The sequence below is a fragment of the Onychostruthus taczanowskii genome, unplaced genomic scaffold (genome assembly GCF_017590055.1).
Source record: "Onychostruthus taczanowskii isolate IOZ18803 unplaced genomic scaffold, ASM1759005v1 scaffold36, whole genome shotgun sequence".
Classification (NCBI taxonomy): domain Eukaryota; kingdom Metazoa; phylum Chordata; class Aves; order Passeriformes; family Passeridae; genus Onychostruthus; species Onychostruthus taczanowskii.
This window is the reverse complement of record NW_024501015.1, coordinates 2,488,691-2,931,120: the sequence shown is the minus strand read 5'-3', so window position 1 is coordinate 2,931,120 and position 442,430 is coordinate 2,488,691. Positions and strand designations below refer to the sequence as shown.

Genomic DNA, 442,430 nt, shown 5'->3' with positions numbered 1-442,430 from the left:
ACTTCCAAGAGCCTTGATGGCACCTCCCACAGACAGTCTGCTCAGGGTTATTTTCCTCATGTTTGTGCTCTCAAAAATCTGTGTCAGTTGCCAAGAGAGGAAGAAATGTGGTCCCTGTGAGTGCAAGGGCTGTGTCTGGTCTCCTCTGACGTGCTGGTGGTTGCTGCCAAGCTCTGCTCCAGGACGCGGTGCTGCGACCTCACTGTTGGGTGTAAAGCCGTAATGTAAACTGCGCAAATCTCTGCCATGCTTGCCGCTGTCTCTCCTTTTTCTGAAGGAATTATGTGCTCACCAGATGGTTAAAACACAGGCAATGCATGAACACCACACTGGAAAAATATTGAGCTGACAGACACACATTTTACCCATGTCAGAACGTTTAACTTTAAGCAGGGAGCTGAATCAAAGGTTCCCATTTTGATGTGAATTCCTCTTGTTTCCCTAACTCCGCATTAGGGACTTAACTTTATAAAAAATTAACATCTTCAGCAGAAACACCTTGCTTCAACTCTTTTTTAAAGTCAAAAGGTTGCAGCAGGGGGTCAAATGGATTAAAAGGAAGGAGCTGTATAACTTGTGTTGATCCAACAAGGTACTGCACCTGATTTCTGGTTTGCTGCATTCATTCATTCCTCTGTGTGCTCTTGTGTTTTCAGCTAGTCCTTCCACACGTGTGGATATGAAAGCCTCCCATCCATCCCAGCCTCCAAAAAAGCAAACACCACGAAAAAAAGCATCCTAGGCTTTTCAGATTGTTGCACCCAGGAAAATGCAGAGTGATGAATGAAACAACACAGGATGAGGATTAAATCAAGAATATTCAAGAAGTGGCTTAGTGGTATTTTATATCAGAAATGCCCTGGGTCACTTTGGTTGTCTCATCTCTAATTTGTGTTTTCAGAACTGGAGCCTTCCTGCTAACTGTTCCCTTCTTGAAATCCATTGAAAAACTCACAGTGATGGGTGGTCTGTTTCCTAAACATTGATTGATTTTGTGTGAGTAAAACCAATATGCTTCTCATACTGCTGCAAAAGTTTTTGCATTATTTATTTTACATTATTTTCTGATCCATCTCCTTTACTTGCAGAAGAATTATAGCAGCACAGCCCAGCTGGGCAAAGGGCCTTTAAATAGCCACCTAACTACCTGCTTTTCATCAGGTATCACCATGCTGAGCTTGGGAAGAATTTTAAAAATGTTTAGGAGAACAAAAATAAGAACTGGACCAACATAAGCACAGTACAAAAGTCAGCCTTGGGGAAAATCATGCAGGAGAAAGCCTGAGGGTTGGCAAGGGTCCTGGCAGAGTGCCTAACACCCTAAATCAGCAGGATAAATGAATTTTAGCCTTGCCAGTGCAAGAAAGTCACGCCGCCAGTTTGGCGTTTCTGGGAGCCAGGCCAGAGGGAAGAGCCATAGCTGGATCCTGGGAGCAGCATGCAGCTCCCAGCATGCGCTGCAGCTCAGGGCAAGCACGGCTCTGCCAGAGCTGCTGCTCCTGTCTTGCACATCCAGCTGCAGTGAGCCCGGGCAGGGAGAGCTCCAGGCCTTCCTCTCACTGTGAGGAGGGTGGCAGTGCTCCGAGCCCCCTTGCAGGCTTCCCAAGCAAATAGGAAGCCCATTACTAAAATGCCGTTGTCCTTCATTTGTCAGATTAAGATTGCTTAATGGATTAGCCAGGCGGCAGAGTAGCAAGTAGCTGCTCTGATTTGAGGAGTCTGGCCTAGAATACTAAATAGTTGGATACATCATACAGTGTATTTTTACATGGATTTATCGGAAGAAAAAACAGTCTTTTTATTGCACACTTGCACTTTCTTCAGCATCTGCAAAAGAGATTAATTTCCTAGGAATTTTAGCACCTATTTTTGCAATAAAATTATGACCTTATCATTCTACAATAATGTGGAAGTAAGTGATTGGGTTAAAAAATCCCAACACCCACCCTTCCATGTATGATTTTGTTATGAGATCATAATAACTGACATTAATGGATAGTATTCATCCATATCACCTGCAGCTGCTCCAGGAGAGAGGCAACAATGTAGACTAATGGTTCTGCAGTGTAGCTGTGAGATAATGATATCTTACTGATCACACTAACCAGAAGGTGTATCTTTGGACTGTGGTCAAGAGGGACAGAGCAGGTTGCTCTTGCTGTCAAATTCCTTTAATATCAGTCAATTTTCAAATGGGCACTAATTTGCAGAAGCAAGCTTTTGCAAGAACAGTGGGTCAGCTTAATTAATTCTGAGAACCTTAGTGACAAAGTGGGTATTTCTCTAAGGTTTTGTGTGTGTCTGAGATCCCAGGAAACTGATTCCCAGCCTTGCTTTCTTGCTGATGTGCTGCAAGAAGTGCTAGCACAAGGATTTGCTCTTAAGTGCTTTCTTCCCATGGCCTGTGCAATCAGCATTAAGCCAGTGGTAAAAGACAGGGCTGATTTGCATGAAGTCACTTTTCAGAGAAGTCTGTGGAGCAGTGATGCCAGGAAATCAGAATATGCTCACAAGTTAAATTGTAATGTTTTGTACCTGGTGAATGGAGCGTTGATTCTTGCCTTGTAAAGAAATCATGGAGTGAACAATGCTTGCTGAACAGATAGTATCTTCTTCAAATGAATCACTTCCACTGATCCAGATACAGGAGCAAACTGCAGCTTTTTCTCAGACTTCAGGGATGTTGCAATTAAACTGCTTTTTTCTGCAATGTTTTCTTTAAGGCAAAAAATGGAAAGGCAGATCAAGGGAGCCATATAAGCTTACACACCTTTTATGACTGAGAAATATCTGTAGGTGTAACCACCAGCTTACTTCTGATACAGCCTTTACTGTCCAAATGAATATTGCAATAGCTTATGAAACACAGAACATCTCTCTTCCAACGCTGAACCCAAATTAATCCTCTGATTAACCAAGGCTCTTGTCTAACCTGTTTAGGCCTGTAGCATAATCTATAAAGAGTAACATGAAGGAAACAGCTTTGCTTGTAATACAGTTCAGGCTTTGTATGAATGAGTTTCCATCTACAATATTTTGTAAATTTGCAAAGAATTTCACTAAACTGGAGTTATAGATGAGTATAGAAATTTTTCTATTTCTTTGTTTTCCTTGGGATGTCTCTCTGCTCAATGGACTTGAGAGAGTTCACTTCAACTTCTGTTTTCTCACTCAAATACTGTCTGGTAACCTCTTTTAGAGCAGGGAGCTGCCTGTTGCAGCCCTTTCATAGAGACGGGAAAATCAGAACAGATCTCTCCTGGGGATCAAGAGATACTAGTTTCAGCCTCTGAAAGAGGGAGAATCTATAAAATCTGGCAATGTCTTCTGCTGGCTGAGAGTTCTAGCTAATGAGTCATTTAAACAGCCCAAGCAGCTTTCTGACTCCAACCCTTTCTTTAGATTGTTTCTCTTGACTCAGTTCCAAAAGTCCTGTGTCCAAAACCACCAAGTGACTTTGCTCACCGAATAGTTCTTTCAGATTTTCATTTCAGCAACAAAAAATATCTTTTTCTTGCCTTTCTCCCTAGGACTCAGACAATCTCCAGAAGACTATCAGTTATTCACAGAGCCATATTAATATTATTTTCAGGCTGTTGCTACCTTTCTTCCCATCTTTTCCAACCTCACAGTTTTCTTGGCTCTTTGAATTAGCACACACATGTCTGTTTTCTCTTAGTCACAGAAGCTGTTTTTTGTTCCAGCCCTCCTGTAGCATATTTTCTGGTCTGTGTTATAAATGCAATTAAAGCCTTGAATGGACATGTTTAGGATGTGGGTGCAAACTTGTGCTGTTGGTTATCTGGCTTATTTTTCAGTGTTGAAGCTCAAACAAACAGCTGTACCTCGCCACAGATCCTGTCTTCAAATGAACAGCAGGGTTTAGTTTTTATTGCCAGATATGAGCATGTGGTGTTGTGGGACTACATCCATCTGTGGACTACCTTTTCCCAAACCCTGAGCTGTGAAAACGCTGAACCTTCTACAGGCCCTGATATCCTTTTGTTATATTGTTTTGTTTAAAAATGCTGAATGTTTTAGAGGGCCTGACATGCTTTTGTTATATTGTTCTATTATAATCCTTATAGAAATATAAATGAACTTAGAAAAATCCTGCCTTCTTTTCATTTGCAAAATCTCATGTCAGAAGACCTCAAGGAAGGTTTACAATTTATTCTGTGTTGGAATAACATTTGAAGCCAAACTCCATAAAGTATATGTTTTCTTTCATTTGCTGGAAGTTCTTGAACAGTTAGAAAACCTATTTCAAGTTTAGATGAATGAAGTTTAGATGTTTAGAATTCGGGGTTTTTTCCCTTTACTTCGATAGTGTCAAAATGATGGAGCTTATTTTGCTATACTAGGCAAATATTCCTTTGAAACCAACATGCATTTGAAAAATGTTATTGTTACCAAGTCCATGAGGATTTTCCTGGAGATTTTATCTAGCTAAAATCTTCCTTCAGTATTCTTCCCACAGTCTCAAGCTCCTGAGCAGTTCTTTGTAGGGCACTGTATAAACAGAAGAAAAAGACTTCTGACCTAAATAGCTTGAGTCATTGAACCAAAAAATCATTTAGGTTGGAAAAATTGTTAAGATCATTGAGTCCAACCATTAGCCCAGCACTGCCAAGTCCACCACTGAACCATGTCCCAAAGTGCTATATCTACACATCTTTTAAATACCTCCAGGTGGTGATGCCACCACTTTCCTGGCAGCCTGTTCCAATGCTAGACAACCCAGTCCATGAAGAAATTTTTCCTGACATCCAATCTAAACCTCCCCTGATGCAACCTGCAGCCATTTTCTGTTGTCCTGTCACTTGCTACCTGGAAGAAAAGACCGAGCCCCACCTTGCCACAACCTCCTTGCAAGTGGCTGTAGAGAGTGAGGTCCTCCCTGAGCCTTCTTCTCTCCAGCCTAACACCCCCAGTTCCCTCAGCTGCTCCCCATAAGCCTTGTGCTCCTGAGCCTTCCCCAGCTCTGTTGCCCTTCACTGGACACACTCCAGCCCCTCAATGTCTTTCTTCTAGTGAGGGGCCCAAAACTGAACACAGGATTTGAGGTGCAGCCTCACCAGTGCTGAGTATACAGGGACAATCACAGCCCAGGTCCTGCTGGCCATGCTGTTTCTGACGCAAACCAGGATGCCATTGACCTTCCTGGACACCTGGGCACTCAGTGACTCACGTGCAGGTGCTGCCAACCAGCACGCCCAGGGTCCTTTTCCAGCAGGCAACTTTCCAGCTGCTCTACCCTTCCTAGTCTTTGCTAATTCTTTTTCTTCTCATTTTCCATTTTTTTGGGAACTGTGGCATCAACACATAAAACCTCTAAGAAATGCTGCTTTTAAAATTCAGAATTAACTTGTGTTATCATGGAAAAGCAGCCTTAGATCTCTACCTGGGAGCTGAAAAATCCCAAATTGCAAGAGGCTGTGGACATAAATGCAAAGTCTGTAGCAGGGGCTTTTCTGAAGTTGCAATGTGCTGTTTCTGATCTTCCTTTTAGAAATGTGTTTATGAAAATTTTCTGCTTCTCCTTCAGTGTTGCCAGCAGGGCACATTATCTACTTCTTGCTGTAAATCATCAGAAACTTTCTTTTCCTCTGCTGTATCACTGTGAAAGTGAGAACAACTTAAAGAAGTGAAAGCAATTTGTTCTGCAGGAGGCATTAGATAAAGGGTGCCTAGAGGATTCTTCATACCGTCTTGAGATGGAGATAAAACAGAATGACATGATAGCCCATTAAGCAGAGCAAAGTAAGCACAGCAGCAGATTCTTGTCTCAGATCTGTGATGCATTTTCCTACCTTGGATGATTAAATGACAGTGTCTAAAACAACAGCCCTCCTGGCTTTGCTGAGCATACGTGGAACCTTTGGAGTCAGCAGAAGTCTTTGCTTGGAAAGATAAAGGACTGCAAGCCACCCAGAGGACACCCAGAGCAGCTGCTCTTGCTCACCCTTTCTTTTGAAAATGGGAGCACAGTTATAACTATTTTATAGACTCCTTGCCTAACGTTCACCAGGGATCTGGAGCTCCCCGTCACTGCCAATTTCTGAAGCTGCAAGAGTTTAAAAATCAAAGGAAGAGATTAAATGAGATTGCAATGACATAGCCTAATGTACTGCTCATACAGCAACAGCAGAGTTCATTAACTGTGCTGGGGCTTAAAATATGACAATGCACTGTTAAATAAATTATTTTTAAAGGGATTCTTGGAATTATGAGACTCTGCTCTGAAAAGTGGAAAACAAAATCATGAGATTTATAATTTGTGTTAACCAAATAAGTTTTTGGTTTTATTCTCTCTCACAACAAATTTAAAATAGTTTACATTTTCCAAATTACTTCTAAATATCTACCAGAAGCCAGGATCCTAAGAACCCAGTCCAAAGGAAGTGCCTGATGCCAGAAGAAACAAGATTATTAGTAAGCTTAATGACTTTCCCTCTTCACTGCCCTAAGGGCCCACTGTGCAATTTTCATGGCACCATGGGCTGGACATCCCACGATGGGAGTGGGAACCAAAGTCTTTGTGGCACTTACCCTAAATTAGGGTGCTGACGGTGTGGAGAGTCCCTACTCTCCATTTCTTTAACAGCCTGTAAAGAAAGAATCAGCTTCTGGAACCGTGCAAGCCCAGATGGTAATATTTGCTCAGGAAACAGGATACGCAATGTTGGCCTATCCCCTTCTTATTCTTCTCTTCCCATTCATCATGTGTAAAAAATCTCTGTCCATCAGTTTATGCCTTGTAATGACATACTCACTAAAATTTATGGCCAGTGTCTTCCCTCTGACACCCTGCCCAGCTGAACAACCCCCCATTACTGTGCCTAAGCCAGGACTTTTCGTCACCCAGCCACTTCTTTGCTGTCTGAATCAGTGCAGCCACCTCAGTTAGCAGAATAAATCAGAACAAGTCTTAAGGTGAATAATGTTGTGAATAAAAAAGTGCATTAAATTGTAAATATAATTAATTTTCAGTATATGAGTCAAATATGTGCTGCCTTGAAAGCTTTACCCAATAACTGTATGTGTGTGTGTCTCTGTATGTGTGTGTGTGTGCATGCTTCAACTAAAACTGACTTTGTCACAAATGTTTTAAGCATATACTCCACTCCTTTTAAACACTTGTTTTAATTTCCTCTCATTCTTTGGGAAGGAAATGAAGTTTGGTTTGTCGCCACCAAGGAATAAAAGTGAAAAGTTATTCTGGTTTCCCTGAAATGATCAAGACTTGAAACAGCAATCTCTTCTGAGTGCTTCTCTGCCAAGGCAGAGTTATCCTGCAAGAGGCTGGCAGAGATAAACCCTACAAAACAAACAACCCACCCCCAAAACCTCAGCATGGCAGTTATTTCACTGCACAATAGGAAGATGACATTTCAGAAGAAAAGCACTATACCTTAGACACTAGCTATCAAACAAGCACACAGAATAGCTTGGAGTTAACATCTGTGTAATGAAAACCAGAAAATAGCAGTGATTCCTCTGGAGAGACTTGCTTGCACCTTGTGTCCTTTCTTTCCTACCCATATCATTCTCACTGGCTGCATGTTGGCTCCAAACTGCTGTAGGTTGATTTAAGAAGTCTAGAATGATCCCAGATCAGCTTGTGTATGTCCATCAAATTTCTACTACCTGTCTCAGAGGGCTTTTTTTTCTCCTGAAAAACAGATGACAGCAGGAACAAAAGGTTATGAGAACCTTGCATTCTTTTGTACTAATTTCCCATTGCTAATTATCTATTCTCAGTATTATTCACTTCCCTGGAAGTTATCTCACAAACATCCTTTAGAAATTTCTGTCTTCTTCTTTAATCCATACCCTTAATATTTTTTATCTGAGAATTATCCCACCATATTTGCCTCATGCCTTCCACACCTTATGTATCTTTGCTCAAAAAAAAAAAAAAAGAAAAAAGAAAGAGTGATTGATTCTGATTTTTTCTTCTGCTAAAAAAAAAAAAAAAAAGAAAGAGTGATTGATCCTGATTTTTAAAGAAAGTGTCATTTTAACCTTTTAAGCAGGTTTCTATGGCACACCATATCCTATTACATGCTGCTGGGCTAGTGGGGTGATTCAGTTAATGATGTGTGATTACAGTTTTTCTCTCCTCCTGAGTACTGAAGTTGCATATTTCATCCAAACTGCTAGCAAAACAGATCCCTTATGAGAAACCAATAAAATGTGTAGTCTCCAAGATTAAAAAGGAAAGTAATGAAAAATAATGAGCTAGTGCAATTTTATCCTGTTTGTCCCCGAGAATCCTGAACCTGCACCAAGCTGGAGAGGAGAGCCTAGCAAGGCTCTCAGGCAGGTACTGTGAAGTCTTGGAGGGTGTTTGATATGGAGAAGCCACCCAAATGGGAAACCCTCAGCTTCCTGAAGGTGACTGACTCCAGGTATGCTGTGCTATTGACAAATTCCAGAAGTTTATTCATCTCTAGGAGTCACTATCACCGGGAGGCGAAAGAACTTGACAAGACATTTGTATCTTTAAGACAGAAAACAGCCAAGTTGCACGTCCCCACAGGGATGGGGCAGACTCCTGCAAGTCTCACGTACCACGGGCGTCTCCAATTTCCCCCCCATATTTGGCCTTGCACATCTCTGTGCGGCGCTGTTCCGCCAGCCTTCGTTACTCTGCCTAATTAGGTCAGCGGGAAGGAATCTAGAACTGTTTCACATTTTGCTTGTGCGTGTTGGAACAGGAAGGACTGCGTGTCAGTAAGTTCATGAGGCAAGCTAAACTGGTAGCAGCTGTATTCCTCAATAAAATAGGGATTTTGATATTACCTCCAGGATTTCTCCAAGGAGGATTCAGGCTTCCTATCCAGCGTGGCCTGCAGGGGGCATCAAAAGAATTCAATGGACACTAAACATTGTTTTTCTGACTGTAATTCTCTAACAATAGCAACACTTAAATGGAGTAAATTTTCTATTAAAGCAGAAAAGGTGAAAAAAACACTTGAGTAAAGGAGAAGCTGACATTTCACTACATCTTTTCTGGTTTGTTTTGGGTTTTATTTTTTCCTGGCTTCTTGATAAGGGAAGACTGGGTTTTAAACCCCATTCATTCTCCAAACTCTTGCTATCAGCAGAGTCTTTGAGACAATGTCATGGGAAAGAGAACTTCAGTCACCACTGACAATAGGACTTAGAAGGTTTTAAAAGTTTCTGAGAAATAGGGCAGACTATTTCAGAAATTCCTCTGTTTTCTTTATATTGGAATAGGCTGTCTTGCAGCATTATTATCTGGGTTGAATCCTGGTTGAAGGGTTTTGTTGCATTTATAAGAATAAATAGCACTGTTGGTAGCATCCACATTTCTGCACTGTGAGTACACGTATAGTGAACTTTACTGGGAACAATAGTAGAAAACTTAAAATACGCCTTCTTCTCCTGAATGGTCACTGTTCATACTCCCCGTAACTTCTGGCCTTTCTATTTCATATTGGGATCCCCTGACTGGATTTTTGATTCAGATGGCACATGGGCCTGAATCCTGAGGGTCCCAATATATAGGCTATTGGTGCAAATCTGAAACATTCAAACTGCTCTTAAATATTTTGTCTGTACTTTTCTGTAGCCTCTTTGACTTTCCTAGCTCTGCAATATTTTTTCTTCATACATCCAACATATATATCGGTTACATTTTACACTTAAATAGATGCACCTCCATTGAGCTTCTTCCTGCCTTTCGGTGTGCTACTTGTTTATTTGGTGTTTTGACACCATTTGTTTCCTAGTTATTATATTACATTATATATAATTTTCAAAAAAGCATGAGGTTATTAATGACTTACACTCATCCAGAGTATGCTGTAGCATTTTGTTTGCAATGAACTCTCTTATCCTTGTTTCTCTGCTACTTTTACACTTTGAAAAAATGTTTTCACCAACATTATCTGCTTTGTGTTTTCTTTGTTACGCAAGGCTAGTAATTTTGTTCAATTGTAATGATGAAGTGCCATGAAAAGCAAGCAGTTGCTAATCTGAGAGTTGTGATAAAAATACCCTAAATAAGATTGAGCTAGGGTTACATAGGCAGCCTTCATCTGAAACTTCTATCTTTTGAATTCTTCACTTGAAAAAACTTTCCTGAACAAGGCAGGTTTTTTTTTTTTTTTTTTTTTTATTGTTTATTGTTTTATTTTTTATTGTTTTCCCAGTGAGGCATAAGTTCTTCTGAGATTTCTTTCCAGACCCAGGTCTGACCTTCTGCTTTATCTTTTTCTGCCCATATGTTTCTTTGCCAAGCCTCTCTCCCCCAGCTCTGTATCTTCCTCCCTAGTTTTTTCATCTTCCAGTATAATTTTTCTTACCCAGCCAATCCTTCCAGGCCTGCCACCTAGATTTTCTCCCTAGTGCTCCCCATATCAGCTGCTCTCTGGACTCTTCAGCTGCTCACACGTGTTTTGTTCTGCCACCTTCCCCTTTCCCCACAGCATCATTCCTTTTCTGTTTCTTCCCTTTCTCCCTTGCTGCCTCCTTCCCAAACTTTTCCTCCTGCAGTTTCTCCTCCAGTTTTAATGTTCTCTGGTCTGAGACACTTTGATATCCAGCCTTAGAGGGAAAATGATCACTTCCACTATCCTCATGTATCCACTGCTCTCCAGATCAGCTTTATTTCCTGTGGTGCATCATGGGCAGAGTAATCACCCTGCCAAAGTACAGTTTCAAAGCCAGAAACATAGGAGCTGTTTAAAGGGAAGATCACCAGGATGTTTTAAGGCAATGCTTGAAAATCACTGAAAAACTAAAATATAAAACATTCTCCTCTAAATTGTCCTAGGCCAAAACTCTGGACTGAAAAACACGAACTTAACATGGCTGAAATTGGGTAACTGAAACCAGGATTTATAGCTGCTTCAACACTGATAATGCAGAACATACTGGGAAAATACAGTAGCTATTGTGTCCCTTGTGCACATTTTCCATGGTCATATTAATTTTATAACACTGGCATTGTAGTTATTTCTTACATGTGGCACTGAAAGCAGAGGCACGTGTAAGAGAAAATAGGGAGACATCTATTATATTGTTCTGCAGCAGTTTGTTTGTTTGGTTTGTTTAACAGAAAAATTCCTTCATTCAAAAATTGTCAGGGCTGACAAAAAAAATCTGTTATCAGTGAATAAACAAGTTTCCTTGTACATCCAGGTTTTCCATTGACAACCTTGTAAGCACAAACACTGAATACAAATTTCCTCCCTCATACCTGAAGGTAAATGGCCTGTACTTGCCAACATCCCTTCAGCAACAGGCTCTTAAGAAACAAAGAAACCTTTGGAGACAAGTTTCTGAACTCTGCATGCACAGGGAGAAGGACAGCTGCATAAAAGGCTTTTGCAACTTGTTGGACTTTTCACAAGGGCATGTAGTGACAGGGTGAATGGCTTTAAAATGAAAGAGGGTAGGTTTAGATTAGATATTAGGAAAGAATTCTTTACTGTGAGGGTATTGAGGCACTGGCACAGGCTGCCCAGAGAAGCTTTGGATGCCCCATCCCTGGAAGTGTTCAAGGCCAGGTTGGATGGGACTGAGCAACCTGACCCAGCGGGATGTGTCCCTGCCTATGGCAGGGGGATTGGAACAAGAGGACGTTTAAGGTCCCTTCCAACCCAAATCATTCTATGATTCTTTGATGATTCTATGATCTTTGAAAGTACACATCTATTTATAGCCATCTAAACATTTTCTGAGCACCTCTTTGGCTAAAGGAAAAATTTCACTTTCACATATGTTATTGTTCTTGCTTGAAAAATTATATTTATAAAAATAATTTCATCCTGATGTATGCAAGTCTGCAGCCTATGGAAGACCCCTTGTTCCTGGAATGTGGTGAGAGCATAATGGCTAAGGAGCAGACAGAAAATCCGAAGCACTTTGGGGTTTTCTTTCTGGTTTTTAAAAAGGGGTTGATAAATTTGAATACAGATTTCCATCTTCTTGGGCTTATGTAGAATGCCATAAGAGAAAAAATGCAAGAGAATCTTTTCTCCATAAAATTTAGAGCACCTAAGTATAATTTGTAGCAACATGTAGCAAAAATCAAGAAGCAACATGCTGTTAGTTTCTAGATGGTAAAAGGAAAAATGAGCAAAACCCTACAAGCTGGTTTAGTGATGAAGAGATAGGAGCAGCCTTTTCTTTTTCATGTGCCCTAGATTGTTCTTTATTGTTAGTTTGGGATTAGCTTTAGTTATATTAATGTTACAGGATGTGTAGTAAATGAAGATGTTGTGGGAAGGTGGAACAGGTAAATACTTCTTCCTAGGTTATATTATTGCTGTTTTCTAAACACTTGCCCTCTGCACTCCCAGAATTTGATACTGCTAATTTGATACTGATCTCCTGGACAACTTCTAAAACCTCTCAATTTCATACTTTTCTCCTTTATAGTTTAAAGAAATTTATGTTAAAAGGGGCCCTGTAGAAGTTAGTGCTTTTAGTGATAATCACTGGTGTTAAGAAATCTCTCTGGGGCACCAAATTGTCTGTAATACCCGTAATATAAATTATTAACTGAAGTAAAATCAGAAATAAAAAACTTCAGGGAAAAATAATGGGGAGGTAATGATTCAAAATGGTAAAAGAAAAATCACTTGCCTTGTAATTCATCCTTATAAAAATTCAACCATAATATCCAGTTCCCATGAACAAGTGGGAATAAAATAAATTAATTTTTCCTAAGATTTCTCTGGTTTATGTCTCTAAACTCTTCTCCTACCATCATGGTGTAGATGTTTCCTTTTTTACTTAAAAAAGAAGCCTCTACTGGCTCTCCTGCAAGCCTCTGCCTGGATTTTTTTGCTTAAGTAACACAACCAGTGAAAAGTCCACTTGGATATTTACAGGCCTGTTTGAATATTTATCAGAAGAAGACAGTGATTTCAGTATTAGTGGATTCTTCGAAATGGATAGCATATTATCAACTGATCAGACCTTTTTGGCCTTTTTTTCATTCCTAGTTGAAGCAGATATTTTCTCCTGGTGTTTTGAGGAACAAAATCTCCTAGTGGATGGATTGCATTTCCTGTACTAGATACATTTACTTTCCTCTAGATCTGTTGTCTCCCTGAATCCCTGAGCAGCAAGGCTCATCTTGGAGGAGGCTGAACATTGAAGGAAGTGGGGCAGAAGCGTTGGGCAGCACAGGGGCAGAGTTCAGAGCCACCGCCGCCACCACCGCGTGTTCAGGTGGGTTTACACTGTGGCTGTTCTCCTACATTAACAAGGGTTTTACTTGCTTAATTAACAGATGTCTTGACTTTTATGCAGCTTTCCTTAATTGTCCCAAAGATGCTTTTAACTGTTACTTTCCCCCCTTGGATTTTGTTGCAGATTCCAGCTGACCTTCTCTGTGGCTATTCACTGCAGGCACGTCACTCCTCTCCTCTTGCATGACATATGAAGAGAAGTTAATTCAAAGCATTCATTGTTTATGGCTGGGTTTTTTCAGTTCCTTTAGCTTCAGGGGTTTAAAGCCGGGGAACAGCTAATCAAAGGCTAGTGCAGAAAACTGATTTCAGCTGTCTCTTATAGGTTTCACTTTTTTTTTTTTTTTTTCCCCAGGCATCTTCCCCCCTCTCTAATGCAGTCCCCTTCCCTAGAACTGAGAAAAAAGTAAAAGCAAGTTTAAAATTTCTAGAAAGGCATGCCTAGCTACAGGAAATTAAGGGCTGGTGGGCCATTTTTATGCCCTGTATCCCTTCACTTAAATACTCAGTTGTTGCTGATGGTTGCCTTGTGCACTAACAAACTTTTCTCCAACCTTAACTGTGTTTACTACCTGCTTGTAACTGGGGGTGCATACAGCAACTTCAGAGAAAACAGCCCTCTTTACGGCCAGGGTTTAAGCCAAAGCCAGCTGCATTTTCCTCTCTGTCTTCTTGAAAGGAGAGATCTGTTACCTTCAACAATACTGTTTATAACTTCAGCAGACGAAAACTGTCATATCCCATTTCCACTGAGACTCAGTGGTACCTATTCACTGGCTGCAGAATTAAGAAAACAGAACTTAGTTCAGCTTTAATGCTTGCATACACACCATGCAGATTTCCTTCAAATGAGCCCGGAAATTATAAATATCATCTCATTGGAAAAAAAAAAAATTTAAAAAAAAAATTGCTGTCTCCAAAGGTCAGTTTAGAAATGTTATGACCTGTGATATCCTTTAGTATTGGCTGCATTTCCCATAAACTATGGGAATTCTGGATGAGATGACTGCTCAGCTGGAGTTATATTTTCAACACCAAGTAATGAGACAGTTATATCTTTTCAAGTGCCATAAACATTGCAAAATGAGTTTTCTAATCATAAGACTACCAATCCAAACAACCACAACTATATGAAACTCTGCTATATATTTCAAGTAAATGTACTTTTAACGTGTTGCTTGAATTGGGAGAACATTTCCTATATAAGCCTGATTTATATTTTTATTTATAGTCCAAGTACATTTACCTATTTTTTTCCAGTGATTTCTGGGTTACCAGAAAAATTATTTCTATGTGACTGGAGAAATTATTTCAGATAAAACAGCTCCCAGTCCCTGGAAACTATCTTACTTTATAACTATTTGGAAGCTCAAGAAATAAATCTTCATTGCTTTACTCTCTGACAGACACCAGTGAGCAGAATGATGAAAGGGAAAATTTAGGGTCCTCATATGGTAAAGAGGGATAGGAACATTTTTCTGTTGTAGATCCTGTATTCCTTGTCTTTGGTGAATATGAAGCATTTTGAGTACAATGTAATTCTCTGCATCAGAGTCTGGTTCTTAAGGTCTCTCTTGGCATATTTCAGCTTTGTAACCAGATTAGCAGATCACCTGGCAAAAGGGTGGGTCTAAATTCTCTCTGTACCTTACAGAGAGAGTAGTCACACAGCTTTCAATTTATGCACATTTATCCCCAGTTCTTTCAGAAAATTATTTCAGAGCAGCAGTCTATCAGGAGATGCTACCACTGCTTTTAAAGTGTATGTGACAAATTATTAACCAACTTCCCCAGATTTATTAAAGACAAATTTTAGATTAAACTTGCTTTACAGTTCTGTTACACACCGGATTTATATTTTAAGATTAGAGACTTGACTGGAATAGATTCTTTTTCATCTTAGCCCTTTTATGGGATGCATTATTACAATAAGTCCATGAAAGTGTTCTTGGAGCTTCTACAGTACTATTGGATTTTCACTGGATTCTCATTTTGGTAGAACACACAATAGTTTTGCTGTTAAGCAAGCCTAGATCTTGAAACATGGATTTGTAAAGCTAGGCCCCCACTGTATTTGGTAATTAGCAAACTCCTCTGTAACTGAGTCCTGGAGTCATGCGGAAGCTTTTTTAGAAGATGATGCTAGACATTATGTTTCTAAATAATTTACTGCAATTTTTTTTCTATGACAGTGAATTTCTGTCATTCACTCCATAGGGAAGTAGTATTCTATTTTTTTTGCTGGTTTTCCTTTCTCTGATTAGAGAATGTGATGTGGCTATCTGCAAGGATGATCCAGAGGTGTAGAAATATTTTATCTAACCATCTGACCTTAAAATGTTTCAGAAATGTAGGTGAAAATCTGCAGGCCAGCTCTTTTTGTGGCCTTCACCCCATGAACCTCCATGATGTCAACCCTGAGCATCACCTTGGCTGGAAGCTGATATCTCATGCTGAAGATCCTTAAGGAACTTTAAGCAAAAGTTAAAACACATCTGACCATGGTCTGGTGTCCCCACTGCCTTGCCATACCCAGGGAAAAAACACATTCTTCATTTGCCAGGGCAGCTACTTTGTCTCCTTTGTCAACTTGCACTCAATTTACTTTGGCGTTTTATTATTCTCCTGTGCCAAATTGGCCTTATCCTTGCAAGAAACTCTGAAAAGAATCTGAGTCCTTTCTGAAGACTGTGCAATTCTTTGTTCATTAATATAAAGACAACTTTGGAATTAGGTAGAATGAGGAATCAGTCTCCATAGAGGTCTCTGGCAGATAGCTACACTCCTCTGATTTCAACTTCCCCTGCAAAATTTTCTTAATCTGATTTCTAAGTAGATTCTGTACCAAATTGCTTACAGAAATTGTGTTATTTCTGTAGAATATTTGCTGTGTCTTAGATCTGGAGAGGAAAAAAAAAAAAGCTTACTTTTCCCAGGTTGGTGCTATAGATACAAGCCGCTTTTGTAGAACCCCTATTTAGTGACAGATTTGCATTACAAAATAATAGCTAGATTCCTATGACCTTATTTCAACTTATTTGTTCAGTAAAAGCAAATACCAGGAACCCTACTAAAAAACATCTAAACAATCCAATATAACTTTTCATGAAAGACACTTGTCATATACACGGCTATTCATAAAGAAACACAAAAAATGGAAGACATACTCACTGGTGAATTTAGTTCCTCGAAGCCCTACTTTTTCTTTGTTTTCTTCTTGGCATCTAAAGGAAATCTCCACTTACACTGAAAGCATATAATGCTTTAATCTACTCAAAGGTGTAAATTAAACAGAATTATTAAACTTCCTTTGCTGACACTTAATTGCATATTTTCATTAAACATACTGAAGCAGTGTTTTATTTTTACAGTAACTTAATAAGAGAAAGTAGGCCTACCAAATTTCAATTAGATTTGCCTAGAAGGGAAGGCAAAGAGAGAAAAATAAGTATAGGAAATAATTGAATAAAAGATAATGGAAAATAATTCTGCTTGGTAATAAAAAGGTACAGAAACAAAATGGAATTTCCTGGTATTCCAAGGAAAACCTCAAACTACAGCTGAATGGATGAGAAGTTTGCTACTATTCTATTTCAGCTTATGCTGGGTTGCTGCAGTGAATGGATTCCACAGGCCGCATATTTGAGAGCTTGTGGTCAGACCTGCTTGCTTTTCACTGAGGGGCCAGTGTTTAAATAATAAAAATGCATTGAGAATAGCAGTATTAAAAAAAAAAAAAAAAAAGAAAGAAAAAAAAAGAAAAAGAAGCTTTAGGGAATTAAATAGCAGCACTATTTTCCTGAATTAATTACAATACCATGTGAAGTGCTGCATGAGAGCACAGAGTTATGGGTTAAGGTTGGTTCATTTAAAGAATAGGGTTTTGTCAGGGTAAAGTCTAATTAAGTGTGTGGACATGAGAGGGATGTTTGCTTTCATTTGTTATCTTTCGATATCCCTGTCAGACAACTCAAGATCACAGGCAGTGCCCTAACAGTGGGTCATTTTGCTTCTCCAAACCCTGCTGTTATCGCTGCTGTAAGCCTTTTTTTTTTTTTTTTTTTTTGTAGAGACAAATATCTTTTGTAGAGACAAATACATTGCATATGTAAAGACATTGGCAAGCTGCGGGAAATTCAGGCATCAGTGACAGCACAGCTCTGGGAAACATTCATGAATTAGCCAGCTGAGGGAGCACAAGACATCAGTTTTTCAGTAATAGCACAAAGGACTTCAGGGACTTCTAGAAGAAACAGTGTGGTAACTATTAAGTCTGCTTCACTTAACTCTCCAGTGAAACATCTGAGGGTTCTTCTTCTCTCATGGAGTAGTTTGGGTCAGAATTAATTTTTTTGAGGGGGTCAGAAGTGATTTTTAAAGGACATGGCTGATCTGCTCCTTTATTCAACTTACTGGTCTAGAATATATATAAATAGACAGTATATACATATATACAGAATATATATAAGGAGACAGTTTGATTTTAAAACTCTGAGGCGAAATCCTGGACCACTTGAAGCTAATGGCAAAGTATAATTTATGAGATTAGAGCCAAGTGTTAAATCTTGCTCTAAATAGAGTTGTATTAACATGCAAACACAGTAATACTTGTATCATACCAGATCGATAGCCAGCTCAGCCCATGACCCTGCCTGTGGCAGACAAGCAACAACAACATCTGCAAAAGCAGGACAAGCAATCTGGGACCCAGAGAATTCTTGAGTTAGTTGGAGTATTTAATACAGGCTTGACAAAACAATTAGGGGACCAAGTGGACAGAAGAGAGTTGGTCTATCTTTCAGTGTACACTAGCCAAGTTTTGCTGCTCTGTAGGACAGAAGCAAGCCAAGGTGTTCCTTCAGCTCTAAACTGCTGGGCATCCATGCAGGGATGTGCTGTGCTGCAGCTGAGGCAGTGTGTGGTTCCTCTGCAGAAAAGGCTTTTGAACTTGCTCTGCAGCCCATGATTATGCAGATAGGCAGTGCTGGGAGAGGAGAAGCTAACTGCTACCACATGTGAAACTCTGGTCCCAGGATATTGTTTTCATTATAGTTCTGTTCTCTGCAGCTACTCGGACTCTCAAGTGTCAGATTCCAGTTTGATTTCTTCATTAGGAAAGCCACTGCTTCAGTAGTAATGAACAACAGAAAGCACAAAAACACTCTGACAATGGTTGGTTTTGTTTAAAAATGTTAGCATGGGTTAGACAGTGTCTAACACTAATGCCTGGGACAGGTTCCTTTCATTATGCTTTGCATTTCTGGAAAATAACTCAGCCTATTTTCACAGAAATTGGTTAAGCCATACAGCTTAGGTCTGAAAAGACATATAAACTAGTAATGCTGCTTATTTTTGAAAAGCAGTAAAACAGACTCTGCTCTTTGTAAAGGACTCAGAGTATGCTGCCATGCTGATTACCTACACAAGTAACTCGTATACACATTAAAGTAAAATTGGTCCTGAAACAGAAACTGGGTCTCATGTTCCTGTAAGGCACTGTCCACCTCCAGAACAAAATATGACACCTTCAGGTTTTTTGCTCATAAGAAATACTATAGATTACCTGGATTTTTATGGTATTGAACCTATCTATGCCTTTCTTCAGTTTATGAGAGTAAATAAGCCCTAGTTCACTGGGTTTTACTTTACATTGAGTAAATTATGCTAAACTTTTTTTCCCTCTTTTTTTTCTTTTTTTTTTTTTTGCTTGTTTGTTTGTACTTCAGGAAATTTCTTCTCTTCCTGCCTTGGGCAAAAGTGGAGTTATGGTAATGAAAATATGCACACAGAAAAAAAAAAAAAAAAAAAAAAAAAAAAGAGAAAATCTTTGTCATAGAAGAAATGATAAGGAATGCTTTAAGGGTAGATTAAATCCATTTGAACTATTAAGACTTTATTCCACGGTCTCTGCTTGTGAGAACTAAACTCCTTTTGATAAGAAAAATGCTTTCTTTTGGCCTTGTATAATTAGTCTTGGAAATTGGATAGGTGGATTTGGAGGTGCTGGTGAAATGTGAGGATTAAATTTTGAAATTTGACCAGCAGTGATGGGAAATTTGACCAGCAGTGATTTGACAAAGAGATGGCTGAACAAGCAGGGGCATCTGCAGCTGCCAGCACAGGTAGGCTGCATTTTCCTGCCAGAATGAGACTCTTCACCACTGCCCCCACTTTTCTAGCATCAAGAACAATGAAGCAGATCTTCTCTTGGAAGTATCAGATCTTCTCTTGGAAGGAAAGTCAAAAGTATATTTTGCTGGTCCTCTTAGGGTTTTCTAACTTGATGAGATTAGCATGATTTAGGACCTGTGCACTGGCATGAGCAGAGACAGAGGCAAGCAAAAGTAATGTACCACATACTTTTTGAAGCATTTCTCCTTATCCAGCTTGACCAGAATTACTGTATTTCTGCCAGATTCGGTTTGTGCCAGCTGCCTCTCATTCAGCATTTGATTTCCTGAAGACACCACGGCAAAGTCACTGTATGAAATAGGAAATGTAGAACAGAGACAAGTAAGTTTTGCTCTGTTATTTAATGGGTCATTGATTTTGACTATAACTTAGCAGCAATACTTTCCTACCGGAGAGCCCAAAGGGTACATTATGAGGAAAATAGTGGAGCTCTACCATTTGCAGCTCATCTAAGGCTCTGAAATTACATGCCTGGAAGTTGTGCACACCCTATTTTCATAGGACTCTGGTCCAGGGACTGTTGGCCCACTGCACCTGGCTGTTAAGCAAAGAGAAAGAGAGGCAATCAATCAGTCTCATAAATAATGGCAAGGTAGGCTGTCACATTGCAAGGTAAACAGGCCAGGCCAGTCTAGAAAGTTTTGCTGGCATATGCCATGAACCACCACCTGCATACATAATAAAGTTCTCACGGGCTTAAGCCTGTATAATGATGGCAAAAAGAGCCATCTAGCCCAGTCAGTCCTGTCTGTTCCCCAGAATCATGCACCTCCTGACTGGGTGAATATGGGAAATGAGCACAAGTGTTCTCCCAGGAGAGTGGTGGGCATCAGCTGGGGAGAAGGAGGAGATTACAGGTTTAAGCTCTTCAAGAAACTGCAGTGTACAGTATGTCATTCCCAAAACATAGTGACTTCCATGCCAGCCCGAAGTCCCAAGTGAGGTGCCCTGTCACTGGGGTCCTGCTGATGGCTGAATCCCTCTTCTCTTCCATCCGTGGCTGCTTGCACAGTAGCACGATGCTGCTGTGGCTAATGACCTGTTCCAGAGCAGCATGGACATGTCAGCTCCATCAGAGTTTGCTCAAGGGTCTTTAACAAGGTAAATAGAAGGGTTTTAATCATATGCTGAAAATCACCTGAGGAGAGGAATAAGTTGCCACATTCATACATTTGGAAGCCACAGATTTCAAAGCCGTTTCTCCTCATCCTCTCAGTTCATGGAAAGAGTCTTCTTTCTTCCTTCCCTCTTTTAGGGCATAGAGATATGTCAGAAAAAAAATTCTTCTGTGTAATTATTCTGATCTTCTTTACTGTATTCTCAAGCTGATGCCTGAGCTGGCTCAAAGGAAATGGTGGAGAAGGAGAGCAAGGCCTGTTTGTGAGCAGTTTGCACAGAGAGGCTCAGTTGTATCATAAAGCTACACCTTGGGCTCATTGGGATGAATAGGGCAGTTCATTGGTCTGAATGCTGCTGTTCCAGGTGCTCTGCACCTGTTGTTCTGCTCAGACATTGGCCTTTTTCTTTGCATCCATAACCATTTTAGACACTGGTTAAATAGACCTAATGTTGTGCACAGAGAATTAGGAGCTTGAAAACAAAGCTGGCATGTCATGCTTCTGTGTTCCTCAATAATGACTAAAATCATTCTGAAAAAAAAACTTTTAAAGGATCAGGTTTCTATGTGGACTGCTCAATTTCTATTGTACATAATGAGATATTTTTATTCAAACCCTCCAGATGATTAGACAGTTTTGCCCATAGAATCTGGAATCCCTTTGGTTATGCCATTAAGTATAATTTTTGCTCATTAGGAATAGATTAGGCAAATGCCACAAGAAAATAGAAACAAAAAAGATCAGAAATCTATAGTTATCTTATGAAAGCTGAATTTAAAAAAATTGCGAGGCAGTCTAAGAGAGAAATCCTTCAACCCTAACACAACACAGACCATGTGATCTCATTTAAAAAAATCTCATTGACTCAATCACCCTAGTTCTCCCTCCAATCCTCCAGTCATAGGATGGGAAATCTGCACCTACTACCTGGTGTTAAATTCACACCTGTAATCCTACTTTCCAGATTATGATCAATTTCATAGAAATTGCTTATGGATGTGGGTGACATGAACTTTACCTTTTCTTTGTATCTCTATTCGCTTTGCAATTAAGTAGATTCATTTATCCTACTTTGATAAAAGCCATTTTGCAAATTATTTCCTGATAGATTTATAACTCTAGTCACTATCAAAAAAATTCAGACATCACCAAATTGATTCTCTGTTTTGATGACTTATATAAAATGTGTTCTAACACATCCAGGTCTTTGTTAGTTACCAAAAGCAAATGAAAGTTATCGTTTAGTAGTAGAATATGCCTCTTCAGGAACGTGTACTGGATTTTGCATGTCTGTCTGAAAGATGTAGGTGGCAGAGTCCCCTCAGTGACAGACTTGTAGGACAAGGGGTGGAGAGGCACATCCAGCAGCTGGCTGAGCAAGCCTTTAAAAATATCCAGGAGAAGAAACTGAGCGATGCCACTGAAGTAGGTGCTGAAGGACCTTGAGCTGGCCTTCTGCAATTAAAACCATCTGAGAGGCTAGAGGTCAGAAAGGGGTGTGAGGGAGGTCAGGAGCTGTCTGGAAAAGGTGTCCCTTGCAGCGGCGCCGAGGGCGGAGACGCAACCAAAGGGAAAGGAAGAGCTGGCCTCAGTGTTTGCTTTGGCCTAATTTCAAACAGAGCCCCTTCAGAATCTGTTTATACAATCCTGTCTTTCAAGAGCTGTTTTAATTTCTTTAACTAGGGCTCTGTGAGCCCTGAAGGTTTGACTTATCCCATGGAAATCAGAAGATATGCAGTCTAGGGAGAGCTGATGTAAGCTTCACCAATGCTTTATGAGTTTCACATTCAGAAGCACTGGCTTTGTTTTAAAGCACTGCTGAGCAGAGATCTCGAGGAAGCATTGAGCTCTCTGATGGATACCAGGTCGTGGCTGTTAGAGCTTATGGCACAGACATTTTCTCAGCACAAAGTAATATATTGCAAATAAGTTACAGCAAGCTCTACTGTCATAATCCTGTCATTTGTATGCCTAATGTCTAACTTTGCTTTTCAATAAGGATTTTCACGTCATATTTATAACTGTTGCTCATCTCTTGTATCTGGGCTACTACACATTTAATACGCAGAAATCTGTCACTCATTAACATCAACAAAAGACAGCAATAAATGAAGACAAATGGTGCATTAAAAAAAAAAAAAAAAAGGCAGCATTATTTTTAGCCTTCCAAGAGGTCTGGCAGTACACTGCTCATTTTGGAAAGGAACAATTAGCCAGTTTGATAAGGCTGGAGCATGAAATATATCCACCGCAGTGAAACGTTTTGATTGGCAGGAGTGCTGAAAGCTGGACACCTGCCTCCAAGTCCTTGGAAACCTCATGCTTGATCTGGGCCAAAACATGAAGCCTGTGCTCAGAGTAAGACTTCAGAAAACTAGGCTCTTAATATCAAAATTCCTTTCTCCTGGTCCAGCAGCACAGTGCCAGCCCTCTCAGCAGCCAAGACAGGCTATCATCCCACAACACAGCCAGCCCTGGAGCAGCCTGTCCATAACACTGGGACAGCTGTGTCAGGGAAAATGAGATGTTGAAATACCTCTGCCACTCAGTTGGCAGGTGAAGAAAATAGCCTGCTAAAATTGCAGGTGACCTAGCAGCTTCTGACAGTGTGTATTGATGTATCGTGTTTGCTTTTGGGGAAATCCCTCCCATAAAGCACACATTTTGCTGATACGGCTGCATATGTGCAAATAATAAACTACTGTAATGTTCCCATTTCTCAAAACTTGTAAAATCTCTCAGGTAGGCAAGGCATAGATTCACCTGGCACAGATTCCCTCTTAGGCCCAATGCTGGCTGCTTCTAATTACCTCGATACTTTTAAATGCCTGCATTGAGGCCATGGGGCCCAGGTTCTCGTGTCCCCCTGTAAAGTAGGAAAAGGTGTGTGTTTCATCTCATAGGAATGCTACAAGGACAAATTCTTTACAGAAAATTCATTGTTCAGACACTGTGGGAAGCAAGGTCAGATAAACACCTGTATACCTTTGTCCACATACAGGCAGCTTGTCATTTCTCAGAAAATTATATTGCCATTGTTCGCCTCCAGTGAGGAGATATTTTTGTGGCTGAAAACAAAGTTTGGCTCCTGTCTGAGGGGCTAAATTTTGGGATATCCAGCTCTAAAAGTGTGACAGGGGACATTCTTGGAAGCCTTACAATTTTGCTTGTTTGTATCTTTGCTTACAGAAACCAATTCCAAGCTCGTCAAATAAAGGATTTTATCTTTCCCAACAACCTCTCCTCTCTGTGTTTCAGCCTCGTGCCATTGGAACAGCTTCCCCCAGGATGGGCACACTGCTGGTTCCTGCTGAGCCCACTGCTGACCTGTACCTCCAGATCCCTTTCTGCAGGGCTGCTCTTTCTTTTTCTTAATGTCCCAATTCACATGGAAAATAAATGTTTTGAATAACAGGGTGTCAAACAGAAAGAAAACAAATGCTCAAGGTGGATTTCTTTTACTCACCAAAAAAAAAAAAAAAAAAAAAAAACAAAACCAAAAACCCAAAAAACTAGCACAAAACTGATTTACACTATCTGATCTATTAATCCTTGTCTCAGTAGAAATGAAGTAAAGTGGGAATCCTTAAAAGGAAGCTTTTTTGTCTCTGATGTAGTATATCCAAGAGATTCTTTCACATATTACACTGGTGTGAGTAATAAAAGCTACCACAGTATGCTAGAAAAGGGATGTTTGTTCAGAAGCTCAGTGTGACTGTGAAGGTATCATTAATCTATTTTTTCTGAGCCTACTGTTTCATCTTAAAGAACTAACTCATGACAGAAATTTCATAGAGCAACACAAGGTATTCCAGACCAATTCTAAACCCAATTCAATGCTTCTTCATGTGACCACAAGCTTTGGTGTTTAGAAATGGGAGGCCTGGGGGAAATGGGGAGCCAAGGTGAAAAACTGAGCAATTTTAAAAGAGGTTTAATGTACCTGAGAAGGCCTCTGTTAAAACAGTGAAATAAATTGTGCTATCACTCAATTTTCTGCTAATCACCAAGACTAAATCTAAACAAAGTAAAAGACTTCACAGCAATTTATGCCAGGCCATTTTATAAGACAAGTTCAAACTCAGGGACTGCTTTTTTGTGGTAGAACCTGGACACAAATTATAATGCAACACTTATTGGCTGCTGTGGTGCAAAATAAATTGCATTACCGTTGCTTTGAATGAGATATTAGCTAGTACTCAACATAGCTGAGATTTTCTTATAGCAATTGTAAAATAACAGTTGAAGCTATTTAAAAACTTATTTTTGAAGCTGTAAAATAGATGAAAAAGCCAAATTTTCACTCTATTTATTTGCATTGCACCTACAATAATGGAATTTGTCTTCTAATGAGTGTTTTTTACTGCAATGATAACACAGGTAAGTATAGTCCACTTCAGCTCTGCAGGGACTTTTTACTCATAAGCATGTATAAGCCTTCCCTTAGCCCAATTTTTAAGGCTGGAAACAAAGCAGAGATCCCTTTGAAAAACATTAGTTTCAAGTCTTTTGATCTAAAATCCAAACTGGAAAGCTTCTCTGAGAACACCTTGAACTGGGCACAAATTCAAGTATTGTTGAATGCAGGCTTAAAAATGTCATGAATTCATAGACATCTAAATATTTCAAATTGAATGGTACCCCGAAACTAAACCATACAGAATCTGGTGTTGAGGAAGTGGCGGAGTGGAGCAAAGAAAGGGAAACTCCATTATTCACAGGGGAGCAGAATAATTCATGTCAGACTGAATTTTCTCTGAAGTTAAGTGCAGACCTTAGTCCACTATAGAAAACGAAAAACAGAAAGGAGTGTTTGATGACTGTGAGTAAATTACAAATCTTAACAGACCCGTCCAACACTGTGTAAATAGTCCTAAGTTAGCTTCCATGGAGAACAGATAACCTTTGACTCCTCCCTATACTAGAGTTAGGCTGCAAATATGAAACTGCTTAAATTAAAAAGTAATTCAATTCCATCCAGGTGTGAGAGAACATTTTGTGCCATATTACTGAACTAGCAATATGAAAGTGTTCTCTTCTCTCACTGTGGATTTGATATAAAAAATGTAAACAGCCATTTAATGCTAATACTTGGAAGGAGATTGAAAATTAAACTTACAGAATGTGACCTAGAAAACAAATTCATGTAGAAGAAAAATTTTGATTATAGGGGTTATATTTTAAATACAGCCATCCATCTTGGTTTACAGTGATTGTTTCTCCAGATATTATCTGATTGGCTATATAATAATACAAAACATCTTCCTTCCCTCTCTCAGAATATTAAAGAATAGATTAACTTCTATAATGTCTTTTATTGCAGGCAAGCCCTCAGTATGATTCAAATAAATGGCCTTGCTGTGCCACCTGGTTGGTGTGCAAGAAAAAAACTGTGTTTTAATGTAAATAGATGTCTTATTCTTATACCAGCACTAGTAAATAGCCTAAATGCAGCTAGTGTAAAATTTGGTTTATCTTGCCATGTGGTCATGCATTTCAGTGTATGTTGATGCAAGAGGAGGAGGAGCTGCACTGATTTCGAAGAGGCTAATCAAACATATAATATTTACTTATATTTGTTTATGTATAAGCTTAGACTGTCAGAGACTGATAGTAAGGACATTTTGATACATAATGAGTTTATGATAGTTTTGGTTTTTTTATCCAAACCAAGTCACTTTTTTTACTAGAGCTTAGTCTCTCTCTGGAGAGGAATTCCTTTCCATCCTCATCAGAAACAGCTGCATTGCATGGTCATGGACTTCTCCTCCATTTCAATTTCTGTGAAGGCATTTCCCCTTACAGTAGGGTTATTTGAGGATTGCAGTGGACTCACTCAGAATTGCTATGAGCAGCATAAATGATAAGGATTGTGGTCTGATCTTGGTGCCTGATGTCAAACCATTGAAAGATGCTGGTCATGTTTTTCTGGGGTTTGGATATGAAATTAGAGGCTGAAATGAGGTATCTGATGACATGCCCCATAAGTGGTGTAATCTTAGAGACAAAATAATTCTGAATTTTCACAATAATGAGCCATTTTTTTTTTTAATAAGAGTATGTCATAACTGCATATTTGGGCCCTCATATAAATCTACTTTTTTAGAGACTTCTTAGCTTGAAAGTGATATTACAGGTATCATTTGTTGATTACTGGTTTATTTAGGTCTGTCAGAAGATGTTTACACTCTCTATGGAATTATCCAAAAAGGGGAAAACCAATTCTTAAAAGACTCTTTGTTATACGTGCTGCATCTGAAAGGAACTTAGATATATGACATGGGCTAATAGCAAGTTTTTATATAAATGACTGAAGGAAGATACAAACTCACCTCAAAGTTTGGATATTTTGCTAGAAAGAGATATTTAGAAGACTAACATTTTAATTTGTAGTTCAAGTGTTTCAGGTGTTTTGTACAAACTAAATGTTTGCGTCCCGTGGTACAGTCCAGAAGCAAAGACCTGGTGAGCCTGGAGTTCAAATGACCGGGAATACGCTGAAACTCTGCTGGGAGGGGGTTTGATACAATTTGCTTTGATTCATTGCCTGGCATGCATAAAATGTAAATTTAAATAGCTGCTCCCTCCCTTTCTCACAGAGTGGGAGGAAAGACAATATGTGTCACCTTTGCTTCCCTGTGACATTTTCTCTTGGGAGAAAGGGGGATTGCAGATGTGGTAACTGAAGCATGACTGTTTTGCAAAGAAAATCTTTCACCTTCTCTTCTGTTAGAAAATGTAGTTCTCTGGGTCACAAGAGGTATTTGGGTTACTTTGCTGTTTTCTCTATTCTGACAAAAAAGTATGATGAAATGCATCAAATGATGTAGAACTTTGAAGTGCTAAGAGAGATTTCAAAAATCAGGAGAGGCTTTTCTTTATTTATGTGATAATTGTGATGTTGGAAATGGGTGCTGATTGCGTTATTTAAGGTGCTTTTTATTCTGTTCACAGAAACTTCCCCTTAGAAGAGGAGCCTGAAGAGTAAAGTGATTTTGGAAACTTTTCATTGCTCCCAGACTGAATTACTTCAGACATGTGAGAAACCACACTTTGCACAACTGGACTGTAGTTGCATAATTTTAAACTGTAAATATGATGAAGACAATAAAGCCTTGTTAGCTGCATTAATGCATACAAGAACTGCTAACCACATAGTCTCTGGTCTTTTTTTCTGTGCAGAAATTAGTTTCCTTGCTGGCTACATACTGCCTATATCCCATATCCTAACCATGCACAAATCACCGATTCAGACACTGAGGAGTTTTTTACCAAAAGTTACTGTTGCATCAAGAGGAACGGATCAAAGATAAGGTGTTGGTTTTGTTTGATCTAGTTACCTGCTGTGTTTGTAATTAGAAAGTACAATAAACTACTTGGTAGTATATAATTTTTTTCTGGAATTTTTTTCCAGAAAGAAATTCACACACACACACTCCCCTTGTTCCAGTCAGCAGATGGAAGTTGCAGGGCTGAGGTTTTTGAGCAAAATATCCTAGATCTTAGGAGGAAAGTGAGGAATAAAAAAAACCCCACCAAGCATCTGAACTCTGACCAGACTCAGTTGTAGTCAAGCGACCACTAATGCACCTAAAAATACAGCTGGATTTATAATACAGCTTGCTGTAACTCACTGTGTGGGATATGTGAAGGAATGTCCTGTAATAACTGCTGTGATGGGTCCTGGGGCCCTCTGCTCTGTTATCAGGGCATAAGCAGTTGCAGATGAAGCACATGCCCAGATCTTTTTTATTTGGTAGTTGAAAGTATGTCAGAAAATGCCCACAGCATTCTCAGAAGTGCTGCTTGTTGTATCACTCTTCTTGGAAGCAACTTTGTGGTTTTTAGAGGATCTAATATAAATAAAGCATCTTTCATTTTATGTGAAAATTTACGGTTCCCTTCTCCCTCCAACTCCACAAAAAAGCTGCAGTGGTGTCCTTGACCCAGTGAAATGAGCACATGGGAGGCAGTGATGCAGCCCAGGGAGTAAGGGGGGAGCTCTGCTGAGTTCAGCCCCTGAACCATCAGTGCCAGCGTGGAGGGTGTGACAGGACCCACATCACATCAGGACGACATAAACACACAGCTCAGCTGCACTCTTGGATTGCAGGGCCAAAACTATCCCCTCCTTCATCAAAGGGGTCTGCCCTAGGAAATTGTTGTTCTCTGCCCATTGTTAGGTGATGAGGAGGACACAGGAAAAGATTTGGATCCGGAAAGAGCATGTCCCTAACACACATCTTACCATCTGCCTTTATTCATCTGGTCAGAGATGGATTATTCATCACCCTGAAAGGCAGACTGGAGCTCTTGAATATATTGCTCACTGTGCCTGTTTTAAAAGTTGCAGAATTACAACCATATATAAAGCCAGTAGCACTCAAGTACTCAGCAGGCTGAGCTGACACTCTCCAAGATGAAGCTGGCTTCAAACAACGTTTTGTTTTACTGTTGCTTTTTGTTTTTCAGAGAGTCCTTCAGCAGCTGCTCCAGCTGACTGTCTCACTGCAAAGCTATTACACTTTGCCGCTGGCACTATGGGTACCCTGAAGAGTTTCTGGCTTCCCTTAATTGAACAGAAGAAACTAATTTAAATTTTTAAAAATATAATTAGTTTGACTTCCTCTACCAGGAATTCTGTAATTGATACTATGAATAAATTATGGGATGCAATTGTGAGGGTTCTTAATTACAAAGCTTCTTAGCTGCACAACTTCTGTGCTGATGAGTGATGCATGTTTTTGTCCTCCATAATGGAGCACAATTCCTGTCATAGGATGTATCTTGCATGCTGCAAGCTGGAAGTGAGGACTGAACCAGCACACACATCCTGACTGAACACATGCTGGGGCAGGTATCACTCAGCTTATCTCTGCAGAATGCAAATCCAAACCAAAGCAACTGGCTTAGGCTTGTTCAAAAGCCAGAAGGGGTTTAAACTTAGTGATTACAATTAGCTGAGGCCCTGTGCAGTATGCTTTAGTTTTCTACATGTCTGAATTAATTTCCAGCCATTGTCATGTTTTATGGCTGCTTGGTGTGAGTTTCTTTCTCTCCAAGCAAATTTTTCACTAGGAAATAATTCAGTCACTTCCTTCTCCTGTTTAGATGAGTCACTTCCTCATGCATGAGTAAATTTTGCTTTCAAGAGTTTTGTTAAGTACAAATGACAGCAGAGCCTTACTCCAAATGTAAAGAGCAAAATTTAGAATATGACTAGATTTAATAATTACTTTGCATAAAACTAAATAAGAACAAATGAAACTCTTTGGTGAAATGCATTGTTCTTTTACTAAAAATGTCTTTTCTATGAAAAGCAACATAGATCTTTAAACATCTCAATTTGCTAAAAATCTGTAAAATCAGGGATGGAGGAAAGAAGGAAGGGAAGGAAGGAAGGAAGGAAGGAAGGAAGGAAGGAAGGAAGGAAGGAAGGAAGGAAATATCTCTCTTCCAGCCTCAGTCACTTTATTCACTCTTCTGAATGCCCCAGAGTTTTAGCCCTCACTGCAATTTTTGCTTGCTGCAATTGTTTGCAATTTCTTAGCCATCTGTTTGCCCAAAATTCACTGCTGAGAGTCCTGCAGCTTCTCAAATTTGTTGCCTTCACTATTTCCAAGGCCCATGAGCCTCAATACATTTCCCCACCTGGCCAGTCCATGCTGGAAATCACCCCAGCTCCACTGGCTGGCTCAAATGTGTTCTGATACACACAATCTCAAACAACTATTGTACCAACATTTTTTTTCCTTTGACTTTTTAAATTTCAATTATGCACATAAATTTATTGATTTTAAAAAAACAAACAAAAAACCCAACAAAAACAAACAAACAAACAGAAACCCCAGAAAAAACCCCAACAAAACCCTCAAGGAAATCCTTTTATTTAGAAACAGAATTAAACTGTAATTGAGTTTGTGTATAAATCAGTAATTTAAGATAGTTACCACAAGAATAAACATTACATCCTAAGGAAATCCAGACTAAGATTAAACTTCAAGGAAAATGAAACAGATACAGAACTACGCAGTTGAACAACTTTTGCATTGCCTTGTAGCACATAGGTGAAAAATGCCATTGATCCAAGACACTAGCTGGGATTCAAGCTCCACGTTGCCCTGATCATAGCAGAGTATTTATTGTGGCAGCTAAAGCAGGTGGATTTATTATGAAAGCTTCTTTTGTGATTAGTTGCCAGAAGCTGGTTTGGAAAATTAGATGCCAGAGATCGGGTTGGTGGGGGGTTATCAATATATGTAGTTCTTTACTGTATGCAATAACATTACTAAGCTGAAGAGTTCCTGGGAAACCATTTTCTGACATAAATCTTGTTTTAAGAGGACTACTGGAATTGCTGGATGAAACTGGAGGGAACAGAGGGAAGGTGATTGTTTCCAAATGATGACACTCTTCATCATGCACTGCTCATGCTGGAACAGGGATAGACAATTTCCACCAGTTTATCTTTTTGATAAATGACAGTTATGAGGCAGTTGCTGCATTAGAGGAATGCCTGTCTGGAAAGCCTTTTAAAACAGATGACTATATTAGACTTAGTCCTCTGGAGGGATCAAAAACTCTTGCTGCTTCCTCCTCTCAAATCATGTTATATTCCAGAATGTTTCAGAAGGGATTTTAGATAATTCATATTATTTTACTGAAGATAAAATGTGCAAAATCTTGTGAAAACATTTTTGCTGCTTGAGCATAGGACATGAGGTTTTTTCATTGGTGTATTTTTTCTGTGCTATGGTTTAGAGATTAGGTTGTGGATTTTTTTCTCTGTTACTTGGGCATATGATTGTATCAAGCTGACTTTAAAGGAAAAAAGAATTTGGTACCTTTCTTTCTTGCAGCTGTTGAAGTATTTAATTGAATTGCTTACTGATTTTTATCTAGCTTTTCTAGAATATGCTTTATACTGCCATTTTCAAGGAAATATTATTCCAACAGGTTTAGGCAATGATTAAAGTACGGCACATGAGCAAATTGGCCATTTTTCCAGGCTCTCCCACAACTTTGGCTGCATTGTTCACAGTGAAATGAGAAAAGGACCTCAGGAAATAATTCACATACATTTAATCTTCTTGCATTAAGTGTTTGGCTGCTGCTAATTTAATTGGAAATAGAAAAAAAAGGTGAATGTATACTTTATTCTTCAAATCTCCATGACTGGCTGAGAAACAGGTTTTATAAAATGACATCAACATAGCAAACTCCTGTTATCCACTCACCAATGATTCTGCTATGCCACCAGTATGTAAGAGGGGCACAAAATCCAAATACTGTGAGGAGCATGTGATGATTTGCTGGTCTGTGGCATGCTGGTGTGAATTGTATGACTCCTCTGCTTATCTCCCAAAGACTGGTGGTACATCACTTTTCACTCTCAGGTTACTTGGCAAGGCATAATTGTGCATGTTGTGGCAGTTATTTGGGAAAGATTGGATATAATCATTATTGGCACTTCATTCTATGGTCTTTGTGTTCCACACTGAGTTACTCATTTGGAACATTAGATGACTGTTGAAAGCTTTTGTCATAGTTGGATATTATCCACCCATCTGTGAAAGCCTTTTTTGCAGAACCTGAGAAGTGTGCAAGCAAGATGAAGAAGGAAATAAAGAGAACCAAGGCCAGCAGCAATCTGTTAACTCTGACATTTTTGTAGATGCAGCCTCCCCACAAAATTGCAAAAGGAGCAGACAGCTAGCCATGCCAGGGTCAAAGGCAGTAGTAACCAAATATCTCAACCTTTTGTTGCTTCCTTTTCCCACTCTTGCACTCCCTCAACACAATCCACGGTGCTGCTGAAAAGGGAATTCCCCTTTACAGACTCTGTCCTGAGTTGGAGTTCTCCAAAGAGAGATGGATTATGGCTCTGCCTTTCCCCCAGAGACACTTCCCAGTACTGGATGTTGTTCTTCATCATGGCCCCTAAGACTGCAGCTAAATCCACGTCCTTCTCCACTGCTGCTACTTGCCTTTGCCTATTTCAGATAAAAAAAGTGAGAGGCATGTCCCAGAAAAAGGTTGGCACAAGGGGGCTGTGTCCTGAGCCCTGCCTGCAACCTCCCCACCTCCTGTCCCAGCAGGTAGGATAAAACAGGAAGAAGTTGGTTACAGGAGAATTCCACAGCAAAGAACTTGCAGTCTTTAAATAGAAAATTTGTCTTGCTTAATCATGTTCCTCCTTGCCTAATTATTTAAATAGTGGAGATTGTTTGGCAGTTCTGAATAGCTGTAGGTGTTGGTGATAGTGTAAATGAAGCATGATAATATTTGTCCAGGGCTAGGCCAGCTTTCCAGCACAAAAGGTAGTTGGCAATTATTTCCTAAGGATGTTAACTGAGCTACAATTGTATTTGACTCCTTTCACAGCTAGATAAGGTCATGGGTCTCACACAATCTCATTACACATTACTCTTCTTGTAGCAAAATTGGCTTAATGTACTCCTACTCCCTTGTCACAGCAGCTGTGCCTTCACTGCTGCATGATTGTGACTGCCTGTCAGCCAGGCTGGGCACCAGCTTGGGGAACAAGGTAAGACAAAAAAAAAAAAAACAAAACAAAAAAGTCTATTTGGCTGTGAACCCCAGAAAAATATAATCATATTGCATGTCAAGCCACTGAGGAAGCAAAGAGAGGCAGGCAGTGGAGAAAGGCAGAGGGATATCACAGCTGGAAACATTGCTGAGGAACTCCATGCCATTACACATTTCACAGCCCCAGAAGCTCTGAACTACAAATCAGAGCAGTTATTATCTCCTTGGGACTTTTGATAAGAGCTCAGTATCATACTGCTGGCTTTATACACCCACCATAACAAATACATGGCAGTAAAGGCTTCAGATGTGGCATCTGGGGAACACCAGGTTCAATCTGTTTCCTTCATTACTCCCTTTCTTGCACCCACTTTCAAAAGATGTTTTCAAAGTGCCAAGTAGTGCCATGAATTGTGTGTGTATATGGTTTGTGCTTGTTTTCCAAGGATGCAACCATGCTGATGGGCTTTCTGCCAGATCCCAGCAGTTCAATATCTCTATGGTCTGTGCAGAATTTCTGTACCATGCTCAAACATGAGTGGGAACTCAGTTTTGGACCTTTCTGGGTGTTCTTTCATTGCATTATCTCTCAGTCTTGATTGCTATAAATTCTGTTAAAGTGGAAGGACATAACAGGGAATGGTGGTGGGAAAAAATGTGGTAAAATTAAGGCCCAATCCACTGAGTGCTTATCAGTCAGGGCCAATGTGTGCTCTGTGCTGAAGGAGGCATAGGAATGAAGGAAAAAAATATAAGTGATTACACTGGTATGGCACATGTAACAGTTTTTTCTATCCCAATAAGTTTAAGATTTAAAAGAAAATCTTGCCTTTATTGGGTTTTGAAAGCATGAGAAATATGTTAGTGTCTCCCACAGGGAATCTGAGGACTTTGTCATCTTCAAATAATTTTTTTCTATAATGTTCCCCATGTTAACATTGGTAGCGAGAGTTTGACTTGTCAAAATTTGTAGACAGTCAGAAGCAATTAATGGTAGCAAGTCACTTGATTCTCAGACCCATGTTTTATCTAGCAGACTTCCTCTTGATGTTCATGAATGTTAAAAAAAGGGTCCTTCCAAAGTTGGGATTCGCTTTCTTTCTGGGGTTGCATTTCTGGTCCTCTTTTATGAGGTGTTTTATTATAGGCTTTCTTTGTGCATCCTCTCCATCTCCCAAACTGTGTTTGATGTGGCTGCGGATACTGGATGCCCTTGATATCCTATCCAACCGTGGCTACTTCAGAGGATTCTCTTGTCATCAGACAAACACTCCTAGCCACATAAACTAGATTAAAAGGAGCAGAAAAAAATGTTTAGATTAGCATGGAAAACGATTCTTGCTCTGATCAGAGTGAGAAATTGCCCTGAAACTATAGGAATTTCCTGTTGCTAAAATACTGCGTAGGTCCTAAAAACTTTGCAAGCAAAAGTTTGTTTCTCCTCTGGCCAGCTAGAAGGGTCAACGTGCCTTGGGGTAGGACATAGCATTGCAGTGTTTAGGAGTTCATCTAATCAGGAAATTATGGCTGTAAAGTTACATAGCCCTGTCACTTATCATTACACAGCTCATTAAATCTCAGCTAATTGCAGTTTCACCCTAGTATCCAGGTCCTAATATTTCTGAGCCTAATTAGCACACTGAAATCCTAAAATCCAACTGATTTCCCTTATTTTTGTCACATCTTGTGCAGAATGCAATGGAATGTTGTGGTTTAACTTGTTCAAAACACTAAAAATTGTAACCCAGTTTTTCAATCTTTTAGTTCAGTTGTTCAAGATGTAAATACTTATTCCCAGAAGGGGCTGGAAATACAGAGGAATTTTTTTTTTTTTTTAGTGCAAGATACCGCATGAAAACTATTTCTTTTTCATTTATTATTCATTGTACTTTTTTTGCTCTTTCTCTTCCTTCCCATGAATACCTCTCTACAGAATTATCTATAAATTATCTATCACATTGTTTTATTCATATGATTTGCTGGAAAATCCATGTCTCTATCAACCAAAGAGATTATTCACAAGCAAAATCACAAGAAAAAATATTCGAGTGGTTATTTGCTATAAATAACACCCCTCCCCCACATTTCATTAGATAATTTAAAGAATATTTTCATATCCAAAAAGTTCTACTGCCAGTGTTCAACTGAAAAAGAGTGCTTGAATACCTCCTATCTTGTACTCAAAATATAAATAACATCTCGTTTAACCATAGGATCATAGAATGGTACAGTTGGAAGGGACCCTAAAGATCACCTTATTCCAACCCACTTGTCATGGATAGGTACACTTCCCACTCAATCTGGTTGCTCAGAGACCCATCCAATCTTTTCTTGAACACTTCCATGGTTGGAGCATGGAAAGCATCTCACCACATTCACAGTAAATAATTTAACATCTAATATTGAATATCTTAATTAATGTCTTAATATCTAATCTAGGCCTACCATCTTCTGTTGAAAGTAATTTCCCTTGTTTTATCACTATTTTCTTTTGTAAATAGTGATAAGTGTAAATGTCTCTCTCCATATTTCTTGTAGGCCCACTTCAGGTACTGGAAGGCCACAATTAGGACACCCCAAAGCCTTCTCTTCTGCAGGCTGAACAATCCCAATTCTCTCAGCCTTTCCTCATAGGAGAGGTGCTCCATTTCTCTAATCACCTTTGTGGCTCTTCTCTGGACTTGCTCCAACAGGCCCATGTCCTGTCTGAGCTGGGGACCCCAGAGCTGGATGCAGTGCTCCAGGTGGGCTCTCATGAGAGGGGAGCAGAGGGGCAGAATCACCACTCTTGATCTGCTGGACACACTGCTTTGGATGCAGCCCAGGGCTGCACATCTGACTTCTTGGACTGTGAGTGCATTGCTGGGTCATGTCCAGCCTCTCATCCACCAGCACCTCCTTCTTGGTATTTCACATTAGGACAAAGGAAAGCAAAATTCATAGCTTAGAATAATTCATAATTTCAGGTGACTACTTTAGGAAGCAATCCCTGAGTCAGAGTTGTGATAGAGTTCTTTTTTTTTCTCCAGGACAGACTTTTGAAGATGGAGATGGCATGCACCAACCTTAGCATCATCTTATCATGAAACATTGACCTTTATTTGCAGTTAAAAGAAACTAATTACTTTCAGTTATGCTTACATGATCATGAGACAAATACAGCTTTTTACTTATTCTCCCAAAACTGCCTGTTTCAGTTGACAGAAGTCTTCTCTTAGTTTTCAGAAAAAGACCTGTAAGTAGCATATATGTTTCGCAAGTTTATGAATTTCTGTAGCAGTGGGAATAATTCCACTATAATTAGCATTTAGAGCACTGAAATAAGTTAAAAATTATTCCCTTTTTGAATGAAGCTTCTGCTTTTTTTAACTCTTTCACCATCATTATTCCACCTTGATATGCAAGATTTAAAGTCTTTTCACATGCATTTGGTACATAAATTCAATTTGTAGTCTCCTATCAGAGATATATTGTCATTGTGTGATATTTTATTAGGAGCTGATGTTGTGAGGAAGGATGTTAACACACTAGTTAGTGCTGCTAGTTTGACTAGGTATTGTTATACTTGTTTGCCTTGATTGATTCTGTTAATTATATTGCACTTACCTATGGGCTGTCTTCTCAGACACTCTATGTTTGTGAAAGTGATAACAATCAATCCTGAAGGGGAAGAAACCTCATAAAGTTAAAAAAATGCAGTTAATCTAAAAATCTACCAAACAGAAGAACATTTCTCTAGGCTGTCATGCAGCATACATTTAATTTTCAGAAAACTACAATTTTATGTGCAGAAAGTGGCAATGCAGTTCTGCAAGATTACCCATCAATCTTCTGATGCTAAATACTGGTGCCTGGATAATAATTATTACTTATCCCAAGAGGATCTCAGCACAGTTTTTCCTGTTCAGAAAGTCTGTTGCCCTGATACTGTCTCATGACATGTACATTTTGCACACCAGAGCAAATTCATAAATACTGACAAGCCAGGTCTTGCAGAACTTGAGTGATATTTAGAATCTCTTCATTTCATAGATTAAAAAAATGAGAGTTGGAGAAGTTAGCATTGGGCAAATTACAGAGAAAACAGGTGAGGACCTGTTGCTAAACTCACATGGTGATCAAGCAGAGTTATCTTGTGCCATTCTTGGTGTCATGTTTTCATGTTTTATGGAGCCAGACGTAAAAGTCTGTGAAGTTTGATCCTGGATCTCCTGCTCACTGATGTGAACAGTGCTTGTGTGATGGATATTTTTAAGCACTAGTCACTTACCATTTGAGACCATTGTATGAAATATCCCTATCTAGCCATCATCAGAACAAACGAGTCTTGTAGGTTACATCTGGAATACATGAGGCAGTGTTCCAAGCTCCCCAGGAAGGCTTGCAAGGCCTTTGCCTGTCTTTTGGTCAAGAGCCATCTTGGAGCATTTTCCTTTTCTTCTGTTGATTGATGCTGAGGCACTCTGCTCCTACACAGCTCTGCGCAGAAATACAAATGTTCAGCTCTGATTTTCCAGTTCATCACATATCAGCTATTAATTTGCACTAATTTATCAAGTACTGGAGGCAAATGTTTCCTCTCAGACCTCATTTTTTTTTTCTTTTTTTAATTTTTGGCAAGTGTGCATTGTACAGGACAGTTGAACAGTCCAGGTGGGATATCATTTGTGCAGCCTGTTTTATATACCAAAGCATTCTGTCACTCTTCCCAAAAGAGAAACTGCTTGATCTTGCTGAAATGCCTCAGTTTGTTATGATGCAGCTGTTAGACAACAAGGAGAATTTGGCTCCCTTGGGCAGGTTTGTTTAAATCCTGAAGTTTTTCTAGCCAGAGCAGCAGATTGAGGTTCTGCTGGGGTTCCACTGCTCCTCCAGGCATCAAACCTTTTCTTAATAAAATTTACGACATTGACTTAATCAACTGACTTTCTTTACTTGAACTTTTCTGGACTTGAATCATGAAGGAATGTTTGTCAGCACTATTTCTGAATGAAATCAAAAATGTTAAGGCTGTTTTAAGGATACCTTGCTCATTAATTTCCAAAGGACAAAATACAGGATGTGCAACTGCCTGTGACCATAGGCTTTCTTCTGAACTTGTCCCATTGCTCAGGAATGTTATTGCATTGCCTCGGACTCATGGGAAAAAAATTAGCAGAAGTATCTCTTCCTAATTAGGAAAGGCACTATGGTGTCTCATTTCAAATTTTGGATATAATGTTGCATTTACTTTAGCAATTAGAAACACACTGGTAGAAAGTTGTAGAACTTCACTTTGAAAAGGCCAAAACAAATACAGATGTTGTTGCGGGTATGTGCATTTATTTTTGTTTTGGAAAACTGCACATGTGAGACTCAAAATTATATAAATGCATTGATCAATTACTTCTGTGTAAGATCTCCATCCACAAAAGACATAAACATATAATCGCCTACTGCCTCTTTGAAAGCAAAAGATCACACAAAAGACAAGATTTTGAACAGAAAGATTCAAACACTTGATGCTGTTTCAAAACCTCCACAAAGATAGCTTTTCATCCATGAAAGAAAGAATAGAATTAACAAATCTGGACACCTATGGTATTGTTTCCTGTGACATAGCCTAAGCTCAATTTACTCCTTGCTGCAGTATCATTAAATTGCCCAAATGTGCTTCCTAAATCTACCATAGTACCATGAACTCTCCCCTCTGCCTCCTGAATAACCACAGACTGCAGCCTTGTTTTTCTTAGACTAGTAATCTGTGTTTCTTTCTCCTCTGTTTAGAAACGGCTTTTCATGAACATTGAGATGAAGTTGGCCAGTGGGTTCAAAAGTGGTTGGGTATGGTGGGGAGAGCCAGATGGACGCCACAGCTGCAGGAGTCCCATCCCTTCCAAAATCAGGATAAAAATGGAGCTGCTGCACTCCCCTGCGACTTGTACAAACCAGGTATTATTTGGTATCACTTGTCAAACTGAAGCATGGTCTATATATGTCAATGCCTTCCTCTAAATATACACAGAAAATCAGTTCCTTTGATTTGACCACTTTGTTTTCCTGAAGGAGGGAAAAAGAGGCCTTCTGCTTACTTTACCTCTTCCTGTTTTCCCGTGCTGACCTATCTGGGACTGTTTAGACGAGGCACAGAGCAGGCTTGTTAAGGGGGCTGGCATTTGAGAGATCAGAATTTTGGTCTGCTCTTTTCTGCCAGCTTTCTGTGTTAAGTTGAGGCAGTTGCTCAGTTTCTGCTTTCCCTTCCTGCTCAGACTGTGGCTGATTTGCAGGGGGGCTGCAGCTCTGAAGAGGGGATGAGCCTGGGGGTGCAATGAGGGAAGAGAAGGGACAACAAGGTGAAGGTACTGCCTTCTGGCAACAGCAGACTCTTAGACCAGCTCAGCTGCTCACCAGACCACACTGTTAAGAGCATTAAAAGTTTAATTGTTGATTTTAACTTTGAGGTAAATGTAGGCTCATTCATTGTCCAGGCAGTGATGGAGAAAGGCTGTTCTGCACGGCTCCTGAAAAAAAATTCCTCTTAGTTGGCATGTGCAAATTTTCACATACTAAGTCTTCTAGGGGGAGAAGTGAAAATTCAGTTTAATTCAGAGAAGTAGCATCACGTGACTTAAATTGCAATCAAAGTTTTCTGGGTTTCTGTATAAAATGATCTCCAAATTTCTCCCATGAACATCACCAGAGAAAACTCTACCAGATGTAACAATTAGATTTTAACACTGCTTTCAAAAGCATAGTAATCTGTGGCACAGAATAGATAGGCATTTTTTAGCAATGACTGTTAGGAAAATCAGAGAAGGAAGATTAAAAAAGTACAAAGAAACATCCAGATCTGGGACACAGTCTTTTCTCAGCATCCCATTTCCATTCAAACAGTCTGAGATGGTCAGAGAGAGAAATGGGAACAGAGAGCTGTGGTAACTGAGTATTTTAAAGATGAATTTCCAAAAGTAGAAGGTTATGATTTATCTCTGTTACTAAGACACAATCATAAGCCTTTAACAGAACTTTTGGTGACCTTGAGGAAGCAGTTATTTTTTACCTTCTCTTGTTATTAATGCTTTAGCTCTTCAGAATATCAGAAATAACTTTCCATTTAGGATGGATAAATATTTTTGGTACAATGTTTGTATTTGTTCTTGACTGCTGAATGCATATCTACCTTTTTTGATTTGTTTTGATTTGTCTGACACAGTTCAATGACTTTGATGAGCTCCCAGTCTGCAGCCTGAGTGTTTAACTGCAGAGAACTGATATTTTTAGCAGAAGCCCTTCTTGATGGAGCACATCCTTGCAATATCTTTAGTACAAGAGAAAACTGTTATCTAAACTTATAATTTTTCTCCTATATCTAAAACTTTATTACTGATTTAAGTTACAACATTTGAGTTCAAATGCTCAGCTACCTGATTTGTGCAACTTGTCCCTCCACCTTTAAGAGTCTTAGGGTGAAAAAGCACAAATGTGATCTGAGTATTTTTATCTTAAGCACATGCAGCCTTACATGGATGAACATAAATCTGGGGTGGAAATAATTCCTGAGATTGTCTCTTCATAGGAAAGACCATCTGCATGCATCAGAGGATGTACTATTACAGCCCTTGTTTGTCAAATGGGTGTTATAGGTACATGTATACACAAACACACACAATTTGTATCCATGTTGTAGTTTTGTATGCCTTTTGGAGTGTGGTATCTGATAGTGGGTTGACTCTGGTTGGATGCCAGACACCCACCAAAGCCTCTTAACACTTCCCTCCTCAGCTGGACAGGGGAGAGAAAATGCAAGAAAGGTCTCATGAGGTGAGATAAGGACAGGGAGAGATCACTCACTGAATACCATCTCATGCAAAGCAGACTTGAATTAGAGATCTTAATTGAATTTAATCCTAACAAAATCAGAGCAGGATAATGAGAAGTAAAATAAGACCTTCAAATCACCTTCCCCCCCACCCCCCAGCCCGTCCTTCCCAGCTCTACCTCATCCCCCTCAGCAGTACGGAGAGACAGGGAATGGAGATTATGGTCACTTCATCACTCGTTGTTCCTGCTGCTGCTCAGGGAAAGGAGTTTTTCCCTGTTCCAGCGTGGGGTCCCTCCCACACGAGACAGTTCTTCCTGAACTTGAGAACTTGACAGTTCTTGAACTTGACAGTTCTTGAACTCCAACATGAGTTCCACAGGCAACAGTTCTCCACAAACTGCTCCAACATGGGTCACTCTTCCTTGGGGTGCAGTTCTTCAGGCACGGGTGCTCCAGCGTGGGTCCCCCATGGGGCCACAAATCCTACCAGGAAACCTGCTCCAGTTTGGGCTCCTCTCTCCATGGATCTGTAGCTCCCAGCCAGGACCCTGCTCCAGCATGGGCTTCCCATAAGTTCATAGTCTCCTCTCTGGCATCCACCCTCTCCAACATGGGTCCCCTCCACAGGCTACAGATGGATTGCTGCATCTCAATGACTTCCATGGGCTGCAGGGAAATCTGCACCATGGGCTGCAGGGAAATCCCAGCTCCAGCATCACGAACACTTGCTCTTCTCCTCCTCCTCCTCCTCCTCCTCCTCCTTCTCCACTTCTCCACTCTGCAGTGTCTGCAGAGCTGCTCCACTCACATATTCTCACCCCGCTCTTCTCTGGCTGCAATTACATCTGTGCAATAACATTTTTCTCTTCTTAAATCTGCTATCACAGAGATGTTCCCACCATTTCCAGTTGGCCCAGCCTTGCCCAGCAGCCTGTCCATCATGGACCCACCTGGCATTGGCTCTGCTGAACATCGAGGAAACTTCTGGCAGCTTCTTACAAAGCCACCCCTGTGCAACCCCACTACCAAAACCAGGCCATGAAAATCCAATACCAATGACTACTAAAAGTCTTGACATTTTACTTCTAGTAAACCCTCTGAAATATTGTACCATATAACAGTTGATTGTAAGCTGAAAAAAAAAAGGACAACCTAACCTCACTTCTGCCTTTTTAAAGCAACACACAAACAGCACACCCAGTAGTGTAGCATGCAATCTGGCAATAAAGACAAGACAACCATATAACTCTTGTAGGGGACCTGTAAAAGTCTTCTCACATATTTGTTCACCTGAGAGGGAGACTGGATGAGCAGTATAGGTCAGATATCAAACTTTTGGATTGCTTACAGGCCTCTGGGAACACAAGTGGACTTTATGAACCTAAAGAATTATAGACTCACACAAATGTGTGTAGGTGCCTGCCTGCTGTACTCAAGTAGCCATTTCTGGGATAGTGATAACATTTTCAGCTTGGTAAAGAAAAGAACCAAAGTTCCTTTTCACATGGCCTCTGAAAGAGGTGGATATGTTCCTGGGTCATTTTTTACTCAGAATACTTACTCTGAAAGTTTTTGAAATGGTTGAGTATATTAGAGTGTCCATCCCCTTCTCCATCATGTGTGCACAGACTCTTGTGCATGTAATTGTTTCCAAAACTGAATAAACCTTCTCTTGCAATGCTGGCAGATGCAAGGTATGCAAATGCTAGTTCTTTTACTACAAGTTTTATCAAAGAGGAAAAACTCATCCAGACTATTTTCATTTTTTGAAGTCTTTTCATTTAATATATATCAAAGAAAAACATGGTAATATTTCAAACAAATACAAGCAATAACAGCAACAAAAACTGAAAAACACCCTATCAAACCCCAAAAAAACCCCCAAAATAAACAAACAAAAAAAAAATCAACAAACCCTCAATTGAACAACCCCCTCCTCCCAAAAATCTAAACACCATACATGCACAAAAGAATTACAGATATATTTCTTTATTTGGTAATGTCTTCCTTGTTGCAAGTTCAGTTTGACTCCAGGTTTAGTAAATATTCTTTTAATGTGTATTTATGTCCAAAAATATGAGTGAGTGAAAAGTATAGTCAAAGGAAACAAGCCTTTGCTTTGTCTGTCTACAGTCCACTAAAACTCTAGCTATAAATCCCTAATAGTAATTTGCTGTTTCTGCTAATTTAAATTAGCCTTAATGAGGTAAATCAAGCCATTGGTGTTTAATTGGGCTTTAATGAACTGAATTCCTCAAGAAGAGATTTATGGAGAGTTTACCTGACACAAACAATTGCACCAGGGAAAATCCTTTTCCTCTCCTCCCACTTCCCCTGCTGCAAGGAAAAAAACAGAGGAGGCACAAAATAGCACAAAGCTGGAACTGTCGTGTTGCCGTAGCCAAAAGCATTCCAAAATTAGCCAGAATCTCCAGCAGCAGAAGGAAGGAATGTGCTCCCTTCTTTGAGGATATTTCACCGCCATCCTGACCCTTGACTTGGTTCGGTCAGTGAACAGAAAAGTGGTCAAAATGCAGATGCATTGCAGTCAGCTGGCATCAGTCTGCAGAAGGAGCTGAGGTTGCTGCTGTGATTTCCCACTCAGGAAATCACAAAGCCTTGGAACTGCAATCACTGGGTCATTGAGCTAGGCCTACAGGTTTGTCTGCAAAATATTATCATCTCCTAGGAGTACACCAAGATATAACAATGAAAATGGTTTAAAAACACAGTAGGTGGTGGGATGGAAGAGTAAAACTTTCTCCTCAACAAGGAGAGAGCCTGAAACAACCCTCAGGTGTTACTGCAAGGGTGTAGCTAAGGGTGCTCAGGAGGAGAGAACATATTTGCACACTTTGGCCAAATCACCTGCTTTCCCAGGCCACAGCTCAGTCTGGAAAGATGTGTCCTGATTTCCTCTTGCTACCTGCTCTTAGCTTCAAAAGGACACTTACCCTGTAGGCACATTTCAAAACCTTTTATGCCAATGGTTCTGAATTTTAAATTCTTTGTTTATGCTCCAGGTAGGGATTTATCTCCTCAGTATACAGATTACTTTATTGACAATTCTTATCCTGTAAGTGTCTGTGGCTGCATTATAGGTAAAACCACCCAAGAAAATGCAAATCCAAATGAATACAACACAAACTTGTATGTGTGCTGTTAGCTAGTGATATGAAATGTTGAGCTAATAAAATCTTTAATCAGAGTTCAAATACAGGCTCTGTATTTCCTATCACCTAAAAGTAAATGAAGAATTTGTGTTGGAAATGTTGCCCCTCTATCTGTCTTCTAAATGGTGAATTATGTATTAACCTAATACAGGTTTTATGGAAGATCAGAGCCTGCTCTGGGTCCCCAAGGATATCTGTTATGCCAGAGAGTATTCAAAAGTCATGAGCCAGGCTTCAAATATAATTGGATTGCCACAGGAGCAGGAGGCTTTCTAAATAGCAAAGGAAAACAATATGTAACTTGTGGTTCTTTTTTTTTTGCTTCTCTTGTTTTGAGTTTCTTGTTTGCAGCAAACTTAATTTTGCAAACACAAGGGGAAGGAAGTGTCTCAGTAAAGGAAGGAGGGTGGAAGGAAGATGGGAGTTCATCATCACAGGAGTTATGAGCTCTGCACTTGCAGAAAGAAATAATATCACCATATTTGACCCCACAGCAGTTTCAAGGCAAAGTGGGGATTTCCTGGTGCTGCAGTATAGGTTAACTTCTCTTATGGCAGAACAATTTTGAAAAGCATGCAAGAAAATCGTGAGTTTTTCTGCCAAAAGGAAGATGATCAGATCTTCAGTAGCCTTTTTGTTTTCTTTTTTTTTTTTTTTTTCCCAACTCAATGGCTCCAGGCCTTTGAGCAAGTTTCTACTGTGCAAGTCTGAAATCAATCTAAATCCTCCCTTTTGCTTCAGATAGCAAAACTCCCCAAACTGCTTAATATTAAATACCTGGCATCAGACAGAGTGCAATTTGAACATGACTTCAATCAAACTTTATTACTATTAAGCGTGGAAGGCAGAATATATTTCATACAAGCATTACTACTTAGAATCTGACTTGCTGCCAAGCTGCCTCAGAGCTGCCTTCCACATATTTGGCTTTCCTTGGATCTCAGCTTTCTTACACAGCCTGGAGCTGCCACCCCCATCAGTGACTGTGTGCCCTCGATGGTTGGTAGTACGGGAAGGATTTTAAGGCTGGCTCAGAGCCCAGACATAGCACCAAATCTGCCATAACTCAGCTGCCACAAATATGTCCCCCGAAATTCCTCCCCTGAAAATTAATGCTGTTTCTATGGCTCACTACCTGCATATCTAATGCAAGTTTATATGCCAGGGGCCAAAATACTGATAACATATTAATAATTACCACTAAGAGATCCTTGAGCCTTAGGAGGAGAAAAGAGAGAGAGAGAGACATAAAGAGAAAATATATTGACTGATAGTAAAGGAAATTCTAGCAAACTGATAATGCACTTAATAAGTTTCTGATGGCTTCTCAATAAAATAGTGTTAATGAGAAAATGTTTTATATGCACTGGAATGCATAATACCTCATCTTTCCCTATTGTATTATTTTAATGCTACAGACCTTGTTCTTTTTAGTAAAAACCATTAAAGTAGCATTTCATTCTTCTGTGTCAAAGAAGGTACTATTCCAACAATTACTCATGGAAAAAAATGATGGAGAAATACTATAACTTCTACCTGAGCTGTATTGCAGTTCCATATTTACATTATATTGGAATGCATCTTCTATTGAATTTTCTATGTAGATAAAGACATACACACTTTAATAAAAACATTTAGCAGTTGCAAATAAGAGACGAAATTAATGCTAACAATGAATGTAAACTTAGCGCTTGTTAAAATTTCAGAAAGGATGCTTTACAGGAGATTATTACAGTTAAGATGCATAATCCTGGGCATATAGTAATTCTCAGTGTTTGTATCCATAATGTGGTGTAAAAGATGGATTTAATGGTGTCTATGCTGGTAAATATTTCAACTGCAGAAAATCATCTTGATGTTGTGAGTAGTACAGATCTCTCAACATCCCTCACACACATAAACATTGCAAGTATTCATTCATCTGGTTGGGATGAGACTTTTCAGAAAAACTTCTGTGCCTATCTTGGGATTTTTAGTAGCTCCTAGAGGAAAGACCTTTATACTTTGCAGATGAAAGGTCTTTTTGTTGGTTTAAATCCTACAAAATTGCTGCTGGCTCCTTGCTGATATAAAATGTAAATACTACTTCAGCCTGGAATTTAGAAATTAATTACCCAATGTATTCCTTTGTTGACTGTTGATAACACATTTCTTCTAAAGCAATACATGTTTTCAACACAGGGATGCCTTTTTTTCTTTACTCCTGCTCCCTGGCCAAAAGCATTTGCCTGTTTCCCCCTAACCTGATGGAGTCCACCCCTGATGGAGTCCAGGAACATCAATTCCCACATTTACTGTCGTGTCCTCCACAGATTTATGGTTCCTCATGCTGCTACCATGAACCTATACCACGAAATGCTCAGACACACAGTCCAAAGGTTAAGTGCAATTTTTAGTATATCAACCACTTTTGTAAATGGTGTTTTTAAGGAAACATTAAATCTTACAGTGTGCACAAACATTTTAACAAAGTTTTCATTCTTCATTTATTTATATGCTGCAACGGTTATATACCATGTTTTGAATGACAGTTCTTCAAACCATTTCTTCTTGTACTGTAAGTGCACTTATGAAAAGACGGGGTACATTTTTTGCTCACTTAAATGTACTAGGAGCATCAAGGAGTAATTTTTCAGACACTTAGTATTTTGTTGCTTCTACAGATGCAATTAATTACTGACATTCTAGTTCAGTTGCATTAAGAAAATGTATGGTGAGACTGCCTTAATGTTTGTGTTTAATTAATGGCTGCATTAAACTATCTGATTTCCTAACTGCCATCATATGCAATCTCTTGCATTGACATTTAGAGGGGTGTTGATTGAGGCTAATCTCTCTGCACTTCCTTTACAGGGACTGGAAAGAAAAGGGCTCCTTCAGAGCTATAATTTAGAGTGTCTAAAGTTAAGCTCCTGCTCTGAGCTGCCACCCAATCCTCCCTATCACTACATGTTCATTGAACTGAACCTTTGTGAATCCCTCCTTTGTCACTGAAATATGAAATGCACATACACTGTACAGCAAAATTAATAACCAGATAAAATTCTGCCACTGAGATAGCGCAAAAAGGGAGCTTTCTGTTCTATTCTGGAGGTTGTCAGGAGTCTATGGAGAATGTTGGAGTCGAACATGCCATATAGAATCTGGATTTTTAGGTATTTGTGATGGAAAGTATATTAATGTGCCAGTGATCATCAGCTAGTAATTGGACTCTCAAAAAAAAAGAGCAGGGCTGGGAAGTGATGGCCTGCAGAAACCCTGGTGAAGAAGGAGGAAGGCAAAGCATATGGGCAGAAATGGTTTAGTGTAATTTTCACCTTTGAAATTTTAAGTTGCTTCCAAAGATGACAAAATAACCAAGCAAGACCTGGTGATGTCCCTACTGGGTCCAATACTGTTCAACGTCTTCGTTATTAACCTGGAGGATGGATGAAGACTGTTGTGATGGTTTAATAGCAGCTGGGAATTAAACTCCAAATAAGCCACCCCCCTTCCCCCTGTCCCCCTCTGGTGAGGGAGGGACAAATGAGAGACTGTGAGTTGAGATAACAATTTACTGAAAGCCAACAGCAACGGAGTAAGAAACACACAGCGACAGCAGCAATGCTAATAACAAAAGTATATAAAAAGGGAAGATGCTTTATACACAAAAGACATTCACAACCTTGACTTAGCTCTGCATGGCCACTGACACAAAGACAAGATGCCAGGGGAATGTTCCTTGTGGTGCAGCAATGGCAGTGGTTATTCCAGAGACAAAGACAAGATGCCAGGTGGATGGTCCTGCAGCTCAGCAGTGATGTTTGCTTATTTCCGAGGCAATGACAACACGGTGGATGGATGTTCCTGTGGCTCAGCAGTGACACAGGGCTGTTTCCAAGACAAGATGGCAGGATGACGTTCCTGTGCTCAGTGCCACATGCCCTCCCAGCACTAGGACAAGATGGTGTGCCCTCCTGCAGCCAGGGTTTCCTGTCCCTGAGGCCAAGCCAAGAAAAACAACGAAGGATCAACACTCAAACAAGCTGGATCGTCCTCACTGGCAGTGCCGTTGCTTTCTGCTGCATCCCGCTGGTTCAATTCCGCACAGTGCCACCCCTTCAGACTGCTCTGCCGCGCTACACCCACCCCTGCACGGCTCCATTCTGCTTGGCTCCTCTTGTCTCAGGCTTGAAGCCGCAAGACAGTTCCTGACAAGGACTATCTTCTTGTTCAAAATTAAAACAAGAGCTTGGTCCCCAGTTGAAAAAGTACTTAATAAGGAGATCCACATTAATTTCTTTAGAATCTTCACTGACTCTTCAGGAAAATTATTACAGAATAAACAATGGAAAGACAAGTATCAAAATAATATGTGTTCTGTACTAGTTTAAAGCCTATTCATAAGGTTCCTGTGATGTTTTTCTTTTTAAATATGACCTTTTTTTGCCCTTGTTAAAGTTCCTGGTAACTGAATTACACTTCCAACTGTAAGCAATTTCTTTGCCATAGTCTGGGTAACTCTTGTGGGTAGCTGGAGAGCACCAGCAGAGGTGCTTAGCATTGAATGTTGGGGACAAGTGCTAAAACAGTTCTGGATTTTGCTATACTTTGTTTTGGAAATTGGAAATTTGCCAGTTTGTGAGAACACTCTAATTTTGGAATATAGCTATGAAAGCTGAGAGTCTGAGGCCTCTTATGGTCATTCTAAAAAGCTGGCAAAATACTCCACTAAATGTCTTGTAATATGAAAGACAAGCTCTCAAAGGGGGCTGACAACAGATGGTGATTCATATCACAACAGAAAATTTCTTTGAGCTCTTTAGTGACCTATTCAAAAAACACCAAAATAAATACAGGGGTGTGATAGGGGTGAGTTCAAGTTTGTCAGGGTGGAAGAAAACACATTTATTTTCTTAAATAGCACCTCAGAGCAGTTATTTTTCTTATGAATATTCTTTCAGTACTCTTGCTGAAATATGTTGTACAGTGTCTGTAGTTCTTTCTTGATTGTAACAAGAAAATTAAAACCTGTTAAAAAAAAAGAAACTTGATTAGATTCCATTCCACTTACACAGAAATGGTTAAGAAGAAAAGAGCCAGAGCACATACTGATCTTATAGCTAAAGCCAAGAATAATTTTGCCTGTGACCTTCAGGATCCACTTCAGAGAGGCATAAAATGGTGCCCCTGGAGAGCACAGACATCATATGGATTTGTAAGTGGTTTGGGTTGAATTCAGTCTGTGCCTACATTTTTTATTGTGCAAATTGAAGTAATCTCTTTTGAGATTAGGTCCATAAACCCCTGCAGCCTTACCATGTATGTCGGCTCCCAATTTTGCCCTCTCCATCTTCAACTCACAGTGTCTTCTTCTCCTATTCAGTTTACCACCCAGAGACAGTGCACCTCTTGGCTGTTCAGTTCCTTGCCTCTGGGAAGTCACAGAAATGCCTTCTGAATATTTTGTTGAGGAGAAATCCTCTCTAGCAGCAAAGTGTTGTTAAGCAGTTCACTGCCTGGAGCACAGGGAGCAGCTGCCCTGTCATAAACTCTCTCCATGGCAGGAGAGTGGGTGTGTGACTACTGCCCCTGCTCTCGTGCTAGGAGAGCATTGTACTGCAGCACAGAAACAGGGATTTTCTTCTGTTCTCCAGGCACCTCGGTCCTCACAGGGCTGAACTGACCCCAGGCAGCCTGCAAGGTCACTCTGGATCTCCATCACAGCTCTGTCCAAGGCTCTCCACTGTAACAACAGTGATTCTTCTGATGCACAGGAGGGCTGTGGATTTGCTGTGGGTCAGCAGCTGGAGGATTAGTTGAACTATGTAGCCTGCCCGAGCATCTCCTGTGCTGTGTATCGTGAAACATAACTAAGCCTTTCTGGAGTTTAATCTACCACAGAGAGTGCAAACTATATACAGTTGATTTTCGTGGGCTGGGGGTTTTTTTCTGGTTTGTGTCAGGAATAGACAGTAGGTTGAAGAAAAATGCTAAGCACAAAAAGCTCCCCTTTTGGAAACATCATCTAAGGGAACACTCAGGTTTTCTTCTCCATTTTCTTCCTGTGCATGCACCCTCCTACATTTACACCTGGTTTTGTGATAACTGGTACTCTCAAATACTCAGCAACCTGGAAGGTGAATCCAATTTAAACCAGAATGAGCAAATTGCAGGTGAAAAGACAAGTAAAATTATTTAATTGAAAGACTTGTCAGAAACTACTGGAAAATTAAAGGGTGCAATTCATTCTTTCCATAAAATATTGCATATAATCATAAATAAATACCCTTTATCTAGCTCTCTCTTGTCATTACACTTTTCTGGCAAAAAGTTTGTTCAAGAAGATGGAATGGATTTTCCCTTCTGCCTGTAACAAAGTCCATGGCAGAATCTGGGTCTTAGAAGTCTAAGCCTAGTGATTTATCCACACATAGACAGTACAGCCTCTACACATATGTTGAGAAGAGATGGTAACATTTCATAACATGCAGAAAGGGAAAAAAGGAGACTTACACGTGTTTGCAATAATTAACTGGTGTTTAATTCTGAATCCAGGCCTGTTCATTTTTTATATAGCTGATTTTAAAATGTTGGCAGATATCTGGTCTTCTCACTGCTCAAAGATCAAATACAATTGTTGAGTAGTAAGAAAAAACATTCTCCATGAAACCTGAATCTTTGTGACTTTACAAATGGTAAGTGTGTGGAAATGAAAAAATGGGCTGTAATTGCTGTGGACTTTCATTTCAGCATTAGTTACATAAAACAGAACGTGTGCTTGTGTTGACAAAAATGAAAACTTTTTCTGCCAAACCCTTTGGCTCTTAAATTTAAAATGAACTACAGTATGATAGAGGCCTACTGTCTACACTCAGTGTGTTAAAGAGAAGGGAAAAACTGTTGTCTTTGAGAAAAAAGCCATAAAATTAAGAGTAAAGAAATATTACTCCAAGAAATTTGGTACAGAATTTGATCACTAATGCAGTGCAAACTTGGTTTTTGAATATTATAACTTAAACTGGTTTGAGAGAAGTCAAGCTCAACACAGTTAATTGTAAGCATGTTTTTGTAGTTTGCACCATTGGCTGATTCATTTTACAATATGTTTTATATGGTACAATCTTCCAGTATAGATGAGGAAGAAATGGAAAACATGAAGATTTAAGGATATGCTACAACCATGTTTTAAGTCACTAGTACTGACAATAATATGAATCTTACTATACCTGATGAGTCCACAGATCAGCTGGTGCTATAGGAACTGAATAAAATTAAAGGATAGGCTAATCCAGAGCTCTTTCTCTGACACCAGCCAGAAGCAGATTTCTAGGAAAGATGTGGGAGCTGAGCAATGGCAGTCCCAATCTGCAGCCACTGATCGCTCGAGGACCACGTGAGTCAATTGTGATGTCTGGCAGTCCCTGCAGTCTCCTTTGGCTCCCTATCCATTTCAAGCATTCACACAACTGTGTGAGAGAGATTCATATCCTACCTGTCAGTTAGATGAAGAAGCTCTTCCTTGTTTTTAAACTTCATTTCGTATTAGCTTTACTAGTTACTCTGTAGTGCCTACACTGAAAACAGAGAACAAGCAACTGCTATCCACACTCTTTGTGCCTCTCATGATTTAGTGGATGCATATTGTATTTCAAATGTCCCCTTGCAGACTGAGGAGACCTGCTTTGCTCTGCCAATATGTGGACACTGCCTCTTGTTTCTCTTCCTATTCCTCTCTGCACCTTAACACTTTCAGGCGGAAGAGGGAGCAGAGGGTGGAAAAATAAACTTGTGCAGTATTAAGCTTTTGTGGGAATACATGACAGAGGTGGAAAACAGTTGCAAAATTGTCACATGTGGACACCTCGGTAAAACAAGAAAAAACTTGCATTGAACAATTACATATTACAAAGGTAGACATACTGGAACATCAAATTATTTGAGATAAAGTCATATTAATGCATATTTTAGGAATAGGCTTATACATTTGTATTTTGAAAACGGGTTTCGCCAAGTATTGTTTATTAAACCAAACTAGAACAGATCTAGATATATTCGTCTAGCAACAAACCAAAATCCAAAACCAAAATTCCCCAAACAAATTCAAACCCTTTTGCCTAAGAAAGTATAGATTAATTTCAATGATGCAAATGCCCATCAAACAAAAATTATTATTTGCAACGTAATTTTAAAAGCCTAAATGCTAAGCTAAATGTATGTGATGAGCTCAGAGGAGGTAGTGCAGAATTTCAACCAAAAATCTTGAATAAATAAAACCAAATGCCTGGCAACTTTCTAAGCAAGGTCTTTTAAAGACGAAATACAGGTAGCAAACTGACAAATCCTAATCAGATAGTTCTGGTTTGCCCCATTGCATTACATTAGATTAGACAATCTGCAAGCTGCTAAATAAATTTGGGCTAATTATTCCTGGACCAGCTCTTTTTCAGGAAGAAAACCTTGATTTTATTGCAGTCTTTGTTAAATTAAAAATGCAGATGCCTGCTCTGTGAAGCATGTGCTTGGATTCTCATTTGCTGCTTAGGCACAGGTCTTTGAAAAGGAAACTTGGTGAACAATTTGAATATAGCACAGAAGCAGCATAGACCCTCTGAGTATTTAATGCTAATTCTTGATAAATATATGTGTGTGCAAACCTGATAGATGAGTAGGTACACATTTTGTAATCCTTAGATCCTTCCTTTTTTCCCCAAATATAATCCTCAGTGTATGTTCATTTTGCAGTTCTACTACTGAAAAAACTTAATCATGTGTACCACAGGCTGAACTCAAAGCTTAACTACACTAGGATTTTGTTTGGGTAGTCAAATACAATAGAAATCAACCCATCTTCTACATTCTCAAGTTAGCAGTGATTTTTAAAAAGAAAAAACATCCATAAATTAAGAAGTAACAGAACAGTAGTTTATCCTTGCTAACCATACAACTTCTTAGATTTAGATTTTAGAACATCTTTCATTGTTGTCATAGTTGCTGTTCTGTCAAAATGAATGTTTAAATTTTTTATTGTGACTCTGCTTATTTTCACAGCCTTTGTAACCCTAATGTGTTAAATAAACACTTCTTGTCCAGCCACTGAACAAGCTAACATGCCAAATGATTTGTGGCTTTCCACCTGAACTGTTGCTCATGAAATTGGGATTTAATGCCTGCAGGCCTACCATGTGGCAAAAGAGTTTCATCTTACATTGCCTACTGTGCCTCCAAGACTTCAGCAGCACTCAAGGCTTCCAAAAGTAGTCCAACTAGAATGCTTCCATGGTTTACACTAAGAAGTTTAACTTCTACCTGTATTGAATGAAAATGTAAATTTAACATTGTTTCCCTGTTCATTTCTTTCTCCTTCTTTCACCCAGTGAAGTAGATGTGAATATCTCACTGCTGCTACTGGCACAGATACAACTTAATTAATTAGGTTACTCATATGTACCAAAAACAGAAATGCTAACGCCTTCTTCTGTAGCTTCTGGTTGAGGGAAACATGTGGCAAGCAAAAATGCAGTAAATGTTGAAAATAACCTGAAACAAGATGGGACCAATTTTCCTGCCATCATACTGATTGGAAATGATCTTCTATAAATCACTTAGATTGGACTCCAAATTAAGTCTCAAGATCTGCTTTGGACTCCAAATAAATGCCTACACTTGTTGATCTTTAATACAAAAAAACTGTAGTCCTCTTTAGGCACTTCATAGGCATTACTGTAAAACGATATTTTATTAATAAATTATTCCCTTCTGAATGATAAAACTGTGCAAAAGTAGGATCCATGCAAGTCTCGTTCATTGAGGGGGATTTATTGATAGAGAGAGCAAGCAATCTCTCTCACCTCCCCCTCCAAGATTTTATCTTCATTTATTTAAAGATGATGGTTTTAACTAACTTCAAACAAACTCTTGGTGACCTCAGCTGTGTTTTGAAGCCCCAAATCTCCCAGCTAACTGCTGAATTGCCAGGGACTTCTCTGCTCTGGAACAAGACTGGGAGTGATGCAGCTGATACCACCACTACATCCAACCCAAGGGCAGCCACAATGCACAGCTTATGAAGCCTGCTCCAAACATGGAATGTGCTGCCAGTGGTATGTGCAGAATGAAGAACTACATTCATTCTGGCTGGTGAGGGTCAAACTGGGCAGGCACAAGCCCATGGTGTATGGAAAATAGCTGGGGAGACAATTTCATTTGTGCTGGCAGAGAAAAAAGAGGGCTTTTAATAGCACACATTTCTGTTTTGTAGAAGTAAGTGGCAGTAAATAAAAGGGTCTTTATTGCCTGGTGTTCATAGCTGACACAAAATAGACATCGCCTGTGCAAGCATTGATTTCAACTCAGTGTTGACTCTCTGGGGTGTGCTGTGGAGAGAGGAGTGAATCTGTCTTGCATGCTCTTCCTTAGGAGAAGCAGGATCCTCTTCCATTGCATTAACTCTTGCAAAAAGTAGAGGAGCAAAGGACAATAAAGAAACCTTTTCCAGTGCTAATGTAGACTGAGTGCCAACAAAGGAAGCACATACTTTTGGCCTTTTAAAAAATTGGCCTTCTATTTTAAACAGTACAATTGGCTTCAATTTTAAAATGCTTGACTGGTCAGGATGCTGTTTCCTGCTGGATATGTGAGTGAGCTCCCATGAAATTCTCAGTGTTTTTATCACTCTGAAGCCATTGTAGTAGGTTCAAGGTACATTCTTTAGAGAAATGCATACTTGGAATAGATTTTGGATTGAAGAAAACTTGAATATATCTTTGGAATGTTTCATGCAGCTTTATCTAAGAATACTAAGTTTTCATAGTTTCAGTATGTAAATAATGTTTACAGAATCCCAGGATCAATAGGTTGGAAGATACCTTCAAGACCATTGAGTCCAACCCATGCCCTAACACCTCAACTAAACCATGGCACTGAGTACCACATCCAATCTTTTTTTAAACACATCCAGGGGTGGTGACTCCACCACCTCCCAGAGTGGACCATTCCAGTACTTTATCTCTCTTTCCACAAAAAACTTTTTTCCAAATATCCAACCTATATTTCTCTTGGCACAGCTTAAGACTGTGTCCTCTTGTTCTGTCAGTTGCTGCCTGGAGAATGAGTTTAAGGACTGCACAAAGTCTGGTTGCAAACTTCTTAACACATGAATTATGTAACATTGGTATTTATTAATTTTATATTCCAGGCTGATTTTTTACAGCTACTGGGAACTGCAGATGAGACTGTAAGCCAAGACAACCATTCTGCTAACTCAGAGCTTTTCCAAAATCAGTCTGAGGCTCCTGATCTCTATTCACCCCTCAGCTCTTGGTTGCATTTCACCACACACTGTTTCCTGCAGTTGCCAACGATCTGCATGAGGAGTGAAGCTGTCTCTTCTCAATTCACTCTCCAGCTTTACCCGTGCAAGGCAGGTTGCCCTTTGAGTTTTGGAGCAGAGCTCACTGCTTCCCCAGCATATCTCAGCCAGGAAACAATAATTCCACATCAGGAATCCAGCTGCTCTCCCAAATGATACTTCACTGCATTACCACAAAGCCACAGGGCTGTTCAAAACCCCCACTATCAGCCAACTTCCAGTCCCATGCCAGAGATCAGGATACAAGAACACACTTGGCCTTTTCTGCTCTGTGCTTCCAGCAGTTCGCTCACCCAATTATGCTGGGGTCTGTCCACATCTGTTTCACAGTACTCCTCTCATTGGCTTAATTGAACATGCTTCCCGATATCCCAGACAAACCACAAGGAACCATAGCATAAAGCTAGCTAACAAAGAAAGAGGAAAGAAAGACCAAGAAATAGCAGCATTTTGGCAAAAATAAATCTTTAATTCTGCATCATGCAAATAAATATAAACTTTCTCTTTGCAGATGTTGCTAATTACATACACAAGTTTGATAATTTTTTTTTGTTTGTTTTTGTTTTTTTTTACTTAAAATATCTGCAGTCTTTAAATCTTTGACTTGCCCTTTGCAATGACTTTTTTTGGATTAAAGGAAGGATGTCAGTGAGAGCTTGGTTTTAGTGGGATCCAGAACAAACATACTCCCTTTAATAATTCATTAATTCTCTAATAATATCCTTTGGGGAGACTGGCTACTTCCACTGATTGTTTTAGTATTTATTCCAAACAATAGGCTTACCCACTTAACAAATTAGGTTAAACTTCAGAAGTCATTACTTGTCGGGCATTGTTTGGTGTTCATCTAAGATATGAGACAATGCCTCTCTGTGTTGGAAAACTAGCAAGAGAAATCCTTTCCCTTCAGCTCTTTCATGTGCAGTGCTGCAGCAGCGCCTCAAGGACTTTCCAAAGCCTTCCTGACAGCAAGCCACCAGAGACATTTTTTTTGATTCAGTCCATAGCTGAGCTCAGTAAATAACAGTATTTATGTCCATCATGACCTTGGCATCTCTGCAGGAGGTATGTTGTGGAGACCTGACCACTTTTCACCCAAGCAGTGTTGATCACAGCTATTTTAAAGGTTCATCCAGGAGATAACAGTTGTCAGAAGTATTGGTGGGAAGGAAAGGATAGAGAAATGGATATGAAAAATATAGCTGGAGGCACTTATTTCAGCTAGTGGAAAAGGTATGTTACAGAAAAAAAAAAAAAAAAAAAAAAAAAAAAGCCTGAGTTTCCTTTTAAAAGTGTTTTATTTACAAAAAAGAAAAAGGTGGCTTAAAGTGAGCAGAAGGTAAATATAACCCAGAAAGAAACGTTGCCCTGCACAGCATGTCACTGACCTGTGGGATACACCAGGGCACCAGGTCAGTCAGCTGCTGTCCATTCCTTCACAGAGAGGCTGACCCTGGTAAACCTGCTGTCTGTCCCTACATCTGGTAAACCTGACACACGGTGGGAGCCACAGCTTCTGTCTGCTGTTACCTCTGACACAGATGTTTTGCCACATGCAAGGGATCATGTAATCTCTCCTGCAAGCCTTAATACAACCTAAACAGAGACCAGACAATTTTAGTCAGGATTATTTTGATTGGGACTGTACATAACAGGAATAAAACCACTAAGATATACCTCAGTGATGTCATTCAAGCAACTTGATGTTTGTTTGTCTTATTTAAATTCCTGGCTTATTTAAATCCACAATCATAGAATCATTTAGGTTGGAAATGACCTTTAGGATCATTGAGTCCAAATGATAGCCTAGAACTGCCAGGTCCACCTCTAAACTGTGTCACTAAGTGCCACATCTACATATCTTTTAAATATCTCCAGGTATTTAAATGGTCCACCACTTCTCTGGGCAGTCTGTTCCAGTGCCTGATCACCCTCTTCATCACGAAATTTTTACTAATATCCAATGTAAACCTCCCCTGGCACAACTCAAGGCCAAGAACTCCTCTTTTTCTGTCACTTGTTACCTGGGAGGAGAGACCAACCCCTACCTCACTATAACCTCCTTTCTGATACCTGTAGAGAGTGATAAGGTCCCTCCTGAGCTTTCTCTCCAGCCTAACAACCCTGGTTCCCTTGGCCACTCCTCACAAGACTTGTGATCCAGGCCCTTCCCCAGCTCTGTTGCCCTTCACTGGACACACTCCAGCCCCTCAATGTTTTTCTTCTACTGAGGGGCCCAAAACTGGACACAGGATTTGAGGTGCAGCCTCACCAGTGCTGAGTGGAGAGGAACAATCTCTTCCCTATTCCTGCTTGCCACGCTGTTTCTGGTACAATCACACGGGGTGGCTACAACCTAAAGGCAGTGCCTTTCCTACCCACAACACAGAGGTCAAAGACGAAGCTTGGGTCACAACCAAACTGACAAGGACACCACATCCCACCTCTGTTTTGTTTCCAATGCCAGCTGCAGGTGAGGCCCTGGGCTCTGCTGGGGCAGCCTCTCCCAGTGGTGTTTTGCAGCAGAGCCCGGAGCAGGGGAGCTGCAGATGCTCACCCACCTGACTGTGCCAGCCATTGTCTCGTGCCTCAGGTTCCTGCAGACCAGCAATTAGGGCAGAAATCTGGAAATCCACAGCGTGGTTAGCAGCTTCTGGTCATGGTGCTGATTGGATTAGGGAAGAGAGTGCTGTCTGGAAGGATACAGCACTGACTGCTCTGGGGATTTCAACCGATCCCCCTGCCAAAGGAAAATGAGTGTGGTTTGCTTTCTGTTAATATTATCTTAGAGTTTATGTCCTATGGAAATTGGCATGGCTGGCAAATCCTGGGAGCGAGGCCCAAAACTCATTTAGCATGAAGTCTGAACTTTTCCTCACCCTCTGGAGCCCCAGTTTTCATACTCAGTGTCAACATGAGACAGGGTAATGCAACAATGCTTCTCCTCCTGCATTTTCTTCCTGTCTTGTGTGAATGTCAGAAATCATGGAACATAGAGTTTTTTAATAAATCTACTAATCTTCTCATGGAAATAATTATACATTTTAAACGTGTATCCAGAAAAGAGGATCTCATATGTTAGAAAGTCAGATACAGAAATTTACTTCTCAGTTAACTTCACAGTTAAAATGAATTGGATAGAAGTAATTTGGTTTTTAAAGGTAAAATTTATGAGTTGAAAGTTATACTCTGGTTTAGAGTCTTTTTTGTATTTTAGTGCCAAAATACAAGAAAACATAAATAATATATGGTCTAACACATATGTTGTTAGAAAAAAAAAAAACATAGCAGAGAAATTTTAAAAAATCTGTCATTCTGTAATGAAAGTCAGATTTTCTCTTATTTTACTTTACTTTTCTTTAAGCACTAAAGATTAGTTAACAAATTTTATGTATAGTTGGAGGAATGATTCAGATGTCATTGAGTACTTGAAGTATCTAGTTGTGCTGAAGCTGTATGCAACCTAATAAACACTGAGTTAGCTGTACTCAGTTTTTGACATGATTAATCCATTCAAAACCTTTTAATGGAGTGAATGTTATAGGAGTAATTATTTGCAATTGTTTAGTCATAAAGTGTAGGTTTTTAAAAAATTTATCTTAGTGTATGAGAAATTTTCAAAAGTCACTAATATCCTGTTCTCAAAAGCAAACTGGATGCATTGCATAGATTACTCACAAAAAGAGAGAATGTCAATCTTTATATTGTTTAAAGGCACTTGAAACCATTTTCCTAATTGCCATTTCAAAATCCCCTACTAGCCAATCAAAGAAATTCAGAAACTTCAATCTTTTTTTGTACTATATGGTGTTTTGGAGATAAGAAAAATTTGCTCTATACTTCAGCAGGCTGTAAAAGACATATTCAATACTACACCTTAAAAAGCAGCTCAGGAGGAAGAGTAACCTATTGAATCACAGGGATTCTACCCCTGATTAACACTGAAGGAGCCTCTCTGTATAAGGCGAAGAAGCACTGAATTACTTACTAACACCTCCCAAAAGCAGTGAAAGATTTGACTATTGTCTTAAACAAAGAGGTTGTAGGAAAGGATTGGATGGATGAGAGAGTCTGAATTACTAAAGATGGGTCCATCAAGGTGTATTTAGAGTTGCTACAGCCAGCTGACTGTACTTAATTGTGGCATTCATGTGAGATTTTAGGCCGAAAAATAAATTTCAGAGAGGGTGTAGCACTACAATTTGGGCTGATAAATGGTGAGCTGCAACCCCTGCAGCAGGAGAGATGCAACATAATTTAGGGTTAGTGGACACTTGTTTGCAGATTCCCTTTCTGTAGTCCTAGATAGCCAGGGGACATAGGCTTCTAAATCCAAGTTGCTGCAGATCCTGCGAAATTTGTTGAGCTCACCTTGGAGCAGTGATTAAAAATGACACTAATTCACTGTCTTCTGAATACAGCTGAGTTTTAGGAACAGAATGTTTAGGGTTGGAAGGGACCTTAAAGATCATGTAGCTCCAGCCCCTGCAGGGACACTTGCCACTAGACCAGGTTGCTCAGTGCCCCATCCAACCTGGCCTTGAACACTTCCAGGGATGGAGCATCCACAGCTTCTCTGGGCAATCCTCATTACCCTCACAGTAAAGTGCCTCATTACTCTCACAGTAAAGAATTTTTTCCTAATACCTAATCTAAACCTAGATTTTTCAAGTTAAGGTGTCTCAAGAATGAAAGATGGAAAGAAGAACCCAAAGCCACAAAGGTAGCACTGAAGAAGAAAGGAGGAAGTTCTCCCTCCTTAAAATTTTAAAGTTATTTAAATAATCAGAAAAGATTTATTACCTCACATGTTGTTATAAAGTGAAATTTTCATAGATTAGACTGGTGATATATGTATGAAGAGCTAAATCGCTTCAAGTTTAGTCTTTCTTATCCCCAGTGTCCAAACTGCTGACAAGCTGGTCTGATACATAATAGTCATGGAGAAAAAAGACCTTTTATTATTTAAATATAATGTCAGTATTGAAAAACAGAGGGGATAAGATATATTTTCATCTTTATGTATAGTGTATTTTAAATCTCAATGTCTTCTTATATATTCTCCATAATCTAGAAAGATGGTACCATGGTCTCACTAACAGCAGCTGAGAGCCAGGACAGACCATGCATGTTCTTTCCTTGTCAGTTTAACAGAAACAGTTAAATAGAAGATCAAAGAACCTCAGATGAGTGAAAACAAACAAACAAACAAAAACAAACAAAAACAAACAAACAAACAAAAAAAAAACCTGTAAGCCAAATAATAAAAATCCATTACATAAAATATGTAAGCAACAAAAAAAGAGAGGAAAAAATGTTTGAATTAACCCAACAACAGTCAGTGCAGAAAGTCAATTAGGAAAGCTTAATTGTTTGGTTTATTGTGGCGTATTGTGCAAGTAATAATTCATACTAAAACCCTTTGATTCAAAAAATTAAATTTGCAACAATGGTATAAATGTTAAATAGCTTTAAGAGGAAAATAGTTTGCAGTAAAAGACATAAGGATTATTGTCTTAATTTATCTTAATTTACCAAACAATGCAAATTCACATAAAGAGACATACAGATACAAATGTTTGCAGTTGTTAGACTGTGAAATACTGGCTGTTAACTTATTGCTTACCTTGTTGAAGACTACCATAAATACAAAATACCATAGGTCACTCTGGGATTAATCTATTTTTTCTCTTCACTTAGAAAAAGGCTGCAGAGTACAAAATCTCTATAAAGACTTGAATTCATGAGGCAGAAGATTCATAAAAGGTATTACAGCAGTATCTCCTTGGACATCTCAGCTATCAACTCCACACACGTGTACAGGACAGGAAACTCAGCTTGTGCTTTCAAACAACTGAATTAAATGTGAGTTTGCCACAAAAGCAAAATTTCTCCAACTTTGTGTTCTTAAAATCATATATATTTTTCTCTCTGGAAACAAAGATTGTGCTTATCCCACCTTACACCAGAATACAGAATAAAAACTCATGCAGAATGAAGAAACTATACAATTGTAATAACCAGCTATTTATGATTATTGATATATTAGGACCATGACAGTAAATAATTAAAAAGATGCTCCTGCTTGAGAAAAAGATTATCAAACTAAAAGGCAAATTATTTCATCCTAGTCTATAACTTAATTCACAAAACTGGTAACAAATAGCTCCTTCTGCAGCAATATGACCCCATTACTTCTCAGAAGTCACCTAGCATATTCTTCAAAATTTTATATTTAACTTTTTAGCCTCTATGTCATATGGGGCAGCAGGCAATTTATTTCTCATACTCTCTTGATAGATTGCCAAATTAATCCATCACCTTAAACTAAAAAAAAAAAAAAAAAAAACCCACACGCAGAAATATAGGCAAGATTCAAACAATGAAAAACTTAATAAAACTTCTAAATCCACAATTTTTAAAATTAGTTCCATAATGGATTTGCATATATCAAACACTACTTTTATTTGTTTTTAGAAATAGTTTACACTGTTATTGTGGGTTAGCATGAAATAGACTCTTGGCCCCTTTTATTTACAGGAAACCAAAGCTAATTCTGAATGAACCTGCCTGTGTGGCTAAGACCAGAGTTGAGACCAAGCATCAAGGCTTTCTTGGATAGAATGCACATTAAGAGAACATCATTTGCAGATGTCCTTTATCCAGTTGGATTCCCTGGCTTTTCGCTATCTCTGCTCACACGAGGCACGGCCAAAACAAACAAGTTGTCCTTTGCTCAGCAAAGTGCGTTTGACGGTGCCGCGTGGATGGGAGGCCTCCAAAGCAGTGGTTCTCAGCATTCCAGCTGATTAGCTCTTCTAATTGGCTCTGTCTCCTCCCATCCCAGGATCTTCTCACAATAAATCTAGCTAGGAAAAGATGCATAAAATTCAGTATAAAGGAAGTACCAAGGAGATGATGTGAAAGTAACATTTCTTTTCAAGCTGCATTCCTAGCATAGAAGACTAGAGTTTATTTCCTCTTGGCAGATGTAGAATGTAAACAATCTTTCTCGGTCATCTTGCTGCTTGATCATCTGTTTTCAAGTGGTTTATACCCTGTCTCAACAAGAACAAGTATGAGGACAGAAAGCACAAGATGAAATAAACAAGTTGGGCTGTGCTGGTGCTCCTCAAAGTATTAAAGCCCCTCAAGGACAGCTCATATGCCCACTTAAGGCATCAGAACTGGGAGCAGAAGGATAAGTCCTGTCATGGATTTCTTACTTTAGCATCTACATATACACCATACACACTTGTAAAGATCATGCAGAAACTATTGGTCAAAAATTGTGTAACCACAGGATCCCAAGAGATTTTCAATGCTTCATATTTCTTCCTATGGCAGTTTGTAACTTGGCCTTTTTTACAGGCTTCTGTAGAGGTACAAATGGTCTCTCTATCTTTTTAGATTTAACATCTGTTGCAGTTATCCACAACCACTAAGGCCTGAAGTTCTCAACCAATGCAATTGCTTTTCCTCCTCTGTCTGTATAAAGGGCCAGAGCAAGTGATAGACTCTTTGAGAGACCTACTCAATACTTCAGATAAACTGCAGTCTCCTGCATTTGGTGTTAAATTATCTGAGATTATTGCAATATTGTCAAAGTATAGGTAATGTTTAATACAGCCCCAGAACCCAGCTGTCTACTAAGTTAAAGCTTCTTTAGATGACTGAGTTTTTTTGTTTTTTTTTCAAGAAGATATAAAAGCCTTCCACTTTAGAACAAGCTCAGTTAAAGCAAACTTTACTATTAAACAATTGTGAAAAGGCTGAGCCAGTTTATTTGATTCTCTAAAGCCCTTCATGCAAAATAAAAGCATGTTCTCAATAACACTTTGCAGCCTGGAAAGCTGAATTTCAAATAAAAGATGTACAGCAAGTATTTATAAATGAAATATCTTCAACTTATTCAATTCATTCCTTCAATTTATTTCCTGAGTTAAAGGGACACATTTTTTAACTTAAGAAAAGCCGAAGACATATTAGATGCAATGGTACACAAGCCATACAGGTGGTTCCTGTATGGAACTAGAGCAAACTTACCTCCACAGGAATCTCCACAGAGCAATCTTACCAGAAAAGAAATTTCCATGTTTCTTCCTTTTTAAAGCAATTTCCTTTAAACTCATTATATTTTCCAGTGCAATTCACCCTTTAATGTATCTGTCAATTACAGTAAACCTATTAAAACTACTGTTATTTGGAGAACAGGTTTTTTCACTGAACTGTATCTTTGTTACATACATTACTGACAGGCATAATGATTGCATGTGACTTCAACATAAAGACTTAAGAGTTTGCATTTTTGATTTCCTGTACCTCTCTTGTATTTTTCACTTGTTTATACACACAAATATTGAATGATTTGGCATGAAAAGCTAATCAATTTGAGTAATATCTAACTTCCAAAAAGATTGAACAGGCTCATGGATTTTTTAAGATTACTTCTATGTAGGGTATTTGATATATATTTGCAGTTCAGTTTAAATGAAAATGTGACAACTTTTCTATAAAATTCCTTCCCCACATCATTGATTTTTTTAGTTTTCCTGATTTTCAGCATGCAGAAAAGTGGCAATGATAAAGGAAGGGATGTTCAAAGTCTTTACAAAACAGAAACAGATATTTAGAAGTTTAAGTGTCAGACCAATGTCACAGAGCTGTTTACCATAGTTATGCATTCAGTTCATGCCGCTTGGTAACTGTCAAGTGAGTACTTCACACAAAACAAAAAGAAAAAAAGGAGAAAATAAAGGATAAATACTCTCTCTCCTTCAGTTTTCAAGCTTGGGAGTTGGCATGACAACTCTAAGCAAGTAGTCAAGTCAGGCACTGACTGAGAGTAAGAAGCTGAAAGAAAGCATCAAAACACATAAAAACCAGGAATACAGAGAACTGCTAGGAAAAAAAGTTATAAAGTGTGGACATCACTTTATAGCTACAGCTTTAGAGATGAGGGCACTATCACAGATATTGCAGCTGTGTCCCTTCATAGCAGTAGGCAGAGTATCATATAGATGAGGTGGTGACTAGCTGTTTCTCCAGCACATAAAAAGATTGTGCTACTCTAGGCAAAACTCCAGCTCTGCTGTGTGCCAACAGAAATAGCTGAGCAGGCAGCACAAGAGCAGCTTCACAGGGAAGGGCTAGTAGGGACACATAAAGAGCTTATTAATCTTCCTCTATTGTCAAAATAAGTTTAATTTCCAGAAAATACATATTTATGTCTAAATCAAAGGAAATAATTCAGAAAGGTGTAAAAAATTAAGAATACCTGAAATAAGTAAAAAAAAAAAAAAAAAAAAGGAGAAAAAAATTAAAAGAAGGAAAAAAAACTAAAAGAGAAAGTTTACTGAACAAGAGGAAATCTTCATAACTATGGTAGGATAGACTATTCTGCATATTCCTCTGAAAATGTTTTTAGATGTTGGTTGTTATCACAGTATTTTGACAGAACGAATTCTCTTGTATCTCCAACTGACATTTGAATTGGTATTAGAGCAACAACCCTACTTTACAACACTGTAGCCTTGGATTGGCCTCAGAAACCATTCTCGTCTTATATAGTGGCATCGTTGTCATGTGTGAGGACAGCTAAAGTTAGATAAGCCAACAGGAGAAATATTCAGTCCCATATTTTGCATATTTTCTTATCCAAGTACATTTTTTAATAACCCAATTAAATTGAAATAATGACCTAAAGTTGTTTGCACACAATTACAATCTTGTTTCTTGCCTTTCTTCCCCCCTAGAAACTTGGTCATTATTGCATGTTTGTCCATTGATCAAAGTCTCCATATTTTCATTCCACTTCTTACAATACATGCATTTAGATACATTAGCTGTAGAATAATGTCTGTTTTATTCTTTAGCCTAGCAACTATTTTTCTGATGCAAGAACCAGACCTTCTAAATAAGAGCAAGAGCAGAGACTCTCACTTTTACTAAGTCAGGGGACAAACTGACCTCACCACCACTGGCTTTGCCTACATGAGATGCTTAAGGGTGAAGGAGTCCAAGCATGGTGTTTATTCTGCTAGTGGACTTGACAACTCTGAAACAGAAAAAAAAAAGAAAGAATTTTCATTGAGATGAGGAAGTTTGAAAGATTTTCTCATATGACATAAAAGTTTACAGCCGTAATGGCCAAGTGACAAGTGATGGGAAATCTTACATTCTTTCTGTTTCAGATATTTATTTCCTAAGCTATAGATACAATTATCCTTTTGGTTTGGGTTTAGTAGTTTTAACTTTCAAATTTCTTATATAAATAAATTTCAAATATCTATGATAGTCACAATTTCTTATGACCTAATAGAAAACTGCACTGTTCATTATTAGCAGGAAAAGAGAATAATCATCTCCCAAAAGTGTAAAACTTACTGTACACACAAATTCTATTTCACATGATATTTCAAGTATGAAAATAACAAGTAACAGCCCATGGAGGAAGGTTTTATTTATTTCATAGAGTCATAAAATGGTTATGATTGGAAGGGACCTTAAGGATCATCAAGTTCCAGCCCCAATGTCATGACCAGGGACACTTTCCACTAGACCAGGTTGCTCAGAGCCCCATCCAACCTGGCCTTGAACATTTCCAGGGATGGGGAATCCACAGCCTCTCTGAGCCACTTCTTCCAGTGCCTCATCAGCCTCGTAGTAAAGAATTTTTTCATAATACCTGATCTAAGCCAAGATTTTTCAAGTAAAGGTGACTGAACAAGGCAAGGTGGAGAGGAGAACCCAAAACACAAAACTGTTCTTAACACAGGAACAGTGAAGAAGAAAGGAGGAAGTCCTCCCTCCATAAATTTTTAAAGTGATGCAAGAAATCAGAGAAGGTTTTAGTATTTTACAATGGTTTAAAGCTGCTTAGTCTTTTTTTAGCAACTTAAATAATGTGCTTAAATGATTCTATCACTATATACAGTGTATATATTTAATACATGATTTCACTGTAGTTTCTGCTAAATCCTAAACCTCCTGTATCATGGCTATAATACAGAATGAAGGCCCCAGGAATTCTAAATTAATTACTTCCTTCAGATACACTTTTATTCTACAAAATGAACAAAATGGAAGTTGTAACTGAAAAGTTGCAATTTTTCTGCACCTCTCTTACTATATTTCAACTCTTGAACATGGTAATGCTACCTATCACCACTGGGGAAAAAGTATGATTTTTTAAAAATATATTTCATTTTTATTGTAATTTGGCCTCATACATAACTCAATCTCTCCAGATAATAGAAGATTTTAAAACATTTACAGAAGGGATTGAGTGAAAATGTTGCATGCTGATGTACCAGCACTTTAACTCATGTAAGGAAAAGTCTGTAATGCTGTTGCAAATAATGCCAGCTGAAGATCTGGCACAAAATGTGGTGTATATTCAGCCTAAGAGAGAAGTCACTGAGGCAGAAAAATCATTAAAAATCTTTCTGTGCTTACTGCAATTTCCTCCAAGAAAAGTACATGTATGTTATAGTAAAGGCTCAAGTCTATTGTTTCATTTGAGATTCTAGCTAAATAAGTATTATTTTAAAGACCAGTCTCCATCCATTTAGGCTGGACAGCACTGGGCTGTGTTACACAAGTTCCCTGGTGGCACTGCTGTTTACTTTCTTGTCTCACATGGCCTGTACAACCAACAATAGGTCAGCTATAAATAAGCCACTACAATATAAAAATATTTGTGAAATACCAAGGAAAATCAAATAATCAATTTACAGTAAGAAACAACAGAGCAGAGTGATGGAATTCGTCAACTAGTAACCTGAAAACACCATAAAAATATAAATCTATAATATTCTCCCCTTGAGTCGTAGCTCTCCTTTCTGCCTCTATTCACTTCCTCTGCCTCTGAAGCCAATTTCTGAACCTGCATTGATTGAGAATGAGATATCTGTTACATAATACACTTGCAGTGATCCTATAGATTACAGTTAACAAGCAGTCCCTCACAAATGTGGTTTCTATTAAGTTTTATTGCTTTCAGGATGTTAATTTTGGTACAGGGTTATTTTCCTAATTTTGTGCAAAATCCCTATCCATGATGTAAAACAAACAGCAGTGGGAAGGTGGAAAAAAAATACAAGTGAGCTAAAATAACACTGCTAGAACAATGCTGGTGTAGCTATCTAAATATTCAACATTAATCTGAAATAGGGATTTTTTTTGACAATTTTACAATGATTAATTGAACAAGACCAGGCAGAAGCCCTATCAAGACTCTTCAACATTATTCATATTGTACAAGGCTACAGAGATAAAAACTATATTATATATGACTATAGAAATTAATACTCTAATTCCACTGTGCATGAGAAATATGTAAGAGCTCTTCATCAAAGAAAACACTTACTTTATAATATAACCTAATTCCACTGTCCAAGTAACTTCAGACTTCTCAGAAGACTGTGAATTTCAAACTGGATCATCAGTTATCATGTGAAACCTGGAAAAAAAACCACTAGTGTTCTTCACAATTTGATATGGAACACAAAAAGGGTTACTTATTTATTCAGATCTTTTATTTTATCATGTGTGAAGAGAATTATAGTACTCCAGAAACTACAGAGCACTTCAAATGTTAAGAACTTCAGTCAACAATAAAAAAAATCACATTAAAATATTCTATAATTCTAAAATTTAAACATCTTAAGAAATTTCAGAATTTAGAAACCAAGCATTTAAAACTTGTCAGAATTTATGTACATATATATTTCCATATGTTCTGATATTAAGTATTGCATAGTTCTTTGTGAAGGAAGCAGGGATCTTGGCTTAGTGGCATGGAAATTCTAAGCCTTTAAAAGGTTTCTATGAGCAGGATATGAAAGTCAAATTGTACAGGAGACACAGACTGGAAGGGTTAAGGAGAAAAAGCATTTTTGGAGTCCAAATACTTACATGCTTCCATGGAGTAGCTGTTTCTATCTTTGTCTCTATCACAGATCAACCCACAACCCCCACAACTTTAGAGTCCTTTATTTGATGGTTGCACAATTTGAAACATCTGGAAAGCCTGATTTTCAAAAGGAGTGACCTCTAAATTAAAGGTGGAAGTTCAGATAGCAGAAGCCAAATGCTAAATATTTAAATACTACATAACTGATGACTATAAACCAGGTGATGAGACTCTCGATTTAGACATTCAAAAATTATTGAGTTCTCAGTTAACCACCCAAAAATTAAAAGTAATTCTTGTCTTGTCAGCATGTTTTTAAGATAAGACCTCTTACTTACAGCAGTGAAAACTACAGACATGCCCATTAAATCAGCCTATATATCCTCTCCTATTACCTACACTGCTGTAACACTCATTTTTATTTCTCTCCCTGCCTACATTCTGTCTTCACCACATTCTTTTTGGGGATTATGAATTACTTTTTTTCCTTAGATTATTTAATTGTTCAATTAATTGTGATCTCTGACCCTACTCTCCAATATCTGCAGCTCCTTCTCTGTGCAGAATTGCCAGTAAATTAAATAAGCATTTTCTTTTCCATCATCCAATTCTTAATGACAAGATAATGCACAGCAGAGGATAAATCTATGAAGAACCAAAACTGATAAACCTGACAAGTTATAAAGCAACTTCCAACACAGATCAGTTTTGTCTTCCAGCCACATTTATTCCCACTTTAGAATATTATCACCTAGCCTATGTGTTCCCAGACCCTGAGAATATCAGAGTACCTTCTTATTTATGTTCTTACAGCTCTTTCATCACCAGCTCTATACATTAAACTACATGTCATAGCAAGCCTTTCTTTTGTCCACAATTCCAGACAATATCATATACTCTGTATTTGGTGCTAACTAGAACATATTCAGCTAAAGTAACATGTAACTCAACAGTATGGAGTATTGTGGAATACTACAAATAAATCATCCATTTTAAACAAGACAGCATGAACAACAGCTTTGATCCAGTATCACATTTCACCATGTGGTATTAAGTACTATGTAATCAAAATGCCAATATTTATAAAAATAAAAGAACATAAGACCTACAATGCTTTTGCTTCCACTTCAATTTTATAGGTCCCCTCATTTTAATTAGAAATGTTTTGAAAAACTCTACAAACACTTTATCGAGGTTCTTACACAAATTAAGTGGCTGCACAGAACAACTCTCAATGCAGGATTCAAAAATATGTGTGAGTCTGCTTCAAAGGCTCATTGTCTATAGTGTTAAGACAAAATGTTTAGGTTTCCCCCACTAAACACACATATGTCCACAGGTCAATTTATATATAAATGCTCAGTGCTTAAGATGGAAGGCTTATATAGCACTGCCTTATTGCCCATATTCATTAAAAACTATGATTCTTGGTACCACATACCACCAAATATAGTAAAAATGTGGTATTAAGAAAAAGTAAAAAAAAATCTTAGCCATTTTTCAATTAAATCTAGAGTTTTCACTGTTTATATATAACAAAAATGTACAAGTTAGTGAAGGGGGTTGAATGAAAATGCCTTAAGTGATTTCAAAGTGAGCATAATTTTAAGCATATGAAAATCTCTTCAGGCATTAAACAGATTTCATCTGGAGTTGGTGTAGATTTCTATCACTCATATCCAATAAAAAGTAATTAAAAAAGAGATGAGACAGATTGGCATCTGGGAATCAAGGGAATCAAGAGCCTATCATCGCTCTATGGCAGCTTTAACCAGGTTGGACTGTTTATCACAGTAAAACAGCCTGAAGAGACAGGACTGGGCTTTCCATAAATATCAGAACAATAAATGCCAAAGATAAGTAAAGTTGGTTTTTTTTCAAATTAAAGGGTAATTTAGACCCTCAGGAAGAAATGCATACTAAATAGGAAGAAGTTATATCAGAAATTGGAAAGTTGCCTACTAGAACCAGAATATGCTCATGCTTCCAGTATAAGCAAAAGGATCAAAAAATGTTGAAAAAAATTCTCAAAAGGATGTGAAGGAACTAATATGACACACTTTGACAGCACATGACTAAAACTGATGACCCAGTCAGTCTTTCTAACCAAAACTTTGTCATGCTTAAATGATTTCTTAAAAACCATCTTGGACTTGAGGTCAGATATTTATTTATGAAAACATACAAGCATGTGGGTCTAATAATGTCTAAGGTAGGCTGAGTCACTCCAGTTCAGGGTCTAGTACAGAGTTTTCAATTATTTAAAACTATTTAAGTGGGGAGCACATACTGATAGCAATTTTTTTTTTTATACAGATAACTGACAAGCTAAGTAGGTGCTCTGTTGCACCTGCTTCCACAAAGAAGCAAGAACCAATTGGATTGTGAAAGCTGAGGGAAACCTTAGCTGCAATGACTAGAGTTTAAAATCCTGAGTCAAGTGAGTAAGATAAATTTTAAAAATTACTATCCTGCTGTTAAAGAAGGCAGATCTTGCCTTGTTCAGGGACCTGTATGGCAGAACCTGTGGAATACTGCCATCAAGGACAACAGGGCTGATTTTCAAGGGCAACATAATCAAAGCACAAGAATGGTCCTTCCTGACCCTCAGGAATACAAGCAAGTATGGCAGAAGACCACAGGAGATGGAGAATGCAACAGACTACTTGAATTAAGAGAGACACTGTCTGAGCAGGGAGGCATGAAAGCTGAAGCTCAGCAAAAGCCAAAACTACCTAGAGATATGAACAAAAAGTAAGGAAAGCTTCAGTACCAGCAGCAAAAAAAAAAAAAAAAAAAAAAAAAAAAAAAAAAAAAAAATTACTAAAGAAGAGGTGAGACCACCTCTTAACAGGGCAGTGGATCTAGTGATAAATGAAATGGAAAAGTCTGTGGTAGGAGACATTAAATGCCTATGTGCTTCTGATTTTATTGGCAAAGTTTTTTCTTAGGTGTCCCTGCTCCTTCCTGTCAGTAGCAGAGTCTGCAGGAGTAAAGCACTGCCCACAACAATGATCAAATCAGAAACCACTGAAGCTAATTGTGCATATACAAGTCCATGGGCCTAGACAGGCACATCAACTGTCTTGGTTGGCTGATTGCATTGTAAGGCTGCTCTCCACTGTCTTCAAAAGATTATGGGAATTGTGGGAGGTCCCAATGACTGGGAAAAGGCCATCTTCAAGGAAAGCAATGAGGAAACAGGCCACTACTTGCCACCAGCCTTGTCTCTGGTCCTAGGAGGGCTCTGGAGTAAGCCTTTTGGGATGTCATTTCTGAGCACATAAAGGACCAAAAGATGACTAAAAACACCCAGTATGGATTCACTGAGGATAAACTGGGTCTAACCAACCTAAATGCCTTTGGTGATAATGTCACTAAGGGTGAGTGTGCAAAAGATGAGTAATATATGATGTTTACTTTGATTTTAGCAAAGCCATCAATAGTGTCCTGCAATATCACTATAGCAACATTGGTGAGACACAGGCTAAATAAGTGGATAAAGTAGATGGAAAATCAGTTGGATTCTCATACAAAATGTGTTCTGATCGGTAATACTAAGTCTAACTGGCAGCCAGTTACTATTGTCATGCCTCAGATATCAAAAGTGGGTCTTTATCCACTCTTTAATATAATTTAATTCTCTTTCACATCCTTATGAACAAGCAACAGAATGGGACAGAGTGCACATCCTGCAGCATCATGGATGATGATACATGACAGAGTACCCAATAGGCTGGATGGCAAGGGTGATCTTGAGAGGGACCTCAAGTGGCTGGAGGAAAGAGACGACTGAATGCTCTTGAAACTGAACAAAGGCAAATGCAAACTCATTGAACAGTGTGTTTGACTTCTGAATATCTCCAAGGATGAAGACTCCACAGCTCCCTGGGGAAGCCTGTGCCAGTGCTCCATCACTCTCACAGTGCAGAAGAGGTTCTTGATGTTCATACAGAGCCTCCAGACCTCTTTAAGCCCACTGTCTCTGGTCCTATCACTGGGCATGACCAAAAAGCAGGTGACTCCATCCTTTCTGCACCCACCTTCAAGTATTACCATACCTTGATGAGATCCTCCAGAACCCTCTCTTCTCCAGGCTAAACTCCCAGCATTCTCAGCCTGTCCTCGTACAATGGATGTTCCAGTCCTTCCAGTCCCTTAGCCTTGGGATTTTTGGTTGTCCCAATACAAGAACAACAGCATTGATCTACAGAAGAAAGTACAATGGAGACCCACAAATAGTCAAGAGTCTGAAGCACCCCAGACTATGAGTGACTTCAAGAAAAGGATTTGTTTAGCTGTAAGAGAGACCTGCTACCTTCAGCTAGCCAATGGGAGACACCATGATTATCCACCCTTGGAGAACTGTCAGAGCTCTGAGCAACCAGATCTAGTTGGAAGACTGGATTAAGTGGCACTGAGCAATCCCTTCTAACCTGATGCAGGAAAACTGCATCAAACAGTGAGTGTTTTCTCTTTTTCTGCATATCTATCAGAACACGTTTTACCAATTAGTAATAGATGTACTGGTGTAAGTGGCATTTTATTTAGGTTTTTTCTGCTACAGACTCTCCAAATTATGGGATGATAGGAACAGAATAGAGCATCTATCACACTAAAAACATGTCAAGGATGTTAACCACTATGAAACAGATTGCCATATGCACACATACCCTTTTATGGAGAAAGAGAAGAAGAAAATGTTTGCAAGAACTCTTGCCTGATTTGCGACCCCATTATGGAAAAACTGGTCTAACAATACTGCAAAGATTGGATATAAAAACAGATAGATAACCACGTGAAAGAATTGCAGACACTGCAACAGCTAATTGGCCCCTCATAAGCTACATATGCATTTGTTTTACATAAATTACACCACTCTTATCGTGACACAAATAGGGTTGTTTCCTTTCTTACCATCACAGATGCTGAACCATAGAAAAAGCATGTACTTCCATTAAGGAGTTTCTCCCTCAGGAAAGAAGAGTTGGATAAAGCCAAATATGCCAGCTAAATAGACTTCTGCAAGTATGATTCAGTGAATCTCACCTGTGTAAGTAATACATACTGGCAGACATCACTGCACAGAAGTACACAGACACCTAGCTCTCCATTTATTGTTATGAAACACTGGTATTACAGCAACATCATCCACTGCTTGATTTGCATTTAAGGGTATAGATTGAGCTAGCCAATTTTCACTTGCAGAGAGAACATGTGAATACAGTGTACCTGAGGATATAGCTACAACTGGATCCACACAGTTCAAGCAGGGAAACTCCAAAAAACAGATTTGAAATTACCTGGCAGGTAAACTGATATGCACAAAGGAAGCAATTGCTGTATTCAACACAAAGTCCTGGAACCGCCTGCCCAGAGGAAGTCAAAGAGGCAAATCCTACACTGTATGAAATCCACTGGGGTTTGATTGCTTAACAAAGCAGGCACACAATTGTACATGCATGTCTAGACTGGTATTATATGTCAAAAAACCACAAATACTTTACTCAGATGTTTATTCTGAAAAGATTGAAGATATTTGCAGCAGAGGTTCGCAGGCCACAGACTTCTGTGGATGATAGGAGCATGATAGGATATGGACGATAGCATACTTTTATCTATAAAACATCTGGTAGATTTCATCCTGTGGAGATGAACTGGCCTGCAATATTAACTGCTGGCCTGAAAGTCATGCTTTATTCCTGAAGAATTGGATGCAGCTAGTGACATTTCATCACACACAAACTATAGTATCAGGAAAAGGTTTATTTAAAATTTTAATTATTTACAGTAAGCGCAACCAACCTAAATTACACAATATAGGTGAACTGTATGTGCAGTTCTGAAGGAAAAAAATAGCACTTTTGGCACTAGAATTCTGCTATTTTTCATACACTATAGTATTTACATCACACATAAATATATATATTCTACTGACATAATGCAATATCAAAAAACTGGTAACCACTTAAAAGGTGCTTTAATTCATGGGCTGTAGGAGCCACCAAAAAAGAAAAAAAAAAATGGCGTATGAGCCAGTTTTGTTAATACTTCACAATGTTCCTCAAGATTTTTATCTCTTTGAAAAGCAAAAATAACTGTAAAAGTATAGATTCATACAGTGACATTTCATCAGCTAGAGAACAGGAATAGTGTGGTATCTTCATTTTTCTTTGTTCTTACTTCAGGGGAACTTGGCATGACCCATGGAGTAACGTAAACAACAACACCCTATGACAGTGTAAGTCAAATAACTTCAAATTAAGTTCTTATATTGTGACCAACTAAACATGCTGATATATCAACTTACAAAAACTTTTATTCATTTAAAGAGAAATTCTGACACTGAGGTTGAATAAAGCTTCTATGAAGCCAGTTAGTTTGGTAAGAAAGTTCAAAGCTGGCAATTTTAGAAACATTTTTTACAAGTCCAGATGAAAACATGTGTGATGCACAGTGGGCAGAAAAATTGTATAGACCAGACAAAATATTCCTCTTTTGAGATTTAGCTACAGATAATTAGTTACCATTCCTGGCAGCTACATAAATCTATCAGATACCAGGCCTTAAACTTACCAGTTCAGCACCAGTTCTCTTATTCTGGAGTCAAGAAATATTAATTTTATTTAATGGAAGTTTCTCATGTGGGCACTGCCATAGTCAGTGTATGCTGGGATAGGCTACATTGAGCACACTGCCTATTTCGCTCCATTTTGCATTCTGCTTACAAATGTGTCTACTTTTAATCACCAGTCCTCTCACCAGTGCCTAAAAATATCACTTGAAAAAAAACAAAACCAAACAAACCAAAAAAAGAAAATCAGAGGTTTTAAGTATAACAAACATATGGGTACCATTTAGCTAGGAAACAATACCTTATTTAAGGTCAGTTTTCTCAAAATTATCATAGGAAAACTATGTCTCAGTGGAAAGATGGTATTTCTCATCTCACTATTTTTTCTTGGCCCTTCAAAGTCCTCAGAATTCAAATCTTAACCATGAAGGTATGTTTTAAGGTAAGCTTTAAAGCTTTTAAGAATAGGTTACTTCTAATTCTCCATCTACCCATTTTTTTTATAGTTGGATTTATGCTTTTGAAGACTGGGGTAAATTAGATTACTACTAAAAGATTACTACTTCTCAATCATGCATTAAAATTTTATTGTCTGCTTGAATAAGGAAACAAGAACTACAGCAACGGGAAAGTTCCTCTTCCGAAATAAGAAAAAAAACATGGTATCTTTAATCTCAACAATTGTGTTTCTAATGTATTTTGAATATTAAACTTCCAACTTGAATTAATTTTAAAATCCAGGCAAAAAATCCATAGCAATTGTTTATTTTGTTTCTGGTATAAAATATTTTCAGTGTGAGAACAAGTGTGTGATGAATTGTCTTCCTAAGAATCACTAGTTCATTTTTAATTCCTGCCACTTATAATTCCCCAAACACAGTGAAAATAATCATAATGTCTAAGTTTCAGCAGGCATAAATCAAAAGCAATACATAAGACAAAATCTCACTTAAACGTTTAAATGTGCAATGACATATGACTAGAGAAAGATCTATGGTGCTTCTACAGGAAGGGCAGTTAATAAATTGCCCTTATAAGCTTAACCATGTTTTAAAAGAATAACCCAAAGGAACGGAAAATAAGCATACCATTATACAGAATGGTTTAATGGTTTTCAAAAATTCCACTATTTAAAGTATACCCAAGTTAAGCAACTGTGTCATTAGTCAGTCTTTGCTCAGAATTAAAGAAAACTTTCAGAGGCAGGATGCCTTTCCCTGAACTATGGGGGCTTCGGAAACGAGGAAAGAAATATGGATTCTTTGCAGGAGAAAAGGGTGTATCTACTTTATCTACTTTTTTTCCCTGAATATTAGACATGATGTGATTTATTGAAAAGAAAAAGCTAAAAAGTGAAAAAATAGTCAATAAGAAAGAAACTGAGATAAAATGCCTGAATTCTTAACCCATGGCCATTCAAATAATGAATAAATTATTATTAATGGACAAGTTTCTGAGTAACCTGGAAAATGAATTAAAAAGGCTAGCAAAAAGTTCTTTTTGTGAAACTTATTGAGACTGATTTCTGGAAAAAAAACATCTTACTAATCAAGCACGTTCAAAACACAGCAGTTACAAATAATTTAAACAGAAACTTTTTAACTCATTCAAGAAGTAAACAAGCCTCTTGAGTCCACATTCAGAAAACATCAACAATTTAGGACACAAATTTAAAACAAGGTAAGCTAAGAACAGGCCTGTTTGATGGCAAGGTTTCTTCAGAAGCAAATCAGATCAAAGTAACGTGAAACCAGACAACAGGGCCTCACCACAAAGTACCACTCATGCTACCTGCTCATATTGACATGACCACTATAACAGAGCTCCCACAAAAGCTATCTAAAGCCTTTCGCTAAAAGAAGCGGGGTTTTTGCACAGCTTTAGTCCAGAAATGTATTGTAAGTGTCTGCAGTTGCATACAACTTCATGTGTAATCAGTTTCCAACATATTTATTAAATTTGCAACACAGTAGTCTGGTCATTACCTTCTTTCCCTCATCATCCCTGGATATCTTATATACCTAAGTATTTAGGCATTTCCTCCTGCCCTTAGGCAATTATTTACTCAGTTGGTGACATCTTAGAATAACAAAACATGCCAAAGGGAAAGACAAGTCATTGGGTATCCATTATGTTTCGTTTTCAGTATGCTTTCCAACACCTTCCTTTTGCTCTGAATTTGTGTGATGTTGAGCAAGATGAATCTTTAAAACGGCAATTTCTGAAGAACATCTGGATCATTCTGACCATCCCCTCATGGAGCTGGAGCCATTTTCAACTGCATCTTCACTGGCAGCGTTTTCGGGAACCTAGTGGGCAGGACAGTGCAGAGAAAGAACGAAAATTAATTCCTTTATGTACTACAGGAGGCTTAGTCCTCTGACTGCCGTTTGCTCAACACAAAGAAAAGTCCTCAATCCGTGGTAAAGCGTAACTATTGCTTTTGGCAGGTTTCTAAATACAAGGGAAAAAAAGAAAAAAAAAAAAGAAAAAAAAAAAAAGAAGAGAGATGGGGTGGGCAGACGACGTCTAGTTTACTTCTGTTCCCTTCCCCCACCCCGATGAGCAGCTCTATCTGCAACCCATGTGGCTGGGAGGCAGCCACAGCCGGTTCCAATTCCTACTTTCCCACTCTGCGCCCCTGCTCGCTGCCGGGGCTGAGCCGAGCCAGGACCGGCCGCGGGCTTCCTCCCCCCGCCCCCCCGCCGTGCCGTCCTCCCTCTCCCCCGCTCCATCCGATCCTCCGGTCCCCCAGGGCACAGTGTGGGAAGTACGAATTTCCGCTGAGTTTTCTCGGCAACTTTCGGAGCTCGTCTTTCTCCCGCTCCCCGCTCAGCTCGTGGGCCGCGAGGGGCGGCGGCCCCGGCAGCGCTCCCGGCCGGCTCGGCAGAGCCCATGGTGCCGGGCACCGCGACCTGCAGCCGCCGCCGCCGCGCCTGCCTGCCCGGTGCGGAGCTCAGCCCGGCCCGGAGCAGAGGAGGGGCCCATTAGCAGCCGCGGAGGAGGCGGAGGGGATGCCGGAGAGACACAAAGCCGGCGGGGGAAGCAGCCCACGGCTCGTCCCGGGATGGGGGCGCCGCGCCGGGTCCGCCTGATGCTGCTGCCGCGGGTGCTCTGGGGCTCCGTCCCCCTCATCCTCCTGCTGCTGCCCGCGGCCGAGCCCATCTGCCCCGAGCCATGCGACTGCCAGCAGCACCAGCACCTCCTCTGCACCAACCGGGGCCTGCGCTCCGTGCCCAAGACTGCCGAGCCGCAGGATATCCTCACCTACAGCCTCGGGGGCAACTTCATCGCCAACATCTCCGCCTTCGACTTCCACCGCCTGGCAGGGCTCCAGCGCCTGGACCTGCAGTACAACCGGATCCGCTCACTGCACCCCAAGGCCTTTGAGCGCCTGGAGCGGCTGGAGGAGCTTTACTTGGGCAACAACCTGCTGCCAGCGCTGGCCCCTGGCACGCTCAGCACCCTGGCCAAGCTGCGCATCCTCTACGTGAATGCCAACGAGATCGGCCGTCTCAGCGCTGCCTCCTTCTCTGGCCTCGACAGCCTTGTCAAGCTGCGGCTGGATGGCAATGAGCTGGGCTCGCTGGGTGATTCCACTTTCTCAGGGCTGCCAAACTTACTCTATCTGCACCTGGAGTCCAACCGCATCCGCTGGCTGAGTCGCGGTGCCTTCACTGGCCTGGCCAAGTTGCGCTTCCTCGACCTCTCAGGGAACCAGCAGAGCTCCCTTCGCCACCCAGACATCTTTGGGCCGCTGCGCTCCCTTCACACCCTGCTGCTGGCCAGCAACAGCCTGCGGCAGCTGACAGGGGGACTCTTCCAGCACCTGCCCGGCTTGGCAAAGCTCTCACTCAGCGGTAACCGACTGTCTCACCTGGCTCCGGATGCTTTCAGGGGGCTGGGCTCTCTGAAGGAGCTGCGCCTGGAGGGGAACCTGCTGAGCCACTTACCTGCAACCCTACTGGAGGCGCTGGACAGCCTGGAGGCACTGGATCTGAGCCGCAATGCACTGACCGCCCTGCACCCGGCCGCCTTCAGCCGCCTCGGCCGCTTGCGGGAGCTCAGCCTGCGGGACAACGCACTGGCCACGCTCCCCGGCGAGCTCTTCGCCTCCAGCCTGGCCCTCTATCGCCTGGAGCTGGAGGGGAATGCCTGGAGCTGCGACTGTCGCCTTCGCGGCCTCAAGCGCTGGCTGGCGGCCTGGCACTCCCAGGGCCGCCTGCTCACCGTCTTCGTGCAGTGCCACCTGCCACCCGCCCTGGCCGGCAAGTACCTCGACTACCTGCAGGACGCCCAGCTGCCGCTGCCGCAGGACGGCAGCCCCTGCCCCGATGGTGCCTCTCCCTCCCCGCCATCCCCCGAGGGACTTGATGGCAACAGCAGTGCAGCGGGGCTGCCCCCAGGGCCGCCGCTGGCCGCCTTCACCGCCCGCCTGACGATGGGGATGCCCACAGCCGCCAGCCCCACGCCGGCACCGCTGCCAAGTGCAGCAGCTTGGCCCCGTCGGGCCGGTGCCGCCGGGATCCCGCCGCTGGTGTCCGACCCGTGCGACTTCAACAAGCTGTTCCTTCACAACCTGTCGGTGGAGGCGGTGGGCTCCAGCTGGGTGACGGTGCGCTGGGCCGTGCGGCCGCATCGCAGCCCCCGCCTGCTGGGGCCGGCGCGATTCCGCCTCCTCTTCGACCGCTTCGGCGCCACCGTCAAGTTCCAGCGCTTCGTGTACCTGCCGGAGCGCGGGGAGCCGGCGGCCACGCTGCGGGAGCTCCGCCCGGACACCCCCTACCTCGTCTGCGTCGAGGGCGTCCTGGGCGGCCGCGTGTGCCCGGTGGCGCCGCGGGACCACTGCGCCGGGCTGGTCACCCTGCCCGAGGGCGGCACCGCGGCGGCGGCGGGCGGGCCCCGCGGCCCCGACCAGCAGCTGCTCACGCTGGTGCTGCTGGCGGTGAACGCGCTGCTGCTGCTGGCGGCTCTGGCCGCCTGGGCCGCCCGCCTGCTGCGCAAGAAGGTGCTGGGCCGGCGGCGCCGGAAGGCGGCCCCGGTCCACGTGCGGCAGCTCTACTCCACACGCCGCCCTCTCCGCTCCATGGGCACTGGAGTCTCCGCCGACTTCTCGGGCTTCCAGTCCCACCGGCCACCCCGCGGCGCCGCCGCCTGCGCCCTCAGCGAGGCCGACCTCATCGAGTTCCCCTGTGAGCGCTTCATGGACAGCGGCAGCGGCCGGCACGGCGATGAGCACCTGCTGCAGCGCTTCGCCGACTGAGCCCGCCGGGGCCCGCAGCCGCCGCGGCGCGGCTGGGGAAGGCGGACGCCGCTCTGCGAGGGAATGGTGCGGGCCCAGGGGTCGCGGCCTCCGAGGGGATGGTGCGGCTCCGTGGCTGCGTTCAGCCGCCCTTACTGCGGGCCGGGGCTGAGGCTGCCTGTGGGACGGGGTTACTTCTGCCGGCACCTCACCGTTTTGTCAGGAATCGTCACTAACCCAAGGAAAAGCCCTGGCAGGCCGTAACCGTGCCTTGCCATGAGGTGCAAGCGGCAGGAGCTACTGCCAACAGCCGCCAGTGCCTCCCGTAAGGAAACTCAGAGCTGTTAATTTAAGCGTGCTGTTTTACGGGTGGTTTCTTGCAACTGCAGGTTGGGAACAAGTTCCAGTGAGCGGCCTGGCCCTGTGTGAGGAGCTTTGAACAGGTCTTTCCAAGGCACCAGCCCTTCCTAATCAAAAATTTGGATCGAGGGTCATCTTTTCATTGAACTGTTCACAACCAGGGAGTTCTGGAGGGCTGGAAATGTAGGGGTATTTGCTGAATAGCTTGAAGGCTGTGCCGTTTCAGCTCAAACCGAATGTGAGGCAATTTTATGTGCACAAGTGTGCTTTTATACTTTTTTGTAAACGAGAAACAATAATGCAGCTGGTTAGTTCTACAGGAATATATTGCTGACACCACTAAGAAAAAACTAACAGATTTTTGTAGAATGTTTACAAATGAGCTATTTCTAAATCGTTTTTGAATAAATACTGCTTGGTACTTGTACACATTGATGTGTGCTGTAGTTGTCTGGGTCCGTGATGGTCAGCAGATCACTGACCCTCACATAATCCATCTTCATTTCTAAATGGGTGGGTGCAGAGGTGAACTATTGATGGATAAATAATCGTTGGTGCCTTACTTCAGAAACAATAATAGGTGAGAATATTTCAGGAATGTGAAACAATCTTTATCCTAACAGGCAATTCTCTCCTAGCCTTAGCCTACTAAAGTTAGAAGCTTTATGTACCTCACTGTGAAATAAAACATTTTGTGTATTAATCTAGGTTATGTGTTTTGTGTAGCTGAGTGAGTAATGCTAGAGTTAAACCCTTATGCAGTAGTATACAATGTTTGAATTGTTTTGGTTTGTTGGTTGTTGTGGGTTTTTTTTTTTTTAATTAGGATTTTGCTTTTGGTTTCAGAGCAATGCTAAATCATTTTCTGGTCAGTTGTTCTCTACTTCTGAGACTTTTTCCTAAATATTTACAGAATGTGGTTCTGTTATTACAAAATATGGTGGTTTAGTTTACATTAATAATTCTCTCTGTGTGGTCTACAAATGAGCTAGTTAAAGAGGTCCAAATCAGGATTGCACTTTAAATGCAAATGTTTTAGATGGAGTTTGGTAAATTGCTGAGACCATTGATACAGCTTCTGCTCCTTTGAATTTAATGTGCAACCTCAGATGAACTCTGGTGGAACTGAATGGCTTGAAGGAAGTGTTAGTGTACTATGGAGACATTTGTCTCAATATCATGCATTCATTGCTGACCCGAGGTGTTCGTGACTACAAGTTGTTTATTACCATAATTACAAGTAAGCAATTGGAGGTGTTTTCTTTTTTTTCTTTTCTTTTTTTTCAGATGAACAAGTGTTTACAAAAGATACCATAGTAACTGGTACCTTCGGTTGGAGTTCAGTGACTGAATAGAGAGAAAAGACTTCATGTTCTAAGGGGAAAGAGTGTAGAGATCATTTGCCTTAATCTTTGTCTTTTCCATGGAGAAAGAAAAAATCGAAGTCTTGTTTCTTGGGTCAGTAGCAAGAAATCCTTTGGGATTTCATTTTGACAGGCTGTAGTTTTCATGAATATCAGGGGCCAAACTCGATCTTCAGTGTATAGATTAAAATTCACTGCAAGAGATATCATGTAGAATGGAATTAAAATTGAGGGAATGAAGTATCAGGTTTCATTTTTTTGTTAAGAATTTAAAATTTCTGATCTTTTGGACACCTGGGTGCTTTTGGCCATTTATGATTGTGGAATACACCACTGTTTGTTGTTAGAAATGCAGTGGGATTATTGAGTAAAGCTGTGTATCACACTAACGTTAGCTCTATCACTGGATATTCTTCCAATGGGAGATGCATAGATGCTGTACATGGTTATAGTCAATTGTCAATAAATCCATTTGCTGAAAGAAAATTTGTGTCTTACCTTGTATCTCATCATGCATCCTTCTTCAGTCATAGATTGGCTGTAACTTCTTCATTTTATGAGCACGAGGACTGTGGACAATGTCTCATCATTCTTTTCATATCTTTTGATATGAAACAACATACATAACGTTTTCTATTTTGTTTTTAATATGTTTGGACAGTGCAAACAAAAAATAACTAAAAGTTCTGAAACAGGTAGACCACTGTCTCAAGATAAGCTAATAAGGTGTTGTTACATCAGTGAACTATTGATCCTTTATGAGGAAAATTAAGAAAAAATGAATGTTTGGGATCACACCAGTAGTTTATACTCATTGTAAGTTAAAGTTCTGAGGGTTTTTCAGTATTATCAGGCTAATGATAGCGTGTCTTGTTCAGCATATGCATGTTGTTCTAATTAATAATTCACTGCTTCTATTTGAATTGTTGCAGACATCTGGAGAAATGCTAGAATGAAATGGAACTGGCTTTTTTGTTCCAGCCTAGGAGAAGTAGATACATAGATCTGCACAACAGCAACAACTAAAATAGTTCACAGAATCAATCTGTTGACTTTTTAAAAGCCACAACTTCTGTAACTCTAGGAATACTTATGGGCTTTGTCTGCAGATATTCCTTGCAGCATCTTTGCAGGGAGGGGACTGTACTAACAGGTGGTTGAGGAAAGAAATGTCAGTGACATTTCTTGAATGATTGAAAAATGTACATATAACATGACTCTGTTTTTACCAGTAGCATTTATGTATATTTGGGTCTTTTTTAAAGCAAGCTCCTTTCTAAAGAATGACTGCAAAACCAGCCCTTTCTAAATGGATGAATCTGCCCTCAATTTGTGCTCAAAATGTTTATCCTTCTAATAGAAATAGTTTGACTGCCGTGTGCTCTCGTGGAGCTCAGGGAAGAGTGAATTGAGTACTGTTCTGCTGAGTAATTACTGAGCATGTTATATATCAAAGATTGAAAATCACCAAAATACTGCCTCATCAAATTAAGTGGGCTGCTGCTGGGGAGTCTGCAAGAAGTACCAGGGCTTCCCTAGTGTCAGCACTGCCTGATTTGGCAGCCTCTGTCACCTCCTGCTCCCCCTCTTCAGTTCCTGACTTCGCTTCATCCAGCTGGCATGGTTGGTTGTGCAGCTGGAAGGTTAACTCTGAAACTGATCCTCTGGAAAATAACCTTTCCTAGCACCTCCCCTCTCCCCTATTTTTCATCCAGCTCAGTTTCTTTGATTCTGGTTAACTCACACAAGTGCTGAGTGTGGAGTTCAGAGGCAGGAAAAAACAGGCAAAGATGGGAAGCTGCTGGACAATCTCGGTTAGTCTTGACATTCAGTTTTGCCACAGTCTAAGAAAATCTAGGCCATTCACATTAGAGAAAAATCCTCTGCAGGTGATATAAATTTACTGGAAATTATTAATGATCTGCAGAATTGAAAATGCTTAGAACTTCTCTTCAAGATCCTAGAAATATTGAGGTTACCGCATAGGGCTAGAGAGAAAGAATCTGGAGAGAACAGAGGTACAATGGTGTCAGTGAATGTCTGCGTGTAGATAAATGGCCCTTGTCAAAAAGCACTGTTTGACTATCAGAGCCTGAGTTAGCACAGTTAAATTTATAAAAATGTTGATTTCTAAATGTAAATTTCTTTATTTTCACAATGCACTGAAAGTGCATTTTAAAATATCATCAACATTTGAACCCTTGGAAGAAGAGACTGTACAGTATGCATGTCTCTTGTGCCTTCTCCCTTCTGCTCCTTCCTGGAAGAGATTTGAAAAATGAGGATTTGGGAGGAAAAAAAAAGTCTGCTCCAGGATATTTATTTGTCTATTCATCAGGATATTTATTTAACTAGCAAACTAACTTTCTGATTGTAGGGCATGAGTCTACAAAAATAATTTGTTTCCATGACAGTATACATATTTGTAGAAAACTCCACCAATGAACAAGAGAAATGCTATTTGATTTCCAAAAACCTGGCTGCTTCCGCTAATTCATATTTCTCTGGCCACCAAGGGTATACATATGTTGTGTAAGGTCCATGAGTGAAGGTTTAGTTTAAAAAATTCTTTTTAAAAATCAAATTAATTCATTAAATCTGACAAATTATGCATGCATAGGGATGTACTTGATTTTTTCATGTGGGCAACTCCTTTGAGACAAGTTGTTTCATAAATGTTGAATCTATAATCTGATATTTTCTAAGTAGAAATGATGAATAAGTATTAGGAAACAGTGTGTGCGGGATGTTGGATTTGTCCTTTTTGCTCCATGCTAAATATAGCATTGTTTTGGCAGCCTATCCAAATACTGATGTTGTGTTTTTCTCCATAAAAAGTTGAGTTTTCTCAAGTGCATACTTTAATTCCCATAGATATTAAATTCCTGTAGAAAAATAGCCAATTGTCTTTAAACACAAATATTTATCTTAGTGTCATTGTACATTATTTATAGAGATGCTCCTTGATGAGTCTTTTTAAATAAATTGATATATCATTTGTTTTAACAAACAAGACCATAAGAATTAGAATGAATAATACAGTATGAGTAAATAGTTGGAAGAAAACTGTTTCAAACATAATAGACATATTTACTAAAAAAGAAGAATCTGACACTTTAAAGAGATTTTATGAGTTTTTATGCTGTGACACACATCTCCTTTGTTGTTTTTAAAGGTATATTTATTTGTAGTTTGATAATCTAGGTTTAATAATTCTATGTTGTAGAAATAAACTGTTTGTTGTCCAGAAATGGGAAGACCCCTGCATAAATAAATCTCTGAAGCTATTGAGTGTGAAAAAGAAAGTTGGCATACTGTTAAAAGTATTTATTCTCACCGAAGTATAACCTGATTTTTCATTGCAAAGTACATTTGAAGTATTGCCAAGCAAAGCAGTCCTTAGCTAATAAATTGTGGTGTTTCTTGACTTCAGATATAGGCATAATCCTGTTCTTTACTTTACTGAGGTGGTTTTTTTTTTAATGTCCCGACAAACGTAATCTTTAATGACTTTTTTTTTCCCCAAATATTTAAATTTTGTGTATATTTAGCATTTCAAAATATTTTATTGCACTTCTGAGATCCACCCGCATGGAACCTGTACCAAGAGAGAATCTGAACAAACATTAAAGCAATCTGTCAGTCAACATATGCATAGCACTTTGTAATATAGCAAGTGCTGATAGGTTGTGAAGTGAGTGGTTTATTTTTTAGAATATTGTGAGAATGGATGCCCAACAAAACATTCATGCAGAGTCACAGCTGTGCCTTCTAGTGATTGCAAATGTCTTACTGTAATGCAGCACCTGATACATCAATCTGGGCTAGTCTAGTTCATTTTGCTTTGCCATGTGAGACTAGAAAAAGAAAAAAAACAACTTGACTATAAGACAAGAATTCAAGGAAATAGAGCGGATAAGGTTTTGCGAAGTCCTTGGCAAAAATCCCGTTAGCCAGCATTTTCCTGGTTCACTTAGCTTCTCATGTGTGCAATTTGTTTCATTGTCATTAGTTCAGTGCATGTTTGTTTACTTGTAGTAAATATTTGGAAATAATTTGAATAGCTGAAGAAGGCCTGGACAAATATAATAGATAGGAATCATATACAGAAAGATAATGAGACAAGTTTTCTCATTGAGAGATTGATATATCTCCTAAGGGACAAATAGATCAGGGATGTTGTCTTTGAAATAAACCTCAATGTCAGTTTTAAGTCAATAAAGGAATATTCTTTCCATGGAACATGAAGAAGGTAGGAAGGTTGTAAATAGTTACGTGGTGTTCTTATTTAATTCCTTGCCAAGAAGAGCCAAGATCAGCATTTGTTCACAAATTATATTACATGGAGATACACGTGTATCCTATCTGGATCCAGAAAAGTTCACTGAAACTATCTCTGATTCATTGTTACACTGCTGTACTTCATCCTGACAGTAAGAAAGACCTCTTTTGATATGTCCAAATCCATATTTTAGTACAATATTTAGCTTCTCATCTGTCATTGTACCATTGACACATCTATGATTGTACCATTTATTTTCCTCGTCTTGCTAAATATTGAAATATTGAAGTTAAAATTTCAAAGCTGCTCACCACTGTAGCAGCCTCTATCTCACTGCTGTAAAACAATTTGAAGTAGGGGGGGTTATGCAGTAGTGATACCAATCAGATGAAAGGTCAAAAACCATTTCACTGTAGAGAAACACTCTCAGGAAAAGAATGGTTTCAGAAAAAATATGTTGTTTATAACTGAAGGATAACATGGTTTATTTGCCGTTACTATGTCACGATCTAAATCTTGAACAAGCATGCTGCAAGACAGGGAGCATATGTTAGACTTATGAGACAGTTTGGAGTGTTGCTCAGTACATACAGCAGATGTTCTAGCTTGCCTTTTTCTATTTTTTTTTATTTTTTTTCAGCAACAGCTTAATCCTTCTGTTTTCACTCCATGAGAGTGAAAAGACTTCAAGACTCTTAATCTCTTAATGTAGGTACCCATCAGTAATAGGTCTGTGGTGATGGAACTAATTGTATTGGAGGACTGTGCTCTAAGATGTTCGGCTTAAAAAGAAATATATAACTTCTCAGATCTGATCAAATTGGAGAGATGAGCTTTAGTGTTAACTGACATGGAAATGTCTGTCTCAGCTGATAATTACCAAAGAGGGAGAATCTTTCATGAGCATTGCTGTAAGTTTCAGCTGATAATTACCAAAGAGGGAGAAGCATTGCTGTAAGTCGTTAATTCTGAAATTTAAAGACATTACCATAAGGACCCAATTAATTAATTTTCCCTGAACCAAATTTCTCCTCTTCCTCTTGTTGCCTAAAACCATATAATCTAAAATATTTTGTCAAAACCTTTGGGTTTTCTTTCTCCCAGCATCCCTCCTGTATTAGGTATTGGCAGTATAAAACTCTGTTACAACTGTTTTAATGCAAGCGTGGCAGAAATAACTCAGAGCCATGTGTACTTACTGAGTTCAAGATGAAAATGAATGAAGTAGTAAATAAGCCAAAAATCTGGAACTTCCCACTAGTTCCTATAAGCCTGGTGAAGGTACTGGGATCCTTGCTGTACAGTTCTACTTGTGCTTTCCACATGAGTTCTATTCCTGTTGTAGCTCTACCTTCTCCTGTGATCTCACTCCTTGTCATAGGGTTTGTTTTTTTTTAGAAATTTGGGGCATTCAGGCCAGTAGATGTTTGGTTTTTTCCTATCTGATTTTTAAATTCTGTATAATGGGAGTTTGTTTTGGCTTGTTTTATCTGTTTTGAAATAAGAGAGAACAATCATTTACAGCCTACAGATAACAGCCAAAATGCAGTCTGTTCTTAGTAAGAAAAGGAAGGAGTATTGAATTTTCAATAAATCCTGCTTAAATGGAAGTTATTTTGTTCGGGAATAATTCACTGGAATCTCACTGATACTATTCTGCTGCATAAAGTGCAGAGCCTTTTGGTTTTCCTGCTAGGATATATCCCTAAGAACCTGAGACTGTAGAGGTCCAGCCCAAAATAAAGACATCCCTTCCTTCCATTTCTGTGGCTTAAATGCAAAAGAGATTCTGGATCAGCATCTTTGTCACCAGAATGGCTAAGAACTTTATTTATTCTATCACATATGTATTGACCTAAGCTGACGTGGTAACTAGAGAGTTATAAATAGTATTCACACTAAAGGGAACATCAAAAACCTGACATTTTTGAAGATGAAGTCTCCTTAGTTTTCCTCTGTAAAACTGAAGTCAGCACAGACTGAAGTAACTGGCAGTTTGCTGAAGGTGCTAACAGCTCTTTGAGGTGTCTGTAGTATATAATTGGGTGCACTTTCAAATAGTCTCTCATATATTTGATTCAGAAGTATTTAGAATAAGTCCCAGGCAGAAAATCCTAATGAATGCCAAACTGTTAGCTTGCAGTGATACTAATCTACTCAGATGTTGGATTCATTTGTTTTCGTTGGCACTTGCAAGTGCACCTGAGGCATACCTGAATTTCAGTCTGATCATATGCTTTTATCCAACCTGCTAAAATCACCCACTGTTCCAATTAGCACAGCTGTACCTGTAAACCTCTGCCATTCTCACTTACAAGTTTTTACTTTTAGCCTTTTCACTATTACTATGGTAGAAAATAATCTTAATTTACAACCTCCTAGGCCTTGAGGTATGCAGTTGCTTATGAAACAGGAGAATTGACAATTTTTCCAACCTTCCAAATACAGTCAAACTCTAACAATCAGAACAGGTTTGTTTTGATTTTTGTTTCCCACACACACCCCCACACCATTGTGGCAAAAACCATGATGGATGAGAGCTTTGCCATATACTACATTTGCCAAAGTCTTCCAGAAGTGAGAGTAGTGGCAGGACTCAAACCTATATGCACTAGAATAATCATTTGGCTGTTCAGATTTGGAGCAGTACAGAATTTGAGCATGTGAAAAGCATCACTAGAAACTGATTTTATACTGTAGGACTTACAAGTTACTATATTGTGGGGCTTTTCCTCAAAATGTTTTTTGTCCTCCTCCCTATTTTATTTTGCTTCTCTACCTGGCTAGAGGCTTTCAGATTAATACAGTAAGAATGACTGGAATATGTGTTTAAGGATGCTGAGCATCCTCTCAATGTGTCTGAGAAGCTGGAGGTGCTTAGACAATACGTTGTCTTACAAAATGTGCAAAATACAGATTTCAAGAGGCATCCAAGTTCAACATTATGGTCATTACACGGATAGCTGTCCAAATTTATGTGTTATACTCCCTGTATCTCCCACTGTGTCTCTCCTGTTATCCTCCGTGTTATCCTCCCTGTATGTCACTATTAGCTGCTTTTTGTTTCTCTTTGTGGTCTGTAATGAGGGGTCATGTTTTGTATCTCTTACATTGCGTTTTGACCTGATTCTTCTGTAGCCATTCAGGTTGCATTTTTCTGCAGCATGGCAAATAAATATATTGGGTATTGTTTTTTTATGTAGTATCAATAAAGTACAAGTAAAAAGGAATTATGGATTTAGGAAACGTGTTTCTTGCCTAAAGCTTTATCATTCAGCTGACAATAATGCAGGCAGACAGCCCCAGTGATCTATGTGATCTATTTTGTCTGATTCTTCAGAACAACTCCTGCCCCTCCTGAGAGGGAAAAGCTGTCAGACTTCTCCTGTTCCATGTTTGTGATCTTTTAGTTTTGGTTGAAACTGGTTTCTAAGTTTCTTGTCAGACAGAGGTAAAATCCTGACATACTGCCCAATGGTAGAGCTTTTATCACCTATGTGTGTGTTTTCACTTCGAAGAGTTTGCATAGCTCCTGTTTTTCAGACAGTGTCCTTTGGACCAAAAGTGATCAAAATCAGACAGGAACAGTCAGAAATGAATTTTTGTTCAGAAATCTGAATATTCAAAACAAGAGTAATTAATACATTGTAAAGAGGAATTCTGAATCTGGCATAATTCTCTAAGACTAATTTCATTTTAGGTAGCTTCTCTTGCTGGTCTCCCCTGCAGGGCTCTCCCTCTGTCCCATGCCACCCCTCTGTGCACTGCTGGCATCAGCCTGCATTTCTCAGAAGCCTTTGGCAGTTGATTTTTTTCTTGAGTTTTGGTTTGGGTTTTTTTTTTTTGCTGTATAATAGGCCTTGTCCATATCCCCTCCTTCTTTGACTTTTCAGGTTTTTAAACATCAGGATTATGGCAACTGGGTCACTACAGCAAAGCTGCCAAAACTGAGTCATGACCTCTGTGTTTTGAAGTCAGGGGTCAGAGTTGATGCTTTATCTGCTTAACTGCAATGCTGAAACATTTTAAATAACCTTTGTTTCATAATTCCTCTGCCCTTTTAGTGTCCTCAAATGGTCAATTTACTCTTCTGAAAAAGTAAGTGGAGTTTTCCTGACTCATTTTTTCCATGTAAATTCATTATGTCTGACCCATAAATACAAACTTCCAGAGAGCACATACTTTTCATCTGAAAAGGTCGGAATGGCATGTATTTTCCTGAGGGCACAGAAGCCCTCTCAGTATATCCAGGAAGACTTTATTAACCATCCATTTAAAATTACGTGAAGTTCTATATCTCTTTGCAAAACGGATTGTTTTGGAGAACAGCATTGGATATAACTGAAACTATGTTTATTATATATTAAAAACAAATTTAAACTACAGGATTAGCGCAAAAACCCACAGTTGCTTACAAACCCTCCAGATTAAATAGTTATTCCTAGAATTATTTGTTTTATTGGTGCAAATACATTGTACCAAACTGGTGTAGCACAACTGACCCCAAGGCAGCCCAGTTTTTGCTAATTTCAATGGATCTACAGCAGACCTGAACTTGAGCCAATTTTTCTGTTTTCCTGCTTCTGCTGCAAAATTTACTTGTGGATGTTAAGAAGAATTGGTGGTCCATTTAAAGAAGAATCTGATTAAACAAATCAATTGTTTATCTCTTTCACGTAACTGCGAAACTGTACTCTCATAATTGGTGAAGCAGTGTGTGAAACTAATTGATTTCCGGAAAATATTCATCTGTGATTCAGCTACACCCGTTACGCTTCTTGGAATATCACACGGAAAATCAAGCTACCAAAAGGAAACATCTGTTTGTATCTAAAAACACAAATATTTCTGAAGTTTAGCAACACGAATTCTTCTTGGGGCTGCCACCGCTTACATTCAGCTCTGGAGCAAATACCAAAAGGATACTTGAGGTGACCTTTTGTATCAGATTAAACAAAATGAGAAAACACTTGGCAATCACACTTCCTCTGCTAGGCCATGGGAAACAGCAGAGCAGAGGAACAGATACAGTAAAAACATATTAATTCAATCTTGTTTGCTTTAGAAGAGTCCAGCAGTGGAAAGAACAACTAACTGTGAAAAACCTGAGGTCTCTGTAATTTGGCACCTCTTGAAGACTGTCTAGATTGTCCTGACAAGGGCTATCTCAAGCAGCAATAAGACTGGAGGAGATGGAGAAAAACAAAGGACTAGAAAACATTATCAGAAATGGGTTTATTTCCAGAGCTATTTCTTAGGGGGTGAACGTCCCAGTGGACTTCAGTTTTAGTATCAGTGTTCTTGTTGCATGTAAACATCCTGGGTTTAAATATTTTTTTTCATGTATTTCTTTAAAACACTGTGTGGATTTCAAAGTTCCCTGCACCTCGGTTATTCGGTGACTCCCTTGTTTGTTGATGTGCTAAGCAAAGCTGGTGGAGGGAAACAAACTGTAGTTTCCCAGTAAGGTTAAGCTGGCACAAACTTTTCAGAACGCTGTTAAAATGACAGTCCTGTTTGCTGGTGGATGCTCATCCTCTCCATCTGTCCATCCGGAACATGCAGGGTAATAACGCTACTGATAATATACATTGCTGCTGCTTGCTGCTTGTTGGCAAGGCAACTGGGTTGTTTATTTGCATCTGACAATGCACAAACGATAGGGATAGTCAGCTCTACTAAGCAAATTATAGATCTATGATCAAAGGACATCCGACTCTAAAAGGTGAACGGATAAGGCAGTCCTCAGGGAAGGGAAGGTGAATGCAAATGTTCACCTGTTATAATGATTGGCATTATTATGCAGTAGTCCTTAGTACACTAAGGACTCACTTAAGGAGGTTAAATCTTAGACCTTATGTGCAGTAGGGATTGCTTGGTTTGGCTTGCTCAAGCTGGTTGTTCCATACCACAGGTGATTCACTGCCTGTTGCAGCCTGCCTCCATGGTGCCTCGCTCTGTGCTGTTGCCTTTTGTCCCAGCATGCTCATATCTCAGAGTCCTTCCCTTGTGTGCAAGGGCTTAGCATCTGCAGGCTTCTCCTGACTGGACGGGATGCCATGGACACCCCTCCTCCTCCTTCCAGAGGGGAGCAGCTGCAAGAAGAGTGGGAAGGCACGAGGACATTGAGATTTCCACCACAGCCGTATGCAGGCAAGCAGCCCAGAAGACCAACTGCAGCTTCCAGACCAGTTGTGTAGCCACTAGGCAGGAAAGGGAAAACAAGAAAAGGGAGATTTTTGCCTGCAGACAAACCTTCAGCAACCACAAGAATGATGGCCAAACAAGGCCAAACAGGGTAGCAGCATGCAGAACCTTTGACCGGGTTATGAAAATTCAAGGCCAAAATTGCTCATAGGGATGTTTTGGCCAACTGAATTGTTTCATTCTTCCATCTCTGTCTAACAGACAGGAGACAGATCTTCCTGTTTGCTTGGGCTTTTTCAAAAGTAAGGAATATGAACTCTCTCACCACCCCATAGCCCCCCTTGGCCATCTGTGCACTGAGTAGTCAGAGTCCACTGAGGACAGAATTCTCTTGAAAAATTAGGGTCCATACACACTGCCTCTGGCAGCAAGGTATCATAGCAGTAAGCAGGTCTAAAGGCAGTTTAAATAGGATCACAGACTCTTCCTGGCTCTGGGGCAGCTGGAAGGAGAGGTTCCACAGCCAAGTTCCATCTTTTCCATACAGCATTTCTGCTTCTCTCTTTCTCCCTTAACAGGTTGCTGTACATCGCACTCACTTTCCCAGGCTCTTGGCATGAGACTTGCAGCTGTGGGTTGACGCTGTCAAATTACAAGTAATGGCAAATATCACATTTCTTGCAAATAAAAGCAATTTCTTTAAAGCTGCTGAAAGTCATGGGAAACTTGCATTGCTGCATCAGGTCTATGTGTAAGCTCCCATCAGGGTGATGCTGCTGTTGCCTGGATGCTATAGGATAATTTTTAACAAGTGAAGGTGTACTGCCATGGAGTTCTCTTCTACTGATAAGACACATGATGATATGTGGGCAGGTGCATAGAATTAAACTCAAGTATTATTCAGGTATTATTAAACTCAAGCTACAAACAAAGAAGGTAACTAAGACCTGTAGGTGGCGTTCTAGCATGAATGCATTTTCCTCTGCTCTCACACGAGATCTCATTGCAATGTGCAGGGTGTGGAGAAATTCCCTGCTGCAGCTGATTTGCCCAGATTGGTAGAAAAGCTCTTGGGGGAAGATTTGGCCTCAGGAGAGAGTTTCCTAGACAGAGGATTTGACTGGCAGTGGTGCATGCCCCTGGAGCACGTGGCAGGCTCAGCCCTGAGAAGAGCACAAGGCACACACTTATTTAATCATCCATTCTAACAGTCAGGCTACTCACTGCAGGCACTGTGCAGATTTTCTGCATGTACCTCTCCTCCTTGAATCTCCCTTCTTTTCTACTCAGAGCCAGAGCTTGGTAAGAGCCAAAACCCCTACAGACTCTGTAGGGCCAGAGAGGATGACTGAAGGAGAACACTGTACTGGATGTCCAAAATAGTAGCTGAATTTATGGAACTAGGGATAGAGAGAAGGGAGCACAAACATATATACATTTCTTAAAATGCAACCCTTATGTTCTTTTGGCTTTTTCTGCTTCTGTCTCTTTCCTTCTCTTTTTTTGTTCACTCTTTTTTCCTTCTATTTTTTTCTCTTAACTCCTTCTTACTGACATTGTTCCTACACATCTGTTAGAGCCCTTACAGTGTTCTTTCTGGCTAAGTGTTCATTAACTTTTTATGCTATATTGCAGAAAAAAGTGGATTAATTATGTTGTGAAGATTCCCAGCATCTCTCTTGACAGATTTTCTCATGGTAACTTTGACCCCTCTCCTGAGCACAGCTTCCCTTCTCCTTCCTTCAAAAGAGATGTGAAGCTTAAAAATCAACTCATTTAAACCCCTTTGAAAGTCTTAGTTCAAGCACATTTCCTCACAAGTTCCTCCTTGGGGATGCACAATTTGCCTCTTCAAAATTTCGATGTTGTCGCACATAATTACAGAGTTGATGTATTAAGATTATAAACAAGCCAAGTAATTAATTTGATAATGTATATACAAAACTGAATGACACAAAAAACCTTGGCACATGTATTCTCTGCTTGAGTTGCCCTGGTAGTCTGCAACTTCCATGCCTCAAGGCCTTTTATGTACAGCGGTACATGGTTTCTCCAGAAAACAGTGGCACATTTCTAAGGCGCTAGTTTTCTTTGCCCCTTTTCTTCCTGATTTACTGTGATTCCTTTTCCCAATACAAAAACACAGTTATTTCTTTTTCTTCTTTGTTCAAATGTCCTTACTTGAGTTGGTGAATGAATTGATGTCTCTTTCATAAAATCTGTAAGTATATTTATTGTGAAATTAGTAATTTTCAGTCTCTAACCACTTTCACAAGCACAGAAAAAACAGCTTCCTTAGGTTTCACCCTCCCTCTTGCTGGAGGCATATGAAGTTCAGTAGATGATGTTTGGTTTAAAGACTGACTAGAGACTCTTGGGTGGTAAAGTAATGATATAATTCTGCTCTGATATTGATTGCTATTCCATTATTATGTCACAAGTTCAACTTAAATAGATTTCCACAAATTATTTCAACAGGAGAACATTTAAACAGGGTAACATACCTCAGATCCTTAGGGCCTGTCCAGCCTCATGCATTACATTGAAAGCAAGCTTCTTGAGGAATCTGGGGCTTTCTTCAGCAGTTCTCAAAAACAGTAACATATTTCAGGTGAAAACTAGATGAAGGTTATTAGTTCTTCTTGGGTTTTACTGTTAATATTAACCAGACAGGTGAATTTTGGGGAAAAAGTGGAAGGAAACTAATAAACACCTTTTATAAAAAACTGTCGTAGGTAATTGAGTAGGTATTTGGGAATATATCTATTTCATAGGATATGGAGGTGCAAACCGAATTGACTGCATTCCTGTTTGAGTACTCCATGCTAGTCACTACATTCCAGAACGCTTCTTCAGCTCTCTCAGCTTCTTCTTCACCTAAAAGCCCTATGGCACTTCTGATGAGAAAGGGCATTGCCTCCAGGACTTATCTCCTCATTTAATATTTTTCTTGCAAGTTTTGTTGTTTCTGTGGCAACAATTTTCATGTTACTTCCTGATCCAGTTTTCCTCTAGAACCTAAATAAGCGTCACCTCTTTCAGAGTACTGAAGGAAACCAAAGAGTCTTTATGTTTTCTATCAGCAAATTTGTATTAGCAAATTTTGCTAATAAGTAACATAAATGGAAATAACTTCATCAGACTAGAGGACTTAGAGAACAGAATTAGTGAGAAGTTTACTTCAAAGCCATCTAGACACAGTTCTGGGCAACTGGCTCTGTGTGTCCCTGCTTGAGAAGAGCGTTGGACCACATAACCTCAGAGGTCTCTTCCAATTTCACCTCTTCTCCTCTTGTGATTTTGTGACTTAATTTTCATCCTTATCCATTTGCATTATTTAAGTGGTAACTGAAGGCATTTTCATCAAGCTACAAGAAGAACTGTTGGTTAATGAAATGTATTGTTTTTTTCCCTAGCCACATACACCAGAATATATCTGCTGAAGAAGTTCAGTAAAAGAAAATCCAGTACCATCCATTTTCCTGACTAACCAATCCCACTACAGCTGAATGTCCAGCAATAGTGGGATTGGTTAGTCAGGTTGGTTTAGATGTTTTTTGGAATGAAAATGTGCTCTTTGTTGTCAGTGATGGATTTCAAAGATCACTTGGGCCTGTGTCCCTTGGACCTGTTCAGATCACTTTCAGCAAAAAACAGTCATTGGTAAATTCAGTCATTCTTCCTGTCTATCTACAGCCCACAAACAGTCACTGCTTTTCCCATGCAGTACCTGAAACAATCAGCAGAATTTTATTATGATCAAGGTTTCAGTGTGCTCCTCAGTAAATCTGAGAGTTGAGCTGTGTTACAGAATTCAAATATTCCTGATAAAGTCAGTCAGTATTATGAACAGCCATCTAAATAATATGGAAGTTTTAATCAGGTGGCCCACCTTCATAATTACTAATTTCTCCTTGGAGTAACTATCATCACAACAATTACAATCACCTTTGGTGAAAACACAGGCACAGACAACCACTGACACTGGGTCACAGCCAATTTAGAAGTCACCAGAGTAATTGCCAGTAATTTGCCCAGCTGCAGTCATCTGTGCTTTAATTTAAATTTTTTTTTCTGTTAATTCTCCTTGTGGTTTCACTTTGATCAGGGAAGAAGTAAACAATGCTATTACTGGGCAGCACTTGTAGTTACTGTGTTTTGGTTTGGAGAAGGGTTTTGCAGAAATACTGAAGGGAATATGAAAATGGTTTTCATTTACACTTCCCTGGTGCCCTTTTAGAGCCCTCTCACAATGAATAAAACATTATTTTTTTTTCCTCTCCCAGAAACATCATAAAAAACCCTCAGCAACCCTGTCAATTCCAGTCATACAGAAATTGCAAGCATTAGCAAAACAGCAAATTTGCTGTTCATTTTAATTTGCTTTCAATAGTTCAAATTGTACTGTTCTCTATCTTAAAAAATCCCTCTGAGAGAACTGGAAACAGACTTAGAGAAAAAAGAAAAATCTCTCCTGCAAAAATGTGGTGGATCAAGAATTTGGTAGTTTAAGGAAAATAGCAACATTTATGTAAAGCTGTAAATCTGAAATGCTGTCATGCATATCAGACTGTAAAACCCTCTCTAGAAAATAATGTTAGATAAGGAAAGAGGGCTGGCTTTTTTCAGATGAGGGAAGTCTTATATATGAGTTTTAATGCTTAGCTTCCTGATGAAAATACAGACTATAATCTTGGTCCATATGAAGTTTTGGCTTGACTTAGTAAGTTCTGGACAGTCTTGACAGTACCTCCCTATGTTTCAGAGTTTAGAATTAAGTCCCTGAGTTCTAGACAAAGCTTTTCTTCCTGTTACCATCTGATGAGGCATATTTGATAGTATAAAAACCTGTAATAATAATTTCTGTCAATAATAATTTCTGTAAATGGAAAGAAAGAAGAGTGACCAAACAACACATGATTAAAAAAAAAAAAAAAAAACTCCCTATGTTCAAGGGATTTAACCTTCTAAAGCAATTTTAAATGTACATTTGTGCTACAGTTAAAAAATTTAGCTGTCTTGAAAAATCATGTTCAAACATAAAACATTTGAGGTAATTTAATAGTTGGCACTTAAAGCAACTGCAATTTGATGTTCAACTCAAACCAGATGTTTATTTTTTGTAAGAAGTCTATTCTGTTGTCAAGGGAGAAAAAAAGCATTCAAGGTTATGGAGCAGACATTTCTTACTGCAGTTGATTAGAACAAATTACCAAGAGCTGCACTTCACGTTTGAAAGGCTCAGGCGTTTATGATCTCAGGCCCCAACAATTAAAGAAAACAAAAATAAAGGGATTGAAAGTATACATACTGTGAACAGTTAAACTGCAAGAATGCTGTGGATCCCAAACAGCTGGATCCCATTTGAACTCAAAAAGTTTAATAGCATAATCCTGCACATCTTCTTTTCTACTTCTAAGGATCATCTGCCAGATGGAGAAGACCCCCCTCTCATTTCCTTGCTCTGTACAATTTTGTTGCAGAATAAAATTGCTCTTACAGGCTGGAGTGGTACTTCTAAACCAGAGAAAGAGTTATTGCTCTTAGAGAAGGTCAGTTTGAAGTAAAGGAAACAACAGTAATAAAAAATTCAGCTTCAGTGGTCAAATGCTTGCAAGAAAGTTATTTTATTTGGGTATCAAGCAAGCTGGTAACCTTGATGAAGTGCTGGAATCTGCATCTTTCTGAAAGTGGGATGCATTAGTGAGAGATCATGTTTTAAGATCATGGAATCTTAAAATGTGCCCATAAGTTACTTCCTACTCATTGTTTTGAATGGTAGCTCTCCTGTTGTTATGCTAACTGGACACTCAACAATGACTCCTCTGCACCTTGTCCAATCTTAGTATTTGGAAATAAATGTAGAAATAGGGCAAAACGTAATCCTTGCCCAAGGCCGTAGTGATCCAGCAACAGGGCTGAAAGAAATCAACAGTGTATGAGCCCTGGCTCTAAGAACTGAAGTTTGCCCTCCTCAGGCCCTTGCTTCTGTCTCCAGTCACACACAGAGTCTGTGCAGCCCATCTGTAGTATGTCAAGGAATATGCAATTCCTGCCTGGTGTCAAAAAACTTTGCTTCCCAGGAAGAAGCTGGTTCTGCTGTCTGTGGGAACCTTCACGGACTTGAAAGGAGAGGAGGAGTTGCTTTTTTGCCATGTAATTTAACAACGCTAATTAAATAAAGATATCCACTGAGTGGCACTAATTACAGCCCTTTGTGCCTAGAGTGCATGGTAGGGGGGGAATTGCACAGAAACTAAATCACATAAATGCATTTTAAGTATATTTACTGCAACCCCACCAACTCCAGCTCTAATAAGATCTCAAGAGGTAAAGTCCTGCTGCTGTCTTTGGAGTGGAAAACTGAAAATAAGTCTTTGGATCATTCTTGAATTGCAGACAGGGGCTGTGTGAAACAATTTGTCTTTCAAATACTCAGCTTCACTAAAGTGCAGCTCACAGTATCAATGTCCAGAGATGGAGAGGAATCCAAAATCAGTGAGATGGTCACAGAGTTTCTGTGCTTCTTCTGGCTTGATTTGCAGTCAAATAAAGAAAGCACAAAGGCTTCCAAAACCTGAATGGATTATCTTCAACTGTAATCCCAAATTTCAGCCCTGAAGCACAAGCCTGCACAGCATGATTATATGGTGTTTTAAGCATCAGCTGACTGACCTGTGCTAGAGAGGATGATGAAACTTTGGTGATTAATGGCTCAAGATAGCAAGGGCACAGAGCTGCTGCAATGGATCATTACAACAGTTCACTGGCTGCTAATCCAGCATCTCCCCTATATAGATCACTTTTCTTTCCCCCAGTGTGCTGCTTCTGGCAGAAAAAACCAGCAGCCCTCACTTGAGCCACAGTGTGGTCAAGCTTATAGAAATTGCTTACTACTCCAGAAGTGTGAAAGAATATTATATGATTTTGAGAAAAATGTCCTCAGTGTGCTAAAATTTTAAAGTAATTTTGGTAAAAGCTAAAAGCTGTAATAAGACTCATTGACCTGTTTAAGGAGGCTTGAAAGGAGGTTCATTACTTTTATGTTTAGCTTTCACCAATCATTTTGTAAGGTATTTCTTCAGTTTAGATGTAGAAAGATGATTTTGATAACTTCTGGTCCCAGGATTCAGCTGTGTTTGAGATAGAAGCAGTGTTTTTTCAGCTCATCTATCACTAGTTATAAGATTTCTGCAAGCTGAAAATACCTGTGAAGCCCTATTGACCCCACCGGGGCTCAGCCAAGTTTACTCAGTGTTTCTGCTTGTGCTTGTAACACTGACACTGTCTGCTTAAAAGTGAGCAGTCTTTCCTGACTCAGCAGTGGTTAAAATAACTGAAGGCTCATTAAGATTGGTAGTTACTAAAAGAAAGGGGTTTTTTTTGGGATTAAGGAGCAATGCCGATTATATACATAAAGAAGTTTAAAAAACAAAACAAAACAAAACAAAAGCATATGTGTCTACATTACGATATATTTGATATATTTCAGTGATTGCCATATAAGAACATCTTCAATCATGGTATTCCAGACGGCACTTGTGTCTAGATAAACCTTCTTTTTTAACCTGGAAGAGGATTGAGCCAGGCACGCATGAAAGCAGCGGCAGCAGCCACACCGCGCGCTCTCGAGCGGGCCGGAGCGGAGCTTTCCCGGGCGGGACGGGCGCGCGGGCGGCTCTCCCGGGCGGGCGCGGCTCCGGGCTGCGCTCCCGCGGGCTCCCAGCGCCACCCAGCGGCCGCGGCGGCCACTGCAGCGCGGGCACGGCGCTCCCGGCCGGCAAACGCCCGGCCCGGCCCGGCTCTGCTCTAAGCTCGCTGCTGTGAAACCACAGAACCAGAGGATAAGGGTGGGTTTTGAAGGTCAGCTAATGCAACCTCCCTGCAAGGAGAAGGGACATTTTTAACTAGATCAAGTAGCTCAGACCACTGTTTAACCTTACTTTAAATATTTCCACATCTACCACCACTCTGGGCAACCTGTTGCAATGGTTTACTGCCCTCACTGTCAAAATCTTCTTCCTTATATCTGAACTAAATTAACCTTTTTTTTACTTCTAAGCCCTTCCTCTTTGTCCTATTACAACAGGCCCTACTACAAAGGTTGTCCCCATTTTACTTACAAGTCCCCTTTAACTAATGAAAGGCTACAATCATTTCCCCTTTTCTTCTCCAGTTGGAACAACCCCCGTTCTCTCAGAGAATCTTCACAGGAGACATGAAACATCCCTCTACTCGCCTTCCAATTGGACCCTCCTCTGGGCCCTTTCCAACAGGTTTGTGTCTTTCTTGTGCTGAGCACCCCAGAGCTGGATGCAGCACTCCAGGTGGGACCTCATGACAATGGAGAAGAGGGACAGAATCAGCTCCTTGACTCCCACCTGGAGTACAAAAGGAAATGTACTCCAGGTGGGATCTCATGACAGTGGAGAAGAGGGACAGAATCAGCTCCCTTGCCCTGCTGGCCACATTGCTTTGGATGTAGCCCAGCATCCTCTTGTGATGAGTGCACATGCTGACTCATGGGCACTTCTGCATCCACCAGTGCCCCCAAGTCCTTCTTAGAGGGGCTGATCTCAATTCCTTCAACCCCCAGACTGTTCGATACTGGGAATTGCCCCGGTCCAAGTTCAGGACTTTGTACTCGGTGTTGTTTAACCTCATGAGATTCCCATGTTCTTCCTGGGGTTGGAAACAAAAAATCACTAGAGGGTCAGAAAGGTATGTGGCATTACTTCCTTCAGATGCAAATAGATTTCTTGTGCTTGGGGTGTTTCAAGCTGTCCTATTCTGGTTTTGTCAAATTCTTCTGCAAAACTTCAGGTCTTTCGTTACCCACAAGTTCTATGTATTTTCAAAAATATTTGTAATGTTGTCAGTGATCACAGCTTCTTTGTAAATGGGAAATGTAAATATTGTTTAATGTATGGAAGGCTTTAACAAGGTTTCAAAGAGTGTTCAAGTGCTGTAAACCCTTCTTAAAATTTTTTCAATGGAGTTACAAGGAATGGAGAAAATTATTGTTAAATGTGCAAGAATGAAAACAGATATAACTGATCATACGTTGTAGTTGCTGTGTTATCATTAACTGCATTATTCTGTTTATTTTACATTTGCAAAGCTGAATTCTATATTATGTTTACAGAAAGCCTTCAAGTCTGAACCTGTTTTATCTCTGCCAGAGCAAAAATGTTTTAAAATACAGTTATTTGATTTCTGTAGAGACTGTGAAAATAAGATCTTGAATACAGCAGGTGGTTTTCATGAAACTAAAAACCTAGCAGCAAAAGTATAAAAAACCCCACCTTCAACCTAGTATATTCATTGTGTGATTAGTTGGTCTGTGTGAACTGGGAAAATTAGATCAGAAAAAAAAGCTAAAGTAAAAAGGAAATGTACCATTGACACAAAAAAATGCCTAACAGAGTGATTTTTTTCCCCCTTCATATCTTCTTTGGGGAGAGTCTGAAGTCTTCCTAGTCACACACAAAACCAGCCAATTAAAATTATTTTATTTTAGCAAGGCCTTCATTGCAATCTAAACTATTTCAGACTTGGACTAAAGTTGTAGAGCCTGAAGAGTGCCAGAGAATGTAGGGCGGGTAATCATTTAAATGATATAATAAATTTTTTCAATACGTAACTTTCAAAAAATTTATCATTCTTGTTTCTTTTCTTTTCTTTTAATGTAAGAATTTTAATGTAAGAAACCTGTCTAGAAAACTAGAGATGTGTGCAGATATGTAGGGTTCTGATGACCCTGTGGTTTTCATTAGACTTTACTCCACATTTCAACATGTTGTTTCAACTTGTCAATTGGTCCTACAATATTTTAACATGATTCCTGGTGCTATGCTTCAACTTTCTAGTTTGGCAAATTAAAAACAAACAAATCAGAACAATAACAAAAAAAAAAAATAAACTAAGGAGAAAGAGAGATTCATCTACTATATCATAAGAGAAGATATTTGTAAACAACTTTTTTTTTGTATAGGTTATAATAAATGAAGTTATGTGTGGGAGATAATGTTATAGGTTTATTTTAATTATGCAATTAACTTCAACTTCTTCTTTCAATGTACTGGAAACTGTTGAGTCCACTAAGACTGGCAATAATCTCCTTTGGTTTTGCTGATGTATTTCTGCTTTTGTGCTGTGGTTAGGAGATGCTCATGTCAGAGCTTACACTGATATTTCAGCAGCTGACCACAGGGGAGCTCGCAGCTTTACAGAGGATTCTCACCAGTGCTGAACAGAGAGTTCACAAAGGTTTCATGCAGCGTATTCCCACCAGAACTAGGTTAAACAGACACTTAGTAAGACACTTGCTTAAAACCTACTTTCTTGTTACTCTTGTAGAGTTTTTTGTTCTACTACTGTAGTATAAATCCAGGTGGAGTTATCCTGTTCAGCCTCTAAAAAGGTAGGAGCTAGGTATGTGGGAACATGGCAGTCTCTGCATATTTTGTGTGCTGCTATTTTGGGAGCAACATATACCTTTGCAAACTGTGTTGTAAATTGCTATTGAGATCAGCAAGTTAGTGAGGGTGTGAAGTTTCAACATTTTGCTCTTGGTTTGTTGCATTTTTTTTTTGAGTGGGAAAGGATCTCTCTTGAAATTCCTAGTAAATCAGTAATCAGTTCCCCTGTAGATCAGTCTTTCCCCTTTCTGTCCCTTTCTTGTTTTTGGTTTAGCTCCTTCCTTGCCTGCTCCAACTTGTGCTACCAATATCTCTGGAGGCAGACAAGTCTGAAAAGCAGGCTGGCTGCTGAGTAAACCAGAAAAGATGGGGGCTTTCAGCTGGATCAGTTCCACTGGGCCATCTTGGCATGAGAGAGGTGGTGAGGGCCAGCAGCATAAAGAGGGGTGAGGGAGAAAAACATCTCTGACTGCAGCAGGATGGGTTAAGGCAAATACTGAATCAGAAGCCTTCCTTAAACATACACAGGACAGGTTTTCATCCAAGAGAAGGGATCTTTTGGGTCTCCCTTCCATGTTAATTCCCATGCCAAACAACTTCTTAAAACTCTATCCTTACAAATCTTAACTCTTTCACATCTCCTCCTACTCCTTTGTCCATCCTCTTTAGCTGTATACTGGGGTCATGAAGTCCAGCACCCTCTCAAGTCCTCTTTGTGTTGCTTTTAAATAAGTCCTTTGTATATTCATTTATAAATGCTTATTTTGATAACTATGTGCACAGAAGGTTACCCAGTTCCTCACTTCAGCGATAGAAATAAGATTAATTGCACAAAATGTCAATGACAGCCAGGCTGGGGAGTCTGCCCTGGCAGGACCCTGTGAAATTTCTTTTAACTTTGACAGGAACTGAGCTTGAGACCAAAATGGCTGATGCAAGTGGCAAAGACCATGATTGCTGGAAAGGGTATAAGCCCCTGGGGGTAAGCGAGGGCAGCTTTGTGCAATAGTTGTCATAAAATGAATAAAATACGCATTTTGCCTTCTCACAATAAATGCCTTGGAGTTTGCTCCATACTATTCCTTAGGAGGATTTTTTTCCCTGCTCACCCATATATTATTGTTCCCATTGGCTTTATCTGAACCATTTGGGCAAGCCAGAGTTGCAGGATTTACTTTTGGCATGTACAATGCACATTTAATAACATTACGTAATTTTAAAGTACTTCACAGATGTTACTGAAGCCTCCTGCCACCTTTATGAAGTTAACAAATGTGATAACTTGGGAAAGAGTGGGGAACAATGACCAGAACTGAAGTTTAGCACTCCTTAAGTGTCTTTCCATAGTCCTTCCTAGGAAATCTCCACCTCCCTGCTTTTGCCATGTCCTGCCTGAGTTACCCCTGTTCTCCTTTCTTACCCATATCTGCTTATTCGTGCTCCCAGCCCAACCCTTGGCTGGATGGTGTTGGTGGGGGTGATGCAGTGTCTCCTGCCACGGAATCAAACTGTCTCCAACTTGAGGATAATGAAATATGATAGCTTTGGGTCAACAGGTCACACCATTGACTTAATTAGTAGCTTTAAGTGTTTCACATGTGTGGAAAAAAAATAAATTAAAAAAAAAAGGTGTGAATTATGTCTCTTTTTACCAGTTACTGTGGTTATTGAAACACTTTAAAACATGAAAACAGTTTTTGTTACTTAGGTTTACTGAATTCAGTTTTTCCATTGTTTATACATGCAAATATATTAATAGGATTTTTTGCCTCCTTTTTCAGTTCATGTCACAGAATGACACAGTGTTGCTGAGACAGAAAAGTCTTTTAATGCACTGCTTTCTGAAGAGATCGATTTTGTTTTAATTTCTAACCTGAAAACATTTCTGGATTCAGACTGACTCCAGCTTTATGAAAACAAATGGTTTGTGGTTAAACTAACCAGTTAGCTGTGCTTGAAAATCATTTGCATCATTCCCAGCCTGACAAAACTTTGTTGGGGGGTCTATTGACTGCCCAGAAAGGCTAGTGCTTATATGTGACAGATTCAATAGGCTATTTAGTATTTTCTAGGTATTATTTTAAGTGTGATCTTTGTTAATTGGATGGATTCATTTGGTGCTGTTTTCTCCTATCATTAAAGTTCCTTCTATGAGTACCCCAACTGTACTTGCTCTGTAGGCACTGGGTAATAGCTCCGTGCTTTATCACTTTGACCTTGTTTTTTTCTATGATTTCCTTTTTGATATGGCTGAACACTTCCATCCCTTTCTCACAGGCTGGTTATTATGATTATTATCAAGAATGTGGTGATGTAACCAGTAAAGCAAATTCCTGGCCCAGGCAAATGGTCACAGACCATATGCTTGGAGCCTCCACACTTCTCGCACTCTTAGATTCCCCAAAAACCAGAAAAGCTATAAAGACACCATAAATATTTTTACTAATTCTTATTAAAAACAGGATGAAGCATATAACAAATCAGTTTGGAAAATACAACTGGTGCAAAACCTTTTTTTAAAAAGCTACAGAATTGTTCCCATTGTAGAGCTTGTGCTTTGGTCCAAGGAACTATGGGTGTTTGTGTCCTGCCTGATGAGAAGGGAAGGTGTGAGAATCCTGCATCAGCACGCTTTGGATGACTTGCCTCCCTCATTAGAGTTAACCTCTAAGGATAGGCTTAACCTCAGAAGTGTGGATTTCCATGTCCCATCCAAAGTTATCATCATTAACAGTGATTTATCCACATGAATATTTGGTTCATTTTTGACTCTTGCTAAGTTCATGACCTTGACAGCTGAATGCTGAAGCCTATTTGCACATCATGGGGAAAGGTGTTTTCCTCAGCCAGCTTGGAGTTTTGTCAACACTTAATTTTGATTGAATGCCTCCTCAAGATCATGTTACAAAAGAATTAGGAACTTCTCTTTGGCCTCTGTTCCATGACTAATGCATTGTTTTATTTACTGTTCAAATGTCTGCTTTTTTCACTGGTGTTCCAAAATGCTGTCTCATAGCATTAATTCCCAGCTCTCCTGTAGCTCTAGTTCATGACGCGCTTTTTTTGTTTTAAGTCACATACAGAAGCTAAATCTATTCATGTATGACACTGGTCAACAATAAATGCCTGGGGAAGAGTTTTAGGAGAAGAAGACGTGATACTTCCCTGACAGACTCTTCCAGCTGCAGCTGCTCATGCTCAGGGATTGCCTGGGCCCAAGGTGGTGCTGTAGACTTATCTCCATAAATTTGAACTCCAAAATGACATAGGTACTTTTAGGCATAGCACAGTCCTGTGGCTTAGAATATGATCAATGAAAAAGTATTTCCCCTTGATTATCTGAACCTGATGATTCCTTTTATTTTTAGGCGGCTTCTTAGTTCTTGGATTAGAAGGCAATAAACAATCTTTCTTTCTCTATTTACCTTATTCTTGTCACTAATGATTTCATTAGCCTGTAGCATACCACCCTGCAATCAGGTCTGGAGAATCTGCCTCCCTAATCATCACTGAGGTGACAGCGGTACCTTAGCCCAGATCACCTTTGTTGCCTTTTTTTATTCTTTCCTTTTTTCCTCCTATTTTATGTAATATTATCTGCCTTTCTTAACTGATACATATTTGTACACATTTTTAACTTCAAAATCTCTTTCCTGACTAGCTGTGAATAGTTAGAAGTGTCCATCATGTACATAATATACAACCGATGGCCGATTTTCCTGTCTCTATTCCTTGTAGATTTCATCTTGCCATTTCTTTACCCAGTTGCTGTCTTCTGATGTTTGTTCAGTTCTTCTCAGCTGTCTTTTATTCTTACAATCCTCAACAATTTCATTGCTTCATTACCCACCTGTCTTTCTACAGTTTTAGGAATTTGTTGAATAGTGTGGCTTCCAGAACCAGACTCTACCAGAGAATTTGACTAAACATTTCTCCAACAGAGAAACCTGAGTATTTCTTCCTACTCTCTGGAAAAACCTTTCCTCTTGCTCTGTGGCAGTTTAGCTTCCTAATGGGCTTCCCATGGGCTAACTGGTTTATTTAATGAACTCAAATATATTCATGTATCAGAACCTTTTCTTCCCTATTTTCTGTGAAATTATTCAGGTGATCATAATGTTCCTTAAACATAACTTCATTGTGTCTACCACTAAAGCCTTTTGCATACTTATTCAAGCCATAAAATGGGTATTTTATGGAAGATATTTTGAATGCTCTCTGTATGGCTTCTTTAGGAGAAGCAATGATTTCCCTTTGCCTCTTGGCTAGGGTGTTATTCTGTACTTCAGGGTCTTTCTTACGTCTTTTATTTAAGAGTGTCTCCAGGAAAACTATTTGGATTTAAATCCTAAGAGCAATGCTACTAGAAATCCTTATCACTGTGGCATTTTGGGATGTTGCTGTATGAAACAGATGTATATGCCCAAAGAGGTGTATTATTTTGAAAGCGTAAGTCTTCCTCAAGTAGATTCAAGTCTAGTAAATTTAAGCCAAACAAAGTTTCTTCTGCTGATTAGATTTTTCAAATGAGAAGTGAAAGGTCCATTGGAGAAATATTGGATGGCTGTCCTAGAATGATCAGGCAAAATGAACTAGGAAAGAAATTTAGCCACGGTGAAGACCAGCCAAGGTCAGAAGACCAGCTATCTTCTATTTGCATGAAGATTTTACAGGAAAGAGGCAGTGACAATCTGTAGGCTATTTATATTGGAAAAATTGTATTGGTTTGTTTTCATAACATACCTGCTCCTTTTCCCTATGAAATTCTGTTCTGCTCTCTGTGCAGTCCCAGCACTTGAGTCCAGTAAAATAGCCAGGTTTCATGTGCCTGGGGGAGTGGTATGAGAGCTAAGGGACACCTAAAAGAATTACAGCAGGTTAGTATAAAACTGAGGAATTCCTCAGACAATGTTTTGGCATTGGGGAGGATTATGTCATTTACCCAGGGGTCGATTTAGCTTTAGCATTTCTCATTGTTTCCATTTGCTGCAATCTTCAGAGACAGGACTAATTCTCAAAGTTTTCCAAGAAAATTGATCTGAACTTGTAGACAAAACCTACACTGAAGATCTTTCCTCCTCAAGTCTGCAGCTAACCCTTGTGAGTTCATGTTTGTGCGCATAATGCTCAACAAAAATACGTGAGCTTTCTCCAGGCTTTCTGGGCCACTTAGGATGAATAACCATAGCTATTCTTGGAAAAAACCTCACGGCCAGTGTAGACCTTTAAACACCCATCAGTGGGCGAGATTGTTTGAATGCTGTCAATGGGATTCTGTGTAGGCGGGGGGGCTGCCACACTGAGCCCATTGTGGGACCCAGGCCTTCCCCCTCTTGCACGATCGGATCTATTTGAGGACCAGGCACTTAACGCAGTCCAGTTCACAGGAGGCAATGAATAACCTCTCATCCTGCTCTTTAAGACCCCTTTAGAATACGCTTTTTTGAAGTTTCAATGTAATGTCTGGGGGCGGGGGGGGGTGGGGTGGATTATCCATAATCAGCTGCCTGAGTTTTATTTTTATCAAGTGTTCAGAGGAGTACGGCAAGGAATGCTATGAACCTAAATCTGGATCTTTCACCAGGCTGATCCACACAAGTGCGAGGGGGAAAGTACAAATATGGGCTGTCTCCATGATGTTCAGTGAACACCATGCTCTAATATGCCTTGGAGGGAAAAGAAAGGGCTTCCTTTTTTAACTCCATCCCATCACACTCACTAGTTGCTGTATTTCAAATTCTCATGCAAGAACAGCTAATGTTATCTGCAGATATGCAGATAAACTGCAGTCACAAATAACAACAATATTTTAAAAATCAAATCTTGCTCTTTGTGAGTGATGGAGAGACACTGAATCTTTAATTTCCTCCCTGAAAGGCTATAAATCCCTCAAATGAGGGTTTCTTTACACAAAGAAACACAGCACAAAGAAATTACAAGGAAAAAAAGGAGAGTAAAATGCAGGCCAATTATGCTTCAGCTCTGGACTGTTGCTGCCAAGGCTATTTATTTTCACAGACAGTGTTAATTTTGTATGCACACACACAGCTTTGCTTGCAGATACCGCAGTGAATTTCAATTTTGGAGGAAGTTCTGGTTCTTGTCACCCTTAAACTCACCTCCTAATTTACTGGATATGAGGATGTTTTCAACCAGAGATCTCCAGGTTATTTTCTTACATCTTGGGTTTATACATCACCATCTAAAAAGCTTTGCAGGTGATCCTAACAAAATTCTTCATGAACTGCCAAATAGGCCAAATGGAGTTGAAGTCTTTCCTCTGGGTAAGCCATAGGCAAAACAACCTCTCTGATTTAAGGTGTCAGGTGAAGATGAAGACCCAAAGGCAGGCCACTGAGGTGATGGTTGAGACTCAAGCATGAGAGTCCGGAGTCTTCTCACCAGCTGACTCCATACTCCTACTTTTCAGATAACTACAGGAAGAAAAACAAGCTAAATAATGCCATGCATGACTTCTAAGTGAATCATTCTGTAGAACATGTTCTGAAACTTTCTCCCTCTCAGCGGAAAATAATTTTCTGCACTTGTGGTGCCACAATTGAAATGGACCTTGGCAGTTTGCATCTGGCATTGGGTTCTTTGGCTACAGCAGATGTTAATTATGAATTGGCAAGGCATAATGCTGACAGTCCATGAGTGGATGTACAATACATGAAGCTTTACTGCGGGGACTGCAAGGGTTCGTTCAGTATTCTGTCTTCCTTGAAAGGCATTCTTACACATGCAGGATTGTTCATAATTCTTTTCCCCTTTTTGTAAGGCATTCTTTCTTGTTATGATGATGTCCAGTCTTCTGTGATTTAATGATCTTGTGATGTGAGAATGACAAAAGCAGATCCATGTACTTATTCAACCGAGTTTCTGTTTGAGTTTGATTGCCTAAGTGAAAAATTAAAACACTGTTAAATTTGGAGGGAGGACAGCAAAACACCTGTTAGAGCTCAACTTTGTAAATAAGGTTAATCTGCATAAATTGCTGCATTGGATCTTATGTTAATGAAAGCTTTTGTGCTTTCAGTACACTAATTGAAGTGTTGAATGTCTCATTCTCCAACCTCCTTTGCAGGGGGAACTGCAGGTGCTGAGCATTTTTAAAAAGTAGGCCAGCATGGTGCACTCAGAATCAGAAGCCTCTTTGAAATGCCTGCTTCTATTTAGTAAACAAAGCTTTTATTTTAATAATAGTCTCTCAATAAATTTATCCTTTGGCTTTCCCTAAAAACTCAGCAAGGCCAATAAAGGATTCTTATGAATTGAACCCCTACTGAGGGACAGTGAGGTAAGGAATAGTATAGATATCTCCTAAAGAATCATAAAAATGTAAGTGTGCCCTTTGTCATACATAAAATTACATTCTTCAGCAGTCTCAGTTGCACATGACATGTATGTTCTTGGGAAGGTATGGCTTCTTTTCACTGGAAAAACACTAATGCTTGAGACACCAAATAAAGTTTTTGGTTTTCACTTTCTACAAGTCTGACACTGTTTCAGTTTTGGAAAGCTGATTTCACAACATGTGACTTTCATGAATGGAGTTCACCAGGATTAAGGTAATTCCAAAAAGGGGCATTTGTTTGGGAGTGGGAGTGCTCTTTGAAATGTAGAAAATTTCATGAATCCTGTGACAGCAGTCATAGGCAGAAGCTGTGAGAGGGTTTGGATGGACCTTTGGGGGATACATTATCATTTGGAGCTATTTTCAGTTGAATCCCATTTTTACTCTTCAGATAAATAGTAAGTAATTGATACAATGAGAATTTTGCTGAACAGTAGGATTGATGTGCTCTATATCCTTTCAGAAAGCTCAGTGAAACACTTCATATCCACACATCCTGTATACATTTGATATATTCAAAAGCTTCTCTTCAGATACACAACACTCTTATGGTACTAAATTTTTACAGTGTTTCTATGTTGTTTTATAGCTGTACCATTGGGATAATAAATGTCTTGTCTTGAGATCCCTGGGGCATTTCTTACAGTGAAATTGCAGCCAATCTCTTAATCCTGAAACGCAGGTGAGATCTGCCCAGCAACTGGTCAAGTTTCATCTGAATCATCTCAATTATTAGAACCTAGTCAATGGTTTCTTTAAATGTGAAAGATGTTTCTGAATTTCTGTACCCTGTCTTGCCTTTGAAGTTTCGTGATCAAACACTTCTTCAGGCATCAAGCCTCTGTGCTGAAGAACATTTGTTTATAAGACATGCATTGCTGTGAAAGTGGTGTAAATAAAAGCTCAAAAGGTCATGTTGTGTTTCAGTAATATTTATCTAACTTTCTCTTGATGAAAAGCAAATAAATAATTTATGTTATTTATATAAGGTTAAATAAATTGTGGTTCAGTGAAAACTGAGGACATCTCTAGTACAATGTCTGTGCTGGTATATTGAGTATTATCTATGTAGACACCTTATCTAACTTATCTAAACACTAAGTTAACTACAAATAAAATTGTGGAAACCCATTAGATCTTACTTTGTGTACCCTCCTAATAGAAGTCTGTTGCAGTTTTTTTCTTTTTCTTTTTTTTTTTTTCTTTTTTTTTTAACTTTTTTTTTTTAAGTGTGATGGAGAATTTATTTTTAAAAACTCCTTTGCTTACCAGATTAAAGGAAATCAAGTCCTTTTTCAACAGCTTGAAAGATGCATAACAAACTGACCATAAGGAGCAGAGGTATCATGCAATGTATTTAGCTCATGTAAAAGGTATGAGGTGACTCCACGGCCACCCTGAAGTCAGTGACAGTGCTGCAGTAGACACCATGAGAGCCAAGCTGTCTCTCTTTTGTGATTTTATCTACTGATTTCCATGTCAGTAGGTGAACTAAAACGCATCTGCCAGCAGCAGTGGACTGCTGCCTCCTTAATTGTACAAAGAAGAGAAAAATACAACCTTTTGAATCGATCTTGTGCATCTTCAAGTGTTGGCTGCTTTAAGACATTGGTATCAAGATATCAACCCCACAAAGTCTGGGTGCCCAGCTGAGCTGCAACCACATGCAGTTCTGGGTAGTAAAGAGGGGCTCAAGTGCTGGGAAGAGAGGGAGCTATGGTGGCACGTGTGTAAAATATAGCAAGGCGCCAGTTACATCACAGTAAATATACATCAAAATAAACAAGTGGTGGGGTTTTGGTAAAGAAATTAGGGCTCTCCACACAAATGAGAAATTAGCTCTTCATCACCTATGGTGGTGTCCTTACCAAGTGGTGAGTATGTGGATAGGGGCAGAGTGTTTGAGGTTGCTAAACCATGGATTGCCAACACTGTATGCATTTAGTCTTGGCTTTTGGGCCAGCCAAAGATGACAGGAGCAGTGAAAAGCTCCTCATCAATGCTACACCTGCCAGCCTAGAAATCAAGAAGATATAAGTCAGTCACAGAATGGCTGAGAAATGTATGTGCTTTTCCCACAAATACTATTCAACACTAAATCTCAGTTAAACACTTATTGAAAACCACACTGCCATTCAGAAGTGTTTGAGTCTTGTGAGGGAAAATGCCGGGTTTGAAAAAACCATTTCCCATGTTTCTACTCACTGGGGTGTGAGTAGTGTATATTTCTGCTGTGGCAGAAGATTTCATCAAATGCATCTATGATTTTAAATTCATTTTGCATGTCTATTTTGCTACATTTTAACGGATCCTATAGTACTTTTTGACCTTTAAAGAAAGCAATATTTGATTTCCAGAAGTTTATGATAGAATCCAGCTTTTAAAGAATTGTAAAATAACTGAGCAAAAATTCCAGTGGTTATTGCAAAAAGAAAACAAACAGCTCTGATGTTTCTGACAGTCATGGAAAGTGGGTTGGGATCCCTCTACCTGGATGAAAGGCAAAAGCTTTTTTCTATTTCTTAGGGTTTTTTAAAATTTCTTCTCAGTCTTCATCTGTATTAGATTTTTTTTCCAGGGAAGACAGAGGCTGGCCATTCAAGAAAAAAAAAACAGTATCAGAGAGTCTCAACATGAGGTAGGGCAAATGAATTTTTGGAGCAACCCTCAGCATCCAAATTCCAGTATTGCCCCTAAAGGTTTTTGAAGTATTCATTGTTCTTAAGATTACAATTGTTTGTAGCATGTGGGTGAGGGAGTACTGAGTCCAAAAGTCAAAGTGGATGCAGTTTGGACCCTCAGCTTGCCAAAGATGCTCCTCTTTCCTCCCAGCCCTAAAGTCTGTGGTTCTTAGGGTACTGTCTGTGGGTCCTTCTTCCCTTGGTATTCATGGCAGCACTCCCAAGCTCAAGCAGCTCCTGTCCCTCTTTGGCTTTTGTGTAGCTGGCACAAGAGATGGCTCAGGAATATATGAGCTTTAAGGCCTCTCACATTCCAGCTCCTCCTTTCAAAACACAAATCCTCATGTAATATCCACAATCCTTCATGTCAACTGTTTCACATTAAAAAGAGATATAATTTTGGTTTGCTAAACAAAATTTCCTAAGGGCAGACCTGCTAACGATTAGCTGACGTAATAATGCCCAATAAAAGCAACTTGCAGTGATGAAGTAGATATTACCACACCCAATAACCAACTTCATTGTTTGGTGATTTGTAGAATTCAATTGTGAAAAGTTTTAAGAAGACTAATGATATAAGTATTTCATTCACCTTATGAATACTTCAATAAGTTACTCAGATTGTATTAGCAATAACCTGACACCCACTGTATTTCATTTGAGAATTGGAAAGTGCTTTATAAACAAGCCTCAGAACACCATGATTTTTCTACATTGTCTCCTTAGTATAATGTTTATTTCTTCTCAGATCATTTAGATGAACAGACAAGGTTATTGGTGTAAGACATAACAGAAGATGAGCAGAACCATTGTTTCCATCCTTCCTTACACCAGCCCTAACATTTCTAGGGGTGTACATGACCTACTCTGCAGCAGGATGCTGAAACGGCCATACAGCTCAGGAAGTAGGACAGAAACCAGATGGGGAAACTCACTGGGACATGAAGTGTGGCATCACCATCAGGAATGGCACCACGTGGCAGTGTCAGGCTGAAAAGGGTGACACTAGAAGGCAGGCATTACCAATGCGGTCTGCAATGGCCAGAGAACCCTTACTTTGCTTCCAGTTTTGAACCCATGGCTTTCTCTTTGTTTTTTTGGGTTTGGTTGGTTTGTTTGTGGGATTTGCTTTGTTTGGTTTGGGGTTGTGGTGTTGTCGTCAGAGGTTTATTTTGTTTGCAAAGGAGAACACACTTTTACAAAAGTCTACCTGAAAAACACAATATTTCATCCAATGTTGCTCTAATGGGATTTCTGTAAATATTTGAGCAACAATCAGTAGTTTTAAAATAGTGGGTTTGCCACAGCTCTGTTGGCCCTCAGCTTTTAGGATAAATTGTATGCAGTTTTACATGAAATAAGGGAATTACTCAACTTTTTGCCAAACTTTATCCTAAAAAAAAAGTATCTCAGTGTAGATGCTTTTTTTCCAACCATTGCAGGGAGCCCTGTCATAATAAATATAACTGTCACAAACTCATTTATCTCCTAAGTTTGAACAGGATGTAACCTACCTCATCTTTAAAGAATAACATTGGCACTCTTGCTCCCACTCGCGCTGTCTCTTTGGACCAATATTCAAATGCAAAGAGTCAGTTCTTTCTGCCATACAACTTTATAATGAAAGATCTAGGTTCCAAGGGTGAAATGCATACCAAATTTTATTGAACTTGGAAAGAAAGGTTTTCTCATTGAAAATGCCCAGAATCAGTTTCACTTGCGCAAAATAATTACCTGCTGTTGTCACAGGTGAAAAGTGCTAGCCAAGGAAGCACATATGCCAGTCTATTAATTTGCTGAGAGACTAGGTAGAGTACTTTGAACTATATTTCTCTGCCTAGTGGAGAAAGAAACTGAGTATGTCCCTTGACTGATTCTCAAAACCGTATAATTAATGACTCCAGAGAGAGTGAGAAAGTTACAAAATTTTTGAAAGGGTATTCTGAGTTCTGAAATTACATATTTTAACATCAAGTAATCAGCAGATGAGATTCCCCAGCCCATTTAAATATTCAATACTTTATGCATGATGATATCAATCATTCTTAAAAAGCACAAGCTCCTTAAAAATGTCCTATGTTTCTCCTTATCACCAATTTTTACAGTAAGTATGCAGCACAATTTACTGCCTTGGTCTGTGCATGGAATTTCTACTGGCAAGAGTGAGAAATGTGTGTGCTCCCAGTCACGGGTACAGTTTGGCCTTTGGGCAGCTCTCCTTCAAATGAGCCCATGGGGAACAGTACCACACTGGGCAGCCAAAGGAGTCCTAATTTCCACAATTTTGTACAATTGAGTACTCTATTTGCTACCTTCCAAAAGCAGTAAAGCTCTAGCTGAAATGTAATTCCTAGACTAAAACCAAAAAGGGGAGGGAAATTTTTAAAGCACTATGCCAACGGATTTTGTTTAAAGTTATTTTTCTTTTCTTTGCAAGGCTATAGGTTTAATTCATCTTGAGTTTCTCCAGGATAATATTTTCAAGATTGTTATTTTGTTATAAGCTCATATACAGTGTTATTCTATACAATTATGATTTAAACTCTCTTTACTTTGGGTAAGTGCTGCTAAGGATGCTTATTCTGGAGTCACTATTTCACTACATGCTCAACTGTAGAAAAGTCCAGTGATGTTTTTTCCATCAGACCAGAAGCTGATTGACTCTTGTCAATTACAACATGCTGTCTTCATAAGGTAACTTAGGTCAAGAAAATACTTCTGAATTTGTCTTTGTGCCTTTGAGCACACTTTACATCCCTGGCTTTTCTCTGGTTTCCCACCTGCAGTTAATTCCTTATAAATCTTCATCTTGTCAGTAACACAGAAGGACACTATGGCATCATTTTTGTGCATCTTTTGCTCATGTATGTCTACTCTAGAGTCACTACAATGTAACATGGGCTTCCCATCAAATATATAATCAGATGAATGCCAAACCTGTGCAGGAATAAATTACAATAGTGTGTAGAAGTTCTAGTGCCTAAGCAAAGGTAACCAGTGACATTTTAGACACCCTGCCTGCCCTTAACTCCCTTTCTGGAGGCTGCAGGTGTGCTGTGTCACATTTGCCAGCCTCAAGCAGGTGTCTTGGAGCAACAGGGCATCAAAGGCTACTTTGCATCTCTTGCATTAAGTGCCTGTGCTTTGGCACTCAGATTGTTCTTTATAAGCCCTGAGTCCTGGTTAAATGCCTTGGCCTGAACATGTTTCTTTTTTTCTTTTGAAGATGAAAATTCTCCTATTATTACAACTAGAAAGGAATTTAATTTTTCATTTCGGAAGGTATTGCAAGGGAGGCAGGCAAATTCTGATGAGTGCTTCTCAATGACATAATTAAAGACATAACATGAACATGAAAATTACCCGTCTGCAAGACAAATTGAAAACTTTTTCTCCTCCCACTCCTTTGAAAGAAAATGTGGAGTGAAACACAAAAATTCTCAACAATCCCTGTTTTGTAAGATTGCAAATATTTTAAGTGATTTGTTATCACACCAGGTATTTTCTTTACCACACTTGGCTTTGACACTCTCTTAAACACAAACATACCCTCTATTACTCACATGGCAAAATGCTGTAAGCACCAGGGCACAGCAGTGGTGGGTGGGCTCTCCTCTTTTTCTTCCCAAACACAGGAATTCTCTAATGTTTTAAGTACACAGAAATGATCCATGTAAGATAGTCCCACTCTCCCACTCCTGTGCTGCCTCTTTTTGCTTCCAGTTAACTCAGTAAAGCCTTGTGAGTGTTGGAAGGTAGAAGATAAAATCATGCAAACCAACCTTAATTTAAGGTGTCATGCAACACCTTAAATCACTGGGCAACAAAAGAACCCTGTGGATCCCCTCAGACTTTTCCACCCAGGAATGAAAACCCACATGAGGCATACCAAATGTTTCTGCTTGTAACAGAAGTGGCAATTCCTCTTTTTGAGCCAAATGCTACTCAGATGCATACATAAGACCCAGCTGAGGAAAATGGAAGCCACATGGAGCATCAACTAGCAGAATTTGGCCCAGAGATATCAGAGGAATTCCTAGTCCTGTTAATTGACTGCAATGGTGATGCTGAGGTTAAGAATAATGCTAAAAGGTGATGTCCCCCACCATAATAAACGTGCTGTGAAGATCTCCCCCATGACACAGGCAGAAGCCTCTCCTATATTTCCCTCTATTCCCATCTCAAGTAAATTTAGGTGACATGTCCAATGTGCAACAATTTTTCACAAAAAAAAAAAAATCAGTTTGGATGTCTCTGACAGCAATTATGTACTCTCAATAAAATGAGACAGGCAACTTTTCTTTCTGAAACCTATTAGAAGCTGGGAGAGATGTGAAAATCCAGATTCTCAGCTGCATTGAGACATTTTGTGTTGTTAGAACAATAGGACCAAAAGGAGCTGGATCTTCCCACAGTGCAGTTTATTCCATTGTTGGGAAATCGGCAGCCCCAGTGGCTTCTGCAGCTGGTGGCAGGCAGAACGCTGAAGACAGGAGATGACAGGACTAGTATTGCTGTTCCCTGTCCTTGCAGGCTATGGATAAACAGCTGGTTTAGCTTAAAGCAGCCCCAAGCCTTTTTTTTTTTAAACTGCCTGCCATTTGATTTAGATCAAATTAGAACTGGGAAGCAGCAGCCAGCTCTATTGTTATCCTTCTACCTTATATCTGCAACTGGCAGCTATAGGGTACTGCTAAAAATGCTGAGAGACTTGCTGCTTATCCCCATCAGACATCCAGGAGGCTGTGATGTGCCTGCTGCCACCTTGGCAGGCAGCTTCCTATAAAGAGGTACTCCCTCTCCTTCTGATGTAAAAATTAATGCCACCCCTAAAAAACCCTGATTGCACATGTCTCTTCAAAGTCCTGGGAGCAAAGAAACCCCCTGTGTGCTCCTCTGAAATGGCTGCTGTGAGGGGAAGCGAAGTGGGTGTCTCCAAAGACCCCAGATCACTGGTGGAACTGTGGCTTTGTGCCTCACATACGGACAAGGAGGTCTCTGCTCACTTCTCCCTCAATACTGGGACAAGCGTTCTCTCCTCTTCATCCAGCCCATTCCTTTCATGAAACTGGTTGGAGCTTTGAGACTGCTGCCCATCTGCTTTTCTGAAATTGTCTGATGGTTTCAACTTTACTAGGAGGAAGATAAAGATGTACACTCACTGCCTTGCATGCAACACATTGCACTGTTTCATTAAGAAACTAAATTTAACATAAAAACAAGAAAAGTACCTAATTTGGTCATGTTCTTAAAGTTGGATTTGCATTAGTGTGACACCACCAATGACACTTGTTCATAGAAATATGACAACCCTCAAGGTTTACTGCTTTTTTAAACCCCTGTAACCAATTAAACCATGGCAAGGCATGCCTAAGTTGCTATTAGTAAAAAAGCAGCATTTTAAAATCACTTTGTTGGGTATGTATCACTTCAGATGGGCCTGAGTAACCATGAATCAAGCTTTGAACCTCTTACCACATGTTAGGAGTCCATCTAAATCTCATCCTCTCAGTGAAGAACAATAGCTTTCACTTGAAGAGACGCTGTTAAGTGGCAAAATGGATTAAAAGAAAAATAGGGGGGAAGGAATAATAATAAAAAACCTTCAATCACTTAACTGACAGATGCACCTAATTGATTTGAGAGTTGGCAGGGGAGTGCCATGGCAGCTAGTCTGACGTAGTAATTAATGCAATCATCCCTCTTTGTTATTACTTTAATAAGGTAAACACCCCGTTAAAATAAACTGAAACAGTTGTCTCTGGCCCAGAGCTTGTAGTTGTGGTGAGCAGCGTAATAACCCCACAATGTAAAACTTGGACAGGAAAGAATGAATTACATTAATCCCCAAAGGTTCTTACTGCAGACTTTCGAAATTTTAACTTTAGAGTGGAAAAGGAGATCTGAAACTTGGAGGGTATTCACCGTGTGGCTCTGGAGAGAAAGCAGTGTGTGTCTGCTTGAGCACCCTGAATCCAGCTAAAAGGGGCTGGAGACAAGCTCAGTTTCTGCAAACACTCACATGTGGGCTTATCTGCACTACCACAAATAGTCCCACGATACTAAAAGTTCAACACAGGCATAAAAATCAGCACTTGCACAGGTATCTTTTGTACTGTTTTGGAGTATCAGTATGAAGAAGGAGAGTTTCAGTTTTGATTTTAACCTAATGACTGTTTTTTAGAAGTAGTTTCCAGCAAAACCCACTTTCAGTAGCACAATTCAAAGGGCTGCTTTATTTGTTTGGGCTTTCTGCTTCAGGTTTTCATTCCAAACAACAGAATTAAGAAGCTGTGCTGTATTGTTAAGGATTCCTTCAATAAAAAGGAGTTGCTGAAACACAGCAAAATAGGAAAAAAAAATCCTGGTGAATAGTAACAACATTTTTCTTTCCTATTAAGTTTACAATGATTTAAACTGTAAGATGTGTGCAACTCAGAATTTTATTCAGCTATTTGATATTTCTCTTAGTTTCTAAACCCCCTTGTTTTAGTGGTTTTACCTAAAAGGCATGAGCACTCCTTTAGACTGAAATCTTTGCACATGGCCTGAAAACTTTCAAATACATGCAAAATCTATCTGGCTTCTTTGAGAAGTCCCATGTGACCAAAAGATTTGGGTTTCTTCTCAGTTCCTGCCCTTCCCAGTGATGCCTCAAGCCTTAATCACCTAAATGATAATTTACCAGATTCCCATAAGATACAAGTCCAAAGACAAATTAAATCACTGGAAATGCATGAGAAACTTCTGTGATGAATAATGTAGTTTCCAAGATGGTGAGTGCAGGGTATGTTGTACTAGGGTAGATTTACAATGCAAATGGGTTACAAGGGGTTATGGCCTCCTTATTCATGTCAGCCAGTATAATGTGCTCAGGGTGTTATGGGCAAAATAGGCTCAATCTGTGGAAATTTTACTTTATTACTTATTGCCAATTAACATAAATGTCTGATTACCAATTAGAGAGCATAGAGAAAAGTAGGGTGTGAGTGTTTATCTGCAGGTGTGATGGAAGGCTCTGCAGGGGGATTTGGACAGGCTGGATTGATGGGCCAAGGCCCATGGTCTGAGGTTCAACAAGGCAAAATGTTGGGCCCTGCATTTGGGTCACATCATCCCCAAGCAGTGCTACAGGCTGGGGCAGAGTGGCTGGAAAGCTGCCTGGAGGAAAAGGTGCTGGTTGACAGCAGCTGAACATGAGCCAGCCAGAAGGTCAGTGGCATCCAGGCCTGTATCAGTGTGGCCAGCAGGACCAGGGCAGCAACTGTCCCTCTGTTCTGGGAACTGGTGAGGCCACACCTTGAATCCTGCGTTCAGTTTTGGGCCCCTCACTATAAGAAAGACATGGAAGTGCTGGAGAATGTCCAGAGAAGGGCATTGGAGGTGGTGAATGCTTTGGAGCACAAGTTTTATGAGGAAGGTCTGAGTGAGCTGGAGTTGTTTATGCTGGAGAAAAGGAGGGCCCGGGAGAACTTTATTGCTCTCTGCAACTACCTGGAAGGAGATGTAATGAGGTGGGGGTTGGTCTCTCAAGTAAGTAGTGAGAGTTGTACGAGGGAAGGCTTAGATTCGATATTAGGAAAATTTCTTCATGGCAAGAGTGGTCAAATACTGGAACAGGCTGCCTAGGGAATCACCTGGAGAGATTTAAAAGAATTGTGGATGTGGCACTTTGGGACCTGCTTTAGTGGTCACATAGCAGTGCTGAGTTAATGGCTGGACTTGATGACCTTGGAGGCCTTTTCCAACCTTAATGATTCTGTGATTCATGCCCTCCTTCCACACTGGTCATTGCCTGCTACCCAACCCCTGCATTTATCCCCAGTGCACAGGGTCCCTCTGCAGGCTGTGCTGTCCCCTCCATAGAGACCTCACTGAGTGCTGTTTATTTAAGCTCTTCAAGATTTAGCATTTTAACAGCAAAAGCTTCAGAAAGCTGAAGACTGTCCTTGCTGTGCTGAATAGAGAGACGCATCATTCACAGCATGTGGCTGAGTGAGCTCTTTAATAAGCTCCAGAGCTTTACTCCAACAGAGAATTTTCTTGTAAAATTTTAAATTTGTCATTTCTAAAATGGTTGAAGTCAAGAGCAGAAATAGTCTGTATAATCCACAGAGAAAGCAGCTGAGACATGTATTTCATAGAATCATAGAATGGTTAGGGTTGGAAGGAACCTCGAAGATTGCATAGTTATATACAAAGAGTAAGGATGCTACTTCTAGTAACTTAATTTCCTTGCTTTCATTCTTTGGCAGAAAGTCTTCATTCACGCTTTTACAGTTGCAGCCTCATATTTGACTTCTTGCTGAAAATTGCTCTGAAATAAGAAAATGAAGAAACCACCAGAGCAATCCCCGTTCCTTTCTCTTTGGGGAGATTTGCAAGCAGAGTGAGAAGGCAGCCCCTTGAGCCCATGCGCCCTGCCTCAGACGAAAGAGCAGCTATGACAAAGAAGAGCCATTCCGTGGGTCAGGGCAGCGTTCCCCCGTTGCTGCTACCCTGGTGTCTTGCGGGTCTCCCACCAAAGTGATGAACGGTTCCGTGCTCCGGCAAAAAGCGCATTGCTCTGTCTCTTCCTCCCATGACACCCAGTGACCACGCAGTGACCGCTGGCCGACGAGGGGAGGAAAGACTTCCAGACTTTTTGCTAGTAACTTTCGCCTTTGCTGGGGTTTGATAAGTTAGTTGTCGGTCGGATCAGTTCACGGGGCAATCTGCCCCGTAGCCACCGGGGAAAGAAAAAACTGAGGAAAGAAAAGCAGCAGCACCAGAGGCGCTGACAGCGGCCCGCGCCCCGGGGCCGATCCGGCCTGGCCCCGCCGCGGAGCCGGGGCCGCGGCCGGGCTGCGCGGGGAGCAGCGCGGCGGCCGCCTGAGCTTCCCGGCCGCGCCACAGGGGGGCACGGCCGCACCGGGAACGCGCCGACACCCGCCCAGCGAGATGAGCCGAGCCGAGCCGCGCCGAGCTGAGCTGAGCCGTACCGTACCGACCCGCATCAGCTCTGTGTCCCGGTGCGCCCGGCGTCCCTCGCCCCGCCGTGCCGCAGCTGCCCGCGGCCGGCCCCGGGTAGCGCGGGTTCGGGCCCGGGGAGATGCCCCGTCTGTGAAGGGCCCGGGGCCGGGCAAACGCACCTGCCCGAAATGGCGCAGAACTTGGGGCCTCTCCAGGTTCGTCCTCGGCCCCCGGCCCGAGGCGCGTGTGGGAGCGGGGCCGGTGCCCGCCGGGCCTGGATGGCCGCAGGTGAGGGGCTGAGAGCGGGGCTGTGCAATGCTCACGCTCCCCGCCGGCCCCGGGGCTTGGGAGCGCGGGGCAGCGGCCTCGGCAGTGCCCGTGCGGGAGCTGGAGGATTTGTGGCAGGCAGAGAAGCAGCTCGGCCTAGGCGGGCTGCCCCAAAATGTGTGCGTAAACACGGCCACAATTGCTGTCAGCAAAGCTGGGCAAGGGCCCAAAATGTGTGCGTAACACGGCCACAATTGCTGTCAGCAAAGCTGACCTTCCTCAGCTGGGCAAGGCAAGCGGAGAGGCTTTTCCCTTTCAAAGGCTGCTGCACTCGGTCTGCTGCAGGCCACAGCTCTGGGCACATGGGGCGAGCCCTGCGGAGCGCCGCAGGACGGGCCCGCGGCGCGGGATTGCGGGAGGAGCGTCCTGCACGTTCCCCTGCCATTATTACAGGTGAGGCTGAGGCACGAGGGGGCCCTTTTAAAACCGGGGGGCTGAATTTTATAGTGGACTGAATGGGCATCGGGGAGCAAATGTACCTCTGAGGAAGGAATGCAGAGAGGACCCTCTGCCAACCATAATAATCTGTGTGACTAACAGGGAACACCGAGAACTGTTCCATTATATCATAAGACATTACATCGTGCTTGAAAAAATAGTCTTTGATGACATGCAAAGGATTGGCAAGTGCATTTCAGAGCATCCTTCTTCATTTCTTCAAGGATTTAAACCCATGTTCATTATGTTATGCATAATTTAACTTTCTCAGCAGTTATATTGAACTTGCTGCTATGGGTTTTACATGTTCGTCATTTAAATTTGGGGGAAGAGAAGGTGTATGAACTTATTTTTTTAATTACTCATTTATAGTTCCTTGGAAGAATTAGAAACTGGAACTTCACAATAATTTTGCCATGTATTTCTAGACCTCGCCCAACATGCTGCAGTTTTGCAAAGTGCCAAATATTAGCAAAACTGTTTGCGTTTAGTCTCACAGAGCCTACAGAGTAATATTTCCATATAAAGTATTACGATATCAGCTCTCTTTTTTTTGGTAATTTTAATATTGTGGGTGTCAATCAGGAAGAAGATTGTTGCCTTTATTACAATGAATATAGAGCAAAACAAAGAACTTTTTAGAAAATAAATATGCTCTGGGGAAATTCAATAAATCTTTGTGAGACGAAAACGGGTCTTATATATAAATATATAAAAGTTGGCTGTCTATTGTGCAAAATTCGCTTAGTGCTAAAGGAGTAAATGTATTGTAAATCAATGGTGGGTCCCATAGCACATTACAGTATATTTTATTGGGTTTTTACCTTATGGTAAGGTCCTTTATTAAGAGTATATAAGAGCACATGCTGCTGAATACCTTGTTTTTCACAGTGCTCTATACATAATGGAGGTTGGTTTTTGTTTTTTTTTCACTTGTTTCATTAAACATTCCTGTAATTAATGCATTTAATGGGAATCCAGCAGTAACAAATATAAAATTTATTGTGGTTTTAAAAAAACTGTTTCAGTTGCTACATTTTCCATTAGCAAATGGCAATGACAAAATTCCTCAAAATATTTCTGCTCTCACCCCAGAAATCTCCTGCTAAAACAGGTGATGTTTTCAACTGTGTAATGGGAAAAAAATGCCACATAAATAATCCCTGTGAAGGATTCAGTGTAAATCCAAAAAGTGTCTTTAAAATAATCCTCAAACCTCTCAGTCTCAAACTTGATAAGAAGACGTCTGTATTAGCACTGGAGCTTGCTGGGTGAGTTATTAGGTGTTGAAAGACACCGTCTAGGAAGTCTGACCCATCAGAATTTGAATGTAAAAGGCAAGTGACAACTTCATGAATACATGAAAAGCCTTAGAGCCCGGTCCCAAAGCCCTCTTTCCCTGCCTGAAAAGCCCGTTTATCTTCGGATGAATAAGAGTTACAGAATTGGAACCTAAGGAAAAAATCGTTGGTATCCGTGGCCAAGGGAATGTCTCCCTCCCACCCATTTGATTAGAACCATGTGCAAGTTTGGCTAACGAGACTGTAGGGCTTTCCCCTCGCCTCTGTGGATGATTGTGGCATTTTATTTGAATGCTGGTATGGTTTCCCATTCCTGTTTTCTTCAAGCTTTTGGTCTGGGCAAATAAAAAAGGAGATGTCAGAACCAGAGAATCTTTTTACAGCGTGTAAAAATCTTCCCATCTAATCCAAGAGGAAATCGTAATGTGAAGAACATCGGTGTTTTAATGGCCTCCTAATGAGGATGAGCTTGGCCAGAGCTTTGAAGAAGACAAATGGAAAGCAAAACAGCTCATTTCTCCTTGAGGGCAAGGATTACAGTTCTTAGGGAGGACTGCATGGATATGCCTTCAGAAGGTAAAGCTTTGCCTGCTCGCAGTCTCCTGGCAGGGCCCTGATGTACGGGCTGTTGGCAAGAGCAGGAAAGGGGGGGTAGGAAAGCGGGGGGCGTGCTCACGCTTTCTGGTTTCTCTGTCAGTCTATTCCTCTCTGTGTACTGCTGGGAAAAATGAAGACAATTATATTTACCTAAATCCCTGGGTAATTAAGGCACTAAATTAAAGCCTGAGAAGCACTTGAAACTTTTAGATGAAAGAGCCCATAGACAGACAGCCCACTTGTAACCTCACATGTCTGGGGTTCTCCCTGAGGTATGAGGGATACACAGCAAACACTCTGTACAGCCGCAGATAGGTGATCACATCTAATTTTAAAGCCCTCATTACTCCCTCCTGACAGGTTTGGATGTTTGCCTGCCTAGTTCCAAGGCCAGTGTCGATCCATTTAAAATTAATATTTTTCATTCCTCTCTCTCTGCCGTGTGCATTTAAAAGCTGCCCTTGGCTTTCGCTCCCAGCTGCTGGCTCTGATTAGCCCAGCAGCAATGATGGAGCTCTGCTTTGCAGCTCTGATGGGTTCCTACTGCTCCCATACTGCATTAGAAATAGAGTTTTCCTGGAAAAGGGACTGCTGTGTTCCTGACTTCTATGGCTTCAGCAAGCCAAAGGGTCTTATTTTCCAACTGGGAAAAACAGGCCTTTCTCATCCCATCCCAGAAACAAGCTGTGAGTGCCAGGGCTGTGGGTGTCGTGCTTCCTTCTGTGGCACTGTCTCTTGAGAGGGCTCAGCCGTGCATGCTCTGTTTGCTCAGCATGGGCTTGAAAGAAAAGCAGACATGTTTTTCTGGGCAGATCAAGATGGTACCTCTTTTTGCTGCTGCTAAAAAGGATCTTTGTCCAATTCTCCTGGAGTGACATGAGGCATAACATGACAGAGGAAATTGCCTTCATGGAGATATGCATAAAGGTCTTTCTAATCAATAAAAAAATGTGAGTTTTGCTCTGGAGATCCACTGTAAAAATAATTTAAAAGCACATTGTAATCAGTAGCTTAGTAATTAGTAGTCTCTGCAGAGTGAGTATTGCTAACTCTTTGAAGGCAGAGAGCAGGTCATGTTTTAAAGCTACTTTTGACTTCATGGGCTTTGGAGGGGGAGGACAGCTCTGGATAAAGCCTTGATGATGGGTCAGTATGGAAACCTCACAGGAACAACAGGGCAGAACCACTGCCACTAATGGCACAAGATGCAGACACCATCTCACTTGAGTTTCTGATACCCTGGGCACAGCCTAGGAGTACAGCTTCACCATGCAGCAACTCACAAACATTTTGGCCATCTTTCCGTTCTCTGCTCACTCCCTGCCCAGCCACCTGCCCACTGTCCTTCCTGCCCTCACCAGGCTCTGCACACTGTGAGCTGCATGGTTTGCTGCACCAGTTAGCTACACTGGCAACATGATAAATAATTTTCCACTGCATTTTTCCCTAATTTTAGTCAGTCAGATTGACTTGAGGCATGGTCAGACTCATGGCAGGGCATTGGTTTAGCTCAGCTTTTGCAGTGTAGTGGCAGGAGTCACCTGCAGTGCCAGTGTCAAGTGTGTCAGTACTGTGGGAGCCCTGCAAACCTTGCTGCCAGGATGCTACCGCATTGTGTTGCTGTGGAACTGTGGGGCTGTGGGTGTCCCCCCAGGCCATTCACCTCATGCCACACAGTATTACCACAAAGAGGTAGCAGAAGCACCTTAACAAAGGGCTGATATTCCCTCAGCTATTCTAGGGGATGAATTTAGGATTACAGGAATTAGGCACTCAAGGGGGAGTCAGTCAGTGCAGGTTGCCCTTACTCCATCTGAACAATAAAACCTTGCCTCTAAAGGCAGCCACCATTGCAGAAGGACACTGGTAACAAAACTACCCCTTCCTCATCCTCCTCATCCAGCTTGTTAAAACTGCCTGCCTTTAAAACTTTCTGACAATTTAATGTATAGATCAAAGTACAGGGAGCAGCCACAGCAAAATGCCAACAACAAAAAACCCAAGTCAAAACAACGGCTGATGTTGTGATACCCTACACAATCCAGCGTAACCGGAGTCTACAGCCATGTCCCACTGTGGACAGTTCCTTTTTCTTGTCCACGGCTACGTGTTGTCTTTGTAGCTCAGCTTCTTGAAGCTAAGAAAAACTTCTACTAAGCTGGAATTGGCTCAACCACCATATAACACAGAATGAAAATGATTAGTGAAACAAAAGGGAAAGCGCAAGGAGGATATAGAGTCCTTCCATACAAAGCCTCCTGTCTTCCTATGGGATCCGTTATAATCCAGAGGGCCCCAAATTTAAACTAATCCGTTTCTGCCTTTATTTACTTTTTCTCGACTCAATTTCCTACATGAACTGGCCAGTTATGTCAAATATTTTTCTTTCTTTTAAGTTGACTTGCTGTCAGCTGAATGTAATGCCCTGTGAAAACACCTGCTGACCTGCTGTATACACACAGGCACACATCTCTGCTGTCTGCATGTGTATATCTGTATCGTCTATATATATCTATAGAATGTATGTCTGCTTATCTCTATACCTATATGTCTCTTTTTCTTGCTTTTAGAGCAAGTTCAACAGGTTGCAAATTCCTCGTCTCTGCAAAATACACTTTCAAGCTTCCCTCTCTTTTGGGAAAGGCAGCTGTCTCACTGCTTCTAGTTCAGACTGCTCTGGCTTGCACTACTGGCAGGAATGGACTGATTCCTGGGGGAGTGGACTGATCAGGTTCACTAATGGTCGGGCTCTGGTGGTATTTTCTTACCTAACACAATCAGAACACGCGTCTTAAATATTTCATCAGCTTCGCTGGGTCATTCTCATACTGTGGCATTGTATTGCTGGAGAATAGAGGCTAGAGGAAAAATACTGCTCAAGAATGCTGCAGAAAGAGAGCTTTAATCGCATGGCAGTGCTAATGCCCTTCTTAGAGCCACTAAAACAAATGTCCCTGTTGCTGCACAGCAGCTCAGAGGCAAAAAAAAAAAAAAAAGAAAAGAAAAAAAAGTTAGGGCAATTGCAATAACAAAGCCGACTAAAGAATTGAGAAAATAGTCCCAGACCATCCGTTGTTGGCTCTGACCTAAATGGTAGTGGTGGTCCTGGTAGAACTTTGATCCCTCCTTTCTGATACTTGATTAATTTTTTGACTCCCTAGAAAAAAGTTCTCAATAAATTTTTGTGATTTATCTTGTGCCCATTCCCTGTGGGTAAGCCCAAAATGCCTGTGAGTAAAGTAAAGTGTAAAGAAATTAATTATGAGGTTAGGCCCAGAGCTGGAGTCTCTTGTAGTGGGCCCTCAGCAGCCAGTAGCTATTGTGGAGAAGAAAACATCCATTGCCTGCCTCCAGCTAGACAGTGACTCCAAGTGGGCAGGGAAAGCTGAGAGGTAGGTGTGTCCTGCAAGCCTTTGCTAGAGCTGTGGGTAGAAAGGGTTCTAATGAGGGGACCTAAGCAACCACATCATTTCTGAGCCTGTCCCCAAGGGCTGCATCTGGGGAGATTCTCCAAAAGGAGGTCAGACATGCTTTGTCTCTTTCATGCTGAGAGTCACTGTGATAGTGAAGAGCTTTGCATCCTTGCAGATACAGTGTTCCCTCTATCCCCCTATTTGTAAACTTTTTTTAACAAAAAAGCACTCGTGTCTGCCATGTTTTTCCATCCTCCTGCTGAAGGGTTTCTCTAGCACCAGTTCAATTCCAATTTTTCAGTTCTTGTGTCTGTTTACATCTGGGCTTATAGAGGTTCACTACCCTCTCCTAGCTCCACACTCTTTTTTTTGGGGGGGTGTTTGCTTTCTCCAAATTGCTGTTGTTGCTCTGTTATTCTGCCTTGATTTTTGCCTATGCCCTTGGGTACCTATGGTGTTCTCTGTGCTTGCTTATCATCCCAACTTGAACTCTGTGCTGTATTGCCATTCATTTTGAATGCCATTATAGCAAGTAGACTGCAGCCTGGGTTTGGGAAAAAGCTGGGACATGTTGAGGAACTAAGTGGGTCCAGCCAAAGCACAAGAGGCTGGTGTGGCAGAGGGAAGGAGTCGCTCTGTACCACTGCTCTGACCAGTGTAACCTGGGGCAACCTTCTTGCTGATGCAGAGCGTCCTCAGCTTAGTCTAGTTCTGGCTGCATCCCTGCAAAGGAGAAGAGTGTGTGCTCCCACTGATTCATTTTCTTGCTAATAATAACTTTGTTATGATGTCCAGAGCAGCCTGGAGAGAGCAATAGTAACAGTGGACTCTTGGAAGAGGAACAAATACTACGATCAGGTTTGGGAAACCATGAATCAGCTGTAAAGGGCAGTGTTACCTCAGCCTGAATACATCGTGCTTAGCTCATACTGTCAGGTGTAAATATAACTGTGTAGACAATAAAGTTATCCTGTGATATGTCTTCATGAGAGACACCTATTTTTACAGATATGATGAACCTCTTTCAGTATTTGGCGCCAGAGCAAGAGCACTGCTTTATAAATACATGTTAAGCAGTGGCATGACATCCTTGCTTTAAAGGCAGTGCAGACTCACTGCCTTTGATCTCAGAAAAGGATCCAGCTAATGCCATGCCTTGATGTTTGGGGAAAATGTCTGCTGTACCCCCTTAAAGAGGGAGCCATGTGCACCCACTGCCCCATCTTCCAGATTTTACAACGGGAGGATGGGAACGGGGGCATGGCTCTGCCTTTTTCCTACCCATTTTAGGAGGGTGAATGCTCTTGGCCTGATTTAGCCTTTTAAAAACCAGGGGGGAGAGCAGCAGAGGCTGTGCCTGTGCCAGGGCCCCCAAGGGAGCAGCACGGTCACACCGCGGGGGGCCGATATCCTGCAGTGTGACACCAGCACAGAGTGCTTGCAGGCAGGCTGGTCCTTGTCACCGTGGCTGCACCGCTTGGGTCAGGCCCTCGCTCTGGGACTGCCAGCAAGACATCAAGTTGCATTAATCTATAGCTAATCTAATTCCCACTGGAGAGATGGGTTCATCCCGACTAACTTTAGATTACAGTTTGCACGTTATTGTGCCAAGGTCTGTATTGGACCAATTTATAGTGAGAAATGAGGTTGGCAAGATAACAGGGGCATCACAATTAGAGCTAATTAGCCCAGCAGGAAATCCATTTCCAGGCAGCTTTTGGCAAGAAGAGATGTTGGCGGGATAACAAGCATGGAGTGTATTTTGATACAAGCACACTCCAGCTGCAAGAAAAAGTAAAGTAACAGCTTGTCTCATCCTTATGCAGAGGCCTCATGTCAGGCTCCACCACGTAAGTCTTTTTGTTTGTGGCTTTGCAGCCTCCCTGCTTGGAAGAAGTTCAGAGAACTTGTTCTTACCAAGTCACCTCAGCTGCTGGAGAACAGTGGTGAGCTGCAAGGTCTGCACAGTGCCTTCCTTGCTCCTGCCACCAGACAGGAGCATGCCCTGAACTGTGGTCCTCCTCCAGTTTGGAGGGAGATGAGAGGCTGTAGGTCATAATAGAAATCAGTGAAGGATAGCTTGGTTTAATTGTAGGACTTAGACGTATGGTAAAATGTCTGGAGTATAGATACAGACAAACTAATGGAATTATTTGTATTTGAGTGCTTTATTATATTGGAATTGCAGTGATATTATTAACATTTGTACAAATGCACAAAAATCCTTTCTCTTCTAGCTAGAAAGAGATGTAAAAATCTGACCTAGTTGAACAGTCTCAATGAACTCATTGTCCATTTGTAACAATAATGGATTCACAATGCAACAAAAAGCTTAACATAAAATTAAACATATTAAATGCTGCAGCAAGTATTTACATTTATGTACCAAAAAAAAGTATCTCCCTCCAGTAAGGAAGGTGGTTGCTTTACAGAATAAAACAGACATACAAACACAAAACCTTTGCATACAATACAAACAACCTCAAGCCCAAAACTTACTGTGACAGCACCTTTTTAATATAATATATATATATATATTTATATATAAACTTCGATAGTTTAGGCTTACTCCAAGCAGTGCTAAAAGTTCCTTAAAACCAGGACAATGGCAATAGTCCAAAGAAGCAATGTTCACTGATGAGTGCTACCCAGTGCTTGAAGAGAGCTGCTACAGAGAGAGGGATACAGAGCTCACGGCCATGGGCTGGGAAACACTTGGGTCCCAATGATAAAATCCTTGGCAAAACTCTCAGTGGCAGTTGTTCTTACTCAGAAGAGCAAATAGACCTTTCATGCAAAGTAGTTTGTCTTGTGGAAGCATGCTAAAGGTGATCTCTGTCAGGGAACTCCTTGCAATGTCAGCTCTCAGTGGGGTGGAAAAATATTTATCTGAAATTTCCTAGATTCCAGCCAAGAAAGCATTTCCCTTGAAATGCCCAATCAATCCTCCTACCTCCCTCACCCCAGGACACTGCTGCAGTTTCTGCAAAGCTGGAAGGAGCTTTCAGTCTTCATTCAGAAGGCTGTCATGCAGATTTTCAGTCAAGATAGATATTTGGGTCTAAGACCTTCACGGCATCAGATAGCAGGCTCTGACCATGAGCTTTGTGAACAGTTCCACCACGTGAAACTCAGCAGTACTAACATTTAACTTGCATAAATGTAGAACTGGAGATCCTGAATCCCAGGTATTACACATTGGTCTAAATATAACAAGTTGCAGTTATTGATTCCAGTCCAAGGAGAGCCTGGGAAAGGATCAGATTTCCACTTAAAGAATCAATCTTGTCTCTGAGTGTGTGTGAACACTGACATTTTTGGCCTCGTGCAGTTTAGGATTTGCTATAAAGTCATTTTGAAAGCTATGGAAAACCAATAATGGTGAGCAATTTAGCTCTTAAGTGTAAAGCCACTGATAAAACTGAGATAACTGTAAGCTCTGGAAAAAAAAAAACAAACAAAACCAAAAAGAGGTTATGGATGTAAACAGTCTCTTTTGTCTGTGCAGTAAGGTGATGGTTTCAGATGTTGAAAAATTGAACCTTTTTTTTTTGGTGTTCAAATTGCTTGAGATTTTATTGCTTTTATTTGTTCTTAAAAGTTTTTTGTCTCTTCTTCTTTTTTCTTTTTAAAGGTGCTGTCCCTAGTCAAGTTATAAGGCAACATATTTTATTGATTCAGAACTCTAATACATAATATGGCCACTGTTACCACTGCAGCTTTGCAGCTACTGTGAGTTGGACAACAGTCAAAGTGCCTCACAATGCACAACAGAGCCAGTCTCCTGACCTTACGATATACAGGACACTTTGGTTCTTGGGATGAGAGATTATAAATGTAGCTTAGATGCTGCCTCACATCACACACATTGCATAATAAAACATTTATATGCTGTAATGAAGAGGGTGTAAAGTCTAAGTCACACTGCAGACTGGCTGGTCTCAGCTTCTTCACTTGGGCAGGTGTGAGAGACAAGTTGTAGCTATGCCACCAGTGAAAGCATATAAATGTATCTGGTGCAAAACTTTTACAAGAGTATTTATAAATGATTCAACAAGGGAGAGCAAGAAAGAGAGCAAGAGCTAAAGTGCAATTTTAAAAGAATATAAATAATTGAAATGTAGAAATAAGATACTAATTAGTTGTAACTGGTTTTGTTTTATAGGCACAGTTTAGGTTTTATGTCTACAGATCAATTTTTTTCTCTTCTTCCCCCTCTAGGAATTTTCTCTGATGCATAATGGAGCTTCGATGATCTAAATCTAAGGAACACTGCTTAGTAAGAGGACTGAAGAGGCAATGATAAGGCAGTATAGTGCAACTCACTGTGTGATATTAGACAAGAAATGAGGATGGGGTTAGATCTTCTGTGGTGATGTATAAAATCAGCCCTAAAAAAAAAAAAAGGCAGAAAAAAAGAGACAGGCTTTCCAGTTAAACGTTGACTCATGCTTTCTAAAATGAGAAAGCACATTTTGCAATACAAAGGAAACAACTGAAGGTTTATAATTTGTTTCATTGTTACAAAAAAAACCCCAAACAAACAAAAAAAAAATAGCAGATGCTGCTTTAAGGAAAACATTTAATTCTAGGAATTTCTGTACAACTGACCTCAGCAAACTGTTCCATCTTAGATGGATGACTTCTGCTTGAGACCCTGAAAGATTAAGATGCACACACACCTAGAGTAGTTTATTGCAAAACTAATATTGTAACTTTAAAAAAAAAACAACAAACAGATTCTGTACAAGAATACTGTTCAAATGGAATGTGTTAAAATAACATTTATTAATAAATACTTTATAAAATTCTATGTGAATACTAAATTAATAGATTCCTGTTTTAAAATTGCTTTGGTCCTCATGAATTTTCATAAATTCACTCTATACGCTTTTTTTTAAAAAAGGTATTAGCTGCTAAAAAGCACATTTTGCCTAAACTAAAAGGCTAGTTTTCAACACTAAATATTGTTGCTTAAAAAAATATGAATCCTCAAAAGTTGGGCATTTAACAACAGTTACAGCTGGCTTGTTAGTTAACAGGACTGAGTCATTAACACTAAATCCACACGCACTGAGGCACTGAACCATTGACTTTCCACTATTCAGAATATGGGCAGCAGACATTTAGCTTCATAGCAGGAATTAACTCCCAACAGCATGAAATTTTCCATAAATCATCATCATCATTGTTGTCCTTATAAAACACACCAGGATAGCACACAAACTACTTGTCTCCCACAGGCAGCGTTATGAATATGGCTTGCATAAATTGACTTGGGGAAAGAGGGCTGGGGGTGCCAGAGCTGGATCGCAGTATCGTTTCTTTCTGATCAAAGTATTGCAGTTCTCTGTGGCTGAGATTTCCAACCTGCTTCCAATGTCACACCCACGAGATGCTGTCTATGGTATGGTAACACCTCCTCCTGAACAAGGCACTGGCCAAGGCTCGGCATCCCTGCAAGTGCCCTAGAGAGTGGATGATGGAAGTGGTCTGAGTTGTCCTTCGCTGGCAGTGGGATAGGGCACAGAGCCTGGTGAGCCCAGCAACAGGCTGGACTGGCAGGGCAAGAGGAGAGTGGAGCAGTCTCCAGAAGTAGCTCGTGGAAAAGCAGGATTCCTCCTTGATGGAAAGCGCCCAGGAAGTGCATTTAGAGTGACATGCTTAGGAGGAGGCTGCTGCCACTGACCACATGGCAGAGGGACATCCTGGAGACAGAGGGCTGGGGCTTCTCCCGCAGCCCTTGCTCAGGCAGCCTCCAGTGCGTGGTTGGACCAGCAGCTTGAGGAAAGGCTGCAGGATCACTGCCCTGGAAAACAAGAGCATTTTAATGTGGAAGCAAATCTGATGAATAATATAAGGTGCCTGGTATGGTTGGTCCTTTTCCCAATGATACAGCCGATATAAAAATGCTGCATGTTGTCTTGGCCTGTGAACCTGCGGCAGAGTTACAAGAAGCAATAGCAAATAGCTTTTCATCCTTTACTTATTTCCACATCACTAGCAAGGATTATACCTAAAGGCCAATAGTATAGAGAGGAGACATTTCATTGTAATTACACATTTAGGCCAACATGTGTGGTTGGCTTGCCTAGTTAGCATTAAAAAAAGAAATAATTGAGCTATATATAATACACATCAGTCAAACTGTCAAGTTGCTGAATTTAACAAAACTTAGGCAAGGTTTTTGTATTTTTTCCTTTTTTTTTTCCTTTTTAATGTAGAGGCTTTCATTTTAACAACTAAATATTTTAATTGAGGAGACTGAATAAAATGAAGCTAAACCGTAATTCTAGTGCAGTGTAGCTCAACTGGGTGTTCTAATATTACCAACAACTTTGATTTTTATTTTTTAATGTATTTAAGTGCTACCCATGTAGAGGTACAGTTTTTTAAATTAACCCTGCAATGGCATTTCCTTTTTTGATGGTGAATGATGAAATTCAGATGTGGGGGAAATGCTTATTTGGGTTTTTTACATAGTGGATACTCAGCTGGAACATTTTTCTCTACTGCATATTTGAAAAAAGTTCTCTTGGGAGCCATGATGAAGCAAAACCATTTAGCTATTACAACTGGAGATTAAAAAAAATTATAGATTCAGTATTTAAAACACTTTAAAAGTATATGTTTGTCTAAAATATAATAGAAAATCCTTTACATTTGTATTTTTTCATAATTTTTTTTGGTTCTTAGACTATATAATCAAGTCAAGATTTACACTGTACATTAAAAATCTTCTTGTGAATGTATTTGCATAAATGGAAAGCGAGCTGTTAAAGAAAAGGATACTGATAAAAAGTTAGTCACCAAGATAAGAACTAATTCAGCAGTGAATGATGCTCAGAAATTCACTTTCCCTTCCAGACAGGCCCTGCTCCTTACACAGCCTCCTCACACTTCAGTTGTTTCACTCTCCCTCCCGCATGGAGAAGATCCACCCTTTTAAAACTCATGAGTCCTCCAAAGACCAAAGACACAGTCTTTGAGGAAGAGAGCTTTGCTTCAGAACAAAGTATGTTCAGGGCTAGAGGATTTGCTGAGAATAATGTGAATTTTGCTATTGAAGATGCAGCTTAAAATGTTTGAACATTTTTCACCAGCTTGGAGCTTGCTCCCTGGGTGAGCAGCGGGAGGTTTTGCCTCTGACAGATTTGAGAGCAAAATCAGGTCCCAGTATACAGCAAGGCAGCATAATTAACTGGCATCATCTCTGTCTGATTTTCCCATCAATCACTGGGACCACTTGGGGATGCAAATCAGTTGTGCTGAGGGGCAGGCTCAGAGTCCAAACAAAAACCTTAATTGTAGCATAAGGCTCTTTTCCAGACCCTCTCTGCAGGACTGTATTTTATCCCAAGTGTGGGATTTGGCATTCTTGCAGCATTTTTTCGCTGCTGCATGCCTTCTAAAAATTATTTAGCGTCCTAAAGAACGATTCCTTACCCGTGGTAAGCGGGTGTGAAGTGCCATTAAAGTCAGTGAAGCTACACTGCTGTCTGCCAGCTTGGGATCAGTCCGTGAACATTTAAAGGAATGCCTGCAGAGAGCAGGTCTTTCCCTGGGAATTAAAAATGGCATTTTTCCAACTGGTCAGAACCATTACACTGATTTATTTCCCATTTATAGCCCATGAAGCCTGAGGCTCTTAGCTTTCGTTGCTAGAACAATGCAACCAGGTTAGGGAACAGAACTTTTCTGAATTACTCTATACTACATGGATTTTCCTACATTAATGACTGGCAGTGCAAAAAACTGCTGTGACTCTCAGGTGTTGCTCACTATGCCTCTACTGCACCACAGAAAGATATAGGGCCGCTAGCATCAACACAGCTGGCTCACCATCCTGCTTCACCTGCGGTGCACTGTTTTCACCTTTCCCTATTTATTAAAAACACTAAATCAGGAGCATTTGTATTTTTTAAAAGCCAAATGCTTGGCGCAGCCCAACTGCGGGTGAAGAGCTAGTGAAAGCAGCAGCCGTGCTGACAGTTTTTAGGTGGGCTTGAAGTTTTTCTTGTTCATTACCATTCTTTGAGAAAGAGAGGGAAGCGAGAAAGCCTTGAAATGAGAAAAAAAAAAAAAAAAAAAAAAAAAAAAAAAAAAAAAAAAAGCAAGGAAAAAACCAGCTGGAAAATGAAAAGGGAAGGGAAAAGGAAGGTGTGAGAATAACTGGAGGAGAAAAAGGCCAGGGTAGGGGAAAGAGGAGAAGGGGGAGGGCTAGACAAAAGAGCACGCTATTTGGGCTTGATTTTGTCCTGAAGCCACATCCTATATAACTGCTCTGAAAGAGGCTCTGAATGCGAGACGGGGTCTGCTGATAGCACAACGCTAACTCTTTTTTATTATGCTGTCAGCAGATGCCCTCGGTCTATATTTATAGCCTAATTACTCCTAGTTACCTATGTTTGACTCTGTTTAATACTTTTCATGCCTCACATTGGCTAACAAGCTGCAGTTTAACAGAACTTTGCATTTCTGAGGCTGCAGGCTAGACTGGTGAGAAGGAAACATGACTATGTACAGAAACAGTTAGGTTTATAAACAAGTAACTGGTACCAAAAAAATGGAGAAAGCACCAAAGCATTTCTCAAGCTGATAGAATATTAATTGCGTAACTCCCTTTTATGTAACTAAGTATAAAAGACATTTTAATAACTATAAAAATGAATAGCCAGAGTCTTTCAAGAACTGAGGAATCTTCCAGGCTTGAGTTACGGCTGCAAATGTCCTTAGCAGAGAGGACGCTTTGATACGGTACCACACTCCCCCAGCAGTTTCTGATCAACCACTTTCAAAGGATGGGGTTGATGTCTGTTCTGTGGCTGGTGAGCTGGGTGAGAGTGGAGCTTCCCACGACGTCGCTGACAGAAGAAGAGGTCGTTATGGTGTTGTGCTGGATGACTTGCTGCTGAGAACAAGCTGGGACTGGGCTTGCAGGAGGACTGCTCTCGGGACCTGGGAAGGGAATAACGGCACAGACACAAAACACATTCATTTTCCATCTGAGTAAAAAACCTAGGCTGGGTGATACTATTGGAAATACTGATGACCTGAAGCATTCACAAGCCCCAGAATTTCAAAATATAATTACAGTCAGCCAACACTCTCTATCTTAAAATTGTTTTTGTTTTCTTTTTATTTTTTCAAGCTAGCTTCTCTGGTATCAACCTGACTTCAGGAGTTGAGTCTTGAAAAAAGTCCAAGACCTTAATAACTGAAACTAATGCTGGGATAAAAAAGTCTGATATCTTAAGGTCTTTAAAATCAGTTGGGATGCTTAAATGCTTTATTTGTTCCAGCAAGAATGAAAATTAGAGTGCAGTGCACTGCAGCACAGAAAATCTAATTCAAGCAACAGCTGATAGGCATGTAATGCAATTATGTGTTTTTTCTTTGAGTACTGTTAAAGAGACAGATGCATAGTGATGCAGAGGAGACAGAAACGGGCTCTATTTTAAGACAATGTCACAATCTAGCAAGCCCTGAGGCTCTTCTGAACTGTTCTAGAACGAAACAGACAATTTGTCGCTAAATTACTACACTCACAAAATGTGTCAACTAGAAAGAATTGATTAAATGTCTCCATTAGCTGAGAATTTTTTGGGGGAAAAAAAAAAAAAGAAAGATTAGAGTTAAAAAAGAGTTAACAAACCTTGAAAACCTGCGCCAGGCCTGGTCTGTGCCACTGTCAGAGCACAGTACCATTTTCGCTGGAGGGGACTGTAATGTTTTCCTTTTTAACTTTCCTTTTGAGAGTTATTTTAAGGTTCTAGCAGCGCCGTGCCCAGGAGGACTCTTGCAGGTTTGGAGCTGTGAGTTCAAGCAGGATCCTCCACAGGGGAGTGAGCGTCCATCCGTGTGCCTTGCCGAAAGGAGGGGTGGGGAAGACTAGCTCTGCTGTGTGGAATGCAAACCGGGGCTTTTTTGGTTTTGAGCGGGGCTGGATAAATAAGGGCAGGAGATTGGATGGCTCAGATGATGTTTGAGAAGACAGGTTCAAGTGATAATATGACCAAGAAAGGGTTCTGGAGGGAAGAATTGGAAGGTTTGCTTTCCTGCGAGGAGTGTGGAGACAGTGCAAACATACCAGCTACTTACTTAGATATCCTTGTGATTCTTTCTGCATAGCTGTTATCGGACAGTCTTTATGTGTTAACAATAACTGTTTCAGCTGTGCTACCTCATTTTTCAGCATGGAAACCTCGTTCTAGAGAGGAAAGAGAGACTTTGGTTAGCAACAAAGCTTAAACCACGCTATTCTGCAAAGCTTCTACCCAAGAACATAAAACCAGTTCCATAACTTTGAATGAACTGAGCAAATAAGGCATTCAGGAGCTTGTGTGCTGGGTTTATGTTAACATTTGTCAATGACATTATTTTGTAACCTCTGAAGGCAGTCTGACAAATGAACTAACTTCTCAGCTCAGAGATACTTAAGGCAATGTTTCAGTCTTCTCGGGAAATATTGCAGCTCTCTGCATGAGGGCAGGGGGCAGACCCGTGGGGACAAAGGCCATGTTGCTGTGCTCAGGGGCATGGAGGCAGGCAGGACTGCTGTCACCTACAGCACAGCTGCAGCCAGTGCCTGGGTGCTGCTCACACCTCTGAGTTTTGTGGGAGAATGTTTTGGAGGAGTGCCATTCTACAAATGGTTTTCTGCCCTTGGCAGCACACAGGTACACCTCTGCATGAAGCAGAAGTACTGTGCCTACCATAAGAAGGACAGCGCTGTAGGAAAGGCTTTTATTGTCTTACTCATGGTATTTTCATCTAAGTTAATTTTCCTCACTGATAGACTGATCTATTTGTGCTTCTATCTCACTGGCTTTGAGTGAGGGTTTAACTACATGCCCTGCTCTGAAGAAATTTTTTACAGACATGTTAATGGCACTTAAAAAAAAATCCCCACAAGAAACAGTGACAAGGAAAGAAAATAAATACAACTCCATGTAGTGAAGGCTTCTAAATCCCAAGACAGCTTTTTCCTGGCTTATCCTGCTAAAATGTAATTATTTCTTTAATTGAAGCACACACATCTTGATTAACAGACTGATTGTGCTTGAGCTCCCACTAGGAGCTGACTGTGCGGGGGCAGCCCCAAAGGCACCGTCAGTCAAGCACAAAGAGCCCCTCTGTGTCTTCAGGGGCGCAGACAGTGGCTCGCACCTGAAGCTGCATGTTTGTCTGGGTGAGCTCTTCTGCTTTCTTTTCCAGTGACATCACCCAGACCTTCCTCTTCTGTCTGCAGCGCGTGGCAGCAGCTCGGTTTCTTTCCAGAAATTTCCGCCTCCTCTCATCTGGGTCTTCATCCACCACCCTCCTCCGGCGACCTCCAGTCGGCTGTGGTGGCTGTACCGTCTGCGTGGGCTGCATCTGCTGCGCCGCCGGCGAGACCTGCAGGGCGAGAAGGCGTTTTGCAGGGGGTGATGAGGGGGGAAGTTACAGGGGGGGATGCTGAATTGGGAAGAGGAATCTCACACACTCTGCCTGCTCGCCAGCAAGGTCTGCGACAGGCTCAAGTCAAAAGCTGCACCAGGTGCCACTGAAAGCAGCTGCTGGCAAATCCTTGCCATAGTCAAGAAGAGATTTTTTAAAAATGATTGTCTGAATATTTTTTCTCCCTTGAGTTAGTTCCTAAAAGCATTCACTTAGATGCATTATCTGCCACCACCTATTTCAATCTGCAATGTCCAGTTTCTCTCAAGATCTGTTTTAATCAAAGCAAAGGACTGTAGTGGTCTAATTTCTGTGTCTCTCTTTCTCCTCTTATCCCCCAGCTGCCTAAAATTTTAGGCCATTTATATTTCCCAAGCTTCACTATCTCTACCTCAGTCTTTGCCATCTCTGGAGACAGGAGCTGCAGAGCTCTTTGTGCCTGCATGGAGTTGGGAAGATGTGGGCTGGGATCGCACAAGGGCAGCAGACCTCACTGGCCCTCATGGGCAAAGAAAGACTTTAGGTTGAAGCTGTGTTTTGATGACTTGAACTTGAACCTATGTTTTGATGTCCCTGCACTGTGTGGGTAAGGGATATTCCTCTCACCAGTTTCCATTTGACGTTTGTGCTGTGGACGCTATACTTGTTTCTATTCAATTTATCCCTGTCTTTGAGAGTATAGGCACACCACATCCAGTCCTTTGATACAAAACTATGGAAAAGGTATGTATTTATGCTTTTTCAAGGGAGTATCGATCCTGTTCCTGAGAGTAACTGGCCCACAATATTACAGAAAAGGTACATCGTGGGGACAATGCCATGTAAACTATTCTCCAACTGACTCCTGAGCAGATGGGACATTCCCACATCCCTGTCAGGAACCAGCACCAGATTTAATGTTTGGCTCCCTGGGAATAGGCTTTTGGACTACTTTCCTGCCTGTCTATGGCACCCAGGCTCTGGGACTCTTGGAGACACCCTCTCTCTCCCTCTGCTTGGAGTCTGGGAACCCAGTCCACAGATCCTATTGCTCACACTCAGCTCACATTGCTGCTGCCACTCCTGCACAGTCTGGAACAGTCTGGAAACTGGAACTGTTGACTCAAAATTAACCCTCTTGCTCTGGCAAAAGCCCAAACCTCCAAGGTGCTTCCTTTTGACTCCAGGGAGTGGATGTACTCAGTGCTTTGTCAGACTGAGCCCTGAATTTCAATTGCTGCAATTAACGTGTTTGCCTAACACCTCTGTCTGTCTCAATTAAAACGATACTATCGTCTTGAGTCTTGCAAAGTTGAGGTGGCTTTTCTGTCTAGAATCTAGTTTGCTCCCTCCTCCAGCTGACTTGTGGCAATTACAGTGGCAATTTTATGTGTAATTATGCTGTACATCTGATAACGCTTTTTGCATAAAGCCAAATTTATTCTCAGCTTTATGTTGCACTGTCAGGGAATTTCTCTCGCAGGAGCAGAAAAAAAATTTTTTAGGAATAACCTCCTAAAATAAATAAGCCACCCCACATTTTGTGACTGATTTAAAATTTCAGCTTGCATGAACTCCATATGTTTGCTGATAAAATCTTCAACATGCTGTCCACACTGAGGGTTGGAGTGCCAGGTCCATGGCAGCTGCAGTGGGCACATCCCCCATTCTCACCAGCATCCCCTGCCTTCTGCCAGGAGACCGCTGCCAAGGGATTCCAGCTGCTCCCTGTCCACCAGGGCCAGGCATACTGCCTCTTTAACAGTATGTCTGAGTGCAGAGGTCTCAGAAGTACCTTTTAATGTCAACATCTCATCAAAGACCTTTCATTTTCCTATACATAACACCTTTCCAGACTTCAGAGATCTGTTATTTATATTTCCTTATCCCTTTTTGCTCCTTTTCCATTGAGCTTTAAAAATTCTTATTTCTTAACTCTCTCGGTGAAGTCTGGTACAAAGGCAAAAAAGGTAATGATACAATTTTTTTTTTAAATTCCTCTTATGTGGTCATTTTCTCCTGAATAACTAGTGAGTAATTTTGTTTTCAGAATACACCAGGCAGTCTCTGGGTAGTCAGAGTGCATTTTCAGAACAACAAAATCATCTCTCCATCTCAGGAAGATATTAATTATAAGGGCTGCCATTATTCCACTAATAATGTCATGAGGGATAATTAACTGACTCTTACTTGATAGCTCTTAACCTGGAATATGTTAGACTATATCTTAGCAGCCATCTAAGAATCATTCTCTAGCAGGATTTCATTGCTCTGCCTAGGACATAAGAAAGAAAATTAATTAAATATAAAAATGTAAGTTAATTTTTGTTGTTCTTAGAGGATGCTAATCAGGTATCCATCGTGAAGACAAACATTGGACAGCTAAGAGAATGAAATGGCATCCAAACCCCAACTCTGCTTGAGCTCTACCAAGTTTGATATGAAGAAATCTTTAGAGGACCAATGCAGAATAACAGTATAATTTTTGTAGTAGTTGAGGCAGCAGAGCTAGAACTTAGTAAAATATCTCTCTTTCTCAGAAAGATACCTATCAGAAGCTGATTTCTACTTTTATCCAATATTTACTTCTGTTCTTTGCAATTTACCACAATACTAATACCCATTCACTCGTTCTATGAAAACATAATGCCTTGGGCTCCTGTGTATCAAAATGGTAGCTGAAAAGCATGAAATTAATTCTAAAATTACAGAAGGGCACGGTGCAGAATAACAAGAGTCTCGGCATGGGAGCATGCAGCTTACAGCAGCATGGACCATGCTGTCATTTGGCAGGTGGTTTGGAATGGAAGAATCTGGCTCAGAAGAATAAGGAGGTTAATAATTAGAAAATCGCACCATAAAATTAACGTCTGCTGGAGCAATCTGATCCCCAAAGAGGTCATTACCATAGGGACTATGGATGAGCTTTGAAAGTAATAAATATGTAGTTATTACTTAGCAAGCCCTTTTTTTCCCTCTTCCAATGCATCTGTTCAGAAATCACTATTGCCTTTGCACCAAAGGAACAGATGCACAGCAAGAGCTCTGCTGCCTGGGGAAGCCACTGACCCTGGGATTCCTACTCCATCACCCCTCTGTCTGATCCATTTGGTGACACTTACACCCATGAACAAGGTGAAGATCTCCTTGATCTCCCATGGGGTCTGTTGCCTCTAGCAACATACTGTGCATGGCAAAGCTCATCTGACTGCACAGACCCAGCTCCAGAGACCATGTAGTACTGGACCCAGAGTGACCCTGACACAGTTGTGTGGCTGCCAGTCACTGCACCTACCCATGTGCCTGTATCTCTTCTTGCCTGCCTGAGAGTCTTTTAGGGTGCCAGCTAGCATGGAATACAAAGCACAAAAAGTTGAAGCTGGCCTAACTGTGTAAGAAAGTCAAGGTCCCTACTCAAGTGGGTCTAGAGGAGGGCCATTGGCTCACTGATCTTGTCCTTAAAACTGTGAGGTTTGTTTCCCCATGGTAGCTGTTTTTCCCAGTAGTTTTCTCCTCATCTGTTTAAACTGGTGCTGTGGATGTGTTGCAGCAGTGCTCCATACCATGGGATCTGATGCCCTCAACTGCATTAACATGTTTATCCTCTTAACCCCTCAGTGAAAGTTAAGTGGCTTCCGCCATCTCATCCATGGAGTCCTCAATTGGCTAAGCACAACTTTATCCTTACTCTGTCAGTGATCTCCAGTACAGCAATCAGGTTACTTTTGGTTTCTCTGATATGAGATGATGTCTTTTTATTGGAGTTTTTAAACAACTCCAAGGAAAATAACTCATTAACAGATGGGAAAATAATTGAAATCACAAAGTAAAAACTGAAGTAAATTTAGGAAAGCTCTGGACATCCTCTCACAGGGGAGTCTGCTGCTTTACTTAGACTGTTTCTCTAAAGCTGACAATTCATTTTACATTAGCAAATACTTTAGGGAAATCCCATGTGCTTGCAGACTCTGCAGTAATAAAGCTAGATGTTAGTAAATAGTTAATGTTGTGGGACACTGGGATGCCAGCCAAATAGTCTCATTTTCTTTAATGTTTTCTAAGAGCTTGTCTGAAAGGTATTTGCAAGCAACACAATACTTCACAGATTGAACTTCTTATGGCTGGCATTCCTCTTTGTCCTCACATTCCATGCACTGCCTGTTTGTCTTCCTTAACATTGCTCTCCAGACCTGACATGTTACAGTAACTGCCTCCAGAGCTTTATTTTCTTGTGTGATCCTGATGCAGAAGCCTATCATCCTAAGAATTAATAGAATTCCTCTTAAAAATGATTCTACTAAAGTTTGTGCTCACTAGCTCATTAGTTCAAGAAACATTCAATTCAGATAACAAATTATCCAAATTGCTGAAGCCGATATACCTGGTCCAAAAAATTGAGTCCTCCATCTCATTCGGTGGAGACCTTCACTGACTTGTCACATGAATACAAGTTTAAATTGCCTTCTTTGTTTAAATCTCTCTCCTTGGACTGGCTTCATGCTCCTTCTGCTGCCACAACAAGCAGCAAGTACTGGCTGCACTCACAGCTAATCTCTCTCATACTATGCAGGTATCTGTCCTCTTCACAGGGTCTGGATCATTTAACCTTTTCCAAGCCAGTGTATCCTTACTTAGAACTACCTCTATTATCTCCAGTCATGAATACTGCCCCTGGCCACACACACACACCAGTGCCATTTCATTTCACTAGAGACTTTGTTATGTATTTCTGCAGGTAAAACTCATACATCTTGTTAAATCTTGGCCTGAGAAGTTAAGGTTCAAGCACATTAAGCAACATATATAATGTGCCAATCTCTGTAATAAACCTCATCCATAAAAGGATGTGTGGCAATCTGCAGAGCTCAGAGCACTGAAAAGCCTTGGAGCTCCTTATAAAGTAAGAAATTACAAATGTCTAGTAAATTAGGCAGCAAAACAAGTTGTTGCTTCACTCCATTTTCTAAATAAAATTTGAGCATCTCCATCACCATTAGCAGACATTTACTAGCAGCCCAAGGGGCTTGTGTCTAAGAAGACATGCATGCAAGAAGAAACAATACTGAGATCAGGCTTTAACTCCACCCAACAGCAAAACTCAGAGATGCAGTAGGACACGAAGGTCTACCTGTGCTTGTCCGCCCGAGTGCAGCGGTGGGTGCGGTGAGGTCTGGTGGTGTGCCGGGTGTGCGTGAAGGTGCGAGTGGGAGTGGTGGTGGGGATGGTTCTGCTGGTGATGAGGCTGAGGATGAGGATGGTGTGCCGGATGCTGGTGCTGATGTGGGTATGAATGATGAGGTGGCAGTGTCTGGTGCTGATGAGGATGTGAGTGCATATGATGGTGTGGTGTCTGGTCCTGTCGCGAGCTCATCATTTCCATCATGTGGCCCATGGTGTTCATATTCCCATTCGACATGGCGGCAGGATGATGAGTCAGTGCTGCCTTCAATCTCTGGAACAGAACAAGGCAGAAAATTCAACATTCATTCATGGCGATCTGACCAATCAGAAATGCTGCCACAGAAAGGGTGCATCTTGTGGTTTTTTAGAGATTTATTTAGTTTTTTTCTTGCTGTTCCCTTACTAAAAGGCATCTTACTTCAGTTTGAAAAAGAACATATTCTTGAGCTCTAATCTAGTTTTCCACTGCAAATATTTAAAGACTAAAATGTCTGAATTGAAATTTAACAGTTACACATTTCCTACTGTGCTTCTGAGGAAAAATAGCTGTCTCTCTCTTTGGCCAGCTCAGGAGAGTTACCTTCAACAAGCTTGTATTCTCACAACTTTTAAAAATGAAAGCCTGATTAAAATAGATGCAACAAAATGCCCTTCTTGTTTTTACTTCAGATATTACTTTAAAGACTCATTAGAAAATAAATTGCATTGATGTGTTTTTCAAATTCTGGTACACTACCCAACCTGTTTTTTCATCACAGAGATGGGAAAATAATGAGAATGGCCTCAACCTGATCCTCCTTCTTTGCTGAAAAGTTCAAATGTGTGTTGTCCTTTGCTAACCTCTCTCTGTTTTTACACCACATGTCACTGTATTGGGCCCTAGAATCTGACCAGGGCAAAACTTTCCTTAGTATCAATGGGATTTGTTCACTTTTACTTGAGCACAACTAAAGGCCAGTGGAAAAGGTTGAAACATGTTGCATTATGGAATGCAGTGTAGGGCCTTTGTGTACAAGGGATATTGCGGAAATACAGAGTAAAAATGTTCCCTTTCAGCACAATTACAGGGTCATCCCAAAGCTGTGAGCTGTACCAGCATACAGACACCTTGCTGGTGTCATCTGACCCTTGGACTACTGAAATCATTGGCCTCCTACAAGAGCGTGCCAAAGGTACAACAAGAGCCTCACAGATGCCAGGTAGGAGGAGAGTTTCTTCCAAACCCATAGAAACCTCCTTCACATCCATGGTTCTGCTTCTTGCTCAACATAGAACATTATCTACAGGCAGCCACCCAAGACCTCTTTAACTCCTGTATTTTCAAAGAAGTAAACTGATTTACACTCACTAATGCAAGTAATTAGCAGAAAATGTTAAGATAAAAAAGAAAGGATGGAGGTGCATGGTATCACTTCATGCCAAACCAGCACAATTCGAATAACCCATCAACTACCTCATATCCAGCCAGAGGACAGAATGAATAGAAGAGAACTCATCTGTAAGAGATTTCACCATAGGACAGTCAGTAAAAAAATGCAGAGGTAGGAGGCACAGAGGTGAGCCTTTCCCCCTAGCAATATCTATCTGTTGGTCACAGATGATTGTCAGAAGATCCTACAAGCCAATGTGACCAAAAATGCCAGCAGAGGGACAATGGCCAGGCTGAACTGAATTTTGGTTCTGTCTTTAAAGCAAAAAGAGTGGCTGCCAGGACTCTCAGAACCTACAGATGGGGATTGCAGTCTATTTTGTATTGAAATAACATCTGGTTGTTGCAACACTGCAATGCCACAGGTAAAGGCTTCTGTGTTCAAAGCTGTTACTGTATTGTGTTTATACTACTGTTAGTGAGAAAGAAACACATTCTTAAGGGGAAAAAATAAAAGAAAAATAGAGGGAAAATAGAAGGTTGTGGAAGGCAAAAGAAGTAACATTCACTTCAAAGTGTCATTCTCAAGTTTTTGTATCCACGTGCTTTTTCAGACTTCATGAAGATCATTCTACTGAGACACTCTAATAGATCTATTAATCTAAATTTGGTGACTTGTTTCACTAATGATCAATTGGCTGAGCAATACTTAAAAAAAAAAAGAGATATTTGCAAAACTCATCAGTATGTGAGTTTGCAAGAATGAAGTCTACACTGATGTTTTTTAAGAAGTTTCCTTTAAAAAGTCTATCAAATCATAACTGCATGGCATGTGTCCCATCCTGATGATCTTCTCAAAATTAGAGATCAAAGGTGACTGTGCCACTGAGGTTAAGTACCTCCTTCTCTACCTCTGAAGTCAGAACAGAGGGCAATCTAATATCAATAGCAGTAACCCATCCTGGGCATCAAATGGAGAACTGGAGCAGCTGTTGCCCTTAACTGTTCCCGAATTCAAGTGCTACCATGGTTACTTCAAGCAGCTCCTCACAATGCTCAGAATAACTGGTGTTACCCAGGAGTGTATTAGGAAAAATACAGGGGGAAAAAATGCATTAATAAGTCCAATCTTTCTCTGTTTCATGTTTCTTCAAAACTCACTAAGATGTTTTTCATGGAGCTGAACCACCATACACATCTAAGACAAGCACCAACAAAAGCTGTTGTAACTTTTTTTTCTGAATCTAAATGCAAAACAACCAAGCTCTCACTAGCTAGGAGTTTTATGTGACGAATACCTTACAAAATCTAGCATGTCTATTTGTCAAAGACTTCTGAAACTGTTCTACAGTATGTCTTCTAAACTGCAGACATTCAAAGAAAAAAAAAAGGGAAAAACTTAATCTGAGGATAAACATTTTTTTCAGCTGTAAAAACTGAGGCTTGCTAGTGTGGTGCAACTTCAAGGAGAATAAATTATTTTGTTTTCTTTCTGTAGCCCTTCTACCACAACCATTTATTTGAGACAGCAAATCAAGAGAGACAGTGAGAGGTCTGACATGCAGCTGGTTTCAGTCAGTAGGGGTCATTTCCATTTGGTCTGTGTATTTTACAAGCTCCTTATTCACTGTTCCCAATGGGAGGGTGGGCCAGCTGCCCTGGATCCCAGTCCTGGTAAGAAACCAGCTCTCTACATCATCCTGTCCCAGGGCAGCAACAGCCATTGCCTCCCTTTAACTTCATGCTTAGATCAGCTCTGCAGCAGCGAGAGTCCTGTTCATGCCTGCATCTGGAGCAGCCTAAATCTTCCAATAACCAGTCACTGCTGCCAATCAGAAACATTCAGGGAATGATAAACATTTTTTTCATTTGGTCTTCAGTGAGATCAATTGTTTTCAATGTTTCAGTTAGAGCAGAGGGAGGGAAAATCACCAGAACTTAGTAAACTCTTTACACTGAGTATGTGTAGTGCTTGAAGGGCAGGCTGCAGTTTTGTTATTGTTTCTTTCATGTGTGCTAATTGCAAGCAGCTGTTTTAGTTTAGCGTCAAATAAAATGTGATGGCATAAAAATTGAGCTTACTGGACTGACGACACCACCAAATCCCCTCTAGAATGAAATGGTAATCCAAGATCCAATTCTGTGGCTGTTCAGTTTTTTCAGGAACTGTGTGACTGACTCCACCAGAGCCTGCAGGGACCTGGGAGTTTGCAAATTGGGACTGAAACAGAAGACTTGCTACTCAGACCTGCTTTCACCTAAACCCGAAGTATCTGCTAACCTCATACCAGTGATTTTTAGGGCACAATCCCGTTTTTCTCCCTTTTATAAGGCAGTTTATAAAAAGCCCCACCAAGCCAAGAGGAAATGGAGGTCCTCACCTTCCCTGACTTTTGGCCCTTACTGATTATTTTTATTATCATACCAAAGTAACATAGTGGCCAACATCAGTTATAGCTGATTTCCACTCAGTCATGACATTTCAATAAATGACTGTGAGTGACACAGACAAGAGAAACCTTTTATAGAGAACAGCCTGCTTTGCCTCTAATCAAGTGAATAAATGAAATTCCCTTTTGATCCTACAGGAAGTCAGAAGCACATATACTGTCATCTTTGATGCTGAGGAGGAAATGGAAACAGTGGATATTGGTGCTTCACAGGTATGAGCATTGTGTCCCCTGTAGAGAACAGGGAACTGTTCCTCGTGGCTATGGCCCTAAGTGACACATTTACTCTGAAGCTACCCCACTGAATGCCATATGAAGGTAACACCTCAAGGAAGTTATCCTTGTACCTGGAGTATTGGGGTTTTTTGGAAATGAGTGTTTTCACAGTGCTTCTTCCATCTAAAGACTGACATCATGGTGCAGCTAATTAGCTTGATACTTCCTTTTATCAACACAGATCCTAACTTACACACTGAACATCTTTGGACAAAACCCCAAATCTGCCAAAAATAGCCTTCAAGCATTTGAGATCCTGAATGAAAAACAGTATCAGCTCGCCTAACACTTCTGCTATTCTTGATCTTGCTGCTTTCTAATTTTCCTTAATTATGACATGTATTTCAAAGTTGGTTTGGTTTTTGCCCTACCTTTCTTTCTCAAAAATCGTTAGTGAAAAACAGACAGCATTTTTTTCATTTTTTTCAGTTTGTTAAAAGAAAAAAAAAACAAACAAAACCAACCTGTAAATTTGGAGGTTGCTTTTCCCACATTTAAAATGCAATTTTTGCATTTCACATGTATATTAATACTTACAATATTTAATCAATATTTATAATATTTATATAACATTATATTTTAAATAGGCTATACATGTTATATGTCATAATCTGTATATGACTATAAAATACAACTTTCTCCCATTCATCTCTCAATTGAGAAATTATGACCGTCTTCAATTTTACAGGTGCTCTGTGCTTACCTCAAACAATAGCTATTATAACACCCAGCTGAATGTTAGGTTGGGACAGACATGGAATGCTGGTTTTGAATAAGATTGAATTGTTCCAAATAAGTATGTATTGCTGCACTTAGGGAAAAAAGCTCTCTTCCCTTCTGGTCTGCATGCCCAAATCCCACTAAATTAGTAAGAGACAAGACCAGCTGCAGTATCTAGTTAATGTCTGGTATATTCCTATCAGGAGATTATATTAGACCGCAGAAGGCACAGGAAATATGATCTCAAAGATATTTTCTTGCACTAGTGACTGTGATTCTAGTCCCTATAATACAAGGGTTTAATGAGTTCCCTACAGGGGACGGAAAAGTCTAGAGAGGGCTGGGAAATCAGAAAGGATTACAGACATCAAGCATCACCACACATCTGCAGTTCAGTAGCAACCTCAGAGTAATGATCTTGATTAGCCAAACTTCATGGCAAGCATACTATTGACTTCAATGTCACCAACATTGTTTTCTCATCTCAGCAATAGTCAAGCTTTCCTTTTAACTCTAAGCATCATACCCAAAATGAATATACAGAGTAAAGCCAGTGACAGATAAAGCTGTGAAGAGAACTTCACTCAGCGCATTTCAGAGCATCACACTGAATTTTATCCTTTCCTTTAACTATGACTGCAACAAGAGAACTTAGCATAAATGTCACCCAGGTCTTTAACAGTTGGCTGCTGACAAGCATTTCACAGTGTAAATAACAGAAACCACTCTTTGCAAATGTTCCACTCGCATTCATAAAAGTAAATTGGAAGCGATTCATCTCCACTCAATAAGCGAACTGCAGATATTATGAGCACATTTCAGAGACTGGCAATTAGAAAGTCTCTGATGCCACATTAAATGCTTTCTCCTGCATTTCTTGTGCAGTAAAATACAGTCCTGCCTATTGACAGAAGGAGGAGTAAGATGTGTGAGAAGGACATGAAATCCAGAACTGAAGTGACACATTACACTAATGTAAAGAGAAAAGTGGGATACATTTAATTCACAACTTGCCAGTAAACAGTGCCAAATTGCTAATCTTCGAATTATTCTCAGGCTGTTTGGCAAATCTGAATTATACTTTCCCCTCCTTTTGTGCTTGCTTCCCCACTTAGTCGGATTTTGTAACAACATGAACAATGAGTCGTCATCCAGACTTCAGTGCAGCTCAGCCTCTAATAAAAACAACAAATTTTCTCCCTTGTATTTCCAAATGCAAACTGAATTAAACTTCAGCGGAAAGCAGCAAGAATCAACTGCAAACAATCAAAGCAGCAATAAAACTAATAGACACCACACTACTCAAGGACGGGTCAGTTGCAAGAGCTGCTCCAGTGTCCCTGAGCTGGGGGCACGGGGAGCTCTGAGAAGCCACGCTGACATCAGCCCCAGTGACGGACAACTCTCTGCATGACTGCCAGTTTTAAGTAATCCAATGCAGGTCAAAGCCAGGCTGGCCCAAGGGTATTCTGTCGGAACTGCCATCTTCTGGGGGTGGCGTTTCATTGAGAACAGCCACGGCTCCAGGGACAGCAGAAAACATAATCATCCCATAATACATCCCAGCTCCAGCCAGCAATTTCCTTCTGCTCATCTCAGAACACCTTGCAAAAGAGATAAGTACCAGTATCCTTGTGCAATGCACCATCTTTTTAAGGATTAGAAAAAGACTAAATTCTCTGTTCCTATTTTACATGCATTTTTAATGAACAAGTAAATTATAATCAAGGCAGAAAATACACTGAAAGCATAGTTTATATTTCTCACCATATACTATTTCTTGCATGAATCATTTCTCAAATCAGTATTAAACAACTGGATTTGATTTGCACAGGAGTCAGGAAATGTAAAGTTCAAAAAATCAAACCCCTAATTCCCACCAAGTCTAAGTCAATCCCTCCATGTGTATCCATGACAAGGGATATTTAATTATGTAATCACACAAAAGACAGCAAAGTGATTTATTACTGGCAAATGGTGTCATATAATTTCAACACACAATACCAATGGAAGGATCCAAAAAATACAACCAACTTCTGACTGATTTCCCCACTGTGTGCCAGAGTCCAAAAGAAAAGCAGCTACTTAGCTGCTACCTACCCCAGGAGAGGTGAGTTTCTGACAGCAAAATTCCTGACACTTGGGGATTAATTACCTGCTTGCTGGTTTTGTCTGGGACAGACCTAATTGTCTTCCTAGTAGCCACTATGGGACTGTGTTTTGGATTTGTGCTGAACACAGAGTTGATAACACACTGCAACATTTTTGTTATTTCTGAGCAGGGCTTGCACAGGGTCAAGGCCCTTTCTGCTTCTTGTCCTGCCCCACCAGCCAGCTGGATGGGGGTGCACAGGAAGCTGGGGGGGGACACAGCCAGGGCAGCTGATCCCATCTGACCAAAGGGATGTTCCATACCATCTGCTGTCCTGCTCAGGATATAAAGTGAAGGCAAGCAGAAGGAAGAGGGGGATGCTCGGAGTGATGATGTTTGTCTTCCCAAGTCACCCTTATGGTTGATGGGGCCCTGCTCTCCTGGAGATGGCTGAACACCTGCCTGCTCATGGAAGTGAATGAATTCCTTGTTTTCCTTTGCTTCTGTGTGACTTTTGCTTTACCTATTAAACTGTCTTTATCTCAATTAATGCATTTTCTCACCTCTATCCTTCTGAATCAATCCCCCATTCCATCAAGAGAAAGTGAGCTAGTAGTTTTGTGGGGCTGAGTTGCAAGCTATTAGTAGGCAGGCACATATCAAATCACCATTCTAGTTCTCCAGATAGTCAGTCTTTTCTTACTTAGTCCTCCAGGTTAATCTATAGGCTATTCCCATGCATGCTAAACTGTTACCTGTGGAAAACACAGAAAAAAGAGGTAGCAATAAAACCACTCAGTGTTAATCACACCCTGTAAGAAACAATGAAAACTTGGGCTTAAGGGAACCTGAGTTTGTACTGCTCATCTTCATGATCTATTCTCTTAGATCCATTTTAAAGCTCATTCCCAAGGTGAGGCACCATAGATTCTGTCTTCACATTGGACATAAAGCACTTTTACCAAAGTATCTGGCAGAGGGGTTGGAGCTCAGGTATTCCTCATGCCTACAAGCAAATGCTCTAAGTAAGTTTCTGAAATCATGTTTCCATGTTCCAGGACAATGCAAGTGGAAAGTGTTTGTACAGTGCTTGCATTGCTACATCTATATATATATCTTGCCTGAGAACACAACGAACATTTATGATTGTATTTAATGAGAAAAGTGGGAATTGATTTCAGAGGAAGTTGGGGAATTTCCGGTACAAGCCAAATATGGGGCAAATCCTCAAATCAGGGCACTCCAACACTGCAAGGAACACTAGGTTTGCGTATTTTAATCTGTACTCAGAGATCAGATGGGATTAACACTGCAAAAATTTCTCCCTACAGAATACTGCTCTGAAGCCTTGAGACCCCTTAATGTGTACTTCAGCTTTTTGATGACAATGCAAATTGCTTACTTTCCTTTTCACTCTCATGAGCATAAAACACACACCAAGAACACAAGAAGGGCAGGTTCAAAGTCTTTCCTGTCAGAAGATTTCTGAACTTTCATCACCCACCTCTCACTAAGGCTGATTATGATTAAGCCATTCATATTCAAAGAAAAATGCCATCCAAGTACATAAAACTTGGAGTTTTATTTTTTTCCTTTCACTGGTGTGATTTTTGAATACTCGTTTTTCCTGGATTAAACCCAGCACGTTTAAAGGGCTACTAGCAAGCCAGAAATCGGATACATGTGCACTTAAAAGTCCTTTGATTTCATCCCAGATGTGCAGTGCTCAAGGGCATACACACACACACACACACACACACACACACACACACACAGCACAGAGGACACGATCTGGTCTGTAGATTTTGTTACAAGATTATACCAACGAGACTCTGAAATGTAAAACTGAAGCCCTGACCACTTACAGCCATTAGAGATCCCAGGGCTCTATGTGAAAGAGTATTGATGTTCATTAGCCCCTTGGCCTGACTGGAGAATTCACTGCAGGTAATTAGACATTGTCTCATTACCACGCAGTTTCAGGTGAAGTTCTTTTTTTCTTCTTCATTTCTAAAGGTAAGTGATTCCTGAAACATTTTTACAGCATTCATGGATTTTTTTTTTTTCCTGAAGAAATGACTAGAATATAAAGTACAGTACAAGTACATATAAAATGAGAGGGTACTTATAGGCTATTTCACATTTTTTTAAAGCTTTATTTCTTCATCTAACCCAAAAGAATGAAAATAGCATCTTAATTCAGCAGACAGCTTTCAATTATCTAGCTGTGAAAACAGAATGTCTAGTGGCTTTTTAAATACATGCATTCTGGTACAGCATGTAGTAGGTAGATACAAACCATAAAAAGTGTGAACAGGTTAGTTTAGTGTCAATTTTTGCTGTTATAAAATTAATATAATTTATGCTGAGTTATATGAATGGATATCATGAATATTCAGCACAGAACACATTGGTGTTGATAACTACTGTCCTATTATGCCCCCATGTAAGGTCTCTTATGTCCTTCCTGATTTTCCATGTTGTCCCCCTGAGTCCATCCCTCAAGCTGCTGCCTTCCACCGTGCCCCTTTTGTTCTCCACCTGCAATGCCATCCCCCTTTGTTCATAGACAGCTCAAGTTGCTGCCTTGTTTTTCACCACTTCACATGTATCAGCTGCTTTCAAACAGTGGTGTCTTGGGTCAGAAGCATTGAATTTCAAAGCCACTTGAGGCTCCAGGAGCAGCAACATCTCAAACCTTTACCAGATACCAGCTGCCTACTTTATCAGGGCGACAAGGCTTTTTAATACACTTTAGGATAGTTACAGTGTGAAACAAGAGAGAAAAAGAATGAAGCCTTCAACCATTCTTTTTTTATTAGAGTTGGTGATTTACACTAATGGGTTTTACTTTGTGTTTTGAAAGGGCTAGGAATGCATCCTCACACACTCCCCATGGTTCAGCTGACAAAGCAATGGCTTAGTAAAATGCAATATATTAGCAGCTCCCTCTCTTGCACTTGGTATGTTTACTCTTTGGCAATGCTGCTTTTCAGAGCAATGTGGCAGAGCAAACAAAAACAACCACCTCTCCAGCAAAGAGAAGGATGCTGCCTGCTTGGTAAGCCATTGACCCAACCTGTCATTTCTGGACAGCTGGATTTGGCTTTCCCTTGGCATGTACCACAGGATACAGAGCAAATTTGCACAGGTCAGGGGCCTGGCTAGACCCACACTTGCAGTGGCTGTCACACAAGCAGGATTTCCTTTCCAGCACCAAGTGACAGGTACAGCATATCCTGCCTTGCCTCATTGTGGACTCTTCCTTGTTCCTCCTGCCAGTGGAAAGAGGGCATAAATAACCATCTAAGGCCAAATTCCTGGAAAGGTGGCCTGTCTGGGGACAGATAGGAGGAGCATCCATGCAGCAACCGGCACTCTGAGGGAGGTAGAACATCATGTGTTGGGTGAGCACCAACCTGGGAATGGGGTGATGCCAGAACCAGACACCTCCTCACCTACCCAAAGCAGCTGCCAGCATCCTGGGAGGAGACAATTCCTGCACACCAGTTACCTGTGCTCACTGTCTTTCACAGCACAAATGAGTCTTCTGAAAAGCACGAGAGAGATCCAGTTACTCCTGCTATTACCCTATCTTCCTTTTAAAAATATTTCTTGTGTACTTCAATGGAGTGAGAAAGGCATAACATAAATAGCGTCTTGTTTAACACATCTTCCTGTCTCCTCTCCCTGCCTTGCAGACAGCATTATACATCTTCCTGACACCACCATTGTCTGATTCATTTGACATATGCACCAGAAAAAAAATGTCATGTTCTGAACAAGAACATAACACTGTGATCTCATTCCCATCTCAGACTCTGCAGCACCTCCCATTTCTTGCTTTTAGAAAAAGGACTGAGAAGCTTTTCCAGCTTGCTTACTGGGAAACTTACAGGGATATGGTAACGGGAAACCAGAGCAAGCAAAGGCACACAAGCACTTACACAAGTATGCTGGAAATCAAGGTAATGTCAGAGGAAGTTCAGTTATTTACATCCTGCTTAAGAGTTTGAAGCAGTGAAATCTTTTTCATCTCCTGTTACTTAGGAATATTGAGGAACACAGATATTTCCAAAAGGGACGACCACTTTGAGAGGTGATGACAGGGACATTCTGACTGTATGATAAAAATCACTGACCCCTTCTGTCTCACCATTTTCCTCTCTTTTGAAACAAAAAAGTCTCTGTGACATCAAAAGTTATGATGAAGTTCTCCCTTTTTTCTGGCATACCAACAAGTCAATGTAAGGCTTCCTCATGCCTTGTCTCATAGAATCATAGAACTGCAGAACCATGTGTTTTGGAAAGGACCTTCAAAGATTGTCTAGTTCATCCCCCTGCAATAAGCAGGGATGTCTACTATTTCTCTGAGCGTTTCACCTTTCTCATCATAATGAATCTTCTTCAAATCTTCTTCCTGCTATCTGGTCTAAATCTACCCTTTTTTACTTACTAGTTATCCTGTCACAACTAGGCTCTGCTATGAAGTTTGTCCTGATCTTTCGTGTAGGCCCCCTTTACGTACAGGAAAGCCACAATAAAGTCTGCCCAGAGCCATCTCTTCTCCAGACTGGGCAGCCGCATCTCTCTCAGCCTGTCTTCAAAGGACAGGTGCTCCAGCTCCCTCATCATCTTTGTGCCCTTTGTCTGGACTGACTTCAACAGGTCCATGTCTTTTCTTGTGCTGAGGAACTCAGAGGTACATGCAGTGCTCCAGGTGGGGCCTCATGAGAGCAGAGCAGAGGGACAGAATTCTGTCCCTCAACCTGCTGGCAACACTGCTTTGGATGCAGCCCAGGATACAGTTGTGGCCAGTTTTACATTGCTGGGTCACATCCAGTTTTTCTTCACCAATATCCCGAAGTCCTTCTCTCAATCCCTTCACTCCCCAGCCTGTGTTGATACTGAGAGTTGTCCCAACCCAGTTACATGACCTTCACTTGGCCTTGTTGAAATGAGGTTCCCATGGGCCCACTTCTTGAGTGAGTCCAGAGTCTCTCTGGGTGGCATCCCATCCCTCGGGGGCATCAACTGTGCCACTCAGCCTGGTGCCATCTGCAAACCTGAAAGTGCACTTGACCCCTCTGTCTGTGACAGTGAGGAAGAATTAAACAACAGCCCTTCCTGCTTGATTGCAGCCCTCGTTGCCCCTCATGTGCAGCCTTTGTCTGAGCCACAGGAGGTCACAACTGAGAGCTGGCTGTGCGCTGGCAGCTGAGACACAGGCAGTCCTGCCCCAAAACTGTGCCTCTGTTCCTCTTTCCCAGTGAGCCACAGGAACGTCTGCTCTGCCTACAGTCTTAATGACCCATTAGCAGCCTGGCCAAATGAGTGAACCTCTCACTGCTACTTCTCTTTGGAGTTCTGCCAAAGGACAAAGGACCAGGGGCAAGGAGGGTTGAGACAAACCAAATCAGGTACTTCGGTGGACAGAGGAAGGGGAAAAGTGGGAGAAGAATTGGAGAGGAAGTGTCGAGGCAGCTTTTTTTTCATTTTTTCCCTGCAGTTAAAGCATTGACAGATAATTTATCACACATTTTGATGGTGCTCCAGCTGGCAGGGAAAAGAGCTATCTGTTTATTAATTCAATTAGTCTGCTTATTTATCAGTGGAGGGTGAGAAGGTGCAGTCACAGGCCAAACTGTGCCAGTCTCAGACCGCCTGCTGTCGGGCTGAGAGGATGACTTGGAGTGGGAACATCCTGCCCCCACTGCTTTGGCCGGTGTGCTCATCACTATCTCAGGCCTTCTGAGGTAAGAAGAGAAAAAAAATTTAAAAAAAAGATCTAACAGCACACATTACGCACACCAGTGAATGTCCAAAGCAGGCTTACAGTCAGTCCCACAGCTTTGATGCCATCAGTTCCATGCCCTAAAAGTATTGGTTATGTTCTGGACATTCTGCCCAGAACTGAATTATTTACTTAATTAGAACAGTTGAATACACTTTGAATTTTGAATTCAATGGGGAGAGTGTTCAAACCAACACATTAATACAGCACAGGGTTGCTGGAAGGGGTAGGAATGGGCAAGGAGTGTGCTGCCCAGGTACCCACCAATACCTGCCATCTTTGAGAAAGGGATATTTGTGGAGGAGGAAGAAAATGTGGGGGGAAAAAAGGCTGACTTTGGAATGGCAGAGAAATGCCTTGAGCTAGGAGGGCTGGAAAAGTGGTGAGGCCACTTCTTTGTTCTGCCTATCTAGGACTATGAGTTTTTTTTCTTTTGTTAAAAAGTCTCAGACTTCCGACTGTTGAAGCTCCAAACTCAGAAACTGTTGTGCAAAATGCTGCTTAGATCTGTCTGAGCTGGAAGTGTTTCTAAAAACACAAGATATGTGGGAAGTCCATGGTGCTGGAGTGCGATTGCCCTATTGCCAAAAAAATGCTCTGGCCCTAGAACCTGCAGACCATCATTTCTATGTGATTCCAATGCTGTCACAAACAGTGTTTATTTTTCTTTCACTTCTTTTTCTGTTATACATAAACACAGTTGCAATATAGATGTACTGGCTTCCAGTTTTTATGTGTCTATATAAAAGGAACATACAGCTTCCCATTCATACAAGTAAGTCCTGCAATGCTCTGACTTAAAAATGAGACCACTGACAAGGACAGAAGGGTCTCCTTGAGATAAGGCTAGGACACACATGCTCTCAAATACTCTTTCATTGCTCTTCTCGTTTTGCCCCTGCACCACCAGATGGTTAAAGAAAATCGGCATTTTTAATTTTTTTTCTTCAAGTTTCTTTAGACTTGTTCTTCTACCTTCTGAACTCTTGCAGGGTATTTCAAGGCAGGACACCATATCTAATCAGGATGGCAGTGAAGGTTCCCACTGCACATAAGTTCAAAGGAGCCTCTAAAAAAAAAAAGGTTCTCTATAAATACATCTCCTCTGCCCCTCAGTTTCACAGCCAAGTTTGCCTTTTACTTGTCCTGGCTGATGATTAGTTTAATACTCTGAACCAAGATCCTGCTTGACAGATAATCCCACTACCACTGATAGTTTAGACCACCTATCAACATTTTATAAATTCTTAATTTTCTCACTGCAGCCATATTGAACAGTTTCGTGCAAATGAGGCTTATAATTACCCAGATAAATCAGTCCAAAGCAGTATTTCTTAGGATCTTTCTCAATTTTCTCCCTGGAGGATGGGATCCCATCTGCTTTGCTACATTCAGGCTAATTGAAGGGCACTGACTTTTCCAAATGGATTCATTAATTACTCTCGCCAGATTCTCTGAGGGGTTCCTCATTCAATGGGTGACACTTGTGCTGTGCGACACCATCCACCCATGTTTAGCAATGTAGCTCTGACTCTCAGCTAGGAGCTAAAGCATTTGCAGATGCTTTGGCAGGAGTGGTTCTGGCCTTTAACTGTACAGTGTTACAAAACAAATGCAATTCTGCTTCTCCTTTGCTTCTAATTTAATATGCATTCAGAATCTATAAATATTGTAACCATGACTGTTTCAGTATGTTTTACTTCTTGCCATCATAAATATAAGCAACTGCCCCAAAGACAAAAACAGAAGTTTACAGGTATTGCATTGCCAACAGCAGAAAAAGAAGAGAAACAAGCATTTGCTGCTGTATTGCAGCAAATCTGGTACGTGTAGCAGCATAATGTGAAATTAAACCATTACATTTAAATACAAAGCTGTTCCATATAATTCTGAGCCTTCATTGGTTTTATTTAGTACAGCAGCAGCCTGGGTTTTCAATAAACTCACATGTAATCATATTGCTCACTCAAACACCAAAGGAAAATAAAGACCCATCCAGCAAAAGCCTAATTTAGGAGAGGATGACCACCACCTAGATGGTGGCCATCCTCAGATAGGAGCAGGCAGAAGGGAACCTGCCAGCACTCATGGAGTCTGGCTCTGCTGGAAGCTGTATCAGTGTTCCCCCATATCAGGCAAAATTTCACGCTACTTAAAATATTTTATATATCCAAGAGCTGGGTTGGTTAATTCAGGTCTGTGAGGCAACTGGCCTGAGAATTGGTGACACAATCTGCTGTGATTGAACACAAGCCTTCATGCTTTCCAGGAATCCTAAAGCATTTTATAAACATTGGACCCAGCTGTGGGTTTAGCTTTAACTAGGTGGCTACTTTGAGCAGTCAGTATCATGCAAACAAAAATCTAATGATATAACTCATCTAACAAGTCAGTGAATGTATAACTCTTCTCATGTAATGCATCAAAGACAGAATTATTCAGATAAACAGATCATGTATATAGGGTTGTAGGTATAAACACAGGGGTGTATGCAGGGATGTACTCTGTTCTACAGTTCAGTAAGTTATTTCTCTTCTCTGACATCCTCTTAGCTCAGCAGCTGTGCTTCCCCAAAGCTCTCACCAAGATGATGCACTCGATAAGGAGCTTTTTTTTTTTTTTTTTTTTTAATTTTTGGCAGAAATGTTCTTTCTCACAATTTTCCCCTCTGATTCACAGCTTATCTTTTCTACATGAGGTAGCCCCACTCAGCAGCTAAAAAATTCACTCCTTCACTGGCCAGTACAGCAAAGCAATGCACCTTCAAAGAGAACGTCTGAAGCAACTCTGTCATCACTTGACAGGACAGTGATTCCAAATTTGAGTGACTGGCTATTTTTTTTTTTTTTTGGTCTCATTTTGTTTACCTCTCATCTCTCCCTGGTTTGTAAACAACTATTCAGTGGTCAAAAAACAATTCACAAATTGTTCACCAAAACAAGTAAAGCTAATCAAGGAGGCCATAACTTTTGCTGCTTATTTCATTTTCTGCAGCATGGCTAGTCCTGGCAGACACAATGCAGAGGACAGACAGGCAGGTGGGCAGACAGGCAGCCCCCTTCCCCTGCCCTCCCCTGCCAGCTGGATGGTGGCTGCAGAGCAGCTACACTGCTCCATGTCATCTGAGAACCTGGACACGTCAGTCCACCCGAGTCCATGCCAGCACTGTCGGCTAGCACCACATCTGGTTGTGTTTGAGTTCTCAGAAGGCAGCCAGGGATATTTTTGTTTAGGTTTATACATTTTATCACCTCTATGACAATGAAAATCTATAGCTTGAATACTCTTGGTCCAATGGGAGCTGGGTGTCCAGGACCTATGAATCATAAGGAACGTTTTTCAGGGAAAAGGACACTCAGTGTGTTTTGCAATGTAAGAAATCAGTCTAGACATTACCAAGTTTTAAAAAACAATGTCGAAAGCAGCCCACTAAAATTTTTCTGAATTATTAAAAAAAAATAAAATTCAAAGCCAGCTCCACATGCTCAAATGAACTCGATCAGCAGCCCAAGACAGTGAGCTAGTCTCGGCTCTAGCTGTGGCACTGCTACACCTTTTTAATCTGGAGCTGAGGAATATGACATGTTATATACACCAGTGAATTGTAAAGTAGTTAATTTTCTGGGCAGCTGACAGAAGTGATCGATTGGCCCCACTCCTTACAAATGCCTCACCTTCTCTCTTCTCCCCCTGCTCTCCTCCCTCCCTGCTCCAGAAATGCCTCAGACCACCACATCCATCAAGTCACATACACTGTTTTACACAGAGCTTCACAGGACTGCAAGCAGGGCTTCATGTTTGCTCTGTATTTCATTATTACGGTTTGGCCCTGAACAGTTCTGAATCAGACCATAGTATTATTTCTTATCACAAGCCCTTTTCTGTTGCTGATGCTTGAAGAACTATTGCTATTATTTTTCTAATTACATTTGAGGTGGAAGAGAAAATGTAATGGGATATAGTAGCAGTTAAAACTGCCTGCAAGATGTTTTAAATTTTTCCAATTCTTTCTCATCAATTTTATCAGGAATTTTTCCCATTAGAACAGCATTCTGAAATATTTTACTAAGATTAAGAGACAACCTCATTCATTTAGTATTTTCATTTTTCTAAAGGAGGGTCCTATATAATTTCACCAGTCTTCAAAGCCTATACTTTGAAAAGGATATTTTTTCCTGTTATTTTCTTCTGACTGAAAACCACGGAGGCATAGATGAATATGTTTTTCTGATCTTAAAATCACTGTATTTTAAGTAAGAAGTTATATGATTAAGAGCAACATGCATCTAACAGGATTTCCCCACAAAATGAAATAATGGTTTGTTTTACAAGTGTTTCATAAATTGGTAAATGTTTGGGTGGACCAAATAATGTCCATTTAAACCAGACATATACTAATTTAAACTAGAATTAGACAAATCTCAGCAGCTGCTTCCAGACGGTATTATTATTATTACTATTTACCATGTTGATATAAAAATAAAACTCATCTATACTAGACATGCTGTGATTTATTTTTCTTTGGTCTCTTCCTCCTTTTAATTCTGGGGCTTTAAATGACTGGAAAATAAGTAAGTGTATACTTTGAAGAAACAAAATCTTCACCCACGATGTCAAACTGTGCGGCCAGTTTCACAGCCTGTCTGCAGTGCAGCATCTGACATGAATCCTACTTTCTTCAACATTTGTTTCTCTCACACTGTGGCAAAATAAGATAAATTAAATATACCACAGGAGAGATACTGGAAGAATTCACTTCACGTATGCAGTTGTTGCCGTGGGACAGCTGAGTAAACAGCTTGCAAAAGTCTGTTTGAAGACTGCCAGCTAGTTACACCCATAATTTGATCTCTATTAACAAAAACAACTCAAACTGTCGCAATACCCCAAGTTGATTGCTGAGCATCTACATTATACAGTGTTGCTTGAGTAACCCTCTGCAGCAGCACGGGCTGTGTTTTGATATCCATTCAGTACTTCCCACCTTGCTGAGTAAGTAGAACATCCACCAAAACCAGAAAATGCATAGGAAAAGCCACAGAGAGGTTTTGGCAATTTTATCCCATGACTGACAGAAAAATAGTTGTGTAATACTGTTCAACTCAGTGAGTCAGAATAACAAGTCTAATAAATATGTCCTTCTGAGCTGGATATAGAACAATCCAGTGAGTGAGAGTGATCTGGGGGAGGGGGAAAATCCAGAGTAACTGTTTTTGCAAATAATGCCATGGTCATGTATACATAGCTGGTGTTTCTGATTGACGCTCAGCATCACAAAGTCAACAAAGATACCTGCACTGATTTACTAAACTTCAAAGTGATGTGCTGACAAAAAACATAAGACTGCTTGGGCTGACAGCAGAATTAGAATGGAAAACAACAGCTTGTTGGTGACCCTCTTTCTGGAAATCTGGGAGTCCTCGCTGAGACTATCCAGGTGATTTACTTCACACAAAGGTGACGGTAAAACCATCCAAAAAAGCTTGTATGAAAACTCCATGGATTCACAGCATATTTCAAATTTAGGCCTGTTGATGCTGTTTGATTAAAAAAGGCTTCACTAATGCAACATCACACTAAATTATAAATATAGAAATTTAGACTGAGGGAATCCAAAATTTTGTTTGTGGAAACAACATGACAGCTATTGTGCAACACAGCAAAACATACATGTACTACAATATTTTTAGACATGTTATTACATTTAAGTCCATGTTGCGTTAGAATACATTAACATTCACTACTGTCCTTTGTAACACATAAAAAACTCTGGAACTGAAAATATAACATGATGGGAATCCCCATTTTCAGTGTTGGTTAGCATAGCAACAGCAAAAGCAATCCGTACCTTTACAAAATCGGAATGACCATCACTCCCAATATTTGTAGCAATTTCCTGTTCTTTTGATGAATTGCCATTATAAAAATACATATTTTTAATCTTATTGAGTTTGATGAAGTTTTTAACTGCAAAAGGCCTGGCAAGACAGATGAAGACTTCAGAAAGAGATTTAAAAATTATGCATTCAAAGAAACATGCTCCCTCCTGTTCAAATTTTTCTTTCCACATTGTCTTAACATATTAAGAAATCTTAGCACATTAAACAGAAATTGTGCAATAATTTTAGAGATTAATGGCAAGAGTGGGAGAAGACAATGACTTTTCTCTGAGAAATTATCTGGAGGCACTTTGCCTCCAGTCTCCAATTAAAAAGAAACCACAGAGCACCTTTTATCTTCCTCTGTTTCAATTTCTTCCTCAAAATACTGTGCTAAAGCAGTATCCTGAAAAAAAACAAAAAACCCAACCCAAACCTAACACCCCCCACCCCCCAGGAATGAACTAGATAACATAAACAATCTGTGTAAGAGGCTTTTCAAAGTACACAGAGTTTGAGCATGATTTTGCTTACTTCACAAAAGCTATGCCTGTGTGCATTACTCTGAATTCTATAGCCTATGTGCAAGAGGTGTGGCAAGCTGAATAGAATTATGCATGCCCCTTGGTGTGTCGCTGCCACCAAAGCCAAATCTTCCAGCTATGTTATGGTTCTTCAATACAGATAATTGGCACAAGCCCAATACAAAGTGCCAGCCAGCATCCCAGAAATTCCACTGCTCATATGAGTGCTGTGACACAGAGTTTATACACATTTTGCAGGTCACCTTGCACCTTGCTCTGATGTGGTTTTGCATTAGCGTTAGAAGGACAGTGTCGTCTAAACAACAGAGAGGATATGAGATGGCAAATGATCATAGTGGCATTTAGGACGGTGAAGGAGAATGTTTTGTTGAAGTTTTGTCGTCAGTGATTGCACACACAGATTGCAGATGTGAATTGCTGCGTGTGTGTCTGACAGTAGTTGAAGTGAGTCTTTTCCTTCATGCTGGACCCAAGACTGAGCATTTGTGCTCACACCCATGTCTGTGTGTGTGCATCTTTTTCACTGTACTCCCTTTGATCTGCCCCCTTGTAAAACTCTCCTGAGCACCCCTGTTGAGGCCCTCACAGGTCCTTGGGCACAGCTGCCACTACCTCAGCATCTCACTCTGCAGCTGCTGCAAAGCAGCTCAAGGTCACTAGGTGGACAGCAAACTGCAAGCACAGTGTTATTGCTACCATGGCATTTCAAGTGGAAATATCTGCGAGGTTCTTCACAAACCCAGAATTTCCATAAGGTTCCCTTCCAAGTGAGTATAGAGTATACAGATGGAGAATGAAAACAACGGGGGCGCTTGGTAACGTTTATAGTTGTGAAGGCAGCAGCTGAGTGAGAGCTCAAAGAGTTGGCACAGGATGTCCTCCTCCTCCAGCATAGCAAGGAAAAGACATTACTGGAACCGGGGGGAGAAGTGGGGGATCTAACACTGTGGAGGAGCTCAGTGCTTGAAGAGTTACAAACATGCCGCCCATCAAGGGTAGGACTCTGCTGTTGGAAACAGGGACTGCAGTGAATGAAATCATTAACCAAAGTTACAAAATATGGAAAATAAGGCACCAAAAAGCTGTGAGCCACCCACTCAAACCCATATGTGAAAGTATAAATCAAACACTAACTGCCCAGCAAACTGGCAGTTGGCACTATAATATTACATGCAGTGCCAGCTAAAGGTTTCCTTCTATGTTTGGGGGTAACTTTGTTTTTTAAGGCCTTTGCCACAAAAGAAAATAATTAAAAATACAAGCATGCATTTTAACGTACATGTAAAATACATACTACGTGCTTTCACGTAAAAATACATGTACATATTTTTACTAAATTTAGAAGCAGAGATCAAGAACAAAGAAACTCTGAGACAGTACCAACACTACTCTACATCTTTTGGCTCCCATCACTGATTTCTTGTAAAACCCTGGTGAAGAAACTAATGGGAATTGACGCCACCATCTCTGCCAAATCTGTCATTTCAACAGGAAGCACTTTCTACCATGCAGTAATAAATGTTTCTTGCTGGCAAATTCACTTTTTTACCACTTCTAGGGTCTCACTAGGACTGGCAGCAGAAACCTTCACCAAACTTTTAAGACAGCCTTTTATAACATCTATGTAGTTTCTTCTATTGTAAAAGTACCAAACTAGCAAAAACCTTTTAAGTCCACTCTTTCCCAGTCATTGGTGAACTTTAATGAGATTCGTGATCCAAAAGGCAAGTTTTTTTCTGAATTTCCTACTGAATATATTGGCAAAACAACAGCTGTCATACGGTGCTAAGGCTGTCTCCCACCCACCCCCTGCTCTGGCACAACTTGCTTGGATGTGTTGATTCATCCACAGGAGAAGGGGAAAGCACTGGACCCACTGGCTGGAGCGCGTAGGAAGGAGGCGCGTCTGCCAGCAAATCTCTAGACTTTGATCACTCCTACTTATTTGCCTCTGTCTCCCTGCTGCACTCATTTTACCTACAGTCATCCCACCTTGGCAAGGATGTTTGCAAAAGCTAATAAGCCAAGCGTAGTCAAGCCTAGTTAGTATAGAGATGGGAAACCTCCAAGGAAAACCTAGCTACCGCAGGAAGACATCCAGCTGGCACACAGCTTTCTCTTTCAGCAAAAACAGTCACCCAGCATTGCGCAGTAGGTGAGGGGTGGCAGAAATTTACTGGTGGAAAGCACTTTTTCCTCTCTTCTTTCAAACAGAATTCTGGGTCACTTATAATAACTGAAGGGATGTAAGAATTTACCTAGAATTGTTACATGAAAAGAGATATCCGGAATATTCATATTCCACCTCCTTAAAATTATGACTACCAATCTAAAAGATGCATCCCCTTTTCTGTTTGAAGTTATTGAGAGGTTTTGATTCTCTAAGAAGCTACAACTGTGTACCTCAAAGCATTTTAGTATAAAAAGGCATTCAAGCTTACTAAAGGCTTTGACATGAAATACAACACATCTAACTCTTTGCTTCTTACGCAGTCATTTGGACTCACATAAAGTGCGACATCCCACCACCTGAGCAATGAAGACAGCATCTTACCTAAGTGTAAAAAGTAAATGCCAAATGCCTGTAGGGTGAAACCCAGTATGTCCTGGAGCAGTGTTACTCAACTGGTGGTCAACAACAGAAGGTGGTCTCTGAAATGTGTGGAAATTCCCATACACCTTACTGTGCAGCTCAGAGGTCACTCTCTAAAGGCAGGGTTCTAGCTGGGAGTGAGTGTCCTATTTATGTTAGTCTCTAATTAACATGTTGGTAATTAGAGCAAAACAAAATTATGACTTCACAAAGTAATACTCCGTTGACAATAAGTGCTCCATAGCTCATCTATCACACCAGTGCCACCCCTGCTTTCCCTGCCCAATGTCTAAACAACACTGGGACGCAACGTTATCCGTGGAGTTTGTTCATAACAGCGAGATGCCCTGCCAGTTTTAAAGATGTGAAGGAACACTGCTTTAGAGAAACATTCAGGGGATGCTTTAGGAAAGGTTTGTGTTCCTGGTTCATACTTTCAGTATTAATATCTCCCATTTTATGGTATTTTTACCTCTGGGTTTCTGTTCTACCACCCACAGTCACTGTAATTTCCTATTACTTCAGCATCCGCCCACAGATTCTCTGAACAATTTATTGGGCTCTTCAGGCACTATGACAATGCTGATACATAATAATTAGATTACTATACATTTGCATACCCATCCTACCTTCTCCAGCAACTTCTGAAGTGAGGCACTAACAAATTAGAGCTTTACCAAGAGAGCCACATGGTGACCAACTAAGGAGGCTACTTTAGTCCTGGTGGTGCAGAGGGCATGTGTGGAAAAGCCCAGCACTGTTATCGCTGCACACTTTTTTATTTCCATCCAAGTGCGAAACATTTAATTTTCAACATGACTCCCAAAGGATCCCACTTTTTGATAGAAATGAATCTTTAATTTTGGGGGTTTTCCTAATCAAAACTATGGAACAGCTACTTTTCACCCAATTTCTTCAACATCATATGAAAGTATTTGCAACTGCAAGCAAAGCATTAAAAATATCAGGAAGATTAGGAAGGAACAAGAACAGCCTGGCAGGATGGTGACCTGACAGCTGATGTTTAATCAGGACTGGATGGAGCAGTAAATTAACAAAACCTGCCACTTCAAAACAATCAAAACCAAACATGTCCCAAGGCTCAGAATTCAAACTGGGAAGGAAAGAGAGTGACAGAGAAGGCAACCCTTCACTGCAACTGTTCTGAGAGCTTTTGTGATGGAATATTGCAAATCTTAACACACTGTGTACCAAAGCTTCATTATTGAAAACATCCCAGCTTGCTAAGTGTACTAGTGCATGTGATGTTTATAGTAACTACACCTTCCTGAGGATTTCTCAAAATAATTTATTACAGGGATTACAGGCCTACTATCAATAAACTTCCTAATTAATATGTCTTAGTCAGTCCATTCCCCTTCCATCTAATATACAGAAGTGTTAATTTTGGGAATGATAATGACATTATCACTGTTGCTGTGTAGTAGCAGGGAAAATCTGACTTTTACAGATCTCAGATTGTTAAAAATCTTTGAGTAACTAAAATTAATGTGGGAATTTCTCCTAGACTGCTTAAGAAATACAGAAGTTCATTGCTAACACTGCTCGCTCTGATGATAAGTTAAAAATTTGCTGAGGACATCAGAGCATGAGAAAAGGCAAAAAAAAAATTAAAGGAACACCTCTTTTTTTTTTTTTTCTGCAGCACATGCACAGCCTGTCATGGGCTGGGACACTCACATGTAATATTTTTTATAGGCTACAATTTTCATTTATCTTTTAAAAAGAATTACAGCGAGGATCTCAGTTAGAAGAAAAACTTTAATCATAACAAGCAAAAAAAATAATAGAAACAGGACTTTTACTGAGTGATACTGCAAGGTTATTTTAAATTTTTTTTTACTTGTAAATGTTGTTTGTTATAGCAAAATCTTCCCATTTTAGGAGAAACTAACCTAATCACATGAACCAGAACAACAACAACAACAACAACAACAACAAAAAGACCCAAAAAAACCCCAAAAAACCAAAACCAAACACAAAAAAAAAAAAAACCAAAAAGAAATCAAAAAAACCCAAAACCAAATCAACCAAAAAACCCCACAAAAAATACCACCACTGCCTTTTAAAAAAAATTAGTGTTTCTTGGTAAGATTTATCCTTGCAAAAATTACTTGATCCAATTTTTAAATTTGGGATAATTCACTTGGAAACATTGACCTGTTTCTGCTTCTATCCAATCAAGGAAAAAAATTCCCAGTAGGGCAGGGGTTGAACCATTTTACTTTTAAGTTTATTTTTCCTTGTTGTATTTAATGTTCTAACCAGACGTCCTACAAAATAAACTACAACAAGCTTGTCTGGACATTTAATAAGGGCCAGATTCAGCAACAACCAGCTAGTAAATTTAGCATTTAATGGGCACAATTCATTGGCCCAATTTTGGAAAAAGAAAGAGACATATTCAGGGAAAGATATTACATGCAGAGATGTCTCAGAGAAGTGTACATCAATTTTAATTTATACAGTTTCATTCTTAGGTGTGATAACTATTGTGTAGGGACTTGCACCATTTCAGACTAAGAACTGTTTTTAAATATTTCCAAATAGATAAGTCCAGTAGACTTATTCCAACACGCTGGTTTCAAAGTCAGAGAGAGTTCATCCAGAGCCTTTTTTGACTTTTCACTACAGAGGCCAGAGCAAACAGGACATGGCAAAGACCCGAAGTACCTGTTTCCTTTCTGAATGCTATCAGAGTAATTTCTGTACTTCAACATAAAATCACCGAAGCCTAAAGGTTGGAAATTACCTTTAATATCATTAATTACCTTTAATATCATTAAGTCTAATCATCAACATAGTAGCACCGCCATGTTCACCATTAAACCATGTGCTCAAGGGCCATATTCATGTCTTTTGAACACTTCTAGGGATGGTGACTCCACCAGTCTGTTCCAATGCTTTACAACCCTTTCAAACTTTATCAACTCGTCATAAAATTTTCCTAATATCTAATCTAAACCTCCCTTGCCACAACTTGTACCTAAACAATTGGATCATTATGTGGATACATTTTTTTGTTATCAGTAAATCAGTCTACTCCATTGGTAGAAAAAAGTTAAGCTAAAGAAGGCAAAAAGGACTCAGTTAACATTAAGGATGTGTTTTCTGTATTTTTGTTCCAGACTGTGTAAAACAAAAGCTTTACACCTGGACATGGAAGCACCTAGATAATGTGGCACTGAGGACCTGATTCCACTCCAGTAAAGTCAGTGGAAATACTTCTGCAGCGCTTGGATCAAGCCTGTTATATGAGGTGAATAAGTCATAAGAATAATTCACACACAGAATGATTCACATTTAATAGGACTATTGTCCAAATGCAATGCAATCAGGAGTTTTGGATCCCTGAAATGTCTGTCAGTGCATGTCCTTTCTCCTGATTCTCCCTCTTTATTTCTTTGCAATCTAGATGGCAAAGTAAGAGCTGGCTCAAACCACCACTGATCACCAACATACGACTAAACACATAGACTGAAGGGTGGAGCTCCTTCCTCAGCCCAACTGGGTTTTGCAGATTCTGGGGGCGAGTAAGGGCAATGCAGGGATGCTGAACAGGTCAAGGACACAAGGTCAGACCAAGCTGCTGCGGCCAGTTGCTCTGGTGAATTGTGCTTCCCCCACAGCCCCTGGGTGCAGTCTGGTTCTCCCAAGTCCTTCCTTTTGTCTGGAGTTGCGAACATAAAGGAAATGATAAAGTTTGCTCAAATCAGGGAAGACTGCAGAACAGGACTGGAGAGGCAGTGCTTTCTCATCTCCTCTGTTTGCCTGTGTGAGTCTAGGTTGCCTTAGAAAAATTAGCACTGCTTTGTGCCACAGTGTCTGGGCAAATGGCAGTAAAGTACAGCTCAGCTAGAAATTAGAGCCCAGGCCAAGCGGAACAAAAACATAAAATGAAATCAGTGTGTTTACTCACTTTCTTTACTAGAGTCAGAGTTATAGAAGATATGGAAAAGACCCTAAAAGGGACTTTCTGAATTAATTTAAGTAGGAAAAGAGAGATTTTCATTATTTCTATTTACAGGAAGAAAGAGGAATTTTAAAGGAATAACATAAAGGAATGTGTTGGAATGGATATTTATCAAAGATATCCTGGGAATGATCACATATACTGCAATTTACAATATTGTTTTGATTTTTAAAATGTAATTTGACAACACAATTGCTTTAACTGTCTCTAGTGATAGCAAGTGATTACAACCATTTCTTGTACAGCAAGAGCCTTTTTAACATCTGAAAACAATAAATAGAGCATTGAAAGGCAACCTGTGCTTTCAGTTCTTTTTTTTATTTAAAACCCCCCAAACAGCACTCCAATGACTAATACTGGATCTCACATTATCTTCTGTTGTTGTCATTGTCTAAATGAATAGTATATGCTGAATTTTATAAAGAGAATATGAACAGTAACAGACTGTATAAAATATTTATCTATTATAGAAAAGGTAAAAGCCACATGACACACAAGTGGGTAATGGTGATTTATAGAATGCTCACAGAGTGTAAATGACCCTACTAAATCTCATTATCCTAAGTATAGGTATAAATTCCTAGGGGACAACTGATATGTGGGAATAGCAGAAGCATTATAGATCTCCTGTCTCCAATTAGTCTCAGGTAAAGTATGAAAGATTTTTTTATGAACAACAGAAGTATCAGAGAAAATAGAGGGTAATATGGTAGGTAAAGACTTTATTATCTACTACTTCAAACTTCAAATATTAACAGGAAGTGAAATCTGGGTCTGAACTCCACATTGTAGACTTAACTTTGTTCCCACTGACATCAGCCTCAGTTTTGCTTCCAACCTTCATGGGAATGGATGATGTGAAATTACACATGAAACATATTACTTTAAAAATGCATTTAACTTTTTTTTTTGACATGGCCCTTCTGAGGTGCTGAGAAGTAATAACAGAAGTACTGCTAAGACTTTGAACAGCAACAGTGACTCTTAAGGATGTATACTTGCCTGGATTAATTTAAAACAAAAAAACTGACAGGAGTTTTTATATGAATGTACAGCATGCACTCTCTCTCTGAACTCAGAGACAGATGAAACACTGGGAACTTCAATGGAAATGAATGTGCAGTGTAAAACAAACTCCAATAATAAAATAAATAAACTCCAGGAAGCATCACCTGCACAGTCTTCAGTATTACCAATCAGGTTGCACAGACATAAAATGTACCAGTTTGGCCCTTTTTATTCAGTAGTAAACCTATTTTAAAAAGTATTTATCTTACCTTACATCAACAACAAGAAAATGTGTTCAACCTTGTCACCTGAACATCCTTTATAACCTTAGGAAGGGATAAGCACTTCCAGACAGTGACAAATCCCACTGAATTTCTGACACTTCTTTCATCCCCTCATGCTTGGGACATTTGCACTTGAAAAGCAGCAATTCAGAAGCTGTGTCCAGGTCTAAAGCAGTGAGAGGTCTAAGGAAGAGGACCTGGCAACTACTTAGGTCAGCTGTAACTTGCCCATATTCGCAAGCACAAAGACCTGTACAGTCCTCCTGCATCATTGTCTGGTCTGATTCATTCTACTTTTGTAAGTAACATTTTTCCAGCAGCTGACAAATTAAAAGAAAAGTGAAACATCACTTTTTTATAAAAAACTGGTAATGGGCATTTTTTTTAAAAAATATTTTGCATAAATTAGAGAGGAAAAACATCACTGGTTTTCAGTCTGTATCGAGTCTGATATGCATCAGCCTCTCTCCTCCTCCTCCTCCTCAAAATAAAGCAAGCAGTGGTATTTTCACCTCAGTTCATATCTCAAATATGATCTGTATTTTATGTAGGGTAGAACAAACCTAGAAGAATTGCAGCAAGGCTGCAAGCATGAAAAAATAGGATGAGACCAAATTTTGTCTCTTCCTATGCTAATGGGGATGCAATTGACTATCATGCACCTGAGAAGTTCAAATACAAGACACAAATGCACTCAGCAACCTCAACTTATATCCCATGTGCTACTGGGTCAATCTGTTCAGATCAGGATAAATACCCATGAGAAGACTGCTTTCAAATAAAGCACCCAACAAGCTCTCCCAGGTAGTGCTGAAACAGACACAAGAGCAATTCTTAATTTGAATTCTCTTCCTGGGTTAACTGCATTCTCCTCAATTAGCCTCTGTCTGTATCTCTACCATAAGCAGTTTGTGAAGCAAACATGCAAATGCCTCACTTACCATTCTGGTTCTTATACAAGCCAAGCCCTTTTCATTTACTCATGCATATTGTTTATGTTGAATTAGTTAAAGCAATAATCTGCAGAGGTCTACTTAACTCTGGTAATTACTTATAAATTTGCAAAAATGTTTGGGGAAAAGAAAGATGGGTGAGCATGTAAACAGATAAGGAATTTGGGATTGAGAAGAGCAGAGATCCAAGCCCCAGCAGAGATTTGCCTGCTGAGAGACTGCCCTGATGAGGGGCGGCTCAACCCAAGCAGCTTTACCATTTCATAAACCTCCATCGAGCTGCATGGGGGCAGCGAGGCAGGTGCTGGCTGCCTGTGAGCCCTGTGAGCTGGTTGTGAGTCAGGCCACTGATGTCTGTCTGTCAGGCCTGAGGAGCAAGCGATGGTCCAGCCAGGGCTTGCAGTCAGTTCTCAGAATATGATTTCAGAGACCTGCCAACTGGAGCCAGAAGCCAAGTTCCGCTCGGTTGACGCCCCGTTACTTGCAGACTTTTGCCTCCCTTGTTTGATTCTCCCTTGAATCTCCTCCCCTAGGGGAGGCCTGAGGTATGAATGCTCTTGCCTGAGCAGATTTGAAGGGAAGGGCCATAACGGATTTGTCCCCCGTCAGCTCTTTTAGCAGCTCCCTCTCCAAAAACACGCAGCTCTTGGCACGGTCCCCATCATGACCGCATGACAGCGGATACAGGAGACGCCCACTGCTTCAAGACCTACCTAAGTATCCCCAAAAATACCAGCGGGGTCCCAAGGGAAGAAACGCCCCTCTCTACCTCTGCACCACCCCACCACTGCTCTTGAACCAGTGCTCAGCACTAACCTCATAGAGATCCCAGAGCTCCAGCAAAAGGAAGGGGCAGATGCAGGGCTGCTGAACCTCCCACCAGCTGTGCATCCCCAGAAGGGAGAGTTGGCGATCAGGGAAAGGCATGGGATGGCTACGGTTTCTGTTTTTAATAAGGTGGAACTCTTGCTTAAGAGGAAATAGTTTTATGGACCATCTAGGCCTGGTCTTGAAACCTTGGCAGTGCAGAATCACAGACCAACTTTCCCAACTTAAAACTTTTGCCAAAACCAGAGATGTTTCCATGAAACAAAAGGAAAAAACACACCTCGTGCATAGTTTAAAATCACTTGTAAAGGGAATGGTTTTGGCATCTCTCCCAGTTACTCAATATGTGAGCTCTAAGATTTGATCGAATAGAAAAAGTTGGGGGAAAAGGGCAATGTATTGTAGTTACATTCCTGCTTTTGCCTTTTGGGGCTGTAAGAAAGAGCAATTAATAATTTCTCCAAATAACTGTTGTCAAAATACTTTCCTTTTTTAGGCAATGTAGACATTAATTAATTACATCTGTGATTGGGGGGTTTTCTCTCACTTGACTGTGCTACCTCCATTACTTGACCTAAGCATGGTTAGAAAGACATCAACCCCTGTAATTCAATTTTTATTCTGGTATTGTGTATTTATTCAGTAGCTTTGCAAATAGACTTGAGCTCCCTTGTGTTGGAAATACTATTTACAGAATGCCTTATAAGGGAACAGTTTGAACTGATGTGTGCAGACTGTGTGAAGTTAAGTGACCCAAAGACCTCTGGTTGAAAACCAAATTAAACTTGTGACATCTGCGTAAGCTTCCCTTCTTCCCAACTTTTCTAAGCTCTCTTCTGAAAATAACTGATCCAGGCAAAATCCAAAAGTAATGAAGTACTCCCATGTCCTTCATGTTTCTTCACTGAAAGAGCAGCTAATCCAGTGTCCTCTTAAGACAGGTCTATGGAGTGGCAGGCAGAGGGATGTAGCCCATGCTCAGAAGGTGTCAACACCCTGCTTGTCTCTCTGGGAAAGATACCAGAAAAAAAGGAACTGGTTTCTAAATGGCAGTGAACTGCCTCTTAGGGAGAGCTCAACGAGGGCTCAGTAGTCTAGAACACATATCTAGATTATTTCTGCAGAAGACAGACCATCCTCTGTTTCAGGGCTCAGGAAGCGATTAGTGCCCAGGAAGCGATTAGTGCTTTCAGGAGGAGCTCTGCCCAGGCTGAACAAGACAGCTAATGCCTGGTGACAAGAGACACACTTTTCATAGCTCAGCTGGCTTCAATCCTTACACCCAGCAGTGACAAGTTCCATATCCCAGTATCCCAAATTACATAGTCTGGAGGCCCATGCCATTTCAAGCAGTCCTACATGCCATAAAATCTAACCTGACATTCACCTGCATGACATGACCTGCTTTGCTGCTGTGTCTTGGCATACCTGCAGGCAGGCTGACATGCTTCACATGGCCAAAATAATGCAGTAGCTTTTATTAACAAAGGTAATGCCAATTCATGACAAAGAACATTGGAATGATTACTAACACTTAGTTGAGTCCCTTGGGAAAATATCTGAACTGTTCTAGTATTTTACAGCTCATCCTAATGCAAAATGATAACAAAGACAAGGAAGGCTTGAGTAGGAAATTATCCTTGAAATAAACTTCTCCTAAGTTTGTTGTTCAAAACACATTTTTCACAAATAAAGTCAAAACAAACCCTGAAGTTCTGCAGGGGAAGAAAGGAAAAGGAGAAGGAACTGATCTGGCATGTACACATTGAAGCCCATCAAGTAATGGATGAGAAATCAGAGCTGACATTATGGCATAACCAGCAGTTTGGGACTTATTTGCATGTGGTTAGAAACTAAATTCTCCTCTGCTGCTGATGTCATTTGACAAACTTGCATTAGTGATGTGGATTGGCAGGATTTGCCCTTTTTTTCCACATAATAAACACCCAGGGCACACCGCAGGCCTAGGGGAACCTGGGCATGTCAGGAACACTGCGAGGATGCGAGGATGCGTGGTGCTGGAGAGGAGAACAATCCACACCCGGTGCTGCACATGGGCACGATGACACCCACTTCCATCCCCTGTGTGCCTCAGGCAGCACTCCACCAGCCCACATTCAGAATCAGCAAACAGTGTGACATTTACAGAGTCAATACACAGAGGAAGCAAATACTACACATAGTATGCAAAAGAAGCAAACAAGGTGATCCCTCTTTCTCCCCTCCGGGCAAAATAGCTGCCGCCTGCATGAATGCATCCAGCGTGTAAACCAATTAGGCACGTAGTGCAAAAGCTGGGGGATCCAAATATCCCTCTTCATGACACAAGAGAAACCAATGCCAACATACAGTCACATTTACTTTCCTCTGCAATTAAATCTAATGCTGTTTCAAGTTAAAACAATCAGCTAAAAGTAGAACTGAAGTTTAGTCTTTCTCATTTATTTATAGGTTTATTTTATGCATGTGAACACAATGTGTATACACCTTTTTTCTAAAGTATACTAGAATTATACACTGAAAGCTTTAGAACATCCTCACTATTTCAATTTCAGTGAGCTCTGACAAGGAGAATCGATGCAATTAATCATGCTAATTCAAATGAGTATTATTTTTTGGTTGAAGTAGTGCTTTTACAATTGCCTCCAGACTTTGTGCTTTTCATTATTACTATTAGTGCTATGGAATTTCATACTCCTGATTTTATATGTGCTTTTCTGTAAGTCAACTAACAAAACTAATTAGTAGCCATGAAAGAGCATATTGATAGAATAAAAATATATAAAATATTTCAGAGAATTCTCAGGCTGAACCCTATATATCATGGGGGTTTGCTTAGTACTCCAGGCCCATTTCCCTAATATAAATAAACTTAGGTAAAATTGAAGATTTTAAACTTGCCTTTAAAAGTCCATACACTTCCTGAATGAACCATTTTTAAATTACACATAAACACATGTAATCAATCTTTACTACACAGCTAGGAATTTAACATATGGTTGGGTGTTTTTTTCTTTTTTAAAGCAGGAGTTTGGCACTTGGAGATGAAAATGTACAATTAGCAACAATAACCTGGACTAAGACAAAAAGCAAATTTTACAGCATCCTGCAAGGACAGCACCACTGCAAGAGTTAAACAATCTACAAGCAGCAGCCATACTCAATGAGACCCAGGCAGAATTTGGCTTAAGAGTTTCACAACAGCAGAACAAAGTTGGGGAACATTTTTTAAATTTATTTTTACTGTTTGCAGATCATGGGCCAGAACGACACCTGGAGTGAGTGGATGAAAGAATGCTAAAGTCAACTGAACAGTGACAATTTACATTCACTTTGGGAATATGATTTGCAACACCAAAGCTGAGTATACACGTGTGATGTTTCCTAGTGCTCCCCATTTCTGTAACTCCTACATTACTCTTCCCACAGGCCACTCAACCCTGTCCCTAGCAGGGCTCTGGGAGCTGTGGCAGACAAAACTGTGAGAGTTCTCCAAGCATCCCTGAGATGAGCGCAGCACCAGGAGGCCACTGGGATTATTTAGTTTATCCTGACTGCCTGGACTTGGGCTGAGAGACCTGTACATCAGGGCCAGGGGAACTGATCATACTTAGCTTGGTGAGGACAGAGACTTGCTAGTTCCCAAATGACTCAAAACTTTCAGCCTCATCTTCTGCTTCATTGTTTGGGGCCAGCAGAGTCTCAGGGTATTTCAACTGGAAAGCACTGCATCTCTAATGCTCTGAAATCTTACCTGCAGTGGCTACCTGACCATGCAGGGTGCTGAAGCAGGAGAGGGACAGGAAGGTTATGCAGCAATCAGACTGCACTAAGAGACATAATCCTCAGCAACAGCCTGATAGCTTCTACCACCCCACCATCACTGTGTTTGGAGGACATCATCACACAAATTTGCACCTGCATCACACACCAGCATCACAAAGCCTCCTGCATGTGATTTCCAGGACTTGAGAGGTCTGCATAAATGCAAAGAAAATAAAAAGAGGGAAGCTGAAGGATGCAAGTACACATATTTAAAGTAAGATTCCCCGAGGCTTTCAGAAATGCATGTGAAAACCCTAGAGAGCCTTATCTTTTTGGAAGCTACTATTTATAAGCAGAAATAGGTAGATGGTGTAGAAACATAATGAATCAGAAAGCCAAAATTCTAGTCCAAGTTACATTCACTGATCCTGGACTTGCACAAGGGTGATTACACCAAAAACAGGAAGGTATCATGGTCAGGATGTTTTGGTAGACAAAAGTAATTTAAAATGTCCTGGATTGAGGCTCTTCCACTAACTCCAGTTTATCCATCTCTACCAGCTGCCCCAAAATGGCTCCCTGCCTGAGCTGCCTCTCTATAAATTTAGTTCTACATTTCTAATTCATTAGTTTCCTCAAGGAGTAATTACTTCAAAGGTAAAATAAAGAAAAGAAAGAAATTAGTGCAAAGACAAGAAATATTACCTTCTTAAAAGTGGAATCAAAGCTGCAGGAACAGCACAGAGCTGAATATCCCTGTTTATTTACAGAGGGGTTACAACACAGACAACAGCAGTCTGAGCCCCCCTGGCTACCTTGCCAGTTTGCTTGGACGCTGACTTAGGAGGACCACCCAGGCGAGGGCATCGCGGGCTCGGTGCCCACACACTCTTTGGCCCTGCCTCTGAAGCTGCCAGCAAAGATGCCAATTAGGGCCAGAAGGGATTTGGACACCTGTCTGCTCTGAACCCAAATGAGACCACCAACTAATGCTTTACACACTCCAAAGCAGCTATCGCTTTTCAACTTGACTTCTGTAGGCTAGATTTGAACTACTGACCTGGAAGCAAAAGGCTCATTTATGCTTGGGCTGCACAAGCCTGAATTCCTCCCCCTCCACTTTCTGATTCTCAGCCTTTCCTGTCCTGACAAAAACAGGCCACAGACATTTGGGAAAGAAGCAACAGCCACCAGAAAATATAATTAAAGCATAACAAGACCAGGCTGCAAAATGCACATTAAGATAAAGAGAGGTTTTGGCAGGAGTGAGGATGTTGGGGGAGGGGGTGAGGGGATGCGAACAGGTGGCCAAAGAGAGGAGGAGGAGGAAAGAGAGGGAAGGGAAGCAGACAGTCTTCTCCTTCCGGCAGCCCTGCAAGTTTCCCTTGCTTCCGCCCCATAATGTTTCCTTTGCTATAATAGAGTCAGATGCAAGTTACGCCAAAGGACAGCACTGGAAAGAAGCACAAGCATTGACTTTTGTGTCGCATTTACTGTGCTTTCCTAACTAGAAGCAGTTTCTAGTCTAGCTTCCCTACACTGAATGTGGCTATTTGAAGTGCTACCCAGATACTAGTTTTTTTCTCTGTACACCCTTTTCCTTTTGCAGGGTCTTTATACAATTATGTTTTTTTTAAGTTTGCTTCACTTATTCCCCTACATTTATGCCATTTTACATCCCACTATCACTCTCCCCATTACCCAGGCTCATACCTCTCTCACCCCTTTCTTACTTGTTGTGCTGCCACAATCCCAAACTCCCAGATGGGCCAGAGAGGCTGAAGGAAAGAGAAGATTTAAACCAGGACTGACCAAGGACAGATGCCATTTTCAGCTCCAGTGCTCATAAGTAAGTTGGATGTTGCAGGGGCAGGATAAACAGAAATTATTTTGGTGTTTGGGAAATTCATGGAGCAAAGATAAAAGAGCCTCTGAGCTACTTTTTTCTACAGGGAGAACCCACACACACTACTTGGCAACCTAGGGTCAACAAGGTTTTGGCGCAGGTAACTAAAAAATGGCTAAAATTCACAGAAAAAAGAATCTCCAGGCTTTGCACACTGCCTCACCATCTCCTACCTGTTTTTCCTGTGCTGCACAAAGACGAGGGTACCGAATGAGCTGAAAAACCTTTCTAAAACATTCACAATTTTACCTTGTTAACACTCATGGCTCAACCCACTGCCCATGATGTGAGGTGAAAAAGAAAAGTTAGAAAAGATCCAGAATTGGTTAATAAACTCTCGTGTTAGCTTGATCAGAACTGAGCCTGCTGCAGCAGAACTGAGTGTCCTGTTTCTGAAACATCTAACAGCGTATTGGTCTGATCCCAAGGTTTTCAGTGGCTGACTGAGGGAAGAGTCTGATAGGTGAGATTGAAACAGGCTGCTGCAGTTAATCTAGGCTGGGAAGACTAGAGGGTTCATTGCTGCATCACATGGCAAAGGCAATCCAGAGGGTATTTCTGTTTCAGACAAATTTGTTGGAAATTCAGGGAGCTATGCTGGGAAGCCAAAGCAGCAAGAGGCAGCGTGGGATGAAAAGAGAGCCCCGTTGGCTCCCGTGCTAGGTGGTGAGACTAGGATGGACAGTCTCATTTAAAGCAGCAGCTGCTCCAAGTCTACCCAGGTTTGTGAGCTTGGAGAATCTTGTGGAAAAAGGGCGAGAAGGGCTTGCTCACTAAGCAGGATTTTCCAAGTTCTCAGAATTCTAATTATGCTGGTGGGCGAGAGATGATGATTTGCCAGTGTACCCTTGGCAACCTGTTTATATGGCCTTTTAAGTTAATGCAAGGAATAGGTAAAATATGAACTGGCACATAGATTTAGCAAATCTCACACTCCTTCAAACACTCCTTTACTATGTCACCCTTCCACTGCCCTTCAGATGCACACACTGGGTTATGCCATACTCTCTTTATATGAGAATTCCCATTAGGGACACAGGTGATGCCAATAGGAAGCCATCAGTCTTTATAAAGTTGAGTCATTTCTTTTGAAAATAATGAGAGGGGAAAAGCCCTTTGATGGGCCAAACGCTGCTCCCCCTGATGCTGGCATAAATCCTGAACATCAGTGAATATTACAAAGGGACTGCTCAGGATTTATGCCACATAAGTCAAAGCAGAATGAGGCCCGAGAACTGTTTATTTTTTTTTTTTTTTAATGAAGGGGCCACCCTTCATTAAAATAAAATAAACCATATGGATTTTCACTTATATTAGATGTGTAAAGAGGTCTCTGAAGAGTAGTTTGTAAAAGCAGAAGAAACTTATACTGTGCATCAGACCATACAGCAGAGCCAGGAATGCATCTAGAGCCCTGCAAGAGGCATTCAGCTCTGCAGGCAGTGCCCGCAGCGACTCTGGCTCAGGCAAAAGCACTATATTCCTTTAAGCACAAGCTGGTGCACCATGTAGCACAGAGGCTGTAGATTCAGCTGTGTTCTTACCTCACTTTCCCTTCTGCAGTGACCTCACCCTATTACAATGCCACTATTCATGCAGACGGGGTGGAAGACTGCATACAAAAGTTTCATTTAGGCACATAAACATGAATATTTAGCCTGTCTGATTAGAAATGAAAGTCAAATGCTTCTACTTTTTGTAATCTGCAAGAGACTTTTCATTTTTTAGTAATACTGACTTTACAGGCAGACATTGAAAAACAAGACAATGAACCACATGTAATAATTTCTCTAATAACCATGTTAATATCCTTGTCCTAAGTGATGCCGCAGCAGCTTGTCTTGCTTAAAAATATTAGCAAGAGAGTGAAATAGAGCACGTGCAAACATCAAGAGTGGATAGAAGACTAATTCTTAAAAAACATCCCTTAGTCTGATTCTCAGCAGGTGTAAACTGGTGTTGCTGAAGTAAACACAGCTCTATAGATACTACTTCCTTCTTGCTGAAACCTTAACCCCAAGCGGCTAGCACCATACATGCTATTTCACTAAGAGGTTAATATCTTTCTCTCTGTCACTTGCACACTTCTTAACCATGCAGACAGTCATAAAAACTATAGAATTAATTTAGAATTAATTTAGAATTAAATTTAGAATGTTGAACTTGCTGAAGCTCAGGGTCTGAGTGCTTCCTTACACCACCTGAATCAGCTCCCTGGCTGGGCGGTCCACTGGTGCCACCTGAGAGCCATTCAGAGAGCCTCACATTAGGCTGTAATTAGCTCTTAACCTAAGTGATCTATTAACCCTGTTAGGAGCTTTGGCTCCTGATTTAGACAGGTGCCTCAAACCGGGCTATGTAAATAAACCCCAGACAGTTTCCATACCTAGATCTGACATTCCACCAATTTCAAATGAAGATGAGCAATTAAATCATTTGCACCCTATTTTCTCTGCTCGGTGGTTCTCAGCCTCAGCTACACCCCCCCACCATGTCACCATCACAGTGTTGATTCTGAACAGCTCCATGGGGTACAGTCATTTGTGTTGACTGTGTTTCATGTACTTGGATGGTTACTACTACAGGGCTTAGTGGTCTGACTGAAATCTGCTGCCCATGGGTTTTCAGGAGCTTTTCATGGGCTGTATTTCTTCATAACAAGAGTTTCTATCGCCTGCTGCTATGTGTAAGCAATCACACAACACACATGGTAGGAGAAAATTGCAGCAAAATGGAGCTATCTACAGAAATTATGACACTTCACAGCTCCAGAATTAGAGCATTCCAATTTTTCATGGGTGTCCAGCAACACTTAGTCTAAGTTCAAATAAACAGATCACAATTTACACACGTAGTGCTTTCACCATGACAGCTATTCATGTGTGGCTTAAGCATAAACATATTTCAAGTAAAAGGAACCATTTAATTTGACTTGGGTAATTCTAGAGGTTGTTCTCATCACTGGATACATAATTTTTTTTGGCCCTCTTCAATAGAGCCCTGATGCCTTTCTGTTCAGCTCACTTGTTGTACTGTACATGTCTTTGAAAATTCCTGTCCTCGTTCAAAGGCCAAGTTCCTGTCCATAGATGAGATTGTTCTCAAGTTTCTTCCTTCTCCTTTGAAAGTTTCCTTAGTTTACATCCTTCTTTGATGTTTTTTTTTTGTCCTCATCCTCCCCAACTTGTTAATAAAAAACAGAGGAGATGAATTTCTCTCCTGTGAGCAGTTTGAGTAGGGACAGAACTGTCCACCACAACTCAGGATCTGAGGTCTGTCAACACTCTAGGAGTTGCTGGCCAACACTGTCTACGGAATCAGCAAAATATTTTTCTTCTTCTCCATGCTCTCCATCCTTGGTAATCTTTTATTCCTTCCCTAACCACAGTCTTGGATTCTTAGACAACCCCATGAACATCTGGAATTACCCCATCCATTACTGCCAAATCCCAATCTGGTGAACTGTCTCAGGTTCATGAGGACATTGCCCAGACCAAGGTAATAATAATGATATAAGTAAGATAATGGTTAGCTCCCAAATGGGACCTTGATGTCCATGGAGTCCACCCTTAGCATCCAGTGAAGACTGAGGCTGACAAAGGGTGAGCACCGATACAAAGTACCTTGGGAAAAATTCTCTCCCATGATTTACCTGCTAAATCACTGCTTTTCTGTCATGCCTTTCCTGCATTTGCAGTTTTCCCACTTACTGTCAAGGAAGGACAGGGTTACCATGAGAAAAGAAAATAACAAACTTGGACCCTGCAAAGCAGATCTGAGAGGCGACTTTTGCTATAAATTTTTTAGCCAGTTAATTAAACACATCTTTACAGGGACTCTAATAACTATTAATCTCAAACCAATGATGTTTAGAATTTTACAAGCAATTTGGGTTGATAATTTACACAGACTCCTCCAGCTGTCCTGCTGAAGCAGGTCCACCAGTAGCACGTATGAATTCACATTTCTGGATGGATTATGGATCCCCCTTATTCCAGAAGGGGCAGTGTCACAATAGCCTAATTTTGCTGTAATTTGCTCTCACCAGCTGTATTGTGTGACCCCCTCATACACAGCAACTTCTCTATTATAAAGGGATACAGTTACAAACCCCTCTTTTCCTTTCATATTTGCAGGGTATGCTGAGGGACACCTAAGCATGTGGTGTGTGTTGCAAACCATCTTCTTCACTGGCTAGCGGGAAACATTCACACACTTTTTGGCATCTGGTAAAGGTTTACGAATTCCTCATCTTCCACCCAAAGAATCATCTTTCAAATTGAGAAGAACTCTCAAAAAGATGACAACTCTGACCCATAACACATTTTAAATGCTGCACTTGCAGAAAACTGATTGTTGCAAGATTCCACTGTGATGACTAAGCAAATGTTTAGAAGACCCTAAAAACTGCAGAAAAGAAAATTTTAGCATTGTTATTCAATGTAAATTCATCCCTGACAGATTAGATTTTACCCAGTGGCACTTTCAATTACATGCATCAAATAAGGTTTTAATTTAGATTTAATAAGACAGTTATTGCATGCTAATTAAATACTAATGGATTATTAAAAACATATTTTCTGCAGGTCTCGCAATCCTGTAGTAAGCACATCTATCTAAACCTGAATACACATGGTTTTAATCAGACACTGGAATTAAGTTAAACATAATTGTTGGAAGTTGAAATATGTCATTGGACACAAGAAGACAATTGCAGTATGTCTATTACACAAACATTGAATTGATGGAAGAATTAATAGGGAATAATTGCATTTATCTGCTAAATAATGGTATTGATTTAAAAGTATTCAGGTCATACACATTGATTGTATTTAAAGAGAAAAGGGATATAGAAGAACAAATACATCGCATTAACAGACTCATAGAAAGGACTAGTCAATAAATTACATTTCTCCGAAAAATTATTCCCAACTAGAAGATATTTCATCTTTCTTACACACAGATTTTTGCTTAGAAGTAGTATAGTACACTTTTTATGTAGTGTCTGTTAACAAAAATATCTCTATGACTTGCCAAGAATGATGTCACATTTTTAGTCTTTAGCCAATTCCTTAGCCAATTGGAGTCTACTTCTGAAGCATGTAAAACTCTTTCAAAAAACCTGGCAGGCTCACTGAACACTTTTACACATATTGATGTATTAGGTACCCCTAGCAACCCAGTAAACAGAAAATAATCTGGAGATTTATCTTAACTAATGAAATAATTTAGTAACTACAGGTATTTTAATTAGTGTTGGTAAGGATGTCCTAGAAACAACTGATTATTTAATGACCAACTATGTTCTGTTGCTCTAGATCACAGAAGTCACTCTTACAGTGAAGTCCTTACCACGCCTGAGTCCATGCCAAGAGAATATGGGCAGCAGAGGAAACCCTCATTGTGACACCTGTAATTCATCCTTGGAACTCTAGAATGGTAAGAACTGAAGCAAACTATATGCACTGAAATTATTATCAGCTCTTCAGGAGCTGGTAATAATTAATTACCAATCTTATATATCTCTGGACTATTGACACAAGCCTGCAAATATACAGAGATCAAGTCCATCTTTCTGCAATGCAGGGATTACCAGCATTTGTTAATCTATTCATACTTTCTGCTCTTGGCAGGTCCCTCTGAAAATCTCTTGCAGAACGATCATCTTGGGAAGGGAATAATTTCCCTTTAGTTGCATCAGCGCAAAAGTGGAAATGAGGACTCTCACAGCAGGAGCCCCCTGTTAAATACCTTGGCACAAGATATGGCAACATAGCAGTCAAGAACTAATCACATGAAAAAGGAAAATTAATTTGGTGGTCTCCCTGCATATGTCATTTGTGAGTACTTTAAAGCTGCTCTCTGGGTCTGTGATACAGCAGCAGGACAACCTTTGGGGGAAAAAAAAAGGTGCTGCAAGCCAAACTAGAGGTACCTTGGCAGGCTGTGTGGGTAAACTTGCATTGCTCCTGCCAGCACTACAATTATTAGATGCTATCATCCCCTCACATTCACCAGTACATGCAAACTTTAAAAACAAACAAGCAAATCAACCACACAATGAAGTAATGGGCTGTTTTGCATCCCTCCTGGCACAGATTCAATCTCATTCATCTGATAGCCATGCTACTGAAACCAAAGCACAGAAAACTCTAAGTCAAACAAATGAAAACGCATAGACTTATTCTTGTACTCACTCTCCCAGACAGCGCAGGAAAGGAGAGACAATACAGAACATTTGCAGCGGTATCTATGGGATGACAAGCGCTTAAAGCCATTCCACAGCACAAGCTCCCACCTAGCACTTGTGCCAAGTTTCAATGACATGCTTCAGTAACACGAATTGCTTACTGTTGGGCTTCATTTAACCATCCTGTTTCTAGCAGTTCTCTGAACTATGCCTTCTTCTCCCCGAGAATACAAAAGCCCAAGGTATGAGTTCATAGCTAAAGAACGAAAGCATCTCAGCAGCCCAGGCTGCCTGGTGATTTGCTGAGCTCCTCTGAGCCAGTTGTGAGTATTCTTCTAATTTAACTGTTAAGGTTTAAGCTAAAAAGAATCCACTCAGTGAAGCACTGTATCTGTGCAAGCATGACCCCAATCCAAGCCAGGAACAACTCCCCAACAAGATTTTTTTGTTGCTAAACTGGTGAAAAGTAGTGCTCTTAAAACACTACAGTGTTTGCAGTAAAGACTGGGGCTATTAGGGTTTTGCAGAAATGCTGTGGTTTGGTCTCACCTTTAGAAGAGATGCAATTGAAGTGCCTTTTTATGCTTTTTATGAATCACTAGACAGGCAACACGCTTTTTCCCACAGAAAATCGCATTTGCCTCAGTGCTCCAAAGCAATCTGTAAAACTTGCCTCTGTTGCTGACTAATTATTGCTGTTGAACAAATGTTTTTCTAATGCTTATATCTGAAGCCATCAGACAAACTATAATGTGTGACCAGCCTTTGTATTTGGTAATAGCCTAATGTGGCAGAGTCAGAATCCATTCATTAGCTCTGGCAGGCAGCTCCAGCCTTCTGTGCAAGGAGCAAAGATTAATGCAGACATTGTACTCAGGGTGGCCCTCATACTGTGAACCCCATGGTTTCAGCTTCATTTACAAATCCAGAAATCCTTTTTTCTTTGCAGAGGAATAACACCATTAATGAAATAAAGCAGTGATATTTATAAAGAGACATTATAATGTAAAACATCCCCAATTTTTACTTTCTTTACATATAAACTAGGATATTCCTCCTACTTAGTTTAAATTATATGCCACTAGCTGTTTCCTGTCCTTCCAAATGCACTGGGACAATTTTTATATTTGGATGTGACAGACAGGTGGGAAAAGAAATGAACCTACTTAGTAATGTAAATAACACCTGCATGCAAAATAATACCATATTCCCAGAAAACAATTCAGGCATTTAGGCATATCTTTTGCTCTATCTTGTTCACAATAAGCAATCCTGTTGTATAAAGTACTGTACTTTCCCACATTTCCGGTTTGCATTTTATGTTGTTAGCTAACAGTTTATTTCTGGCTTTTTGAGGGGGTTTAGTAATGTAATTATTTTCCTCCTAAATATTTGTTCCTTATTATAAATTTATCCTTGACACTTAAGCTCATGCTGATAGGGAAAAGTAATTTAACAGAGCAATTTAAGGCTTGGATCCCCAAGCTACTTGAGCATCTGCTTAATTAGATTCTGAAATCACAATATGAAGAGGCATAAAAACTCACAGTCTAACTGTGAACTGGGATGTTTATTGGCTTGATTCTCTGTATTTTAATTTCATTCTATATCTGCCATCTATTAGCCAGGCACAATATGTAAACACTAGTAAACATTATCTAAATTGAACTGTAAATACAACACAATTATTCTGAATTAAAATTTAGTAGATTGTAAAGAAATAAGATTTCCTGGGAATATTATGCTCACACTACCCGTGCCTTCTGAATGTATTCATTTAGCTTAAAAGCAAAACAGAGATAGCATATCTCTTGAAGAGCTTCTCAATGACACCAGACAGGCTATCCAACACATCTTGAATAGCATTTGCTTTTACCGAAGCAAGAAGCTGAAGAAAAGGAGACCTTCAACTCCACACCTTCTTCTATATAGAAAATATATATCTCAAAATGGAAGGAAGGAAATTGTCACAAAATTATGAGTTTGTCCATAATTTCTTAAATTATATGTTTTTATGTTTTTCATAATTCCTTTCTGTGTGGGACTGACAGGAGTTACACTACTGTAATAAATTTACTTTTTCTTTTTCTTTTTTCAAGTCAAAAGAAGTAAATTTCAGTAACAATTATGGCCTCGGGGAATCTAGGGTTTCACTTACACAATGGCAGTGAGTTTGTACAGTCCAAGACATCCCAGGAAAGCCATGAATAAGTGTCAAGATATCCTATTTCTCTACTGTGTATACTTCTCCATCTCATAGTAGCTTTGTCTCAAGTACACTTCATTTAGAGGCTCTCATTCCTTTGCATCCCTAGAAGTGTATCAGCAAAGTCTAGAGTCCTCTGATTGTCCTGCACACGTACCCTCAACAGCCCCCTGTCCTGCACATTAAGGCTCACTCCATCCTAAACAGCCTCCCCAGAGGGCAGGGAATCTTTCCATTACTCAGGGCAGAGTTAGGGCATGTGCAAGGCCAAAAAAACCCACACACCGTAGGGCTATCCAAGAATAATGCCTAAAGAAGTAATAGCTGTGTCTCCTGCGGCCACATGAGATGACATCATGGGTCCTTCCAGCCCCAGAGCTGCCGGTTCCCCTGGCCCTGCCGATTCAGAGGTCTTCCTGAATTGAACATACAGTGATTTCTGCCCTCCAAACATCACCAAAGCCATTAATCATGACCTCATGGTATACACAAGGAGGAGAAAGCGAGAGTGGCAAACTTGTCTTTTAAGTTTCTTTTGCTCTTTCCAAGTATTTCAAACAGAGACACTTTATCAGTGCCTACATGTATATACATATGTGTTATTATAGAAAGGTAAGAGGACCGATCAAAATGGATCAAAAGCTGAGAAAGCTGTGCTTTCAAGTGGATGAGGTGTCAAAGCCTGTTGAGCATTTACACACTGTCAGAGCAGAGCCTGGAGCAGGGACTTGCTCAGGAGCAGAGACAGGAAGCAAAATGAATCTGGAAGGAACACATGTCTAGTGGAGTTCATAGAAAGGCTTTGTGCATGCCACAGGGCATCAATAATATACCTTTTGTTAGATATAATAAAGTCTTGGCAAAGACAGGTGATGACTCAGGAAGCACAAACAAATAGAGAGAGTCTCTGAAAAAGTAAGGAAAACAACTGCAGCCCGTTTCAAGTTTAAAAGAAATATTACCAAATCAAAAGCAACATCTGGCAACTGGTCTTCCTGCCACCCCAATTTAATTCTTACTGTGCTCCATTAGTGTTCAGCAAAGTCCAAAGGCCATGAAAGACAGGCAGTTAGGAGCACCTACCCTCAGACAGATGAGGGATCATTTGTCCCCTAAGGAAGCTTCTGAATATAGAGCAGAAACACCCTCTGTGAAGTTTCCAGAATGGAAACCAAAATATTTCTCTGAGGATATTTTTCCTCTGCTCTTGGGCTGGTAACCTGATGTGCACCTTCTCTCTTGAACTTGCTTCTCTGGGCATGGTGCAGTTGCAGCTGTGGGGTTGCAGACCATGCAGAGGGTCCCAGGGCAGCCAGGGGCTGGCTCACCTCAGAAGGCAAAGGCAGGCAAATCTGATTCACTCTGCGTTTTGAACAAACTATTTGTGGACACAAAAAGCTACCTCATCTTAGCCAAGGGAACTGATTAGGCTGTTCAGTTGCCATCCTAAAAGTATGCTGGGCTGTGCCTTAACAAAAGGGCTCCAGCACACCGTGGGTGAGCACGGAGCGCCTGACAATCTGTGGGCGCTGTTAGGAGCGGACACAGGAGGCGTCAACCTCGCCTGCACTGTTGGGTTTTGAGTTGCAAAAGGGTGTGGAGATGGCAGGCAATGTGGAAAGCACTGGTCAGTGTTGGGCGTTCTTCATCTCATAAATGTTGCTAATGCATGGTACTGCAAGCAGTGTCACACACATGAAGCCAAAGACACCATTTCTGTCTGTTCTGGAGGGGGCTTTTAGGGTTGCCTTAACTGAAAATGGGGCTTTTTATATTCATTTGAAGAAAACAACACCCATACTTCTACTAACTTGGAGTCATCAAAAAGTACTAGGCTGCTAATATATCATAGTGACATGTCTCAGTAAAGCTTTGGAGACAGAGAGAAATGCCAGTGTAAGACAGGTTTTATGGTGGTAATGTCCCTAGACCAAATCCATCCTTTGCAAAAACTGTGCTGACACCATTAAAGACACCCTAAGGATGAATTAGGCTCATTACATCTTACATTACATAATGAGAGCTGTACAGGGGAATTTCTTACCGTTTTTTTTTTCCTACAGCCTCTAATATTAAATAGGATTTGTACACTCCTAAACTTAAATGAAGTTTCTAAAGCATTTCAAGGCATGCATCATCTAGATTATGTACAACTAATTTATGAAACAGGTTTCCAAAACACAGATGCTTCAGTGCTTGGCTCAGGCAGCTTCCCCACATTTCTATCTGCTGTTAAACTGCAGTTGCAGTCCCACTCAGGACAAGACTGCACTTTCCATCTAGAAGTGAGCCCTAAGAGAGATGAGAACATAAAAGCTACTGAGACCTTGTGATCTCCAGAGAACAAAAATCTCTGTAGCCAATGATAAAATGAGTCATTCATACACTAAAAAATCTCTTTCCAAAAAAGCAATATTCAGCTGTCTCCTCTTTGGTACCAGAAAAATAAAATTCAAGGCAAAGGACTTGTCCTTTCCACTGTGGATTAAACATGGGTAAAATGGAGTATATACAACAAAGCTGAAGACTGCCTGTATGGTTGCAAGTTCTGTGTTGCTTTCAAGCCTTCAGAATAGAGCTCAGCTTGACATTGAAAATCTTTGTGGAGGTTGGTCATTCTATCAATCTTGACAGAGTCATAAATCCAAGGCACTGTGCAGCCAGGCACAGAGTTGGTTTTTTTTTCCAGGATGAGAACACATCTGAAACAACACACTCAGACAGTATGGTATTATTTACTTACAGCTGAGCTTAGGAGATCGGGTAGCAGCCTCAGAAATTATCCCAATTATTTGAAATTGCAGTATAGTGTAAGAATTCTGTCAAAAAAGAGGACTGCAAGAGGCGGAGGGGGGAAAAAACTAAGATAGTTTTTTGGGTTTTTTTAATAAAGCAAAATGAACCAAGGCAAGCATTCAAAAGTAAGTTACTGAAAAGCATTTTATAAACTAGCTTTAAAATCTCTTAATAGCATTAGCTTACCTTTTGTTTTGTCTGAAGAAATATATATGAACCAATAATGTTCTCATGAGATTTCATTACTGAAAAGGCTCATTAGAAAAGGCATTAAAATACTAATTACCTCATAAACTATTTAGTTGTGTACCCACTGGGATAGTACTTACGAGTGCTCAAGCTCTTCATAGATCCAGCTAATCAATTAATGCTCATTACAATCAGAAAGAGTATGCAGACTGCAGCATGCAGGAGAAATAAATAAGTCAGAGGTTAGCAAAGAAAGTGATTTGGCTGTAATCGAGCCTTCCTTTGTAACACAACTGTTGTCTGCTACGATTTAATTTTAATCAGCCTTTTTGGTACTTCTGGTAATGTGACTCTTCTTGTCTCAAGAATCTCAGCTATTGTTATTGCTCCTCCAAGTACATAATTTATTATGGGAGATACATCAAATGCTTCATGCAGATTCAAGTGGACAGGTAGGGTTTTCACTGATACCATGCTAACATTACCTGCTGGGTGTGCAAAACCAGAGAGGGGCTTGGGGGTGTGTCCTGAGTGGCTTTCTCCATCAAGAAGAGGAGCAGCCACAGAGACATGGATGCACTGCTGGCTGTCCTGCAAAGCAAAGCCCAGCACCAGCCCCTGCCTACCCTACACCAAGGCTTGGGAAGGGTCAGGAGGTGTCTGCTGGTGAGAACTGGACTCTCACAGTCTTCACAAACACTACAGGGGAAGGGATCCTGCTTTACTGCCTGCAGAGATGACACGTATGCTCCTTCACCTCAGGGGTATCAGGACTATGGCTTGTCTCTTTTTGCTGGATATGATGGCTTCCAGTATCAGCACTGGAAGCACCTGGAGCCTGAATAGAGCCTGTTGGGCTCCTCTCCTTCCCTTTTGCCTCGGCCTCTGCAGGGAGGCTCCTGGCACAGTGCTGTCACCATCGGGATATGGTCCATCACTTGTGACAGTAACATCCCATTGAGAAACAAAGGATGGACAGTGACAGGAGCCACCTCATGGCTTCAGGCAAATGCCATTTCCCAACTACATGTGCATCATGGTTTCTCCTGTCCTGTAACTGGCAGGAGACTCAACAGAATCTACAGCAGACTTTTTTCAAACAGAATTTAGAATCTGTTTAAAGACATCCAGGACTTAATCCTAGTTCCTTATCATCTCCTTCACACCTGTAACTCAAGAGAGCTTCGCTTTTACTTCAGACCTGAAAAGTCCCTGCAGGAAGACCTCACATGCTCCAGAGAAATGCATGTTCATTATTTTTTCACTATGAAGGGAACAAACCAAATACGGGAGGAAGTTTAGGGCTACTTCATCCATCTGGTCATCACAGAGGCTACGGTGACCAGGAGCCCCAGGGACAGCTTTCCTGCTTTACTCCTACAGGAGGAAAGAACATACTGGATGGGTACTACAAGTAATAGCTATGTTATTTGGATTTTTGTGGGCAGTATTAAACTAGCATCATGAGTCACATATACCAGTTTTACTAAGACTAGCATAAACACATCTTGAATTTTAAGTGTAGTAGAAGAGGAAGTTTTAGTTTCTGAAATCTTTAAATAAGATTAAGCTACCTTATTTTCTTATTTCTTATTTAAATGAAAGATTTCAGTATCCTTGAACAATCCCAGTAACCACAAATTTTACCAAGGGCAATTAATTTCTGTTTTAATTCTCAACACTGATGTGGTTATATACCTTTTTTCACATAAACTCTATATTACCTCTGGGAACTCTGTATGCAAGAAATTCAAACATTGCTTGGATCAAGTTTCCAATCAAACTAATCCACCACTAACATGATTTAGAAGACTGACAAGCCTCAGCAAATTCATGTAGCCGAACAAATTGCTTTTTCTTTGTGCAAATGGTAGCCACCCTAAGTGTTAGTAAGTGTTCTTTGGATAACACACATGGATTTTCAGACATTTATTTTTCTTCAGCATTCTAAAGTATTTCAGGAAAAGTGGTTTCTAAACAGAAGATAAGGTAATATGCAAATAAATAGATGGAGAAAGTTAGCCAAATAGGCCCAGATAAGATTATGCTTGCATAGCAAAATTGCATAGAATGGAGGAGGAAAAAAAACCCACCATAACCACAGGAAAGAAAAATGGACTTGTACACAAACATGCACACTTTCAAACATCTGACCAATAAACCAAGGGCTCTTCAGGCTGCTAGCTCTTACTATCACCTACCACTGCCTTTAGTTTAAATGAAGAACTCAAACCCCCTGATTTTGTACACATCCATCTATTAATGTTTTGGCAGTATTTTTAAATTTAATAAAATTCCTGGAAGATGAAGTTAGAGCAGTATCTGTTACAAAGCTCCAAATAAATAGTTTTCTCTCTGACACAGTCACACACTTGCACACCGACACCAGCCTGCAGAGCAGCTGCACACGTCCATTAGATGGAAAGCAGATCAGGACTTCCCCCACCCACCCTGGGTATCTCCTGCCTGCTTTGTTGGCAGCCAAAACAAAGTTCACGCTTAACCTCATGCTAAAGAGCCTCTGTTAACAGTCGGGGAACACAGTCCATCCTCCTCACATATATTTCTCCTGAACCACAAGCAGCACATAAAGCAGACTCTAGTCAAATCCAGTAATGATGCCAGGTATTTTGGGAAGAAAAAAAAAAACCACTAAAAAGTTGGCACAGTAAGGCAAATGTCATACTTCAGTGTATAGTGGTGTTCTGTCAGAAGCCAGACATATTAAAAATATTTACATAATTTAAAATAATTTGTACAGGTCTAGTAAAGTCTATTTTAGGCTTTGGGCTTTAATAAAAGTTTAAACATTTGCTAGATCCCATTGGACTTCATGTGTAACCTTGGCATTTAAGGGCAGTATTGAGGATATGCCATTACTAAACTTTTCATATTAGTATGTGTGTGAACTGAAATACCAAAATAAAAAGATAACAATATTTCTCGTGACTTGCAAACAGTCCTGGACTTTATACGTATTTCCAGATGGGAAACGAAAAATGTACTCTATGTTTGCACTTGTATATTCAGAGGTGGTTTGTAGTCTAATTTAAACATTCCAGAATAATGTGACCTAAATATAACAACATGAATCATCCATCACTTTCAAAGAAATATCTGGCAATTTTTCCTTATGAATCACTAGGGACAGATACCAATACCTGTCATAAAATTGGTGGTGATTGTCTGGTATGATGAACCAATTATAAAAATCTTCTGGTATTATTCTGGGGATTAGAGAAAATAATGTATCCTTAAATATTATGCAATGAACACCTACAGGAAGCTGAGTTGCAAAGTGAAGTCAGATAAAGTTCATATGAGATTCTGGAGCAGTTGTCAAAACACCAATGTGCAAGAACAAGAGGCAAATATGCATTAAATATTTAGTGCATAAAATGCTATGAATAACCTTCCCACATATGCTCTGTAGTCAAAATGCATGTAGTCTGCAGAACATTCTGTAAAATACAGAATATGAATTCCAAACAAAAAATTTAAAGCCAAAATAAACAAAATGTTTACCTGGCAGTATCAAATTCTGGAAGGGTCAAATCTCACCTAAAGGAAATTTTGAAATTCAGAAGTATAAACTAGGTCCTCCGCTGATGCAAAAAACATACAACTCATTTGAAGTTAACTCATCCAAGTTTATAGCTGAGGATCAGGGCTAAATTAGAAAAGTAATCTTTGACTATACTAAAATTTTTGACTCTCATATTATAAAAGTAGAGGATTATGAAATTCTATTTTAAGTTGCTTATGGGGCTTGTCTCCTTTCTGAGCACTCATTTTGGAAAACTAAAATGGAGAGGAGTCATAGTGAAAAGGTGGACATTTGGTTTTAAATAATTTCCAGTAAACTGAAAAACAAAACTGCAGGAATGCTGTCTGCTGCTTTCTATTTTACAAAAGTTTCCTTTTCTCTCTCTTTTTTTTTTTTCTACATAATTTTAAGACCAAGCTTTCACAAATGAAAATGTACATCATGAAGGTAACAATCCTAAATTAAACTTCTTCCCCTCTGATATTGTTACTAAATGAAGAATCTGCTATTATCTTAAAGTAAGATTTGTGGAACATTTTTTCAATATGAAAGAGTTGGTTTCAGTGTCACTTTAATATAAAAAATGTGAGGAAAAAAAAGCACACCCATGACTAGAAGAGGAAGGTTTTGCATAAATTGAATTCTATTCCTAAAAAACCTGACAGGTTTTTAGTCAAATCTTCATGCTAGTTCACCTTCAGTTGGTCAAAGTTCCTGTTCCCCCTGCCTCTGCAATATTCCAGCAACAGCCAGTATTTCACTGTCTTCTTTGTAACGTAAGTTCTTTGAAATGAAGGGAACTATCTAAAGCAGAGTAACTTGGATGCCCACATTGCCAGAGTCAGTCCTCAGCACATGAGCAATTACCAGAGTAAAGGCTGCTCAGCTCCCCTGGGGGGCATCCCATAAGGTGGGCTGGGCAACAGTCAGAAAAAAGGGGATACAGAGTGCAGAGGACACAACTAACTGTGCTGCATCCCATGCAGTCTAACTACAGAGCACATTTGGGAAGATTATTTATAGCATTTTACACACTAAAATCTCAGATAAACTTTACTGGCCAGCAATTTGCTATTAAAAACCAGAGCTGAGCATAGTTTGCTGTGTAAGTGTTTCCAGGGTGGGAGACCCAGCCTGTCCCAGTTTTTAAATTACCTCCTCTGAACATAAATGAGGAGTTGCACTAATGAACATCTGGAGAACAGTGTATATCCCTCCCAGCACTGAGAAGTGTCAGCAACCATATCTGACAGAATAAACAATAAATGCTGTGAACATTCCCTCGGACTGCACACAGCTTGTAGCAGGGTTTCAAATATGTCTGTGATCTTAGAAGGAGCTCTGCAGGGGTATTCTTTGGTCCTGGTTTGGATATGGTTGACATTATGTGAAAGTAAGTGCTCTCCTGAGATTTCAGTGAAAGCCACGATGCCAGGGAAGCTGATCTCACAAGGCTTCCATCATCTCAGATGACAGAAGTCTCAGAAGATCAGTTAATTTTTGTCATTCTGAGCCAAAATCTCATCAGTAAAGTTCAGGAAATTTCAGGGGCATTAAATCCAAACACAAAGCACCACCTTCATTCAGATTTAAATCCCAAATATGAGCCTGCACTCCCAGTAAACTTGAGGAGTTCAGTCCTCCCATTCTTCCACTAGTCATGAAAAACCAGTGTATTTCAACAATTATATTGATATTACCAATGTTAATATTAAGTTGAAAGAAAAATATACATAAATTTTTCTCTGACAGAAATTGTGTTTTCTGGAACTGGCAGACAGAAATTCTTCTGTGCATGTTTCAGCTCTTCCACTGACAAATTGTGTGGCCTCTAGTGAGTCACTTCAATTTTCTCTCTCAGTTCAACAGTCTGAAATTATTTATTTCACAGGAAGACTACCATAATTAATAAACTCTTCATTAGCTACTGCATAGTTTTTAGAAAATACTTTTTAAGCTTGTCCATAAAGAAGAGATTTATTGCCATGAGGATTTTTCTTTTAGCTCTTGTGTCCTCAGTGGTTAAAATATGGGGCTGGTAAAGAGTGCAAAACCATCTCCCCCACCCAAAGTGCATCACTTGCCTTGAGATGCACTAGCACATCCCAATCAAACGCTGGGCTTAATGTGCAACAGCCTGAAGCTCAAAACAATTTATATTATCTGTGGATCTTGCAAAAATCCTGGAAAATGAAAGCTGTACATATTCCAAGAAAGAGACTGAAATATATCCATGGGAAGCAGAACTTCCCTGTAACGCAACCATGCTTTTATTTGTACAGTTTCCTTCCCTGGCTTCACTATCCTAAGGGCTTGCTTTTACTTGCCCCAGCACCCACTGACACACAACTTTAGACAAACAAACCTTTCCTGTAAGGGATGGTTGGGCACCAAACAAGTTACCCCTACATATATGGATGTATCAGACTTAAGTTTCAAAACCTTATGACACACAAAAGCCAACAGTTCATCTGTTGAGCTCGATGATAGCTACAGCAAGCAAATACTGGGATTGTATTTCAGTTATTTCTACGGTTACAAAATCAGGGTGGACACTGGGGAGAAAAGGAGAAAGAGAAACAAATCTACAAAGACAGTAAATCCTCTAAGGAAAGAGGGTGGTGGAGAAACGGGGAGAAAGAGACAGGGTGAGGGCTAGTGGGTGGGGGAGAAAGCGAGGTCACTTTAACACCCGGCTGAATCAAGGCAAACAAAATAATAAAAATCCAAGTTCTTCTAGGGAAATAATGCTGATAAGATCACCACAGGATAAAGTGACACAAAGAAAGAAAAATGCAAGGAATTGTTACAACTTGTGCCTGTGAGAAGCAACACAATTCATATGCACTCAGGAGAAGCAAGATCAGATATTCAGCACATATTCACAGCAGCTATAAGTAACTGAACTGCCTTGCTTCTCTAGAGAACTTACTGAGCCACTGACAGCTTAAGAAGAATTAGTTCCTACCCAGTCTAGTACATAATCCAGAATTTAGGCAGGACAGGTACAAGGTCCTGTTTCAGTAAACCAACCAGAATATGCTTATCTTCACCTATCACAATAATACCTTAATCCACAGCAAGGCACACTGTCTGCAGGCAAAGCTACTGCCCAGGAAAGGTTTTAAAGCACAGATCAGGAGCACACTGAAAGTTTGGCTTTGAGGACTTTTAAACATAAGCACAAATATAACAGGAGATACAATTTCAGAATAGTTAGTTTTGTCAACAGTTGCAGAAGCACCGTGGGTTTTAACTATACAACAGTCCCTTCTGTGAAAACACTTCTCAGTTACTGATACAGGAAATTTCATCATTACTCTATTTTTTATTTGGAAGATGTTGCTTGGCACTTTTTTTTCCTCTTATGCTGCTTTCATTGCTTTATTGTGAAGTACAAGACGAGCAATTGCTGTTGAATGTTCTGCCGAGATGCAACATTTTTCTTTCTGCTCAGCAGTCCAGAATCCATGCAAAGAAAAGCCTTCTGGCCCTGAAGCAGTATCTGCTGTTCTACTAAAGTGATTCCATTCCCAGACAGCTTGATAGGAAAACATAAATTTCAAATCATTTATTTTGTTCAATAAAGTATCTTCAGTCACAAAGTGTGAAGCATCTAAACCTAGAGTTTCAGTGGCTCTGATCCTGCCTGGACTGCCTATGTCAGCCCCTTGCCTGAAATCAGCATGAAAACATCACAAACCTTGGCCCAGAGCAGGAATCCAGTGGCTCTGATCCTGCCTGGACTGCCTATGTCAGCCCCTTGCCTGAAATCAGCATGCAACCTCGCAAACCTTGGCCCAGAGCAGGAATCCAAAGGGATGTCCTTCCCAAGGCCACCAGCTGCCCCAGCCACTGCTGTTAGGGCAGCATTCTTGGCTTCCACACCCAAAGGCTGCTGCAATGGCAGAGCCAAGCATCAAAGCAGGGCCGGGGTGAGAGCTTACTCCAGCTGCTCCTCGCTTTGTGCCCACTGCACCATTGCAGCTCATGGGCACAGAAACACACATTATTTGTAAAACAAGGAGCAGCAGAAGACTCCATCCAAACTCACACCATAATCTCCATCTGATGGAAGCCCTCGACCTTTGTGGCCAAGCCTTTCCCATTTGGCTGGCATGCTGTGTTCCTGCAGATAGGGAGGCGTGTTGTCCTAGAGCCATACAAAATGCAGCCAGGTCTCTGCAGACAGCCTGGCCTTTCCTCTGGGATGGAGAGCTGAATGATGCTTGCACTGGGATTTACACAGCCACCAGTAAGATCTGGGCCCTTACCTCTAATTAAGTTGAATAAAAATTAGTGCTGATGGCACTGTAATTTCTTTCACTTCTCTCCTCCTCTGCCAAAGCTGTCCAACATTCTTAGGTATATAAGGAGGTTTGGTTATTTTACTATTATAATTAGAAACATGCACTCTACCAATGTATTTCTTTTCTTTTCTGGTAACATTTTCACTCTTTCACCTCATAGACACTTTCAAATTTTTTATTTTTAATATTTTTTACTGTTCAGCCTAGTAATGCTTACAAGTCAAAAACAACAGCCCACAGTCCTATGTGCTTCTGATACAGAAATAATTTTTCTTTTCTTTTTTCTTTTCTTTTCTTTTCTTTTCTTTTCTTTTCTTTTCTTTTCTTTTCTTTTCTTTTCTTTTCTTTTCTTTTCATTTCTTAACCATACATGTTCTGTCAGGATTACAGGCACAGCCAAGCTACACATATAACATTTAATTTAAATTTTATAAAACTACATATTGAGCAAGTGGCAGACAGAAATTGTAAAAGAAAAAATTAATATAATAAATTGAGAACTGTATTTTTAAGTTCAGTTCTTTCATTGCCAGTCTGCTTTTTACACCTTCTTTCAGAGGCCATAAATTTCTGCAGGTAAAGATCAATGCCTTGCAAAATTCAGATAGAAAGGCATCAGCTCCACGGAAAAGACCTGCTGTCACACAGGCTTCCAGTGGTTCAGTGCGCACTATTTATCTTTCACTCCGGTAATCCACGCAGTATTGCACTTCCGAGTTCTAAAACCTCCAGGACTCTGAAAGTGCAAAAGCAAGCTGTATGTAGGCAGTATATTAAGGCAAAGCACCGCCAACAGTTCCAACTTCATAATACTTTCAGCCTACTGAACCACATGTTAATATGCTACGCGTGCCACTCTGCATATTTTTGCCATATTTTTACCATGTACACTAAGGAGCTATATGTTTCCTCCTCTTTCCAGTGCAATATATTTTAATATAAAATCAATGTGTGTTTTTGGTGGGCAGCATAAGAGTTTTACCTACTCGGCTGTGAGTCTAAGAAGAAAGCAGTATTGATTTAGAAGTTCACTCATTCATTTACTAGGACAGTTTTAAAGCATTAGGTGATAACCTAATTGAGAGGCATACTGTGAGGGAAACTGAGACTGCTATGATAATTTAAATCAGTTCTGGGATGTCATCTACAATATCTTGATAAAATGTTCTCCCAAAAAAAATTAAAACAGGAAGCAAGCTTCTTGGGTGGCAGAGTGTGGCTTTCCATAAATGTCAGGTGATACAAGGTGATTAAAATACGTATTGCTTATTATAGAAACGTTACCTTAATGTCACACACATTCTACATTTGTGAGTAGATCTGCTTGTATCTCAGACAATGTATATATTTATGACACTGGCTTCCATTTCCCACTGTAAACCAATTATGAACTAATCAAGGGTGTGAATCTTTTGCCATCTATCAGCTTTCTTTAAAAAACCTGGCATCACACAGCATCCCTACAGATAATATTTATTCACATGCATTTTACAGAGGCAAATTAAGTCACGGTGGCTTTCCATAAATGTCAGGTGATACAAGGTGATTAAAATACGTATTGCTTATTATAGAAACGTTACCTTAATGTCACACACATTCTACATTTGTGAGTAGATCTGCTTGTATCTCAGACAATGTATATATTTATGACACTGGCTTCCATTTCCCACTGTAAACCAATTATGAACTAATCAAGGGTGTGAATCTTTTGCCATCTATCAGCTTTCTTTAAAAAACCTGGCATCACACAGCATCCCTACAGATAATATTTATTCACATGCGTTTTACAGAGGCAAATTAAGTCACATCTGTCACCAAACAGTGTTATGACTGCTGCATGCCAAACTGTGCCTGCATTACTCAGGTACGTACTGCCATGAGGCCAGAAGGGTCTGGTCTCACATCTGGGTCTCACATTTAGAGAAGCCTGTCCCATGTTCTCTCACATAGGCCTCCCAAAAGTGCTGATAGTCCCATGGATTTGGGCACCTAGTAAATCAGGCCCAAAGTCCCCTGGACTTCTCCAGTTACTTCAGTCACTAGCTACAAGCATCTTAGATGACTCTGTCTGGTGTTGGACACATCCGTTCTTGGGGTGGGGCCAGCCAAAGAGAGCATAAGCAATGATGAATGCACCAGCAGTAATAGCATTATCAGAATCCAGGGAAATCTGAAATTCTTTCCTAATGCAGGACACAGTCTGATAAGGTACTAAGTAAGTACCCTCACTTTTAACTTTTAACTAAGTCACCAGAGTATGTGAAGTATCATGCTTTAAGCATGAGGAAAAGTGAAACAGTTAACAATAAGAACAAACGTCCCTGTAACATAGATGATTCTGATTTAAAATCCATGAATTTGCATGCAAGAAATAATTTTGCTCTGAATATTTCCTACATTTTTTCTACTTTGTATTCAGGCAGAGTATTGTTAATAGATTCATATTCCTCAAAGCAGTGGCTAAATGAAGAGACTTTTTACATTGCATGTGTGCTCATACAGAAACAAAATATTAAATTAGAATATTGAAATGTAAGATATTTTAAAAAGCCCAAACCTGCATTCGAAAATAGGAAAATTCCTGGAACTCTGAATTATACCCTTTAAGAGTTAACGTGTGTAGATTTTTTTCTGCCCTTGGAAGAGTGGCAGAAGTAAAGGCTCTGCTTGTTCACTACACCACATTTTGGAACTGATAGCAATTTCTTCATACATTAAAATGCCTTCATACATTAGATTTAGGGACAAAACCTACTTACCCAGATTAAAAGGTAATTTGTATTAATAGACAGTTTCAGTTATTAAAGCACAGAATTCTCACCATATGCACCAATAATTTAATCTTGTTCTTAAGTAGCCTCACACTACCAGTAAAAAAGAGCCAGGGGGTGAGGGGAGAGAGTAAACTACAGAACCTTTAGTCCCCAAAACAGATGCCAGTTTTGGATTTATTCAGCCAAGGAGTATTTAGCTTGGCTCAGCTACACTTGCATTGAAAAAACACTTGCCTATTCCAAAAAGTTTTTAACGAGCTCTGCTGCAGATGCTGTTGCCATTTGGCATGTCACCGTCACTGTGTGGTACAGCAGAGAGAACTCTCAACCACAGGTTTTCCTTGGCTGGGGGAGCCAACATTTTTGGCTATCGTTCTTCTTCTGGCCAAATGGCTGCATGTTTACAGAATGTGGTTTTAGAAAGAGTGTTAACAGAGGTTGGGTTAACAGCCTAACCCAGACCAACAGTGAGGCAAAGGCATGACCTACCCAACCTAAGAAAACAGAAGTAGAATAAACTCATATATGTTGTTGCTCTTAACCTAGAGTCTCCTGTATGCACCATACCTATAGACAAACAGATATTTTTCTTAGCCTTAGAATGGATGACAACAACTTTAAAAGCTGCACCACTCATACAAAGTAGACATATATAAAAATATGTGGTTGCTTAATCTTTGTCGGCTTGATTTCATTCTCTCACTTATGACAATTTTACCTTGGCAAAGTGCCACTGAAAAAAGTTCAATGAAGTTACTCCTGGTTTTCACTATGATGAGATATCTTGAGAGGATAAAAACCTTACACTTTAATTAAACTTCAGTTTAGTTAAAACTAAAAGCTTCTGTCTTCATATTTCCATTAGACAGCAGCAAATGGCAGTTCTGAAACGTAAAAAGCCAAAGAGTTTTTACACTGATAACTTGATTCCAAGGATATTAGTCCCAAATACCTCCACAAGAGTGCATATGAAGCTGGGAAAAACTTAAAAATATTCACCTGTAGTTTAGTTTACCTACATTAATCCTAAATCATTACATATGCATGAGAAGCCTTGACCTTTTAAGATGTAGAACAACTTTAAGAAACAATTTCATTTTTTTGTTACGACATTTGACTTGTATGAATAAATTACATTTGTCAGTATTCTGACAGTTCTTTTTGATGGGAACACCTTTGTTACATTCCAGAAAAAGAAAATAACCCAGAGATGATAGATAGATAGATAGATAGATAGATAGATAGATAGATAGATATTATTTGGTATGCTTCTCTGACACACCGTGCTCCTATCTGGAAAAAACAAGGACTGTGTACACTCCCTCTGCAGCACACCCTTTATACTGCACTCTTTATTAACTGACAATTTTCTTTATATGAAGTTGTGGAGCACAGACACCATTAGAGAAACAACCAGACCATTTGCTTAAATTCTACTGACCTGCACCAAAAACCCCATTTAGCACAGTGTGGAGCAAATAGTTTACCCTACAGTTCCCTCTCACTAAGAGATCAGTTAGGACTAAGAACAACTTGAAAGTTCATAGACACAAAGGCAATTTACAGCAGCATATTAAAAAAGAGCATAACGTATGACTAAGGATGAAGTAAGCGGTGTCTGGCTACATCCCCCCCACTGTCTGGGTAACTGGTATGCAACAGCAAAATGAGAAAATACAGTAATTTTTAAAAATTCTCTTTTTACCATTTTGGCTTCTGAATGCATTGGGGGAACTTGAGGTGAAGCACATGGATTATTGAGGTTCGGCCCTTGCATCCCCATGATGTTGGAGTTCATTGACATTTGTCGCTCCATCTTTTAAAAGAAATAAAAAAAAAAAAGCTTTGAAAACATCTGAAACATCTGGAGACATTTGCAAGAATTTACTCTCAGTTTCTATTTAAATGGACTGAGCTTTATTTCTTCAAGTCATGACTGAGAAAATAACAATCTGTGTCATGAATTGCATATGTGTATGCACGTAGGCGTGTGTTTCATCAGAATCGGCCCTGAAAACTTACAGCCAATTATAAAGAAAGGGTTTCTTTAATAAACAAATGTAGCAGCCACCCAGGTTTGCGCTTTTTTGTAATGATTTTCTCCCATTCAGTATAACAACACTCAGAGTTAAGTGGTTTTAAAAGCATCACTGTATAAAATTGTAGCTTCCCCTCCCAGCACAACCCAACTTAGGTTCTTAAAAGCATAAATAAAAATCTTCAATCTCAAGCATATGTAAAACAAGTTGGCTATTTTTCCTTCACTTGGACTGCTCAGCTGGGAAGAGTTTTCCACATGTAAGGGAAGCTTTCATGTACTGCTGAGATAACAAAAAACAAAGCAAAACTTCTCCTGGCTGTTCAGAGCCCTTTCTACAAGCTAGTCTCACTAGGCTGGGAGGGAGTGATACTAACAAAACCTAATGGCAGTAAATCCTCTATAAAATAATTTCCTGGAGGGTATTATACAAAAAAAAGACAAGCCCTGCACATTGCTAGGCCTTGTAAGGGGTGGTAAAACAGGGTTATGGTGCTGCTTCCAGACAGAGCTGAGCATCCCACCTTGCTTTGAGCCAGTCTGCTGAATTTTTGGCTCTTACAAAAAAGACACTTTTGGGTCCTTCTGAGCAATCCAAGCAGGGGAGCTATTTTTATGCGCCCTGTCATCACAGCATTGTCTCCCACCCTCCATGATGCCTGCAATAACGGGTGCTGGGCTTTGGGGAAATGTGAATACCCCACTGTCTCCTGGCAGAGAAAAGCTGCCAAGGCCCCCTTTCCCTTTCTCCATGGGGTAGGAGCAGCTCCCAGTGCCATGCCCCCTGCAGCCCTTTCAGGAGTGCTGTGGGGCAGGAGGAGCAGCCAGTGCTGACAGGGTCTGTCTCGCCTCCACGCTCATCCCTCCAGGGCTTGCAGCCAGAGCACACCTGCTTGTCTGCAAGTAAAGCTGCCCAAAGGGCTCCCCAGCAGCAGACTGAAGCCACTGAACTTACACTGTTGCTGGAGGTTTGTTGCATTTTGGGTTCTTGGGAATCATGCCAGAAAAAAACTTCCCACAATGACACATCTTATGGGGTTTTTTTGTTAAACTTCCTGATCGATATTCCAGGAGGGCCTTATTGACAAGTTAATAATTAATAACTTATTCATGATTGCTCAAACAGCAGCCAAAGCTGAATCTCTGTATCTCTGTGGAGTGTTCCCCTTGAGCCAGCAATGCCAGAACAAGCAGTGCTTTTCTCCCTCCCATGGTCAACTGCTCTCAGGTTTGTCTTGCAAACTGAACAAAGTGAAATGTAGCAAAAACTCCTCCTTTGCCCATCCCCTCTTCCTCATGTCATCCTTACTTTTCTCCACCCCTAACCTGCTCAAATGTTTTCTACTGAAAAGGTTAAAAGATTAAAATAATTTAAAATTTGAAGTTACAGTTGTAAAGCAGCCCTTTGGCTTCCATAAGATGGGAAATATTCCTATACCTCCAGAAATCATGAAAGATGAGCAGTAATTGTTACCTAGTTCTCAGCAAGTGCAAGTTACCAGACCAGAAAAGTAAATCACAATTGTTTCTTGCTAAGTGGTTATCTCACACACAAGAGGATCACTTAGAGTTCACTGACATAACTTATGTACATTGCTTTTCCAGTTATTTTTTCTGAATTCAGGAAAACCTTTTTGTTCCATCACAGACATACTGATCTCACCTACATGAGCAAGTATGAGAATCACAAATTGTAGTCTCATGTAAACTGCTTCTAATCACTCTCACACTAATTAGCATGCCATTAACTTAATCAGAAACACTAGTCTAAGGTGAAGCACCAAAGAAGGCCAGCTTCCTTATTACACTGGGTTTTCACAAAACCCAGAGGATTTCACCTCTGCTTAGACTGAATCAAACACAACACAACTTTCCACTCTGCAAAAAAAAGCCAAATGAGAAAACTTACAGGCATGAGTACAGCAGAAGATCCTGGCATGGTGGGGTTGGGCAGGGTGCCGGGCATAGAGGCAGGCATAGGCTGTCTTTGTCGGTTGTGTAGGTGCAGTAGTGAAGACAGAGAACCTGGGACAGGCCTAGAAGAAAGGAAAAGAAAAGAAAGCTGTCATGGGCTGTGGAGACCAAAACAAGCCTTACCCTGCCAGCCATTGGTAGGCACAGGCAGCTCCAGACAAGCAGGCACAGATAAACCAATCCAGGATTTGTCCTTTCCTGCATAAATCAGTGGAACATAAAGTTTTCAAGAAGAGGATGAATCACCTTCCTTATTCCCTTTATCAGTTAAAGCTCCAGCATAGTTCATCTGATACAACATGAATGTAAACATATCAGCTGGTCTCAGTCTGAGCACCTCTGCATAGCATAGTGGCTAGCAAAAGATGGTACAAAAAAGATTTTCTACAGACAAACCAGAAAAATCTTCTGGTATTATCACACTGCTGTAAGTTTAGTCCTCAGGAACAAAAATATCTAGATAATAGTTTTGCAGACTATGACAGAAAATTAACCACTCTTAAATCAATTTTGAAAATATATCACATGTAAATAAGCTGCTCTAAAATGAGTATTTCAAATCACTCTTGATAATCTCCCCCATGAAAATCTACCAAGCCTTTGTTCCAAAACAAGATTACTAATTTTACCATTTAGCACACCACCAGGACACAAAAAATGGGGGGGGAAAAAAAGTAGAAATAAAATTAGGAAAATTACATTCAGATTAAGCAGTTTATGAAAGCAAAACATATCGACTACAGAAAAGTAGAGTGAATTATTTTGGCAAGCAGGGTTCAAAAGATTTAGAAGGATTTTTTTAAGTACAGCACAGGGAAAACTGCATGTGAGAAAGCAGGCCCACTCACAAAGAAGAATCATAAAATTAACGGATTAAACAATGCTGGGACTACACTTTCAAAAAAGCCTTTAAGAAAGTGACCTTGGGAATTATGTTAATAGTTTTATGTTGGTTTGGGTTTTTTTTAGTTTTGAAGAAAGTGTAAGTTGCTTGAGGTTTCGGGTGAGTGTAATTTACTATCTTTTCAAGTTTTCAAAAACCTTGAAAATAAAGTTTTCACATACAGTGCCTCAACAAACACTGACAGTACCAGTATGTGTGTTAAATTCTCAGAGAAAAGGATGTTTTTCTGTATAGCACATGGTTTAGACTGCTTATTAGGAAGGAGAGTTGCCCTTAAAGGTATGAGATGGACTGTAGAAGAAGGTGCATAATCTGGGAGTTTGAAGAGCCTCTGCAGGGGCTATCATGGCTAAAGTCTAAGATGTTTAGAGCCTCTAAACATCACAGCTGATTCAAAGCCTTGGCAGAAGCATCCTTTGCTTCAGTGGTCAATCCACAGCTAGCCATAAAATCCTCAAAGTTGGGCTGACCTGGTCAGGGGAAGCAGAGTCATAACTCTAGAGGAGCAAGAGGTATCCTGCTTGGTCTGAACTGTGTCACACGAAATGATGGGGTTTTGCCCCTCCAATTGCAAGTGGTACTTGCAACTATGAATACATACAATCCTCCTCTAACTTTAGCTGTCACTTCCAGCTATCAAACATTGTGCAAAAAGCCCAAAGGCTGTGAGCGATGGGATTCGTAGACGTCCAGTTTGGAAGACATCACATCCAAGGTCCCAAATTGTAGGTGCCTGTCTGATGGCAAAACCACCTTCTTTTGACACACAAGGCTCCTTCTCTTTTGCCAAGACTTCAAACTACCTTATCCCCTTTTCTTTAAAACTCCCCAATATTTCCCATCTTTGGACTTGCAGTCCTTCAACACTCATGTCTTCAACCCTGTTTCCCTAGAAACATCTCTATCCCAACAAATGCCACCTCAAAATACTTGCCCTGACAATTCCCTCATAGTAAGACACTCTGCTCCTCCCACCCTCCTGCCCTCAGCTGCCCTCTTTTAGCAGCTGCACACAACTGAACCCATCCTTTTGTCTTGGTTCTCCGTGGAGAGAAAAAGCCTGTGTTTTGAAGGATGTTTTAAAAATCCTCCCAGACACATACAGTACTTATTCAGAAGGGGAAGAAAGAAGCCCAAAAATAACAACAAATGTATCTCAGATACAGACAAGGAGTTCTTCCTATTCCTCCCTTGTTACCTGCTGATGGAGGAATGTGATGTACTTACATCTTTATATCACCTTAAAAAAACTCAAGACAACATTTTCCAAATGTGTGGGGTAATCCTGTGAGAGAGTGCAGTAAGTTCTGCGAGGGAACATGACTGAATTTCTGGGATATGCAGCTCTACAGTCAGCTCAGCGCATGGGCTGAGCCTGGGGTGCTGCGGAGGTGGCATAAGTGGAATGGATGCAGTGCAGGAAAAATGAGCTCAGAAAATATACTCAAAGTACACAGACCCTGACCCATTCTGCTGTCCACTTAAACTCAGCTGCTCCATGTACCAGCACTTGAGGACTTGACAAATCAATAGGACAGGGTCAAAATAGTGTGAAAAGCAGATTCAGTGTTCTTTTGAAAAGAAAAAAGTGAGGAGATACTAGGTGGAATGTGAAGAGGAAATCTCAGTTTACTTTTTAGATGCTGTGGTGACCCCTACAAGCAAGGTCCACTTCCCACTGGCCCATACTCAGGAGAACTACTGCCCTGCAGAGCAGATGACAAACTCACACAGGTCTTCTTCACCTCATGCTTTAAAGCCTGTGTGCCAGATGGAAGGGCTGGGCCCCACGTTGGGGCATTTGAGGGGCAGAACAGAGTGTGCTGCAACCTCAGCTGGGGACACCTATGGGGTTTCCTCCCAGACAGTGAGCAGGAGGAGTGGGCAGGAAAGGAGAAAGCACTGGTGCACTCTCCTGCCTGGCCTGGAATGAGACTCAGGTGTGCACTCACCTGCCCACTCAGCTGCCCTCTAAGTCCACCAGCTCAGATGTGCGGGAACTTAGATCTATGGAAGAGAATCTATGGGAATTGCACTGGCCAGAGCCACGCATTCAATAAAAATACCTCTTGAGTTTTCAGTGGGGTCAAAGTAAAACAAGCACAGTGAAAAGAGCACCCTTATTCATTCTGAGAGTGCCCTACATACAGACCCTTTGTACAATTCACCAGTTTCCTAATAAGCTTAGGTGTTAGGCTGTTTGACAGAAACTTATTTTGGCCTGACCTATACAATTTGTGCAAGTGATTCTCAAGGGACTGCATGGTTTGGGTTTTGCTTATACGTTCCAGAGCCAAAGAAATTTCCAAAATTGCTTTAATGAGTTTGGGAATATGGGGCATGGGCAAAAGGGAATTATTGGTATTTAATAAAATGGCAAAGAAGCTTCCTTGCTGTCCCCAGTTTTACCTTTAACACTGCTTCGTTTTAGGGGAAAGCACATACTTTACAATTAGCTAGAGGTGAAAAAAATCTTCAGTTCTTCAGATATTTTTTCTTACTATGCTCCTGCTAGTCTGTTCCCAAGTCTGCTTTTTAAAAGAGGTGCAGACCAGTCAGAGAAGACTTACACTTCAAGGTTGAGCCTCTTTTTTGAAAAGCCTGCAGTGCTCCTGCCATTGATAAAAGTGCTACATAATGCACTCTGGATTCCCCTCTCCCATATCAGGGAAAATGACATTGGCCAGTACTCATGGATACCTCCACTGCTCCTACACTGAATACAGGTCGTGGATTTAGCACGTGCTCCTGCACACACTCACTCTCACAGAGCTCAGAGAACATGTATGGCACAGAACCGTACAGGCTCAGATACTCAATTTGTCTGACATCTCTTCCCCTTCCAAGGACAACACAATCTCTTTTGTTGTTGCTTTCTATCTGGCAGCAAAGAAAGTCAGTGAGAGTTTATAATTGTTATTTTTTGGTCTACATATCAAATCTGCTCTTCTCTGTAAATGCTGAGGATGTACTGCCTGCAGACTGTCAATCAATATTGCTGACTGGGAGATTTTCATTCCTTGGCACCTGTGTTGCTAAATAAATAGGGCTGTTGGGCAAACAGCCCACAGATAAAGGACATATAAGATAGAGAACTGGCAGATGCTCAACCTCACTAAAAATCTGGCTACTCGTGAAATTTTTCCAAAATTTAGGAATTTTTACTGAGTTCCAGCGGAAGCCTGCTGTTGAACATGATGGGGTCTCAGCCAGCGTTTGTATGCTTTGGGTGTATGTGGCCTGGAGTCAGCCTTACGGTGGCTTAGTAAAATACCACACTTTAGCCAAGCTGCTGTAACTGACCATGTTGGCTCTTCTTCCTCTGCATGGTCGTGCTAACACCATGAGTCACTCTTATTAACATTTAAACAGATGGGTGGTACCCTGCTAAGCCATGGTGACTCGATCATGTTCCATCATATGACTCTATCCAATGATTAAAGATAACTCCTCTAACTCCTCTACATATCTAGGATATATACTTCAGGGTCTGCCTCCTTGATTAATACCAAATACTCCATCTGATACGATGAAATTGATGCCTGATGACTAAACGCTACATTTGTCTATTAAAAGACTAGGCTTCCCTGAACTTGAAGTCTTCAAGGACAATCTGGGCAGATGACTATTTGTTGCTGAGATCTCATGAGAGTAGGTTACTACTGACCTAGACCATTTGGGGCTATGTGCAAAAGGACTGATGCTATTCAAAGTATCACTGCAGAAGGTTTTCTCCTATGGTAAAGTACTCCAGGTCAGTCGGTCTTACCATGACCTCTCTTCTGCTCCTTACTCCCGGGCACATAACATTCGCTCAAGGTCATCAAGAATACCTACATCATAACCCCGTTTGTTCCACTTCAGCTAGGTCTGGTGTGGAAAATTTTAGCTCAAAGTGTAACGAGTTGTACTGGAGTAAAGGAACTCATCTCTTGACTTTCCACAGCCTTCAGACCAAGCCAGCTCACACCAGAGCAGCCCACAGGTGGCTGGTTGTGCTGTGGAAATTTGTCATGTCAGCTCAGCACTGGCTGAGGGATTTCTGTACCACACTGCCATTACACAACACAGTTTATCAGACTTCCATGATTTTTATATATATGTATAAACATGAATGTATCTACATATTTATTACAACAGTGCCTGGAAGCCTTGGTTTAAAATAGTGAGGTGGGTGAGGTTCTGCCCCAAAAAGCTTGGAGATCAAGGGAAAAATGAGGGAGAGTGAGTAGAAGCAATATGAAGACAGAGGTGAATAAGGCATCAATGATATCATTGCAATCAATGTAATGAGGAGCAACCATTGCATGCCAGCAGCATGGATCTTTTCAAGGGATGTCAGTGTGTGCATGTGGTTTGGGTGGCTTTCAGGCTGAAGCCCCCAAGTAGCCTACCATACTGAGAATAAGCACAGCTGGCTGCAGTCTACCCTGTGAAAGTCTCATTGACAGCCAGGTACCGTCACAATTAAACTTTTCATTGCAGAAAGTAAGTTTCCTGGAGCATGTGTTTCCACAGACCAGCTGCAAGCTGCTTTTACAACAGCTACTGCAGTCAGAGTACCTGGCCCAAGTGCTGTTCTGGGCCTTCAATATTTGAATAATTCAGTCAGAGGCAAAGACATGGAGGAGATGTTTTAATCTGAGAAATGTGTTCTGACTGGAGGGCCTGCCTCATTTACTGCTTGTCTGCTGTTTTTTGATCCACACTGCTATTATTTAAACCTACCGGTCTAACTAGGGCTTTCCTTATTTGTGATCCATTATTTCCCACTCTCAAAGCAGGGCAGTTGTGTCTAGTTTCAATTTATCCATTTGTCGTTCAGAGGAGGAAAGAAAAAATGAACACAAGGGAAAGCAACAGCAAAGCGTCAGACCAGTACTTGGAATACCTCGCATAGTTGCAAGGGACCTCACCTGACCTGCTGTATCCCATGTTTAATGATGTTTTAATCACATCACCACCAGACAGCCAAGCTTTCCAAGAAGTGGGAGGTTTGTGTCACCAGGATTTTTCAGGGAGACACACCATATTCAGGAGAAAAGAAAACTGGCACCTAGAATTCATGGCTCCCTGCCAACCTAGTAAAGATCCTTGTTTGTATTTCTCAGATAATTCAGACATCTGCATGATGTGGGCAGATTATTATTATCAGTAGCAGACATTTATACTGTGGTGGTGCCCAAAGGTCCCAGTTGGGACCGGGACACTGTTGAGCCTGGCACTGTACAAACACAGATAAGAGACAATTCATACAGTGCGTGTTTATATTCTAGGGACACAAACCAGATGAAAAGTAGAAGAAGGAGATAGAACACACAAGCAAATAAATATGCTAAAGAATTGGAGACAATTTAGAGGCACAACTCTGGTTGCCTTTTTGTTTCTTTGTATGTTTTTTTGTTTAACTGGTATGCTCAGAAATGACAGGACCGAGGAAGTTTGCAAGAGGAAGGGAGTAGCTAAGACTGAGACACAAGAAGGGCAACACTCTAGAGAGGGAAAATTGTGGCTCATAACTTAGAGGATTTGGGAAGCATCCAGACAAAGCTATGCTTTCTGTAGAGATTTTTAAATGAGGTGTGCATGTATCTTCATATATTTTTTGCCTTTAGGTATTTTCCCAGTTTTGGACAAGAAGAGATTTCTGCCTGGGAAAGAGAAACCAGCTGATTGTAAAAACACTGGCAAAGTGAAAGTGATGCTTGACACTGTAATGAGAAACTGGAGGACTGAGATAAGATAAGGCTAAACTTCAAAAAGTCTTAAAGACAAGAAGCTTGATTCAGAAGTGAAAGGAAAGCCTGTGTAAGTGTCTCAGAAGAGCTGGCACAATTAAGGTAACAAGCTATACATCGGCACAGAGGAAGAAGGATTTCAGCAACAAGCATTACAAAAGGAGCAAGATGCAGCATGCAGATATGAAATGATACGGAACAGAAGTCAAAGGCAACTAAAGAGATGTTATTTCTCAATTCAAATGTCCCTCAATGTCACCAGGGGAGAAGCTGTTCACTGGAAACAAAGCAACTCCATCAGAAATGTATTCTTGATCACTTGTTCTAATACACAAGGACAGAACACCCAAATGAAAGGAAAGAATAAGTAAAACAAACAAACAAACAAACAAAAAGAACCAGTCAGAGAATGGATACATATATATATATATATATATATATATATATATATATATATATATATACAGTAAAATACTATCATACTGCAGAAAAATGCCTTCAAAATGCATTAAGAACTCTGTACTTTTCACCTGAGCTTACAGGAGAAAAGCCCCACAAATCAGCAGCCCCATGTATTTAGTGGGCCAAAGTCTATTTAAAGTTTTAGTCAATGATAAATCTTGCCTTTAGAAACTCCAGTTCTGCTAATGCCACCTATATTTCCTGAACACATGTTTAGGGAACCTCTGCAAATTCAGCACAAGTAAAAGGACCAGCAGGTCCTTGGAAGCCTCACAAAACCCATTAACATTTGCCTTTTGGCTCTTACAGGTCTTAGAAACTGCTGGTTTCAATCTTTCTTTCCCTCTAAATATTTCACTGGGTCTTATTGCATGACCCATTACAAGAAAAATAAGAAAAGCTAGAATGGTTTCTTAGACTATAACCTCCTTGGAGAAGTTTATGTTCTGTACAGTGTTATGCACACAGCTGGAACTCACAAGTGATATGCGAAGGATAATGGCATAGTTAAAGCAAAACAGGGAAACACTGCAAAAGGCAGGTTCAAGGATTATAAAGAACTAGCCCTTATAAAAGGACATTCTTGCATTAAAATAAGAAAAAAAAAAAAAGAAGTGGGATTAACCAAAAAATCTGCAACATAAATATGATTTGACCATAAAATTAAGCAATGATGTCAAACTGATTCCATTGCCATCACAGTCTCTCAGCTCAGACAGAACCAAGCTTAGTTTTTCAGGTGAACAAATGATTTTGCAGCCCCACGAATAAAAGTGTATCATTTTTCACTGAAAAAATAGGTAGCTATAGCACAAAAATACATGAAATGACAGCTGACTTAAAACCAGGAATAATAATGGCAATAAAGCTTACACAAACACTTTTTAACATGACCATTCTTTTTAAAATCTGGGCTTAAGATTCCAGCCTGACAAGCAAAATCAAGAAAATTTGAAAATTTGAGGCTCATTGAGAAAAATATCAACAGGTTAAACAACTGGAAAGAAACCTACCTGCAGCATCTAGATAGAGTGACAACTGAACACCAAGTAACCCTTCTGCCAGGTTTGGGCTATCTAAAGGTGCTGGAGCCCTCATCTGCTCAAGTGACTCCTTTCACACCCACATTATAGAAGTGCAAATGGATTTTATTTGACCTTCACAACTTTGTATCTGAAAGGGATAGTAGGTTGCAAAAAGGATGGAGAAAAAGCACTTTTTAAAAGAGTTTTACTTTTAAAGGGCTGAGAGGGTCTTCAGAGAGCTCTCACTGATTGCTCACTACCAACTGATTCCTATACTGGAAATGAGGTAAAACAAACGTCTCAAAATTGTCTTTCTATTTACCATTATTATTTGGACCAGTGCAATTTCATAGAAATACTAAGATAATAGAGCTTTGTAAACCCTCTTTATAATAAAAATATTTTTAAAAATCTTTTGGAAGTAATTTCTTTTTCTTCTTTTTTTTTTTTTTTTTTAACTTCCCAAACAATGCAGAAGTTTGTCTCTGAAAATAAGATGGTGAATTACAGCAAAGTTATGAAAACAAAGAACCAACAGTTTCTCCAGTGCAGGCTTGTTACCATGAGCTAATAATTCCAGACTTTAAGCAAGCTGAGCCTCTTTTTTAATAACTGCATGCCTCTAGGCAAAGTATTTCTACTAAAAAATTATTGAGGCATGGAACAAGGCAAGGTGTGTGAGCTAATGTTGGATTGTTCAGCTACTAAACCAACTCCTATAGCAATGAGCCTGCACTGAACTGACAGATTATTTCTCTGTATACACTTGTATAAACATACTGCTTAAGGTCGAAATCTCTGTAAGCTTTCTTTTCAATTAAAATGTCAAAGATGACAGCACATGTTTTCACTGTCCTTCACGGGATGATGGATGCTGCGACAGCAGTTTCATGCCCCCGTGTTTCAGAGATGTTTGCCTGCCTGGGTGTCTAAGAAAGATGTACTTGCTGATGTCTTCATGTGCCTGCAGGCAGACAGCACTGCTGTACTAATACTTTGGGTGGCTTTACCTCTCTTGACTTTTTCTTCCTCAACATTGCCCCTGTGGGCCCCCACATCCAAGGTTGTAAAAGTTAGAGCATAAAGGTTGCTGTGCACAAAGAGGTTGGAAAAAAGGTCCTGCATTAATTAATCAAATTAAGATTGCTAGTTAAGTGAAGGCTTTAAATTGCAGGCCAGTTTCTGGTCATGGCTAATTCAGTTAGGTCCCCACAGAAAAACAGCTGCTGTGGATAGTCAACCAAAAGATTAAGTAGACTCCAAAGGAAACTTCCAGCAATTTAAATACAAAATACTATTAATCAAAAGGCGATTAATCTGAATCTTCACTCTTCTTCAGCTCCATATTAATAAACTAATAAAACTGTAGCCATCAGTTTCTCATTCATGCTCATCAGTCTAGAGCTTGTACAAAGCCAGTGGCTCCAAGTGTTGCTGAGCCTCAAGACCATGTGGCAGTACAACTCACAGCACATGCAGCCCAATGCTATGGTTGGACATGGAGCAGAGATTTGATCACAATTTTGCTAGAAAATAGACTGTCTAAAGAAAACAGCCTAAATGAGAGAAAACCAGTCCAGCATCTGTCACTGGAAGATTTAGGGTGTCTCCTGCTGACAACTCACAAGTCTTCTGTATCCACTATAGAAAGCAGAGTTTGCTCTGGTTAGCAGAGCACACTCACTAATGAAGACAATATGTAGATGTATATACATGTGAGATTGTTTATTTACTGAGACATAAATTCTACACTCAAGACTAAAAATACTATAAAAGTAATACATACTGTAGAAATCTTTAAGAACAGCATTATATAAGATAATTCTACATGATTTCCTAAACAAAATAGGAAATAAGCAAAATTGAAAATTAGAATCCTGAAAAACTCTCAGATGATATATGACATCAGCGTCAGGCCAAAATCCAGCTCTTAATCCTATCCTTTAACAAGAATACCATAGAGAAACTCTGTGCGTTTAAACACTCATTGCTTCCCAAGCACTTCTGCCATCAGCACATTGTTCCTGCGGTGCCAACCTCTCTCTACAGCCTAGAGGAAAGTTAGCATGGCCCACCATGGTCACAGCCCCAAATATGCTCAGTGTCTCAAAGCTGCTGGCTGTTTCAGTGGGTGGCAGTGGGGGAGGAGGCAGAGGAGCTCATTCATGAGGGTGTTCTCTCAATTATCTGTTCAGCAAGTCATTGCCAGGTGTAAAAAAATTTTAATGCTGCCAAATAGCTATGTATCTTCAGTGACCCTCTTCCCACCCCCAACCCACTTCACTGATTCCCTTCAAACTTTCATGAAGACCAAAATGAATATATGCCATTTCTTGGGAGGAACCTTTGCACATGCTTCATCTCTTAAACATGCTAAAAATCCCAGCTGACAGCTATATTAGTACAAATTATGAGAAGCACAGGGAAGAGGTGAATCTCAAGGCATACAGAAAAAAGTCATGGAGAACTGCTGCAGCAGTTCTATACTTCATCAGAGATCAGCTCCAAGCCAGTGTTGTTTGCTCTGGTAATTTAAAGGATTCACAATGCCTTCTCTGCCTACCTCTCACTGGGAGGTATCCAGTGATTGTGAGCATCAGCCAAAGAAACAGGAATCATAAACACAGTTTTTACATAGCTAAGGAAATTACACAGAAGGGTGGAAATCATGGCAGCTGCTATTTACTAATAAATTCACCTAGCACAATCCCCAAGAAATGTGTGCTCCAGAAATGTCCCATGACAACAACAGAAGCACTACGGGTAGTGGCTGTGGGAGGTTTTGCTGACACTTAGCTGCTGACACAGGCCAGCAAAGGTTTCCAGCAGCACGCAAAGGGAAGCAATGATAGCAAATAAAAGCCATTGTCCGCTCATGTCCAGACACAGATACATGGGAAAATTTCTCTCTCTATGCATGCAGGCATGTTAAGAGAGAGAGCAAAAAAGAGCAGGCATTGAAGATTATTTTATTCTACAAAAAGAGTGTACATTGTCACTTCCCATGTGCCCATTCCCTCTCTTTTAAGTACTGGCTTGAGCAGGAACCTGCAGCTATTTTTGAGGTTGGGGTTCATTTGTTTTCACATCAATGCAATTAATTTCCACTGGAAAATGTATCTCTGGGATTCAATCAAAATAGGCCTAAAATAATTCTGAAAAGCTCATCTGTCTCCAATCTATATAACGTTTTAAAAATTGGATGCATGCCCTGCAATAACATTGCACTTCACAAAGCTTAAAGCTCTAAACTTCAGGGTATCAGTTACATTGAAACTGTACTAAATTAAAACATCCAGTTTCTGGTTTGCATTGATTTATAAATATCGACAAAACTACTATTGCAGTCATTACCACTTTGGGTGCTCCGAGCTGAATTTTCAACAGTTCAGGGTTATTTTCATTCTTATTGTGGCTACAGTAGCCTTTCGAGTTATAGATCAAATTCCAGATAACATGTAAATCTTAAATCTTGGTTTAAGAAAAATGCATACAAACCAGCCGATATACATGATGAAAAGCAGCAAGTGTAAGTGACCAGTAATGCAAATACCAAAGCACACTTTTTTCTTTTTTTTTTGCTCTCTAGCTTACAGCAGAAAGGAATTGTTATTAAATGTTCCACATAGAAGCAAGTGGAAATGGAATAAAATATGAAAAGGTAAGTATCTCTAAGTTGTTTGGTTTTTTTTTAATCAGGAATTTGATGTTCTCTTTTGAACTATTCTTTAAACTGAGACAATCAATATTCAAATATATTCAAAATTTTTCTCCTACAAATATTTCCATATTAGTCTGTCTGGTGATCTTCAAAATGTGCCTATTTATGACCAAATTGTTGCTGGGGAAATATAAACCAGAAAAAAAAGAGACCTCCTGAGCTGAAGCCCAGTTAACACAATCATTTGAGAAAACAAGAATAGAATGAATACATCAACAGCAAGAGAGCCAATTCTCAATGGTGTGCAGCACACAGCTTTGCCAAAGACAATGGATTTAAACCAACTGGGAATCTCACTCATACACCCACATGCACACACACTCCATAAACAGACAGTATATAACATGCACTACATCCAGTTGTAAAACAAGCTTTGATACTGATCTGTGTCTTATGCTTCAAAAGAAAACAAAAATCCCCATCTTCCACTTTGACATCTGTGGACTGCTACCAAGTAAATTGTCCTGATCCCTGGTGGTGATTAGCTTATGAAGTGAAGCAGAGGGATCACCATAATATTAACAAAATTTCTCCTGGCCAAACTCCACCCTTGCTCTTCTTGATACCACCACTGAAGCCTATGCTGATCTGCAAGGCACCTTTCCACTATTCTGTTCAGCCTATTTGCCTTGTGTAGTTGAGTTGAGAAAGAAAGGAGAGGTAGCAGATGTTCTTTTGGGTATGATGCTCTTGCCATTCAAGTTCACAGGAGTGATGCAAATACAGTCATTTAGAAGAGAATGAGACACATAAAAACGTATGACCCCTATGAAGACATTTTCCTAAATTATACCCTCAATACTGGCTTAATGCCTGCTAATGACATGCTACGTCATACTAAGAAAAAAAAGGTTATTTTACATCTTTATGTTCCAATTTGTACTGTATGTGTTTGGTTTACTATTTCACAGATGAGGGTTTTTTGTTTGTTGCTTGGAGGGTTTTTTTTTTTAATTTTATCTTTGTCTTGAAATAAATTCTGTATTAAAGAAGAAACACTCTCCCAAACCAGAACTTTGCATTGAAGATTAAAATAATACCCTCTGCACCAGTTTAGAGTAAAGGGCTTAATGGTCAGTAGAGAGTCATGTTAAAAAAGCTCAGGTCATCCTGCCAGCTTCTAAGAGCCTACAGTATGAACTAACAGACTGCTAATTATTTATTTAATGTCTTTACATGAACCATAAGTTTTCATGCATACTCCATGAATAGTCATAGTTTGAACTGTTACTTTTTTCCTCCAATTTTTTCCCTTTGAGAACTGCCACTGAAACAGTGCTTTAACTAGAAAGTTGCCATGCCAGGAGAAGTAAAAGAGCAGCATTATCATCAGCAGTGACAAAAGTTGAGTCAGGCGAATTTGAAAATCTGTGGGTACTGGGTAACTTTACGATATTTTATCCCACGGTTTTCGTCACAACATTCAGCAAGGAGGAAATAATCCTTGCATAAAATACTTCAAAAAGGCCAGGTTGATCAGGCTAGGAGGAACTCTCTTGCTGTACTTGCACCTCTGAAGTAAGGCCAATGATCTAGATGTGGCCTGAGTCTCCTGTAGACACGCAGCATGGAAAATGCCCTCCCAGAAACACAAGCATCATTTCAACTCCCATCAACTCCCAATGCTGCAAAACCCAACTCTAAAGTACCACTGTTCAGTGAAGTGCCACTATAGCCATCAGAATCAACTCCAGCATTTGCATCAAGAGTTTCCAGATTTAAACTGTGGGAACGGGTAGGCTGGAGCTGTCAGTGGAAGGCCTCTGACAATGTAATCTGTTTGTCCTGCTGGCCTGACAGTCAGTGCATACTGACATTCAAGAAGCATTAGTTGGTTTAGTGAGTTTTTTCTCTTGTTTTTAACTGCTTGGAGCAATTGGGAGGGCAGAGGAAAACAACTCAACTTAGGGAGGGGACAAAGCAGAAGATGAATAATGGAAAGGAGATGTGTCCTTTTCCAGATGTATCCTATAAAATAAGTGTTTGTCCCACATACCCTGAGACACGTCAATACACTGCAGGTGAACATGTTAAAAAATATTAACTTTACCTAAACAGCAAAGTGGCAGCTCCACTCAGTTTGCACTAACATCATATCTATTTGCTTTGGGCACAGGGAGCCAAATATTTTACTGATCTGGTTAAAATATCTCAACAGTCACATAAATAGACCCAGTCAAAGCCTGTTGCATCACCTGCATTTATTTTTTACTGTTAATATTTAGCAATGCAAGAAAGATACAGATCTGTGCTCTATACACTTGCCATCTCCAACAGTATGATCTCAGCTCAGAGAGCAGCAGGAATTTGCACAGCAGTGAGTATGGCTGATTTCCAGGGGTCGGAAGCCATGGCTTACTCACTCTGCTCCACATTTTCTGCTGTTGTTCTATTTCTTTTTTTTTTTTTTTTTTAATGGGAAAAGCAAATATGATGAGCATAAAGAATAGGGGCAAAGTCAGATTGCAGGTCAGTTGCATGTTTGTATTTTATTTTCCCCTGGTTTCTTTTAGTATTTTGTATTTTGTGAAGCATGGATTTAGACCTTGTATTAGCCTACCAGATAACAAGTCCTTAAAATGCCTCATACATAAAATCTGATGAGAAACTAAGCATTTAGGAATATGTGTACCTTTAGACCAGAAATCTGCCTTTATCTCTCTATGGCAACAAACCATCTGAATCAACAACATTGCACCTCGTATAAATCTCACCCAGTCCATGTAGGATATGTAACAAAGGTAATCTGTGACTTGAGAAAAGAAAATGCAGCAGTATGTATGCAAGACACTTTGTATTTGGCAGACACATACAACCAGCTGTTTATTCTTCAGTTTGTGGCTATACATCTACTGGGACATCCCCCACCCCTGTAAACCTTGCTTAGCTCCTGGTCTTATTTATAGCGTAGATTTAACCCTAAGTTATGGATAAGCATAGTGCTTGGGATTTAAAGTTAAGTGTCATTTAGTACCATTTTTGACATCTCCACATATTATAATGCACAGCTTTTTCACAGGGGACTTGGGATCTGATCTTAATCTGTAGTAGGGTTATGGTCACAATAAATGTCTATTTCATATATTCATAAGAAGCCTCTAATGCAAATGGAAATAGAAAGTGGCTGTTTTCTTGTAGTTTCAAAGCCATGTATGTAAAACACACAGTACAGACCTGTTCCACATGCAAACCCATTATCAATCTACCATTGTTCCCTGGCTCCTGCCCTGGCAGCAGGTGCTCCCATGCTGAACAGTCTCAGCAGGCATTGTAGTTGCATAATAAAGGAGCAGGTTATGAAATCATTAGCACCTCAGCTGAGGCTGTCACAGGGATGCCCCTCTGTGTTCATTGTGAAACGTCTCTTTGGCAGCTGCATCCTACAAGCGTATTTGGATGTTGTTGCTTCAGCCTTGCCACAAAGAGTGGAAAGCAAGCCAGTGTTTTCATGCTCTGAACTTAAGAGCAGAGGATGGAAGTCTCTCAGGTCCACCTCTAGGCTAATTCTCCCCATTTACACATGGCTAATTCTAGGTTTGAAGACCTCTAGGAATCCGAGCTGTCTATAATCACATGCCCAGACCTATGTAGCCAGTGCTGCCAAGGACCTGAGCCATGCCTAAGGAGGCTGGAAGATATTTCAGCTTTGTCAAACACCACATGTTCCAGCTCCCCTCGTCCTGCAGGCAGTCACTGCTAGTGGTGCTTCAGAGCAGCCCATATGCAGCTGAGAGCTGCCCTCCCCTTGGTTAGAGCCCTGCCTTGGGGTAGAGTGCACATCCCACTGGCATTTCCTTCTCCATAAATGCAAGCTCAGATGAAGCTGTGCCAGTTCAAGCAGTTGAAGCTAAACTCACCTCTCCCTCCATAGGAGAATCCATGTCCCCAACAGAAAGAAACAAAATCCACAACCAGTCACTCACTGAGTAAGGCATCTAGGGCCCTTTTGATGTTTCTTATGCCAACCTTGAGACCCTTCCTGCCCTGAACCGTGCCCTTGCCAATGTGCAAGGGAGCACAACTATGATCTGGCTCAGGAGAATTTTTTAGTGGCCCTAAAACCAGAGTATTCAGATCTATGAAAAAGGAAAATTGTGCAAATTGAAGGAAACCACTAGCATCAGGTAGGGAGGAGAATTTGTTGAAAGCAGTGAAATTTTACTGACTTGGGTCACTCTGTAGTCTGGCCACTGGTATTTAAGTCAGTTTTACCAAATGTAGAGAGGGAACGTACAAAGGAAGGACCTGTGTCAGGTTCCTGAGTTAAGTCAATTAAGTCAAGTTAGCTTGGGTTGCTGTCTTTCTGAATTGATGCATGGGGTCATGATTTAAGTAAGTGAGGGGCTGGGGCTTTTTAAAGCAGCATAAGTAAATAGCTAAGCTTGATGTGATACAAAAAGCACCACAACAGAAAGGAGAACTTAACGTGGTAATGAAAACCACTTACCCTTAATCATCCCTGAGATAGTGTTTTTACAACGCTACTTGATTTATTCAAAGAGCAAACATGCCTCCTTTGACTTTTCTAATAACAGGCCATCTCACCCATGCTTGTTGGAGTTGAGTTCAGAGATTTTTTTAATTAGCATGCCAAGTACATTATTTAAATGTCTTTGATGCCTTTTCTTTAAAATTATTTGCTAAGCAATAAGTCATATGTATTTGCAAAGAAGACTTTTCCGTTCCAAAAAAAAAAAAAAAAAAAAAAACAAACCAAAACCCAAAAAAACAAAACAAAATAAAACAAAACAACAACAACAAAAAAACCAATACCCAACCCAAAACGCTGCCAGTGAAGTTTGGAAATGTAAGAGGTTTGGTCACAGGTGTGTAACCAGTGTTGCATGTTGCAGAGCGCATGATTGCTTAAGGACCTAATGAAGTCCAGATTCATTGCTGCTGACAACCCTGCCACTTAGTGTACAAGACTGTATGAAAGGTTGTTTGCTGCATGATTTATGATAGTGCCCTTACTGTAAACTACCTGTGCTCTGCTCAGCAGCTCCATGCTTCCTCTCCAGTCAAGGGCCTCAGCTTTTGGAAAAGCTGGACAATTTCTCAAGTGAGTACACTCTTGTGATACTGAGGCTAGCCAGACCACAAACTATTTTATTATGTTGTGCAAAAACCTCTGTGCAAAAAAAACCCCTTCTTTAATTAAGATAGAGCAACCAGCACTGTGGTTGTAATTACCTTGGACTGCTTTACCCATGGGCATAATGAAATAAAATTGGGGCCTCTATATTTTTGTTTTTAAACTAAGTAAACCCAAATTAATTTATTCAACTCAAACCAGACAGGTTTCTCTTTAAAAGGAAGGCCTCTATGGTTGGAGGGGCTGGTGCAGCAGGCGGAGTGACATGCAATGATGACTGTGAACTGCAAACTGCTGGCAAAACATTTGGCTTGCCATTGGTCCGTGGCCAGTATTTTCCTTTGTTAATGAATCCCACATCTTTTCTAAGTTAAGCATTTTTTCTTCTCCCCCTTCATTTTATTTGAAACATATTTTAAATATTTTTGTTTTTATGACGTAGTGGAACATGATACAGCCCCCTCCTAACCCTTAATATGAGAAAATAAATTAAAATTTTGACATTAGGACTATGATATAAACCTATGGTTTAGATGCTCAGACTTTTTAAAGCAACATATCAAGGATCAGTGCAAAGAGAAATAACAAAATGAGAACTCCACATTATGGGATAAAAAGTTTACCAACTGAAAGTATATCACAGGCAAACCTTGCTATTCACCAAAAATAAAAAACCTGAAAAAATTTGTCAAGTTTTGATAATTTCCTCTTAGACAGAGGATTCATATTTTTCATTTGTGCTCTTTTTTGAGAAAAAAGGCCATTAAATAAAAATAGCAATTCTGAATGATGTGTTTAGTATTTAGTACATCTTATCTCACCCAAAGGACCTTCATTTTATGACTTAAAGAATGCAATCTTAAAATGGAGTTTTATGGGCTTCCTCATTAACTTCCGACTCTTACCTGAAGAAGAAAAAAAAATTGAGGAATACCCTATTGGAACAAAAACATGATTTTCAAATGCAATCAACACTGTGGGCATCCAGTCACACCTGCCCTACTGACCACCAGTCCTTAGGACTATGTGAAAGTGAAATCTCTTACAGTTCCCTTTGGTAATTCAAATCATCAAAATCCCAGACAGACAAAATAACAAGTCACTGGAACTCCAGGGAATAAAGGCACCAAAGAGAAGATTTAACTGTGTTTAACTCTCTAGGTCACTAGGTTTCCACGAAAAGAAGCTCCTTCCCAGACGTCTCAAAAGATTGGAAATGCTGTTAAAAGTGAAAAGTTATTGTTAATCCGTCACTGGTGAAAAAACAAGTTTTTTTTCAGTCGTCTTTTACGGACATCTAGTCTCCAATCCTGCAATCATCTAGCTACATGAATTTACATGCCCTCCTTTAATATTCCTCAGTTTTACAAACCTTGCAAGATTTCTTCAGCCACAGTAACTCGCAGTTAGTTTTACCAGGGGAAGAGATGACGAAAGTATAGCACAATGCATTGTTGGCCCTGAAACCTGCACCTGGCGAGGACAAAGATATACTGGAAAAATTAAGTCGCAAAAGCCTTTATTGCACCAACCTCCTTACTTTTCATTGTGAGAATGGTGCCATGCTTGTGTTAGAAATGACAGAAAGATTTTTGTAGAGGCTCCTGATGTCAACTCAAACCCCTGAAGTTACCTGAGGATAGAGACTTCAATTATCTACAGAGTATGTGCAAATTAAATATACTCTGTCACAGTGAATTCACTTTCACTGTAACTGCTGTGATTTATGCAGAAAATTGCAGTCAAGCTCAAACGCTAAAGCAGCGCTTTCAGGTTGACCAAAATTATTAAATTTGCTAACAAATTAACTAACATAAATCTTGGAAGTGGAGAAGAACAAAATAATTGGATAAGCAGAAATTTTTAGCACCTCTAAACATTCTAGTCTGAAATGCCATATTAATCTGGAAATTTACCTAGGTTTTTTTAAAAATGTAATTGTCTTGAAAACCTGAGAATGTCCTTGTTGTTTATTTGGACAGAACAATTAAGAAATTAAATCATATTGACTTAAACTAAATTAATGTTTTTAATTTCAGCCACTAAGTCAACAACCCTGTTATTCACATAAAATTGGTTACTGTTATAGCTCACCTGCATGAAGGACAGCAATGACACAAAAGCAACCTTAAATCTGTCAGTTTTTCTTCATTTCCTGCTCTATTAAAAACAACCCAATACTCAAACTCATTCCTCTTTTATGTCTTCTTTCCTAGATTTTTCTGAAGTGGGTTTAACAGCTAGTTAGAAACCTGAACATCAATATCAATGTATTAATGAAAAACAGAACAAACACTGGTATTTCAAAGCTATCTTAAAGACTGATTAGATTCAGTAATAAATTAACTGGGTAGGAATGCTGTTTTCAAGGGAAAATACGATATTCTACAGGAAAGTATGGGACTTTTTGTTTTGTTTTCCAAGGAGATGTTCCAGCCAGGAAGCTTTTACCACACGTCCAGATTCCGTGATTTGCTCTGCATCCAACAGCAGTGCAAAATCATCTTTGACATTTACCGAAGCGTCAGGAGCAGCTCTTTAAAAGGACAAAGCCTGTCTACAGTACAAGAAAGGAGTTTGCAAACAAGGTAAATGCATGACAATAAGTAAAGTGCCAGTGGCATAGTGAGAACAGGGCTGTACACTCTTAAGACTGCACTTTTAGAAAATTCATAAATTTGAACATGCTTCTCTGAGTCTTTTATCTGAAGACAAATGTAAGATTGAGTCAATGTCATTCGAGAAAATTTTGTCAGTGAAGAGTCATATACAGATCCTCAGTCTTCATGTTCTATTCAATAATAAATTATTAATTTTGCAATAATAAAATAACTGAGCATGCATGATTTTACATGTGGTAGTAGTGACAGCATATTGGATAGCCATTAGTTAATAGAAAAACATGAATGCAGGTTAAGGTATAAAGGGAGTTCACTGCAAAAAGGCATTAATGTGCCATTACTTTTATAGAGGGAGCAGCTTTTGCTAGCTAAGTTTCTGTAAAACACACATTTGAGCTTATAGGGATATTAGCAAATGTATCCCTCACATGGTTATGGACAAAACTTGCTTCCTAGTTTTGCAAAACTTGCTGAAAATTACCATGGGGGCCTCAAACATTTTATTTGTTATGTTTTAATTCCATTACTTTTTTAAAAATAAAAACAGGAGGGGGGGAAGTGTAAAGAGTTGACTAATTTGGAGATTCATCAGAGATGGATTTTCTCATAGGATTTTAGAATTCTCTTGCAATTCTTCACGATAGGCAAAAACTTCAGATGCTTAGTCAAGGAGGGAAAAAGATCCCTTTAGCTGTTTATAAACTGAATACATATTTGGCTGTATTTTTGCCTAATATTTCAGCCAAAAAAATGGTTGTTTTTCATTATTATTATTTTATCTTTTTATGTTTATCAGGCATCTACAAAAACTTGAGTGCCTGTCACTTACAGTGCTGGGAAAGTTAGGAAATGAAGCACCTTGAAGCACAGAGCAATTCAGAGTCCACATTTAGAGTGTTACGTCAAGTGCATGCATTCTTTATTTCTCAAGTCAAGGTGGACACAAGCAGGCACAGGATATGCTTTAGATGACATTATGTTCTTATCTCACCTTTTGCTTTTCTTATTGCTTTTCACTCATCAAAATTCTTCCTGCTTCCACCCCCTGCACAGACAGCCCGTGCTGCCATCATTGCCCAGTGCAGGTCCAGAGAATAGTTTCAGTCAGAAGGCACCCCAGAGGGTCACCTTGTCCAACCTCCTGCTCCAGCCAGGACTAAATGCAGTATCAGAGTAGGCTGCCTTTTTTTAGACAAAGTGTGAAAATCTACAGCAGCAGAGACTGACTCCAGCCAGTTGCTGTGCCTTGCCACAGTTCTCCTGCTGGAACCTTTCTTTCTTTAGGTCTCACGGAATTTTCTCTCACTGAAACTTGGGTCTGTGGTCTTCTGTCTTTATGCTGCAAAGTGGGGCAGACCCTTTGCTTTGCAGACCCCCTTTCCTCTGTAACTACCCTGTAAGTAGCTAAAGGCTGCAATTAGATACCCCGGTAGCTGTCTCTTCAGGGTAAATAAACCTAGATGCCCCAGTCTCTGCTTCTGTGGCTACTCTCTCCATTCAGCCTAGGGAAGGTGTCCATAACGCCATCTGTCCTCTGTGCAACTGACCTACCTTCCAGGAAGTCACTGCAGACTCACACAAGAACATGTGTGCCGTTTTGAGGTGCCCATTTATTTGGATTTATTCAACAGTCCAAGCAGATTTCGCCCAAAACTGCCCCAGACTTTGGTTGGGTGCAGAAATTCTGTATTGCCCTCACAACAGAGATTTTTCTTAGTTCTCTGGGGATTGTTTGGGCGAACCCAAATATCTGAGCCTAAGCCAATCAGTTAATTATTATATGTGATGTTTGTCCTATTTGATAATTGCTCTGCACAAAAAACATGCCAGTGCAGATGTACTGCTGAAATTCAGGGCTCCTGTGCTCAGTGCTACCTAGGGAAGCCACAGACCCTTCCTACACCTAGCTCAATCTGATCTACACTCCAGAACATCCAGTTATTGGAACATTGCATCTTTAAAATGAGTCTCCCTGAGATAAAGAACTGTCTATTAAGGGGGAAAAAAGAAAGAGGTATTAGAGTTGCAGCTGGCTGTGCTTTCAGTCAAGAACTTGTTCTGGGCAAGACCAGGTGAGACCAACCTTTAAAACTCTGGAATGCAGCATGTGCAGATGCCAGAGTATTATTGCCTGCTTTATCATTTGTTACTTGTCACACTTTCTGAGCATTTGACCACAAAAACAAATCAGAAGTAACAGAACCATTTAGAAGTGACAATGAATATCAAACAGAAAATTAAATGTACAAAGCTTAATCATCTTTCAGTGCATAGCGAGTAAAAAACATTCTTTTCCAAGACATTTCTTAAATAACAAAACAGATATTTGTCACCAAAAAACCAAAATAACCCCAATTTCTCTTGAAAAAAAATGTTGTCAAAAGCTCAAATTTTAAGAATTACTGAGCCTTATGGGAAACTTTTCATTCAGATGCATTTCACTTTTCTAAGACCTTTATAAATTCATTCTCTTCCAACTATCTCTATACTCTTTTTTTTCCCCTATAACATTAACTTATTTTTGCATGTTGTTACAAATGTTGCTGGTAAGGTTTTTTACTTTTCCTGAAGTATGTACTACAGTATTTTTATAGGGCTCTACAAAGTCTTGTCAAAATAGTTTAAATTAAATGAAAAAATGGCTTAATTAATTACTAAATATTAGAATATCTACTCAATTGCAGCAGCTGGGAAAAAAAGTAAAAAGCCAAACTGAACACTCAGTGATGCACAGCAATGTCTCCCTTTACCCATTGCTTAAATTTGATTTCTCATTCTTAAAGAAAAACTTGAAATGTGAGAGAGAGCTGAGGGGTGCTAATAGAGTGTCAACTTCAAAAAGAAAGAAACCATCAATCAAATCTATATACCAATATCACCACCTTAAGTCATGCAACTTCAGATCTTATTCAGGTGATAAATTCTTTCTGGTATGATTGCTTAGGAATAGCAGAAGACAATTCTGCCTTGCAGTCTCAAAGATGGGGACAAACACACTCACACACACACCCCTCCTACATACACAAACAGATCCCTACATACAGAGATCTGTGTACCAATCTGCACTTTGTGCAACACATCCCTCTTTCACACTAATGGCCACAGGAGACACTTGTCAACTCTGGATTCCAATGGCAAGGAATCTGGTCATTCAGGCAAACTGTAAAATTAACCTTAATTTAGTGTTTATATTAATTTTTCAGCCAATCTTGTTTCTACATGAGTTTTCTAAATAAACTAACTCATTAAAGTATATCAGAAAACTGAACAGTATTCAGAGCAATGAGAATTCCTGCAGTTCTATGATACAAGAGAAATAGAGCTCATGTCCTTAGCTGCAGTGAAAGAAAAGTTCATTTTGACCTGGAAACCAAATGATAACAAAGAACACAGTACTGGAACTTTTCTGACATAACACTGAGTTGCCTTAAATCGAGGTCAAGGAAGAACCTGGTCCAGCACATTTTTTCTGTTCTGGTTTGTAAGACTTCATTTGGAAAAAACTAGCTCATGTTAAATCTGACATATAAAATTACCTGTGCTGATGGGCTTTTCCAGTGTGGTAAAACATTCAACTGACATTACTTTAGACAGAGCTTGTGATAATTAACTTTTTTATTATTATAATTACTATTTTTCTTCTGCTAATGGGCACAGATTTATTGATCTGTAGAAAATAGTGCCCATCTGAAGAATATTGGCCATATTCTTTATGGTCATGGAGCAGCACAAGAGTTGCAGATATCTGCAGTAAAACTCTCCATCTTGTTATTTAAACTAATACACCTTGTACTTATACAAATACAGAGCTTTAATACGTTTGACTAATGGCTGCAATTTTGAAAACATCCTGCAATGCTCTTGAATTAAAGATATGATGTAAAAATAAAGAGCACTACAGAAATACAGCTTGTGGTGATCTAAGAGACAACAATTCTTACTCCCAATTAGTAATTTTTACCAAGGGAATGGCTAGTTTTATTATAATGTGCAGAAATCTTTCAGTAAATTAAAAGTTATATGTTTTCAATGGAGATACTCATTTTAACATTGAAGTTGATGCTACAAGGAAACACCAGGCCATAAAATGAAGAATGGAAGTGAGGATGGAATAAACAGTGTTGTGTTAAGTAAATGATACTTTCCTGGCTCTGTCAGGATTTAAAAAGACCGAAAAAGCAAAATGTGTGTCACTGGGACTGAAAAGTAAGTCATGCTATTTGACAATACAGGCTTCAGAAATGTGTTTGAAGGAAGTTGAGAGGGAGCAAGCACCATAACACAAAAAATTCCATGCCACATTTAAAAACAAACACAAGCACCCACGTAGAGAGGAAATCACACATTAATAGAGATCCAAGGTTCATCAGTCTCTGGGATCACTGTGGCTGAACAAGTAGTTTTTCAAGAGTGCACATTCCAAAGACAGAGATGTTGAAAAAATATGTGGGTGCTCACAGGACTGAAAAGAGGATAGTTCCACAGATTTTATCCCAAGCCCATCAACTAAGCTCTCCCATTCACTGCAATAAGCTTTGGATAAGGCTCAACACCCAAATGCAGTCCTCACTCACTAAAATTGGCTGGTCACACTGGAAACTGTTTGGGCAAGGTACCCCACCCATAAACAGAGCGTTTGGGGAGAGTACTGTAGTAAGCAACAAATAATTTGTCTCTTTGCCAAGATTAGGGGTTGTCTCTTACTTGTTCACCCTCTGAGACAATAAAACAAGGTCTATAGTAAGGTAATATCTCTGAAGCAATCTAAGAAGGAATGCCACATGAATGAGAAATAAGAGGATAAGGGTTCCTTCAATTTTGAAGTCAAAAGTGGAAGAAATGACTAAGCAACAGGGTACAGAGAGCCACTAGGAGATGGATGCAGTGTTTCCAGCAGCTCTTTGCCCTGGGATCTTGTAAGTAGGAAGAAGAACAGAAAGGAAATACAAACCTGAGTGTGGAAAGAGAGTTCCACTATGGGAATTGCCACATCATCTAGGTGGAAGACAAAGATATGCAAGTCCATTTGCAGGAGAAAGAGAGCATAAACAGAGTTAAGTGGATATTAATGAACGCTAAACAAGGATGGCAAGCCTGCTCTGAACTTACAAATCACATCCGCATTAATACCAAATGAGTTCATTAAGATTAACATTATTATGATGAGTATCAAAGGGATTAAAAGAGATTATGGTAAATAAGAGAGTCAGATAGGAATGAGATGTAATTACCTTCCTATCTGGTTTATCTGTAGCTGCAGAGACAGACCCAGCATTCACTTCACACTGGAGGAACCTAACTCACATTTTGATCTGAAGTGTAATTTTCAGCAAAGCTGATCTCAACAGTTTGGGCTGAACATGGCCCAGGCATGTGCAGGACGAACAAAAGAAGGGTGGGAAGGTGAGAGCACAGAGAGATGGGGAAGGGCGCAGGAGGCTGCTTTGCCCCAGCACCCTCCCCCAAGTGCAGGAAACAACTTGGTCTTCCTGCCTGCTGTGTCCAAAACTTGCCAAGTGGCCAGCCCCACCACCACCTCTATTCGACACCTGACCTGCCCTGATCTCAGCACACATGACACCAGCTCTGAAAGCTTCATGGGGCTTCACAAACATCAACCAAGTCTTCCAAAAAGGTTTAAGCGAAAGGTCTCAAATTAGAGCTAGGAAACTGAGGAATTCAGGAGCAGAGGGATCACATTCAGTAAAATAATAACATGCTGTCTGATATTTACCTCTTGCTTTTGTACTGCAGCAACAGAGCCAATTTTTTTGTGCATGCAGAGACCAGCTAAGGAGCACCAAATTATGGTTTAAAATCACACAGCTTATAGAGCAGATATTTTGCCAATGCACACATTCAGCAATGCAGGCGGAAATGTTACTTGGGATCTTGGTGGGGAAATTTATTGGGACTCGTCCAGCCAGGCTCTGCTAGGAGCAGATTGCCTTTCTTCACAGGCCGACCACGCACAGTTGGCTCTCCAGTGCAAACATCACTCCCAAGCTCTGGTGTGTTTGGCCTCTGGTTTGTTTGACAGGTTACATGTGCTTCTGAATATATCTTCTGATGCTCATTTTCAGAGCACTGTTAATATTTCTCTTGGCTTCTGTTAAAAAAATTAGGTCCCTAAAGATATCATCCTTCAATAAGAAAATCCTCTTGCCAAAAGACCCAGCGTCAAATGTGTGGAACTCGACTGTCAGGGCTGTTGACTTCTGACCATGAAGATGCAAGTCCACAGGCAAACCTGCACATTGGGTCCCAGCAACTAGCAGCAGAGGAATCCAAATGGGCAGCTACTTTCCTTTTCTTGTTGTTGTCCAAAAGAATGTACATTTCAAAAGCACCTGTCAAGCACAACCAGAACTGTCTGACTCTCACCTGGACAGTTATGCTTCATTAATTATATGTTATGTTGCTTCAAGAACCAATATACATACATACATACACACACCTCTGTGTGTATGCATACGGAATTCACAACTGCAGCTTTTTGAAAGAAGCTTTTACAACTGTTTTTCCTGTGGTGCTGTGTTGAAATCAGTGAAGTAGCAGCAGTAAATTCTAACTTAGAGTTGCAGTGCACTTCTGAAAGGCAAGAAGGATTTACATCTTTACACCCTCTACCTTACTTCACCAAGCGTGAATCAGCAGGGCGGGTAATTTGTGAAAGTTTGAGTACACAGCAGGGTCATCAGTCAGTCCACACTGTCCAGAGCACCACAACGTTCTCTTTTGCTGCCCTTCCAGACAGGTGACATGTTAGTAGCTGATACCAGACAAGTGAGACTCTGATCCTCTGTGGAATGCAATCCGATACCCAAAGACTTTCAGACCACTCTGCACAACATCTTTTATGTGTGTTTTTATAAAAGAAATAGCAGGGATGCATTTCTGCAGAGAAAAGATGGAGTGGAACAGTCTGTTATCCTCTGCCCAGCATCTTGGCAGCATGGATAGACACTATCCTAGGACAACACTGACAGACTTTTCCTCAAGTCTCCAGCCAGAAAAGACAGGAAGGGAAAGAGCGAAGACACGTCCATCCCAGCATCTAAAGCGGGCAGGCAAAGAGAAGAATCTACTATGCTTTATTCTGATGGTTTGTGGAGCTGCACTTCCCAACATTTCTAGGAGAAAATATGAGTCAGAAATCCTACGGGAACTCCTGCAGCAGCACAGCTCCCTCCCCAACCCACACCTCCTCAGCAGAGCACTGCGCAATCCGGTCCATATGGTGTATCTGCACTGCAACACGGGCCAGGCCCGTGCGCGGCCTAGCGCTGCGCTCGCCTCTGATAAAGGTTTGGCCCGTGAGCAACTGCTTGTGCTTGAGCAGTTGACTGAGGAGCTTGAAAATCACTTAGGGGCACTTGGTGAATAAAGTGCAGGAACATAACAGGTCAACACAAGATGGCTTTGCAGAGGGCTACAGGGGGAAGGGAAGGTGGGCGCTGGCCATGGGCTCTTGTCTTGTTCAGGAAGAGAGGGGGAGGTTTTGCCACCAACCACAGAACAGCACTGATTGCTATTTTGCTCAGTCAGTCCCCAATACAGATTATATTTAAAAAAAAAATCACTAAACCCTCAAAAGCACGTTTAAGGCTATCTTTAGTTAACCAAGCAAATCTGTAGTTCACTGCAATTCCAATGGGTACCAATACAGTGCTTCCCTGAGAGACAAAAATTCCCTTTGAAAGAGGCACTTCTGAGAGCCATACCTTAAGAGCAGACAGCTCTTGACACAGAAACCTGATGCAGGGCTCCTGTGAGCAGAACGGGTATCCTCAGGACACCAACACACACCTGATAGCTCGCATTCATCCCACACCTAAACACAACCAATGCCCGAGCACGGGATTAGTGTTAAACTCTGTGGCCCACCCTAAGGGCAAAGTGCTCACAGTGAACTCGAGGTACCTTTCCTCGCTTTAGATCAGATCTAGAGACGGTTAGCTATGTGGGAAAAAAAGACTAAAAGGTCTGCAGGGAAATTGACAGACTTAATAAGACAAGCGCAGCGCTCTGTCCTGTAAAGGAAATCCATGTAGGCAGGTGCCCCAAGAGCCCGGCAGCTCTGGAGAGCAGAACCGTGACAGGAGGGGATCTGCTGTGCAGGGTCGGGACCTCTGCGGTCCCAGCAAAGGCAAGAGAGCCACGAGCCCGGGGTAAGCTGAGGATCAGAATCCTGCTGACAAGTGGTAGGGATGAAAAGCTGAGGCTCGTTGAGATGAGCTCTGCAAACTGCCTCCCCTAAACGCTTTATTTTCTACAGCGGATTTCCAACAGTAGAAGCTTTCCCTCGCTCCGCTAGGCAGAGGCTGAACTGCTTTCTTCAAACAGTTTCAAATTCGCCAGCCACGCTCGAAGAACCACCCCTTTTTGCCTTTCTCTTTTCTTTTTGCTCTCTCCGGGCTTTTTGTGAAAGAGACATCCAGTTTCAAGCCATTTTAAAAATATCAAAAAACCCCAGTGGAAAATAATTCGCAGCTGTGATAATATCACATTTTTTAAAATACCGTAATATAGTTTTACTTTTAATAATAAAAGATAAAAAAAGGGAGTCTGTGAATAATTAGAGAGTGCAGTCTGAAGCCAGTTACAGTCACTGCAATTGATAATAAACTTAAAGCCCCTTGACAGCAGGTAAATGCTTTGCAACCCTGACCCCCTTCCTCTCACATTACTTAACAACCCTGCAGTTCCAGCATTACATCACCGTCCAAGCGATTGGTTCCCGCATTTTAACTCTCTCCCTGTCTCCTCCGATTAGGAGCAACATAATGATGGAGGGGGGGACACCAAACCACAACAAACTACCAAACTTAGCTCAAGTTTGCTGTGCTCCTTGTTTGCGTTTGGTTTGGTCGAAAAAGCCGCTTCTGCTCCTAAGAGCTGAGGTTACACGCACCAGAAAACAAACTCTGTAGAAGTGGAAAAGAGTGGGAAAGGGGAACTCGGGAGGGGAGGAGGAGAGGAGGAGGAAGGCGAGGAGGGGGGGAAACTATATAGAAATCAGAAAAGGAAAAGAAAATTAAAAACAAACCTCATGGACATCACTGAGCCTGAATTCCCTGCTGAGGTGCAGAACATGAGAGCCCTGGAATGAGTGTATGTAGAACTTGAGCCAAAGCTTAACTAGCCCGAGTGAGTCATATCCTTCCCATTTGATTCCCGTCCAAGCGATGATGTAATGCCCTGGCCCTCTCCCTCGCTCCCGCTCGCTGCACTACCTCCCTCCTCCCCTTTTCTCCTTTTTAGCTCAGTGCTGGTGAAGTCACCATTTAAATCTGGCAGCGCTGAAGCAAAAACTTCAATGTAACCAAAACAGCCCCAGGCCAAGTTCCAGACGTACTGAGACTCGGTTCTGCAATTGCCATTGGAAACGAGTAAACAGAGAAAGAAACAGTGCTGCCCGCGAAGGGCCTGCGCAGCTGCCGGCCGGAGAGCAGGAAAACCCTGGGACCGGGCACGGGGCTGACAGGATCGACTGGGGATCACCAGGAGATCCTGCATCGCTCCCCAGCGCCCGCACGGTCCGCGCTTCGGGAAGATCCGGCCCCTGGCAGAGGAAGGAGATCGAGCCTGAGTTGAGCAGGGCAGCGGAGAAGCCGGGGAGCAGCGGGTGTGCGTGGGGGTCTGGGAGATGGAGAGCGCTGCTTTGCAGGTTATGCCTCGGACCGGGATTTCTCTGCCTCAGCAGAGCACAGCTGGAACTAAGCCCCGGGTTTGTGAAGGAAAACGACGGAGCTGTTTCTTGCCCCGTATTCCTCCGTATCCAAACACACAGGTGCAAGGCACCTTCTTTCCCCACAACAGGAAAAAGTATCAGAACAGCCACACAACACAGCAAGCTTATAACTAACTCACTGGTGTGCTGCTCTTATTGCCTTTTCCCGTGTTTCTCTCACAAGTCTGGTTTCTTTAAGCATAGAGAATGTTTCCAAATGGAACCTATAATAAACTTTCACGCACGCAAGGATAAGCTACTGTGGTGTAAAGTGCTCTGCCTCATGAAAGTGCTCCTGATGCTAAATGCCACAGCGGCTGTGGCTGAAATACCTCTCATATCCTCCCCCACAGAGGGTTCCTCACTGCTCAGCACTCCCAATTGATTGTAGTCAATGCAGTACCAAGCAGTTGGTCCACAAAAGAATGCAAAGCCTAAGTAATAATAATAATAATAATAATAATAATAATAATAAATGAAAATGTCTAAGCACACATAACATCTCTGAGCAATTCAAAGACTAATTGTTTCGACATCAAACTGCAGATGTATTAATGGCACATGAAACACCATAGAGGTGTTTGTCTCCTTACTTTATAGATCCAGAATTATTTCACAAAGCCACTTCACCTCATATCTCTGGGTGAAACTCAGTTTTCCAACACTCAGTGGATGCACTTATGCCCCTCAAATTTAGAAAACAGTAGAAAAACAGGAAAGTCAGTGTGCTTCCTTTTCTTCCTTATGATGATGTGAGTTTATGGAAAATCAATTTCTATTGCCTAGCAGCATTTTACCACACTGGGGTTTTTTTGGGGTGGGTTCTTTAATTGATTACAGTAGCAGTACAACAGAGAATATTGTAAAGTACCAAAGTCTCCTCCTGAGAATACTCGTATGGTTTTAAATTATTTTTAGAATATATATCGTGTTGATATATAGTTTAGAATATATATAGTGTTGATTTCTATGGATCAACACTATTAGCTTCTGTTGTAGTTTGATCTTGAATTCAAGTAGATTTAGTCATGAATTCAAGTGATTTTTTGTTTAAGATATATATGATTTTTACAGACAGAATGAGAAGAGGAGAAAACTAAGGGTTTGTCCTATTCAATTAAAAAAACACAGTTCCCCACAGCAACCTGACCTGCAGGATGACATTCTCAATAGATACTGAGGCTGCAGCCACTCAGAGTGACACCTTTATCAAGCAAGGCAGCTCTGAATTAGAGGTGATCAGCCATAATTATTACTGGCGCCACTGAAGCCTGTGGCTTGACAGCATCAGATGTGGTTGTTATAAAGTTTGGTCCATTGTGTCAATGGCCTGTATAACTCATTTATGTCTGAATTACCAGCTATTGATTTTTTGTCTTCTGTCATGTAATAAAATAAAAGTTAGATCATTCCTAAAGCCCTCTTTTAATTCCAGCCTTGCTGATAGTTTCATTTTAAGTTTATCCCACTTCTCCCTCTCCATTTAAAAAATGCAACTTCCACCCCTTTTTCTGTGCATGTCTAAGAGGTCATGTTCCCTCCTTCCTTCTTTATATTTTGTCTTCTTACATTTACACTCCTGGATTACATAGCTTCTGCTCATTCAGTTATCCTCTGACATTGCTGTAAACTTTGTCACAGGCCAGCACAGACCCCTGGCTCAGAACTTGGGAATGTGGCTACAACTGAGGAACAACTTTAAATCCCCTGATCCAGCTTTGCAGAGAAGGAAGCTGCCACCTAAAGAGAAAAATTGTTACCCTGAGCAACTCATGTTACCATGAGGCTGCTTGTGCATGTAATACATACATTCCTGCAATCTTTGGGCCTCTTCTCACTCTTCTGAGAAACCCACACATTTACCACCGTAGACATTCAAAGAAAAATGCATCCAAAGAGGTGATGCAGGAGCCGCAGGGTAGTTCATTGTCCTCCAGAGGCTTCGAGGACTTGTTTGGCAAGTCTTCCCTTTCCAAAAGAAAATTCTGTTCACCAGAAGCAATAGCAGACCATTGCCCATCTGTGAGCATCTTAACCATAATATCACAGGAGTGACTGTGTGTGTATGGCAAACGGCCCTCCTAATTATTATAATGCCCATAGACACAGACTCAGAAGAATTAAACTGCTCTCAAAACAGTGTCGTATACAAGATATTTGTACGAGTAAAAGCATTTTCTGAAATGAACAAGAAAGACCAAAGCAGTCTGAACTGCATTTCTAAATTACATTTTACACTGAAGTCTTCTTTCAAGAAATTGTTTTAAAACAGACATCATGCTCCAAATGAGTTAAAAACTTATTTGTTCTTGCTGATGGGAAAACAAAAAGTGCTTTCCAGGCAGGTATTTCCAAAGCCTATTGATTTTTTCCTTCCCCCTAACAGGAAACACTGTTTTCCCCTTTTCCTTCCTGTGACAGACCAGTTAATGATAAAGAATGTCCTGTGCTCAGAGGAAATTCCACTTGCATGCAAGAGCTCCCTCTTTATCTGTTTACTTGTCTGTCTTTTCATTCTCCCCCCATTCCCAACCCCAGCCTTAAATTTCCATGTTCATCAAGAATAGGGCTGTTGTGATGAGAGTTATGGGATGTTTTAATTCTAATGGGAGCCTCCTTCAAGCTAGGGCCCTGGCCAGGACAGTTATGACTCCAGCTTAGCTGTCTAGTTCAGGAATTCTTGCAACACCCTCCCTGCAGAATGTTTCATCCTTGGGGAAAGGGTGGTGGGGCACACCACAGATGTTTGGTGTAACTGAAACTTGACAAAAATCACTGCTTCTGCTGAAAGTTTCCAGTCTCAACAACCAGAAAGCTCTGACTTTTAAGAGCCCAAACGTCAGAGTGCACTGGGATTATCCCAAATGCGTATTGTAAAAAGGAACTGGGTGTACTGCAGTTGAGATTGTGGATGGACAAATCACAGGTCCTACATGCATTTTAGGTGAGTGTGTCTCATCCAGCCCTTGGGACTGGCTTTTGCCTATGTCAGTCAGTGGTCCAAAGCATTAGCAAAGGCCCTGTGGATAAAAGCAACATAACCAGATTATTTTTTTCCTCCACTGCTTGGCACTTAAAGAGGCTTGATTAAGAAAATATTCTGTAATAATGGTCCTGCATTCAGGAAAGTCTCATTTTCGTTCTGACATTATTTTTCATTTCTAACCCAAGAGCCTTACAGTCCCTGTGGAATTAAAGAGGCCAGATAATTTCAGGGTTAAATAAGCTTTAATGACTATCACATGTATGGAACCTTAAACCCAGTATTAAAAATTATTTTTTTAAAGTGGCATCTCTTCCTTTTTTAATTTAAAATAACCATCCAGGTGGTTTCCTAAGGATTTCTTTGCAAATTGCTTCCAGTGAACCTTTTCAGTTACAGACCACTGCAAACCCATGTGGTGGTATTCAGCATTTAGTTCAACTTGGGTGTCCCATGTTTTTTTTGTAGTGGACAGAGGGACTGTCTGCACAAATGTCTGCACAAGGGAGGCTGTCTGGGCAGGCTAGCTGTCACTAGCAAGGACATAAAAATATAAATATCCACAATTTCAGAAGAAACTAAAGTAAAGCAGCACTAAGCATGGATTCTTCAAGTTACTTATAAGAAAATGGGGTACATGTTCCCATCATCACTTTGGTTCTTCAGAAAAAGGCATTCTTTGTTTAAGAAGACTCAGATCAAAGAGCTCAGCATTAGCTGTATCAAAGGTTTTCCTGTGAACTCTTCCAATTGTAATGGAATAAAATATCTGGAAATATCCTTTGTGAGAACTACCCCAGATTTATTGAACATAAGCACTCTAAGATAAGCACTGGATTGGATGAAGTCAAAATGAAACTGGAACAAAGATCTCCCACTCTCATACGCATGCTCAAACATACTGCTCCATTAGAAACACCTCACTGAAAATATTTAAGGAAGAAGAACTGTCAAAGTTTGGGTCCAACTTCTCTGGAGACAGAAAAGTGCAATGGGCATGATGGCCAGTAGACTTCCCCAGAACATTTTGGCAAGGTGTCTTCAAAAAGGATCTCAAGAAAAACTTTCCCACTACCAGTTCTAAGCATGTTAAAGCCACTTGGGATCATGGGGGGTTTGGGTTGGGAACATTCAACTACTAGGGAGTAGAATAGCCTACTTTATACTCACCAAGTAGCCTTGGGCCAATGGCAAGTGACAAGTGGCTGACCTGGAAATGAAGAGCTTTGTATCCAATTACATATCACTGAGTCATGCAGTGTGGTCAGCCTCCTCTTTTAATGGAGCTGTAAACCACAAATACCCAAGACAAATAATGTAGCAATTTATGCAAAATAATTAATAACATTTTACATTTCAGTAGAACCTTCTGCCCAGAAGGATCACAGAGCATCTTGCAGGCCAGCCATTGAAAGTGGTATGGTGCAATTACCCCCAACACAGGAGATCGCAGCCAGCCAGCTGATGGCACGGGAGTGCAGAGGGGAAATGTTGACTAAGGACAGAACCAAACAGCTCCAATTAGGTAAAAAACATAGTGTAATCTTTAATATTCATGCATAATGAATAGGAGGTTCCCTTGCCCCACTGTGATTCTAATTACTCAAACAGATAATTAGTATGTGCTGGTCAAAATGTGGAGCCACTGCTCTTTTTAGATTTGCTCAGAGAAGCTTTGCCTTACATCTACACTAAATATCTTGACCCTAGATCTCAAATATTTTAATCTTTAGTCAAAACTCAACAAGCTTTGTCTTGGTCACAGTGAAAACTTTATCACATATAGCTGTATCTCAGAGATTGTAACAGGAAAAAGGATCTGGTTTTGATGCTCTTTCGTTTTATTTCTAGCAGACAGAAAAGTAAGTTGAAATAGCAGAATTTGGATTGAAAGAGCAAACATATACGCTGTAATTAAAAATATTTACTCTGAAGTACAGTATGGTAAGCATTGAAGAATAAATAGTAGAGCTCTAAAACAAATTTTAGTACTGAACCAAATTTTATCCTTCCCCTAAACTGTCATTTCCATGCATTTTTGTTAGCTGTCATCTTTATTTTTCAGCACGATAGCAATAATTAATGTTCTAATGAAACTTTTTTTTTAAATAGGCAAGTATCTAGAACTCAGTTCCAACTGGACAAGGAGAGCACTCGGACTCAGATCAACCTCATTACAGCAGGACAAATTCATAGTGCTGTTTGATAAAAACATGCACAAGATAACTTGTTTCTAAGATACGCCCTCTTTTGTTAGTGATCCAGCTGATAGTGCAATATTTATTCCTTGAAAATGAACAGCTATAACAGTTCACTAGGAAATTTTTCTGGACTCTTGCTGAACAAACTGACTTAAGCTTTGGAGTTCCATGAACTACAAGTAGCCAAGTAATTCTGTTTATCCTGGTTCATCCTCACACACAGGTTTTACAGCATTCAATCAGGATGATGAAAATTCATGATCCAGGAGGTACTCTTTTCAACTTGGCTTTATCTGAGAATCTGAAATTAATTTCTATCCAGAATCTTGACACCTAAACACCACCCCTTCTTGTGTAAATTAGAATTTCTTAACGTTTCTTAAAAATCACACAGGTCTGCAGCACAAAAATTGAGATGCAGCCACAACCAAGGGCCAGCCTGCAATTCCCTATTTGCAGTGACTCTCACTGAAAAATAATGTGATGTAAAGTTTCCAGTATTACAAGTCAGCCATAAAACTTATTATAAAGCTATTAGATGACTAGATATTTTAAAAGGGAATAATTAATTTATTTTCCTTTTTTTTTCTTTTTCTTTTTGTTTGTTTTTGTTTTTGTTTTTTTGTTTTTGTTTTTGGTTTTGGTTTTGGTTTTGGTTTTTTTTGTTTTGTTTTGTTTTGTTTTTGTTTTGTTTTGTTTTGTTTTGTTTTTTAATAGCGGTTAACCAGGAAATCCATTTCAGTTTCTTTCATAGGAACTTCTCCAGCCACAGAATCATTATCTGATAGACCCTTTCTGAAATCAAGTGAGGTCCATCTGTACCCACTTATGGTTTTAGGATTCACATACTTGTTTAGTCTTCCAGTGCTTTTCTTCCGAAAAAAGTATGGCTATCTATTAACTCCAAACATATTAAAACCAAACAGATCTCTTGTAGACACACAGATAAAACCTTTCAGGACTGACTGGAAAGGATCAGAGTCAGAGTTACACCACTTGTTTTACTGTGATGATAAGTGAAAGAGAAATAATTTGTAGCTTCACTTTCACGTTCTGTGGTGCAGGATGATGCTTTAGTTTTGACATCAGTTTCTATGAATAAAAACATACAGCTTTTCCATTCTTGCGTAAAAAAAAAAAAAAAACCAAAACAAACTCTGGAATAAAAAAGTATCTGTACAAAACATGCATGTACTCTGAAGTACACAGTGAGTACATACACATTCCACACAAACTGTTTCTACTAGATTTACACAGTCTTCTGCTTGGATACCCTCTAACACTAGCTTGTTCCTGCTGCTGTACAAACCCAAATGGTTCTGCTTGTCCTTAGTGACTGCAGCCCATACAAATGAGGCACTTCTGTAAATTCTGTATTGGAAAAAGTGCAGCAGGTTGAAAAATAGTCCACAGCTCAATTTAAAGAAAAATAAACAGCAAACAAACTAAACTTTAAACTTGTTAACTTGTTTAAAGGGAAAAAATATATTTATTATGGAAACAGGATAAACAGATTAAAACAATGATGACTAACTCATCTGAGAAACTGCAGAGTTCACACATAGCCCAAGACATAACGTAAGCAAACATTTCTGTGATTATAACTGAATAGTTTTGATGCAAGAGAAGCAGTCCTTCAGTTGGTTTCTCCTCTTAGCTGAGATCTGTCCCCTCAGTTTTTAACTTTCCAAATCCTCAGCCTTTACTCTTTCTCTCTTGTCTGCCCAAAACTTTTTATTTCCTCCTTTTGAGTAGCATGAATTTAAATTCTTAGGATTTAGAATTCTTCTACTGTCCTAATTCTTTATGTTCAAGTTTTTGTGTGTTAATTATTCTTCATGGAATGCCAACCTGAATTTAGCTTGAAAACACTTCAGGGCTTATATATTCTTGTAATTGCTTCATAACCGGAACATATGTCTCACCACCCTGCACGTCAATAGTTGCAACATCATTTTCTCTGGCTTTTACCAATGTAATTGTACCTCTTTCATATGTGCCCAGACTCCTGCTGCAAAGACCTTTTTCCCAGCCCTTTCTGCTGAACATGTCAACTCTCTCTGTGTATCCCTTAATCACCAAAGTTTTCCTCCTGCAACCTGCCCCACCTTCCCTAGCATGCTTTCATCAGTATTAAAATTAGACCGAGATCAATCCATCCTGCCATCTCACGCTTCCCATCCCCTTTGGAAAGCCATCTTCCTGATAAGTGTTATTTACAAGTACTAGTTCCTAGGAAATGAGCAAATCATCACAGAAGCTTGCTGCCACTCCATGACCACTTACTCCGATCCATGAGCCCTCCTCCTACACAGACATTTCCAGATGATGAGCTCCCAGCTTCTTCTTCTGCTTCTAGAAATTTTTATTAGTCCCCCCAGGCACAACCTTGCATTTTTTAATACTGAATTTCATTCCATTGCCATTACTTCAGTACTCAAAGCTCATCCATGTTTTTTGGGTTGGTTTTCCTTTTTTGTTTTCTTTTGTGTGATATCCAGGTCTGTCTCGGTATTGCCAATGTCTCCAAAGCCTGCGTCACCAGCAGGACTTGACATACTTTCATTACCATCATTAATGAGAACATAACACTAAACCAAATCAGGATTACACTGGACACTGTGTAGCCCCACAAGCAGCCTCCCCTTACCTGGCCCTTTTCCCTTTCAACACCACCCAGTTCTGTCCCCTCCAGCAAACCTCATCTTAAAGCACACTAAGTGAAACCTACCTGTCCTATTTCCTAGGACAGACTCCCCCACATTAGCTGCAGTTGTCAAGCAGTCTGCAGCTGTCAGCAGCTTTTACTGAGTGGGAATTCATCAGAGTGAATAGCAGTGCAGGACAAAGTTTATCCTTTTTTACAGGTTCACTCTCAGCCCTGCCTGAAATTTCTCTTGGCTGACAGAGTTCAACAAGCAACTTTTTGGTAAAAATTTAAAGAGGAAAAATGTTTTAATTACAACAGAGATAAGTAGTTGCATTAATAGTACTAGAATATTTAAGCAGTATTTCAGATGTCTGCTGGCACTCAGCACGTTTTAGAGAGGAATTTTACAGCGGTACTCCACAGACCTGAGAAGCTGCCTGCACTGAGTACCATTTTGCTCCAGTTATGCTTGTTATTAGGCAGTGTCATTATGTACAATTTTCAGTGCTCCTAAAAGGGATTTCAATAATGTCACAGGAAAAAATGGATGGTTTGTTTACTTGATTAATGTCGTGATCTGTGATTACAAATCTGTCTACTGTTGCTTTCACAGGAAATTATTTCAAGAACTTCACTTCTGGGTGTTGCTTAACATCCAGCACTGACTCCACTATAAACTCATACACATGATTTATCTGGTGGCCAGCATGTGTGGGAGGAAAGATCTAGGAGTCTGACAAAACTCTTTACTCCCTCTAACTTTCAGGCCATCAGATGTAGAAATCTAAATTATTACACTCCTAAGCCTGTTTGTAAATCCTCAGCCAATGCAAACAATTAATATTGAGCTAAGTGGGTGCAAAATGAAAGTGATTAGGCACATCTTTTTTTAAAAAAAATTTATATGCACATTTTTTACTAGCTTTAAATGTTAAACCAGCTGATTACATCATACCAACACAGTAAAAATTACTCCAAGGTAACCTAGGAAACTGTTTTTGCTAAATAACAACTGAGTCCCTTCATTTAATCTCAATTCACACAGCACACAAGTTTAGCTGAGTCTCCCTTCCCAGCGATCTCGGGCGGTTTGCTCGGTCCGGCTGGGATGCTCTCGCTGTCGGTTCATAGGGCAAAGCTCTCTGGAGACCGCAGCGAGGCTCTCCCAGATGAGGGGCCCTTGTCTGTTGGATGTGCTATTCTTGGTGGCTTGCCAGCAGCCCCAAATTTGGCAAGGTTCAGAGCACAAATTACAGTCTGGTTGCTTGATTATCATGAATGTTATTATTTTTATTGGTCAGTTAATATGTCTTCAATTTCTCGTGTTTTTATTTTGCTTTGGTTGTCCATGTTAGCAATTCTGTGCCTCCAGCCTAAAGAGACATAAAGATGGGCAGCCCTCACAGCCATCACCTAACTTCTACCCAGGACAGCTTATAAGATTCTTGGTCCTCTATATTTTGGAGTCAAGTCAGAAAATCTCTATTCAGTTGCATCTCATTCCTTAGCTGGTCAGCATTTCCATAGTGCTCAAACAAAAACATATTAAATACTTACAAGTACAGTAAAAGAAATGCAAGCTGCAGCTACCGAGAAGCAGCTCCAAGGATTTAGTCAATCGAGAGCCAACTGGGTAAATACAAAGCAAAACCAGGATTATTTCTAGGTTATGACTGCTTCGACTTTATGTGCCTCACTGTTGTGCTCGTAACACCCATATGTAGGGGTATTTTTGAGAGGTATGCCCCATATGTAGGGGCATATCTTCCACAAACACACATCTATGTAACAGATATTATCATACACAAAGCATTATGCATATATACTAAATGTGGTATGTAAAAAGATAAAGCTGATGTTTTTAAAAGATGCAGAATGAATTACATGAAAACTTATGTTGGCAGTTGTATCTTCATTTTCATTCTATCTTCCTATTTTAGTTAATTTTAAAAACCTCCAAAACTTTCCCTTTTTAGGCTGAAATACAGCAGGCCCTGTCTTTGCCAGATAATGAATATTTAAAAAAATATTTCCTTAAATGATTTTGCCTGTCTTTTATAAGGATAGCAAAATGTGTAAAAAGTTGTTCAGTCAGAAACCCTGGGAACAAAGTTGAACTTTGCCATGAAAGCAGTCCACTAAAAAATGTTTAAAAGGGCATTGATAAAAATTAGATTCTATTTGGTGAAGCCCTTCAAAGTTTTGTTTTGTTTAAGCCAATTATATTTTCCCCAAGTTTTCTCGCTAAGCTTGAAATCATGCATCTAAGAAAAACAGCTCCATTTTTTCATTTCAGCTAACCTGGCTTCTATAAAAAATTTATGGAAAGAAAAAGGTCTGTAAAGTGCAGCATGCTAGTGAATTTAGAAGCAAGCACAGTTGTGAGATAGGCTGATATACTGTCTGAAACACAGCTCAGCTCATTCCCAAGCAATGTTTTCATATAAGAGCTTTCTGTTTTGTCTTCTTCACACATATATTTGATCTAACCTGTTGGGTCTCCTGGTCTATGATACCAATCTTATTCTTCCTGTTCTCACTTGGCCTGCCCTTGGCTACATTTGTGACCTTTGCAGTTCTGCTCGCTTCCACCCCATCACTTCCCTGCAAATAAGGCTCCTTGAAGCCTCATTCTTCCTGAGCAAAGCCTCCCAACTTAGTTCACCACACCACTGCTCTGCTTTTCTCAAATCCCACCCAAGTCACGTCTTTCATATTGCCTCTCTGCATTGAGTTAATAAGAAGCAAAACCAGCACAAGGAAACATCTGAGTTATCTTCTCTGCCTAAACGTATTTCCATTGAGCTAAGCTTTCTTTCCTGCATACAAATCTGCTCTGGCCCAGTAGTCGTGCCTCTCACTCAGTAGCCTTGCAAACAAAACTATATAGCAATTGAAAGCAGCCTGGCCCACTGTAACTTTGCAAACTGCTTTTTAATAAAGCTTTTTTTTAGCATGTGTCAGGTAGCGTTGTAGGCAGCAAGCAGAAAATGGACTGAAGGGTCATAGAAGAATAAAATAGTATGGATCTTTTTTTTCATCAGAATAGTTTTAATGACTGATAAAATTCATGTGTTTTACAGTCTAAACTGTTGCTAAAAATGTTTTTCAAACATTTACCACAAGGTGCCAGCAGTTCTTTAATGCTTTTTTATTTTGAATTCCTGCTGTACACACTCAAAGCAGGGGTACAGTGAGGAAAAGACTGCAGACAGGGAAGTCATAAAGGGTATTAATGCCAGGTTCAGAGACTGTTCACAGAAGACAAGACATATTTTAGGGCTAGTAGCTCTAAAAGCCAAAAAAAAAAAAAAAAGTTAAGTTTAGCAATTTGGACAGAGGTGTAAAGCATGCTAGTTTGCAGTTTTTGGGGTTTATCAGTACTTTTGAAACCCGATCAACTGCAATAGTCCTCTCTATAGTGAGGATACTCAGCTACCAGTGTCTGTTTTGCCTAACTCTTATCCCCTGCAAATGTTACAGAGAGGGAGGGAGCAAATATCTCATACAATACAGCAGCATCCACTCTCCTAAGATTATGACTCTTCCTAATATTCGGAGACATGGACACTATTGTTGTAAGTTACTTACTAGAAGGGGGGTGTTTTGCCTAGAATGAGAAAATGAGGTGTGTTATTGCAAAGACATCTACCATTTGTAAATTTATTAATAAAAAATATCAATAAGGGCTTACTGCAGTCAAGTGGAATTGCATTCCAATTAATGTAAGCTGTACTGTGTTTATCCCAGTACTCATTTCTATTAGATTTAAACCATGTTGTTGAAATTTAGCAACATTTAAGTATCAAAGCTAGACTTCCAACAGTTAAATCAGAATAATTCGTAACTGAAACAGCAGAACTTAAGAGAGCCTGCCTTCCTGCTCTGTTTTATTACATTTTCAATGACACAGCTATATGTGAATGGTTATTATAAAAATTACCTCAAGGTATACATACATGTTATATACACTCCATTAAGTCTTAATATTTTATACATATGCAGCTCTTTCCACTCAGAAAGGCTCACAAAGCAATTTACAAACAATATATGCAGAACTAACTTGAGACATTTAATGCAATATGGTCTCCCTTCATAGAGATACATGACTAAACATCCCCAATGAGTAATATGGCCAGCAGCCACAACAGCCTCAGGCTGTGATCTGGTCTGCTCTCATAAGCTAAACAGGGTTGGTCTTGGCCAAATGCATTTGGGAGCCCTCCAAGGAAATCCCAGGGTGCTTCAGGAAGCAGAACTGGTGATTCAGTAGGTGGCATACTTCCCCTGGAGTCAGCTCTGAACCAACCACTCCCGCGGAAACCTTGGTGGGTGCAACACCATTAACCAAATGGGGTTTCAGGCAGGATCCTCAGCTGAGATAGGTCATTTGTCACACTGTCGTGATTTATTAGTGATGCTATGGGTTCTGCAATTAAAACAAAGAAGTCGTTGCTGCTGAGCAGTCCTCTTTGCAGAGTTCCCTTGGTTTGGATAAGTGAAAAAATTATTTCTAGTTTTTTCAGTGGCAAACATTGCATTTCAAATGGGAACCCTCTGTAAGTATTGATGGACTTCTTGGTGTTCACCCATAGGAAGTGAATTTTTAATTTCCTACCCAAATTTTTGAACACAGGTGTATGAATCCTTTCCTTTGCTTTAGTAGGTCCCATTGGAAGTACCACATCCACTTTTAGGTACTGGTCCTAGCTAAAGGGGGAGTCAGGCAGAGGAGAAGCCTTTGGACAGCTGGAGAAATACTCTGAAGTCTAGAAGATGACTAAGGATGTACTGAGCAACCCAGCTTTTCTATTGAAGACAAGGTAAAGGTGGACATAATGCATTTTCAAATACACAAGAGGCTGCTGAAGACAACAGAAGAAATAGTATCTCTCTCCATTTCTATATTAAGTAGAATTAAAAATAAAAGGAACTTTTGCTTTTGCATCAGGGCGGGTTTGGGTTAGCCTGAAAGAAAAACTTGACTCACAGTGAACAGAGTTAAGCACAGCAATAGGATGTCTGCTCTACATTTCTGGAGGTTGTCAAAAACACATTAAAGATATTTCTGTCAGAAATGATGTAGATGTTACTTAATCCTACTTTGGGCAGAGCACTGGATGAACACTTGAAGTCCCCTCCAGCCATATAGCTCAATGGTTCCATAATTTTTATGAAAGCAAAATATTAATAGCTTTGGGATTACGGATTTCTTCCTATTTATATTAACTCTAAAACAATAATTCCACCCCACCGAAAAAAGCCTAAAACACATGACGTTAAATAGGCTTTAAAAACTGTGCCACAGTTTTAGGGGGATGACTGCAAAAATTTCCCATTTTTAAGATGTCTAAGCACAATTAATTTTGTGATCTGGCTCACTTGGCTTTTTTACATAGATGTAACCAGAGTTTTCCACCATTCTTTCCTCAAAAAGTCCCACAGAACATCTGAGTTTCACATCTAAGTCAATAATGCTGCAAATGACAAAAAATTTATTAATGCTTGTGGAACTGTCAGATCCGTTTTATTTGTAGAAGAAAAAAGATAAAGTATGCATGAAGGGGAAAAGGAAGACATTCCCCAATATTTATGTATGACCTCAAGAAACACACCAGCTTTTCCTGGAGGTTTTCTCATCAGTTGGGTACCAGTTTAGCTGCTGAGTTCAGGGCAGTTTGCATCACCCCCCCGGAACAGAAATTATGGTGCTGGCATTAGCTGATAACCCTTTCAACTGACAGGGCCTCTTGCACCCTGCATTATAAAACCCAGGGATGAACATACTCCCAGAAAATACACTGCTAAAGTCCAGGTTAAACTACCTCAAAACTATCCTTCCTTTCTCTGTTGATTTTTTTTTTGGTCTCTTTTGAACAAAGACAAAAAAAGTATAAAGTTACTCAGTAATAAGGATGATGGGGGGGAAAAGCTTTTGCCAAGTTATTTTGTAGGGAAAGCCGTGTGGGTTGATTGCTGTCACATTGGAGGGAGATGAAGAGGCAGCATGAAAATGTAATAAGAAGAAAGGTTTAACACAGCCTGAGCAGTGCTGGCATGTGGCCCTGACAAAAAACATGCTCTTGGGTCGGGATGCCGAGTACAGGGGTCCAGGGCTGCAGAAGGGAAGACATCCTTGGTCCTTTGATTGCTCCCTATGCTCATACAAAAAGGACCTAATTTCCTGCAATAAATACATACACTTCAAAATATTCCTGATCCCTTCAACAAGTCCTTTTCTAATTCCGAACTACAGCACAGCCTCCCTGGTTTTGCTTGGCAACCCATGGCAAAGCAGAAATAAATCCTGAATGTCAGTACTTTTTTATTTTTTAATAAATATAACCTTTAAATGAGTTTTTCCTACGATTTAAGAAAACAGTTTCAAAATGCATATAAAACAACATGTATCTGTTAATCTCCTTTCTTTGTCTGCAGGCACATAATCTTATTTGTTAGAATAATAGCCTCACAGGAGAAAGCATAGTTTATTCTGCAATGAATGGCTCTTAACTAAGATTTACAGTACAGACAGATTACAAGTTTACTTTCTCCACAGAATGAAGCAAAGAATTGAGCCCTTCTAAACAAAATAGTCAAACACTTCAAGAGCGTAAAGAAAGAAAAGTCTTCTTGGCTAGGCAGTTTTGATACCTTAATGATTGTAACATTTTAACAGCTGTGGGGAAACTGACATTAAAAAAATACTCAGCCCAGAAACATGGTCTGTGTACAACATCTTTGAGCTCTTATATTTTATTAGCAATTTGGATTCATTACTGCTTTAAGGAGGAAGGAAGGGAGGTAGATGTTTCTGAGAGCTGTTTCTCTAAATGTATTAACCAGAGATTTCCAAGCACAATTTAATATAACACAGCTCAATCCTCAAAAACTGGCAAAGGGGTGAGATGTCACCATTTATCCCTTCATTGAAATTCATGCTCTAACACAAGAGGTCAAAGCAGGTATTCGAGCAATCTTCCTTATGAAAATGAGATAACCTCCTTTCATCCCAAAGCCTGCTCTGATCTTGCTTCCCCCTCCCTTCCAGCCCGATGCCAGGCAGCAGCTCATGGGTACCACCCTGTCACCTTCCTTTTGAATTATGATGCTCTGAAGGAGTGCTGTAGTATTTAATAGCCTGAGATCACAGGCTCTCCTGACACAATACTTAACCAGGTTCTGCCTTTCGTTCAGTGTGCTCATTATTTGTAGATGGTCTGTGATATCCAGGAAGAATATGTTATCACACAAGTCCTCTCTTCTCCCACTCTTTGCTCTTCTATTATATTTATCTCCTTTACCTAACAGGTTCTTGACTACACTGTCAATTTTGTAAAAAAAAAAAAAAAAAAACAAAAAAACCCAAAACTAAAAAAACCCAAAACCAACCAAAAAGACCATTCAGGAGGCCCTGTTCACTAATTTTTTAGGAATTCTAAGGTGACCTTTAAGCTTTAAGACAAACACTGAAGCCTGAAAATGCCATGTTCTGAAGCTCAGCAGCCACCTCCTGATTATACCATTAGAAATCCCTCAAAGTCTGTGTTCAGACTTCATCAGTCTCAACTAGTCAGACCTCAGGGTGGAGAAATGGACATGATGAGTGTTCAGAAGTATTGTACAGGGAGACACTGAGAGAATGTCTTGCGGTAAGAGAGTTTTAGGGGAGTAATTCTGCTTAATTACAGACGTTGAAGCTGTGCTTTTGGGAGTGATATAAATAAGGTAGTTAACAAGCCAAGATAGAAAATGCACTTCTTTTGCCCTTGTAGACTCTGAGATCCCAATTTTGTTACACTTTAAAGGGCTTGTTTTATTTTTAACACCTAGTTTTCTCTCCTCATTAGAATAGAACTAAACAGCAAGATGTTATTTTATTATTTGAATGTATTATAAATTCACTTTTTCCCTAGAACGAAGGCTATCAATTATTCCTTTAAGTAAGGCAGACAGCTAACACAGAAAAATACTCTCCTTTTTAAAACAGTTTACATTAAACCATGGGTATTATATCCTCTTATATCCTCTTATATCAGAGGATCCCTTCAGGGAAGACCACAGCTCTGGATCAAGCAGCATTGGTGAAGCCCTTAGTGGGACAGTCCTGAAAACACCAAACAGCCTTAGGAGATAGTCCACATCCAGAGGAACATCCTCTCAGGTGGCAGCCCATGTATCAGTTAAAAACCTCACTTATTTTTCAGAATATAAATATCAGCTCCTGTGTCAATGATAGTTTAGATTGTTACGTTCAGCTTCTTTTAGAATTGTTTTCAGTGAGCCTGTACACAGTGTTAAACTTCTAATGGCTGCTAGACGCTTCAATACCTGCAATGGTGAGGTCTTTATACCTGGGCACAGTTCTGCAACTAAAGCAGCCAATAAAACAGTTATTCCTACATTTATCCACATTATCTTCTTTTTGTATTAATGCCCACTCTCCCTTAAATGAACACATTTTTGTAAATGAGAAATGTTTACTCCTTTGACTTCAACATCTATCCCCAAATTAGACAGAGGATGTAAGATCAGACATATGGACAGTTATTTTAAATCTTCCATTTCAGCTTCAAATCAGCAGGAAGGAGTGTTTCACAGCAGCCTTCCCCAGGAATCTCCATCGCACACCTGACTAGCATCTGCTTCAGTACCCTACAGAGCAAAGAAAGAGATGACTTTGATAGGGCATCAGACTTACAGCCCTTCACAGAAGCCTGTCTTACTGCTCTCAGTCCAGCTGAGTGGCATTACAAAGTCCTCTTCCTCTCCTTCAATGCTAAAACATTTTCTCCTTCACTAATAGCCAGAGAGACCTTAAGCATCATGCTCAAATTGCCCTAATCTCCTCTGCTCTCACCCTTTAAAATTACTGCTAGTGGCTGGCCCCTGGCAACACAGCAGCGTTCTAACTCAAACTTCCATGCAATAAATAGCTCAGATTTCCTTTAAAAGGAACACATACACACAACAGACTAGGGGTGCACAGAAGTTTTATGCATCTAGCAGTTTTTACATATTCCACTGTTATTCATTTAAGGCTGACCAAGTGGTCCTCAGGGGATGGCATGCACAAGCATAACATTATAAGTGTTAATAGGAAACGGATCTGAACAAAGAACTGCATTTCCCCATTATATTGTGTTTCTGCTTTAGTACATCATGTTAGTTTCCTTCACAGCTGGCTGGTTTGCCTGTTGTTTCAGGGACAACTATCATTTGCTTATAACTTTCCTTTTTTCACTATATTTTATTTGCATGTATAGGCATGTGGGATTCTTGCTGTGGTTTTAATCTAAGTGGTTTATCTTACAATGCATTTTTGAAAGTTCTTAACATAAAACGGGTAGCAATTCAAAAATAACAACAGAAATATATGACCTGTGCTGCCATGCTAGAGAAAAGAATAAAGTCCAGTCAGTTTTCTGTGACCAGAAAAATAAATTGATTAGCTGGTTTTTAATATAACAAAATAATCAGAAGGGTGCAAGGCAAATTCTTGCTATTTTTATAAACCCAAACTCACTTCAGTAATATTCTGTTGTTTATGCACCCTTGAACTAATTTCCTCCCTCCCAACATGTATGTCCTGCAGAATATCTTTACCCTTCTAGTGATGGGGGGGGAAAAATCCTCAAAATAAGCTGAAAGAACACCAGAACGTGCACTTTGGGAACTGCTTTGTCGAAAGTCAGACTGAGTCTCCTGTGGACATATTTTTACACACTCTGAAGCAGCCAGGCATGCCCCTGGTGCTCCTGTGGTTGTGTGCACAGTCCCTTGTGCAAGCTCTGATGGAGTCCACACACAGGAGCAACACTGCCTGCTCCTTCTCCAAATGCAAACAGGGCACATGCCTAAATTGCTCCACACAGATGATCTAAGACAGATGTACAAGACCAACTGCATACTGGCAAAACAATGACTATGTTTCCATACTGCAATATATGATGTCTCTGTTAAAAAAAAAAAGAAAAATCAAAAATTTTCAACTCAAATATTCTTGCACTTGCTGGTCTTTCAAGAAATGGGTACCACCCTTTCCCACTGCGCTCTGCAGTGAAGTTACACCCAGAGCATGACGTGACTGAATTACTCCCAAACGTGCGCCATGTCAATGTGCAGCTTGGAAAAGAGAAAGGTCTTCCTTATACTCAAAGTCTGGCTAACTAAATAACTAACATTTGTAAAACCACATTTGTAGTAACATATTTGTAGCACCACATTTTCAGAGAAGAAAGATTTATTTCAGCCTCTACAAGAGCTCTTCCAGTGACAACAACTCCCAGGCTCTTCAAAGCAGCATTCAGTCTCTCTGCTCTGTTTCAGCCTCTTTAATACTCTGTAAAGTCCAAGGTGTATACTTTGCACGTTCCTTGTTCCTAAAGCTCAATTTCCTAAATAAGGCTGACTCCTTTCAGGATGACAGCTTGTAAAAATCACTTTAGGGTAAATTTCCCTTTTAAGGAAGCAGCTTAGCCACTCCTTTATCCTCATAACATGTACATCCCATCCCTTCAGGCAACATTTCTCATCAGCAGCATTTCCCATTCCTCACATCTGCTTCTCAAAGAAATCCCAGCCACATCAATCAGCCTCATACATGCATAGACTAGGCAAAGACATTTGTTGTGCTTTCTGAGCATTGTATCAGGAAAGATACTAAGTTATCAGAAAAAGATATTAAGCTAGGAAAACAAGCATTTCATCCTCACTGTCCACTAGACACCATGGAGTCTGTCTCTGATCTCTAAAGAACCCATGCCAATACTAATAACAGTGTGGGTAAGAGATGGTTAAAAACATTTTACTAAATTTGGAGAGAGGAAAGAATGTTTGCAAAACTAGAACTTTTGTACTTTCTCATTTTCAAATAAAATGTTTGCTTTCCGCAAGAACATCCTGATTTATTTCCCTAGCCCAACAGGAAATTGACGCTGCAAAACTGTTAGGTGTTGAATGAGAAGTCAGATATTCCCCACTGAAAATTTTGGCATGATTTTATTCCTGAGAAAAATACTTTTTTTTTTTTTTTTTTTTTAATTAGAAATAAACCCCATGGCTATACCACCCTCCTGAGACAGCCTGGCTGATACGACAGCTCAGATCCAGCTCAGGAAACTAACACTCTCTGGAATAATTCTCCTAAAATTTCTATTAGCTATTACTTGGGTACACTATTATCTGTCATGTATGCTACTTTGGAGCATCTGTGATGCTAATAGTGATAGGGCTTGCAGCAAAAAATTGCTCATATTTCAGTGTCAAAGAGATCTTACAATAACCATGCAAAGCTAAGCTGCATTTTAAAAAGAATTTAGATACCTGAAGAATATAATACAAGTACATGGAAGCAGAGTAGAAATTTGCATCCAAATCAGCCAAAATAACTTTTTTCTTTTAATACCAGGAATCCATTACACTAGCAAGTAATCGTTACATCTGATGGTTTGACTATGGTGGGTTTTTTTTTTAAATACATTTCTTTGTAAAAGGCTGTCATAAAGCTTGCTTAATTACTGGCGGAATGATTCTAGAGTTCACTGTGATTTTAGTGAACTGCAGAATGGAGAAAGAAGTGTTTTATAGACCTTTCTAAATCCCTGCAACCTGACAGAGCACCTACTTATCTGCCTGTTACAAAAGACATTCAAGCTGTGGTGGTCATTTTCAGCAGCTTGAGACACTTCATATTATAAAGAATAAGTAGCCAAGGAGCAAGAGGTTAGTGGAAAGAGGTGGCAGTCAATATTCTTCCTCTTTTCCATTAATTAGGCAGCTAAAGGACCAGGTAAAATAATTAAGGAGATGACACAGTATGCAGTGCATTGCTCAATATTCTGGCAGTTAAGCCCAGACTATATGGGTGATGAGTTAAACCCAAGATTACAGCCAAGTGACTTCAGCCCATCCTTAATTGCAAACAGTACAATAATCTCACTGAAGCCACACAATCTTGAATCTACCTACAAAAACAATCTTCACAGCAAAAAAATTAAAGGACAGTGGCAAGTCAGTTAGGAAAGAATACTTTGAGAAAATGGGTAAGTCTTTAGCTATTTATCACAACACTTAATTGTACTTTTGGAGGAATCAACTAAGTTAGGCACAAGCTTTTTCAGAAACAAAAAAAAAATCTAAGAGATCAAATTCAGAGATGCTTAATTTTCTGTGTAAGTGCTATTGGCTGAAATCACTGATGAGACTTCTAGACAGAATTACAAGTTTGACAATATGATTTGATAGCTTCACACTCCAGGCATTATAGAGTCAAAATCCTTTCTGCAAGTCCTCTAACTTCATACATTTCTCAGACTCAGCATTACAAATTCTCAAAAAGTTTCTCACCCTACAGGATGTAACATGAGCTAAACTAAGTATAAAATCTCAATCATACATTTTCAGTGGGCCTTGGTACCTCCTTTAAAAATCTGACCAGAGCTTTGGTAACTGTTCTCAGACACTTTGCAATGTCACAAAGATATTTTAGGAGAAAAGCTGTAGGAAAGAAATGCAATTATAAACCCTCCATGTCATACTCAGTAAATTTTCAGATTTGAGTTTCCTACAACTTGTATGTTTGTAAGACAAAAAGACCTAAACATATTTATTTTAACAACATGACTGTGTTTCTAGAGTGATAATTATCTCTAGTTTCATGGTATGCCAACAGCACCGATATCCAGCTTTTCCCTACAAGTATCTCTGTAGTTCCCCAAACCAGTACCTGCTTTTGCCTTCCTGAAACATTGCCTCTTTTCACCCCTATCCCTATGCCTCAGAAAGAAGTGATACTTTCACATGACGCCCAAGGACAAACCATGCAGATTACTTTTATTTCAAAAGCATCTCCAGTGACAATGCTCATCACAACTATAAGATACATAAACACCACCACATGTTAAGAATGTTTGCTAATTATTCCCAGTGAGTTTTGTTGGGTTTGTGTCAGACACAGCATATGTCACAGGGTCTTTATTATAGGGGCTCTCTACATCATGTGTTTTCTACAACATTACACACTCATGGTGTTCAGTAAAATAGCAATATTTATACTTAAAATTTGTTAACCTGAACTGCTCAGCTTTAAGAGACAGTAAATACAGAACTTGGTGCATAATTTTCACCCTCAAAGTCTACACAGAAAAGTCATGTGAATATATGTATATCCTGAAGAAAAACACATGCATACCAGAATTTAATTTGCTCTTGACTATCAGTCCCTACAGTTGATTTTCCCATAATTGTGGCTGCTATCAGTGCCCCTTTTACCTCCAGTTGCAAGACAGCTGTCAGCTTCTTCCCCAGCCCCAGAATCGAGACTCGATATGGCCTTTACATTGCTTCTTGTTTTAATCAGCTTGGAGCCTGAGAAACCCAGCCTAAGTCCTCCTGGGAGCACTATGAGCAGCCTGTGGGCCAGGGGGCTAGACATCATCTAGCTGTCTATCTGATACTGTCCTCTCCATTTCTGTGTGAATCAGTGCAGCCGTGCTCTTTTTGGTGCCTGCCAGAGCCCTCCAGCACAGCTGTGAGATCTGAGTGATCATTCAGAAAGCAGATAACAAAAGAATGAAAACTAAAAGATACATTAAAGACACACAAGGGCTAGGTGCAGAGCAAAAAATTATCAGGACCAGGCATTTCCAGGGGGCACACTGGAAAGTATTTTCAGAAGTATAGAAATTAGCAGCCACTGTTATGAATGGCTGTAAAATGCTCTGGTGAATTCTGAAATGGGGCTTACATTTGGACTCCTAGAACATGAGATAATCAATATAGTTCAGCACAGGGAAGCATGCAGTTGGACAACTGGATGGATGGATGGATGGATGGATGGATGGATGGATGGATGGAAGGATGAAGGCAAGTCAGAAGATTGGCATCCTGTTCTATTCTTTCACTAGCAGTAACTACCAGCAGTGTTTCAGCAGCTGGTCTTGTCCACATATGTTATTTTGTGCTAATTCATTAAAGAGGTGATAGGTGCAGAGTGAGCAGTCTCAGCAGCTGATTGAAAAGCATGAGTCATAAGCTGGGCTATTATACCTGCTCAGTAAACAGCCTGGGAATTATAACTAGTGGTTTATCATTCTGCTCAATCAGTGCTCAGTGTGCACAAAGAGATTTAGAAACATAATAAAGCATTGAAAATGTCTCAGAATTTTTCAGTGAATGAGGATGTGGCTGCACTAACAGCTACACCATATATCTAACCAGCCAGTTTAAGATGGCTGATAGGTTCTACTTTATTACACGAGAGAATGATCAGCTAGAATTTTGCAAAATGAATTATTCAAGGAAAAACTCAGAGCCTCAAATGACAACAAACTATCCCACCATGAGCATAACTTGAGACAGACACACAGTCCAAACCACACCTCCAGATGCAGAGGGTCAAACAGCAGGAGGTATGAGCTGAGGCTCTATTTGGGACCATTTATATATTAATCTGGTGAACTGTATTTAAAGATCAGTGTTCTAAAGCCTAGGCTGCCAAACAGGTTTCATGGCAGTGACAAGGAATCATTATAAAGAAAGTGATATTGAATGTGTGTCAATACAGAAAACACAAACATGATCTTCATGTGCACTGCTGGCTGAAAAGCCACGTCATAAAATGACAGTAAGGAAACACCTTAGACATGGCAAATAACTTGGGTTTAAAACTAAATATTTCAAGGTAGAAAGTTACACTGATGCCAGACTTGTATTCCTTTGGCTTTGGGATTGATCCAAGTAGTTCTCACCACAGTCTTGGATTAAGTCTATGCTGTACTGACTGTAACTCACAGGGTATGCAGTTGGTCTGGTGCTGTGTAGGTCAGGTTCTGTTAGCAGCACAGTCCTGAGGTCAATATGCACAACTTTCTTACCCTCCCTGTGGCACAGCCTGCAGGGATGACAGCAGCTCAGACAGCCTGTTTAAAGTTCCACAAACCACAGAATGGATGTTCCCAGCTCACAGGTAACAGTCATAGCTGGAGAATAACTGCAAATTGTGGAAAAGCAAACCTCGCAGTCCTCACAGCTCATATCCTAGAAAGTCTAGTTCATCAGCCCAGACCTGATGGCCACCTAAGTCTTAACAGTTGTCATCCTCGAGGAGATCACAGCATATGAAATTATGATTTCATCATGTTTCATTAGGTACTGCATTGCTGTGCAAGATTTTCTTTGGCTTAGTGGCCTCCTAGGAACTGCTCAGTGTTAACAATTCAGTCAGTAGCACTCTACCCTCTGAGTCAAAACTGGCTGAATGTCAATTGACTACGAGTCAAATCCTTGTATTGGCATTAGGAGCTTTTTGGCAGGGCTATGCAAGATTACATTTGAAGTCCACACCACTTAGAGAAGCAATTATGCTCATCCCCCATCATTTTTCATAAGTCTTATGCTTAGCACTTTATTCTCAATCTTAAGTACCAATTCAAATAATTTTTTGTCTTCACAGAGCCTCTGTGTAGATAAGATAGGTAGAGTACTCCCCTTAATCACAGATTTTGAACTGTTAATGCTGGCTGGCCTACCATCTACTGCACCACAGTGTAGTCACACAAGGCTTGCTTGACAAAATACTAAAAAATTGAAAGGGCTGAAAAAGAAGGATGGGGAACAAGAGAAGTTCTGCACAACAGATGGAGTGGACAGCAAAAATGTACACATGAAACCACACATTGCTGTATGGTGTTTGAATATCAGAGTGTCATTCTTTGCTTTCCACAGCAGCCTACAGACTGCTTTCCTGCAAGGCTCCTTTGCTATTAAGTTAAGCTTACCTTGACCCAAACAGAGGGCAGAGAGCTGGGATAAAGGAGATAATACCATTCTTTTCAGTCATGACCCAGATGCTCAACCAACACATCAGTTTTTAGCCGTGTGCTTGGAAAAAGCAGCAGCACCAGCTACACACTCCAGCTGTCCTGGAGTGCAAAAGGCAGCAGTCTGACACACAATAAAAGCAAAGAGCAAAACCTCAGCAGGAGCCATGCCATAATCCACCCTAAAATGCATCTGTGTCAGAAGTATGAACCTCCTATTCCTATAAGAAGGTCAATGCATAGCCCAACTTCTATTAACATCACATGTAACTGACTGGGTCAACCCCCCACCCATTGCCCATGCAGTGCTGCACACAGGCTCACTAATTCCTCATTTAATTTCAAGTACAGATGGAGCTCAGTAGGCAGGGTTGAAGTGACTGCATGTGTAGATTGCTTGTGCATTTTCACATACATTTATTCCACATGCAGTCGCAAACTTTTTTTAAATTTTAATTCAACCCAAAAATCAGAATTTTCCAGGAATTCAGTGTAATATCCCATCAAATAAGTTCTTTCTTAAATAAAAGTTATTTTGTTTCCACAGCCTGTTTTTTTGGATACTGAACAGCATTTGTTGGCTAAGTCACATAACTTTCTAAATAAGCATGTTTTCTGCGGGTCATAAATAATGGGAAGGAACATGATGGCTCAAAGTCTTTTGAATGCATCTGTCTGTAAGAAGAGCAGAAAAAAAAGTGTTTTTTTTTTTTCTTATGATAAATTAAATGAGTTGGAATCACAGACTAAAGCACAGTAATAGAAAAAGGATGTGTAAAGATGTCTACTAAATCTCAGATTCTGAGTTTTCACTTATTCTCTTCTGTACTCAAAGTTTACTCCAGAACTCCATAGTTGTGGTTATCTGATTAGCGGAATCTACAGTGACTGTATGAAGAAAATAGACAAAAAGAAAACTCTGCTCTGAAAAAGTAACCCAAACATTTCAGTAAGACAATTGTGAAGTAAAAGAAAAGACACATTCCAGTTAGGCTTTTTAAATGAGAAGAAATGCTTTCAGATAAGCATCAAACAGGATTATAACAGATGATCAAAAATATTCCACATGGGAGTTTAAAAGACAAGCGGTAATAGGGCAAATAACCCATATAAAGTTGTCTTACCAAGACAAGTTGGCATGTCAATAAAGGCTCACTATATAAACTATATTGAGACTAACTAAACAAAAATAGGGTTAAATGTTTGCAGGTCTTCCTTTTAGAATGCTTTTCTTCATAGAATACCACCTCCAGTCTGGTTTTTGCCTTATTTTATTTGACCAGGAAAAAAGCTGGAACTGGTCTTTTTTCCTTCCTCTTTTTTAATAGATTCTGCATCTGTAGATATAGTTAATATTTTTTGCAATTTTTTTGATTGAATTTCAAAGCACATATCTAATATTGCTCTTTTTTCCTAGCTTAGATTAATATCAGAAATACATTATGAAATGAATGGAGGAAAAAACCCATCCAAACAAGCAATAATAAACTAAACCAAACAAAAAATAAAACAAACAAAAACCCAAGGAAAAACAACAAACCAAAACCAAAATCAAAATTCAGCAGGATATGAATGAACAATCTTGGAAGCAGAAATTAGATATATAATACAGTCAGCAGACTACTTTTCTTTTTCCACTTGAAGAAAGACAAATTTTAAAGGGTAAATTAGCCAGTGGGTGGGTTTCCTACTGTTCCCTGAATTCAGGAGAAGTACTCTCAGAAGTGAAATAAAAAAAAAATCATAAAATGAAATAGAAGTGCTGTGGTATTAGTGCAAAATGTGTTCCTTCGTTCACAAACTTTTACTGCCTATATAATTTCAGGCTAAACAAAATGTATAATATATTTTGTTTCCCTAATAAAAAAGTAAAATAATAAGCAGAAAATTATTGTTAATTGCTTTGCCATGCACAGAGTGCCAATTATTTCCTTTTCTTATTTCTACTGTTAAAAATTAAAATATGAAGTTTCAATACTTGGTGCTTTCAGAACACTGTGTGCTACTCTCAAGTGAATCAGATTTGAGGCAGATACCAATGAGTACATTTCATTCAGGTCCAGACTTGGACAATTTCATACTAGTTTGCCATCACTCAAGGAAATGTCATAAATGAAGTTAGTAAATAGAGCAGAACAATATCAATAAAAGTGCACACCAAATTCCATAACCTTTACCATCCTGCTAAACATCAGTGTGAGTAATGGAAAAATTGGTGAGTCGCAAGATACTTGCTTGGCACGAGTAGAAAGACATCTATTGGAAATTAAAGTTACTTAATTTGCACAGGATGTATGGCCCCTCTTTCTCAGGCTTTGAATGTAACACACAGCAGATGAGTTTGTATCATGATAGACTCCCTCAGCTGGCCCTTAATTCCAGGGATCCAGGTGCAAGATGGAAAGGTCCATCTTGTGTCTGGATGAACAAACCTTTAATTGGAAACTATGACTTGAAGGAAATCGAAGGTGTTTTACTTTGTCACAGAAAGTTAATGTTAATGGATAGATGCTTTTAAACCTAGAGGTATTGAGACTCTCTGTACACATCCTGGAAGCACTGGTTTGGCTGACATCCTTTGGTATCACTACTGAGATCTTCTTTATGAATGTCCTCCAAATCACCATCCTTCTTCCAATTGATCAGCCAAAGGCCTTGCCCAGCTAAAAAAACACTGCTCCAGACTTAGACAGGCTTCATAGATACTGCAGGAAAGGGATTGCAACCAGCATCTCACTAAAAAGGATATCACATAAACAGAATGTGAATAAAAGTTCCAAGAGACCATATCATTCCCAGCTACTTTGATTGCAAAAAGCACACTGAAACCATATCTTCTTCAAGCTTTAGTAGTTAGATTCCTGCTGTCCCCTTAACGAACAAGAGCATTTGACAGGAAGCGATAGCATGTACTAACCCTCTTTCTTTTGGAAAGGGTAACATAATTCCCTATCTGTTGGGTCTTCAACATTCCCAGAACAAAAAAGAGAGCAGGCTTGATCCTTCCTTGCTTCAATAAGCCAGCTATTTCAAAAGACTGTAAAATCAGCTCTCCAGTCTCCATGGTCTATTTGGATGCAAGAGCAGCTGGGTAGTTGGAAGAGTCTGTGGCAGTAAAGTCACCTTCCACATCATCCTCACTGAGCTGCTGGAGGAGGTGGATTGTAAAACCACAGAGAAAAAACAAGAGTAGGGCTCTCAAGGAAACAATTATTTGTTTGTTTAAGTGCTGCCCTTTTGGTGCCCTACTCCTTTCCAACAGTTTTCCAACAGAAACAATATCTCCCTGACAGACAGAAGAGTTTCCTTACCCATTTTAGCAGCACACAGGCTGCCTGCTCAGTTTGCAACATGACTTCCACTCTGTTATCTCTATTTTCCTGTTGTTTAGGAAAACATGCAGCAAATGCAAGGATAGGTCTGCACAGACTACAGACCTAATTTCCTTGAGTGAACTGACAACTGTTAACCTTGATAAGACAAGGGCTGATGGTTTAAACTGAGAATATGTTGAGATTAGCTACTGGGAAGAAATTCTTTTCTGTAAGGGTGATGAAGCAGTGGAACACGTTGTCCAGAGAAGCAGTGGATGTCCCATCTCTGGAAGGGTTCAAGGCCAGATTGACTAGGGCTTTGAGTAAACTGCTCTAGAAGAAGGTGTCCCTGGCCCAAGGCAGGGAGATTGGAGCACAATGATCTTTAAGATCTCTTCACACTCAAACCATTCTACAATTCTATGAAGCTGAGGGAAAGAACACAAAATGAGGACCTTCACAGTTTAAAAAACATACATATCTGACCACCTCAAAGCTCAGCTGCCCTCTGCAGACAACATTCCCAACAGAAGAGAGCAGTAGGTTCACACTGCCATTTGCAGTGTCCTTCAGAGACGGAACATTCCTTCTCTGGGACATATGGGACATGGTGGGGCACAGCTCCTCCAGGTGTGGCATTTTTTCATTCAATGGGGAGACAAGGCAAGAGTATCTTGTCTGTCTGTGCTTTTAAGGTTGCAGTTGTGCCCGGCTCTCAAGGACAACCGCAGAAGGTCTGGGAGAGTCCCTGCTTGCCACCTCCCTCGCCACCACACACCCTTGTAAGGCCAGATGAAGGCTGGCCCTTAGCTGGGGATTAGCAGCGCTTAAAAATAGAAGTTGAGACATGCAAACAGACTGAGTTATAACTACTGAATTCCAGCCTGAAAAGAAAGTGTCAGCTGGCAGTGCTGGAGCTTCGCTGTGTGGGCAAGAAAGGTGTTGGAATGTCAATTCAAGTGCCATCTCCTGTCATGGCATGTAGATGAACAGTCCTGGGGGCTTGGGATACACTACTGCAAAGGGCACTACCGACTGCCACTTACAGTGCTGCTCCATTACAGAATAAGAAGGTGCTCAGCAACATCAGGGATGCACTAGCAAGCCTCCATGACAGCACATACTTAAACACTGTTGGCACAGAAAAAGATGAAAACCTTCAGAAAAACTTCATACAACTTCCCAGAGAGTAATTGTTAGTAGTTTTTACAGATACATAAAGTGTAGGATACCTCTAAGGCAAATAATCAGCCTGATTTTTACCTTATACTAGCATAACCCCATTGGCTTCAGAGGAGTTCCACCAGGCGCACATCAGTGTGTTTATTGTTACTCATATTATGGTGGTGTCTACAGGTCACAAACCATGAAAGAAGTATTTTCGACTCCTGACTTAAAACAGGAGAGTGAACATCTGACTCTCTGACCCTACCCTCAGGATTCAATAATCAAGAAGCCAGGGATCACACTAGGAGCAGTACCAGAAGCTAAAAATATTTAAAAAGCAAATAATCTGTTTAATCAGTATGGATACTTATTTGGCTTCTTCTGAGGTTGTTAGAAACAAGTGCACTGTGTCAATACATAATTTGAGATTTTTTTGTTTTAACTTAAAATATTCTATGATAGTAAAGTTCACTCTGTTTCAGAATGAAAATAAACACTCTCTAGGATAGCAAAAATGTGTCTGGAAATTGGTATCCTGGTCTGAGATTCACTCTTATTAAAAATGGATGAATGGATATTTGTAGCAAATAAACACTACAAAATAGTGCTCCAAACAGCAGCAGCACAGGTAAGCTTATCAAGCAATTCTACTCTCTTTTCATAGCTTAGTAGGTAAAAAACATTTATATTTAGGCTTCAATCTGATAATTTAATGCAGAATTTCAATTCTGCCTTATTTAATATGGCAACAGATACACATTGATATGTTATCTAGACAACTAGAGGGGAAGTACTCTTTGATTTAACAATTTGCAACGTTTTGTTCTCTGCAAGCAGCTTGATCTGATAGACTTTGGTTACTGGCAACCTGTGGAGAAGACTTAATCCCCATGTACTATCCTTTGAACAAGAATAAGGCAAACTTTCCACACAATTCACATTTCTCGTGTCATACTGGAGAGATAGATGTCAGCATCAAGAAATAATGCGAGAATGAGGATGGCAGCTGGAGTACTCTTCAAGGATTATAACTGGGTTTCAAGAGATACTGCTGTCTTTTGCATCTGCATGTCTGAGGTCTTGCAGTAAAATCCATGAAAACTCGTGCCCCGCAGTTTGCCATATCCTGCACAGCAACACCAAATCAGGAAACAGGGAATGGCTGATCTAAACCTGGTGGTCTCAGTACACGAGAAAAACTGGGATCTATTGTGAACAGAATGCTACCAGGTAAACTGCAGTCCAAGGCTTTCCAGGCTTTCTGAGACCAAAGGTATATTATCCCATAGACAAGAAAGGGAAAAAAGAAAACACAAATGGCTCTTAAGCACTGAAATGCATCTGCAGCAGGAGGGAGACATTTTTTTTAATCTACTAGTTCATATTACCTTGGGGTGAATTCACACCAGACTGCAAGGTCAGAGTAGCCAGTAGTTTAATAGATGACCTTAAAAGGGGCTATGTATTTTAAGAAATGGCAATGGTGATCCAACAGGTGCCAATAATTCTTTCTCCTTCACTGTGAGATTTTCCAGGAATCTCACTGACCAGTTTAAATTGCCTCCGTGATATTTGTACACAGGAAGTATAAGCTCATATACGAGTCTCGGGCTTGAGCAACAGCCTTCCACCTCCGTTTGTCTTAGAAAAATAATCACCTTCTACTGAGGAATGGCTTTCTAAGACCTGTCAGTAGCTAACTTCAGACTTGAACAGTCATAAAGGCTTGTAAATAAACCTCTCCAGCAGGTACTCAAAGGAATCCTGTGTTGACAGAAAGCCTTTCTTATAAATGAGTCACAAAACATGTCGGAGCATTAAGGAAATGGCTGAAAGCAGCATTACAAATTTCTAAATTCTTTCTCAGACTTTACCCACCAAATTCACAAAGTCTTGTCTGAGAAGGGGCCTTCTAAGTAGCCCTGTATACTGTTTCAGTCCCAGGAAAGACAGTATATAAATATCATTATTATGAAACCACTCCTTCAAATCTGAACAGTTCTCAAAAGATACAAAGGGTAACTAATTCATCTCTGTGTTCAGCTAATTTCTTGGGAGAAATTCTAAACAGTACAAAGCACAAGAGACCATCTCCAGCATTTTCAACTTAAGAACTCTAAAGTCACTTCTGATTAAAGTGCCTAATTGTTCCATTAGGAGATAATTATTGTCAGGCTGCTGAACAAGGTGTTTGTTTCCATAGTTGTTATACCTGGGAAACTCTTAAATCAAATTAAAAGTTCCAGATTCAGAAAAAAAGCCCTTTGTAAACCAAATAGTAAAGTAAAATTTCAGCCTGACCTATAAAAAATAAAATTAAATAAAAACCACAAGTCAGTAAATGCATGATTCTGTTGTGCCAAACTCTATGTTAGCATTAGTAACAGCTTCTCACTTTCTGGAGTTTTAATTATGACTCAAGGGACTGGGAAAAAAGAGAGGGTGGGAGAGAATGTAACCTTTAACAGCCTCACTGGTTGCTGTCCCTACCTTTACTGCTGTTGAACTAAAAATCTCCACAGGCTAAAATTCCTTACATTGCAAATAAAATAGTTTTTCCCTGTTTTTTATCAGCCTGGGTCCCACAAGGAACTGGCAGCCGGTTTATGTCAATGAACAGAGTAAGAGTTACTGTTTTCAGATATTCCATGTTCTCCCCACACACACCACACCACACCACACCACACCACACCACACCACACCAACACCACTGAAAGTGGTGAGGAACTCACAGCAAATGTTCCTAATAACAAGCAGAAGGCCCCAATGTTTGGGGGTTCAACTAAAGCAGCATTTGGGAGCATGAGATATGGTACAAATAGGTTTGTGGAAGACACTATTCCACTGTACTTCTTTATTGAAGTCCTTCATCCATGTCACTGCTGCTAGATTTACCACCACAAATTTGAAGTGACATGAATAGACTGTCTAAATTTCCAATATTTCTTGGAGTCAACCATCTAGGAAAGGAAGGAGCTGTAGATTTGGAGATTGAATCTCAAGATAATACCATACTTTCTCTCTGCCAGTAATTCACAAAATATCTGGATGATTGGGAAATTCATTTTGGCCTCCTGTCAGTTACTTCAGCTAAGATTCTCAGTACTTTTAAAAACCAGCTTCAATAAAATCCAAATAGCCTAAAATATTAGAAACTCTTGTCCTGAGTTCTCACCTCTTGGAGCAACTTCTCCTGCCTAGGTCCCTAATTTAGTACTACTGATCTTGGGAGATATCACTGGTCCAAGCTATTTAGTAGCTATTAGAAGAACATAGTAAGAGAATTCTCTGAATTTCCTTTGGCACTCAGTCCCATCACAGTTATGTGATGCATGCAATATAGTACATAAGCAACTGGGAACCCTTAAAGATTCATCCTGAACTTTGTGGAGACAATTTAAAAGAGATTTTTCAAGTAAAAGCAGTTCAAATACTGAGTCTGGGAAGTACTGTGACTCTCATAGGCATGGCAGGGTTGCTGCATCATTGGCCCTGTTTCCAGCATGCCTATTTCCAGCAGCCACTGACACAGCACAGTGAAGTAGTAAGTCAGGAGGATGACTTATTAGGAAAAGGACTGAAACAGACCATAGCAATACAGGAAGGATGAATGAATATTATTGAAATTATTACTTGGTCAATACCACTACTTTGAAAGATGACCCAATTTATTCCTAAATTCCTGTCTCAGAAGACTAGGAATTAAACAGCTCGTGAAAGCTTGAGGAGCCAGAACAAAATGAGAGATGAGATGATCACTGGGCAGGGAGAATTTTTGGTAAAATTAGTATTAATTTTCAAAATATACACACTTTTAGAACCTTTACTAAAAATGCCCAGAATAAATTAAGGTTTTCACCATTTTTCAATAGCATTCAGGCTATAGATTAAAATAACAAAACATGCAGTTTTCAAAAATTGAAAATAAGATATATCTTATCAAATTTTTTTAAATGCTGCAAAAAATGTCTTTATTCTCACAGGTCAGCATTCAAAAGATAATATGTTTAAAAGAAAGAGCTCTAGAAAACTGCTCATCAGTATTAGCGGAAAAGTTTTCAGTTGACGTCAGAACTGGTTGTATTATGGCACTGCAATGAAATAATTTCTTTGTTTCTGCAGCGTTATATTTTTAGATGTATTGAAGAATTGTGAAAACAATTTTGCGATATCCTTCCCCCTTTGAAAAATGTGTATCTTTGTTTCCCTATTTTTTTAAAGAGACAGCATTGAATGCTATAATTTCAAAGAAAACTAATGTAAATTAAGAACAGAAAGACAAAATAGTTGGAAAGAGAAAAGTTTAATATGAACACAGAAGTTTGCATTGATCTAATGGAGAAACAAATCGTATTTACACACTATAGCAGCATAACTTTGAAGTGATAAAATTTGGTAAAGGGAAAAAACCTGAAGTTCTGCTTACAAACTCCAGCAAACCCACTAGAAAAAGTGTGCTAGCACATCACTAAATTCACAAAATTTCATGCTGTACATGGATAAAACAAAACAAAAAAAAATATTACCAGACTGTACAAGCAATGCAATATATTTTCAAGGTTTAGATACAAAGAAACTTTTCTGCTAACAAAGGTGAAATTTTTCCCCTGCTGTCTCAACACCATCTCTGTTAGCCAGCTGAAGAGTCCTGTTTATTACCATGTACTGAGAGCAGCATATTTCAGTGTAAGTGGAAATGTCAGCCAGTGTGTGGCATGGCGGATCAAAGCCCTGCCTCTGTACATGTACCTTCTCATCTCTTCTCGTCAGGGCTTCCAGTTTGAGATGGAACAGAGGGAACGTGAAGTTAGCTTCAAACAGATGTTGTAAAACGTCTGGTGGGAACAAGCTCCCCTCAGGAGCAGTCAGATTGTGTGGAAGAGCATCTGTTAACTTTCATTTGAAAGCCTCTACACTGGAGAATCAGAGCATAGCAAAGGAAAAAATTAATAACAGTTATGAAGAAGATGGGGAAAAGGAAGAAAAAGTGTTGTGGATTTGATGGCGTGTGGGCTTTTTACTGAACTGCACGTTTTTCCAACATTTGTTATAGCTAGCATACAAACATTTATATAAAAGCAAAGATATTATTCAATTTGAAAAAGGACAAATGGTTATAGCAAGTAAAAACATGCCCCAGAACTAGTCACAAGTGTTCTATGTGTATCCTAAATTTAGATTACTTTAATCTTTCTCAACTTATGTAAAAACCCAAATATGTCTTCTACATTCATTTACTAAACAAGGCTAAAATCCTATTTAAGTCAAGAATAAGCCAATGGCGCCAAAGTAAGCATATGTGTTAAAGAAATCATTTCTTTTTGTAGTATGCCAGGAGATAAGCCCACTCATTTTAAGATTTTTTTCACAGGTATATTTACCAGCAGGTATCCGGGTGTGAATTCCATCCATTAGATTCACATACAAAGCAACAATCTGGTTTTAGAGCAAAGATCCATGAACACTGCTGCCACGTGGGAAGGATTCCTTGTTATTCCTTGTTTATCTTAATCCTTATATCACTGCACAAGCCATTTCTATGCTGTCTTTTCACTTTCCTTGTTTAGGACCTTAAATTTTCGTGTTGCCCACTGTTTTGTTTGCTGATTTTTGTCTGTCTTTGAAGAGGTTCTTCCAGCTCCAAAGCAAGCATATCTGGTAGCATTTTAGGACACTGGAATCAACAGCCATTGCATATCAGCCAAGGAAATAATCTGTTTTTCTTTGCCACTGGACTTTCTCTGCTTACATGAATGCCATTACTAATCAGGCCAAGGGACACAAGGATATTTGACTTTTTTTCTCATAGAAGACCATATCATTTGATACATACAGAAACACAGATCTATGCATTTCTGTCAGCACAAAAGAAATGGAGCAACTGAAGTTTTAATGACATAATGAGAAAGAAATCCCCCAGACAAAAGGAGAGACAGTCTAGCCATTTCAGAGGAAAAGCCTAAGCTATAAAATAAAATTCCTTTCCCTCTCAGCAGTTATACTCTCAGTATAAAGGACAGCTAGGAGACCTAAAAAACCCAGTCCTAAACATTGTTAATTTCAGGAGTGCATAACCAAACTTTGTGTAAACCAAATCCAATGTGATTTCCACCTGCGGAAGATCTTATCTTCTCTTCCTCCTACTTTTAACAGGCCATTGTGCTGCATTGGCCGTGGCTGAATGCCAAATGCCCACCAAAGCCACTCTGTCCCTCCCCTCCTCAGCTGGATAGGGAAGAGAAAATATAACAAAAGGCTCATGGGTCAAAATAAGGACAGGGTGAGATTGCTCATCAGCTGCCATCACAAGCAAAACAGACTCGAGGAAAAAATAATTTGACTTATTGCCAATCAAATCAGAGTAGGATAATGAGAAATAAAATCAAAGCTCAAAACACCTCCTCCCCACCCCTCTCTTCTTCCTGGGCTCAACTTTACCCCCAGTTTTTTTATCTCCCCTCCTTAAGCACACAGTGGTTTGTGGAATGGGGCCTGCAATCAGTTCCTCACACATGGTCTCTGCTGCTCCTTCTTCCTCATGGGAAGGACTCCTCACACTCTTCTCCTGCTCCAACGCAGGGTGCCTCCCATGGCAGACACTCCTCCATGGGCTCCTCCAAAGTGAGTCTTTCCCATGGGCTGCAGATCCTCACAAACTGTTCCAGTGAAGGATCCCATCTGTCCATCTGTCCATCTGGGCGCTGTCCTCAGGAACAGACTGTTCCAGTGTGGGTCCCCCATGGGATCACAAGCCTTGCTAGCAAACCTGCTCCAGTGTGGGCTCCCCTCTCCAGGGGTCCACAGCTGCTGCCTGGAGCCTGCTCCAGCATGGCCTTCTCATGGGATCACAGCCTTCTTCCGGCCTCCACCTGCTCCAGCATGGGTCTCACCACGGGCTGCAGGTGAATCTCTACTCCCACCATGAACCTCCACAGGTTGCCAAGGGACAGCCTGTCTCACCAGGGTCTTCCCATGGACTGCAGAGGAATCTCAGCTCCAGCACCTGGAACTCTCTCTCCTACTGCACTGACCTTGGTGTCTGCAGAGTTGTTCCTCTCACATATTCTCACTCCTATCTTCTCTGGATGTAATCATTTCTGAGCAATATTTTTTTTTCCATCTTATATCTGTTATTCCAGAGGCACTATCACCATCACTGATGGTCTCAGACGTGGCCTGCAGTGGGCCCACCTTGGAGCCAGGCATTGGCTCTGACACAGGGAGGTTTCTAGCAGCTTCTCACAGAAGCCACCATTGTAGCCAACCCTGCCCCCAAAACCTCCACAAACCAAATACAACCATTCATTTCAGATAATGAATTTCCCCAATCATTCATGGCCTTTGTTGAGCAAAATGTGGAAAAAACCCATACAAACACTACATCTCAGCTTGGCCTATAATAATCTTTCTGAGGGAATAATAATGGTGCAATAAAATTAAAAGTAATTTGAAGTCTGTTTCCCACAGGATGCTTAGACTAGGCTGATACCATACCCTAAGGGTAGTAAAAAGACAGAAGCATATGGGAGCAGAGGGGTGACATGACAACTCCATAAACACAGCTGTAGCACCTCCTTTCAGTCAAGAATTCAATCCAGCACTAACCAGACTGCTCAGCTGCAGACACCAATGTCCTGTCATTAGTCAACTTCAGGAAATATTCAGCATTTGTTACCCAATCTGCAAAGACAGGAAGTAGAGGAAATGGAAACGCTGGGGGAGGGAGAAAGTTCTGCTCTTTAGTAGGTGATGGAAAACAGTGAGAACACTACTGCTCTGTTTGTTCAATCTAGTCATCTAGGGACTTCTAGAGGAACAAAGACCTTTATCTCCTTTTGTGAGAATAAACATTGCAGAGACAGAATTTGAAGACAAGTTTTGACCTGAGGACAACACAAAGGAAACTCCAGAGCCAGGAAATGTAATCTGTGTTGCTCTCTTCTTCCAAACATTAAATGGTTTAGACTTAGCTCTGCTTATAGAGAGGGATACAGATCTAAAGCCCATTGCAGTAAGTGGAAAGACTCCCATACACTTCAACAGGCTTTAGACCACAGCCAGAGTAACAGGACTTTACCACCACCAGCTCACAAGCTGTCCACATCTTGAAGATGTTAAAGGTCTTTTTTTCTAAGCAAGTCCCAAAGCTTATTAGGAGTACTCTTGAAGTACATCTCTGACAGAAAAGGATCACAAATTTTATCAAATGGATCACAAAGACAAAGACAAATGTTAAATGTTTGAAGTGGTAGCGCACGGGTAGTAAAAGAACTTTGGCCTTTGAAATATAGCACATTCTAGGGAAAGAACAAAATCCTTAAAGAATTCATGAACTTCCGCCTTTCCCTTTCCTCTATCCCAATTCCCACTGCCTAGAGCCCAAAATACAGGCCACTATGTAAATGCATTAACTTATTTAAAACTTTAAAGGGTTTTCCTTTGCTTGATTACTTCGCACATCCTAGGGCATCTCCTTTCCACTGCCCTCTTTAGCTCTTTAGACTTAAATGTACCAAAGTTGATGGGTTAATGTCTTTACTTCCACTAAACCTCTGTGATTTTCCCTGTGCTAACTCAAAATTTAGCACAGTATGCAACAGGAGGCCTTGATGAAGTGTGGGCAGGAAGGATGGTGTCACTCTCCTCTATGACTAGCAACCTTACATCAAGGAAGCTTTAGTCATCTGAAGGGGAAGTTGAATTGCTTGTTGGGGGATCTCAGTTCCCATTTTTACTCATGTAGGGAAGGAGATGGTTGTGGTAGCCCTGCTGGTACATGTGAGAAGCGATGGTGAACAAAAAGGATCATCCCTGGATGTAGTTGCCCACAGACCACACATCTGAAATTCTGTTTCAAGAATTCCGGCGAGCCTGATGTGCAGAGGCATCATCTGAAACTTCAGCACAACTCAGTGAAAGATGCAGGTGTTCACCTCCTTTGGAAGTCAGGTCCCAAAATATAGATTTGGTAACCCCATCTATTGCCATGCATGCTTTTAAAGTGATGCATCAGAAAACGGTAAAAAGATAAAACAGCCCCTCTCAGGCTCTGCTGTCAATTGAAATTCCACTTGGATCTGTAACAGCTGGACAGCAGATTGATAGCCCCGTTTAAATGACTTCTCACAGAGTCAATGCTATAATAGGCATTAATTAGATTCTCTTGTGGGGATACACAAAAAGACTAAAAGCCTGGAGAAGCATTATCTCTTACAATTAGTTGAAAAGAGCATAGGGAGTAGGCTATAGGGATAGCCTAAGGACAGCTCTAACTCCGCCAAAATTCCTTCTGGGTTATCTGTGGAGCACGTGTTGCCTGATGCCCAAGTGCTTCTTTCTCACCTCACTGACTGCTTGTCAGCATATGGCAGACGCCAGCATGGTCCTCAATCCAGACATTCAGGTGCTTAATACCAAGTCAAATAGAAGGGAATAGTCTCTGCAATAGGCAGAGGGATTAGAAAAGGCTGGTATACAAGAATGCAAATCCATATATTCTCTCCTTCATACATTTAAAAGGAAAATCTGTAAGCAAATTTGTTGTAGATGTTTTATTCCCTTTCTCTTATAAGGAAAACAATAGCTCTAGAAAGTCATCTTTATCAGACTGTGTTGTGCACTTCTGTTCATGAGAAAAAGGCATGGCTGGTTTTGTTTCCTTATTTTCCTTCCCTTTCTTTCTTCAAAAAAGAAAAAGCAAACTGTTGCTTTCTGCCATTCCTGTAAAAAAAAATTATTTACCAGTTGCAGCAAGTTCAGGCTATTTATCCTTTTGTGTGTCCCTGGTATTAAAAAAGTCTTCACAGTTTAAGGCTGAAGCACTGGTTTCTACAAGAAGAGGTAAAATTAGATTGTCTTGCTGTTACCCTCTTAACATACTGAGAAGAACATTTTAACTCTAACATTAACTCGTGAGAATAATAATTAAAACACTGCAGGGATACAGGAAGTTATCCTTACATTATACTTGTAAGTCACACACCCTAGGATAAAAACAACTTCATCTGAAGCAAGCAGGTACCTTACAGAAGAGCAGTACAACTAAATAATGTTCCAGCATTCCTCACAGCCTTCAACTGTATGGCACCCTTAGCTAAAATAGAGAGGACATCACAGGGCTGTACTAAGGGCTGGGGTGGATTTCTTTTTTTAATTAGATGTGTACATGTGTTTTCTCCCTAGTGGATCTACTGCACAGCGTGATATTTTCATTGCTTGCCTGGGATTCAGCGGAGAGAAACATTCAATCACGTATCAGCATCTGGATGGGGCTTGGCTGAATGTTAGAGGTCTGCAGTATGTAGGTCCAGGGACTCCCTCCTTTCTTACAGACAGCATATTGTCAATTTGCCATGCAGACTGATATCTTTCATTAATAACTTCTTTAAAAATGCAAAAGACAAAAAAAGAAAAATTAAAAAGAAAAATTAAATAATAAGAGGAATGTGTCAGGTAGCAGTTATGATGCACCAATATAAACTCTCTGCAGTATTTATCATTATTCAAAAAAAACCAAGAAATGTCAGGTAATAAATAAAGAACCATTAATTAACCACTTATGTCAGGTAGGACTGAGTGAGCACAGAGTGTACCACAGCGCTCCCAACCCTTCCACTTTTAAGCTAAAAACCACAAAGAAAACCAACTCAAAACTGTTAAACAGTTACTTCAAACACTGAGTGACAATTGTATGACAATGTGGGGTTGGATTCTTTTCCCCCGCACCCATCTCCAATCTTAGAAAAAGAAAATTCATAGAGAAGATAGGAGCAAAATCTTCCATCCACAAATAAACTACCTATGTATCTAGGGGAAAGAAAAGCAGCAAACAGTAACTTACATGCCTCACAGGACATGAGAGTGTCGGTATTTCTGCATTTTTGTCCTTAAACTGATCCCAAAAAGTTTGCAAAAGGGCGAAACAGACATTCAAATGTTATAAAACAACTTTCAGAGGGTCCTTATATTAAGGGCCAAGTTGAAAGGATATTCCCTCCAGTAGTGTATTTTAATTTGGTACCATCTCTTGATCAGAAAAAATAGATTCCCATAGGATCTGTTTCTTTGAGAATCTAAAACCAAACTGATCTGTAAGTGACTGTACTGTAAAACAGTGAGTCCGATCAAGGAGTAAGAGCCATTTTTAGGCTATGAAGTAAACAATACCCTGATCTAAAGGCTACCACTGGTAGACAGGAGAGACAAGTTTTCTCAGTGTAATGCCCTGGGGACATGAAGGAGAGGGGAAAAAGGACAGAGAAATCCTTAAGTGAAGGGGGAAAAACCAGCACCTCTGAGAAATGTCTTGCTCTTCTGTCATGAAAATGAAGCAACAATAGAAAAATATAACAATTATGAGGAAAAAATAATAATATCTAATAAAACAAAAGTTCTTTAAATTTAGTTAGAACTGAAGAGAAAGTGATGAATGGATGTGGTGCAGTGTCAGGAGTCGTGGCATAGCAACCATAGAGGTGCATGTATGAGGGAGGATCCATGGAAGACAGCGGGGGCATTCTCTCCAATGTTGACACCAACCTACAGATCCTCATCATCTTTTATTTTACTTCTTGTTGTTAGACTGTGAAAGATTTCCCTCTTCCTAAATGATCCCTGTTCAAAGTGGGTAGTAATGTGTGTAAGCAGGATTTCAAGCACATGAGGAGATTAGCAGCGTGTGTATAACCTGGCTTATGCTTGCAGAACCTCATGCCTTTTCACACCCTTCCTGGGGCACCATTCCAGTACAAGAAGCAGAAATCAGGCACTTCCGTTTTGTCACTCATACCATTATTAAGAGACCATAGCTCTTCAGCTTTTTAGTTTAATGGATGGAAACTGCATCTTGTGACACTTGGTGAGTCATTTCTGTTATCAAGGCACATCTTGTTTTGACAACAAATGAAAAACCTATTTCTGTTTATCATGATATGGTATTTATTTCTGTAACAGGAGATGCTACAGTACACCACAAAAGCATGATTATTGAAATGGCTCTTGATTAAAGTGTGCTAGATCATTGGGTTCAATTTGCAGAATCATGTGTACTTTCAAAATCCAACTCCACACAGCTATTTTTTCAGATCACATAATATGAACATCTGAAGTTAGTTCACAGCAGAGTGTGTCACAGTAGTTAACATACTATTATCCTAAAAATAATATAACTGTATTCACTTATAAGAAAAAAAGCTAATTTCTCAACAAATAAGGCAATTGGAAGCTTCAAGCAACATTGCCAGTTGTTCACGTATATGGACCTGTAGGTTTAAATCTAGGGTGTTTTTCAAATACTGGAATGTTACTATTATATTATTGTCTCTAGTTGAAGAGCTATATACAAGTATTTAGAAAACCACAGTGGGGAACCAAAAGAGAGAGAATATAAAAACCAGCTTAAAACACCAAATTGATTCAAGGTCAGACACCTTCCTCCCAAGTACATTTCTCAATCAGGCAGCAATTTTACCACATGCTAAGTATTTACAAGCAAAAAAAAAAAAATTGCCAGAAGAATCACCTCAGTCCAACAGGCCAGAGCAGGATTTTGGTTTTATATAGTTTGAATGCTACCAAGTGTTTTCAGGATAGTTCAGTATCTTTCTGTGCTATTGTAAGCACATATTTAGCCTGAGCTTAAGCGCAGTTCTAAAACAGGAAGTGTTGAATTCTTTGCTGCAAATTACAGCCACACGTGCCTACCATATTTACACTAACGATGATTAAAATTTCTGAGTTCCACAGAAAAGGACCTGAAAATTGTGGCAACCTGTAAAATTCAATAAAAAATTCTTCTCAGAGCACAAAATATTCTATAGACCAGATTTTTCCTATATACTTGAGTACTTTTTTATAAAGCCAAAATGGTGTAAATGGGACATTAATATAACAGAAATGCCATCCCAAAAGTGATTTCTAAAATTCTGTAGAAAAGTCACCAATTACAACTAAATGCTTCACTTCTTTGAACAGAAGTTTCATGAGAAATATTTTTATTATATCAGGTGCAGATTGCCCTTCCTTGGTACATTTATTGATGCATACTCTATTTATTACAGTTATTTTTGCAAGAGAATTTTTAATATGGCTTTTGAAGAATGATGTTAAAAAGAAAATCTGACTTTTTGTTGTTACAGCTGTGACGTCCAACAGCCACCCAGAACACAACTGACATTAGTTCCCTTGCACTGAGCAGAATGTTTTAAAAAACCCAACAGTTTTCTTGATCTAACTTGTTGAGAGCACCTCTGAGATATGACTCTGGTAGCTGGAACCAATATTTTGTTCATAACTGACACCCATTACATGCCAGATAAGTCCAGCATTTTGGCTGATCTCCTTGTCTGACACCAAAGCAGAAAAAGGATTTGGAGAATAGTTTTGGCTTTGCTCACAGGAACAATAGTGCTATCCAGAATTCTCTCCACATCCTCAAGTTAAAGAATGTGTGAAGTTTTAATGCTTCTTTTAACTTCCAAAAGGGTCTCTGAACACTGGGTAGTGCAAATAAAAGAATACTAGAACTAAAAAGCTTTTGCTATTCCAGACAGGCTGCAAGTATCCTCTCTCTTTATCTACAAATGTATTGTCTTTTGTACATATTTTCCCAAGAGTAGTAATTTCCACTCTCTTCAATGGATTCCTTACAGACTGCAATTCAATGGTTCAGGTGTATATATACATACATATATATATATATATATATATATATATATAAAAATGGGGAAAATATAGATTCTAATTCCCATTTTTTTCTGAGACAGTGTTACCATGCCAAGAGCAGCATGTAGCTCTCTTTGACTGGTTCTAGGAGTTGGAGCAACCACTAAAACGTGAATGTATTGTAACACTTAGAACATCATAAGCCAGCCAGAATCACATTAAGTCAAATACTGGATTTTACTGCCCAGTACATTAAAAGCCAAAATCTCCCACAAATACAGAGTTTGGCACAGAAACAGAATTAACAAGAAAGCAGATTCCACTTTCTTCTGGTATCCAGAGTCAATCTGCCTAAAAAATACATCTCTAACAAATGCATCTCTACATAACTAGACAGGTGTTAGGAATGAATTTCAAGAAGGGTTTTCCGATCTCTACATCCATGGGATGCCTTTGTTGTACACGCTACTCATTTTATGCTTCTCTTCCAATTGTTTCTTTTCTCCAGAGAATCAAGTAAAGCCTTCAGAGCTTATCTCAATACCACGGCCAGCTGCTTTAAGAATCCACATCTATGAATTCTCTGTAGAAGTCTGTCTGATTTACAGAGAGAGATACTTTCAGGGATATGAAAAAAAATGGATACACAAACACAACTGGAAAGATATAATAGGTAGACTGTAACCCAAGAATTGAATGTAGCATTCACTGCTCCCACATCCTCTCCTTTTCACACAGTCTCCCTCAGGAAAACATGATAACTTCAAGTGAAAAATTTAAACTGGGTTTGATCTCTAGGATCCAGAACATTCTAGATTTGAACTCAGTCAGAAGCCAGTTATGGCCATCATAAAATTACTGCCCACCCAAGGAGAAACATTACTGCAAAGGCTGTGCATCAAACAATAAAATTTAAAACTACAACTGCTCCCCTTGAAAAATCCATTTTCCTGATGTATCTACCCAGCTGTCATACATCAAAATTCAAAAAAAAAGATTCGTTTTTCTGTGACTGTCTCCATTACACAAGCTCGTAAACAGATTTCCCTCTCACCAAATCAGATTCTAATCTGATATGCAGATATCTCTTTCCTGTTAATGGTTACGTGCACTTCTTCAAACCCATACAGGAAGATTAGCAGCACAAGAGGTTAACACTTCACGTGCACCATGACAAGAGCATGGATCCCTCCTGAGGCAAAAAGACAGAGTTCAATAACAGATCATAGTGGTTACTGTTTTAATAATCCTGTGTGTGAGGGCAGTGGTAGAGATAAAAGAAAGCATTAACTACACCTAACAAAGACCAGCAGAAGAAAACAGTACTAAAGCTGGACCAGAGAGCCACAGGGTGATAACCCACAAATCAGCAGTGTCCAGAAAGGCTGCAGGGGCCGGCTAAAATCTTTTAAGCTCTTCAGGAACAGCTGAAAAAACTTGCCTAGGCAAAAGAACGTGGTAAGCAGCATCATGACCATCACAACAGACCACTGGCAACCAGAACTGCTGGAATCCTGCAGAGCCCTCCCAGGCTTAGGTCAAAAGAAAATAGTTTAAAAAAAGATATCTTTCACATGTTCATCCTGAACTGCACTTTAGGTACTATCTGTCTGGATTTGGCAAAACCTGTCCTACTTTCCCTTTGTGACTTTGTGAAACAAAGGTTACAAATCAGCACAAGCAATGATCAGAACCCCATGGAGAATAAAGCTTGAAAACAGAAACAATCACTTAACACTAAATACTTCTCAAAAAGTCTGCACAGAAGCCACGCATGCAGAGAGCTTTATGACTGCAGCATGTCTTTGCTCAGCATTCACAAATATGGGGAAGTAATCATTATTTATAAAAATCCCATAAAAGGTATCCATTTTTTTTACTCCATAAATGAGTAATGACTCGATCATTTAGAACATGAGTCATAAGTTTTCTCTTGTAAATAGGATAAGATCAAATCCCATGGCAACATGTTCAGTCATAGTTGACTTAATTGTATATTTTTCCCCTTTCTTCCTCTGCCTTCCACCTTTGGAGCATTCTCTGCTTTATACTTTAATTTGTAAGAACTTGGTCTCATCTACAATACAACAAAACAAAGACTACAATTTTTTTAAGTAAGGACATTAGAGGGGAAAAAAAACAGACACCAAACCCCTTTTACTGGAGTCCACTCATTCAAAATGCTCATAGTCCTGCTGATCTTTTATGTAATAATGTTCCCCATTGATACAGATAATGGGAACGCTGACATGTCAAATTTGTTTGGTGGGATTTTTTTGCTGTTGCTGTTATATCCCACCCCGCCCCTGACCCAGGGAAAAGGAGAATTGCCTGTAGGCTTTAATTATAATGCAGTACACACAGCCTGCTAGTCAGATACTCTGTGTCTGGAAGGTAATAAAAAAAAAGTCTTGAGAGAAAATATTTTGGATTTCATTGCTCCCTTGCCAGGTCTGTGCTTTGGGGAAGAACAACCAACAGCCGCATTTTTCAATGCCATTTGAGCAGGGTTGAACACACAAATCCCATTATTGTTAATGGGATTTGTGCACATAATTCCGAATACTTTGAACAATCTCCCGTGAAGTTTCTCCCAACCCCTGAAGAAGCAGGAACAATTCTATGTTATTTAAACATAATCTCACTGACAGGTAATTTTGTGACACAAAATTTATTGCTGGCTTGTCCTTTGAGGGCATGTTTCACCATTAATGTTTCCTTTTAAAAACTTCAGCATACATTAAATGCTCATACCAAGCTTCCTGGTGTTTTCCTTGGAAAATCTTGCTTTCTGTGGTATTTCGCGTTATCCAAATCCCTCTTTACTCCCCCTCCTCCTCTGCAAATACGCAGGACACCCTTGAAAATGAAATATTTGATCTCTGAAGACCCTACTGGTCAAATATTCTTTTAAATAAACCCTTTACAGTATTCACCTATTACCTCAGACATTCATGTGGTATAAATTTTAAATAAATGTCTACCAGCTTGCAATTGATCAAGTGAGCTAGAGGCCATGAATTTAACATGACTACTTCTGCGGGCTGCCTCTTACAACCTACCACTTGCCACTAGACTTCAATGCAGTCATTAACAAAGTGGGCCAAGGGCTCACGGTCCTACAGGCTAAAAGGCTATCTCGGATATCAAGACACTCTGCTTTGGCTTTCGGCCCTTCTGTAACACAAGTGGCTTTAGCTCATCTGCGTTTATGTCAGTGAGTCATTTGGAGATCTCAGACATACCTTTGAGAGGGTGAATTGCTGAAACAGGTCATGCTACCAATTAACACGAAAAACAAAGTAATTTCCTACATGCGAGCAGACAATCGTACTGGAAGGAGGAAATTAAAAACGCCATTATGTCACATGGCCCAGCAGGGCTGGAGCACAGCTATTGCACGGATCACAGTCATAACACATGAGAAACACACAAGCTAGGACTTGATCACGGATGTTTAATGTACATCATCATTACCTTAGAGGGAAGGCTCTCTAGCCCTAATAAGAAAAGTATCTGATGAGATGAAAAGTTAAGAATAGGACCTACGTAGCTAACTTAAAATACTTGGGGTGTTCTTGTGGCCGCAGCAGCGCCGGGAAGGGTTTCAATGAATAAGGCCTGACTGTCACCCTGCCAAGGACATCCAGCGCTGCGCTCAGACGGAGTAACTGGAGTCAGCTGACGCTGCCGATGTGATGCTGTATGTACGGTCTCTCCCAGAGACCTCCTTCTCTTGCCTCTAAGGTTTTTCACCACCATGGATTCTAAGGGGAGGTTTGCCTACTGCTATCAGCACTTTCAATTTAAAGAAATACAAATTTTGCTTAAAGGATTGTTATTAATCACATTAAGACATTGCCCCACGGCACGAGTCATTTATCAGTTCAACACTGTAACCAATTGACTAAAAGGTGATGAGGTTAAGTGTACCATAGTACAGGGAAAGACTTGCCTTCACCTGCAGAGAGGAAAGCTCAACAAACAATACAGAAAAATGAGATTTCTCCTAGCTTTTTTTCCAGGAAAGAGCAGAAAACAGTATTCCCTTCAGTAGACCCTAGTTAGAAGAAAATAGACCCATTTTCTAGAGTGCAAGCAGGACTCTAGTCAGTTTGAACGACTCATTTCCCCATTACCAGCTGCTATTAAAAAGCAGATCTGGCAGCTGGACTGAAAGTTCTGCCCATGTAGTTCTCTGGCTTTTACCCCACCCACACACGCTGCTTTTCTGCCACACTCGGAGGAAAATACCAGTGTACTTCTTCCTGAATGTCTCTGCTCTTTCTGCCCAGAGACCACTGGAGGGTGGAGGACAGAGTCCTCAGCCAAAGTATGACAGGGGCTGAAAACACATGAACTGTGTGTAGAAGAAAGAGGTTTCACAGGTTTTCTGCTGGGGCTCACATTGCTGTTGATGGCTTGAGGAACAGCTGCGGCTTCTGACCCTCGGAAATGCCAGTAGAAGCTTTGGAAAGCAAATCTCACACTGAGCATCAGAGCTAGATACAATCAATATTACTAGATTGAATGCAGGTGAAAATCTTCCACTAACATAAATGAAAACAAGGCAAAGTCCACAATTTATTAGAAAAACATAACACTGAATAAACAAGTAAAATACACTATATTTTATGACAAGGTGTTTTTTCCCTTGTGGGAGAAAATTATTTCCAGATTCAAATACATCACAGTAATGTACATTTCTGCAGTAAATACCATCTAAGGATGTTAAGTGCAGCCTGCTGGCAAACCTGCTTTCTAGAAATCACTGCCTTCCCCATCTAAAGGGAGTCCTAAAAGGCTGACTCCAGAAAATCACACAGTATTTCCATTCTGTATCATCTTGATGATCTCCATCATCACCACAAAGCTATTAGTGCACAGACACACATGCAAAAGCACACCAACACACACACATGCATAGGAATAACTAGGGCAATGGAAAATACGTTCCATCTTTGCTCACTTATTCCATATACAGGCTAATTTCCAAACCACAGGGGAGCAAATGTTCTATAAAGCACTCTTATTCTACAACTAAATACCCTTGCTAACGAAGAGTTAGCAGCACAGTCATCACTATCAAAAGCACTAACTTTTAGATTAGTAGCAGTTGGCGACTCATACATTTTTCATTTTAAGGAAACCTTTTTAAGACTGCACTCTTGTTTTCAGGAGGACCATAAATGCACTTCTCATGTTTTTATTTTATTTATTCTGCCCTGGGGATTTGGGTCCCTCTTTGCAAGCAATAAATTTTTCTTTAAATCTTTTTGGTAATAACATATTTTAAGACAAATTGGACAAGGGGAACATAAGCACAGATCTCCTCTCCTAGTGTTTTGGCAAAGCATCTGTGCTACATGGTGTTTGTAATCAAGTTCTGGTCACTAAGAAGAGTGCTAATGACCTCTGCAAAAATGGAAAGCCACATGTGTCAAAACATGGCTTTCACCCCTCCGCTCTGCACCACCCCCATCTTGCTCATAGGGCCACCTTCCCCTCGCCACAAAATAAATTAGTAAGGAGGAAGGCAAGAAGGGAAAGACAGACAGAAAGAGACACTACAGCAGCTTTCAAAATTGTTGCTGTAAAGGATTTATCTGAAGGTCTGAAGGGACAGCACTCAGTTCTTGACAGAATGAGTTACAGTGGTTAGAGGGGGAAGGAGGAGGAGGAGAAGGGAGAGCAGCCTGAGAGGAGAAAAATCTCCAAAGTCTCATGTCTAAAATGCTCTTGGAAAATTGCCAATTACCAGTTCAGAACAATGTTGACATTTAGCCTTTTTCTAATCAGCGTTGTCCGTCACCCAGGGCAGAGATTCCTGCTGTATGACGGAGCTCTTCTGCTGCTGGCTGCAGCATCCTCCCAACAGTCTGCCCCCTCTGCCCATGACCACCCCTCACTGGCACCCACCCTGCCTCCCCTGCTCCATCCCAAGAGCTGGAACTCCTCAAGAGCAGGCTGGACCACACAGGGAATGTGGCTTGGGGCTGACTGGCATGGTGGAGTACAGGCACAACAGAAGTAGATGGTGTGGAAGACCAAACCACCACTGATGCTTCACAGTTGGGCACCTGATAGAGGCAAGGCAAGTGGAGAAAAGTCTTTTAAGACAGATTATGGTTAAAAGAAATTGAGTTGATGCCATAAACTGAAATATGGCATCCAAGCCCTTACAGATAGTTAAATTCAAGTACTGGGTTTTAAATGGACAAAAGTGATGATGCAGAAAGCTGCAGTTTCACTAGTTTACCAGTTTCTGGCTTTGAGCAGAGGAAAAAAAGGGAATAAACAAAGATGACAGAGCTGCAGAAAAGAAAGTATTTAATGGCTATTAATAATTGTTCCCATTATTTACAAGTCAATTCAACACTCTCAGAACTCTGACAAGTTCAGTGTCATTCCCTGTGCAGATCAGAAGAGCACAGCACAAGGCTGAGCTGTATCATGTTTCATCCATCATCACAGAACAAAAAAAAAAAAAAAATCTTGGCATGAGCTTCTACTAAGCTGCTATCAGCTCACACACATCAGGACTGGAAAAGGTCAGAGAGCACTATGGAGCTGGCACTGATAGAGCAAGATAAGGCATGCTGCACAGTGATAGCCTGAGCTATCACCAAAGCAAGGGCAGTGCAGAGGGAGCAAAGCACTGCCAGCACAAGGCAGTGCACTCTGCAGCAGCTGGCTGTCATCGTGGGCACTTTGGTACCATTCCCACTGACATGTCAGGGGGAAGTCCCTTGCAGCAGGCGGGAGAAGATTTTTCTTTCTTCATCTTTACTGCAAATAATCTGCTTAAGGACAGCAGGTAAGCAGCTGACTGATTTAAAATCAGTTCTATAGTCACAGTGATTTCAGCTGCATTAAGCTTGTTTACGTGGAAGTAGATGTGACTACACAAACATCAAATTAGGTAAATGCAGGATTAGTGTTATGGCTCAGTAAACGTAAGTAAATTAATTTTCAGAAGTTATTTAGGAATATAGTAAATTAATTTTCAGTGAAATTAAAAAACTTCTTTAAAACACTGTCAAACACCTGAAGAATATCCTTCAATTCAGGGTTTTGAATGACCCCAAGCAGTGAGACTACTGACAAGTAAATTTGTACAGTTAAGTTCTTGCAAAACAGTACAATACAGCTTTGAGGCAGTAAGTTATTTCAGCTTGGGCTTCACTGCAAGCAGCTAACTAGTGCTGCAAAATCAGCAGAGTGTGTGCAGTTTGCACATCCCTATGTATTTACAGTGTCCTGGCTGGATGTCCTGAAGCAGCCTGAAAACAGCCATTTTCAGCCACATCAGATTTGGACATGGACCTAGCTCTGGGAATGTCTGAAGAGAAAAAAGCTCTGTGAAACGAATTTGCAACAGCCTCAAAATAGTTTTGACGTAAATCATACACCATTTTACTCTTGTTCCCTTTTTTCTAACAAGTTTCAGCCCATGACAAAATTCTTTTACCAAGATTTTGACAAGCCAGACACAAAACAAAACCAATGTGTCCATGTTAGCGATTTCAAGGCAAAATAATTGTCATAGCCATGGTGTTAAATGAGCAGTGGTGGTGAACACGGAGAACAAAATGCTACACTGGCTTTGTGTCAATCTTCAGTCAGAGGTCCTGATAATACAACATGCACCACATGTGTCACTCCTTGGCTTGGGTTTTGCAGAAGGGAAAGAGTAAGTACATCTGAAATATGATTTGAGAGGAAGAAGTCAGCTGTGGCAAACCCAACCTCACTTAAAAAGCAATTCTTCAGAGGAAATATGGTTCTTTAAAATGCATTTTAATTTTTTTCCAAATCTGTCAGCATTTATCAAAGTCGCTATTTAATATATTTTCTAGAATTCATCTTCCATTTCCCAATCTTTAAACCAATAAATTGAGCTTCTGCTTGGGATAACATTCCCATAGTCTCATCTCTACTAACTTTCAGACTTATCAACCATTTAAGAAGCAACAAAAACAAAAACAAAAGAAAAAAGAACATTAAAGGCGCTTGAAAGAAGTCTGCATCCTGATTTCAGATAGAGAGGAAGGGCAAACGTGAATGGAGAAGAAAAGCAGAGGGAGTTTGGGGAAAGCTGTCTAGGACTAGATGAAGAAATATAAGAAAATATCTATGCCTCTGTGTCAGAACTGATAAACAATTCTCTCTACCAGTGACATAGCCCAGAAATCCCGTGTCCTGTGCTATTTTGTGTTTCACAGAGCACATTCTGTAGAATAGACAAGAAGGAGACAGGTTTGAAAAAAATATTGTGGTAATTCTACTAAACCAACATGACAAAGTTAATTTTTTCAGCACAAAATAATCTTCCTCGGTGCCCTTCCTTTTAAATGCAGATGCCAGTGCTCAGTTCTCACAAAAATGGATAATCTTGGTAGATTTGATTATGCCAGATTGCTCCCCAAAAAGCACATAGTGTGTAACAGAGAAGTTTTAACCATGCTGAAACCAGTAAAAGTTTTGCCAGTCCCAGCTTCAGTGGGACTAAGTACCAGCAGAAGAAGTTGACTTCCAAACAGTTTCAAAACAGGGAGGTATTTATTAGATCTACATTAGTTATTCTCCAAATTCTCCGTATGAGTTTTGACACATACACTGATTTAAAAAGAAGTATTAATTTCTGTCCCAGCTAATTTATTTGTTTTTAACTTTATTAGTTCATTACTGTGTGAATGCCACACACATGGGACTTTGCTTTACAAGATTTCCAAAGCTGAGAGGTGGAAGCCTTTAACTATGCCTTAGCTTGCAGGTTGTTCCTGCTTCCCTCCCTCACTCCCCCCCAAAGGCCTAATGATTCTCCCAGTCAATTCCCCCTCAGCCAAGGAGGTTGGACACAGGTCCCTCAGCAGTCTGCCAGTGCCAGCATGTCAGCCAGACCTGTCCCTCCCTGCCCAGAGGGCCAGGCTGTGCTCAGCTGCAGCTGTGCTCCAGCCATTCCTGCAATGGGGAAAGGGCTATTTACCAGCTTTTTTTTTTTTTTTCCTTTTTATTTGAAAGCGCAGATGTTAAAGCAGGGTCCCCATCCTTTCTAGTCAGTCATCTCCCGTGGGTGGAAAGGTCCTCAGCTGGGGTAGGCAACAGCAACAACAAAAAGCAAGCGCACCATTCCAACGTGATCTGCCTTCCACAACCATCCAGGCATTTGACCCAGGAATGGGCCAAAGGCTTTGACAGTAGCTAACAGCACCTACACTTCCCTCTCCGCACAACTGCAGCTTACCACTACAAAATGCAAAGTAAATAACCACACACACATTTGCAACACAAGCAAAAATCTCCATTATTTTCTTCACGTGTAAGTAATTCCTGGTGAAAAAGGGCATCCAGGCAGCAGCCCTTTGCCAGCCATGGCTCACGTAGTGGAGATGGCTGTCACCATCAGGAAAGTGAACCCAGAAACTTCACTGGCAGGTCCAGACCAAATCCGTAGAGTGGCATCATGACACCTCAGAGTTAGGACAAACAACTCAGTTTATTTTTCTCTATCATTCTTATATAATAGCTCACTTGGTTCTGCCACTTGAGAAAAAGACGCAAAAAGCTACTCAAGTAGCGCTGGAAAGTAACCACAGTACCAAAACAGATGTTGAAAAAAGAGGTAATTGAGTTCTGCCAGGATGATCAGAGACCCTTTCTGGCCTTCCATTATTATCACTTCAGTTCAAATGTCAAATGTGTTATTACTGAGAGCATCACTGTGTCTTTCTTTTCTTCAAATACTGGCTCTGGAAGACTTTGATGCTCCATTTAAAAAGAAAACTTACATTACTAGCTCTCATGGACACAGAGAAAACCTTAAAAACATGACTTGAAAGCATGTCTCAACATACCCCCACAGGATGAAAACCCAGATGTCAAGCAAAAGGAACACCTACTTTATTATCAATTTTATTAATGTCTGTGCCTTACCCTTGATTAGAGCCAAAAAGATTAAAAAGAAGTAAACTTTTTTTTTTTTTGCTCTTCTTATAAACTTGTTGGCTCATGTTTTCAAGATTTATCTCCAGCTGTAAGAATGTGAAATGTCTTGAAAATGGGAGATAAACATCTCCTAGAGTTGCAGAAATGTGGAAGCTGGTGCTTCATTAAATGAACCAAACCCCAAATTGCAAGATGTGTGAGGAAATCACTCGGGGGCAATGCTGTGACAAGGAGTACCCTACTTTGGGCACATAGCTCTGGTGTCTTTCTAGAGCCCCTACAGTCTCTTTGTTTTTTGTTTATTTGAAATCTTGTATGTGAAAACATAGTAGCCATTCCAATATTGTTCTCTTTATTGGTAATACAAGGAACAGCAATAGGCTTAATTTGAAAGAAGAAAATGCATGTTTTGTAATGCAGTTTGCTGCAGTTATTTTTCTTTCTGAAAATAACAGCATGAGTGAAAGTTTCTAAAGTCTGTTCAGTTCTTGGATATATCAACAAAGTCTCTTTGCAGTGTCCATGTAAAGCAGACAGAATAGCTGCAGAGAAGCTGGATTTGGACCCAGAGTGTCTAAATGACCAGGCAAGATAACCAGGCATTCAAGTCGCCAGCAGTGGAGTGGTACTGCAGTATGGCAGCCTGCATTTATAAGCTCCTCATCTGCTGTGCCACAGCTCTGTCTGAGCACAGACTCTTCTCACACACTCATGCTGGTTTACTATTTCTGTTCCATACAGAAATAGAAAATGGACTACATTCAAGCCTATTGTTTTGCAGGGTTGTTTTTTTTTTTTTCCTGTGGGCTGATTTTGGTTGATTTTGTTGCACTATTGGCAATTTTACTTACCCAAATATTAAGAGACAGTGAGAACCTAAATGATTGATAGCAGTGCTCATTGAAACACTAGCAATGTTAGGAATTAGTATGTTCTCTCCCTCTGTATAATGATCCAAAATTCAAGACTGACAGAGAACAAGCACATGGGAGGATCTGGCTCATGCCTTCCTTTTCATCAAATGCATCCTTGGGAATAATTTAAATATCATATTTCAGCCTTGTTTTATACAGAGCGTAGTGGAAAGTAACTGCTGGGTTTGTATTAAAGGCAGGGGGTACAGTTGGAGAATAATTTTGCTAATCCTTCAATTCAGTCAAGCTGAAGTTCCCTATATCCATGAGCCCAGAAAGAACTATTGCCTGCTTTCCACACCAAATGACCTGACTCTCTAGGATATCTTTGAAAGACATTTCTTTCAGCAGCTTTCTGACACTGCCTTTTGGCAAGCTGTCCTAGCTGAGTGCGAGTGCATTGCAAGCATTGCATTGGAACATGTAGGTTTCTAAAAATGAGAAGAAGGCTTCCTCTTGCCTGGATGCTGGAGCTGAGTCTCTGCTTTTATATGGAGGGCGTGGTGATAGGGTGGAGGGTGAGAACCAATAAATGCTTATGGCTGTGAAACATTTGGAAACACTTCAGCACAAGAACTTTTCCATTCTTACCCCCTTTGCTGCTTTCTCCCAGCACAGAGGAGTGGTGGGTGAAAGGCAGAGATGAACTCTTGAAGTTTCCATTTGGTGATGACAAAGAGACAGCTCCAACGAAAGCCCAAAGAAAACATCTTCCTCAGCTTTTTTCCCCTTCCTTTCCTTTCACCTTTTTTAACTCAGTCATCACTCCATATTATGAAAGAGTTTAGACTCATAGTTTTTTCCTCCTTCCAACACGTCTGCTACTTACTGCTGGTCTGAAGTGAATGTGTCAGACCCCTGTACTTCAAGTGCACAGGCTCTGCTCCCAGACACTTAAAACTCTGCCTTCCCACCATCTTTCCTAAGGGATATAAGGGGACAATTCCCTGCTGGGTGGCAAGGTAGTAAATTTGCCAGATCTGGTTCTTGGTGTGGGGTACACAAACTCACATCTTCCCATCATGTAGAAGGGGTGAAGTGCAGTCAAATTCCCTGCTGCGGAAGTGGTTCAGTATTTTCTACCTGGAACATATTTGAAAAACACAGGCGAGACCTTGCTTTAATGCCTTACTGGAAATTCAAAATCTGTACCAATGCAGCATATTCCCCCTCTTCCAGTCTAGGGTGCACAGTCAGCACCAAGATTTGCTCCAAGCCTCAGTGGGGAACTTGAGCCCCCATGACCTAATGGCCCAGAGAGGAGAGTGTAACCAAGTCCCTCTGACAATAAACACAGAAACTATTGATAAGATTAACTCTCTGGCACCAACAATCTCAAAAACTGTTTTAGACATACAGAGGAAGGCTGGTGAAAAGAATATAGTGGCAACAAAGGGTTGAATAAATCTGAACTGGGCAGGATCCTGCTACTTGAATATTTTCCATTGTTTGCTGATGAGGTGCAGGCACTTGGCTGTGCAAAGAGAGAAGGCTTTAAGGAGACCCAGAATCAGGGAATACATTGCTTCTAAATGGCTAAAGCTGATGTTTAGAGATAATATTCCTGCCCAATTTATTTTTTAATACTTCAATGCATCCATATTTCATGTAATCTCAATTTTAATGTCAGAAAACTTGATTACAGAACCACTAAAAGTGAATCTGCAGAAGAGGACAGTGAGGTCTTCTTGTTTTAGTAGCATTGATGAAAGCAGGGGAAGGAGTGCCTGGCAGCCAGCAGTCTAGAGGCTGGCGTGGCAAATAGATACTAAAGGTTATCAAACTGATGTGAATGCTGCACAGAATGCTACCTGTCCAATACATTTTGAAAGGGGCCCTGCTAGAAGAGGATGGGAACAGTGGAGTGCTTGCTCCTGTTCCAAGAAGCAGCAGCCGAGTCGATCACGTTCAACAGTAGAAGTTGTGAGGGGCACAGAATTAAAGCTGGTAACCCAAAGGGAGTGTATTCTCCTCCTGAGATTGCTGCACTTTCCTAGAGGGACACTGTTAAGATAGAAAGGGTGGCTGCAAACACACTCTGACAGCCAGCACGCCTGAAAGGTCAGATTAGATTGAGCACTTAGTCTTTATCCATTAGTAGAAGCTAGTAAATCAGAGACTAGCAATGGCCAAGGAATAGCTGTGTCTTTGTAACGTTACCATGCCTTAAAGCAGATAGAAAGGACTCCAGGAAATCTGAGGGCTCTAGATAATACTCTAGATAATGGGAGAGCTGCTTCTCCATGACCTATTTGATAACCTTCCCCATATAAGGATGTTTACAGGCTGGGTGGCAACTCAGATGTTTAGCTGTGCTGAGATGACAACTTCATGAGGTAAGAAAATAGCACAGTGTTTTATTGTTGTTGTCATATTGGATGTGGGAGCAGCTCTGAAAGGTTGCTGCAGCATTCTGTAAATAGGACTTTTTGGAAATAATGAGTTTTCTGGTTAGGCCATAGGCTGTATTAATTGTTTGGAGGATATAATTGTTGATCTGCTGTTAATATCTTTCTAGGAAAAAAAGTAAAATACTTGATTGTTCTTGGAACAATCCGTTCTAAGAGCTTAGGATCACACCAGGTGGAAGTTATTTTAGAAAGGTTTTTTTTTTTAATGGGCTGCTGATAGTCCAGTGTTTGGGTTTGGTGTGTCCCTGCTCATAGAAGCTATACATTTTCAGGGTATAGCATACTGGATTTCCTTTCCTGCTCTTTTAGCTTGCTGTTCTCATACCCAAGTGAGAAGCTCACATTTGCTGGCATGAGAGCACATGCAGTGCTTTTCTACAGCCTCTAATGACCTTTCCAGTTGCCCTGTCCACTGAAGGCAATGCAGGAAACTCCTCAAATTTGACAGGCTCTTCCCATTGGGAGGAAGCAAAAGGAGCTCCTTTGGATGTATGGGGAACCTTAAATCTCCTCTTTTTTCTAAAATGCTTTGTCTCATTTAAATAGTCTGCATGGATACGCCTCCAATGTTTGTTGTCATAGAGTCACTTTTATCTGCTGGTGTCCCACTCACCCCATGGAGGAGAGGGGTTAGGGAAGTGCATTGAATTCACTCACTTCTTGTTTACAGGCAGCATTCACACTGGCAGTGCTTCATAACTTTCATTAATGGAAAGAAATTAGGACGGAAAGCTTCCTCAGAGTCTGTCTGCCACTAAGACTGTTTGCACAGCCTAGTCTAGGGAAAACAAGGAAAACACACACACAAAAGATGATGAATGAATGGATACCTTCTAAAGAGATAGAAGAAAGCCTGTAATAGAGAGATGGAAGACAAGAGAGGATTTCAGGCTTGTACTTCTCTTGACATAACACTCTTTTTTGAGTATTTTGCAAATAATGGAGTCTGGTTTAGAGTCTTTGAGGGCTACTATAATAGAATTAATTAATTGGAATGAGAAAAGCAAAAATAACCAAAGCATAATACTTGTTCAAAAGAAAAATCAGTGCTTACAGGATTTGTGAATGTCAGATTTAAGAGGATTTTTTTTTTCATGGAATTAATTAAAAAGTTCAAATTTTAATTGAAAAAGAAGAAAGAGAAAGAAAACAAAAGCCCCCCTACACTTCAATATGTTGAACACCTTTGCAGCAGATCTTAATGTTTATTAGTTTTGCCTTATCTTGATTTTGAAAAGTTAAAGGAAATTACTTTTAGTTATATTTTTCGTGTGTATTACCATTTGTTTCTTTTAACAAATATGTCTGATAATTAACTTCCATTTCAGTTTCCTTTCTGCAAAACACAGAATCATAGAATAATTTGCTCTGGAAGGGTCCTTTGAGGATTATCTTGTCCAACCCCTCTGCCACAGATGGGCATTAGATTAACATGATGCCTGGAGAAAGTCTAGTATAAGCATTCTCATTTTTCTCACTCTGTTGTCTCACTCTTCAGCTATTTATTTTCACTTCCAGGAAATTAATAGCATATTATTTTAGACATAATACCATAGTTCTTCTCTATTTCTGCAGCAAAGAACTATAATCTGAGTAAAGTTCCTGATGTTTAATTATATCAAATGTTCAAGACATTGTATCAGAAGAACGTATTCACCTTCTTCTCTTGTAATACCTAAATTCATTTTAACATTCCTGTAAAGTGAAGAAGTATTTCTTTTCCTATTTTATAATTAGTGAACTAAACCTGATAGAGACCAAGAAACTTGCCAAAAGGAATCAATGGTGAACAAGAAACTGAAACTAGGTCCAGACTAGCACTTTTAATAACTTCTGCTACTGCTTTCTGTCCAACATCCACTTGATTTGATCTTCAATGACTCTTTTGTTGTTCTAATCATAACTCAAATGTTTTCCCCCTTTACTTTCTGTTCTGTAAAGAACTTGACAAAGTCTTCTGGTTTGGGGTTTTTTGGTTTTTTGGGTTTTTTTGAGTGACAGGGGAAGCAGCAGCTTCATTAGAAGCAGCAGCCATTTAACCTTCCCAGGACATATCCCTCTTTTACTAATTCCATGCAAGCATCTTGAACTAGGCTGCCAAACCCCGCACATAAAAAAAAAAATGAGAGAGAGTAAGGAGTGTATTCCCTCTCACCCCACTAGTTCTGGTCTGTGCATAGCACAACAGTCTCTGTGCATGAGTGGAGGTGCAGATTTTCTTCCAGTCCCAGCATTTCTGTGAATTAGCAGTGGCAGCCCCAGTTTGCCACATGTATACTTTGAAACAGCTTGCATTCCATGAGCAGTACATCACTCACTGCTTGGAAATGGTGATACAAGGAAGATTCCTTCACAGAAAACAAGTGGTTTGCTACATATTTAACTAAGATTTCAAAGAAAAAAGAAAAAAAAAAACAAACAAACAAACAAAAAAAACCCACCAAAACAAACAAACAAACAAAAAAAAACCACCCAGCTCTTTCCTCTCTACCTGTCTGCTTCTGAAAAGCAAGCAAGACAACAGGTCGTCAAGGTGCTCAGCCCAGGGAGAGAAGAGCAGCATCTAAGGGCCACATGAAAAATAGCAGCCACAAAAGCATCTGGATGAAATACAACCTTAGTTTTCAATCCAGCCAAATTGAGAGCCCCATGCCTGAATGCCCTCTCTACCACATCAGCCCCAAAAGCTCATGGGAAAAGAGGGGAAAAAGACCAGAGAGCAAACTGCTCCACACGAGGAGCAGAGAGGAAAGCTGTTGTACACACAGGCACATCAGGAGAGCTGCTGAAGGGAAGGAACTGCATCCACCCAGGATGGCAAGCAGGCTCCTGAGGCTGGAAGCTGGGCTCAGCGGCTGATAACCAAGTGACTCAGTGACAGAAAGCAGAATGGCACAAGCTTTGCATTTCAGTGTCTTGGAGACCCTAGGAAAGAACTGGGGCTGTAGGAATTTCTTCCTTCAGGAGAAAATGTAACACATAGGCAAGAGCTGTGGGCCCGATCTCTTTCCCCAACACCAAGATCTCAAAGTCCTGTAGAATCTTTACAGAGCAAAAATGAGGCTACTGATCCAATAGAATGATTCTGCTGCTAAGCAAGCCAGTCACTTTTCTTCCACTTGCATGTAAACCACATCACTTTCCTGAAGTTAAGACACAGGATACAGGCACATTTAGCACTGTCCTCCTCTAGCCTAGTCTTCTGGAGGCTTGAAGACTTTCATTTAGACTCTTGGTTTAGAAAAAAAGGAAAACTGAACAAATAGGAGTCTGCACCAGCTGAAACTATTTGCTCCACATGTAAGGCCTATCTAATGTCAACAAGCCAGAAGTGTTTGTGACTGAAAAGCTGCACACACATCTACAGTTTTTAAGAAAGTAGACAATAATAAAACACCTATTTTCTTATCCTCTCATGCTCATGCTCTTATTGTGCCAAGTATTTTAAATGTCAGCTTCTTGGGATTATCTCAGAGCTGTATGACCAATTCCCAAACTATGTGGATCAATAGGACTATCAGTGGTTCCACAGCACATCCAAACTGATCCTGAAACACTGCAAATAAAAAAGACTGTGGGTTTAGGATTGCTTTCTAAACCAAACATTTATTTTAAAATATATGAGAATGGCTATTGTCATGCTAAAACCTGAAGACAAAATTACTATATATATGGTAGTTTTTAAATATATCAGCCTTTTATATTTCTTTATGAGGAAAAAAAATTGGCTGTAGTTGCAATCAGTCTTAATTCATTCTTTATTGCTGCTCTGGTTCTGTGTTATTTGAGCTGGTTAACTGTTAAAAGCGTTTCAAATGTTCACATGGTCTGCATTAGGTTACAGAATAAAAGTAAGTACAGCCCACCAAATGTAACTTTCTGAAATGTAAACCACATGAATTTGATTTCTTTGTGGTACAACTTTAATTGGGTTCAGAGGTCTTTTGGTCTTACCTGTCTATCTGCTCTCTGATGGCCTGACCTGATAAAGCTAATACAAAGAATCTGTGAACGCGATCCAAACTGATTACTCTCAGTTACAGTACATGACTTTATTCTTGACAGTAACAGCCCTTTAGCCCGGCTCATTATTGGGCTGCAAGTTTGAACCCTGGAGCCACCACTGAACTGGAAGTAGAAGTGTCACAACTTACAGTAAAAGATTTTGTCCCCCTGCGACTCTGCAAAACAAGAGAAGCGGAGGGAACAAGAGCACAGAGGAGAAACTCCATGTGATCACACCTCCTGGAAAAACTGCACGAGCATGCAAACATATGTATGCCTCTCATTGCCACAGCAAATGTCACAACAGAGAATGCTTCCAACACACACTACATGACAGAGAAGCAACTACAAACAGAAATTCCAATAAAGCCTGAAATCTTCAGATACTGATCTTGAGCTGATTTGGAATTGTTGATTTTTTTCTTTTGACAATACTCTGCTTTGCCTTAATGACTCATTGCTCACTCATCGAAACTTGTCTCCGTTGCACTGTGTTCTGCCATATGCCTGCTCAAGTGAAACAACAGTACTGCCACTTCCCACCCAGAAAAGCACATCATATCCCAACAACAACAAGGCACTGTACAACAGGTACACTCACCTAGTATCCTGTGACCTGACTCGTAAACAAAGACCTGTATCAGCTTGTGGGAGCAGATCTGGAATTAAGCAGACAGCTCAGGAGAAATGTACGCAGAAAAGGAGCAGTGTGCTGAAACGCTAAAAGTCCCTTTGCTTGTGGTTTTGCAACGCACAGCCTTGATTTTGAAAAAGTAACATGAAAAAGATTCACAGTGCTCATACCTCTTGGAAGAAGACACCACAGAAAGGAACACTCAGCAGACCCAGTAATAAAATAACAACACTATATTGAATATTACTCAACTGAAACTTCCACTGTAATTCATAGGTTTCGTTCAAGTAAATAAATCAGTAACAAGTAAAAACATTACAAGTCATCCTCTAGTTCAGGCAAATTACATTCTCTTTTCTCTACTGGAAAACACACACACACACAAACAAACCCTTTCAAAACCAGTGTAGAAATAATTTTTAGAATAATATTTTACATCCCATTCCTCAAAGCTGTTTTTGTCTTTGTCAATTTTCTACAGTTTTGTTACCAAGCACTGTTCTGTACCAGTAGAACTGTTCTCTCAAGTAATTTCCACCAGTGAACATATGAGCAATAACAAATGAGGTCCCTTAATTATTTCCAGGTTTTTCCAATAAGCAGTGTTGGCAACACAGCTCTTAGCTCTCTGTCCATCATACAAATAACAAGGCAAGGCCTGTAAACATGGCAGGGGTGTCTCTACTTTCCTGTTTGTCTAATGGACAAGCAGGAGGAGTAAGAAGGAAATGTATACCTCAGTGGTAGTGTTTTCTTGTCAACATGGGATAGTTTTTTTGGCTAGGAGTCATTTATCCATACATACATACACTGTCTTCAAGGACACAACTTACAGCTTCCCAACTTGGTCGTAAGGAAAACTGAACATTTCCAAGGATGCTTCTTCCAAAACAAAAACTGATTTTTTTTTTCCCCTTGAGGCTTGAAATGTGGTTTTGTGCTTTTGTTCTCAAACCCTCTTTCCTTTTATATGTGGAGTTTTGCTTCCCTCTGTATTTATGGGTTCTGCTTGGGTCCAATATTGTTTCTAGCATTTGCTTTATAGGACTTAGGGCCCCACAATCCTTGATGTTGCATTAATGTGCAACAAAAAGCTCCATGCTACCAGGCTGTGTACAGAAAAAGACCAGACTGGTAGGGACCCCAGCTTTCCCCACAGAGAAGTATAGTTTCACTTGATGGCTTCTGGAATGAACTTTGCCTATTATGTTTTATATAGATTTTGAATAAATCCTCTGAGCCACAGATTTCTTATTGGAACAATAGAACAATATAGAGGCCGGGGGAAAATTTGGAAGAAAGTATGGATTTTCTTCCTTGTCATGGAGCCCAGATTCCATATCTTCCTCCACATGCATTTAGTATGGCACAAAGGGAACCCAATGACTGAAGTAGCAACTTCCTTTGTTGCTTCACAGTAGAAATATTATTTTGCTTCCTATTTCATTTCCCTACAGATCAGAAAAAATTCAACAACACTCTACAACAACTCTCTCTCCTCTGTGGGCCTGGAACAGACTGCAGAGAAAGAAGAAATTAAAACAGAATAAGAAGGAAATTAATCGTAAAGAGGGTAAAGTTTTCCACACAACTCTTCCATTTGGTGTATGCACTGATAGGCTCTAATTGTCATCTACAGATTACATATTGTCAGTCAGAATTTGGTAATCTACCTGTGCCATATAATCTCAGACAAAACCACTGGAAACAAGCACAAATTGAGAAAAATAATACAAGATCAGTTAAAATTTGGTTTCCTTTGGTTATCAGCTACAGTTAATATCTTCAGATATTGTAGTTGTATTTCAGCTAGAATCAGTCGCCCACAACAGCCTGTTGAGCTTAACAGACTGTCTTGTTTGAATATTTAAAAACTACTGCTGCGTTTTGCCCACTTTCATTATGTTAATTTACATCTGGTGCCCAAAAAAGCTACATCAACAATTCACTGCAATAATGAATTAATGAAGTCCAGCATGTCCAAAGAGAGATTCCTTCAGGCACATTAAGTCAGCAGTTCATCTCTCCAGGGACATTTTCTAATAACAGCTCAAAAACACTTGCTGAAAACACAAGCATTAGCTCTGAGTATGTCAGGAAAGCTTTCTGCATGCAGCTCTGCCCAGAAGCTCCAGGAGATCACCACCATTCAGAGCTGTGCATCTTTTGAACATCTTCCTGTGCAATACCTGGGACACCCCTACTGCTTGTTACAAGCCAGGGACATATGGCATGAGCAACCACCTGTCAGAAAAAGAAGCCAGATATCCCACTGTTGCCAGCACTTCCTTGCAAAATGCTTGAAGGATCCAAGGCCCTTCAAACAGCGCCTTGTGGCTGAAATGTTGGCTGGTCACTCTCCAGACACCTGATGCAACAGCCTGTCTGAGATGAGCAACATCTGTCATTCAAGGACTAATGTAAAGGGGGAAGCTTCAGTGTTAGGTTGTGTAAGTGCCCAGCTTCAGGAGTGAAAGGGGATGAGCAGCAAGCCCAACCAGCTGTCACTTAACCATCCTAGAAACCCAATTCATTACTCTAAGAAACTTCTCATTATGTTCTCTATTTGTATTCTTTTTAGGTCATTTTACTATCAAAGGTGCGATCATCCTGTCTTTGCCTGGGAAATCACAGACATTTCTACAAAGCGGAGAATAAAAAGAAAGAACAAGGTTTAAAGATGTTCAAGCCCTTCATAAAATGCTTAATTATGGCAATGCTGAGAAGAACAACAGAATTCTAGACAAGCACTGAATGGTTCTCAAGGAAAATTGTGAATTTCTCAATATATACAATGATACCCAAAAATGTCAGTTTGGACTTGAACTCACATCAAGGATCTTTAGGTCAAAACCACTATGAACTGAACTCCTTAGAGCAACTGTTCTGCTAGGAAGTTAGAATTGACATATCTGACTTCTAACCAGGTCTAGCAAATGTTAAGTTGTTTGAAGAAAACTTAAAAGATCAACAGCTATTGTTTTCATTAAACAAATCATGTCATTAGAATCACCACAAGTATTTCTGTGTAGGATCATTTGATACTAACCATGCTTTTTAAAAAAAAAAACCTCACCAAAACAGAGCAAGAGATTGGGACACAGAAAAGTATAAAGAAGTAAAAAGCACAAACCAGAAACATTAAAATGAACAATGAATACAGCTTTTTCCTGTCTCACATATGTATATATGTACATAGTGCATTTCAATCTGCAGGGTTAAAAAAGAAGAATGCTACTTTGAGCCCTTACATTTGCAGCACCAGTGAGCCTGGATCTTATAGTTAAAGAACTAGATAAAAGTAACATAATATTCAGAATTCCCCAGGAAGTACATTCAATTCTCTTAATACTGTCAAATAAGCTAGGGATTTGGATTTCACCCATTTTGAGAATTGTTCACTGCAAACATTTTATTACCTCACCAAGTTTTATGAACCCTATCAGAACAGCTGCGATTCACTTCACTTGCAGCAGAGGAAGCTGGTAATAGCTCAAAGATTGCCCCCTTCATTTCATAAACCAATTAGGATCTGGATTCTACGACTAGAGTAACACAACCCCTTCTTTTACTGGCAAAATTCCACTTCATTTATGTGAGCTCAGAATAAACGTCTCTGTTCGCAGAACACAGATGCTCATAACAGAAAATGTTTCTAAAACACACTCTCTAATTTGTTCCTTCTTCCAAGGAACACTTTTCCTGCACTCTCAATCTACCTGCAAGTTCTGTCTAGCCATCAGTTCCTTGCTCAACTCAGCAATTTTTTACTAAACATAGCTAAGAGAATTTAAATTTATGGTTTACCACGTGGAACTTTGTTAGAGGGTCTCCAAAATCACAGATTTATTTAAATTACTTTTTTTTTTCTTTCAAATCAAGCATAATTTCATTTTTGTAAAGAACTAATTTTGGTAATGTTGTCATCTTAGATTTACCCATGCCTTTGATTCAAATTGTTGGTGTTTTGGGTTTTTTGTTTTGACTTTTGGTTGCTTTTTCTTTTTCAAATGCGTATTTGGCCTGACCATAAGTATAAACAGAACCATATATATGCCTTAAATGGAACTATACTGTACCATTGATTTTGAAAACTCATCAATTTGTAAAGAGGCCTACTTTTACAGGTGGTAAAATAGGATCCATACACTTTACACAAAGTCTGTAATTCCTGTGTTTTCCCTGAGGCACTTTCCTCTGAACTATTGTAATTGGTTTGCAGCCAGGTACCAGCATAGAAAAAAAAAGAAAAAGAAAAAAAAACAACCCAAAGTGTTAACACTTTATTAACTTATAGTGTGTTTTTATATTCCTTTGGAAGTGTTCAAAAAAGACACTGGCAAGACAAATCATGTAAAATCAAGGCATTCTCTGTTAAGGACATCAGTGCCAATTCCTTTATTGAAACAGATACAGTCATAACTTCTTAGTGGGCAACTAATCTTTATCAGAATTCTTTGCACACAAAGGTCTTCATTTCTCACTCATTATAGCCATTGTGCTACCCCCAGCAAGCCTTTAAGCCCTTCTCTGAACTAACATGGTGTAAGGCAGCACCCCAAAACTTGCTGCTTCTCTGGAACCTGCAAATTAGTTGCTTAAATGAAAATAAATTTTTTAAAAAGCCTTACACCAAACAAAGTCTGTATTGTTTGAGTTAGTGTTTTACTGCGGCTTAGTTACCTGTCAAACAGGCTGACACTTGGATAAAACATACACTGGAATCATGCATCAGGGTGTGTTAAGCACAAACCTGTGATGAAGAGCAGAGCTATGAGATTCGGCTGTGCAGAGCCCTAATGATCTTTTCCTGGTCTAGGGAAAGCTTGATTTGTCATATCAAACCCACTGCAATTCTGAGATCCTCTTCCATCCAAAAATGATTTTACATCTGTTATAGTTCAAAGAGTCATATAAATCAGAAGCTCTGCCTATAAATTTTGATGACACCTTTAAAGAAGATTTATACAGTGTGTATTATATATATACGGGAGGTATGTAAGACATACCAGCCACTAAAATTAAGGAATCAATGCTAGATTCTCCAAGTTCTATATATCATATTTAAGTCCTATTTATGACTTTCTCTGATGTGAGAGCCAACCAATGCATATGAAAGCTCAGTATTTCTGTTCAGATAAAATTATGGGTGCAGTACATATTCTAAGCTTGTTTTCCTATAGTTCTTGGGTGGGACAAGATTTTCAGGACAAAAACATCATGATCCGTTTCTTAGAAATCACTTGCATAAGAACTGGCTTGAGCATATTTTCACTGCCTATCTCAAACAACCATCAGGAGAGGGAGAGGACTGGTTTCTTCTCATAACACGAGACAACAATCCTAGTCAGAGCTAATGGGCAGCAAGTCCCACAATATCCCTTACACTTTTTGGTTTTGGTGTTCTTGCTGTCAGAAAGCACCATTTCTAACAAAGTAGAAAGTATGAAGTGTAAAACACTGTGTTCATTAGGCTATTTATTCATCAAGGCTATTTATTACGTGGCTAATGGTCCTCCTTTCAGTCCCCCAAAAGTCACCTTGATATATGTCAGTATTTTCCAGTCCCTTCCTAGACCTTACTGCAAGGAAGAGTTTTTGGGAAGGCAGAGGAGTCTATTATTGAGGATAGAAGAGCGGTGTTGTGAACAACCACCTGTTTGTGCTGTGCCTGCCACACAGACTGGCACTGTTTGCTTTTTCTCTTCCTGACTCAGCAGTATGGGGAAAAATTGAGTCAGCAACTCCTGAACATACAACAGCAGAGGATGCTGGAGAGCAGACAGAGCTTCTAAATATCACAGTCAGAGCAGCATGGTTCGGCCTGCAGGCCAATGTGTGGACCTGGGCAGCAGCTTGCTAAAAGGGATGAACAGCTTGAGAGGGTCCAGCTCATTTTCTCCCTCATCACCCTCTCTATTAAGCTAAGCTATGAGACAACTTGTTCCTGAGAATGGGTCACTTGTAATAATTTCCTAAGTAATTTACCTCAGCTTCCCACAGACTTGTGGCTGCTGCTCACATGTGGCTTGAAAGGGATTCCATATCAAGGTTGGCCAAGGTCAGTGTGGTAGAAGAGACTACAGAAAACATGTCTTAGCATAAAGAGAGAAAAAAGAAGCAGGACCATTAAACAGGAATTAAAGCCCAACTTTTACTACTAAGACAGTGAAAAAAAAATTTGGACGCAATGACAATGTCAGATGCGCTCTCTTCGCTTTTCCTCCCCTTCCAGTAATCTCACTGCTGTTCTTACATGCTGCACAATCAAGGCTATGGAATGGACTTGATCAAGCCACTGAGTGGTCATTTGATGCTTCATCTCTCACTGCACTTTTCTTCTCATCTCACAACATACTGTGGTACTTCAGTTTGAATACATGAGTTGGAACAGAGGCTTTTATCACAGATTTCCTGAAAAAAGAACTAGTCTTTGAATTTCATAAAAGCACATCATTCCATGGCCTCTTTGATGCCACACGCTCCACCAACTTACTAAGACTTTAAAGAGACAATTTTTCTTGGATGTACAAAGACCCTTCTCAGTCACCCACCTATTCCAAGTGCCTTCAAGAGCTAGCTGCATTATGGAAGGGTTTCTGCCTGTGATTGTCTCTTACAGGAGTCTTTTCTCTTTCCTTGAGCTATAAATGATGATAGCAGGATACTCTGAAAACTCAACCAGCAGTTGCAAGTCTCAGATTTTGCTGTGGTGAAACGCCTTTGCTTGCCACAGAGACAATCTGTCCTTCTGCCATCTGAGACCCTCCAGTTGAGACTAAGAAGTTTTTTTTTCATTTCCCAAATGGCCAAGGCCACCAAACCTTTGTTAGTCCCACTACATGCATGGAGTAGTCAATTTTTTTACTATTCCACTTCCTGTGCCCTTTTGTTTGAAAAGCCTTCAAACCCCTAAAGAGATGATAAACTGGAACCAGAGAGACACACGTGGCACCATGAGAGGAAAGAGAGAGGAACAGTAAGGCAATGCATAGGTGTTAAATGAATGCTGCATGTGGGAACTGAAAGGCTGTTCTCCCATTGGTACCATGATTCCTCAGAACATCAAGGCACCAGAAGCATCTTCCAAGTTCCTTTTGTTGCTTTCTCCTACCTGCTTGCATTTCACCAAATGTGGTTGCAATTTTTCCCGTTTGATGCTGTGCCAGAAGACCATCTTATCTCGATTAAAGTGCTCTACAACACTTTAAAAACAGATAATCTACATCACATGGTTAGTGTTCTATGTCCACTTTGGAGCCTGAGTTCACTGAAACTGGACTCACTCTCCCTCTCCATTTACTACAAAGTTAACCACTTGCTGCATCTGTGACAATCCTCCATCCTCCCATGTTCTTTATCAGCTGCAGAGCTGTATCAGTGATTTTCAAGCTGAAAAAAATACTATTTATCTCCACTACTAGCTTGAAAAACTAGCTTGAAAGCAAGTTACCTTCTCCATGAATGCTGTTAGGTTGCAGCTACCTACAGTAATTGATAGCCTGAAAAACACATCTTTCCTAGCAAAAGATGATTCCAGATAGAGCAACCACCATGCTGTGTTGTCACCAATTTGTCTGCCCAGAACTCCCTCACACTGCTGTATATTCAGTCACAGAAAAAATGGAGTTATTTTAAAAAAGAGACAAGCACTGCTATTGTACAGCCTAGTTCAGAGTCCCATATCTTGAGCTGATTCAGCTTATCTGCTTTTCTATACCTTTGACAAATGCATGTCTTATATCATTTTTTTCTTGCCTTCCTCCATGTGCCATACTGCTTTTGCTCCATGTATCTTATCTAGAAATGATGTGCTATTAATCAGCCAAAGACACCCTTCACTGCTAAGTGTTCCTCAACTGATTTTTCATCAGCACAAGTAGTTACTAGTTCCAGCATTCCTCCCACATGCTGAAGGCTTGGCGGGGAGGGAGGAGGGATGGCAAGGAGGTTAGAGACTGCCTCACCACATAAATACTATCAGGGACCTTTATACCAACCTGCCAGCTTGCTGTAATGCTAATGTTGCTGTTTGTTCTCAACAAAAGGAACATGGTGGGAGGAAAGTGGGGCTGCACCCTGTCTTATTTTTTAAGTTAATAACCTTCATGCTCTTCCTTTTATCTGATTAATCTGGCTGGGTGCCTGTTCAGTAGTAGCTGAAGCTTAATACCTAAAACATTGTGTGGATATACATTGTGCCAGTAAGGCTTGCCCAACAATGAACATTCTGTCATGTTTTCCCATGCCTTGTGTCAATATCTCATTTTATGTGCAAGCCCCCCCAGAGCAGGGGATAGGAAAAAAGAGAGGCATGGAGGGAGGGAGGGAGGGAGGGAGGCAGAAGGTTAGAAGGAGAGGAAGAAGAAAGAGAATGAGAAACGAAAGTAAGGAAAAATTACATCCCTTGGGAACATCAGCTGCTACAAACTCGCCCACTCCTCACCATGAAACGAGCTGTGTGCGGGCACAGGTGGGTCCCATTCTCGGTTACTAGAGCACAGCCTACAAACAGGGGCTAAATGAAGACTTTCATTGCTGTTCCCTGTTTTCATTGGAGCAAGGCCATCATAAACATTTGCAGGTGGCTTGGCCATAGTCTGACACTAAAATATTTGTGGTTGTGATAAAAATCAGAATATTGCTACAAGATGGTTCTATATAACCTTCAGGGCTTGATCCTGCTCTTACAGAACTCAGTGAGAGTTTTACCCAGTTTCTCTCTGCTGGTTTTATTGCTCATTAAAAGGCATTTTCCCTGGCACAATTCTTCATGGTAAAGACTCATCTACCCTTTGGGGCAAATTCAAATGATTTCTAAAAAAGGGAAACTCAAGCAAAACCCACTGATTTGAGGACCTCAGAATTTGGGCTTGTTAGATAGCTAAACAAACTCAACTTTCCAAGGCTAAATCAAAATGATCAAACTTTGAAGACCTCAAATATTTTCTGAATTCATCTGGATTTTTTTTTCAGTTGTTTAATACTAAAACCATTGTCCAGTTTGTATTTCTCATGAATGAGTCGTGGATATAATTCTTAGCACATTTAGAAGGATAAGATGAAGATAAATGGAAATGACAAGATATGTTCTCTGAATAAGTAAAACAGACACCACAGGAAAAAGACTGAAGGAAAAGAAGACAAACAAGGATGGTCGACACTTTGGCAAGTAGAGGAAGTTGAAAATACAGCAATTATCTCCTAGGACACACCATGAACAAAAAACAAAACCTCCTAGGAAGAGGGAAGAATGGGGAACAGAGTATGCTGGAGGTCACACCATAAGTCTCATTCACACACCAGCTCACACAGAGACTAAAATGCTGACAATTACCTCCCAAGAAAGCAGCTTTAGACTCAGACTTAGGAAACATTTGTGTGATTCAGTCACAGGGAAGAATTAAGATATGTCATGACAAAGTTTCCCAAGTGAGACACACCACTGACTAGGAAAAGGCCTTTTTATCCTCAACCCCACCAACTTTGGAGATTCTAATCACCATGGCCCTGAACCAACACAAACCTAAAACCTGACTGACAGGGTCTTGCAAAACCACATGCAGTTTTTTGCTCATTATATAGAAACAATTGTTTGGAAGCCAAATACAGTCTTACATAAAACACCTCACCACTGAGTATTAAAAGTTGTTTGGGGTTTTTTATGCTTTTAATTAGGATCATAATTACCACTAGACCTATTAAGTCACAATTTGAACAGGAGCTTAATCATCCTTAACGCAAATAATGGCATTAGTTAATGTTTTTCTTTCTAAAACTGAAAAAGAAACTGTTTCTTCCTCCCTCCCTCTCACCCAGCCCCCTCTCTTTGAACAGAATGGGACATATATAAAACAACTCTGCTGGATTCACAGGTAAATGGTATTGCATGTGGAATCTCAGCAAACACTGTGTTTTGACAAGATGTAATATACACAGAGGGCACATCTATCAAATTGCTTTATGTGACCCATCCTACCAGATTTATGTATTAAGAACCAAATCTTGAAATAGCAGTAAAAAGGAAAATAGAGGAGCTTGGCCAAGAGCACAAAACTAGGGCAGCAGATGGAATCTGTGCTCTGTGCATGGCTGGGCAGCCCAGAGCTCAGTGCCATGGGCCATGCCAGCTACCATGGGAGATACAGAGCCTGTGACCTACACCAAGAATCTTGAAAGAAAACTCAAGCGTAGCTAGAATTTCAGTTTTCAAAGCCAGGATTTCACTTTACGGTTTTACTTTGAAAAGACTGAAAGCTGATCATCAGTTATTTAGATAATGATGGGGGACAGTGAACGCTTTTGCATATATCACTTAATTGATGCGACCAAATTACAAATGACAGATAATGAATCTATACTGCTGCTTCTTTCTTGGTCCACTAATAAATCTTTTTATCCATACATTTTCATGTATAAACCCGCCCCCGAATTCTCAGAGCTGGGTGATGAAAAACTGTACCTTCAAGCCATCGGGGTAGTTTCTGTACAATTAAAAACAAGTTACTGTGACTTATGAGGATCTCATACTTGCTGGAAGTGACCAGGTATAAACATATACTAAACATGGGTAGTTTTGTTCATACAGTTCTCCAGACATTAGCACTCAATTGGCATTCAAGCCAATACAATAAGCATCCATACTGTCAATTTATGGTAATAAATATGGATCCATCATTACAAATTGAGCAGCTATTCACACTGTGCCAAACTCTATTTACCTTGATGATCTTTTTGTCTTCCAGCATTCCTCATTCAAACAGAGGAATAACTCAATCCCATAGAAAATCCAGAATTGCCATTGAAGGAAGTTAAAGATCAGCTTCACAAAAACACTGTTTTTCTTCCCAGAGCAGTTATAGATAAAACATGCAATATGATCATAAGAAAATTTAAAAAAAAAACTGGATGCAGAAAGTAAGACTTTCCAGTAAGTACAGCATTCTGTCCTTTTTGAACCAGTGTGCCATATCTGGAGTAACCTGGACATTCCCCACAGCCTGCAACCTGTGCTGCAGGGGTCCTTGCTCATTCTGGCAGGTCAAGTGCAATCTTTGTAACCTCAAAAACCTCTAGAAGAACATCTGGGCCTGCATGCAGCTGGACCTTAGGAAGCATGAGGACATGAGGACAACATCTGGTCCTACAGGCAGGAGCCAGAGAACCAGAGAAGTGAGAAAATGGAAATGGACTCACCCAATCTGCCGATTTGTGGAAGGTGCTTGTGTAATGACAGAACTGGACTGTGGAGACGGCATGGCTTGTTGAATCACAACGCTGGTGTTGTGGTTTGGCATCCTTGTGTTTGTCAGCTGGTGGGATCCAGGTCCTGCCATTGCTCCTCCGACTGTGTTATGCATGGAGATATTCTGTGAGAAGAAGGGAAATGGGAGATGGTGGAAGAAAATGAAAATAAATAAATATATGTCTTATCTTGGTTTTCTGTTCTACAGGAATTCTACTAGGAATCTGAAAGTATCAACAACATGAAAAGTTACTGGCTCCTGGTAAATCCCAAGTCAATAGATCTTGTTATAACCAACAACAATAAATAAATGGAAAATAAATATTTACTTTCATAGGTGGAAAAATACCCACAGGTTGGGTAAAAATACCCACAGGTTGACTAATCACTCTTCTGGGATTCTTTTGATATATAATGGGGATATTTAGCACATATTTCTCCTTATTGAACGTGATATGAGCACATGACACTTTGATTTACTGCATTGGCTGTTTACTGTGTACTGCCTCTGCTTAGACTGACAAGCAAATCAAGTTTTACAGCCCCAAACTAACAAACAGTACATGGCACATCATGAAACAGCCATTTCTATTGGCCTCCATAGTTTTTGTAGAGGAAAAATATCCCAGAGGCTTAGAACAACACTATTTCACCACATATAACCTTTGCTTCAGGTTTAATTAGAGCTCTTAAAAAGTTCTTAAAAACAAAAAAAATACCCAGAAGTTCACAGATAACTCATATCCGCTGAGCAAACAACCAGCGAGAGACCAGGATACTGCTAAGGAAGGAGCCATGGAATAGGACTTCTCTCCTGTTATGCCTGTACACACAACACATGCTGCTGCTAAACCGCAGGGTTTGACTTGGCCTGCATTTAAAAACAAACAAAGCTCTCAAGCCAGAGATAAGCCAAATGTATACATATGAAAAATACAGTAACCTTGAGAGCATTATTTTTCCTATCAGGCATCAACGTGTGAATTGTTAGCAGCAAGAGGAAAAGAAACTTTTCATTGTCACCTCACGCTAGGCTGAGAAAAACAGGGACAAAAAAACCCTTATACACACACTGCCACTAAGACTCGCACAAAGCACCTTCCTAACCACTTCAATACTCAGGATTAAAAAACAAAGTTCTATTTCATTCAAAATTCAAATTTATGAGTCCATTTGTCTAGGAAACATATGCAACCGCTGCAAAATATTGGTAGACAAAGCTGGTGGGAAAGGAAACTCGGAGCTCTGATCAAATGTGGAAAACAGAAGAAGCACACATGTTGCATCCTAGACCTAAAGAAAGATTGTATTATGAGCCAAATAAAGATGTACCCCCCCATGGAAAAAGAGAGCAAAAAATTAGAGGAACCCAATTAAAGGCATTAGCTGCTATCCCCTTATCTCCCAATTTTATCTATTTCATGTGATTTCCCAAAACAGTGTGGACACAGGGATCTCTGTTTCTTTTACAGGAGTTGTTCCAGTCTTCATTAACACATAAAGAGGCAGTGATGCTGCCTACAGTTGAATGGTTACACCACCTCACCTTGAGTGAAGAGGACCCAGCTGTGAGTTCCTCTTACAGTAAATAGTTTACACATTATTAATCAGGTCTAGAAGCTCCTTATTCACCAAGTAATCTCTCAAGGAGCATTGCAATTCCTCTTAAGGAATTGCAAGAGGAAGCCAGACCAAGGACCTTAACTGTAATATTTCATAGCACAGAAGAATGTCATGACCATAAGGCAATAACCTTAGATATATGAAAACTTCTCCTAAAGGAGTTCTCCCTCACCTACCACATTCCCATTAAAATGTCACTTCTTCAACACATTACTGGTTTCTGATGAAAAGCCTGTTCAGTTTAAAAAAAATATACATACAGACAAATCTAGCTCAGGATTCAAACCTGGTTTTTTGATCATGGTCAGATTTTGCAAAAACAGATTTAATATCTATCCATGTACAGTCAATATTTTAACGCTATCACTTCCTAAAGTGATCTCTAAAGGAACCATGTATGGTGCCATGCGTCTGCAAGGCCTGGAAATGGGTGGAAATCTATCACAAGCCTTAGACAAGTGGTACCCTGGCACTTGCCCAGAGTTTTACTGGACTTTGTTGTACCATGGCAGGGCAGAACTTAAAGATTTACTATGAGATTCCTGTGCACCTAAATTAGGTATTTCCTTTCTCTTTCCTTCTTTTTCAATTTTCTCCTGTAATTACAGAGCTCTCTAAGGTACAAACAGATGAATTATGATGGATATGGAAAATTTTGTTTGCCCATAAGACATTGTAGTTGTTATCTTAAATGCATAAACTTCCAACAATGTTTCAAAATTTCATCAATTTCCAGTAAGCTACATCTTTTCAAAAAGTAGGTTGAGCATGTGATGCATGGAAAGTAAAAGCAGAATGAAAGCCTGTCAAAGCTTTCAGATGTTCATTCTTCTCAGTAATGCAAGCACTGCTGTTGGGTAAGCGTATACCACACTGCCAAGTGAAAGCCTAAGGTTTCCCAACAAAATGTCACACTCAGCATGACTCTAACATTCATAAGAAAAGGATTTGGCAATCTCAGCATAATTTACATCAGTGAGATGCTTGTGAATCTACAGAGCAGTTCAAGGAAGTTTGTACTTTAAGGACAATAAGTATGCTCCGAAAGGCGGCAGGAAGGTACTGCGCAGCAGACCCAACACTAAGCCTAGCTGGTCTCGCTGTATGCACCATGACGTGCAGAATGACTCTGTACCACCTGCACAGCGAGGCTGGGCTCATTGCACGTGTGATGCAGCCAGTCTTCAGACTTCCCAAATTGGTTCCACTGTTATGAGCTCTGCATCGGGTTCTGAATGGATCTGGATGGGATATTAACAAGCTCCTTGCAGACTCGACTTTGGGCCCTTACAGAAAGAGGAAAAAAATTCAGCAACACTGACTGAAACTGAGGCCTCCATTTCATATATTGAATTGTTGTTTGGTTAAGTTGCTTCCAGCTCTGCTTTTAAGGAATTCTTCATGTTCTTCTACCAGGCATCCATGAATAACCTTTCCTTTGACTCCCATTATCATTATACTCCAGCTCTTAAGCCCATGGTAAAGATTATTTGATACTAGGTGTGGAGCTCCCAGCATTCCAGCTCAGAAAAGTCTACATGAGCAATGACACAGACTGAGCTCTCCCTCTGCTTTTAACATTCCCAAGACCCATCCATATTCTGAGAGAGTATGACACCCACACACACACTTGGAGTTTTCTCAGGTATCTTCTCTACTGTGCTTGAGCATTAGAAGAGGGCATATGAGCTTATAATTATTATCTATTTTATTAAACTGAACTAAGTGTTCACACAGGGAGCAGGCCACCCATATGTCAGGAGCTGCAGAGACACAAAAGACATGCTCTTAAGATTAATTTTGTGAATCTTCATTAAGATCCAATATATGAAGAGGAATTTATGTCCTTTAGGACTAAGTTTCATGCTCACTAAATTTTTCCAGTCACTCCCAAAGAAGCAGATAGTAGGATTATAACACTGAAGAGCTTTTATAGAAATGCCCCTCACCCATGTGTTCATGCAGTACTTTCCATCAGTATTTAACATTCAAACAAATAAACCCAAAAGCAACAAACCATATCCACAATCCGCTTTTAAATCAACTTGTTCATTCTCAACCTTTCCAGATGCAAGAGGAAAGCATACAGATCATCATCATATTAACTCCTCCCCAGTTACACTTCATGGCCCATTTTAGCTTCAGACTTTGAAGAAAACATTTCAGCATTTTTCTCCCACATGCAACCATTTAAGTTTGGATAGACAACACACTTATTTTTTCTAAAGGCTAAAAGCTTATTGAAGTCATGCTTCCATGTTCTGGTGGAGAGGATTACACATCACTCCACAAGAACACACACCCTCTTGGCAGAGAAATGACAGCTACACAAACACAAGCAAAATACACCCAGACAGTCACCAATTCCCCTAAACCCTGGTTCTTCCAGAGAAACACTCACCCATTTCATACAGCACCACCTCACATCAACCACCACCTACGGAACTCAAAGGATGAAGACAACTGATCCATCCTTCACGATCTACCGTAACATCCTGAGTTTCAGAGTTTGTTTGTGGTTTTAAACTATAGGATCTAGTTTCTGAACCAAAGCCTGTTTTTATTTTCCTACTCTTATTTTTTAACTGTGAGGCCTATGAAGAACTGCAAACACCAGTTTTACATGAACTGCAGACTATTCTGGATTGTTCTGTGTAAGCTTTTACATCAATAGAGCTGTAACCTACAACCAATTGTACATAAAGCTATGTTGCAAACTATTATATAAATTCTCAAGTCAGAAGGTATTTTTCATTAAAAACTGAAATAAAATTGCAGTTAATTTAAACACAAACAAAACCACTTTTTGTACACATTCTTTTTATGCAAAATATCATGTATCCATATTTTCCTGCACAGTAACTTAAAACATTTTCACATAGTTCAAGAAAAAGGCATCAACTTAAAAAAAAAAAAAGAGGGAGAAATCAAATATACAATAGTACTTTAGAATTTATACAGCCTGTCCTCTCAATGAATATGCTTTAACAAGAAAAAATATTCTAAGACAATACACATTTAAATGGCAGCTTCATGGGCACTTTTTAGAAGTGCACAGCCATATCTTGCCTGATTACTGAGACCCTAACCATAATATATAAAAGACACATGAGTGGAAGCCTCCAGTGACACACTCACTCACTGCACATACTGCTTACACAGCCTAAGAACCTGCTAGTTTAAAAATTTGGGAGGCATTGTTGTAAAGAAAATGATGCTTTAAACGTGGCAAATAAAGGCAAGCTTCAAAATTATTTTAATCATATATAATCTCCATCAAAATTACTGAGCCTCTATGAATTCTCTCCTGACAGAAGAAAAAGATAATCTCAAAACAAAAGTTAGCAAGTCTCCCCAGAAACAGCACCAATTCATTTATTTTCTCTTGATTCAGATCAGAGTGGAAGGAAAACACCCTCACACCAGACCATCACAACTATTTCATCTGTAACTGGCCTGCAAAATCTAAACTCTTATAAGCACAGAACAAAGCTTGCTGCCCACTCAGGGTCAGTAAACACAGATGAGGAACTAGGGAAGAAACCAGAGATAAAAAATGAATTATGTTACTAATGCAATTGAAGGTTTACCGGAAAAAGAAAGTCTACAATCAAGATTTAAATTTTTAAAGAAAGTTCCATTATACAAGAGATGGGTGAGTGTAAATTTGGTGGAGACTGAAATGCAATACCTTTCCCCCTTTTTTTTAAACAGTAACATCTGTAGAGCTTTGAATGAGGAAAAGCACTAAACCAGAAAAAAAAGGACACAGAAAGAAACTGCTGGAAAATGCTGTGTAGTAACACTAAGCATAAGGACAAAGCACTAGGAAGATCTTATTGAAGACCACTAAAATCCACTTAACTTCCCTACTTAGTAAGAGGTATGAAGTCACTGAGTGAGGCTGACACATAAAAATACAGAACTCATGCCAAAGGATCTATTCCTCAAAACATTTCAAAGAAAGGCAAATGCTCACTTAACAGCTACCTGATAAAAATGGCACATTACAAGAAACAGCAGGCATGATATATCCCAGAATGGGGAAAGACTCTTCCCTGCCCCCAAGGCCCCCATCCAAAGTCTCCCCCTAAACTGGACCCAGCCAGCTATCCACACCACGCTGGAGACTGAAAGGCCAGGAGCAGTATGGGTATATCTGACTTCTTGAACCCCAGGCACGGCTGCTCAGTCAAATGTTATCAACCTGATCTCCAAAGGGGTAAAAATGTAAAGAAAAATTAAACTCCTTACTCAAGAATGACAAGTAATGATAGGCAGATGGGGAAAGAAGGGAAACATTGCTCTCACTGAAATCATAAAGCTTTGAATCTGTACTTATCAGTCTCAGCCACTGGTTTCCAATTTTTTGGATCACAGACCTCTGTCAACCCTCTGAATTTCACACAGAGCACTCTGTGCTCTTATCATAAATTGTGTAATTAAGGCAAGATGGTTCCACAGACCAGATGCAGATGACTTACCACAGCTTTGCGACCACCAGCAGTTCACAGACCAGAGTTAACTGCCACCCAAATACGGCACTGGAGCACCGTGACTAGAATTTATTGGCAAAAAAAGATAACATTTCTAAAGGTATCTATGAATTTCAGTTACTCTTGTCCTTTTTTCAAAATGTCTTCAGTTTTTGGAACCTTAGACAATTACTGTTAATTAATAGATTAGCCTTGTGTACTGGGGCTGGCAGGAGCTTTGCAAAATTTGATCCTAAATATCTGTGTTGGAACATGCAGGGGAACTTCCTTGTTGTTTTAAATTAGGATGGATTATGTTTAAACATAGACATGCTGGCTGCTCCTCAAGAGGTACAAAACAACAAAAAATCATAAATAATCTTTTTATTCTGTTTTCTTTCAATAGCTGTTCATATGTTATCAGAAAGGCTTTCTGAGATACACTGAGTGATGCAAGCCTCATCTGCTAATCTCCAGCAAACTACACAGCATGCTAAGCAGCGTGGCACAGGACACAGGACAGATGTATGAAGTGCTAAGCCAGGTATAAGCCATCTCAAGGCTCTAGCAGTCACCACTGTAACTCAGAGTCCAAAGGGCCCATTTAAGCACTACTAATCCTCTTAAGGCCGCTGCCTGAAGGGTGACAGCCCTGCACAAAATCTCTGTAATGCTGCTGGTGCTGCAGGCCAAGCTCTGGCTGCCCCCGCTGTGTCTCTGTCCCTCAGGCACCCAGGGAGCACTGTCACCTTCTCTGGTCCCTTCCTGGCACCTCTGGGGCAAATGCCCATGAACTGCTTCCAGGGGCAAGAGGAGCCTCCATGCCTGTGCCCCCCTTTGGTTGCTCTAATAGCTAATGCTCTGACTCCTCTGATACTGCGAACAAAATGCAGGATACTTAGAATTTTTGGTCTTTTATCTTAATTTTTTTGACATGATCTAATTACAGTCATTCAATGGTGCCCTCTAATTATCAGTAGAAATGAATACTGAAAGATGACCCTTGTCTTCCACAATTCCCTCCCTCTTCCCCCACTACCCTTCTTGTGCCCTTTACAGCAAGTCTTCCAGACTACGCTTGTAACACATGAAGCCTTCTTTACATACACAGTAAGTTATATATGGTGTACACCAGAGGTACCCATGATAAACCATTCACTAGAGCAAAGGAAAAAAAGTGATGTAAAGGAACATATTTTAAAGGGGAAGGAAACTTTGGAAGATTGGTTTCACCAGAGTTTGAAAGGAAATAGCTTCTCTATGGGAAAAGATGACATCAGATTGCATGCTTATGTCTTGAAGTTTCCTACAGATATTTCCCATTTCTCCTCAGGGTTGCTTGTTTCATGCACAATTACTTGTCCAATATAGCCACTAAAGCAACACAGCACAAAGAGCTTCTTCTGTTCAACTAAAGATCAGTAACACGAAGTGTGCAAAGCCCAGTTTGGGTCACTCAGGGTGTTTTGCACTGCTAATACCACATTAACTCCTGCTAATTGGGAGGCTAAAAAACAGGGGGAGCACAACTGACTGCCTGGCTCTACCCAGTTCTCTCATTCTTTATGCAAAAGCCATAAACTGACTATTTCATTTCTTCTAAGTTGCCTATTGTGACATTTATAAACAGGAACCTGGCAGCATGTCAATGGTGCAAACTGATTTCCTTTTCTAAATACAATTTTAAAAAGCAAATAAACAAGGTTATGCCTGCTAATGAAACATTATATGCCATGCTGGAGCTAGTTTTTCTCAAATGTATTCTCTAGAGCAGATGGAACACCAATAAACACAAAACAACAAACCCTTTTATAAAAAGCATGTTTATAAGAAAATACATTCTCCATAGAACTTTGTCTAAGGCAAAACTGGCTTATATCTGTAATGTTATCTCAGGGACAGAATTATGGTCCCATTAGATTGCTGTAAACAAGGAAGCTTGCCATGCATTTCAAATGGAGAAGTACTTCTAAGAAACATGAAGAGAAGAAAAAAATTTGCCAGGATACTTACTAGGTGTAATTCCTAAAGGCCTTAGTTGAAATCAAGGCCTTATTGTGGTAAAACCTATATAGACACATTGAGGGACAACATTTGCCCACAAGCCTCAGAGTCCAGAGACAAAACAAGGAAAGAGGAAAGAAGAAAAAGAGAAAGTGATTTGTTCAGCCAAATATCAGGACAGTGCAAGGGCTCTTTTCTCCCAGTCCAGTGCCTTGTCCTTTACTTTGCACCGTTTCCTTGCCTCTACTACTTATCTATGAATTGAGAAGACCAGAAAAGTTTAAATAAATAGATAAAAATTCAAGGAAACAGAATTCTAACCTCTGCTTGAGTTTTTTCCAGCACTATCATTTCATTTCTGTAAATCAGACGGAGTGCACATAGTAAGTGGGTACTCAAAGAACCTTCTCAAAGTAGGTGCATGTCAACTTTTGGAGGACAAGCAATTAGACATCCAAAAGCAGCTGCCAGATCTGGAGGCCAGTCAGAGGGTAGTTGAAAACCTGGCTTTCCTTTCTTTATTGTAAGGAGTTTTGTTTTTATCCATCATGAAAAAGAAAGCTGGGAGGGGGAGGGCAGCACTCCTCCAGGAATTGCTTTAAACAAGCCTTTGATACTGCTAACTGAAGGCACTAGGCTTTTCAACATTATGCAAACCATTTATAATCTGTTAATAGCAAATTCACAGAGACAGCACTTTGGCATCTAAATTTGTTGTATTTTATTTAAAGCTTCTTTGAAATTCTCATCATTGATTTCACTGGCATAAGTTATTGGCATCATGCATGAGTTACAGCCCTAGCTGTTGACTGCACTCAATGACCAGAACATTTTTTAGGCAGAGCAGTTAGTAAAGAGAGCAAGGATGGTAGCAACAAAACAGTCAGTGATTTTCCATTCAGGCAGTTTCAAGCAGAAAACCAGCAGGTTAAACTTTTCTGCTAGGAAGTCAAGTGGAAATGCTGCTACCCTGGTAATAAAATGCATCTCCTAAATATTCTGTTACCACCAACCCACTGTGCCAGCTGTGTTGGGGCAGGCAGGCTAGTACTACATGGGCACTCAAACAAAAGGCTGGGAAAGGTCCAGGAGTGAAGGTCAATGGTGGTCTCAAAAAGACAAACCATTTGCAACATAACGAGAGATCATAGGTTTAACCAGTGAAGTGGGTTTTAAGTGAGCTGGTAGGAAAATCATCTTGACCAGAGAAAATCATAAAAGGAACACTGAGATGTCAAGTCAGGATCAAGTTAATTCACCAGGTCTCCTGGGAAGTAATCACAAATGCAATCATGCAGTTTTGCAGGATCCACAATCACTTAAATTGATTTTAGGTTGATGCTTTGAGAGAGAAGAGCTAGTTTAGTTTAGATCTTGAACTGAAAGAACTTAAATAAAATTAAGTACATAATTACTTTTTACTTTAGACAAAAATTAATAACCTTTGTAGCCATAAGAGTTAAAAAAGGTAAGGTTTAGAAAGGTAAACAAATTGTCTACTAAGGCAAAAATGTTATGTACACTTCTAGTTAAATGAAGTTCACTTCTACGGGGTACAGTAAGGGTTACTGACAAAGAGAGATTACAGGAAAGTGTCTCTGAATCCTCAAAGCAGTCTGGTTAAGGAGAAGCAGCCCTTGTCCACCTCTGCCTTGGTTTCAGCAAGTGACAGAAAGGCAGGGAAAAAATAAGTAAGACTAGGAGAATAAACATGCTTGGAAGAAAGACGTGGTCCTTCTGCAAAAAACAGAGTTTCATCCACTGATGAAGGTGTGTGACTTGGCCTTAAACAAAGATCTCTGGAAGAAGAGCTATTGTTATTGGGAAAAAGAACAAGTAAGCAAGCTGGTATGGAGCTTGGACATACAGCTTCCCGGGATGGAGACAGCAGAAAAGGTCAGAAATATAACTCCTTGGACAGAACAAACGTGTTTTACAGGTCAGGTAGACTGGGAACTGCACAGCCATTCTTTTCCTCACCCTGGTACAGATTTACTGCATGATTTTGATCAAATGACTCCAAATTCTTCTGCCTTACATGTAAAACAGGAAAAAGACCTTCAACAGCTACACAGTGCTTGGAACTGACAAGAAGGGAATAGCTTTTAGAGAAAAAAACAGTGTACATGGGAAGGCAATGTAAAACAGCAGTGACAGAGCAGAAGAGGGGGTTTTTTTGTAAGAGAACTCCACAGGACTTTAGAGTAGCATGCATTTCAAACCCACAAAAATTACAAGAAATCATAATCAAGATACTTTGACCAATGCAGAAAATAGTTACATGATGAATACAATTAGAAGAATTGTGAGACAAAAGAACAGTTATTTGGTAGCTGTAAACACGCGAGAAAGACATGTAAATGAGTAAAGGAGAATAATGACTGCATAATCAAGTCCAAAAAGTCCAGACAGCATTGCAGGATCTATTCTTCAGAAAAGGGGAGCTCATCATCTGCAGAAAATTGTCTCCAATTAAAGGATTCCTGGCTGTACATCCAATATGGGCACTAAAAATTGTGAGCCATTTCAGAAGAGTCAGGCTAAAAATCTTACTGAGGTTATATAGTGGTGGTGGTGCTGATGAAGGGGGCGAATACTCAGTTGTAAAAGCAGGATATGTTTGGTTCATCTTCTTTTCTGAGCGGAGGAAATGGAGAGAAAAACAAAGAAGCTGCACTATATTTGATAATGCTACCAGACAATCATCCAGATGTACACGCTTCCAGTCACACTAATTAAATGTGGTGTGGAGCCATCCTGGGGAAATTACATACCATTCCTTTAGAGTACCGCATGCTTCTGAAACGCCTTGGTGAAGTTCTCACTGCATCTGAAGAGCCACGATGCTCCTTTGCCTAAGTAAAAAATTATTCATCCTCCTGTGTAATTGGTCTTCCTTGTGTGACCCAGCCAGATAGATAACTTCATTCAAGGAGGAAAAACATGATTCAGGCAGGAGTTTCAGCTAAGCCATGAATGAAACAGGGCAGGCAGACATCCCTGAGCAACAACCTAGCTGCACTTGGAGAACTGTTAATTCTGAGTGCTCTCCTCCACACAGCAGCTTTTGCCTAGAAAGTGGCGGTCAGTGGGAAGTTTATAACCTAAGCAATGTGATACCTGAAAGTTGAAGAACAGAGAAGAGGATCAGGAGTTCCAGCCTGGCCCAAGTAGCACCACGATCCTGTTCTCAAGAGCAGCTAGCTCCTCAGTATCAGCATTAAAGAAGAGGAACATTACCTCTCAACCTTGAACACTGCTCATTTTAAACCAACCTAACTTACATTTTTAATACACAAGACTGAAAAAATAGCTACTGTGGGGTCCAGGAAATGCTACCTTGTTTTTCTTCATCACCAGAAGACAACAGAATGGTCTGTGCCCTGGAAATCCATTGGACCACGCTGTCTAAGCAAAAGGAAAGAGGTTTCCAAGTAAGATAGTGCTCAGAAGGTGATTCTCTGTGTGTTTTAGCCTTTCTTCCTGTTGTCTAGGAAAATTACAGTGGCAATTCCCTGACACAGTCTTAGATACCACAATCTTCAGTTGATTATATAAGAAAAGGCAATGTGACCCCTGTATGATATTCTGAAAGCCATTTATCAAACATTTCCATAACTGAATGCTTGAATTCATTTCAAAAGCTTGCTACAAATTTTCATTTTTGAAAACAAAGGCTGAAAAGCCAGAGCTCTTTGTGTCTCAGTGGAAGGTCTCCTTCAAAGCACATCATCTCACATTTCTCACCTACAGCTGTGACAAGGTTTGCAAAGCTGAATCCAGTGAGTCTGGGTTGCTAGAGCTGGCCCAGAATTTTGCTCAGAGTTTTCATTTTCCAAGAGCCAAACAAGAAAGCTGATAAATCTGTCTGGATTTACTAATTGAGATTAATTTACTAATTGGATTTACTAATATTACCATGTAATAAGACCAGAAATTTTAATTCTCTCAGTGAGATTTATTAGGTATTGGCAGGGATGCATATGGAAGTGTAGTATCCAGAGAAAAACAATTCAACAGAGAAAGACAGAAAAGTAAACTCACTGAGGTTCAAAGTAAACCATAAAGAATAAAGATTTGTGTGATAGTAGAGAACATACATTGTTGTTCTGTAGATTATTTGCTTTAAGGCAGAAATATGATCATCTGAATTTTAATAAGATATGGTGTAGTCTGTGATGTAGGGAGTCCAAAATGATTATTCTTCCTTCAAAAAGGACAGACAATGTACTACCCCACAATACTTGGTCTGTCTCTTCTTACAGTAAACATTGCTAATGCTCCTGGAGAGGGGCTGACCTTGCCAGCCAATTACATTATGCTAATTTGTCTGTTACTATAACTGCTACAGAGGCATTCACAGCTCAGAGCAGGACAGAGATTTATATTGTCTCTTCCAAGCTGCAGACTGTAGACGTTAATCTGTCTCCCTCCTTCCAGCTACAACTCCACATGGCAATATCTACATGCAGTGCCACGGCACATTGAAAGAGACAGTTATTGCCAGCTTTATTCAACTTAGAAGACAAGTCGTGGTCCTCCTTTGCCCTTTTAATGTGTCACTCTATCTCAGAAAGCATATGCTTGGTAACAGCTGTTTTCCTATGAAAACATATGGTTTCTCATATGCTTTTGAAAACACCACAGGAATGTATTTGCTTGCTAGATGCTAGTGCCGTGTCTCTACATCCAGCAACAAAATCGTTGAAATGAACTGAATACTTTGTATGTTATACTCATGTGTTGTAAAAATACCTGTTGTTTTAAAGCAAAAAAAAAAAAAAATCATCCAGCTGAAAATATTTAATGTCAAAATAAGCCTCATAATTTAGAAGTTATGTGCTCTACAGTATTACTGGAAGATGGGATCCAAACACTAGTCTTCTGCCAACATATAGCAAGTCGCATGCTTCATGCAAGCAGTTTATAGTCCATATTCCTTCATGAAAACAAAAGCTGGTGAGACCTACCTCTTCTAAGCTGCTGGAAAGCTCAGAAGCTTCCCTAGCATCTTTCAGCTGAGATATGATAAACAGAGTATCAAAAACAATTGAGTCACAGCAGCTTATAACAAACCACTGTCCTTCAAGTATAACCACAGCATTGACCTTTACATGCTTCTTTCCCTCCCTTCATAATATTTAGGGCAAGCTAAGAGTATCCACACAGCCAGTCACAAGTCAGAGAAGATAGAAAGCAGCTCATTTGTTGGGCTACTTTAACTCAGATGTGCTCAGTTGAGGGTCAGGTTAAACTGAAAGCTAAATATTTGGGTAAATTAAAGTTCTGGCTGTGGTTTTGAAACCTATTTCAACATCAGCTGACACAGAAACAGACATAAATATGCAGAAAGTATTCCAAGTGTTAGAAAGAAAGGGAGGTTACAGATTGGCAGGAAAACAAGAAAAATGCAAAAACAATGCTTATGGCAAGGTCTTACAGAAAATTCCCTTTGGCGCTGAAAATAGTTCCATGGAATATTTGTAGAAAAGAAAGAAAAAATTATATTCAAACTAGTTCATGCTGTAACACCAACAAAATGAAGAAAACCATCCAGTTGTACTTCCGGACCTTCTGAACACACCAGTATCTTGGTGGTATTCAAGTACTTCTCATGTAACTGAAAAAATTTTACACCTGTGTGTTGATGGCGGTTAAGCACAGGGTCACACCAAAAAAATCCCCCGTCACACTGAATTGCTAATATTTTATTACCTATTAACAGTGATGGGGCACCCAGAAGTCCACACAAATCTGTCTCACTGGCTTTACAATTTCCAGCAGATCATGTTGCAGTGCTGCCTGCAGTTAAAACCCTGAGCCACAGGCTGGCTTTTAAGGTGCTTAAGCACACGTTGCAAAGAGGTCAGGAAAGCAAATGCATGGCAAGAACTGGTGAAACTCCTATGACAGCTTGAGGAATGGCCCTCAGGCATCTGCTGGGCCCCTTTCCATGGGTTCTGATTCCCTCCTCACAGTCTGTGAAAGGTAACACTTGCCTGGTGGGCACACAGGTCACTACGAGCATCCAGCGTTTTGCAAACTACTGGCAGATGTGCAATAAACCCACACTGACCTTCTTTCTGAAAGCAAGCAGCAACCAAAGACTTATTAATATGCCCTGGGCATAGGAGATGTAAGAAAACAGGTTGATTTCTTGTGAAACTCTTTCTACCAGCTATGAACTAATGCACCAGGGACAAAAGCAAAAAGCCCTTAGAGGAAACTAATACTGGATGTCTCACTGGAAACACAATGGTCCCAAAAATCATACAAGCCAAGGGAATAGAAATACACCCTTACCTGACTAAAAAATGGTTTGTAGTTATCAAATAGAGGTATAACCTTGTTCATCTGGTTAGACATTACAAGGAAATTATGAAACCAGCTTAAAATAAAACCTTCTTAATAGTGCCCAGAGCTTTCAGTCCCAGAAGGTAACTGAGAACACCTATTTTCAAGGTGACCCTTAAAAGCTCAAATGAAGAGGAAGGTCAAAAAGCCAAGAATTTGTGTCATTGAGACAAAGACTTTTCATGTTGCACTTGTCATACCTGCTACAGAACAAAAATATCCACCATGAAACCATATTTGCTTCTTTTTGTGTATACATATTCACAAGAAAGAAAGGAGGAGAAAAGAAGAATAAAATCAGACATAGGCTGTCATTCAGAGCCTTCTAATCCTGACAAAACAATACAGTAACATGTTCCTGTTTGACCTCAATTTGATATCCAAAACTTCAGAAACTTCAGTTCTTCACCAGAAAAAGAAGAGGCTGATTTACAAATGCATGTCCAGTCTTTCCAAATGTATCCAATAGCTTTGTGTAACAACAGGTATTTGCATAAAGCACAATGGTGTGAAAAGACTTAAGTGTACATACACTAAAAATGAAATCACCTGCTTGATGAATGAGGTATCATTCATCACATACCAAATAAAAAGTAATAAAAGTATTTGTAGAATTATATTGTTAACCTGCATTTCTCTTCAGAATCAGAACTGGCTTTTCCATGAAGCCAGTTAATTTGCTCATAATGATCAACACATGGTGTATCTCTGAAGTCTCCAAAATTAAATTTTCTACTCATTTTCCAGCTGATGAACAAAAGGAAACTGCTCTTCCTGCATAATTAAGTTATCTTATACTCCTATCATGAACAGTCTATACGACGTTGTATCTGTACCAGCTATATGACAAATTCTCATTTATGACCTTATTATGCATGTAGAAGAAAAAATACTTTTAAAAAACCATTGAAAATCACGCTGCATATTCCAGAAAAAAATTGCCGCAAAATGCATATTGCATTTCAGCAATTTGCATATTCAACAAAAATGACCTCACACTAGAGGTGATCTAAAATTATTTTACATACAGATATTCATTGTAATGAGCAATATTTTCACAAGATGTAGTAAAAAAATAGAGCCCAGTATGAAAATACATTGAAGCTTAAACTTTCCGGTCAGTTTAGTGGGTTTACGTGAGCAAAATTGATATCTTCGTGAAGTTAAAGGAATTTCTCCATTGCAGGTGTAGGTGTAGCTTCTGATTATTTCTTTATTAACAACTACTGGCAGAAGCTTATCTGCTTGACAGGAGAAGGAACTTTTAAAAGTTACCAGAGTACCACATTGCTTTACATCCCAGAAAGGGTGAGGGTGTCTAGCTGGCAGAGTTCATGGAAGTGACAGGGATCCAATCCAGACAATGTCTGTACAGACAGCACTGCAGGTTCCTTGGTTGCTCAGCTATTTCACACTGCCTTAAGAGTGTTTGAATGCATCAACTCTGGAACAAGCAGAATTATTTTTTTATTTTCCTGGAAAACATGTTGTGGTATTAGGTTGGTAATTTAATCCTGTTGGCAATATAATAGTTATGGCATAATCCCTCATGTTATAAAAGTAATTGCCATAATCATAAGCTACATTCAATTATTTCTTTTCTAAATTGCAGCTGCAGTGGTTTCCCATTCTCAACCTGCCGTCCTGCTGCTGACAAGACAAGAAGGGGCAGAAAGCAGAGCTCAAAAAACACTACTACATCCCATCCTCTTCCCTTGCCTAATAGCAAGTGACTCCCCATCCCAGTTAATAAAGAGCTCCTTGTCCCTCCATTATGCAGTGTAATCTTTAAAAGATTACATTCTCATTTGGGAATGAGCCAAGAGCCAGTGGGAAATTCTCTAGTAAATTGGATAGGGAGACAACAATATGAAGGGCAGCTGGATGGAAGCACATTTTTTTCAGGGCATTCCTATTCCTGGGGCCCTGTGGCATTGTTAGAAGTCCTGCAGTCTCGGCTTTTTTCCCTGCTCTGTTGTCAGGATAATGCTATTCAAGAAGAAGGGGGTACAGATTAGCTGGTTTGAAGATGGAATGTGAGGAAACGAATATTGAAAAGTAGGAAGAAAATAAGAAGAAAGCCCAATTTCTTTTAATTCTTACCACCTTACACAAAAACAAGAGAAGACCGTTTTGTTTTAAAACAATGTATTAAGTGTATCAACTTCAATAGCAAAAGATGCTTTTTTTCCTTAACCAACTGTCAACAGGAAGGCAATTTGAGCACTCCATCACTAACAGCATATTAAGTACGATTTTGAAAAGAACATTTCCCTCACTCACTCGTTCTCCTTGCCTGCACCTTCCAACAGATGCATTTGCTCTGTGGAATCTACTTTCCACCCCACACTACCTGTGATTCAGGATGGAGAAAACCACAACAACACAGGGCAGGCAGCCCTATCCCATTTATCCCTTCACATGGAGGGATGTAAGTGAAGGCAACTGCATTTTTTGCTGTGTTTTTTCCTTTTTCTTTGGGGCTTTTTTGCAGGGTGGGATTTGGTTGGGTTGGTTTGGTTGGGGGTGGGCTTTGGATTGTTTGTTTTTATTTGGTTTGGATTTGGTTTGGGCCTTTTTACTTTGCTTGGGTTTTTTATGTATATACACTCTTTTTTTTTTTTTTAAACATTTCTCCATAAATCACATAGATTTACATGTCCAGAAGACTGGATAGCTAGATGATGTTTATTTGGTCTATCATGGCATACATATATTATCAACTCAGTACTGCATTTAGTTAGAAAATACAGAAATCTCAAAAAAAAAAAAAAAAACCTGTAACAAATGTCTTTTTTTTTTTTTTTTTTTAAAGTAGTGGACCTTTTATATCTCCCCCAGAAAAATAAGTTTTTAATCGTAACATGAAATTATGATCATTATTCCCTTTCATGCTGCATAATTATTTAATAAGAAAAAGTAAAAACATAGTTGTCACAGAAGGGTGTCAGAAAAATTTGGTTTACCCTTAAATTTCTGTTTATCCAAGTATGACTTTCTTCATCTGCAGGAGTCAACTAACAATAGTTACCTTTTGTTAGTCCATGGGAGGCAGTAGTTAAAACACATTAAAACAAAGGATTGTTTGCAATTTAAAAGCTTGGTGTTGGGAAGTCCTGATTCAGCAAACTATCTCTCTTCAGCAAACCCCTGCACACATGCTTGAAGTTAACCATATGTTTAAGAGCTATTGAAGTACATGGACTTTGGCCCCATTTCAGAAAATCAGTTATATACACATTTAACTGGCTGAGATGGATGAAGCAAAGAAAAGAAATTTGGATATAAGAGGTGCACCTGAAAAAGATTCCAGCCACACAATAATCCACAAAATAAGAACTTATGTGCAGAGGTGTAATACACGTAATAGTTTTCCTGGTTTTCCTGAAACATATATGTTGGCATTTACATTCGCATAAGTTTACTGTACTGGAAAAAAAAAAAATAGCATAAATGGGAAAGAGCCACGGTTACTTTGTCATTACAGGAACAGGCCTTACACAGATGTATACTTCCCAAGGGACATACAAAGAGATCTCAGAGATAAGACAGGAGTATGATGAGAGAAAGAATATCTTAGAAAAGACTATAAAGAATACAGAAACATGAGCATCCAGACTGACTTTCCTTTCCACTTTCTCAGGAAAAAGCTATTCTAATACCCAACATCAACTTAGCACCTTCATGTCTCCTCTTTTCTGGGTACAGCCACATCCCTTGATGCCTCATTTCAATTTTAGGCTGAGAAACTAATTCCATTTGCTTGGGTTGGGGGTGGAAGGGACAGGATGGGCATGGTAGGGAGAAAAGCAAATTTTACTTTTCACAGTCCTGAATCTCTGCTCCCCCAGTTCTGCTAAGAAGTACATCACAGGAATATTTTGATATCCCACTTCTTACAAAACAAAGAACTGTCTTTTTAATGTCTGCTTCATATGAGAGTTGATTTTTCATTCCATCTCTCTCATTTAAACAGCCTCATGATAGCCTCCCTCAGCTTTCTTCATGTCTTAGTAATATTATTTTCTTTCTTCTTCTGTGTGAATTTTCCTTTCCATTTTCCCCAGCAAGTCTGATCTGGGATAGGAATACATCTTTTATATAAGTAAAAAAGAAAGATACTTTTCTTCCTTTTGATTTCTTGCCTCCTTTAGCAAGCCCTACTTTCTCATCTTCCTTCTTTCTCTCTCCTCTAGGACTTCAGGGAGGACTCCTCCAACAAAAAGAAGGAGAGACTGGCAAGGTGCCTTATTTTTATTTCTTCCTTGATAGGAGAAGGAAAGGTAGGGCTAGGACAAAAAGAAAAAAAAATAAAAAAACAAACTGTCAGATAGAAGCCCAGACAATCTGCAGATTGGGCATCTCACCTTTTCTTCTAGGTGTCCTGTCTCAGTGTCAGTGACAAAGCCAAAAGCCAGCTCCCTTTCTGTGCCTGCTTTGAGTTTCCCTAGGCTGAGTCCACAAAGAGGGAGGAAATACCAGCACCCCACACACACATCTCAGGTGAGGGAGGAAGGGGAGGAAGAGTAAGTCTCTCTTAATGTAGGAAGGGACGCCACGTTGGCCTCACAGACACACACATATACTTTAATATCTGTTGAGAATGAGCTCAGAGACCTTCTCAACCAACCACCAATAGAGGACTTTTAAGATTTACTGAAAGCTGAGGCATCTCTTACAGGCTCCACAGATTAGACTTCAGTCTTGTACCTTAATGGTTTTTGTCACTGTTTCTTTTGCAGCTGTCTTTTATTTAGAAAGGGAGTATCTAACCTTCAGTAAGAAATACTGGTGCAAACTTACAACTAATGAAAAGAGAGAAAACCAAGCTTGCATGAAAAGGAAACAAATTTCCCTAAACGCTACATTGTAAATATTTACTGAGATGCAGAAAAAAAATCAGCAAAACCTTCGGAGAACGAATTTCCAAATAAATAAAAAGCATAAAATCAAAAGGGGCACTAGTCATTTTCTGGCAATCCAAAGAAAGAAAAAAAAAAACTTTTCTAGGCTCATAATGATTTTCCTATCCACATTAAGCATATTTTTCTATCAAGATTTCTCTTAATAATAGCATGCCACAGAGGATCATTAGGCAGGAAAAAAGGGTCAGAGCAAGGATAACAAAGATGAAAAGAAAACCGCTGAGAGTTCACCTCTGCTGTTTATTTTGAGGCACACTTAAGATTCGAGTCGGAGAGTCCTAATTGTATTCAAAGATTTAGTTCTCTAAAGAACATAAACAAAACTAGCAAGGGGTATCAGCCAGAATAAAGCTTTCTTCATAATCATAGAGTAAGGTCAGCTTTTGTTTGTTCTTTTATATGATAATCTCCACTCTTTTGTGTTGACATTTAAATGTTTTAAAATGGAGAAAATAAGTATCTGAAAACGAATGGCCTATTTCTGCAGGAGCAGCTCTTCTAGCATGCCCTCATATTTTCTAGCTTCTTTTGGTTGTGCATTCCTTACGAAGCATTTTAAAGCCTTTGCACCTAATCTAGGTTAGCATGCTCTGGTTAGCAGCTTGTATCCATTGAAAAGCAAGGCAATAATCCATCTAGGTTTAGGGCTTTTTCATAGAACTGATGCAGAGCTGTGTCAATTTTAATGTCATGCTATGGAGAGTGCATGTAGCTCTCTCCACTTTAGAGGATTAAAAGTGACCTCTCTTACCAAAATCAATAAGGGCAGCTTGCTGTGACTAATAGGTTGTAGAAATTCAAAAGAGACGGTTTGTAACACTGAGTTCATTCTCCCCATGTCTCTCCCCACCCAGCCCCAGACTGGCTGGCAGAGCTGCACTTTGACATGTACATTCACATGGCAACCCGATGGCTTTTCCCTTCCCAGGGACCAGACCCAGCCACACACAGTTTACTCATATTTCAGGGAAGAAAAAAAGCTTGATATTGATATTGATGTTTATTCAACAATAGTGGATTTGGCAACTTTTGTAGAGAAGCATGTGAGAGAGAAACCAGAATGAGGAAACAGTTAATATGTATAATTTTTACCTCCCTAGTATGATTTTTTAAAAGGCCCTTTTTTTACATATTAGCAAGACATCAACAACTACCCAGATACTTCACATCACATCATCAGCACAGTATATTGTTTACTGGTCTCTGAACAAGGCTTTTCTCCCTTCAGATCTTTGCCTAGTTGTAATAGGTTAAAAATTTAAATTCCATTAAAGTAAATGAAACTGCCCCAGAGATGTATGAGGCTATACATCCCACTCTGGCGTTCATTAACTGCCATCACATGTGACCAGTTGTTCTGGATTTTTTCCTCTCTCCACTATTCTTTTCTTTACTCTGAAATACATCAGATTTAAAAGTTAAATTTGTGTACTACTAGAAATGGGACATGCTGCAGCATGCACACCACTGCACACCAACTCACTTTACAAATGAGTCTTCAGTTTTTCAGTTTCATATTTTGTAAAACTAAAGAACACTAGCAACTCAGATGTGGATCTCCCACTTTATGGTGAAGATACCCTTACTCTACTGGATGTCCTCGACTTCCAATTTATCCTGCTTGATGTACAAATTTAAAATCCTTACCCACAGTTCATACTTTGTGGACATTTTCTCCATCTAACAATCACCAGCATTGTCTTTATGCCAAAAAAACAAGACTTTCCTTGGGGAAACAAGGGAGAAAAGAGGCTGAAGTTGTGGGAGGAACCCAACTGTAAAGGTTTAGGAGTCCCTATGGAGGTTTATAAATAGTTGACTGCCATGTGCAAAATGTGAAAGAAACCCAGTCAGCAAAAGAGCTGTTGCCGTTTTGAAATCTTCTAACTACATCTATTTAGGCAGTAGACAGTGTTATAAATAAACAATAAATCAAGAAATTATTAGCATTTGAATTTTGGCAAGATAATAAAATGTGTAGGGGTATAATCAGCAAATAATAGGAAAGATCTGCAAGCAAACCCACCAATTAATGATAAATAGGACTTGGCTCTGGATAACTTCACCAATGTGGATCTCATTAGATGGCTGTGGAATCTGTTCCTGCAGCAGCCCTCTCCGAGTGAGGGAAAGGTGAGGTAACCAAAATGTCAGCACACCCAACCCTCGCGGTTCTTGGGTTCCAGGATTGTAACCACCTGGGCCAAAATGACAACCTTATGCTGCTGTGAAGGCCATACCACGGTGTCCCAGTGTTTAACCAATAGGTTTCCTTGACTCAGCTTTTGGACAATTGCTCTGCAATCCCCTCTCAGCAAAGGAGACAAAAAACACTCAGATTCACTCTCTGGAGAGAAAGAATCCTTCTTTCCTCAGTTCACCTTGCTTTATTAACAGCACCTTTTGTAGAGAGAAATGCCCCCATGCAAGCAATATCACTTAAACAGATAAATAATTTGCACACCAGGCAGGGGGAAGGGAGTGGGGAAAGAGACCTTGCCTTATTAGACTCGAAACAGACACACCATCTTAATACGAAGGATCAGCATATGGTTCTAATAGGCTTTCTAAAATGATTTATCAGCTGTGATTAAGCCCTTGACCAGCATGTCTATCTTCATAAATAAAGGAAAAGTGCACCTTGCTCTGAAGTGTATCAGCAGTATCTTATTACCCACCCAACCATAGAAACTGCAGCCCACTCCGGGGAGCAAAGAGCTCGTGTTTAATAGCAGAGCTTATGCTCTAAAGAGGCTGCCAAGATTTAGGGGTTTTACCTAACAGATAGACTTATAAAAATGCCACTACAGGAAAGGTTTATCCCTTTTTCATGTGCCATCCAGTCCATGCTGCTGAAACCTGAACTGGTAACAAGGAAGCTGTGCCATTAAAAACATTCCAAGGAAGACCAAGGCAAAAGGCACAACTTTGCTATGCTGCTGTGAAAAAAATGTTAAAATGAAATCAGATAGGCCTCCTTTTGTTGTGGGTAGCCAAAATACAGAAAACATAACAAACCTCCAAACATTACAAGAGGGTGACTCAGCTTCTTTGGGGCAGAGACAATAATAAGAAGAAGGAAAGTGGACTGTCCTGACTGAGCTCACCGGATGATTCATCAGCTGGAATTCAGAAGAACATGGAAGGAATATGGTTAGGAAGGTTTAGCTGAATCAAAAACGTATGCCCTCAAGAATTACCTTTCCGCATGATACAGGAACTTATTGCTGGAAAAACATTCAGGTGTTCTCTTTGAGTATGAGAATCTAAACCTATAAATCCACTCAAAAGTCCATTCAAGATAAGAATCCTGCCTGCCAGCAGAAGATAAGATACTGTAATATCAGCAACATGCCTAAATTAAAGCCTATTCTTGTGAATATTTCTGCAAGGTCACAAACAGTTTTGTCCTGCCAGCTTTCCTGTGCCATTATGCAGAATGTGTCCCTTTTGTAACACAGTCCAGTGTGGCAACAAAGTGTCTGGAGATAGATACGTGCTCAAAACAGGACTCATAAAGCGGGGGACTGAAGCGCCAACCGTGGAGCTGCCATCGTACAAAATACAACAAACCGCCACATGTCTACCATGAAACCTACGAAGGTTAAGAAGTTAAAATCCAGCAAGCCTACCCATCTGGAGAGAGGAGGAGAGCATTCTTCCTGTCTTTAGCAACACTGAACAACAGCTGATAAATCTTTAACACACATGGTCTGTGGGATGCCCTATGCTGAGACCAAGGAGATATGGAATCAATCCGAGGCTTTGCCACAGACTTCCTGTGCAATTTTCAGCATGTCACTTGAGCCCAGATCCTTTATGGTATCTCTCTGATTTACTCCTGCTTTGTTTCAGGCAGAACGAAGCACCAAAATGTCTTTGAGGGAGTCTATGAATCTTTTGGGGCCGTGCTGCTAAAGGGATTTAGGAACCAAATTGAGACAGAAAGCTGCTCTCTTGGCAGAATGGTGGAGAGGACCCAGATACCCTGCAATTCTCACTCCACATATGTGATTCCTTTGGGAGCTTGGTGTCACACTACAAAGGAGCTCTGGAAAGCAATGTCCTCTGGAATCTGTTCTTTCCCTTAGAAAATAAGAGACAGAGTATTTACCCTCTTCACAGGAATACTGCAAAAGTTAATTTAATTAAGAAAAAAAGGGCTGTTGCAAGCCAAAAAATGAACCGAAAAAGCAGATCAATAACCTGATGCAATTAATGCATATGAAAACCCAGAATAACCCTCAGAAAAACTCAGATACAGAGTTAGAATGTATCTTTCCAGGACTTCAATGAGTCACCCAGAAAAAATGCAATGGTGTGAGGATGCTTACATCTTCACAGATACAGATATTATATTTAGAGTATAGGAACTATTATACTGAAACCTTTGAATGTGGGGTGATATTTTGGACTTTGAAATTTAAAGTTTTGAGCTATCACCTTGACAACAGCTTAACTGATTGATAAAGTAACAGCTTGAAGTTATTACACTACATACAACAATGGTACTCTGGCCCTTAAGCACTCTATTAATATAAACAATTTCTAGTCTTACTAATTTCTAGTCTTACTTTGTGCCTACTATGACATACTGACTATATAAGATACTTAATCTCAGTGGGAAAATAAGAAATCAGAGGGCCCTTTGACTTAAAAAATATGGATGGTCTTACATCATGTTTAGACAAATGGAGGGAGAATGTACATATGTGCATTTATGATAGCATAATTTTTTTAAAAAATCAAAACAGTAAGCATTTAAACATATATCTTTCCTTCCATTGTACAGACTGCCAGACCATGAGTCAAAAGTGCTCCAGGAGCAGCCTCATGAGTTTGCTGGTTTGTATTATTTCACAAGTGAAATGCAGCCCTTTCAGAGTACTTGCCTCTCTGTGTGCCTTACCAACACACTGCTCTTCTCCAGGACCCTACTGGGGTTTCAGAGTACTTACCAGGGGAAACTGGGGCTAATTTGTCACCTATCAGCCAAGCCAACCACCAAAATGAACATTTAATCCCTGTTCTTTCACCAAGGGAGTGCATTGCCAGCATTACCCTATAGCCTGTTAGTATTACAATACAGGCCTCTAAAACCCAAACACTTACACAATGTGCTTTGTCAACATATAAATATTTTTTCTTCTCATATAAGGGTATGTATGACCCCACACATATCACCCTTTCCTGGATAAGGGCCCCATTTACTGCACTGCTGCATTTTCAGCTGCTGCAATGCCAACTATTAAATACAGGCAAAATCCCTTATGATTTTTCTGTATTACTTTTCAGAAGAGAGGAAAACTTATGGGCTAGATACACATTGCATGAAATTTAAGCAAGATGTGGAAATTAAGTTAATTTTTTCACCAAACTATACTACTTTAGGGACAGATTCTATCATTTCCAGCTTGCTTTGAACTATACAATCTTCCCAACTCTCATAGGCTACAGTATCAAACTATGATATTCAGCAATATATGCAAGAAATTTCTTCTGGAGTTCAGAGAGTCACTGAGTTCAGCATGAAATAGTGATGTGCTATAAGCTAGACAAGTACATTTTACCTACTTTCTTATGCTTATACACAGAAATACATACAAGGTAGAAGGAGATCCTAGAAGGTACAAACCAAATATATGTCTTTCAAACACACATCAGTCTGTAGCATCACCCCTTTTTTAACACAACTACACTGGTTACTCAGGATTTTTATTCCTTCTGCAGATTGAAATTATTTAACCCTTAAAGGCTTTGTATTTGGTTTTGTTCTTCTTCTTTACTGGACTACTTCAATGTGCTGATGCTTTTCTAGCAGTGAGGTGCCTGCCTTAGGATAGTACACTTAGAACAGGAACATTAGGCCAGGTAGAGGACTAATGAGCTTCCTGAACTGACACTGAACAACCCACATTAAAACCAAGCTGTAATTAAGAATAGCCATTTCCCTGTCTCATTTGCATAATTCATACATTCTCTTGCAGCCCTGAACAGTGGTGAGAAGATTTCAAAGTTTCAGGATAAGTCTTAGGAAGTGATGCATCCCAAGTCTAGCATACACAGAATGTGATTTTAAACATGCCCTCATGTTGAAAATATTCAGTTCACTATTTTTAAATGTATTTCATGCAATACTCTACTTGCTACAATCAGCATATTTCCACTTTTTCTCATTCACACAGGGACATCAGGCTAGATGCATTTTAACAAAGTGGGTCCACTAAGTTATTCCAAAACAGACCCTGACTCTTCCCATCTCTGACATGATCCTCTCAGCCCCAACTCAATGCTCAAAACAAGATGTGACAATAGGGCCTATCCAGCAGCAGCAAAGGTCATGTGTTTGCAATTACAGCCCACTGCAAATGCTTTGGATACCTAATGTTCCAAGCAGTGTAAGCCTAAAACCTGCAGCCAGTGGGCTAAAACAGCCATGTGATCTGCCAGCACTACCTGCCTTCTTGACTTGGGTTGCAAGTTCTGTCTGGGTCTGAGCTGTCAGTTGCTGTCTCCCTCAAGTTCCCAAGAACTTTGACATTTACAATTTTACAAGCAGAAATATAGTATAGGTATGCTTTTACCTGTGCTGATTTTGTGGTGAATTTGGGAGGTAGGAGGCTTGTGTCAGGAAGAGTGCCTTCAGGAGGATGGAAAAAGCCTCTTTCTCACACGCTTATCCATATGATTATTGCTGACCTGTAGCATCCCTTGCATTTAGGGAGCAAGTCTTTCTCAAGGAGAGACTTCCAGCTAATATAGGATGGTATAAACAACAGACAAGCCAAAACCAACAGAAAAACTCCCTTCCATTTATGCCTTTATTTTTCTCGGTTCAGGTTCTGGAGGTCATCATCAGCATTATTGTTCCTTGAGTCCCCTCAGTCCCCCAGGAAAGGCTAATCCACACACATTGTCAGAGGTGGTCCTTGACAGATGATCTTAGAACCATAAGGCATACCAAGCACGGGAGGCATAAAGAGACACTTCTTCCACTTTTACACATGAGCTACTGTGGCAGAAGGATGTCAAGTGATTTATTTCCGGATAAGAAGCTGGGATAATAATGGAAGTGCTTTCCACTCAATTGTACCTTTACAAAAAAAGGTACACATGGTGTTCCTAAACCCATGCAGTCAGATCTTCACCAGTTTGGAAAGTCACCAGTCTGCATAACCAGCTCCATCACAACAAATTCTCATGGATTATCCATGGGAAAGGGAGAAAGGGAGAAAGGGAGAAAGGGAGAAAGGGAGAAAGAAAGAAAGAAAGAAAGAAAGAAAGAAAAGAAAGAAAATGCAGCTACTTGAACTTTATCCTCTGACTTTTCAAAGCATGACTCTCAAGGAGCAAAAAAAGCCAATGAGAAATGAAAGTGTTTTTCTGTTACAAGATTTCAGTGTCAAGCTGTGTGCTAAGCCACAGTGATATACTAAAATAAACAAAACTGTTTCTTTCAGAGTCCAGAGAAATTAATATGACCAAAAATATTTTTGGAAGACTTTTCTGTGCAGTGAGCAAGATTTCCATGCAGTTAACCTTAGTCTCTGTGTGTTGGTAGGTCCATTAGGCCAACACTACATCACACTCATATTCCAGGGATAGGCTGTTAGAAGCATTTCCTTAGGGACAGCTGCAGCCCAAGGAGTCTCCTTCTGTCTTGGCCTTTGTCTCTTGCATTTGTGCACAGCCCTACTGGGGCCTGCTTCAGATTCCTATCTGACAGTCAGTCAGTAATGTAAGAATGAACATACAGCAGACTAATTGGAAACACAGAGCAAATGTTACAGGTTAGCCAGCTAGTGGGACTTATGTCCCTCTTAATTCTTTCCTTTTTTTCCTTTTTTCACCCCATTTTTTGGTTTGGGTGGGTTTTGGGTTTTTTTTGTTTTTTTTTTTGTTTTGTTTTGTTTTGTTTTTTTTTTTTGTTTATTTTTTGTGGTTTTTTGCTGTTGTTGTTGTTGTTGTTGGTTTTGGGGTTTTTTTTGTTTTTTGGGGGGGTGTTTGGGGGTTTTTTTGGGTTGGTTTTTTTGGGGTTTTGTTTGGGTGTTTTGTTTTTTTTTAATTTCCCACCCCATGATCACTTATTTGCTCCCTGGAGATCACCAATGGCAGCTGCAGGGGGTGGTAGGAGGGCAGAATAAGACTCCCAGAGACTGCTAAACAGCTGGAATTATCAGGTAACTTGATGCCCTTGTCTAGGTTTTAATCAACCATCCCTTGCAAACTAAAATATCTCTGCAACATCAAGCACTGCAGTCTGGGGCTAAGTGCACCCAGGTCCACCTCAGTAGATTTCTCCTGTTCTCCTACTCCTGCAAAATAAACACCAGGCACAGAGAACAACTTAGAAAGCCTGTAATGGACAAAGAAGTAGGAGTGTACAGAAATGTTCTCCCTGATTCTAACTAAGACTCCCCTCCGCAGATCCTAAACCACAAATTTTTTAACAAGTCTAAAATTAGACACATTTATCTCAATACATGGCTGTTTCCTAACACACAAAGCTGTGAGGGTCAGTCTGTGCTATTTTCCCAATACTTGACCAAAACTTGAACTCTCTCACGTTTGGACACTCTTATTCCTTGCTCAGCATACCATGGTACAGCCTCTCTCCTCCTCTATCTGTCCCAGTCTCTTTCCTAATGAACTACAAATAAACCATACCTAGACTCCCTTCCTTGTAAGCCAAAACCAAGCTGCTCCTGGACTCCTCTCTCTTTCTACAACCCTCCTCTCCTGTCCTGCACCTCAGCAGGCAGTTTTACCTCTTTTCTTGCTGTCCTCTCTAGTACATTAAGCTCCTTTACCATTCTTTGAAAATTTTAACAGCACTTTAGGACCCCTGAAAGAACTCTGAACCATCTTTGGGTACAGGAGTACACTTACATACAAGGTGGACTATCTAATTCAACCTAAAGTTCAGAACAATGACAAAATAACTTCAGAATAAACTAAAAGAATACTAATTGAAAATGGGATATGTTATCTACTAGGTGTTTCAAGTCAAAGTTTCCCAGCTCAACTTGAATGCTTTATGAGAAATACAGAAACAGAATAAAGCTGGTATTGATGATGAATAAATCCAAGGGCGCAACATGTTATGGAGGAATTTTAAAAAAAAGAAAAAGAAAAAAATTTGCTCTTAAGTAAATGCCCCTTCATAAGCCAAATTTCCCTGTAATGTATTTGAGCCAGTTTGCAATCCTCACTTCAAAGATGATATAATTTTCCCAAGCCTTTCCCTTATGAGGTGTGTGGTTTGTATTATAGTTTACTTAAAAGCAGAGACTTGGAATCAAACCCTGGCAAACAGAGTTACACTTTTTTTTCATTATTTAATACTGGATTTTTGTTGGTTTGAGGTTTTTATTTCTGTCAACTGCTTCAATAGTTTCAAAAAGCATGTCACAATTTATAGTGCCACCTAGTTTCTAACCAAAAGGTTACTACTAGGTAGTAGAGCTCAGTCTGCTTTCTCATAGATTAAAGGATACTTCCTTTACCATTTCAAGGAATCAAAAGGGGAGGAAGGGCTTGGTGTGCTCACACTCACCCTTTTGTTGTTCTCTTCTTCTTGTGCCTTCCTGAACTCGTGCTCCAGGGAGCAGTCGATGTCGTTGAAGAGGCCGACTTCCTCACAGTTCTTCAGAAAGCGTGTTGGTGTGGGAGTCTGATCTGAGAACAAGACAAGAAATGATCGTTGGTGCACAATATTAAAAGGAGAGGGAGACAATTAAATAGTCTTGCAGGAAAAGAGAGGTTCTAACCAAACTTGTCTTTGCCTTCCCACCCTTACCTACCACACCATCATTAAAAAAACCCACACAGCGCTGAGTTTCGACACTAAACGCTGCAGGCAGCCATGTTTGCCATCAATGTCCCAAACCAGGCAGCAGTCACCATTTGGGCAGAATGACAATAGCATCGGTTTTCCCAGGCCGTGTAACACAAGTGCTTCTCCTTAACGTGTGTAAATGGTCTTTAGAATTCTCTATAAAGCTCCAAAAAGAGGCTCATGCTGAATTTCGACACTAAACGCTGCAGGCAGCCATGTTTGCCATCAATGTCCCAAACCAGGCAGCAGTCATCATTTGGGCAGAAAGACAACAGCATGGGTTTTCCCAGGCCACATAACACAAGTGCTTCTCCTAAATGTGTGTAAATGGTCTTTAGAATTCTCTATAAACCTCCAAAAATAGGCTCATGCAGAACAATGCACAGTGCTTCTCGTAATGCACATTTAGATCACGGCACGCATGTTAACTGCTGTGGATGCACACTAGTTAATGCCTTCAAATGCTCAAAAACCACCTCAAACACACACATACTTAGCAAAAAAAAAGGTAGCCATAGCAAGAAGTTTTGCTTCCAACACAATTTTTGAAGGAAGAGTTAAATAACATTTTAAAAAGCTATGAAAAGTGACATTCTGGCCATGAAGAAGCATTCTTTTGCATTTTATACCTGGAAGTGTTGTTAATACATGCAAAATTTGGAGTAAAAAAAAATTAATGCCTTCATCTCTAGGATTTTTCTGCCCTCTCAGAATTAATACAAGAAGGGCAATAGTCTCTTTAATGCCACAGGCAGGAGGAAAATTATAAGGTTTTCTGACACTTTCTCAAAAACCTCGAAGACAGACAAGCAAAATTGCCATGCATACTGTAGTTTCACTGACTTCAGTTTCTTTCTTCAGGAAATGAAAAATCAAGCCCAAATTTGGGAACCAAAGACTCGCTAAAGCACAGGTCTGAGGTACCTCTATTAATTCTAAGGCTAGTTCTTAATTATTCCACCTTGGCTCCTTCTTCCCAAGGCTCTGTCCCAGAGATGCTTTGAGATGCTTTGTATCTGATTTTACAGAAAGATTGGACTCACTTTGTTAAAAACTAATCTTCAGCATAGTCCTTGACTACTACCTGTTGTTTGTATTTCATTCTTTAAAGAATGAAAACTCTGCCATATTAAACCCCATTGCCCATATTGGGTCAATTCTGACCTCAGAAAAAAGCTTCCCACTTCAACAAAGACAAAATTGCTTTCTTCCACCTAGCTAAGATGGGTCAAGTTCTAATATTACCCCCTTACAGCAAGCAGTTACCTAACACCATGAATTTTACGTGATCAGGATAGAAATGCACATCAGCCCTTGATTAAGCAGTACAAAAGCAAGGTACACAAAAGAAAATGCAGTTTTCCTTAGAAACTAAGGAAGAGGATTAGCCTCCTCCATTATAAAGCCAAGAGAAGGCAATTTCCACCTGTAACAAGCATGGTGCTCCAGATTTGACTTTCTCAGGTAATCCAAGGGCAAAGACACTCATTAGCATTTATATTTCTGATGGAATGTCAAAATGCAAGTCCTTAATAGTAAAATTCTTTTTTCATTTCTTTTGGTTTGAGCATCCTACTTATGAACTTAAGGGAAGCAAACTTCAAGTATTTGGGAATGCACACTTATTTATCTATTAGCTTTCACATCTGACTACTGTATTACCAGAGTTAGGAACAAAACTTTCTAAGAATCCTGCAAGAACTCAGACTAAGATGAGTCAACAAGGTGCTGGCATCAATGGGAGCTGAGGACACTCAGCACTTTATAGGTCCATATCCTAAATAAGCAGTGCCAAACAAATCTCTAAAGTAACCTCAGTAAACTCAGTAGATTTACACCAGGGTTGTTTTTGGCCCTTGGACTGGAGCTCGTACTGGAAATGAATGGCACTAAAATGCAGGAGAAATAGATTTCCTTTCCAAAAAGGATGAAATGCTACTTTAGTGAACAACACCATTGTTTTGTAGAAAATCAAAGACAATTGTTGCTAAGCCTTCCTGGACACAAAGGGCTCACTGAATGTGAGGTAAACAGAGGAAAGGGGTATATCCATATCAAAATAGCAAGGTATCAATTTCATGGCCAAGATGAGAAACTATGGATTCATAAAGAATTAGATGCCACTACTTGCACTAGAACCAAAAATTCTGGGTTTCTTCAGAGTTGCTTGGGCCCAGAACCAAAAAAAAAAAAAAAAAAAAAAAAAAGTTATCTCATTGAAATAAATCCATTTTAACAGTGAAAAAAAGCAAACCAGAATGTGACTTCAAATGCACAAGGGTCTCAGTAGCTTCTTTTCTCTGCTCACGCTGAAAATCTATCTTCTGTAGCACAAGATGACCATGGGTGTTCCTACAGTTGAACTTTCCAATTAACTATTTTAATATCTCAAAATATGAAAAGTGATAATGACACTGTTTACACCACCTACATATAGAGACGGTGATCTTATTTTATTACCTCAGTCTCCCCATACTGCTACTGTAGTTCCTATGTTCCAGAAATCAGACTGGCAGGAATTCACATCGAGATTTTTGTTAAAAGAGACAGCCCCTCGTTTCTCCCAACCGAGGAAGGAGCACCACCAACCAGCCAGCCCAAGCTCCATCCACAGACCTCCTGGAAGTCAGCTCAGCCAGATGCAAAACAACACTTGCCTTCCTAGTTCTAATACTTCAGCCTTCAACATTCACAGAAAGCAGAAGGCCACAAAACCTCTCTCTGTGTGAAAGCAGAACTGATAAAGATCCAGACTTTAAAATGCTGAGACTTTGTGTAGTAAAGCAGTTACACTGCACATACACTGCACTCACTGGTCTCAGGATTTCAAGGTTACCAAGTCTAATGAGCTTGATTTGCTCCTGATTTGCCTCTGCAAAACAGCAGTTCTCCTTTAGGATGTGGGCAAATTTTTAGAAGAAATCCCTCTCAGCACCACAGAAATTCTTTTACCTAGATTAGGCAAGCCTTTGTGTTTTAATTGGGAGGAGTATCACAAGGGAGACCCTAGCATAAGCTAAAAAATCAGGTCTCCCAGAATTAATAAAATATTCCTAATTCTCAGCACTTAAAAATGCATTAATAGTTCCAACAGCTTGTGCCTGACCTCATTGTTCCCTGTTGGTACAAACAAAGCTTTTGTTGCTATCACCAGCGCCCACAACTATTGCAGACTCACTGAGAGCAGGGCTCTGATTTGTTGCACTTCAGCAACTGGATGAGCCAGACCCATCTGGACCGAAACTCAGACAGAGCCAGCACCACTCTCAGCATTCCTGCTGAGGACACACGTTATGTAGGAAGCTGCCCTGCAGGCACACTGCTACTCACACAACCCAGGACTCTAATATTAGTCACAAACTGTATTTTGTATTGGCAGCTTGGGATACAGGATTATCTGGGTTAACCCAAGATACCTGCCTAGTATAGCTACTGATCAGTATAGCTGCTGATCAACTATCTCAACACAGACCCATCGTTCAACAGGTAAAGATCTTTCTATCCTCAACTAGTTCCATCCTCTAGAACTAGTTTACTGTCCTTTGAGGCATCTACCTCTAGCCATCTGTCACTTCATAGTTAAAGCCATCTGATAATTATTAGGAATTTTTTTCTATCTCAACTTTTTCTATCTCAACCAATTTAAACACAGATTATGTCAAGCTTCAGACTAGACAATGAAAATGTTGTTCAGCCTATTACTCAGGGGAATAATCAGCTTCTCTGATGGCACAGCCATGACCAGAAAGGCTGCAAGAAACTTTAATTTCAAATAAGCCTCAAAAAAGTAAATGGACAATATATAAGCCCCAGAGGAAGCCAAATGATCACAAGTTAACCTACTGCATCTTACAGGAAGGGATTTCAGATGTCCTCAGCAATCATATTCAGGCCAGACTTTCACATACTGTGTATATTTTGGTTGCTGACTTTTGAAAACATGTCCTCAATGTCTGAAGTGATACCTGATTTTTCAGACTCATAAAAAAGACATATGTGGTAAGGCAATGGGGAACTTGAAGTCTTCAATAAAGTCAAAAGGTTCCATTATGTACTCACAACATTTGGCAATGCATGGGGGTTTCTAAGTTGTTGTTTGTTTGGGGGTGTGGGGATTGAAATAATAGTCTCAGAAAGGACACTCAGTCTCAATTCATTGTTTTCAAAACAACAGTTTAGGAAATACAATATTAGCTTGCTATACAGAAACTTACTTGATTCATCCAGAATGTATTTTGTAAAATTACCTTGAATTCCTGAGTTTCATCCCTCAAAACACAAAAGGAAACTTTAAAGCATGGTACCAGTTTTAAAAAGCCCTGCAGAACCGAAGGATACTTATTTGAAACGAGCTTTCATTTTGAGAAAAAAAAAAAAAACATTAAAATGCTGATTTGGTGAAAGATACCTAACAGCCCAGCTCCAAAGTGTGTAACTTGAGTCTTCATTTTTCTTTCCCAAAAAAAAAAAAAAAAAAAAAAAAATTGTTTAGTCTGATGTGCAATAATAATAGACACTTGGCTTGTTCAGCTGTGGGCTCTGTTGAAGTTATACACTTACCCATGCTGTACTTTCATACAATGATAACAAAGTGAGAGTAATGGGGCTAGCACAGAAATCTGAAGGGCTGCCCAACAAGCAGCCACAAAGACAGAGGAATGCCCTGAGAAGTTCAGAAAAGCTTCTTCATTGATTTCACAGGTTTCCACTCAAGTGCACTGAGGAGCTCAACATCATAGCACAACAACCAGGTGGAGAAAAAGGAGAGAAAGAAGTGCACCCAAACATAGGTGTGAAACTGCCCCCGCCCAGATGAGGGCTACCAAGAACTTTACTGCCTAAATATGTACTCTTTAAGGCACTGGTTGGACTTTCATGGAGGGGTACACATACTGAGTATAACTAATTTTTAAAGTCTTCTCGTCGCTCTGAAACTGACCAGTAAATGTAAGAAAATGTTTAATTTCATTTTTGATAAAGCAAGGGACACAGAAACAAACAAGAAAACAAAGTACAGTATGAGTCCTCATACTGAATCATTTCGCACACTTCAAAATTCATGCCTTGATAAACCTCTCTACTACACGGAAGGAAGAAATAAACTACAAGGAGGAAAAATTAAGGCAATCAAGAGTGATGTAAATTACCTCACTGGCACAGGCATTACTTGGGAAAAGAAATACCTCTGCAGTACTTTATTACAGGCACTTCTTCCATCTAGAGAAAACTGTTTCTACCTCCACATTGGGCTTTATGACCAAAACTCTAGAGGGTTTGGTTTCATTAAATAGAATGAGGAAGGAAAAGAGGTTTCTATGTAGATAATCCCCATCTCCCAAAGTTCAGTCCCACAGGGCTTTTATTATTCCCCTGGAGGAAGCAATCTATTCTACAGACATTAATATTTTGGTGTTTAAACACAAAAGCTTTGTCACACAACACAATGTAGAGTTTCAAAGCAATGCAAACACTGTTCACTCTCTACAACAGCAAAGAGCTGATATCTATTTCAGTCAATTTAACTATAAAGTTGCCTGCAATGGTGGCTAGCATGCAAAACTTACATAAGATACCCTGTGTTATCTCAAACAGCTCTCTTTTAGCTGGAAAGATGGAAATGGAAAACACCAATGACTCTCCATATTCTTAACAAGACTTTCTAACAAACAAAAATAAAATACATACAACAAAGAGGAACAAACATTAATTCTAAAAGACAGAATTTTGTTGTCAAGTTGTCCAACAAAAGTATCACTTGCATTTTAGTGCAATGCATCTAGAGGATTTTCCTTCTGTTTAGTCAGAGAACAGAAAGCTGTTTGGTGTCCATGGGTATCTGGAGTTTCTGAATTGGTTCAAGGGAGGGGTTCACCAGATTTATTATAACTTGTTCTTCTTAAACCAGCATGAAAACAATTGTAGAAAACATAGTGAAGCTAGTAGATAACTCGAAAGCTCTTGGAAAGACATACCTGATAAACCAGCACAGCACTAATTGTTGCAATCAGGTCATGCACCATTGTTTATTAGACACTGACCCCACCTACATAACAACATATAACTTCATATATAACATAACTTTACCTCTCCCTCAAATCTTATATTTCAGACCCAAACATAAATTTCACTCAAAAAACAAGTTCCTTCTTCCCAAATAATATTTTGCTTAGTTTCTAAGATGTCTTATGCAAAAGCAAGAGTTTCACTGCCTACTTCCAGGAACAGTTTATAGAAAACATGTTTAATGTGTGTTAAATATTACTGATATTAGAGTGAACCCAGACTGTGAACTAAGCTACCTCTGTAAACAGAGTAAATAATTCTAATGTCTACCTGAAAGCATACAGTGTGTTATTTTGCATGACTAATTGTTAATAATAATGCTAATACACAACAAATTAAAAGATAGCATACAACATACTGGAAAAAAAAATTAGAAAGTCTGACTTTTAGGCAGCTTAGGAGAAAGGGGGGGTGGGAAACTAGCACTGCACCTGGCTTATTACAGGGCAATTGCTGCCGCAATTCTTTGAACCTACTGATGACAGCAACAATTTTTTTAAAAAGTCACATAAGCAAAAATGCAAAAAACAAGGAAGACATGAAGACAAATGTCTAAGAGGAAAGTCTGTCTCTTTTTCCCATATATCATTAATTTTTCATTCTGAAACCTAAGAATAAAACATCTTAAACTTTAAGGTATTTAGATTTCCCCAGGGTTTCAGTGGGTAATGAAACAACTATTTTTCAATGTCTTCCTGCAGAGAGTAGATGATCTATGATGCTTCCTGAGTAAGGACAGCAAAATGCCAAACAAATTCAGCAAACACAAAAAGAGGAATCAATACACCAGCAGAACCAATTTGCCAGGGCATTATGGTCAGGAACATTGGCCACAGTCCTTGGGAACATGTGTCTTTACTCTTTCACTACTACACAGGACCATCATAAACAAACCTTAAAGAATACATCCCTTAGAAGCAATCTCGGAGTCTTTCTGGCCTGAAAATTCTGCATTAGTATGTACAGCTGGCTAACTGCAGGTTTAGGGGGCCCAGTACCAGTGGTAGTGCTGGAAGACAGACAGTCTTTTTGCTTGGGAAAGCAACCCATTGGAAGGAGCAGGACGGCTAAATCATAGAAGTTACCAAACACAAATGGAGCTACTCTGCTCAGGGGATTCCTGATGACAGAATAGATTCCTTAGAAACTACACTCAAACAAAAGTCTTGCCAAACAGAAAGTTTTAACAAAAGCCAGCACTTGCACAGGGTGAATGTGCCCACAGCACAGATGTCTTCGAGTAGTTTCACTGCCAAAGGACAGAGCCAAATGCAAAAGCAGCTTTTCCTCATTTGTGCTTGCAAACACAGGGTTCTGTGGGCACAGCTGGCACTCGGGCACTTTACAAGACCTAGTCTTCAAAATGCTGTGTAGTGGTTCTTTCTAAACTTAGTCCACTATGGCATTTTAAAATGAAAAGCAAAATAAATTCTATTTGGGAAAAAGACCGTCTAACTTTTCATTGGTGCCCAAAGTCCCAACAAAAAAAAAACAAACAAACAAAGACCTAAATATTTGCAAGCCATTGTTGCTTCATTATGATTTTCATAAAAATCAGGAAACAGTTTAACCAGAAAATAGTTATTCTGCTGGAGTCCCTTTAATGAATATATATTTGCATCTGAAATGGCACAATTTACCTTTAAGAAGCCCATTGCAAAAGAAAAATATCAAACACTGCTGAATATCCACACACACATTTGCATCACAGAGGGGGTTTTCTACCATTACTTTGAAACCTGAAAAAGTCTAGAGATACTATTGTAGATAGTGCATTACTGTAGCCCAAAGAATAAACAATAGGAAAGGGAGTAGGAGAGGAAAGAAGTAAAATGAAGGGCTAGCTTCGCTTTACCCAACACTGGTTGAAGGCCAGCAAGCCATTGTTATGTGGTTACACAGACAAGAGCACAGGAAGACTACATAAGAAATACACTTCTCAAGAAATTATGGGGTGCAATTGTACCTAATAACCCTGTTTGTGAAGAGGGAAGTGCAGGGAGAGATGGGGAAAGAGTACTGGATATCACCCACTTGTTCACCTTTCTGGTTTTGGCTATTTACAGCTAGCAGTTCCTGAGTCACCACACGGGTGGTTCATACAATGTGGCCTCTTCCAGTTGCTGAAGGAAGTCTGTCCAGCTTAAATAGCAATTCTTCCAGCAACAGCACAAATGCACTTCATTAACACTCTCACTGCTGGGCTCCCAAGTGACACACACATAAGTGCCTGTATTTCACTGGAAATCAGAGACAGAACTGCCAGCACGCCTGAGGCTCAGTGATTTCTTTCCCTCTCATGGCAAACTAGTATGAAGGCAGAAGAATAGCAACTGTCTTTCTGTTCAGAGATATGCATTCTAGTTTAATCCACCTCTCCTTGTTATTTAATTGGAGCTGGGGCTTTTTAAAACCAATCTTGGAGTCATTTTGCCAGTAGCTTTCCAATAGGAGACATGCTTTCAGCATCATCTGAATAGTTATCTCGACTCTTGAATTCATGTCTTCTTACCTGATAACATATTATCTGTTTTTATTGAAGGAAACTTCAAAGTCATTTCATGTTTGTGCCTGTGAATCATCAGATGATCCTCTGTTGGAAAACGCTGTCAGGCAAACACAGGAAGAGAGAGAGGAAGAGAGAAAAAAAAAAAGAAAAAAAGAAGAATTTAATTCTCTAATAAACTTTTGGCATTGGACAGAATTTCAAAAATGAGAGACAGAAAGAAATTTATCCAGCTAGAAATGTGTCCAAATGGCACAGGAAACAGAATATTTGAAAATACAAGTGAGTATGAGTAACAAATAGCTGCACTTGATTTAGAAACACATTTGCTGACGTTCTCTCTGGGATGACAAACCGTAAGGTGTCATGCAACTGCTTGAAAAAAATTACAGTCCAAGTTTTAGATTCTAAGGGTCTCAGACACCCACTCCAGCTACCACAGCCTCACAAGTCACCACGTGCCTGAGCATCTGTGATAGCTGCTGTTCTCTACGCTCTTAGCCCACGGCAAATGCTAAGTAATGAGGCAAATCTTAAATCACTTTACTGGATTTTTCTGCTTTTGTGTCTTTCTGCAACATATATCTGATGAACAGCTATAAAAATAACTAAATAAGCCAGCTTTTTTCTATCCAAAAGTATTCAGGCAAAACACGTCTTTAATTTTGCAAGTGTCTGATACTTTGACTTGATTTGAAGTGGCAATTAAATGGTGCACAGTTTTATAGCAACTAGTTATGACCCTTTATGATATGAAATCAAATTATTCTCCTTTGTCAAGCAGAGAAGGTGGAGAGATATTTTTTGTAAGAAACCAATCAGTGTGCTAAGTTTGTTTTACAATCTGATTACAGACTTCTACAAGAAATAACTTCTTTTGAACAAAACGAAGAAGAGACAAGCTTGAATAAAAGCTCAAGCACTTGCACATTTGGGCTCAAACAGCAGAATGGTTCAGTGAAGTTTCCTTCACCAGAATGTGCATACAAAGACCTTTGCTACTGATATGGTTTCAACTGGGTTATTTCAGGACTATGAAAAGCCAAAAGCTGTATCACAAGGCTTGAGAAAAAAAAAAAAATTAAAAGCAGCTCTTTAAAGCAACAGGTACATGGGAGACAAAAAACCATGGCAACAACAGAGCTAAAGGGACCTAATGCTTTCAACACAGTATACTCTTGGCTAAGTGACTTTGTTTGTGGCTAAAGTATAAATAATTGCCATATGTTACACCTTCTGAGAATCTCTCTCTCTAAACTCATAGACAAAGCATAGACAAAAATAATGGAATTGAATTCTCGGGGGGAAAAGAAAAATTAAAAAGAAAAAAATCCCAAAGACCTTTTCCTCACTGTGAAATCCTGGTTCACTGCTTACTCATCTGGAAGAAATGCAGCATTAGGAATTTATGTTAAGAACAAAGGGAATATCTGAGAAAGACTTTGCTCAATGAAATCGTGAAGGGGGGGCAGGGGGGGAAACCCACATTTATTTCTCTTGAAAATGGATTTTCCTTCAGGGATGCCATGTTCTCTCTTCATTATGAAATCAGCCAGCTTAAACAGGGTGTGGGGCAACAGAGGAGAAACTGTTCCTCCAGCCCAGACTTCTCTGTCTTTTTTCTAATTCTACTTTCTTCCTTGTGCAGAAGGTTGACTCCATCAGCCCTCAGCACACATCTGCAGGGGCCAAGAGAGAAGCCCCAGCCAGCTTAGCTGGACAGCAGCTCTGCATTATGCACTTGTGTCAAGTCCTCCTTTACAACAAACAGGGGTCAGGTTGGGGAATAGGAAGTTAAATGCTTTTTAAGATGGAAGTCACATCTACATTGTTCATCATTCCAAATTGCAACAGCATGCAACCAAAGTTGCTCTCTGAACACCTAAAAGTGCTTGTCTGGATCAGCTTCTCCTCCACCGAGGAAACTAATTAAGAGTTGACATGAAAACACTCTACTGATTTCAGTGGAATTTAGTTTCATCAAAAAGGTAAATAAACATCACAATTAAACTCAGATACTTGTATTCTACATCTGTGACAGAACGGTGAAAGTTTAACTCTGCATGTGGAAATCTAAAGGGACATATTCTCAGCCTGAGAGATAATCCAAAAAATGCACTCTGTGTCCCATAGAAAAACTCCCACTTAGTGAAACAGCAAAGCCACTCAGCCAGTTGTTAACTGGACTGAAGGCTTCTGCCTCTCCTTATTTCAGCTCTTGGCAAAATCAACACCTACACTTCATTAACAGTCACCCACCCCTCTTCCAGAAGATCCTAAAGAGTTGTAAGTATCTTACCCAGCTGAAAACTCCCACCATACAAACAGGGAAAGGTTCATTAATTAAGAGAGGAAGACTCTGGGGAATGGGTAAGCTGTACCACATGACATGGATGCTCACAGGAAGCCTGTGGCAAAAGCCCAAAAGATGCCCTTGTCTGCAGATTGTATTCACAAACTCTTGTTACTAAAACAAATTAGGGTCACAAGTGCCACACATGGAACTTCCCTCATCACTGTCTGTGAGGGAACTTCCCTCACCTCTGCAAAATCACTGAAAAAACACACACCCCCCAGTTCAAATCTCAGCAGGTAAAATCCTTGTCACTTCAGGGTTTTTTTAAGCTCATTAAACATCTAATGTTACAAGTCAGGTTTTCCCCTTGGAGACATATGGCAGAGCACCAGTCAAAAGGACAGGAATCCCAAATGCACATCCTGGGGCAAAATTTATCTAAAGCTGCATTTTCCATAGAAAATATTTAGTAGGAAGATCTCTTAAAGATTAAAAATAAATAAATACATAAATAAATTAAAATCAGCTAATAAGATAGAATTGCACTTACGTATTAAAAAAACCAAACAAACAAACAAAAAAAAAACCAGGAAGGTTACTGCCTCCAATAGCAACATAATATATTCTCTTATACATCTCAGCAGAAGACAGATAAATGTGTCCTGCCTAGTGTGTCCTCTCCTGTTAGTCCCTAAAGGAATCTGCAATACATGTCTTGAAACATAAGGTTTTGGGATGAGAAAAGGCACAGAAGCAGCCTGAGGAGCACTTGTACCAACTCATTTCTGACTGGCTATTGTATTTGTTGAAATATTTTGTAATGGTGTCTTGTGGGAAAGGAGAGAATTGAGGGGAAGCAGGTCTTAAAAAAAAAAAAACACACACACACAAAAAAACCCCTGACACACATATTATTATTAGACATGTGTTAATATATCAGGAGGCATTATACAAGCCAGAGCTAGTGCTGAGGACTCAATTAATATCACCGCTGACTCCACTCACCTGTGAGCAGCCTGGGGCACTGCAGACAAAAGGCCTCTCCTGCTCCAAGTTCATCTTTGATTCCTCATAAATCTACATGTTAAAAGGGGAAGGGGGAAAGAAAGGGAACCTATGAATATATAAGTTCTAAACTTGACACATGCATGCAACATACAGAAATGGCAGTTTGTGCTTTTATTTCAAACTCCACAAACAGATCAGAACAAAGTTTTCATAATCAGAGTACTAATTTTGCTAATATTCAGCAGGTTCTCTGGAGTCTAAGTTCTTATTGCTCCTTCCTGAGCACCAATTTACTTTTAAGAAAGAAATATAGTTCATCTTTCACAGCATAAATCTGCCTCAGAAAATAGCATATGTTCAGTGTTGTTATTAGATAAGACCGTATCTTCTCAGAAATATCTTGAATTAAAGGTTTTTACCTTTCCTCCTTCAGTTCCTGCTGAACAACATTAAAACCAGACGTCTAGGTTACTTCTGAGAAAGAGCCCCCTTTTTGAAGTTCTGCACCCATACTGTCTGATATTAATAACTTAAATACATTACATACATGCTCTCCATGCACACAAGGTAACTGTACATCCCCATCCTTTAAAAGGTCAACTAGAGCCTCAGGAGCTTCAGCAGGGAAGTTTGTCTAAAGCTGCACTTCCACATAGCAGTTCCAGTCCTGTAACCTTGAACTAAACCCTGGGGGAATGCTCCCAAGTCTTAAATAAAGGCAAAGGATGAAACATTCACCCTCAGAATGCAGTTATGCACCTGAATTTGTGTCAATACTAGGGCAGTGTCTCTGAGAAAAAAAAAAAAATTAGTAAAATTCTAGGGAGTAAAATAAGTAAGTAATTTATTTCAGAAATGTTTTCAGCCTGTTGGAACAACTGTTTTTACCAGCTAGAATGTAGTGGCTGACCCATCTTAAAGCAGATGACTTATGTTTAGCGATTCCCTAAAATCCCTTAAAACAACCTCACCACAGCCTCTTTTAGAAAAATATCTGGATGATGTTTAAGTAATTTTTTCATGACCCAAAGAGAAATATCTCGGTGGAGAAGCAGAATTTGATTTTATAACTACAAAAATCTGCAGAGGGACAGGTGGTAAAATTGCTCAAATCTACTGAATTTTTTCCAAGGTACAGTCCATTTTTCCTATCATCATGAGTATCTTTAGCATGCTTACAGTTGATAGTGTAATTCACCATTAACCTGTACATCAGCCAGACCCGTACTTGCAGCAATTATTTTCACTGGATGATAACATTTTCTTTTTAATTAAACTTCATTCTGGTGGACAACATTAGCCTGACAGTATATTTTCCTAATTGTGACATAAAAAACTCTACTCTGTCTGACTCCACTGACTCCTAGAAGCAGAATCCAGAAGCCAAGCATTTCTACTGTCATTTGCCCTTCAACCTCCACAAGGACACTACTCCTAAAAGTTGATAATAAGCACCAAGTGATACCAAGATCTGGCCTGAGACAAATGATTTACAATACAATAAAGTGTCAAGAAAGACCCTAACTCAGGCATAACTTATGTATCCACACAAGGCTAGAACCGAAATAACTAAAATTGTACCTAATTTACTCCTTTAAGATTATTCATATCCTGTTTTGATTTAACTTACAGCTATGTTAAACTGAAATAGGATACTCATAATCAGAAATGAAAGAGTATATTCGCATACTAAAATAACTAAAGGTGTTAAATTACTTCTAATTTCAGTTATTTCAGTTCCAGACTGTGCATAGACAAGCTCTTCAGAGATGAAGCCATAAAAATACTCTGAATTACACTATCCTGTCTGAAAGAAACAAGCAGCAGAGAGATAACTGACTAGAAAAACAAACCCCCGCAAAAAACAAAAACAAAACCTCCAGCTAAGTTAGATTTTTAAATCCACCTCTATTTATGGGATGTGACCCCAGGCATGTTGTCTTTCCTAAAGACAACTTTTTCCTTTACACAGAAAGAAAAGAAAAAAAAAGGAAGCTATGCATGGATAATGAAAGGCTTTATTTAATATCTCAATAGCTCCTGCAACTGAAGCACTGCCAAAGATTTCTGTTACCCCTTTTTCCCCTCCTCAGGGGACAGTGACAACAGCATTTTCAATAGCAAAACAACAGATGAGACTCAGTTAAAGAAAACAAGATAGTTACAATTCTGGTCCCAAGTGTCCAAGTGAGTTTCAAAACATTACCAGGAATTATTTGGAGTTTGATTTCTTATTGAGTATTGCAAGTCTAAGACTTCCCTCCCCACCCTGAGGTTGACCTTTAGTCCCTGAATCCATCAGTGCATGCTCTTTTAACAATTTCTCTTTTAACAATATTCTCAAGGTTATCCAGTAGATAAGCATGGACTAAGCATCAAAATAACCTACTAGATGAGGACTAGAATCCTGAGTGCAGGGATCAGCTCCAGGAAATCCACTATAAGAAAACATGGACTTGTTGTTTACTCTCAGTACCTGGAAAAGGCGTCAGATTCAACATCAAATTGTTTTCCCCAAATGTACAAGCAATTGCTTATTTCCATGAGAATCATTCTTTGCAGACAGTAAACATAAAAGAAGCAATAATCCAGAATGGCTGTAGCACCTGCGCTGCAAGGTGCTGTCCAGCAGAACTTGACCTGTATAACGTGTTACCAGGTGGGACAGTGCCCTCAAGACAAATTGCAGAACTGGTGTTTGCATGTGGTGCAATCACTGCAGTTGAGACTGTGGTACCACTGACGCTCTTACAACAGTAAATGAGTGCAAGAAGCTACCTGCTGCCTGCACTTTGTGCAAGTGTCTGCTGCTTGGTTATCATATGGCAGTAATTCCAGCGTGGTGCTTGAATGTTGACCAGAAACAAGCAGCTGAAAGTCTGGGCTGTGAGTTCAGCCTCCTGCATGCCTCAATCCCACTGAACTCTGCAAAAGCTGCGGATGCACCGGCACCACCGGGCCTCGCCCCAGGTTTGCAGCAGGATGGGGGCTCTGAGCAGCAGAGCTGCTCTGGTTGTGCACAGCACAGCTTGCATGGCATCCTTCTCAGGGTGCAGGCACAGCACTGCTTGCATGGCATCCTTCTCAGGATGCAGGCAGGTATCTCCCACCCTGCAGCTCAGACAGCTGCACACAGCCTCTGGCACACACCTCTCTTCACGTGTCTCACGTGTGCCGCTGGGCCACACAATCCACGTCTTCTTCTTCCACACTGTGTGCAGGTGAAGGAAGGAAATAACACAACCAATGGCAACATTTCTACTTCACCTAATAAAAATATATCACAGCAGCCTTTCCATCTAAATTAAGGTGCTTATTAGCCTTTGGGATCTTAAAAATTCAAGTTACACTCGTGCAACTCTTGAAGTACTACTAATAACCTCTGCAATTAATGCATGTGAAGAATATCAGACAAATCTATGATGACTGTAAAGTTAAAAAATTGCTCCAGTCTGAATTTTTTGCTTCTGTTATCAATAGCTTAATTTATTGCAACTTTGAGACTTTTTTGAAGAAACAATCAAGGATTATAAATAAAAGTGAACACTGTTATTGGTATGTCAGCATTAGTTCTGATATTATTAACAATAGCCATGAGTGCATAATCCAGCAGAAAAGGGGGCTGAATTTTAATAGACATGTTAACAACATCTGTCAGCATTTATTGCCCTATTGTGACCACGTAAAGAGCCTTATTGGCAGAATGTGTAAGTGAGGAAATCTGCTATGCTGTTGTAGCCTGCCATTCTCCTGAAATATCACTTTGCTCAGGAGAAGCTAAGGTATTCTAGTTACAAAAAGAAATAAATAAAAATACAAGAGAAAGGCTTCTCCAACCTATCTCACGTAGTAGAGAAACAAGTAAGTTCTGCAGCAAGCCAAGATTTTTTCTACTCCTTGATTTTTGCATAAGAGTCTTCTAAAAGGTTTTTATTATAATTAATAAAACTGAAGCCCACAGTGAGGAATGCAAGAACATAACAAAGAAAAAAAAAAGCAAACAGAAGAAACGAAACCACTCTCAGAACACAGCAACAAACTACATCTCCTCTCAGCAGCATCCAGAGGGAAGTACCCCATGTCCTCAGGCTCCTCAAGGAGATTTTGCAGAGCCCCAGGATCATCTTTTCTGAACTAGAAAAAACTGTTCTTACATCTAAGATCAAGAAAGCATTCTCCTTTCTGTCTCTCTCTCCCCCTTTTTAAACTCAGCAGTAATCTCACTGCCATACTGGTAAAAACATCAAGCAGGCTTGTTTCCTGTTTCAATGTTATTCTTGAAGTAGGCTGCAGTAAGAATCTGATTTTCATTGGGCTATTATTATTTGCAGCTGTGTGACCTTTTTAACCCTCTTTTAAAAGTGACATTTCAGCCTTCAACCTCAAGCTGTCTAAATGTTGCAGGGTTTTCAGGCCTCTGATTAACAGAGGAAAAAGAACCGATGGGGAGGTGTATACTACAACGTGTCTAATGCAGGTCAGTGCACCCATCCTGCCATTTGCACAAGTGAGTAATTACACTCTTATAAGCAACCTGTTTGTTGAAATTAATCACCTGGGTTCATGCTTGCAAGACAGGTTTCTTCAGCCTGGTGTGACCAAGGTCACTGAGATTTCCAAACACAGGTACACAGCACACGGTCTCTAGCGTTAGCAGCGCTACGCAGAGACATGAGCAATAAATGAAACCTCTTTTTTAGGGTCACGGGCACAATGTTTAAAAAGTGAGAGGAGACATGGTTACACTGCACTTGTGAATAGCAAAGAACCCCATCAGTGTATGCAGCATTTCAAACTGCTAGTCGTGGCTATTCAATACCGTGCTATTTATAGATAATTAGAGCGTTATTAGAAATGCTATTAAGGCTTGTTGCTTTTGGAACCACAATACACGCAGGGTTAATGCCCACAGTTGTTCCCAATACATACTTGCTTGAGCAAAGCCAATTTGAAGCAGCATTGTGCTGGAACGGTGCACGGTGGTTTTTCTCAGCATGGGCTTTTCAGTGCAAGTGCTTGTTTTCTGAGCTAGCATCACGCTTTCCACATGCAGGCATACAGGCTCATTATCACAGCCCTGCCTGCTTCAGCTGCTACAACGAAGGGTCTGTCAGCATTTCCATTAGAAACCCCCTGGTTTCAGGATTAAAGCATTTCCAAATGGTTCTGGATGTTGGAAAGCAATTTGTGTCTGGAGTCCCCAAGAAGGACTTTAATATGATGCACATTTGAGCTGGGGCTTGAGCCCTTGCTGGTACTCCAGTGAAGGTTTTAGGCTTGCATTTATGACATTTATGTGTGGAAAAACACTCAGCTTGGTCCTTTACTCATTTATTTTAAAAGAAGAGAGGCCCATAAATCTTCAGGCAGAGCCGAGTGCTCTCAAAAAGCAGCTGATGTGTGAATTGCCTCAACAGCAAGCAGCCTTCCTTCGGTCCTTTCCGTGTGGCTGGCATCTGTGAAGTCACTGGCCACTGGCACACTCCAGGATCATTTGCAAATGGAGTATCAAAAAGATTCTTTTTTCATGCTTCTGAACACCCTAGTTCTTTTTAAATGGCCACACAGTTTACTTATTGTCTGCCTGAACAAAACCCAGTGCTGGGAAGGCTCCCCAACAGTACTAAGGTTTTGTCCCTTCTCTCTCTTACAGGTACATGCATTTACGTTCAAATCAGCCAAGAGAGAAAAGTTTTTGGTCCCCTAACTCAGCATTTGTCCACTAAAACCCACTGTTTCTGTTATCAAAGAAAGCCAAATAGCCGATTCCCAACTTTCTTCTGCTTATGCATAGCTGCTTTTTTCTCAAGAAAGAGCATAACTGGGGATAACTAAGAGAATATGGGGCAAATATAGGATATTACAAAATAGAACAAGAATGAATGTTGGAAAACTCTGGAATTAAGGAGGTGGGGGAAATACAGGGAGAAAAACCTCAAGAGGACTGGAGGCAAGAAGACACCAGTGGAAATGCAAAAAAGACAGTGGAAGGACTGCAAACCACTGAGGGCTGGGCTGAGGAAGAGGAGGGGAGGAAAAAGGATACCTCTGATAAAGAAACTCAAAATAAAAAGCAGATGACCTAGTGCCTTCCCACGTAGCAGCAGCGTGAGAGCCCAACACTGTGTATCACCCATGCAAGTACTTGGCAGAGGGCACAATTTGTCCTCTGCACTGGATGATCAGTCTCTCAAGTCTAGTGGAAATGCATGACTCTAAATAATTACATTCCTTGGACTCCCCATTTCAGTATAGGAAACCCACCACAGATTCACTTGCTATAGGCCATGGAATTACTAAGAACAGGCCACAGAAGACAAAAATGGGACTAGAACAGAGGTGGAAAGTGACTTTAAAATGAAAACACAAACCCCCACAAAAACCTAGCTCTTTTGAAAACAGTTCATGAAAGTTATCTCAGCACAGAAATATTCTATAGGAGAAATAAGATCTTTATAGGGCAAGATGGCTATTACTTCAACTCTGGAAAAACACTTTGAGGAATAATGTGGTTATTTTGCACTCCGTGATTGGCCAAACAGGGCCAGCCTAACCTGGAAATGGCCCAGGCTTGTAGTTCTGCAACTGTCCCCCACTGATGGCATTTGCAGAATAACCCTAATACCTGCTGTCCCTAGTAACAAGTCTGAAACAACATGAGAGACCAGACTGGAACCTCACTGACAACACCAAGGTTTGCTTAACAGAACAAGCAGCAGCACAAGCTGTATCAAGGTAAGGAAAAGGCTCTATTCAACAACAGCATTTCACACACCAACAGAGAGAAGCAATACCTGAAGCACCTCTCCATTTTCCCTACATGCAATATTCCTGCTTTCCAGTGCTGGAAATTCAAGCTGCTGAAGCAATACCAGTATCTGGGTCTATGGATTTGACAAATGTTAGGGAGAACACCAAATGTCCATGGATAGTCAAGCAGCCTCTGAATGTCAACTTTATTCACAACATGAACAAATACTGTCATTGTCCTGTATCATCAGACATTTAACTGAAGTGCTCATGTCAGAAGACTAAGTTAGACATGAGGGTCTTGAAAGGGAGGGAAGGAAGAAAGGAAGGATGGAAGAAAAAAGGGGAGGGGAAGAGGAGGAAAAGCAGGGGGAAATGGGTAAAAGCAGAAGAAGGAAGGGGAAGAAGTGACAGAAGGGAGAAAAAGGAAGGGAGGAAATGGGAAGAAAGGGAGGGAAGGGAAGAAAGAGGAAAGGGAGAAAAAGGAGGAAAGGGAATAAAGGGAGGAAAGGGAATAGAGGGAGGAAAGGGAATAGAGGGAGGAAAGGGAGGGAAGGATGGGCTATGTTAGAGCAAGACTGAAAAGTGGCAAATGCTTTAAATGGTGTGCTACAAAAGGAGTCTGCACTATTTTAAAAGCTTTAACACTGAGGTTTCTTTTACCGGACACATTGTGATAATACAGTATATAATGTAATGTGCCGGATGTACATGGTGACAATATACCCTTATTTAGGTCACTGTCCATCTCCCAAATTGTTCTGCAGAACTGCAAAACAACTGCAATAACACAAGTGGCAGGAATCTTGCTTTGAGAGACCACCACTAATACCCAGCATTTTAAAGGAAAAACATATCTGCTATGTTCTTTATGAGCAAGTCTTGGCTTCTCCCTGTACATGACAGAGTCCCTTGGGGCAAAGCATGTGCACAAAGAAGTTAAAACCACCATTAGCTGAAATCAATATTTACTACCAAACTCTTGAAAGATTTAAAGGAGAAGATACATGCAGAGAATGCCATTTCAGGTTCATACAGTCATTACTAACATGGATCTGATAGCACCCACTCTCCCTCACTACCAATTTTTAGTGGATTACACACTTAAATACACTTCAGTGTGATATTTGATTCATTACAAAGTTGCTAATAATATAAGAATGGTCTGCTTAGAATTGCATTTACAGTTATTTTTCAGACAAAGGGATAAAAAACAACAGAAAATTCTTAGCCCATGAGAAAGTCTGCCCCAATTTTAATTCATCTTCAAAAGGTTACCAATATTAAGTGAGGTGAGTAGTCTGTCTTCTACAAATCCCTTCACAAACACAGCCCCACTCCCGGAGCTGTGGCAGTCACTGTGCTTCATGTCCATGGTTCCTATGCCAAGAGGATTATCGTGGGTGTATGAAAGAAAAACAATGAGGCTTCAGATCAGCTTCACAAGTTAAGATGGTTTACCATGCCTATTGCTATGAAACAAAAAAAAAAAAAGGAAAAAACTTACTTCAAGGAAAAAAAACAAGCATTATGCACTGGAGAAGACCTCCAGGAAGCCTGAAAGGGCAGAAAAGGCAACTGCAACTGTGGCGAGAGATGAAGCCCATGAAGCAGAGGGTGTCAATGATGAACTCCCAGTAACATCTGGCACATAACTTAATCTTTTGGGACTTTCCAATGCTGGCAGATAAGTGTGTTGTCTGTCCCTTCAAAGGCTGACCTCATTTCTATCCTTGGGTTAATGGCATGCAAAGCTCTCTGCTACACTTACTTTTCACTCTTCCCCCTGACCCAAAGAGTTATTATTAAACACCAAACAACTCTGCCTATTGTTGTAGTTTGCATACAATTTAATTAAGAGTTTTCCCTCCAGGAATAATATTGACTGAAGGTTTTTGTAGGGTTGTTTTGGTTTTTAAGTGTACTGTAACTGCAGTATGCTAATTGCTTTGGTTTACGATACACAAATAGATAAAAGAATTCACCTAACTTGCATGCAAATAAACACTTGGATTTCCAAAGGAAAGGAAGAAAAAAAAAAAAGAAAGCATTAAAGATATCCTGGGGGAAACAACAACACAAGGCTGCTTAGCTGACTTTCATACCAGAAGCAGTTAGGGGCTTTAACACAAGCTTTGAAAATTCTGCCAGCCCAAATTTTCCTTCCATATTTTATTATATAAAATAATGCCTAAACCAGAACTCTGCAAACAAACTTTCACATTTTATGGATAAAACTCTGCAATTCTGTATGTTTAAAATAATTTTAAACTAGGACCAATCTCACTTTTTACTTTTTTTTTTTTTTTTTGCTTTATAGATAACATACAAGACAGTTTAAGATTTTCATTACGTAGAAAAATGAGGCTATTAATAAACCAGCCACAAGCCATTAATTATTAACTTTCACCAATTTTTAATAGTCATTTTTAAAGATTTTTTTTTTTAGTTGGGAAACTCCTCTTTCTATAAAATGACCAAAAAAAAAATCCTGGATCAAACCTTCAGTGTTCACTGTTCCTGGCTATAAGATAAAATCCTCTGGGGTAACAAATCTCCGCTGAGGACACTAGCAGCCCACAGGTCCCCTCAGGCAGTACTCAGCACTAGAGAGTTTTAGACACTAAAAACTGAAAACTGTTCTTTTCAGCCCTGAGAAATCAAGGGCAGGCTGATTTGCAGTACTTTAAACATTGTGTGTGTGAAGTTGCTCACATCCTCAAACACACACACTTCATCTTCAGACACGTCTCTCACCAGTCATATAACTAGTTTTACTAACAGCAGTGTAACAACCTATTTTTGGTAAGTTTTATTTGGATTTAGGCTTATCCATATGTTTTTAGGAAATCAAAGATGGAATCATCTTGCTGTTAAAATACCTTCATAAAAATAAGAGGCTCTGAGTTCTGAGACTGGGTTAAAAAGCTGCTTCCAAATCATCCATTGCATTGAGTACAGCACAGTGTATTTAGACTTTGAAAGGGCAGTACACAAATAAAGCAGTAAGCAAGTATTTATTTGAACTAATAACCCAGAAAAAAAAATAAACTCGAAGCTGCAGACATTAAAACAAGTGTTTATATTTTCATAGAATCATATAATATTTTGAGTCAAAAAGTACATCTAAAGGTCATCTAGTCCCTGCAATAAAGTAGGGCCATCTTCTACTAGATCAGAGCCCTCCAACCTGACCTTGAATATTTCCAGGGATGGGGCATTCACCACCTCTCTGGGCAACCTGGTCCAGTATTTAATAATTCTCATTGTAAAAAACTTCTTACTTACACCTACTCTAGGTTGATCCTCCTTCAGTTTAAAACCATTAACCCTTGTCCAATTTCAACAACCCCTGCTAAAAAGGTTGTCCCCATAAGTTGTGGCTCGCTTATACCTTACAGCCACCTCTTTATGGAAATTGTTTGTGAGACTGGAGTCTTCCAGATTATTAAATGATTTAAAACTATGAACTAGAAGAATAATTCACAATAGTTAATGAAAGCTTTTAGGGGGAGGCAGGGCACGTATTTTAGACTCAGTCTTCTGGAGTACCTGAGGTGCCATCAGCAGACACAGGACATTGTCCCATGCAGGTATCACCAACAAACAGTGCCCTGCTGCAGACACAGCTGCTCCCAGGGCTCTGAAGGCAGACACTACCAAGGCCCAGCACCAGAAACACCAGGTGCAGCAAGCAATGCCCTGGGTCGACAGGCTCAGCAGAGAAGCCCCTCTTCCCCTACCATGACACAGGCTGGTGGCAGAATCCCCAACTGCACCTCCTTCCAGCCAGCACCAAAGAGGAGGAGGCTGAGGACTATCTGCCCCAGCAATTCAGGTACCTGACTTGGGAAGGGAACAGAATGGCCCACAAACTGCCTGGCAGTCATCCAAAACAAAACAAAAAGCCCAGACCATCTTGTGCTGCTCCCCCTGCCCTCCTGCAGACCCCCCAGCTAGGCTCTGGCTGCCTGCTCTGCCCTGGATGTGTCCACAACCCTTGGATCAAGCTTCTCAACCATTAAAGGTCTGGACCCAGGAGAGGGGCTAACTTTGATGGGAAGCCAACACAGGTCTTCAAAGGCTTTTCTGCAAAAATATGCTTTCTTTGAGCACAAAAGTGGTGATCCGTCTCCTCTCCTCGGGCGAGAATGCTCTAGAAGTACTCCCGAGGGTTGGAGGTGCTCTTCCAGTCCCCAGCACTAAAAATGCCCTGCAAATACATTTGCTGCATGTGAGACAAACAAGTCTGCCTCCCTCTCCATACCTAGAAGAGCAGCTCAAACATCAGCATCTCAGAGGCGCTCCAGGATAGGCAGAGACATGCCAACACCCATGGCTGGTGCTGCTCTGGCTGCTTTGTTCCCTGGTTGGGGAAGTGGGATGGATACTATCCTGACACCCTGATGGGCCCCCTGAGGCTCTCGCCCCCAGGGAGACCCCCGTGGTGCCTGCTGGTGGTCTCCACTGGAGAGCAGCAGCACAGCCCAAGGCACTTGTGGGGATGCTGCTCAGCTGCTGGTCCCTTGGGAGCGCTCCACGGCTCTGTAACAAAACCAGACAGGTTATACACAGCCTGTGTTCTTCTGCCCAGTCAGACCTCTAGCCCTGCCTCAAGGAATGAGAGATTTGGGATTCAGAAGGGACATAAATGCAGCTATTGCTCCACTGACACTTGACAAGAAGGGGACATCTGACATGGGCTGCTACCCTGTCCTCAACTAATACACCAACTGCAAAGCGAATTGCTACCAATGGCTGGGCACAGGGATGAGTCTGCCTTCCAGAATCAGCTGAAACAGCACTCCTCTTTGGCAAATGTCCATGCAAACTATGGGATACACTCCCAGGAGCAGAGAGAGAGTTCTGCACTCCAGGAGTGACTGTGCTTGTCTGGGTGCATAGACGTGCAAATCTGTGGGGTAGGTGAGAGTGTGCTAAGGGACCTTTCCTTTCCTCCTTTAGGGATGCAATATAAGTCAGCAATATAAGTCTCCTCAGCAATATAAGTCTTCAGAACCCTTCTTAGAAGACTGTTGTATCACTTTTAAAAAATTAGCCTTTCTGGTCCATGGATTATTGCCTTGGTGAAGGAAGCAGCACATCAAAATGAAGCAATTCCTAATCAGTGACTAGCCACAAATGTCTGGCAGTGATCCATCCATAACTACAAACAAGAACCTTAAAAACTGGCACATTTGAAAAAATTACTACTTTTCCTAACGAGAAGGAGGCAATATGAGGGGTAATTCTCTGTAGGCTGTACATTCACAACCTGTGAACTACTCACAGCAACTTATAACGTACTGCAAGTGTAAAGCGGTGAAATTCAAACAGCTCCAAAAACCACAGATTTGTAACTTGTGCTTATGTAAATACACAGCTTTCAAGCCTCAGCCATCCTGGCCATAGCTCTTCTGGGAAAAACGAAAAAATCTTGGCTAAGATTTTCAAGAGCAAGCAGTGATACTGAGCGCCTCCAGTTTTTATGCGTCCAGTCAGAAATACTTTAAAAGGCTTCATTTTCAACTCCTGCTGCACACACCCTCTTCCAATTACATCCCTTTAGGGAATATTTATCTTTGAAAGTAAGCAAATAAGGAAAAGTCAGACACATACCCATTATTTTGTTCATTCTTCTCTCAGTAGTCTCTCTAACACAAAGATGTAATACTATGCCAAAATTACAGACAAGAGGCTAAAGAACACATTTTTAAAGACTGATTTTAATTCTTTTTAACAGAGCTGAAAGATGCTTGCAATAACAATTAACTGCAAGAAGTTTTAAATATATTTTATTTGTAGTTTCATTCTAGAAGATTCTAGCTTACATGACCTATCACAAGTCGTGCAAAGTTGGTGGCAAAGTCAGGAAATAAATACATATATATTTATAGTTACAATGTACTGATTAACTACAAGATCATTATTTTGGGAATGGACTGCATAGACTGATCTGGCTTTTTGCATTTTTAATTGATATAATTTATCTCATTTTGAACTAGGGCACAGAGAATCATGACTAACGAATACTTTGTATGAGAACTTAAAACAGAATTTTAAAAAAACTTTAAAAGCTATTTCAACATACAATTGCCTCAATTTCTAAAAAGAGAATTTAATATATAAGCTGTTTTGAAGGCCTAGCAAGTATATGAATACATAATTCCTTTTCCCTTCCTTGCAAGAACAGAAAATCACTGAGATTTGTACCAGGACAGTGAAAAACATAGCCTTATTTTGAAAGTAATCCAAATGTAAGCATTCACATTCCCTAGTAATATAGATCCTATAATCCAGTACACCAAAAAAAAAAAAAAAAAAAAAAAAAAAAAACCACACACACCAAAAAACACCCAAAAAACCAAAAACCAAAGAACACACAGATTACACAGATTCACTAAACCTACTGCCATCTACATGCCTGTAAGGCAAACATGCTACAGATGTCTTCTACCAACTACCCAGATCTCTGTACACTTCACCGTACCTATGCTATAGAGGCAGCATAATCAGAAAATAAAGGCATAATTGAGGTGGCAGTGTCCCAGCAAAGGCAGATTTCACAGGGCAGTCATATCAGTGACTGCCTCCAATGAAGGGATTATGAATGCAGGCTTCAGTATTGGGAAAGGCTTTTTGAAAGACACTTTGATCCTAAGCACTTGACACATCCTCCCAGTGTATCATCTGCCTCCAATCAGTCACCTGAGGAGTCAGGAATTTTCTCAGAAAGCCATATTACTGCAGGATACTCCTTTCCAAGTGTTTGCTAATGATATGAAAGCCATTAAGTCTATATACTCTAGTTGTCATAATCTTGTGTGACATCGTATCCAATAGTTTTATAGGTAAGGCTAAGTTTTCTTCACAGAAAGAGCTATTTTTATGGACAGCCACAGATACTGACTAATGCTTTTGCATTTATCAATGCCACAAACAGCTTTTTGAATATTAATGCTGCTAGAATTTCTTTCAAGACAGTATGTGGCAATTACAAATAGGTGCTGTTATCTTCTCATATGTCAAAACAGGCAAAAAAAATATTTAACAAACATTTTGTTTGGATCATCCAAACAATACAATTCTTTGCATCATTCTGGAGAATAAAAAAATATTCGGGGAGCATTAAGAACAAACAGAATTTTCATGAATCTCCTTCCAAGCACTACCATCCATCTCCTCTAGCAGACTTGTAAGCTACACTTGCCTCCTTCTCCTTCATGTTCTCCTTTCTCAAGCACTGCCTTGGTCTGAAATGAAGAAGCCTCTGATCTTGGATCCTTCATTTTGCATCTACATATATAACATTTATTTTATATGGTTTTGTATGACGTCATAGCATGCATTTGCCTGTAGTACACAGTGCTTTATGAACTTTTTGTTGCTAGAAGGTCCAACTCCAAGGCACTTTAATACTACACTAATACATCTCGTGTTTCCTTGGCTGACCTAAAAGTTATCTCCTTTATGTAGACAATGGTAAAAAAAGAAGCAGCAAAATATCTCTACTCATGTAACAACATCTGGGCTAACTAACCAATCTAAAATACAAGGGTCTCTTTTGGTATCACTTCACAAATAACAAAAAACATATGTGGAGATACAGGCTGCATCTTCTACTTGAAGTTAACCTGGAAAAATTCCACTGAGTGTTACCTGAGCTCTAACAAACATAAAAGAGCAAAGATCAATACATTGAAAGCTTATTTCATTTCAATCAATTGTATGTGAGCATTATTCACAGGTTGCCTTTCTTCCAGCACTAATGCTTAGCTCTTTAAGTGGACTCTACATTTTTCTCTATAGACTTCAATCTTAGGTACAAGGACTGAAATTAATCACTTTGGCAAACGTCAGACCAAAGGAAAAAAAGTTTGTTATTTTGGTCCTTAACACTAACAAGAAACTAAAGGAAAGCAGTTCATTTTTTTTAAAAAGTACTTGCTGTCTTTTTTTCTTAGTATCTTTCTCTGGCAATATCATTCCTATTCTCATATTTTCCTGCTGAAAAAGAAAAGTGAAAAGAAACTGAAACCACAGTGAAAAAATGTTTGGGAGAAGGTGTTTGTGTCACAGAGTTCAGAGGAAAATTCTGGAGTTTTTGGGGTTTCATGCTCAGTGCTCTTTTTAGGGAATTTTATAGTTCCAGGTCAGCTCTTCAGTTCACACACGTGATGCGACTGACAATGAGATCCATTTTGCAGGAGTTGAGAGAACAACATTAGTGAGGTCACCAAAACTTCCAACCAGAGAACATGGGCCTCAAACAGTCCAATCTCATTTCAAGAGAGGTCAAGTTCATTTCACTACTGAATACGACTCCCTATTTGGGAAGCAGGGAGGAGAAAGCAAAAAAAACCAAGACTACATATATGCCGGGAAAAATCCTTTCTTACCTTCATCATTCTCACAAAGCCTGTATAGCTTGTGCTTTTTGATGGAAGGCTGTAATTGTGTGATAAAACACTTTTGGTAAAACAATTATTTCTAATTTAAATCAAATCCCTTTTGAAGGCTTTACCAGAACAGTTCTGCCTGCAGATCTACCATAACAGAGTCTGGTTAGCAAGACTAGTTCAGGCACTCAGTAATAGAGCACGAACGTGCAAACACATATCCACCATGGACTGATTTTACAGTAACTTTTAAAGCAGCATGGCTACAATATTGCAAGACTACTCATTTTGGTGTGTGAAAATCCCTTTGGTGTTTTCCAGTTAATAAGGATGAAAGGAGGAAAAAAAAAAAAAAAAAGAACAGAACATGGGAAAAAATTATAGGGCTGCATAGGCAGCCTCGAAGGAACATGGATTGAACAACCTTTGAAGTACCCAATTCTAAAATGAGATCATATGAGAATTTTTTCAAGCAATAAAAGTGAAGCCTCAGAAACAAGTGTAAGTTACAGCCTGAAGTGCTTTATCACAGCTCCATGAACCCTCTTCCATAAACCCCAGTTCTTTCGCAAGCTCATTTACTTAAAGGAAAAATTGAACTGACTGTGGGGGAATGAAAGGGCAGGAGGAATCTACAGTTTCCCAGAGGTGTGTTGATAAATAAGGCCTGCATCTCATGACATCAAAGTCATTAGTGGAGAAGAGCTGTCTCCTGCCAGTCTGCAAGGAGGCGTTTTCCACTTGGGGATAAGAACAAATACCAGTGCCCTTATGTGCTTCTTCAACAAAACTCCTGCCCTCTGGAGAGCAAAACCTTCAGCTTAATAACATGCCTACAGGTATGGAAAATCTACTGGGGCCTCAAAAAGTTATGCCTGGGCTAACGCTGTGCCACACAAAATACCCAAAGCTGACTCTGAGGGAATGTGGCTGTTTACACAGCACACTGCAGAGCTGGGCAGAGATTACCAGCTCACATTGTGGAAGTAATATCAGCACAACAGTGCTCTTGAGCTAAGCAGCCACATCTTTCAGTGGAGCTAAACACAAAATTATCTGATGGGGATATGCCCCTTCCAGACAGAAATCTGCCCACCACACCCATCTGAGAGGTTTCTGATTGTATGACACAGACATAATCATCTTGGCTTTACACTTCCTCAGCATCTCCACCTCAGTCAGTCATGCCAGACCTCCTCCACAGTCAACAAAGAGAAACATGCACATGAACACTATCCACTGGATACAGACATCTCCACTGCGAAGAGAGGAATTATGAGCTAGAATTGCCAATTTCTCACTGCTAGCTTTGAAAGAAGACTGTAGGATTAACTCAGACACCACTCAGATGCCAGTCAGAAAAAACAACTCTTCCACACCCAGTGTTGCCACAGATGTCTGAGCTGGAATAATGCTGGCTGCCTGTCTGAAGAGTGCTATTCTATTCATAAAGTACTGATAAAGGAGAAAGTCATAGGTTCTGAAACTGTTCAAGAAAGGTCACTTCTTTCGCAACTGGATCAAGTTTTGCTGTCACCGGAGCAGAAGGCTGGCTCCAATCTCCTGACTTCATCCAAGTGACACCACCTGGCCATGGGCCTGGCTGGAATCAGCAGGAGGAAATACCCTACAGCATTCCATATGAAAGGAATGCTTCACCCTCTCATGGTGACCTCTCTAATGACATCAGAACCCTCCAGCTGAGTAGGTGCAGACCTTCCTCAGGTGGAAAACCACCATGATGCAGGACCCCAACCAAGGCGTGGTATCTCATGCTATGGGGCCAATCCAGCACAAAGAGTATCTAAGACACTGAAAAACTGAAAACAAGTGAAAACAAGTAATGTTTTCTCATCCTTCTTTCCCCAAAGTACATCTGTGTTCAGATAACAGATATGCAAGAGATATCAATTGAGCTTGTATGCTATTGCATACAGAAGCTACTTTTAAATAGGTTTAAATGATAATCATATCAATATAGCTTGTGCTGGGAACTATAACAAATTCAAAACTTAATTTCTGTTTCCAGCCTCATGGTTTGGCTGACACCAAGTTCTTCTTTAAGACCCAAATTCTGTATCCTATACAGGCAGCTATTTCTTAAGCAAAGTAACCCACAGAAGCCCTGGGAAGAAATATAGCTAGGCAGCAGGAGGAGAGCAATTGTTCAGCTCAGAGACTTGCTTGGAGCCATTTAGAAATCTTCTCTGATTTTACAAATGAGAGAAGAAGTACAGATTTAAAAATTATACAAATGCTGAACCATTTGTTTTGGGAGATTTAGCAAAATGAAGCCTCTAAATTCAATTCTTCAAGTTATAAAAGATTCCATCCGGGGCAGTTGTGACAGTAGGCTGACCTCATCCTCTAAGGTAACTTTCCCTCTCTATTCCTAAGCCCTGTAACACCCTGCAAGCCCCAAGGGCACCCCTGCAGCAATCTTTGGAGAAAGAAAGACAGAGAGAGAAAGTTGTCCTTGGATTTATTTAGCGAGAAAGAGGCCAAATCTGGGACAGGGAAAAAGGTTTGCATAGAGACAGAGCTCTTGTGGATTTGTACAATCATCCATGCACATGGAATATATTGAACCTTGAACCTAAACTAAGGTCAAGCAAGTTTAAGGCTTGATACAGATGTTTCACAGAACTCTGGTAAATGAAGGTGAATGTTACTGTTAAAGCAAGAGAAAAAACAAGCTATAAAAATGGTTGGTCAATTGTTTATTTTTCTTTTCAGTCCATTGTCGAGTTTATTTTGTCCCCCTTAAGCCCAGCACTGGTATTTCCTGCATCTGGGTGATGACAGCAATCTCTTATACACCACATAAAACAGATTTAGAAGTCTGAAAGCCACTCCTGGCCTGGTTTCTCCCCGGAAATATATCACTCCAGCACAAGGGAATATTTGCATTTTCTTCATTTGTCTTTAATTTCAAAAAATACTGACTTTCTTCTGGTGCATAAAAAGACTAAACCAAACCAACCAACCAAAACAAAGCAAAAAACCAACAAACAAAAAAAACCACACTAAATTCACTATAAGTGCAATACCAACATTTTCATAACCAGTGAGGGAACTTTTGAGCCAACATTACTTTTTTTTTTTTTTTAATTACAAAAATAAGTTACAGAACAATCCAAAGGGAAATCCCTCAAGGAAAATTAACATAATGACTTCTTAAATAGAAGTCATGATGGTCACTTGCTTTTAGCCGATTACTTGTTCCCCTTTGGCATGAATGTGTTTGAAACTATGCTGAGAAAAGGGGCAAAGACCTTCCAAGTTCAATGCCATGATGAAGTGTAGGCCAATATGGAAGACATCCCCATTCCAAATGAGTTCTGACTAACAGTGATAATGTTATTGGCTCTGAATCTAGAATGAGTCCTAAGATTTGGCAAAGGCAGGATAAATGAAAGTTTTAAAATAATTTGGAATAGTTATAACATTTTAGGAGATTCACAGTAAAATGCTGTAATAATAACAACAACAACTACTACTACTACTTTTCCTTTTAAAGAGCTTAACATAAATAAACTTTGCACTGGTTTTGGCTGGGATAGAGTTAATGTTATTCATAGTAGCTGGTACCAAGCTATGCTTTGGATTCTCTCTGGGTAAAGTGTTGATAATACAGGGATATTTTAGTTACTGCTGAGCAGTGCTGACACAGTCAAGACTTCTTCTGCTCCTCACACCACCCCACTGAGGAGGGGGCTGGGGGTGCACAAGAAGTTATGAGGGGACACAACCAGGACAGCTGATTCCAACAGACCCAAGGGATATTCCATCCCAAATGATGCCATGCTCAGTGCATAAAGCAGGGGGAAGAAGAAGGAATACGGGAACATTCTGAGTGATGACATTCGTCTTCCCAAGTCACCATTATGGTTGATGGGGCCCTGCTCTCCTGAAGATGTCTGAACAGCTACCTGCTCATAGGAAGTGGTGACTGAATTCCCTGGTTTGCTTTCTTTGTGTGTGCAGCTTTTTCTTTTCCTGTTAAATTGTCTTTATCCCAATTCATAAGGTTTTTTTTTTTAATTTTACCCTTCCAGTTCCCCTCCCTGTTGGTGGGCTGTGAGAGGCTGCATGGGGCCAAATGCCACCTTTTAACATAACCTCAAACTCTTAACATTAGAAGGTGCAGAGGTGGTATTTTCTCTGCTCTGCTGACAGGGTTCATGAGCAAAGGGACATCAGAGGAGAGAAAACATCAGTATCAGAACAAATTGAAACAAGAGACTATGGGCCATGAAGTATTCTGTTTAGAACAGATTAAGAATGAGATAGGCTTAAAAGTCAAAAATTTAAGGAAGCAGAAGTTTGCAGGAAAGAAGAGTTTGGTGTCCCCAATCTAGCCACTAGAGTGAGACAGTTGCAGGATTAGCACACCTGCCTCTGTAATTCAGATTTAAAATCTGGTGAATTTATTTGTTTCCTCCATGTTCCCACTGAAGTCCCAAGCATCCTGGTTCCAGTTCCCCACTGGTTTGCACCTTGGGTAATCATCAGTGCCCTGATTCATCAAAGCTCTCAACTGAGTTCTTACGTTTCAGCACACACCAGCACTCTCAACTCTCGATTATCTATGGGTGGTTTTCCAGATTCAGTGGATTAACTGTTCTCCCAACAGAGAAAAGCAGTCCCTGGTTTTACATGGAGCCTGTGAGCCTCTGGGGTAAGGCTGGTGGTTCAAGCACTGCTCTCCTGCTTGATCATTATCATGAGACCAATGCAGACTAGTTGGTGTTGTATCAAATTCACCCACAAAGGACTCAGAGTGCAGGAAACATATTCCAGTGACACCTGAGTAGCTCTGTCACACACACAGATCTGCATCAGTGTGGTTCACTGTGGGTCAGGCAGACCCAGACTGCCCTGCCCTAAATCCCTGCAGCTTCCCTGCACCGGGCCATCCAGGTGTAGCCAGTGTGTTGGGTACGCCCCTGCAGCTGTGGGCCAGGAGATGAAGAACAGTTTGGTGCCCACTGACTTCACTAACACTGTCCCACAGATTCAGAAAGTTAAAGAGGCATTCTGTAGCATTTTGCATTGACAAAAGTAGCAGGCTAGCTTTTAGTTTAAAAGTTTCACTTTCAGAACAAAACCCTCCATGTACGCAACATGCCAAAAACATGACAGCAACCAGCCTAGTGGGATAGCCAGAAAGTTAAAAACAAAGACTCACGTAGATTTTAGAAACAGAAAGTACTGGCACCATGAAGGGATTCAGACTACCAAAAAAAAGGTTAAGATTTTTATATAAAACACAGTCTTAGGAGAAGGACCTGAATTTGTACCAATTTTTAAAAGCTCTACTACATTATCCCATCACTAGTTTAACAGTGAATAGTGAAAAGTTAATAAGAAGATTATGTCTAAAATGCTGGAAACATTGTGGAAAAAAAATCAGTTACAATGGGTACTGTGGCCTCAAATAAAAAGACATTGTAGAAAAAGAATTCAGCCTGATGCCACAAGACATGAAGAAGGAATAGATGCTTGTATTAGAGAATGAGGAATACAGCCATCCACTTCAAGTTTAGACAGATAAAAACCATTACTTAGGGCAAGAGCATTTGTAGAACTATCAATAGAAGAAAAGAAATTTAACCCCGGGTAAGTACCTGCAAACAACACAGGCAGCTGAATTTCACAGGGAGAGGATCAAAACAATGAGAAGTTCTAGTGAAGATTAAGTACATAAAGACACATCTGAAGAATTTAGAAGGCAGAACAGAGACTAACTGAGATTGCTGGCACTCGGCTCCTGTGCACAGGATCTGGAAAGCATCAGGAAAGGCTGAAAGAGAAAAAATACACAAACTATGGACAACTGTGGGAAACAGAACTGCTTTATATACTAATGCCACAGTAATCCTGGGGAAGGGGGTGAGTGAATAGCTAATGTAGTTGTATCGGCAGTGATTGAGGACAGAAAAAATCACTCTAGGAGGAGAATATAGGACACATAACTTAAAAAAATATTCCTGTGCACAAATACTACACAAAACTATCAGCTGTATCTGCAAGTGTGCCCCTGGATTAAACAGCTAGCTGGATTGCAGCTGGGCTGTGGAGCCAGATGCAACACGATCACAATTGTGATGAACAGCAATATTAGACAGGAAAAATGTGACCGAGTGCTGGTGATGCACAAGGCTGCCAACAAGAACATCATGAAGCAAAAGATGCTATCATTTGGCATTTATAGCAGATGACTCATAGGAGTACCACCCACCGCTGGGCAACAGGGCAGAGCAAGACACTGATTTGAATGCAATACAACACCACGACTCCTTCATCTAATACCCTGGGAATGAATAGTCACTGTGGGTCATGCAGGACTCTGGCTGAACGTGTAGGTTAAGTTTCAAAGACAAGAACACCTAGAAAACAAGATACAGCCGAGCCAAACACAAAAAAACCCCATGCTAAAATGCAGGGGAGGTTATGCTTTGGGAGAGCTACTGAATCCAGCAACCCTGCAAAAAAGCATTCTGCCTGTAGAAACTGGATGAGAATAGATCAGCCATCATAGCAAAATAAAAGGAAAAACTTAAATCAGAGGTTGTACCACTGTAGTCCAATTCAAAATTGCTGAGAAAAAAGGCAGAGCAAAGAGATCAAAATCCATCAGCACCAGCTGAAGCAATATATATTCAGGGCATCTTAGTTTAAGATGATAAAAGTAGGTCTGGCAAACTGCCAAATCTATTGGCTAGCAAATACAAGCACCAAGGACTTGCCTACTGTAAACTGGACCAGACATGAGAACAGACTCTTGTATTAGTGTTGCTGTCACTGTAGAAGATGTTAAGGAAGAGGCATTTCAGGACTGTAAGAACCAGTTTCAGTTATTCCTAAACACAGCAGAGTAGGAGGCTGAAAACTGAAATAAAAAAGCAATGCGACTTTCTGCTTTGGACATGGGGACTCAACCCTAAATCCTAAGAAATCCAAGACGCCCAAGAAACAGCCAGACACAAGTGGGCAGACTATTTGACCGTCATTCCAGATTTGATATGCATCAGTTATGTGACACTTGTACTCAGTTAAAATCCAGCCTTGCACAGGGAGTGGAGGTGGTGGGGAGTCTGGAAGGCAAAATCCGGATAGTGAAAACAGGCAAAGGTAGACAAATTAAAATAAAAAATTTTAAAAATTTAAACATTTTAAAAATATAAAGTATTTCAAATTGCAAAATACGTAGTTGCTAAGATGGACTAGACAAATCTCAGCAGTGCACTCCCAAGCCCAGTCACCAGTCATGAGTGAGTAACAACCCAGCCTCTCCCAGATAAACAAAAGAAGCCAAACTCACTTGTGAGATCACCCAGCTCATATGCATATGCATTATGTGCACCTGGATTTAGAGATGGCCAAAGCTGTACTACCCCTGTAAATAGTTATCTCTCTAAAGGCAGCTTCTCTTGCAACATGATGTCCACTCATGCTAATACCCACAATACTGTACATGAAATGCACACGTGCTCTGTTGTGGCTGCTGCCCTTTTTCAGCAGGGGTCCCTTCCCAGTTTCCCAGTAGTATCCATTGTATAGAAGGGAAGAGCCATAAAACAAAAGGTTTTCTCTCACAGTTTTCCATGTTGTAGCCAAATTCATTACCATCATAGACCCACAAGCAAGTGCAAAATCAGTCACCAGTACCGTGATTGTTACTCCCAGTACATACTGCACATGCCATAGTTGTTGGTATACGTTTGCTTGCACACTTTTTTAATGTAAACAAACCTATCTCCTGTAATAAAGTGACTGATATCTGTTCCTGTGCATTATTGGAATACAATTTAAGTCCTGCACTAAACCATATCACTATGCAGTGTGTGTGTTACTGGTGTGTATAGTAGACACTGTGAAAAAATACTGCGCAAAGCAGCTAAATGTTCACCAATAAAAGACCTCACTATAATTATATAAAGATTTTCAAAGACCAAAATCCAGCCTGCAGCAGCAGTACATATATCTGAAGCAATTTTTTTTCCCCTCACTGACTGAGCACTTACAGCTCCGCCTGACAACAGTAAGAGCAGTGTATACCAAACAGAGAATCTTCAATTTTCATTCATGTGCCCAGCTTCACTTTGAAGTTCCACATTCACAGTTAACAATTTTATGTGTATCCTAACTAAATAACGTTACCAAAAGTACATTAATGCATATATATATATATATACAGTCTGCTATAATGTCAGATAATATTTCATTTGCAAACCAGACACAGAAAGAAGGTATGCACAATTACTTCACAAAAAGTATTAAACTCCCCTTGTTTCACTAAGAAAAATTTTCTATCATTTTCAACATGGGCCAGCTGTTAGGACTGCAAGTGGACTAAAATGAAGATGTTACATGATTCAAAAGAGCAGTTACGCAAACACCAGCACTGCAGTCTGGCAGCCCTCTTTGCAGGAAGCACGACTGTACCTCACCAGAGCTCCTTCACATAAAGGCTCCCAAAATCAAGTAAGTGGGTGGCAGATTTACAAACTGCAATCTCTTGACAAGAATGAATAATGTGACTTTACACCAGTGAAGAATATGACCTCCTCTCTATCCCACGTGTTTCTCTCTCCCCAGAGCTGAGCCCTGCAAGGAGACTGGAGTAACCGCAGCAGGTAATTACATGTTATTAGTGTTGCATTAGACTGAGTAGCTATTCAGTAAATTAGTATGTGATATTAACTAAACCTATTCAGTTGATGAACACAAGAATCAGCCTCGAAGTAGCAATTAACAAATTATTCCTAAACAGGTGTCACTTATAGAGTAAGTCAGGCTATCATTTTTCTATAATTCACCAGGAAAATCCTGACTTCTTCTATACAATAAACACAATTTAAGCAAATGGTATATTCTCAAAAGGCAAGAGACCTATATTTAAATCAATGATGTTGGATGTGAGGGTTTACACTGAAAGTCAGTAGAATTTGTGGCACATCTCCTTGAGATTTAGGAATGATTTACTACTACGCTGAGAGAATAAGCCCAAGATCTAAATCTTGCTGATTAAACTCCATGTACTCCTGGGGGGAAAAAAAAAAAAATAATAATAATTAAAAAAAAAACCACCCAAACAAAAACAACAGAGCTCTTATTTTTCTATCGAAAATAGTCACTGACACCTATCATGCTCGGGCTTTTTAAAAGAGTAGCATATTATCACAAAAATATTGGAATCCCTGCTAATGCAAACAGTGGTTTTAATGCCCCATAGCAGAAACACACTAATTCGTTGCCTTTCCATCTTGATCTTGACAAAAGTCATTTCTCTGTATAGTCTCACTGCTCTTTAGAGAGATTTATGTACATCTGATGTTGAGTCCCTTGGGTTACTGAATGCTTGAACACATGAAACAAACTGGCAGATGAGAGTCTGCTTTAAACCAAACATTGCTGCAGAAAGCAAAGGCTGAATAGATTGAAAATGTACACAGGAGGAAAATGCTCCGAGTTCTTCACGCGAAGTCAACAGCTCCCTTTTTAAGCCCCATTTCATTGGGCTTTCTTAAGAGAGTGTTTTCACAGCGGGAAACATTCGCCTCTGAAACCGCGTGGTTCAGGTTTTGTGCTCACCCCGTGGGTGAGCCCGCCCATCCATCCATCCATCCATCCATCCATCCATCCATCCATCCGTCCATCCGTCCATCCCAGAGCTCCCGGTGCCCGGCCGCAGCCCGGGCGGGCGGGTGAGTCGCGCCCCTTCCCGGCGCCAGGCGCGGGCTGGCAGCAGCCTCTGCTGGCGAGCGGGCGCACGGAGCGGGCCCGCGAATTCAGCACGCCGAGCCGGCTGCCCCAGCCGCAGCTGAGCATCTCCGCGTGTGCGAGGAGTGCTTGCACGGCATTAAACACTGGCAAATGCCCGCTCGTATTTCTCTTGGAAGTGCTGTGATTTTCTTCCTTCCTACTCTTTAGAAAAGTACGCGAGAAGTTCCTCCAGGTTTTCAAACTTTTATCTAAAGATACCTGCAAAAGGTAACCAAAAATTATGTTTAATGTTGTGAAGAGGCACCACTGAGGTGCAGCCAGATGTGCAGGAGTTCTGCAGTCACTCCTCAGAGAAGCCCAGATAGCACAGACCGCAAACTCAGACTTCTGCTGGATAAACTGCAATAAATTGCAGCATAGACATACTTATGGTCTGTTACATGAACCACATAACTGAGAAGAAAAGCCCCCAAAAAGGAAGGGAAGATGCACTCATTGTTTTGAGGCAGAATACAGAGCCCACTAGAAGTTCACTGGAAAGTAAACCCGATCCCCAGCACCAGCGTACTCATTTGCTGTCTTAATTTGCTGGTAGAAGAGTTGCTGAGTGAAGATTATTTTCCAATTGATGTGATTAGTATAAACAATTTTAGCCTTCATTACCCACTACGTTTAGTTTTTCATGAGAGTATTTTTCCAAGCCTTTGGAAATGTAGAAATTACAAGCATCTTCAAGCAGAATCCCAGCTCAGTGGCAGAAACAGCAGCAATCTGATTTAATACCATACCGATTTACTGCAAGGTCTTTCATCCAGCTGGCAGAGCACAATCACCTAACCTCAAAAATTTATTCCTAAAGAAATCACAATCACTAGACAACCAGGTAAATAGAATATTTTAAAATTGAAAGCTTTTAATCATCTTGAAAGTAAATTTGCTCTAATGGACAAAAGAAGTATAAACAACAGTATTATATTGTAAACAGTGTAACAATGTTTACAGCCAAAAAAAGAACATGCCTTTTGACACAAAACATCTTCACTGGCTTTCTGATTGATCTGAATTTGCATTTTTCCTTTGCTTTGAAATTAAAGCCAAAGTTTTTCTGAAGTATTCTTTCATGATAAGAAAACGTACCTTATCTTATGGCAAATGAACTTTATCCTGGAGACATGGGAGGGGCTGAGAACATCATGATTGGGAAATATCACATTTCCTCACTTTCACCTTTCTTCCAATTCACCTGGGGCTGTTTCCTCCAAGATTTTTTCAGCAGCCTTAAGAGACACAGCACAGGAGGCCACCAGAAGGCATTGCTGGGGGAACACAGAGCTGGTCTTCTCTTGAGCATGGTCTGCTAGAAAGCAACATCCCGTCTTCCAAACTGGGTCCAGTTTACAGAGAAAGAATATTCACCCACCTACCACAACTGCTGCCACCTCTGAAGACCTCCAAGAATTTGCAAACAGATTTTCTGCTCAGGTGAGCTGGTGTTTTCTGTTAGGGAACACTGCAGGACACCACGTTTAGATGCAATTTTGATGACCCTAGAGCTGAGGGAATTCCCTGATATATGTGGCACAGCTTGTGCAGGTGCAGGGAGCCCAGGGAGACCACCTACTGAGAAAGTTACAGGGACAAGCAGGGCAAGGGATATGCCTTCCCCCTGTCCAACAGGTACCAGTAAAGGGAGGACAGATTCATCCTCCTAATCAGGAAACAGCTGAGCTAACACAGCCCAAATTCTTGATGGAGAGCCTCAGGTCCCTGCAGGTCCCAGATTTCTGTTACAGCTAATTCAAACCGAGCGCATTGTCAACCATCACTTGGAAAAGCCATACCAGTGGGGACAAGCAAGACCAAACAGACCTCCATTTCCAACTTTCACTTAAAGCAAATATTTTTTAAGAAATCCCTTTTTTTTTGAAATATCATAGGTACATGTGGTGGAGAGGCAGAGAGCTGAGAGTTTCTCCACAGATCTGTACAGCAGATCTGTAGCTGTAATTTGATTTGCCATAAAGTTGACCATCACACGGGTATCTTAATCAAAATCTAAAATGCAGTTAGGTTGGTCAAAATTTTCCCAACCAAGTCCTGCACAAACAAAAGCTGACCATTGAGGGAATCAATCTTCTCAGTCATCACACACACAAGGATTCACTGAGTCTTTTACTTCTTTTCTTTGAACTCTTAATTTCTTTTACCTTTACCTTCCACTGCAGCTACTTACAATCTCTGTAATTACAGCTTCACAATCTTTTACAGTTAATAAGGAGTTTGGTAGTTCAGCAGAGAGATTGCCCAGCCATCAAATTCTGAGGCTGTAGGAAAGCTGGTGCCACCTACCACTTGGTTCAGGGAACTGACCAGCAGGAGTTTGATTTTAAGTGATCGTTTGCCCATCATGCAGAGGTTCTTTTCTTGCTTGAAGCAAACTGTGAAATCCATGCAAATCTGCCTTACAGCATTAATGCAACCAAAATGGGACATACAGAGTTTCTAATGCTGATAATGCTTGAAAATCTTGAATGAAAGGAAGCATGGAAGCAGGTGAGAAGGAACAGAAACCCTTTTTTTCCCTCACTACAGCGTCTGAATTTTTTTTTTTTTTTTTTTTTTTTGGCAATTGTACATGGAATTCCCCTTCAGACAGTGCAAGGTTTTCCACTGATGAGCGGTAGGGTTTTTGTGGCTGGTCTGGGGGGAGAAATAAAATAAACAAACAAAGAAGCACATATACAAGCTTTTCAGACAGAATATAAGTCAGATGTTATTCATCAACTGTGAGTTACCATGACTTAGTGAAAATACAGCAGCATTACTCTCTGTTCTGACAGCACCTTACTTTGGTGGCTGGACCTTAAAATGTACAAAATACTAAATTTGTGTTGAGACTTAATTTACTGTTAAATGTCAACAGTTTCTAGCAGGGAAGAGTTCCACCTGTGGAGGATGACTTCATGGCTTTTTTCAGAGCCTCCACAAAACCCAAAGGCCTTGAGAAAGAAGCAGATTTCACCCACTGTTGGCTGGTCCTACCCTGGTTCTCCACCCTCTCCTGCCTCCAACATCCCCACTAGAAAATCTTTACGTTTCTCATTCCAAAAACAGACCTGAAGATGGTCTGCAAGCTCTTCCACCTCTCTTGTTAGTAGGGATTTGTATATACTTCTCCTGCTTTGCCACGTTGATGCACCCAGTTGCCTGACAACCTCTTGGTCTCATTCTCTTGGGTTCAGTCTCAAAGGAGCCTTCTGCAAACACTTGCTCACCTCTGCAAGGACAGAGCCCTTAACTGTAACCACAGGATACAGCTTTGGGTTGGAACAGGGTTGGAACACTGGAGTGCAAGGCCAATTCGCTTGGTTAATTATTTAATCTCCAGCTACAGAGTTTGAACCAAAGGGGAAGAGGCAATTGAAAAATAAAACTAAAATTACACACATATACACACACGTGAGTACTTCTCTGCATGCTTAAAAATACAGGGCGGGCTTGGAAAAAAGGAATATGCCAAACACTCTCACTGGTAAATTCTTAGTGAATTAATTTTTGGGAGGTTGCTGGCACAGAAAACAAGCAGAACATCAGGAACCACCACAATTTACAGAAACCTCTTTTTCATCTTGCAGAAAGTCGTTTTGCCTTGGCAGTTTATATGTTAACCTCTATATGATCACACTGAAAAATAAAACCCCTGTTACTTCTCTTCATTATTCATTTTCTTATTTGAAGCAAAGGAAGTAATACATATTTCACATTTATATCTTGCTCTTCCTACATACTTTTAAATATTCTCAGACAGTTATCAAGCCTAATTTTTGCAAAGAGCTCAGGCCCAGCTTCCCAGGCCATACACATACAGTAGTCATGTGGCAATGAGCTCCCATTAGGTAAATCAAATTGAAATTCTACTCCAAGACAGAGCATTTCAGTCACTGTCTGCATGTGCTTAATTGGTAGATTATAGACAGAAAGTGAAAGCCATGTTAGCAACAAGTTAGCCTGGATTACAGTGTTTGAGGATGAGTGGAAAAATACTTATGATTTATTGTTAAAGCTCAGACAGAGGGCATTTTTCCCTGTATTATAACTCTTTGCATATGAAAGGTATACCAGTAGCTTTTGTAGAATTTACATGTACAGAAACCATGAAAAAACATGTTTTTCATGTGATCAGTAACTGATACAACCAGGCTAAAAACATCATTCTTCATTGACAAAACCTGAGACTGAGATATTTCAAAGCTCCCTGGGAAGATTTTTCATTAATTTCTAGAGGATGCATGCAGATAAACTGACTAGACATTCATTTTAAATTGTATTTTCAACACCTCTGGGTTCTATCTAAAGTTTCCTGAGCAATTTGTTATCTTTTTAATTAATCTGGAAGAAAATACATTTTTTTCTAATTTCTGGGATTTTATATTGTCAGCCAAATTTATCTTGTAGTTACTCTTTTGGCAAAATGAGATTTTGCAATCTGTGTTTTTCAAATCAGAAAGAGGTAGTTTTTGCATCTTAATTTGGTTAAAGAAACAGACAACACCAACCTTCATTTGGAAGATCCTGAATTCTGACAGGAGGGGCAACCAAATTATCAATTCAACTCTTGCAGCAGCAAACATCATTAGCATTGGCCATGAAGTTCAATTAAACGGATCATACAAAAACTAACAGGTTGAAATCCTGTTACCCTTGAAGCTGACAGCAAAAATCTCACAGATTCCAGTGGGTGCATCACTGTGCTACAACCTTGACAAAGAAACCACCTGGGGCTTTGTAATGCACAAAGGAGCCGCTTTCCCAAGGACATGCATTACCTACATGTGATCGCATCCAGTCATAAATGTAATTTTCTTTGTGCTGTACAGGAGGTGCCTGAACTGATTTGCAGTGTTGCTAGAAGAGATGGACAAGCCACCAAGAGACTCCACAGCAGTCTTCTAATAATGCCTGCCTTTCACAGAGACTGACCTCTTTTCACCTTGCTAAAAGCAGTAAGTAGCAAGTAATAGATCTTGTCAAAGGTTACTCTGTAGAATAACCTCTGGAGATATTAGATAGAGGTGTCCAGAGAAATACCACAAAGGTGCTGACAAGGAAACCAAAGGGATTATGATTAGGAAGTGTGAATAAGCTAAGGTTTCAAACATACTCAGATTTTGGTTAGAAATGCTGAAGTACAGGAAGGAAATGTTCTACATACCATCAAACCACCAAAACACACACTTGAAAAGACAAGTTAAAGAGCCATCATATGGAGATTAAATACTATACATGATCTAAAAAAAGCAATTCCACACACTAGAATAAGCCAGAATTTCTTCCTCATCAAATCCTAGTATGTCTCCTGATAAAAAATGAGAAATTAATCTGCTCAAAGGAAAAAAAAAAAAAAAAAAGCCATACCTAGGAAGCATTAATTGTTCCTTCAGCTCCCTTTTAATCCATCCTTGAATATTCAAATTTATCAGAAATTCCATTAGATAATTCCCAGTAAGAGAAATCCATTTAAGTCATCTACATTTCCCATAAAGAAGAAATATGTTTTAAAAGACCCTAAAAACCTAAGCCAGTAGCATAACTAAAAAGCATAACTAAAAAAAGTTACTCCAATTTCTGAATTTCTCCATTTACTCCAATTTCCGAATTTTAAAAATTATGCAATGATTTAATTCAAAACAAGTCCAAGATATTTCTGACAGTATTCATAGTAGAGGACAGCCTCTCCTAAATTTACTGTCAGCAAAGGTGCCGTACAAAGACTTGGTTTCTTTCAGCCAAGCTTTTCCTGATCCCATCAGTTGATTACATTGATTTTGCAATGCCCTCCAGGGAAGGCAATCATCTTCCCTGTTCCAGCCAGATCAGACCAGACCAAGTCTAAGGAAGTATCTGGGAGATGTGGCCAACAAAAGGTCTCTACCCAGCTATTTGAAGTTCTCAAACAAAACAGCTTTCCAGGAGCTTGTCCCTGTCTTATATGCACAGATCTATATTGTTCAGATAAGAAAGATAAAGAGACCCCAGCCTCCCAAGTCAAGAGCAGAGAAATGAAGGCAGATAAACATGGAAGTGTTTTCATCAACCTGAAAGACATCATTCATCACCAAAAAAAAACCTCTGAAAGATGTAGTGCCTTATGTCTTCCTTAATATAAATAAATTTTCGAAGAGGATGAACCTCATTTTGAAAAAATGTTGAAATAGAGTATTTTGACTTTTTCACATCATTTTCTCCCTTTTATTTTGGCTGAAGTTACTCAGAAATTTTGATCTTTAACTGTGAATACTTTCAAGCCTCCATTCTTTTCAGTAAAGTTTCTTGTGTGAAAGTCTTTGGTGAGTATTTTTTCCCTCGAAAAATGTCACTAGCCTGGCTGCAAAGGCCAGATGTACTCCCCTCCAAAGAGGCTGCTCAGAGGCCACCAAGTTTAACTCCTGGCAACTGCTACTTGATTTAACCTGGATGGGGTGCAGAAAAAAACCCCTGTGGCCCAGCAGTCTTCTCTACACAACAGCAAGGAAATCCCCTCTGTGCTAAATATGGGGCTTAGCAAGAGACAAGAGGCTCTGTCAGGACCTTGCTGCTTCTCTGACCATCTCACACGCACCATACTTGAGAGCACAGATAGAGTCTGTCATTAGGTGGAGAAATAACTGGCATTCTAACGTGGGCAGCAAAAGGGTGATGCTTTTTTAGTATATATTTTGAAGATGGTTAGTAGGAAGGCACTAGGTATGTGAGGAAAGTGATATCCACAGAAGTACAAAGGCTGAAAAAAGTACTCCTGATTGGGTTTTAATTTAACTCTTTCACAACCAATCTTTATCAAAAACGTTATTTCCATGGCATGGACCACTTGCTTTTACCTCTTTCTCGCCTAACAATAAGCTACACAATTTACTGCTGTGTATCATTTATTGTGTAAATAAGAGTCTGGCTGTACAAACCAGTTGCCAAACTGCAGACTTGTTTTTTGTCTTAAAATTCTTGATGTCAGGCTACAAAAAAATATGGATATTTTGCTAAATCTATCCTCCATGCAATACCTGCCCATTCCAGGTGCTAATGAGCATATACCTCTCTCTAAATGTAGATATGGGCATTCCCCTGTCCAGTGTTTTCTAAGCACTGGAGCCAAGTGAGAAATTTGTTTGAAATCTGGCTTGGGCTTTCTGAAAGCACCAGAACTTTGGTGGCTGCAATGTTATTAGTTGGGAGAGGCACAAGGCAGATCTCACTGCCACAGTCACACAGCCACATGGCTCAGCAGCACTCCCAATGCCACATTTTTCCCTGTTCAAGGAAGGCTCTTTCCTTGAAAGAAAACATACAACAAGGAGCTCTGCATATCCAGTATGTCAAACCGACGCTTTGCTTGCAAGGCATCCTCAGTACATTTAAGCTATCTGACACCAACATAGCAAATTCAAATTTAAAAAGCAAATCAAATCTATTTTCATGACCAGCTTGATAAAACAGTCATCATCATGCTTCTTATTGTCCTCATCATAAATTAATTTAGAATTAATTACAATGCTGAAAATATTTCTTCTAAGCTCCTTCTGCGCCTAAAAGCTTTCAGCCTGGTGAAAAGCTTTTGGCTGACAGTGCACTGACTCAAAACTCTGAAATGAAAACTGGAAGACTGACAGCCTAGAAATAGGCTGTCTCAATATTTTGGAATAGCAACTTTTTGGCAAGAAAATTCGTATAGAATCAGACAACATGAGAGAGAAAATACAACATGTAGCGTCCTGACTGCTACAGAGGGAGCAATGTTTCCCAGTGCTTCCTTGTGTATCCTGCAAGCTCCACTCAATTCAGATAATCCAGTAAGAGGTTCAAGTGTAAGGCCACCGCATAGCAGTAAAATAAACTATCTGGAACTCCTAAATTTGAGGGTATTATTAAGTTGGTTGACTCATCTGGGATCCATTGACTTTAACTGTTCCTGTTAAAAACAGACCACTATAATTTTTGCTGAGGAACAAAGCAAAAATGTTGGGGGGCATGCACATAGCTGATAGCTTATTTTTTACAGCACCTATTTGACTACACATAGAGCTGCATTCATCAGTCCCAAAGCTTTTTAACTTAACACTACAAAATCATTCTTGATAACATTAAAGGTCACTTTCAGAAGAATAAAACTCCCTATTTTGTGTAATGTAACAGAGGCCAGAAACGTTTTCCTCCAAAGCAGGATTTTTGTACCATTAAGGTACACACAGAACTCCTCATGTTGAAGGACTCCTTGAAGGCTACAGAGTTAGAGCGCATATTTATTTTTTTTAGCTCTCTGCTGAAGAGCTGAAGCATGTCTTGATTTTTAGCAAGGAGAGCTTTACTCCCAAGAACTTGTTAGCAGTTTGAATTAATGAAAAATTAAGTTTCATCTCAGTTTTACTAAACGTTGAAGAAAAGGGGCCCAATGACACTAGTCCCTGAGTGCCCTAAGCAACCATCGACCTCAGTGGGAATTGAGGTTGGTCCTACTTTTGATTGACATGGCACCTTGCAGAATTAGATACAATCCCCTTCCCTTCCTCCTAAGAATGTATTTTTCACCATTAGCCATCTGATTTTTATTTTGCTTTGACCAGAGATGAAATGAATGTAGATGTTTTGGTGCTGACAACCTCCCTGTCAAATTATATAGTGACTTCTCATGCTAAAACTTGTTTGTTTTCACACCATCATCACTGATGATCTCAGCACAGCAGCACTTCGAGAATAATGGTTCAGTCAAACGCAAAGCCAGCAGAAGGAACATAAAACAATGTGTGCTTATATAGGGCCTACATAAATAGTGCTTTTTAAAAATGTTTGGCAATGAAATAATACTTGTGGGTTTGTTTCATTTTTTTTTTTATAAATTAACCTCTGGATTGTTAAGGATCCAGAGACTTTGCACACCAGAGTGGTTATAGGGCCTAAAATATTTGTTACAGCCTCTCACAAAAGAATATACACAGAAGATGTCCTTTGTGCCTATTAATAATAGACCATGGGCCATACCCTCACTCCACACAGTGTCAGAGAAGTCAAGCAATTTATACCAATCTCAAAAGAAACAGAGCTGACCCCACATATGCTGGGCCAAATGAAGAAAATTGGAAGCAAGTGAGTGTACATGATTAGGGCTGGGCAAAACGCAGGCTGTACATTGGACTCTGTCTATTTATCACTCTTTACAATGTTTTTCTTTACTCAAAATTCCCTGTTTACTGCTGTTTAAAAAAACAAAATCAGAGCAGCTCAGGCAGTGATGACATTTTTCCCCCATTTCTCAAAGACTTTATTCCCACTCTCAGGCCAGCTTGGGAGCTATGCAAGATGCCCGAGTGTCCTGGGTGTTGCTTTCTGCAGTGCTACAGATAAATATCCCAATTTATTAAAACTGCTGAGCCACACTGTCTCCTCACTTCTTTTGCCCTCTATCACCTTTTTTCTTTCAAATACTCAAAGAAAAGCTAAAACCTCCACATAAAAATTGTAACTGAAGTCTAAGGTGTTACTTCCAATGCACAGCTGCGTTGTTAATCATGAAAATGCACATCATACTTAGGAGCAGAATTATATCCTGCCATGTTTAACTGAAAAGCTTGGTGGGCTTTTCATCTATGTTGTGCAAGCCTGAGGCCAGAGTGGTGACTGTCACAGCCAAAGAGACACAGACAGATAGATGATGGAGAGTGCAGACTGCGCACCCACACATAAAGCGCGTGGGAGGAAGGAGAGTGCACGGAAGGAATATTAATTGAGCGGAAAATAAGTATTCTCAATATCCCCCTGCCCCCTTAAAAAGTAGCCATGAGATGAGGAGAGCTGCAAACATGTTCATCTTGGGGAAACAGCCGTCCTTAACGTGACATGTAAGGCTATTACTTTAATAATGGGATTTGCACAGCGCACAACTGATAGGCTATGTTCAGAATAGACCCCGTGAATCTAATTTTCTTCTCAATGACTATTATTGCAGTTGGTAACTCCACAGATTTCTATAGAGTTGCTCCAGATTTGTATCAGGGTGAGTGGAGAATTAGGCTCTACTATGATATTTTTTAAATCCACAAGAATGTAATTCTACTTACCCAGTCATAAAACCCATGGCTCTTTTGATCCTTTCTACTTTCATAGCAAATTATTTACAGAAGCTTGTCTTTTAAAGATTCTCATCAAAATGGTTAAATTACTGCTTTCTCTCACTTTTTGTGTTAAACCATCAGTTACTCAAATTTAACCTATTTTCATGCCTGAGTCCATGTACTGCTTTACTGGCACTGAAGAATGAAAGGGCAGTACAGGAATTGTAGAAAGTGGTTTAAGTTTTATATCATTCATTTTGTTCTACCACTGCCTTTTTAAAATACTTTTCCATTGTACATCCAATAAAAGGAATTTACACTGGCCTTATTTAATAACAGATATAAAACAACTTTTAAGTGCTACACTAATACACTTAAGAATATGGAAGAAAGAAAAGAAGTTCCTTAACTTGTTTTTAACTACAGAATCTCTTCCTTTCCCTCATTTTGCGCACTCTAGAAAATGATGGAAGTCTCTACAGAGGTTGATCCTGATCTCTTCTACCTTTAGGAAAAATATGCAAATGCCATTCCCCCCGTGCCAAGTTATTGCCAGCAAAATTAGCTTTTTTTTTAAGTCACAAAAAATGAAGTTGATGTCATGATTGAAATTATCACAAACCCTTAACCAAAATTTCTTCTTCCTAAAGGATTCATTCAATAAGGAAGTTAAACAATAGGTAGGAAAAGATAGTCCTGAACCAAGCAATTGATGATCTGTTTCTACTCCATTGTTCCACTTTCAGTTTTTACAAGCATTCAGAGAAAAGAAGTTTCTTATAAGTAAGATACTGGCAAGCCCAAATTTCTAACACAGACAGTGTCATTTCGGAACAAGCACAATTCCAGGCACTTTGCCATCACACACTCAGGTCACCTTTGGAGTTTCTGCTGGGCATCTAAAAAAGAATTGTGATAAACTCATTCACTGACTGGACCAGAACCAAAAGCAGATGTGACCGAACCAATTGCCTCAAGTTAATTCAGAGTAGTACCTATGGAGGTACGGTTTACTGTTGCAGAATCGTGTAGTTAGAAAGTTTAAGTTAGAAAAGTCCCTTAAGATCATCAAGTTGAGCCATTAACCCAACACTGCCAAATCCGCTACAAAACCATGCCCCAAGTGCCACATCTAATCTTGTAATTACAATTACCTCCTGGGGTGGTAACTCAACCATTTCCCTGGGCAGCCTATTCCAATGCTTGACAACCCTTTCAGTGAAGAAATTTTTCCTAATATGCAAGCCAAACCTCTTCTAGTGCAAGTTGAGTGCATTCATAATTTAGGGCTCTGCATCTAGTAGCAAAGCATTGCTGTTGAATAAAAGTTTTCTGAAAAGTTAAGTGAGAGGTATATTTGGACTTGGAATGATTGCAAACTAGTTCAGCCATGACTGAATTACTGGCAGCTGATTTGCAGCATCAGTGCATGACCAAGTGACCTACTAATATCATCATCCATATCTTGGAGCATTTACTTCGGCAGAATATTACTCTACAGGTAGTATTTTCAGCGCTCCAGAACTGAAAGGTTTAAAAGACAGAAAAGAGGAAAAAAAGAGAGAGGGAGTACAATACACTAACATCCCAATTTATAGCTTGCTGTTATAGCTGCTCTATACAATGCATCCCAAATCCAATCTCAGATTCTGTTTATTGTGCTACAGAGCCCCCTGTGTTGAGCACATTAACTAGCATTCCTTACATTAGACCAGCAGGGGAAAAAAAATCAGATGTTAGATCTAGGAGCCACTGGTCCAGGTTGATTTCCCAGAAAAGACAAATTAGTGTCTGGGTACAGAAACTGTTCTTGCAAACAGCTCAGAAAAAGGTGGTGTTGAACAATGCTGCCTTACATGCAATGAGAGAGTAACTAAAGGCACGAGCCCACAAAGTAAACAGCAAAAAAGACAGCTTCCTCTAAATAAGAGATGATAGGCCAAATTAATTACATATCTCTGTATTAACTTTAGGCAGTGTATTTAAGGATGACAAGTTTGAGCTCAGTACATCCCTGAACAGAAAACATTAAAATACACAAACATACTGAGATTGGGACCAGACATTTCAACTGCATTGAAATGGTGTGGTGAGTGGTGGCACACAAAGACAAGGCCCTTAGGAAGGAAAGAAGCTGCAGTGAGAGAAAAGCAAGCTGCAAAGGTTAAAAAGGCAGCAGAAACTATTACTAGAGTTTATGTGGGATAGAAGGCTCCAGGTGAGATCAAACCATGCCCAATTCCTATGCTAGCAGAGGTCTCAGTACCTCAGTAAGAGCAATGAAAACATTCAGAACTAAAGAAAAGCAGAATCAGCTAGCAAAGGTAAGAGAGGATTTGTAGTATTTTTTCCCAATTAAATTCGAATCTCATTCCTTCTGGCTTCTTCTAAAGACGTTGCAAGTTTTATCACCCACAAAGTGGAGCCTTCTGGCCAAGCAAGGCTTCACCCCACGCTTTAAAATCACCTTGTGGCAGGGCGGCACAACAGTGACATGAGCTGTCTCAAAGGAAGAGATTATTAAAACCACACACCTACACAAACACTGCTGGTGACAGTGTTTCAAGGCATTTATTCTGGAGTAGTGTGTGGGACCGACTTCTTGAAAAAATTCTCAAAAAAGTATAAGGCGGAAACAAGAACCAAAAGCAAAACATCTTTTAAGCTAAGGAAATTGTTGTAAGCTTTCAATGTTTTACTTTGAAAATCCTACAGCCTTCAGCAAAATCCTTGGAAAATCTCTTTGTGTTTATGAAATAGCATTTGATATCACAACCTAAAAACCTACAGACCAGTGCAACCAACCCTTTCTTAACTCTCTAAGGGCAAATAACACCTGCATTTCCCATGCAACGGCTAGTAAAGAAATGCTGACTCTTGGTAATTTTAACTGCAGACTAAAATAACACCTTAGTGAAAAACAGTAGATTAAGTATTATTTTAGAGTTTCAATGTTGCCCCATCAACCTGAGCCATAACAGGAGCAAAACAATCAGTGCACAAACTAACACAAGAGCTCCACGGATGTAGAAAAACACAAGAGCTTATCTGCTTCAACAAGTTCTTTCATCACATATCCAAAACGATAATTTTATGTATGTTATGTTGTGCTTGTTATGTATACCTGAGACTATTTAAATAATTTATTTGATTACATATGTAAGCAAAACAAAAAATATTTCCATAACAGGATTTTGTTTTTACATGTCAAGTCTACAGAAGTTAATTTCTGTACTTAATGCTATAATGTTAAAATCCAGCATGATAACATATTGTCTGAGATCACTGTTTCGTCTGTGTCAGAGAATACTACACCTTCAGAATTGTAAATTAGCATAGTAATATGACTTTTGTTAAGAGGAAAAAATATGTTTTCACAGTTCTTATCCCAAACGGTTGCTTTAAATTTGTGATCAACTTCGGTCATTTCTCAAGGCAGAGAAATACAAAAGCCCTAAAAGTTCTTTTTTAAGGCTACAGCCCTAAAAGCTCTGGAGTGTTATAATTTGCTGAGATAATTTACCAAGAGATAAGGTTGTGTGGGGATGGAGGAGGGGGGAAAAGGGGCTGAATAGCTTGCAGCATGAAGAGAGGACAAATCAAGAGAAATTGTTTGAGATATCGCAGAGTGACTTACCAAGCTCTCTGATCAGCCCTGAAGTTAGTATTTAGGACTGACAGAATCTCAAAGTACTTTAAATATTTCCACTGAGACTCCTATGTATTTGTATCAATTAAAGTTTACACATGAAAGATTAAGCCAAAAAGGCTGGCTTAGTTATAGATGTCTGCCTAATAATTTGATTAGCATGAGATTACCAAAACAGAATCAAAGCAAAAGAAACACCTAGACCTGTGAAGCAGAACTGAAAGACTTGTTGCTTTATACATCTGCTTTTCCAGCAACTGCGTCTACTGAGTAAAGTATTCCTGCAATAAGTTACAAGAAAAATCAGTGTTCGCGGGCCTTGAGAAAAAAAAACAGTTTGTTCCAATAATAAATCACATGGTCCTTAATAATAATGTTTAAGTGTTTGAAGAAAAAAACAGTTTATAAAGAGTTTATAAGAAAGATGGTCACTGGAATTAAAATTAAAGCTAATAATACATAAACATAGGTATAAATCCTCAAAGCAACAGGTTTACAGGAAATCCAGAAAGTTAACTAACGGCAGAACTTAGAGACATGGGATGACAAAGAGTAGAGGAAAAGTCCTTGACTAAAGAAATTGTTTTAAAAGCAACAACGACCTTGCAAGAATTCTTCTAACATTTAAGATCCTCATACCCTGATTAGGAGCACAGAGACAGGTTTTCAGAGGGGGCCACAAGGAGACAAGTTAATAACCCAGTTTCAAATCACCCTGCAAGACTTACTGAGCTCAGAGAAATTCTGCCCACACAGAGTTGAAAGGTTTAGTATGTAAGAGCTGCCTTCTGACGGCACAGGGAGATTACCTCTCTCTTATCAACTCCAGAGCAAACTCTAGCTCTCACAGCAACGATCTTTTACAGAAGATTCCTCGGCAGCAAGCAGGATAAATGTGATTGCAGCACATTTTAGATTCTCAGCGTGAGGAAGTGAATATCAAATTTAAAAAGCACCTATTACTCTTTATCTGTGTAAATCATTCTGCTAAGTGACGATATAAATAAAATTACTTGTACAATCTCGCTACTATCTTCTCTTTAAATGTATATACATGGTTTCTTTTCCCTTACATTTTCTGGGTTAAATTAGCAGATGAGGAGTGTGATAAATTGAAGCTGAACTATAAATGGGTGTTTTGGAAGGGGAAAAAGGTTTCCGCTTGTTCTAAATGTGTAAACTTTTAAAAATATTGCAATTTTAAATCCTGGAAAAGTGCCATCCAATATTCACGACTGGCAGACAGCGCTTATTACCTTTTTTATATGCTATTACAAAACTTTTTGATTTTAAACATTAGCCTGACTATTTCTAAGAGTCTCCAATTAAAGATGTAACAATAGGAGACTACAGCCATTTCTTTTTCATGCCATAAGTTCATTATTTCTATTTCCTGTTTCACTTAAGTGTTTCTTTTAAAGTTCTGAAACTTTGATGATCTCCACAGTTGAAACCAAACATAAATCCCATACAAGCTAATGGGACAAAGGAAACCCCCAAGTCTATCGACAGCAGTAGATACCACTTCTTCCCAAGCCATATATAATTAAAAATCCCTGGTTAGTTATCATAAAAACAGGCTCCTTACCATAATCTGCAAAGCACAGTCAGGTCCAAGTTGTTTTGTTCAACCACCACACCAACTGTTCCTTCTTTTTAGTGACTTATTTAAAGAAAAGAAAAACACTCACTTTGCCAGTTATAGCTGGGGGAAAAACTCCCAAGAGCTTTCAGGCTTCATTAATTAGGGCCATCAGAACTGTACTTCATTTAAGCAGTACAAAACAGTGCAATCAAGAGTTATGTCCCGGGCTGTAGCTATCTGCCCCTCTCTCATTCTCTTCTTCTTTCTCTCACCATAGCTTTCAGTAAATGAGACTAATTTTTCCAGCAGCCTTTAGCTCCCTAGATTAACTGAAGTGGAAAATGTGACTACAAACTCATAGCACTGTCTAGCCTCCAACCCAGCACAGAATCAACTTTGTTGTAAGTGTTGAAGGACACCTAGCAAGCTGCTACTTGCTAAGTTCATAACCCAGAAGTGTTCATTCGCACACAACAGGACTGCGCCATCTAGTCAGCTGCCAGCAGCAGGCTTTGGGAGCAGATGCCTCGGGATGCAGAGCTTTAGCCCTTGGGAATGTTCAGTTTCTTACAGATTCAATTGTGGTGCGGGGTTTTTTTAATAAAATATCACTACTGAGATAATCCACATCTAGTTGATATGGGAAAATTTAGGCTATAATAGCGCAGCAAACTTCTACATCTATCTTTGATTTACAAGATAAAAGCAACTTTTAAATTAAAGAGCCTTTCTGCTAGTAGAGCTTATTATGCCAGAGACAGGAATGATTTTCCTAGAAAGTTGTCCCTGTGTGCATGCCTATTATCTTTGCTTTCCCCCTTCCACTAATGAGCATTTATCTAAAGAGCCTGTTAATCCTCTGATGTGTGCTTCTGGTCAGAGGTAACAGTTTGAATAAAACCACTAATCACTTATCACTAATCACTGATCATTAATCACACTTTTCCCTAGTGCTTTGCGACCTGTACAGCTCCCTTTAGGATTAAGGAGTCACAAATAAGGAGTTTAGCCATTTTTTATTAAGAATTTCCAGCTTTTGATACCGACAACCTCATTCGCCACATGAAAGTTACAAAACACTGAGCAGGGACTTTCACCACTGTACACTTTTATACTGAAAATAAACAGTACCTTTAGGGAAGCATACCTCCTTCAGCAAAATTCCCACAAATTACCCTGCGTTTTTGCATTCAGCTCTTACTTTCAATCTCTAAATTTTCTTTCAGTCCAGTCTCTGGATTATCACTGCATATATCTTACAAGAAAGTTTTCCTACACCGCTGTTCCTTGACGCACTGCTGCTTGTCCAAATGGCCAGACAAGGAAAGTCTGGTGCACACCAGCGGGTGAATCTTTTTCTAACAACTGCAGTCTCAAGAAAAGCCCAAGTAAGATGCTCCACAGTAATTATTATTCTTCTGTTCAAGCTTCAATTTCATCTAGCTAAGCACTGTTTCTTACTGATAATATATGGAAATCTTCTAATCTTGCTGCTTAAGTCACTTCTCATATCGGTCTGGATTTTAAAAAAAGAAAAAAAGAAAAACCAAATAACGTATGGACATTTCATTTTCCTTTATTCCTACCCCCATCTCTGAAACTACCTCTCTCTTTCCAATTATAAAGCTTATATTGAGCCCTGGAGATGAAGGATCACTCACCATGCTCCGACATAAATAATAGAGGAGGCAGAGTTTAGCAAGTATTCCCCTTACACTCCTGCAGCTCTTATCGTCCTGAAAACTTCGCTGGGGAGAGAGAGACCCCTGTAAGAGAGGACAGTAGCGGGGGAACGCGGAGCTGGGGCCGGGGGGAATGATCAGCGGAGTAGAGGGGCTGTAAAGGGAGAGGAAGGCTGCAGAGAGAGGACCTTGTCAACACTCGCCCCCTCCCCGCACCCGAGGGCATCAGAAGCGGAGCATCAGCCCCGCACCGGCCCGCAGCATGACGTAAGGGCCGGCAGCAGCCCGGCACCCGGGGTGTCTCACGGGGAAAGCGGCCGCGCACCGCTCGGCGCATCGCTCCGCGGCCACCGCCGGCTGCTCCCGGCTCGCTGGGAGGCACGGCCGCCGCCGCGAAACTTAGCCAGAAGTTTTGGGGGCGGCGGGGAGAGAGGATGGCGGGGCAGCGCGCCGCCGAGCTGTCACCGCCGGGTGCCGCCGGGTTACGCTGAGGCTGGAGCCGTCCAGCCCGCCGTGGGCGCGGGAACCCCGCGGTGGCTCCGCCGGGAGCTGCCCACCCGCTCGCTCCGCTCGGGGCAGCACCAGCGGGGCTCTGCTTGCGCTCCGCGGCAGCCGCCCCATCTCATCCCATCCCATCCCGTCTCGGGAAGCAGCGCGCAGACTTCCCAAACTCCCTGAAGTGCGGAGGGGGAGTCCGGCTTCCCCGCGTCTCGGCGACCGTGCGCTCCCGCCCCCGCCGCTCTGCCCTGCCCTACCCTCCGCGGGACGCGGGGTCGCTCACGCCCCTCTCCCCCAGCACGGCGGGGACGCGGGAGCGGCGGGACCCCGCGCCCGCGACGGAGACCGGCGCTGCCGCCTCCGGAGGAGATGCGGTGGCGGAGGGAAGAGCCCCTGCAGCCGCAGGCTGCCCCTTCCCCAGCGCGCACCCGGCGCTGCAGCGCTCGGCTCCGTGCGGGGTGCGCTGCGGGACGCGCCGCGCGCCGCGCCGAGCGCCTTCCCGGGGCAGCCCCGTATTTTTAGGAACTTACCGCCCGGCGCGGCGGGGACGGGACCGGCAGCGCGGCCGGAGGAACCACGTTGGACTGAGGGACGGTTACAATACGTTCTATTTAGAGAAGCATTACATCACCCTCCGTGACGTCACGTGGGATTCCTGAACTTCTAAATCATTGCGGTCCGTGCCGGGCGGGGGGGGGGGCGGGAGCGCGGGGCGGGGGCGCGGCCTCGGGCGGTCCCGCCCCCGCCGGGTGCGGGGCGGAGCGGGGGTGAGTCAGCCTGGAAGCGGCGGCCCGCCCCCCGCGTCCCGGGCAGCCGCGGGCTCCGGCACCGATGCCCGGGCGGGGGCTGCCAGGAGAAAGCGGTCTCCTCCTGGCCGTGCCGAGCTCCGGCAGGCGCGGAGCCTCTGCTGAGTGACAGCCGCACGGGAGGCCCGCGCTCAGCTGGGACTCGCGTCCTGCAGCCCCGAACTCTTTCGGGGCTTGTTTCCTTGAGTTTCTTTATCTAGAAAATGTTTAAGGAGTAACGCGGTGCCCGAGAAGGGAGGGAAAGCTGCGTCTCGAGCTGCAGCCCTGCGAGGGCGCGCCGCTGTCCACCTGCCCAGGTGTGCCCGCGGTCCGCCTGGCGGGATTTGGCGCCGCGGCGGAACCCCGGCGGCGCTGGAGCAGCGCAGTCACAAAGAATCTTAACCGATATAATAGAGTGTCTCATTGCTTTTTGAACATGTAAACGTTCTGCATCTAGTTGGCAGTGTCTCTGAGTCGTCGTCCGGGACGCTTGCCGGTGACCAAGTTATTGTTCCACCCTGTAACTACTTCAGTGCCTCCTCCCCCCTGTTACAACTCTCCGGGTTCTTTTTTTTTTTTTTTTTTTTTTTTTTTTTTTTTTTTACTCTTAGCCCAATGCTCCTCAGAAGTGCCTCTAGCACCTGGGTCTGGAGGTTCCTTTGGCACCTTACTCCACACTGCAGTTATCTAGGAGGGATTTGTATCAAAGATACACGATTGAACTGGATTTAGCAGCTGATTCATGCCAGGAAGTATGACTTAATTCTGATGCAGTGTTTTAGCACCTAAGTCTGGAATGTCTCATGAGGAAAGCTCAGTGTTTTGAGGGTCTCAGCATCTGCAATGGCTTGCTCCGTTTGGTTTTTCTCCGATATTCCATTAAGAGAGGAGAGAGTAATACAACACATACTGCCAAAATCGGGAACTACTTTACAAATGCCAATAATACAGCACTTTACTCCTAATAATACCGTTCTTTTGCAGGTTTATATTAGGCTAATTATCATCTTCAGCTTTTAACAATTCACTGGCACTTTATGCAGGATTTAGGCAGATAGAAGCAAATCCTATCAGTGACTGATGATAGGTTTTGAACTCATTTAACTCCTTAGGATAAAGCTCAATGACACTGTCACTGTAAGCCTTCGTTTTGTCAGGTATTATCTTTGGAAATTGCATATCGAGTGCAAAGTGCCTTACCTCTAAACGTCCTGGAATTATAAACTACACAGATGACTAAATTAATAATTGCAGCCATTTCTGTCTCACAGGAAGGGTTTTAGCATACACAAACACAGAAGTTTTTAAGGCCATTACAAAAAGATTTAAGCGCAGGAAACAGCTCTGCATCTCTCATTGAGGTTTCACCATACAATTTATGTACTCACACTTCTCACAGACATGCAGCTGGCACTGTGGCTGATCGATGGGTTTTCCTGGGATTGGAATGAGGTTTTTCTTCAGTTTTCTCAATGAGACTGAACTGTAAGTGGCAATGGAGAACTCAGGTGCCAGTCAAGCACAACAGGGCCCAAATCTGCCGGCAACTTCTGTAGTAAGACTCAGTTATGGCAAAAAAGATCCTAAAGGCAAGATGAACAGGACCACCACTTTATTCAGATCAACAGCTTTACCTGCCACATACATATTTGGACAGATCTCTACCACTTAAAGAGACAGGCAGCTTGTGGCTGCAGTTTGTGTGTGTCTGCCCCACAGAGGGTAGTGACAAATGCTTTGACAGGTGGTTACCTTGGTTTTCGCTGACAGCGGAGCCAGAGAGGTTTTGGGTTCCTGATATGAGTCTCAGGGCCCGAGGAAAGACTCTTGAAATGAGTTGCAGTCCTGGGGGGGAGAATGAGTTCAGAATAATGTCAACGGTTTCTCTGAGGTTGAAATCTGCTGCAATATGTGTCACATATTATTGCTTTCTTCCATGCCCAACTTCTGTTTCACTTGCCACCCTCAGATTCTGTTTCTCTCCTCCCTCTTCCACCTCTTTACTTCTCTATTTCCATTTTTCTTTTGCCTGCTACCAACCTTCTCTCTGTTCTATGGTGACCACTGATCTCTGAATGGGGATATGAAAAGGAGCACTGAGATGCAGCTTTGTTTTGTTCTATGCTCACTTTAATCCCTGGTGTTTGAGCGGTTCACAGAGAAGAAAATGTGTCAATGCCTTCAGTCTGAGAACACTGAGCAGAGAAGGGACATTGAGAAAATGTAATTGCCAAGTTCTTTCTTGATTTAAACTGTGGGATGTTGATAGTAAAAGAGATGCTCTTCTGCCTGCAAAGTTGCTGCTTTCAAGTCGAGCTGATGTCTGCTTGTGTGCTGTCACTGTGAAGAACAACTCTTTAATATGAACTCCTCTAAAGGTGGTTTGAATTAGCATATTCCACTCGGCAAATGAGGAATGTAGGCAGAGTGAGTTACCGCAGCTCAGCTGACAAGCCGTAACTTGAGAACATGCTCTATATGGGGGACAAATTTGAGCAAATCTTAGAAGCTAATCAAAGGCACCTCCTGGAACAGCAAAATGATCATTCTGCAGAACTTCAGGTTCCTGTTCCAAAAGCACTATATGTTAAAAATAAAAACCGAACAAACCGAAACAAAACACCACCAAACAAAAAACACCAGCTTGTGAAATGCGGGTTAATGTTAGGCAAGGAAACTTCCTTTTTATGAAATATTGTTCAGCAGTGATTGAACTGTGGAAGCAGCTTTCCAAAATACTCCTGCCTAGGGCAGGAAAGCTCCATCCTGAATGGTTCAAAACTTGGCAATGTTTTTAAGAGATTGAAGAAACTTGTAATGAAAAGTACTGAGCAATCAACTCCATGAGGCACTACCTGTTCTTTCATAAACTAATTTAAAGGTACAAAGTCATACGTTGCTTTTCTATTTTTATACTCAGGCTTTTATAAAGCTGCTTTCTTCTTATGGCAAAATCTTAACTTATATACTTTTCTGTATCGTATGTTCTAATAAATGTTTAACACATAGGTCTTCGTCAGTTTTAGTGTGTAAATGTAAAATCTGAAAAAAACCCACACTCTACAACAGTAGTTTAATGGGTATTAAAACTACTGAGACATTTGAAGTGATATGAGTTAGAATGACATTTTGTTTGACTGATAGTAAATGACAGTAGTGCTGTTTCAGCAAACACCTAAAATCTTTGTCATATCATTAAAATCATTGGGAAGTAAAGATATTAAAATAATGATAGGAGTTTTGTACGTCAAATATCAGTCTCAGCAAGTCACTATTGCTGTCACATAAAATGAATTATTTACTGCTGGTAGAGTTGAATATTTTACATACCCATTCTTCCTATAACATCATTAACCACGTGTTTAACTAAGATGCTGCCAGTGTTGAGCGTTACTCTCAGCTCTGGCACTTGCAATTATCTTGTTACAAGTACTTTGCAGCAATATCTTTTAGTCTAATCGAACAGTGATTTATTCACATCCTTATGTGCTACTAAAACTTCAGATCTCCCCATTTATCATGTGAAACTATCCACAAAAAAAGTAATACAGCACTAGTTACACAGAAGTGAAGCCTAAGAAATAAAATGGTAAGGGGAAAAATTGATTTCTAGATCTTAACATATACTTTAATCCATGGTGACAGTAAAATGCATTTTAAAAAGAAGTACAAATTATGCTATTTAATATATAATAATCCTAGTGATATCCTGAACAAATGTAATTCTGGTGTTTTTATGAAAGTCTTGATTTCTTAATTATTACATCTCTATTCATATCTCACCTCTCCTTATTTTAGTAACAGACTGAACAGGATATCAGTGAAGGGAACCAAGTATTCTCTATGGTTTCAGGAGCTTACTAGGAAGTACCAGATTAGTTTTAAAGCTGAGACAGAAACTGGTGAATAAGTAGAGTTAACCAGAAGTTAAGTAGTATCAAACTTTTTTTTTTTTTCAAGTTCTGTTAGCTGAAATGTAAATGGTATGCACTGTTCCTGTTCAACTGTATCATTTCTCAAGTGGACTGGAGAGGAAAGGAAGTGTGATACATTGCAGGGATGTGAAACAGTCCTGCGGGATGCCAAGCAAGTCACATCTGCATTTCTGTGCTCTATGTACATCTCCTCACCCATTCATCTGGTCTTGCTTTTTCTTAATGACATTGGTGTTTTAAGCAGGTGACAAAAATAGGGAGCCAGGTCTCAGTAGGAGTACAGGCAAAGCAGGAAAATGTTTTGCAGGGGGAAGTTCCTACATAAATCAGTAATAGGGATTTACGTGAGAGCACATTTTGTCCCCTAACAGTACTAATTGCCACAGTACCATGCCCTCTGGAAATAAAGATGCCTAGCAGTAGCTCCTGCTTTTTACAAGGTTATGTGAGTACTGAAGATGGATCTAAGAGGGAATTCATGTTCTCTTTGCTAGAGAACATATTTATCTGCAAAGTGACTTGAAGTTGGATGAGCCAAGCAGGAGCTCTCCGTGTTTCACCTCATCTATGCTGCAGAAGCCACAGCCCAGGAATTGGCCATTTCTTTTCCACTTCCTGGAAGGCTGCTTGTGAAGCATCAAATCACTTAACTCCAAACTCCCCCGTCTGAACTAAACTGCTGAGCATGTGTAGGACAAAATCAATGTGTGTGAACTACTGAGAAGCCACAGAGCTAGCTGGTGGGAGGAGGCTTGCTCTAGACCCGCAGGCTTTTAACCATTATTTAAGATGTGTTGCTTGTGTGCATCTAACTGAGCCTTAAGCAACACTTAAAGTGATGACTTTTCACTCTTCTTAAGTTACCCAAAATCAGTTTTATTCTACATTTCTCCTTTCTCTTGGTAAAGTGAAGTGTAGCTGTAGGTCATGCTTGTGCCACATAAAAAGAATGAGCAGAAAAATGGAGAAGCATGGCGCTTCCCATGGAAAAGACCCAAACAGAAGCTCAATCATGCAGAAAGATGTGTTCTGGCCTCCTCAACCTGGTGACAATAATGAGGATGCACACGAGGGCCAGAACTACAAGAGACAGAATTTTTTCCTCTTTTTTCATAATTTCTCCTGCTCCATTCATGAGTGATGCCAGCATGTCAGGAAGCAGAGTATGACCAACCTCCTCTCCTGCTGATCTCAGTGTACATTTGTTCTTGATGCTTGTTCAAGGCATACACAATGCCATCTAACCCCTCACCTCTTGTGGACAAGCAGGTACACAATGGTTCTCCAAGCAGGTCAGATCCCAGATACCTGAATGATCTCTTCATTGTAGCCGTGTGCCATGTGTTCTGTTCCAGGAGACCAAAAAGAGAGACTTTGTATTTCCTTCTACACTCACAACAATTCAAAGAACAGTTTGTTTCCTTTGTACTCAGACACCACTATTTCTTTTGGGATGAGGTAAAAAAATTCTTGAAAATTATTTTTCTTCCACAGAGATCCTGTGTGACTTATTTTTTTATTTATTTTACCATTTTTAATGCTGTGCTTATTGGAATACCCCTAGTGATAATTTAATTGTTTAGTGCATTATATGGAACACTGATTTGATAAACAATTTTTAGGTACTATGGCTCCAGTTAGACACATATGGAGGTTTTGGTAGATTTTTGGCCTCTGGCTGGATTTCAGTTGGTTTTAGTTTATTGGATTGTTGTTTTTTTTAGTTGGTGCGTTGTTGTTATTTTAGTCTTAGAACAGAATGAGGTTAAAAAAAAAGGAGTTGAAAGATATAACATCTTTGTATGTTTCTGAGAGCCTAATTTAGAAATCGTATTTAAACAAGAAGGAAAAATACAAATTCTTTTCTGTCTTGTTTGATCAAATCTCTGATTATTAATGGAATCAAATAATATTACAGCTGTGTTTACAGATGAAAATAATGGGGTCATGTGACAAAAAGACCTTACAGACATTTTAAGTGTAGGGGTTTTTTAACAGACTGTCTTCTACTGCTTCTCTTCTTGGGGATGTCATGAATGTCAGAGGTACAAAGGTGTTCCTCCTTTAAAGTGCTATAAAGATGTCTTATTCACACCTTCATATTACTCACTTCTGCTTTTGCTGCTGGAAACAGAATGAGAGAAAATATTTTGCACGAGAATGTGCAGGTACTCTATGGCAGCAGTGTGGACTCATTTTCTAGTCTACAGATGAGGGCTGAAGAGGGGCTGTAATGGAGATTCCCACAGTTTGTGGATTCATAACCACTCTTACTGCTCTCTATATAGTCTGCTTAGATAGGCTTTGCAGGGCAAATCAAACTTTGGCCTTATTTTCTAGCTGAAAAACTGAGAAGGAGACGACAAGGGATAAATCCCAGCAGTTCCCATGTAATTGCAAAATTTGTAATTGTGGTATTGCAGCAAGAGAAGTAAAGTGTTTGCTGCCATGCAGCACTGCCAGTATTTTACACAAATATCAGTCAGGAAAGTCAGTAATTTTTTTTTAGCATGATTTTGTTTAGATACATGTAAATAACAGCCCTATCAGGAAGAAATAAAAAGGCATGGTGACCCAAAGATTGAAAACCCTTTTTTTCAAGAGGAAAGTTACCAGAAGTCACATTATGTAAAACAAAAATCAGTCTGCACTACTAAACCTCATGTGCCATTAAGAACTTACATAATACACTGCTGACATCATGACTATATAAATTACATGCTACTTTCACATGTGACTTAGAGATTATATTACTTGTGTACAAAAAAAATTAAACCTGCAATTTTTTAATTTAGGATGACCTGCTGTGGTATGTATTATAAAATTAGATACACATTCCAAAACAACGACAGCAGGTTTACTTTTTTTTGCTTTTAACCCAACAGGTGCAAAAACACTCATTTAGTCAAAATCACATAGATGCACAAAACCTTTTTTAGAAAGGGTACAGTTTTGCTTTCATTCTTGTAACACAGAATATGCCCTGGATTTTATTTTAGCTGAAGTACAGAATCAGGTTTGTTGTGTTTACCGATGTAACTCCATGGGTAAAATCCTAGCTTCACTGAAGTCAATAGGAAAACTCCCATGGATTCAGTAGGGCCAACATTTCATCCCATGTCTGTAAGCAATTATTAAAATGTAACAGGGTCCAATATATTACTACATTGGAAAAAAATTACAGCAAAATACTTGAAGTAGTTTGCAAATATTTTGGAGTCTTGAGACTCAGGAATTAATACCTCTCCTAGTTACTCCCAGAGAAATAACTTGTATTTGTATGTAGGCGAGTTCCAGATTGGATTTTTGAAGCATGTTTGATACTTGGTGTAGAAAAAAACATTGACTTTAAATTAATCTCTTTCTGAATTATTCACTTTTCAATTGTGCAAATTTTTTTGCATGCTTTCTTCCTTGTTTAAAAGGGAGAAGCATTCAAATATTTTCAGATTTGAAATGGAGACAATCATTAATCTTAGATGATAATGCAAAAAAAAAAAAAAAAAGACTGATAAATATTTGCAGGTAGTTTTTTTTTTTTAATTTTACAATGCATTAAGTTTGTCTCCATCCTCAGCATAGTAGTGTGAAAAAGAAGAAATGACATATGAAAGCAGCAGTAAATTGAGAAGTAGGACAAAAGACACAGTGCACATTTTGAACCTAATTTCCCCTTCTCCTTCCCCTCCCCACACAGATCAAGCAACACACTGTATGTGACAGTTACATTTGCAATGTAATATTCAAGGCAAACAAATTTTAAAAGTCCTCTAAAATACAAGGTACATGACATTTTCAAGGAGGGCTTTTTCTTGCATATTACACAAAGGGATAAATAAGACCCTTATTCAGACATAACTTTAGCTAATAGCAGTGCTAGCCACCAAATTAACATGTTATGTAAATAAACAAGAAATTGAAATTCAGACTTACCTGATGCTGAATGAGACAGGAAATTAACTCCTTCTGCTGAAAGTTACATATCTCAGTTGTAAGCATAAGAATAAAAGTGAATCCCTGGAATATTTATCAGCATAAAAGTCTCACAAGGCCCTGCCAATAAATTACAAGGAAGCATGGATGGATGGGGGTCTATATGAGCAAGTAATAGTGAAGCATAGAAATAAATATCATCCTTCTAGCTCAAAAAAAATCCCACTTAACTTCAATTTTACCTTCATAACCACCATACAAACCAGGAGAGAGTACCCATTGTCACCACTTGTATAGCTGGAGTGGACATATCCGAGCTTGAAGAGAAATCAGAATGGGAAATAAAACAGCTTTTCATAGGCTCTGCTGCTAGAAAAGATGAATGCACTTCTATATCCAGGATGGATTACCTAGGTCCTTTAAGAAAACAGCACCACAAAAAATTACTCAGCTATAGCAAGATTTACTAGAAACGCCTTTAGGAAATAAAGCTGCATCGTGGAAGAAGGGAGGGCTTGTTTTTACAAAGCTGTACCTCTAAAGGGTTTCAAGTATTGTTTCAGTAGCGAAGATAAATAGCGAATGTCAGGAAACAAAAACGACACAACCCTTGCCAGAAGATCCGATGACGCTCAGCGCAAGGTAGCATGAAATAAACAGTGCTGTAAAGATCACAGGGCTAGAATGGAAATCAAATGGCCAGACAGCGACAGAGCTGGTTCTCTTTAACAAAAATACCTAGGAGAAAAAAAAAAAATGTAACAGCTTATTTTTGTGCAGGAGAGTAGAATAAAATAAGGCAATCACAACTGATTAAGACATCAATTTGTTTGGGGAAAGTCCTAAGAGATGGCAAAAAGCCTGCTGGACGTGCAAGGGGAAAAAAAGACTTTTGCTGAAATCCTAGATGTGGCGATTCTCATACAAGTTTTATTCTGAATTGCTGACTTTGTGTTTACATCCCAGTTTTTCCCCAAGGGGGGAGGACATACAGGGAACAGCAGGTATGATGATCAGAGACGGTGAAATGTTGTGAGCTACAAAAGACACTCATAGAAAAATGCTAAGGTTGTCCATGCCTCAGGAATGGCATAACAAAGAGAAAGTTGGTTTAGAACTCTGCTGCTTTTGAGTGTTTCTAGAAAAGAAAGAGTAACTTTGAAACAGGGAGCTAAGCACTTTCTAAGGAGTTTAATTTCTTTTTGGAAACATTCGTCTTGCAAGTGGAGCAGAAAATAGCCAGAAAAAATATGAGATGTAGTATGTGGGGAGGTCTTCAGGGAATCAGAGAAGAAATAAACTGATGAGAACCAAGGGGGATATTATTAGGTGCTTGGCCATACCAAAGTCAACTTTCTTCAAAGGCAGCAAATTCTAGCATCTTACCATATAGAGAAGCACATTATTATTTTCACACTGTAACTGGGAACTTTTTTCAGTGTCTATAAGCATTGTCATATTCTGTCAGAGCATGTTTAGCAAGTTATAGAGAAATGAGACAAAATACACTAAATTGTTCAATTTCAAGTGATAAGTTTTAAAGACTTGTAATCTGAAGGAAAACATTGAAATTTTTGTTCTAAAATAGCTCTTAAAAACCACTGTCTCATAATTCAGATTTTTTTTTTTTTAATGTGGTAGTTTTTAAAGGTCTCTGTAGCATGTACCTGCACAGACACAGCCTGTATGGGGTAATGCAAACTCTGAGCCAAGCCTACAATCAGAGATATTAACACAACTGATTACACTGATGGAGTGAAGCCACTATTTTTATCTTACCTGAGATAAGGCACACAGGATATAAATTGCTGTTCAAAAGGGAAGGCATAAATTTAAAAAAAAAATTACAAGGAAAAAGAATGAAAAAAACCACTTTATTTTAAAGGTACAGTGGGAGTAAAGATTAAAGATGACGGCAAATTCTATTAGTCAAGTTTTCTGTCCCTACAGTGGTCCAGAAGGACACAATGGGAGGGAAGCACAACACCTCTGTCAGGGCTGGGAGCTGCAGAGCCAGCTGAGGCTGCCCAGATATACATGGAGCTACCTGTGGCCTAGGGAGCCACAGCCAAACCAGCTTCCATCAAACCAATTAATAAAACCTTTTAATCCCCTTATCCTACAGAGCACTAAAGACATATTTTTCCAAAGACACCTAAAAACAGCACCATTCCTGCCCTCATGGCTGGTGTTCCAACACCTCTCAGTCCCTCATCCTGCAGGGAGACACCAACAAAGACTGGCAGCTGTACAGAATTAAAATGTGGGAGTTGAAAGATTTTTTACCAAAAATTGCTTTCATTTACCTTTGGTACCTTCCCATGTGGTGAGCATTAGCCAATGTGTGTGTCTAGAGACCAAGAGCCAGATCTGGTTTCTGCACTGAATTTTTGTCACAAGGGCTGTGTTTAACCATGACAGATCCTGCAATTTCAAGACATATTTCCCTTCCTGTTGTTTCAGACTTGTGAGGCTCTGGATCAGAAGCAGAGCTCAAGTTTGTCTACCTCTGCAATATCTGGGATTGAAGATGAAAACACTCAAAGGTTTGCATGGGCATCCCAGCACAAAGCCAACATCAACCCCTGTGATACACAGATTGCTGGGATCCCTTGCAGCTGCCAAATTTAATGTTTTAAAGCAAAGTTCTGACTCCCCTGAAAAGAGCAGTAAAAATTCTGGTGTGATTTGGATGGTGGTAAGACTTCACCCCTGAGTCTGACTATAGGAATACTCACTGACTCACCTCAGAAGCTGACTTCAAGCACACAAACCTGCAGCAACACTCTCTGAAGGAGAGACAAAAGGCAGATATCTCAGCTGCGAAACATTAGCTTTACTGCAGACTTCTGAGCAAAACATTAGCCCCTGCTTTTGTATTCTTTCCTAACTTAAACTCTAAAAAGACAAGAAGCAAAACTTAAAAACTAGAAATTTTGTATCTTAGTCTAGATATAAATGTTAAATAAAAACACCCTAAAAATTGTATCTGATTGTTATGTGGCATTGGTTTTTAATCTAAATTAGCTGCCTTTTTCACTGCTATTCTACTTGCAACACCTCATTGCTGGTATTTTCAGCAATTTCACTAACCAAACAAGATAAAAAACTCCTGTTTTTAAGCTAAAATGTTAGTATAACTTGTACCAATATCTCAACTACCATTGATTTCAGCCCAGTTACAACTACTACTCCTGATTAATGTACTAAAATCACAAAGTAGTTTACATTCAATAACTTCCTAAATATCCTTAAGACAGAGAGCAGCAGTAAAAAGCTTAAGAATATAAAATGCCTATTTTTCCTTTTATGAATAAAATCTCACGTGCTTTCAGTAAATACTCCATCCCCACACAAACACAAGGTATTCTAGAAGGTGATCCCTCCCCAGCTTCTCCAACAAAGCCCTGCACGGTACATGATTTATCACCAGGTTATCTGGGAATGTCTTCAGTAGTTGTATCTTACCATTTTCAAGATACAGGTTAAGACTCAGGCTCTGTTTCATCTCCAGTGGTAACAAGTTCTGTAGCTCCAGGCCTTCTGTCAAGAATACTTGTGCTGTTCCCCACCAGTTACATCACCCCGTTCATCCCAATTACACATACTGCAGCTGATGTAGAGCTTTAATAATTTGTTTTATTTGTGCACTGATTAAAAATTTCTAGATCAAACATTTAATGAAAAGCTCTCCAACCTGACAGGTTTGCTGCTGAATGCAGTCATTTACAACTCGAACCTTATAATAACCAGAGCAAGTGTTGGAAAAGCTGTTCATGCCAAATGTTCAGCAACTGACATATATAATCTTATATCTTTTCATTCAGGCCTTTTTAAAAAAAAAAAAAAATCCGAGACCTAATTATATTGGTTGTAACTGTTCTGAAATGAATGGTGGCAGGAACTAATACTTGTTTATTTTCTTTCCTGACAAGTGCTCTGAGTAAAAACAGTTTCTAGACATGATGGAATGACTTTTCCTATGACTCAGACACATTCAATGAAATAAGGTTTGAAGAAACTGAAGCTGGTTTTCTGTCTAACAATAGTAATTGAAAATACCCAGAACTTGTAAGCATTTATGCCATTTAGAAATGTCGGACAGAAAGCTACATAGGGAGGACAAAAAGTCTCCAGCAAACAAGCTTTTGCCCTATGCTTTTTCATTTGAGTGAGATATTGCACTTATTCACTTGGGCTTATTTCAATTTAATGAATTTCTCTTTTCAGTTTGATTTTCTATTTAATTTTTAATTTACAGGTGACACTTGAAGTGAACAGTCACATTTCCAATTGGCAACATATTTAATGTTTTTCACAACTCCAGGGCAAACTGGAGTTTTAAAATATACTACTTGGTAATATAAGAAAGGCACATAAAACTTCACATTTATGTCCATGTTACAAAGCTTTAACTAGCACACTTTTTGCAAGCTGCTTAGCTCCCAGTATTTCAGTTTTTTCAGCTTTTCTAAGAGTAAGCTACCTAGTTTGGTTCTGTTTTGAAAATAAGTTGTCCTGAATTTTTTGTTATTGCTCTGCAGAAAGTAGTTTAAAAGAAACTGAATACAAATTAAATATTATTTGAAAACTTAGCAAAGTGTCTGCTGAAATGAGAGGTACACCTGGTAATTCAAGTACAGCAATCACAAAGGCATGAAAACCCACTCGGAATGGGTTAAAAGTTAAAGCTAAACCCACTTGAGGTTTTTAACTTATTTATTTAATACCTCATCTCTCACAATATTTTCTGATCCCAGGAAAGCACTCAGGCTTCCACCGGTATCCTGCAATTGTGATTCCTGCCCCTCGGCCTTTCCCCTCGGCCTCAGGCTCGGGATCAGCAGCCACGCACACCGCGTTGGGCTCTCCATGCCCGCGCTGCCCGTGGCCCATCTGCTCTGGCTCCGATGTCCCACAGCCAACATTTCCACACAAATGCCATCCCCGGGCAGCCTTTCTGCACAGTAGAGCTCCGAGAAGGAGCTGAAGTCACGCTGATACCGCAGTTTGAGGCCGGCTAGGGAGGCTGGCAATATCTCTCCTGGGTGAATAAAGGATCCCACCGCTGCCCGCGGCTGCTCGGCAGGGCCGGGCTCTCCCAGGGCTCGGCTTCCCCGAGGCCGGGAGCAGAGCGGAGCTGCTGCGCCGGGCTCTGTCCGAGCCATTCCCCATCGCAGAGCTCCCTCTGCTGCCGCCGCCGCTCCTCCTGGGCTCCTGGCACGGCCCCGCTCCCGGCACGGCCCCGCTCCGCCTGGGCTCCCGGCAAGGCCCCGCTCCGCCTCGGGCCCCGGGGACAGCTGCCCGAGCTTCTCCGTGGGGAGACAGGCAGGAGGAGCCGAAGGAAAGCCGGCTCTTACCGTAGTGCCAGCCACGCAATTGTGCTGTTAATGAATTTGTGACTGCTGGCCAGTACAACCTGTGGAAGCAGCCACATTGCTGGAGCTTGCGCTGCCTACAAAAGAAAACTTAAAACAGATTTTCCCAGGTTGTTAAAATATAGTGTGGCCTACAGGATGGGGTTTGGAATTAAAGGGCATATGGAAACTACCCTTGATAAACTGGGCCCTGAGGTAGGCTGCAAAAATCCCATAAACAAAGCCCACAGCCACCTTTCTTCACACCTCTAAAATTCATTGCATGCGAAGAGCTCACTGCTTGCTTCTTCAGCTCCACCACCACAGAGATCTGCAGATGGATTTCCAAAGTGCAGTGAAATGAGAGGTGGATCTGAGGGAGGAGAGTGTTTCAAAGTGACTTAGAGTTAGCCCTTCTGCAAAAATGGTAAGAAATTATTTGAATTCAGGCTTTTGAGGATGATCAGGGACATTGTACCTGTTCCCTCACTCTGCATTCAGGCGGTGAAACATTGGCCTCCCAGGCACTGTCCAGCCTGCTCTGAGGGCTGTGGTGCCTCAGCACCTGTCAAAGTAGCCACATACACCACCCTGACTTCTGCTGCGTGCATTTCTCACACTCATCCCAAACATACTTCACCTGTACAGAATACATGTTTCTAATTGCAAGCCAGAACACCACTACATTTTAGTTTTTTCTGCATTAACACTCAGTATGGCAATACTTAAAATACTGTTTGCACTAAAGTGTCTGAAATATATTAAGGCCAGATGTCATAAATAGTGTGTAAAGCATTGACAAAGTGTGTTGTACCTACCATGCTTCTGACAAACTCTGTGGTAATTCATCCTCTGGAATAGCACTACTCCCTCCACCAACTACAGAGAGCGCTGGATAAATAACACAGGTGAGCTTCATTTAGGTTTTAGACATACAGGATAGTGGAGATGAATTTCACCTGCAGTTTATGCAATACTCACCATTAATTAATCTGTTACACTCTGATCTCTCTCTATCAATAGACACCTATACTTGGCCACTTTCACTTCAACCTTAGAAAGTGACATCTCTTAGCATACATCTCCTCTATGCAGTGGAAAACACAAGGCAGGCAAATCCAGGTAGCATTAAGGAAGCTGTTATGTCTGCATGGAGGAGTACAGGACTTGTGCAAGGATCTTAGCTCTGTCTTGAAACCAAATGTGGGCTGAATTCAGCTCCTGACTAGCATTCATTGGCTCAGGCAGAACGTAACACTGGTAGGACACTGCTGTCTCTGATATTGGTCATCATTAGACAAGGCACCTGTAGCCAGTCTTAAGCAGGCACAGAGATTTGGACCAAAATAAGGAGTTTATGAAGCTGACTAGCTTCAATCATTGCTCAGCTCAGCCTGCATATAAGTGCCACCACAGAAAGACCTAGATGGTGGTATTCAAAGACCTTTCCAATAGCATTGTTGAAAGAAAAAAACAAAGCCTCAAAATTAAGCTTAAATTCCCCTAACTTCTTTTCTTATCAGTGTTCAATTGAAATGCAGTTATTTTCTGTTTATTTATAGATGACATTTTTGTTATGAGAGAGTTTTGTTGTATGTTGTCCAGCTCCCAGAGAACAAAGGATTGTGTTTATAGAGCTCTTACCTGTAATTAGTGTCACCCAGTTAAACAAAGCACCTCTGTTTTATAACTGCCAAAGCTGTCATGATTTTTTTCGGAACAAATTTTTACTGATGGACTACTTGAGCCACAGTTTCTTTAAGAAGTAACATAAAACTGTATTACTACTCCAGACCTGCTATTCTAACCAACCATGTCAGGTGGCAGGCTCTGTCCACAGTGCCAAAGCTCAGAAAAATGCTTCCTCCATTATATTTCCACTTAATTATTCTTGTACTTTTCAATAACTTTGTGTCATTAAATCATGGCATATAGTCGATTTGGATTAGCTTTATCCTGCCGGGTTATGACAGACTTTCAGCCTAGTCATTAATCTGTCGTCGTAAGTTTTGGAATCATACAGTCATGAGAGCTAGCCATATTTAAATTGGGAGGGTATTCTTTTTTATGAGTCTATGTTTAATTAGAATTCCAATAAAAGTGACACATCCATTTGAGGCAGGCTTAATATTCTGAGCTTAACTTTTCTTCGAAACACCTTCTCCTTAAAGAGAACTGTCAGCAAAGAAAAGCAATATTTTGTCCAGACATAACAATCTTCTTGGCTTTTCCCATGCCAATAAGGCCCCCAGGGCAAAGGCCCAGCTGATAAAGCTGCTCAGAGGAGACATGGGAGGCTGTTGAACTGCTTAGCTTGAATTTGTTCCTTTTGTTTATTTACTTACCTGCTGTTGCATGAGCAGTGTAAAAGGTGATTAAAGCTTCACAAAGACAAGTGTGACTGAGCTGTGTTGGTGTCACCAGTGTTGGTTTGGCTATGTAAGGGATATATAGAGCTGCTGGTAGATTTTTCCATGACCCATACATTTCCCTCTCCTCTCCTCTCCTCTCCTCTCCTCTCCTCTCCTCTCCTCTCCTCTCCTCTCCTCTCCTCTCCTCTCCTCTCCTCTCCTCTCCTCTCCTCTCCTCTCTCATGCCTCTTCTCCCTGTTCCACAAGGAGCTGGGCAAGCCCCTGGCTGCTGCTATTTCATCACCCACTGCCCAGGGTAATCCTGGCAGCTGAAGGAGAAAGAAGATGATGTGCATGAGTTTGGATGGCAGAGGGAACAGGCAGAAGAGATGAGCCACAGTCACAGAAATGGCACCCAGGTTGGCTCTGCACCTACCTGCTTCCACAAGCCTCCAGGACTCTCACTGGGCATATCTTCTTCCTTCAAATGAAGATGTGGCTTGGTTTCCAGCCTGGTCATCCGCTCCTTGCTGAGAAGGTGGGGTTCAGATCTCCCTGAAGTCAAGGGAATTCTTTTCGAGGCTAGTCTGTCAGCCTCCACAATGCCTTCTTATTTTCCTGGCCAGGGCAATAAATAGTCTCTCTGTCTAGGGCCTTCAGCTTGATCAGAATCCAAGCTTGAAATACCCACTCCAAATTCACTGTCTAACTACTAGATCTTTAGTTCCTTGGACAGAAAGACATAGTCCATTGGCATCACCTGCCTCAGCTAGCCTGATAAATTTTAATTTACATGAGCCAAAATAACCTATAAAACTGATGCATTTTTAAACAATTCTAGCAGGATGGATAACATTTGCTACTTTATAGCAGCTAATATTTTTTCCTATTTAAACATATTTTTATTATAAAAAAATAGGCCTGCTTAAAGTTACTTTAGATTTTATAACACCCTACATTCAGGCCAAGATTTAATACCTGAAAACTGTTTATGTACTCTTTAAAAATATTCTGAATCAATGAGCTCTCCTTAAATTCCAATGAGATAAAAGGTGCTACTCTTATATGTAGTTAAGGAAACTTTTGAGGTCAGCTCACCTTATAAATACATTGCAAAGTCATGCACTACATTAAATATTTACATTATTTTCAGTCTTTTCAATTAAGCAACTTCTGATATTTACATTTCTCCTGACTGAAAGCATGTTCAGACTCCATTGCACATTAAAAAAAGGTTGCCTGAATTTCTCCTCAGCGTTTAAGTTAGCTCGCAGGAGTGGGAAGAATCTTTCCTCCATTTATGCTGCTATGAAATGTGTTAGTTAGACAGTTGGGGAAGAAAAGCAAGAAAAATTATATCCTCATTTAAATCATTAAACAGAATATATCCCCTTTACACAGATGAGAAAATCAGGATCTTGGAGAGAAGGTACCCACTTCCCAAAGGCATGAGAGCATACCAAGATTTCAGAGGATGCAACTGACACTGACTTTGTCCCTTAATGATTACTATACAAGCAGCTGAGCACTGAGCTTCTGGGCATTTTCAGAAACCCTTCTGAGGATAAAGTTTACTTTACATGACTCTTGTGTACCATGCCTGTGGTGCCCAGACCCAGTCTGTGGTACCATCATGGTTTCTTTCATAGACTCATTAGCTTTATTAATTTTCCATTCCAAATTTCAAAAGCTTTCTTCTTTACTGCATACTTTCTGACAAGTAAATTACTAAAATGAAAAATGTTAGCTTTTGACTGTTAACAGGTTCTGTCTAAATGCAGCTTGATAAAACCCAAAGTTAAAATTAGAATTCAGTAAATAATAAATGCTTTATTTGCCATTTCTTAATATGAAGAAATATAAATAAATATTGAGAGTCTGGATAAAGATTAAACTATTTAGTTGCTATATAAACATTTCTAGATATCTTATGTCCATTTTGGGGGAAAAAACCACCCCACAACCAAGTATCAAATTGACCTTGAGGTATTTATTTGTTTTAACTGTTTCTCTAACCAACAAAAATGAGCCTTTTATAGGAAAAGAAAAAAAAAAGAAAGAAAAAGGCAGAACAAGTTTAAACATCACTATTTTAAAAATAGAATCTTACTCTTTATATCATTGCTGGAACTGGTGATTGAAATTACCAAGTATGGGATTCCTCTGATCACCTCCGATATGTATCTGCATCTGCATTTAAAGAGTGCTAACTTTCACTGGGAATACAGAGGCACTTCCAGAGAAAAATTCCTCTCCTCTGGAAGTAGACATCTTAAATTAGATGAAATGTGAAGATTAGCTACAGAATAGAGTAGTCCAGTTAGAAGGGACCTACTGTGATCATCCAGTCCAACTGCCTGACTTTAGACCTGACCAAAAATAAAACAGGTTATTAAGGGCATTTTTCAGATGCCTGTTAAACACTGACAGGTGTGGGGCATAGATCATCTCTCTAGGAAGCCTGTTCCAGTGTTTGACCACTTTCTTGGTAAAGAAATGTTTCTTATGTCCAGTCTGAGCCTCCTCTGGTGCAGCTTTGAGCCATTCCCCGTCCTCTCACTGGATGCCAGGGAGAAGGGATCAGCATGTCCCTCCCCTTGGAGCTGTACAGAGCAATGAGGTCGCCTCTCACAGGACACACCTTCCAGCCCTGTCCCCAGCTTTGTTGCTCTCTTCAAGGTGTTCCTCTCAGATGTCCTAGGGCTGCCCCCAGGCTGATTGTTTTCAGACCTGGAACATTTGGATCCGAAGCCCAAGCACAGCCAGGCAATGACAACGCTTCCAGAGTGTCAGAGTCGCACACTGCTGCTGCTGCTGCCACATCGGCTGGTCCAACTGAAATTGAGCTGCAGCACTACTGTAGGACCCCATACTGATGAGCTGGGTTTATACAGGTCAGAAACACCCTTCAGGAGTAAAACCCCGCAGCTCTTTGGTGACTTTAACTTTCTTAAAGATATCTGCCTAACTCCTTTTATGGGAAGTTTTAAGTTTCCTTTTATGGGAAGGTGTCCAGATCTTATCTAAAACCTGGACAAATCTATTTTTCCTTTAGGATTTTGCATTTTTAGTATTGAAAGAGTAAGGAAGGTACTACCTTTGTTATTTTGTATGGTTTCACCATACTTTCATGGGGAAAAAAACATACTATATCTTTGACTTAGCTGGAATAAAGGAATAAATTTTTAAAATCTTTTAGTTTTAAACACACACATACACACATTCCAGAGTTGTTTTTTATTCACCTTGCACTGAGCTGATACCTATGCCACCTCAACCATTAACTTCTTAACTTCTTAAAGATATCCTAAATTTTAAGCCAGTCTCTCTCACTTTCCCACCTGAACCAAGGAAATATCTACTGGTTAATCAGCAGAATGTTAGGAGGAAGATTTCCCAAAGTCTTCTCCACTAGAGAGCTCTGTAGAAATGCAGATGATTGCAGGCTCCATGTCCCAGTTGACATACATACAATTAAGGAAACAGAACAAGGTCAAGAAACTACATCTGTGGAGGAACTGTGGGGAGGTAATGACATGCTTTTGGCACTAAGGAGAGTAGCTTTTTTCTGCATTGTCACACAAAAAAAAGTTATAGCCTGAAGTGCAACCTGGATTCTGACTTTTACTCTCAAACTAAAGAGTATGACCTCAAAGAGCTTCAAACACATGGCTTGTGAGGCTACCATACACTGCAAAGAAAATACCTAAGAGCACTTTAATACTTCATGGACAAACACAGAAAATCTTCCTATTCTGTCCCAAACATTTTTCCCCTCTGGTATTCCACTATCCTTTATGTAGCTGTCTTTTTCAGCAGTCCAACCCAATGGCCTTAAATGTCAATTTTCTTTTGTAACTGAGTGTTCTTCTAATCAGTTATTTGTGTTTTATTTGCTTGCCAAATGGAAGCTTGTTCTACACTGACTCCTCAGGGCATTTTCCCTCATGTGTAATGCTACAGGTGAGTGTGCAGTTCTGCCCAGACCCCACGGGCCATGACGACGAGGTTCCCTGTCTTTCCAAAAGCTTTATTGAGCATCATACTTTAGATACTCTTAGCCCAGGGCTGTTTCCTGAAGAAAATGACTGGTCCAACATATACAAACCTCAGTTGAGGAGGAGCTGCACAGAAGAGCTCAGTGAAGAGGCTGAAAGGGTTGGGGTCTATCTGCAGCTCACCCACAGTATCTCTCTGGATGTCCCACCAAGACTTAGCTCGTTACGCAGGAGGCTTCATCCCAAGTGACTGCGCAGCAGTGACACCTAATGCACAGGATGGTAATTCCCTTTGGTACAAAAATACTGCAGGCCACTCTGCCTCTCCATTTCTAGATTCAGGATGTACCCTTGTGGACAGATGTATCCTTATTCAAGGTGTATCCTCGTTTGGAAGTTTTAATGAAAATGGTTCCCATAGGTACAATTTCTGAACACTTGTCCATTATCAAAGGCAACAAAAATTTTTGGACAGAGAGCAAACATGCTTCTGCCATATAAGAATGTTTATTTAGTGCTCTACTTTTAAAATTGTAGCTGTTTAATTTGAAATTATGGTCACTTACTTATCTATTTTAAATTCTGATTTTAAAAATTATTTTTAAATAATCACAATTAAGAAATACATACTTGCTGAAGGTTATTTTTAACCATTACCAAGAACTGAGTTGGAGGAGTCTTTTCCTTGCCCCATGGAAACACAATATGTTAAGGGATAAACTCATGACCAATATAGGCTCTTTTGCAACTCCAGAGATAACATCCTCCTCATTTCTGTTTATTCAGCTTTGCCAAGTCAATAATCAGTTCATTCAAACTGTGAAATTTGTTTGGATTTGAATAGTAGGGAAATTTGTGTTTTGTTTCCAAGCTATGAATAAAAAGTCTGAGGGGCTTGGATATGCTAGTTCTAAAATTCTGAAGGACTGAATGACCAGAAATATCAATTCAATCATTTATGGGTAAAATTTCTTTAAAATAAATTAATTTTAAGTGAATCACATATTTTCTATGTATCCAGCATATTCCATGTACTTTTTCTTTGGCAGATCAAATTTTTTTCCAGAAAGCTGATCTTCTTCTCTTTCTATCCAAAGGCATTTCTACCCAACAGTGAATAAGAACAAGTATTCCAATAAATAAGAGATATAATTTACTATTTTTTAACATAATAACATTTAGATTTTTCCACATGGTCTGAAAGGCAAGTCCTCTTTTCGCTGATACATGAAAACAAAGCACTCTGCTGGTTAGCAAAAAGAAATAATAGATGAAGTATAAAATTAATATTTAATTGTAATCAGTATATATTATTACTTACTTATCTAAACTGTAACTTTATTAGAAAACTAAATTATACAAAGGCAATATGGGATGAATGTTGTTTATTAAAATCCTGGTCTTATGAAGGTTTAAACCTATTATTTAAAACAACAACCTCTGCTTATTACAGCTGAGCTATTTGGGAATAAAGGTATTTCTCTGGGTATTGCTATATCCGTTTCTGTGGTTCTTTATACTTTAGTATGGAATTTTGAATGTTGGTTGTGATTTTTAAGGTTGAACACGATGCAAGGTTTTCCTCCATTATGAGCTATTAGGTAAACCTAGCTTGAATAAGTTACATAATTTTGCCAAATGATTCCTGAACCTTAGCCAATAATCTGATTAAAGACAGCAAGAACTCACTTTTTATATTTAAAAAGTGTGTTTGGAGAAACTCCACTGGTCATTCAAATTTCATTAAGTTCCATGGTAATAATTCACATTCTGTCCATTATTTTACATTCTGTCTTCAGGCCAAATTCACCCCTGGTATGCTCAAACTTGGGGAAAAGTCTCTCAAAATGACTCTATTTGCTCAGAAACAAGTAAAACTGTAACAAAAAAACCCCCCAAAAAAACATTAAGTTGCAGGTCCTTAAACTGCTACAAATGTGCTCTGCTGCTCTGCGTTTCTTGTGGAAGGTTAACACAGCAGCAGCTCTCAAAAGAGAAGAATAATGTAAAAGTGAATTTAAAAAATAAGATTCATAGGACAGCAGCACAGAGCAGGAACTGTAGAAAATAGCATTCTTACCTAAGGTGTACTCAAAGCATTATCAGCTATGCTGAACTGACTTCTGCACACTGTTAGAGGAGCAATGATGATTCATAGAAAGATAATACACTGAGCTATCTCCAGCAGAGTCCGTAGCAGATCTTAACAGATGGGACAGATCTCCCAGTGTGCTCCCCCGCCAGCATCCATTACCTCTATTGTAAACACTGAGCCAAAACATTACTCAGTGTGTGACCTGTCCATTCACAGAAGTCATATGCTCCTTTGAGAAGACCCAGGGAGTAGAAGCAGGAGGGAAGGCAGATTTTACGTAAGTCAGATTTTTTAAACACTGTCTACAGTTTCCTCTGCCCTGAATCCCAGGATATGTTGCTTCCATGTCCCACTTCTTCACAGTGCAAAAAGTATTTGGCCTTAAAGACATGTCAAGCTTTTTGCAGAACAGCTTCACGTATGCTCATCTATATATATGAATAAGACACAAGCCCAAAGGGCCCAGATTATCCTGGGAAAAAAAAAAAATCTAAACATTTATATGTATCTCCAAATTCTCTGACCAGAATATTGTGCCTTATCCCCAAGGTTTCCTTGTTCTCACCCATGTCCTCAACACTGATGCCTCACGCTGAATGTCTACGAATGAGGGAACAGATTCAGTTTATCTGCTCTAACTCATTTGTGTCTAGACCAGGCCAATTCTCTCCTTCCTTCCCTGCCTCCCACCTTTCCTCCCTGTTTTTGAGCTTCAGTGATACATTACAGTAGAAAGCAAAAAATACAGTCTTGAGTCTTCCACTATAGTATGACTTACATCTACATGATAGATAGATCCTACACACTTATTTGAAAGACTTTTGGATATATTGTAGTCCCTACCATTCTCCTTGGGAAAAAAAAACCACTCCTTTTCTTATTTTTGTTGATTAGATCACAACAACCCAAGGCAGTATTTCCACAGAGAAAAGAAACCAAATGATCTTCAGCCATCATTTCTGAGAGCAGCCTAGATTTGAAATATATACAGTTTCAGGCTTGCAATTTTTTCATTTGTCCATTCCCTTCACAAATATTCCAAGTGAAATTTAGCCATAGAATCTACTTTATAAATGCTTCCAGACTTCCAGACAATGCAAAATGGTACTTATACCCAGCTTTGACAGCTTTTTTTACAGACCTCGCAGAATATTGTCCAAAGTGTGCTGATTTGCATCCACTTTTCTTATTCAAATCAAAGCAATTTCACATCAAATATTTCTTGCAGGACTAATTTTAGAAAAATTCCTGAACACTATTATAATGTAACAAAGTCTAAAGTGAATTAATATGATCCAACAAAGTGAGTACCAAAGGCCCATATTAAAATTCAAAAGCCTTGATATTCAGTTCTTAGAGATCTTGCTTCCCCACTAGCTTTTGCAATGCTTTAAAAATTACTAAGAAAAATAGCCAAAAATTAGAAGCTGATAGCTTGTTTTTTTCAATAATATAATGTGTGAAAAAAGTAAATAGATGCCTAATATGTGTGCATGAAGTACTCATACACATGGCTACCGTATGTTTCTCTGGAAGTGCTGCTCTCATGAGAGTCTGGCTTACTTTAGGTCTCTGGCTATTGGCAAGTCTTAGTACCAGGGTAAGTCTGATTTATACTTTTAGTGCCAAAGACCTTAAGAAACCACAGGTGAAAACAATGTTCGATATCATACAAATTTGTTGTATTTGTTGCATGTTTGCTATTGTACAAAGTAGTATATTTGATGTCTTCTAACCATAAGAAATTTGTGTTGTGCTGCTTTTTTATCCCCCATGCAAGATGCAATTTAGTGTAGCACTCACAAAAAATAAACCACGAGGAATATTGTTTCTTTGGGAATTTGTACTAGAAGCTACCTGATTCAGACAGAACAACATGATTATAAATAACAAAGGATGATGAGTTGACAGTATCAGAAGACCATTGTCACATGCAATTTTCAGATATTCCCCATATTTTCTTTTAAATTTCCTAACCATGGTACACGTATTACCAAAAAATAACACAGTTAAGCTCAATACTGCCTCTATATTGCTCTCAAGGTAAGCAGACAGTGATTAATGGAAGATTGTTTTATTATGGAAAGCATTCTATATTTTGTAATAACTGAAAGAGCTGAATAGCAGTCATTTCTTCACAAAACTGTAGAAAAAACTAACTTTTACACTGAGAAGTCAGGGAAATATTCCTGAAGGGGAAAGAGAACTTCACAAAACATGGTCATCTTTCCAAAAAAGTGCTTTTTCAAGCAGAAGGAAGCAGATAAAGATCTCTTCACATCTCTTCAGACTCAGGTAGTTGGATCAGAACATCTTTTCTCAGAATATAAAGATGCAAAAACAACTAAAAATAATTTTTAAGAAATTAACAAAAGGGAAAAGCAAGCAAAAACATCACAACTGCACAGCAGCTCTGCTGAGTCATTTCTTATGGGCTGGAAACAAGACCCCATGTGCCAAAGAAGAATTGACAGATTACTGCTAATTAGAGGAGAATTAGAGCGACGGTGGATTTGCAGCTCAATTCGCAATAAAAGAGTCATGCACTTCACCAAAACTGTGGGTGCCCATGTGGCTGGGGTTATCAGCCTGTGAGTAGATTAGCATGAACTGAGTGATGTGCAACACATGCTGCTGCTGGGCAGGGACCAGAAATGGCAGTGCAAAAGGTTATTGGGCACTCTAGCCAGACTGCTCAGCATTCAGAGCATGTGTAGTTCTTCCCAGCTTCCTGGTTTAATACTTTGAGCATTAGGTTTCTTCAGCTACTTTTCAGCATCTCTTTTTTCTCTTCTGAAAGGAACAGAAGGTTTGTCTTGGCACATGCTGATACAATAGATCATTTCAACTGATCACAGGAATATGAAAAGCCTAATATTGAAGATGTGTCCAAATGCTGTGTTGATTAAATGAATAAAGAACAATAAAAACACAGAAGTGTGTCATCCCAATAATAGAATGGTAAACGAGAAATTAAAAAAATAATGCCTTTCAGCATGTCCAGGTATTATCAGAAATGTCTACTAATGTATTACTTCTTTGACTGCCTGCACCTTGCAACAAAACATTCAAGAATAATAAACTGAGATGTAGTAAGGGTACCCTACTAAGTTGTAAGGCCTTCATAAGACCTGACAGAAGCTCTGAAAAAGCTCCTCTTTCCCTCTGGGAAAACATTTTCCCATGAAAAAGTTATTTGAACATAGCACCAGATACCCCAGATACCCTAAGCAGAGATAAAGAGCCAGGAATTCCCCAAAGAACCAACCCTGCCCAATTCTCTTCTCTACAGGAAGACAAAGGAAAGAAGAAAAAGGGGAGAACGGAGGAATAAAGGAAACCTATCAGCTTCTTTATTATGAATATTCTAAATATTCCTTATTACTCACCTGTTTGCCTACAGAGAGCTGTATCAGAAATTATCACTACAAGAAGAAAATAGAAGACAAAGCCATGGATGGCTGAGAGATACTTTTTTCAGTAAGAAATGCAATGATGCCTAAGAATAGCAGGAAAAACCACTTTTTTGAAAACATTTTCTGCTTATGCTATCCATATGTTTTAGTCCTAAGACAATACTCTTATAAAATAAAAAATTATGTAAATAAAAAAGCTAGAGGAAAAAGGGATGTGGAGGAAAATCCAGCAACTACTGACATAAACTTTACATGACCAAAGGGACCATATATGAGATAAGAAGACTTCCCCCAGACTTTACAATGAAAAATAAGATTTATTAAGATCTGATTCTGCTTTTTCTGAAAATATCTATAGGCAGATAAATAACATTTTGTTGTGAACAGACTACATCATAGGCTTCTAAGCAAAGAGGATTTCTAGTGCCATACCCATGTGGGATGGCTGTAATAACTGGGAAGCAGGAAGATTGCTGCTCAGTGACCTCTTCACTATCTGCATCTAACCTAGGTTCCTCTGGCACTCTGAGATCCTGGGAACTGAACACCCAATGGAATAAAGGTTTAGTCCATAATGGTGGCACGCACTTTGGATCAGACAAGTGTCCCTGATACGACCTGTGCAATTGAAAGCTTGGGTGCAGCTAACACATCACTAGCCTGGTCATTCAATAACCCTCTTCTATAGACCAGACTTCCAGAATAATCCAGTGTTTTCTTAGCTTTATGAAACTTTTGCATTTTGGGCTAATGCCCCATTCTGGGGAGTAGTATTGTTAAAAAAGTAATTTAAAAAATGCATAATGGCTGTGAAAAGTTTCATTATAGGAGTGTATAGACACCATTTTTAAATTTGGTGTTCAGAATGATGTGGGCACTAGTGCATTTTTGGTTTGAAGAAAGATTAGAATATATTTTTTTATGCAATCTGATTATTCAATCATTACCTACCAAGCATGCTCAAAAAAATGAATAAAGCAAAAGAGTCCATAGGCACACCTAGAGAGAGACATTGAATAGATGCACACAGCCAGGAAAGCATGTACTGTCTGTGGTATGGTCTGTATTGGTGTTTGGGGACCAGAGAATGGAATGATTCCAACTGAATCAAGGATTTCAACAATTGAAATGAACATGTGTGTAGGCGTCAAGGAGGATCAGGTTTAACACACATGCTGCTACTTCTTCTGTTTCATATTTCAGGATGGATTTGGAATTTACCTGGTGTAGCAGAAAACAGATTAACAGATGGACTAAATGTGTACATATGCATATGGAATTATTTTTAGTATATCCATATGTAGCAATCTCCCTTTCTCATCCATATGATGCTTCATAGACACGTTCCTTGCTTGTAATCCACAGAACTCTGAAGTTTCAAAATCTTCTGAGCAGAGCAAGTAATGGAGTTATACAGGGGTCTCCATGCTCATTAACAGCATTTGCAGGTCTAAAGAGCTAAAATCCCTCCACTTGGAGACTAAGGAACAAGAAGTAAGTTGTCTTACTTAGTAAACAGTAACAGCTTGAATTCACTATGGCATCATTGTTTCATTTTTATGTTTTCCCTTTTCAGAGAATAAGTAAAAATATTTAAATAAAGTTAATAGAAAGAAAATAGGCACTAAAAACAAACAAACAAACAAACAAACAAACAAATGTAGTCCAGTTTAGTCAGTACTCCAACTCCAATCCATTACTGAGAATACCTTAGGTTCCAAAAAACCCTCATGTCATTGTGAGGATTTGGGTTAATGGGGAGAAATGGACCTGCAGGTAGAATAGAGGACACACCAGAAACTGGGGTCTGCACAGAATTAGAGAGGATGTTTGTGTAATATTTTTACTCCAAAAAGTGATAACATCCTTCTTCCAGTATAGAAATTGGTTAATCATGACAAGATAAATTGATCAAAGGTCTTCAGATCTGAGTCACTGGGAACAGCTGATGTTTAGCAGGCTATGTGTTAGATACCAAGGAAACCTTAAAAACAGGAAATATCAAACACAACTCAAGAGAGTAGAGCTGTTGTGAATTTGTACTTTTCTGATTCATTCAATGTTTTGCAGATGTCCTCCAAAACCTATGGCCAAGTTACAAGAAGCCAGGCAAGCCTCATCCTTAAATGAAGCTGACCCACCAGTCACTAACAGCAGATCCAAGATAAAATGCCACTGATTTTTTTCTGCCAGAAAAAAAAGAAAATAGCTTCAAAGAAATTTAATATTATTTTGCTCTTAAAGCAACTTTTGTATAAAAATCTATTGGTTAAAGAATTGATAAAGCATCTGTTACTATTTTAAGAATTTCAGTAACTAATTACAACACATTAGTTAATTCAGACCTTCAGACAAGGCCATAGAAGCACTATTCTTTATCATCCCCGTTTGATCCTACACTATTGGAAAGGTTGAGCAATTTACTCCTCCTTTGCCTTTTAGAAGTGTCCAACAACACTGGAAAACCTGAAGGGCATTGCCAAATGCCAATGTTATCAGGAAAAATCTTGCCATTAGCACTGAGGAGGGTTGTTTATCCTTAAAAGACCTGAGTAAGCAAATACATACATGACAAAGAAGCTTGTTCTTTAAACAAAGAACTGTTAGGACAAAACTCCTGCCTTATGAGAAGGAATTGGTGCGTACTCCTATGTTAAGCATTGGGAATAGAAATTCGCTCTAGGAATGCAATTTCAGCTGGACTGAATTTGTTTCCCCAAATACTCTTGGGAAAGAAAACTTAAGTTTTTTGTTTGTTTTGTTTTAATTAGAGATCTGTACACATAAGAAGACGTTCACATCCAGGTGTCTTTACTTCTTCCTTTCCCCTACTGCAAGCAAACTTTTAAAAATCAGCTACTGCTGACCTAAAACAATGTTTATATTAACATCTGAGAGAAGAGTACACTGAACTAGAACTGAGTGCAGCACTACCATCCTCATGCATAACACCATTAGAAAACTTCTTAACCTACAGTGAACAAAGCATTCTTCCTCCCTCTGGAGTAAGTTCTTCCCACTATCTCAGGAGATTTATTGACCAGTTATTGTGAGAAACTTTAAACGTATTTTACAGCCTCTTAAGCAGTAAATAAAAGAACAATCAAGGAATTTTGGAAGACAGCCCACTATGTGTGGGTAGGCAGATTTTAAAATAATTCCCTAAAGACTATGTGTTCTAAATTGACAATTTTATTTAAATAGAGGGACACAGACATTCCCCTGGACAGGCAAGTAACTTCAATGCCCAGATAAGGTCGAAGAAGGAAACAAATGGCAAGAGGATGTAAAAGAAAAGGTGAGAGAAATACTGCCACATGAATGATGCCATTATTTATATCAGGAGTTCATGCTCTTCTGCAAATAAATCAGTAGTATGAATGCCATCTCAATAAAGGTATTTCAAAATTAGATGGAATTTAAAGCTGGAAGCAGAAAAGGACATGGAAATATCTCATAGAAAGAGACCTTGAAAATGTTGGAGATGTCAGCTTCAAAGGGAAAACTAACTACATGCCATGATTAGAAAATACCAGACATCTAGGAAAAAAAGATAATGTAGACACTACTTTGCATTATATATATATATCTAGGTAGTCAATCAGTGAAAAAACAAAAGGCAGTAAAAATAAAATTGTTGAAGCAAGCTTTCTTCATATACAATTCACCTGTAGAACCTTCTGAAGCCAAAAATTCAGAAGGAAAGTAGAAGGACAAATGCAAGAAAAGAAAATTTACAGAAATATTTGAAAGCACAAATGTTTCATTGATACTCCAAAGAACACAGCACAAGTCCTGATTCAAAACTTTCTGAAGTTGATGGAATATTTTCCTATTCATCTTGAACTCAGATGAGCCTATTGCTATGAATTTCCATGATTTGTGAGAGAGGATATAAACCCCAGTTTTAAAAGAATACAAATGTAGTTTCTGTGTTATTCTTGTTTCAAAAGTACTTGTCTTGGTTTTTCCTTTGGGATAAATAATGGAAATGGTATAAAAAGAAACATAATGAAAATGAAATTTGGAAATAAAATTTACCAGAAAAAGAAGCAGTATCAAATAACAGCACTCCAAAAATTGAATACAGTTATGGAAAGTTGCCATCTGAAGAGCTGACTTGTTCACATCCATTACTCAGAAATCACTTCGAAGATGGCAGATGCCTAAATGTGTGATACTTAGCATTTCATAGAAATCTACAGTAGATGCAGACACATGTAAGAAGTATTTCAGCTGTTTAAACAATCTGTTTTTCACAGAAAAGCTTTTGATCTTTTGGCTGGTAGTTTTCATGAAATATGGGGAAAGAACTTAAATGTAATAACACCATTAGTGAAAACGGTACTCAGAGGCACCTGAAACAAAACCAGATTGCTAAAATTAACACACACACTCACACACACAAAGGAAAACTGGAATAGAAAATAAGTGGAATTATGCACCTCAATTCACACAGCAACTAGACCAAAACCTTCATTATTTCAATTACTTGCAGCATTGTCCCTCAGTGAGTCAGATGTGTGAAAACTCTCTTCATGAGAACTGGAATATATTCATACCTTAGTGACTAATAACAAAATCAATATTCCTTTGTGCTTGTATCAAGCTTCATGTGGGCCTTTATCTCTGGCAATGATCAGCCAGGAGAGCAAGGAGAAAGGTAGCCGAGGGAACAAAGGAGCAAATGGCGCAAGAAATAGAAAATGGAAGAAAGTGAGAAGAAACAAAGGAGACAGCAACAAAAGTTTTAAAAAAAATAATTTAAAATACAAACGAATGTAGAATATCTACAGGTGAAGTGACATTTCATCTTAAACTCCACTCCTTATGGAGTCAGAGTGGGATTTCTATGGCCCACTGACCTTGTGCTCACCTTTTCCAAAGGGCTCAGTTTCATTTGCCATGCTCTCTGCAGCTACAAGGACTCTGAGACTTGCTCAACAAATTTTTGCAATAGTACTAATTACTTTGCAACATTTTTGAGCAAGTAATGAAACCAATTTTGCTACAAGGGTTGTTCCCCACCTTTATTTATTTTCCTAATTTACTCTTGAGATGAAAAATATATATATAACCAGATTAAACTATTAAAAAATACACATTAAAAATATTTGCAGAAGAATTAATGCATACAGACACAGCCAATGAAATCTAGGTGAAAAAAAAATTAAGATTATAGGTGGGAAAGAAGTCTTGCATAGGAAGTAAAATATGGGGGACAAGACACCAAGTTTTATGAAATCTGTAAGAAACATAGAAGGTTGACTCAATAAAAAGTATAAGGCAACCATGGCTAATTTCATGAGTGTCTAGAAATATTGTAAATATTGTAGCTACTGAAATCTGATATAATCCTGAATTTGACTCCATAATTTTTCCACCTTGATTTAGAAAAATGCCATAAAATGGATTCATTTCCATTTTAAAAATATTTTCAACAAATGCAAGGCATACAGTCTAGAGTTATCTCACTGCTACAGAGGGATAAGAAGAAGTAGCACAAGTGATAAGTTACTGCAGCTTGTTTAGTCCCATCCCACCATCCCAGCCAGAAGCAAAGCAGCTGGGGGGACAGCGGGGACAGCCCTAGCACTGGGCATAAGGCACCTTCCTGGGGACAGCGATGGGCTGAGGCTGGACCAGGATGGTCACTCAGGATCAGCAGGGTCTGTGACCCAGCAAGCCTGCCAGGGCTTTTCCAGAATCTCAACAATGGCTTCAAAATCAAGGCTTGCTTTCCCTTAGTATCTTTCCTGGACTTCCTCCCACATCAGAGGAGAAGTGGTTGCTTTTGCAGGGTGGGCGCAGAGCAGGAGTCTGCATGAGAAGGGAGAAGAGAGGGTCCATGATCCTTCCAGAGGGCAGACCTAGGACAAGGAGGCTTCACACTCATGGAACTAAACTACAAGGGGGTTCCAGAAGCAGAGGTGTGAAGAGAAAGTTTTTTGTAATTCCTAAAATATGTCAGGTCTTTAATGGACTCATCAGCTCAAAGCACAGGTAACTCCACTCAGCCCATTCCCTCAGCAAAATCATAATGCAAAAATTTTGTAGCTTCTCCATAAACAGCACTACAAAACCCCTAATAACTGTTCCAATACCATTTCCCTCCCCCATTCTCCTTTACCTGCTCCAAAATTTCTCACCCACCACTTCAAGTCTGAGTCATTATGCTGTTGAGAAACTTTGAGCCAGTTCTGGGACCAGGTCCAGCAGTAGTGCAGCTGCTCTCACACGATGCTGAACCTGACTCATTAAGCTCTGCCAGACATAAGCCACAAGGGTATCTCAGCACACAGATCCCCAGTGCTCATGCTTGTCAGAGAGTTTATTAGTCCAGGCAAAGTGCCAGACCTTGGCAGACCCATGGGTCTGTGGGTTGCAAAGCTTCAAGGTGTGGGAGCACATCAGGCTTTTCCATGTTTTCCATTAATTGAGGTTAAACTGAATTTGCCAAAGGAGTGACTGATCTTGAGTTATTTTTCCCTTTTGGTTATTTTCTCTATAAACAAGTTGACTTAGCTCAGCACCTATTACAATTCTTTCCGTAATAGGTTAGAATACAGAACTAATGGATTATCACTGAAAAGTTCGGTGTCAGTCTTTCCACCTGCTGCTCTGGTCCATGCTTTTGATCAAACTCGCAGTCTAGCTGGCATCCCCAGCTCAAACTGCTCATGCAGCTACATGAGCAACTCAGTTCTTCTAAGATAATCCTGAAAGCTCCAAAGCAATCCATGTAATGGATCCAGGGCACAGATCTCCTTCTGTCAACACAGTGATCACAGGCCCAGTGCTCACTCTCCAGCTGCACTCTGAAAAGAGACCCTGGGACAGATTAAGAACCTGTGCAGGTATGATAGACTAATCTCTTGGGTTATCAAGCTGTGATGGTCCTCAATCCTTTTATTCAAATTCTCTATCACCCCACTCATAAGTTATTAGGAATAATTTGGTCATTACATACCCAGATTCAAGGGGAAACACCACAATTGTGAGGGAATGAGTTTGTCAACATGCTTTCAGATCTTAGTAGGAATGAAGTCTTTAAATACAGAGGATAAGCACAGAAGATGTTTTGCTACTTCCAACAGACAGAAAAATGGAAAACAAATTCCAGATATAATCTGAAGTTACGTAAATAATAAATACATAAGATGGTGCATATTTCTTGTTATGTCAAAAGGAAGAGTATATGAGAAGCAGCAGCCCATTAAGTCCTGAAAACACTAAGGAAACTGTGGATTTTATGAACTAGGCTTAATTAGACAGAATATGGCTTGTCCAATATCTTACTGCAGATTCACATATTTTGCTTTACCTTGAGAGCTGGAAACTAAAGCTACACATATCTGGAAAAGCAGGCAATAAGGCAGCACATCCACCTGATGGAAGTATGAAAATGTACTGGGTAACAGGGTTAAGCAAAAAAACCCCATATTTTTGTCATTTCTAGAGCTCCCTTTTCATCTTCTCACAAAAGGAGTATATAAAACTATCTAGCATTTTCATAATAGAAATAAAATTCTCCCATTCTCAATGTGCCAAGTGTTTTATTAAGATTAATTAATAATAATATAAATGGTTCTAATGAGATTCCTAGTGTATCAACTTAGTTTAGAAAAGTGACTTTACTACCCTTGTGCATAGAGATCTGTTACAATTTCTTTTGTTGGTGACTTGTAAAACACCCCCAAATCCTAACTTTTAGAAACATAGCACTCGTTCTTTCATTGAAGTTTTGTATTACATTTATCACCATGGTATCCAAACTAAATACTTTAAACATCTCTCTGTAGGAGCTTTCAGTGTTCTGCAGAGAGAAAAATTAATGTCTTGCAAGTTGAGGAAGGGCAAGAACCACAATGCTAACAAGGGCACCAGGGATAGGTGGGACTTCAGGGCAGCAAGACAGAAGACAGACCTCTCCATGTGCCAGTTTTTCCACCTGCATAGTTTATAGAGCACAACTATGTTTCTAGAGTGCCTTGAGCTTTAGAGAAGTATCATGGAAAATGAGAAATTATTTCCTGACCAATAATGTAAGAGCGATGAGAGAAAGGCATACAAACCCTACTTTGTTGAACTTGAGCTGAGTTTCAAGTTTTCACATTGCTGTTTATGTTGAATCTAAAGGTATCTGCTCTTGCTTTCTCTCTCATTTTTAGGGTTTACATTGAAGTAGCTGCTGCTGACCGTCGGACAAAACAACAAATTAAAGTAACTTTTGAATTTCAGGCTTTTTCCTAAATACCAAATATTATAACCAAATATTTCCTAATTTTTCCTTGTACTTTGGATGACTACTGACTATCAGGTACAGAACAGAGTTCTGTCTTCCCCCAAACCAAAATGACTTGCAATGCAAGAGAGTCCAGAAGTTAAACTTTCCCAAGCACTTCAAGACAAGCATATTAAAAGGCTTTTGCATGCCAGGGGAAAAAAAAAAAAATTATAAGTGAAAAAGGAAGAAATGTGACTACTGGAAACTGTGCTGGAACTTGTCTCTCTCTCAAAGTAACCCTTGTGGCAACCTCGCATTTGGTGTTCTGATGCAACGGCACTCTGCCACATTCTGTGAAGTCATTAAAAAAGAACATGTTTCAAGCTCTTGGAACATAGGGGAGCCATCATTACAAATAATTCTCATTGATTAAAATAATCCTACCCTTTTAAGCTAGGACATAACATGAGCTAAAACCCAGCATTATCAGAAAGCTAAGGAACATAGGAGATTGCACAAAACTGTGACTTCTTTATGGAAAGGAAGAATGAAGGTAAAAGTAACCAGGTGAGCAGATGGGTGCACTTTCTTCATGCTCTCTAGGAGTAATTCCACCTACCTGTGTCTGGGTAGCTGGAGAATTCTGGCAGTTCCTTATTCCTTTATTTGCAATCATGAAGAGACATCTCTGTTATTTTCAAGTCACATTATCTAGGAGACATTCCTGCTGATGGACTACCAGTGGCCATGTACGGTCACAAAGCAGCAGCATGCAAGCTTTCTTAACAATACTAACCCCAAACTTTCCACAACAGTGACTTTAGAGAGAAAAAGAGAGTGCAATTCTAGTCTTGTGTCTTTGCTAAGACTTGCAAAAGAGCAATTACTGCATGGAACAGCTGCCGGCTGAGAAATAGAACTACAGAATCATATGATACACTATCCATGCAGACAGCATCATTTTATTCCAGAAATTTATTCAAATGAAGATGTGTTTGCCAGGACAGACATGAGCTGGTGATCTGAAGGTGAACAGTTTTGGAGCACATAGAAATGATTCACCTTCCTGCTTCTCCAGTAAAACATATCAGTGACTAAATACAAAACGAAGCTAACAGGAATACACAAATCATCCCTCTGTTGTAGTTCAAGATTACAAGCATTTCAGGGTAATTCTATCTGTATTCAATGGAGTAAAAGGAAGTATAATTCTTTCCAAGACATCAGAGATCTCATTATATTAGCTTGCTTTTTTGCTAAGCACACAGTCTCGTCATCTGATATTTTGTTATTAGTAGATCCCAGAGTTATTCTGAAAAGGTAATTCTGAATCCTTCAACCTAATTATTTTTTAATAAGTAAGGGCTGATTTGTTGCAATTTGCTAATGAAAACTATAATTAAAAGAATCTAAATATAGGTCTTTTCCTTACTGATTCTGCTTTATATTTGAAATGATGCAACAAATACTATTATCCCTTTATAGCACCATTGTTGCTTTCCACACAATTTGCAATCCAGTGCCTGAAATGTTGCAGTTGTCTTCCTCCAGGCAATGTCTGCAAAAACTATATACTACTATAACTCTGTATAAAATCAAAGTCAATGATAAAATGGAAAGTGGAGATGGAGTGGGATGGAATGAGAGCAGATCAAGCCTGCTAAACTGTTGATTTATTAGCATATAATACTGAAAAGCTTCATTTAAAAAACAGCCCACAAGGTCTGTTTTTGATAATTTTGCCTAGAAAAGAAAACTGACATACAGGGATACATTTTCAAAGCTCTGCACAAAGTTTTAACAACATGATTCCCATTGACATTAATGAGTCACATGGCTGAAATCCTGCTTTGAAAACATACCCTACAGCCTTTTAAGCCTGCTTTTGGGAAACCAGAGCACTTGCCTCCTAAGCAACCTTTTGGTTGTAAGTGCCGGTAACAACTGCAGGAGAAAGTTCCCTCCTCTCGTGCCGCAGCTGAAGGGTTTGTGGGTGTGCGTGGAGCTGCTCCAGTGCCAACTCTTCTCCTCTGCGACCAGGAGGGGCTGTGGGCACGGGGAGGAACACGGTGTGACTGCAGCTGTCATAATTGGAAGCGGCTTCCAAAATGGTTTTAATTATGATGAGATTTGGCCTGGCATTTACTGTAGCCAGACTCGAGACTGCCCAGCCCACTGTCCTGAGCTATGCTGTCGCTGTTGTAGTGCAAGCTCTTCACATTTGGCTCAAGAATTAGGATCTTTTTTCTTTTTCTCTACTAAATGGTGCTACAAAAAGAAGAAAACATGGATTTGCAGGGAAATGTAGCATTTGGATTATACCAGCTGCTATATATGGCCTAACCTGCCTTATATTCTTAGTCCATCATAGCAATAACTTCACTTCCTCACTGCTTTCTCACCAATAAAATGAACTTTTGATTTGAAACAATTCCTCTCTATTGAGGAACAGGAAGACATTTCTCCTCCTTAAAAAACATAATGTATATATGTGTGTATATATAGATATAATTATTTTGGAAATCTTAACATCTTGAAATTAAGAAACTGAGAAAGCCAGTAACAGAGCAAATCTATTTTGAACATGCCTTTGCTGATGTTAATTAAGCTGAATGCTATTTATATCCTCAGAGACATAAGGAGAAGATCTTGCAAACCTTTGAAATGTTAGGCCTCGACAATCCATAGACACTAGAGAAGAGTGTGGCTTTTGTTAAGCCTGAAAACATTTGGTCATGCAAAAACTGAAAATACTTGAGACATATATCAAAAGGTAACAGTTATTGACTAAGCTTTGGCTAAGCTCCTTTTTAAAAGAGCTTTTTTTGGTGATCTGCTTAGTTAGATGCCTTAGCAGACCATTTACACAGAGAAGCAATATTGTCTTTGCATGGGACATGAGCACCTTTCAAAGGCTGTACCAGGACTGCTTTCTGTGAATGGCTCAGGATGGGTTAAGACAAAAAGGAAATTTGGATTTTTACTGTATCCTCTTTCCAGCAGATGGCTAACCCATGCTGTTTAGGTATTAGAAATTTATTTTCTCCATGAAAAAAATTATATTTGCATAATTGGTCTTAAAAATTATTAAGAATCAGCAGGCAACACTTATGCCACCTTTCTATATATGCACTATAAATTTATCCTTCAAAGACAGATTAATATTGATATATGTTATATAACTATGTTAGTTAAACACCCATTAATAATGTACAAATTGAAGCTCTACTTCCCTCTACAAGACTGCTTTTGCTTTTATTCCAGTTTTTGGGTAACTCTGATTTTGTTTGCTCAATACATTCACTGGCATAGTCATGATATACAAGAAGATAATGCAAAGGGCTGCACATCACCAGGAGCATTATTTAAAAACAAACAAACAAACAAACAAACAAACAAACACAAAGCCCACTTTTTTCCTTCTTTTTTTTTTTCTTCTTTTTTTTTTTTTTTTTTTTTTTTTTTGAAAAGGTTCTAAAATGCAACAGTCATAGCTTCATAGTATTCAAGTATTTCACAGCTTGCAGGTAGGCAACACCACTTTCCCCAGCAAGTAACTGTCAGCAAAATACAAGGCAGAGTAGGGGACCTGTGGCATGACTTGGAGCAATCCATTAAGTTACTCCCTGTATCTGTTATTTGCTGTCTTTCAGCAGGTTACTCTGTCCCACGACACAGGAGCAGACAGCTTGGATGTTCAGTCTTCTCAGAGGAGAGTAAAGCGGGTAATTTGGGTCATAAACAGTGTGGGACACCATGAAATTCCTAGTTCTGTTTCTGCTTTCCAAGCAAGATTCATCTATGCTAACAGTGCCTGCCAGTTTTTATAGCAAATTTATAGCAGTACTGTATTTTAGATTAATATGGTACAGATACATTAAATAAATAAATGTGCTAAGTAAGAATTCTTCTTGATAACATTTTCTTTAAAATTTCTCTGAAATTCATCAAGTTTTAGCAAAACCTGGACATGAAATATTTCCTTCTACTCTAAGTTTTTTTTAGATTTGGTATTCCACTTTAAGCAATAAAGCAAAGAAGAAAAAGAAACACAGGGAAAAAAAATGTACTGCTGGCTTCAGACTTGCAAATGCAAGCATAACAAAAAGCAAACAAAAAATGTGCTACTTTGCTTTACAGAGAGGACAACACAAGTTTTGCAAATCATTTGTTTCAATATTTTGAGGACAGTCAAGGACTTAGCCCAGAGTGTCAACCTTTTGTAACAATTCTATAGCCTTGTGTAGCAAGATGTTTAATTTAGATGTTTTGAGAATATTCTGAAATATGGATGATCCTAAAATACATTCATTCTGCTTATTTTGAAATAGCATAACAAACTTAATTAGCTTTTTTGAATAATAAAGACATCATAATAACCCGTTGGAAAATTCAGCAAGGTCAGACTTTATCATCTGAAGAAACTTACAGCAAATATTCCTGGTAAGCAATCTTCATACCCCTTTCCAGCAGCTTTAACATATCACAGTGTAATATTCTCATTTCTAGAATCCCCAAAACAACAAACAAACAGTAGTGGATGGAATCAAGGACTGGCCCTGCAGTAAATTTACTCATTTTAGAATTTCATTAAAAATATTATGAACAAGGATGGTGTTACTGAATTTGTCCATGTACATCACCTTACAGAACTAATAACAGTTGAAAGTAACAGCACAAACAGTACAACAGCAAAATTCCAGAGATGGCTGGCCCTGAACTTTATCTTGCTCTTCTAAAATAATAAGGAAAAAAAAAATTAGTTGTTTTGTCTTTCCTGCAACTGAAGTACTGCACTATTCTGCAGTCCAAGCACTGGTTTATAGATCTCTTACAAATCCCTGGGAAAAGGAAATCCCTGTTAGTACCAAACACTATCTCTGCAAAATGAATATCCAGCATATTACGTGCTCAGAGCAGCCACTGTGAGCAAGCATGCTTACACTGATACCAACATTTCATATCCATGTCCTTGCACACGTCCTAAATCCATGCCTTGGCTTGAGGTTTTTCCTGAAGCTGAAACATACATCCTGGCAAATTTGTCACTGCTTTGGACAGCAGTTTAATCTGAAACATTTTGTTAAGTGTTTATGCTCACCCATCCTTCCAACAAAAGGTGCAGCCATGGGTGGACACCAGCTCATACAATTTGACCCAAGCCTGTCCAGCTCTGAGTCTGCTCTAAATCATTTGCAACACAAATGATCAGCGATAAGGTCAGACCTTTTGTCATTGCCCATCTACCATGACCTGTGGCCCACACAGATTTCTGTCCCTAACTAAGCAACTGTTTCCAATGGCAAAGTTACAACATTATAATATACTGAATAACACATTTCACTCCTCTCTGGTGATTTATGATGCCAATACTTTTGAATTCCTCTTCTCGTAAATACTGAACATGGAAACTTTCAACATTGTTTTTATTTTTTACCTCAGTCAACAACAATAACATACACAAAGAATATCTTAACTGGTAAATAACTAGGAACTATTCAGAATAGCATGCATTTTGGGCCAGACCATAGACATTATTTCTAATCAAAATAAAAATCTGACAGTTAGCAATTGGTCCTGTTTCATTATATAGAGATATCACTTACTGATTAAACAAGGGCTTTGTTACAGAAGGTAGAGAAGACAGTGAGCATTACACTCACAGTGGGGTTTCAAGGCTATGCAAATTATTAATTTTTCCTGGAACACCAAACATAAACAAAGCAATATTATTTGCCATGAATAATTGATATTTTAATGCTTTTCCCTACTGTCCAAAACACTGCTTCAGAACTATGCAAAAGAAAAGAGAATTAAAAGAAGCACACAACCTGAGAAACCTGAGGTTTCTGTTTGGCTGGGTTTCTTCCATGCAGAAGAGAACTCAGCAAAATGTCCTATCAAAAGCTTCATGCAGGAGACTCATGAAACAACATACTATCAGATGGAGACAAGAGGTGGCTCCATAACTTCAATAACTGCTCCAAATCACAACAAAGATCCAAGGCTTATTTGCTGTACAAACATTAAATAAAAGACATTTCCTGCCCCAAAGAGGTCACAATCTAAGTAGACAAGACAGACAAAAGCCTGGGCAAGAATAATATTTATATTTCCCTAACACAGTTGGAAACTGCAGAACAAACTGAACAAATCCATTGTAGTCCTAAACCACTATTCACATTGCAGCCTACACCAGGTCAAACCTTTAAAGTTGCTTCCTTAGGTTTTATGTACAATAGTAAATATTGCAGTGTAAAACACTTAAATCACAAGTGTTACCTACTGAACATCTATTCACAAACCCAACAGGATTATGGCAGTGCACTGAAGTTCAACCTGCCATTCTCATAGTCACAACTGACTGAACTAATTTAAAGTTAGCCCACATAAGTAAGTCCAAGCTGCAATTACACCTCCAGATAGAAATGTTCCTTTTCTCAGTGACCTGCCCAGCACAGGAAATATAAAGATTGCAACAAAGCTAAGACGTGAAGAAGGATGCTTGAGACCCAATTTGAGTCAGTGTCTCACAAATCTGCTCATACTGTCTAGGGTCTTTTTAGGTGCAAAAATTAATTTGCATATCTGTAATATTCAGACTGCAGTGCTGTCTCTGCACTGTGGGAAGTAGAAGTGCATGAACTCAACAACAGAAGAAACTCTTTTACTGCCCTCAACCCTCAAGACAAAAACAACTTCACTGCCAAGAAGGTCATATAACAGAGATCTGAATGCCTGTGTAATTTGTGTCCTACACTAGACCCAGCTCTGGATTTATATAGCATTGAAATGGGAAGACGAGAAGGATAACAAAGTTAACTCAAGTGGTCAGTAATTGTTCTGGGCTTGGGAACTTATATAGTTATAGTTTAGTGTTACTTCTAGATTTATTGTTTGTTAAGATAATACACTCCATAAGAAGGCATGGATTCTAAAAATTATGTTCCATTAAAAGAAATTAAGTCTCATGTTAGCTTGCTGATTTACCCTTTAATTTTGTGGAGCACTTGAGCAAACAATAGCCACAGGTTTCTGTCACCAACATAGGCAACTTCCTCTAGAAAAGCTGCTCAACTACATCAGGTGATAAATTTTGTCTCTCCATGGATGGCATTTTTCTGTACACCCCAAGATGCGCCACCTGGTGACAATCCTCCTTTTGTGGACCCTGGCCTCTTTCCTGCCAGCAATGGGGCAGGAGACATTCAATTTCTGAAGTGTTTTTCTAAGGTAGATCATCGACAGCCAGCAAGAGCTGTCCTGAAGAAATATCACCAGCTTTAACTATTTATAGCACAGCCATTTAGATGCACCACGTTTTTATTCCCAGCAGGGGATGGAGGGTCAGTATCTCCCATCAGTACTCTGACAGCATGTGAATATGATTGGACAAAACATTACAATTCTGCAGAGCTATGTGAAGGGAAGGAATTCTACATTTTCCATTCAGAAGACTGCATGGTGCTTCACACTGGTGGCCAAAGGATTAAAAGATAGATTAAATTTTGATAAAGAATGAAAATACTTTTTCAAGTCTTTCCATATTCATATTTTATTAAATTCAAATTCTCTCTTTGTTTTTCCTCATTGACCTCACATGCGCTCTCCTGTAGAGCAGGAACACCAAAGTTCACCAAGGCTGAGTATTTACTTGTCCTTTCAGGGGAACTGGGGCATATTTAATTGAGGACACACCTGTGACAGACAGGAAAAATGCTATCCATATTTCTGGATGGAACTGCACATGGACAGCAGGGAGAGCAGCAAGTGTGCCTGAAGGTACAGAGGCTGCATTGCACTCTCTCTTCATCCACAGGCACATGAATCATAGCAATGGCTTGTACTGTAGAGGATCCAGGCAATTGTTGCAGAAATCTTCTTTCAGACATTTTTACGGGGAGGGATGAAGAGTCAAGTTTAGTTAGACTGAGAGTAATACAGGTTGCAGACTTAGGTCATTTAAAATCACAACTATGTTTGATATTCAGGAGAAGTCTATGAACTGACTTTATTGAAGCAACACCAGTTCCAGATGGAGGCAAGACAAACAGTGACCAAGCCACTGAAAATTTACGTGCTTCGTTTTGAAGGTTATTATCCTTTGGGCATATTGCACAGTTTGACTCAGGTGAATGGCAGTAAATGCATACAATCAAAACCTCTGTGTTGATTTTGCAAGGATGTTAAAAAAATACTACAGACTGCTTTTTCTAGAAATATATTGTTAAAGTAAAATGATTTAGTAAGGAGTAACTTCAAATAATTGTGCTGCTTAGTCCTTAGATCACACTTGAATGCAACCAGGAGCCACATACACTTCTTCAACTTCTTGTAAAGTCCCATGTCAAAGGGAAAAGAAGATACTCAACTGCCTCTGATGTAGGACACAAGATAAATACAATAAACCCAAAGATATTTCAGGTATAATTTCCTTCAATCATTTCCAAATGGTGGGCAGTGGTGCTATTGTATCTGAATCCTGCCCTTTAACGTTCCTGGGTGAAATGAAGGAAAAGAGCAGTTGGGAACTATTCATGCTTAGATATGCAATTGCAGTGATTTCAAGCTTATGCTACACCACCTGAGAGGCAGTACAGTGTTCCCTTCCCTCCTATTTGAATGACTCATATTGAAGAAAAATCTTCATTCAGAGATGATCCTCTGTGGCATCTACACAATTTTTGTGGATTTGTCAAATTCTGACCCTTTCAGTAATGAAACAATGCTGTGTGTTGGTGCAGCATCCCTGAGTGATGTTGGAAGTTCAGTCATTACTCTTGCAATGAAAGAAAAGCTGATCAATGAGGTATGAACCATTCTGGTACATTCACTCTTTGGCCACACTAAAGCATACATGAGCACATTTCAGAAATCAGTATGGTGGTGTAGTTAAATAGCACTGAGTTTCTTGACATGTTCCTTGGGGAAATTTAGGTATGTCTACACAATCACACCCACTCCCAGCCCAACCTGTCTGAAGTGACCAGGCTGCTCAGGGATCACAGGACTCCTTGGGAAAGACAAGGGAACACAGACACACGTAGTGTGAACTGTTGCTAGATCGGGTGCCTTCATCAGATTGCCTTTTCTTCTTAGCACTGAATATGGCCCTGAGATTGCCTTTTGCTGACTGACTTTACTAGTGGGCCAAGACTGACCAAGGGAAGTCCACAGGAGTGGGAACTCAGTCAGACCTGCTTAGGAAGTGTGCAAAATAATTTGGAGTTAGCTAAGGCAAAAGAGGTGCATTAATCTTCCCCATTGGGGGTGGTGGCACAGTGTGAAATACTGAAGTGGTGCATGTTTTTAATAATCAGAGCATTTTTGATGTAGCTAGTCCAGTTGTTATTATGCTACTTGTCTTTATCTATTCAAAATTGTGCCATTTACAGTGGTAAACATTAAAATACAATACTCAATAGTGACTAATGTTTATGCCCCATGGTACTCAGAGAGGACAGAAGATCCTTCAGAGGGTCTGATGATTGGCAGCAATAACACTATCATTTATACTGCTTCTTTGTGTGAATGTAACAGCTGGAGAAAGTCAAAGACTGGTGTTCTTGAGACTACAGTTGCCAGAAGAGAAAAGCGTGAGTTGCATAAGGAGATTTGTTATGCTGCACTGCCAATATGACCATGTTCTACTACAAGAATTAATATTGTTTATAGGAAAACAAATGCCATTCTTGCTCCTTTGCATGAGACAGATGCATGTTCCTCCTCCTTCTCCCTGTGTAGACAAGGCATTTGTTCCAGTGGTTCTTCGTGGGATGACAAAAAAGGAAAATTCTTCCTTCCTTTTCAATATGCTTCAGCCACAACCTGACCTCAAACTAATGAAAGAACAGAGTTTTTGAGCCTATTCCATTTGTGATTTCTCTGCAGAAACTGCTAGCAACCACATTCCCCTCGAGGATGACTTTTTCAAGGACACCTCTTGTGCCCTAGGATTTACAAGACTTGTGTTCTCTGCTTTTCTTTAGTTTGCTCTTTAAATTCCTTTAGTGTTTTTAGACTTCTGTGTCTTATCAACTTAGTCAGGTTAACCCAATATACAAAATGATGTATTAACCTGTAACATAGGAGATCTCAAAAGCAAAAGAAATATGATAGAGTTTTTGTTGCCTATGTGGACGGGACACAATTATTTCAACAGCACTGGCCATGCATTTGAGTAAGGTTATATAGAGAGGATCTGCTTTGCTGGTTTAAGTCACTAGAACAAGTGCTATGGCCAGAGAGGCTGCACCCAGCCTAGCCTGTGAGTTAGGGTGTAATAGATTCTTCTGGACAAGACTGGATAATACCATTTTAATGATTACCTACATTTTTAATGTAGTCCCTTTTAAATCAGTGAACAGAATGGGGAAACCAGAATGCTACAACGGCAGTGAAAATATCTACTGCAGAAATGGAGTTCCACTAAGATTGCTGTTACATACCTGTGCATCTTCAGATAGTGAGACTTAAAAACTGCAGTGATGCAAATATTTCGTTTCACTACAACACTTGTTTTAAAGCTTATTGAATGCAGACTAAGGACATTTTAACCATTCCAGTGCCAATCTTTTGGAACTGTTCCAGGATCATCTGAATAGGCATGTAGAGCTGAGCTGAAAATATTAACTACCTTAATAACTTGATTGGCCCATCTAGTATGGGTTTAGAAGGTCCTTCTTCATCTCTAGCCCTTGGATTGAGAAAGAAATGGGTCGTTCAGAAGAACAGAAAGGTTACAAGGAGGTGGGATGAAAGAACAAACTTCCATGAAGTGCTGGAGTTATGAAGTGCCTTCAAGAAATGAAAAAGAAATGTGGACATATGGGAACTTTGTTTTTACTACAGGTCAGTATATATACCAACATTTATATCAGCCTCAAGGCAAGATTCAAAGAACAAGTGGAAGATTCAACTGATTGTTACACTAGGATACAACTTGGCTCCTCTAAGCTATCAGACTTATTTTTTATACTACTAGAAATGACACAAAACTCTCAAAAAATCTTTCAATAATTTTCCTCAAGGTGCTTTTGAATCTCAATTTTTAAAAAAAGCCCACAAAACACAGCTCATATTCTCTTCTGTTACTATCTGCTGTTTTTTAATTTCCATATCTTACTACAAAAATATGTACTCACAACTGAACATAAGCACTAAGGTAGTCCAGTTCCCCCTAAAAACAACAGGAGTTTTCAAGATTTACTTAGCTTACAACTTCACATGAGTAAGTTTAAAGAACAGTACTTGACACAGATTAGATGCTAGCAAAATTTAAAGGTCTCCTGATGCATATTATTGCCACCCTGAAAAAGTCAGAGATACCAATTTGAAGTGTTAGATGACAGAGCCTTTAATATCCTTAATAAATAGAGCAAGCTGATAAAAACTGGCTTGCAATTACCTGGTTTTAATTTCTCTATTCTGAAATCTGATTTCACTTTGATATGCATAATACCAACGAGATTGGGTTCTGACAGTATTACACTGCTGCTTGTTGCAGTACTGACGAGTTGTCGCTGCTGCTGTTGGTTAGGCTCTTTGTGATTTTGTGAGCTCAATATCAGCTGAATTCCAGCTGATTTCACTTTATATGTGTCTTATGAGGGCAACACTTTTGCTACTAGTAGATCTTATTAATTCTGTAGTAATCTTATTAATCTTCTCTGTCTATCAGAATTTTCAAAACTGATGGCACTAATGTTCATTACCAGGGTTCTTTACTAGGCACTAGAGTAATGACAGTGGTGTTCATTAACGGAACATCCCCGTACACCACAAATGTCAGCTCTTTGTATCCACAGCTAGAAAATCAGCAGGAGTAAAATTCAATCTGTCTTAAAATGTGATATTACAATCTCATAATATTTGTGACATCATGTGAGTGTAATAAGCAACACAAGAGAACTATTTGCTGCTTATGTTTTCTTAGTAAATATTACTCAAACTCAGAAATACTGCAATTGAAGAACAAAGCCAAAATATAAGCAGTTCGAAAGCCTTTGATATTTCATACACAGTCTTAAGAACAATTCAGAACAATAAATTTCCCTGCTTTATAATACTTCTTTTTTTACCTAAGATATTTCTTTTAAAAACACAGCCTCCACCTGGAATCCCAGTTTACTCCTTGGTAATGACTTAGGAAAACCTACCTTTTAGTAACTAAATTTAAGCGTTAGATCATAGGACAAATTAAATTCTACCACAGTTTACTTTTGCTAGGAAAAAAAAAAAAAAGTGTTATATTTCACAGAAGCCACATGAAGACTGTTACTTTAAAGAAAATAAAGCCAGGATAAGTTTGCATGGTAGTAACCCTTGATGAGTTTTCACAGAATTGACTAAACCATGCCATTTACTTCATCACAGAATTTAGCCCAGAATTTCCATTATCACAGTAACTTTTGTGTAGCATTTAGTAATTCTTGATGACAAAATGTATTGTCATGAATGCTGAAACCTCTGCAGGCTTATAATCTTCTGGTTAAGTGTAAATTAGAAAATGTTTAAAATATTACTAGAAGTAATTCTGGAGGCAAGACATGGGACATAAAACAGGATTTTGTCCTAAAATGAGCAGAAAATCTTCTATTTCAGTCAAAAGTTAAGTTACAGAGGCTTTCAGGACAAATTGAAAAAATTAAATTATTTTCTTTGTGTTGTCTGTACCCCCCAATTTCTGACGAAAACAAGTAAAGTTTTAAGTACCAACTCACTTCTGAGAGTCTGCAGGATGGGATTTGCTTTGGTTTGGTTTTCTGGTTCCACAGACAATACACTTCTTTCCTCTACACCTCCACAACTGGAGCATACAGCTGTAGATACAACTGGCTGCACTTCACAGCTCACACCACAGGAGCTCCATTTAGAAGGGTGTATAACCCTGATGATAAAAGTTTATTTTTTCTTTGTGGAAAAAGGGCAGGACTGATAACTGTGTTGTTTCCTTCTGAGTCTTAATATACAATTTCTCATCCTGAGCAATAAACAATCAGAGATGGCAGATACCTATGATTTACTAAAGTTAAACTAAGTTTGAGGCATGGCAGTGTAGATCTGTTAGTGTCATTTCAGCCCTTGTAAGACCAGGCACCATCTTTTGAGGAGCTGGGTTTTATTTGGTTGAAAATAACTTAAGATCATTAATAAAGTAAGGGATAAACATAAATACAATTATTTATTTACTGTTTATCTGTTTTCAGAAGTCCTTACATGTTAAATTGCAAATCAATGCACAAATACCCTGGTGAGAGAGGAACACTGCAGTAAGTAAACTTTCTATGTGGATGAAGAAGGTTCTACTCTTCAGTTCTTTAGACAACTTTTCCAACCTTAATAATTCTATGATAGCCTTTGGAATACATTTAGTGAAGAAAAAGAGAAAAAAGAGAAAAAGAGAAAAAGAGAAATGCATTGGATTAGTGATATATGTTATGAATGGTGAGAATTTAGTTTTCAGTGGCTGTGAGAGTAGCAACTCAAAAGGAGGGATTTCTAAATGGAAGGAATTCTCTCTTCACACAAGAGCCTGCTGTCCTGGAGGCAGACAGCATCTTAGCTGAAGCTCAGGACTGTGCTAAATAAAATATCTGTACATGGCCCTAGCTCACAGCAGGCTTGCAGCCAGTAAACTTAGTGTGGGATGAGTACCCTCCTTCTGTCTGCAACTCTATAGATATACCCTGAGGCTTCCTGGAAGCAGCTTCCAGCTTCCTCAATTTTCAGAGCTCTTATAGGCTTAGAAATGCCTGTGGGGTACTTTTAGCAATAATATTGAGTTGTACTTTCCAAGCTAAGGAATATAAAAATGGAGCAGTGGTCCATTTTTGTTTTTCTCACTTTCTACACTCTGTCCTGGGAATCTTTGACAAACACTTAGTGTTTTCAGCACTGAACTTTCCCCACACATACACTTCTCAGGTCTCATTAAGCAAGGTTCAGGGTCATTTTGTGAGTCTCAAAGGAGCCATAAAGAATGGGAGCGGTTCATGGCGTATGTGGCTTTTCTGTCAAACAGGAGGTTGACAAGTAGATTACAATTTTAAAAATTCCTGGAAACCCAAATAAGAAGAAAATAAATGTCAAATAAGGCAAATCTTAGTACATCATTCAGCAAATTCTAGTACACACCTTAGGCAGTCCAGAAGTTTTTTTAAAAAGCTTGCAGCATGTAGTATTTAGAAGAGAACCAGTGAGGTGAGAGACCTTGTCCCTAATGAAGAACTGTAGAGTACCTCCAGCTCTCTCCTGCCAGCCACCTGCCACACACACCTCAGCTGCCCTATCTGGGAGCACACATGTGAAAAGCATTTTTAAAAGGTCAAAACTGCAAACAACCAGGAATCAAATCCTAGATTTCCTTCAGTGGTCTGTGTTGAGCAACAAATAATGATATACTGGGAAGAACTTTTCTTCTCAAATACATCCTTTCATGGTGATGGTAGGATTTGAGATTTAGCAATTATTCTCTTTGAAAAATAAAGGATAATGAGGACAAAGTTTTTCCACCTTATCATCAATGAGCATCCTGCATCACATGATATAAACATAGAGACCACAGAGACCTCCTCCTAATGCCTGACAGAGTTTGACTTGCCAAGGTGAATATAAAGCCAATTTTAAAAAGTAATGTTTAACAAATAGCCCTATTGACAACAATAATGTTAATGCATAGCTCATAGTGCCAGGCTAAGGGTAGTGAAGGCTACTTCTTAGTTAAAGGCTCTATTTCCAATAAAAAGTGTTTCAAGTCAGCTGAGAAAAACCTTAAAAATCCATTTAGAACAGAGAGTTAGGAGAAAGGACTTTCCCCTCAGACTGTGAGAGAAACTGGGAAAAGTCCTAAAAGAACTGACTGTATTGTTCATGACACTGGAGTCTTTCCAGGCTGCAACTAATTCCCAGCCTCATCTAACACTAAAAATGGATTTCAGAATTACTCAGACTAGAAAAATACATTGTGAGGTGAAACTTGACTTGTGAGCTCATCCCATACTTAGAGAACAGGAAATATAAAATAGTCAAGAAGTCTCTGAAAAACGCAAAGTAAAAGTGGAAAGATCAAAAAGGAAACCACAAGAGGGCAGATGGACTACATAATGGATGATGAAATTATTAAATACAGAAGGGAAAAAAGGAAAGATGTCTTATCTCTAGAGAGAAACCTCATCTGGGGAAACAAGTATTTTATTCAGAAGAGGAAAAGTTAGGAACATGAAGGGAATTCTACTTTTTCCTCTTAAAGATAGTGCAATTTTTAGTAGCTGAACAGTGTTATATCTATGGTATGAAGATTTGGAGGTCCTTCAGTTATCCATGGGAAGGGCTGACATGACTCCCACATGCTTCAGCCTCTCTGAAGGGACTGCTAAGCAAAGTGACAATTAAATCCTTGGCCTTGTGACAGAGACTTTTAAATACTCACCAGCAGTGAATTCAGAGCTCAAATTATGGGCCAAGTGTTTATACACAGGGAAAATCACAGGAACATGACCATTTGAAAGGAGACTAGTTAGCAAAGGGATTACTTGCAGGAATAAGACATGCATGGCTGGGATCACATGCTCACAGAGACTTTCTTCACTTGCGGAGAACACCATGATATTCTTGAAGCCCATGTTAAAGCATTCCCTTACTTCAGTGGGGTAATATTCACCTATATTCACTTTACTCCTAGCAAGCTACTTAACAGTTATAACAGATATTTTTAGCATCTTTCCTCTTTCTTTAGTGTGCTTGAGCTCTGAATCAGTCCTTTTCACATTTTGAATTTTCTAGAGTACATTCAGTTTTGGGGCACATCAGCTGGGACCCTGCCAGTTGCCACCAGTGCATTCCTTGGGAAATAGCCTGGACAGCTGCCCCTTCTAGCAAATGCAGACTGTTCATCTTTCACTAAACATGGCCATGTTCTCTGCACTAAAACTTTACAAAAAACTCCCAGTCCCATTGCCTATCTGCTATGTTATTGTAAATGCCTTTGAGTAAACTGTAAAACATCTGATTTCAAAGGTTCCTTTTATCTAATATTGTGTGTGTTTTACACTTATTCCACTTCCAAATTTCTATTTTATTCTATTTATTCTGTTCTAAAAGGCATACAATAAAAAAGAAGCAAGTGCTTATGTTAAACCTTCAGTCCAAGTTCTGCTTAAATTCACAAGAGTTTTCCACTGACTCGAGAGGGAAGTGATCTGATTCCAAAAGACAAAACACTGTTTAAGAAGACAACTTGTTCAGTCAGATTAAACCCCACATTTCTTGACATCAGTTCACACTGATACAGAGATAATGTGAAGGTCGTGTGCTCTGAACTATACAAACATTCTCATAATGGCACAGTTTATAGAAGAAACTGTGTTAATACCAAATTCTGCAGACAAATTATTTGGAAGGGCTTGTGACAGGTGTAAATATGGGAGGCATCCTCACTAGAAATGTGTGCTGTCTGTTACAGATAAAGATCTAGAAATGGGATTGCAAACACAGTAGGAGAAGTAGGGTGGATTCTTCCCTGCCTTGTACTGTTTTAAATCAACAGTTTTCAGTTCATTGGTATATTCTGGCTTAATCAAGAGTCCATTTCAACACATAAAATTTCAGAATATAATGCAGCTTAATCCTCTAGAAAAAGATGTTTATAAAATGCATTCTTTGTGTCACATGCAAAAACACAGCAACAGATGGAATGAACACTTTATGTTACATGGATGATGGGACCTGAGACACTTAGACTCTCAGCTGCATGTTTCAATCTAGCTCAGGTAAATATGATCACAGCACTTACCTGTCCACAATTATTTCATGATCTCTTTAAAGTGAGCTGCTTTCCAGCTTAGCTGCTAGTGGATACCTGACAAAAGTATCACTGTACCTTAAATTTTTATTTTAAATTTTCAGGTTAGCACTGCTAAAAGGATGATTTCATAGGTAACCTCCTCAGATAAGATTTGAGATATGTGCATGGGAAAACATAGAGAGGACCCCAAGTTGGAGCAGATTTTATGGGCAAGACTTGTAATGATGGGAAACCCGCACTGGAGCAGGCTGCTCCTGAAGGACAGCCTGCTATGGAAGGGGCCTGCACTGGGGCAATTCCTGAAGAACTGTAGCCTGTGGGAAGGACTCACAGTGGAGAAGTTCATGAAGAACAGCCTCTGGCGGAAGGGACCCCACACTGGAGCAGGGAAAGGATTCATCTCCCTTAGGGTAAGGAAGCAGCGGCAGAAACAACATGTGATGAACTGACTGGAACCACCATTCCTCATCTTCCTGCCCTGCCAGGGAGGAGAAGGTGGAAATCAGGAGTAAAGCTACCTACAGATATCATCTGCTGAATATTCTGAGTTGGAAGGGACCCAGAAGGTCCTGACTCTGATGTGTACAGCCCATACAGGGCTTGAACCACAACCTCGGCATTATTAGCACCATGCTCTAACCAGCTGAGCTAATCCTGTGGGACATTTGAAGGAACAAGAGGTGGAGGGAAGGTGTTTTTAAGATTTGTTTTTCTTGTATTAGGCTACCCTGATTTTGATTGGTAACAAATTAAATTAATTTCCCCAAGTCAATTTTGTTTTGCCCATTTCATTAATCAGTGAGTGATCTCTCCCTGTCTGTATCTCAACTCATGCATGAACCTTTCATTTTATTTTCTTTCCCTGACCAGCTGGGGAGTGAAGTGAGGGAGTGGCTTTAGTGGGCACCTGGTACCTAGCCAATATTAAACCACCACAGTTGTACATGATCCAGTTTGAGAAATGAATTAAGATTTAGATCCATTACAAGCTATGGAGTATCAATTGGGTGGTAAATATAGTTTACCAACTGAACAGCTCCATCAGGTTTTTCTTTTCTTTCCTACAGAGCTGTGACAAACAAGTTTATACACAGCTCCAATACTCTGTTTCAAATTTCTGGTCTCAGTTGTTCATAATTTTGCTGCAGTCAAAACAATGTTAATTAAGTTAAGTTGCCTATGTAATAAATACTAAAAATGTCAGAGTTAACTCTGACACTCTATGTATAGCAGAAAGCAGGCTATCACATAATATTTTTTCTGCAATTCTTTTATTGCATTGGGCAAACAGTAAGCTACTCTTTCTAATGCACTGGATTGGTTCCAGGAGTTTTATTTCTTCCCCTAATTGTGTCACAAAGATAATACATGAAATATCATCATAAAGGTGATTTTTTATGTTTTAGTCAAAGATCCACCTAAGCTACTTGAGAAAATCCCAGGACTACCTTTTGCAGCACTCCCATGATTGCTTTATCTAAGTAAACACAAACTTCAGGTTTGGCCATTTTGGTTCTTTGCAGTACATACAGGAATAAGCTTTGTAGTCCATCAGTAGTTTACAGACCACTTGGTAAAAAGTGTGGTACTTCAGGATTAATTCATGCTTTTTGAAGTCTTAATTTTGACATTCACTGAATGAGGCCAGCTTCATTTTGAGAGCTTGACATGTTAATGTTTTTTTTTTTATATGTTGTCAGGATGGGACCTGTGACACTGTCTCTGTAGTTGCTTCACCTCTGAAACAACCAGGGCAGATGCTTCCTCCAAATTCTCATGTATAGAATCATTGAGGTTGGAAAGTGACCAAGATCACTATGTCCAGCTATTGATCAAATAAATACTCCCCATATCAACCAAACCATAGCACGAAGTGCCATGCTGAATGGTTTCTTGAACACTCTTAGGGATGGCAATATATATAGTTATATATATAAAATATACTTCCAGGTATAGATAGAAGTTGTTTACCTCTGCATAGTCTAGTAACTATTCTTAGAGTATCTTCAAAGAAAAAAAAAAAAAGAAATACTAGTTATAATTTCCTGTATTCCTTTCATTTGTTTTCTTTTTTTTTATCTGATACAACTAGAGGTTGTTTCCCCCAGGCAGAGGTGAGATAAGAATTAATCACTGTGATTCTGCATTGTCTCTGACTTTGAGACTCCTTGTCCCTCATTCATTAGGTGAAGAAATCTTGCTTGAGTGTTGATTGTATCTCTTGACCCACTGATCACAGAAAATCCTTCCATCTCTCGGCAGTTTTCTTAGTACAGAGGAAGTATCCATGTAAGATCTCTGCTGAGAAAATCCTTGTTATGCAATTTGTAGTGCAATCACTTACCCACCTACATCTCCTGAGCTCAACTTACACCACAAACCCTCATGTAATGGTCGTGGAACTCACCACCTTCTGCCTCATCACCCATGGATTTCAATTCTCATTGCCCTCTGAGACAAGTCTACAAGTCTATAAGTCTAAGATTGCCTATAGGAATCCAATTTTATATTTAATATACAATGCAATGGTAAATTACTGTGTGAATATAAGACAACTTATCTCAGGTTGAAAAATCAGAGTGTTAAAAACTGTATTTTTCTATCACATAACTTATGAAAGAACATCTTCAGGAATTTAGAAATCCTAAAAAAATACATTTTTTAAAAGTTCATTAATTACTACCTACACTGAGTTGTGAATCAAAACAAAAATTGGAATTGAAGTGCATGATTCCTCTTGTCAAACAGCTTATATTCTTGATCTATGCATGAAAGGAGAAATAAGATGATGCCGTGCTATCTCATGATTCTACAGAAGGTTCCAGCAGAGCTAGAGTCAGAACCAAAATACCAAAATAAATTTAATTCTGTAATTATACTGTTTGACTGTACTTAGGTTAGCAACTTTTCCAAGGAAAC

The 442,430-nt window shown here is 40.0% G+C and overlaps 2 protein-coding genes across 16 annotated transcripts; one reads left to right on the top strand and one right to left on the bottom strand.

Annotated features, from left to right (window-relative positions):
* The first annotated feature begins 77,787 nt into the window (after window positions 1–77,787).
* Window positions 77,788–80,937, top strand: TRIL (TLR4 interactor with leucine rich repeats). The gene has a single exon (XM_041411583.1). The coding sequence runs from the start codon at window positions 77,976–77,978 to the stop codon at window positions 80,169–80,171; it is 2,196 nt and encodes a 731-aa protein (XP_041267517.1). The 5' UTR covers window positions 77,788–77,975; the 3' UTR covers window positions 80,172–80,937.
* Window positions 80,938–129,939: 49,002 nt separating this feature from the next.
* CREB5 (cAMP responsive element binding protein 5) lies at window positions 129,940–397,836 on the bottom strand. 15 transcript variants are annotated; one of them, XM_041411417.1, is made up of 17 exons: window positions 397,799–397,836; window positions 397,264–397,680; window positions 394,583–394,676; window positions 391,525–391,869; window positions 391,148–391,240; window positions 390,784–390,978; window positions 346,213–346,284; window positions 342,918–343,011; window positions 339,907–339,945; window positions 334,061–334,182; window positions 305,075–305,247; window positions 204,805–204,931; window positions 202,563–202,673; window positions 144,337–144,660; window positions 138,960–139,187; window positions 137,892–138,000; window positions 129,940–136,748 (listed from the first exon to the last, which is right to left on the bottom strand). In XM_041411417.1, exons 6-17 carry the CDS (start codon window positions 390,796–390,798, stop codon window positions 136,585–136,587), a joined length of 1,578 nt encoding a protein of 525 aa, XP_041267351.1. In that variant the 5' UTR covers window positions 390,799–390,978; window positions 391,148–391,240; window positions 391,525–391,869; window positions 394,583–394,676; window positions 397,264–397,680; window positions 397,799–397,836; the 3' UTR covers window positions 129,940–136,584. The 15 variants fall into 15 exon arrangements, 14 of the variants coding, with proteins under 14 accessions (XP_041267351.1, XP_041267348.1, XP_041267352.1 ...); XM_041411414.1 differs by lacking the exon at window positions 391,525–391,869 and having other exon boundaries at window positions 397,264–397,383; window positions 397,506–397,680; XM_041411418.1 differs by lacking the exon at window positions 391,525–391,869 and having other exon boundaries at window positions 397,264–397,299; window positions 397,506–397,680.
* Window positions 397,837–442,430: the final 44,594 nt, after the last annotated feature.

What these genes read in the sequence shown, in the direction of transcription:
- TRIL (XM_041411583.1), top strand. Translation starts at nt 77,976, where the DNA reads ATGGGGGCGCCGCGCCGGGTCCGCCTGATGCTGCTGCCGCGGGTGCTC.
- CREB5 (XM_041411417.1), bottom strand. An exon ending in GATAACACAGGGTATCTTAT is followed by an intron (nt 334,183 to 339,906) that starts GTAAGTTTTGCA and finishes TCTTGTTCTCAG; the next exon opens with ATCAGACTCCCACACCAACA. An exon ending in AGAATCACAAGGATATCTAA is followed by an intron (nt 136,749 to 137,891) that starts GTAAGTAGCTGG and finishes TTCCCTTCCCAG; the next exon opens with GTCCCGAGAGCAGTCCTCCT.